General features: G+C 41.4%; 5 protein-coding genes and 2 long non-coding RNA genes across 16 annotated transcripts; 3 read left to right on the top strand and 4 right to left on the bottom strand.

Moving 5' to 3' along the window:
• Positions 1 to 21,670: 21,670 nt before the first annotated feature.
• Positions 21,671 to 56,957, bottom strand: LOC136099356 (uncharacterized). Of its 2 annotated transcripts, XR_011738177.1 has the most exons (5): positions 56,846 to 56,957; positions 56,189 to 56,271; positions 46,041 to 46,096; positions 23,395 to 23,541; positions 21,671 to 22,719 (listed from the first exon to the last, which is right to left on the bottom strand). It is a non-coding gene; the product is annotated as an uncharacterized lncRNA (long non-coding RNA). The 2 variants fall into 2 exon arrangements; XR_010651076.2 differs by lacking the exons at positions 21,671 to 22,719; positions 23,395 to 23,541 and adding an exon at positions 38,257 to 45,091.
• Positions 25,395 to 44,133, top strand: PSEN2 (presenilin 2). The gene is made up of 11 exons (XM_065833443.2): positions 25,395 to 25,498; positions 30,897 to 31,092; positions 31,828 to 32,057; positions 33,051 to 33,192; positions 34,067 to 34,134; positions 34,934 to 35,154; positions 35,959 to 36,057; positions 37,841 to 37,918; positions 39,550 to 39,666; positions 39,988 to 40,106; positions 41,735 to 44,133. The coding sequence occupies exons 2-11, from the start codon at positions 30,949 to 30,951 to the stop codon at positions 41,888 to 41,890; spliced, it is 1,374 nt and encodes a 457-aa protein (XP_065689515.1). The 5' UTR covers positions 25,395 to 25,498; positions 30,897 to 30,948; the 3' UTR covers positions 41,891 to 44,133.
• A 105-nt stretch (positions 56,958 to 57,062) lies between the features above and the next one.
• On the top strand, positions 57,063 to 104,688 carry COQ8A (coenzyme Q8A). 2 transcript variants are annotated; one of them, XM_065834851.2, is made up of 15 exons: positions 57,063 to 57,176; positions 69,013 to 69,207; positions 71,627 to 72,037; positions 73,652 to 73,718; positions 82,800 to 82,874; positions 90,059 to 90,181; positions 94,647 to 94,732; positions 95,810 to 95,950; positions 97,174 to 97,255; positions 98,605 to 98,698; positions 98,935 to 99,076; positions 100,987 to 101,094; positions 101,840 to 101,905; positions 102,714 to 102,800; positions 103,278 to 104,688. In XM_065834851.2, exons 2-15 carry the CDS (start codon positions 69,031 to 69,033, stop codon positions 103,569 to 103,571), a joined length of 1,953 nt encoding a protein of 650 aa, XP_065690923.1. In that variant the 5' UTR covers positions 57,063 to 57,176; positions 69,013 to 69,030; the 3' UTR covers positions 103,572 to 104,688. The 2 variants fall into 2 exon arrangements, with proteins under 2 accessions (XP_065690923.1, XP_071662041.1); XM_071805940.1 differs by having other exon boundaries at positions 57,065 to 57,176; positions 69,018 to 69,207.
• A 2,620-nt stretch (positions 104,689 to 107,308) lies between these two features.
• CDC42BPA (CDC42 binding protein kinase alpha) lies at positions 107,309 to 301,543 on the bottom strand. Of its 8 annotated transcripts, XM_065834821.2 has the most exons (40): positions 301,032 to 301,542; positions 300,057 to 300,282; positions 240,320 to 240,411; positions 233,982 to 234,065; positions 229,393 to 229,488; positions 224,310 to 224,458; positions 194,532 to 194,625; positions 193,574 to 193,774; positions 192,732 to 192,980; positions 188,396 to 188,475; positions 187,170 to 187,336; positions 186,534 to 186,656; positions 180,838 to 180,971; positions 179,150 to 179,392; positions 178,786 to 178,896; positions 172,045 to 172,292; positions 167,119 to 167,224; positions 165,255 to 165,379; positions 157,622 to 157,727; positions 156,853 to 157,001; positions 154,760 to 154,851; positions 151,789 to 151,865; positions 141,944 to 142,063; positions 141,193 to 141,273; positions 139,022 to 139,127; positions 138,163 to 138,299; positions 137,391 to 137,530; positions 136,461 to 136,542; positions 135,078 to 135,294; positions 134,298 to 134,360; positions 132,774 to 133,367; positions 130,850 to 130,947; positions 129,145 to 129,229; positions 127,501 to 127,624; positions 126,091 to 126,208; positions 119,820 to 119,888; positions 119,491 to 119,679; positions 114,457 to 114,574; positions 113,427 to 113,584; positions 107,309 to 112,223 (listed from the first exon to the last, which is right to left on the bottom strand). In XM_065834821.2, the coding sequence occupies exons 2-40, from the start codon at positions 300,250 to 300,252 to the stop codon at positions 112,092 to 112,094; spliced, it is 5,553 nt and encodes a 1,850-aa protein (XP_065690893.1). In that variant the 5' UTR covers positions 300,253 to 300,282; positions 301,032 to 301,542; the 3' UTR covers positions 107,309 to 112,091. The 8 variants fall into 8 exon arrangements, with proteins under 8 accessions (XP_065690893.1, XP_065690895.1, XP_065690894.1 ...); XM_065834823.2 differs by lacking the exon at positions 179,150 to 179,392 and having other exon boundaries at positions 301,032 to 301,543; XM_065834822.2 differs by lacking the exon at positions 119,491 to 119,679 and having other exon boundaries at positions 301,032 to 301,539.
• Positions 301,544 to 340,905: 39,362 nt separating this feature from the next.
• On the bottom strand, positions 340,906 to 347,815 carry LOC139827524 (uncharacterized). The gene is made up of 2 exons (XR_011738172.1): positions 346,876 to 347,815; positions 340,906 to 342,872 (listed from the first exon to the last, which is right to left on the bottom strand). It is a non-coding gene; the product is annotated as an uncharacterized lncRNA (long non-coding RNA).
• Positions 347,816 to 368,515: 20,700 nt separating this feature from the next.
• Positions 368,516 to 419,676, top strand: XDH (xanthine dehydrogenase). The gene is made up of 37 exons (XM_065833753.2): positions 368,516 to 368,784; positions 375,693 to 375,750; positions 377,954 to 378,050; positions 379,349 to 379,457; positions 380,542 to 380,668; positions 381,108 to 381,169; positions 383,093 to 383,161; positions 383,980 to 384,048; positions 384,414 to 384,500; positions 385,822 to 385,963; positions 386,727 to 386,819; positions 387,566 to 387,717; positions 388,671 to 388,764; positions 389,601 to 389,710; positions 393,536 to 393,720; positions 394,322 to 394,496; positions 394,950 to 395,039; positions 395,663 to 395,832; positions 397,363 to 397,486; positions 397,874 to 397,993; positions 399,519 to 399,615; positions 401,572 to 401,696; positions 402,418 to 402,551; positions 403,233 to 403,320; positions 403,948 to 404,034; positions 405,464 to 405,655; positions 406,166 to 406,311; positions 406,855 to 406,936; positions 407,223 to 407,318; positions 408,038 to 408,166; positions 409,128 to 409,202; positions 410,041 to 410,093; positions 411,238 to 411,352; positions 412,011 to 412,076; positions 413,835 to 414,023; positions 415,119 to 415,286; positions 416,259 to 419,676. Exons 1-37 carry the CDS (start codon positions 368,731 to 368,733, stop codon positions 416,307 to 416,309), a joined length of 4,080 nt encoding a protein of 1,359 aa, XP_065689825.1. The 5' UTR covers positions 368,516 to 368,730; the 3' UTR covers positions 416,310 to 419,676.
• LOC136099490 (carbohydrate sulfotransferase 8-like) lies at positions 416,651 to 423,263 on the bottom strand. Its single transcript, XM_065833754.2, has 2 exons — positions 423,063 to 423,263; positions 416,651 to 421,638 (listed from the first exon to the last, which is right to left on the bottom strand). The coding sequence occupies exons 1-2, from the start codon at positions 423,157 to 423,159 to the stop codon at positions 420,848 to 420,850; spliced, it is 888 nt and encodes a 295-aa protein (XP_065689826.1). The 5' UTR covers positions 423,160 to 423,263; the 3' UTR covers positions 416,651 to 420,847.
• Between the last annotated feature and the right edge of the window lie 21,135 nt (positions 423,264 to 444,398).

The raw sequence follows: 444,398 nt of genomic DNA, 5'->3' as shown, positions 1-444,398 counted from the left end.
ATTTCAAGCACCATCAGATATTCATCCTATCAGAACAGCAGAAATGAGCAGTGAATTCACTAAGGCACATTTACTGATAAAGAACTCCCTAAAGGAGACCTGGCATTAAAACACGGCAGCATTTTCGTCATGTAACAGAAATACGTGACGTCCAGAGCTAGAGCTGTTCCGTGGGCACTTTATACAACAACAAGCTTTTCTTTATGAAGGAAGCAGCTAATAAAAGTGGAAAGAGGAAAAAACAGTCTAGGGATAAATCCTTTTTGAGAATGGGTAGGTACAGGAGGGAAATAATTGTTTCCAGATTGGAGCCAGGCAGCAGTCCACATTGTATAGAGCAGAAAGAGCAGACAGCTTTCAGCACACTTGTTTCCAGTCAAGTGGAAACTAAGTGTCTGAGGTTAGCCTAAATGGAAAGCACAAACTGAAACAGGTTGCTAGTCCAGTCCAGGGACAAGGATGGAGGCAATAAAGGAGACAAGTTTCTCTCACAGACATAGACAGACACCTCCAGGTGCCAGCACTGCTGTAGCTGCTTGATGCTGGTGAGGAGCTCTCTCCGTGGCTTTGTGTTAGGTGCTACACAAAGAGAACAAAAAGATGGTCCCGCACCTACTCGCTTGCAAACTCAGTGTACGTTCTTCAAGTAGAAGTCCAATGTTTGGTCTTAAAAGATCTTGGTTCTGCTTAAGCCACATTCCTCATTTGAATTTATACCTCCTGCTTCCGAAGAAAATCATTGCAGTGCTTGAAAATACTGAAGTAGGCCAGGTTATGACAAGCAGTTGATCCAGCCAAATTTTGTGGGGGCAACTTGTCCTTATTCAAGAGAGTGGGGCCATTAAAATGAACAGGATCTTCTACTTAAGAAGGGCATAAATCCACTGCACGATGTATTTAGTCCTGAAACAAGCTAGGACAGGCACCTACAGAAGGGCATGAAACTGTCCTAGCTGTTTAACATCCTTCACTGACGCACTGGCTATAAGCATTTGGCGAAAGAAATATCACAGCTGTCAAAATGAATGCCCTCCCAGCACCTCTGTGCACTTGAAGGAAGATGTACACTAATTATCACATCATTTAAAAATGGTTGTTCCAAATGTGCTCCGTGAAGGAGTATGTATGGCTCAGTTGGGCCGTGGCTGCTGCCCACCGTGTGGTGACTGTTTGGAGGGGCAGCAGCACGGGCCCTGCCATGTGTGGATTTGTGGGGGAAAGAGGAGGTTTGGCTGCTGGTGGGAGCCCCGAGACTGAGATGCATTGCAAGTCTCAGCACTTCCCACTCTAAGTGTGTGATATATTCCTTACCCGACCTGCTTTCCTTAGGGAAAACCCAGAGTGATATGTACTGATTTGAAGAAGAACCCTGTCCCCAACTCAAACCACGATAACAAACAAAAAACCCCAAACACCTTACCAAAATAAGGTCCTCTATTGCAGAAATACCTCCTTCCATGGAGAGGGAAGAACAATTGCACAATAGATAATGGTCATCCTATTCACTTAAAGCCTTGGAGACATTCAGTTAATATGATGGAGGCAGCGTTATAAAGCTAGAAAAGGATAGAATGGACCACAGTCTACTTAGTATCAGTCCAATTGTAAAAACAAAATAGAAAAAAATCATAACAAGCTAATCATAAAATTACTACAATCCTAAAGTACCCTCATTCTTCCGTTCTTCCTTTATTGTAAGATTCATTTTTTAAATCACTACTCTCGGTCATGTTTTGGATCGGTTGGACAAGACAGCCTTCACTGTGTTTCCAAGATGAATTGTTCAAACTGTCACTGTTAATCCAGTTCAGCGTCAGAAGGACGCTCAGCATCTTTGCAGTGGAAGTCAGTATTTTATGGCATTTCTTCACTGACAGTAATGTAAAATACAGAAGTAAATGGATAAATGCAGAGTAATTTTATAGTCAGCAGACTAACTTTATGTTTATGCCGGCATGACAGAGTATAAATCTGGCTAATATTTTACAAGAAAAATAACCACAGAAGACTCGAGAGGCAACACAACACTGAATTACGTGCTGAGAATTGTCTAGGTTCATGCAGGTGACTGTCACAGGCATGGCACACTTGTGATGTGGATGGGCTGACAGGGGAAGAAGAGGCCTGAGAAAAGGGCTCAGGGTGTTTATCTTGCACCTGCCCTTTGACATTGCTTCAGTGGCAAAACAGGCCAGAAAGCCGCTGGTTTTCTCTGTTCTCAGTGACCTCTGAGATGGGTTATCTGGTGGTTTGCTCTCCTCCCATTATCCCACATATCAAGGCAGAATTAAGCAGCGAGTGATTAATACTTTCTTGTGCAAACTCCTGTTCAGGGAGGGAGAACACAGGGCTCTGCAGAGACACCACTAGCAAGTCTACGTACTGCACCCGAGCCCGCCTGAGCTCCTACATCCACCCAGAGCACAAAGGAACCAGTTCTGTTCTCTGGGAGCCTCCTCCACACATTCCTGCTTGCACCTCGCCCCGTGCTGCACCAAGTCATACAGCTCAGCGCAGCCAAGAAAGGCAGCCACAGATCTTGGCGGCTCGTTCCTGGCTCTGCCCTGCCGCGCTGCGGGCTGTTTGCCATGTGGCTAATTGCCTCTCCACCTCGGTTCACCCGCCTGTGTAACAGGCAGTACGTATTGAGATGTCCCGTGTGCCCCACGGTATTGGTGGCTGTCACCTGCCTGAAGGTTCATGTACGCGTGGGGTCCTTGGAGGAATGGATGCATATATGCTATATACATCCATGCACAGCACACATACGCAGAGCATTAGCGCTGGGCTAAGGATATCAGGTTGGCTCACAGGCTCCAGGTTTTGCAGCAGGACTTCAGAGAACTGTTACAGAGCTCAAGAGATTAAAATGCACGTATGGAAAATATTATGCATAGAAAAGTACTCTGAGGAAGAATTTTATACACACCCGACAAGCAAGAAAGCTTAGGAACCCTAGAACAAGCAGAAGATATTACATTCCCTCTTGACGCAATGCATTTATGCCAGTAGTACCGTTACTTTTTCCTCAGCTAGTAAACTGCCTGTGATGAAGACGTGAAGATCTGATGTGAATGCCCACTGGTTTTATGTCTGGATATGCCCTGCGGTTTCAGTGCTACCCCACCTGGTTTTTCCTGGTGCCGAAGAGCCCAGCTCTGCAGCTGGTGTGTGCCTCAGCTGTGGTGCCCTGACCTGCAGCAGGGCTTTGTATTGGCAAGTTGGCCCACGGTTGCTGTTTAATGATAATAAGAATATAAACAGTTGTGCCTGTTTGGAGAGAAACCCTTGATTCAGCATTAATGTTTCATTTTTTTTTTTTTGGACAGACTGAAGCACACGAAATATGTATTGTTGAGTTTTACTAAGGTTCAGTAAAAATAAAATGATAAAGGGAAATCCCTCCTTGTTGGACCTTGAGGCTACTAAAAGTTGTGCCCAGTCCTGTGGTTGAGGGGACAAAACAATGAGGATCCAAATACTGCTTCATTGTCTGAAGAGGTTTTTCCTATTCATGGGTCACAGTTATTCCACTAGACTGTGACCACATAACCATAATTGGGCAGCTTTGCATTTGTGTGAGACAGATATGATCACGGCGGGAACACAACAAGCTATTTTTTAAGTGTGCAGTGTGTCACATAGACTGTTTTGGGTTTGGTACTATACAATGGGGATATTCAGCCTCCAGAGCTGTGAGATTCCACTGCACCTTTTAGGGAAGAGATTAACGAGGAATCACAAGAAATGCTGTCCAAGTTTCCATTCTGCAATGAGTGATCTCTGTGTTTGGAAAAACTGGAAGAGAGAGTGCACTGAAGAGGACGTGATTAATAATTTTAAAGTTCATACTGGCCTGTGGGCATCTAATTTAAAATAAAGCACATTGGTTATCTCCAATAATCTGTTTTGGCCTGTGGTATAAGAATATATTTTAAGGATTTACCATAATATTTCTATGATGGTCAAATATTTACCTTTGTCTGTTCCTATCTATGAAAGGAAAAAAGCTGAGCTTGGAACGGGTGCAGGACAGTTTATTAAACTGGCAGATCTAGGCTGATTCTTCATAATTTTGAATAGCTAAAGCAATAGAGCTATGAAAATATTCCTAAGTGATGTTGCCAGACAACATTGTATTATCTGTGCTATTTTCTGTATGTAGCACTGTTCATTGCCATGCAACAAATTGCAAAGGTCAGCAGACCCTGACCCTCAAAAGCAGCTGTATTATAGCAGTCACTGGAAAAGACCAGTCCTTGCACATAAAATTTTTTTAAGCAAGAACATCTTTCCCAGACAGATTTAGATCCACACACTGGGTCGCGCTTTGCCTCTGAACAACTGGAGATAAGTAAAGCCCTTACAGAAAGAACAGCATGCATGTCCACCTAGGAACATTTTTCAGCCCTATCACAAGTTTACATACATACATATGTGCATTATAAGGGTGCATTTTAATACCTAGAGCAGCTTCCCCATCCCCAACCAGCACTAGCCAGAGCCTTATCTGCCTGCTGCCCCCTGCTCTGGAGACATCCACCCTTGGAGCTGTGAACTTCTCTCTGAGCTGCCTCCCCAGTGTGGGATTTGAGCAGCAAATTTGGCAATGCAGAACAGTTTTCCTTGCTGTGCTCCCCTCCTCTGGCTGCTGTGCCCTGGACAAGGCTCCCTCTTGTGCTGCCCTTCCTCCTCCCCATGTTTCGAGGTTGCTTCTGGACTGGCAGAGTTATTTATCTCTGAGAGGGCACGTGTAAGATTTTTAAGCCACCGCTGCAGACTGCAGTTTCACACCATTGACACTTCCCACTCTGCTACCATGTGCTGTCTAACCCTGAGCAAGTTCCTACAGCTGGAGCTTACACCTCTGTGTAACTAAATTGAAGCATTTAAACCCACATTTAGGTGCCCGAGAAATTAGACAGATTTCACAACTCTCCGTGCTCCAAGGAAGGGGCTCCCCATTCTTCCTTTCCTTTGGAAAAGGCGAATGCTATTTCATGGTCTGCCAGGTACTAACAGCTGCTTGAAATTAGAAATCTAAAAAGCCATTACAGCTGGGCAAGGTGAAGATCTGGCCCGGAGAGGGGACATTAACCATCCACTTCTAAGCTTGCTGAATGAGAGCTGATGAGCTAGACTGCAGCTCTAATGGGTTCCTAGATGTTATGTGTTTGCTCCCTGCTTCCTGCCGGATGGGGATGGATACCACAGAGCTCCAGCTGGCTGCTCTCTTCTTCCCAGGGGAATTCACCTAATTGTCTAAGTAACTTAATGAGATACAAAAGTGAGGGAAGAAGAGGTGTGGGGCCTGCAGGTCCTCAGCAGAATTCCTGTGTTTATTTCCCACTCATTCTTCAATCCTTTTCCACCCTTTGCACTCCCCCTCTCTGGCTAGTGGAGATGTTGCCTCTTCACCCCTTGGGAGCACAGCCTGCACCCCCAGCTGAAGGCACTGGACATGTTGTGGTCTCCTCTCCACGGAGAAAAGATTGAAACAGGTTTTCTTTAGGGCTGTTTTAGGATGAGCAGGAAGAGGGTACCCAGTCAGAGCACTAAGGATTAACATTACAAGCACATCTTCCTTTGACAGAATGTTTGAGGTTGGACAGTTCTCTTACGTTCTTTCCCACTGGCCGAGGACAGCCTTGTCCCGGATCAGAGAACAGGAACAGTGCAAAAGCTCAGCAGTCTGACATCTTCCTGTCTTCTGGCTCAGGGAGAGGTGGATTAATAAAAGCTGCCAGAGAAATGCTTTGCAATGACCCTGGTCTGATAGGAGAGACAGTATCCTGGAAAAACCCATCATTTGTTGGCAGAGATACTCACTTCATTCTTTAGCTACGCAATCAAATTTCTTTTAACTCTCCTCAGGGTCATTTATGAACTAGATTGCAAGTGTGTTTTACATAACATAAATAGGTAGATAGATAACAACAACAAAACACAAACAAAAGAAGCCCCACCAACCACTTTGTTTCCTTCTGGTTTACATTTCTGATGTTTCCTAAAAGGAACAAAATATTGGAACAATGAAATATTTTTCTTTATTACGGCCCTATCTATCATCAAGAGACAGTTTGCTTAACATCTCTTCTTCCCTGTGGAGGTGATGGATGGGGCTGCGTAAGGCTTACAGGGTCCAGTAAGTGAGGTGCCATTTGCGTCATCAGGGAACCATCTACCATTTTTATTGTTTCAAAAAGAGATGTGGAGGAAGAATGGAGCAGGCTGAGATTTATTACAGCTGGTGGAACAGACTTTAGACAAATGGAAATTTGGATTCTTTGCAGGAACAGACCCTAGGTGAGGCTGTTGAGACAGGCAGAGCCCTGTTTTTGTAGGGAACAGCACATGAGCATACTCAAGACTTGAAACCTCCAAGAAAGACTCTTGTAAGCCACCTTAGCAATCAAGAAAGTAGTGCGTCAGTGATGAACCAAAGAATGAAGCTCATCACAACTGTCCGGCTCAGCAAGTTGGGCCCAGTTCTCCCCTGGATGTCATCCCATTAGAGTTGCTGGAGAGACGCTGGAAGGGACTTCAGAATAACCGGTGAAACTCTGGTCTTCTACAAATCAGCATCCGTTTTGCTGCAGCAAGGTTTCCTTTGTGCACTTGGGACCACTGGAGACTAGGAGATGGATCCTAACAACTAACAAAACACCAGCCATCAGATTTACTGTCTAGCCAGTGATCCCACCTGCAGAGTATTTTAAGTAGCATTTTAGACTTTCCAATCCCTGACACAAAAGCCCTGGAGTTCCTGCGCTGCCAAGGAATCAGCCTGGATGGGAAGTGACAAGTATGCACAGGAAAGCTGAGATAAGGAGAATGAGAGAGCCACAATGCCCATGTTACCACGAGTGGTAAGTGCCCTAAGAAGCCTCCTCAAAGTTGCTGAGACCCATGGCAGGGACTCTTTCGCTGCTCAGCCTCACTGAAATTCCTAAATTGTCAGTGGTTTTATTTTGCCTCCACACCATTTTCTCACCTCTTCTCCATCAACCGGATGGCCAGCTCTTCTCATGGGGAAACCTGCAGTAATTCTGTGGGAGCCAAAAGACTGAATCATATAGGAGTGCAATCGGCCCGTGAGGATTTAGTAATGACTCTGACAGGGACAGAGAGAATTGTGGACTAGGGCTGTTCTAAAATAAATGATTTAATTTGACCAAACACTTGATAAATTCTTTCCCCCTACTTCCTTTCTGTATGCAGCTATTTGTCCCAGTAGTTAGATTCACACTCTTCCATGTCCAAATTCATTTCTTTCACATGATTAATCAGCAGCTGGATGCAGGTGATGTCATGCACTCTGACATTAAATTGTCATCGAATATTACATTTCTCATATTTTTTTTTAACTAAACAACTGCAGCAATGGCTTGGCTGGCAGGTGGCCAGCTGAGTCTCTGCACAGAAATGTAACACTCCTTGCCTGTGTTTTCCCATATTCCCCAGCTTGCTTGCTCTCTGATGGAACCATTAGCTTCCATGGCAAGACTCTGAGTAGCAACTACAGTTGCAGCATATCCAAGAAAAACATACTGCAAGGACCAGGGGAGTTCATAGAGCCCTGGCAAACCAAAGGCTTGTCCCTTTTCCTTCAGAGGAAAAGTAGTGCTGGGGCAGCTTCAGTGTCCCAAGGTGATCTGACAAACAGATTTTCATTCCAGACGAAAGATGGAGTCCCTCAAATGCAAGCTGTCAATATGAACGAGCCTTACAATTGCATGCAGATGGAAACAAAATGTGTCTCAGCTTTTGGCCACTTTGGAAAAAGAAGGATGATGATTTTTGCAGAAACGGTGCAGGACACTTTACTGCTGGTGAAATTTGCCTGGTGGTTGTTAACAGAGAATGTCTTGTAGGCTGACCAGAAATGGGTAATGAAGTCAATATTGCACTTCATTTTCTGTTAAAAACCCGATTAGTGGCTCTCATATTTTTCTCTGTCAAAACTATGCTCTCCCATTCTTAATTCTTAAATTATTATCAGAGGATTTTTTCCTCAAGTCTGGGATGAATTGGAGGCATTTGCCTGGTACAATAAGCTGTAAAAGGGGAAGGTGGGGCCTTGCATTCTCTCAAAACTGTGGGTTTTGTCAAGTTCTATTTCCAACAACATATCAGTTTAAAAAGCCCACATCTGATCTAACATGTTCTCGAAGATAAATGCTGTCTTTGAGAAGGCAGTCTAGATGGGCTGATTTTGGAATAACTCTGATGGTTTCTTTCCCATTTTAATTTTCAAACATTTCATAGTGTATATAACACACTGTGAGCATAAATGTTGATGAGTTTTGCTTGATTTTGTTTAGTTGAGACATTAGCTGTGTTGCCAGCAAACAGAATTAGAATAGCTGTTATAGCACTTGATTTTCCAAATCATTACAGAAGGATGAGATGACAGTAAAACATTTTCTGTTAATATGCTTAAGCATTTATAATTATTGAAGCTTTTTCATAAACAAATGTAAAATTTTTTGCAGCACTTCTGAGTATCAGCAGGGTTTGAAAGCCTTTAATTAGTTTTGGTGACATTTGAAATAACCATAATAATTCGAGAATAAAAAACCAGATTGGTCCCTGGGAAGACTCCCATAAAGAGGATTACATCACACCTGAAATAAGTTTTGGCTCTTTCTCTGGCATTTAGATAATCCACGAAAAATCCCCAAAAGGCTAACAACTATAGCAGGAAACAAAAATTATAGTCTGCGTATGTTACCCAGTTATGTCCAAAGAAAATTACCTACCAATTCAAATGGGCTATGGACCCAGGCTTTTACTGTACACCTAAATTAGAAATTCAGCTGTTTCTGGGATAGGAACTGATCAAGTTCTCTCTTTCAGAATTGAGTTCAAAATCCCTTCAAGCTCTGTTTCTCCAAGGAAATACGTTTTCTCACATTTCCTCTTTTCACCTGTACTATTCAAAAATTGAAAGCAAGGATTTACATACAGGACACTAAATAATCTACTGAATTCAAATCAGTTTCCACTGGTTGGATGTGTTTTTTCCATCCACATTTAAGCTAAGCATACCAGACAGCCTGGGTTTTTCATAAGCTGATGTGAGGTAAACAGGATGAATGAATAGGTAACTCTGCAGCTACAAGTGAAAGAGCTCTGAGAATTTGGCAGCGCAAGTCAGAAAATGCAGGGCAACAGTGGTGACAGTGTGGTGCCCAAGGCAGTGCAGAGACGCTGTAGCAGAGAGCGATAAGGACTCTCTTGCCCACCTGTCCACACCAGAACCATCCTCAGGTCTCAGGACTGCACTGACAGCCGAGGCTCTGTACTTACAGCGAGGGACGGAGCTAAATAGCTAATAATAGCTAAAGCCTTTTTCCTCATTCCTGTTTTCATATGGTCACGTTTGCATGATGAACTTTAGTGAAGCCAAAACACCAGGTGTGTTACTTGCAGTAGTTCCTGCAAGTAGCTGCTCTTTTGGCGCAGTTATTACAATAGCTTTTGTTGTAGCTGTTAAAACCTTGTCTGCAGCTGTCTCTGCTCGGCTTGGCCCAGCCACAGTTTCTCAGCCCACGTGGACAGCCCTTGTTTTCCATCATATCCTCTTGCTGTAGGTCAGTAGCAAAGTCCAGCTGATCTGCTCCATGTGCCTGTCTGGCCCAGGCCTCCAGTGGTGCTCAGGCAGCTTGATGAGACCCTTCTCACTCTGCACAAACTCCTAGAGTTTTTTAGCTCCATCTTTATGACTCCAGTGCTTCACAGAATCACAGAATGTCAGGGATTGGAAGGGACCTCAAAAGATCATCCAGTCCAATCCCCCCTCCAATCCAGAGAAGGAGACTCCACAACCCCCCTGGGCAGCCTGTTCAAGGGCTCTGTCACCCTCACCGTGAAGAAGTTTCTTGTCATATTTAAGTGGAACCTCTTGTGTTCCAGTTTGTATCCGTTGCCCCTTGTCCTATCATTGGTTGTCACTGAGAAGAGCCTGGCTCCATCCTCGTGACGTTCACCCTTTACATATTTATAAACATTAATGAGGTCACCCCTCAGTCTCCTCTTCTCCAAGCTAAAGAGACCCAGCTCCCAGTGCTTCTCAGGCTCACACCTATTCTCCTCGTGTTTATTGTCCTCACACTTTTGCTGGTGTTTCATAAAACTCCCAGGGCTGGATCCAAATGCTCAACGGAAGAGAATCACTGACTCCTACAGGCACTCAATCAAATCTTCCCTTTACTGGCAAACATGCAGTCCTACAAAGAGGGTTGAATTTAAACGCTCATTAGACCATCATTGGTTTGGTGGTTTGCTTTCTGAAGGGTAAATATCAAATAAAGGCATAGGAAGCCAATCCAAGAAAGGGCTGGGATGTGTAGCTCCTGTTCATTTAATTTGAAAATTGTGCTTAGGTAGCATTTTACAAAGCAGCCACTGAGACACTACTGAAAGCTGAGAACATCACCTCAGTACATAGACAGCCCAGCACAGAGTCAGTGCTACTGCCTCCACAGAGCATGGGCTATTCTACAGAAGAAATGGGGAGGCACTGGGAACAGATTTCTGTTTTCTTTCAGCAGCACCGCTCAGCCGGAGAACCCCCAGGTTACTACAGGAGGCCAGAAGTGAGCTAGTTGGGGTGCTGCATGGAGCAGGGGAAGCCAGGCCGAGAGGAGGAGCAGCCCCCTGGGCACAGCAGTTGGGCAACGGCTGCAGCCCCAGCCCTGCTGGTCAAAATGCTTTGCCCAGGCGCTGAAGTAGGAGCTTTACAATAAGAACAAGGAGAGTACAGACATTTCTGTATGGGTGAAAGGTGCCCAACTATAAAACTTCAGGTTTGGGCCATTGCTACTTGTAACACTGCAGCCTTCCCTCTTCCTCCTGGGGGACCAACTCCCAGAGCCAACTGGACACAGCACTGACCTTTTAGGACTTACAAAATGTAAATAATCTTATTTGCTGCCTGACCATGGCCTCAAAACATCTGCAGCTCTACAACTGAAAAGCAATCACTGCTATTTAGCAGCTTCTTCCCCTGTCTCATTCTGCCGGGAGATGAAGGCCATGCTGTGATGTGGCCGTGATGTACCAATGGTGTCGTGGAGATGTTTGAGAACTTCTGGTTATCCTCCCCAGGCAGCTGGTGCCATTGCCCTTCATCTTGCATCTGCTCTAGCAGGACAAAGCCTGGCTGGTCAGGTAACAGCTACAGCTTGGAAATTTTAGTCAAACCGAGAAAAAAAAAAATTGAAAATGTAGCTGCCTTCATCAGAAACATCTTAGGTTTCTGTTTCGGATGAGACAGTTGAGTTGGCATTCTCAACTGCTCCCATCTCTCCAGTATGTGATGGACAAGCCACTGGTGATGCTCCCTTTGCACCTCCACTAGACGAAAAAGCTAATCAAGTTTTGCCTGATGAGCCGTAGGCATGAGTGTAGGTGCTAATCTTTTTGATTGCTCTGGCAAAGCTTTTCATCTCCCTTCTTCCTGAATCAACTCTGGAAAACTGCTGGAAGCAATTAGTTTCAGTCAATTTGGTGGGGCAACGCGGGAAACTGCGCAGTGGTTGCTGAAAGATTCTTCAAAAAGGAAGTGCTGGGAAGGAGAGGACCTCTGCAAATCTTTGAAACTGAGTTCATGAAAATGTTGATTCATCAGCTTATTCTTCATAGATTCAGCAAAACAGAAGGGGATTCTCCAGTATCTGCTTCAACCTGACAAACTTCAGGGAAGCGGCAGCAGGTTCTGCTTTTGGCAAGATATGTCAGTCCCTCTGCACGTGAAGTAGCTCTCAGGATATTCTGGTGGGATAGATTTATGTTCATATACAGTAAGCCTTTACAAGGTATGAGACAAGGATAGTAAAAAGAATGTCCTGTTTTTTTCTCAACATTTCTTGACATGGTATTTTTGAGGAGCAGAAATGCTCAAAAAACAGGGTTTGGTCTTTCTGGTTACTTTGGGCCCAGGAAATGGAAAGATAGTCTCGTCATATTGTGCTTTTCTTTTGTACTTGCTGCATATCTTCCTGTACCAAAAAATTAAATTTTCTTGTGGCATTTGCTGAATGCTGACAAGATATGTGTCAGCATCATCTCATTACCTCATGTCATTACCTATACATTCATTCCACATTGAAGTGGCTGAAAACCAGTGATACTTGGGTTTCTGCATCCATTTTTATGACGTGGAAAATTCTGCGCTTCTCTGCTCCCAAGTGACAAAAACATACTTATGACTTAACAAGACAGTATTGTAACATTTTATTCACCCTCAACTTGAGGTTTAAAATGCCCCTAAAAGGCCTTTTTAATATCCTTCTTTGTCTTTTTTGAATTATATGATTAGCCATCATAACTTTGCCTTTCTTGGTCTGGAAATGATGGCAACTAACTCCTCTCCTTCAGATTTTTCAGTTTTTCTTCTACTATAACCCCTGTTTCAAGACAGATTATCCCCACCTGCTACAACCCTGTAAACAAAGTGCTGGTGTAAATAACACAGCACCAGCTGCATTGTCGCTGGACCCAGATTTGAAGGAAGGCTGCCTGAGGAGAAGCCCAGATGTTCAGCCAGCAGCAGGAGCTGCTTCTGCAGACAAGAATGATCCCTTTGAGCAGCTCCACAGATGACACCCAGACATCCGCCCCCTGCACCTCCACACCTACCGAGCCACATGCTGAAGCAACAGCAGTGATCAGAAGTGCCCGTACATCCCTGTCACCACAACTCAACAGCCACACCCTGGTTGGTGTCAAGGATGCAGCTTCTGCTGCATCTGATACTTCACCACACCCCATTCTACCTCATGTACCAATCAGTCCTTTTACACCAGCGCTGGGGTGTCCCACCTTTCCATTTGGGCATCCATACCCAGCAGCTGTGCAGGTTCCCTGGGCTGGCCTGTGTCCCCTGTGGGACCCCTGGGTTTCGATGTCCGTGCTGGCAGCAGCTGCTGTTGCTGTGCCAAGGCCACCTCCCAGCCCAGCTCCAGCGACCCCTCACTGCCCGGCTTGCACCCGCCACCCAAATCGTGCAGCTGCAGGCAACGGGGTTGGACCCCAGCACGAGAGACAGCACAGACACCAGCTACCAACTAAACAGAGCTTCGTGAAGCTAGAAGTAGACTACCATAGAAATAAATAACAGTGAATTATTTCTTGTTCTCAGTAATAAATCTTTTGCAATTGTCCTGTCTCTACAGTCCCACAGTTACTGTCTCTGTACCCTGGGGTTTGCCTGCAGGGAGCTGAACTGGTTTGCTGCAGCCCAGGGAAGCCAAAAGCCCCAGATATTGGGTGGTGCACTCAGCAAAACCCAGCTAAAGGGCAGGACATGGCTAAACCAGGAGCTGCACCAGCAGCAAGGACCACTCACACAAAACCAGTCACTCATAGGTCTTGGTGAGTCAATGCCCCTTTCTCCCCTCGGGTTTACTGAGGCAAGAGGGGCTGCAGGGAACAGATTTGGGTTCCCCTGCGCACCGTACATTAGATCTGGGCATAATAGCAGCATTGCAGCTGGCAAAGTTGCACAGGAGTCACACACTGTCCTTTCTGCCTCCATCATGAGTGGATATGCTTTTATGGCACAATGGAAATGATTCAGTAGAGCCAAGTGCTCAGTGAGCACTGGCTGCCCAGACTGGCATCAACTGGTGACCCTGGGATTCACAAGAAAGAGTACTGTTAGCAAGCAATTCCTTTTCCTTTCCTCCTTCCCTCCCTCCTCTTTTTCTCTCTCCCTTTGCAGAACAGCTCATGTTATTGTTTATGGCCATATAACATTGCTGACCATCAGGAAGCATTTGGAAAACAAGGAAAACAGAGACCTTGCACAAAACTCAAGTGAACAAGCTTGATGCATCAGGACTCCAAAGGCTTCAAAGGCACTCAGTAGCATGAGCACCAGTGTGAGCACAGCATCTGGCAGGACGGAGGCCGAGTTAGGATGACAAGGAGAAGCAGAAGCACAGAAGAACATTAGAAAAATATCAAGAAAGATACATTCCTTTCTGGGATGAGATGGGCAATGCAACTGTGTAGGTATTTGATTAGAGCTCCAACTTGCAATATGATCCCTATTCAGAAGTCTGATGTCTTTTACCAGGACTTCTGGCACAAACTGGACTACAGACCTCCAAAACAGTTCTGGTTTTGAAGGAGGCAGCGTTAAAAGTTTTTGGATTATCCATTCTTCGTCCCATCTGCTGTTCTTTCTTTCTCTTTTTAGCACTCCTTTCTACTTTGGTGGTGATTGGTCATCTCATGCGGTGTTTAGAGTCAATTTCACAATTTGCAGACACTATTGGAGGTGTTTGAGTTCATTGCTGTGTATGTTCAAGTAGCAATTCTTTATGATTCAGTTTTTCTTCCATGAGTCAACTTATGCTTGTTTCACACTTACAAGAAATATTTTACAGCAAAAAGCTTCCCAACACTATATGCTAAAACTTAGATCAAAGTATTTTGTACATCCCTTGAACATAAGTTTTATTTCATATTTCTTTATGTATGTTATGATGAAATACAATAAAGAAAGGAGAAGTCCTTCCAGAAAAGTCCCCAGGAGACTGTTATCATTTATATACTTTTTCCACTCTCTCACGTAACTCAATAAAAATTATATCTTATTTATAGGAGTCCATTGGATAGTTCAAATAAACCAACAAAGAACAATAAGAGATGCCTCTTTCAGCACATGCTTAGAATGATTAACCTAAGATGCTTAGAATTATTCTAACCATCCATCAACTTTGCAGTACAGTTTGTCTGAACCAAAAATGACATTAACGTTGTTAACATCGAAAGGCACTATTTCAGCATGTCAGAAATGCATTGGCTTTTCAACAAGATCAAAGCACAAGACAAAACACATCATGACATTAGGCAAGATTCCTCCCATTGGCTAAATCTGGAGGATGTAGAACAGCTTTGAGAAGACACTTCTGTGAGAAATGGGTGATGTGGGTCAGATCCTCTCAGATGGAGAAGGTACTCAGATCTGGGTTTTACACTGCCTGCGTGAGTGCCGGTGTTTGCAGAAGAGGTAGCCACTACCATCAGCAATTTTATAAGGTTACCCTGATATTGAACTTTTTTCACTGTAAGTATTTTAAGAAGCAAAGATTTCATTTTGGCTTGAATAAAGTAGGTTCCACAACTCAGAGCAACATTTTACAGTTTTTCTTGTGAATGCAAATAAAACCCAGATATCTCTACTATGGAGTAGTTCAAACCAACTCTGATTTATTTGGCTCAGTTGCCAAACGGAAAATTTATTCAAGTGACCTTAAGAGTCAGAATCTCATTGACATAAGTGAAAAACACAAGTATATAATAAGCGGGAGTCATTCTGTCCAGGAATTTACTCTCTAAAGAACAGAAATGTCAGAAATGTCAGAAATGTCCCTATGTCTGTGTTGTATGAACATTTAGGAAGCTTGTGCAGGAAGCCAGCCTGAAGCACCAGTATCTTAAATCAGTGTTCAAGGCACAAGCTCTCTCTCCTTGCTGCTCAAATCTCCCACTTCCTTTCCACAGCAAAACTACTCTGGTTCTAGTGGTGAAAGGCTCTCCTCACTATCAGGAGAGCCCTCAGTGTGCACAGGGTCATTATGCAGAGACCCTTAGACACACTGGCTCAGCACTGAGATGAGAATCAACAGAGGTTCTGTGTTCAGAACTGGGTGCTGTGTCCCTCTACAGTGGAAGCAAGTTTGTTTTTTTAAGGTCTAGGAAAGTTCACCTGCCATCACCTGTTGAGTGCATTTGCTGGAGCAGACTGTTTTAACCACATATCAGGATCTGAAGGCTAGACTTGTTTCAGCTCACAAGGAATCTGCCCTGAATGGGTGGAGTAGGCTTTGAGCTCATAAAAAGTGTCACGCTGCTTGTCTGAGACAAGAAATGACTTTGAGAGGTGAAATGATTTAACTGGCTCTAAAGATAGCTGCACTGTGTGGAAGAATGAAATGAATCTGATGTTGTTATGGAAGCTTCTATGTAAATGTTGAAATAAACAGGAGTGTGAAAAGCTCTGAGAAAGACACAGGAGACAGAAATGTGGTTTAGCGAGGAAAGCAGAGGTGGGTGAGAAATGATCTAAGCGTTGGCATTGTGTGCAGTACAGTGGGCATTGCTCATCCTCATTAACCACACAGCACTTTTCTACCCCCTACCTGGAGGGAATGCCTCAAGGCTCTTCTCACTTGGGGTAATTATCCTCTTTCCCATGCAGATAGGAAAACTAAGGCAGGGAGAGGTAAAGACCAACATGTTCAAAACCAGCCAGCGAATTTTGGTGGCTCTGTTTTCGCATGTCTAAAAGGAAACCTGCCTGCACTGAGCCACGACTTTCAGGAACCTGATGACTTTCATGAAGAGCGGAATACTGTCTGCTCAGCATGTATAAAATGAGGCCCAAAGTGTCTCATATTCAGCATTTGAAATGAGTACATGCAAAATGTTGGTCTCTTATATGCTACTCTTGGTCATACAGAAAGTCATCACCATTATTGTTTCCTTTTCTAAAATACAGTGAAGGCATCTTTCTTCTTATTAAATAATATACCTGATTTTGACATTACTTACCACAGCTTTTGTATTCGGATTTGAATACAAGCTGTAAGTCACCTACAAATAACAAGGAGGTATCTGTGGAGTTGCATTTGCTTTTTCCTGACATTTGCATGAGTAAACTCATCTGACTTGGTAGGGAAGATGAGGAAACTGCATCTTCCCTACGTGTCATGAAGAACTGTAAATTTTTCTTTTGGGTATGGGTATTGCAGCTCTTCTGACAGCACTACACCCACCCTCTGTCTTGCCGAGTTTCATGCTGCCTTCAGTGACAGCACAGATGCTGGAATTGAACCGCTTGGTGACTGTCAGGCAATGTGTCCACAGAGTGGTGGCATTCTTTTACCAAGGGTTTCAAGTGCGGAAAAGCTCCTGACCAAACCAAGCAGAAACCAAGCTGACTGCCTGCCACAGGTCTAGATTGTCACAGGGCTGCTTTGCATATGTGCAGTGCCAGGGAATTCAGACTGTCCCTGAGCACCAATCCAAATGCTGGTGCAATGCTTCTCTTTGCTCAGGTGCTCGCATTGGCTCTATTACAGTGCACTGTCTTTCCCCTTCCTCCTGTTTCTGTTTTTGCAAATATCCAGTTCCTCATGTGGATTTAGGAAAAAGCAAGTAGACCTCCAAAGATACCACAGGTATTCTGGAAAACCTGTACCTTGTATTACAATAAATGTTTATGATTTTTATTTACTTGCAACATCCTCTCCTCTGTAATTCTCTGTTGCTGCCAGGCTAACTTCACCTTGACCACATCAGCGCTCTTCCACTTCTCTCTCCTCGACTATTGTATATCTTTATGTGACCTGTTAAATAGCAGCTGTACTTCAACCCAGCATGACTGAAATGATGTCCAGGCTGTGGGAGATAAATACAGACAGACTCAAATGGATACAAGTTTACCTGCCTTTACAGTCAACTTGGGCCATCTGTGAGAGTTGCAGTATGACTGTGTTTTGTGAAGACAGTTTTTGACCAAGGATGAGTGTCACCCATAAAGCCTGCGAAGTTTTGCTGCTCTAGAAACACATATTACTGTTATGTGAAAACATCCGTGAGATGCATGGGAACACCAAGGTGATTTGGGTGAAATGTGGCAAAGGAATGGAAAAAGGCAAGCTTAACTGTACTTATGAAAAATTACAGATGAGGAGTATGATTCATTAGCAAAGTGCAAGACCTTACATAATTTAAAAACAATTAACTTCTCGAGTTCTTGAAGCAATTGATGTCTGTCAGATGTGGAAGGGAGGAGGGAAGTTACAAAGAACATGAGAAAGTACTAGTTACTGTTATTCCTTTAATTTGAGGTCTATGCTTGGACAACCATGATACATAAAAGAAATATTTCTTTTTCTTCAACTTACAGTTTCATTGTACAAGAGGAAAAATAAAGCCTGAAGGTTTTGAAAAGCCACAGTGGTTTGTCTGCAGAGTTGACTTAAACCTGCTTTGTTTGATCAGTAGAAAATCTCTGTATGAACTCTCTTACTTACCTTAACATGTAATAAACTCTTCGGTTACTACCTGATTGAAAATCAAACCAGCCTGAACCAGTTTAACTAAATTGTTTCAAAACCTAATTTAAGGCTTGATTAAATGGTGTTAACACAAAGTTAAATAAACTAAATGCCAGTAAAGGCTATTTTGGGAATGGCCACTCCTGCTGAAGGGGAAGGAGTTTAAGACGAACTTATTTAATTTACTTTAAAAGTTAGTAAGATAAACTATTCTAAGTGCTTCTGTACAGAGAAGCTTGCAGAAATATGACAATGGATTCTTTGGAAGACTGCTGCTTAATGTGAGTACGAGTGAAGTTCAGAAACAGAAAGTGCTAAAGCCTTACTTTAAAAACAAAACAAAACAAAAATCAAAATAGGATGCTTTCACCCTTACCACTCAGGAAAGTGAAAAATGTATTTTTGTCTACTTTGACTCCGTTTTCTTGCCATTGCTGTTACAGTTGCAGCTCCAGGAATAGGAACAGTGGTCGTGATACAACCGTGCCAGCAGAGACAAGCTGAGCTGAATCCGAGTGCCTGATCAGTGTCGTGGAATTCAGCAAACAACGTGGCTTTGAAACAATTGCTGTGGTGGTGTCAGGAGTTTTGCAACACGAGACATCGCCCAAATAAATTCTCCACAGAGGGCCACAGGAGCACCTAATGTATTTTGCAGGAATCTGATTACAACAGAATCCCCTCAAAAGATCATCACACAGTGTAACTGAGCTGAGACTGCAGGTGTATCTCTGTAAAACACCGAATCCAGGCATCACGCAGATGTCCACACATAGAAGGCCTCTGCCCTCTAGTGTATACAGCGAGACTTTACTTCATAGGTTGTGCAGGAGGAAACCTCCTTGAAATGTAAATAGCGAAGAATTTATTTAAATATTAAACAACGCGATATTTTTCGATTTCAGCACAGCCTTTGATACCGTCTCTCACAGCATCCTCCTGGACAAGATGTCCAGCGCACAGCTGGGTAAACACACAATGCAGTGGGTGAGCAATTGACTCACAGGCTGGGCTCAAAGGGTTCTAGTAAATAGGGTTATGTCGGCCTGGTGACCAGTCACTAGTGGGGTTCCGCAGGGATCCATCTTAGGGCTAGCACTCTTCAATGTCTTTATAAATTACTTAGATTCAGGAATTGAGGGGTTGCTTAGTAAGTTTACCAATGACACAAAACTGGGAGGAGCTGTTGACACTCTCGAGGGCAGAGAGGCCCTGCAGAGGGATCTGGACAAATTAGAGAATTGGGCAATCACCAACTGCATGAAGTTCAACAAGGGCAAGTGCTGGATTTTGCACCTGGGACACAGCAACCCTGGCTGTACATACAGACTGGGGGACGAGAGGCTGGAAAGCAGCTCTCTGGAGAGGGATCTGGGGATTCTGGTCATTGAACATGAGCCAACAGTGTCCCTGGCAGCCAAGAGGGCAACCGTGTCCTGGGTGCATCAAGTACAGCATGGCTAGCCGGGCAGAGAGGTGATTGTCCCGCTCTACTCTGCACTGGTGTGGCCTCACCTGTGCTGTGTGCAGTTCTGGGTGCCACAGGATAAAAAGGATATAAAGCTACTGGAGAGTGTCCAGAAGAGGGCCACAGAGTTGGTGAAGGGTTTGGAGGGGAAGCCGTATGAGGAGCGGCTAGAGACACTGGGTTTGTTCAGTTTGAAGGAGACAAAGACGAGACCTCATCACGGTTACAGCTTCCTCACAAGGGGCGGAGGAGGGGCAGGTGCCAAACTTTTCTCTACAGTGACCAATGACAGAACCCGAGGGAATGGCAGGAAGATGTGCCAGGGGAGGGTTAGGGTGGACATCAGGAAAAGGTGCTTCACCCAGAGGGTGCTGGAGCACTGGAACAGGCTCCCCAGGGAGGTGTCACGGCCCCAAGCCTGACAGTGTTCAAGAAGAGACTGGAGAACACCCTCAGACACATGGTGCGAACTGTGGGGTTGTCATATGTCGGGACAGGAGTTGGACTCGATGATCCTTGTGGGTCCTTTCCAACTCCGGACATTATATGATTCTAATGTATAATTGAAATTCTTTACCCACGTCCTACCCATGACGACTACCAGCAGAGGGCCCAAATAAATTACAGAGGTCGTAGTTACAGGGAACATCTTGTTTTGTCTCGTGTGCATTTATAAAAGATGTTAGGCACCTATTTCCCCTTTTCCCAGGATTGACCTCATTTCAGTTAAAGTAATTAATGATTTATCATTGACTTCAGGCAGAGCAGATCCGTGTCAACTCATAATTTTCCAAATCACATGAACAGGTCTGCTGACTTCTCAGAGTCTGGGATTGTCTGTAGGATTTGTCCAAAGATCTAGAAAGCCAAAGAGATACCAACAACCTCAAAGGCATAATACTGCTTTTCAGGCAGGTGCATTTGTCTCCTAAAGACACATTTGATTCCTCAGCAAAACTGTACAAAACATGTAATAAGGAGGCAGAAGAAACTGAACAGACAGTGGTCCAGAGGGCACCACGGCAGCAGTAGCTCTGCTCCTTCTCCCAGGCAGGCACAGGGCACTCCTCTTGGAGCAGTCCTGTTTGGTTTGATGGGCCTGCAAAGGACCTGTGCCTAAAAGCAAGACTTTGGGGTCATTGCATTGATTTGGTTGCATCACTGATTGCCTCATGTTTGCACGCTTCACCAGATTTAATTCCTACTCCCATCTCACCACCATGTCCTTACCTGTTTGATTTGGGTCTCGTGTTTAGCTAATTTCTACATACATTAGAAAGCAGTCACCTGCACAGCACCTGCGATGCTATAGACCCTGTGATGAATGGACCATGAGATGATATGAAATCTATGCAACACCGTGGGAGACATGTACTGAATGAACATTCACAGCAGAGCTGGTTGGTATCGCCTTACAATGGAGATGTGCTTCCAAGAGTCACATCAGTAGTCTGCAGTCTGGGGGACTCTTGATCCCTATTTTGACTCTGTTTTAGACAGAAGGATATGCCACGCTCCTCAGTGCTGGAGCAGAAGTCTGAACTGTCTGATTGGATCTGAGGCTTCATGGATACATCACTGCGGCATCACTCTTTAAAAAATGAACACATAAGTGTGACACCAATATATGCTACCCATCCACAGGTGGCACTCAATCATGAGCCCTGGCTGCATCCTAAATAATCTCACAAATGAGCAAATCTCCTTCAGTTATGAGAAAAATGTTTACTTTGGTATTGAGTAATTACCTTTCTTTGAGGGACTGTGAATTTACAGAATGCAATAAACTGAACAAGAATCTCGGGAACCCTACACCCTATTCTAGCATAAAACCTCAGCTATAGGCCTGACCCTATTCGTATCTTCTGTGTAAGCATAAGAAGTTTTCATATTATTTTGACAGATGGTAGTGTGTCTGTTTCCATTTGAAAGCCAAGGGAGCATCTCAGTGTTTGAATTTGTGTCAGTAGCCCTATTTCCGGGTATTATTTATACCTCCTGAAATAAAACAGCCACGGTTCCTTGGATATTTGGAAGATTCTAACAGTTTATGACCAAAATCTCCCCGAGATTTCCTACTGCAAATGTCCAAGTACTAAAATGAAGAACATTAGGGCAGTCCCACAGAATGTACTTATTTACTTCAGAACAACCACCAGCCTGGCAACAATTGTTTCTGGTGAGAAACACTCATCTCCCAAAAAGCGGCAATGTGGTTTGTCACATGATTTTCCTACGAACAGGCATACATTACATTATCTCTGAGAGATCTTTCAAGGAAATGACTTCACAGATCTGTTTAAAGAGAAAAAAAGAAGGCAGAAAATATTTTTGATGGCCACAGGAATACAGTGTGAGGCTTTGATCAAAATGTCTTTTAACGTGCTCTCAGGTCAGATGCTTCACATGTGATGCAGCTATGAAAAAAATATTTGTGAAAGGATTGAAAGTTCTGTGGTTGTAACTCTCAAGGAAGGAGGTACTGAAACGACTCTTTGTCTTCCTATTACCCACTTTAGGGTACAGAGTGGAACATCCAGAGTTAAGCTAGATTTTTGCCTCTGAAAACTACAAAGGATGCAAGCAGAATACCAATTCTCAGAAAGACAGCTGGGCTTCACATACCCATAACCCCAGTGCCGCCAGTTCTTGTGCTTTCATGAAGGTTGTAATGTAAGTACATGTAATTTTTCCTTACACACTTTGTTAGGTTGCACAAGACCTCTCTGCGCTTGTCCAACAGCATGAGAGCAAAAGGGAAGATCCAGTGAGAACATGGAAAGCAGCAAGGAATTAATTTGTCTCTAAATTTCAGATCAGAGACCTGAATGGACACCTGTGTAGTTCATGTTAATGTAATCTTCTCCCAGAGCCCTTCATACTGAAGAGCAGTATTTCTAAGAGAGAAAAAAAAGCTGCAAGTTTAGCTTCTAAAGCTGCTGAGAAGTCAACTGGGCTTGTAAAATCAGTTCCCATCCCTTCAGCCCCTATAAGGAGACAAAGCTCACCCAGCAGTTAAGGAAGAAGGCTTTTAATAAGGATGGGACAAGGCCTGACTCATCTCTTTTGCCTTGCAGCCTGATGATGAGCATGGTGTTCAGTCAACCTTTAGGTGGTATTTACAGCTTCTAAAATCCACATGGCCATGATGAATGGGTTATCTGTCACCTCCTGTTGAATCAGAGAGATCTTGTTTAGTAAGAGGCTGCCTAGCTCAGGTGAACATGCCTTGATTTCAGGGGGCTTGGGATTGCATAGAAGTTTCAGTTTTCATTTGAAAAGGAAATGGAGAACAAAACAAAACACTTATCTCTTTGATATTTGAGGGAAAAACATAGCAAAATAGGTGTTAACAATTCAAATGTCCTAAGAGATTAAAAAAGCAGAAAGCAAATGAAAACCCCTCGGTATTATTATTTCAAATGTAATGATTTGGAGGAAAAGGGGAACCTGCATCAGAATTCTGAGGTATGTGGCCTTGGTAATACAATCAAATTGTTTCCAAGTCCTATGTATCCACCAAGATAAAGGTAAAAACAGATATGATGCTGACTGGAACTAGCCAGAGGAAGGGCAGTGAAATGAACCTAGAATTTGGAAAAATAGTGTAAAAAAGGAAGAGTGGACAAGAAAAAGCATTAATTACCAAAGAATGCTGTGTCTATTATATGGTAGAAACAGAGGGAGGTGAGGGAGAAAAGAACAAGGGAGACACTGACAGGTGTTAGTGAAAAATGAAGAAAATTCACCTATAAGAAAACACTTTCGCTTCTAACTCAAATCACTCTATATGGATGAAATCTGCACGCAGCCCCAGAAACTTTAATGGGTCTAAGAACAACTTACCTGTTATTGCACAGATTTATGGCAGGCCAGGGTGTTCACTGGAACGTGCCTGTTGCCGGCTCCATGAGAACTCTAGGCAGGCTCAGAAGGACTGGCCGACTGCCAGTGAGGTGAAGAGCAGTGCAGTTCAGACTGTCAATGCTTTGGCTTTGAAGATGTAAAATATTTTAAAACAGATAAATATTTTTACCATTATCCCAAATCTGTGTCAGATACGTAAGCCCCACATAAACTAAAGGGGTATGAAACTGTTCTCAGTTGTGGAAAACCTAAATGCAACCAAAATCGCTCCTTCTCCTAATATTAAACAAATTTAACAAGCAGCTGAGTGTACAATGTGCAAAGCATTCAATTAATCAGAGAAATTTCGATTTAAAATAAACTCCAGCTGGATCAAGAGTCCAGTGAAAAGAAACTCAACAGCTTAGCGCACAGACCAAGGACAGACACAGCCTTTGAGAGAAACCTGTTACACAGAGCTCTGATGCTCTGCTAGTGATGAACACAGCCAAACACACAGTTTATCCATTTTCCTAGACTGATTTTACTTTGGCAAAGGACAGCTGGCCATGCTTTGATAGGCAGCTGTCTGGAGCTCTGAAGAATTTTACATGTAACTTACTTCTGTGTGCAAAGTGGCTCAAAATAAAGACTACAGGGATAAGGGAGGTGTATCACTTGTCACTAGTATTGCACAGAACATTCAAGGAAAATAATGTGATGGCCAACCTGAATTTGGTATCTGCAGAATATTCCATTTTTTTCCAATGATACACAGAGGAGAAATTAACTTATTTTGCCTTGCATCTCCCTCATCGCTGTTTTACTCTTCACTTTGTCTGTATGCAAGATCATCACAGATGACACAAAGCAACAAGGAAGGTAAATCTCTGCTGCCAATACTTCCTGTCTCTGTGCCTGAGATCCTTCTGAAGCAGCGGCAGAGTTAATTTATCATGACTCCAGTCTGTGCCTCTGCCCCCACAGATGATGAGCAAGTGCTACAGAGCTGCAACAAACTTCATTTCACTTGACCGTTGCTTGATAAAGCAATGGGAACAACAGAGGCACGGCAACAGTTTGTGTGCTGACAAGACAGCTTCACTTGTCTACAGAATTCTCTTGTTTACTGTCTTGCTAGATTCTTTTAATTTTAAACAAAAAGACACCTAGAAAATACAAATTTCCCACACCCATAGCAAATAATGTGAAAATGTTTGTAATTTTCCTTTATTCATCCTTCTTATCCATGAACTGGGCAGAGGTCAGGCACAACTCCAAAAGAACCATTCTTTGGCCATCTCCCCTAGTTTCCCTATTTACTCCTCCACTCTTCGCCCTTACCTTTTTATTTCAGTCAGGATTTGCACACTCTCATTGCCTTCCCATTACTGAAGGACGTTGATAAACATTTAAATGCCTTAAAAAACGCCGGTGGCTTGGCTAGCTACAGGGTCTGTAATAACCTAAGTTACGGGTGTAAAGCCAGACATCTTCAAGCAATTACTCTAAAACTGCCTTTCCCCGGCATCGTAAGTGTCCCGCGTCCAGCTGTGAGGCCGCAGCCATTAAGCTCTAGGAGAAGCTGAGAGTGTTTTACCAGGTCCCTCCTGTCACCGGGCCCCACACAGCCCGTCCCGCAGCGCCCGGGCGCTTAACGGCAGCCGGCAGGACGGGCCCGCGGCCGAGCGGAGCCGCCCTTCCTTCGTTGAGGGAGAAGCCCACACCTGACACCGCCGCCCAGCTCCGGGAGCCACAGCTCCTCCCAGGCGCTGCCGCTACCCGCGGCGAGGCCGCCTACCCCCGGAGACCTACTGACCCACCGCACCGCTCACGCCCGCCCCACTATGGCGGCCCAGCCACCGCCTGACAGGCCGCCTCACCGCGGGAGAGAGGCGGCGGCGAGAACCGCCTCCCTATTGGCCCGCCTTCTTCTCACCATTCTCTCCCATTGGAGAAGAGTGGCCACTAGGAGACGACACCCACCGAGTGACAGCCGCTGCGGCGAATCGGTGGGCGTGCTCGTTTCCCTCGGCCAGCATTGGGGCCACAGCGTGCCGGAGCCAATGGGCACGGAGGGGAGCCTGTGCCGAGCGGGGAGCAGGTAAACACCGGCGGCCGCGCAGGGTGTCCCGGCCTGGGCTCCGTCCGTGTCCCTGCCGGGCTGCGGGCTCTGGCTGCCCTCCGGCTGCCGACGGGACGGGGTCTGACCGGCGGGGTCTCGGGGCGCCGCGCTGTTGGAGCCGTGCGAAGCCCTTCCGCTGCACGCTGGGGCCCGGGGCAGAGGTGGGGGAGGAAGGAGGTCCGGCAGCCTTGCGGGCTCGTTCCGGTGAAAGTTTACATCGGTATATATATAGACATATAGCTATCTAGACATAGATATGCCAATATACAAATATATTTCTATATAGGTGCCTATTACGTGTATATATATTTTATATGTGTATGTATAGGTAAAATACACGTATATGTGTTTCTCCTGGGCAGTGGTTTCTGCCCATAGCCCAGGATTTCATTTGGAAACGCTGCCCGCAGTTCCGTGGAACCCTGACTTTTAAACCTTAGGCCAACTGGGGAGAATGTCCGCATGGGCGCAAGGTCTCCTTCGGCCTCCTGCAAAGTCTCTGGCAGGCAGGATTGTTGGGTTTTTTGTTCTTTTTTTTTTCTTTAGTGCCTGTTCTCTTTCTCTCCGCCAGCTGCTGTGCATGTGGCCGGGCTGGGTGTGCGCTTGGACAGACAGGGAAGGTGACCTAGCCCTGCTGTGTACACCTGTGTCCTGCTGGGAGTGGGGACAGCGGGGCCTCCATGGCTCCGCACCCCCCTGGCTGGCTGCCCTGGGTGCTTGGGTAGGAGATGGGAACCCAGCCCTGACACAGGTGTCCTTGGGTGTCCCTGGTGTGTCACCTCCAGCCCCTGCTGGTGCAGATGCTCCTGGCAGCGTTAGGACCACTGCAAGTAGCTGCTCCTGTGTGTGGGGTCTGACCCTAGCTTTGAGGTTTCCCTGGTGTAAGTAGGTCTGCAGGGCTGTGGCACCTTTATGCTGTGATAAGGAGTTGACCGCTAGAGTATTTGATAAGGAGTTGGCTGCTAGAGTATTTGGGCTTAATGCTGGCAAAATAATCCTTCTGATGCTTTTGAGGGGGGTTGGATTTCAGCTCTGCCAGGAAAATAACCCTTTGGGGCTCTGTATTGTGCCTTTCTTGTGGGACAGAAGAAAGCAGTGCTAGTTCAGCTGTGTTGGTGTGCCCTAAAACGGAGAAAGAGGACTACAAAACTCTACAAATTCCTGTAGTATCTTGTCTTTCGTTATTTTTGTGTTCTGGGGCTGAAAGTGAATGGCATTTGCAAATTTCTTTTTAACTGCTGAGATGGTGTGTTCCAAGTCCTCTGTCATTTTAGCAGCATGCACATTTTGGCTTTATTGGCAAGAGCCTGGAAATCTTTTTGGCTCCATCACTTAGAATTTCCTAAAGTTTTTTCGTTGTCTCTGTATTTACCAACAGCAGTGGTTGTTACAGCTGAAACTTAGGAGAACATCAGGCTGTCAGTGTCAGCCCAAAGCTTTTTCTTGGTCTAAATATAGAAAATGAAGACAGATTGTCTTCATCTAATTGCCATCTAAGAGAACAGTATGTATGAGCAGGAATTCTAACTCTTAAGTGGATTATTAAGTATTCTGCCAGCCTATAGCAGCTGTTCTATACTGTATATTTTACTGGTATTATTTGTGATGGATGAAATGCAAAGCAAAGGATTTAGCTGTGTTTGTAGCACAGTGATGTTGCAGCATGAAATTAAAAGGCAAACCAAGGCTAGATCCTAATGTTAGTGTGAAATGGCCCAGTTTTATAAAAATCCATTAATCTGTTGAGGAAAGAGGTCACTTGCACGACGGTCATCTGGACATCTGCTCTCCTGTGGCCTTTGTGAGACTGATATAAAGCAGGAGTTGTATTCCCACCTCTGCTGCCCCACTATAAGCATTTACTACTGACCTAGATTTGTCTCCTTTCATTTTTGCTGTACAGTTTTGAGGGTTTGGTCTTTTGGCTCTTACATTGTGTGATTTTTTTTTTTTTTTTTTTTTTTTGAATGAGACCTAATGGTTTGGATCCATCTATGGGCAAAGAGAACTTTTCCCGATACCCTGCAAGCCTACTGGGTCAGTTTGATAATGGTCTGACACATTTTTTCGATTTCTTTGTTTACTGTATTTGCTAGACCATGCTTTATAACTTTCTGTGAATATAGACAGAGCTTATGTTTCCTTCCAGCCCAAAAGCTCCTCCTGTTGCTATAGCCAGAAAGGAAGCATGCTCATCTGAGCTCTCTGTGCTTTTATCTTCTGAACTGTCCTTCCCCCTTTTCAGCCCAGCCTAGGAAAACACAATCAGTATGCATTGATATATTTGGTGTTGTGCACAAATAGGAAAGAAGGTTCCTGTGCTTTCTGTTACGGGGTATCCAGTGTCCTTGGGAGGCAGAAATCATCTCTGCAAGGCCCCTTCCTTTAGTTTAAGCAGTGAAATGATATCAGAAGACAGTGTGGCTTTATAAGACCTCTTTCTTGCTTGCCTGGTGCTGTGTGGCTTCCTCTCTGTTTGGCAAGCAAGTACCCAGGGCAGAGGCTTTCTCTTCTTTGCCCCTGCTCAGCCCAAAGGCTGATGTACTGGGTATGTGGGCATGAGTGACCAAGCTGGTCCTTCCTCCCCTCAAGGACAGGCTGGTGACAGTTCAAAGTGCAGCTCTGATCAATCAATAGTGGCATTAGACAAACTCTGTGGGGCAGAGAGAGGGGACCAGCGGTCCTCCCTCTGTAAACTGTATGTCAAAGACCTCTGCCTGGCTCAGACCCGCACTGCCATAGGTGTTGCAGACCTGAGGTGAGGGAGGTCTTGTCTGGGAGCGAGCAGGGGCCTTGCCACCCTAGGACTTGACCCTTCTGTAAGGGGGATGGCCCAGTGCTCCCTTTCCCTCCTGTGGACACTGGGGCTGCTCGCATAGCCAGCCTGGGAGCTGGTCCTGCTCAAACCTGGCTCTGTGACAGCAAAGGAAAACAAGTGCCTGTTGTCTTTTCGAAAGAGCTAGGCAGCTGATGAGCACCTGGTGTTGGCTTCAGAGAGGCTGGGGGTGGTGGGACAAGCCCTTTGGCAGGACCACACATTTAGGTCAGTTTAAGGCAGCTGCAAGTATAACGTCTGTGGATTTGTTGAAGGTTGGTTGCCACAGGAGCTCCTGTAGAATCCCAGATATGCTAGGGTCTGTTTGTGTCAGATTTCAGTGAAACTAAAGCCTTGTAAACAAGGGACAGTAAAGCTGTGTTCAGGTTTGAGTCTGCTTGCTGACCAGAAGTATTGTCACATCTTTGCATTTGTCCACATCCGTTTTGAAGGAGAATAGCAGAAAATGTCCAGCTTAAAAACAGATGTAATACAACACGGAATTCTTTTTCCATGTAATTGTGAAGGTTAGTAATTAGCACTGTGTTTTTGCTCTTGGTTTAACTCCTCCAGTGGGCACAACTAGGGTGTTGAAAGTAGGCTAACTGGCTGTCCCCTCTAAATCCTCTGCAGAACTGCTCTATTCTGCAGCAAAAAATGTGTGGCAGTTTCTTGAATACTGGGAGAAAAAGTTCTTTAATATTTTAATTGGTTTGTTAAAACCTAAAATATTAGTGCCAAACTATTAGAGAGTAAATATTTATTTCTCCCCTGGTCTCTCACATGGGCAGAAGGTTTTGAGAGCTGTTTAACCCATTGGGTCACAGATCCCGTGGCATGCATAACTTAGCCTGTTCACAGATCCAGAAGTATGTCATGATTGAATGACTTTATGTACCTGACTTCTTTAAATGCCTAAATCCTATAACTGAACCAGAATCTAGGCTCTCAGCTGTAAATTGTGAGCTCTCACATGTCCAGGCGGAAGAGTGTGTTAAGCACTTGGAGTGGAGATTTTAGGCTCTGTAAGAAATAAGCACACAGGTGCAGGTGTTAGGAAACTCACGTAGTAAGAACACAATATTACTGTGAAGCTGACAGGCCCAGCTTGAGGGCTGTCCATGCATTTTTCTCCTGTAACTGTACCACTTTTATCACAAAAAGAGGAACAAAATGATATGAAAAAGCTTGAAGAAAAGGCAGGGGAGGAGCAGTCATCTGAAAAATGTTTAGCTTGAGTTGACATTTTAAAATTTCTTGAAGGTGCTAGATGTGTTGAGGAGGTTGTGAAAGAAAGGGGAATCTTTCACTCCTCCCTCTTTCCTTCTTCCATTAAGAATTTCAATTTCTTTAGTGAGAAGCAAGAATATCTGTCAGATCTTTAAAGTACCCACTCTGACCTCTCAAGCTGGTTGGTGGACAGCACAGCGTACTAGTTGGGCTGCCAATGCATGACTCAGATTGAAGTGACTGTGTCCAAGTCACATGGCTTCTTCAGCTTCCTCTTCTGAGCTGGATTTATTTCCTGAGACACACTGGCTTTGGTAAAATACTGCAGAGGAGAGGTGTTCTTGTAGATACTACAGCTTTACTGTGCATTAGAGATCTGGTTTTGCTTATGGACAGGTGGCTGAAAATCAGAAGGTGACTGAATTATCCTTATTTACTGCAGTTGCTTTTTTAAGCAGAGTTAATAAATGCTAAAAGGAATTTTCCTATTACCTGCTTTTAGAGCTTTCTGAAATCCCAGCTTTAAGGCTATTCTATGGTATCCAGGGCAGTGTACCTTGCTTCTCTGGTGTCTAGAAAGAAGAGCTGTTCCTTTCCTTTCTGCACTGTGCTGCTTTGCTGCACAGCAGTAGGTGGAAAGAGGCCAAATGTTTCTAGCCCCCACTTTTATATTCTAAGTTTTTGCATAATTCAAGTAGTTTTGCTTTTAATCACAAGGCAACAAAAGGAAAAAAAATAAATGTAGCTCGCCTGAGAAGACAGGTCTTTCCCTTTCTACACAAACCTCTCCCTGTCCATGGGCAAACAGAAGAACTGCTAATAAAATTCATCTGGTTAATAAGCAGTTGTAACAGGCAACACAGCACGTTATGCCTGGTTAGCGGCCTATTTAAGCCAAGGCTCCGGGTTACTAAGAAACTTCCGCTAACTGCTGATGCTTGCAGGGGTTTTGTGTAAGAGCCGCGCTGTCTTAGCTTTCTAGCAGCCAACATTTGAGGTGAAGCTTAGTTTGGCCCGTGCAAAACAAAAACTATGCACTGAGAAACCTGCTTTGTGAAAGTCAAGGTGTACTAATGGGAGAGGGAAAATAGAAGCAGCAAAGAAAAAGGATTAAGTTGCTTCAGTGCTGCATTTTGCTGTTCTCCCTGATGGCAAAAGTCACAGTGAGTTTAGCTGAATGGATTGTCATTCCTAAATCGGCTGTTAGGAGGAGACAGTTATATAGTGTGCTGTAGCCTTTCTGCTGAAATTGTGCCTCCTCTTCAGACTTCCAGTTGTTTGCATTGTGATGTTCACTGTTTCTCTTTCCTCTCGCTCTGCTTGTCCCCACAGCCTTCAGTAGTGCTTGGCGGTGGCCTTCCCAGTGCTCCCTAGGACAGCCACGATGATCACATTCATGAACAACTCGGACAGCGAGGAGGAGCCCTGCAATGAGAGAACATCCCTGATGTCTGCGGAGAGCCCTCCAGTCCCCTCCTACCAGGATGGCCTGCAAGCCTCGCAGGCAGGGGAAGCGCAGGCACACAGGGTAGGTGTGTGTCCTTCCTGGAGAGTGACAAAATGGGATGTGGTGACTGATGTAATCCTGCTGCCCTTCCATTCCTTCCAGCAGACTGGCTTCTATGACTGGCTTTGGCTAGTGCTGTTTCTCTGGTGTCAGTCTCTCTGCCAGCAGCAGCAGTGCCTATTCCTATTTCTTCCACTGTTACTCTTCCCTCCTTTTTATCTCCATCTATATTTCTCCCTTTTCCTTCCTTTTGGTAAAGAGACAGGCTTTGAATCAGCACCTGATGCACATATGACTCTTGCAGGATATCCTTTTCAGCCTTCTTGTCTTGCCAGAAACCCTTTGTCTGCTCTGGTCAAATGCAGCAAATGCAAAGCAGCAGGATATCCTTTTCAGCCTTCTTGTCTTGCCAGAAACCCTTTGTCTGCTCTGGTCAAATGCAGCAAATGCAAAGCAGTGGGATAAAGCGCTGTGGGAGGAGAAACTGATCAGGCTTATGCCATCTCAGATGATATTTCTTCTGTCTCAGTTCTGTGCAGCTTGCCCTTCGTATGCATGTGTCCATCTATATATTTGCATTTGAAGAGGCCCTTAAATATTAACGGTTTTGGTTTAAAAGCTTGATTGTGACCTGTTTGTAATGGAATTTCAAATTGCCTTTTGGTATCTTCCAATTAGGAACAAGTTGAAGTATGATGGAATGAAGTTTTGAACACAAAGAAGTGTCTTCATATGCTTGCTAACATTTTTTTTCAGAAGAGGCGAACAGGTAGCAGCCGTAGCCCTAACAATATCGCTGATGGGGAAACATCTGACTCGAGTGTTCCAGTGAGAGAAGGTGCCTTGGAAAATGAAGAGGAGGAACTGACTCTGAAATATGGAGCAAAGCATGTAATCATGCTCTTTGTGCCTGTCACCCTTTGTATGATTGTTGTCGTCGCCACCATAAAGTCAGTGCGCTTCTATACGGAGAAAAACGGGCAGCTGTAAGTGAGGTCTTCAAACCAGCCTCTGAGTACGTGGGCTCCCTAGCTTTACACATACGTTCCACGCACACGTGTCTGTGTACACAGAGTGCTCCCTTGGCAGGTTGGGAGAACCTTTGCACTGCTGAAGGTGGCCGTGTAAACATACAGAGATCTTTCTAAATTATGCTGTGCCTATCTGTGTAAGTTTTTCCATACCTGCATTATACTGCTTTGTTAGCACCACTGTCATTAAGGTGCTCTAAGCAAAGCCTGTGAGCAGCATATAATGAATTTGCTTCATACTGCATCATAAAAGGCTCAGGCTGAACTGATCTGTTCTCTCACTCGCTTGCAGCAGTCAGGGAATAGCATGTTCATTTGGATGAGTGTTTCATTTCCTGATGGTGTTTCTGGTTCCTAAAGACTCATGGTAAAGATACATAGTTCCATCCAGCTCTTGCTGACTGTGCCAGGGAGCACTGCTGGGGCTCTAACTGTCCTTTGCGCATCGGGAGGAGAAACGGAGACTCTGGTCTCTTGAATGGAACCAAAAGCAGGACCTGGAGGAGGATGTGAATGCTGATGAGAAGGGATAAAAAAGTCCAAGACTCTCCTACCAAGTGTGGAAATAAAGGGTCCCCCCTTTGCAGGACAGCACCTGTGATGTATCCTCATAATTATCATGGAGATGATCCATAGCATGCAATAAAAATTCATGGCCTGGACAGAAGTTACTAAACTTAGATGAAGTCATTTATACTCTAGGTCTTTTTGTTTAGAGCTCTGCCAGCCACAGCTTCTCTGTAGGAATGTGCTTTTGATAGAGAGCCCTAATCTTTAGTTGATAATTAACTGAAGCCCAGCCCCTTCAGTGGCTACATCTCATGTTTGCTGTCCTTGGCAGTCATACCTTCCTTTCTTTCCCCCACACACAGAGGTCTGGTTTTATCTTGGAGCAGTTAGTTATAAGAGAATATATATACTTTATATGGCTTTTGCTTTATGCTGCAGGATCTACACACCTTTCACTGAGGATACCCCGTCTGTGGGCCAGCGTCTCTTGAACTCTGTGTTGAACACCATCATAATGATCAGTGTCATCGTTGTAATGACAGTGTTCCTAGTCCTGCTCTATAAATACCGCTGCTACAAGGTAAAGTGTTCATGCTAGAGCTTTTTCTACTATATGCGGTGAACTTGAGTTCAGGTGGGGCTGGTGTGTCAGTGAGAAATATAGGCACTGCACTGGCTAGTCCACATCTTAGTCACAGCAAGAATCACAATGTACAGAACCTTTGTCAGTGATGGCAGAGCTATGCCCCTGGATGTGCTTTGCTGTTATTTTGCCCGTAGTGGCAGGCTCTTAAAAACGAGGCCTGCTACTTTGTGTTAGTCAGGCCTGAGTCTTCTCCATCTGATCAAAAAGTCTTGCTGTTTGTACTTACAGACTAAGTTGTACCATTTACTCCAAGTGCCTTCTCTTAAGTTTCAGACAAGCTTTGTGGAAACTGGTGGTGTTCTGTCTGTGGAAGCTCTGGCTGAAGGGAACAAGACTTGGAGGGAAAGGCACATTCATGTTTTGTGGTGCCCAGGGAGTTGTTATATGTGGTACCAGCACAGCATTTGAGCACTGGCCAGTGCTGCTTTTTAAACTTAGCCCTGAGATGGATTTATTGTACAGCCTTGGGCAAAGCCCTCCTCCCCACCAAGCAGAGAAGCTAGGAGCCAGAACAGATACCCATGGAAATGGAAAGAGACTGAAAAAAACAAAACAAAACAAGCCAACACAAACAAACAAACACCAAGGGATCCAATATAAAACTAAGGGGTTTCAGAGAACTAGGGCCAACTAGTTGTTTCTTCCTCCCTCACTAGTAGTGGGGAGGGCAGCATCTTTGCAAACTGGAGGAGGAGTGCAGAAGGAGGTTGTTGGACAATAGGAAGCTCTGTCAGTAGTGCACGCAGCACTGTGACCTGTGTGAGGGGGAACAGCCCCTTCAATCACTGTCTTTTCTTGCTCTTGATAGTTCATCCATGGCTGGCTGATCCTGTCCTCTTTGATGCTGCTCTTCCTCTTTACCTACATATATCTTGGGTAAGTGGGAATGGTGCAGGTAACCTGGCAGTTCAGGGCTCCTTCACCTCTTCACAGAAAATTCTCAATTTGAACAAGGAAAGGAATGTCTCCTGTTCTACAAACGGAGGTTTAAGAATTCTTAGAATGAGAGAGCTTTTTAAAAAAAAAAAATGAAAATAAGGTCTTTAATAGGCAATGACCAATTTTACAGTGCCTAGTCTACAAAAATCACTGTGATGCAATGAAGTGAACAGGCAGAACCTTGTGGTACATAGGCCCTGAATTATATGTTGAGAAGCAAGTAGAAAGACAGTTTATGTGCTGGGCTGGTTGTCTGATTTGTCTTCCTTTTTCTCAGACTTCATTGCTTCAAGCTCATTCCCTTAGCTCCCAGCTCAGGTAGAACCAAGCTTTTAACTTGCAGGTGATCTTGTTAAAACTTTACATTATTAACTGTGAGCATCATGTACCCAGTGGGATGACTCAGATGACATCTTTGCTGCAGATGGTCATGTAGCCACAGGCCTGTGTTAAGACTTGAAATCCTGCCTGCTCAAACCCTGAGCATTGCTGTCAACCTCAGGACTCTGGCAGCGTGGTGATTGTCTGCACACACAGCAGGTCCAGCTCCTGCAGGAGGAACAGAGAGCTAAGAGCAGCAATTTGGCCACAAGGCAGGTTCCCTTTTCATGATGGGAGCTGCTCCTATCCTGCTTCCTCCTGGTGTAGTAGGAGGTTTGCTTGTTTAACTGCAGCTAGTGGGATGCTTTGCGTGTCAGTTGCTTTTATTGCTCAGCTAAGTTTTCTTGTATTCCAGTGAAGTATTGAAGACATACAATGTGGCCATGGATTACCCCACTCTGATCTTAGTCATCTGGAATTTTGGAGCTGTTGGAATGATTTGCATCCACTGGAAAGGTCCCTTGCAGCTCCAGCAAGCATATCTCATTATGATCAGTGCTCTGATGGCACTGGTTTTCATTAAATATCTACCTGAATGGTCAGCATGGGTGATTCTAGGTGCAATCTCCATCTATGGTAAGTCTGGGTTGTGACTCCAAAGGTGTGGCTCACGGAGAGGCAATCTCAGGACTGTGTATGCTATTCAAAAAACAACTTTATGGTGCTGACAGCTTTAGAAAGAGGCAGATTCCTGGCTTGTCTCTTGCTAACTTGTTCATGTAGGTACTGTACTCCTACCATATCTTTTGTAGTGGAACACCATGTCAGGGAAGTACTGAACCACATGTAACTACATGGCAGGGGTGGCTGGATTTTTATCAGTAGCAACCTGATAGTCTTGTAGGTTTCGTTTACGGTTATCGGGAGATCATGGATTTTGGAATGAGTTACAAGTTTCAAGAGAACCTGCAGAATGAGGTAGCTGGGAGGTTGGTGAGGAGCTCTGGTAGAGGAGGGAGGGTGAGCAAAGAGGAATTGGACCAAAAGCCGTCATTCATGGGAAACAGAGTCAGTGTATGTAGCGATGGATTGTGGAAGGTAAAAAAAGCACCCCCAGTTCTCCAGTTAAATTTAACACCTCGATGTAATACTGCCATCTGCTTTCAAAGAAATATGTAGTATTCTCAAGAGGCTTTTTATAGGATTAGCACAATGAAAACTCATTATTATGTTAAGGCTTGGGGATGGTATTTTAACTGAACATCTTCAGGGACCAGAACAGCCAGAATTATGCAAAGTGGCAGAAACTGCCATTCAGGAAATCATCCAGTTAATATTGATAGATGTAATTTTGAGGGGAGAATAGCTTTTTAAAGAGAAAGACTGAAAAATATGCATGATAGTTGGAGATGACATTGTCTGGCCTTTTTCTCTTTGCAGATCTGATGGCAGTTCTCTGTCCCAAGGGGCCACTGAGAATGCTGGTAGAAACTGCACAGGAGAGAAACGAGCCCATTTTTCCTGCATTAATATATTCCTGTGAGTAAGATTAGAATGTTAATGTTTTTAGCCAGATTAAACTCACAACCTATTTCTGTGTCAAACCAAAGAGCACTATTTCAGTTACTTCCTTGCCCTAAGATTGGCACACATTTATGTTCTACAACAGACCATTTGTAGAAGGCCTTGTTTATCGGTTACAATGGGGACAACTTTAATTAGGTAAAAGTAGCCTACATTTACCTTGTGAAGCTGATATATTCGAAAGTAGATTTATCTTTTTGTGAATACAGTGCAGAACATGCTCCTTTGTTCTGCAAACCAGAACTTGTCCTAGGTGGACAGTAGTGTGTGCAAAGTTCTGTGATTAGAAGATGCTCACTCAATACACTTATTTCACGTGCATATACTTTACAGGCACATTTTAAACATGTGATGAGGTTCCATTTTTCCTGTAGCTCCCTCTTGCGCTGTACGGATGGCAGTGCATAGAATATATTTTTTTTCTTGTTCATTGTGTGGTTGCTCACTTTGTAAAGGGCTCTACTCACGTATTACTCTCCAAACAAGATCCGTCATCTCTTCCCTGGCTTTCTTGGCTTAACTATGATGGTGCCCGGTGCCTTTATCCACAAAGGTATACATGTGCTTAAGATTCAGATAGTTGGAAGGCAGGCGACTCAACACTCAGGGGACCTGGACTCAAGTGCTTCACGGATCTCGGTGACTTTTTCATTATGTCACTTGTAAGATGAATGAGTATTTCCAAATGTTGGGTGTCAAGCTGAGGATGCCCACAACCTGACTGATATTTTTTTTTTTTTTTCTCCCCAAGCATTTAATGTTATATAAATGCTTTTATATGTTCTAAGCAGAGCTTCTGTTGGCTTAAGCTGACTTCCCTTTTACTGGAGATTGTTATACTGACCTGAGACAACCTAAATGAAGTCTCTCACATGTTTTAGTCAACAAACAAGAATTTCTCTAGAAGAGAATGCAATTCAACAAATAATAAATACCAAACAAAAAGTTCTTATGCAGAATGTCAGTGTCTCCACTGGAAGGCCACGTTCTGTGGCTCCCTCTAGATGCAAAATCATCACTTTGGATGAGCTTGTAGTGGAAAAGCAGGCACTGTGTTTGCCTCGGCTTATTTTTTTAGTTTAGCTTCTATAAAAATAGGAGGACTGATGCACACTTACATAAACAGCTGATTTGAGTTCCCTTCCACTGATTTCAGAATAGTTTGTATTCCTTTTTAATTTAGGGATCCACCTCAAGAATAACCCCCAAGCATCCTTCAGTTGTTCTTGGAAACAAAACAGAAATAGCCAATATTTTGACAGGAAAGAACCAAAACAAATAGGCAGAGAGAAAACTGGCATTCTGACAACTGCAGCATATCCCTTGCTTGTGTGCTTCACCTTTAGCAGAACAGGAGTAAGCTGTGTATGGTAACCTCTGGTTACCTTTTGTACTAGCATAATTTCCTGGGCAATTTTTTGGAGAGTCAAGTAGCCAGGAAGAAAACAAAGTAGATGAGGACCCTAGTTCTGCATTTTTGCTTTCTTTATCCTACAGAGAAGATTATACTGACTCTTAGCTATTTGTGCTCTGGGACCTTCTTAAAAGCTGAATGTATGCACTGCCCTAATTTCCTCTCACCTTGCCTTCTAAGTGCTTAGGGAAACCAACTAAGAGTGAGTGCTAGAAAAGCATTTACAGAGGCAAGGGTTTATATTTTTACGGGCAGGTGCTTACTTAGCTCCTCTGAGCTATAGTAACCTACGTTTTATGCAGCTACTTTCTCTCTTTCTTCTAGCTGCTATGATATGGACAGTTGGAATGGCAAAGCCAGACACAGCAGCAAGAAGATCAAGTCAACAGGCGTGGGATGCAGGTTTGCTTGCATGTCACTCTTCTATACAGAGCACTATCCCATGGAAATAATGTGTGTGTTTGTGACTGAAAGTAAATGTAAAATGTAAGCCCTTGAATCCTGACAGAGGCATTTTTTTTTTTCAGTGTTGTTACATTAGTTGCAGAACTTAGTGGTGTTCTGAAATGTGCTTTTAGGACTGGCAGCAAAGATGACCAGACAATGGAGGAAGCTCCAGCATTCAGGCTGCCTTTATTTAAAAAAACCCACAAAAACAACAAACCAAACCAACAAAAAAAAACCCCAAACAAGTGTTATCCATGACACGTTTTCAGATGTACTGAAGTCAAAGCTGAAAATGGGCTAGTTTATATTTTTAATAGTTGAAGATGGTAAATAACATTGGCTCATAAATATAATGCCGATGAGCTGGTGAACTTAAGTACATTGCAGTGTGTTGCATCCGGGTCAGTGTCACAGAACAGACCTGCTTTTACTGAGCTCTAAGTGCAATGTGGCTTACTCTGCCAAAGAAAATGAACATCTTTACATTTACCCTTGGATAAGGCTTATGTTTGGGCAGTTACTCAACAGTAGCCGATACGTTCCAAGTTTACATTCTAGCTGGTCCTGTGGTAATTTTTGTGCCTTTGCTTTTATCTTCTTGAAATGCAAGTTTTGAAGGTGATTTAATAACATCTGACTTGTGGTGTTGGGAGAATTTCCCATCTGGTCCTGTTGCACTTCAGAGATGACAGTACCTTTTCATGTTGAAGCAATAAATGTATGCTAGGGCTTGATAACTGAACATGCTGCTTATTTCAGGATAAAGCCTTTGACTTACTAACAAATGGCAGGGGCACAATGCTGCTTTGAAACTGGGCACAGAGCAGAAGCAAACTACATGCTGAGGCATACAGAATGCCACTGCGGAGCTCTGTCCCACATCACAGTCAGCTCACATGTGCAGCGGCAGCATCTTGTCAGACTGACGTGGACTGGAAAATTTGTATGAGCACTTTTGAAAAATAGGAACTGCCAGATAGAGTACTATATCACAGACTGGCTGCTTCCAAAAGCACTACCAAGGGTTCTGCTAGATGTGTTTAACAGGCCAAAAAAAATTAAATCTGTGAACAATTAAATGTGGCCACTAACTACACATGCACACCCAGCCCCAGTGTCAATGTGATTCAGGGCAGAATTTTTCTCATAAATGGCAGTCCTCTTAGTTATCCATTTTTTGTCATACAACCAGTTAGGGAATACCTGAGCACCTCCACCCCAAAGATATAACAATGTAGGGGTGCATATGAAGTTCACTTGGTTTTACTTGTCATTTTAGCCTGTGCTGGGCAATGCTTAGTTCTGCCTATGTACTCACTTCTTCAAGCTGTTGAACTTCTGGGTAGCTGCCAAAGAAGCTGTGAACATGTCCCCTTCTGACTTAAAGCCACTAAATGTCTCTGCTTGAACTGGTCATGATGATGACACTTTCAAGAAACAAAGGACTTACCCATTCTGGAGAAGCTTCACAGAAGTGTGGATTTCATGTGTTAAAACAAGTTATAAATGTAGCTACCTGTTTTGGTGTGTGTGGTTTTTTTTTTATTATTTGTCTGCTTTCCTTGGCCTGTTTTTGTGGAACCAAGCTGAGGATGGGAGAGAGACCCACAGGAGCCCTTCACACACAGACTCTCAGATGTCAGAGAGGAGTCCTGTTCCAACCCGCCCCATCACTTCTTTCGAGGAGCTCGAGGAGGAGGAAAGTAAGAGAGGCTTCATACCTTGTGTTCAGCATAGTCAGAGGCAGTGCCTGATGTTTTTTACTCATTGTGGTTAATGCTGTTACTCAGTTTGGCCTAATTGCAGTTAATTCAAAGAGTGGTGACTTGTTGAGCAACAATGGTCTTGAGTCTGACTCTGTATTACTTCTTGCTGCTGCAGTATCTGTTCTGGGATTGAGCTTCCAGTGACATCTCTTGACAATTTAAGCAGGAAACTTCACCTGCTCCCCAGGGGACAAGAATTTGTTTGTGAGAAAGCTGAACAGGAGCAGGAGTAACACTTGTTTTTTCCACTTCTCTCAGGGGGTGTGAAGCTGGGCCTTGGAGACTTCATCTTTTACAGTGTGCTTGTTGGGAAAGCAGCTGCTACAGCTAGTGGAGACTGGAATACTACACTGGCCTGCTTTGTAGCCATTCTTATAGTAAGTGAGCAAGCTCTTAAAAACTCCATTATAGCCTGTTTAGCACAGCAGTGTTGCCAGAACTGAGCACTGCTACATCTCTGCAGGTAACACACTGAGTGTTCAGGAGAAACCACCAGTGGATTTCCCAGGCCAGTCCTCTGTCTATAAAGACAGGCTCTAAGCAGCCCTGGGAGAAGCTGAATGATATGGGCTGGGAGGGAGGATTCCTTGGAGCAGAGCCAAGTGTGGGGATGGTGAAGGTGAAACAGCCCCAGAGGAAAAAAACAGTTACAGCTGAAGTGTTTGTGTATTTGCTTCAGTGCCAAAGACTGGGGCCTTTTGTTAGCCACAAAAGTCCTTATTATGAACTCCACATTGATTAGCAAGCATAGTTGAAAAGGTTAACTCCCTTTTGCTAAGGAGAAAGGCCTTCATCCTCTTATTTAGCCAATCTTGTTCTTGTGTTTGCAGTGGAAAAAAACAGGAAGGAAAGAGACATATATCCATGGAAATTATCAGTAAAAGCAGATGACAATCATACTGTAACTGCTAAAGCACTTGGTTCTGCCAGGCCTAATGACCACACACTGTTGAGCTTTCACCTAGGTAGAAAACAAGACTAGAAATTTGCTGTTTACACCAGCACCCTTAAGGAAACTACCCAGAAGGTAGAAGAAAATTAATTATCCCATCCTTCTTGGGCCTCTATTTTGCTACTTAGATCCCAAGGACAGTGAAAGACAGTGACTTTGACTTATGAAGATCATGGATCAAAAAGCATGAGAACTGGAAATGAGCTAACTGAAACTAGTTGTGTTGAGTGTAGCCTTCCTACCTCCTAGGTCAAAGCAGTCTATAGGATCACCTGGTTTCCACATCTTGGGGTCCAGCACAGGGCCTCTTTGCTGTGGGGATGCTCAGTCTTTTCTCTCCATGAGGCCCAATGTCCCATTCTGTTTCTTAACAGTGCTGTTAAAATTTTTGGAGCCTGGTGTCAGAAGTTTTGTCATCATGGAGGAAGTAAAAAGGGCTCAAATGAGAAGGAATCCATATCTAAGTGCAGTTAGCCATACTGTGTACCAAAAATGTACACAAGGTTTCACACATGCTCAAAAAAACAACCCCAAACAACAGATCTTGGCCTGCTATCCAGATAAAACCAGAATTCATCTATCATAGTAAGCAATCCAGTCAAAAGAACAGCAGTTGATTTTTTTGTTGTTCCTTTTTTAACCCCAAGAGACCTTGAAAACTGAGAAGGTGTTAAAAGTACTCCTTATCTGGGCACTTCACCAGGATTTAAGTGCTTTTATCTGCTGGATCAGTACTTCCATACAGAATGGCATAGAACAAAATGTAAAATAATCTGTAAATAAATTAACCTCTCTGGGTCAGCTGTATGTCAGCACTAGCTGTTTATATATCTTTCTTGGCAAAGAGCTGTGCTCAAGATTGCTGAAGAAAATACCTGGCCAACTTGTGCGAAAGGTGAAGGTGTGGACAAATGTACTTGGCGCCACTGGTAGCTCAGGCAGGCTTCAGTTGCTGTATAGTGTATATAGCTTATTATTTGTATATTTGTTGATGACAGATATATTTCCTGGCTTCTTACTATATCTTCTTGTGTTTTTTATGCTCTCTGGCAGGGCTTATGCTTAACTCTTTTGTTACTGGCTGTTTTTAAGAAAGCACTACCTGCTCTTCCCATCTCCATCACCTTTGGCTTGATCTTCTACTTCTCAACAGACAACCTTGTGCGACCATTCATGGACACTCTGGCCTCCCACCAGCTGTATATTTAGAAGACGTGGGAGTTAGAGGATTCTTTTTAAAGCTTTGCTGTGAAGTATGGTACAAATTGGAATAAGTCAAAGTTTTACACTTCGTGCCATATATTTTTAAGGAAAACACTAAATCTGTTACATGATGTGTACTGTAAATCTAATAGTTACATGTTGAACTGAGATTTTTCACAGGGCTCTTGGATTCCAGTGCAAAGCCTGGCTCATTGCTGATGTCAGAGCATTACTTCTGTGTTACGTCACGTGCACACTGGCTGCTGTGAGCACAGAAACCGTATGGAGCGTGGGACACTGGAGAGGTGAAGGGTCTGATCTGTGCTTCCAGAAGCTGAAGTGTTCTAGCCCTGGAACTGCACTCAAGTTTAACCGTACTTTAGAATTACTAACACTCCACAGTTTTGAAGTGTTGTGCAAACATGTGGCGCGAGTAAGTTGTAATTACAAGAAGAGAGCAGTGTGTACACCCGTAAAGAAGTGAGGCTGAGCTGCATAAACTGGCCTCTGTGCACGCAACTTCTGTTGAAATTGCCCCAAATGGCTATTTATTCTGACCCTAGACACAGCCATGACAGATCTAGACAGGGTGTCAGTGGTGGGACATTTAAATGTCAGGCTTCTGGTTCCGAGCGCATCCATCGCTGCCACTAACAGCTGATGAAGGTAGGGACGCCTGTTCAGGCGCATCAGATCCTCAGCGTGGGAAAACATACATTTTCCTGTGTCCTCCCAGCGTTGTATCTTTTTGGAAATCTTCTGGGTCCATACTACAATCCTCAAATTACCACAAGGTGGAAATTACTGCACTACTCCAGTAAATCAGTTGACCTGTACCTTCTTGTGTGTTTTTCTGGTCTCATTTCTGCACATTGTTGTAACTACTCCAAAGGAGGATTTACCTTTTCTTTATGAAGAGGTCCTCTTACACTGATTGAGACTTGGTTTATTAGTTTTTGGTACTTTTTAAAGATTATTTTTAAATTACAAATTTGAAAATAGCTATTTATTCTCAAAGGGACTTTTTAGAAATACCCTATAATAGTTTGTATCAAAATATGGGAGTGCAAACTTTAATCTTCTGTTATATTACTCTGCGTAAGGCATCATTAATGCTAGGAATATTTACACCCCCTCAAGTGAGTTCATTTAAAAAAAATATATAAAAATCACAGTGCTTGTTGCCAATAAAAAATACAGGTCTGACTGAACCTCACTGTTTTATCCACCTTTTAAAATAATCTTATTTCTACTCTGAGAGTTAGTTTTTTAGAAATAGCCAAGCTCCGTGATTTTTTCTTTATATTTCAGTGTCTATTACACAAAGGAGCTGTGTTTTCTTTGACAGCTGATCAATGTCAGTGTTTGAAAATGTAACATTATGCAAGGTTTTGTGAATAATTCAATGTCATTGAGAGATGCAGAATTTAATCTCTGAAAATACTTTTTAGGTAAAGCTTTGAACCATGCTTTTTTAAGATAGTCCTTTTTTCAATAGACTTGTACAAGCTAATCTACTTTGATATTTAACAAGGACATCACACTGGTGATCTAAAAAAAATTTTTATGAGTTGTGTATGTCTCAGTTTGGACAAGCAAGTCATTTTTGTGCTTTGTTTAGTTTCCTGTCCTCATTTCTTACATTTACAATGTTTGGACTTATTTCTAAAAGGTATTTCCTTTGGAAATGTGAATCACTAGATTTTAAAATCTGCTGATATTTAAGGTTTATTTGAGAGTTCTGTGTGTTTGTTTGTTTTTGTTGTTTAACTAAAACAGTTACGGGGCCAAATCAGAATACAATCACTTGCAAGCATGATGTAGAGAGGATGTGAAATATTTATATGTACTAGAAGAAAAATCCTGCTTGGCTTAACAGGGTTGTAGCATGGTGTTAGAAACAGTATATTTCTGTGAAAGCAGAGTTGATATTTGAAGGAAACTGGGGAGGTACCTTCAAATTCTGAAGGATCACTACTGGTTTGCTGCAGATTTGTGCTTGCCAGATTGGCCTTCCACTGAGCAATTATGTGTAACTTATAAAAATTGTAATTTAAAAGGTAACTGAGCAGCAGAATCTGTCAGTGTAACAAAATGTATTGTCCTGGTAAGTGATAGGAGTATATCATCTATATACTGGAGTGGTTTAAATTGTTTAAAAGTTCATATGTATTTACTACAAATATATATATATATTCACTGTGTCTGTTTATGTGTGTATATACACACATACACACATTTTAAAATGATTCTGAGTGATTTCTCATCTCATTAGACATTTTCACCTGTGCATAAAAGTGGAATTTTGTTCATGATGCTGCACAACATTAGCATGGCCTAAGATGTGCAAATGGAGAGCGCAGGATTTACTCTGCTCCCTGGTTGGCCGCTACGTGATACTGACCCAGTGTTCTGGCAGCTCGAGTGAGCAAAGCATTTGTCTGTCTGCCATGTTCATTCACTGATTTCAATCTACTGCGTGCTCTGCTGAACTGCCGTCTCTTTCACTCTGGAGAAATCCCAATACTCCCGGTAATGTGCATCCCTGAAAAAGCACAGCTGTCAGGTAGGCTGGGCTGACACCTGTCTTGATGCAGGTTGTCACTCAACAGTCTGAAGCTGTACAGGAGGTGCCATGAGTTGGCATGATCTCTGTCACACCCACTCCTCCCTTGCAGTTTAAAATGAGTGTCTCATTGCATCTAGTCTCACATGTGGCTTGGGCATATACCAACCTCTAACATGTAAGACTGATGCTAAGTCCACAAACAAAAATGCAAATCCAAGCTTTTCATTGGTGGGAGATATGTTGCCTCCTTGCAGCATTTATTGCCTTTGTTAGAAGCATGTGCAATTCAACCAGTTTGGCATCATCACCTTCTGACCCTGCAGCTGTTGCTTATGCTTTTTGCTGTGTTTCCTCCTGCCACTTCATTGTGGCTTTTGGTTTCGATTGGTTTTTTTTTGGTTGTTTTAAGTGTTTACTGTGCATCAAAGACTGGAGATGCATTCAGCCCACGGAGAGCACATAAGCAGCAGCACAGTCATAAAGAAAGTACAAGAAATAGGACACTCCTTGCAGAACTGTGCAGTGCTTCCACAGCAGCTCTCATCAGGTGCTCCAAGGTCTCATTCATAAAATGTGACTTCAGGCTCCTAAGGGAAGTCCCTCAGAAAGGACTCCATCCGTGCTAGGAATGTCATCTTCTGGATCATGGAGAGAAAAGGACACATTTGCAATATGAGGTGTCTCAGCAAGAGCTTTATACATGCTGCTGAAGCTGGGCCAGTGAGGGTTAGTAGATATAGCAGGGTCGCAGCACACGCCTACCACAGTTGGGAAACGGTGCAGTGGCTGCTCTCCCATACCTTCTTTGTACCAGTTACCAGTAAAGTCTCCACTGTGGGGCAATTGGATGAAGTTAGATGGACCATGTCTCTTTGAGTAAATGGCACTTGCTGATGGGACACTGGTGCAGAATAGCTCAAGGCCCACTGTCCTTGCAAAACAACATATGTAGAGGTCTCCCTGCTACTCCTAAACCAGTAAATTTCTCCACTTTGTTCTTGCTTTCCTAGGTACTTCCAGTTAATCACACAATCGGTTTGCCTTCCTCTTCCTTGTAACTCAAACTGCATTTTGGTTTAAGTTGAATATGTAGTTATTTTTCTTTACCATTTCCCTCAGTTCCTGGGCTCCCCGTTTCTGCATTAGGGATGCTCCCTGGCAGCCACGGGAGGGCAGTAAGTCTATATGGAGAAGTACCAGCCATTTTAAAGTACTCTCGTTTTTCAGTGAGGCTGAATGCCCTGGAGTCTTGCTCGTGGCAGGGAGAAAGCAGGCACCCCACACTCCAGCAGGGCTGCAGTTTTGGCACAGCATGGGAGAGGCTTTGAGTGAGCTCAGTGTACCAGAATCCATTTAAAACCAGCAGGTTTCAATGTCATGCCATGTTCAACACTGCAGCTCTGGCTGAGGTGCTGCTGTTACATTGCACACTGCATTTTGTTTGGGTCTCCCTAATTTTTTTTATTTTTATTTTTTTAATATTCAGCCCTAGTTTCAGTCCTACAAACCCCAAGCATAAGTCAGGGCACCATTAAATTAGATTTTCTTCAGAGCATCTTCAAGAAGCAAAGGAATAATTATACTTACTGCATTGTCATTTCTCCTCTCACTTGCAGTCTCCTGTCCGAGCAGGTCTTGCTAATCTGAGGGGAAAAAAAGGGCATGGTGCTGTCATTTCAGCTCTGTACTGGGGAATCTGTGGTCTAGCTAGAACATGTTATCTGTGTTCTCAGGAGCACCAGGGGCTATCTAGTTTTCTTGAACTCAGTTGTTTCACAAGAAATGAAACAACTTGGACAAATGTGGCATCTTTGCCAGAACTTCTCCTACCCCATTATTCATACACCCCGTAACACACTGTTGCGTCCCTCATTGAATTTATCCTTGCTTCCCCTGCCTCAGTAAGGTAGTGATGTGAGCTGTTCCCATTCTACAAATGGGAAACGGAGCAAGAGAGTAAATGCTGGGTTCAAGCTTGGTTACATAAGGAACATCTGCCAACATCAGATCACGGCATTATATGTGATCACACAAGTCACTACAGCTTCCTTTACATCCTGCCTTTGCTGCAAGCTTGCTATCACCCAATCTTTTCCCGCTCTAAATTCAGGACATTTGCCCTGAGCACTCAAGGACTTGAGTGAATATGAACTGTTATCTTCTTTGTGTGACACATTTGTTTGACAGGTGTCCAAGAGCACAATTTGGGAGGTGTCAGTGCTCAAGCACTATTTACAGCTCAGTATTTAAAAAGATATAAATAAATAGAGACTTTGAAGTGGAACTAGCTAAACTCCTTGATAGAGAAACCTGAGACAGGTACAGGGCCAAGTAGTTGGAATGTAAGTTTTCCAAAACTGGGAACTGTTTGAGTCCTATCAAATAGAACCTGAGCTAAGTGACAGCTCCCAAGGCCAACTCAGGACTAGGTCTGTGCAGAGATAAATGGTGTGAAGCCTGGAACTCCTGAGCTGCATTGCAGGGCCTGAAGAGTCAGAAGTGGGGCAGAGCAGGAAAAGCATTAGCCCTATTTTCTCCTACATCATTGGTTTATATGATTTCAGGGAGACCTTGCTCATCCCACTATTAAATGTGAGTAAGCCCACAGCTTACTTGCATGTAAGCAGAGTAAGAATAATGTAAAAAGAGCGTGGAAAACTGACCCAACCTCTTAACTTATGCCAAGCCATCCTCAATCTTTGCAAAACTAAATAGAAGCAATTATGATTCTTCCTGATTTGGTAGAGCTGCACCTATTTATGAAAGAACCCAAGTCTTTGTTCAAAACTGGTGTAAGGGAAGCAAGATCTCTGAAGCTGAAGGGAGGTATTCAGGATTATTTTTAAAGCTACCTGTCCACAGCTTTGATATACCAAACGTCAGTAGCAATAAAATGCCAGTAGCGTTAACAATTATTCCAACAGGAACTTATTGCCGATTCATCATGCCAAACAATATATGCCATCTCCAAATAAGGCCTTTGTAATATTCCAGGAAGTTCAAATTTGAGCTATTTTTGTCCTCCAAATATTGTGTTAATAGTCTTCCAGCAGTGTTATGTGCAGTTTCCAAGAGCCATGAAAACTGTTTGACTTTCTTCTTTAATAACAACAAAAAAAATATCTGATGTCTGTTCCTATGTGATTTGTGTGAGCAAGCAAGATAAGACCTGAAATGGCAAACACACTGAATGATTTCAGACAACTCATCGTGCTGCCAATTCAAACTCCGGGTTGTGCAGAAAACTAATGGGGAACAGAAATGCAGCAAATGCATTTGGCTATAGAGGCTGTGGCGGGTCAGCCTAGGGAAGAGTATGAGGTTAGAAAAATCGAAACATACCTGAGGCATGGCTTAGATTTACAAAAGAGGAGTGGGGTGCTGCCCATGCATCTCTAGCTTTAAAGACTTCAACAGGATGGGAAGATGAGGGCTAGCAGGGGACATAAAGCAATATGAAAGGCACTTAGCATGTAAAGGTTTAGGCCACCTTCCTTGCTACTGTTGTGTGCATGCAAGCTTTTCAGTGCCATCATGAAATGGGAGTGCTGCTGCAGAAAACAGGAAGAACACTCGCCTTCCAGGAAAGGGACCATGTTTCCCATGCCTTGAAAGCAGGCCACCAGGTAAACTGAAGTGACAGGTGTCAAAAGTCCATGGAGTGGATGGCTGTCACAGAGGCACCCCAAAAGTCAATTTAAGTGACAAGTTCCAAAACAGACTTTATTCTAGCCGGAAAAGTATAGCAAATAAACTGACTAGAAACAGGGTTTATAGAAATTATTTAGCACTCTGACAACAATAAAACACAGATTTGGGTACCAGTTCAGGAGATTATTGGGGTATGACCACATAAAAATAAAGAGGATCCACAGTGTACACACATTCACTCACAAGAAACGAAACCAGAGGCCTCTCACTCAAGGGTACCCAGAAGAGAAATTATCACTTGCTTGGGTTAGGCAAGGACTCACTCAAAGATATATCCAACAGAGAAAAACAACCACTCACCAAAGGAGGAGGTGAGGGCACTCAGTCCTGGGAAGTCTCCTTAGATGGCGTCCAAATCTAAGGGGAGGGCTCCAGTTGACAGTCCTGCTGCTCTAAGAAGACCACTCAAAGGGGATCTTCAGCAGGAACCCTGTTTTACAGCCTGGTGAGATCTGGCTGTGGTCATTACAACATGGTCCAGAACCTTCTCAGCTACTCTGGGCAGCTCCTTTGTTGAGGACCCTGTCAACTAACTGAGGGTCCCATCCCTCCTGCTCCCTCCCGCTGGTGGAGGTGAAGTCACCCTGCCCTGAGGTGAGGACGTGACTGTCAGCACCTTGGCACCACCCTAGGTGTGTACATGGGGACAGGCACAGTGGGGCACAAAAGGTGCTGAAGAGCCATCAGCTGCCCTATCAAAAGCTCCAGATCTCATCAGGGGATGTACAACTGCCACAAAGGCACAGGATGTAATCACTGGCCAGACTTTGTCCTAGATACTGTATCTAGTGGGATTTCTATAGGAAAGGGACATCTTTGTGCTCACACCTTGGGCTCCTCCAGGCTAGAAATCTTCTTGAAGCATCTGGGAGGTGATGGGAGAGTGAACCTGAACTGCTGGTTCTTGGCACCGCTGTGCCTGAAGGCAAGCTCTTTTCCTTGTGTGCAGCTACAGAGCATGTGGAAATTGCTGGGCTTCCACTGAGGCTTTCCAAGCACTTCTGTAGGAGTCGGGCTTCGAGAGCTCAACCAAGCAGAAGAATGCCATCAGCCCTATTTTACAGATAGGAGTTGAATAATTTGTTTAGGGCCAAATGAAGGGCTTAACATGGATGTCTAGACCACCTCTTGATCAGTCATTCCTTCCAGAGGCTTGTATTAACCGCTGGCGTCTCCCTCTTCACTGCACTCAGGTACGTGTTAATCGGGATGTCCTGCCACCCATTGACCTCTCTCTCCAGGTATGCAGACGCAGATGTAGATAGTAGAAGTCAGATTACACAGCCCTTCTCAACTGACCTCAGGAATTGGATCAATAGCCACAGCAAGGCAGAAAAAGGGTCAGTCAGCATCCAAAGGCAGCAAAGATTCTGCTTTCTTGCTGATGGCTACAAGTAAATCGTTGGGACTACCTGTGAATTACCTTCAGACAAAGTAGATGGCGTTTATGAGTTTGTCTGTTTGCCACGCAGGCATTCAGAAAAACCCCACAGCTTTCCCTGTCTCACTCCCACACCTTGCTGTGTGTTGGAATAATCAAGCAAGACATCAGGAAGCCAGAACAAGGACCGGCTCTCAGGGCAGTGAAAGAAAACACGTTGTTTTGGGGACGATTCCAGGCTGAAGCAAGGTGGCTCGCTGCTCTCCAGCTAACTGACACATGGCAATGCTGTGCCAAAAGCTGATGGCAGTGGCTGAGTCTGGCAGCACACTTTACCATTTGCCAGCAGAGCAACCTATGATGACTAGTGTCAATTCTTCGTTCCAGTAAAGTGTTCAGAAATAGCTGTTTCTCTCATTTTCTCTGGCTCTAGACTGCCTTCCCATTTAGAAGAACTCTGCGCAAACTGTTCCACATAGTCATTCTGTCCTTTGTAAAAAGCTATTTGGCTAAGTGCAGGCAAAGGACTGGCTTCTGTTTGCCTAGCTTCAAAATTAATTTGCCATGTTTACCCAGGGGGTGAATGGCTTCACTAGTTATCTGTAAAGTGAATCTTGGCTGGAAGCTACAAAGAACAGCCTTTCCACTATGCCTGTGCAGGACTGATTGAGGTACATGTAATCAATCAGGTGGCAAGACAAGAGGGCAAAGCACTCACCAAACTATGCAAGCAAATGCAATTTACAATAAGCAGAAACAACTGATCTGTCTAGCCTAGAGATACAGACTGAATAATGTTTAACTGAGTCTTACAGATTTGGAGAGAAATACCATATTCTCGAGGCACACAGCTGCTAATGAGGCTGCTGCAATCTTCCTCTCATTCAAAATGGTCTTCCTCAATACCTATAAAAAGTGCTGTTGTGCAAGGTTTTAACGTGCAAGTGATATTGTGAATTACTTACTGCATTAATTGCTAAGGTGGCAGGCGCAAGGTGCCTGTCCTTGCCCTACACTGTCCCACACACTATCCAAAGAAAAGAACTGATATCACTTTCTTCCATTTAGTGCTTCTATCTGCAGCCTCTCCACCTGGCACTGTCCTTCTCTCAACATACGCCACCCCCATCGGCATGTCTCCAACTTTCCAAAGCAGCCAGTACCCACTTGGCACCCACGTGGCCAAGTCTGGAGGGAGCTGAGTGTGGTGTGGTGGCGTATGCATGGTGAGCTGCACAACTTTTTCCATCTGTCAATGATGAACATGTTTTTTAGCTTGGGCTTGTTGTGGCTACAGAGAAGGAGAATAACACCTAGTTTTGTTTTGTTTCATAATCTAAAGAGAGAAAAAAAAATCCATGTACCTATGTGTAAATTTCCAGTTTGTGAGACTGCACTTGGGACACTTCTTTTTTCCCAGTGGGAGAGAAAATCACGTTATCCAGCCTGCTGAGCATGCATGTGTGGAGGGCACTGGCAAACCCTGGTGAAAGATAATGAAGCTGTGATCTGCCTCACAGCCCTGAGGAGAGGAATCCAGGCAGGTACCCTCTAAAATGCCTGAAGAGTAGACTTGGTACTTTTTCCCCAAGTAGAGATAACCTCAGCACTCATGGGCCTGTGCTTACCTCCCATTAAGAGTTCAGTCCTGTATAGTCAATGTCCTGGAGCTGTACAGCACAAGCCACAAATACCCTGTCAAGAGCCACTGCAGTCTCTTCCGGATAGATAATAGCAGGAGACAAGAAATACTCGAGTTTTGAGCTTTGCTGCTCAGGCCCTCTCTGGGTGACATGGAACAGGCACCTATGAAGGTAGCTTTCTCAGCAAGGCAAAACCTAGAGGGGAAAGGGAAGGTTTTTGTGTCTTCTTCCCCCTCCTCTTTTTCAACTAGGGGACAAGGCAGCCCTTCACCAGTCCTCTCCCCTGCACAGAACCTGACGGCTATCCCTGCTCACCTTCCCCCAGCCAGAGGGCTTGGGGCCCTCCTGCAGCGCCACTGGTGTCCCCTGCCCTCTCTAGCTGTGTGGAGTGAGGCTGCTCATTGAGTGCCCTGGAGAGAAAATGGGACGGGAAATCGTGAAATACCCATCCTGCTCCCTGCACTGTGTCTTCCTCTTGGAGAGAAAAAGTTTGTCTTGAGAACGGGCACACTGTCTCCTTCCGACAGCACTCAATCATCTTAAAAATAAAGTGCTCGCTAACTGAAATGAAGCCTTGTCTCTATCCCTTTGCAGTGAGGGGAGAGAAAAAGGAAGGACAAATTTGAAGAATGCCTGAGTGCTTTGGGATGAAAATACACAGTTCAGGAATCAGAGCAGTCCAAAGCATTACAAAAATAGCTCATCATTTGGATCCTATGATGATATTGGACGTGCATCTACCTCGGATTGAGTCAGAGAGATCTCATTTCTTTACAAGGCTGCTGCTCTCATTCTTGGCCATAAAGCCACGTAAATAACATATGGTACAACCAACGTCACTGAAACCTGCCAAAGTTTTGAAATACCTACAAGTTAACTACTAACACCAAGCCACCTGTCCAGTGACTTCTCCTTGAGCTGTTCCAGTTCATAATTCCCTACATTATTATAGTAAGTTGATGGAACACCATAAATTTACGTAGTCAGATAAGACATTCCTCCTGCCCCAAATAAATTAACCTCTGAAGAAGATGAGTGAACACAAGGCAAAACCCCTCAAGAGGTAGCTTATCTGAGCCCCAGTGGTTGCCTGGAGAAGAAGGACTGAGGGAAACCTTTCCCGAGCAGCTTTTGTTTTGTGGTTTACTGTGTGAACACAGGAGAAGGATGGTGACGTATATTTTATTGTGGTCAGAGAAACAGCTTGGGCCTGTCCTATGCAAGAGGATTTCTGAGTGTTCTCTGAATAGCCTGGATACTTGTCAACCTAATGACATGACCAGTAGCTGCTTAATTGAGATTCCATTAACTCTTTTTTTCTGCAGGTTAGTTGTCTGCCTACTAATTTCCTGTTGCAAAGGTGCCGTTCTTACTGCAGGGCCTGAAGATCCTTCCTTCCAGGCTCTGGTTCTCTAACTCCTTTGGTTTGTCAAAACCGAGCCACTCTGGCCTGTTCCTCTCTGGGAACTTGGCCCACTTTGTACAAGGCTTTACAGAAGCCAGCTTTCACTGGGTTCTTCAAAGCAGTCAGCATCAGAACTGGCAGAGCTTTTCTTGGGTGTTCCCTGGCACCCAGTACGTGGTGAGCTGCTTGGTGGTGAGCGAACAGACGCCTCTCAGAAAACAGCAAACAGGAGGAGGGAAGCAACCCCACCCAAAGGCTGACAGCGACCCTGCAAAAGTCACAGTCAGAGAGCCCTGGGCTCAGTCTTTGCAGTGCCCTTTGTGCTGCTTCTACACTAGACGCGCAGCAGAGCTGCTCATGCACCTCATGAAATTGCATCATTAAAGTCCTTTGTTATGTAAATATCAACAAGCAATGTGATGGCATGGCTAAAGCATCTGCGATGGAGTTGGGACTTCCAGCTGCTACATAAAGCTTTTCCACTGACCTTGGGTAAGGTACTAACTGCTCCCCAACTTGCAAAATCAAGATATTTGGAGAATTAAATAATCGTCAGTAGAGAGAAGGCTCTGGGGAAGTGTGACTCATTATTAGTTATAACTTAAATTGATTATAATTTCCATTATATTTATACAGTATGAGGACATACAGTAGTATTTCTGTCTATGTTGCAATTTATATTATAATAATTTTTATCATACTTTTATGATAATTTAATAAAAGATTGACTTACATAATCCTCATAGGTGTAAGACTCTTGCTAGAAATGCTCATATTTCCAGCTAAGTCAGCAAATATGTTGAAATTTGACTGAATACAACACTACTGGAATAGATGTGAGAAGCAAATGACAGCTGCAGTGCCAAAAATACGTTGTGGCTGATTTCTTAATAATGTTCACTTCTTGTTCTTACAGGTAATCAAGAGACTCCCCAAAATCTGGGAACTTGCTTTTTCGTAGGACTGCTCTGGCTCGCTCTGTAAATTCTGCCAAAAACTGCAGGCATATAGCACAAAAATTATATCAGATTTAGATGCTGAAGTAAAAAGTTTTAACATGCAACAACCTCATTCTGCTGCCACATTATACTGGAGGCCCTAAGGCATGAGGGGATGCCAGCGTTTAGGGTTTTATGTACAAGTTTCTTAAGTTCCTTCTCTCTACCCTGTTTGGAAGGGCTTTATCTGTCAAGTGTTTGCATATCACTTCTATCAGATCAGCTCCTACACAAACTCTGACAGTTGATCCAAAGCAAGGATGAAGCAGGTGCCTCTGCTGTTTTACCTACAACCCTTTGGTGGAGGGCACAAAACCAGAATGGAGTAGCCTGGTCTGATCTCCACAGGATTCACATCCACGTCTCCTGCCAGTGAACAAGTCAGAGAATGCACAAGGCCGGACTGGAAATTTGGCTGGCATTTGGTGAGCTTTCCTATTGTGCAGAGCATAATAACAAACAATAATACGAGTAAGGCTGAAGAGCGGAGAAGACAAGAGCATGCATGACGGTTAAGGGTCTTGATGTGAGGGTGGAGTGCTCTAAGTGTTCATAAGCCAAGAGGGAACCTGAATTGGGACCTTCCAAAGCCCACAGGAGCTGTGAACCATGAGGCTGTTCTAGAAACCATTGAGAGACTTTCCAAAGAAAAGGATGACTCCCTGGTCTATTTCTGAAGTTCAGCACTCTGCCCCTTCTTTTTTTCCAGGGTTCATGGGTGTAAATCTTGTAATTGGTAGCACTAAACCAATGCCCAACACTGACAGTATTTTTTTTCTTTTACCAGTGTTGTTCAGTTTACAGGGAGATCTTGCAGAACAATTCTTCCAGTGCTTTACACACACCATGTTTGACTTTTTGTTTAGGATTGTGGGTGCAGTTAGGCAACCATCCCCACAAAGTAAGCCTCTGGGTTCAGAGTGTCCCGCTCCTATTCCCCTCGAGAACTAAACAGTAACAAAAAAGGACAAAATATCTGCTCCCAGAAGCTTCATTTCAGCTTTCAATTCTACCTCTTTGCATTCCAAATTGGGTGGGAAAACAGACACTTCTCTCTTCTTTAGTCTAAGTTTAGAATAAGCTAGCCTTGCACTCAAGTTCAAGGGGTCTTTTAAGGCTGCAGAAAGCCTGGCAACAGAAGGTGTGATGCAAATTGAACAGCAGCGGCAGAAATACCCAATGGTTTACCACGGGGCGAATGAAGGGAACCAGCCAGGCCTGTCTTTGAAAGATGGGGAGAGCTTTATCCTGTGCTTGTTCTGCCTCAAACTACGACAGCGTGCTCATGCAGAAATCCATGCAGTTCTCCGTGCTCAGCACACTGAGTAAGACATATTTCACAATTAATGCTGAGCTGACGCAAGCAAAATGATGTCACACAGAAACTTAGAACTGACACCCCAATTCAGTACAGGAGTAGGTAAGAGTCTGCTTAGAAAAGACATCTGAGACATATCTCTTTCAAGATGAGAGTAGAGATTGTCTTTCCTTTAAAGAAAATAGTATGGAATTAACCAAAAAACAAAACAGTTACTTTGTATGAATTTCTGAAGGTGTCAATACTGAAATTAAGAAAACTAGGCATTTTTTTGGACAAAACTTTCAAAGGCTGGTATAATATCTTATCGCAGCCATGTTTTTACATCATCTAAGATATCCAGTCTCCATCCCATTCTCAAACATCAAAGTGTCATGTTTGGCCTCTCCATTTCAGGTGTATTGTCTACACATACCCTGTGTGTAGAGAAATAAGTCAACAGTGTGTCTTCCACAGGTAATTGCTTTTTTAACCTTTCGAGTTCAAAACTAGGCTTTCTAGTACGGACTGAGGCTTGCTTCCAATTCGGATAATGTCTGGGATGAGTTTTAATAAATTTATTTTTAGTTCTCTCTTCAGTGCTTAGCAGAGCCCTTCTCATCACTTACCTGAGACGCTGAGTGGGGCTTGCGTGGGAAGTCTGATTTTTATGTTAAAAAAACCCCAAACTCTAAAAATAACCCAACCAAACATGAAGGAATATATGCAATATTTGGACAATATTTTGTGTGTTCATAAATACCAGCCATATAATTTTTGGTATGTGCATCTGGAGATAAGGGATATAATTATTGCCCTCTACAGAGGAGGAGAAGTTTGGCACTAGCAGGTTGGCAGGAATATTCACCAACAAACTGCATAGAGTTAAACCCCTAAACACACTTATAGATAAACACATCTATCTTATGGATAAACACATTTATCCAGTTTCCTTGATCACAAATCCACAGCACCCACAACTCCTACTTACTTTGATATAGGTCCTTCAGTGTGGATGTAGGTGCTCAATTCAACCTATTGCTTAGGTGAAAAGGTTGGCCAAAGAAAGCAATTGAAAATCCTGAAATTAAAGCTCAGGGCTGTTGGTTGGTCATTCCTATAAGTTACACTATGACTAGAGGAGAAATATGAATGCTGTTTAAGAAAAAATGAATTATATTATCTCCAAACCTCATCCAAATATACTTCCGCACTAATGCAGCCATGTGGCAAATGCACCATAAAGAATGTATTGTTATTTTTTCAGACAAGAAAGTTGCTGACAGAGACAGGCGCTTACCAGAACACGTACAAAAGCACAGAGCTAGCTGTTCTTATCAGCCCCTTGCAGCACTTGCGAGACACCATACAGCTGGAATCAACCTGTAGGAAACACCGTATGATTTTTATTTCCAACAAGCATATGAACACACGATTTCCAACACACGCATGAACAACATCAACCGCGACTTTAAGCCAATTCTTTGAAAAAAATCACACTGGCATCCACGTACAAAGGTTTCATGGCCATGGAGTGCCACAGAATGGAGCTTCCCGTTTGGCTCAGCGTTTGCCTGGAGCCCACCGGGCGCGGGGCTCCTCCGCATCTCCTCCTGCACATTAACATACCCGGAGAGCCGGCGGGCCTGCCCGAGCCACGACACCCTCTCCCCCGACTCTCCCAAGACGTGGGGTACGAGCACTGCCTGCTCGCGTCCTCTCCCGCCGAGGGACCAACCTCCCCGCGCCGGGCCCTGACTGATCCGTCGCCTCCAGCCGGTTGCCCTTCGCTCCCGGCCCGGAGGGGGCCAGCCCACCACTGACAGGAGGCAGCGGCGGAGAGGCTGCCAGGCGCCCCCGCGGTGCCGGCGGGTCCCCAAGCGCCACCCGCCCGCAGCACACGCACCTCACGCCTCGCCACCCCCGCCCCCCGCCCAACAGCCGCCGCCGCACGGACCTCACGGGCCTCACGTCCCCCTGCAGCCGCCACGCGCGCCGTCCCGGCGCTCTCCCCGCCCCCCATTGGCCGGCGCCCCGCCCGAACCCGCCTGCCATTGGCGGGGACGCGGGGTGCACGGGCTCGGCACGTTCCTCGGCGGCGGTTCTGCCGCGATACGGGGCGGGGCCCGCGGGGCAGCCAATGGGAACGCGGCGGGGGCGGGGCGCGAGGCCGGGCCTCGGCCGGGGGCGGCAGGGCGGTAAACAGGCGCGCGGGCCCAGGCGGCGGGCGCGGAGCGGAGCAGGAGAGGGGACGGTTGGGCTGTGCTGGTCCGGGCGCGCAGGCCGGGGTATGGGCAGCGGCTGCAGCGGCGGAGGGGAAGGGAAGGGGCTGCACCCGGTAGTGCAGCGCGATGCGGCGGAGCGGGAAGGGAGGAGGGCGGTGGCGGCGCGGCCGTGGAGAGGACGCCCGTGCCCGGCGTGGAGAGGGGGCGCGGTCGCCGTCTGGCCCCTCGGTTCAGTGGGTCGATCTCGGGGGAAAACGTGTGTGGGGTCCGGTGGGCAATGGCGGCGGCGTGCCAGAGGCTGCCCGAGCCCCCGCGGCTGCAGCCGGCCGGTGCTGCGGCCTTCTCCATGCTCTGGCCGGTGACCGGGGGAGGCCGCGCCGCCGGGAGCCGTCGCCGCGGGCGCTGAACAGCGGGACAGCGCCGGCGCGGGGCTGGGAGCCGGTCAGCAGGGCCTCCGGGAGCCCGTCAGCTGGGCCGCGGGCTGCCCCGCGGGCGGCCCGAGCGGTGCGGGGCGCGCTCGGGCACTTGTCACCGTGCCCGGTTGCCCGACGTGGGTCCGTGTGACCCGGCGTTGTGCAGAGGCAGGGTCCGGCCGGTCAGCTGGGGATGTCCGTGTCCCCGCTGCCTGCGCCGTCTCCTCTCGGCTCGCCCAAGCGGGTGTGCAGAATATTCCAGAAAGTTAAATGTTTCTGCGGGGCTGTCTATTCAATCTAAAGTTGCTTAGGACGACGGGGGGAATCTACTTTTCCATTCTGGGAGCTGTATGTTTTGCCACGGATATCGCAGGGTCTTGTCCTGTTCTGTGCTCTGTGTGTGCTGGCTTTCCAGGCTGCTCTGGTTCAGAACCTTGCTTCTCTCAGACCCTCGGGCTCTTCCATGTGTCTGGTTGAAGATGGATGTAAAATAAATCAGTTGGCTGTTTTGAGCTTGCTTGCGGCTGAAATGAGGGGGGAAGAAACCATGAGACCCCTGGCTTTGGAATGGCACCCAAAGAAATAATCATACTTTCCACAAACTAACGGGCTTGTAGTCTTCTTAACAAAGTGATCAAGAATTCATAGAATCACAGAATGTCCTGAGTTGGAAGGGACCCACAAGGATCATCGCGTCCAACTCATTATTTAATTTATTTAATTAATGGGGAGATACTTCGTTTTAAACAGGTGCTGAACAAGCTACCTAAAAATACCTACAGATATAAAAATTTGGCTTGCATAAACTTGCTTTCATAGTTACTGACCATCCTAATTTCTGCAGAACTTATCTTGTATTGGGGTATCAGAAATAGTGTTATTACACAGTAATCCCACCCAGCAGGAACGTAGGTGGGGAAGGTCTCTGCATTCCCTTCATACAATTAAAATCCTAAGTTTGTGGTCAGTGTTTGTAAAATATAGAACTTATAAAGCTACTCTCAATAAAAGTGAAGCAGACTTTTTTTACTTAATGTTTAAGCAAAGAAAAATGTGAGACGAAATAAAAGGATTATTCTTTCAATAAGCTGAAGCGTTGTTTTTCTAAAAAGAATTAAGAACTTCTAAGCTTTAATTGCTGCATTGCTTATCTTTTAAATTAGATTGCTTCACTGAACTGGGGTGTATTCTTTGAGCATGTGCAAAATAATTCGTAGCACGGGGTGCAGAAGGAGACTGGCCAAAGTCAATAGTAGCTCAACAAAAGACTTCTCAAAGGATTCAGAAGTTGCTCTGAGTTAAAAAACTCAAAGCAGGTTGATGTGTAGACAATTAGTGGGTTTGCATTTCTCTGCCGTGCAGTGAGAACTTGCCTCTCTTTGGTGTATCATCAGAAGGAAACGTTTAGCTGCAGTTCATGTGCTTACCATTACCAGTCTGCTTGCTCTGAGAACAGGAGACTTATTTCTGTGTTCTGTAAATGCTTTTTCTTTGCTCTTCGTTAGCAATGACCTTGGTAACCTTGAATAAGATATGCTCAAAATAAGCAGTTGCATGTTGTCCAATCTTACTCAAAAGGGGCGGGGGAAATAGGTGACTTGATGCTTTGACAACGTCTCCTTTTTAAAAATAAAGTGGTGTGATAAGTAGAAGAAAAGGTCAGAAGATGTGGAGAATTCCCTTCCCTGTTTACCAACTGAGTGTTGATCACCTTGTTTCATTGCTGTCAAGGAGAATTCTGTGCTATGCAATGCAGCTCTGGTTATTTCATTTGTGATATTTAGAACAGGTTAATAATAGCTCCTATTGCATCCATGCAGCAAGAACAGAACTGTTTTTGGCTTCTAGTCCTGCAGTAGTCCTTTTACAGGCAAGTGGTGGTCTGTTCTTGCACACCCTGTTTGTCAGGCTGCATTTTTTTTTATTTTCTACAAACTGAGAGGGAAGAGGGACAGCAGCTGAATTCCTGCTTTCTAACTTCCCTCATGTTAGACTGGGTGGTTGGTGACAGAGCTTTTTGTTTCTTTGTAGGTAAAGACTGGTTTGGTTTTGCTGTTTAATTGTTCTAACAAGGATCATGTGAGGGATGGCACGTGTCTTGTGGTCTTTTATCTTGTATGTCAGTGTGCATGGTATAGCTCACTTGATCCAGATGGCCTCTGAAACCCATCTCAGGACTTGGCTTTTGATGCATGAATAAGCATCTATTTTATTCCTTAAATGTGTCTGTACTGACGGGTGAACAGTTCAGCTTAGGATGGAGGTAGTGAGTGCAGCAGGATTTAGGTGTCCTACGTCCTGTGTGTATGTAGGTCTCCTGGCTTTTTCCCTCTGAAACTGTTTAAGGGAGTCTTGGAAGAGGCTTTTTGACTTGCTGAGCTGTATATTCTGGAGCAGAGCATCTGTACAAGAGCAGCTTCTCTCTCCGCTTGTTTTACAGAAGTGCTGCCTGTTCTGCGAGTGAGTGCTTTCCTTCAGTACCTAAAGAAGAAAATAAGTTATTCACATATGGAGCCAAAATGCAAGCTTAACTGTAAACTCTGAGGGGAGGGGGTTTGATCGGTGTCTGCTTTCTCACCCAGCACTGAAAGCTTATTATGACACGTGCCTATCTTTAGATTCAAAAATGCTCTTCATTTTTTAGATGCCACCTCCCATTACAGTAGGTGGCAAAGTTAAACTAAGCTGGTGAGAAAGACGAGGAAATAACAAGGCACACAAGTTTTACCCTTTCTTTGCACCGTTGTGTTTCTGCACCTTATTTTAATGGCGTCTGTGTGTGTTGGGGTTTTTGTTTGTTTTGGCTTTTTTGCCCTTTTTTTTTTTTTCAGTCAGTAGAGGTACAAAGCGAAGTGAAGCATCTTACATTCGCAGTTGTTCAATATCTGAAGTGTTCTATACATGTCTGACAGCAAACAAAAGAAAACTAGTTGCTCTGAAAAACTCAGCTGTCAATCCATGGAGTTGGCTTGACAGATTTGTATGCCTGCTTAAACAAATCTACATACATATACAGAGTTAAAAAAAAAGTAAAGTTTTGTAAGTGGTATTCTTTTTTTTTAACCTACATAAGGCTATGTCTTTTACTTAAAGAATACGCAGATTCTGTACGTGGAAACACCACGAGAGATGGTCTGCTTGTGATCTAGGTGGTCCTAGAACTGTTTTGTGTTGTGCAGGTGATAGCTTCCACTTACTTTTACTGTGTTTTGTCCCTACCAATTGTCCTGGTTTTGTGTGTAGATGAAATCTTTGTGTCACCCTTTTTTTGCTATTTGTATCTTCCTTTTAACCACCTGCACACATTGGGTTTTCTGGATGTCCTGAACAAATGTACTATAAAATGGCTTGGTGTAGTACTCTGAAATGTCACAGCTCTTCTGCTGTCTGAGTTGTGCAATTTGGGAATGTTAAATGCTCATTTTAGGCTCATGTAGTTTGATATGGTCAACGTACTTATCAAGAGAATAATCAGGACTAGGAAAGAGAAGGAAGGCAGAAGAACTGGACAGTATGCTGCAAGTGAGTCCAGTGTTTCTTTCAGAGAATTCTTCTAAAATCAACATGCCCAGAATTTTACATTGCATAGCAAAGCTTTGTGGAGCATGGTCATTCAGAAGTTGCTCTGGGAGGTTTGGGATTTTCAAATGTGCCTATATGTGTTGCTTAAGACTTTGTCTTTTCTAGTTCAGAAAAGCAATATGTTTATGTTGTATAGAATATAATGTCAAAATCTATACAGAGAGAGAGCATACATGATTATAGATTATAGGTTCTACATCAGGTATGAGATCTTGCAGATTTGCTTTAATAGTAAGTTGTGAGAAATCTAGAGCTTGTTACTATTATTTATCCTAGTGTCAAAATTACCTACCTGTGCTAAGTAGGAACTGACGCAAATAACTTGGCTGAGGACTGTGGCAGAGCTGTAATCAGGGAGCTGTATGTTCTGATAGGCTATGTTCCCCTTCAGCACAGAGATCAACTTATGTCTTCTCGAGTTATTTTTTTGCCTATGATCCTCTTCTTGCATCCTGTTTTTCCTCTTCTTACAGGGGGTTTTGGCATGGCCAGAAAAAAGAAGGCTCCCATAGCTAGGATGCCAGTATGCAAGGGGGCTATGAATAGACTAGGATGTGTTGTAAGTTACTATATTTGAACTTAACCTGAGCTGCCAGGGCAAGGGATCTATATCAATGTGCATGCGTGCAGGATCGATAGCGAGAGGCTGTGGTGTTTGACCTGCTGTTCATGGCAGTAATGAGAGGGTAATGTTTGCCATTTGAGCGGTGGATGTTTGTGTGCCACCCAGAGGGACACCCATGGGGTACCTCCTACTGACCTTGCAGAGTAGTGACTCCATGTAGTGTGCATGGTTCTGTCCCGGTGAATAAAAAGGATAATAAGGAAAAGATCCTTTTACTCCTGAGGATGAGAGATGTATAGTACAGTTACAGTCTAGTTTTCCAGAGGTTATATTTAGAAAGGTTCTGACTAGAAACCTACAATTATTAAGATATGACTGTTAATAGTACATTGTTAAGAGGATCAGCAAACTGGCTATAAATCCTTGTTTCTTTTTGCTCTATAGGAGTGCATATTTAAAGGACTTGGGTATAGGCTGTGTGCTGTAAGGATCCATGTACTCCAGAGAGAGCTGTCATTCTTTTCCAACTCCATCACTGGCATGCTGTGTAACTTTGGGTGAATGACTTGTTCTCTCGCCTCTTAAGTGGAGAACTTTGTTATCAGCTCTGTTTCTTTAGCTCTTTGAGATCTAGAAGTTAAGGTTGATGTGTGTTTTAAGTGCAGGAGGAAGAGCTGCTATTTTTCTCAAGAATTTTATCTTAAGTAATGCTGTATTTGAGTCTAAAAGAATCTGCAGTTGTTTGTGAGGCATAACTTTTTATTGGTTTCCAATTCCCAAATTGGACTTGGTGCACTTTCAGAAACTTAAAACTTCCAATAAAAACAATTACAACATAACAGCGTATGCCACAAAAAAAAAAATAATCAAATGCAAACCGATCACCTCCCTCTTTTATACTTTGTATTTTAGTTCAGAGCATGAGATGGGCCGGGAGCTGTGTTGGTTCCCCACACAACTTAGTGCTGCAGAGCTGGCCATTGGGCAGGGACGGGCTCCTGGTGCATCGGAGGAGCTGGGCTTGGGTGTTTGCTTCTACTGTAACTGGTGAAGTGATTCTGAAAGTGTTGAGCTGCCCTGCAAAGCTGAGGGAGATGTTTGTAGCCTTTAGTTTTTGTTTGAAGCACAGCGTTTGAATTCGATTAGCAGAGCTTTAGTGTGACCGTTTTATAAATGCTACTGGTCAGACTTGCTCCACCTGAATGTGGTGATTTATCTTTTAAAGTGATATGGGATGTTAACAGTGACAGAGGGATGACTTGGAACTAGTGAACTGTGCTTTCCTGTCAGCTTGCCATAAAACCAAATAAAGGTGTAAATTCAACTTGTAGTAGTTCTGTTTCTTAAGTACATACTTCAAACGTGGCATCTGCCTGTATCTCATATTGATATATGTGCTTTGTGGTCACACTCCATTTGATTTTAATATACTGTTGTCCTTGTTGCTGGATGAAAGATCCACATGTATGAGAAGTAACTTTATCAGAATTACTTATGGCTTTTGAGTCACACACAGGAGGCAATGAAATTGCTTGTTCTAAGCTCTGCCCAGTGCATAAACAGAAGAAAACCCTTGGGTTTTCTTTGTCTTCTTTTGGTCTTCCTCCCTTTCTTCTTGGTAACATTGATAACACAAAGGTAGGATGTTAGATATAAATACAACTCTGGATTGTAATGTTGGCCCAATGGCCCAGATCTTTGTTGCCCAAGTACTAAATTTTAAAGGCCTGCAAATGAGGTAAATGGAACTCTTTTTTTTTTTTTTTTTTTTTTTTCACCTCAGACTGCAAATACTTATTTCCCACAAAAAGGCACAGAAATCATTTGAGGGGGGAGGGGGGTGCGCAAATGGTAGCCTGAAAAATCACAGTGACTGAGTTGGGTCTACCTCAGCGTAATGGGAAACAATGTACACCCACGACAGAATTTATTAGTGTATTGTGTCAAGATGTATCAGCAGAGGAAATGGCCTGTAATGAGGGAATGAGCTTTTGCACTAGGATCTTAATTGTGAGTTAATTATTTCTAGATCCATGGCCAGGGTAGAAAGAGGCTCTGTTAATTCCAGGCACGTGGACTGTGACTACGCTTTTGCAGGTCCCAAGATGTTTTCCAGAAAGAAGTAAATAGAGCAGTCAGTCCAGAGCATTCACTTTGCATTGAGGTATCTCTGCCTAAAATAAACCAGACTCTGCTTACTTTTGAAGTGTCCAAGCATTCTTTTCACTCTTATGTTGTGTGTCAAGCCATCTATGGGGAAAATTGCCTGTACTGAGTTTTGAGCTTGCTGTCATTTGCCAAAAATGACTGCTGAGCCTTCTGAGTTTTGGTGAAAAGATGCATTTGTCTGCCAAGCAGACCACTTTTATTAGTGCATGTACTGCTATTATAATGATAAGAGAGTAAACAAGTTCCGCCTGCCCTTCAAAGGTGTTTGTTTTAAATGGCATTGGCAAGCTGTTTTGTGCAAGGGTAGTTTTAAAGCAGCTTTCAGAGAATTGATGAATTCAGTTTAAGGAGGCCTGAGTCAAAGCCATGGGACAGGACTCAAACATAGGAGTCCTTAGTTCGGTTGTGTGTTAGATCTCTGAAGAAGTTTCTTTTGGAGCTGCAAGGTGTGGGTGATGTGGGGAGGGGGAAGAATGAAGGATAAGCAAGGTAGGTCTTTAGTTCAAAGGACGAGGGCAACTTTCTCCTTTTAAAATGCAGTTTGTTCTGTGCCCTGCATGGTTGAAATTTGGGTCAGCTGCAACCCAAGGAATCCAGCTAAATGAAAATAGGTCTAGGCAGGGGCCTGGAAATCTGGTATAAAAGGAACTGGTGGGGAGGTGTGTGATGGAACTGAAAAAGACTATGAATGAAAGGACCATGTGAAAGGGTTGGTATGGCAACACACATAAAAAGAAATGGAAAAATCTCAAAAAGATCAGTTACAGAGCAGTTAAATGAAAGATAGTTATTTTGAAGTTAGACAACTGCTGGCTTATAGCCTCAGAACAAATATGCTGAATACCTGGTCAACTATATCTTGTTTGTGGTGTTTATGACTTTTATTTCATACTGTTGCCACACTCGCTCTGGTGGTATGGGCAGCTGTAATGCTGATTCCAGGGTTGTAATCCCTGTTTACATACAACTAAGAGAACTGTGATTATGATAACGGCTAATAGGAAGGGAGGGAAGGCATACAGCCAGTTAACTAAATATCACATTTCTGAAGGAAAGGTAATCTGCCTTACTGCCTGTCCAACCTAATATTTTTCATTTTTCTCTCATTTATCTAAAAGAAAAGTTAGGGATAAAGATGGCAGCTAAAACTTTCACAGACCTGAGGGTGGGAATGTGGGTGACTGTGAAACTGCTGCAGTTTTGTGGTGGTTTTTTGTTGTTTGTTTGGTTTTGTTTTTTGTTTGTTTTGGGTTTTTGTTTGTGTTTCTGTTCCTGGTTTTTTTTGTGTGTTTTTTAAAATTATTATTATTACTTTTCAACAGTAGATGAGCTTTTGTCTTGTGTACGTTCTAGCTTCCTCCTGCTAGAAGGTCTGGGTGTTTTCCAGACATTCATTCGACTGTGAAAAGTTCCCTCAGCAAGAACTGTGACCCTGTCTATTTTTGAAAAACAGATCATCATTGACACTTGTCAGCCCCCTTCAATGCAGGTTAGCAGGCACTCTGGCAGCTCATGTAGACATGACTGACTTGTCCTTACTGTCTGCAGGGAGTGTTCTGCTTTGCTAGCGCTAGATAGCGAGCACTCAGGGGCACATCAAGTGTGATGTAGACTTTGTACAATCTGTTTGAAACCACTCCTTAAATCTGTTTTTGATAGAGCTTGCTTATGCCATTTATTTATTGCTTTAGTAGTGACATGAATAGAACTTGCTGTAGGTGCGGGTGAAAATCCCATGCCTGCTGTCTGTACTGGGCATTAATGCGAGTGTATCATTGGGGATATGTACCAGCCTTCTCCTTGGACGTACATGTTTCTTCTGTGTTTCCGTATTTGTCTCTTGTCCTTGCTTGTGCTTATTGCTTTTTCATTGGAGCAAAAAGGTAATTTTCCTAATTCTTGTGGTTTTTTTTGGGGGTGCAGTCTTTTCCCTTTCTGATTATCTAGCACTTATTTTCTTTCATGCTTTTCTCTTCTGGTTGTGCTAACCTCATTAGTTTCTGTGTCCTTCCCAGGATAACTAACCAATGTGTCCTGCTAAATGTGGGATCTACAAAACTAGATAACCTAGGAAGGTGCCTCCAGTATGAGTTCAGTTCTCATTGCACTTATTCTTTCCCACTTTCATATTGCTTGGTGATGGGTATGGACATTACCTGAATGTTTTCTTGCTCCTGATGCCTATTGCCAAAGGTTTAATCGTTGTAATATATTTTTATTTCCTCTGATTTTTCCTGACCATGCTTTGCTAAAGGTGAGGTCTTGGTGTAGAAAAGATGAGGAACTAGAAGGAGATGGCTTACAGACACAATTCTGTTGAAAAGCAAGAATATGAATATGAAAATATGTTCCTCCTTCTCAGCCTTTATTTGTTGGTGACTTTCCTCTGAAGTCCTTGCTGAGCCATGCCTTGGTGCTTGTACTGTGCTTTCTGTTTGAGTCTGTGAGCTACCTGCAGAGATTCTGAAAGATCATTGCAAACAGCAGGTCAGTTGTCTGTAGGCTTGTGTTTGCTGCAGGGAGGGCTGTGCTTCAGCAAGGTGCTGGGGTAAATGGCCTGTTAGAATAGCCTGTTCTTTGGCAGCGCTGCACAGGAGCATGTTGCTGATGCTTCTGAGCTGACAAACCACTTGCACGGTACCTCAGTGGTTATAGCTGCTGTGCAGAGGAAAGCGGGGATGATTGCATGGAAGTGGGGAGGTTATCGGCAGCCGTGTGCCCAGTGCTGTTGTTTATGGCCAAAGCTGTAAAGGGCAATTGGTCCTCTTTGCTTGTTGATATATTTAGCAACGGGGGGCTGAGCATGCATTATGCAATGTGTTTTTTCCATTTGTGGTTGCATTAGTGTCCCTGTGATTTTGTCGGAAGATTTATGGTGGTTTTTTTTTTTTTTTTGAGTGCACAGTTAGTGTATAATAACTGTCACTTCAAGATAAATCCTTCAGCTGCTTTTGGGTGAAAGAAGGATATGGTTTAATATCGCTGGTTAGAAAGAATCTATGTGAAAAGTGAATGTTTTTGTGTGTTGTCCAAGTGTATATGAATCTATACTGCATTACCTTTAGTTGCCTTTCTTGGAAGGGAGGGAGGGAGGGTATGAACTTTTGCATTCAAGCTTTCCTGTGCTTCTAATACTTGTGACTACAAAAACACGTGTTTATTAGTAGTGGCAACGTTTGAAGTGTCTCAGTTCAGCTAGGACAGTAGTGTGGTGTTGGTTTCAGGGACTGCAGGCAAATGCTTTGAGTGAGATCCATGCGGAAATTTCCAGAGTGAAGATGTGGGAGGGCAATAAATGCTACCTGTTGACAAAGTATATTTCCTTACCTGACAAGCAGCTTTCAAGTTTAACAGTGTGTTACACAATGCTAAAATCAACCCTAGTCATTAAACTCTGGAGAGATTCAGAAATAACACAGGTTACAAGTCTGGAGCATATGGACAGGTCTTACAAAGGTAACCACAGAACAATGACTGGGGTAGGCTTGGTTTTTATTTTTATAGCGAACCCATTAAGCCCAAATTTGTTGTCAACACTTGTCTGTCTTTATAACAACCATATTTAAAGCATGTGTTATATAGTACTCTCCTCCTGGCTACAGCAGTTGTTCCTGGTTTTAATAATTGATTAACAGCTGTTGAACAAATACTCCAGCAACCAGGCTTTACCTTGTATTATATAATAATGTGTTTCTGAAATTCAGCTGTAGTAATCCACGTGTCTCCTGTGTGATGGCAGCAAATTTGTGTACTTATCCAGGAACTTGGCTGCAGCAGTCCATACTTCTCCTGTGTGACTGATACAGCAGACATGTTTGAGACAGGCTTTGCATTTCCTGAGAAGGTAACTGGATCCAGTTGCTTGTGGTCTGCAGCAGGGTGTAATACCATGGATACTGTTGGCTCAGAACCACTTGTATCAATGTATTGTATTGGTGTATTAATGTTTATAGCTGTTGTGCATATGTGAGTGTTGAGAGGTTAACTTCTAAAAATGAATCGTGTCTATGTACCCACCTAGGAAATAACTAAAATATCAGGCCTTAGAGTAGTGGTTGGTACCTATCACAGCCAGAAGATTTATTTTCTACGGATCAAGACAGAGAATGTTCTGTGGTTAAGGTTGAACCTTAGGCAGCATCTTGTGTCAACTGTGCATCTCTATCTTCCGTGTCTGTAAAGGTGGGAGGATGTGCAACTGGGCCAGCCCAGGAACTATGACCCTGACTGTGCTTTAAAGATGTGGGACATGAGTGAAATAAGGTGAAGATCTCTGCAAAATGGTTTGGGCATCCCAGCCATTCCTGATTTCCTTTTACATGAACCACAGGGATTGTAGAAGAGCTGGTGTGGAGTTGGTTCTAGGCTGAGACAAAGGAGTTGGTGAAACTTGCTCTTCTCAGACACTGGCCTGCATCCTACAGTGCCCAGTTTGTATTTGAGGACACTGAAATTGCACAGACTGTTATGAATCTGACATGGAGTGCCTCTTGAACAGGAAGGGGGACTGAGTAAAAAATTTTGTGTAGTAGTGCAGAACTTTGCAAATGCTGTGGTAGGTGCGTGTTCTGAGAGTACTTAAATTTCCAGTTAAAAGTAGCAGAGTGAGCTAGAAGTGGAGGGCTGAGCAAACTGCCCTTGGAGGACAGACAAAGCTTCCTGACTGGTGTGGGGGTGAAGAAATTTGGCTGTGTAAAATGAGCAGGCATAGCTCCAGGGCAGGAATGGGATGTGACAGTTGTCAGTGTGCTTCATCCATGCTATCAGGCACTGAGAATATGTTCCAGGGCCTGATTAAATGTTACATGCTAATGCTTTTAATCCTTTTTAAACATTTGGAAGAAATCAAGACCATTTTTGCAGTGTTACTGACGTTTATGTGTCTTTGCTTCCCCTGGGCAATGGTAACTTGAATGTTTGTGTGGAGTCCTGGAACACTATCCTAACTCATGAACAGGTGTAAGGAGAGTTCTGGCTTTCCCTGGTAATGTCAGCTAATGAGCTGTCATTCAGGCTGGCCTGTGTGCTATCTGAGCTGCAAACAAGTTCCCATGGTGGCTGGTTGCCAAAGTGGAAAGGGATTGGGATATGCCACTGGCTCTTAGGTGACTTGAAACTGGTTGCAAACTTGTTCATTGACCTCTTGCCTTTTTTCTTTTTCATCTTTCAGCACAGAAGGAGATCAGTCATGGCGGGTGATGCCATCATGGTGGTGAAGGGCTTGACAAAGCTTAGTAAAGCAGTCGTAGAAACCCAAGCAGGACAGCTTCGGCAGGTGCTCATGGGGGGCGATGCAGTTACCATTGCAAAGACCCTCCAGGCCACTGCTGAAGAACAGTTCAGTTCTGCCTTGGGGAAAATGCAGGTAAGTAAGCAAAGCTCTTTGTGCACAGTCTAGTCTGATGTTTAGCTCTTCCGCCAGGTACTTCTTGGTTTTGTTGTGAGAGTGGCCAGGAACTTGAATCGCGAACTATAACCTAGCACTGAAGTGCTGGATTGATAACACAGATGTTGCAATACTTTGGGAATTCTCCAAGATTTCTGTGGTGTGCTGTAGGTGCTTGGACAGGAGTGGGAGGGGAATGTTACTGTGGAGTGTTTCTGTTTCCATTCCCGACTGTTTAGGACATGCTGAAAATGAAAAGCACTTGCCTTATCTTGTCAAAGATCAAGGTCTTGCTAAGATTGGCCAGCAGCTTTGTTATTTAAAGTCTCCTTCAAACTTAAGTAATTGATTACCTCTCCTTTGCCTAAGTGAATGAGCTCTTATAGAGTGAATTGGATTTATCTCAGTGCTCTTCCTTTCTTTAAAGAATTGGTGCATGAGATATTTTTCAGAATGGTTCAGGGTCGGGTGTTTGCATGTTCATTACTTGCAGCCCAGGCTGGGTTTTCAGAACTGATTTTCAGTTGAGCAACATAAGAAAAGCTGAACTCATTTTTTTAAAAACAAAACCAAACCAAAAAAAACCACCCCAGCAGCTTCTGATAAGCAGACATGGGCATGGATTTAGAAAAGCTTTGCATTTGCAATGTTGCTGTCTCTTGCAAACCTGGGGCTTGTATGAGGAAAATAACTTCTCTAAATCAAAACCAATCATCATTTATCATCCTTTAGGAGACAGTGCAGTTCAAGTCATGATTTTGAAGCAGAAACTAATGAGTGAGGTGTTGGCTTTTTTTTTTTTTAAATGCAATAAGCTTTGACTATCACAGCAGTCTCCTATAGCTTCAGTCCTAGACTCTGGGCCTGTGTTTCCTTGGTTCTATGCAAGCCTGCAATAGAAATACCCTAAGTGAGTTTATGGAGACAATGCTTTGTCTTGCCTTTTTCTTCCTTTTGCATCCAAGAAGAGACAGAGATACGATGTTCTTCTGTTTCTGTGCATGTTCCCCATGAACACACCTGCAGAACATTTGCCTGGTGTTGTACATGAGTTGCAGGAGAAGTTGCTGCTGAAGCAGAGCTCAGTAAGAAATCTGTGGTCTGAAGCTACGATGCTTTTCTGTTCAGAAGAAAGCAAAGCTTTTATGTTGAGTGACTGTATTTCACTTTTCTTGATCTGTGGCTGTCTGACATGCTTTTTAAAACTTAAGTATGGAAGCAGAGAGGCATTCTTGCTTCAAATCATCAGTCAGTGCGTGGCTGCAGTCCCCATCTGTAAACAGATTTCTCCTTCAACCCTCGGCCGTGATGTTGAGGTTCAGAATAGCACAAGACCTGCTGAATAACAGGAAAGACCATGTTCTGTTTTTTTTCTGTAAGGAGCGGAAATGTAATTAGTGTTTAGGAAAGAGCCTAAAATATGCTGCCCGCTTACCTGACCACGGAAGGATTTTAAATCCTGTTGGTTTGCTGTAAAAGTTATTAGTTCTTCCATGGTATTGCCGTTGCTGAGACAGGTGAATACCATATGATGAGTAGCAAGTAAATTGGAGATAGTGCTCTGGTGCTGGCTGATTTTTTTTATTATTTTTATTTATTTATTTATTTATTTATTTTAATTTTTGTTCTTCCTTTACATCAAAAAGTGGTGGGAAATATCTGAACTTAGTGAGGCAACTCTTGCAGGTCATGACAGAACAGAAAAGACTGTCAGGAGAGGCTTTCTTTGAGTGTTGCTGTGTCTGATGATGCTATCCTTGATTCAAGCACAGAATTTTATTTACTTTGGGATGACAGCATACCCTGCCATAGTTTAGTGGCTGAGTAGTGAAATGTGCTTTGCAGTGGGTAATGTCATGGTCATGGAAGGCTGAGCTTACTTTGTCTATAATCTGGTATTGCTTTGGGTAGCTTTGGGCTTGAAAGTGCTGACATTTCATGATTAAGGACAGCATGGGAGGAAGGAGCAGGGTAGGGGTAAGAACAGAATATTATGAGGTTTAGCCTTTTGTTGTCCCTCCTAAGTATATCTTATGTGATATTGTAGCTCCCATTACCTGTTGTTTCTGAGCAGTGTATTGTTTCTAGTAAACTCCATAAATGGTGACCCTTCCTGGCAGTGAATGCAGAGCAAGGCATCTCCAGTTACGGGTATTTGAGAAGCTGTTAATGAATTTGTCCCATCTGTGGGGTTAAAAGACTGGCAGTGATCCCAGGTGTCCTCAGTGTCTTCCTTTTCCACATCTCCTACTGTGAATGTCTGCAGTTCCAGAGTCTCAAAAAATGACATATTGTGCAGACAGGACAGCCTATCTGCATGGCTATCTCTGAGGACCACAGATGAGTAGGGAGCAGGTTTTAAGTTCTTTTCTTAAAGTATTTCTATTATTGTTTGCAGGAACTAGGCAAACAGCGGGAGAATTTAACTGATCTTAGTGAGGATTTTGGGAAAGACTATGACTTCTCAGCCCGAGAGCCCTCAGATGCTTCAATGGACTTCTCCACTGCCCCTGGGAAGCCTCATGAACACAGCAGTGAAGGCCCTGCTCACTCCTACGCTACGAATGGACCTTTTAGAAGTGTTGGTGAGACTGGAGATTCTGGCATGGGTCAGAAGCCTTTCCCTCCCAAAGTGGATGCAAGGTTATTTGGAGGCTTTAGGGACTTTGGAAATCCTTTTGCTTCTGCCTTTGGACAAAATAGGGCTTTTCACCAAGACCATTCCTCTGTTGGTGGATTAACAGCTGAAGATATTGATAAAGCCAGACAGGCCAAAACAGGTTCAGAGCAGAAACCCTACAAACAGATGGTATGTTGTGGGTTGGTTTGTTTGTTTGTTTATAATTAAGGATTCTCAGGACCATGGTTTCTGTACTGGTTTGTCCTTACCTTCTCCTGTGTTCCTTTCATTTCTTCCTCTTTCGCTGTTCCTTTTTGTGGAGGCAAAAGAGGGAAGTCCCTGCGTTCCTTAACTGTCAATAGTTTTTCAGGCTCTGCTTTCACGCCTGCCTCTTCTATATCAGATATTATGGAATGAGAGCATGTTTAACAAGCATACAGAGGGTTAGACTTCAGTTTTACATTAACAGCAGCTCTCCTTTCCTTCATTGTATTATCACAGTATGTTTGGGATTGGAAGGGACCTCAAAAGATCATTTAGTTCAACCCCCCTGCTGGAGCAGGAACGCCTAGGTGAGGTCGCACAGGAACATGTCCAGGCGGGTTTTGAATGTCTGCAGGGAAGGAGACTCCACAACCTCCCTGGGTAGCCTGTTCCAGTGCTCTGGCACCCTCACTGAGAAGAAGTTTTTTCTCAAATTTAAGTGGAACCTCTTGTGTTCCAGCTTGATCCCATTGCCCCTTATCCTATCTCCTACTGAGAAGAGCCTGGCTCCATCCTCGTGGCACTCACCCTTTATATATTTATAAACATTAATAAGGTCACCCCTCAGTCTCCTTCTCCAAACTAAAGAGACCCGGCTCCCTTAGCCTTTCTTCATAAGGGAGGACTAAATGTAATTATTGATGAATGTTACGGTAGTGATGGGTCTGTATTTCACCCCAGTTTTTGGGGTGAAATGTTGAATAGGTGGGGACAGCTGTAGGATACAAAGGTTTGAAGACTGACCTAGAGTCTGTCTTCTCCTTGAAGGGCCCTGTTCCGTTTTGGTAGTTGTTTTGCTATGGCTGTGAAGAATGAATCCAAGTTCCTCTCAGTGAAGGCTGTGGCTTGCTGTACTGCGCATTGCAGGTCTTCTAGGCGTGGAGGGTAATGTCCTGTAGGCTGGAAAGTAGAATAGCTCACAATTGTTACTTTAGGGCTTCATGCCCTTGTGTAAGACAGTAAAGAAAGCCCACAGCAGAATTCACAATGGAGACACTTATCATCTGCTCTGACCTTCTGCCTCCTTCCCCAAACCCAGTATCAGATGCTACTGTGGGTTCCCTCATTCAGGATATTGCTTTGATGAAACTGTATATGTTTCTGCTGCTCCAGCTGTTGTGTGTGGTGGGATTATCTACAGTACTCTGAACCTGATAACCTTCCATGAGTTTTAATTCCATGGTGGAATTAAGTTTGGGTTGGCTTTGTGCTGCTCCTCTATGTTCAAAATATAAGGGTTGCTAAGGTGAAGGTAAAAAATGAAATTTCTAAACATGGTTGTCAGCTCTTCTATCTTTCCAACCCTCTTATCCACTCCTCTGCCTAGTGTATGTTTCAGTTCATGGTGTATCTGTTCTGCAGTGTGTCCACTTGAAAATCTCTCCACATATGTAAGGCTCAGTGTTCAAGAAAAGCTTTCTGTAACAGAGTTGTTCTTCAAGTGCTTTTAAAGTTGCGGTCTGAATTTGCAGATATCTGACCATATGCCCATTTAATTTGTGGATTTCTTGTTTTCCTTTCCTCTTCTTTCTGGTACAGCTCAGTGAGCGGGCCCGGGAGAGGAAGGTTCCTGTCACAAGGATCGGACGGCTCGCCAACTTTGGAGGTCAGTTTGCACACCCACACTTGCAGAGTCACTACACTTGCACCTACTGATTAGTGGCTATGACGGTGTTCCTGCTGAAGCATTAGTTGGTTCTATTTTCTGGTTAAGCTTGCTAATAGGAAGGTGCTTTCCCACAAACAACTGGTTAGCTCAGAGCTTGATATAGGCTGTTTCATTACAATTATGGATCTTGGCCTTGTGTCAGAATGAAATTATACTTTGAATTCTGTCTTCTGTTATTCTTCTGTTGTGTCTGCTACTGTGATATTATGGCAAAGAAGAAAAGCTCCCCACCTAAACAGACCTTTCAGATGCATCCAGCAAGCTACCTGTAACTACAGAATTTGCGTATGTTTTCATTTGTCATAAGATGGCAGGCTGACGTATTCCCAGAGCTTAGTTTTCATATACCTGTTCTGAAGTGGAAAAAAAAGTCGGTCTTAAGAGCATAGGGCCGATGATTCAGGGGTGCATAGCAGAACTGCCCATCTTCATGGTAACACATAGTGGACTGCGCTGTTTTAATGAGGGGGAGAGAGTGAGGTGCAGGTTGTTCTCCAGTCTGTACAAATACCCTGGTCCTGCTTATGGTATTTCGCTCTCCTAATCCTTACAGTATACTGTTACTGTCAATCAGAGACAGCTGGAGGAGCTGTTATGTAAAATAATTTTTTTTCCCAAACTTATCCTTGCTACTTCTCTGAACAGTGGTTAAATATAAAATATATCCTTTCGGTATTGATTTTTGAGGACAGGGAAATGATAGCAGTCAAGATTTGATTTAATTAGCCATTGCTTATAAACCATTTTCTCTGGGGAGGGATGTAAAGTCTGAGCTTATAAGATCAAGCTAGCTGAAACCTATGTGAATTTTAATTGCAGAATGGGACTTACTACGTTAAAAAGCAGCTAAATATATTCAGTAATATTAACAGGTGGTGCTTACCTAATGTCTTGTATCAAAGCCATCAAAGGACTTAACATGTTCCTGAGGAAAAGGGAACTATCACAGTATTTCAGGTGGAAAAGATGATCACAGCTAGTTGTACTTAACAACAGAGACTACCCATCGAAGGATTAGCTTTTTTGTTACCATAGTGTTTTGAGATGATAGTAGCCTGTCTAGGTTGCTAACAGTCTCTCTCAGGTAGCTAGGCCCTTGTGGCTCTGATGTTTCTTTTCCACAAAATTTGATAGAGAAGCACATGTTCAGTGCAGACATCCTTGTGTTATGGATCCCAGAAGAAAGAAAAATAGCCTGTCAAATGTAATGCAGATCAACTGTTAAATAAAAAAACAATTATTCTTCCTCTGTGTGTCTCTTTGTCAGAGTAAAATGCACACTAGGAGGAGCTGGGTGCAGAGACTGATTCTCTGCAGTGCAGAAGTAAACAGCAAGTGACTTTTGTGATAACATAAGGTTCAAATGCTGGTCAGACCTCTCTAACACTGAAGTTCATTGCAGGCGCTCTGGTTTCTCAGCATGCTTGGTATTCCTTAAAGGGAAGCAGAAGTCATTATCTGCTTTTTGGAGTAAAAAACTCACTTGACTTTGTTTTTAAGCTCTAGTAGCATACAGGTCTCTGTTCTAATCCACCTTTGATTTTTATGGAAAGGATCACAACACTTTTAGCTGTCATCTTCCAGATTTATCTGTGGCTGCTTGCTGACAGCGATGTGAAGTGGCAGATGACCGAATTTTCTGTGCACTTTGAGTTCCAGTGCTGTTGCTGTATGTTCCAGTTCTTGGCACCCAAGGCGTGAGGAAGGCTGACTCATGCTTCAAGGGGAAATATAACTACCTACCTGTCTTCTCCTAACCTCAGGTTAAAAAACAAAACAAAGAAACCCTACCAAACCAAAACCACAAAGGGAGAGTAAGAAAGAAAGAGACTGTTTATAAGCAGTGTGTGTGTCACCTGTTCTTCAGTCTTGCCTTTCTGCTCCGGGTGTCTGTTTTATATGATTGAAATTGCTGGCAAGGCAGAGCTCTTGCTTTCAGCCTGCTTTTTGGGGAACGTTGTGTTGCAAAAATGATGTTCAGGTTCTCCGGTCTCTGCAATCTCGTGTTAGCATTCATTGCTTATCTTTCCTTCTGAATTTTTCTTTGCAACAGCAAGGAGAAATATGATTGTCAGTACACTGGCTAACAAACAACAGATGTGGCCTGTAGGTAGTGGGTTGGTTTTGTTTTTGTTTTCTGTTTTGTGGTTTTTTGTTTTGCTTTTGTTCTGTTTTCTAGTTTAGGAAATCGCATGATAATATATTGGTAGGCTGGATGATGCTTGAAGGTTTCTGGAGGCGTGATGTGTCTGAAGTAGTGTGGGCAGCCCCACATGGGAAGGACTACATGTGAGGAATGCTTTATAGTGGTCAGGTCTTGATCCAGACTGATAGGAAGGAGCCTCTAGAACTGCCTGGAAAGAGGGACTGTTTTATAGCAAGGAGCAGCTCCTGCTTTTTATTTGCTCCAAGTTTAGAGTGCTTTTTCCAGCCTGCACATGGCCTTGAGAGAACCAGTACAAATATGAAACTCCGTCAGCCAGTTCTAGTATGACTTTTCCTAACTGGCATGTGTCTGATGAGAAATGTCCTTTTCAAATTGCAGCGATATGAAGCATTTTAAAGGCTTAAACTAAGGAACATTATCTGATGGCAAGAGCTGTGGTGCACCATTCACTTTTACCCATCTTTGGATTGCTCCGAAGTTGTTGGTGAGCTTTGGCTTGCGGTTGACTGTTTCCCTCTCAGACTGTGAGCAGAGCAAGGCAGTACTTGTGTGCTTCTCCCAGCTGCTTACTGTCCTTGCTGTCAGTCCTTTCTGGGAATTAGTCTCAGGAGTGATGCAAGAGGTAGTGTGTATACATTTTGTAAAAAAATCTCCAAGCTGAGGAACGAGGCTGGTTAAGGGAGTCTCATGAGGGCATAGGAGGCAGTTTCCAACTGAGATGAGAATTCATTGTTGCTTTTCTAAGATCAGCCACATTTTAATGTATTTGTTTAGAGAAAGCAAGATAAGCTTGAAGTAAATGAAGTGTTTCAAAGTTCAGTGATAGGTGAGTTTGAGGTTCCCTGTGTTCTCTCTCATGCGTTTTCTCATGTCTTGCCTTTTCAATAGAAGTCAGCAACAAGGTGTAGGATGATTTAATGAGAGTCTCCAGGTACATTATTGGTTTTTGGGAGCACCTGCTGCTGCTGAGGGATGATGGTTAACAGCTGGAAGGAGCCCTTTTGCAGGGGATATCACTGTTAACCTGTGGACTAGGAGTGACTTGGCTCTCTTCTTGCTTCCCTTGACATCCAAGTGATCAGGATTAAATGGTGGGTAGCACGGCTGAGGGGTGATTATTTTCAGCTCTGCCACCTGCCTTTTTGCATTGCCTTGAAAATAACTAAGGGCAGGAAGCTGCTTCCTATCTGTGAGGGAGTGTGGCTTACAGCAAGTTAGCTTTTTGTGCACAGTTTTTCTTTTGTGCTCTGGGGTGCCATCTTCCTTTGAAGACCTTGGGAAATCATTGTGGGAAATGGTTGAGGTGACTTATTCCCCTGCCACTTCCACACCAGTCAATCCAGAATTTTACTCTGGCCTTTCTTTGTGGGATAAAACTCACTTTAAAAAAAAACCAAAAACACTCCAAACACTTATTTTTTAAATTTCCATTTTATAACATCATTTTAGACTTGGAGAAGATGGGAAGATGTTGAGTAGGTCAAAAGCAGATTTCTCCTAACCATTCCTGGGCTTCAGAGAGCTGAATTTCCATGCTATCTGCACAATCCCATTCACACTGGAATCATTCCTCCTCTTGTCTTTGTGTGTTTTTTGTTGTCTCCCAGAGTTATAGGGAATTCAAATCTCTCAGCTGTGGTGACAGGACACTCTGATGGGTGACAGACAAATGAGGAACAGGAGGCAGAAATACTTGGACTGCAGAGTTTACCTGGTTTCTTACCTCTTCTTTGAGCAAAGAACACCTCCAAAGCTTCCGTGTAATACTGAGCTAATATTTCTCTGTAATCAGCACAAGATCCTCTTACTGAACCTCTTTGTCCTTTATATGTATTTTTGTATGCTTCTTGCAGCAGCTGGGATGACTGCTCGTAGCTGTATTTATAGTACTAAACCTCATATTTGTTTTTTTTGTGTGTGTGTTGTATGTTTGTTTTTTTTATTTTTCTTTTTTTCCCCAGGATTGGAATTGGTAAAACAGATCTTTCTGCTTTTTTTTTTTCCATGCTTGTTTTGTAGCTGGATGGGTCATCTGTTCCACCCGCACAGTTCCTGATATTTTCTGTTTTCCGTTCTCCCTTCCTTGCATCGTTTGTCTTTTCTAAGCAGTTTCTGTCTCCCTTAATCATATTCCAGGTTTGTGAGTTTATTATTTTAATGATATAATAAGATCCATTTGCAATAAAGAAAATTCAGGAAGCTTGCAGTGAAGTCTAGATCTAATGTGATTATTGTGGTCATTTTGGAAGAAAAAAGAAGCTAGCCTCTTGAGGTATCTTATTAAGTATATACAGGACTGACAACAGGATTCAGATTGTCCTACGAGTGACAAGCAAGTATGGCCTTATTCTGGTGAGCATTTAATGCTCAGAAAGCAAGTGGAAATCTATGCACAACTACCTCCAGCTTGCAATGTGTCCTTTGTGGTGCTTGACCTGACCGAAAAACGGGGCAGAGGCAGCTCCAGGGGAGTGTCACCCACCCTGTGCCTGGCAGGCACAGCAGAGTGATAACAGCCCATTCAGTCTCCTCTTTGTTTTGTTGTGTCAGTTGCTGAGCAAGAGGATTCTTCCTGAACCAAACTGATTCCAGATCATCTCTTGATGGGCTTGGTTTGAAGTGTAATGAGTGCTGAAGATGCCTGGAAAATTTCTGAAGGGGCACTTAATGTAAAAACAAAGTGGCGTTTTCCAGGCCTGAAATAATCTGTCTGCATAAAGAGCAAAACTTAGGAGTGTGACTTTCTAGAGGTGCTTGGGGATGTTATTTTCCAAGGTGCTGAACCGTGGCTGTTCAGTGATGCTGAGAGTTGTCCCAAAGTGATTACTCTTGGAGGAAATACCTTGCAGACAAGGAAAATGCAAGACGTTAGGAGTGACTTGTACAAGGTCAGTAGACTAGCGGCCCATATGAGGAGCAGGCTCTTCTGCCCCCGTGCAGGCTCTTTGGAGGGATGACCTGGTCCCAGTAAGAGGTGAGCTGCTGGCAGTCTGTGGTGGGTTGACCTTGGCTGGCTGCTGAGCCCCATGCTCACTCGTTTCCATGGCAGAGCAGAATAGGAAGAGCAAAAGTGAGAAAACTTGGGAGTTGGGATAAAGACGGTTTAATGGGTGAAGCAAAGCTCCACGCACAAGCAAAGCAGCAAGAGAACTTCATTCACTACTCCCTGTCAGCAGGCAGATGTCCAGCCGCATCCTGGGAAGTGGGGCCTCGATATCTGTAGCAGTTTCTCGGGAAGACAAACACCATAACGCCAAACATCTCCCCCTTTCATCCTCCTTTCTCCAAGCTTTTACTACTGGGCATGACGTTGTGTGGTATGGATATCCCTTTGATTGGTTTTGGTCACCTGTTTTGGCTGTGTCCCTTCCCAGCTGACTTGTTGGGGGCAGAGTGGGAAAAAGATAAAGCCTTGATGCTGTGCAAACACACAGCTAAAACACCGGTGTGTTATCAACACTGTATTCACAAATCCAACACACAGCATGGTACAGGCTGCTATGAAGAAGATGAATTTCTATCTCAGCCAGAGCCAGTATGCGGCATTATTTGTGTTCAAGTATGTGCCTAGACCACAACTTTTCCAATGGGTGTGTGTGTAAAAGAGGCCTGGAAAACAAATCAGGTGCCATTTCAGGAAATGAGTGTTGTGGTTCTGAACCTTCCTGTCTAGTACTTGCTTTCTGAAGCCTCCAATATTAGTCTGGTTTGTAAGATGAGGAAGGGTGAAGTTTCCATGTGTTTTTTTGTTGTGCGAGCTGTGTGTGCTCCAAATGCCATGGGAAATGAAATTCAAGGTAATAAAGGACAAAGCAATGTGTTCTTGAAGACTTATCCCTAGTAGTGATATTAGTGGATGGAGTTATAGCCATTAGGAATTTAGGCCATTATTTAATTCCCTAATTTCATAGAACTTCTGATAGTAACTTCTGATAGTAAGGAATCAAGTGAGCCACTGAGGCTTCTGAAAAGTGGCAGCTTTTTGGTATTGCTTCAATGAGAAATACAACTTTGAATTGTTACCTATTTTTCAGTGATAAAAGGTCACATATACAGCTGACTTCATTTCTTGCAGGCTTAGCTGCTAAGAAGCAGCAAACACCCAAGATACACTTGACCCTGCACAGTCCCAAGAATATGATCTACCCTCCTGTCACCACAGGGCTGTGTGTGCCTCGAGGTGTTTCCAGGTAGTTACTGAAGAGCTGAAGTAGGAATGTTGCGTTGTATTTTTGTGTAATGCCCTGAGCTAAATGTCCTGCTGAGCACTGTGATAATAGTTTGAAGATGCTTGAAGCCTTTGTTTAAACTTAAGGTCTTTAAACCTTAGCAACTGTTTAACAGGAAGCGTATTTATGCCTGGCTTTAGTTTATTTGAAACAAGTCGTTGACTGGTGATTGGAGTTCATTTTCTAGAAAATTGGACAAGGTGGAGCAGTGAGCAGATTCCAAGAGTACCTATTGTAAGTCACAATGTCGTTTGGTTCAGATGCTCACGTGTGTGCCTCCAGGAGAGGGGAGGTGTGACACACTGTTGTTTGGAGTCTGATCTTGTCAGCACCGGTGTAAATCACAAGCTACTTTGGAGCATACTAGAACTTCTCCAGCTCTATTTCGGAAGACAGAGTAGAATCTGGTTCCTGGTCTTTTGTTTGCCTTTGAAGTGGTTTGTGTCTTAACGGTGAAGAGAGATTAGAAACTTCAGATATGTTTTATTTTAGATGCATGCACTAAGTCTCTGTACAGAATATAGAGTTTTTAGAAGGAGAAGCAATGTATTTCATTTGGAACCAAAGACTGCCAGCTCTGTTCAGTCCAACTCTGATAATGACCAAGCAGATTCCTGATGGGTAGCATTGCTTTGGAGGTGGTGACAGTGGGATCAAGGCCAACAGAAGTGCTTCCTGAGTGGTATTCATTCTACAAAACCACATTTTGTTGATGAGATATGTGTCTTCATTGGCTTCCCATATGACTCTTCTGCTCCAAGTTATTGCCTTGCATATGGGATCTGATGGGAGATGACTGTGTATGAGCATTTTAATTGATAGTGTTTATGGTGTGTTTGAGAAGTCTCTTTGCTTCTTGCCTGTGGAGTGCAGGAATATTTTTTTTTCATTTTCAGCTCATTAAACCTCTGGTTTTCTGGCGCAAAAGACTCACTCAGTGGTCATGCATGGCTTGGCACTATGGAAGGGTCTGCGCAAGTTAGCTAGTGACAGCAGACTTCCCTAGGCTTAAATTTGTCATTTCAGTGCTGCCACCTCCACAGGAAAACATGCACAAAATATGGAAAACTCTTTTTAAAACAGACGAACTCCACACAAAAAATACCCAAAGAAATAACCCGAAACCCAAAGCAAACAACAAAATTCAGGACTTTTCAATCTAGCTATAATGTTAAAATCATGGCATCCCGTGAAAGTTAGATTTTTCTCTTAATGCAGATTTCTGTATTATGCCATATGCTCCAAGACATTCATGTGCCATTTAGAATGAAAGGTCTGACAGTTAAATGGCACGGGAGCTGCCCTAGAAGCTGTCCTTGTGATGGACATGGCACTGATGCCTCCTGTGCTTCACCTGACACCGGACTCTTTGGCCCAGTGCATGTAGTCTGCAAGGCTGCAGAAGGAGCTATTTCCGAGCAGACATTCTGTGCAAGTTTGAAGTTTTATTGAGAGAGGTGGGGTTGTAATTACCTGGTGGGAGAGAGGGAAAACTTAGTGCAAGATGAAGTTCAACTTGAGACTACAGGATGTGTGCATGTGTTTCCTCCTGCACACATGTGCAAAGTACCATGTGCTGGTCAGCTGTGCTGCCTTCGTTGTACCTGGTGTCCCCCAGTTGTTTGGCCTGGGAAGCTGTCTTGTGGAGCCTCAAGGAGGACTTGGCGGTGCTTGGAAAACATGCACACCCAGTACTCCACCGTTGCTGAGGAGATGTTAAGGAACACCAGCTGTTCTGGTTGCCCAAGTCACTTATTATCCAGCAAAATAAATATTTTTAAATTGGGAAGGCAGCGGGACCTTTGGTAGTATGGATTACTGCATGATTAGATCTGTGTCTCACTTCTTTTGTAGCTTTATCTGTGGCTGTTGAACCAACACCCTGCAATTCCCTGCGTGCAGGTGTGAAACAGCACAGGGAGCGCTGGTGTTTGGTTTTATGGGTTTGCTGTTGCTGTGCAGGGCTACTCGCTGCTCCCCAGCCCAGCTCCTTGGAACTGCAGGTTACCACACTGCTTGCACAAGGTGGGCCTTAGGAAAAACATGTTTACCATAGTTAATGAGCACGTGAAAGTCAAAGACAGCTTATGAGCACAAATAAACCCGAATGCATAGACAGTAGGGTCACAGAGTCTTAACCTCTACTGGCAGTGGCTTCATCTAATTCTAATTACAGGTTTGCTTCCCTCTACTGTGGTGGCACAGTTTGGAGGGTGATGGGACTTCTGTTGTCTCCTGAGACTTGTACTTTGAGAACCATGTTTGTGAGATTTTTTTTCTTCCCTTCTTTGAAACTCCATGATCTGAGCCTACAGCAGCACCTCAGCCAGAGCACAGAGCTATGAGTAGCACTTGTTGATGTACTTTATATAAGTTGGACATCCCAGACTGGCTGAGCCTATGATACCTGGCTGGTGTGCTGGGCTCAAGAAGTACAGGAGAAAACCAGTCAGTGTCGAAGACTACCCAATTGCAAGAGCCAGGATATTCTAATCAAGCTGTTTTGCTGCTGTGCATGTGACTGTATGGCTGAAGGTTAATTACAAAAACACCTCTATTTGTGGCTCAGAGGTGTTTGTTTGTTTTATTCTAACCTGGGTCTTTTTTCTTATTATTTTAAAGGACTAGCTGTTGGTCTTGGCATTGGGGCATTGGCAGAAGTTGCAAAGAAGAGCCTTAGACCTGAGGAACGCGGTGGTAAGCCCTTTATGTATTTTGTTTTCCTTTAGTTTCCCAGACACAGTTTACCTGCACTTGCAAAATTTTCTTCTTTTGAATGTGGGATGGTGAGGCAGTCAAAATAATAGGGGGATGTGGTTAGTTCTTTTATTTTTAACATAATCCTTCTGTCTCCCAAGTCTTTTTTTTTCCATATAAGTACACCACAGCCTCCATATGTAGACAGAGATCAGAGGTACATGCAAATGAATTAGTATCTGCCAGCACGACTCCTACAGCTGACTTTTCCACAGCCACCCGTGAATTTGAATTCACGGGTACCTGCTGTTAGGTTGTCTTGGTGGTTTAAAATCTTTCCTCAGTGAAACCATGTAGTTCTGTCCATATAGAAAATGTAGATGACCCCTTTTGTTTGAAAACTTTGTAGTTTGTGGTTGCACTCTGAAAATTAAGGATGTTCTGCCTAGTAGGAACTCCAAGGATGGCTCTTCTCTTTGAAGAGAGACACAACCCTTTCTGTACATGTTAAATGGCAATTCTTTATTTCTAGTATCTTTCTTTTGCGACCATCTGAAGGATTCTCCTAACAGGTCAAAAGGCTGTGCTGTGCGAATTGACCTGGTCTTGTTTTCTTCCCACTTTGTTTGGAATTGGAGATAAAATGTTCCTGAGGTGTACCTGGCCATGCTATGGTGGCTTTCTTGTAAGCTCACATGTTGGTAAAATATGGTGGTACTGAATGATTCTGTTCACGTGAATGGTTTAGCACATAGAAAGGACATGGCATTCTTTCCTAGAAAATATGAGATTACAACTTATGGGCTTATAGCTCCATGCATTTGTTTCTTATCCACGAAAAGCCTTTTGGTGATTCCTACAAATATAGGCAAAACGTAAAGTTTTTTGTTACCATTATTGCAGTTGGGTCTTCAGCTGCCCTGTCTGGTTTGGCTGGCACATTTGTGTGTTTAGATTGTTTCCAGTGACTGGAGGGAACTGAGGAAAGGGCTAAGCTCTTGCAGCTAGAGGTAAAAATTGTTTCTGGTTCAGAAGCATTACTTTGAAGTAATGACAGCTGCTGGATCCTTGTCATTTTACTCTGTGGCCAATGGTATTCTGCTACGAGGCCAGTTTGTGTCTTTTCTCTGGTTGTCTTTGGGAGTAGGGAGGAGATGGATACTGAGAAAGTGTGAACATCTATTCCAGAAGGTACTGGAGTGGCTGAAAACTGAAGAAATTTGGAAGGGGAGGAGTAAGAAAAAAAACAAACAAAACAAACAAAAAACCAAACCAAAACAAACAAAAAAAACCCCAAAAAGCAAAACAAACCCCCTACTCCCCCAGACAAAACCCAGCACCCCAGCAGATGAAACACATTCCCTGTGGTGGGTGGACAGGGGTGAGGGGGGATTGTGTGCCAGCCAGGACACTCCTAGTTAATGCTTGTGTCTTTGTGGTTGGTCCCTGTACAACTACGCGATACAAAGCAACCCAGTGGAGAAAAAGGATCCTTGGCAAAGAGTTATTGTTCTGTCCATGACCTGAGGTGTTTGAGGCTGGATGGGTTTCTTTGCTTTAAAAGCATGCATTTAGGCAAACGTGGCCTATCCTGTAGAGAATCCTTGAAGGCTTTTGCTTTCAGTGCTTGTGATGTTTTACAGGTCGTTCATACCTGTTAGAAGTTGGCTTTGCTTTTAACAGATTGCACAACTGTTGGTATTTCTCTGCTTGCCAGATTATTTTCTAATTGGGCACACCCCAAAATACAAACATGAGCTTGCAGAGCTATGAAATCTGAGGGAATAACATGAGCTTTTTTTCTCTTCCTCACAGCATGGGAAAGGATTCTTTAGAAGGTAACAGACGCTTTTTCCTTGCAATAAAGCAATTGCACCTTCAGACTTTTTTTCTTCTTGCTAGGGAAATGATTATTTTCTCCTTTAACTATAACTTGCTGCCAGAAGCTGGCTCTGCAGCCTGAGTTGTGCTTGGGGAGGAGTAATTTTCTTGAACAAACCTTGTTTAAAGAATGAGGCCATGAGGGCTGCTGCTAGGCAAGGGAATTAGAAAATGATAGCAGCAAGTGCTGAGGTAGGACAGAAGTAAAAGACTATTTCAACCCCTGTGCTGTCTTGGAGTGTCTCACACTAAGAACACATCAGAGTCTCCAGGTGATGCAGCTACAGCCTCTAGCTTGTGCCCTTGGAGATGTTTTCCCCAGGATTTACAGTGGTAAGGCTCCATGGATGAGAACTCCCTCCATGGGCCCTGCTCCTGCAAAAATGCATGACAGAGGATATGTATGCAGTTTTGGGTCCAAGATCTTATTTCCTTACTGTTGTTCTGGTAGTACCAGCCTTAGCTGTTCTTGGGGGAAATCTCTTGACATAGGTACCTCTATATTTCTTAAAAAAAATACCTCTGCACCCCCTTCATGAATCCAACTTGACACATTTGTGTCCAGATTTTCTGGCTGCAGCACCATAAGCTCGGGCTGAGACCCATCTCTATTGAAGGTGACATATTGTCCTGTTCTTTGGAAACTGGTAGATGATGTCTTTTCTCTCCCCATTGCTGCAATATTAATAGCAACTTCTTGGCACTTCAAATTTAAACAAGCGGGGTGTGTACATGCCTGAAGTCATGCCTAAGAATTTCACGCTTTCAATAGCAGCCAGGATGGGAAGGAGCCTTCTCTTGGTTACCATCCTCTTGCCCAGGCACTACAATTTAAAGCCTCTTCACTCCTTTAAAATGGCACTAGATACACTGGTCCTTCAGTGACAAAACCACAAGCCAGAAACTCTTGAGCTAAAGTGATCTTAACAGCATGGCTCGTACTTCTTTCCATTGCTGTCATCAAATGGAGGGACCACAATGTCCTGCGTGTTCTCTACCAACTGCCTTAGTGCCGATCTGTCTTTTTCCGCTCAATTTCCCCATCCTGGTTTAGTAGCCCCAGGGTCCTTCCTCTCTGTTTTGAATTGCCACTGTTTCCATAAACAGTTCACTTTTTAAGGGATTTGTCCTAGAACAAAATCATCTGGTGCAAGAGTTTGTGAAGTTCTCCCTTCTTCCAAGCCTGATGTCCTGGACATAAGTTCTTTCCATTGCCAACCAAATTTTTGTGAGTAGGTGCAGTGTTTTGTGTGTGTATGTTTAATGGCTTGAGGACCTAATTCTGCCCTTTGTAAAGTTCTTTATTAAGTGGTTTGGTTTATCTTCCTTTTTTCTTTTTAAAGGAAAAAAAAAAAGAAAAAAAAAAGGCTGTGCTTGATTTCCAATGGGAATTTTATTGGTAGGCTGATGTAGCTAATTAAAAATAACCTCCTCGGTCACTGGTGACCTTGATGGCAGTCTCAGTATTTAGAGTGTGTATCTAAAGTGAAAGGCTGACATGGGATGGGAAGGGGAGGGTAGAGTAAGTTTCCAGGAATAAAAATGAAAGGTTGCCCAGTTAAATAGCTGCCATTACTAGTAAAGAGACTCTGGATTCAAGGTCAACTTTGTAACTCATTAACTGTTTGTACAGGGCTCTTCTACTGGGCACTGTGCAGATGCCAGGTTGGGCAGAGCTCCCAAGGGCTGGCAGCTGGCCTAGGTTTGAATGTGGAGTTGTGTTCCTATCAAAAGGAATAATGTCATCTCCTTGTGTCATCAGTCACAGTGCTTAGGCGGTACTCTTGACTCTTCCCTTGCCCCAAAGTTTTTGTGGTGGATGGTGCTAAAAAGAAATGCATTCAAAGTCCAGTGGCTAGTTCTCGATTTGGCAGTAGCAAAGGAGGCAGAAAAGCAGGAATACAGCTGTGAGATGTGCACAGGTTTGGAAGCATTCATGTCACTTTTGGATTTGGAGAGAGAAGTGTGAATCAAGCACTCCTGAGGGCACCTGCCTGCTGCCTCTGTGGGGGAAGAACTGAGCTCCAGGTACCGTGGCTGCAGGAGCCTTCAGTTCTGAGCTCTCCTTGTTGCTGCAGCTTGGTTAGATGTGACTTCTCTTTGCCTTTTTTCTTTCCTTGATGAACTAAGTAAAATAACCAAACCACAACAAATGCCCCCCAAAACCCCAGAACAACTTTGTGATCTTGGAGTGGGGAGGAAATAGTTTGTAGCATCAAAAGGTGCCAGACATCTTTGGGAAAAATGTTAACTTACTGTAAATTATAGAATCATAGAACGTCCTGAGTTGGAAGGGACCCACAAGAATCATCGAGTCCAACTCCTGTCTCTGCATATGACAACCCCACAGTTCACACCATGTGTCTGAGGGTGTTGTCCAGTCTCTTCTTGAACACTGTCAGGCTTGGGGCCGTGACACCTCCCTGGGGAGCCTGTTCCAGTGCTCCAGCACCCTCTGGGTGAAGAACTTTTTCCTAATGTCCAGCCTGAACCTCCCCTGGCACATCTTTCTGCCATTCCCTCAGGAAATATTGGTATATTTCTTCATGATCTTGTGCTGGGTTTTATCCCCACTTCCTTTCCCTACAGCCTTGGAAGCCTGTGTCTGTTTTCTCTGTATTTTCCTCTTCACTTGCCATTTCCATAATCTTGCTTTTGACTCTTGCTTTCAAGTCGCTTTCTTGCTTTCAAGTTCATGCCCGCTTTTGGCAAAGAACATAAGCCACAGCTGATGAGGTGCTGTGGGGCTGCTTGATGAGCATGTAGTGCCCCCGGGGCTTGGCTTCAATGAGCAGCATGCCAGGAGAAGAGGATGGGGAGTGCCTGTGTTTGGCTCTCTTTCTGATTAGACTTTTTCAAAATTGCCAGGATTTGTTGGCTTCTGGAGGTTATTTTAATCATTAACTAACTCCTTTATCTTGCTGCACACTCAAAGGAGGATGTTTTTGTGTGCAGGTGGCGTGAAGGAAAGTTAAGGCTTTGACCCAGTACTTTCCCTAGCTCTTGTGTGTCTGATGGAGCTCATACAAGGGATTATTTGCCTCATCATTGCTAAAGACAGAGTTTTCCTGATGGGATCATTGAGAGCCAGAGCTCTGTTAGATGGCTCCAAGCACTCCACTCTCCAGAGCCAGCTTTCCAAGTGGGTAAAGCCACATCCTTCTGCCCGGGGCAGCTCTGCCTGTTCAGTCTCTGACTGCTCACATTCAGGATCCAGAGTAAAATGTGCTGAGGGTTGCTTTGTGAGATGCAAATGGTGACTTCTGGGTCTCTCCTGCTTCTCTGCATCTTGCTCTCAAGAGCAGGATAGTTGTCCTGTGTACTCCCTCCTGGTGTTTTTATTTCTCCTTTTCATGTACATTCTTTATTTAGGAGACATATTGGTACAGATACATGTCGCACATGCAGTGCCATCTTGCTGCCCTCCCACAAACAGGTGGAGGAAAGGGGAGGCTGGAGGACAGGGGAGGGCAGTGCTTGGCACCTCTCTGAGAGTTCTGTGGCGTCACATCTCTAGGGAAAGCTTTGTAGGCAAGCCAGCTGCTCAGAGGGGCTGAAGGATGTCTGTCACATCAGTAACATGCTTAGCACTTCAGGAAAGTGGTACTAAATTGTGTGAGCCACCAGAGTTTAGACAGCAGCTATTTCAGTCTTGGTTCTTTCTCCTGTCCCCTGGCTTGTCTCTGTATACCTCCTGAGAGCTAGCTGGAGGTGGAGAGCATCTCGTGCTGCTGCAGTTACTACATGACACACCAGTAATTTCCATCTGCCTGAGATCTTCAGGGCCATTTCAGCTGCTGTGCTGTTTTGGGCCCTGCTTGTTATATATGTGGGCTTCAGCTGTTCTGTCCTTAGTACCCTTTCTTCTGATGTGTTGAAAAAAATGATGTGGCTCCAAGATCTGCATACCAGCTGTGGGCCCAGCAGCCTGGCTGTAGGACCTGAGCTTCTTCCTGCTTGGCTCTCCATAACCAGGAGCTGAGCTGCAGCCCCAAGAGAAGTGGCTGGTGGGTGCCTGCCTGCCCTTCTGACCTTGCTCTGCTGGGCAGCAATGGGAAGAGGAGTTCTGGGTTGTTTCTACCAAAGGGACCAAGAGTCTCCTTCCCTCTCCCTTAAAACAAACAAACAAACAAAAACAACCTTAAAAAAAAAAGCTTTAGCCTTTTTTGGGGACATGTGTTTGAGTATGTACATTTTGGGCCTTGTTCTGTGCAAGCTGATGCTTGTGTGACTGCTGATGAGAGTAAGGACAGAAGAGTTTGGCCTCCTCCGTGCATGGCTTGTATGTGCACTCAGAACAAGTGACTGACTACATTGAGATGTTCCCCAGTCTAAAGGGAGCATCTTTCTCAGTCACAAGCTGCCCAGAGGAACACCATGCATGTGTGAGCACAAAGGGAAAAAGGTTTGCAATTTTGACAACAGGAGTTAATTGCCCCTTCAGTGCAACTGTCCAAGAAGAGCATGGTATCACAGATGGGCGCTCCTGCTGAGCTTCTCCCGTCAGGACAATCTCCAGCCTCCCTGGATTTGACTAGCTTGATAAACCTCATCATAGATTTAACAATCAACTGCTTTTTCAAAATGCTGTATGCAGCTGTGGTGTTTTTGGGGTTATGGTATGAGGAGAGTTTGTTTTGTCTGTATATCAGGAGATGGTAAATTTCAGTTTGACCAGAGAAGAAAGTTTTTGTCAACTTGAAGATGTGGAGGCTGTGTCTGCTCCCTACAGAGCAGTGCACACTCTGGTTGTGCAATTGCCTATGAATGTATGTGTTTCAGGCAAGAATTACTTGGTATGAGAAAAGAGGTTTGGTGCTGTTGTGAACCCTTGCTTCCTCCTTAAGTAGTGCCAGCACGTTCTCAGTCTGTGCCAGTGAGCTGTCAAGGCTTTTGACAGTTCCCCCTTGCTGTGGCTCACCCCTGCTGCTCTTCTGAGGCCATGGCTGTGCTGCAGCCTACCGTGTGGGCCTTGGAGACCTCCACATAATGTTTTATGTTGAGCTAGCTGATACAGTGAGTTCAAGCACCAACATCTGTCCAGCTTGCACAGCAGCACAGACATCCATGGAGGCTGTGACTTGCTGCTCCTGCCCTTCAGGCCAGCGGCGTCAGAATTGTCACAAGACACATGTACAACTGCAATCTGTGCCCCTGGGCTGCAGTGAAGGCACTGAGTGGAGTCCTAGTTTGATTTCTCTGGGGAATGGCAGATCTCCTGTTGAATGTGAGCTAGTACAATGAAGTGAGCTTGCTGAGATAAGGGTGTTTCTCATACATACGCTTTTTTCTCTTGTGCTCAGGAAAGAAAGCAGTGATGGATTCTAGCCCATTCCTGTCGGAAGCCAATGCAGAACGAATTGTGAGAACCTTGTGCAAGGTCCGGGGAGCAGCACTGAAGCTGGGACAAATGTTGAGCATTCAAGGTAAGTGGTAGCAAAGGTCCTCAGCTGTCCTCTGTGGTGCTGCGAGGTGTGACAGCTGATGTCTTGTGATCTACTCTCAGCTGTTTAGAATCAGTGTTAAGTGAATGTGGAGAGACTAGACAAGTGGCTTTCTCATGTGGTGGAGATAAATTTGATTCAATGCAGTCTAATCCCAGTATAAAACAACTAGGTGTGTCCACTATACACTATCACTTTGCCAATGCCTCTATTGTGTCAGGCACACAACAGGAGTTGGTTGAAAATAAGGTGATGCTCTCTGTGAATTTTAATGCCTGTTTTAAAACAAGTAGTTGGTGAGAAGCAGGGTTATATCGCACATAGTACACAAGTGTCCTGCTAGAAGGGAGGAGAATGATGACAAAAAGTGATCCTGTTCTTTGTTCACATGAAGTGGTCAAGATTTTATCCACAGTATTTTTGACTACAGCATATTTATGGTTTATATGCTTTGTTGGCACTGAAGCTTTGCTGGAAAGGCTGATAAGATTATCAGCTGTAAAACACTTGTTTTCATCTTGCGGAGACTTCAAACTGATACTTAGTCCATTGGGCTCTGAAGTCAGTGATCACAGGTGAAGGCATGAGTGACATCAGTGTCTGCACTGAACTGTTGGGTTACTCCTGGAAGATAGCAGGTGTGCTAAGTTCAAACCTTATCTGGACCTGTCCACTTTGCCTTCCTGCACAACTTGATAGGGAAAGAAAGAACCAGCCAAAAATAGTTGTTACACTTGTCTGGAAATAGCTTTCAAGATGTCACTGAAACTGAGTCAGTGTCTAAGTGTTTGAAGCACTATGCTTGCTTGGCTTGTGCTTCTACTTGAATTTTTGTAGGTGTTGGCTGATGAGGCTGGATCTAGTATTGTATTAAATAACTTGGGCTAGCCAATAAAGCAAGACCAGCTCACTTTTCCAGAGTGTCCTGACTGTGGCATGTCATAGTTCTTCATTTGCTAATCACTTGGTTTAGGTGCGTGCCATACTGATGGCAACACTAACCAAGTGAGGTGGGATGCAGCAGCTGCTGTGTCAAAGGCTGCCACCCCATATGCTGTTTTCTCACCCTCCAGAAGCTGCCAGGTGCCAATAACTGGAGGTTCATGGTGAAGATCCAGGCGGAGCTCTTGTGCTCCTTGTTTTCTGTGGCCAGTGCCTCTGGTTAGCTTTAACTACCATAGGTGGGAATTAACTTATAATTCTTAAGTTATATTGAGTTGCACCTGATGGGTGCCCAGAGCCTGGTCACATCTGCCCTGGGCTTGGATGTGAGTGAAGAGGCAATAGTTGTGAAAGGCCAGCTCTGAGGAGCAGAAATGCTCTGGATTTTTGTCACTTGCCTGCTGTCTCCTAATGTTACCAAGCTCTGGCAGGAGTGTCAAACACTTGCCGATTGACTTCACTTGGGTGTCAAGATTATTTAGGCCTTTAGCAACTTAGAAGTGCTGCCCAGCCCTCATTTGACTCTTGTGACGAGCGTGTGGAGTGCTGCAATGCTTGGCAAGAACACAGGGCCCTGGTAACCTTGCTGAGGGACAGTGGTGGTCAAATAAGTTGGACATTTCCAACAGTGCAGAGTATCCGGTTCTTGGGCTGGCTGTTTGGACAGGAGGGTTTCACAGAGTTACTGCCACTTCATGGGCTTCCCTGTGACCTGGTGAGTTTGAACTGGCTTCTTATATTAATGAGGATGTGCGCTCATTGAGCACAGGGGCTCTGTGTTGTCTTGTCCAGGTGCAGTTGAGCACCTGTGAGCTAAACCACCACAAAGCAGTGTCCTTACAAACCTTGATGTCTACTTCTGGGAGTCAGTGGATTTGTTAGGGGGACACATCCCTGAAGGCTGTACACAGAAAGGTGTCAGGGACCCAAAATCATCCTGTGTTCCACTGTGTGTACTCTGGCAGATGTTGGAAAAGCAGCTGCATTTGCCAGTGGAGAGTGCCCTGCTTTGACTCTTGCTTTGTGTTTTGTTCCGGTAAGGCCTCATCAGTTTACCACAAACACGTATAACCTTGTTCATCAGCATGTTGTCAGCCTCGTTTTGTCACTGTTTCCTCTGTAGCATGACTCTTTTTTTTTTTTTAACGTGGCCGCTGAGTTTCTGTACAGTCATGCAGGTCTCTTGGCTATTTGGCATTGCGCTAATGAACAAAGCAGTGATGGTCAGGCAGCCCCAGTTAAGAACCAGTTAAGAATGCCTGCTTACTAAAGGCTGAAATACCTTGGGAGTTTTTTGGATGTCAGCAATAAGCAAAAGAACAGAAGATGATCCAAAATGGCTGTGGCAGACCCTGATACCTTGGCACAAAAGGCTTCTTGGGAGCAGGAATCACTTTTAGCAAGGTCCATTCTTTCTGCACAGTCATTCTAGGAAGTGCAGGTGATCATCTTACAGCATGGTGGCTAATATTTTCACATACCCCTGAGAACAGTTTTTATAATATTGAGAGGCCTGGCAGTGGTACACCATTGACCATAGAATAGTGTGGGTTGGAAGGGACCTTCAGAACTCATCTAGTCTGATCCCCTGCAATGAGCAGGGACATCTTCAACCAGATCAGGTTGCTCAGAGCCCTGTCCAGCCTGGCCAGGAATGTCTCCAGGGATGGGGCATCTACCACCTCTCTGGGCAACCTGGGCCAGTGTTTCACCACTGTCCTTGTAAAAATGTCTTCCTCATGTCTAGCTTGAATTTTCTTTCAGTTTAAGACCATCACCCCTTGTCCTGTTGTAACAGGCCTGCTAAAAAGTCTGTCCCCATCTTTCTTATAGGCACCTTTTGAGTAGTGAAAGGCCACGATAAGGTCTCTTCTCCAGGCTGAACAACCAACACTCTCAGTATTTCCTCACAAGAGAGGTAATAGATGCCTCTCCTGTCCTAACAGATGCCTCCCCTATCCCAACTGATGACAGAGTAGAAGTTTATTTCAGTGTCTGAAATGTGCATGCAAATGCAATATCTGGCAGTCTTGCAGGGTTATAACGTCACAACAGGAGTTTCACTTGCTGTTCCTGCAAGGCGTGTTCATCTCTGATGTGCAGTGATGGAATGGGAGCTCCTCTAAAAACCTCCTGTTGATTCCACAAGTGTGGTTTTGTTAGTACTTTTAAATGCTGCTCATGGCTTCAGTGGGAATTTCTAAACAATACTGAGTGTTAATGTCATGTCTGCACATTATCTATAGTTTTCTCTCCATTCCTTTCTGCCTCTCTGGCCAGGACAGTGCTCTTAAGGTAGCTGTTTGTTTCTTGTTTCCTGGGACAGACTTGGTTGTACGTGCTTCTGTAAATGTGGAGGAATGATGGATTTTTACTTGAATGTCACAAGCACATGTGCAGGTTTTCTCACTATGAAGGCTGCTAGCCTGGACTTTTTTTCCAGTGTTGGGAGAGCAGCAGATAAAGGCTTAGAGAGGAATTAGATCTATGAAATGAAAAGTTTTACAGAACTGGTGGCTTTTTTCTGGGCTGTTGTAGAAGCTCAAAGGAGAGGACTAATCTTTCAAGATGCCCCTACCCTTCCTTTTTATGTGTGTAAATATTTGCTTGCTATATCCTTCTGACTCTTAAAATAAATTACTTTTGGCTCAGCTTTGTTTCCCTCTACCCACTTGCAGTTGCTTTGCATTTGGGGAGTGAGTTACAGTAGCAGTTGCTGAATCCTGATTTCTCTGAGTTTTGTGTAAGCGGTGTTTTACCATTGCACAGCTTTCTAGAGAAGCTGCTACCCCTTAAAATGAACTGGATTAAACCACGCTGTGAACTTGAGAGTGCTGGGCTGACTGTCCAGAGGGTTCCTTCTGCGACCTCTGCATCCATGGCCCAGTGGCCTCTCCTAGACCTGAATGCTGTACCGCTATCAGCCAGGAGATGGGCTGCTGGGTGACAGAGGCTTCTGCAGAACACCCTCCACTCAGGTTTGTGCAACCCGCCATCTCACCAAAGGCCTCCATGCTGTGCAGAGCTGCCCGCTGCCCTCAGCAGTGCTGCTGGACAAAGCCAGGGAGTACTGTGGCAACTGATGCTTGATTCTGAAGTGTAAAAAGGACTGTCAGCATGCTTTCTAGTGTATTCATATGTTGTCATTCCCTTCGTAATTAGGAGGGGCTGCACAGACTTTCTCCTGCAGCAGGAGGGTAGCGTAGGAGATGTTTGGGTAATACGCAATTCTTTTGCAAGAGTGAAAAGGAAGGAGGAGCTTTTTCCCTTTATTTCAGTACTTGTGCGCAAGACTTCTGGCTCATTTTTAAAGGTGTGATGCCTCAGCAGGGCATCTCAGGTGCTATTTCTGGATACGGAGAGATTCTAAACTAGAATTATTTCCAAAACTTTCACTGGGGTGTGCCTGGGGGCAGGACAACCTGGCTCATCTGGATGCAGGTACATGTTTGTTCGTGTGCTGGAGAATGCCTGCACTGACTGTTGTGTGCTTTTCCCGTGGCAGATGATGCCTTCATCAACCCCCATCTCCAGAGGATTTTTGAGCGTGTACGCCAGAGTGCTGACTTCATGCCGATAAAGCAGATGATGGTGAGGAAATATTCTTCCTATGTATGAGGGAAGTAGGGACAATAATGTAATAAATGTCACCTGTGACAAACCTCAGTAAGGGAGGTGGATGGGGATTTTTAAGAGTATTCTTTCAATAATGTTGCACATTTTTAAATTTTGGATAACAACTAATTATTTCTCTTGATCATATGCTGCCTTTTCTGTCCAAAACATGAAAGCTTAGCTTTAGAGAGGGAAAAATGGGGGGGGAGGGGTGTGTGTTTATGTCCCAAGACTATGCTGATGGAACAGGATGTTGCATACAAATATGATCATAGGGTCTGGTTTAATGTAGCCTCTGCTTCTGTTTCTTCTCTCTTGGCTTTCTCATGGATGCTAAGCCAGTATCTAGAATATCAGCAACTTTGTCCTTACTTTTTTGGTTAAATCTAACCCACCACCAAGAGGAGCAACAATGAAGCAAACTAAGTTTGCTTTATCCAGTGCAGGTGTTCTCTCTTTCTCTCTCCTTCCCTCTGTAAATTAAGATGTGAAGGGTGATGCAAGAGGAACTGCCAGCACTACTTATCTTCTGCAAGACACTGAGCAGAGCCAGAACTTCAATATGGCACTCTGGCAATGTAGCAAAAAAGCTGTTAAAGCAAGCTGTGATGTTTAATTGTCAATATTGCCTTAAAGAGAGTCACTCTTGCATGCTTGGATTGCTTCTGTTCAGCTTGGCAGCGTGATGAAGGAGGATAAATATCTAACTCCTTGCTCATTTTCTGGAAGATAACAAGTGGCACCAAGAAGGGGACTTTTGTATTGCTAAGGCAGCAGTGTTTGTGTTCAAGATCTCTGCCCTTTAGGCAGGAGCAACAGAGCGTCACACAGATCTGATCAGCATCTGTTGGGTGCTGGGGAAACACTGCTGGCTGGACCACTCCTCATGATGGTCTGCAATGATGGGGAAGTGGGGACAGTCTAGAAAGCAGGGTCTAGCTACTCAGAAGTGCCATAGGCTGTGTGAGTCACCTCAGAGGAGTGCAGTTTCCACTAGCAAAAAATCTTTAAATCTCTGTTTCACATACTCTGATGCTTGCTTTTTATTTGTAGAAAACTCTGAACAATGATCTTGGCCCCAACTGGAGGGATAAACTGGAGTCCTTTGAAGAACGCCCCTTTGCTGCTGCTTCAATCGGTCAGGTCCACCTGGCACGCTTGAAAAACGGGAAAGAAGTTGCCATGAAAATCCAGGTGGGCTTTACAGACCAACCTCGTCTCTTGTCTGTGCCCCATAGAAGGGCAGGGAAGCTGCATAAATATGTTTACTGCTGGACATGTAAGAAACATTTTAATGCAAGTGACAACTTGGGTGCAGCACTATCTTACCTAGTGCAGGCAGAAGGAAGGGACAGAAAAGGTTTTGCAGCTTGAGCCAGTTTCTGACTCCAGATGAGCAGGAGACATCTCACAGGTGTATCAGTGACATGTGTGGATAATGGTGGTGAGGGGCTGCTTGTACTTCTGGAGCTGTGTGTGAGGGTCCTACCTGCTCCATAGGCCAGCCCCCTCTTTGGGACCTGCACATGTCACGTGTCCCTTTCTGATCACAACCCAAAGGTCAAAGAAGTTTTAAGTGACAAGCAGGCACTGACTGTTGAGCAGTGGCAGTCTGACGATGCAGGAGCATATTCACCAGCTCACACTAAAGCTGTCAGCAGCTTCAAGGAGGTATTTTTAACAGAGTTGAGGTCTGGAGCTGAAAGCCCCGTATATGTGGTTTATAATCCAAAGGAGTGAGATCCATCGGTGAGTGAGTGGGGTCCGAGGCAAAGCTGGTTGTCTGGTTGGTGTATTTGGTAACATGGGGAGATTTTAGAAACAATATGGATGGGCACTGGTGTTGTCTTCTCAAACCATTTGTCTCCAAACTACTCTCTGAAGTTAGGCCAAGGTAAAAGCAATGGAAAGTGAACTCTGGCACCAGGAAATGTTCTGCTCCACAGCAGGGTAGGCTGGTTCCCTTTTTGAGAAAGAACAGAAGGAGGTGCCTTTGCCAGGACTGGGCTGAGGGCCTCACCACTTGCCCTCTTGCTGTGGATGAAACGCTTGGTGGCTGTCAGTGGCATGTCCTTTCAGCTGTGGTTGGTGCATGACCGACTGCCATATGAGTAGTGAGACTTTTGTGTTTGAGAACCTTTCATCTGTTGGAAGAGTCACTGTCAGAGGACCTGGCAGGCCATTTTGCTCGCAAGGAGATGCATCTTAGCCTGTCTCTCTGTCCCCCATTTTAGATGCTGGGCTTTAAATCGGGTTTTAGAGGGGTGTGTGGCTCAGCTATGCCCTGGTTCATTGCCAGGCTGTAGGTGGCTGTGTTGTGAGGGTCAGTGGATGTTGAGCTGGAAGATGTTTTTATCTTACCCTGTACAACTTGGTCATCTGGTCTCACCACGGACCTCTCTCATTCTGTCCTGCAGTACCCTGGAGTTGCCCAGAGCATCAACAGTGACGTTAACAACCTGATGACCGTCCTGAACATGAGCAATATTCTCCCTGAAGGTAAAAAGGCACAGACCCTTGGCAGGCTCTGTGTTCCTGCTGGCACACGTTGGGTTCTGCCAACCTCTTCCAAGCAGCGCACTGCAAACTGTTCTCTATAGACTGGAGAGAGAGGAAACAGCTTCAAGGAAACAGTGAAAAGGACCTGAGAATTGCTGAGTCTGCCCAGGAGCAGATCTGCAGAAAGCAGTAGTAGTGGATGTGTAGGCAGCAGGTGCAAGGCCAATTTGGGGAGCCCTGCCCTGCTCCTCTCTCCTGCTGCGGAGCTGCCACTGCCTTTGCTGGGCACGTGCCTGTCCCACTGGGGTGGGAAGTGCAGCTCTGTTAGTTTTTCCGGGCCATGATAATGTGTACTCATCTCTGTGCAATCCACAGGGACTCTTGGCAAAGTATAGTGTCTGGGTATACTTAGTTTTGATGGCTTCCTAGGCATGAAGCATGGGTGCTGTTCATGTCAGGTAGTTTTGCTTTGTCGCTCTTATTTTCTGGTACGTTTGGCAGAACCCATTCTTCTCTGTTTCCTGCAACCCTCTGCCTGCCATTCTCTGCTCTTCCTAGTCATTCTCTGTTCTTCACAAAGTTGTGGAGAGGTGGAGAACTTCTAGGCATAGAGCTTGCTCAGTGTCCCAGCACACAGATAAGTCCCCTTTCCCCACAGGGAATGCAAGGCTTGCTACTCCTTTTTCCAAATATCTGCCTGCAGCAGCTGTACATCTTAATGGGACTGTACAAATACTGCTTTAAAATCAGGCTGGCTGCTGACAAAACCTGTGACTGCTCTCTGTGGTGGCTGGGTAGGGCCCTCCAGAGGCTGCTACAGTCCCAGCTTTGGCCCAAGAAGTAGTTTGGTTTTCCAGCTCCAAACTGAGAAGATGGGACTTGGCAACTCATGCTCTGGCTATGTGCTGCTGCAGTTCCCTGCCTTAGTCACACTGACTGTTTTCACCTAGTGGTGCCTGTTCGTAGTTGCAGGCAGACATGGCTTGGAGCCTTTTTAGCTGCTTTTGCCCAGGCTAGTGTTTGGGTGCTTCTGTTCCTTGGTGTGTGTTTCTGCTCAGAAACGGACAGCTTGGGCTGTGGAGTGGGAGCCGGGGGAGGATGGAGCTCTGCTGTGCAAGAACAGTGTGGATGTGCCTTGCTTTAGGAGCAGCTGTGTAGCCTTGACCCAGGATTGCCTGCAGAACCTGTATCTATTTGGAAATACGCCTTGGCTCTCTAGGGCCTCTTGTACTTACTCTTCAGCTCAGAGCTGGCTGGGCAGCAGGTTGCTGCTCAGCTGCAGCTCTGGAAAGCTTAGCCTGAGGGGCTCCTTTTTTGCTAAGCCTATTTGCTTCTCTGCTGTCTTTCAGGTTTGTTCCCTGAGCATTTGATTGAAGTCCTGAGCAGAGAGCTGGCCCTGGAGTGTGACTATGAGAGAGAAGCTGCCTGCGCAAAGAAATTCCAGTATGTTCATGCCATTGCCTTCAACCCTTCCTGTCTGGTCTGTGTGTGTGAAACACAGGAGAGGTTGTTTAACCTCAGGGACAGTGGGGAGATGAATGCCATGCCTTGGGATGTAGCACAGGGGAACAATCGGTGTTTGTGGCCTGAGCTGCCCCCTAGAATTACCACTTTGTTGGGGAGAGGCCTGGCTGCTCTCAGTGTTGCTAACCTTTTCCTCTCCTTTCTGTATCCCCCAGGGAGCTGCTGAAAGACCATCCTTTCTTTTACATCCCGAGAGTAGTGGATGAGCTGTGCAGCAAGCACGTCCTGACCACAGAGCTGGTGTCTGGCTTCCCCTTGGATCAAGGTGTAGGGCTGAGCCAGGAGATTCGAAATGAGGTACTGTGGGGTGTTCTGTCTTCTTCCCTCACCAGAGCATCCTGCTCGGCCTGCCTGGGCACTGCTGGGCCAGGGAGCGCTTTGTGGAATGCCATACCCAAACAGTGCAAAGCAGGGCTGGAGCTGGAGACTGTCTGGAGCTTGTCGGAAGATTTTTGTGTAGGGAATTTGGCAGTGACGTTGGAGTCTCCTCAGGCTGGTCTAGGACGTGCAGGTGCCAGCATTCAGCAGGGAGGGGTTGGAGGGGTGAATGGCAAGGGTGGCTGAAGGGCAGGTAGCCTTGCTGCGTATTTCCTATATGCCCTGTTTCTCTCTCAGATGACCTTGAGATTGGGAGGGATTGTCAGCTAGGGAAAAGGGGTCTTGTTCTGCAACTGCTCCTTTGGGCAGGAGTGCAGAATCATCTGCCGTTGTGCAAGGATGTGGGATTTGTCTCCTGTGGGACTGACCTGTGCTGCGCAGGGCTGCTGGAAAAGTACCTCTTGGTAAAAAGGAGGGGGGATGTGGCGATGGGTGGGCGTTGATGCTGAATATAGCAAGGGATTGGAGTGCTGTGGTGGGACAAGCAGCTGTTCTAGCAGCAGAAATAACTGTCCTGGTATTTGGATTTTTTTGTTGTTGTTGTTTTTGTCTTGGTGTGAGCTGTCAGCTGGTCACTGCAGAAGAGGGCAGAGTTACGTTCCTCTAGATAAACAGATCTTGGTGTCACACTGGACACAAAGCTATGGCAGAGCTGGCTGCCTGTGACCTCTGAGCTGTCAGTTTGTAGGACTTGTCCCTGCTGATGAGCTGCTGTATCACCAGGGCTGCTTTTAAAAGGCTGTGAGGTGGGGTGTTGCTGCAGGAGAGCAGCCTGTCTTTCCTATTAGTGACTGGCCTATCTGACGCACAGCCTTCTGCCCCAAATGGCAGTGTCCTCTAGTAGGGTCTGGGGCCTGGCTTGCATTTGGTGCTCTCTTCCCTCCCTCTTAGATGTTTCACTCAGCTTTGCAGAAACTGAAGAGAGGCAGAATGAGGCTGGTGTTTCTTCTGCTGAACAGGCTCCAGCTTGAATATCCTCACAAAAAAGCTCTGCTGTAGTATGTAATTCAGCAGGGGGTTCTTCTGGGACTGCTGCTCTTCCTTCCCCATGCCTGGCAGTCCCCTGGTGTTGCTCTGCTGCTCCTCCTTCAAGCTGGGTCAGTGCTGAGTCCAGCAGAAGACTTGGCTGAGGAGTACACAGTGGGTGTTTGTATCTAGTGAAGCCCCCTTTCAATAATGGTTTGGACCTAGTTCTGTAGGTTGTTGAGCAGCTTTACAGGAAGAGACTCTCCTCTTTAGCTGCTTTAATCTTTCAACTTAAAATGCCCTGGAACTGCATCTCATTTCTCCTGAGCTGCCTTGGCTTCATTCTGGCCAGGCTTCTGCAGGACTTCCCACCAGGATAGGCTGTAATTCTCTGCTGGCCTCCCCCACCTCTGCTTTTGGATCCCTCCTGGCACTGTGAGGATGTTCCTTTGCTCTCAAAGCAACAACCAAATGGGTAGTCAAAGCTGGGAAGGTGAAAGGCAGGACTGGGACACAGATAACACATGCGGTGGGTTGACCCCTGGAACCTGCTGTTCTCAGCTGCCACATACACGGCAGCCTCCTCTCTGGAGGCACATCCCGGGGCTGATATGAACTACAGCTCAGGCTGATGTCCAACTTGCATGGCATCTGTGCTGTCTGCTAAGGATGTCCCATGGCAGGTGTGGGCTGGGAGTTGCTGAGAAGCGCTCTCATCTCTGCAGGAGTTTTGCAGGATGGAGCAGGTAGTTCCTGCCAGCGTGGCGATGTGTTCCCTGTTTGCTAATGCCTGCTGTAAATGATGTATATGAGTAGGGCTTCCTGCCCTCCTGACTTGCTGCTTTCTCTCCTTGCTTTTCAAGATCTGTCACAACATCCTGGTCCTGTGTCTGCGGGAGCTGTTTGAGTTCAGGTACATGCAGACTGACCCAAACTGGTCAAACTTCTTCTATGACCCAGAGTTGCACAAGGTAAGCCTAAGAGCTGCTATTCTGCCTGTACAAGAGCCAGTTTTCACCAGCTTTTGATTATTCCCCAGCTCCCAGAATTTAATGAGCCCTTAATGAGATTCTCTCAGATTTGTCCTTGAGACTTGAGATAGGACAGTGAAGCCTGTCCCTTTGCCACTTGTCTTCACTTGGTCTTGGTAGAGAGCAGGGCTTCTGTAAGTCTGGCTGGCTGCCTGTGTTTGGCCTTAGATCCAGGTACAGCTACTGCTGTCGCCTCAGGGTCTGTTTTGCAGCTGGCAGTGCTCTACCAGGGCACACCTGAGCCAAGGACTCTTGCTGAATACTCTTGTCTTGTGCTGTGCTGTAGATAAGGGTGCCTGGGGAAGCAATTGCAAATGTGCTCTTTGTTGGTTTGGCTGCTTGCTTGTGCCCTGCAGGTCAGATGTAATTGCTTGTTCATCCCTGAGGTCTATGTTGGAAAGTGTTGGGAAAAGGTTTGGAACTGCTCTGTCCCCAGGTGAAAAGCCTGAGCAGCGTTACCAGCTGAGCAGGTGTGACAATGTGAGCACAGGCCACAGCTCCTCTGCCATGAACTCGTGCAAATGTTTGTGCTGCTGTCAGGAAATAAAGGAGTTGGGGGGAGTGGAGCTGCAGTGGAAAGGCTCTCCAGCCAACTGAGAGGAATGAAGACATCAGGAGCCGTCTTAGGGTCAGGCTCTACTCAAGTGGTTGATGCTGATGTACAGATGGGTTTGTTCATTTCCAGGTGGCCCTGCTGGACTTTGGAGCAACACGAGGGTTTGATGAGAAGTTCACAGATGTCTACATTGAGGTGAGGATTTGCATTGTGCCCTAGAGTGCTGCACTGGGGGAAGTCTTAAAATATTTGCAAAATTCTGCTTATCATCTCATAGCTGTATCACGTTGTGCTTGAACCCACTCTGTGTGCGTAGTGAAGCAGGGCAGGAGGGAAGAGAGATCTCTGTTCCTGTTTCATCCTTACCACAGCTTTCTGCATGTCTGCTGCAAGCTGCTGGCCATCTGAGTTCAGATGTTTAAATTGCATGACAAATGTGGAGAGCTGTCCTGTTGCTTACTGGGAGACTCAGGCAGCAGAGCATATCAGAGTGCTTGTAACTCAGTGTTGTTTGTTGTTTGGTTGTTTTTTCAGTGAGGGTACACAGGAATTGCTTGTCCTGTTCACTGTCTCTTCCTGTGATTTCTAGCTTGGTTTACAGGCTTATGAATTAATGTGAAGTCATATATGCTGCCTTTGTGATCACTGTGTTCTGCACTTGATAATCAAAGTGCAGGGGCCAGGAGACATCACCTCAAGCTTCTCACAGTTGGCTCCACTGTTTTGCTGGGGGAGGGAGCTGATTGATTAGTGTAACTTTTTTTATGTTCCTTAAATTGTCTGGGCTATATGTAGCCATACTGGGAAGAGCTTTGGAGAGCCAGCAGCTGTATGTTTTTGCCAGTGGCTCTTAAACTGGCCAATGTGCAGAGCCCTGAAGCTGTGGGCAGAAGGAATGAAGCAAGCAGGCAGCACGTGCACACGGTAGCCCACGTAGTAGTCTTGTGCTCAACACCTTTTTCAGTCATCCCCTCGCTCTCCTGAAAGTGTTCTTCCCGTTTAGGTAATCAAGGCAGCTGCTGACATGGACAGAGAGAGAGTACTGAAGAAGTCCATTGAAATGGGGTTCCTTACTGGCTATGAAGTCAAGGTATGGAGCAGAGGATCTGCTTTTGCAGTGGCTAGTGATAAGTATGTTGTGGGTCTGTGGACTTGCCCAGATTTCTTGATGTGGTAAAAGCCAATGTTGGTCTGAAAGCCCTGTTGACAAAGGATGAGGGCAAATAGTTTGACTTTTGTTCTGTTCTCTCCCTTTTGGGAGCAGGAGCAGTACTGATGATACAGCTACCCCCAAAACCACTGTCCCTCCTTCTCTTCCAGCAAGACCCAGCAGGTGGTCATGACTGCTGAAATGTTGTGACTGGGTGGATGGTCTTCTGGAAGGTTGAGTTTCTTGAAACTGTACTGACCAGATGTTCATCAGTCTGTTGGGGGCTGGAGGTTACCTTTGTGGGTATGGTTGGGTATTTCTCCTGAGCTGCTGCTGTTAGCATTAGTATTTCTCCTTTTCCTCCCTGGTGGTTAAAATGGCCAGTGATGTTATTTATGCCTCTTTCCTTTTGGGCAGGAAATGGAAGATGCCCACTTAAATGCTGTCCTCATCCTGGGAGAGGCTTTTGCGTCTGAGGAACCTTTTGATTTCGGCAGCCAAAGCACCACTGAAAAGATCCATGGTTTAATCCCAGTCATGCTGAAGCATCGGCTTGTCCCTCCACCCGAGGAGACCTATTCTCTTCATCGGAAGATGGGGGGTTCCTTCCTTATCTGCACCAAACTGAAGGCCAAAATTCCCTGCAAAAACATGTTCCAAGAGGCATATAGCAAATATTGGAGCAGTAGGGGCAAGAAGCCAGAGGATTAGTAAGAATGAACTAACACCTCTTGTTCTGAGGGCGCAGTTCATCTGAGCTTTGCAGAGAGCGTTGTAGCCTCCCATGCGTTCCACCCCAGCTCTCCATCCTCTTGAGATGCAGCAGCCTGTGCCCTGGAAGCCAAGTGTGCATTTCACAAGGACAAGGCTGTTCTTTCATGCTGCGTTTATCCCACACTGACTGCCGGTACAGTCTGCAGCTTGCAGGAAACTATCTTCTTGACTGCTTCTGTACTGTTCAAGGCTCCAGCCAACTACCTTGAATGCATTTTTCACATTGTGATGGTGGCTGCGTATCAACTGGGTTTTATATCAAGTAGGGGAAGGAGGAGAAGCTCAGAATTTAATATTAAAACCTGTTTGTTATTCTTCAGAAATTGTTTTTTAAAAACCTGTCCTCGTTGTGCTAAGGTGGAATTCAAGTAGTTTTCATACTGTGAATTTTAGAAGAAAATACTAAGGTGTTCCCTACACAGACACATTTAGCACCTTCCCCCCCATTTTTGTAAGTCAAGTGGTGGCAGTCGAAGAACCCTCCTGGATTTTACTGACACTGTTTAACGCAAGGGGAGCGTGTGTGTACATAGGGTGAAGTATTATGCTTTCTGCCTCTTTTTGGCTTGCAAGCTAAACATAGGATATATTTTAAAGCAATCTGCGACTTGAGTGCCAATCTGTTTTAAACACACATGTACACTCACCCAACCCATCTGGGTTCTGGGAGTCAAATATGTAATCAACAGAGCTATATGTGAGCACAAGTAGTGGGATTCTTCACTGTCTGGTAGGTATCAGCTTCCCTGAGGGCGAGTCAGAGAAGCTACAGCTCTGACACCAATTGCTAGCTGGACTCCAAACCAAGAACTTAGTCTGTCTGTCTTCTCTCTCTTTTCTTGTAATGCAGAACTTACGGCAAGGCAGACAAACGTTAGCGTCTCTCATGAGCATTTCCAGCTTTCGCTGAAATGTCACACATTTAAAACCAGATGCACAGTTTTAAACTATTGGAGTCAAGGTAGGAAATTTACTTTCTTAGATATTTTTTTTTGTACGAGCCTGTACCTGTACGACTTCCTGATTTCAATAAAAAAGTGCTTGTGCGGTGGGCCTTCTGCCTGCGTTTTTTTCATCTTCTGGTGCAGTAATGAATAGCCAAGTGAACTATGTCCTGGGATAAACAGGAGTTGAGCAGGAGCAGCAGTTTCCAAGTCTCTTCTTGTTGCAGTTGTTTGCTCAAAGAATTGCTACCACCCTTCAAAGCCAGCTCTTTGTGGCCTGTTTCTTCTTGCAGCGTTCCATTGCAGCTCTGTCACTAGTGCTAAAAGTGATGGTGACAGTTTCACCAGGAGCCAGAGGGACATCAGCCTGAACAGCTGTCTGGCCATGAACATCCCTGTTTTTTTTTCTTGTCTTCCTTGGTTTTAATGACTCTGGACACAGGTCTTTTTGCCTTTCCTCCACTTGTGAAGAAGGAGGGGCTGTTGGAGTTGATGCTTCCATGGTGCTCATAAGGCAGATGTCCATATTGGGCAGGTGCCCAGATATTCAGCAAGCAGGCTCAGTTGGTTCTACTCAGTTAACACAGCCCATACGGAGGTTTTATGATCTTAAACCACAGTACATAAGAAACACTTGATTGCTGACACTTCCAGAGGTGAACAGGTAAGTGAATAAATGGTCTCTCTCAGGAGGGACCTTTGTGAAATAGGACAAAGGATTATTTTATTACCTTTCTTCCAAGATCATAAACATATAAGCTGCTTCCTTTAAGACTTGGTTGAGAAGTATCCAGTACTGTTTAGTTAAACTGAAAGTAGCTATCTGGTTATTCATTTGAGAAGAGTGAACTCTGCTGTTCAGTGAAAAATTTTCTTTTGCATTAAGCTGTTTTGTACACTCAGAGTAAGGTTCCTTGTTTTGGGTTCTGATAGACACTGTTTTTTCTCCTTTGGATTTAGACCTTGCAAGTGTAAAAACAAGAATTGTTTGAGATGTTAAATGTGTATGATGTTTGTTAAAAAGTGAAGTATAAAAAGCTGACAAGGGAATTGGATTATGTGAGGTTCAGAGCAAAATTTCTGAAACTGAAGATTCAGACCCAGTATGTTCAGAGAACCTGCAAAGCAACTCAAAAGAGCACAACTAGGTGAGATGGGTATGTGCGTGTTCATGTGATCACAGATTCTTTGTATAATGCTGCTGGGGCAGCGGTGTTCAGCTTGGCAAACATTTCCCTTCCTTTGAAAGGGAGTGTATTATTAAAGAGTAACATCAAGCTGAACAGTGAGGAGTTGTTTTGCCTTTACCTAAAGGATGATAGCAACTTGCACAAGGTAAGATGTTCCTTTATTAGGAGAGCTGATTACAGCACTTGGTCCTTAATTTCTTCTGGCCTTTTGTGTATGTTCTAAAAGCTTTAATAATTTCTACAGTTTTGTCCAGAGAGATGAGTGACACAAAGAACTGCATGTCAGTAAAAGTAACAGCTGCGGAGAAAAAGTGGGCAAGAAACACGGCTCTGGCTTCAAGTCACAGAAGTCATGACATTTTTGATGAATGAGAACCCTTCAGCACTGTTCCTTGCTTTGTGCCAGGTGGTGCATGTGCTTGAGCTACACATGTAGGTTGAGGATATGAACACTGCTGCAGCAAGCTTCTAAGTCTCAGAAAAATCCTCTTGCAGAAAATGGCTCAGTGTTCCCTGAGGCAAGCTGGAGCCTGAATCTGCTGCTCTGAGGATGGGGATTTTCCATTCTAAAGAATCAAGATTCAGCCTTAAATCATCATGAACATCAGCAGTGATATTCATATCTTCTTTCTTTAGGTAACCTGCTTGCTGCATCAAGACAGAAAACTAATGCTGAGGAGCTGAACAGAAAGCTGCTTTTCTAATGTCCAAATCCCTTGACAATAGAAGGCCCATTTCCCAAGACCTTCACAGCTGTGGTGGTGCAGCAGGAACTTGGTGAAATAAAAAATATACAAGTCTGAGCACAGGAAACAGCTGGGATGAGCTCCACATAAGCTAAACAGGGGGCTGAGAAAGTAATAATTTTGACTGAAGGAGAGGGACAGGGTCAGACATTTCTGTGGCCATGTAAGAAGTGCTCCTAGGGGGGATTGCTGGTGGTCGTTGCTGTTATGGATCCTGTGTCTCCTGTTACCAGAGTCCTGCACTCCTGCTGCAGGTGGCCGTCTGAAGCAGGTACTCAAAGCCAGGCCTCCACTAACAAACCCTGGTGCACAGAAACTCCCAGACTGGCCTGTGAGGAGCTGCTGGAAGATGTGAAAGGGTTGGAGCACATGCAAAACCTCACAGGCATTTCAAAAGGCACTTACATCAATTTGATGGTGGCTCAGCAATAACCTCAGCCGAAACCTTTGATGCGTAACTACATGAAGGAGGAACATCAGAAACAATGACTACAAATACTGACACAGGACAGATGACCTAAAAAAAGGTTAAGAAAACTCTAGTTGATGAAGTCCAATATACTAAAGTGTAAGGTAGCTTGACTTCAAATTTTCAAAAAGGTTCTGGTATTTTTTTTCTCAGAGCTCTTAGAGCGATGTTGATTTTTCTCCTATATTCCTCTTCTTCCTGCTCTGCACTTGTGCAGATACGTTACAACATGCTGGTTTTATCTTCAAGAATGCCATTATTCCCCCTTCCAGTTCTTCCTCGAAGCTTAACATGGGGAGGTAGAAAAAAAGACAAAACATCTGCATTTCTAACAGTTCCCTGTTTTATTGCAGTACATCAAAGTAGGTTAATATTAAGTGTGTTACCAACATAAAATATTGGTGGTAAGTCATTTTTACATTGTTGACTTTTCCACCTTAAATATTTCTGTGCAAAAGAATCTACATCATTGTTCTGTAGCAGAGAATCTCTTACAATGTCCCCTACAACACTGAGGGCATTAAACATAAAAGTGAGAAGAGGCAAAAAGCAGAATCTTTCCCCCACACGCACACTTGTCAGCTTTTATACTCTAAAACAAAAAAAAAAAGTGATTACATCTATGCCATGCAAAACTGTACAATAATATTACAATGAAAAAACCTAAAAAACGTATTTTAAAAATAAATGATATGAAACTGTCATACATAAAAAGGCAGGTATAATTGCTCTGAAATACCAACACTGGTTGGTTTGTGGATTTCTTCCCTGTGGATGAGACTTTCTTAAATGTGGAATGAAAAGAGGTTGTACTGAGCTGCAGCTGGAATGAAAGACAAAGTGGAGTTGGAATTTAGGCTGGGAAGCCTGCAGCAGAGCGGTTTCTGGGGGGGGGTGCATCAAATACAGTGTGAACACACAGCCCACGCAAGGGTGCAGTTTGTGTTAGTGCAGAAGGTTGTCCCATTTACTCCATGGAACTGACTCCCAGTATCAAAAAAACCCAACACAGCAGAAGCTACTATGTGCCACTTCGATTCTCAGACTAAGGCTCAGGAGGTGTGGGTACTTCCACTGCAAGAAATTTTACCCTTAATGAAGTCATTTAAAACTAAACAGCTTGCATAAAATGGAAAATACACCCTTCTTCCACCCAAGAGCATGTTTGTCCTGTCATTCAGGGTCTGGCCATGCAAAACAATACGGTGCCAGAATCTCTTTCTGTGTTAATATTTCAACTGTGTTGCTTTGAAAGGCTGATACTGTGTGAACCACTTAGGCGCAGTTTAACTACATTTCTATAAATACTCTATGCTTTGTGGACCCTTTTTTTCTTATGACAAGACCCTTAACTTCCCTCTGCCATATACCTGAGAATAACACACCTGGCTTGTAATTTTAGGAGAATAAAAAAGGTAACATTCCTGACTCAGTTTTGAAACTCACTCATTAGAATGGGCAAAATGTACATTCATAGCAAGCCACAGCAACTAACTGAGGGGAAAAAAGCAACTACTTCACCACAGCCTCAGGAATGTTGTGTTTTTTTTGAAACCACCAGCTGTCTTCTACAGGTCAAAGGCATCAGAGAAGAGAGTGCTATAACCCTGCTTTGGGGTTATGAAATGTGGAAGGAAGCCACATACCCGTGTGCGCACACGTGCAGGGGAAAACTACTTACCAAACCTTATTCATTCTATAACCTGGAATCCTTAGTAGCTGCCTGAATCTGTTCAGATCCTTTGTTGCCATTGAAAGAGAAGAAAAAAAAAATGCAAAAACCCAACAAGCCATATGATTAAGCAGCGTCAAAAATGCAAACACCTTCAGTCTCAGCCAAAAGGAAAAAATCAGCTAGATACAGACTGTGTACAGAGAACAGATGCTACGGTCAGAAACACAGTGGGAGATTGGAAGCTCCCTGAAGAAAACGCAGCCCTCTCTCTCACTGTGGCGTTGAAGCGATGCTACAGTGCGCAGCAGCAAACATCAAACCCTAAGAGACAACTGTCTGAGAGATACCAGTCAAGAGTCTTACAGTTCAAATGACCAAGTTACTTTCCCTAGCCCAATGAGTATTTAAAAAGCTCAGCTATAGTATGCGTTTTTTTCAGTGTTCATACCAACAAAAAAAGATGAGTGTGGTTTAAAATTACGTGTATAATCAAATGGTCCCCAAATATCCCAAACTATTCAAGTCCTACGACAATTTTTCTTTTCAAATAAGTGATGTGGTCATTTGCTTTTCAACTGAGAGAACAGTTGCTGCTTCTCTTTTGAACATACGCGTATAAAAATGCACAGTACCAAACTAATGATTAAATACAATAATCCTAAAGGAGACTTGCCAAGGCTTAGAAATTGTGGTGTACAAACAGTGTAGGCCTGTGGTGCTCTCATCCTCTGGAGCTCAGTTGTGTAACACAGCTGACCTACACTGCCTGAAAATGCCAGGTTCTGATATCAATAGCTTGTAGGCACCGTAACAGAGTAAACATGGGGGTTTACTTGATTTAATTGTTTGCTGTGTCGTGACTCTCTGGGTTCTGTTTTCAGACAGAGCATTAGCCCCACTGCAAAAAAACTACCAATACGATCCTGTGACCCACTCTCAGGGGACTGTCACATAGGCTGCTCCAGCTTAAATGACCGCTCTTTAAATGCCCTCTCTCAACATCAAAACAAGATTAATGTTTAAATACAACACACAGTAAATACAAAACTAGTCTGCAAAGGCTTTGAAAAGTGTGTGGACGTGTTACACCAACAGGAGGGAATTGTGGGGAAAAAGCAGTGGCTATACTTGAAGCAATATGCAGCCTTTAAAAAGAAGCTGATGTGGAATTTTAATAATGCCAATAACACCCTGCCTATCTGTCCCTCAGAAACACTGACAACTATTCTGGTAGGAATTAATTTCAAGTGCTTAGCCTTTTGCAAAAGCTTTTATCATTAAATGCCAGGCTTGCAAAAGTAGTAGCTTTGAAGTGAAGACAACACAACCAGCTTGCTACCCTGAAAAACCCAAACAGGAGAGAGACAGGCTTTTGATATGATGGTTTCTTATATAAAATTCTTGAATTCTTGTCCCAAAAATAGCATTGAATGAGCTTAAACTTGGACAAGCCTCTTGATTCAGAGTGAAAATCTTACCTAGGAGACCCAGCATGATTAAATGATCTGTGTGCCTCACTCCCTATTTCACATTTAGATCACACCTGGAAATCACTGTACATGAGCTATAACTTCCAGTAGGGAAGACAGAAACTGGAAAACTCCTAACACCTCTGTGTGGGTGAAACACTATATACTGCTGAGTACTGCAAGAACATGGAATGGTTTAGTAAGAGCCATAACAAGCTTCCAAAACCCACAAAAACCAGTATTCTAAATACAAAAAGCCCTTATGTGTTTCAGTATGGTCATAGTATAAAGCCACCGACAACACTACTGAGAAGAGAGGCTCATTTGAACGCACTCCCAAAGGAAAAGCACATCTGCCTTGCTAACTAAAGAGAAGAGACATCTTCCTCTTACCATCCATTTGTACATCAGTCTCTCGCTTTATTCTGTTCACTGCATGACCAGCTTCAGCTTTTTAATTACTTTTGATACTTCAGCGGGCTCTGTCTTTCACCACAATACTTTCTGCCCTCCAACCCTACCTGCTACTGGAACCAAACAGCAGGTGAGCGCATAGAAACAACTGCAAATTGCACAAACCCACAAGCACGGGTCGGGGAGAGAGAGGAAAACCAACCTTGCCAGCATGGCAGTTGTGGGTGATGAGGCATCTTCGACTACCACAGTGTGAACAGTGTGAGGTCAGTCTTCAAGGTTCTTCATTGCTACAGTGACGGCAGAGCCAGCCACAGCGAGCTGCTGGCTAAGGGCACTCATTTGGCTGATGTGTATTAGCAACTCGTATTTGGTAACGACGGTAACAGTTCTCTGGTGAGGGATGGTCAAGGAGATGCGGAAGACTGCTCAGCCTGGTCAAAGACTGACGCAGGGAAACAGTTTTCCTGCTGAACGCTGCTGCACTGAGCTCCCTTGCTGCCTGAAGGACCTCCACTGTGGCACGCCGCGAGGCTCCTCAGCCGCACCGCCGGCGCACGAGAAACCAGCGCAGCCGCCGGGCCCACCGGTGCCCTCGGATTTTGGGGCAAGGGGTTGCTTTCCCATCGTTGTCATTTTTGCAAAGGATGGGGATGAACAGGAAAGTAGGAATTATAGCTTCAGTTATGCTGCTGCCAGAAGTAAAGAAATGTTGCAAAAGCACTGCAGGGACCTCTCCCGGCAGTGCAGCGAGCGCTACGCACAAGGAATATTTGTCCTACGAAAGGTTTTAGGCCAGGCCTCCAAGTCTGTATATTACCGAGCATGAAAACAGGGACAACACAAATCTTAAATTAAAGGCTCTCTTAAATAAGCATCCATCTTCTGCTGCATACACAATGCTTTTTTTTTTTCTTTGAATATATACATACGTATTTTACTCTAACATCTGCGTATTTATTTAAACTCTGTACTGTAGTAAAATATGCATCATTTTAATCAATAAGGATTTGCTGGCGACAATCAGATTGACATTCAAACGTGGTGGCTGAAAGCTTTTATGTGCCTCTGACATACTGATCATTCCCCATGCAGGGGAAGGGGTCTCTGTGCTACTTTTGTACAGTACAATGAGCTATTGTATGGAAACAAAATCCCTCTGAATTTTCTCTTGTTGATACTGGTCTGGTCTACTTAAGCTACTTTTTGTGAAGTGGAAGAGGGGTGGGATAAATATGTCTTTAAAAATAAAGCAGCTGTAACCACAAAAATGAAACCAATACTAATACAAATCCACAGCATCTGATATTTACCAACACCCTAAGCTTTGCTCGTTCGCTGCTGTCAGTTCTGGGGAAGGGAAAGTGAGGCAATGCCGAACGGTGCTGAAGACAACCAGCTTTTACCTTCCTCTGTACCCCACTCCCATATCGCTTTCAGACAGGGAATGGGGCGGGTTAGGATGATGAAGGTGAGAACTGGAGCAAGTGAAGGGGACAGCCATGGGGACAGCAAGCTGCTGTGATGTCAAATCTGAATGCTGAAGCAGTTCATGAGTCCCAACTCACGTGGTCAGAGCTCTCCAGGGAGAGGCTCTTGGTCTTGTGAGGAGAAACCGGACTGGGAGGGCTGCTGAGGTTGGAGCTGTTCGATGCAGTAGAGTGTCTTGGAGAGTCAGAGTCCTGCAGCCCAAAAGACACAGATGAACACCAGTAAGTAAAAGGCCAGGTAAATTTGAGAGCCACTGAGGGTGTCTGAGCAACAGGTGACTGGATTCAAGGGCCTCCATGTATTTTGCTTGTGTCTAAAAATACCGAGGAATTATTTTGCTCAGAATTTCCTGGTCTGAGGAGACCTAAGAGTAAGTGGTCAGATCACTCTGCTTTCAGCAGGCATAGCTGATGCTGACATAAGGACACAGCACCCGTGGGATTCTTGCAGTCTGCATGTTGCCGAGGGCCTCCTGGTCAGCAGGGTGTGCAATGTCAGGTTGTTCATGAAGCTACAACACCTCTGGCCTTTTCACAGCTTATGATCTGATACACTCTTGCACTAAACTGAGAGATTTTTTGGTATGAGCTTCACCACAGCTACCTCTTCTGTGTCACTCTCAGGATATTAATTCAAAGCATCCTATCAAGTTACTTTAGTTGGATTTTCCAGAGCACAGCAGAATGCAACTATGTCTGAGCTTGAGACTGGGTTGACAGTTGCCTTCCAGCTTCAACTGGAAGGATATATTCAGTACTTGTGTGATCTCTTAATTTTTTTCACTTCTTGGTAAGAAAACAGGCTGGGGAAGTTTTGCTGGCAAAGTTCAGATTGAACCCTCCCATGCAAAATATTCTTTGTTGGAGGGACTGAGTAGCACTGGGCAGGATTATAGTCCTATCATAATTATAGTTTTGTTCTGCACAGGATACAAATTAATAAATCCAGGTTCTGCTCTACATGAAATTATTATATTATAATTCTTGAATTACCTTGTTAACTAGAGGCACTCTGAGTACAAAATGTCTCTCCTGTGAAATGGTTGCTAAGATAGCCTGAGAATCTTTGCAAATAAAAAGCAGAAGGAAGATCACCACTTCATGCTGTGCACAGGTCACTATCAAGCTGTTACTCTATGGGGCCAGTATTTTTGGGAGCCTCACCACCCACGTAGCTCCAGGTAAGGAACACAGAGAACATTTTCTGCATGTTAAATACCAGAACCAGAGTTGAGATAGTTGAATAAAGTCTTTTGTCAGGATAGCTTGAAATACAGGAAATCCAAGTCTTAATTGTCAACATCTCCCAAACTTGTAGCCAAATGTGTGACAGAATTTAACTTCCTCATCTTTATCAACAGACTTACATTTTCCCCCCTTTCTCCTGCCACTCACCTCTCGCTCATAGTCCCTTGTTGGTGCATCGCTGCCTTGGTCCAGGCCACCAGAGGATAAGGAACCATCTGAAGGCGATGCCATAGGCTGACGCTTTGCTCCATAGCTACCTCCTGAGAATTCCCTCCGCAAAGCACTGCCGTTTTGTGCAGACGATCCTAAAACGTGCGCAGGAATTAAACTGCGTTACAGACGCCCGCTCAAGGCACTCAAAAGTTGTTAGCTGCTTCTCTGGGTACTTCTGCTTTCCTCCAGCACGGCCCAAGATACTCAGCTCATGGCTTGCAGGCTGCCTGGCCTTTTACCCTGTCTGCTGCCAGCTGCAGCTTTTCCTGGGGATCCCTTGGTCCCTCCCTTGGCATGTCAGCATCAGCACACTTGCAGGTACAGACCCAGCAAACAGACTCTGCAAACAGCGGCCAATGTGCAACAATCGCAATGTGCGCCACAGCAAGGGAAAACACCCAGAAAAGCTGGGACACCAGTCTTGCCTCTGTTTTCACATGGTCCACTATCGAGTCGCTTGCCTGGTCTCGGTACACGTGACTGTGCTGACTCTGGCACACAAAGGCAGCACTAGGAAAGGTGTTTGCAATGCAATGCAACTCTTCTCACCAGCAGCCAGTTTTCTACTGCTTTCTCTTCGCACTAGCAGCGAGAGAGGCATCAAGAGCTCTACACAGTTCAGCAACAAAATTGATGCATGGAACCGGTGAACAACTTGCTGCTGATTTAAAACATTTAAGCAGCAGCAAAGCAGTCCCAAGAATAAGAATGTAATGTTGATCCTGACATCAGTCTTAAAAATTTGAGAACTTACAAATGTAGGGCTCTCAAAAGTGCTAGCTGCTTATCCATGAGCTCCTTTGAAAGCAAGATTAAAATACTGTGCTTCCCCTCCATGGGAACACAGTCAGCCATCCCTTCTGGAAACCCTGTCTAGTGGCAATACGGATAGAAGCAATTCCAGACAACCATTTTGCTAAAATACTTGTGCATAGACCCCAAAGCAACACTGTAGTTTGCTTACGTGCTGCTAACCCGCTGCTTGCACTCATCGATCGTCCCGGTTCTGTGCGCGATTTCGTGATTGATGGGATACTGACAGAGCCACTGAACATGGTCCGACTTTCCTGAGGCCGAAGATTCTGCAATGCAGACACACACAATGACATATTTACTTATTGACTGCCGGCTCAGCCTTGGATGTTATGAAGGAAGGCCCCAAAATACATTAAAACCCCAACCTTACCAGAGCTGAATTATCTGGGCAGCAAGTCAGCAAAATTCGCAAAATAATATTCTGCAGTTTAGTGCAGAGACTGGAAGCACACGGCAACGCGACAGAGAAGTGTTGAATTACATGGACATATGCAGACAACTGAAAAAGTATATCTAATAATTCAAGAATTTCCTTGAAAGGATGGTTTGCAAGCCTCATTAAGCTGCTATAGATAAGTCATATTGCATAATGCATTCTTTCTGAACACAGGCTTCCAAGGATCTTATTAAAATTACTCTCTTTGATGCCATGGTTTGGGCCATACATGTGTAACTTTATACAATAACCATGTTAATCCCTAATGCCTGCAGAGTTATGAACACACAGTGGATCAATCTGTATTTCATTTACTTATCTAATTCCAAAGGTATTAACAGCATTACTCCACACCTACACCAGTTCAGCCAAAGTGAGAATCAGCCTCCTGTTTTCAGCCCGTTCAAAGATGACCAGAGCACCTGCCACTGTTTTTCTACATATTTTGATTATCGCTCCTGTTTTGCATCCTGAGATCCCGTGTGATTTTCTAAATTGGTAAGTTACCGGACTGACGTGGTCCTTTACTGAAGGAAGAAATAAACCACAATTTCTCTACATGGACATGGTAGTTCCTTAAACCTAAGTTGTCACTAAAAGAAGGGAAAAGAGCACTTTGAGGTGAGTTCTGGGAGATTTTATTTCAGCTTCTGTTAACTCACAGTTGATCTAAGGGGAAAAGGCTTCTCAGCTTATTTAGCCCATCTTTCTGTATACGAGTCGGTTTCTTAGGACAGAGGGACTTTCTATTGCCCATGTGTATCATTTCATCTCTGGCTAAATAATGGTTAGACTCGATCTCAAAGGTCTTTTCCAACCTAAGTAATTCTGTGATTCTATGAGACTTCATCCTGCTCCTAACATGATTTGCACTACTAAGTCACCATCATTAACTAAAATTAGGTTTAGGGAACCTTTACAGATGCAGAATGTGAAAAGAACTACAGGTAGCTCTGAGACTTAGTTTACTTCCACTTTACAAAACACCCCCTGCAATAACTGTTAATTTCTTCCTATTTATATATAATTATTTCCCCATCCTCACTCTGAGATAAAGCAGCCACATATAAAGCAAGTTGCAATTGCAATGCCTTTTTAAACTATGAAAATTCAGACCAGACAATGATTCCAACCCCCCACAAGGGTATTTTTTCAGAGACCCACAGCTACTACTCATTTCTCTACCTGTATTTTAAAATGGATAATTAAATAGAGGCTTTGTAGGAACAGATTTGATACAGTTCAGACTTTTTCAGATAATTGTTACCAACCTGCTGTTAAATGCAGCCTTACCATGATCCTTAGAGTCGCTGCTCTAACAAACCCCTTTGCTCTTACAGTTAACCCTTTGCTTCTCATTCTCCCAGTGGGCTAGAAATGCCTGATTTTTAACATGCAACAGACAAGGAAGAATCGAAATCTCTCCTCCTGTTCCCAGATCTCTCTCAAACACCAACAAAAGAGAATCAGAGACCTTACCAATAAAAAAAAAATAAATTAATTGTCTCCTTATCCATTGCTGCACGATTCTCAATGAAGATTTATACCTGAAGGCTTAAAAAAGTCTGTTAAATCATTTGTAGGATCATACTGCTGTCTCTTGTTTACCTTGCCCTGTTCTTTTTTTTTTTTAAATGTGAACAACCAACCTACTTTGCAGTACAAAATACTCAATTTCTGCCCCTGTGTCCTTCGCCACACAATAATGTGAGTTGCAGGTGAGAGTATGAGCATCCTGGCTGTACATAAACCATGGAGGCTCCCCTGACAATCCACAGAGGAACTAGAACTAATGGGCTCAGGAATAAGCTACTGCTGTGTTTTGAGAAACGAAGGAAAGCCAAGGGCAGCACCATGCAGACATGTGGTTAGTACACTGGAGCTGCAAGGAAGGTCTTCAGTACTTGTATAAACCTACAATGGCTCATTTTGCAAAGAGAACAATTATGTTTAATGATAAAGTGATTAAAGCTCCTTATCAGCGACTGCAAACACGCAGGCATCACGGGAAGGAGGGACCCAGTGGGTGCATGAAAGAGACTCATTTCTTTTAATAGTGTATTCTAATGATGATTATTTTTCATGACCTCAGTTTGCAAAGTCCATGTAATTCCTTGTAGAAAGTTTCTCCACAAAGCAAATCTTTCACTGTTCTTTGTTCTAAAAATAAAATAAGCACATGCCAGAGACCCTGGCATTTTGGACCAAAACCCCTGGAAAGTCATATGCACATGATGCAGAAAGGGAATTCAAAGGAAAATAAATGGCAGTTATTAGCAGTAATTATAAAGCAGCAAAATGCAGCAAGTTAAAAACAAAGGGGAAAAAAAAGAAACCTGAGCTTGCATTACTTAGAAGAGAGAGACAAAAACCCCTCATTTAGAGCAACAATTCAAATCCCAGCAGGGAAATTCACCCCACTGCTGAACCGAATGGAGAAAGGTGGGGGAAGAGTAAAAAAAACTGAAATATCAGCAGCAGAGAAGCTGCTTGCTGAGCAAAGTGAATCACTGTGAAATAGGGTGCAAGGCCCAATGAGTTCAGTGCGTCCATTGCCAGGAGGGCCGGGAGCTGCTGCGGCGCTGTGTCTGTGTTCGTGCAATCACTGCTGCGCCGGCGGCTCCGCAGGGACACCGAGCACCCACGGCCCCCACGCTGCCTGCTCAGGAGTGGGGCCAGAACAGCCACACGGGCCAACTGAGCAGTTACAACGCCCACAGGGACTTGTTCAGCTCTGCTTCTCTGGCCATCCTGCTGCTCCTTGTTGTTTTGGGTTTTCTGTTTTTAAGTAGCCTTCTGTTCACTACATTATAAACCTGAGCTTTTTAATTCTGCCATTAAATAATACGATAGACTCCAAAAGCCTACTTTAATCGGTCATTTTTCAATTCCCCTATGGATTCCATGCTTGTTTGGTTCCATTACCACAGTCCCCTCGGAGGGAGTACTAGCCCTTCTCACACTAAAATCTCCAGAAACAAAGCGGGGATTGGACACACACAACACCAAAATTCGCAGCCTTGCTTTCCATACAGCTTACAGCTGTTCTACCCTCAAGCCACCAAGGAGTCAAAGAGCTTTTCTTCACACAGGACTAAACCTCTAGTGCTCCAAGGAGCTAACAGGCTCAAGAACTCAACACTCCAGGTTGCCCACTTTGGTTTTTTTCCTGATTTTTGCTAGAAGGCTGCAATATTAAGATGAAGGATGCTCCTAAAGTAAAAATTAAGAGTTAATTGTCTGAAACACCAGGGGTCATTTCTTGCTGATCCCAGGAAGACTACTCACATGAGAAAGGAAAGGTAGAGGGTGGGTCACAGTCTGGTGATGCATCACTGCATATTAAACATAGAAAATTGTATAGTACAGTTGGATTAAAAAAAACTTTGTTAAAGCCATAACTGAAATACAACTTCAGTGACCCTATAATGATCTTCTAAGAGATAAACAAATTTCAATTTGGCTTAACATTTTTATTTTTTTTTTAATAGAACATTCCTCTTGTGCATTTGCATCTCTCTTCTTACCAGACAAGCCAGGGTAAATACAGACCTGTCATCACAGGGCACATTTTCCAAAATGCTGCAACTTCATTTTTTTAATTACTAATGGCTGTGACAACTGGCACTTCACAACACATAACCAAAGCTTAGCTGTACAAATTTGTTTTGAAGCCATATAGTAGAGATTAATTTTCTTCCTGCATTTTACGTTCGCTCTAGTATTGTATGCAGGTATAGATCCAAAAATCTTCCCAGTGACAGAGATCTAGAACAGCAATGCAAAGGCACTTGAAGCAGCCTGGCAGTGAAGGTTTGCCAGGCGTGTCTGAAGGCCACAGAAACCAACAGGAGCGTTTCCATTACAGCAACAGACACGGCTCAGACCCATACAAAACCTGAGCAACCAACCACCGACACACACCTCTACCTCATAGTTTATTCCTGATTTATCTGCGAATCTGTCCCCAGGAGAACTGCAGGCTACAGCGCAGCACACAATTACAATGCACAGCACGTATGTGTGTGCCTGTTTTTGGATGGCTTGTGTGACCACAGGACCCAGCGACCCCCACCTAGTCAGACTAGGATGCACAATACAACAAAAAAGACAAGATCACTTCTACCCTTCCAGTTTACATTCCAGTTGGAAGGATATCTACAGAACAGTATCTTACCTCAGCTCCTGCTTACCAGGATTAAGAGGATCTACATTGGCAAGTTACCATCTTTAAATTCTGGTCTTGCTTGTACATACTCTAACTTCACTTGTTTACTTTAACCTAGAAACTGAGGCACAACCTGTCTCTCTCTCAATCTATGTACAGTACTGTGTAAACATTCTTGTACACTCCATGATTTCATCATGAACGAGCAATTTGAAAGACTGGTCCAACACAGACAGAATCCAGAACCTTTTCCTAATGCGACCCCATACACAGCGTCCTGCCACTGACTGCCGAGGATGAACCCTGTGGAACAGAGAACTTGTCATTTGAAATTCCCACATCCTTCCTGGTGATCAAAAATGCTATGCTCATAGCTAAAGGTTCAGCCCAGTTGTCATATGCTTCTTCCCTTTTTTCTAAAGCGATGAAGTATCTGTTTCTTGGCATGTCAGAGCTGCAAAAAGACCACAGAAAATCAAAGAAACTGCTCACAAGGGTTTTTCTCCCATGTTAATAGCCAGGCAAAAGGAAAACCACACAGTGTTAGTAGAGTGAACACCTGACTCAGCCGTTCATACCCTCAGAGTCATTAAGTCTGGAGTACCGAGGACAGAGCGCGGAGGCGGGGAAAATGCAGGGTTTATGGAATCGTAAGAGAGGAATTTTTCGGCTGAATTAACAGTCATGTGGTAGATGTGCTCAAAGTTGCTCGGAGAGGAGATCAGACGGGAGTGATGATGATGAGGGAATTGGTAAGGGGAACGCTGCTATCAAAGACAACAGAGAGAGAAAGCAATGAAGGATGGTTGTACAGGTTACATCGGCAACAGCAGTCGGCAAGAGCAGTCAGACATTGACAGAGAGCCAAACAGCAACCCTGCTCGCCCACCAACACACAGGTTCTTACATTGTCACCCCCAGTCCTCCGAGCACCTTCCTTACGTGGTGTCATACGGGCCTGCTGCCCTTGCTGTTGCTAGAACATTAAAAACAAATAAAACTTTTAACTCATTGGGAATCGATTCTAATATTTATTATTATTTGATATTTCAAAGAGCACCACAGTTGTAAAAGGTGCTTTACAGACAGTCAAGAAGCATCAGTTCCCTGCCTTGAGGAGCTTACAATCTAAAATAGACATAACACAAACAAAGGAAGGTGAACACAGGTGAGATGGTGTGGGGAGAAGAAAAGATGAGAATACACAACAGTTAAAGATCATAAGAGATTTCCTTCTGTTATTCATGCATTTTAGCGATACCATTAAAATTAAGTATCACCCGTACAACAAACACAGAGTATTTCTAAGGGGAGGGAACAGTGTTTTGACAGGAGAGGGACAGAGGTTGGGTGGGAAGGAGTTGGTTAGTATCAGACAACTGGGAAAATTTACTGCGCTGCAGACAGACAGACGACCCAAGGCTTCTGTTGTCCTACTCACTCACTGAATCCTCACAGCGCTTTAGTCACCAAGAGACTTCGCTCTGCCCTCTCTCTGTGCTGCAGCAGACTAGTCCCTCAGCAGATAAGGTGCAAAAGTCTTGGGAAATTAAAATGTTTTTAATAGGTCAACGGAGCAATGTGCTCCCAGAGCGTGATGTAAAGAAAGAGAGGGGAGAAATAATCCCACAAATTAAACAGAAACAACTTCTAATTAATCTCTACAGCATGTGCTGACACAAGTGCTCTTGTAATTTAAAGTCATCTCAATTGAGGTTTAATGGGGGAGCATTTCAAGGCTCCATGTTCCTCCCTGTGCCACCTGTACATGTCCAGCAGGGCAGGCTGCGAGGGGGTGGTTTGCCCAGCGGCCACCAGCAAATCAGAACACCTTGTCTGATTTCTAACTTCTAATTTTCTCTTTCCCTTGCCCAACTGATTTCATCACCTTAAAACACATCTGAGTAACGTTAGAAATGTTAGGACTTAAAAAAATAAAATATGGTAAAAATATAGCTTACCCCTCCGCTAAACCTAAGGCACTACTTTTTGTATGTGGAACGTATTAAAGTTTGGAAGAACATTAAGTCACATCGCAATACATATTATCAAACATTATTATTACTGTTCTCTTCAGTTCAGCTGGTGAAATCCAACTTTTTTTTTTTTTTTTTCCCCTAAACACAATTATTATGAGGCTCTGCATGTTAACCAAAAGATCAATTACCACATCATGGCATATAAGACACAATATACATTGAACTGTCATTAGTAAGTTTAGTGGCATCTAAGTATCAGTACAAGAAGCCACCATTTCAAGAATGGTCCATGAAAGCAGACTTTGCCAAGTTATCTGCTCACAACAGAGAACTGGCAGCAAAGCCAGCTACATTCCTAAAAGCCAGTAAGGGAGAAAAGGCAACATCTAAAATGAGAAGCTCAAAAGCAGAGGGTAGGCCAACTGCAGACCATTAAAATATTTAGCCAGCATTCATGGATGTGAGAAAGCCACAATACGGCAACATTTTAAAAACGGTCCTCCATGGAACTTCCTCCATGGACTCCACCATTAGCTGCATGCATGAGGTTCCCACTTTCTTTAAAGAAGCCCAAATCTGAGTAAGTATCCATTTACTCCAAAAGTTTCTCATTTGAAACAAGCAAAGTTTCACACATCATCTAGAATGAAGGTATAATGGCTTATGTATAATGAGGTCAAACTGAAGCATAATGTTCAAATATAATGGCAGTCAAGACTAGCTTTTGTATATGAAATACTTAGGCATGCAGAATATGAAAGCAAAATCAATCCTGTACATCTGATGTACACAGAGAGGTGGTCTGTGCTGCAGTAAGTGCAGTTCCAGATTTCAGATCTTCACTACAAAGGAGCATCCACGATAAAGTGGCTTCAAGGGACAAGAGGGCAGAAGGGAGGCCAGACTGTAAGGCCAGTTAATTGGTGACAGGCTGCTAGGGAAGAAAAACATGTAAATAAATAAGTTTGGGGATATACTAACAGGAACGATTCTAAATTGTACAAAACAAGACAATGACCCAGTTCTAGTATCCACATCAATAAAATACAAATATGTACTGATTACAGCTCTTTTAATGGCAAACAAGCACTTCAGGTTTCTGTTGTGTTGTAGCCCAAAAACTTGTTTGTCAAAGCCAGACCCCTGAGTAACTGCTCGCCAGGAAGAAGAGTGCAAATTTATAATTGACTGATAACCTGTAATATTTTCTCTCTTAAAGCTGATCTCACTCTGAGCCTTGGGCATGTCCGTGCTTGCCCAAACACAGGGCTATATGGGAGTCAAGGGTGCCCATTCATGGAGAGAATGTGGGACCAGGCGAACAGACTGCAATTTGCCATGAACATATCTCACTGTTCACGCCATGTGCCTGTTGCATAGCAAGACATCAGAAACAATGCACAGAGAAAACATCTTTCCTCCTGGTGTGGCTGCCTCAGCAAGGGCAATCCCACGCAGAGAGATGTGTCACACATACATAGGCATGTTTTGTTTACAACACACCAAATAGCCCAGTAGAGTTTAAAATATTCAATTTTTCCAATTTTTGTTTTGTACATTTACAATACAAATTGCATGCTCTAAAGTGGGTCTTTTATAAGCTATCATTAAGAGCACTAGAGGGCAGAGAGGAAGCAATCTCCCCCTGGCTCTGCATCCAGCAGGCAGCTATGCCAGGGAACACATATGCAATGTCTGTCCCCTCCTGCCCACTCATGCAAGGGCCACCGCTACCATATCTAATTCTGCATTTTGTTCAGTTTTTGCCATTTCCCCTGAAAAAGGCAGCAGGGGCAGGTTAGTAGGACTGCAGAGATACATTTTGATTTGATACGCATTGCGCATATGAAGTGAATACGTACAGGGTATTTCAAAAAGATGGACCCAATTTCAAAGCAGTATATTTCAAGGCGGTAACATGTTACACAAACATGTACAAATGGATTAATGAGTTATCTAGCGGTAATCCCTTGAAACTCTATGCCTTGCCCTTTCTAGTGGTAAGAGTTTCATTCATGCGTGGTTCGTGGTTGCAGAGATATAGTGATTTCAAATTGGCTCCACCTTTTTGAAACACCCTGTATATATTCATAAATAAAGGTATTTATTAAAAAAATAGTCATTTGCTTTATGAAGTTCATCCATGGATGCTAGATAAAAGCTAGGCTGAGCTGGCTATTTAGTTTGTAACAATTTCATCCAACACAGAGATTAAATTACCTATTTTCTATTAAAGCCTATTTATTACTAAGGAGCCTTCTGCCTACATAGCACAATACTGACTTCAGTGAAAGCTCATGCTGAATGAACAAATTTGTATCAGTAGATACAGTCAAATTTGAAATTGCTCTACTAATTTGCAAGAAACTGCAAATGGAAAAGCCCAGTCCATTCTTTTATACACTTTCTGCATTCCAGTATCCACTAAAAAAGGAGCTATATCACCTAAAATAGTTGGATGAAGAGAATTTGAGAGAACTCTCAGCCTTGCACTACTTATTCCCCCTAGCGGTAGCCCTCTTTAAATGCAAAAATCTATTTTATCGTCTGTGTTCATAAACAGAAACAGGCACTCACAAAGTGAAATGCTGCAGTCTTTCCCATAGCTCTTTAAAAAGAAATACTTTTTCTCTTGAAACATACTAATCTATTTAAAAATATGAGGAAGATGTTCCAGCTGCAAAACTACCACACATGCCAAGGAGCACAAAAAAAATAGCTATTCACCTTTTTGGAACAAGGTATGAAATAATTCCAAGCCCTTGTAAAGAAACCACTATTAGAGATGAACTGTACACAGGTTTGAATGAGTATTCTTTACCTTGTGCACTGATTCTCCAGGAAACATCCTTTCTTTCCATCCTCTCTTTTAATTCTAAATTTATCTTTCAAATAAAACATCAGACTAAATGCATATCATCATATGCATGTGCAACTCCTTCTCTTGTATATTTGTGCCTGAGAAAGAAAGCAGGTAATTTGGAACAGACTAAATGAAAACTCAGTCCAGCCAAATACCTTACAGGAAGACATTGGAAAAGAAAAAGCTGCCTGGACTGAAGTAGCTCAACACAACAGTTATTTCCTAATCTCAACTTTCCTTTTCAAATTCACACACTTTCAAGTCCTGTGACTGAAGCAATTCTGTACCCGTTAAGTTAGGAATACAAATACAGTATGATATTGCGAGAAGCTGCTGGAAAAATACATGTCAAATTTGCTTTATCTGCAGTGACATCTCCCAGCATTAAGATTGAGTTAAGAATGAGTTTTTAATAGTAAACTTAGAAAGAAGCTGCAGCCGTGGAACAAGTGTGGCAATAAATCCTATATTGTACACATTTTCTAATGTCTTCTCATCACAGAAAGAGACTGATTAATCTCTTTCAAAACATCATACTGATTGGTTAGAAGCAAAGTACCAGCCCTAACTTCAAATATGACTTTTGAGCTAACACAAGACTTGCATAATTACGATGAATTTTAAGATCAAAGCCATTTAGAGATGACGTAGCTGAAGAAATATTAATCCATGTAAGTCTAGAAAAGTCCCTTCTGTGGATAAAATCATTCCTCCTTTCATACTTGCCAGATTTAGAGCTTGATGAAGAAACCTTGCAGCTTTTGATTCCCATGAACTTTCAGCTACTGACGGTGTGAAATGGAATATCTTTTGCCCTAACTTTAGCAGTAGCAGATTATTTTCTGTGCTTGAGTAGAGTCAGAAATATTTCAAAGAACCCACCAGAAATGGAAAAGTGGAAAAACATTCTGATCTATATCCTGCCCTGAAATAAATGATCGTTCTTTGTTTAACATTAGACATGTCTATATTCACATCTAGGTAAGATAAACACTACCTGCCAACTTCCTTGGATTTGTCACGTGTTTTCTAGAATCGGTTCCTTTATTTTTTTATTCATTGATAAACACACGCACACGATGTTGTTTTTTGCTCAATTACACTGCATGTATTTGCTACTGAGAGGTTTCTCAGAGTGTACAAGTAAATACTTGCCCTTCTTTGCATATTCTCATCTAAGGAAAACACAGTGCTGGAAGGGCTCAGTTGCAATGTGCAGATGTTACAGTAAAGTGTAACATAAGAGTATCATTTGCTGCACCAGTGAGATAAAATGAGAATCTAGAGACCAGAGGCTCTGCTCCTCAACAGGTGCAACTGCACGGCACGCTTTATTTTCTAGTCTTACTGTTGTTTCGTTTGGGCTTCTCAGCATCTGAAAAACACAATCTGAACAGCTACTTCTGCACAAACTCCAAGTAATAATGATGATCATTTCAGAAAGCACTGATTTTACACTTCAGACAGTACTAATGCCTGTGTCTTGTGGTGGTACTCATGTCATCTGTTTGATATATTATTTGATCTTTCTTACAGTGCTAATTAGCATCTTCTGAATTACATCTGTGTCATTGTGGACAAGTTTAGAAAACGATACAGAATACACAAACGAGATGCTCAATGTAGCTTGAAGCAAGCAGTATGAACAAAATATTAACTGGTCTTCAGCTCATTAAAAATCTCAGTAACTTCCAGGTGAACACTTCCTGCATAAGGTTTTGTGGAAAGGAACAGGTGTGTGCTATTACATGATTCCTTTTTCCATTTTTAAACTTAAAATGCCAGTTTTTATGTAAGAAGTTCTGTTTCATTGAGACTAGTTGAGTTAAAGTGAAACATAGCATCTTTGGCATGGAAAGAAACTGGGTCACCACACACTGAAACTCCTACAGTTCCACGGTCTGAGGGAAAGACACTGTGAAGAGAGATGCTAAGTTGGAGCTAAACATGGGAAGAGAAGAAAGGAATTGAATGACAGTTCACAGAGAAAGGAATTTCTCTTTCCACTCCCACAAAGAACACAGGTCCAAATCCTCTTAATTTTGTCCCTGCATATGGTTTCTAAAAAAATATCATTAACACTGAAAGGCCAACCTTCCTTAAAATTCAGGAGGAGCTGGCCACTCTTCCTCCTCCCATCGATGCTCAAGTGTCATCCTCTTTGTTTAAATTTTATCACATACAGAAGAGCATCTTCAGCTCATATCCTCTAGTTACACTGCTCCAGATATGAAATACATCAACACACTGAATACAAATTTAAAATTGTATTTGTCTTTCACCTATTTGCAGCCTCTGTTGCAGTCAGTCACTCTCACATGTAGTTTTGTACTTACCATTGGAAGGTCTTTGAGAATCTGTATACCATCTCCTGGACCCATATGTGCTATGTGGTTAAAATTAGTTGGGTTAGAAATTAATTTATTTCTCATTTCTGGATCACGTAGCATCTCCCTGGAAGAGAAAATACTTTATTTGGGTATTTCGTTCCAGGCGAGGATGGACATTTATAAAACACGTACAGCTTTGATTATCAGCTTATTTTAAATGGAAAATAACTATTTAACCATGTTAAAAGTGATAAACCCTTGCTATCAGCACCAGCATGGACAAGCTTCCAGCTTGAAAAGAGGGAATGGGGCCAGAAGAAAAGAATGCTGTTTGCCCATACCCAATAGTTACTGACATTCAAAGAATATACAACCACTATGAGCTGATAAAAAGCTCTGTAAGATGAGGAAAAGCAGAACTCATTTGTGATGCATTATAAAGTGGAGATGAAAATGAAGTACAAAATATGAAAATAGAATTAAAATAATACTGCAGTACCTTTCTCAGTCTGTGGTCAGAATTAAAAGCTCTTCAAAAGGGCAAAGATGCATTTCAGAACTCAGAATAAATGAAATTTTAAAAGACCAAACCGCAATCAGCTCCAAATAGGCAAGAACTGGAATTTTATCTCCACTGTACACAGCTGTTACACTTCTTAGAGGCAAAAAGATAGGAAAGCTGGGAGCCAACCATTGTTGGAAGATGTTGGTAGTTAGAAAACTGAACTGCTCAGTTCTTGGGGTGTAGCTTAGCACAGCAGCAGGGCATCTTTAGTGAGTGACAGTAAATGGTCAGTAACATCCTCTGTGAACACTGTGAGTAGTGCGGATCTATTTTTATTGCCATTTAAGGGAAGCATTTGTGACCTGTTAAAGACTTCTATTAGAAACACATCCTGAAGTCCTATGTTCTCTGAAGAGGCGAGTTTTCTGAGATTTTTAGAATGTTTATGTAGTTGAATTTATAAATCAAAAGAGCAGATGCCTTGGAATACTGCGAGGGTGGAATTGCCTTCAGAAAGAAAAGCAGAACCAGACTCTAAAAGTATTAATAATTAATTCATATGCATAGTTACCAATGTAATCTCCTTTTGCAAAGCATTTATTACAGATCTTCATATATACAGTATATGTGTACACCTATGTACCTATATACAGTATTGAGACATGCATTCCAAATTACAGCTGTTTGACATAATTAATTTGAAGTAATTAATACTTGTGTATCCAGTACATATCCATGTACAAACTGGTATTACCAGAAATTAAACATTGAGGATTAAGGCGGTTGTGAAGAGACACAAGCATCTGAGTGGCATTCCAGAAAGCAACAAATGAAGTACGGCATTGGCATCAGTCGCTGTCCTTCAGGGCCTACAGGCATGTACAGAGGACAAGTACATGTTGAATACCGACCTCCTCTGCTGCATCCTCTCCTCCTCTGGTACTCTGAATGAATAGCGGCGCTTGTTGTTGATGTTTCGAACCATTTGCTTCCGGCTGTTATCTGATGTCTCAGGAACTACCAGTTCATCGCCCTCTGCAATCAATATAAATATGATGATCCAGCGGGACAAGTCATTAGGTATTAATGGAATTTGAACTCAATGGCATTTTCTCTGCTCTTGCTAGTGTTGGACACCACCCATTTCCCATGAAACCTGAACAAATGCTCCTTGGTTTATGGATTTTCTTGGTCTACCTACTGTGTTTTACAGCAACAGACTTAACCTTTCTTCACACACAAGCTGCCATAACTATGTTCCCAAAACACCACTGATTAATTCTTTCAAACAAAACATTGAGGTGGGCAGGAAAGGATCTCCATCCTTTATCTCAAACTTCCTTCGGCAGTTTTCACTGAAAATCACTAGAACGTTCTTGTTTTGCCAGTTGTCTGGAAATTCAATGCAAGACTATTTTTCATTCAGTCCCTGCTAAAAAGAGACTGCTCCTTTTGAAATGTTTGAGCACTGGTGTATTTTGGTGCAACTGTGGGAAAATGGAAGATTTTTTCCACATGTGTGTGTCTGGCCAAGACATCTTTAATAAATACATGAAATGTATAGCAGTGATAATCATACAATAGGAGCGTTACTTTGAATGAATGCTGCAGCTGCTCTGTCTTGTTTTTTACATATGGAGACTAAAGTTACACTTAATAAGCTTGAACATACCCAACACCTACTGCTCACTGCCAAAACAGTTTTGTACGCAACTGAAATCTCTTCTTTCCTTAAGATCAACTGGATATTACATTAACTGTGGGATCTCTAGGCAAGTCTGCAAGTATTTTCCTCTAGCTAAAGCGGTACACCCAGAGGATGTTTGACTGTTTGGCAACCTTTTCTGAAACAGTGAGAAGCATACAGGAACAAACCATCAGCCTTACTTCCGATCCTTATGCTCTCCAGTTTTTTTTCCTCTTCTGCTCTACTTTTAATGTTGAATCTTTGTTAGACTTGAAAATTCTTTCTACATACTCCCACCATATTGCTCCTCTCTACCACTGTCATTCCTTTTCTACCAGTTTGCTTGAGATACTGCCAACAGGAATATATATCTTTCTAGAGTGTCTATTCTCACTATTTTCAGAATAGTTGTTAAAAAAAAGGTTTTGAGCGTTAAATCAAAGCACACCCCCTCTCCATCTAGGAGGTTAAACAAAAGGTTAAGGAAATTTACTCACAACCATGCTTATGAAATAGGCTTTGAAAAGAAAAAAAGGTCAAAAGGACCTTAATTGTGCAGGCATTTTTAGACAGTGTCCTGGCAGGTGACCCCACATTTGCAGGGAACGTCTAGTCATTCTATTTTCTATTTTCCAGTTTTCATTCAAGTCTTCATTAAATATTCAAAAGGGAAAAAAAAAGTTCAGAGCACCTGCCTACCAGACATCATTGCAATCACTGTGGAATCTATAAGCTTTTGCTTTCTCCCAAATTAACAAGCACACGTACATTCGAGAGATCACTGTCTACAATGCACCGATTGAGGCCAAAAAAAATGCTCTTTCTAAACAAAAATGTGCACAATGAAAATTGGCTTCTCTTTACTTACCTGCCATTTTGTTTTTGAAATATATTAATCTAACTGTCTCCAGGCCTAAAAGGTTTAGTGATCCTTCTGTATTCAAGGGTCGTACCTGAAACAAGGAAAATCAGTCCTTGTAGCAGTAATAACTCACATTAATAGAGTGCATCTTATTCTGAAAGCTCCAAGGTATATTATAAACTGTATAAAAGGAGCACTCTGATGAAGCCAACCCAGGAGCTGAACAATGTAACTGGGCAGAGCAGAGCCAGCTCCACAGAAGATCTGCAGGCTGGAGGGAGCAGCATCTCCTATCACCAGTAACACATTCCTGCTCTCAAGAGTAACAACAAGTCAGTCATTAAAGCTATAAAACAATTTTAGATTTGAAACTTCTGTTTGGAGAATGAGTATAGAGGGAGTTGCCTAAAGTTCCACTTAAAGACATAGGGTTAACACTATTCCTCCCAGTACCTAAATAAATAGTTATGTTAGAAGCCTAGTTCATACAACAATTCAATTTTGTCTACTAGATGCACAGAGCAATAAGCTATGCTTTTATTCTGTGCTAGTATCATGTCACAACTATGCTTTATAACTTGATCAGAGTATATACAGCTTGCTGAAACCTACTGGTATCTGTAATTTCCAACTTCAAAAATGAAAGAAGCATTCCACTCTGAATCTGCAACTGGTGTTAGAAACAAAACTCTCCATAATAAACTGCCATTCTTGAGTCTCCGAGATGCAGCAATTCTTGTTTATTGAAAGTAGCTTCATCCATTATATGGGCAGTCTTGAACAAAATATTAATCAAAGTGCTAAATCACATTCTGCTGTATAGAAAAAAAACACTCCAACTGTTTAATAATTTAAACAGTTTTCGATTGGATATCAAAAACAGTAAAGGAAATTTTGTCTAAAAGACCAGATTCTTCTTCTCTCCTTCAGATGGTCAACAGCTGAGCAAGTTTATTTTTGCATTATCTACCCTTACAGTATTGCTGTAGTGCCCTGGTCTGCATCTGACATGTGGGAAATTGATACACAGGGAGACTGAATAACTAACACAAGACCACAAGGATAATTTCTTGTTACTGAAATGACAGCTAAAGAAATTATGTTGACACTAACACAAAGTTGAAGTCAGTCTAAACTATGGGGAAAAAAACTCCACTTCTAGTTTTTCTTTCCAAATATAGTTGAGAAGAAAACTAAATACCAAGGAAGTTTTCAAAGACTTCTTCCTTTTGGTAAGTTATCCAAACCTGACATCATCCTCGTGTTTTAGTATTTGTACTGGTTGAACCAAAATGTTCTAACCCTATCTAACACTGTTCTCATGCAGCAGCAGATAGATCAATTTTTTGCAAACCTGTTTAATTATCCACCTGTTTAACATCCACCATCCTTTGGCAGTAACACAGATGCAATCAGTCCCAGTGAAGCCCAATACAACTGATACCAAGAAACTGCTCTCTAATATCAGCAAGTCCAACATATGAATCTGTTCCAGACCAACCATTCATCTAAAACACTGAAACCACATGCAAAACACATTTCACATCTTATACTTTGAACAAAAAGCACTGGTTTCTTGGCAGTAGCTCTTCTTTTAGTTTGATTGTTTTTAAATGAGCAGTTTTAATGTGCTTAAAAACCCGATATGACTGCAGCAAAGCAATACTGAGTCTAGATATATTTTTTAACTGATATTGAAACAGTAAGCTACCTTTTTGAGAGGAATAGTCTGAATCCACTCCATGGAGTTCACGTCAAAGATATCAATTGCATTTTCACTGTACACGGAGAGGTATGGCGCATTGTAACCTGAGAGGGAATTATTAGGTACAGTGTCACGTGCTTTTAGACATGGCTCAAAATATACCATTTCTCATGGTTTAATCGTATTTATAAAAAAACCCCACACATCCCACAATCCAACAACAATCTTTGCAAACCATGTTTTAACTCAAAAATGATCAAGAAATTTATTCTGAGGGCAAACCAGCACCACCAAAAAGCAAAACCTCCATGACGTTTCTTTTAACTTTGCAGAATCAAACTATATTTTTTGAACTACAAGGGATTACAGTTTACTTTGCCAAACACTGATGTGGTTCAACATCATCTTTCTTTTAAAAGCCCTGTTTTTAAGAGCTCATATTTTGTAAATGATGTGGTAGGAAAATATATTGTTTTTTAATAACTGTCATCTGAATGAACTGAGCTCTTAAGTCTTTGGAGTAGGTACTAAATGAACACCAGTTGGAACTAGGCACCATGACACGGTCATAAAAATCTTCATGTTTCCTTCTAGGTTTAATTCTCTTATTTTCTGGATTGTAAAAATTCTTGTGCTACTTATCTGGCACATTTCCCCAGGATGAAATTTGTTCCACTGGGACCACTTCTAAAGGAGAATTCAGTATTTCCATGTCAGCAACAAGACTGCCATGGTCTGCCAAGACTAACAAGAGCATCCAATTTGTGTTGAAATGTAACAGTTTCTGCTATAAAACATACCTCCGTTCTGAACTGGAATCACATCAAGTCACTTCGTTTAAAGCAATCAAAAAACATTCACAAATATCAATGACCATATAGATGAACTACATGTGAAAATACCTGGTTTTCAATCTATCTCAAAACCTTTTGTATTGATTCATTCATTATCTGAGTCCACTGTAATAATCACACTCTTGCCTGAAAACCCGAAATGACATTACAGCCTGTAAAAGTTGCTCCTTCCAGGTTCAGAAGGGGCTTCACTCAAATGTGGTGAAATGCTCCTCTCCTCTGCAGTGTGACTGCGCTGCTGTCACAGACTGTTTTAAAAATCAGCAGAAGACTGGGCTCATTCACAGACACCCTGAGGACAAATTTGGCTAATCTTTATCTGCATTCAGAAGGAGATTAAAAAGAAGACGACAGGCATTGCAGGTATTTTTTCCTCCAACTGTCACAATGATAAAGCCTCAGCTTTGAAAAAATGTACAATAAATGTTTAACACAATTCTTGCTGGCAACTGAAATCTTGAAAAATTACAGTATTTTTCATTTAAGGTTATGAAATACATTTTTTATACTGCCTGCCATACATTGTATTTGGAAGTGAGGAGGGAAAACTTAAAAATTGATTTAAAAAAAGTAGAGAGGAGATGAATTAGAACAGTGTCATCAAAAACTGCTGAGGAAGAGGGAATGAATGAGTAAGAAAAGGAAAAAAAAACATAAAGTAGGAATAGTCACCATTAGAGAAAAACAAGTCAAACTACCAGATCTTGATGACTCTGAACATCAAGGAAGCTTGAATCAAAATGCTGAGCCGAAGCACAATCTCAGTGCTAGTGAAGGTTCTGTAGGATCTGAGGCTCTTGGCCATTTTAGAGATCAGACCATGTGTTTAGAAACTGGACATCAGAGTTAGAAATCCTGACTCTTGACTCCTCTTTGTGCTACGGCAGTATAGCTCAGTGACAGAGCAGTCAAAACTAGCATAAATAAAGTCAGGAATAAACCCTCTGACTAGACTAAAAATGCTGAGAGCATCCATTTACCTGTCAGGTCATTATCCTTGAACTTAACTTCCTGTGGACATTAATACAAGCAGTGATCACCTCAATGTATAACAGCAAGTACACTGAGACACTTACAGCAGGAAGATGGAGTTGCGGGCCACATCAGTTCTTGCTGTCTAGATCTTCGGCCCTGGCAGTCAACGTAAACCCCTACGCTGCTAAAACACAGCAGGTATTCTTTATTTGAGATTTCGACTGCACAGATGGCGTCAGTTGGCTGCTGCGAGACAAATGATAGCGTGTGGTCATCTGGATGGAGCAGACTGTATGGGCTGCCTTCTCCGTGAAGGGGGTATTTTAAGAAACCTGACTGGTAGCCCACGCAAAGACGGTCACTGAAGATTGACATCCACTGGACATTGCCCTGGACCTGGATCTCCTTGATCTTTTTGTGACGCGTCTTACTCTGATTTAGTTCATAACAGAGGACCTGCCTTTTCATAGCTACACACAGGCAGGTAAGAGCTCCGTGGCGCACGTGTCCAGAAACTATTGACTGACAGCCTTTTGTCTCTGCCAGCTTATAAAACTCAGTCTCCCTTCCATCCAGGGCGGCCATAGGGAAAAGCCGCACGTGCCGGTTTCGTCCTGAGATTACTGCAATGAGCTGTTCGCTTGGGATTAGCTCAATCTGATGAACCTTCTTATTGTCTCCAACACGGATTATCTCTAAAAAAAACCAAACAAAACCCCCCAAAGTCCAAGTAAATAATGTTGAAGTGTGAATTGATTAAAACATACATATTTGTACAGATAAACTATGAAATAATCACAAGAAATCCCCTTTATTGCTTCCCTGCAATATTAAAAAGTACAGAATTAAAATTTGTACTTTAATGCTACCAGACGTAACAATGTTGGATAGACCTTTGGCTTTTCATCATCAGAAAAAAGGAGGAGCACATCCGATGCAATAACAACCGTTGTATTATTTCAGCGTTCATTTCAGAAAATGGTTTTGAGCCACAAAACTACTGAATAAAGGAAAACCATCAAAGAACTGCAACACACAACTAAATATGTTGCTTGTTGAATTAGCTTGGGCATCTGTCATTACATTTGTTTACAATGCTGAACGTAAGTTTTCATCTCATTTCCAAGAAGGTTACAGAAAAGATCAAGCCAGGCTCTTTACCGAGGTGCACAGTATGAGAACAGGCTACATTGGTCACAAATTGAAACAGGGGAGGTTCCAGCTGGACACACAAAGAAGATGCTTCATTTTAAGAATAAATAGACTTTGCAATAGGCAGCCCAGAGAGAGTGTGGAACCTCCATCCTTCAGGATTTTCAAGACCCAATTGGACAAAGCCCTGAGCGACTTGGTCTGAATTCCATATTGAGCCTGATTCAAACAGGAGAACAAAACCGTTGTCTGCATTTCAGATGCTGGATCTTTGTCACTGGAAAGGACACCCAAACCAGAAAGCCCACAGAACACCTTCTTGGTTACCAGCTCTCATATGGGGCTGCCCAGCTGATAATACAGTAAATTAAGAAAAATGAAACCAGAGGATATTGAAAGAGAAAAAAATGTTACAAATTCACATTCGAGTTATTTAATATTAAGGAAATTATTACCAGTTCCTAATCTCTTACCGTCTTTGGTGACATGCACAACAAATAACCCTTCTTCATTCCCCAGAGCTATTCTTTCATGGTCTGTGATATTAAGGGGAAAAAAAAAAAGATATTTTCCTTTGGAAATACTTCTTCAACAACAGTAATCTGATTAACAGAGACAGTTTTTTAATATCTTGAAATAAACAAATATGAAGCCAAACCCAACACATCCATGTAACAACACTGCTAACCTCCCAATCTTTAAAATTTCTGAAAAAAAAAAAAAGTTTTTTCCCATTTCTCCTGTTTGTAGAAGTAACACAAGAAACATCATTTTTAAAAAGCCATCAGAGAACTTAAGCAGACTACCAATTTTTAAATAAATATAATATCATATTTAAATAATCCGAATTGAACATACTTTATGCAGTAGCACTTAAAATTACTAAATTCATTCTCTGCTCTCATGTTTTTTCTTTGGTCCCACATGTAGATTTTGTTAAGTCAGTGATTTATGTCTGTTCTATAGTTTTGCCCAGTTATGGAATTATGTTTACAGAATAACAAAAGAATAATGTCCAATTCTCAGTCAAAATTCCTCATAATTATGAATACGTGTGAACATTCTTAAAGGTCTGACAAAAGTACTGGGTAGTACAATGCACTTCTCTCAAACCCAGGCACATTTCAGTATGGGAAAAGAACACTACATACTACTCTCTATTCAGTAGATAACGCTATTTAACGTTTTTGCAAAAAAAGCACGCTTTTAGCATATGCATTTTTCGCAGAGCTTTCTTCTTATTAATTTCATACCTATGATTGCTGCTGACTGTGTTGTTTTGATGAGGGGCAAGGTGCTGTCATAAGCTTCCTTGGGAAGATAGACTGAGCGGTCTTTGAGTTTGTTCTTCTTCAAGATCCTGTGCAACTCATTGAGCACCCCTACCCACTTGCTTTTCTCATTCTCACCATCTGCTAGAATCAGGATTGAGCACTTATTACTGGATGCAGAGAGCTGGGAAGCTGTGACCTGGAAAATCACAAAACATATATTTTAAGTGGTAAACAATAAAAGAATTCACTGTGACCATTTTTTACAAGGATATCAGATGCCTGTACGTACCCTTTTAATTAGCTGTCTGAACTAAGAATGCAAAAATTTACCCTTAGTTAATACAAAACACTCTATCACAATCAAGAACCCACAGCAGAAAAACCTGTAGATGTGAGTAACTGAGCAAAGAACTGAGAAAACTGTGGCTTTATTCTAAATGCATTTGTACTTATTCTATAATTTGGAAATGTCTGCCCTAAATGAGATAGTAATCTGTTTCTCACAGCAATTTTATAATGAAAAGTATTTCTTACGCAGTATTCTGTATTTTTTTAAAGATCAATAGTTTTCATTAATAGCTTAATAGAATAGGAATGGTCTTTATGGAAAGAATGATCCATGACTGTTTTCCTGTATTTGGTACAGCTTTTATAGACCGAAATGAAAGCCCCTTTTGTCGGTTTCTCTCATCTCAGCATGTAGAGCAATGAGCAGGCTGAAAGCCAGAAAAACAAGAAGTGCAATGGTACAGTAAAGAAATTATAGGGTAATTAATAAGACACCAAAGATATTTCATTGCAGTAAAAAATCCAATAGAATATCTAGTACAAATAAGAATACTAGAAAAAGCCAACAATAGCAAAATCGTGATACCAGATAACAGACATAAATTTTGATGAGTATTTTACACTCCATTTCTATACTGACTACCTGATGAATAGGAGTTTTCAGAGATTCAATGTATATAAACAATGAAAATCTACAAAATAAATACTTCAAGGAATAACAGAATAAATTACACTGAGAAGCAGAAGGCAATTTTAGCAAAGGAAAATGTCAAAAGTCATAACAGAAAAACTTCACATGACTAACAGGAGAAAAGTAAATCTTATTATAAAGGTTAAAAAAAATAAAACCCTTGTAAAGGGGCAATGAGAACTTGTCTAAATGTTCAAGTGCTATTTTTATCATGAAAATTATATATGTACAGATCCTTATGCACTGCTGCAGCTGTCATGGATACCATGCAACCAGAACGTGCAAAGGAAATTCAATACTAGCAAGCTGTCAGTGACTGGACACTGTACATCCCACCGTGAAACCCTCTACTTCTGGGTTACGAGGTTCAACGTAACACTTACCCTGAAAATACAGGGGATATCTTTTCGATTTGCATGGATGACATCGGAGGCCAAGACAGAACTCACTGAAAATTCTTCATCCCTTATGGAAACCACAAACATTATTGGAAAAGAGTTAGAGAGAGTAAAAGCTGTATGTTTGTTACTTATTTTTCCATAGTACCAATGGCTTTGTTTTGTGAAGGACACAATAAGACAGCACTAAGATCAAATTTTTAAAACTATCCTTTCTTTTTTCTGCAGGTGACACTCACAAACGCAATGCTAATTAATTCCTGGAAAATGTTGATGGAGATACATCTATTCAGAGTGTCTGTGTTTTGTCTTTTTAAATTAAAACCTTTAAAACACTTAAAAAATAAGACTGAACCAAGAACACCTCTCCAACTCTTTCATAAAAATCCAAACTCACTGGGAGAGGAACAAACCACTACAGCGGTTTGAGACTACCTGGATAAATTAACCTAGTTCAGAGGTTACTTGGTCGATATGTCAAATATTCTCAACCTTCAGTGAAGCTGGTAGTATTTCAGTAATACAGAAGACAGTGGGAGCAAACTATTTAGCCCTTATGGATCAAAAATGGTATTAATTTTATGCTACAACAGATTTTTGCCCATCTTTCAAAACTCTACTCAATCCCAAAGTAATGTATTTTTCTTCTTTATTCATTCCTGATCTTCTATCCAACTGAACAGATGCATTTTGGCACATGAAGTAGTAATGGCAGTTCAAATTGCCACATATGAACATGCAAGTGGAGTTCAGGCTAACTGAAAATACTGCTTTTCTCTGAGAAATTAGAGGCTCTCAAAGATTACAGTGTTTCATAAAAGCTCTGGAGCTTGCTTACTGATTTCACAAAAAGCAGAAAAAAACCCAACCTCCCAATGCCTCTGAAAAGCTCCCACTCAGCACCAAACAGCTTACCTCATGTCTATGACCTGGCTCACTATCACGCTGGGCTGGGATGCTTTTCCTTCTGCTACATCATACAGGAAGAGTTTAAAATCACAGATCACTGCCAGTGCTCTCTGCCAACCTTTCTTTACTCCAGCTGGTTTTGGTACCTTTAGCAAAATAAATTCTGATCAACTCTCTGTAAGTTTGCATGCAGTCAAAAAGCCAACCGATAATAAAAAAAACCCAAAATTCTCTCACCTAGGCTGACAAGTTTTCATGCAGAGATAACACTAAGCAACATAAGCAATAGCATGGGTGCAGTGAGAGCATCAAACACAGCCATAAAGACAACACAATAGATTATTTAAAACATTCATAGCACCAGATTCTCTGTTCTTATTTCACAAACTCCTTCAAAGCTATATTGACAAATATAGAGAAAAAAACCCATCTCCAGATGGTCAACAGGAATATGGCCAAAACTATGCCGAGTAATTTTTTTAGTATTTATGTCCAAGTAGCCACACCAATGACCCTAAACAGTACTGGCAATAACAGAAAGACTCAAAAACTCACAGGCCCTCAAGGATGATCTGATCTCTAGAGATGGACTATTCAAGACCAACACAAAGCACGATGGCTGACAGAGATGGAGAGAGAATTACTGTTGAAAATGCTAAGAGCTGCTTTGTAAAAATTTGAAGCGATCCCACCTGAAGCCCCAGTTAGAGCTTAATTACAGCTCTGGAAAACAACATATTTAATATATGTGTCCCAAATGCAGCTACCTGATACCTACTCGGACATGTCCTTCATAAGCTGTTCCTATGCCTTTCTGCGGATCTATTCCCAAAGGTCCCTTGGTCTGTTCGGGAGGGATCGGACACACTGCAGGAGCCTTGTCTGCACAGGTCACGTGGCAAGAGAATCCACATACTTGGATGGAGAAGAAAAAAAAGATTTGATGGTTACTTCCTGTGCAGTGCAAAAGCTATAATAATGACAATGACTTTTTTGACCAACAATTGAATAGTTTAACTGAACTGTGCTATACTGAGACAGAAGTTTAAGTCTGAGTACAGCAGCAGTTCATGCTTTTATCTACTCTAAATTCTGATTTTCTCATTTTCAGAGATATACGGATATACAGTCTGGTTTCATCCAGGTAAGAAAGAGCCTAACTAGAAGCTCACACTGAGACAATCTCTATGATTTCCTCTAGGCCCAACTCTACTAGTAACAAACAGCTGGAAGCTCCTCTAAAACATGAGTGACATTCTGTGAACATACAAACCTAGGATAAATTAGTCCTGGGAAGAAGCAAAAGTGGTAGTGAATGTCAAAGCCGTCTGACATTTTGCCCTAAATCAGAAAGCAAAGCTGCTGTCATCATACTTGATCACTGACTGTGGCCCCTTATTGCTATTTTAAGTAAACTGAACTAAGCTCTTTTACCACCAACTGGAATAAGTATGTCCCCAGATAATGAAGTAATCTGTTACGCAAGCTGTTCAAAGTGCTTGGCTCCTACTGTTGAAAGACTGAAGCCCAAGATTATGTTCTGTTATTTAAAATACAAACAGTAGAATCCCACATTATCACACAATTTGTGTCTGTAAGAACTTCAGTGCAGGTTTCCTGCTTTTCCAAGTGCTTACCTTCACAAGTACAGCCCTGTCGTATTAAACCGACCATCAGAGATGTGCATTGATTGCATTTTGTTGGTGTATTAAATGACTTCACTACAAACTGGTGGGCTTTAGGCTGTGAAACAAGCAGACAATGATGTTAGTACGTGTGACACTTCGGAAGAACAGTTCTTTATTTTTTTTTCACAGACATTAGACTGCATAGGTACATTTAATAAGTTAGTTCATTCGTCTTCACTGAAATGAAATCTGAACCCCAACAATTGGGCTGAAAAAATTCCTTATCAGTGCTTGTTATTTATCATTTAAACCATCCTCCGTAAATGAAACCATGGAAACTGGACCTTGTCTCAGAACACGAGTTCGCTTCCATTGCAGATAGGAAAGTCGCCGAAACTACTCCGTTACACACTAGAAGTTGATCTTGTGTTTGTATGTGCTTGGTAGGCACTTGGTGGTCAGTCAAGGTCAACCCACCACAGCATCTTCCAAGCTTCTGTAAGCAGCGTTGCCTTAGTTCAAAGCAAAATATCAGACTTTTTCCAAATCCTAATTTTATGCCACAAAGCATGACAGAGTTCATTTTTATAGTGTCAGGCACAAGCAATTCTCAGAACACCAAATTTAAAAGCACAAGTATAGATGAAGTTAATTTTGAAAGGGATTTTCATTAGTTCTTGGGAACACAGACTACATAAGTGTTTTAATTCTCTCTCTCCCCTCAAGGATGGCAGTGCTGATGCTATGATATCAAGGCTAAATGGCTATGTAATGTGGCAGTATGATTCATGAACAGCCTTATATAAAATCCAGGAAGCTGATTCGCTGGGAGGTTTTATAGAAAAGTAGGTAGTGGTGGCGAAAGGATAAAGCACAGGGTGAACACAAGGCTGTCCACACAACCTGGATAATGTATGTAATCTGAAATAAGAAAATTACACAGACTGCTTTAAGGAGTAGGTATATTAAAATTTTATTCGCTTTTTTGTTTTTCACAGCATAAGATATCACTGCTAAGGGCTCAAACTTCATCCATATTTAATGAAAGTTTTACTGTTACAATGGCAGCTTTCTGTCTACAGATGGATGTCTTGTTTTGAAATTTGCACAGAAACAATACTCTTTAAAAACTGATCCAATCATAAAGTAAGAAGGTTAGGGAACATAATAAATTAGAAAGCAAATCATTACTCACTGAGCATAATAGCTGCAAAAATGAAATGATGTGCACAGTAAAATGTGTTTCACATGGTTCCAAGTGCACTTAGGGTTTTTTTTTTACTAATTGATCTACTAGGACATTGCCAACAGAACACTGATCAAAATTTTTAGCCTTCCTTTACAAAAATAAAGTATTTTGCTACTTTGCAATTTATTGAAGCAGAGAACCAGATCTATTATAAAGACTAACTTCATTGATTAGTCGGAGAAAAACTGTCGTTTTTTTAAATATACAGAAGACTCCTAAGCCATTGAGGTACTTCTGAAACTTTTATGTGAAAATTTTTCCTTTAACAGCTTGTATCTTATTCCTTATTTTCTTGAATATCTGCAATTCACTGTGAACGAGCATACACTGATAGACTTATTTGGCCAACATCAAAATAATTTCAACGACTGATGTAAAGTCAGTGTTCATGCAAGTAAAAAGCCAGAAAAACTGGAATTCCAGTGCTGTAGTGCTGGCTGTGGCGCTCACTCTATGTTGCTTACAAAAAATGCAAATCTATGGTTAGATTTTTGGCTTACTCTTTGCCTTTTCTCAAAAACAAGCATGTAATTAGCACAAAGATGTCCTCATCCGAGACTGGCCCACAGTGACATCAGCCTTATTCTACGCAGAGGATAAAGGAAGGTTGGAAAACACCCCCTTTCTAGGAAGTCTCTTTTCCTTTCCACATGTTCTGGTTCATTTACCTCTTTCTAATGGCCAAACGACTGTTTTTCCTATAATCAAATGCCTGCGTGGTGCTACAGTGGAATGTTTAGGACAACTGGTCACACCACATAATATAAGAATGAGTGGTTTTAAATTTTAGAAAGCAACCAGCTTGCATATAAACAACGCTTCCAGTCAGTTCTGCTAAGATTACTGTGATAAACAATTCTCCTGAAGCTGTTGCCCACGAGTGTTATTTTTTCCCTTACTATATAAAAAGCGTGAACGCTTGACTGAATACCTTTGGTGCAGAGAGTCCCGATCCAATGTATGCCGTCCTCATGGTTGGTGTGTGAATTGAACGGGGAGGATGATCTGTAACCTGAACATAGTCCCCAAAGGATCAATAAGACATCAAATACGCACTATCAAAGATAGCCTGAAAAAAGTAAAAAGACTAGAACATCCCACCCACCGCATCCCCAAACATACAGACACTGAAACCAAACACAGGAAAGGACTCAGAAAACCAAATCTTATTTCTCAGCAAAATGATGTGCAAGCTTCATCTCTTAAACATCAAAAATAACTTTGTATTATCTTTGATTGAATTTTTTCTAATTTAAAATAATCAGAGAGTTACATTTTTTAACAAGGAAAGGGAATACGTAATAATAGTTGCAGAGCCTGAATAATACTAGGTTTTGACAAGAATTTCAGCAGGACTCCAAAACATGCTCTTACAAACTACAGTATAACATTAACTTTGTGCCAACATTTCTTAAATATTCACAACTGAGGATATGTTATGAAGAGAGACTGTATCTAATAATTAATTCAACATAGTTCCCATCCCTAATCAACTAACCATATGTGAAAGAAAATGCGACATTCCCCAAAACGCAGTTCACTGGCTATTTCACGGTTCTAAACAGTCTCTCTGCAGAGGAGTGAGCTTAATTCTAAATAAAATATTTGCAATAGCAATTTTTATGAGTGAAACAGTTACTCCTTAAAAAAAAAAAGACAAAGATTCATCAACACTGAAGTACCTCAATTGGTTCAATCTCACTAGCTGTAGAAGGAGACCGTGATCTTGAATGGAGATGAGACTTGCTATCTTCATCCCGTGATGGAGTATTAGACAATGTAAAATTCTCAACTGAATCAATCTAGGAGAACAATTCAAGACAAAAAAAACAAAACAAAACAAAAATGAAAAAATAAATCAAAAGCATCATTAAAAAAACATTCTTGGCTCTTACCAAAATAAGATATGGGAGCAGTAGAATTCCTAAGAGAGAACTGAGAGGATAGAAATTCAGTTTTAAGCAACTTCTTAAATAAAGTATAAAAATGCAATGAAAATTATTGAATATGAACACGCGAAGGCTTCTGCTGAGAGCTGAGCACATGCATAAGAGCTGCTAGTTCAGGGGCCTGATAAACACTTGAGGAGACTTGTAATTCAGCATTTTTAAAAGGTGGATGTTTTCTAAACACTACTGGGTTTTGTCCACTGGTAGTAGAGATTTGTTACCTTTTTGTTATCACTTTCTAAAGTGAATTCCCATATAGCGCATGGAAATCACTGCAAACATACTTAGGACAAAATAAGGAGAAAAGGCAGAGCAAACACCGTATTTCCTTAGGTTAGTGTTAATTATATTCACAGAGAATTGTGGAGGGGGTTTCTACCCCACTTAAACTGCAAAAACATCTTTACCAGGAATATAGTTTCTTCAAGAGACTATTTTCCTAGTCGACTCCTTGATATACAATGAAACTAAGCCCAACCCAGAACTATACTGAACAACAAAGTATATCGATACGACCAGGTATCTTGGCTAACAAATCCTCTTTTGTCAGCGCAACTGAAAAATCAGAGAGTGTGGGATTCTTCCTTGAAAATAAGACATCTCCAGATCAAAGTTTTCTATGTAAATTTAAATTAAAAAAAAAGTGAGATGAGGATGCTTTTCCCTAGTAATAACAAAACTAAAAGCTGAAGGCCTGCAGAAGGCTTCCATCGCATGCCTGGCTTTTCTGGAGCAATAGCATCATCAGTTTCCCACTGTGAAGGATTTGCCTGGCTTGCACACAAACTAAAATATGCAGCAGCGCTTAGAGAAAGCATGTGAACGTTCCAGTGTTTTTCATCTCATTTGTCACTGACATCACACTAAGGATTCCACAAACTCTACTGCCTTTTGGGAATAACATATATTGCCAAGCCATTCTTACACATGCATATACAGTCCTGTTCTCCAGAAACTCAGTCATGGTAGCGAACAGGTGCCACTGCAGATGGTTTTGTTTGGTTTTGGTTTTTTCTCCTTCCTCCCTCCCCCTTTTTTTTCCCTTTTTCTTTTTAATAGTAGTGAGTTAAGTCTGATGGCTTCTAGTTTCATCATGGCCTTCAAAAAAAATTATCTGGTGGAGAATGCTCATCAGCTTAATCAACTTCAGCATATTAAGATGCCTGCAAGGACTTCTGTAATGGAAATGGGAAATTCTCACACTGGGATACACCTGTTTTCTACACATAGATCATGTGTTTCAACCACTGAGGCAAAAATTAGTAGTAAAGCAAACATTTTGTGCTCAGGTTTATCAGAAGCAAATAATAATTGGAAGCATTATTCAGTATTAGAAACATGGATGCTTTTAGTAGTAAATCCCCAGATACAGAAATAGTTTCAATTATTTTAAACTTTTTTTAAAATCAAGTCTAAACATGGGAAAACCTGGAGTCCACTCAAAGTCCACTCAAAGTCCACCTCAAAAAATTCTACCTCCCTCTTAAAACTGCTATTAATAAACAAGGCAAATCAGTAACTACAGGCAAACATTTCATAGCAAGAAATAGCCATTCCTTTTCTTTTGCAAGTTAAACTCCGAGATCTAATCTATCATCTCATAAATATTTCAAGATACTCCAAAGGCTTTCCCCCTCCAAGTAGCATCCGAGTACCAAAGAATTTTCATGATGTCTCTTAAAAGTGTAATACAATTATAATATAAATGATGGAACCTTTCTGGAATGTGCTACAAAGCCTTTGTGGCTGAAGACAACTGCTGAACAAATATATTTTTTATTTACTTGTGAACATAAAAAGCCCGCAAAACACACAGAATCTGATCTACTATTACAGGATTTGAAGTTGCTACCCCACTTCAACACACACAAGTATATGGGGCCAGATGGGATCCATCCATGGGTGTTGAGGGAGCTGATGGAGGTGCTCACCAAGCCACTTTTCATTATCTGTCAGCAATCCTGGCTAACTGGGGAGGTTCCAGTTGACTGGAAGTTGGCAAATATGATGCCCATCTACAAGAAGGGCTGGAAAGAGGATCCAGGGAATTACAGACCTGTCAGTCTGACCTCAGTGCCAGGGAAGGTCATGGAGCAGATCACCCTGAGTGCCATCACACGGCACATACACGACAACCAGGAAATCAGGCCCAGTCAGCATGGGTTTATGAACGGCAGGTCCTGCCTGACCAACCTGACCTCCTTCTCTGACAAGGTGACCCAACTAGTAGATGATTAAGGGAGTGGAACAACTCCCTTATGAGGAAAGGCTGAGGGAGCTGGGTCTCTTTAGCTTGGAGAAGAGGAGACTGAGAGGTGACCTCATTAATGTTTATAAATATGTAAAGAGCGAGTGTCACAAGGATGGAGCCAGGCTCTTCTTGCTCACAACCAATGATAGGACAAGGGGCAATGGATACAAACTGGAACACAGGAGGTTCTACTCAAATATGAGAAGAAACTTCTTCACAGTGAGGGTGACAGAACACTGGAACAGGCTGCCCAGGGAGGTTGTGGAGTCTCCTACTCTGGAGACATTCAAAACCCGCCTGGACACCTTCCTGTGTAACCTCATCTGGGTGTTCCTGCTCCGGTGGGCGGATTGGACTGGATGATCTTTTGAGGTCCCTTCCAGTCCCTAACATTCTGTGATTCTGTGATGAGGGAAAGGCTGTGGATGTTTGACATCGCATCCCACAACATTCTCCTGGAGAAGCTGGCAGCTCATGGCCTGGATGGCTGCACTCTGTGATGGATCAAGAACTGGCTGGATAGCTGGGCCCAAAGAGTTGTTTAATGGAGGCAAATACAGTTGGTGGCTGGTCACAAGTGGTGTTCCCCAGGGCTCAGTATTGGGCCCTGTTTAATCTCTTTATCAATGATCCGGATGAGGGGATGGAGTGCACCATCAGTAAGTTTGCAGATGACACTAAGTTGGTGAGAGTGTTGGTCTGCTGGAGGGTAGCAAGGCCATACAGAGGGATCTAGACCGGCTGGATCGTTGGGCTGAGGCCAGTTGTATGAGGTTCAACAAGGCCAAGTGCTGGGTCCTGCCCTTGGGTCACAACAACCCCAGGCAGCGCTTCAGGCTCAGAGAAGAGTGGCTGGAAACCTGCCTGACAGAGAGGGATCTGGGGGTGTTGATTGACAGCAGCTGAACATGAGCCAGCAGTGTGCCCAGGTGGCCAAAAAGGCCAACAGCATCCTGGCTTGTATCAGGAATAGTGTGGCCAGCAGGACTAGAGAAGTGACTGTGCCACTGTACTCGGCACTGGTGTGGCCCCACCTCAAATCCTGTGTTCAGATTTGGGCCCCTCACTACAGGAAAGACATTGAGGTGCTGGAGAGAGTTCAGAGAAGGGCAACGAAGCTGGTGAGGGGCCTGGAGCACAAGTCTGATGAGGAGCGGCTGAGGGAACTGGGGCTGTTCAACCTGGAGGAAAGGAGGCTGAGGGGAGACCTTATCGCTGTCTGCAACTATCCGAAAGGAGGTTGTAGCATGGAGGGTGTTGGGCTCTTCTCCCAAGTAACAAGTGATAGGACAAGAGGAAATGGCCTCGAGTTGCACCAGGGCAAGTTCAGATTGGAAATTAAAAAAAATTTCTTCACAGGAGGGGTTGTGAAGCACTGGAACAGGCTGCCCAGGGAAATGGTGGAGTCACCGTTCCTGGAGGTATTTAAAGGACGCACAGATGAGGCTCTTAGGGACATTGTTTAGTGCTAGATTTAGGTTATGTTTGGACTCAATGATCTTAAGGGTCTCTCCCAACCAAAATGATTCTATGATTCCATGATTATTAGATGTGGGGGGCATTATTGCTTGTTTATTGAATATTCAGTACAAATGTTTCATACACTTTGCTATTCCTATCATCGTATGTGTATAAAAGAAAGAAAAGTGGCAGTACGACTTGAAAATGGACATAGCATATGTGGTACCAATTCAGTCTGACAAAGCTTTGATAACACCATGTTTAAAAATCCACCTTAATTTTTGAAACGTCATAGAGCTTTCCAGCTGAACAGACAAAAATACATCCAATTTTGTTTTCCTTGTATGAATTTTACCTGCCCTCCTTGAGGCCCCAATTTACTGAATTTCCCACTTCCCATTTATTTATCTCTGTACTGTAATATCTTCTACCATTTCCTACGAAATGCCTCCCAAATGCCAGACTTTTGCCTTCTATAGGCAATCCCATAACTCAACACATGCCCCCTGCTAAGGGCAAGGGAACAAACAGCCTTTCTCAAACAATTTTCATATTGAAATGAGGAAGTACCCAAAGCATCTTCTCAGTTACTGTGATGTTCTGGCCACAGGATTACCAAATGAAATACCCCAAAAGCTTATAGCTCACAGCTGTAAAACGAACAAAAAAATAAGCACAGCAGCAGCAGCAAACAGCAGCAGCAGCACAAGACATGCAGTGAGGTAAATACACAATCCATACATTAAACAAAGGCATGTACACAACAGGCAAAAAATAAAGGGCCACATAGAGTAGGACAGCCTCTTACACGTCTGCCTTTGTTAGCTGGAATACAGGAAGGAGAGCGCTTTAACAAAGAAAGGAGGATAATATGTTACAAAACCAAACAGTGACACATACATCAGCTCAGAATTCGTCGTTCTCTATCTCCAGAGGTAGTGTTGAGACACACACAAAACATGTTTGCTTTTACAAGTATTTTGAAAACGAGGCAACAAGAGGAAAGAAACGTCAAGAAACCCAAACAGTTATTTTAAAGCCTGTAATTTTACACTGGACAAGAGCAGTGAAACTGCAGACTATGTTACACTATCTCTGTATTTTGAACAAGATTAATAAAACAATCTCTTGCAGGTGCAATATGACAATTTAGAGTACCTTAACAAGCATACTTATTCTAAACTTAATTGTGAATGTGCAGGTAGAGTCACGGCTCTCACCACACACTACTATGGCTTATTCTGTTTAGTATTTAATAATGAGAATTCAGAACAGAATTTATTCTGTGGTTCAGATTTGTTCAGTCTGACCAAAGCCCATGGGGACTATGTGTGAGAACAGACTGCAGGATTATTTAAGAAATCTATTTTTACTTCATAATGTGTTGATAACAGGGGAAAAATCATATTTTCTAGCAAGTGGGGAAAATAATTTTGTCAAGGGAAAACGGGATTCCATTTTACTGTTATTATATAATCACAAATTCACCTTTAAATAAAACAAGTCAATTGCTTCTAATAGCTAGTGAGACACACACAGATCCATCCAGAAAAAAACCAAAACCCAACACTTCCATTTTCAGACATTTCTAGTGAACACAGGAGACTTAACACCTAGACGATGTTACTGAGAGACTGCAACACACAGGAGGAACAGCGGCAAAGATTTAGAAATGAGTATATTAGCCACTGGGGGTGACTTCCCTCCCCATTCAAATGAGAAACTGGGGACAGCAAAAACCCATTCTCGCTCTCCTCGGCACCCTCCACTTCCAACACCTGCGCTTTCACGGGTGTGAGGATTCAGGCACCAGCTCTGCCAACCTGACCAAGTATCTGTCTTTGGCTTAGAGGAGGGATGATAGCTGAAACCAACAGGGACCGCTACTCCTCTAAACAGCAAGATACTACTTTTCTTGCCCAGCATCCGCTACAGAGGCTACAGAGGTGGGGGGGACATCTGTTTTTATTTCTCTCCAGAAGATATTGCAAAGCTACCATTCTTGTCATCAAAACAATCAGAATTAACTCCAGTCATTCATGGAGTGCTATAAACAATTATGTTATTTGGATGGCAGACACACAAGACATACCCACCCCAGTAAACTCCAAATATAATCCATTGACGCAACTCGGTGCTGCTTACACATCTGTATGTTAAACAGACTTCAGAGATCTTGCAAAGATCTAACTGCAACTGCATATTGCTGTATACTTTGTCACTCCATAACAAAGCGCAGAGTTCAGAGAAACAACATGGGCATTAGTAATAATTTACTTTGGTTTCCTGATAACAGGAGAGACTTTCCCAGAACCCATCAATATTGCAGCACTGCATGAGTCTGACCTGAGCACTTCTAATTTTTCCTTGGTCTTAACATAAAGAACCTCCACACTTGTCAGGTTTGACTAAGCACAGATTAATTATCCTTGAAACGCTGGAAGAAACACTGCCCTGTAAGGTAAGTCCTATCAAAAAGAGACATTGGAAAGAGGATGAAGGTCACATCCAGTGGGGAGGGGCTTTTTAATATCCTTATTTTAATTTAAATCTGCCTAATCCATTGATATTGAACCAACCCAATGAGTTAAAACATAAATAATCACTTTGATAAATCAGAGGTTATATGTTATCAGTCTCGCTGTGAATGAATCCAGTAATTGTCCAATAAAAGAAAGATGTAGAACTGATTTCAAGCACAACTTAATTATACCACCTTTCACCTGCTAACACAGATATCAGCTTTACTTCTCCTTCTAAGACAAGTCACTCAACAAGTCTTGTATTTGTCTGCAAGGTACCCTTCCCGTCTTTGAACAGGCAACTCTCTTCTTTTGCAGTTCTGCCAGGTGAGAAAGAAATCTGTCACGGTGTCAGAGACATCAACCCCTTGCCAGTCCAGTCCAGAAATGTACTCTTGCCCAGTAAAACCAAGAAAAAAAATGCTACTGTTGGACTCAGACTGAAGATGCAACAGGGGAAGTGCAGTAAGCCATCCACATGCAACAATATGCGTATTAATAGCTGGAATTTTACATAAGACTCAAAGATGCGTATCTGAAAAGATTTGATCTGGGCAGACCAATCAAGAAGAATGTCCTAAAGGATGTCTTAGACCAGTTGAAAATTATTCACTTGCAAAGACAGAAAAAATAAATGATTTTGTCAAAATGCTTGTGAAAAAACATGCTGCCTTCTTTAAAACAAACAAAAACTAAAACCAAAACCAAACCAACTACAAACCCCCCCAACCCAAAGCCGAAAAAACCCACACAAAACCCACAACAATAAATAAAGCATAATAAAGCTCTGATGTCCTTCAAAATTAACTAGACAGCAACCAGGAAAACTTTCTTGTCCTAAGCTTCCCCTTGCAAAATAGAACAATATCAGCTACTCTGACACACACGTACTCTCTTGTAACAGGTTTTAGGAGAGAACGTTGGATATTTTTAAAGGTAACTTTCTATGACAGAACCTGCTGATACAAACTATGTCTTCCTAATACTCAGGCAACATAGAGAACACCCCTTTAATCCAGATAAAAGATACAAATATTATTAATTTATTCTAGATTTACCATGACAGGAAACTACTCTCTTTCTTTTTGGCATAAGAAAATTCTGACAGTATCAGCGAGACGACGTTTTTTACATGCTCTGCAAAAGTGCAGACAAATACCTTCTACTATCATACCACAAATGAACGTCCATGTTTTGTCTAAGGTCTGATTTACAGAAAATAAGCACCTAGAAGCAAAGCATTCTTTCAGAGTTTGTGAAAGGACAGGCAATCAGTAGAACAGAGCCATATACTATATGCTCTTTGTTACACCCTTCACAGCAGACATTTCTAGAATAAAATTAATTATATCATATTATAATGCAAATAGGGTTATACTATTTTAAATATGTGTCTATACACATATATACAAGCACACACAGACGTACACACACAACGCAGCTACAGAGTTGTAATGGGTGGTTCTCTACCATGGATGCACAGTATACACTTTGATTTTAGAAAGCTTATTATTATTTACTTTTATGTGCCTACTACTTCAGTTTGGACGCAATATAATGCAGTCAATTTTCAGGTTTTATCTCAATTCCCTTAGTATGCAATTAACCAGGGTAAATATTTAAACACTGTCCTGACAGAAAACTTGCATCTCAAATAGCAAGAAAAAGTAGTAAGTTCACTTCAGTTGTAATTAAAATCACTTCTTGCAATATAGACTAATAAAGAGACAATATTTTATTTGAGCAAACAGAAGTTAACCGTATGCAAGGAAAAACATTTCACTGAAGTGATCAGAAAACTTTTAGATACAACTCATGATAAAGTAATGTTAGGAAGCAACAGAACTAAATGAAATAAACATTCCAGTAATTTTGGAACCATGTTCCCCAGGCCATATCAGTAGATAAGGCCCAAAAGCAGCTCTTCCCCATTAGAAGAACTGTTTGCAATTAAGAATTTTTTACCATCTAAAGAAAAACATTTACTTTAAAACGGAACAGCTGCCTACATAAATAAGTGTAAGTATGCTACTACAGAGATATTCTGTTCCCCACTGCACTTGCAGATCTTTTAAGTTGACTGCATTAATGTCTGAATATTCCAAATCAATCAACTGGTATCTGTTATTGAGGGATTTACTGGTTTGAAAGTCAAAGACTTACGTCATCCATAAAATCAATCAATGAGGATGAAGAGGAGGAAAAGGAATCCTATTTTAATGAAAACAGCAGTAAAAAAAGAGAGAGAGAAAGAGATGGATGAAGAAAACTGTTCAGTATAAATAAAAGTGCAAAAATAAAGAACTGTAAACACCTAGTGCCAGTAGTGGTTACCTCAGTAAGTTTTCATTAATTGCCTTTCATAGACAATTAATCAATAAACTCCCTGTATAAAACCAGATGTTTTCCCAGCTTTCACTCAATATAATAATATTGCTATACCTCAAGAAACTTTTTATATTGAAAGTAACTTACAAGATAAATAATTAAAAAGCAAATTAAAAAATGGTATTAATTGTGAGGACTTCAAGCGAGAACAACGAATTAACGAATACACAATGAAAAGAAAGTACATTTTGGAACATCAACAACACCAGGGATGATGCTCTTTCATAGCTAAATGTGATGACCTTGTACACTCATCAGGCAAAAAAAAACAACAGGAAAATTTCAGACCAATGTATAACTGTAAAAGTGGTGCCCGTATTTCACCCCAGCTATTCTTTTAAAACAAAAATTACTGTTAATTAAAAAAGTGAGAAATGAAACATATAGCGTCGTTTCACTTGTTTTCTTCCAGGTTTTCTACCTAACTGTTTTTTTGCCTAAAAGTGACAAAGGAACTAAGCAGATTTATTTTTTAACTATATAGGTAGGATCCACAAAGAGGAGATGAATAGTAATTACCAGGATTTTACAGATCTCTGCAAAAACGAACAGAAGATGAAAACAACCTAATACAGTACCAATGACTTCATGGAATACATTCAAGCATTTTTTACATATTTTCTCTCATTTTTACCAAACCAGTATCTGCATTACTTAGCATTTTTCTGAATACAAAGAAAGGCAACTGGAACAACTATGCTTTTCATGTTCAGTACAAAAATCAGGAAAACTTCTGCATACAGGATTGGAGAGAGAATTCACTATGATTACTAGTGGTCAAGAGAAGACCGACAGCACTGTAAATCACAAACCTCACATCTTTTCACACACAAACATAAATGGGGCAATATGATAAAAATACATTAACAAACTCTCAGCAACTATGCACATAAAACCTGCACGTAACAGCAGGAGTTCTATTGACTAACAGAGAGTTAGAAGAGCTGTACACTTACTTCAAATTGATCCAGAGCAGAGGTAGGCGCATTCAAAAATGCCAAGAAAGAATTCTGTGAGTCTTGGTGCTTTACACCTAGAAAACAGCAGCAAGTCTTTAAGCTACAGAAAAAGTGACCTTTTCATGGAGGACCTTTTGCCTTCCTGAATCAGGGTTTGAGTATCCACCTGAGCCACTTACATATTTTTAAATGAGTTGTCACATTTGGTCTCTTTTCCAGAGTGAAAGATAAAGATTTTTTTTCTTTTTTTTTTTTTATAGACATACACCCACTAGGCAAGCACCATGTGTCTAATTAACCTTTTCCAAGCTAGGATGTGTGTGGTGTGAATTTAACATGAAAACATACTGTATGTACTGTCTATTATGCAGAAGGTTTCTGATGTGCTTATGTCCATTTGCCACACGCAGTGCATGACGTATGGGCACACACGCTACCGCAGCGGGTGTCATCCCTGCTCTGGTGACACGCTGGGCAGGCCACCGCGACAAGACCAATTCAGTGAACAGCGAGAGTTTCCACAAAAATGTGCAGAACAGGGTCTCTGGGAACACCCCATGTTTCCAAAAGATAGGGGTTCCTTGACCCACGCTCTACGCCTCTCTGCCCCCTCTCGCTTTTGAACGTCCAGGAGTAATACAATCCCATGTAAGCCTTCAAATGTCTCTGTTCCTAGACACCATTTACATGGTTTTCAGCCCATAAGCAGAGCGGGAGCGCTGCATCCTCAGGAGCCGCAGAGGCTGGCATGTCTTGATTGTTACTTTAAGTTGCTTCAACTGATAACATCTTTTTCTTTTTTTTTTTTCCTTCTGTTCTTTGGAGCATAATTCAAGTTGCTGTGCGGGTCTTTATAAATCAGAGATGTGTACAAACTCTAGCTTACTGAACACTACAAATACACTATATATATACACTTATTATGACCAGAGCCTGTAGGGCTGTGCACAACCTAAAAGACTGATGCTACCAAAAGTCACTTATTCTTTTTAAAAAATGTCAGTGTCTTGCTCTAACTGGCCATTCTCACCCTGTTTGCTCTAAATGTAACTCATAGTGAACAAAGATTTCACCAAGAATCTTTCCTCTTTAAAATACAAATACATTGAAACCTCAGTAAAAGACTAAAAACAATTCTCAAATAACCTGCTATTTCACAGAATCGATTTTAATGATCTTTTCCCCCACCCTAAGGTTCTGGAAAACATTTATAAAGAGCAAAGGATTCAAGTGCTAATCTAAGTAATGCCTTCCTAGAAATCAATCACCATACACTACACCACTGTACATTGACTCCATTTGAATCCTCTATACCAGAGGTGTCAAACTCATTTCCACCAGGGGCCACATCAGCCTCGTGGTTGCCTTCAAAAGCAACTCCTGCATTTATACAGTCCTAAAATTACATTCAGGTTTTGAAGGCAACCGCGAGGCTGATGTGTCACCCCACCCCTGAAAATGAGATTGACACCGCTGCTCTATACAGTTCATGATCCAAACTTCAATATATTTCTTCTTCTAAGAGAAAACCAAGTCTAAAGATAATAAGGATTTTGGATTATGGTGTCTTTCTATCAAAATATTTCAATAGTTGCAGTAGAATCTTAATTAATTACTTCTGGCAAAAAGCACAATAACTAACTTTTATTTGAACTGTACATTTTCCTTCTACTTCGTCGTTTTGTTTTAAGAAAAGAATAAATGTTTATCTCTATTTTCACAAAACCAAAAGTTTTAAACACTGGAAAAAATACAGGGTAAAATATTAATCATAAATTCTTAACAGCTTGTTTAACACAAAGGAAGGTTTCTGAAGCTGAGTAACCATGCATAAGATTAATACTTAAGACATTTTGAGAATCTATAGATGAAAGCTAAACATGACAAAGCATTTTCTCTAGGGAGATGCTATCAGGAGTTCCTCTGCAAGCACTTGGAAGAAGCATTATCCCAGCATCAGTGCTAAGAATCAAGATGAACAAATATCAGTTCCCTAAGTCTTCTTCTAATCAGCACCAGTCATTTTTTAACATTCTGGATAGGTGTGCATTATTTTTACAAGTCAACAAGCACTTGGAGACCTATATATAGGAGATTAATGTTAACTACAATACATTATTGATTGATGTGCCATTAGGTTGCAAAGGCTGAACAATATCTGACATCCCTATGCAGCCATTGTTGCCAGGGTTTTGAAACTTTGGAGTTCAAACAGTTCCCTACAGAAAATTAGACAATTCCATTTGGCCTGAAAATATACCTCTTCCCATGAGACTGATAAGATACAAATATTAGAGCTACTACAGGAACTGCAAAAACTCAGCCAAATCATTAATCACCTATCAATTAAATATTTTTTTTTCATTTCAGAATTACCAAAAAGTCTCTTTTCCCAGCAACAATATGAAATACTGTTACACAGATGCACTAGATATCCCAAAACATACTCTTAATACCACAAACATGACCACACTGCTCTACTACGTGGTTACAAATCCAATCAATAAAGCCATCCCAGAAGCAAATGAAAGCTGCGAATGCCTCCACATGTGGTTACCCTGTGTAGACAGGCCCAAAACATTCAGAGATGAAGAACATTACGATCAGTATTGAAGTCTAAATACCCTCATTCATCATCAAGGAGAAAAAAAAAATTATAAATACACCGACACTTTTAACAGTTTTCTGGCAGTAAATCACCATACGCATGCCAAATAAAAATAATGCAGTTCCAACTCAAATAATACCTTAATGGTTCAAGCGTATTAACAAAACTGAAGTATATTACAAGTCCGTATGAGAAGTGCAAATGTAACTGCTGTGGGTACATCTTAATAAGCAATTGTTGTGCCACATTTTTATGCTGAAGCCTGTTGGTATCATATTTTAGTTGCAAGGTGACACTTAATCAATAAGATGTACCCACCAATGTGAAACATGTTATTTACTTGGATATCAGCTGCCATACCCTTTTCTGATCTAAGCTCTTCCGTCTCCTTTTTCAGCCGTTCAATATCCGCCAATAGTTCCATGTTCTTCTTCTCAGACTCTTGCAATTTACTTCAAAAGAGTACAAACAAAAAAACTATGTAAGTATTTACAATCCATTATACAAGTCGCTTTTTTTTGTTCAACTTTGCATGCTATGTAACAGCTAGTGCCCAGCAAGCTTCATGATGTCATGAAATGTGAGAATTAATTCAGAAATCCATGAAGACCTGTTCAGCACGGTATCAAAAAAACAAAAACAAACCCCACAACACCACCACAAAAAACCCACAAGCAATTAGTTGCCTCTGTTTACCCATTAAATAGGCTTGTGTTTCTAATTAATGAGTAACTGTGTAAGCCTGTATCCTGTGAATGAGAAAAAAGAGACCACATGTACTTTTATGCTTAAAAATTGGGGTTTTAAATATTTGTTAATTCACAGTGCCTGTGATACTTAATTAACTATGCTGAACTATTTTTCTTCTCTGTTACTTTACAGTAAGCTGTTTCAGTGCTCTCTGGTTCAGAGCTGATACCTAACGCTGTGCATTTTGACAATTCTCATCCTCACCTGTGAAAGCAAACACCTGTTCTCCTGTTCTTAGTGTATCTGCAGTGCTGCCTACCATTGTGCTACCTGGCCTGAAAAACACCCAGGTAAGGTGGACAAGGTATTCCCTCTTGACAGATAACACGCTTGAATTTCAGCTCTGTCCAGCTGCTTCCCTAAGACTGCAGAACAAGCCAGGGCTCCTCAAATATGACTGAAGAGAAATTGTTCACTTTGCTTGTATTTGAAATTCCTACACCACGTCCTACCCCTTTCTCTGCTAGAAGCTATTTTCATGCCTTGTATTGTCTGTCTACGTGCTCAAACACTGCAACATTACAGAATTGCGACTGTAAAAATCGGTTTTGTAGGGAAAGCAGTAAGAGGAACCGAATGAGTGTGCACCTAAGACGTCCTACTTCAGCTCAAGGGCCTATTTCAACCTACACCAACTCAAAGACTAACATTGCACCCCCAGCCCAGTGGGATTCAGAATTTAGAAATGTAACTACAATCACTTCATGTTACAGGACCAATTTTCTTTGTGTGGCACATTTGCTACGCTTTAGTTTAAGACAAATTACAACACACCACAGGAACTATGCAAACAACATGTAATTTGTATTTGTTCATATTTTTGCATTTTATCTGTTAAAATCTCTTTACTTAATAGAGTTAACAGCTTACAGAAGCAATTAGAACCCACAGCTAAAGAAATTCAAGCCTTTCTTTTTCAGCTGGACTCCTTTGCAAGTGGTTAGCAGCAGTGCAAGCTTATTCTTACACAAACTTTAATTTGAGGGGTTTTCTTGAAGGCATAGCAAAGCTCATATTTTGTCTTCGATTTCTCTGTCCGAACTATCAAAGAAACAACAGGGACCATTTTCAAGGGTGGGTGCTATGAAGAAGTCTCATGCCACTAGAGCTGTGTTCACAGAGCTGCTAGAGCTTTCCACAGTTTTTCTGGGCAATGCTGAGCTGAGCTAGTTTAAAGATGGAGACCTTCCCCCTAATCCCCTGCTTCAGGCACTCACACAACTCAGAATAAACTTTGTAGTTTAAGGAGGAAGGGAGTGGGGAGAGAGGTCTGAGGAAGGAATAAAAGAATTCAAAATCTTCCATATGCACATCTTATTGCTGTGCAAATCAGTATGCAGTAATTTATTTTTGTCAGTTAACCCAATACAGCTGCCCACAGAATGGAAAAGAGTATGTTCTAAGATACGAAACCAAACTTTGCTTGCATTTGAACTTGTTACTACAACTAGGATAGATTATATTATTAAAGAGAATGTGTCCCTTCTGAAAGTATTCGAGATTTCAGATTTTCCCAGTAAGTGTTTGTTCAGCTGCTTACACAACCAAGAGAGATGCGGTCTTTTTTTTTTCACATTTGGATGTAAGAAACAGGCATATAATTCATTACCAAATTTTGACAGATAAGATAGTTGAAATCATTATTTGATGACACTCCCTGGGACGTATCAAAGTGAATTTCCATTAAAACAATTCATTCTTACCACTCTGTAGAGATACAGGAAGCTTTGACTTTATTCAGCTCATCCTGAATAGCCTGTTTGGCTCGGATTTCAGCATCAAGAGCAGACTGTAGTTCCAACCTTGCAGACATATCCAGTTTTGCGAAGCGGCGCATCTTCCACGGCATGTCCTAATAAACAATAAAAAAAGGGGAGAAGAAAGAGTAAGAGGAAAGAAAGCAGAAAATGAGGAATGTAATTAACTTCAATAACTACGTTTCTCAGTGTATTATGTTCTTAACAGAAGAGTTCACTAATTCCAAAGTAACCTAAAATTTAAAAATTAAAAGCGTATTGTTATTAGTATTATTATTTTTAAACTCAGGTACTAAATAGGCAAGATGCACATGTTATGCTGCCATGATCTCAAGAGCAAAGAGATTTCGCAAATTCTAGTTTCGATGTGCCTCAATTCAAATGACAGCTATGAAGGATATTCACATTTCGCAACAGAAAGATTTTAAGGCCTTCATGACCCAAAGTATAGATATTCCTCAACAAATTAATATATGATTATAAAGAAGCTACTTGAACAATAACATAGATAAAATCACATTATAAATATATTGGTGTTTAATTAATTGATAAACAATAAATTTGCTATTCGATTATTCTCAAAGGAAGCTCCAGGAAATTTTAACTTTTGACTAACACGGAGTCTACAGACAGGTTATTCCTGCAGTTGAAACTATCAAATTAGTGGCTTTTTTCAAACAACAAAAAAATCTGTCATATGGAATTAGAGTCTTACTGTAGCTCTTGCACCCAAACTGGAGTTCCTCAGGGCCTCTAGTTCTTCTGTCATTTTAGAGGCCAAGGCTTGAAGATAACCTCGAGCATCTTTTTCATCACTTACCCTAAACAATTACATTAGAAGAAAAAGGTGTTTTAGCTAAACAATCTAAGAAAAAAAGAAGTCCCTTCAACAAAATCGCAAACAGAAAAAGAATACAAAGCAAAAATCATAAAAGGATACAAAAACAAACAAACAAACAAACAAACAAAAACAGGAAACCACACAAAACTAAGCATTTGCTTCTTTGCAGAGTTCCATTAAATAATATGCATCACTAAGACAACGAATAAAGATCAAAGAACTACATATCTAAGTAAGTAATATATGTCCTAGTATAAATGTCAGCTACCTGAAATTGAGACTGTGGGAAAGAAACCTTTTGGGATTCAACCTATTTTTAGGGAGTAAATTAAGACAAAGTTTATATCCAATAATGAACAATTCAACCATCCACACAATACTGGAACTAGAGGTTGACTCCACTGGTATCAACTGACTATGAGAACCAGTAGTTAGAATCAAACAGTGAAATTATTTCAATAAATGATAATTAAATAGGGAGAGTCTAATTCAAATGTTATTAAACAGCATTAGCCAGAAGAGGCTCTCTCATCCCCTGAGCTTGCTTTCTTCCAAGACGTGTTTTCTGGGTGTAAAGACATCAAGGAGAAGACATGTCTGTTTTTCAGATTGTTTGATCATCAGTTACAAAGTAAAAAAAAAAAAGGTGAAAAAGCTTTCTGTGATTAATCACAGCAGAAGGTTCTTTCTTTATTTTGCCTCAGGTATTTACGTAGAAAAGAAAGTTGCGAAAAAATTGCCTTGCTGAAATTAAGTAGCTTATGAAAAACCTAAAACAAACGAACAGCAAAAAAACCCACATCCAAACAAACAAACCCCAGGCCACAAACCACCAAAATCCCCACATTTCCTTTCACCTGACATGCCTGGCTCAGAGCATCCTCGCCTGGCCCACAGCAGAACAAACTCAGTTTTGCAACACCAGGGCACACTCGCAGAGACCACCAGTCCAACACCACAGCTTGATCACAGATCTACCCACACAAACCACAGAAACGTTTGCCATGTGCTCCAAGTCATCAACCTCAAATAGTGGTAAATAACTTACAGGAAAGCAGGAAAACAGTTTTCCTGCTTCATGGAAACTAACTTATCCTGATCTTTCCTTAACAAATGTAATCCTGGGTATGCTGGACTGGAGTTGAGAGTTGTCCAGAAGGACAAATTTGTCTCTCAGGGACCTTTCTGCACAAAGCAATTCCCCCTCCAGGACTACAAAGCAATATAACTTTCTCTGGTTGATACTATGGGGTGCGTACACACAGTAAACAAAGAAATTGTGCTACTTGCAAATTTACCATTCATGAATAAAAAGAAAACAATGTTTCAAAGACTTATAGATTGTCACCAGAGGCAAATGAGAGAGATGCTCAGAGAGCACATATGCTGAACTTGCCACAGGCAAGGGAGGAACAGAAGAGCTTTCCCACAGTGGTTGTAGGGCAAGATCCCAATGCCAAAGCTACGGGCTAAAGATCTACAGGATGCAGTGACTTCTGGGTGTGCAGCTTAAGATTTATATAAGGAAGATTGCTCTACTACAAAAGAGGTTAATGCAAAAGTAGCAACCATTTGCCACAAAGCTCACACCCAACATGAAAAAGGGAGCACTTATTCATGCTTTGGGCGTTATCTTCTTTGTCTCCTGCTCACAATTTAGTTCAAGAGATGAGGAGGAGCTTAGGAAAAAAAATGTCCTGCCTCTACTGAAGTCAGTGGGAGTTTTGATATTAATGAGTCACTATTTTTCCCATGGTATACTAGAACTCAGTGGAAGCTGCATACCAACTTTTTCCCCATAACATTCTGGATAACAGACAGGTAGATACAGATAACCTTGGCCTATACAAACCACTTAGGGTATAACGGTGGGCAAAATATGGGAGAAGTAGCATAAGACGCTTTTGGGGGGTAGATGGATACATAAATATCCAGTAAAAGGAAAGTAATGTAAGCAGGAATAAGAAGAATGTGAAGCTCTCAAGGTGAGAAAGTAAGGGAATTTTGTCTCTAAATTGGAGAGGCATCGGTTTGATGAATAAGGTGGATAAGGAATTGGCTGGATGGTCACACTAAAAGAGTCAATGGCTCGATGTCCAAGCGGAGACCAGTGACGAGGGGTGCTCCTCAGGGGTTAGTACTGGGACTGGTGCTGTTTAACATCTTTGTTGGTGAAATCGACAGTGGGACTGAGTGCACCCTCAGCAAGCTTAAGGTTTGCCAATGACACCAAGCTGTGTGGTGCGGCTGACACGCTGGAGGGAGGGGATGCCATCCACAGGGAACCCTGGCAGACTTGAGAAGTGGATCCATGCAAACTTCATGAAGTTCAACAAGGCCAAGGGCAAGGTCCTGCACATGGGTCAGGGCAATCCCAAGCACAAATACAGGTTGGGCAGAGAATGGACTGAGAACAGCCCTGACGAGAAGCACTTGGGGGTGTTGGTTGATGAGAAGCTCAACATGAGCTAGCAATGTGAACCTCCAGCCCAGAAAGCCAACCATATCTTGGGCTGCATCAAAAGAAACGTGACCAGCAGGTTGAGAGAGGTGATTCTAACCCTCTACTCTGCTCCTGTTCATTCTTCTTTATGGAAGGTGAGAAAACACTTCAGTTATTTGGTTTATGACACACAGAACCTTCAGGCTCTAAAGGCTGAAACACCGCACATGCAATAACCTCACCGAGATGTTCCACAGAACACACAGAAATCTAGAAAACTAAAATATAAAGTTAAATTTTGCAAAAAATTATACTGACTTCAAGGAAACTCCTCAGTCTCTTCAAGACAGTAAATAAAAGCAGTACAATTTGGACCTGAAATACAGTTTTGTTGTCCACTAGATGGCAACATTCTCTAGATAATGAGATAATATTGATTAAACATTATGTGAACCCAGGAGCTGCTGGAGTTTTTTTATTTGTTACTGGTTTGCAGGGGTTTTCTTGTTGGCTGTCTTTTTTATTAAGGCAAAAAAAAAAAAAGAGCAAGAATGGTAAAGTTACTCCTACTATGTTTCTCTCCTTGCTCCCCTTCTTACAGAGAGCCCTAATAAGCACAGCAGGAGACATAAGGAAGAGAAGTTCTTCAAGTTCCACCCAGAGTCACTTATTTCTTGACTGAAAATTTGAATCAGATTAACTGTTTGCTCTTCATATATAAGGTAAGTGCCCTGAGGCACTTACAGGCTTAGTTCACTAACTACGAAGAACATAAAACAGTGATTTAGTACAAATTCCTGTAAAATTAAATGTGACTTTTTGGTTGGAGCCAACATCATGACAACCTTCAAATAACCATTGACTTACATCTACTACGTTATTTGCCAGGCTGCTAGGAAAGTCAGATTCCCTGTCTCTCTCCATCCGGGATACTTCACAGTACAAAACGGACCCAGAAGACCAGAGAGTTTTGTTGAACTGGAAGGGTCCTGAAGTCCTGGGGGTCTTATGCTGAGCTGCATCTCACATGATTTAAAATCCCCAAGGAAGTCTGAGAGCCATGATTCTCAGTGCTGTAGTTTCTCAAAGCTTTTATATTTCTGTCTTCATATCACTATACTCAAAGCCTCTACCTTAATTATTTCTTTCCTCTCTCCCTTCTCAAACTATTGTTTTAAGCTACTTATCTAAAAATTTTGATCATTTCACTCTTCTCCCAAACCCTCTAATTTTTCTCTGACCTCCACAACTTCTATTTTATAGATAATTAACCTCTTATTCTTACTTCAAACACAATGCATCTCAGAAATTTTCATGTTTTGAGTTTCTTACAATTCAACTTCCCTAGAATTTTACTGGTTATTCCAAGTACCACCATTCCCTAAATCTCTTCCACAATTTATGTGTGCTTTCTTCTGAGACCAACCAATTGTCAGAATAAAAAAAACAAACTACCTTGAGGCTTTTTTATGTTTAATCCAGAAGGTTGGATTTTTTTGTTTGTGTTTTGTTGGTTTTGTCTGTTTGTTTGTTTTAAGTTGAAATCAGTAATTTGGAAAAAAAAAAAAATCAATCACACTGCAGCTGATTGGAAAGGTATCTGGTCAACAAGGACAATACTAACTGAATCCTCTGGTAAACAACAGTCACAGCTTCTGGCTTCAGCTCAGTCTAAGCCTAACAGCCACGCTACGGGTAAAAATAGGTGGGATTTAGTTCATCCATATAAACACACTCAACAATACTGAATACTTCATTTGAACTTGTTGTCTAAGCTGCTTTTTTCAATCAGTGGGAAGAAAAATAGACTTCTACAGTACTAGCCATGGGATTTATTTTAGTTGTCTACCTCAGGACTTATAAAATTAGGTTATACGAATCCCTCCCAGCGAGACTAATAAGTTAAGAATCTTGCCAAGTACTCTGGGAATCACTACCGAGATTTCCATCGACCTTCTTTCTGCAACAGAACAGAAATATGGTACCATGGCTATTTAAAAGATTCCTTTTTTAAAGTGACTGAATTAACCTCCTATGCAATGAATCTCTTTCCCAGCTCCCACAGGAAAATTTATAGTTGACTATAAAAGCCTCAGTATTTCTTACTCTTGTCAAGGAATGATGAGTGATTTGGCTAATATAAACTTGTCAATATAATAGCTTCATTAAGGCTGCATGATCTGTGATGGTCTATTCTACCACATTAGAATTTGCAATAAAGGTTTGTTTCAAGTGTTTATATTAATATTGTGGCTATATTTATGGCATCCTAGGATAATAACAACAAAAACAAAAATACTTTCGTACATTTGCCCTGAACAAGATGCAAGAGAGCACAGGAAGAAAGCACGGAAGGCAAAAGGGAACAAGACAGGCCATTAAAATTACTCACAATATAAAAAATCTCAAAGAAATAATATTATTTATAATGGTTCAAGTGTTTTGAAGAAAGTGACTACCTTAACCACCTAAGTGTAGACTTAAATTGAGGGGGTAGGTTTCCCGACAGAGATGATCTATTAGATGGCAAAGCACTCAAAGGAAATAATGGACTTGTGTTACTTAAGCTAGGTCTAGAACAAAACCCTTGAACTATTAAAGGGAGCTGAGCAAACCATTTACAAAACCAGTAATTAATTTCATCTACTGCCTTCCATCCCTCATGAATCATGGTACAAAAAGAAGATGGTGGGCAAACCCCATTTTTAAGAGGCAGAAAGTATGCACCAAAAATACATATTTTAAAGCAATATTATGTGAAAAATCTGCTAGGTTTGAAAAGGAATCCTACAAACTCTACCACACTTTCTTAGCTTCATTCTGTTGTCATATTGAAGAGATAAGTAGGTATGGATTTAAACTGCATGTTCTTCAGAAGAAAACATAGGCTTGTGACTAAGTAAGATTACATTTCTTCAAAATTTGTGAGTTTTGTTTTGTTTGTTTTCCTGTTGCAATGTTTATCATTACTAGAGATGTTTAAATACTTCATATAGCTCCTCATGTCCCAAAGTAAAAAATCCCCAGAGTGGGACCCAGTTTAAGTATGCAGTACTTAATTCTAAGGGCAGTAGATGGACATTATTAGGTTATCTGGGTGACACATGGAAAATCTAAACATAATAAGAAAAAAATGTGAGCTAAGATATGGCCTCACATAGCTGAAAAAAATCACATAAGCAGAGATAAGTATGGGGGAAAAACTGAGATGTGGACAGTGATTAAAAACTGGAACCAAGCCAGATTTTCTTTTTAAATCTCCCTAACATTTGCCAACAGTAATTCTATTTTTTCCTTTCACATAATTCTTTAATTTTTAGTTCCATACTTTTTGAAAGACACTATATTATCATAAGAGATCAGTAAAATGGTATCTTTCATTCAGAAAGTTAGTCTTGCAAGTTCCTGACCTTTCTTCAAGTATCTTTAGAGATAACAAAACCATCAATCCCAAATCTCTTCTACCCCTCAGCAACACCTCTAATACATGCAAGATGCTTTGTCATATACCTGAACCACATCAGTAGTACATCTTAAAATATTAAATACCCTCATAAACTGGAGAAGGGACATTCTTAATGGCTGTAGGTACATTTTTACAAAGTGTTAAGTAAAACAATCCACAACTAATTCTGACTTGTCTTTTTCCAGAACTGCCAAGTTTTATGAGTGTTTCACATGTAAATCTGAAAAACAGAGTTTGGTTACCTTGCTGCATTAAGACAGATAATCATTACCTTAAAACAATATGTTATGTGAAATAACAGACTTGTCTCTCTTGTTACCTTCATTTTATTCTGCATAAACATTTCTAATTAGCTATAAATTAACTGTTCATTTAAACAACTTTTATGGGGTTTTTTTGTTTATTTTTTTATTTCTGTGACACAGGCCATCTACTGCACTCAATTATGAGAGACAGGATCTAAAAGGAGCACTCACAAAGCAGACCCTTTGAATTCTTTAACCTCTGCTATGAATACAATGCCTTGAGACACTGTGTACATCATAGGACAGATGGGTGTTACATGATTTCACATAACAAACACTGTTTAGAACACTTCGAGAAACTCCAAGGACAGTCCTTCTTTCTTGTCACATATTCACATCGCTATGTTCAAAAGCCAAATTTCTCATTATTTGGACAATGAAATGATACTGACATTACAACAATACCAAAGTAGGTTTCATTAAAACAAATGTTTCCCATTTTTCCTTTGACACAACAAATTAGATTTTTTCACTAACATGATACAGGAAAAATGGGGAAATAAAAAAATCAAATGAAGTAGTAAACCAAAAGAAGATTAGTATATAATGATGGAATCCTCCCAGAAGTGGATGACCTCTAAAAAATGTCTGGATGCAAACTGTTTTTATAGGTGCTAAACACTGCAACAGATCAAAAAAGGGGAGGGAAGAGAAGTAGGCATGGAGAAGAAAAATAAAGGCCTTCTAGATAAAACAATCTTCTCCTTCTAATAGGTTCAACTCTTCCCCCTCCCCCTCACTTCATTTATTAGAACTGGCCTGAAGACTTTAGAAACATAACGTCATTTTTAGCAAGATTATTATTAGAAACATCACTTGACTGGCTTTGTGGTAGTCTCGAATGCCCTTCTTGTGAAAAAAAAAAAAATCACATAAAAGTTGCACTGTATTTGTTTCTTTCTGCCACATGCCAAGCAGATGAAGGAAATTAATGCCGAGACACAAATACTCTGAGCCACTGCTTTTCCCAGGCTTGTTCCTTCTTGGAGGCGTGAGCTCAGCACATGCCTCCTTCCAGCATTCTTCCCAAGCCACAGGCCACACCCAATGGCCACGACTCTTCTGCATTTAAAATGGTTGTATTTGCTAAGACACTTTCACTCTTAAGGAGGAAAACAATTTTCCAGATTTGGATATTATTAAAATCTTAAGCAAAACCACAGCAGAGTCCTCCATGAGTGTGAGATTTCGCCTCAGCACTAGTAAGTGCCATGTGCAAGGGCAAAAGCTCAGTACCGGCCCTACCAAACGCTGAGGGGGTTCTGCAACGGCATCAGAGCAGAGAATATTCACCATTGGATGATCTCTGTAATCTGGGCCTCCCAGTGGGCCACGGACTCCTTTTTATCAGCCAGGTCTCTCATCTCTTCTTCCAGCTGCCGGTTATTCATACTCAGTCTCTCAAACATGATGGTGAGCTGAATGAGAATTTAAACAACTGGTTAAATGTATAAGCTGCTGTGAGACCCTCTCTGTGAAGACACAAAGCCAGGTGTTCCCCCCTCTCACATCTGCTTTAAAAATTGATACTACCAAATTAAACACCAAGTAGCAGTAAAAGCCAGAATCTTTTCTCATGTATGAACTTAGCTGTACTGAAAGGCCATTTTTAAGGACTAGAAACACACTTTAACAAATTAATCAGTTCCCTGAGAATTAGTCTCCAAATACCTCTACAACTCTTAGAAGCCTTTTGCTTTGCACCATGTAGGTGTGGAATGTTCTACACAGAAAAAACTACATTAAAAGAGCAAAACAAGGGCACAAAATCTGCGCTATAACTCAGATAAAAATGCTGAACCTTTTCCTTGTTTAGTAACCATGGAGAATGAGAGGCTTAACAGATACAGGCACAAGTCAGTCCTGAGATTCTCCAGGTGTCTCACATTCCTCTATTTTTCATTCTACTTACTTGCAGACAGGGAAATTGAAATTAAATGCACATCTGTAAGGACAATATGTTATACTTAGCAATTAACCTCACTCGCGTTCACATAGCTGTCATTCACACATGCATATTCTGCAAGACAAAAGCCACAGCTAACCTGAGTCGGTACTGGGAACTGAACCTTCATTATGCTAAATAATTATTCAGAAACTGGAATCAGAGATCAGATAGACTTTATAGAAAGGCCTGCTTAGGAGAATGAATCTCACGTGAAAAGCTTCCTTTAGCACTGAAATACAGTAACAAATCAAAATTAAGAAAGAAATAGCCATTTTTAATCTAGTCTGCTCTTTTTACTCCTCATATGAGTACTCCACTCCAAAATTATCATTTAAATGGGCTTATGACTTAAATATGTCTATTTATTAAATCTCATTTGACAAAAAAACCTCAAAGCTAATCAAACTTAAAAAAATAATAAAAAGACCATGTAGAAAAACTATCCAAGTGACTAGTCTCTTGGTGTTCTTGAGCTAAGCCTCCATAAAAGCATATATAGTATACTGCTTATACTGGTATGAAAATACACTTTAATTTGAACACTGACATGCAAACATGCTTACTTCGAAGAACACTCTACTTCCATTATATTTTTAGAAAATTCAATGCATTACAAAAAGAATAGACAAGTTTAGTGAGACTTGGCTAATCCACAATGAACTTGAACAACCTGTCAAAATGAACAATAAAAAGATAATCTAAATGAATGGATTATAATTATTCCGTGCTCAATACACACTTCAATTAATATGCCTTATCATTTGTATTTTTTTTAATATCTCAAACTAACACTTAACCTCAATAGGCGGGAGGGGCACTGCAATTTCACAGTAATTGACATGCAAATATACCCCATGTAATCACATCACTGACTATGTATTTTTATATTCTGGTCATACAATGAAATATATTTTTATTTCCTTAGGACATCATCCAAAATTACCCTTACTAAACTGTCAGACCATCAACTCAATCCCTACACATAAATACACATACACGTATAGCTATACATGTGCACACATGTATTCTCAAATTCAGATGAATGTAGATGTTTTCTATTCAAATTAAATGTTAAATGACCGTCTTTTGTGTGACATTAATTTCTGCTATCAATTAGGAGTTAATAACAACCAATACAGATCTAAATTGTCAAATTTGTACATAGCATACAATAGTTGTAAACTCAGGACTCAACTAATCAGCACTTACCTTATCAAGTTCACTTGAAAGTTTTTTGTTTTCCTCTGTTAGCAGAATCTTTTCTCGTTCATACTTCTGTTTGAACTCTGTTTCAAATTCCTCTCTTTCGCTTTGGCTAAGAAATAAAATGAAGGAGAATCAGAAAGTTTTCCATTCTAAAACCCATCACACTATTTACTTAAATACATAAAGATCAATGCACACACTAGCTGAAAGTGAAATATTACATCAGTAATACTACAGCCTGTTGAAACTAAGCAAGTAATACATTATTTTACCATCTTAGGCCTACAGAGAGCCTGCTGAGTTTTATCATTAAACAGTGATCTCTCAGTACGGAGTTAATAGAGCTACATTGAGCTAATGCTTATCAATATACTTATATACATTTTATTTCTTAGATGAATTCTTCAAACGTTGAGCAGCTGTAATTCTGCAGGTCGAAGTGTGTGTCAATATTCTGAAACATTCAGGCTAAATTCTCAACTCACAGAAATGTTATATTAACTTACACATTTCTATAGTTTCATGTTTCACACAGAATGACAGCCAGAAATTACCACATACAAAACCAGAACATATAGAGGCTAAATTAGAGCAGGTGAGGCTGGGTCTCTGATGGGCAAATGGGCTTTGGACATTTTAGAACAGCCGGAGAATACATTAAAACTGTTAATTCAGTTACTGTACATTTACTATCAGCAAAAAGTGGATGGATAACCTATACACTCCTTGTATCACCAGATTCTAGAGCAAGTTTGGAGAGTTTCGAAGTAGCTGTTTCCCTCAACGCTCGCCTTCTCCTGTGGATGCCATTAGGTAGAGAAGAACCGCTGGTTGACTCTGCTTAACATCAACTATGATCTTGCACAAAGAATATGAGAACCTGACAATAAATGAAACTGCAGGTCTTCTGTTTGCCAGTAACACTGTAATTTCCTTAAAGTGGTGGACTGCAACTTGTAGATATAACTCCAAACTCAAATCCAGTCTTTTGAAACAACTGACATAGTATCTTGTATTCACTGTTTCACCAATTATTTAGGCAATTGCTACAAATTTATCAGTAGGTTGGTGGAACCATACTATAAATGCCACAGATGTCTATTCAGCAAAGACCACTGTCCAGCCTTAAAAGTGTCCAGCATAAAAGTTTAGCTCTGTAAAAATAAAATTCAGGGGAAACCTTGTCTTGAGCATTGCAAATTTTTTTCTGGATACCGATCAAAATTCTACATTGTGTAACAGAAAAATTACATTCTCGCCTCTTTTTCTGAGATGCAGAACTACTACAACTGCCAAATTAAGAGAACACCCTTAAAAGATGAGAAGTGTCAGTGGTTACAGAGAACCCAGTTAAGAGTAATGCTGGTTTGAATTTCCTATTCCTAATTTGAAATTCACTTAGTGCTTCGACCACTCTTTGAAATGTAGTACAGCATGTTAGGCTCATGGTGAAATTCTATGTTGCTAGGCATCCTTTGAAACATAACACTCCATCCTAGCAAAGTAACATACTATCTTACTGTTCAAATGCCAAGTTTGAAATTCACCACCACTCCTTTTCTATATCAACAGATTCCATGCATATGATGAACAGCCTAGGGAAAAGGCAGGAAGAGATTAAAGCAGTGGCTGTCAGGGGAATTAATAACAGGTCCTGCTTCTGTTTGCAAGGCATAGATTCAAAGCTAATTTCTCTGACAGTAAATAGAACTAATTTTTTAAAAGATTTCTTTTATTAAGTTTTTATGGTTTTGTTTACATTTTTTTGTCCTGTATTTGTCTAAAACTTGTTCTTTAAAGGTTTTAGGGCTCAAAGCAGCCATAAATGGTGGTGGATTAAGGAACCTCTGGATGGGTGAAGGAGCCCAACAGTTTTGTAGTTTTCTATATTTCACATTCTTAATTCAACTGGTGATTGTCAGTAACCCAGTAAGCCAGATTGCTATAGTAAAACACAGAAACAAAGAAGATAAATATTAAGCAGAGAAGAATGTGGGTACAATCTATCATACCCAAATATCAACGCAGCAAACCACAGAGCTGTGACAGACTCCACTGTCGCACCTCAGACAGCCAGGAAGATGAAAATAACACACTTGCTTTGAAGCCTGGCATCCTCCTGTCCCATCGAGTTTTTTCTCTCATCTGAAATTTAGCTAGGTATCTGCTCTTCAAGTTTAAGAAATCATACATGACCCAGCTTTCTTTTTGTCAGTAAAATAACTGTAGCATATCACAGGCAAACAATGTGAAATACAGCTTTATGGTATCACTTTGTAACTCCAGCTCTTTATTGCGGCTGTACAAAGTGAAGAAATATTTTATCTTACTGCTTTGAAACTAAAACAAGTAGACCCGGTACAAACACCAGCCCCCAGTCTTCTTTATATCACACACTTTAAAAACAGCAAACACTGTTTTGTAAAGCTTTCTGCTTTATACATCTATCACTCAATGACAGGCTTAAAAGAAATTTCTACTAACATGATTTATTTTAAAGATTCTTGCACCTTCTTCTAAAATATTTAATAACGACAATTCTAAGAAATAGAATATGGTGCTACACAGATCACTGGCCTGATACTGCGTTCCTGTGTTTCTACTTTCAATAGACTGCACTTTATCAGACTTTGGCAAAAGGCAATCATATTGTACAGAGAGGTGGTTTCACTCCCTTGAAAACTTATGCTGTTGAAATAGCAAAGGTAAGCAAGCTTACATTTGAAGGAAACGAAGATAAAAAAATACCTAGTTCAAAAAATGTCAGGAAGCCCCACCATGTAAGTTACATAAAAAAGGACACACAGATTTTGACCAAGCTCTTATTCACTCTATGCTACAGCCCTTATGAACTAATGCAACTTCATCCTCTTACCAAAGCCTGGGTTTTTTTATGTGCACTAAAGATTATTTTTAGACTATTTTTTCCCCCCAAACTGCACACGCACACTTCAACACCACACCCATGCCAAGTCTATTGTTGGAATAATTCCACTTATTTCAGCATAAAGCCTCCAGGTGGTTCCTTTTCAACACTTAGATTGAACACCTCTGTACTGGCAGCCTCACAAAAAGCTCCGCATGCCTGATTACGAAAGCTAAAAACAATATGTGTAGGCAGAAAAAGAATTTAAAAATCACGTTCTCTTAAGAAAAACCACCAAATACTGAGAACTGAGCAGCAACAGCAATTCTTCCATTCCTAACATTTAAGCTTCCCTTTGAAAACCCTGAACTACTATAAAGGTCAACCTGTAGCACGCCTTGAACAGTGGACTTCTGCACTTCTGTGGAGTCCTAATACTTGCATGAGATTCTGCAGATCTGGTTAACAAAACCCAGCTAAGATCAGATCTTCATTAAGCACCCATCATGTGCTTGGATACCTGACTTTGTATGATACTGAAGCATTTCTCCTTAAGAGCCACGTGTTGGATTCTGGTTTTGTGATGCACTTCTGTTCATGCTCTAAAATGTTCTCATACACCAACATTCGACAGACATACGGAAACACATGGTTACATCAGCACTCACTTTAGATTTGTGTCCAGTTTTGGTTTTTTTATTATTTTTTTTATTTATAGAGAGAAACTAGACAGAAAGAAGGTTTATGAACCAGCTAGCATGAAGCAGACTAACATTTTTTAGGCCATTTTTCCCGATAAAACTCTAAGAAGTTTTTGCTCTGGTCAGTGGTTGGAGGCATGATCTTCAGCAGCAGTTTAATTGGCAGAAAGACATATTCATGATTCTTTATTGAATATTCCTCCTTCTGAGACACTACTGGGTTGACATGGCATTAAAGGAGTTCCATACTACTGCCTTTATATGCATAGCCTTTTGTGCATTTAACTCATAGGCCAGTAAGACCATCAAGTTGTGGTGCAATGAAAGCATGCCAGTGATGCAATTTTTCTCTCTCAACCTAGAGCAAAGCAGTGAACTACTGTGGTTAATATGTCCTATGAATAGCCAGATTCTTGGAAGAAACAGTTCATCCACTGCATTCTAGGCTGTATGATCTACTTCCCCTGCTGGAAACAATTTACCAGAGAAGCAGTGTTCTCACCTCTGTTTGCATAAGCTTTTTTTGAAAAATTCTTTATCTGTTTTACTACTCATATTTAAGGACTCACTACAGTTTGGTGAGGCTTTCAGCAGGAACTTCTTCATGGTTTTTCTAACACACCATCTTACTACAACAGCAGAAAGAAGCATCTATGTTAGGAGTCTATAAAGCATTCTGAATTTTTTATGAATGAACACATTCAGTTTATGAGTATTTCCATTACTACACCATCCAACAGAAAAAAACTTGTTTTTATTGATGAATGCCTCAAGGAACATTCTCAAGGCCAGTTATAAGCTCCATCACGTGGGGGAGAAAAAAGCAGGTCTCTAACAAATTACCATGTCAGAAGAGATAAAGCAGCTTATGCCTACAGTAGTCTGATGACTGATGTTAACACTGGATGGAACCCAGCATGGATTAGCCTTAGTCCGCATTACGTGACTGTTCCTGTGCTGGCAGAAATGAAGGCAATAGTTGATCTCTAACACATTTGTTTTGCATCAAAAGATGAAAATACTAAACAGAAAAAAAATGTAAAAAAAAAATTAATTTCAAACTGCAACATAAGCTTCAGGGGTTGACTTACCCCGAGCTGCAAGTCTGCAGCTCAAGTTACATACCTTGGAATGGTCAGCTAGTGCAAGAATTCTTGTGCAAAATTAACTCCTTCAGTACAAGTTTGTGGATTTTTGTGTTGTATTGTATTTTTAAAGGCACCTATTTTCCACCCTGGCATTAGCTCAGTCAAAATGCACCTGTCTGCACTACAGGTAAGGAAGTGACAGTGTGTTTGGAAATATACTAGGAGATTTCAAAAGATATTTTGAGCTTAAAGGTAAATTTCATACAATACTCACTTTTCTCTTCTGGTTTTCTCTAACTTGTCTTTCAACATCATGATCTCTTTCTTGAGGGCAAGCTGCTGGCTCTCTGCATCCCGGAGTTCTTTCTTCAGACTTTTTATTTCATTAGCGTGCATTATTTCACGTTTAGATAGTTCCTCTTCATAGAAAACACTTTTCTTTTCCAGGTCTGCCTTTAATTTAGTGATCTCCTGCTGGTGTTCTATACTGCTTACCCCAGGTGAGCGACCAACCTGTTTTTGCTAAAATAAACAGCCCCAAATTAGCACTCAAGAATGCCGAAAATTACACTTAATAACAACTCAATATTCATTAGTCTATGTTTAGAAAATATCCCATTACAGACTTGTGCTAAACACGTCTACCTGAACTTTTAAAAAAATTTTTTAGAGTATAAATCTGACTGTTATCACTTAGTGATTTAAATGTAGTAATAGTTTTCAAGCCATTGAAAATTTGATCATCACTTTAAACATCTCTGGTCACACTCTGAGTACCCTTACATGCAGTCAGAAAGTCATCAGAGAATTAGAAGATCCTTATGCTCCCACTCACATGGTTGACAGAAACAAGTTCAAGTTATTTTCAGGAATGGAGAATAAGGACTATGATACATACAGTCGCACAAATAATCTGTGGAAAAGCTAAACCAAGACAAGCAGAGGCTTAACTGAACGCTAAAATCTAGCTATGGAAACACTACATAGATTGCATCAATCAGGAGGCAGGAGGAAAATCTGACCTTTTTACTCAAACTGATCATTTATATCCTAGTAGACTAATAGGAAAAGCAAGCTTCAAACAATAAGAGTAGTTACTTCACTTTTCACAGCTGCACAGCTCTCTTAGTGAGGTCTTCTAGCATTTCAATAGTCTTTACACACTGCTTCAGGATACATACACTTTTGCATCAAATGCTGCACTCACTAAACTCAACGTCCTGACATAACATAGAGGAGAAACAAGATTAGGTTCAAAATGAGACAGTGGCAGGGCATGCACTGAAATCCAAGACTGGAAATAACAATTTAATGTAAACACGTATATAACTTGGTTTGGAATTTCTTCTATATTTAAAAATATGTAATTAAAGATAGTCTGAGGAAAGGAAATTACTTAATAAAAACACTATGTTTTGAGAAAATGCAGGTAACCGGAAAACCTATTTCTTCATGGTGACTGTCTTAAACCTTCAGGAGGATCAAAGGTATTTTATTAATTCATGCCATGAAATATTAAAATCCTCTCAGTTACCCCTAATTAAACATGGATTTGGGTTATTTTATTTTGCTGATGTATGAATAGACGTTAAGAGCTAAATGTAATCGTAGAATATTCAGATGAGCTGAATTTCTACTATGACAAATTCTATGAGAAAGCCAGGCCTTGCTGTTAGTGTCAGCAGAACATTGCAAAACTCCCTAAATGTATGAGCCAGACACGTGCTGCTACGCATTGTTTTCTCTAACTCATCAAAACGACCATCTGTTTCACCCTAGGAGTAACAATCCTGCCCTCAGGATGCAGAACGGTGAATCGGAGAAAGAAGATCCCATCTTAGTAGGAGGTGGTTTGGAGAAAGAAAGATTTAAAAAAAACATTTTTAAGGAAGTATAGGAATTTTCTTTCATGCACAAGCAATTAACTACTGAACTTATTTGTTATTGCCTGACGCGCTGAACTGCCTACATGTATATGGCAATGGAGCACATAAAAAGTTTAGGTTTTGCAACATCATCTATCAGGTATGTAAAATGTTTTAATGGTATCTCACATTTTTTCCACAATGAAAAGATACTAGTAAGACCGTAAGACAGATGGTGCAGTAGAAGAGAGAGCTGGAAGGTATTGTACAATGGTTTACGGAACTAGAGCAATATACTAAACAGAAACTGTATTTTGAATTTATGTAAGCACAAATTCCAAATAGATGTTTTCATATATGCCTGTTGCAAGTAGACAAATGGTGCAACTGAGACATAACGCATCTCCTGGCACAGAGATAGCCAGATGCCATAACCCTGTGCTGGAAGTCCTCCTGCTCTCTGTCTGTCAAACACACACACACAAAACCTCCACAGAGCAGCTCTTTCATTAGACAGTTATGAAGCTGAAAAGTCCAAACTGATAGCAGCACTCTCAATATTACTGTATGTATTGACACATGAATCACGTACTATGGATATCATAACTGTAACATTAACAGACATCAAGCTTTGCACTTGAAGAATAACGAATAATAATCATTAAATACTGCAATAACAGAGCAAGTGACATGGGGAAAACTGAATCCTAAATGAATGTACCATTAAAAATCTTGGAACACTTCTGGCTTATCATTAATGAGATTAGCCTTTTGTTACAAGTGCTATTTTGTATTCCTTCAGGGCTTGTATCTTGCCCTTTGCAGTTGGTAGTGATAATTTAACACGGTTAGGAATATGAAGAATCTTATTTGGGATTGTGATGCTACTAGCATAAAGTTTTATGGTATAAATATTTGCCAAATGCAACACATTAAGAAAGACACAATCTTCCTTATTACAGTCCTATTAATTATCACTTATGTGGATTACCATATTATTCCTCTCAATTTAATAACTTGCTGTTGCTCAGGTAGGAAGGGAAGAGTTCAGAGTTTCATTTTCAATATGCTACCTAAACATTTAACATGCAAAATTTAGTCTAAATTTGCCTGAAATGAGCTAACAAACGAATAAACAAAAATACAAATCAGCCATACAAATTAGCATGAAAAATGGCCTAGTTAGCCCAAAACAGATTCAGCCAACACACCGCTTCTCTATGTGTAGTTCAGCACATAAACAGAATTTTGGCTGAGTATACACCTGAGGCTTTATAACTAAGTTTACTGAAGTAAATAGCAAGTCTAAGATCTTCTAGTACACCTATGAAATGTCCTAAAAACTAACAATAAATATGTTTATCTAATGGTGAAGAACAGAAAGAGATTTGTAGGTATTATAATATTGCTCTAATGAACATTAAAGGCCTTCTTTTTTTTTGTTACATATAGCCCTATTTTTCAACGTTAATGGAAGCTTGATTAGAATCAGAAATTTATTACAAGTGATAACTGGTTTCTTTTGGTACCTTTCTCCAATATGTGGTCGAAGCCACTACCTTCTTCACTTACTCCTCCAGTACGCTTTCACTACTCTTACCATTCCAGTATTGCATTTAGCTTCACAGTGAAGAACAAGGATGAGAGATGCCCTACTGGGTGAGACCAGCATCTTCCCTAAAGCAGTGGCTATGTGGGGACAGCACCCCAGGCCTGCCTTTTTTATGTGGTCCATTCCCCTTGGAATACAACTGTTAGACCAAAGGTATCAGAGCGTACTTCTCTGCAACCTGGTCTTCATTAATTTGTCTAATCCTTTAATGAATCTGCTGATACTGTCACAACCATAAACTCCTGTGGAAACAAGTTCCAGGAGTTCACTCCCCACTGTACGAAGAATTACCATATTAAATGCATGTCCTGCTTGCTCCATCAGTGCCCCAGAGCCATGGTACTGTAAGGTCTGGTAAGCAGCCACTTCCATTCACCTTATCTACTATTTTTGTGATTTTGTAAAGCTTAAACATGATTTCCCCTCAACTTATTTCTGCCCAAATTTAAAAGTGGAATCCAAAGAGATGTTTACATATGTGCCCGTTTCAAGTGGACAAACGGTGCAACAGAGACATAATGCATCTCCTGGCACCGAGATAGATGGATGCTGTTCAGTGCATGCCAGGATGTGGGTTGGCTGCCAGGACACACTGCTGACTCCTACTAAGCCTGATTTTTCTGAAAACCCAAATACATGACATCCACTGGATCTCCTTTGTCCACACACTTACTGACAACTTCGCAGAAGCCCAGCAGGTCAGTGTTGCAGGACTTGGCTGGACGGAAGGCACACTGTTTTCCTCCCACTAGGTTCTGCTTCACCCAGGAGCTCACCAACTGTAGTCTTTACTAGAGCTTCTACCCCTTTTCTAAGGAAGTCCCACCCACTCCTCCGCAGTTCCCAGGGTCTTCTGGATGAAAGTCAGAGTGGCACAGTGGGCCATCTATGATAAGAGGATGCACATCTTGGCCAGCAGTTCCCTCACTTCTCCCCCGAGTTCCTTCAGAACCCCCTTGGCGAGGCGACTGCTCCAGCCAACTCCACATCTGACTCACCTGCCACCTCTAACACTGTCTGCACATCAGCCTGAGGCTGGTCCAGCTCACCCGACCAACCTGCTGCAAGGAACACGCTCTGTGCAGCAACTGCCCCTGCTTCAGCAGTAAAGTCTGATGCCCCAAAAACTTGTCAAGTGTTTCTGACACAGCCCTGTCCACTCACAGATCACTTTTTTCATCCCTGCCAACAAGAAGCCCCATGAGTTTCCTAAGGTGGCTTGTATTTCAGGAACTTCCCACAATCACCCTGAGCATCCTTTGCAAAGTGCTCTCTAAAGTCTCTGTATTTAGACCACAACAACCTGTACACAATCTGACTTCATTTATGGGCTTTTCTGTTCTCCTCATTTGGAGAAATTTTCCTTTTTTTTTCTTAAAACATTGAACTTTGTGATAGTCTCCTGAGCTTAAGTAAGGAACCATGCAGAGCTTTTAGCAAATGGATAATGCACTATCACAACAAATGAACATGATCCAAAGCGTGTTTACTGCACTGTGATATATTCCTAAGCAAGCTACAAATCCCCTTTCACCTTTTGATAAATTTGCCATGTTATTATACATCAGTGTATTGTTTATTCTCAGTAGATCTCAAATAGAATCATAGAGTGTCCTGAGTTGGAAGGGACCCACAAGGATCATCAAGTCCAACTCCGGTCCCTGTGTGTCCTGACACTGTGTGTCTGAGGGTGTTGTCCAGTCTCTTCTTGAACACTGTCAGGCTTGGGGCTGTGACACCTCCCTGGGTGCTGGAGCCTGTTCCAGTGCTCCAGCACCCTCTGGGTGAAGAACCTTTTCCTAATGTCCAACCTGAACCTCCCCTGGCACATCTTCCTGCTGGTTATGTCATTGGTCACCAGATAGAAGAGATAAGGACCTGCCCTTCCTCCTCCCCTTGTGAGGAAGCTGTAGCTGCCATGAGGTCTCCCGTCAGTCTCCTCTTCTCCAGGCTGAACAAACCCAGTGTCTCTAGCCGCTCTTCATACGGCTTCCCCTCCAAACCCTTCACCAACTTCGTAGCCCTCCTCTGGACACTCTCCAGTAGCTTTATATCCTTTTTATCCTGTGGTGCACAGAACTGCACACAGAGCTCCAGGTGAGGCCGCACCAGTGCAGAATAGAGCGGGACAATCACCTCCCTGCCCAGCTGGCAGTGCTGTCTGTGCTTGATGCACCTAAGACATGGTTGCCCTCCTGGCTGCCAGGGACACTGTTGGCTCATGTTCAACTTCCCATCGACCAGAACCCCAGATCCCTCTCCGCTGAGCTGCTTTCCAGCCTCTTGTCCCCCAGTCTGTATGTACAGGCAGGGTTGCCGTGTCACAGGTGCCAAGTCCAGCACTTGCCCTTGTTGAACTTCATGTGGTTGGTGATTGCCCAGTTCTCCAGTTTGTCCAGATCCCTCTGCAGGGCCTCTCTGCCCCCAAGAATGTCAACAGCTCCTCCCAATTTTGTGTCATTCCCCCAATTTTGTGTCATAAATTCCTCTTGCCTCGTAACTGTCATATGAATTCTTTGCCAATGGTAAAGATTCATGAAAGCAAAAGAAACACATCTTCATTTTCAGATAACTACCTGTATTCACAGCAGTAGAAGCTTTATAAATCCAAATTTCATATTGAAATGATTTATTTTCATTTAACAAAGGAAGGCAAGATAAAATGTCTGCAAAAATACCCCAAGTTTTCTATGCAGTAACTTAGTCTCAACAAATGTCCCACAGAATACTAATTTAAAAAACCCTGTTATTCACGTAAATTAAGACCAGAATAGGCCTAATCAGGCATTATGCACAAAAAGTTTAGTATTATCCTACTGGATGAAACACTGGGAACAGGATTTTGCTGTAAATGAACAGCAACTTTAGTGTGGAAACGAAAAAACTTTCTCACTTGATTTTTGAGAAAGTCTAATTTCTTCAGAGCACTGCATAAAATGCTAAATCATGGAATAAAATAACATTTGTGGCTTATTTAAATTCTGCTTGTGAAAAAACATGCATGTGTGAGAAATCTCATCAATATAAACAAAGTCTTCATGCTCAATGCTGCTCTTGTGCACAAATGTCTCAACTTCTGGCTGAAAAGCACAATAAATTACAACTTTTCCTTTACAATTACATCAGTTGACATCTATTGTGGAGGAAACCATTTTTCTTCTGACTTATGCACTGAGGAACAACACAGTACACAAAACGCCTATACAGAAACCTCCACAGGTTGCAGGTTTATCTTCACATACTTAACCATCCTACACTAAAAAAAAACCACTTTTAACAGGTAAAGTTAAACGAAGTAATACATGAAGCAATTTGATTAGAAATAATCGAGTATTAAGAAATACTTCAGTATGTAGTGAACACACTGGTCTGTTCATTTTTCTGGACAATAATGCAATGTGTGCTTGCATTAATATTCAGCAGCAACTGAAGTGACAAACTGACAATGCCCTTTTGTTCCACATCTGAAAGCAATCAAACAGATCCAAGCCCTAGTTGACTGGTAAGCTTGCAGGTGTTAATATCAAAACAGACTAACCTTTAGCCCTTCTACTTCGCTTTCCAACTGTTTAGAGTACTGTTCGCTCCTCTCTCGCAATTTCCTGTCTTTGGATGCCTCAGCAGCTGCGGCTTCAGCTTGGACTTCCAGCTACAAAAGTACATACGTTTTTAATGGGTAGGATTCTTAGACTTTTTTTCAAAATCTGTTGATGGTTTTTAATATAAGACATAAATCTTCAGCACTAAACTCAACACTTCAAATTATTAGAAAACAAAATTGCTACTGTTTGAAACAACAATCAAAGAGAAAGATTTACAGATAACATTAAAAATTACTTTGTCAGAAAACCTTACATAAAACCACTATTTCATAGATTCTGAACAGTCTTCTCACCACTTACTTCTTTTTTAAGTCTCTCTGTTCTGCGTAACTCTTGCCTTAAACTTTCTACTTTTTGCATCACCACTTCCATTTCTTCCTCCTTATCTCGGAGCTGGCGGGCAAGCTTTTGTTTTTGAGAGTGCAAGTCTGTCAGCCGCTCGTTCATCTCTGAGAACTCCTGCATTGCCAATTTCCGCTGGCTGTGTGCATCTTTCAGCTCTTTGGCTTGGGATTTTAATCTGTCACTAGACTCTGCCAGTTCCTACAGTTTAAAAAAAGAATTAAGTAATAAACCTAGAAAGCTGCAATGCCAATTCTGTCTTTGGATGCACATCTAACACCTTCTCCAGAGTGAACAGAAACTATATATTCATGTCTTTTCACGAATGCATCTACGACACAAATTGTATGCCTCTATAAATAAGGAAAGAGGCCAGGTCTTGCATTACTAAAGTTAGTAAGATTGTATACAGGTAAAGCAAGTCAGAATTTACTCCATTATTATAGGTTCAACACAAACGCTTTCAAGCACTTGCATTGAACTATAAAAATATCTTGCTTTCTTAAATTCAAATGTTGTCAGTGTAGTTTTTCAAGAGTTACTTAAATGAATAAAAGGAATAGTGCTTATCTCAACTGCTAAATGATTAAAAAAAGGTTTTACATTAATTGAATGGAAAAAACTGCTCCATGAAAACTGACCTGCAATGGCAAGTGTAATTTCCACACAGTGTATCATAATATCAAATATTACAGAAAGTTTCGGGCAATAAAACACTGTAGTGATTAACAGCAATATATGATAATTATTCTTTTAAAAGAACCCACGTGAAATAACACTTCTAGTGCTGTGATAAGTCTACAGCACGATACCTTCACAAAGCTTGCTGTGTCCTACATCTGCGCTACTACACTACGAATGAGGGACCACAACAGTTTAAATGGTTTAATGATGTTCGGCCAAACCGCAGCAGAACAAAGAAGCAAGGAAAAGCGAGTCTGAGGATGAAAAGAAGAGCAGCAGGAAGAATTAATATTTGGCACTGTTGACATCTATACACATTTAAAAGCTTTTTCTAAGGTTGTTAAAATGAGTTCCTAATCACTACAAGTTGTTTTAGAAGACACACGGTCTCTCTTGGTCAAACTGGCAGCTTTCAAGGTTTCAAGAGCCTTAAGGGTTAAAAGAAAGAGCATTAATTCCAGGTGGCACATCAACATTGAGTGTGGACTCTAGAATACTGGGCCAATGCAATCATGATGCGAAACAGGCTAATGTATTTCACACCTGATTACTTTTTCAAGTTGATTTAACCATGAACACAAAAAAGACCATGAAAGACAGTCTCTCCCATACTTTAGATTAAATTAGTTGTCTGGAATAGTTCTTCTCTATTCTGTCTTCCAACTGCTATCATTATCACCTTAATCTGAAGCTATGAAACGGGTTTTTTGCAGCCACCATGCAATTTGGATCATGGAGTTTTTCCCTACCTAGAAGCAGTCACCTAGGACCACCGGGATGCCATACATACAACATGTTAATTAATGTCCTTGTCTTCAAAAAAGAGGCAGAAGGCAAAGCAGGTCATGCTACACATCTATTGTCTGCTCATTAATTTTACGCTTGAAAGTTATGTCAAGCAAAATCAACAAAAATAAAACAGTCTTTAGAGTTTAGAAGAGTTAACGACTAAATGCTTTTACCTTATTAAGATCTTCCCGCTCTTGCTTGAGCGTTCTGACCTGTTTCTCAAAAGCCTTTATTTGTCTGGAAGCATCATCCAACTCCCGCCTTGCAGTGCTGGCCTCCTCAAGTTGCTGTTCTAGCTGACCAGAATCTAGAAAAAGCAGACAACTTCTAAATGTGTCAAGGGAAAAAAAAAATCACCAATATTCTACAATAGCATAGGTTTGAAGCCCCTTCAGCATTTGTTCTGGTTTCCATTTAATCACAAAATAATGTCATTCTTATCTGGCTTAGAATAGGGAGTAGGTTGTTTCAACTGCCATTATCCACTCTTAACATAACAGAATAAAAGGCCGTAGCTTGCTGCAAAACAATACAGGCAATGAAAACAACTTGTCTTTTCACATTATAATAATCGTGCACTATACACAATTCTGTAATGTATGCTTTAACATGATCTATACATTTGACTTTCATGCACTGTGATGTAATATATAACGCATCTTTTATTACACTGTAATTATAAGCAGCCTCCCTCATCACCCCAAATTCCCCCAGAAAGCAACAGTAAAAGGAACAGGTCACTCAAGAGCTGGCAAGTGTTCTCCTGTTGATACACTTAAAATTAACTTCAGACGATTTTACTTATTTCTAGTGTGAAAACCACTTGTGTTTATGTGATCTGCTTTATTACTACTATAAATACAGGAAAACTATTACTGCCAGTTTCTTACCAGCTGTGAGTTACACAATGAAAATACGTTTCTAAGCCACAGCTAAATAATGTCACATCAATAGGCACAAGTGCTACAACACAAAAAGCTGTAATCTATAAAACATGACAACTGAAGATTTCTAGCTAGTGGGAGGTTTTTTCCCTTCTAGTCCTTCAGCTAAAAACGTTAATTCAAAGCAAGATATATCTGAAGGTAGGTTAACTCCAAGTTAAGTGGGCATTTTGCTTTTGATTTAACTTGTGGCAGGTCTTCAGACCATATGCATTCACCTACAGAACAGGAACCCACCTATACTCTTAATAAGAGCTTTTTACTATTTATTCATAAATGCATCTCTTGGCGAAATCATACATTAACACACATACATTTCTAAGAGCTGCAATTTCTGAAACACAAGGATTTTATAAGAAAATGAATACCATTAGCTTACAATCAGGCAAATATTCACTGTTGTTTTAATTCATTGACTCTTGTTTAAAAATTTTGAAGAATTCATTTAAATAAAAGATGTAGCTCAAAGCCAGAAATTATTAACTGCTGCTCTTATGTAGCCTACTCTGAAGTCACCAGAAAAAAGTTTATATATGGCTCTCCTGAGCCAAGATAAATCCCTCTTCTGTGCATGAAGTACTTTGTTTCACAGCTCTGTTTTCGTCTTCCATCGCTGCCCTTTACATTTTTGGCAATGTGAAAGATTCCTCAAAGTCTTCTCCTATGTAACTTAGCGAACAAAAATTACATCTTTGACCTCAGAAATTGAAAGCACATGTTAGCTTGTCATTTCCTAGAAAACTAGGTAGACAAGAAAAATGTATTTTTTCTAAGACCCCCCAGTGATACTCCTGAATTTGACACAATTTCATGTTCATTTTTATTACCTTTTTGAGCAGGTGTTTACTCTTACAGCTCCAGAAGAGGCAGTAAAACAGCCTGAAGAGTATCACCCAAAATCTAGTTGTGACATAATATGCATTCAATGGTAATTTTCCATCTAATTACTCTAGTTGTTGCTAACATTTTAGCTAATATATGCAAACACTTACTGTAGGATGTCATTATGTTACATTTAATTGTCCAAGAGATGAGCCAAAAGCATGAAGTTCAGCTCTGCACCTGAACGGAACCTTCTTTAAAGTTCTAGACTTGGAAATGTAGATATTTTAAATGCCACTCAGAAAAACTGGAACTAGCTCCCCTAAATTTGGAAACATTCAGTTATGATCATCATTTGGTCTGTGCCTGTATACTGTCATTAATTTAGTTTTTAAATCTATCCCACAAAAAATAAAAGGCATACAAATCAAGCAAACTACAACATCTTCTTTTTTCCAATTTTAACAGATTGGCTGGTATTAGTTACAGCTGAAGGCACAAGTGAGTATCTTCTAACTAATGGCTGTATTGACTGGATCAGACAAGGCATTGAAGTACATACTGGGGAGGTTATATGGTGACTGGGGACGGATTAGACAACTCTACATCATTTGATCAAATTATTCACTTCCAACCCAAAAAACAAAAGCACATATTGTTTCTAGGAATAATTATACAAATATGTATGTGGAGTGAAGCAGAAAATTCTCCATGGATACTTAAGAGAAAGCCTTCTCAATATTAAATGACTTATTTTAAATGTACACAAGTATATCGATTGTGTTGGGGAATGTTCACACACCTTTTTTCATTATCAAAGGAAAAGAGTAATACTTTCAGCAATGAACTAAAATTTAAGTTGCAGCTCGATAGTCAAGAATAAAATATAATTCAAAGCTGATCCTGATGCTTTTCTGTGCAGGGCTGGTCTCATTTAAAAGCTGTTCTTGTAGACACTGCTTTTCAGTGGTCCCAAAGAGCCAAAAGCACAGCTGAGGATTGCTGCAGAACAGAGGTTTCCGATCATGTTGTCTTTTTCCTCGTTAACAGTAGCAGTGGATGGACATTCGGGTGGAGATAAACTTCACAAACCTTTGTTCTGACAGAGCACCAACATGGCATCGCTCAAACCAGAGCGATCCCCCTTGAGCTAGGTAAGCCATGTTCACATCTAAAAAAAATGCTTATGGTACAACACAAAACTGCTGCATCACACCAGGGCAGCTGCTCAACTGTATATTTATAACTTTTTTTTTTTTCCAGACTACCCAATTTTAACAGCACATAATCTACGTGTTGCAGTCTTCAGTTCATATATAGTGTGCTTCTGCTCCATAGCGTAGCAGCAGAGTCTAAACACACCAACTAAAATGTCTGAAGTTCAAGTTATTCTTTCTGTGGTTGTCTCTGCTGGCATTCCTGACACTTTCAGGAACTGAATGAAGTCTTTTCACAAATACAAACCAGAACGAATGGCCACATTTTTGCCCTTGCCACAGGTAAGATATGGACATATAACAAAGATCCATCTACTGCTACTTGTTTCTGATTTTATTCTCACTTAAAATACAGACATTTTCCTATCTGGATTGACAAGTAGAATCAGGTTGGTCCTCCCCATTTCTACAGTTCTAGTCCCAATGCCTAGCAGCCTCTAGCAATCTTGTTAATTTTCCTAAATAAAATCCACCTTGCTGTACTTGCTTTCTTTCACTTTGAAGATGTCTCTGTTCTTGAGGTTCTCTTTTGAAGAAACCGTTACGGAACAGGATAGCACAAGTCCTGTGCTCTGAATCACTTTGAGAGGAAATTCCCTTTAACTTAATTTGGAGCATCAAATCAAGAATACCAAATAGTAGTATTAGCAGCTGGCCTTTAAAGTACACTAAAAACATCCTAGTTAAACAGACAGCAAATTGGTTCAGTAACAGCTACATTCAACCTGGTGGTGCAACAGAAACTCTCACTCTGGAGGTTCTTAAAACATGAATTGCCAGAATCTGGGAGAGTAAGGCTGGAAAAAAGATGGATTTGGATACATCAAACTTCTTTGAATCTCTCCCTAAATGTCTCCAGTAGCCTCTGTAAAGACACAGGATACTGGGCTAAGCAGACCTTTGCTTTTTAAACTAGTCTGGGAGATCTAGAGAAGGGCAGTATGACATTAATTAAAGAAATTCAAATCTTTATCTGCACGGATTTCAAAAACACTTTTCAAACTTAAAGTACTGAGATACTTGATAGCCAAATTTTTATTTATCATTAAAGCTTTGTGAACTTTCAGAAGTGAAGGCATTAAATGGAACGGAAATAAGTAGTCAGTATCATAAGAAATGATAGCTCACTGACAGCACAGCTGAGAGGTGGTTCTTCCACCTTTGATCTTCCTTTCCTCATATGCTCTTATTGCTCACCTTGTGCTGATTTATCAGAACATGAGTTGATTAAATTCCCTATATCTAGATAGTTCTTTCCTTCTTCAATTCAGTGAATTAAACTCCAGGGCATGCAGAGAGGGAGGAGGGGCCACGCAGCCGTGAGCAGAACCCATTTTGATGGCAGAGTTTTGTGTGGTCAGTTCTGCTGTTCCCAGAACTGCAGCCTTATAGCCCACAGTGCCCTCTCTCATGGAAAGCACCCTTCCAGTATCACTGTAGTTTCATGCACACACATCAACTCCCAGATAACCAGCACTTTTCTAAAAGTACTCTCCCAAGAAAATACTCAGAAAACCACATCACCATCTTGAACTAGCTTTTATTCCACATCCAGTTACAATGTGCTAAGCAACAGCACACTATAAACCTCTGGTTTCAAAGAAAATATAATCAAAATTGTGATCACACCTCACAAATTTGGCCCTTCCAAGGGAAATTCAACAGAACATGGGATAATGGAAAATATAGAATCATTTTGGTTGGAAAAGACCTTGAAGATCATCGAGTCCACCAGTTAACCTAACACTGTCGAGTCCACCTCTAAACCACGTCCCTAAAAACCTCTTCTATACGTCTTTTAAACATCTCCAGGGATGGTGACTCCAACACCTCCCTGGGCAGCCTGTTCCAGTGTTTTACAACCCTTTCAGTGAAGCAATTTTTCCTAATATCCAATCTGAATCTCCCCTGGCGCAATTCAAGGCCATTTCCTCTTGTCCTATCACTTGCTTCTTGGGAGAAGAGCCCAACACCCTCCATGCTACAACCTCCTTTCAGGCAGTTGCAGACAGTGATAAGGTCTCCCCTCAGCCTCCTTTTCTCCAGGCTGAACAGCCCCAGTTCCCTCAGCCGCTCCTCATCACACTTGTGCTCCAGACCCCTCACCAGCTTCGTTGCCCTTTTCTGAACTCTCTCCAGCACCTCAATGTCTTTCCTGTAGTGAGGGGCCCAAAACTGAACACAGGATTCAACACAATTGATACCTAAATCAAAGCAAATCATTCTCCCATAAAATATTTTAAGACTATTAAATCTGCTAGGCTAAAGCCTTTACCACTCATGTTTACTCACATAAACAAGAAACAACACCTTCCTTCCTTCCAATTTACTACCTACATACATGCACACCAGAGTGCAGAGATGTACAAAGGAACGATGTATGTCACAGTGACTATGATTCTGAAAGGACTGCAGTGACTTTTGATACTGCCAAAAATAACCAAACAAGTGCTCCATCCACTTCTGCAGTGCACATTGCAGGATGAAGGGGGAAAAAGAAAAAAAAAAAACAAGAAGAAGATAAACGGTACTCCTAAGGAAATTGGTCATGGTGTCACAGATTCTCAGGTAGAGCTGGATTCACATCCGTGTACATTAGCAACACAGTTTAAAACTAGTGGAACTCTGGAACTCTACCACTACTAATAATAGCAGATGTCACCAAAATCTTCCTTCTCCATTGCAACTGTAATTACTGAAGTACTGAATATTAAGTTGAATTTGCAGAACATGTTGAAATATCAATGAAGAGCAAAGTGTAAAATGAGAAGTCAAAATAGACCAGAAGACTCTTTCAGAAAGAAAAACTAACATTACATTACAAGAAAAAAAACTTCTCAAAATATAGTTTCCTGTTACACTTTTACATTCATATTTATAACATACCTGTTACCTGTTTCTTCAACTTTTCAATTTCCTCTTTCAAACTTTTGATTTCTAAATCTTTGCTTGCTGCTATTGGGCCATCCACTGTTGAGTACTGCAGAGCCTGGACCGTCTGGGTGGACTCTACAAAAAGATATAAGAGAGAGGGACAAATTACACACCTGACATCTAAGGAGGTCAGGAAGAAATCACCAACAAATTAAGACATGCCAAACAGCCCCTTCAACAAGGATTCTACATTTTACAATTTCGAAGTACAAAGTGCCAATTTTTCAGTAATTCTCAGCTGGACAATTTAAGTTCTTAGAGTTTTTAAGAATAAAATCTTCATGCCATAGCAACCAAAGCACATTGTGACCCAAGGTAGCATGTTCTAAGAAGTTGCATACATGGGATATTTCAGGCATAAAGAGCAATAGAAGTTTAATTTGTCAACAGAAATAAAGAAGAGAATTCTTTTCTGCTAGAACCCATTCCAGGAGGTATATTTTTTTCCACAGTATAAAGCATACCTTACAGAGCTACAAGCTAGATCAAAAAAGTTGGGGGTTTTTTGTTTTGTTTGGTTGGGGTTTTTTTGTTTGTTTGTTTGTTTTTTTGTGGGGAGGTTGTTTTGTTTTGAATAAATGACTATACCTTGCAGCTTTCTACTAAGTTCAAGCTTTTCCTGTTCTAGACGTCTTATTCTCCTCTCATAAGCTTCTGTTGCTAAACTGTCCTCCAAAGTTCTTTGAATGCTGGCATCAAGATCCATGGAAGGTGGTCCAGCTGTCAATCTTAGACAGCTGCGGTCTGAAAGCACACTGGGGAAGGCAAAGAAAAATTAAACAGTATTGAATTTTACAACAGTCTGTGTTCAAAATAATTAAAAAAAAAGTATCAACCAATAAATAGTTGTTTAAATTGTTAATTAATATGTAATTTATTATATAGTCAAGTAACACCTTGTTCATGTGTGCTGAATAAAAACTGAATTAATTTTTAACTAGCATGATCTCCTCAATGCATTTTCTTTATTACATAACAGTGAAGGAACTCCTGATAAAAATTATTATAATGGAGATTATATGTTAGCCAGATGGCAAAAAACAAGAACCTAGATATTCAGGAACATTACAATAACAGTTTATTTTAAAATAATTAATCAAGTTTCCCAAATACAACCACAACAAATGCTGTGAAATCATCACATGACAGCCAGGGCATGTACAGTATCAGAAGTGCTGTGGCCCTGATTCTGTGGATACACATGTACACATACTACTGCTTCTGCAAATAATCCTTTTGAAATCTACAGGACATGTCACAGAACCAGCATTAAGCACATGCGTCTGCAGAAACATAGGCCTGGTTTTTCAATGGTTGTAAACATTCATTGTTTATGTACTTTCATAAATGATCAAGGACCATACATGGACTTGCTTGTTAATGTTTAATTCAAAAGTAAAGATATGGCAAATATCACATTAATACCAAATATTGAAAAAGTGATGTTTTTAAAGTTTCCATTCCGACTTACAAGAGTCTCAGAGGACTAGAAATAACATTTTTAAAGTCTAATAAGCTAAGTTCTCTCTGGGTCCATACATCTGGTTTTAACTTTATCATATACAGTTAACTTCATTGTCTGAAAATCACCTTTCTCAAAGAAACTCCTCTGAACACAGCTGTTGACCTTTAAATTAATGTAAATTTTACCTGCAGAGAGCGCATTCTTTTGGACAGACAGCATTTTAGATTATGGCCTAGTAATGTCTCCAGTAAACCATATTCCTTGGTATCTGTTGGCAGCTGGTTTCAGAGACAGAAACTTAAGATATTATGTAACTATCCTACAGACAACTTTGGAACTCTTAACTTACCAGCTACTTGTATATGTGAAACCCACAAACGGTAAATGATGGCCAGAAAAGGCAGTGTGGGATGGTGGAGGCATTGTTTCCTAGAAAAATAATACAACAGTTGAGTAAGTAATATCCTACTGGACTTAAAAGATTTTTGAGTTTAACCATATGTGAAGTGTTAGTGACAATATCATATTAACTATATTCAGTCATCCTTATCTACAGCCCAGCTATAAAACAGCATCACCTAAATCTGTTTATAATAGCATGCAATATGCAAAAATAAAGCATGCTGGCATAAAAGTGCTTTTCTAACTAAATAGACTACCATTGGAGGAAAGAAGAATATTATACTTATTTTAAAAGCCAGTTTATTCCTTCTTTTTTCCAAGAAGCTCTTAGCACAAAGAGTATCACCTTCTCTTGCCTCCTGTACTCCCCTCTGCTATTCAGTCAGCGGGGCTTCCTCCCTGCAGATTTACCAACCCCACTTCTGAGCGGGCTCTCTCTGTTTGAAGAGAACAATACTCAGACATTCACTAGAAAGAAGTAATATAATACAATAGGGTTTCCTAACCGCATTAGTGCTTTGACCATTTCTTCCTTCATTGCTCCTTTTTCCTGTCAAGAACTACAAACCAAGACAAGTTTTGAGCTTCTGCTCAGGCTGAAACAATGCTGTTGCTATGTTATTTGAACCATTATAAGTTCTAATATTCTTAAATACCCTGTTAAAAGTTTCCCGATTAACCTCAAGATGCAAGGTTTATGTTGCTGTATTAGAGATAGCTTTAACAGTCATCAAAATAAAATCCCTAAGACGATTATCACACTGAAAGTGTTAGAAGGTTCTAAGTTTTAAGAAAAGATAACATAATGATTGAAAAAAAAAAAAAGGAATAAAAGAAAGAAGGAAAAGAACCAGTTGTACATTTTTAAATGTAGAATTCAGCAGAAGGGAACAAGACTGTATTCAAAAGAAATCTAAAATTACCTTTCAAGTGGTGGTGTCAGCTATATTACATCACAACCTTGACCTTTCAGCACACAAAAATCTTCACATCTAAAATGAGTTCTCAGAGTAAAAAGCAACCCCAGTGACATGGCTAGATTATGTAAGCTCATCAAGTGTACATTGTTGGGTATTTTGGAAACTGAGGAGAAGACCAAATTATGAAGCCTTAACTTTCCACTAACTGATAATATAAACATCAATTATTATACACTACGGTTAGGAAAAGTAAAACTCTTTGCTTTTCCTTTAGACTTTATTGTCGTATTTCATAGATTCAAGTTTCAAAATAATCTCTATGAATAACTTTTAAAAAGACTACATGCATAATTGTGTGATTTTAACAGCCCAGTTACCAGACAGGTAACAATGTTGGTTCTAAAATACTGTATTTATTGATAACAATATAAGATTCTGTAAAACAACTTGCTTCTTTGCTGATTCATTGGCAGAGCTCAAAATACTTATTTCCTGATACTTGTGTGAACTTAACTGTATTATCGTTCCGACAAAATTATAACTAAATCTACGTCTATCATGACTGTCAGTAATGCTACTAAACCAAACAGGTAAAACCTAAAGACTTGCAGAAGTTAGGCTGCCTAACAACACTGTTTTACCCTTTGTGTTTATGTGTTTTATAACATATTGTTTGAATTTCATTATTACTTATATAATCTTTCCATGGGACAACAGTCTCATTCCAAATTCAGGTAGAACAATAACAATCATGGATTGTCAGTACCGCCTTTTATCTTAGCACTGGACCTTCCTCATTTGCAGTATGTCATTCAAACCTTGCAAAGAATTATTTAAAAGAAAAGAAAAGAAAAAGTTTTATTGGTTTATGTGAGGTGCTGACTTCTGTAACAGTAATGCAAGTATGTGAACTTCCCTCACAAATTGTGTATGGAAGATGGCAGGGAAAACACCTTCAAGTTACAGGTAAGAATATAGGGGAAGCAGTATTAAATACAATGTCCACTAGTTGAAGCAAAAATGTAAAACATCCTCAGTCATGCAGTACCTCGGGCTAGATTCTTTTTTTTTCAGAGATGCTTGGTGCAAAAAGAAATAGTAAAAATATAGCCTTAAATTAAACAAGACAAAAAACTACCTTGACATGTTTCAAAGGTGAAAGGGACCTGGGGGTCCTGGTGGACAGCAGGATGACCATGAGCCAGCACTGTGCCCTTGTGGCCAGGAAGGCCAATGGCATCCTGGGGTGTATTAGAAGGGGGGCGGTTAGTAGGTTGAGAGAGGTTCTCCTTCCCCTCTACTCTGCCCTGGTGAGACCACATCTGGAATATTGTGTCTGGCTCTGGGTCCCTCAGTTCAAGAAGGACAGGGAACTGCTGGAGAGAGTCCAGCGCAGGGCAACAAAGATGATGAAGGGAGTGGAGCATCTCCCTTATGAGGAAAGGCTGAGGGAGCTGGGGCTCTTTAGCTTGGAGAAGAGAAGACTGAGGGGTGACCTCATTAATGTTGACAGATATATAAAGAGTGTCACAAGGATGGAGCCAGGCTCTTTTCGGTGACAACCAATGATAGGACAAGGGGCAATGGGTGCAAACTGGAACACAGGAGGTTCCACTTAAATTTGAGAAGAAACTTCTTCACAGTGAGGGTCACAGAGCACTGGAACAGGCTGCCCAGGGGGGTTGTGGAGTCTCTTTCTCTGGAGACATTCAAAACCCGCCTGGATGCCTTCCTGTGTAACCTCAGCTGGTTGTTCCTGCTCCAGCAGAGGGATTGGACTGGATGATCTTTCGAGGTCCCTTCCAATCCCTAGCATTCTGTGATTCTGTGAAATGAGGAAGCTGAAAATGTAGCTCCAGAAACTAGTGTTCACCTCAAACAACTAAATGGCATTACTTTTCACCCCCAAAAGCCTAAGTTAAATTAATAATTGGACTCCGTTTTCACATGTGAGTCCAGTACCTCATCACAGGCCCATTCTTTCTTCACCCGCAGCTCCCTGCTGCTTTACAACTGGAAAACATTCACACCACACAGGCACCTTTTGAGTTGGGAGATCAGGCTCTAACAAGGGAGACTCTGGACTGGCCAACATTGGAATGGGTGAACAACCTCCAAAAAGTAGTTCAGTTTCCAAACATGGCTTCACAAAGACTTGCTACACACAGCAACCGTTCCTGCGACCCAACCCTGATAGCTGTTCCTGGACCAGATAATATGCCAACAGATACCTGAAGAGCATATAAAAAAAAGTTTAAAGATAAAAATACTTGTGAAAGGAGATGGTCAAAACCAGATGCAAGCGAGGAAAAACTAAGGAAAAAATGAAAGAAATGCAAGTTGTCCTGTGCAGCTAGACTAATTTGCTTAACTTGCCTATATGAAAGGACTCTGAGACCTAATGCTCTGCACCACATAAGTCTACCACTGGATTTAATCTACTCATAGTGTTTTCCATGTTTTACTGTGCAGCTGGAGGAAAGGGAATGCAAATAGTGATCATCCTGCCTGTATCAATTCATGTTGCCTTTTGCTTGTCTGCAGGTCCAGGCACCTCAGTTAAACTGAGATGCATAGGCAGTTTAGAAACCAAAAGCAAAAATGGTGAAAATGCTTCATCTCATATATAAACAGCAGGTTTTGCATCCTTCAATAAACACCAGGGGAAAATAAAAAATTACTTCCAAAAAGACAACACAAGGCATTTCTCTGATGCTGAGACCTCTTAGCAACTGTCAAAGTTCCTGTTCAAAAGCACAGAAATACTAAGGTTGTTAAAAATCGACAGTTGCGAAGTTTTTTAAGAAAATGCAAAAAAATTTCTTTCTCACTAAGATTGTTCCTAAAGAAATGGCTGTAACATTCACCCTAAATTTTGTAAAACTCACGTCAGGAAACAAGTTGGAAAAACAGTAGTGGGAAGGAACTGAATGGAATCTGCCAGAGATATGAGCAATTAGAGTATCGTGCTACAATTAAATGCATTATGCAAACGTAGTACAAGTCTCAACAATGCTCTGCTAAAAATACTGTCTTGCACACTACCTACATGCAAAAACATTACTCTTTATATGACCCAGCCACTAAGAACTTGTTACTGCAAATAACAGATGTATGTGTAAGCTAAACACATGTAAAGTTACAACGAATTTACTACATGGAACTGAAGCTATTCTTACACATACAGGTATGGAGAAACATCATCCAAACTACGAATGTATTCCCCACACAGTTCTTCAAACCAGCACTTTGTTGTTTATGCAGAACACGGTGAACCCACTGAAATAAACTGCCATTTACATACATTTTGTTGCAACGTATACTGCAAAAGCTGATTTGTCAAAATGCTAATTTTATACTTACAGAATTTTTCAAGCAATCATCATCCACGTCAAAGTTTGATGTATCAGTGGGGCTGCTGACTTCTGGGATGTAAGGTGCCTCACAGTTTCTAATGTTGTCCCAGTCAATCCCAGCAAAAAATGGATGGTTCTTGAAGTCTTCTATCCCATTTTGTCCAAGTCGATGTTCTCTGCTACAAATAAGCCTTCGGATGAGGTCCTTTGCACTTTCAGAGACATCTGTCACTTGAGCAGGAAACTGAAACCTCTCCTTAAAGATTAAGATAAAATAGTTTATTACCAAGAAAAAGTTGGAAAAATCACCCTTCTTAGAGAAATTATTATATAGAAAAAGAACTGTGCAAACACTGCAGTTCTTAAATATATGCAGTAATGTTTCTAGGAAAAAAGATTTCCCCAAAGGATATAAACTATTGGAACTTTTTTGTCTTCTAGTTTTTCTTCTTCATTTAAATTGCTCTTACACCATTAAATTCTACAGCTGCTTCCATGTGGAAGAACATTTAAGAATCTTCTGCATAAGCCAACCAACGGATCCCGCCAGAAGAAAGTAACGCAAAAGGAGTGATGTAATGTAGCCAAAATTTACTCCATAGAGCAAACTAACAGCCATGTTTCCGAATCCAGATTTAGAACTCCAGTTTTGAACTGCTTTATCCTAAAGCAAAGCCATCTGCAATCCATAACCATAAACCTACTATATGGAAACATATTTTTCATTCTACATTTATGAACATTAAAATAATTAGTACATAAAACCTCACTTTTAAATAAGCCTCCAATTACCCTATCACTGTATCAAAAATTAGCTTAGAGAGAGAGAGAAAGAGGAAGTGCACTAACTTTGTGGTTCATTATTTTCCCATAGGTCTCCACCAAGGACTCAGCATAAAAGGGCGTTTCTCCATAAAGCATTTCATACATGCAAACGCCCAGGGACCACCAGTCACACTCGGGCCCATACTTCCCTTTTCCATCTTCCATGGCCTGCAAGATTTCTGGAGAGATGTAGTCTGGTGTTCCAACTGCCACTGAAGATTGCACCTGTAGGAGTTACATTTCCAGGACTAAAATCAACTTTCATCACTACAGACACTGCTGTTCGTGGTACTGTGCATGTACATATAAATTTAGCCTAGTGTTCTGGTTATAACAACACAATAAAAAGGTTTCTAAATTAATAAAGAAATACGTAAGTACCCAAGACACTACATTAACAGCATCCCAACAACGTACTTCTGTTCAACTCTTACAAATGTTTAATAACAGAGAAAGAACAAAACTGTCAATTTTTAGGCTTAGAGTTGTTATTAAGTAATTATAGATTAGGTAATCACTTATATTAACTCAAATACTTCATAATGCTCTGGGACATGATTAACACACTGGAATTACATTCTAGTCACACCTACTATATACTATACAAGTTTAAATATACTACTAAAATATGATGATATGCTAATTGTATGCTTATACGGAGGCTTACGTTTTCAGTAAAGATTAGACCTCAAAACTGAGAGATCCATAGTTCATCACCAAATAGCTACTCAGTACTGATAGTGCAGTTTCTCTTTGTTTATTCATTCACAACTTGACTAAATGCACCTTATAAGCTTTTATGATACAGAAAATCCAGTCAAAGTGCAGTCACACTTTGAACTGAGGTTGCTTACATACCAATACCATTACAATTCCACTTCTTTCGACATAAGGCACCTTTTCCCTTTATCAGCACACACTTCAGCAGCTAGCAAAGGACTAAAGAGAAGTGTTAAGGCATATATCATTTTTTCTAATTTACCGTTCCATCTTCCATCAGTTTCAAACAAGATCCAAAATCTGCTAATCGAATATGTCCGTTCATATCCATCAAAATGTTGTCTGGTTTAATATCCCTGCAAATAAAACAAGTTTCAGAGTTAGTACAAGAATGTATTGCATAGCATATAGTCCAAGCATTAACTCTGCAACACCCTTATCATTGAATACTAGCAACAGATCAGTAGACGGAACACAATCACTCATCATATGATAAAATTTGCATGAGAAACCTTTCATGATGGGGGCTGTAGATCAAATAATTAATGCCTGTTAATTTTATTAAGAACTGTGCAGTCAGATTCCTCTCATCAACCATGGACAGAGAAAAGATTTTTACTCTCACTGAATTTCTGTATGTAAAACTTTTAGATCATCTAAAGAATTTTAGTGAAGAAGTCTCAAGTGAAAGACACGCTTATACTGGAGCTGTAAAACAATCTCTAAGTTTTAGTATAGAACAAAGGTCAGTGAAACCCTACAATAATGAATGCATTTTTAAATTTAATGTCTCTCATCAACATCTTTCTCTCACGTGCATGTCAACTCACACTTCTGCTGAAGTGACCAACCAAGCCATCGTGGACACTGCTGCAGCTCTGCTTGGCCACATTCTGCAGTCATCTCACTCATGACATGACACACATGGGAAAACCTTTCCAAGCAGGCAACAAAAGAAATACTCCTTATTTTGCAAACTGGATTTTTTTTTTTTTCCTCATATTTTACACACACCAAGGTATACTGAATTGCAGATAAAACGGACACTCCCAGTATGCAGCTGACCAGGATGGAGGTTGTGGAGTCTCCTTCTCTGGAGACATTCAAAACCCGCCTGGACGCCTTCCTGTGTAACCTCATCTGGGTGTTCCTGCTCTGGCAGGGGAATTGGACTGGACGAGCTTTTGAGGTCCCTTCCAATCCCTGACATCCTGTGAAAGCATCTGTGCTCTCTAAGTTACCAGAGAGGCATTTGTGGTTCAACTTGCAATCTAGGTTCAAATGCTGAAATTCCATTTCATTAAAATGCTGTTATTAGAACTACCCATTAAGCTATGTTTTTTTAAATATACAACATTACTACAATGTTCCTCTAACCTTATCTAGCATATTCAAAGGCAAATTAAAGCTGCAAGAATAAAGTACTATGCATACTTTCTCAGCGAACAGTCATTTATAAGAGAAAAGACCAAATCCCCTAAACCAAACAAAAAACAAGTGAAGCCCTGACTTTGCTTCATTCCCCTAACAATTTATAAATGCATGTCATCTATTGCTTTGCAGACACATTTCAAAATATTCGTAAGTTGAGATACTCACTTTGCACTTGAGAACAAGGTGGTTGTGTTTGTGGGGTTTTGTTTGTTTGTGGTTTGTTGTTGTTCAGCTAGTGTTTTGGGATTTATTTTTTGTGGGTTGGGTTTTTGTTGGGGCTTTTTTGTTGGTGGTGGTTGGGATTCTTGTTTGGGGTTTTTGCTTGTTGGTTTTTTTTTAAATATTTTTTAAAAGATAAAAATTGAGTTATAAACAATGTTTACTGAGAACTTACAATGGTAAAAAAATTAGAACCACACCTTGAACAACATCACTGAAGCACTGGCATGATGATGCTGCACTGTTACACACTCACTGTCAACTAATACAGTAACGGTACGGTGCTTTGAAGAAAAATACTTTCTGAATTTGGGTTACCCAAAACCCATCAGGCAGCGGCCCAGCCTGAAAACAAATTTTAGCCACCTTCCATACATACAGAAACATCTACAAAGCAAAAAGCAAACACTATTTAAAGAAATCATACTTTCCCATCTCGCAACTGAGCATAAAGACAATTCTTTACAAATTATACCATAAAAAATAACCAAGCCCATTCTCAAAATAACATTCTTCCACTTGATTTTTGCTGCCACTGAACATGCCACAGAATTGCAACCTCCAGATTGAGACAGTTCTATTTATTTTACATTCATCCACCAAAAACATTCCTTAAACATGTTCCTAAATAAAAACAAACACATGCTATTGAGATCTCTGGAATCGTAACTTAAGTTTAAATCACTTTGCAAAAACATGCACCTAAAAATCAAATTCCTCTTAGAAGCTGGACCTAGTTCAAGCTAAACAAAAACATGAGTCACCCTTGAGGCTCCATTTATCCATGTTCTATCTTTTAATATACTCCCAAGAGAAATAATAATAATAATCATCATCATCATCATCCCAACCTCCCCCATTTGATCTCACAAAACAGCAGAGAACAAGAAAAATCTCACTGTTGTCAACACTGTACAAAATCAAACCTGCAAACAGCATTGAAAGTCCAGAGAGGGACAAGTATTTCTTGCAAAGCAAAGTCTGTAAGGCTCAGCAATAACTTCATAGGAACAAATTTTATAGTCAAGGAAAAAATGAGACCAACTTAATGCATACAAATTCTTTTCGGCTCTTGTAACAGAAGGTATGTGTTATGAACAACTGTTCTGAATTCAACTGAACTACGTTAATAAAAGACAGGTTGAAAGACAAGAATTGCTGGCACCTGCAGAGCAGAATAGGCTGGAAGCAAAGGGAAAGTTAAGAAAATTATGAGCCCCAGAGGGGAGCAAGGAAGGGGAGTAATTATTGCCAGTGTAACTCAAGAGTTTGAAGGTGGTGATTATCGGGAAAAATAATATGTCATAAACCCCACATCTCTACCGAGCCTGCAGTTGTTAGATGCCATTAGAATTATGAGTTTTGTTCCACGTTTTTGTTTTGAATGACATTTGGTAACTCTCCTTTAGTGATCAGAACTGATTCTTCTCCTGTTCTAAACAGAGCACAGTCTTCCCTCTCCACACTCACTCCACATTCCCTGGCTTATCTCAGTTAGTGGACAGTATGAACTTGTTCCCTCTTCCCACACTTCCATCTCCACTGCAGTTTTATTTCTATTGTCCCCTGCCTCCTAGATCTCCCCTCAGAAGCTGAGATGCCCAGTACTCCACAGCCTATCAAACCCAAATCTCCTCCCCTTTTATTTCCTTCTTTCATTCAGTTTGTTCACTCCTCAGCCCTAGTCTCCCTGCACGTACACATTTAACTAATACTTTTTTCTCCCATCTCAGTTCTCAGAAGTATTTCACCGTAATCACATCCCAGATTCCCATTCCCACTGGCTTCCTATTCCTCTCATCCTTAGTATTCTCTTTTCTCATGTCTAATTTTTGTTCTGTTGCACAGGAATCTTGTTTGGCACCAAAAGGAAGAGTGCTATTACCAACAAGGAGCCTCCACACTGTCTCTAGTGTCTATTTACCAACGTCTCCCAAAATTGCAGGGCAAGTGCTTTCATTCTTACAGCTCTGAAACTGCAAACCTGCAGTAGAAGAAAACTGAAAAGCATTTCAGGACCAAACTCCGCAAATGGTTCTTAGAAACTCATTAACAACTGGCATATTATGAGGAAAAATTATAACTTGAAAATATCAAGATGGGAGCAGAAGAGTGAAAATACATCCATGACTCAAGGAAGATTCTCTTCTGGATTTCAACAGTGCCTTCATATCCCAGAGCAGCAGAATTTCTCACAGGGCTTGTCAGAATTATTTTATTCATTTAAAATATATATATAGGAAAAGCAATGCATGTTTCTTATCTTGTTCCTGGAAAGAGATGACGCTTACTGCTTCAGGCAGATACTAAGGAATGAAAATTCCAGACGAAGTAGCTAAAAACTGGCAAATATAATGAGCAAATAATGAAAAGTTATATGGTTTAGTGAATATACCACTGGGCTGAATCTCCATAGATAAGAGTTACTGGGTGACTGTGGGCAAACCATTTCAACATCACCCAACGATAACACGGGTGCTCAGCCATGGAATTAATATCATCTGGCTATAAGGCTATGGAGCACTAATACTCTAATAACCCTGTAATTAGTTAACTATAATAAAAGAAAAAGGTCTGCTCAGTTGAGATACTAACTAATAATTCAGTTTCGAGAAGTATAAGCATTTGGAAGCCATTTTATGAGTTAGATTTACAATGGGAACAAGCATTGAATTGGGGAAATTGCTCTGACACCACCATGGCCTCTGCAGACCCTGAGTTCTACCAAGTGACTCGATGATCCTGAGGGTCTTTTCCAACTGAAATGGTTCTATGATTCTATAAGTCCCAAAAGGTGCAGAGCAGCTTCTGCGGAAAGTCCAGTGTGCAAGGGGTACAGGTTGCCAGAGCTAGACCTGGTACAAATCAAGCTCATACAAGGTCTTCAGACATAGGCCACAGTGAGTTAAGGGGACACGGGTGCCCAGCATACCTTCCTTAAAACTTTATTGCAGCATTGTCACCTGAGGATGTGAACTGAGCAAAGACTGCTGTTCTGCTTTTTTTTTAATTAGTGAATGAATGATAAACCAACATCAAAGGAGCCAGAAGTGTGGACTAAATAAATTTCTTTAAAAACATGTATGTCCATTTAAATAATGACTCCACCACAGTACAAGGGTGCCTTCTGTTTTTCTGAGCTGCACTGGCCTTGACTGCAGGAGAAAATCAGCACTGCACAGCAGCTTGGATAAAGTGATGCTCTTTGTATTATATTTGTTTTGCAGACTTTGGTTATCTGCTTCTGTTCATCTGAAGAACGCTACAGGAATAAACAGTCTGTGTGATACTGGAAACTCCACTTGCAGAAAAAAAATGAGTGTGGAGGCTTATTGAAAAAATTTGAAAAATTAATGAATCCTTTTTCATAATGCTTCTTGGTTTAATCTGGGGAGCTGTGCTTCAGATTGGCATGTTTACCCGGATGACTTCACTCACCTCTCTTTAAAACAGTTTACTTTCTTAAGCCATAATTAAAACCCAAACATTTTACATACTAACCATGTTAATATAAATAACCTTATGAAATGGAACTACAGCAGACATCTGGATTATTGCCACTCATTTTGATTTCTCTGTTAATGAGCCAGAGTAGAATTTCATTTGTTCAGTAAGACTCGAGAAAAAGTATTCCCTCTGAGACATGCTAAATCCATAGCACATTCCAGCTGTAAAACAAACTAAAAAGAATTTTTAATACATGTGAATGTATTTTTTTTCCTGGATTCATTTCTGATAGCAAACGGAATTTCAGGACTTGTGAGGTCGTGCATACTAAAATTTGGACTAGACAACCTCCTTAAGTTCCTTCCAACTTGAATTATCTTATCATCTTATGCTTTCAAAGTGTATTTGTTCCTGAAGTTCATCTATGCCATTCTTCGAATCACTGAATCAATGTTATTCATTTATTTGCAAGACCACACGGAGTTCCTCAGGTCTACAGCACAGGAAGCAGCACATTCCAGAAGAATCTTAAGTTAATTTTCTTTCATGGAGGCAGGAGACCACAAAAATAGAAAGGAAGATACATCCGAAATAGTGACACTTAATGCAAGTACTGTAACACAATGATTAAACAGCAGTATTGTCAGACACTACCAAAGATTCTGCCCATGGACCAACTCACAGGCCCACATTTTTAAGTTTACATGATAAAAACGCTTCTGGTATTAAAGAGTTTGTGACCAGTAGGGATCCCTTTTCTTGGTAACTGGAGAGTTACGACACAGAACGTGCTCACTTCGGTTATTCATTTGTAACGTATTTATTCTTCTTTCCAAAACAAAATGATCAGGCAGAAATGGAGGAAAAGGTGAGGCCTTGTCTGTAACTAATACCAATAAAAGGTGGCCAGATGGTGCAGGGGGACACGTCTCAATATGTCCAATATGTCCTCATTGGACTAAACATTTCAGATGCTAATGGTTTGTCCTCACGCACACAGCTGAGCTCCTAAAAAAGCAGCAGAACTGAAATAACAATAAAGGGGTTTATGAGGTTCTAAATTCAACAACTGCGATGTGAACTGAGCCTGAAGAAAGAAATGGACCTGTCTGAAATCAAAGGAGCAATGTCACAGCTGAGCTACCAGTGTATTTTAGCCCACCGCATAAGAAAGGGATAATTTGGAGAACAGATTTTTATTCCTAATGTTAGCATTAGAAAAGCATGAAAGCTAATTAATTTTCCTAAACAGGTCACATGCTGCAAGACATGCTGTCCATGAATAGTAAAGAACAAAGAGAATAGCTTACATTAGATTATTTTTCTGTGAAATCTCCGCATGAATAGTATTTTTAATGCTACCAATGCAAATTAAAATACCAGCAGATGAGAAAAATAAATTAGTTTCAGGTGTAACTGCTGGCACAGAGAAACTGATCCAGACAACTTATTACTAATTGAGGATTTCACAAGCACATTAGTTTCTCATTACACATGCAAGAGCATTCCCCAAAAGTATAAATCAAAAGGTTAAAAGCAGACATCAATGGTTATAATTATCTGCTCTTACAACAAGAAATGTTATCCTTTGCCAAGTTACCTACTTTAAAAAAACATAACCAAGATATTACTTCCAGAATGCCTGGACTTTTTATCCAAAATTCCTTCAGAACACAGGATTATCCTTACTCAGGACAGAAGTTTGGCAAACTGTTTACTTCACTCCCTTCTGTCATTTCAGGCAGACTTCTCTTCCACACTCCTCCTCGCACAGAAATGCTACATCCATGATAAAAAATGAAGACATCTGGTTTTGGCAACATTCCAATGAAAGAAGAAAATTTGGTGCCTGTGAAGTTTTTATTAAGGTATTCAGCAATGTCATACTGGCAGCCCACTTCAGATATGCAGAGTCAAACAGCTGGTGAACTTCGATCAAGAATGGTAGTCAACTGATGCATTTTTTCACAGTCGAACCTATGGGCATTAACGTCCAGGAGCTTATTTATATTTTCCATTACACTGTACTGGGTTATATCAAAGTCAAAATTGCCATATTCTGCCAACTAAAGTTTATCGGAATTCTAGGGAGCAAAACTAGAAATATGCTCCATCTGGCAGAAAGACCAATGTGCACTGAGCCAAATTAGATTTCAACAGTCGGTGGTTATTCTTTAGTAATCCCAGTAAGATAGGCTGCACCCGATAGCAGCATGAAAAAACTGGAATATGTTGTACCTCATTAACCGTGTCTCTTATCAAGACTCTATGGGGCCTTCTCCCAAACAGACACTCCTCCGCTTTTGGGTGGAATCCTAAAGGTACATATTTCAATTGAATTCAAAACCATTTAAATAACTTTGATCACAACCTTATTATTTACATAGCACCCAAACAGTTGCATCATGTTTGTATATTAAACAAAACCTGTTTCATACAAAGCTGAAGAACTGAAGAAGATGTAGTAGCCTTGCATACAGCCTTGAAGTCAATAGGAATAGTCAAAGACTAAACACCTTAGGATTTAAGCCTTAATAGGCAAAGCTACTACACGGAAAAAATAAATGCTGTAAACGATCTTATTTTAAAATTACAATGAGGAGGTTAAACTTTTGGGTTTTTTCTCAAACAGTATCTTGATACTGTAAAACCCCCTTGTTTTCTCATGGACTTTTGAGAATAAATCATCGTGTGTGTTGTTCCAGGAACACCCAGTAATTTACCTCTACTAAAAGAATCTCACTACTCTCAGCAGCAGGAGATTCATCTAAATCTCATTAAAGTCAGCGGACAGACTCTCATCAATTACCAGGAAACATCAACCAAATCAAGACAATAAAGCTTCTAGGTCTGTGATACAGTCATTATTTATAGATCAGTGTGTGCAATTTTATATTTATGCTGTTACTCATCCTAACCAAGTTTTATTCTTGCATTACAAAAACTAAATGAAAGATAATAGAGAAATCGAGGTTTCATGTACTGGATGCAGAACATGTGCTACATCATATACAGAATTGGGTCTTGAATCCAAACTTACTTAGTTTAGGCTATATGTTCTGCCAAAGTGTATTTTTAATATCCCTAATCCAGATTGAGAGAAATAACTTGTGTCCACTAAAAATACGATAATCACATTCCTCTTTTACTACAAAGAGCTTGCACCATTGTCTTGAAGTACACAATGCAAAAAAGACTACAGCGAATTGTTACTCACACTGAGTGCAAGCAACACAGGAAGCAATGAATTTAAAATCCCAATGAAAGATACTTAGATGAGACATTAGAAAACACTTTCATAACAATGACAGTAGGACACTGGAGCAAATTGCTTAGGGAAATTTCACCATCTCCATCACTGTATATTTTTTTTTTTAAGAACCGGTTAGACAAACATGTGTCAAGAGTGGTTTAGTTATAGCTTGATCTTGCCTTGCAGCAGAAGAAAACTATTAGTTGACCTCCCCAAGGCCTCTCCTAGTCCTTTTCTCCACAGTTCCATACCACTCTTTAATTTCTGCCACTCAGACAAGTATTCTGGACACAACACAGTATTTACCTTATGGTATCCAATGTTCTTTATGAATTTCAAATGCTAACTAAAGAAATAATAACAAACAACGGGGAATAATACATCAGCCAACACACATACATCTTGAGTTTGTTCAGGCACTGGTAGTCATTCCTGAACACTTGAACTGAGTACAGTTGCTGGCTTATAAATATATGCTCCACCACATCATATTATAATGTCCTAGAATTAATTTACCTTAGAAAAATGTCTCCCTGGGACCTTTCTGCATATGTATTTGCTTTCAAATAATGGATCTCTCAAATACGATAACAGTTCTAAACCAAGGATAATTATTTTTAAAAGCCGCTCATATCCAACTTTTTTCCCCTCCTTTAAAAAAAAAAAAAACAAGTACAGGGAGTGATTTGAAAAAATCTTTTTGCTAAGTGCGTGGCAGCTGCATACTCCCTGTAGCTATTGTCTTTCATCTAAAATGGTAATCAGCTGACAGAACCAGATATCTACGGAGCAAACCCGCACATCCAGGCTAGGCTCCTCATGAAGTATTTTGATGCCAGGGAAGAGATGTCAGGGAAAAGTCATTTGTGATGTCTAAGGATTATTTCTATTGTCTTGTCAGTTTTACAGACTAAAACCACAAACACACTGTGTCATTTTATAACCATTTTAAATTTAATACCTCACAATGCTGATTTACAGATGCCATTTTAAACAACTATGAAATAAAAATAAAAGAGTTGTAGCCATTACCAGAGAAGCTATTCCTTATGGCAAACAATCATGGACATAATGGAAAGTCTGATATACTGAAAATGGTAAAAATTCAAAGGAAAAGGAAGTTAATTGAAATTAACTGACTACCAAGCATTGGAATCATCAAAAAAAACCAAAGAAATTAAAAACTCCCCAAATGAACTGGTCTCTTACAGAAGAGCAAGAATATAGAAGCTAGTAACTTTCCTCAGGGTTGTCTCATATCCAAGTTTTTCATATTAGACCAAAAAACTTGTAGGGACTCAAATATAAAATTGGGCACACATAAAGAATTGAACATTTGAATGTTTAATAACAGATTGATCTTGAACAGCATAGTATTGTTGAGTGAAAATTCATGCATAAAAACATGAGAGCCTTGTACTGTATTTCTTTTCAAGTGATTTTAGTAGCTTCAAATAGCTATTTATGATGGTCTCTCAGGATGCCAAATATTTGAGGCACAAGCATAAAACTTTTGAAAGATGTGCAAACAAAAGATGGAAGAAACAAAACAGGATAATTTTTTTTTTAAATCTCATTTGAAAAACAAGTATTTGGTTTGAGAAGTCCAAGCATCAGCATAGGAAATGAGTGAAAACTGCTAACTGAATGCAATTTGTAAAAATCAGGAACAAGACAAGTTGTGACCTAACTACAAAACAATACTCTACAGCTCTGGAGTTACTATGCCATTCATCGATGACAGTCGACCCAGAATTATGGCTAATTTGAAAGGACTGTTCCAAATCCAACTGGACATGACACTTGGCAATCTGTTCTCACTGTCCCCGCTTTGAGCAGGGGGGTGAACTGGTTGATCTCAAGGTCCCTTCCAACCTCAACACTTCTGTGATTCTGAAATTATGTTTAAAGCTGCCTTTCCAATAGTCTTTCAGTAACAACATTCTGGTTATATTGTATCAAAGCTCCCCAAATCTAATTCCGAAATTCAGTAGCACTATACAATATATTCAGTTGTAGCAACATAAATACTTCTGAGCTCTTGTGGCTCAGGACAGAATGCATCTTTAGCCTTAGCAGTGAAAACACGCCTGGTTTTGCACTGGAAATTGCAGTTCATAAAGCAAAACTTGGCAAAGTCTCTCTCAACTCTACAAGGATATGACAGGTAAAGTCACAAAACTGCCATGGCCATTTCTTAACATCAAGTAGCAGTCAGGTTTACAATAGTTTTAAAATTAAAAACTTTCTTTGTCTGCTCTAAAGTCTGACCAAGAGAAAGGCCCTATCTATCCCAAAATGTTTGGCCATCAAGGTTGGTCTTCGACTTTGCTGACACTGTTAAGATAATAAACACTGGCAAGACCAGCCTCAAGCCATTAGATAACACCACAGGGGGATCCATCCACCCCAGCGCTCCCTGGCACAGGTTTCCTCTGTGTCAGAAGCCCTGGCTACCAGAGGACACCCTCAGCTTCGACACTCGAGTCTGGGGCTACCGCAGGCCTGCACGCCTCCTTGTGTCTCCAAGTGCGGAAACCACCACAGCTCTGCTGCCCCAAAGCAGCGTCTTTTTTCACGTAGCAATTTCAAGAAGAGTTTAGACTTAGTGCCAGATAATGTTAAAGGATCAGTCAGTTGGTTTATTCTACTGAAACAGAAATTCATCATGAGGTTTGCCTCTCACATCAGGAGCCCCAGCTACAGTCACAGGTTCCACTGATATCTCTTTCTTTTCTCAGCTGAGGACTCCATCCTCAGCCCAACTCCCTAGTTAATCCTCTTGAAATTCACTGTACAGCAGTTTTTAATTTAACAAGCAAAGGAAGACAAATTTTGTATTCCTATTATTTTCTTTAAAACCAACAGCAGCAATGCAAGGTTTACAGTAAGCCTTTTAGGTGGCAAAACACATATGGAATTTGATAATGATGCAAACTAGGCACTATTCTGGCCTGGGCTACTTACCAGAACATCCAGTGCATGGATTAATTTTCTCACTATGTTTTCCTTAGCTCAATTTTTTTGTAAATTTGCAGTGATGTGTGCTGCTTTATTATTACAAAAGAATATTCTCAGGAACACAGTAGGCACTAGAACAGAGCACATAAATATATCCAAAAGCAAAAGATTTGATTCAGGACTGTTCTGCTCATTGATTGTTCTTCAGAACCCAACTACCTGCAGTCAGAAGGGTTCAAAATAGGTGTTGACATTCTACCTTTGTTTGACTAATTAACTGTGCCTATACTGAAAATACAGTAATAAACTGAAATGAAGGAGCCTCTCTGAGAAGAAAAAAATGATGGCAGGGAGTAGATTGCTCAACCAGCAAGCAGCCTGCACCAAAGGGGCTCTGGAGAAAAAAGAAGTTGAAAATGTGATGTGAACCAGTTTTGCCAGGGTGGGCTATGTACTATTTGTGAAGGAAGAGCTGGGAACCTTCAGTTTCCTAAGCATTTAGAAAACAAAACAAAAAAACCTGATTTCATTTCTCTACCTCCATCTGGTGTTCTTCCAGTTTTCTATAAGCTATGAATAGATGCAGCGGAGGACCTGGCTGAGGGCACTCACTATTTTCACCTCTCTAACCTGCCCAGCTGTCACAATGCTTTTTTTGGATCCGATCATTCTGCTTATAGTTTCACATTCCTCAACAGAAACTCCACACCAACAACATTCATAAGAGAAAACGGCCATTTGAGTCAACACTTGAGAGAATAACAGCCTTCAGGTTCAAGCCCAAAGATACATGAATATTGAGAAACAACACTAAGTAAGCAGCAGACAAATTTAACTACCACAGAAGCGTATTCAAATATCTTGAACACAGTTTGCTCTTTTTTGTGGCGGTTTATTAGATAATACTTAAAACTCTTAGTAAAGAGAACCCTAATTTAAGCTGATGGTGGTAGAAACAAGTTTCATTGACCACCCAACTTTATATACTATGCTTACTCACTTAAGATTTCAATGTAATTACAACAAAATACCAAGCAGTATGTTTGAACTCTGAATTTCAGCTGGCAGAGTTATTTCTGGGTTGCTGAACTGTGGTCTTTCATATCATCCTACACTTTTCCTCCAAAAGATAGGAATAAAAATATTATCATGACAATTAAAAAAAAATTAAAAGACTGTATACATTTCCCAGGTTTTGCCATGTCAACTTTATTGGAATTCCATTTTGGCTTCTAAGAACTTAAGTAAACAGATTAAGAACTCCACAACCACTACCCTGCAGCATATTCCGAAGATTAAAAAATTAAAGTCTGCTAAGTAAGGCTAATTCATGTCAAAGCTTTTAGATTTCTAATAGTATCATGAGTTGCTGGCGGGTAAAGGAGCAGAAAGAGTAAGCTCCTTAAGAATGTTATGTCCATCTGTGAGTGCCATCTGTCAAAGAAATCCTGAAAGAAGAGGCTAAGGAGGAATCCAGAATATGCTCAGCTGCTGTACTGTAAATTACTACCTATGCTAGAAAACTTTAACACATATTTCTAGACAGATAAATGCTTTCTTTCGATTCTCATTTTAGATACGCAATCTCCGCTCTCTGCATTTCAATACAACTGTACGTGGTCTCTGAAACACTTGATTGCATTGAATAATTCTGAGAGTAAATTAGACAACATAAACCGAGGACTTGTTCTGTTTTGACAATGACAGTCAAAAATAACATTTCTCATATCTATGTTTTAAATACGTTGATGATACTAAGCAATTCACAGAAGAATGTTCACTCAGACATTGTCTGGACAATTTAACAACTATTAATATATATATATTCTTATATTTGTGTTTGGATGTGTATCTGTATAAGACACATACATGTTTTTTGAGTTATAAGGAGTATTTAGAAGTTCCCTGAGCTGACACAAGCTGTTAGTTGCAAATGACTAGAAAATTTCCAGGACTGATGAAACAAACTAACCAGCTGGGTCCATACTGCATCCCACAGCAACTCTTCCCTAGTTCTTTTCTGTATTCCTCTGGGAATAAATACATAGATATAAATATACCAAGACTTATGTGAGATGAGGAAAAGGGAGTTATGAGATCACTGGATGCTTATCATTTTGCAAAAGGAAAGATATACAGTTCTAACATCAGGTTGATCTTATCCTGCTCCCATCCATGTACTCGATCAGCAATAAAAATCACCATGAAGCTATAAAAATATATTAAAGAGGGGAAAAAACACACAGAAGAATGTAAAACATACTTTAAAGACACATAAAAACATAAAAGAATGGAGAGCACATTACAAAAATTTAAATAAATTGTTTCTTGTTCCTCAGTTATGTGGGAAACAGAACAAAGATAAGATGCAAGGGCTGCAAAGTAAACCCTGGAGACTTAAAAAAAAATGGTTTACAATGAGAAGAAAAAACAGTGCCATCCCAAGAGAACAAATATATACATCAAATACTTGTCATAGCTGTTGCAAGCATGTGAAGAAGCAGTGTTATATCCTATATTTTACTGTTCTTCCCCCAGGCTAGTATGGCTTTAGATTTCACATATTTTTTTAAATACCTTCCTGCCCAGCAGGAAGAAGAATGTTTCAGAAAACAACTCTACTATACAGCCATTATAATGTACTGTACAGATCCTTCGCTTTCTTCCTTCATCCAATATAGATTTACTCAGCAGTCACACAGATTGCGACTCCTCTTCTTTTCTTTAATGGAAGTCAGTGTTAAGAATATCTACCCTGCCACAAAAAAAAGAAGGGGGGGGAGGGCTAGTGAAGAACAATGGACAAAAGAATGGTGCTTCCATGTCTTCTACTTAACTGTGCCCTAAATTAACAATATATAGGTTAAAAGATAATAGGAAAGAAGATTCCTTCCCAGTGATTAAGTAAAAAGTAGAACAGTGGAGACCAAAGAACCTACTACTCCTGAAATAATAAAACTCAATTTAGGATAATCTCTCTTGCTTCCACTCAGCTTGATTGTGTTCTTTACTGTATTGCCTATATGGCATTGCATTTATTACCTTTTGGTTATTTGCAAAAAAATTAAATGCACTACTGAATAACTGTGTTGAAGGTATTCTATTCACAATTGATAAAATACAGCAGAAGATACTGCCATCAAACACAAGAAATGAAAAGTGACTGATTTTTAGGTACAGAGAAAAAGAGCATATGCGAAAGCACACATATATATGTGTGCAAGAGAGGTAAGAAAAAACTGTATTTCACTGGAAATTTAGATTATTTCATGTTATTATTCATTTCATGTCAACCACATGAATAGCTGTTGGTTCAACCTGACCAATGTTGATACAGGCTGAATCAAAGCCTTGCTGGAAGCAGCAGGAATTTAGTGCCTTACAGGACTGTACACTTGCAAGGCTTTATAGTGAAAAGAAAGAAGCAGGAGAGAACTGTATTGTTTTCTGTGTGCTATTCCACAGCCAGAATTAGAATGATATTACAACCCTCCCATGAAGTCTCCCATGAAGAAACCACCAGCAGAAGGCGCTGAAGAGAGACATGAATGGTTCTAAATTCATGAGGAAAACACAAATGAAGAAACATACAAATCCTCCCATATCTGTCATAATGTAACTTTTTTTCTTACTTTACTATACCACTCAGGACTCTAAAATAATTTTAAAAGGGTAAAAAAATGAACATTGTGCCTTTAACGCACCACCCTGCACCCTGGAAGCAGCTCCAGCCTGCACGTCACCTCAGCTGCAGGACTGGCCTCCCCCAAGCCCCAGTACAAGATACATTTGACATTATTACTCGGCATTAGCTTTCCAGATGTGTTAAGCTAATTCAACGTGAAAAACGTACAGGGCTTTTTCTGACTATGTCCAGGGGGATCACAAGGTAGGAACAGACGACTCCCTAGAAGTCTCCTGTGATCATCTGAAAAATACCTCTACTACTTCTTAAAATATTTTTTTCCTCTTACTTTGCTATTTTGAGACAGTAGCTTTTTCCTTTTTGCTACTAAAATTAGTCAAGAGTAACAGATTTCTGTCCTATATAATGAGGTTTTGCATTTTCGTATTTAACTCAAGGTCCCTCTACCCTGTCCACTCTTTAGGTTGCGGAGGATTTGGGCGAGACTTCTTTAAAAGACTAAGGCTGTGATCCTTCCTCTGGCCATGGGATACAAAGCAATACGGGATACAGCTTGGGGAGTTTTTCTCCTCAGACAGAGCAGCTCCTTGACCCTTCTTTGCACAAACATATATGGAAGTAGAAAGTGAAGGGTAGAAAACAGCGACCAGAAGGATGTGGGCCATGTGAGGTTGTGCTTCAGATTTCCTAGCCTGATGGCTGATTATTTCAGTAACAGTCCATTTTAGTTTGTTTTTGTTTTTTCATTGTGATTTTTCACATTCAATGTTCATACAAAAGTCATTAACTGCAAAAGGAAGGAGTCTGTCAGAAAGGGAATTTTCAAGCCTTTAAAATGCTGAAAAGCAGCACCCTGTGCAGCTGAAGGGAAAGGTGATCAGAGTCAGGTTGCATCCAGTTTGAAGCACCCAGGACAACCAGAAGCTGCATCTCAGTGAATACTATGGAAAGCGATCCAAGCTTTCTCCTTTTTAGATACTGAGACAGAATACAACAGAATTCATATTGAGAAATTACAATGAGAAAAACACACAGTAGGAAATCGTGCACTTCATAGCGTTGCCATTTTTTTATTAGAAATTAAGACATGATTGATTTGATATGCCTAAACTACTGATGTTGTATTAAAAACAGAATCAAATAAAGAGTGGCAATTACAGAGGGAAAACTGGGGTCGAAATCACATTTTTAAAAGAAAGTCAGAGAATACTATCTTTGAACAACCAGTTATTCAGGAGTACTCAAAAGTACAAAAAATCTCCCTCTCCTCCCTCAGAAGTCACTCGTGTATTCCTCCCCTGCTTGCTTCCCATCCAGCATCCTCCTCCATGTAAATAGCTGGTCACTTGGAGGATCAAAGTTGCTATTTTCAGTCACTTGACCTACAGTTAATCTCATTGTTTCTTGCCTGTTTAAGTAGAATTAGTTGTCTCCTGTGCATCTAATGGCTCATAAGGAGACTGACAGTAAATCCTTGCTATACGTAATTTTACAGAAGGTACATTTCAGAATTCACATAATGAGTTTTAGCTAGTTTTGATGCTTGTTTTTATAGACTTGATTGATATTTGAACTTACGTGACTTGATTAATGCCTGTATTAATCATTATTGTCTGGCTGAGACTCAAGCATTGCTTTCCTCATGCTGGAAACCAAAGTGAAAAGCAAATTCCTTAGAGCAGGAAACAGTAGTTCAGAACTTAAATTAGTCAATAGACCAGTTACACCTATAAATGATTTATTAACACGATACATACGCAGACTTAATAAAAAACTTTCCCTGGACACGTGCTATATCTGACTGCTTCAGGAAAAGTCTGATTTAAAAAAAACCCACAAAGTAAAAATTTCACTAATTTCAAATTAAACATCCTGTAAGATTGTCCTGATTTTCAAAAGCGTGGAGTCAAAGATTATTCCTAATTGCTGCCTGTGCCTCAGCTCCAACCAGGAGAGACTTTTCTGAACTCAACAGCAGCCAAATGGCTTCCAGCAAGGTGTTTATTTTAAAAAACCGAAAAATTTTTCCACAGTTCCTGACATTACCAACACCATTACCAAAGCATTCTGTGAAAATGCTTCATAAGTAAGCGATGTTACCTACATGCCTAACACTATTTTTGTTTTCACAGATTCAAAGAAAAACACCTATTCTGTTTTGAAATACTGGAAAGAAATGGATGGTGTTTAAATACTGAATATTAAGTACTCGAGATGATCGGTTACAAATAGATAGACAACTCAATACTTGGTTGCTTTAACAAATAAAAACATTCTTCAAAATGTCTTCGTAAATTACCTTTCTTATGGATCTGGAGCTGAGGAGTATACAAACTATGTAATAGTGGGAAAGTACTGCCTGACTTACTTTTCTTTAATATAACAAATTAAAAAACAGCACTGAGATTTGAATGTCATAAACACATACTCACTGATATAAAATCGTGGTTCACAAGTATCAATTAGATTAGAAGTTTACAAAAAAAAGCCCCTGCCACTCTCCTGAAAATTGCATATACTGAGGTTAAATTCAACTCCAATAGTGTATTGACATGAAAACCTCCACTCTGGCAGCAGGTGAATCAGCTGGTCTGCAAGACCATACTGGGTAAACAACTCAGCTATCTGTTTCAAGATAGACTTCTTAGAAAACAAGTCACATGCGTCTTGCTAGATAAATTCTGATATTTTTGTGGCTTTTTTTCCCCCTACATTTTAGTTGCACTGAGATTTTAAACACTTTGCTGCAAGACTCTAAAAAATAATGATAAAAGACCACCATCAATTGTTGACAGCTTTATAAAGTACGCAACACTGAGAGAAGATCAGTTATTTAGGAACAATAACAAGGATTTACCAGTTGAATTCTGTCTGAGGTAATAATGTTTTTCCTCTCAGCTAGACCCAGTTTTCCAGTTTCCTGTTATCTGCCTATGGTCAGCTTTCAAGCTCCCTAATAAAACCTATTGAAGGGACCAGCCTGACCTCCTGTGAAGCAGCACACAGCACATAAGGCATTCAGAGTTCTTCTGCTTAATATATTAATGGAAATGTAACTACAGATCTCAGTAAGATTATTCCTGATACTATTTGAGTGTTGTACAAACTCGTATCACATCAGACACTTGCAGCCAAGAATTCTCATTACTATAAAACACAAACGAAGTAAAAGCCTGTAGTACGAATCCCACACAAGCATGTGTATCTCAACTATTTCACACACTAGCTGCATTTTTACCTTAAATGTACATTTGGTCTTCAGTAACTGCTACACTTTGTTCAAGCAGATCAGTCAGAGAATTTCAGACATAACAGAACCCAAGAACTACATCAGGATTGTGTCAAAATTTCTAACAGGACACCAGAAACATCTTCATCCCAGTTCCAGATATTCTCTGTTTTCATGCGGCAACAGGACAGAGGGATTAGAAGATTTTTGATGCTGCTAATAATATTATATACACATTAAATCGCACCAATATGGTACTACGGAATTGGGAAGTAATAACAGAGCCGAAACATGTTTACGAAATGTTTATTGCTCTGAGTCACGCAACCACAGCCAAAACATTATACAACACTTTCTAATCCACACAAATCAGTATCTGCAACAGGAAGACACACACTCCAAGCTAAGAGTGAAAATCTGAGTTTAGTTTCAGTGTGTTGGTTTCATGTTGGTTTCATCAAGGCATGGTAAGATACGCAGGTTCAGTTAGTGTAAACTGGGAGGAAGAATGCATTGAGACAGGCAGAGTTTTGGCAGGCAGCACCACAGAAACATTTGAAAGATAAACTGGGAAATTGGTACCCACATAGACAATGGCACAGTATAGAAGTTACTGTCTCATTTAAAAATTATGGGACAGAAACTTTGGGTGTTGGCATATTCATAGAAAAACTAGGGCAGCAACAGAACAACCAAAAGTGGAGAACCTATCTCCCCAGAGAAACTGCACTGACAAAGCTTCTATGCTTGTTCGTGTTTTCAATGGAGCTGGCATTATTGTTGACGACACGTACATTTTAAAACAAAAATTAAAAATTGATCTTAGGCATGTTAAGGTCAGACACCACAGCTTATCAGAAATCAGTTTTCCTTAATTGGAACTAAATCTGTGAGAAGGAATGCAAAGATCTAGTTTGAAGTCAGACACTACACTACACAAACCCTGCATTTCTTACCCGGGACATCCTCAGAACCCTTCTGACTTTTCAAATAAGAGACAAGTTAATCCCACATAAGATACTCAGATGGGAATCATAATGTTTTCTATTTCAGCATTCACAACTGTCCTAAGCATCTGACTGTCAAAAGCAATCATAACATTAGTAATACAGAATCTCAGACAAATTATTTCCCGGAACTATGGTTTAAAACAACAAGGTAAGCAAAGACTGAATATACATTTATGCAAGAGTTGCAATTTGACAATAATTTATTTTTTGGCAAAAGCCATCACTGTAAATCATGCTTTCCTTAATTTCCTACACCTTTGGGGGTTTCATGTTCTTAAAAAGCGAAAAACAATTTTGAGATGCAAGAGAACGGTATTTGGAGATATTGCAATTAATCAGGCAGAATGCACACATACTATTGTAACATCATACAAATTTCACTTCATCAAACATAACATGTAATATTTGGGATGATAATGTTGAATACCATGCTACACCGGGCAAACACTGGGAGAAAATCCCTTCGCACACTAAGGCATCAGAGTCAGGTAACTGACACAGAATGACATATGACAATGTTTTAATAATTTTATTTTTTTTTTCCACACGAGTAATAGTGCCACTGAAAGAACAAATGCCAGGACTTCTAACAGTATAGGTAAGGCTAAAAGATAGATGACAATGGGTAGATATTGAAAGAGGAAACAAAATTGGAGGAAGATTATTAGTTGAAATTCTCCAGGGTCTATTTTGAATCTGATTTAACATCTTAGTTAATCACCCTGGCACAAAAATAAATGCATGCTAATAAAATCTGTAGATATCACAAAGCTGGAAAACAGCAGGGAAGACTGCAACATCAGACATCCAGAAATGGCTGTTATGAAGACTGTATTAACAGAAATCAGATTAAATTTGACAGTGTAAAATGTAAATATCTGCCTATTGATAGTAACAGCAGAAACTTCACCTATACACTACGCCATTATCCTCTGTAAATGACAGAGAAGGAAAACGTACACCAGGTAATTATACTATACCTCTACCCTTTCAATCACGTCTCTTGCTTTCACTGGGAGAAACATGTTAGCGGAGGGAGAAAAATACTGCAGCTAGAACACAATTTCCTTCTAAAAAGTAATCCGGATTATTATTTACAATCCTTCTTATTAAACTTTCAGAAAGTTGAAACGTGTCTGACAACTTCAAGAGCGAGCAACAACTTTAGGAATGACCATACTCAAAATTGCCATGAAACACTACTTCAAAAATTGTGTCCTGTAAAGGAAATCCAGAATATTTTAATTTAACCTTCAATCAAACTGCCAACTGTTGCTCCAACAGCATGAAGTAGTCATTGCGATATGGAAATTTAGCTCTTTTTCATCGCTACTAAACTCTTTAGAGTTAGACCCACATTTAAATAAGGAAACATAAAATTTTCCAATCCTTCTTTCTATTTTGCAACACTTTCCCATGATCAAAACCAGTCTTTGAAATACAGCACATGCAGATTTCTTATCTTGCCCTATTTATTGCAGTCCCAAAACCTCCTAGTCTTTTTGGAAGTATCCATAATCTAAATGTTCCGCTAATTATTGGCTGCAGCTTGGCTGTTGTTACATCTACACAGTGAGAAATAAAATTAACCCGGATTGTAGCTCTATTGCTCTGCTATAAAAAAGAAAATATGTCCATCATATGAAATTACACACCGTGTTTATTTTTCAATACACCTGTACTCCACTTCCCTCATATATTACATCAGGATATGATTAGTTATCTTCATATTCCCAGACAGAGCATGTAAAACTCCCATACACCTCAATGGGATGATATCTGATGATCAGTTGATTTTATTCACCACTTAACTGTCAAGAATAATTTTTAGGCAACTTCAAGCTCTTGCTCTTGTAATAACAGACATAAGACACTAATAGTTTGATATATGTTGTTTTTGCTTTCATTGATGCTAGAAAACACATCGACAAGCATAATCCAGATATAGTAAACACTGTAACATCTGCCTAAAAGTCTTGACAGCAACAGATCAAGGAAGGAACTGTAGCCAGAGGCTATAAAGAAGAAATACATTTGGTCTAATTGCATCCCAGTATCTCCAGTACCTGCATTAGCTTGGCAGAAAAACATGTCAGACCTTTAAAAATAATAGGAAAAATAAAAAGTGCACCGTTAGCTCAAACACACTAAAATTACACTTATTAACAATAAAGTACAGTTTTACTGAAAAAGTCTTTGTATTTAATTTGTGTATGTAGTAGACTTTTTTCTTTTTTAATATAAAGTATAAGACAGAACGCTTGCCTAAAAATAAAACATATTTATATTTTTTTAATATCTCAGATAGGAACTTAAGGTCTGAATTTTCAGCCCTTAAACTTAAGCAGAACCCGAAAAGAGCTGTACCTGTGTAAAAAAAAAAATTCCTTTCTGCGCTAAAAGTTTAATCTCATATATGAGGAAGACACAACTTTGTTGTCAATGTAACAGAGATTTCAGACCCCATCCCCTTTTTTTTTTTCCTTCTCTTCAAGCCCACATTTTCTCTTTTGTACCTTTTAATGCCCTTTTCCTGAATTTTACACAGTATATTTGATTAAAAATTACTGAGTTAGACTTGCAGTAATATCACTGCTTCCTCCTGCACAAGGAAATGCTAAAGGCTGTCCCTCAATAGCTAATAAAGAAAAACTGAAAAGCATAAACATCACAGCACCTGAGTCAATAAAGATTTTAATACGACTTTTCAGATAGAGCTTCACAAGGTCTTGCTTCCCTGACCTCAACCACAAAGCCTTCCACAACTGAACCAAGCATGACCTTACACAAGCATCTGCTTTGTAAGCAGTATTCTAATTTGCAGGATGTTAAATGGCCTATTTCTTTTCTCATGTAAGAAATTAAAATCTAGTAACATTTTTGCTGTTATTAAACAGGAACACAGGGTATGCTCTTCTAGCAATACAACTCTTCTGGAAATGCAACAGGGAAATGTTACTGTAGAAGAGCTTCAATGCAGACAAGGTTATCTGGACTGATGCTTCCTTAACTGCCCTTGCAGGAATCAGATTCTGGCACTGCTATCTCTTTAGAATTAAGGTATCATGCAAGGATATTTTAATTTACTTAGAAGAAATGGAAGTATTACGTTTAGTGTTGGGGCAACTGCAATTTAATTCAGAAATTTAGCCCCCAAATTTCTTCTTGTCAGATCCAGCAGTTCAGATAGTGAAGACATTCTTGTCCCAAATCCATCAAATAGTCACTGTGGAGAATGTTCTAGCAAGAAACCAGGTAAAAGACAATGGTTTAAACCACTAATTTTAAGGTATTTAAGAATCTCAGTGTTAGAGTTTTATACTGACACTGCAGGAATATCTAACAGTAAAGGCAAGCTATTTTTGCTTATTTATGCAATGACGAATCTACATGAATCTTAAATTCAGAAGATGATAATGAATTTGTCCTGTGCTGTTTCAAATCTGATCCAATCTAACCTAACAACACAAACCCAATTGTATTTAAAACAAAAAGAAAGAAGCAAAGGTCTCATAATGGTGAATAAAATAAAGGTACTCTAAGGAGGAACTTGAGGAGCACACAGTGCATTAATAACTGAAAATTTGAGACACTATGAAAGGAGGGAGTTACGAAATAAATACTGTGTTCACAAAAAGACATAATGAAATGGTAAGTCCCTTGAAGACAAAACATGAGGATGGTAAGTCTCCTCCTAATGTAACAAAAAGCTTAAGAATAATGATGACTACCATCACACAACTGCCATCCTCATTTCTGCCACCTCGTTCTGAGCTTTATATACAAGAGCAAAATCACTGAAAGCATTAATTACCAGCTCTGTCCTCAGCCACCAAACAATGAGCTAATTATTATACGTCCTCAGAACCATGGTCACAAGCATCAAAAATTCAGAAATAAAGAAATGTTTTTGTCCTACTTTCCTGCTGTTGATTTTGGATATCAAAGAAAGTAGCAGGAAAAAATATTTCCAGGTCTAAAATAATCAGAAAAGAATGAGTGTAAAATTATACCTTAACTCACATAAAAACAGCTTTTGTCTTCAAAAGAAGTAATGAAATTTTGAAAACATTTCCAGCTTCACAAGACACTGAAACCGATCTCATATCAGAGCTACAACAGTTCTTTTCTGCAAACACCACAGAAGTGAAATGAATCTTTATGCTAGAGGCAGCAAGAATCTCCTGGAAAGTTCCATCACATTTAGCATCCACTGAGCCTTGCTATAAACATTATTACTTGGAAGGCAAGACCAGCGTTTTACTTTTTTATATGAGACTTTTGGCATTAAGAATTTTCCCATTAAGGTTAAAAAGGATCTTTTTCAGTGAAACTTTATTTCTTGCTTGACTCTCTCATTTTCAATTCTAGGAGGTTTTACATACTTCTGTCTTATGACAACCACATCCACTTCCTACCTAAGCAGGATTATATACCATCTGACAGAGTGTTCACACCTATCTGCCTTTCAAGGAACTGCACCAAGAAGATAACACCGATCCACATAAAACCAAAAAAAAAAATCTTCATCTACACATTCCTCCTTTTCCTATGAGTCTTCTTTCTAATAAAGGTATAATTGCCTAGCTACAGGACTGGTGGGGACTCACCAGAAAGAAGGGAGGGGTATGCTCCTTGTCTTGGTGACCTTCCCCAACTGACAATGATCAAGAATTTCCTTCCTTAGGAGGTAGGTCTCAGAAATGAAAGGGGAAGGGTTTATTTCTGAGGGGTTTATGGCTAACTACATTTAAGACACCCCAGCTCCAACAGCTTCTTGAGTCCCTTTTTCTTTAAAATCACGAAGTTAAAGAAATAGCCAAATACCTCAAGTACCACGCAGTGGATGTTGGGACAATGTAATGAACATAGATTTTACCAGAAAGACCAACTTAAAAGTTATTTCCTCCTATTCTCCTTCTTCATTAGATCGGAGAACGTTAGTCAAAATGTAAAGTTCCTTCTAAGCTGGACTGGTGTCCTCCTTCAGTTCAGTGCACAGCCCCACAAACATTTGTTTCAGCAGAGCTGTAGGGATGTTCGGAGCTCAGGTCTTGGGGAGAAAGGAACAATGGAAGTAAGAAAGCCGAAGGATACATTTGTAAAAGCACGTCTGCTGAAAGGACCACTCAAGGCTACTATGGCTTGAGGCACTGGAGTCAGGGTTTCTACATTCCTTCTGCTTGAATAACACCAAATATAGGTCTATGCTAGCTCAGGCACCCATTACACAGCTTTCACTTAAATGAACACTCCCACTAGACACAATAACATGAGAAACCATTTGTCTTCCACATGATAGCACAGCCAGTCTGATCCACTAGCTCTTGGCGCTCCAAGCATATAAGGGTCTTTTATTTCAAAATACTTCCAGCTCATCACAGGCTCCTTGAGAAATCCTACCAACAAATTCTAGTCAAGTAGCATTAACCTCCTACAGTCCTCACTGCAAATCAAATGCCACCCTCAGGGGGAACTATGGCAGCAGCTGCCAGCATCTATAGCACATAAGGTCACAGAGCAAAATGAAAGTCCAGAGTCTGCAAAGATGACCTTTGTTTCCAGCCCTTCCTCAGTGGAAAAAGGGACAGGAAACATAGAGCCCAGACCCAGGGAGCTCTCCCACCCCTGTAAAGGAATACCTCCTAAGGAAGCGCTACCTTTTCAAATACTCACTAAAATAACTTTCTGTCCTGCAGTTTTCCATGTAAAACTAAACCACGCAACATTTCAAAGCAATACATTTTCAGTAGACTATCAAAATAATCTTGTGTTATTTTTTCCTTATTTTTCTAGCCCTGTTTCCTTCACTCTCAGCACTTTGTAAGGACATCTTCATGTGTGTGTTTGACATTATGTCTGTTGCAAAGTTCGGTAAACACTTAAAATATGTTGTTGCTTTCTTTCAAACCCACAATTACAGTTCACTTTACCAAAGGCCAGAGCACTTGGCTCCTCCTTGTGCCAGCTCAACTCAGACATACCGCGCAATGCGGCTGACTCCCTAGGATGTGCCTTCCACCCCCAAATTTTCCACTTAAGCAAATTAATGATCAGGAAAGATGGGATCCACCCAGAAGACAGAATACCACTTATTCAGCAAGTCAAAAATGGATACGCTGGCACTGAAACTTATAGTTGAAAGTGAAATGCATCCTACAAAGAATCCCAGATTTCAGCCGCCTGCTAACTAAATATTTCAGGGATGTCCCTAAGATGATTTTTACATTGAACAAATAGTACCTTCTTGTTAAAAGTAAAGAAGAGGCTGGTTTGATAGGGACTAGACAGTTCTTTTATCCCTATAAAACGCATGTATTCCTTTACACTCAATATTTCTCAGAAAGGATGTCACTTCCACAGAGAATTCTGCTGCTCTACATTTTAAGAACTCAAATGTTCCAGTGAAGCTCGACTTAAATTTCGGAAGTTGATAAAGAAAATGGAAAGGGAAGAAAAAAAATGCACCTGGTGGTTTAGAATGCTAAAACCCTTCAGACTAAAACACAGTGGCAACTAGAAATCCAGAAACGCACTGATCAAAGTAACTGTAACCTCACATACATTATGGAAGTAGGTGTGTTTATGCTCTGCATGCCTATATATGCAAAAGATGACATCCAAATGTATGTAACTGGAGAGCTTGCTCTGTAGTCTTAACTGACCCTCCCATAAACTTAACCAACAAAAATAATAATTAACATAGGTGTTTCATAATCCTTTCAAAATATTTGCTTAGTAAGAAGGTGAGGATTGTTTTACCATTAAATAGAAAAAGAAGACTGTTTAATGTGGGTGTGTGCCAATATACGAAAACTGTTTTAAATGAATATTTTTGCTGTGGTCTGGAGGATCATGAGCCGAACACTCCCCAGCTGCAGATCTGCTCTGCACTGAACCACTGTGCAACTCTGCACAGACCAAATAGATGGAGGAAAGAAAGTCAAATGAAAATGACTTCAGCACATTATCACCTATAATTCTGTAATATTCAAGAAGCTGGAATGTCCCCAATGAAATTTAGGACAGCGACAGACTCAGATGCACCCTTACAAAAGAAAGGGCTATCTCAGAAGACACAAAAGGCAGCAGCACAGACCCGTTGAAGGGGCACACATGGCACAGTCCTGCGCCTGGGACTATGTGCTCAGAGGGGATCTTCTGCTGCCTTCAGGGGAAATTTCTTCCAGCAGCACCCAGACCTTCTATTTATTGATTTTACTCTTTAAAGGATTTAGACAAAGCCAAGTGTTTTATACCTCAATTTGCACCTGACATAAAATGGAGAGAAAAACCTGGCTCACTAATACAGTAATTGAGGAGTTGAAGTCTCAGTTGTAGGGAAAATAAATTTTACATGTTTGAGGTAGCACGACATGCGTAAATAAAGTGTAGATACCTAACTTAAGATGGTAAGGGTTTTACTCCAGCCCAAACCTAGAGTTTTGATAATGCAAATATAAGCTTTTAACATAGGCCACGAGGAAATAAATAACAACACAATCTTGAAAGTGAAATTCATATTAATGCATGTAGAAGCTCTTTCTAGGGAAGAAAAAGAAAAAAGGTGCTACAAATCTATAAAATACAAATGGATGTTTATTCCTAATAAACGTAAAATCTTACCCAGTATGATCCTACAGTTTGCAGAAAACTGGCACAAGACAATATTTAACCTTGGCCTACAAGCAAGTATTACTTCATTAGTGCAAATTAGTAATGTAAGGTATCAGGGGTAGCTATAAGCTTTACACAAACTCCCAAGGAAGTTGTGCATTTGTAAGAGATATACATACTTTCTTCCTTATTGCGAACACCTGCAAATACTTAACTTAGATGGAGTTTTCTCTCTAAAGCCAGTCTTGGAGCTGTCAATGCTATTTGGTAATGATAGTGCTGGTTCATTTGTAACAATAACAAAAGTTAAGATACACATTAAAGAAAGGGCCATTTTATTAACATTCTGAGCCATCATTTAGCTATCAGGTTAAATACCACATTATTTGTTCACAGAAATTAATTGATCAGAAATGAAAACCTCAAACTTTTATGTTCTGATTGATGTTACCTTGAAAACTTTTTATCCCATGTTCATTTAAACTAAAAAGTGGACAAAAGCGGAAAAAAAAATACCCTAAAAACAGTACTACTGTTGTTATTTTCAGCTAGCTACTCTTCTCTTCCTTCAATTCAGTAGCTATCAGGAGACAGCACTGAAAACATCATGCAATTTCTCTGCACAATTCTAATACCTAGACTTTCATCTCCTTCCCACTATAAATTGATCCCATAGTCCCACAGTGCTAGTGCAGAAATGGCATTCAAGTTTGGAACTCCAAATCATGAAATACAGTCAAAGAAATTTCATTTAATTAACACTGAGGTTGCTTGTATTTGATGTTTGGTAACTTTAGCCAATGTACTTCAGGAAAGAAAAGGGACTTGCAGGTGGCATTGCAGTGGTCTGCACACCAGCTACCACAGCGATCAGTATCACTCCCAAACACAAATAACTGACAACAGCAAAGTGATTAACAATAGAAAAGAGCAAAAGGAGCAGCACACTGAGAATAAAAACAGAAAGACAACTTTTAAAAGGCACAAAAACATCGAGAGGAAAAGAAAATTATCATCAAGTACAATACTATATGGTTAATGTGAAAATCAATCCTGAAAGAACTAGGGCACTAAAAGGAAACAAACCAAAATGATCTGCTACCTCATTGTATGAAAAAAAGCTTGAATGAAACATGCCCAAAGCACGATTTCTAGTTCACTAGCTGCAACTCAGATCAAATCCTGATTCATATTGGCTATTCATCTAAAAGATCACCACTACAGCTGTTACAGTATTCATCCTTTAGTAGGATGTGTCCTTCTCCTGTGTCCTTCCCCAAAAGGGATGTGGTCACCACAGTTAAACTTTCAGGAATAGAGCATGAGTGGCATTTAGATGATGTGTTTTCTTTTCCTTCACTAGTTGCAAACATCCTAACAAAACTAACAGTGGAATGGCTCTCATTTCAAAGGCTTATAATTTAACATACACTAAAGTGCTCTTTACACTTCTAATCTTCGAAAACCATCACCTTATAAAGAGGTGTTGTATTACAGCAGTATTAATGATAAAATGCCAGAGTGGCATTTGGAAATTCATAAACATAGGAACCTCACTGACAAGACCACAAATCAAACAATAAAGGCCTAAGAATGTATAAGGGCGCTTTTTTTGTTTGTTTTGCTAAACATTTGTAGTAATAAATACGCAAGCATAATAATCAGTATGTTGGTTTGAACTGCAATAGTACTGAATTTTCTACCAAAATTTTACATCAACACTTATTTCATCTTGGGGACACTATTTGAGGACAGAAACATCACATCTGCTGCATATTACATACTAATAGTGCTGAATTACAGTGGTTTTGATCTGTTTGGAGGAACAGGTAGAGATGGTGGGCCTCTGCTCTTCTGGAAAGAGTTACTACCACATACGCAGAAGTATTGGGTAAAACACAGCAGTTTACGTAGCACATGAAGTACTCTCCACCTGGTAACAGGTGACAGCATCTCAACAGTTTACCCAAAAACACATTTCAAAAGTTCATCCATGTTACACTGAATACAAAAACCTCTCACAGCAGGTCCTATGTGATCAAACAGTATCTCAGAAACAGCACAGTTGAAATCTTCAAATTCAAGAAAACCACTTAAGGAAAATACTATGCTCGGATTTTTCCACAAAGCACTATCACAAAGAGCTCTTTTAAGCAGGTAGACACAGTTATTCAACAAAATCAGAAGACTTCAAAATATTCCAAATATTTTCAAAATATTAGCCCTTCTCCACCCTAAAGTGCTCCGAGCTACAGCTCTTTCATGAAAAGCCACACTCTCAAGGGAAACAAAACACAACACAGCAACAAACCAAAACCAACCACAATACACCTTTCGCAAAAAAGAAACAAACCATCAACAACCACCACACTTTTTTGGAGCAAAGTGGCCAAGTGGGAACAGTAAAAGAAGGAATGGCTAGTATCGATTCTGATAAAGGGTGATAGATGGACGTATCAAACGAGCTCATTCTGCCAAGTGAATGATTCAGCTCCATCAACTGGGAGTGATCTACTGAGTGCATTTGAAAATTCTGCCTCTTATATAATGTAATCTTCTGCTCCGTATACAAGAACTACAATGGAATTCAGCGGACAATGACACATTAAAGAAAAGATGATGTTAGTTCTGTGGGGAAAAAAAAAAAAAAAAAAAAATCAATCATGGCCTCCAAAAAGGCTACACACAAACAACTTAATATTTTCCTTTGAACATATTACTTTTTATATACCGAGATAAAGCCAAGTGCCACAATTTAAGTACTACCACTTCTTTAGCAAAATGCTCTCACTTCATTTTAAAGCTAATTTCATTAAGTCCAAAAGAAAACGGTGAAAAATAAATCCAAAGCAGGTTAGACTTCCACATAGACTGAAGAAAATAAGAAACAGAATCTGATCCTTCAATAAACCTGTTCGAAGTTGATCATATTTCACAAACAGGTTTCCAGTTTTGCTGTTATAAATTATGGATCATTAACTTTGAAACATACCAGTGTGCAAGATTCACCACATGCATTCAGATATTCACTCACGTCTCTGACCACGTGGTACAAGTTCAGCAACAGTTCTCAATAGCTACAAGATGTAGGCAGGTCAGCTCTATCGCACTTACTATTACAGCAAATACTTATTACCAGCTTGAACTCTTTAACAGGAATTATTTTCACTCCATTAAGTAACTCCACGTAACTTCAACAGGAATTTGGAGCTCAAATTACTTACCTGTGAACATAATGTAACTGATGAACAGAATCAATAGCTATCACCATTTCAGCCAAATAAAAGCGAGCCATATCTTCAGGTAGTCTGTCCTCAAACTTGCTGAGCAATGTAAGCAGGTCTCCTCCAACATAGTAATCCATAACCAGGTACTATGGAGTGGGAATGACAAGTAAAGACGGGGGGGAGAAAATAATTTATTGAGAGAATCAGAGACTAAAAACTAATTCAAACACCAAAATTTATTTATTGCAAAAATTATTATAAGCATTAAAAAAGCAGACCAAGATGTTTAAGTGTTCTGAAAAAAGTAACTGGTTCAGTCTCATTTTAATATTTAACCTACTTGAATGTTTCATATTTATACCTCACGACAAAACAGTATCAGCTTCATCCACTGTCCCATCACCAAACATAAAATATTTAGATACTCTGGATTCCCTCATAAAAACAATACCTTCTGATAGAATACAAAAGTAAAGGATTAAAGCACAGACCTATTAAAACAAAACCATTTGTGTTAACTTGGGATTTGATCTAAGGGCTCTAATTTCCCAGGCTTCCCTTCCTGTTTTTTCCTACCATCTTCTTCTCCCATTAAACAAACAATATTGGAGATAAAGTTTTCAGACTACTCAGATTATGGTAAAGATTAAGAGACTTCCAGTGGCTCTCGGTACAATTCCAGATATTGTTAATATTGTGCACAACACAGGATCTGCCAACATATAGTGGAAGGTGTCACCTTCTCTAACTGAACTGATAGGGAAAAATACACTTGATTTCTGATTTATTAATGAAACATAAAACCTGCTTACTATTGAATCAGGTGCCAAGACTTTGAAGAGATCAGAACCTTTCTCCATTTTACCGTGACAGAACAAAATGCCACTTCCTTTAGAGACATGGTCAAAATGAGTGGACAAAGTAAACCGAAGTGTGAAATTCATGATTAATGTATTTTTATCTTAGTTTAGTTTGTTTTAATTGTGGGACAGCAACTGCAAGGGCAAATGGGGAAAAGAAAAAAAAAAATCAAACAAAAAACCCCAAACTAATTATAAGCAATCTAATTTAACACCTATTGCTATGACATTACTTTCAAACTTCATTGTGGACAGACTAATTGGAATAGTTTCCCACTACAGTATGTAGTGTCTGAGAGATTTTGCCTAGAGTTCCAACCTCTGCTTCCAGGAAGGCAGAACACATCCACATTTGAAGCAGAGGTTTTTAACAATAGTGTATAATGAATCCCAAGTAACAAAAAATATTAAAGATGCAGTAATCTATATCACAATTTGATTCTTTAAAATTTTGGTAAAGCAACTTAAAGAGACTTCTTATAATTAGTTCTCCTCATTCAAGTGTTTCCCACCTTCAGAAAGAAATTAAATTGTGTGTAAAGAATTCTGCAAAATTATACCAGCTATAAGGAAGATGTGAAGCACACAGAAATCCTACATGCCTGTTTCTTACCCTCATACTTTCCATAACAATAAAGGTGATGAACAAAGATTTTAACAACTTGATACAGAATAGCCTGGGCATCCTCAATGATTCCAAGCACATGAAGAAAGTATCAAATGCATTTCCACTAAATTCTAAATGTGCTGACATTCAAAATTTCATCTGTTGCTTTGTGACATGAATAGTAAACTTCTTAAGTTATGCTCACAAGCCTTACACAAGATAAATATCTTCAGTGGAACTCCTATGCTCCCTCTGAAACAAGATCTACAGTATTAGCTTCTCATGTTTTGTAGTTTTAGAAAATACATTAAGCCTTTGGAACTTAACATAATTTTCATTAACTGATACACTATACAGTGAGGTCTGCAAGAGCTTAACTTATTGCTTTGAAAGTATATTGAAAAAAAAATCTCTTAAGATACTCATAACTGATGTGGGATCTCTGCACTCATTCTTCAGCGTTTTTAAAAGCAGTACAATCCAGTAACTGGATATACCAAAATAAAGGAATTTTGGCTTTTACAACACCGGACTCTCCTGCACGTCCCATTTTACAAGAGTAACACACTAGCCTAATCACAAAGAAACCCTCAACTCCTCAAATATGCCAACATTTGAACTGTAACTCACAGTATTAAGTCGTGCACTTGAAGTTAAACACATGCATCAGAATCAAAGCTAAGTTAACAACTAAATGTTTAATAAAACACTTCAGTCAATGCAGAGCATCCCTTCCAAAGTCAAACAAAATCTCGAAAACAATTTTTAAAAAAATCTTTAAAAATCTTTTCTGTATGCACACCATTATCCAGATCTATTCAAGTCTCAAATACTTCTCAAAACACGACTGTACAAAAGCACCATCCTTCCAAGAGAAGGAAAAAGCACAGATTTAAGGACAGCAAATTCTAGTAACTAGTGGAAGTTTAACATGGGCATTTAATCCTAAATCACAGAATCATTTACACTGGAAGAGAACCCTTGAAATCATCTACTCCAATCACACCTGCTCAAGCAATGTCAGCTAGCGCAGGCTGGCAAGCACTGTGTCCAGCTGGGTTTTGAGTAACTCTCAGGATGGAGACTCCACCACCACTCCAGGCAACCTGTTCCAGCATCTGACCACCCTCACGGGAAAAAAATATCTTCTTGTGTTCAGACAAAATTTGATTTGTTTCATTTTGTGTCCCAGCTCTCTCAGCTTCTCCTCTTATGAAAGATGCTCCAGTACCTTTATTATCTTTCTGGTCTTTCACTGCCCTTGCTCCAGTAGCTCCATCTCTCCTTTGCATTGAGGAGGCCAGAACTGGGCACAGTATTTCAGATGCAGCTGTATCAGGGCTAAGCAGAGCAGAAGGGCCTGCACTTTCCTGCTGACAATGCTTTTCCTAATGCAGCCCAGGATACTCTTGGCCTTTTTTGCTGCGACGGTGCATTGCTGGCTTATGGTCAGCTTGTTATCTACCAGGACCTCAAGCCTGCAGCACCCAGCATGTACTGGTGCCTGGAGTTACACACAGAACTATAGAATCATTTTGGTTGGAAGAGACCCTCAAGTGTATCAACTCCACTAAACCACATCCTTAATAACCTTGCCTACATGTCTTTTAAACATCTCCAGGGATGGTGACTCCAACAGTTCCCTGAGCCTGTTACAACACCTGACAACCCTTTCCAGGAAGAAGTGTTTCCTAATATCCAATCTAAACCTCCACTGGCACAACCTGAGGCCATTTCCTCTTGTCCTGTCGCTTGTTACTTGGGAGAAAAGATCCAACACCTTTCGTGCTACAACCTCCTTTCAAGCAGTTGTTGAGAGCAAGAAGGTCTCCCCTCAGCCTCCTTTTCTCTAGGTTATTCCTCCTCACATGCAGGACACTGTATTTTCCTTTCTTTGCCTCCATGAGACTTCTCTCTGCACAGTTCTCCAGCATATCGAGGTCTATCTGAATGACGGCACAGCCAACTGGCATCTCAGCCATTTCTCCCAGCTTTTTATCACCAGCAAACTTGCCGAGGGTGCATTCCATCCCATTGTCCAGGACATTAATGAAGATTTCGGCCCCAGTACTGAGCTCCGGGTTACACCATCACTGACAGGTCTCCAGCTCGACTTCGTGTAACTGACCGCGATCACCCAGGCACAGTAGTTCAGCCAATTTTCAACCCACCCCACTGTTGTTCATTTAACACATGCTTTGTCAGCCTATGAAGATGTTACATACTAAGGTCAAGCTAAACAACACCCACTGCTCAACATCATCTACTTCTCAGTCTACACAGATGTTTTTTAAAGGCCACTTCTGTTATATTTTACTTCAATAAAAAGCACATAGAAACTAGCGATACATTCACACTAAACTGATGAAAAACAGTATTACTGGTATTTTCTCCAGTAGGCTGCAGAACTAGCTCTTGTTTAGTAGACTATCAAAGGTAAAGAACAGAGTCTGCTCTGTGCTTGGTGAAAATAAGGAAACTGGCAATATTAAAACAAATTCTAGTAGGCTGTTGCAGATATATATTTTCTTTTAAATACTGTTAATAGTAAGACCAGAACTACATATAACAGGACGTTATTTTTACTGTCTGCATTAACAAAACATGAAGCTGGCTGGGACATATTTAAGGCAACAGCTGGATTCAAAACTGCAGAGCTTTGTTACCACATAAACTCTACCAAAATCCATGGATCTTCAAGTATCTGAGCTGACAGGACAAAAAGTAATAGAAAGGCAAAAAGAACTGGAATTGTGCAAGAATTCCACGTATAGTACTTCTTTTATTGGACACATTGGGTGAAAAAAGATTATGTCTGCATATTGGATTTTTAAGAAAACATTAGAACTTACTAATGATATAGAATCAAAATCAGAGGGCAATAAAACCCAAATAAACAAAATCTATCAACGTGTAGTAGTTGTCTTCAGGCATAAAGATTACCAAAACTGTATCATGATCAAAACATGTTTTAAGTGCAAAAGATTTCATAGAAAATTGGCACTTTTTCCTCACATTAACTTCTTCTTGCAAGTCTTTCAAAATACTTGAAAACTAAGTCACCTTAAATATTAAAGAGACACTTTAATCTACAGTTACAGCTTCCAACTCTTACTTATGAACATTCAGTGGCATTCTTCCATGCTGCAAGAACATGTTATTGCTTTATGACATTTAGTGGGTTTAAGTTCTCTAAAAAGCAAACACCAATCAAAACAGAGCTACTCCCTATTTCTAACTGTACAACAGTAATCAGCAATATTAATCGCAAAAAATAATGTCAAACAGAACATTTATTTTAGTAAGTGCATTTTTATTTTTATGAATCCAATTTAAGTGGAGTAACAAATTATAAGAAAGAGATAGACCAAGATTCATCAACAAATGTGAGTGGTTTAGAAATCAAAGCTGCACTTCTAAGATATTTCTAGCAAAACTTTAATTTTCCGACCACTCTGCATCCTTCAGAATCTTATGCACAAAATTCACAGATCCTCACATGGTCTGTATGGTCCAGAACACTAAATCAACAAATAAGCGAAGTATATTTCTGTCTCAAACCACAACCAAGAATCTGCATTTCCATCCATATAAACATAAAAGCAATACTCACTAAATAGTTTTCATCCTGGAATGCATAATGTAATGTTGTGATCCACTGGTTATCTCCATTCACTAACACATCTCTCTCTTCTCGAAAACAGGCTGTCTGAAGGGGAGAAAAATAATAAGGCTTTAAGTAAAATACATGAAGAAACACATTTTGCAAGCTGATTCTGTTTTTTAACATTCTATTTTGGGGGAAAATATTTCAAATTGCCTCTCAGTTGAAATGTCATTTGCTACATCCTCCAAGCATGCCAAAATCTATGAAAAATTAAGTATCAGAAAAGACTACCTTCTTCAAATTTAAACAGTTGTACACCTCTATATTGTTAAGTAATGCAGAGAGAGAAATAAGCTGCTGCTTCACATTGTCTAAAAATTCTAACTTTTCTGTACATACAGATATTGAAATCAAGTATCAGTAATGACAGAACAGCAATATAAGACTGAAGAAAACAATCAATAATAATGGCATTATATAACTGCAGTAGGAGTTAAAGAGCTAGAATCTGGAGTCTTGTCTCATTGTTTTCTCTCATCATGTTTTTAGCCCAGCTTTACACTTGAATTTTGACATAAGTAAGGTTCTTATTTTCATTTGAAAGCAGCTGCCAATAGCTTCCATGTAGTCATAATTTTATAATAGTTAACCAGTTGGGATATTCGCCACACTTTTTGCTCAGGAGAAGTAGGACAGAACTGAATATCCCTCTTGCCAGATATAAGCTGCTCATAAGACATCCAGGAGGACCCTCCCCTCAATATACTGGAAAGAAACACAGGAGGTAAAAGGTCATAGCAAGAGGACCAGAGGAGGAACAAGAACTGTCTAGAAATGCTAAGGAATACCTAAGAGAAGAAGGGGAACACAGGCTTGTATGAAACTAAATAAGATAAAATGTGAAGAAAATAGCCAAGGGGAAAGCAGCAAGGCAGGTAATTCAACTGAGGTCTTGCAGCCTGTTCTGACAGCTTTGCAGAATGATGAAACCAAATGAGCAAACAGACAAGAAGCCAAAGAGAAACCATAGCAAAGAACTATGGTAAGTGTTTTGAAAGGACTGAGTTCTGAAGTGAATACCATGAGAAAACAAAAGGTACCAAATAGCAAAGCCAACATGCAATTTTGTTCAGAAAAGCTTCAAAAGGATAGTGTAACAGAAAGAGTAATAATTGTATGGGGTCTATTTAGAAGGCAGATGGGGAGTTAGAGAAAAACCATAGACCTTAATTTCTTTCAGCACACTCTGCTAATTCACAAAGATGTTGCATCGATTTGAACCATGCTCTATCTCTTCCATCTTAGGAGACAGCTAAATTTAAAGGAAATCCAAACCTTTTTATTTTTTTCAATTTCATTTCCAAAAACAATAGGCAAATACCAGAACTCTGACATGGTGGTTGTTAGCGGTGAGATTTGGAGAATGAAGAATGAAAAGCGAAATATTATTTTAGATTCAGCTATGCACACAAATACACACAGTAAAAACAGAGCAGAAATAAGTCCCTCCTCCAAGCAAATAAAGCACACCAAGTCTTGTTTTGGTGAGTAAGAAGAATTGCAGAGCAGGAAAAACAAATGTAATAATCATAGCACAATGGATGAGATACATCAGTGAAATCTGACGAAAAACAAAAACAACCACCAACAAAAACAAACAAACAAACAAACAAACAAAAAACCAGCAAAGCCTCCAAAACATACTTTAAACAAATACCTTCAAAGGTTAGTAAATGAAAAATGGACTTCACGGTGGGAGAAGGAGAAAGAGAAAGGATGATCTTCAGAAGGAAGAAAAGCTGTTCTGTGCTTTAGCTTGATTTGTTTTTTCTTCCTTGTTTGTAAACTCTCGACATATTGCAGAGACAGATACTATGAACTATTGTTTTCGCAAGCGTAAATGACACTTAGTTTCTCTACTTGTTATGACACAATTCACAGGATTAGTTACTAGACAGTTTATACAATTCCACTTGTTTTTGCCATGATTTAACCAAAGACCATGCAACCCTTGAGCACTCTAGACACTCACCTCCAGGTAGTATGCCTGGAGCTGACAGCAACAGCTACAACCACAGTAGATCACAAGTAAGACAGTAATAAACTCTAAGTGGTTCATGGGCTTTACATCAGCCATGAAAAAAAATAAAGCTGGTAGTGGTAGTTCCTGTAACTAATGTAACATATTTCAATTAAGATTTTTTAAAATGAAGATTTTTTTTTTTGTCCCTTTCATTGTTTTCAGCATTACACTTCATCTTCCTCTCCTTGAACTGTTGGCTGAGGCCTCCAGAGGTCATCTGATCCAACTCTCTGTCACAGCAAAGCCAACTTAGCACTTTGGTTGTATCCATGCTCTTATCATGGCCTTCAATCAGCAATGAATTCCGGCTGCTTGGCTATTTGGCGCTCATGTCCTCACAGCTCAGAGTCAGCACCTTCCATGTGCAGCGACGGCTTCCACGCTGCACAGTTTGTCCCGGTCTCTCCTGAGCCTCCCCAGGCAGCTCGGTAGCACACGCGGAGCTGTAAGTGACTGTCAACACCCAGGGTAACAGGTCTGGGCGTGTAACCTCAAGTTGTCCGACACTTCCAGGTACTCCTTGTATCAGTAATGTCCGCTCATGTCTCAGAGCTTTCAACAGTGGCAAGTATTTGGAAAACTCACACTCTTCACAACACAAAAAGTGAACGCTGACCTCGCGACCTGTATAATTATATTGTAACCAAGTTTTTGCATACGATTACTCTCAGAGCTTGCAGTCATCAACTTTAATCTGGCATTGGCAAGCCTCTTTTTGAGTACATACTCCCCCCGTGCTTTTTCAAATGACTCCCACTTCCCACAGAGTTGATACAGCGGTATATGAACAACGTATTCCTGAAATTTAGGTATACACCTACCTATATGCTTGTCTTGCATTTCTGGACTGTGATTTTCCTGCGTAATTCGGTGTTAGCGCAGCACATTGCTAACAGAGCCAAAATGGGTCATTTTTCCTAGTAGTACTAACAACTGAAAATCGTTCATCAACATTTAAAAATGAAAGGTTGCAGTTGTTGGAGGTCACGCTTTGTAATGCATTTTCACTCCAGACAGTTCTCTTTCCACTGTATATCCATGGGTTACAAATACATGGAAAAACAGAGCTGTAATTCTTTTTAGGTTAATGGTAAAGACTTCCAGAAATTCAGCTGGACCCATGGGAAGAGTATTTTTAATACCTAGCATAGAGACAAAAATCTTTCAAACCTATTTATAACTGTATTTTAATGGAAAGAAATAGCTTTTAAACTGACTTTAAAAGGGTACATCTAAAAATAAAGTGGAACTTTATTTCTGGTCTGAAATAATAAAGTTTACACTAATGACATCTGTCTTGGAGAGAAACACCTCTTTGTGTCGAGACTAATACCAGATTGCTCAGTATCTGAATAATTTCTGGACAAAGAGGAAACACATTGTGTAGATCTAACCACAATCTGCATGCCATTTCTATTTCTTAATGTGATAACATTTTCATTAAAAGAGCCAGGATGTGCGCAGATCAGAAATTGGCTTTAAATTGTCTGGATACCACTTTTTTTTTTTTTTTACGTGTGATGGTTTCCCATTGATCTCACTTCCTATGACAATATAATTAAAACATAAATGCAGAAATTGTCTGAGAGTAGTAGCGAAGTAGCAGTCTCAAACAAAAACTAAGGTCAGACATAATATGAGCAGATAAGTTGGAAGAGACACCCAGATGCTGCTCACACTCTCCAAACTAAAGCAAAGCCAACAGCCAAAGTAACTTTGTACGTGTAAGACGCTGAGTTATATTTTTATAAGTTTATTTTTAGGATGTTTATTTTTAGTATGTATAGATGAAGAATTTCAAAGCAATTTAAAGAGTTAGAGACATTTCTGTTTCAAATCAATAAACAAGTCTTCAGGTGTAGACTGCATTTTGTAAGGTTCTTTCCAAAGGAATCCAGAGAAATGTATTGAGTATTCTATGAAGAGCGGAGGCATGTGATGAAAGCAGGAACCCAAGGCAAAGCAGGGCTAGTGAGAGAGCTGGTCCACCTTTTCCAGAACACAGAACGGACTCAAGCTTTAACGAGGAACTTTCTATCACAAATTTTTGCAGACAGACATCTTTATGAAATATGCACTGGAATTAATTCTATCTTTCTGATTTTTTCAATCTACAAACTGACTAAGCTCTAACTACTGATCAACTAATAGGCTTGGTGAGTTATTGTTCAGTAATTACCTTCGAGCATGGAAAGTACTTGCCAAAGACTACAAACCTAGCTGGAATAAATGCATTAAAAGATTGCTTGTATAGTTGGTAATTCTTGGGCAACTACAAAAAAAAAGGTATAATGTTCAAAACATCCAGCCCCACCTAAGTCCAGATTCCATGTCATTTGAACACTTACGATGAACTACTTTAAGCTCATTTTAGTATTAATCACCATATTGTCAGTAAGCATTGAAGCACCTCTTCAATCCCTCTATACGTACAGAGTCTTGTGGAAAGGGAAGTAACAGTTCAGCACAGTAAGAGGGTGCATGATTACAGAAAACATTTCTGTGATCTTACTTCAGCTCTCTTCAGCATCTCCCACTTATTAAGTATCTTCATGGCAAAAACCTTATCTGCATTCTTCAGTTTTACTACTGCAACCTGGAAAAGGTAAATGAATAGATAAGTTAAAACGTTAAAAAGAATGTTTTAATTATTACAAAAACTTGTGGGTTTGGGGTTTTTTTCTTCAGTGTTCTGGACACTTAGCTTTACTATCCACACAACACCATCCCATCACCATCAAGAAAGATTAAGATCACAACAATACAGGATGTTTATTCTGCAAAAGTTCCAAGTCTGTTTTAAGCTTTCACTGTGTATCACACTTTCATTGTGTATCATTTTTTCTCGGTAACTGTTGATGAACAACGGTATTTCTCACCCTCACATTTCTTGCACAATCGTACTGTCACGAAGCTAGCTGTATGCTTTATGTTCTTGCACTTACCCTTACAGTCCTACACAATAATTTAAACTGCAGAACCATCAAGAAAAGACAACAATGTAGTAGTTTCTAAAACAAAATAAACAACATATTTTAGGTTTTAGACACAAACTAGATTGTAGGTTTGCCACAAAACTTCCACTCTCATTTCAAATAATGCACTATACTTTCTTCACAGATATAATAAAGTATTGATTCATGTTTTTCCACCTGAAGGTCAAAGAGTTCTTTATCATGCTTGTTGTTAGCGGCAGGGAAAGGGTGAAATCCGCATTTTCTAGAGAAGTGAAACCTAGGAAACACAGGCCCCCCCTCCTCTCATTGCTTCTGAAGCATTAGATACCATAGGTCTACGTAATAATGTATTAACAAAACTAACTGACGCAGCCCTTTTCTGAGAACATTATGGTATCGGTTAGCTATAACAAAAGCTAACATGGAGTCTTTTTAGGAAAGAGGGAGGGAAGACATTTACACAAATGTGTTTTCACAGTTCAGGCTTTTCTGGGTATGGAAAGCTAAGTGTCCTACCCAGAACAGCCATGAATCTGCCACAGACTCAGAGCTGCTGATCAGAACAAGACCAGACTACTACACTACTATCCCAGTTATAGGAAAGCTGAACAATCAATATATTTTAGCAACCATTCACCAACTCTCTCGTTCTGCCTTCTCCCTTTCAAACAAATCTTGAGGTTTAAGGTGCTAAAAGTTTATTCCTGTGTGCATCTGCTTACAAACCAACCTGCTGTCACACAGATAATCATCACCTTCACCCTGCAAGCCAGTGACAAAAAAATACTGAGGATGAATCCTACATTCCCTCCACCTCTTTCATAATCAGTAAACCAGCTATGTGTGAAGACAGCAATACTAGAGGTGGAAATACAGGATCAGACAGTTTGAACAAAGTGTCATGCAAACCGTTTTCAACCATCTTCAAATGTGTCATCAGCTGCAGCAGCTTCATGAACATGGCAAAAGCGCATGTTGAAGGACTGCAATACTGAGATGTCCAAACTAAACCATATCTAAAAGTGTGCCTCTTGCTTAGCTATACATTCATAGACGAAGCAGCTGTCGCTTCCCATATATGCAGCAATACATTATCAACCCTGCACCTGACACTGCTGCCTTTTGTGGCCGGGACAAGGATCAAAAAAAAGGAGAGAGACAGAAAGGTACTACATCTACTTGTTTAAACTAGTTTATGAACTGAAATTTTTAAAGGCTACCTCACGCATAAAAATTGAGGTTTAAGTCCAAACCTGTGATCCTTCAAGGTACTTTCAGATTTAAAAAAACACAAAAATTGTTACTTTAGACTATAATCTAACTTTAATTCATAAAGAATGTCTACTCTTCTGTGCAAGGTAACCCAAGACCAAGCATCACAAGTTTCCTTAGGAGAGAAAATGAATCCTCACAGTGATACATAACCCACAATGCAATTTGAATCTTGAGTCTCCTTTTACTTCACTAGCTCAAGCTAACTTGAAACTTGTATCTGTACCAATTTCCAATGAGAAATGGCAGGAAGAGAAATCCTTAACCCTGAAACTAGTCAGCGTTCAAACTGGATCATTATCTTAGATGACAGGGACCCCCTTCTGCATGATGCAATGGGGGTATGGAGCTACAATATAATTCTGCCCTAAACACCTTTGAGGGTTTTGCAACTGTTGTTGGGAAAAATTAATAGGTTGGCCCTAGAGCTGATGAGACTGCTGCTGCCCAGCATGAAAAATAAGTTTTTTCCCATCATTAACCATTGTAGTACAGGCAGCCAGAGGCATAAGATCATAGACATATTTTAAGTTCAACTTCAGAATTTCATTTCTTGCCTGTAGCATACTCAGTGAAATGCTGTGTTATTCTACAAAAGATTTGGTTATTGAAAGACACAGGCTAATTGCACAGCTCTCTAAATTTGTAGTGTCCTATCCAGCATTGGCTTGGACACCACCAAAAGAGCTACAGCACTGCCTCTGGTGAACAGCTGGAGCTCAGGCCTTCAACGACAACATCAAGGGCTTGTACCTTCTGTGAACGTGGCGTACTATTGAAGAGTGACTAAGGAACAAGTATAGATTCAGGTTTAGCAGCTGCATTTGCCATCAGTCAGAAGCAGTCTGTTAGTCTGTGAAAGCCATTCATGTTATTCCATATCAATAACCAACACACACATACAAAAAAAAAGATCACAAACATCATTTTTCTGCCATCACAGCATCTTTTTAGGGGTGTCTCAGTGCTTCATGAAAGTACATTCTAAAACATTTATTTCAGGACTGTGAAAAAGAAACCTGACACTTCAGCAATGAGCCCTTTGATGCAGTTTCTACTTGTAACAAAATATTCAGAAACATGATTACAGACCCGGGCAGTGTTTACATACACACACACAGGTATATACTAATACACAAAAGCCCAAATACACCCAGAGTGCTGTTTTGATCTCCCTTCCCCAGTGATGGTGTCAAGACAGAAGAAAGAGTAATTATTTCTGTCTAGTTACCCTGAAGTGTTTTGCTACTGGAATTTCTTAAAGTTGGACTTTTAAAGGTTGGGGTTTTTAAAAATTTATATGTTCCTGTGAGCAGCCCAACAAAAAATGATTGGTATGTGCTGATGTAAACATCTTGGTTTAGTCAGATGGGTTTTGTTTTCCCATTCTTCCAACAGTTTTCCATATTTCCCACAAACAGCAGTGCAGTCTGGCATGCTGTCAGACACCTTCCGCCCCAACTCCCTTACTTGCCTCTACTGTACATGTCTGCACGTTTCCTTTGCTTAAAAAGCAACAGCCTTATCGAGGAAAAAGCTAAACCAGAAGCTATTAAAATTGAAATAAAAACAAAAATAAAAGAAAATTCAGCATTGGTTTTCTTGTTCATCAAGAGCGGGCAGCCCTCCAGAAACAGGAAGAAGGAATGTTACTCTTCAAAGTTTAGAAGTAACTAACTAGCTCTCAGAGCTACAAAATTCACCATCTTCAAAACATCACCAGCATAATGGTATCATATTTCCTTGTATAAGCAAGCACTGAAGCCCTGAAGTTTTCTCATTTTTTTAAGCAAAAAACAGAATGAAGTGAAAATTTCAGTATTAGTTAGAACCTTGAATAAACCGCACTTTTATACTGTGCACAGGCACCGCTAAGAGCTGCTGCCCAGTTGCTTCACTTTTCCTACCCACATTCTTCAACTCCCAAGTTTAAAGTCGTCTTGTTTAGAGTTGTTTGTTAAGTTTTTCAAACCACGCTGCCTGAAGCCAGCACAATGAAACACTTGATGCCCACGTTATTAATTTTACCAGGATAATCCTCCTCCTCCAAGCAAAACATCTGTGTTTTCAAAAGACAGCACTCTCTCACATAAAATGTTAAATAAGTAAATGTATGCATGAAGAGGGACGGGGGCATGTCATTAATTTGACAAAAAGGAAACATTCGCAAACTGGCAGCAAGCAGGGTAAGGACAAAAAGAAAACTAGGAACAATGAACTCTTACAGTTATAAGCAATAACTAGTTTAAACTACTTTTTATCTACATCAAACTTGTAAAAACAAAAAGGGAAATATTTCTTGACTATGCAAATTGAAGAAATTGAGTAGTGTAGAATCAAAATAAGAACAAGTCTGAGACTGTGCCAAAGAAAACTTGCACTAACTTTGTAGTTCAGAGAATTTCAGAATTATGTTGATTCAGGAATCAAAAATTACTCCTCCCAGTAACCTAGAGCAACCTTGGTCTCATTTACAGTTTGCTGGAGAGAAAATACATTCTTCCAGATTTCTTAATCTGTCTCAGTGAACAACTGTAGTCCACTGAATCGTTACAAGTATTTTGCAATTTAATATTAATACAGTTCTTGGTGGCTTAAGTAGCAGTAAAATTTGGTGATCCTTTTTTCAGCCTTGCTTGGATATTTATTAATAATTTTCCTTTAAAATAACCAATTTCATAAATAACTTGTTTTCTTAGACAAACATCTGTGTAGGTCTTGAAACTTGTCTTCTGTAAGCTAGTAAGAAAATGTAACCTATATGCTTGCAAATATTTAGTAAGTCCTACTTTAAGAACATAAAAAACCAATCATCTTTACCGACAGTTTTCCCCTCACTGAATATTTTGACAATTAAGTATAGTCACGCTATCTTTCTCAGATAAGGAATAAGAAAGAAACATTGTTCCTAAACTAGGAGAACTAACCAATTACACAGACTGGCCCCAGAAGAAGATGGGGGAAAGTTGTGCTCTCACCATTCATGGGATGACTCACCACAAATAAGCTTCCTGAGAGAGAACTACAGGGTTTTTGTGGTTTAGCTGCTGGGGAGTTTGAGGCTGATCTACCAGACAAAAGTTACTTCTCTTAAAAACACAGTAAGGTAGGTTTCACATATGATTCTTCTGACAAGAAAGCACCCACATCAGTGATTTTTCTTATGTTTTACACAACTTGGACATGAACTCAGCTGCAACTACCACAGTAGCAGCGAGAAAAGCTGAGGTTTTAAGCAGAAGCGTTTACATCAAAATGGAGAATGCAACATCCTCTTTGTGGCAGAGGTTCAGACTAAAGATAAACAATACATGGGTAACTTCAGCCTTTGGTCTCTTTTATACAGAAGCATTACCCCAGACGGAGCAAAACCAACTGAAAGCGATGAAGTAGCTAAATAAATACTACTCTCTGATTGTTATTTTTACAGTTGCCTAATGATGATATTTGCACGTAGGCATCATCAAGAGAATGTAGTGACATACACTACAGGAAAAAATCCTGTTCCTTACACACTACCCATAGAAGTCTGCTCTTCCATAACCAGACTGATTTTCACATGATGCAAACATGCAAGCGAACTTGAAACCAGCTTTCCTCTGTCAGATGCCATAGCACCTCCAGAGATCCTCTCATACTGAAGGCGACTGGGGAAGGAACAAAAAAACCCAAAAAACCCACAAAACCGCACCACCAAAGAAACATCAGAACAACTTCCAGTTCCAAAAGCATGTAAGACATTGCTCAAAAAAAAAAAACACAACACTTTTTCTACTACTTTGGGTTTCAGTTCACACATTTTCAGACAGTATGGAGTATCTTGTGCAGAAACTTAACATACTATCCCCACTATTTAGCTATCAAAAATTCTAGGCACTGTTTTACATTAGGTTGCTCATTCTACATACACTGTCCTGCACATAGAACACAGCACATGCAACTAATGTAATTAAGAAGGGGAGGAAAGCTAGCATTTATTTCGTTCAAGCTTCCTCAACCTATATAATCTGACGTGCCTAGTGTAAAAACTAGTGACAACAGCATTGTTCGATGACTTCAAATAAGAACTGGCTTAATTGGAAGCAGCAAAATGTGTATAGTTCAATAGCAGTACTTGACAACTGAAAAAGAAACCAACATTCGCTAAAGTCTTTAAAAGAAACGCAGGAAAAATATTCAAACATTCATTAAAAATACGAAACAAAGTGACAGGAATAGAGGGTTTCTCTGTGTTCTTAGAATGTCAATATGTGGCTATTTAAGCTGCTGAAAACTACTTTCAGACTATTTAGTTATTAAAATGATGAGAAATGGGTAGATCTTTGTACTATCAGTAACTCACTGGCCTCCACCTGCTGATGGAAAGAATTACAGTCAAGCAAATGATTTATCATCAGACAGATGAAATATGGCCTTTTAATCCATGTGAACTTACTTGCCTTCTCTCAAAATTTAAGAGACTTAAAAAGAGCTGTCAAAGAACGTATAAATCAAAACATACTTGCATCAAACGTGAGGTGGGCCTACAATGTCCATTATGCCTAAATAATGCAAAAACTCCTACATCAGATTTAGAAGAACATTATTCAAACCGCTCCTTACACCTTCTTCACATACATACCTCCCCAAAGGCTCCTCGACCAATCACCTTCAGGATTTCAAAATCTTCTTTGTGTAGTCTCATCTGTTTCACTTTCGATGTAAAAGGTTTGGCTGAAAGAAAGGAAAATGTCATTAAAAAACAACAACAACAAAAAACACCACACACAAAAAACCCCAAACAACAAATAAAAATCCCCCAAAACACCCAACAAGGTAACAGTAACATAAAACAGATGTAATGAGAGCCTTGAAAAGTTCACTTTGGACAATATTAATCTCTCTGCCAAACAGCAAAACAATATCGTATTCAATGAGCAATTACAATGTTGATGAATGATAACTGGAAGGGTAATATTGGCCTGGATGATGTGTCATGCAATATTTTTGGAGACCACTTCTTCAAGATAGGGGATACTTAACAGTCAATTCTTGGCTTCTGGAAGCAAGAACAGTTGTACTCAAGACATTATTAACACATTCAGCAGAAAGCCCCCATGTGTATAAACTTAAACTTCATTTCCCTCTTCCTTTTCCCCGTTTTATAGTATCTTTGAAAGCAGTAAGTAAAATAAGGTATTGTATTCCAGCCAGGTAACCCCAGTGTTCTTTGCAGCGAAAAAGAATCAGGACTGTTCCCCTCTTCCAGCCCCATTTAGCATTAACAACTAATCAGTCTGGGTTCACTAATACTTGCTCTTCGCACACATGCAAAACATCCAAGTTACTGATAACTCTGCTTCAAAAACCACATAACACATAACTTCTGATAAAAAAGGAAAAAAACCCACACAAAACTTTAAATGATTAAGCAGGAAAATCAGTTCTTTAAAAAATAATTGGTTTTAAATCATGTTTAATGCTTTGCACAAATAAAATTAATTACTAAAAAGAGAAGCTTCAGAAATAAGGTTCATGAACGTTGCCCAGAAAAGAAGGCTGTGTAACGTGGTGTACAGAGGACTGGAATAAGTCTCAGAAAATGTTAAGATCAATTTCTGGCTCAAAGGCAGTCAGTCTTCCTCAATAATCCTAAACAAGCAACATCAGATACTCCATCCAGTTTCACACCTCTAAAATAAGGTCAGTATTTTTGTAACAGACAAGACACTGACCATCACATACATGAATCAAGAAAGAAAGAAAAACCGCACGTGGTAAGGCAGTCATTTGACATGGCCCACAAAAACCTTTTTAGTTTACAGTTTCATGGCACAGGGACCCATCTATAGCCATTTCTGTCTATACAGTGCTTGATGGAACCAGTACAGCTTCATTTGCAGTGAAGAGTTGTAACAGGCATCATATTGCAGAACACTTTGTTCAGAATAATGTTGCTAAACAAAAATGGGAATTGGTTTTCAAAAGTTCCAAAAGCAAGTGACCCTACGTAATGATAAAATTATATCTATAAACATGTAAGAAACCCAATTTGAGTTTTCCTAGAATTTGGTATTTCGTCTTGTTAATGTTATGAACTAAAAGTGATAACCTATCATTTTAGAATTTCTATATTAACACACACCATTCAAGGGACTACAAAATTCTTGTACAAAAGCCTACTGCCTCCTATTCAACAAAGCAACTTTATAAACTGAGTCAAGACACAAGATTCCTGTATTTTTGATACCTAACACCCTCTCCCCCAACTTCCTTATCCTGGTCCTTAAATTAGCTCTGTAAACCACATCTGAAAAACACCACAAAAATGCAGAGTCTTGCGCTTCTCCTGTTCAGCAATGCAGCACCTCCACTAATGGCACTGCTCCAACGGATGGAAATCCTTTAAAAATCTCAGAGGTTCCAAATTCTGAACTTAGTCCATTTTTCTAAAATTCCTCAGATGCCAGGAAACAATTCTCTACCAGGAGTTACATTTGTTAGAACTACAGGAACATCGGTTTATGAATAAAAAAACCGTAGGGCTTAGGTCCAAATAGTAAAGATGCAGTCATATAACACCGAGATTTTCACTTTAATGATATTTTTACTTTACATAATTATTTTATTATATACATTTAGTAATACAATCAAAATACAGGTTTAATACTATATTCAAAATACTTTAAAACCATAATTTAAACAGAAGTATATTACTCAAGTTTGCAGATTCTCCAAGCTTTCAAGTAATCTTTTATACCTTAAAATAAAAGTTTTGTCATAGAAAAATTAAGTGACAACAACACGTACTGCCTTACTGGGAGAGCCTCAGCTATAATGTACCAAATTATTCAATACGAATACTAATACTACTGAACAAATTAAAACAAGCCATTAGAGGCTTTTAACTTGAAAAACAACTGATTGAAAACAAACGTGTAGTTCTCAACTTCAACATTTTTTGACCATTATAGGCCTGGCTAGAGTACAAGGCAAAATATCTTGTTAACAAGCAACAGCATAGCTGTTTAAACCACAAAACTCTTCCTTACTTTATATTGTAAGGAAAGGCCTGTCATTCTTTAATTATTACATTTTGGAATCTTCCAGGGTTCCCATAGGGACACTGGAAAAATAAACACCATTATAACTACTTCAGTAAAATATGGTTGACAAAAATAGGTTTGGATTAAGTCTAATGATTTGTAATATCTGTGTTAGTGGAAAAGTTTGTAAACCCTTCTCTTTAATTTTTTTATCACCTCTAGCAACAGACATGTCAATGTATAGCCAAGCAGTTTTATGAAGAGAAGACAGAAAAAGAAGAAGAAAGAAAAAAAAGAAAAGCCCTAGGAATGTGCTCCAAATAGCTTGCTCCAAAAAAGGTCAATTTGCTTTATCATCAATGTTGTTTGTCTGCTGTGCAAACATCTGCTGTTCTTGTGGCAACAGCAATCCTAAGTAGAGAAAACTTGGCCTGGCCACGGGCCTTGGACGGCATCTCTTCAGACAGCCGCTGCATGCATCCAGCTTTCCAGACTATGAGGTTAACAGGCAGACTTTTTGCAACCAGATTGGCTATGTCACACGGGCTGTTATAAAGACAGCAAACTCTACGGTCAAGGAACAGTTTTCAAAGTGCTCAAAGGGGTCCTTGCAATGCAGCTCTGTTAAAAGACACAGGTACACAGGCCTCCCCTGTTCACATCCCATCCCCCTTAACAGAATTAAGTGAACAGAAAACAACACCCTCTTTTTCAGTAGGAGTCACAGTTTCCTTGATTGCTTACACCAGAGCGACACATCATCTTTGCAGCTTTTTGAGAGCAAAAGGCAGTATGGGCATTTCCTTTGGTATTTCATTGAACCTACAGAAATACACAGAGGCACGGTTGATTTTTCCCAAGCAGACACCCCTTCTCAAGGTTGCTAGCCATGTGTGATACAGCCTAGGGACCAGCAGTTTGCTGTGCCAAACCAAATTGTTCCTCCCCCAAACCAGAGGGTAAGTGTGGGCAGCACATCCCCTGGCTCCTCCTGGATTTTCAATTCAGCAGGAACTGAAGTTCATGGTATAAAACTTTCAGATTTGCTAGTATGTCCTCTATGGCCACAAGCCTGCAAGTCATACACAGAGTCAATGCAGGAGGCTACTCTGAAAAATATTGTATGTTGTTATTACATTAATCACCCTGGAGAAGATGGATAAATAAGACTTTATGTATAAAAACTGTTCTACAAAAACACTGGCCACGCCACCTGGTCAATACTTCCAATCTCAGTCTGCCTGGGAAAACTGCACCACCACCCTCTTGGCAAGATTCCTGGCACTTATTCATCAATTACACATGTCAAGAAAAAAACATCTCCCAGTTCACACTCAGGGGTAACCAATCTGCTGACCTAGTAACTTAAGTCGGTTTCTCAAACAAGGTGAACCTGTCATGGCCATTTCTTCAAGTTAAGTCTCTAGGGTTTTTGCTCCCATTTTATGTTCTAGCCATTCATTCATTTTTTTTTCCAGGTGAAATTTGACTAGACCTTCACCTGAAGTAACATGTTAAGCACACGGAAAAACCAGCAGGACTCAAGCTGCCAAGCCAGGCATACAAGGGAATGTATGTTCTATCCCCTGGCCCTGAAAAGGGAAGATTTTATTACAATTACAACTGGCCAGCACAAGTGAGGCAAAACAATGGGTTCTCCACTGAGCTTCAACAGGATGTTTATTATATTAATGGAGGAAGCAGTTAGTAGCATTACTTACAGCATGTTTAATCCCAAGCGGTTTAATTTTAAAACTCTTGGAGATAAAAGTCCATCTCCTGAAGAGCTGACACACGGAGGACAGTGACATGGTTGATAACCCAGTACAGGTTAGTACTGCGATTATACACGTGATACCGAACAACATCAAAATAATTAAACAGTAGCATTGAATGCTTTATTTGCAAAGTTAGTCTCATGTTCCTGTACTGGTCTCTCTCTGAAGAGCTTGGGGCAGGGTGAGTCCTAAAATAGAGGTATTTCAGGGCTAACCCACCGGCTGGCAGAGAGGAGCTGGTGGCTCCTTTGTCCTCCCTCACCTGTCAGTGCCCTTTTCCCTCCCCAGCAAAGCACTGGAGCAAGTATGGGTTGAAATTAAACCCAGGTGAGATGAAGATCACATTGACTGTTCAAAGTAAGTGCTGCAGACCTGGGAGCAGCAACTGAAGATGGGTCCCCACAATTCATTTAAACAGAAAACAGAACAGGACAGTGTTCAGGAATTCCTCTTGTTGCCTTACTAATGCCACAGTTGCTTTTTGGATAAACAGGCTGGTTAACTCTGCTCAGATGGAAGACTGCATCCTTGATTGGCAGGTCTCAGTAAGATACCTGTGTCTTAATTCCCAGAGGAATTACAAAATGCGCTTCCTTTGTGATCCACGGATCACAGAGCAAACCCAGCCTTCTGCCCGCTGCAGTGTTCCACATAAAACACCATGTCAAGCCAAAGATATAGAAATTGAAAGCTGTACCCACCAGAATTGTCAACAGCAATGGTATTAAGTTCATTATGAGGGAAACAGATTAGAAAAGGAAACAACCACAGCAGGAAAATAGCTGCTCATCATTTTAGGACAAAGTCCCCTTTCCTTCACTAGTTAAAAATAATTTTTAAAACATACACAGAGCTTTCTCATGCAAAGGAAAAAAACCACATAACCTAAGAGATTGTCACTTTACTGAATACCAGAAGGTTCTCCAATTATTCCTAATGCTGTCCTTGGAAGAAAGAAGGAAAAAAAAAGGAAAGAAAAAACCAAAACCCAACCACACAACCAAAATAATACAGATAGCTTTGTTTTTAAAAGCGTTCTGCAGCTTTGAAATTTCTGCTAAATTCCTGAAAGAAATTTAACAAATGTTTTTACTTTACAGGCTCAGTCCAAACCCAAAGTATTTATTTTCCACTGGCTTCTATCAGCTGTGATTATGAAATGTGTAAATAGCATTTTTGAGCTAAGACAGACCATAACTGGAGGTTTCAAAAAACTCTAGAAAGGAGGTGCGAGAGAATATTCCTCCAAAAATAAACAGCATTTCTCAAAACAAAGGAGAAGCAACTGACGATCAGCAAGGCAAAGCTGCTTAAAGCCTAATTATTTGAGAGGAGACGGAGAAGAAATCTCTCCCCTCCACCCACCTAAGACTGTTTAAAACAGCACCAGAAAGCTTTGCTGCAGTTTCTGCCAACTCTCTGGAGGAAACCAGGGGCAAAATACTGTAGCTGACAGTGACAGCAGCTGAACCACAGAACATTAGTTAAGGCAACATAAAAAATACAACCCACGAATATGCTCTTCTCAGTTTTAACACTTAAGCTTCAGTTTTCATTCCCTCGGAACATTTTTAGCATGTTTCTCCTGATGAACAGTTAAGTGTCAACATCTGTAAGTACAAGTTAAGAATCTGGCATTTTCCAAGAATGAGAAGCATGCCCACAAATTCCTGTGCTATGGTATAGACAGACACAATATTCTGGATCCTATTCATCTCAGAAAAAAAAAAAAAAGGTAATCTATTCTCATCTAGGTCAAGTGGAGACCATCCAGCCATCTTTGGCTACAGCTACCACAAAAGACTCTTCAACAGGAACTTTAAAATCAGAGAGAGAAATAAAATATCTTTCCCAAACATGCAAGAGCAGTTCTGTTTTTTCCCTCCCCAGACTCAGATGAAAAATAATCCCTGCATTCATGAAACACCCACTGCAAATCTGGGCAACACTTCCATACCACATCAGGATATGGCCATTATTTTTTTTATATTACCATTCCTTCTCATCACAAGAAATTCAGTAAACCGCCCTATGTTTAAATATTATTATACTAGCAGCAAAGTGAAATATTGAACTTTAATTCATCCTGCTGTGCACTGTTATTCTAATGCAATTCTTGTGGCACAGTCAGTAAAATCTTTACTATAGGACTCCTACTCCACCTAGTAAAGAGGGTAGAAATGCTCTGGGAGTAAATCAAAAGCAGACAGAATAAAAGTTTTGTGATATTTAAATATCCTGAAAGACTAACAAAGGAGAAAGGTGGTCTAACGCTTAGAAAGCAGAATGCTGCTTAGACTCCATCTCTCATGCTGCCACAGAGCTGGAGACAAGTCAATTAAAATCACACTTCTGACAGTCAAGCTCAAACGCCACATTCCTCAACACTTGACATGTAGCTCAATATGCCAGTATTTGACTGCCAAAAAATGCTGGAAGTTCAAGGTGTAAATAAAAATCAATAAGACCTATGTTTAGAATTATTAAATGTTCTGAAAAAAATAAAAAAAACCCCAAGCATCAAGAATGTATACTTTAAGTAAAATTCTTAGTCTCTCAATTAATTACTTTTTATTATGTAAACTAGAGATATCACCATCTAATCTGAATACGCTCTATTTATGAAAGATTGTGTTGATGAATATCAGAGTAAAAAAATCTAATATTATGCAATAAACAAAGAACGTGCAACCACACAGTAAATTTCAAGGAGAGAGGTGAAAAACACTCTACTCTAAAGAACAGGTACTTTGTGACCACAAGGGAAGCCTGCCATAGGTACTCTCTCAAGAAAGTTGTGGAGGCATCATTAGTTCTGTCATTTCCTTTGTTTTGCATTGATGGTTTTGAATTCTGAAGAATTGTTCAATACATATTATATTTATAAATCAAATAATCCTCTCATTTAAAAAATAAAAATTAATCCTCTCTAGAAATTCTGCTACATACTGTAATAATACAGACGTGTTTTACCAGAAGAAAGCTCACAACTTTCGTCCACCAAAAAGTTGGCATCTAGTACACGATTCTCATTGATTAAAGGACCAGTGCAACAAGGTTGCTGCTCGCTGCCTGGACCAGCACTACTGAAGCCCCTGCTCGGTTTCCCAGATATTTCACAGAACTTTAAGAGTCTCCTGTTCAACTTCTGAAGCTAGAGAAAGAAGGATTGTAAGGGACATTCAAATGCCTGTCTAGTATCACAGCCTGCCTTATGCCCCCTTCTCTTGCCTCTCACAAAGATGTAATGCTTTTCACCTCTTTCCTGCTGTGACTCTTCATGCCAATGCTCTTCTCAACTATTCGGTCCTAACCTCTCCCACATGACTCTCCATCCAGTACCACTCTGCCCTGTCAACACAGAGCTTTACCACCACACCAGATGGTTTCTGCCCACAGACCCTCTCAGTTTTCTCTACATCCACGCTTTGCCTGCTCACTGTATCAGTTTGCTCATGTCTACCTCTCTTTACCTCCAGGCCCACATCCCGTTGCCGTGCTGGTCAAAGAAGTCACCAATTGAGCAAAGTTCTGCTAGTTCTCTAATTTCTAACTTTTCGAACTCTGCTCTACCCACCTGGAGTCTGTCTTCCAAAGTCCCAGTTGCAGCAACGATGCCGTGCCACCATCCTTTCCCAAATTCCCTGATGCATTTCCTTTCTCATTTTACCATCATTACTCTTGAGTGCCCTTTGCTTTTAATTAAATTGTGAGTAACAAACAAGGCCTTGAGCTACACAAGTTCAGCCTGCCTTCCCTTTACTTGAGAATTCTAATTAGGGAAACAGTTTTTACAGTCATCAACATAAAGCAAATATACTGAGGTCAGACATCTTATTTTTTGCTGATACTGAGTTTCATTATGCATTTATAAACATTAATGAAGTCACCCCTCAGTCTCCTCCAAGCTAAAGAGACCCAGCTCCCTCAGCCTTTCCTCAAGAGGGAGATGCTCCACTCCCTTCATCATCTTCGTTGCCCTGCTCTGGACTCTCTTCAGCAGTTCCCTGTCCTTCTTGAACTGAGGGGCCCAAAACTAGACACAATATTCCAGAGGTGGTCTCACCAGGGCAGAGTAGAGGGGAAGGAGAACCTCTCTGGACCTACTAACCAACCCCGTTCTAATACACCCCAGGATGCCATTGGCCTTCCTGGCCACAAGGGCACAGTGCTGGCTCATGGTCATCCTGCTGTCCACCAGGACCCCCAGGTCCCTTTCCCTTACACTGCTCTCTAACAGGTCATTCCTCAACTTTTACTGGAACCTGGGGTTGCTCCTACCCAGATGCAAGACTCTACACTTGCCCTTGTTATATTTCATTAAATTTCTCCCTGCACAGCTCTCCAGCCTGTCCAGGTCTCTGGATGGCAGCACAGCCTTCTGGCGTGTCAGCCACTCCTCCCAGCTTGGTGTCATCAGCAAACTTGCTGACAGTGCACTCTAGTCCCTCATCCAAGTTGTTGATGAATATATTGAATATTACTGGTCTCAGTACTGACCCCTGAGGCACTCCACTAGATACAGGCCTCCAGCTGGACTCCGCCCCATTGACCACGACTCTCTGGCTTCTTTCCTTCAGCCAGTTCACAGTCCACCTCACTACTTGATCATCCAGACTACACTTCCTCAGTTTAGCTGTGAGGATGCTGTGAGAGACTGTGTCAAATGCTTTACTGAAATCACAACAGACCATTACACCTTACAAGAGCAACTAACATAATTCATTCTCACTTTTGAGTTGAGGAAAAGCTGTAAAAGCTCTGTAAAACTGAAAGCACTTTTAAACTCTCTTAATTAGTTGAAGGATATGATTTAAACCAGAAGTAGGAGTAGTAGTATGTAGGAGTAGTTACATTTATACAGTCCTAAAATTATATTTGACCCTTTGAAGGCAAATGCGAGGCTGATGCAGCCCCCGGTGAAAACGAGTTTGACACCCCTGCTCTAAACCTTGTGAGAAGGGGTGTGAGCAGGCTCTCTACAAACTCTCCTCCTCTAAAATGACTCTTGTGTGTGTAGCCATGTATTCTTAGCATATACTTATACTTACAACTTGTGAAAATGCACACCTGTCAAGTCTCACACAGCACATGTGAGTCCTGTCTCTCACTCCTCCATCACAGTGCCTTTACCCTCAAATTCACCACTCATCGTTGCAGACGCTTCCCAGCGAGCCAGAGAGCCTCAGAGCAGAAGGCTGGTAAGGCAGCCCAGCTCTAGCAGCAGGCCAATTCTTCACAGGCAAGCACCCACCATATGAACTGACATATCATGTAACAAAACACCTTGTTTCCTCCTTAAAAGCACAGCATAAACATGCTCATAAGCACTTCATCTACAGCAAGTTTCACTGGTGCTTGTTTAGATTTGCACTGCAACAGATCTCCAAAGGCCCAGTCAGGACTGGAGAAGTCTGGGCAGTGAATATCATACAAATGCACACAATTACACTCCTAATTCTGCCTTTATGACCTATAGCTGGCATTAAATTGAAGTTCAAACATTAAAATAAAGTTGAAAAATTCATAAAAGCAGGAATTACTTTGCTATAACCAATATCATATGGGAATATTAAAAAATACAACGAGAACTTAAAACTGTAAGAAGGAATTCTGCCTAGGTTAAAATATGTTTTCCAGACATATTTTTGATTTTCTTCAGAAGTAACTACTCATTGTCATTAGATACATTTTTTAAAGAGCATTTGTGATCCAAATAAATAAAAAGTGACTTTTGAGCACTGCTTGCATTAGTTTTACACTGTCTGATATATCCCACAGGTTACTCTGAAATTAGTAAAAATACGAAAATAGATCGTATCACACTTCATTAATACATCACAGCAAAATGATGCTGAGCATTAAGCCACTTAAAGTGCAATGAAAAACAAAGATGCACTACTGCAGTCTCTACAACTGCTTTTTACTCAAATTGCAAGTTCCCAGTCACAAAACACCCTTCCTATGGCCACAGAAATTTTTCCACCTCCACAGCTTAAGCTTCCACTCCGCACATACCTCACACCATTTTAATGACTATTATTTCTGCTGTAAGAACTGCAAACTACTTATTTCCTTGCTCCTTGTATTAAAGCTGGGCAACGTAATAGAACATGTTCATTATTGCCTGGCTCTTTTGCATTGACAAAATGACAGAAAGACAGTAATTCTAAAAAATGTAACGTTAAGTCATGTTTCAAGGACTCTTCGTAGTTTTGCTACCTTTTAGCGAATTATGACTTTAACAATAGACCTTTATTAAACTAACAGCACTCCTTAAAGATCTTCAAAGATCCTAGAACTTCAGCACTCTTTCTGAGTTACTATAAAAGTAACATAATTAAAATCAAAAAACAATTAGTCATTTGAAAGTTCAGCACCATTAGATTATAAATTGCCTATAATAAACTTAATTTGGCCCACTTGAGAATAAAGACCATATCATAACGCTTAAGCATCTAATGGTGCACCAGATCCGGCACTCTATTTCTCAACTACAATCATCTTTGCTTTCTTCCTGATTAAGTGATCACTGGAAAATAATGCTGATTAAGATATTTTTATTTTGACCGCATTTCACCTCATGGCAATTTTAATCATTCAATCTTCAGTGCAGTTGAATCACTAAAACCTATTACTACTTCAAAACAATCCCTATTAACATAAATCAAACTTTCGACAGAATCTTGATTTGGAAGATGACAAATATATTTCTCAACACCTATAGCTACCCCACGGCATACATCTTCTATGAGCAGTAAGTTCCTACATAAACCACACACGCCTGTGCACACGCACACACACGTAAGAGATTCTTGCACCACAGACCTCTTTGCTTTGATCCACACCTTCTTTGTATCATCAAGGATGCAGTAAAGAATAATTCTGGAACCCAGAGCAGTGATGGAAGAAATTCTTTAGGAAATGGAAGAGAAACTTTAACTTGTTCTTTATTCAGTTTCTCTGTTCACTTCTTAGGTCTCCTTATGCTTATATTACCGAAACATAAAAAGGTTTTCAAACCACCTTTTAAGGACATATTGTTTCAAATTAATCCTTCACAGTTCCTAACGAATCAGTACATCTGAACCAACTTTCGTGCTACTGAGCACATCATTTATTTCAGTATCCCAGTCGATGCTGAGTCAGAAGTAAGAGAGACCTCAAAACCATAACACTTCTACATGCACGTATTTGCAGGGCTGAGCCTCAATTAAGAGTCTTTTTCGATTTTTACTCCCTATAGTTGCATTGCTGTATGCCTGTTATGACAGGCTACATGGATTAAAGCGTCTGCTTATTGCTACATTGATAAAGGTAATTTTTCTATGACAACACAATTTTTTAACAAAACACAATTATTCGGTTTTATTTATCAGTTTAAGGTAAAAGCAAGAGGTAGTAAGTGAAATTAGCGTTTTGTCTGTAAGCAAAGGATTAAGTATTTTGGTTTCAAACTATAAACTAATCAAAGAGAATAATTAATATCAATACAAACTGTTCTTCATCTTCAAATTCTAGACTTTTTTTTTTTTTTTCAAAAATTTGTACATTTTTCCCAAATGTGGACAGGAGAGGTGGTCTTGTATGCATCCAATGCACTGTAGAAGTATTTTGCAAGTTGTGATACTAAACGCATAAAATATTCACTGAGTTCTGAAAATTCTTTGGATGCTTGTACACAAGTTTTATCTCAAAAGTTTTGTTTACTAGAAATTTGAAAGGAAAAGCCATGGCAAGACATAGCACACACAAACAAGTCTGAGATAAGTAATGGGATAATAAGGAAGTTTGGCACATTTTCAGAAGAGCACAGAACACAAATTCATTCGTTTATATACAAACACAGCAGTTTTCAAGAGAGAGTACTCATTTAAATACCTCAATAAAGCAAATGCACTTCAGTAGTAGATAACATACACAAATTTTAGTTAGTGCTTATATTTTTTTTAAATATTATCAACCTAAATACTGCATATAAATATTTAAAGACAAATGGCACTCTAATAAACATGGATTCCAGTTATAGGTAATAAAACATTTTTAAAATGTAAGTCATAATTAAGTCATAAGCAAAATGAATGCTAGGGATTCATTACCTTTCACTCTGGAATTAGTTTATAGAAGGTTTGTTCTATGAAAAAAGTACTTGTAAGGACGTCAATTCATAGCTCACTTTTCCAAATGTCACCTTGTTCCACAGATCACAAAAGAGAAAGTTAAGTAGTTTGCAGTAAAATGCAAGCAAACATAAACATTTCTTTCTAGTATACACAATTTATGTTCCATATTATATGACTAAACCCATTTTGCTAATTAATTTATCATCTTTCCCTGTTCAGCAAGAGTCCCCAGTTCCAACACCTGGTCATGACACAACTTCTTCCTGTAGACTAGTCCATGTTCTTAAGCAACATATTAAATTATTGCAAGCTTAAAAACCATGTGAAAGAAAATCTGAAGTCCCAATCCTACAAATTCTTAACACATATCTGTATGAAAACGTTACTAGAATGCTATCAATAAAATGAAGTTTAGTCGTAACGAAGCATCAAATGCATATTTGGAATTAGTTATATTTGAATGCATGGGTCCCAAGTGTGCCTATCTGTACAAGTGCCAAACAGAGCTTGTTACTTTTAAACTCTTTTTGACAAATGGGTCAAGTCCTGGATCCAACCTAGATCACTTCCATAGTAACACACTACATCCCGTAACCCTTCTGAAAACCATGAGAATTTTTAATGTTTTCCTTCCCACACCCTGGATATTGTTACTTTCTGATCTCAAATCCTCAGTAAAGCAAGGCAACTCCTGCATTTATTAACACCTACTTTTAGATTGTTACTCTGTATTTACTCAGAACTTACCACAAACCTTTCCTATCAGTTTTAACTCAGCTTCACAGCATTGCTCAAAAAACCCCAAACCTTAATTTGTTTCTCTTTTTCTAATTCTCTAGCTACATCTCAGCAAATAAAACTCATTACTGAAGCTAAATATAATATTCTTAGGCCTGTATTATGTCAAATGTAAGGGAAAAGCAAGCATTCATATGCAACACATGCAAGAAATCAAAATGCATTTCCCCCAACAATTCAGATTCGACATATTCACTATTCATATCTTTCCATACCCATCAATTCTTTACTCTATATTGATACTTCTTTCCACCCAAATCTTTCTCTATTTATCATAAAGACAACAGTCGACTGACTGATTAAATATTCTCAGTTTATCTCAAAGTGCATTCAAAAAACATCTTATAATAAGAAATGCACACCTGGAAAACCTGAATTCAGTCCGGATATAGTAACTACTGTAAGCAACTTGAGCAATACTCATTCAGAGGAAATGGGCTGCTTATCTAACTGCCTAAATGGAAAGGACTCTTTCATACAATAAGGTATTTTGGGATTACTTTCTTGTTATTTTTTTCAAATAATGGTGGCACAAAAATTAATATTTTTACATACAGCAGCAAACAGAAGGCTGGTATTTACAATAGCCATTGTGTACATTTTTTACAGCTAGTCCGTAAAAAAGCAAACAAACCAGAAGCACAGAACACAGTCCTTATAAGGAATTGTAAGAGAGGTGGTATTCAGAAGTGTTTGGTTTTCATCCTCTAGATTTATAATTGCTCCCAGATAGACCTGGTTTTATTTTGAAATTAACAGCTTTGACTAAGCACCATCACCCCCACCAAAACCCTTTGTACACATAAACGTACTTGAATTACTGTCAGGAGAGTGACACAGAGGTGAAAGAAGCAACGCTCCCACAGTCCCGGTGCATGTCTGCAACCTGGTCTCTTCATCACTTCTGACCATCGCTTGACTTGAACCAGACTGGGCTAAGCAGAAGATGTTTCAAAGAGAATTCACTTTTTGCATGTTCTGCAGAAGCAGGTGGGTGGCAGGAGAGACTCCTAAACCTACGCAGCCTTCAAGAGCACCCCCCCTTGCTTCCGAATCCCAGGGCAACACCCTGGGAACCCACCGGAGGGCTGGGACCAGACATCTGCCCGTACAGCTGCTGTAATTGCAACAAAACCTTTAACTCAGGGGCTCCAGTCAGCCACAAGGCACAATTAACAGGAAACCAAGCTTTGTTAGTCACTTCTGCTCATGAAATTACTGCTGGGAGTTCGTTGTTTTTCTGTTTACTGGGGTTTTCCTAATCAAGAGTCTGTGTCAAGACTCCTAGCGTAACCAGCAGAACACAACTGCTTGAGAGCTGATTAGTCCCTTCAGCTCTTCTAGCAAACGTGTATCTTTAAAAAATAAATTTGAAACAGACAAATGTTTTGCATAAAGTTTGGGCAACTCCACAGTTAACAACTTCTCTGATTTACTACTTCTTTTGACACAAATATGGAAAAGATGGTTAACAGGAAAGTGAGATCTCACTCTATGAAGCTGAGAAACCTTTCTCTAGAAACCTGACATGCACAGAATATTTCTCCTAGGAAAATAATTTAATACACATTAAGTTGGGAAATGGGTTTTCAAGATGTCTTGGGCCCAAATCCTCAGAAAGATGCAAACATTTAACTTCAATTTAAATCAACAGGACACCTGTGACTACATAACTGTCAACCCTTATGCAAACTGCCAACTTCAGACATCACAGATTTACAGAGTTGTGAAATTTCTTTCTGTTAACAAGGGCTCATTACATAAGAAAGGAAAAGAAAGGACACTTCAGAGAATGAGGATACTCACTTGCATATTACAAAGATGTCCATAAAAAAGGGAGTAATGAATATACACAACACCCTCAACCTCCTCAGCTCTCATTTTGTTTGCATTTCATTGCAGATTTTACTTATTTACAGGGATGGGTAAACCAAACTAATGACAGGGAGGACCTTGATATGATGCACCACCAGAAATGTTCAAAACATTTATTTTCTTGATTTAAATTGTGGTTGTTTCTTGATTCAATGAAACAGGTATTTATGTACATTTAACTACAAAGGCCTCACCTTCCAATGATAATGCAACTTTAACTTCATATATAAAACAGATCATACATTTGAGGGAGAGTTTAGTGGTTTATGTTAACAATTACTACTTCTTCATATCTTGCTTATATAAAGTTACTCTGAGGGAACTTTAAAATCAAATTACTTTCCTATAGTTTCTTCTGAGTATTCCAAGTAAATCTCTCATAATCTTTTCAACAAACTCCTACTTGCACACCTAACTTACAATGAAGTTGCTGGGAGATTGAATATCCAACTTCACCCAACAGCAAACTTTCTCAGATGACCTGCACAACTCTTGCAAAAGGTTCTTTCTACTGGAGCCAGTTACTGCATGTTCTAGTCATTATGAGTTTTCCTTAGTTGGGATTTCGCCCCAGCCTGTGTTTTTTGCATAAGCCACAGTGCAGTGCATCCCCTTTACGTACCAACCCACAACAGGCCGACATCAACTGCAGAGACCAATCTTACTGCTTGGCACTTTATAAATTTAAAATAATGAACCACTCATTACTATTTCAAGTGTCAACAGAATCGCTAGCTCAACACAACTGCTGATTTAAATCAACTACTACTGCATGTGAGAAAATGCATTTGGTTTAACCCAATGCTAGTATTTGATTTAGTACATGCTGAAAGACGGTAGCACCAATATTCATCACAGTATACAAGCTGCACAGACTAAATTTTAACCCATATTGTGTTAAAGTACTTCTTTACTATCCTCAGGATAGATGGTGCCTTCATCTTAAAGTCCTTCTGAAGCTCAAGAAGAATTCAACTTGAACTCAAGAAACAGTGTCTGTCAGTAGCCTGGGCTGCTAGTCATCAAGAGACAGCAATCGCTTTAGCTTTCCCTCACTCTAACCAGTTGGCAGTACAGCTTGCCTGGGCTCCATCTGTTAAGCTAAGAACCACTCACGCTGTACTATTTCCCCCATTTACACATATTTTTATCACATTTTAGAACAAATGTGAATTTAATATTTGTGAAAGTTACTGGACTGACAGGTACTAGCTGACTGAAATCAGGGTAGGGCAGGTTTTCCCACAATTCACTGACCAACGTGCCTCATCTGAGCAACACAAGATAAAGGCGTTTCAACTTTTTTTGGCTCAATCAAATCACAAATATCTCTGCTGATACTAATCAAAATATTCAATAAACAAGAAAATGCATTAGATACACTTCAGTCGGCAAGGTCTAATAAAATTTACTCCCAAGGGCTTGAGAAAGTAGACAAAGTAATTTCTGACATACTAGAGATTCTATTCAAGAACACGTAGAGAATGAACATAGCTCCGGAAGATCTAAGATGTGCAAAAAAAGGAATTTTCTTTTTTGTAAAATCTAAATTCCATGTCCACATGAACCTCCTGAAAAAAAATCTGTCCTGCAGCCTAGAAATACCATGGCAAAACTCAAGCTTGACATACAAGTGCCACTACAGGAGACCAACAAGTTACTGAAATCACCAGGTTGAATCACTAAGGGACTAAAACAAAAATACACTCTCCAGCTTTAATGTCAATCTATTAATTTCCAATCATGTACTGTAAGGAATAGCGGGTGGGCTGACATTTGCTTGTTGTTAGCTGAATCCCAGTAAGCGAGCAGGGTGCTGCACTCCAAAGGAAGTAGCTGTGATAATGAAATTATGATACAGATCAGTGAAGAAGTTAGAACAACCAAGCCTGCTCCTCATCTATCATTTTTCCGTGACTGTCAAGGGATAATAGGGGATAGTCTATGTTTACTGCACTGTCAAAAAATTTCATTTATATATTTGTATGTGTGTACCCACACATATATATACATACATATAGTCTACACACACATATATATAAGTTTATTATACTAACTTATTACCTCCAAACAAATCTCAATCAAAAAGGGAGAAAAAAAAGGTTCTCAAATTTAGGCTTCTTTTTGAGCAGCACCATCTGTTTTCTATGGGAGGTTGAGAGAATAGCTTGAAAATAACGCATAAAAGCATCATTTAAACAATCCTCCAGAAAAGAAGCTGAATTTGCAAAATTCAGGAGCCAAGTGACATACACTGCTGAAAAGGAGCTTACATGTGATGACACGATTTTGCACTAACCTAAGAGCTAGAAATTCTCCAGGGTATAAGTTGAATTCACTACACCAAGCCCAAGCAGGTAACAAAGAAAGCCAAATTTGATAACAAACCAACACCACACTTAACAAAATCAAATTGTGTTAGTAATTAGCTCTGCTACTTACGTCTGGTGGCTAAACACCCCCTTTAAACAGTACATGGATTTGGGTTCCTTTGGGTTTGGTGGGGTTCTTTGTTTTTTTGTTTTTGTTTTTTTGTTTTGTTTTGCTTTTTAATTTAGGTTCAAAGTGTAAGTTTGAAATAGTAAGCAAAAGGTAACAAAGTTAACAAACAGGATGCTAAAACAGGATCACAAGCTTACAACTGGGCTCCCAAGCTTTCACCTTAATTCTGAAGGAAGCAGCAAATGAAGGTTCAACAAAGCATCTTTTCGTGCAATGAAATAAGCCACATTTTTTCTGTACCACAAGTACATTTCAATGTCAACACTACTGACTTACACCTGTTATCAGGGGACTTCAAATTCTGCAAGGGAACATAGGAGTCAGGAAACAGTACCAGTTGAAAACCTTAGAAGATGTGGTGAAGAGTACTGTAATGCCATTATGCTTAAGAGAGTCAAACAAAACTCTGCAATACAGGGTGTTTTTAAAAGGTGGCCCCAATGACAGGTGTTGAGAGTTTCAAACCGGGTCCATCCTTCTGAAATACCTTGTGTATTAGAAGTGTAACAATGTTCAAGAGGAAAGGAAATCAAAAGAACAGCTGAGGTCCTTGTGCTACATCCACCTTTTAGAAGAAAACAGACAAATAATTCAGACTCCATCCTTTTGGCTGTAAAAGAACAACGGACATTCCCAAGTTTGAATGATCATATAACAAACAATCTTACTATTTCTGAAAGAAATAATTTCAGTATCTACTCTTATGATTACGTTTTCTAATTTAAAATAAATAGTCTAAGTTATTTTCCCAAAAAAATTCTGAACAATTTTTGAAAATATTATTGATTTAAATGCCAAAGATTGTTCAGATTAAAAAAAAAAAGTAAATATGATTTCCCAGATATCATAGACAACGGTTTGCTAATTACATACAGTTAAGTTTTAATTCCTTCCAAAAACTGACCAGTAAACTACAGAATTCTAACTACTAAATTAACCTAAACCAACTTACTGTACAAACAGAAAATCATCTTACTCTGTGTGATGGCCAGAATCTATGAAGCTCTATACATGAAGCTGTTAAAGGTACAACAACCACCTTCTTCGTGCATGAGGTGTCACCTAGACAGTACTCACTACCTGAACTCAAAGTATATGGTGGAAGAAACACTGTGAAAACAACCTTATGAACAGTTTCCTCTCAGAGACCATAAAACAGGTGTCAAACTCATTTTCACCGGGGCCCACATCAGCCTCATGGTTGCCTTCAAAGGACTGTATAAATGTAGTTCTAGGGCTGTATAAATGTAATTTTAGGACTGTATAAACGTAACTACTCCTGCTTTTATACAGTCCTAAAATTACACTTGGCCCTTCAAAGACAACCATGAGGCTGATGTGCCCCTGGTGAAAATGAGTTTGACACCCCTGCCATAAAAGGTTTTTCAGGTTTGTTTTGTTTTGTTTGTAAGAACTAAACTCTATCTTCCATCTTTGAAACACCAGGGTGATTTGAAGCTTTAATAAAGCATGAAAGGAGATTTAAGGAAGCATCCACAATGGATGTCACTACGATCCACCTAGAAGCATTACAGCACATAATCTGCACGACCTGCCATTTCTCCCACTACCTAAAGAGAGGAGGGAAAATTACCATGATTTACTGGGGTTATGCAGGTAATAGGGTGATTTGTTCAGCTCTTTCTCAATTATTTTCTTATCAAATAAAGGTAGTAGATAAAAATCTACTCTGAAACCTGCTTCTGTGCCTCCAGGAAAAGGAAATTTGCTTTGTTCCCTGTCCTGTAAACCTTGAAGTACACATGACAGAGTAAACAAATTTTTGCCCCATGAGTAGTGATTTCTCTCACTGATGCGAGAAAAAAATATTTTATACTTATGCAAAACAGTAAAGAACCCTTTATCATTTTGCACATAAGGAAAATAATTATTTCCTGACCACTTGTATTTGGGAAATACTTCAAATTCGATACATACATGTGTGTACATACACACAAATTTGCTGTCAAGATTACAGGCCCGAATTTTTCAAAAACAGAGAGCAAGGCAGCATCCAGCATTCAGTTCCAACCCCAGTATTCTGAAGAAAACACCACACACATAGTCGAGTGCAGCCTGTACACAAATTTTAAAACTGTCTTTTTGAGATGATGAAGGGAGTGGAGCACCTCCCTTATGAAGAACGGCTGAGGGAGCTGGGTCTCTTTAGTTTGGAGAAGAGGAGACTGAGGGGTGACCTTATTAATGTTTATAAATATGTAAAGGGTGAGTGCCACGAGGATGGAGTCAGGCTCTTCTCAGTAGCAAACAATGATAGGACAAGGGGTAATGGGATCAAGCTGGAACACAAGAAGTTCCACTTAAATTTGAGAAAGAACTTCTCAGTGAGGGTAACAGAGCACTGGAACAGGCTGCCCAGGGAGGTTGTGGAGTCTCCTTCCCTGGAGACATTCAAAGCCCGCCTGGACATGTTCCTGTGCGACCTCACCTGGGCGTTCCTGCTCCAGCAGGGGGATTGGACTGGATGATCTTTTGAGGTCCCTTCCAATCCCAAACATACTGCGATACTGTGAGATCTCACTTTAACTTATGAAAGTAACACACTGAAATATATGAATGGATGGAAACTTTTAAGCATATAGATAACTGAGCAATTTTACTAGAAAAATCTGGATGTTTTGTATTTTAAAAAGATCTTACCACAGCAAACAGCAAGGTGATGTTAGAAATCTTATCCATTTCTGCCTCTTTTGAGGGAGAGATTTTTTAAATATACATTAACTGTTGAGTAACAATATAAAGTGTTATTATTGTTCTGAAATAAAAAGCATATTCACCCAACAGACTTGTTCATTGGAACAAAATCACAAGACAAAAATGGAATAAAGAGGAAGAAAATTTTTTCCCATTGCAAAAATGACCCATCTCTGACAAGAAGCATAAGGTCTTGTTAAGTAGATTATGGAAAAAACAGGATTTCTTCTTGAAATCTTATGATACAATCCATAAGCCAGTATAACCATTTCCTTTCTTTCATGAGACAAGAACATTCCTCTCTATTTTTGAAAACTAAATAAAGACACCATAGAAACAAGACAGCTACTATTTAATCAATAATATTAGGGGACTGTTATTTACATGATTGGTCTTAATTCCTCCCAGAGGAAATAAGAAAGTCATCTAAAAGAATATTCAATGTCTTCATTTTCTTCTTTCCTTAGAGTCAGTGACTTCTGCTACTCTGTCCTTTTCAAAGTCACCTTATTTTCCATTTAAAAGTGAAAAAGTGTCTGACAGCAAACATAACTTAGGCTCCATAGCAACCAAGGTGGCAAAAAAACCCCCACACTATTCTCCTGTTCTCCAGTCCTACCCAGCATGGCCATTGATATTCATATGGTGCTGTGCACACAGAGCGCAAACGCTGCTTCATATTTTGCCATGTAAAAGGTGATAGTCACTTTCCATGCTTCTAGCCCAACTTCTTAAATAGCAGTATCTTCTTCTTAATAGAAATTATAATTAAAAAAAAAAGGTAACTGCTACTTGTCACATCAACATTTGTTCTAATGCCATGCATTTATAAAAACACTAGTCTAAAATTAGTCTCAAATGAAATACACGGTAATGATTTCTAGTGGCTCTTCAACCATATTATCAAATGTTCAGGACAAGGAATCAATTAAGATTTTTTTTTTTTAATGATGTTTTAACCTATAACTCATCGCATGGATCACACAAGATCAACTTAAGAGAAATAATCAAGTACCAATTTAACCTTTAAAGACATAAAAGAGAATTAGTTATCCATTGATTTTTATTACATGTTGTCACTCTAAGAGGTGTAATATGCAAAGTAATGTACAAATATAAAGCACTAGCAGTCCTGTTAGTACACTCCAGAAATTTTAGTACTGGTTGTAAACAAAAGTTACAAAAAGGTGAAGATGAAACACTGTCCTTTCAAAAACTTTTTAAAAACTAGCTTATTTCCTATAATCTCAAAGAAAATTATACCTAAAACACCCAAAATCATATGCTATAGATCTTTTACCTCAGGAGAAACAAAACTGTCCGAGAGCACTCTCCCCTGACTACGACCTCAACACTAAGTCATCCCTCTGGTACATGGCTGAAGTAAAGCAAGTGTCATCTTCAATGTAGCATATTTTGCAAAATATAGCGTTCACAACACTAGCTCTACGAATACTTTTTCCCTGTTCTCTCTCAAATTTTCAAACCAATCTTGACTTGACAACAGAGAGATTGCCCCGAAGAGAACACTTAGATATAGTGTAAACCAGCTTTTCCCAGTCCTGCTTGTAAGCAACATCGTACCTTGAGACCAGGAAAAAAATAAAGAAAAAGCCTCCAGTAAGGAGTTAACTATTCTTCTATAAGAATGTGAAAAACTGTGGAAAATGGCTTTGTCAGGTCTATTTAAATTCTGTTCTAGGGAACAATTTAAATATAATACAAACAATAGCTTTTCCCTGATCCAGAGGCAGCAAAAAGACCATAGGATTTTCTGTCCAGTGTCACTCGTAACTAAAGATGGCAGAACTTCCATACAGCTTCAGAAGAAGTTCATGACACATCTTTTTTTCTTCTTCTATAAAATTAGTTTTCATTAAGTGACATTTTATTTGGAAGAAACATTGCATACGGCACAGGTCTTTAGAGTAACCTTTCCTGCCCCAAAAGAAGTTGATAACAAACCCATACTTCATAAGAGTTGCAATATCCAGGCAAAATAATCATTTGTCATCACATTAAATATTACATGAGACAAAAATTAAAAACCACTCTTTAGCCAAGAACTTCTTACAACTCAAACCTGCAAGAACACAACTACTCATAGGAAAGTTTTTCAAAACTCTACTCATCCAAATAACCAAATGACATTCAGCTGTCTACATACACCAGGTATTCAAAAGTCAGCGTATAAATAAAGGAGAATTTCACTTTCTATGTCTATGTGTCTCAACCAAGAGTCTGTCTACACTGCAGGCAATGATGTAGTAACACCCAAGGAAAAGAGTACCACAAGTGACCTAGGCACCAGAGCACAGAGCTGTGCCCCCCATCATTAGTAGAGATCTACTACAAGGATGAATCTGCCAGCACCGGATTCTCTGTTTCATATCGTAGCATAGATAGGCTATTTTTTCCTGATTTTTAAAAATAGGCAGTTCCTCCACAAGTGTGCATACTTTTCACTCTTACTTTAAGTGATTGATAACTGCGCAAACATAGCCTCATTTTGCCCCACTTCAAACCTTGTATTATTTTCATTTGGCAACCATATTAGCTGGAAATTGGCCAAGAGAATTTAAACACCCATTTGTTAAACCAGCCTGATTCAGTTAGGAGAAATAGCTATTTACTTTTTTCAACAACGGGTCAGCCTGAGGCAAATACAAAGCTTAACCAAACAGTTAATGTTTGCAATGCAACCTGCAAAAATGTGATTTAGGGTTCCCTCTGAAAGCAGCAATTTGACCTTCCTAAAGTGATCTGAAGTACTTGTTCAGAACTGAGCAACATTTAAAAGGACTGGGGCAAAGCTCCTGTTATACCTCAAGACCACAGAAAACTCATTTTAAACACAGATGCATCAGGGACTTAAACTACTCAAAAAGTTACTCAAGATTGAGGCTCAAATGCTTCAACTACTTGGGGTTTCTTAATTATAATGTGAACGACCCCACAAAAGAACACTTCCAATAGGATGTTATTCCTTGGTTATTGTGAGGACTTCTCAGTTTCCTTCCTGTACTCTACAAGATCTCATGATTAAAGTTGGGTGGTTGACTTGGAAAATTCTGCCTCATGTGATAACACATTAAATTTCAAAAAAGACACAATAGCTAAGCACACAAGCCTTCTTTCAAAAAACACAAAGAACACAGTACTCTTTGAATAGGCTTTATTGCTGTATTAATAGTTGAAATGCAGAACAGCCGAGTGAGCAAAGCTTTCTTTTCCTCATTTGAACTCACTCAACTGGCACAGGATCCCTTTCCCACTCTCCCAATCCCTTGGGTCCCTACAAATCAAGACCAAAACAGGACCCAGCTGCCTCAGCTTGTTGTTCAAGCCCATTCAAGTACAGCTGGAAGGCAGATATTTCCTGGCAAAACTTTCCTCATGTGAACAAAACATACAGACTGATCAGGTATGCTCAGCCACTGTGGAGTATTAGGCACGTTAAATATACTTCCTACACTCTGAAGAAAATGCTTAAGTAGTTACAGCTTTAATTAAACACTAGCAAGTGAATTAACATAGAAAAACATTAACAGCAAAGAAATCATAAAAATGTGGTTGTCCTGACCACTCATGAGGATGAGAGGATCTTTTTGCCACTCAAGGGCCTGCAAGTCAGATTCTATAATCAGATATCGATTACATGTATTCCACTTGACAATGCTAAACTTGTGACTGCATGCAGAAGACGAACAGCTATTAGAGCACATACACACACAACGCAGTTGTGTTAAATTTGGGGATTTCACTAGGGAATGTTTATTGGAACTTCAAACGTTGTCACGTTTATGTTTGCTAGCCTTTTGTCACAGGATTTAAAAATATCTACAATGGTCCAGAGCCACACGTGCTCCAGAGTAAAGTCATCAGAATGTCATCTCTATCTGTCTGTGAACATACAAGAGAACACTATCCAAAACCACAAGCTAAGCAATAGCAATATTTGTAAAAATATTTCCAACTACAGAATAAATCCAGTTATTTGAATCAAAACCAAGGGGGGAATTCAGTCCTTACCACTTTACTCCTATCTACAGACCACTCTGAGGACTGACAAACAGAGTTGGAGATTGCTCTTAGAAACATTCTTCAATTTAGTTTTATTTTAGTCATGAACAAAAATTCTTGAAGGAGAGGACAGATACACAATTTTTCTTCCCTTTCTTCCTTCCATCAGCAGGTCAGATAAGTCTTCTAACTCACTAGTCTTTGACCTCTGGATTGCGAGCACTTTGAGGCCCACCTAAGTTCATGAGTAAATGGAAGAAACACATGGATATCACAACCTAAATGTTTTGTACACAAGTCCACATTTCCAATGGAAATTCTTTTTAAAGTCAAAAGGTAGAAATCTAGTATTAAGGGATTCCAAATACTGCTTATTACTCCTATAACTGAGTCTGTTCCAAAAACACTAATCAGACATTTAATTTACTGTCATCACTTTAATATTTATAAAATATAAAGCCCCTGTTAAAAGACATGGCTTTGCAAAATATTATAGCTTTCCCCCAAACTCATTCAGTACTTCAACCTCACAATGCTTTGTTACTGTGTAATAACAACTGTAGCATACCAGAAAAACAATGCCCCACTTCTGAGAACAGCATAGTACATGTTTAGAGGAAATTCTTCAGGGGTCAGAAGTGTTTCTCCTATGGAAGCTGATAACAGATAACAACTATCTTTCTGAAGTGCTCAGAATAATTTTAAAAAATAAAAACAAATAAACATCATCAGCAACAAAAACACACACAAAAAAACCAAACAAACCCCACAACAACCAAACACCACACCACACCACACCCAAACAGGTCAGGAAGTCCAAATAATGATAGCAGTAAAAATATTCCAGCCACAATTTTGTTTGAACTGTCTACAGCCTATACATAATAATTGATACCAGACAAACCCTATAATTATGCTGTAATACACAACTATATACAACATTTTGTCCTAAAATTTGAAACAAACCAAGAACATCTGAAATAATTATGTCCAGAAATATGTCCCTTCCAGATGCGCACTGACATTAGCACTCAACTGCAGTTTAAACATAATCACCTAGTAACGTGCACTCGCAGCCCAGAAAACCAACCACATCCTGGGCTGCACCAAAAGCAGCGCGACCAACAGGTCGAGGGAGGTGATTCACCTGCTCTATTCCACTCTCGTGAGACCCCACCTGGAGTCCTGCATCCAACTCTGGGGTCCCCAATATAAGGGGGGCACGGGCCTGTTGGAGCAAGTCCAGAGGAGGCCACCAAGATGATCAGAGGGATGGAGCACCTCTCCTATAAAGATGGGCTGAGACAGTTGGAGTTGTTCAGCCTGGAGATGAGAAGGCTCCAGGGAGACCTTCTAGCAGCCTTCCAGTACCTGGAAGTACTGGCAAGAAAGTTGGAGAGGAGCTTTTTCCAAGGACATGTAGTGATAGGACAAGGGGCAGTGGCTTTAAACCGAAAGAGGAGAGATTTAGATTAGATATAAGGAAGAAATTGTTCCCCATGAGGGTGGTGAGGCACTGGCACAGGCTGCCCAGAGAAGCTGTGGATGCCCCATCCCTGGAATGAGGCTTTGTGCAACCTGGTCTAGTGGAAGGTGTCTCTCCCGTGGAAGGGGGGTTGCAACTAGATGATTTTTAAGGTCCCTTCCAATCCAAACCATTCTATGATCTGTATTAACCAAGATATCACATACTTGCTTTGTTTGTAGTATCCATTTTCCTTTATAATATCCTCTTTGAATACTGATTAGGTTCATTAGCTCTTATGCTAATGAAGATATGTGGAAAAAACAAAAGCCACACAACATAGGGAATCAAGCTCAGAAGATTCAGCTTTGCTTCAATCTGCCAGTATTATTTTGCCAGTACTAGTAAAGAATAGGTATTTCTGCCAAAGAGTTGTTCCAGTCTTCTCAGAAGATCACTAACACAGAATCCCGTAACTCACAATTTGCACTGATTTCCATGCTGAAACCTCTCCTATTGCAATCTGCTCTGCAATACATCTCTCCTTAGCATCATGAAATCATAGAATCATTTCAGTTGGAAGAGACCCTCAGGATCATCAAGTCCAACCATAGCCTAACCTAACTCTAGCACTAAGCTACGTCCCTAAGAACCTCGTCTAAACACCTTTTAAATACCTCCAGGGATATGTTCAGATGCTTAAATGACCTTCAAGGAATATGACTTGTGCACAGTTGTTGTATTATTTGCTTGCTTTACAAATATGATTTTTAATAAACTGAGAAAAATATTAATAAAGAAAAATAAATCACAAACATATTACTTTTGGTACCTCATTTACATTATCCTTAGTGCCTCAACAACAGACCCCCTTAAAAGGCCGCAGAATAATGTAACATTTGAAATAATCATTTATGCATGTATAACACCCAGTAAGGAGCAAAAATTATTCATTAGCTCTGCAGCAGACAAAAAAAAAATCAAATTAGTTACACTGCTAGGAGTAAATAACAGCTGCAGTCTTTTAAGAAACGGTCAGCTGGTGTTAAAATTAGAGACGAATGCTGCTCCTGCAGATCCTAATGGGTATTACTCTTCAAATGCTCCAAACATAAGCCATTTGATCAACAGTGAAATAGATTTCAGAAAGCAAAGCAGCTTCCATTTCTGTGGCAGCTCCTGTAAGATTCAACACGTTCTTCTTGTTTACTGTCAAACAGCTCTTTTTAACCATCTCCCAGCTTTCATTTTTATCTGTGAGGTTAAAAAGGGCCACAACGACAACTTGTTTGCTACAACTCCAGAAGTGTTACTGCTCAGTTATATATTTAACAATGTAATTTCCTATAAAATGTGTTAAATTACTCCAACAATTTTGTTACATCTTTAAAATTTTTTAACAAACTTTTACTAATATTTTTGTGAATGGCATAAATTTATTCTAATGTCAATGAGGACTTTAATCTGTAGTCCACATATTACAGTTTCTTTTGTGTTAACATATTGAACATGCCCACAACTGGATCCTCAGTTCTTGAACAAGAGCAAACACTTATGAAAATAATTCACATTAGAAATTCAACTAACACCAGTACTGTGTATTCTAGAGAAAGAGATTAAGTTTAGCAGCTTGATGGTACTGCATGACCACTGTATCCATTTTTAAGTCAGACAAGAGCATGTAACCATGTTCCAATCAGGTATCTGATAATTAAATCCCATTATCACTGAATGGGCCACACAAGGTTCACCTGAAGCTCGGCCCTGAAGATTTCATAGCTACAGCAGAAGTACTGAGATTTCACTTTAAATATCTTTCATCTTTATAGTCATTTATAAGGAAAGGCCTCACAATTTGAAATAAAATTTGAGATAGCCCCAGAAAGTAATGTTTTAACCTAAAAGTCTGCTCTCCTGCAATTACTAGGTTTTACGTAACTAAATATCCCCAATATCTGTAAACAGCTGAATTTCTCAAGAGTTAGATCAAGCACGAGTTACCTAACACTAATATAGCACAGAACAAAACACTCTAAATGTCAAACAAAGGACCAAGAATTGCAAGTTAGCACTTCAACTCGTTTCTTTTCCAAAATAGAGCACCTTTCCCACAAAGCTGGGAAACAAGAAAAAAAGATCTAGTAAAAACAAAACAAAATAAACAAACACAAACCAAAAAAAAAAAAAAAAAAAAAAAGCAGAGGGCTATTAAACACAAAGGAACCATTCCTTGGCTCAGTAAGTGCCTGAGCAACAGGACTGCGCAAGAACAACCAGGAGAGGATATTTTGCCTTGCCTCCCTTTACCAAGGATGTTTTCCTGACCTTCAAAATCTGTCCCTTAGTAATGCCAATAGGACAAAGTACCTCTCACAAGAGCCAGCATTCAAGCTTAAACTATCCTGGCCTTTCTTGTAGCTATCATGGTACTTTAATAGGAATAGTCTTCATCTTATTTGGTGTGCAGAGCCTGGAACACTAAAATACAAGTTCAATTTTATACTGGTATTAAAATAAATAGATATAATTCCTGTCAAATATGTGCATCTCTAGAAAAGCATCTTTAATACTTACCTGTTTTTCTAGTAAGTACTATTGCAATTTTATTTCTTCATTTTTAGAATTCAGGCATTAAAATATGCATGTACTACCACATGAATGATGTATACCAAAAAGGAACTGACTTCACAATTAAAATGTCTGATCTACTATTTGTATACATATGCAGAAAGGTAGAAGACAAAAACCCTAAGTACCTGGAACATCACAGCTTGAACCTATAACGTCCTTTTTTCCATAAAATATTACTCTCAGTTTAGTAACAGCCTGATCTTGAAAGCCTTTGGAAGTCAGAATCTCTCCACATTTTACAGTGGCCCTTACATCATACATTAAAAACAAACAAATAAAAACCCCAACCTACCATGCACACCATACTCAACAGCTACGCCAGCAGTAAATCGCAGAGACAATCAGTTGTTTCTTCTACTTACTGCGCAGAGAACAATCTCAATTCTCCTTGGGTACCAAGAGTAAAACATTTTTTGGAGGGTATCAGAAATTTATGGAACTGTGCCCTAAAGTTCTAGCCAAGTCCAAATGCCAAAGAATGAAGATGGCGTTTTAAAAATAAAAATATAAATTAATACATGTATCTGTGTGTATGTTTATGTCTATATACACACCTACACATCCATATATATATGTATTATTATAATATAGCATATTTATATTTACATAGATTTATATGAATAAGTGAATCAAATGAATTAAAATCAAATATAGCCTACAAATTCTGCAGGTCCTTAGTCATGTGATTTCAACAAGAGCTGTCTGTTATATAATCAGGCAAAACTTTACTCCACAAGTTCTGGTACTACCTACAGATTTTCACTAGTTAGAAATAATGTTTGCAATATGAACATGTCTGTCTTCAGTGAATCAGATTTTTAGTATTTACTTTGGAAGGCACTTGATTTGAAAAAGGAAAAAAGTATTAAAACATTACCAACACTAAACAGTGTCTAATATTTGGAACATGACTGATTCAAAGTAATCTCACACACTCTACTCCTTAACATAATATAAAGAAAAAATATTTCCTTCTGGACATGAAGGTCCTGAAGGTTTAGTTGATGCTGGTAAATCAGCTGAAGCTGCATTTTCAACAGAGTCCATTTTCCTGAAGAAAGCGAGTGGCTTTCTCATTAACAAGTAGGAACATACTCATCTCCTTACTAACAGCACATCATTTACTACGTATACTATTAATACATAGTAGTGATTTACTAATCACTTGTGCCACTGCATCCTACACCATCAACAGGCTTACCCTCAATGCTAAGCCTGGAAGGAAAACTATCTGCTTTCCGAAAAATCACTTACTGGCATTGAATGCTTTAAAGTAAACTATCTCCAAAAAGTTACTTAACGTATTTGGTCTCCTACTTTTTTAAGCTAATCACAAAAGAAAAATAAGCTTCTCTGAACAGAATCCTAGGCTACACATAGTATTTACAGTAGCTAGGAATTAACTTTTACTGAAAATCTTACACTTTTACAAATTGCTACTGTGTAAATGTTGTGAGCAAAACTGCTCACACTGCTATATTTTCACACTTTCTGTGAGTACACATTATATAGAGGTACTTTTAAACTAGCATTATTTTCACACTGAGGTGTTTGTACTACTTTAACTTGATCAGGAGAGTTAAGGTTCTATACTGCAAAGCCAAAGGCAATTTCTCAAGCGTTGTTTGAAAAAGAAATTTTCTTTCATCTTTTACTACTGCACAAACGCAACACTCACTTTTTTGAATCTAGGATAAAATTTAGCTTAAAAACAATGATGAAATGCCTACTCTAAAGCTAGAGAGGGATATTGTGGGTCTTCAGCTCACTGCAGGCAATATAAAGATCACAGCATGAACTGAAAACATTAAGGTGCATTTCACATCTTTATTGACATATGAAGTCCACATGCCCTCAGTCTCTTGATTCAAAATATCTTGCTGTACTAAATACTCTCAAAACATTTTATCCTAAAAAGTGCTGCATAAAGTTTCTCTTGATTTTAGATATCTCCTGTTTATGCTTTTTTTCCTCTCAACTGTTACTTGTGTACAGACAGGAATAAACATTTATTTTGAGATTGTTTGGATGTAATCTTCAAAACACTCAGCATATTGGAACAGATTAGTAAAGCTGTTTTAGGAATTTATCACATCCCATCCCATGTATAGTCAAGAACTCTTGACTGCTTGCTTTGCCAGCTCTCCACACCACATCTATGGTTTATGAACAGCTTCCACAATGCTGCTACAGACAGTCACTCTGTCTTTCCAAGGAATTATTTATCTTCCCTCCAGAGTTTTCCTCACTTTTACTCCTTTCATCCACTTTCACCCCACCTGCAATTGCTATGAGGAAGAAGGTGTTTTCTCTTTGACTATATATGAAGCGTTTTGACATAATCCAATTTTACTAATATCTTTATTTCTGATAGTGTAAAAATTCACATTTTCTCATTCTGCTATAGGTTTTTAAAGCTGTAAAACTCTGGGGTGGGTCACAGCAATTAAAAGGCATGAGAAATACAGTGCAGCTAACAATTCTGTCTGCCCAAAAAGGCCATTTTAAGAGGATGGTATGGATTGGAATGGTTCTTATGCAACTTTTTTCTCACTAACTACTTCAATAACCTTGAAGGAGATGAGAAAGGAAGAGATTGCAAGGACAGAGAGTTACTGTTCTGGAGTTCAGGTATTTCCACCCCAGTACTTATACAGTATTATTGCTTCTATGTTTATGTACTGTGCATTAATAACTCCTTAGAAGAGATAAATAAATAAATAAATAAATGGCCTCAGTTGAAAAACTGGGCCAGATCTCCAGCTGACATAAACCAGTTTAATCCATTTCCAAGACTCTCAGAGCTCATGCTCAGTAACCTCCTGCAACGGTCACTGTGGTCAAGGTGGGTTTTAAGTCCTCATATGACCACTCAGTATATGTTATGATTAAATTAGGATAGTCTTAAAACTTTCCTAAAGTGCTCACACGACGAGGAGATAACCCTGCAAAGTTTTAAGCTACACTGGATGACGGGAATTCACTTAGCTATTCTGTCACCTAGAACCGCATATAATCAACATTACTGTCTGCATTTCTCCCTACCTTCAATCTTTATATTTTGCACAGAAGATACCATAAAAACATAGCTCAAGTGAGATGCTATGAAAACATCCCTACCCTTGCTGTGAGGCAAGGTCAATGGAGAAATTTTCCCAAAAAAACAAAACTAGACTGCTCTTCTAGATAAATCTCATGGATGCTCTTGATGACCAAGTAGGTTAGCAGAGTCACCCACGTTCCCACCTCTAGCTCAGGCTTCCGCTTGCTAACAGAACGCTTCTTCCCCAAGTTTATTACTGATGACAACAAAAAGTTATTACATCAGCAGCTGTTCTTGATGCTTCAAGTGAGGAAGGAAATGAAGTTAATTCAATTCAGATTCTGAAAAGTCCTTTTCAATCACGTTTCAACTACTTTTTGTTTTTTAAACCCTGATGCCACTAGTTCCAAAAGACCACTCTCCACAAGTTAGTCCAGACAATCTTCAGATATCAAACTCTTCAGTTAATTTCCATTATTTCTGAGCTATAAGTTTCATTTTAAGATCCAAAGAAAAATGTATTTAAGATACATATACTTAGTTCAACAGAGGAAATGCACATGAATATTGGCAGTATCAGTTTGAATACAATTTGTTACAACGCTTCCATCACATAAGTTTCTGAGGTCAACAGTTCTATAAATATTTCTGCTGAATCTGCCGAACACTTTACATACTGGTAGAATCACAGGATGCCCTGAGTTGGAAGGGACCCACAAGCATCACCAAGTCCAACTCCTGTCCCTGCATGTGACAACCCCACAGTTCACACCATGTGTCTGAGGGTGTTGCCCAGTCTCTTCTTGAACTCTATCAGGCTTGGGGCCGTGACACCTCCCTGGGGAGCCTGTTCCAGTGCTCCAGCACCCTCTGGGTGAAGGACCTTTTCCTAATGTCCAACCTAAACCTCCCCTGGCACATCTTCTGCTATTCCCTTGGGTTCTGTCACTGATCAGCTCTAATACAAAGAGAAAAAATAAGAGGAACAGAATTTTAATTTAAAAAGAAACTGAAATTCCTATTAAATTAACATTCCCCAAACTGCTACCCTTAATACTGGTATGCCCATTTGTCTCTACTGTTGCTGCCTCCTTCCCTCTTTTTTCCAGTCTCCATATAATTTTTTTTTCTCCTTCCTTTGCCCTTTTATCCTAGGAATACACTTATTTCCCAAATTTATAAATTAAAAAGGCCTAATTGTAACAGCATGTCCAACGAAGAAAGAAAATGTGTTTCTTTCCCTAGTTTTATTTAGCACAGTGATAAATTCCTTTATATCACTTTAAAATGGAAAGGGAAAAAAGATCTGCAGCTGTATCTAAAAACTTATCTTCCCATTCCTTCAATTTTTTTTATAAACAGCCTAACACCCAACAACCTTATTAACGTGCCTCAAAACTCACAGAAGAGCAAGCAGGTCCTAACCAAAAATTCAAATAATTAGAAAATTGCATATTGCTATATCCTGAAATTAAGGGCTTCAAGACACGATATAAACTGTCCTTGATCAAGAATGAGGGTGCAGATTGATTAAAGCCATTCAGATGTGCCGTGTTCTTAGAAATGATGGTGTCGTTCTCCTGCCATATCCTTTCTTCCTATAAGCACTAGGGCTTCTGTAGCTGGATCAGCTCTCTGCTCCAGCTCAAGGTACAAAGAGCAAGAAGTCCTACGCACCTCCACGCACCTCTGAACTTCTAAAACCTCCAAATGTAGCATGTACACACTGCATTTCTTTTTTTCCTTTGGGCATATTTGGATTTGACACTATCCGCTTTCATTTGTTTTGAAGTGACCCACATTGCCGAGTTTTCATCCACAAATTCTCATCAGCAACACTACTATTTACTTTTCAATGTTTTGTAAAAAAAGATTCCTCCTCTGAAAACCCGTTAGCCATTCTGTGTGCACGTAGTAAAACCAGCACCTTTTTAAAGTCAAAGTCAAGAGAACAAAACTGGTTTCAGCCACAGGATTTCCTGTGGTTGTATCATTACTCTTCAGTCACATAATCAATTAAACTTGACTTCCTATGACAAAGCGGGAGGAAACCAAGAAGAATTTACTCATCTGTCAACCAGCGTTACATGAAAAAAGTACAGCAAGCCCTAGTGATATCATCGACCACAAATAATCCAGGAGTTTCTACAAAGAATGCTTAGATTTAGCGAAAGCAAAAAACCAAAGAGATTAGAAGAACAATTACAGATGAGCAATGACTACACATTAACACAGCAGTTGTGCTTTATTTCTACCATCAATAACTTTTGCAAGCCATGAGGTATAACATCTGGCATCTTTCAGTTTAGGTGATTTGTGAATATACTTACAATAAATAGAAATTACATGATCTGTACACTTGTAACCTGAAGATCTGACTTGATCTATATGAATAGTAAAATAATACTAGCTGCTATCAAATTAGCAGCATATGTAAGTTAGTCATTAATATATGCACTTTGTGGGTTGAACAAATTATTATGAAATCCAAGATTTCAAACTAAAGAAAAATCAAGAAAGCTACACTGATGATATCTTTGCCCTGTCCTCAATTACTACATAAGGCATAATGCAAATACAGGAGGTAGGAGGGAGAAGAGAAGGAAACAAAGAGCATGGAAATGTTTTCCACTAAGCATGTATATTAGTATAAAACCTGTACAGGCCTGCAAATAGGTATATGAATAGACCAGAATTTGAAAACACTGCAAATACCTACAAATATCTTAAACACAGCCTAAGAGTGACATTTATACACTGAGATACCACAATTGTTGCATTACTTACACCGAATTTTGACAAAAATAATAAACAAGCTTCTAGTAGACTTCCTTGGACTGGCTCCTTCCATGTTTTCAATAAAACACACAAACAAACATGAGCACCATAATTGTTGTAATCATATTCCTACTATTTGACTCATAGTGTTTTGTGTCTTTCAGAAACAAGTACCTTGAAACAAACAGCAAACAAGCTATACAAACATCAGGCTATACAAATGTCAAGCTATTTTGCTTACAGGAAATGAAGAGTTAAAAAGAGTTACACATCTGCAAAGCAGGGAGTATAATCAGCCTATACAGTCCCGTTCAATTTCACAGCTCATTACCTGCAATAGATGGTTAAAACCCGTACCAGATGGATTTTGTACAAGACAACACTTCAAACTGTGTTTAAAAATCCCCACTCAATTTCAACATGATATATGTGGTGTCTATGTATTGTCTTTCTTTCTTAGTATGGAGACTATCTTTAGATTCCTTTACTTTTTTGCTGTATTAGTTATCACACAGAAAAACCTATTAGTACAGATACATGTGGTTTTCAAATGACACATACGGACTACAAACAAATGGCTAAGTGAAGATACCATGTAATCATGATTTCCAGACAAGGATTTATTTACGTAAGTACATAATGACAATACTTAATCATAACCTGTAGCATCACCCTTAACAAGCATTCTTTTAAAAGAACAGGAAACTTCTAATACAAGATAATTTTCCTAAACCAAGACTAGATGACATTGATCTGGTAGTACGTTACGGTGCTCTGATCCACTGAAGTTCATTAACAGGCTCCTAAAGAAGCCCTTATCTGGCTTTCCTTTGGCAAAAATCTTGAAGAATACAATAAGGAACTTCATAAAATAAAGAACAGAACGAAACTGCTGAAAATCCTGCACTTGCAAGGGAATGTGTTGGATGATCTAATCCTAATAGAGTTTTGCCATTTGCGATTTCTACAATTCAAGGAAAATGAAAAGGCTTTGTCAGGGATGAGCAAAATCACCATAGCAATCAGGGGGAAGCAAGAATTAAATATAAACTACCTATTGGTAAAGATGACTTTATATAGCTTAAATAAGGAATGCACACAAGACTTCATGTCCTCTACTGGAATATATTGTAACTAACCTGCAAACTCAAGTCCCTGAGAGGAACCCATATGCTTATCCAAACTATTAAATTCTCTTATCAACTCAGGATTCTGAGGGATGTCATCTGGTTACCACAAAAAAAAAAAAAAAAAAAAAAAACACCACACAATTTTTTAAATTGGATTCTGCCAACTGGAACACATATGGTCCTATCCAAAGCGAAATCTGTATGTAGAGAAAGACACCTCAGTGCCATGGAACAACTACCCTTTCTGCTTCCCTCCAAAATTTCTTCTTCCTGAATGTTCTACTAAAGACATTTTCCTATTTATCTCAAATTTATTGTTGTTTGCACTGTCTTTTTGGAGAAAGTGTCTGGTAACTAATTATTTTTAATATACTTTCTGGATAATATCTAAGAACTTGGTTATAATTACAATTGCACAGTTTATCTTAGCCCAAAATCAGAAAGCACTATGAGCTTTGACCCTGATTCAGGAAAGTACGTGGTTAAGTACATCCTTACACTTGGGAAAGCACTTCATGGTGTGAAAAATGGCAACCACTGATTAAGGCTCGTTTACATCTTTCTTGAACAAATTTCTTTCAGTTTGTTACTCAGGACCTTTTCTTACCCTTCTCGCTGACCACAAATCTAACCAATCCGGAAGCAAATGATTTCTTCATTTTCTATATGAACAGGAAACAGCAATATCTAAATATGGCTTTGTGCCAGAAACTACATTTGACAGCTGTTTCAGGTCACAGTATAGCTCGCACATTTTCAATGCCTCGTGTTGACAGGGATTACTTAAAAACAACTGTAGTAGAAGAAATTGTTCTGCAGTCTATTCCTCAGCAGGGTTTTCACGAACACAGTAGTTGTCAGAGCAAGTGCTAATTTGTATTTCAAAACAATGATTCCAGTAAATACAGCAAATTCTTTCTCACAATTCACAGTTTCAGAAAATTTATTTATCTATTAAGACCAATGGTGGCAAGGTAATTATAGCTTTCTGAGACATAAATTTCACATCCATGTTAAAGTGAAGACTGACCACTGAGTACTCAACAAGTCTACAAGCTTTTCACATCTATTTTCAGCATTTCCTCATTTAAAATAGATAAATTTTAAAAGTCAATTATTGAGAAACGGGGTTTGTGGTTGTTGTTGTTTTATATCCTATGTACTTTGCTCCCAATCAAAAAAAGATTGACTTCTACCACAGCCACCGCGAGCTAATTTTGCCTAATTTGTGGGCAAGAGTTCACATGCCAAGAACTGTCCCTGAAGAGATTTAAATATAACACACACACTTCACAGCAAAAACAGAAAATGGTGTAGAAGTTACTAAACACCTAGCGGAGATCTTTAATCTCAAATTGGTCAAGTGAAGAGCTCCCTGATAGATCTGAAAAATAGAAAGTTAACGAAAAGCCTACATACAGTTACTTCTATACCATTAATGCGCAGACATAAATAGTTTTTCTTATCTAGTGACAGAGTCAGGAGAAAAGTCTGAGAAATATGGAAAAGATCTTAAAATTAGTATAGTTGCTTAACGTTCCATCTGCTGTCGCTGCTTACCAGCAGGACATCGTGTAAAGGGATGCACCAGAGAATGAAAATCCTGAGTCACAACACTCAGGTGCTGTTCAGGCTACACAAATGGCAGTCTCTCAAGACTACCAGTTACATTGCTTGAGGCATGACCACCACACAGCAAAATAGCCCTACAAACACTGACTGCACTGGAATCAGCAAGAATCAGACAGGAATCAGACGGGTGTATTTGAGAGCGTAACTGGAGATAAGAAGCTGATCCAAGCGCCAGAGGCTGGGGAAGCCTCGTTTCTGGGACAGCTCTGTGGCTGCAGAAATGGAGACGACAGCGGTGGCAGCTCCTGGTCCCTCCGCGCTTGAATACACAGGGGGATGACAGGTAACATTTGGTGATTACCACTGATGGGTAAGCTGCACTCAAACAGCCTCTTACCCCTCCAAAAAAGGGGCAGCAAAACGGAGGGAAACACACAAGCCCTTCGTACTGTGCGGATCTCAGTTCAACGTGGGCAAGCAAAGCCCCTTCACAGTCCTAAAACTTCACTTTGAAACTCTCCACACCTTTGCAAGGTTAAAAGCAACACTGATAAATCTTAGTATACAATTGACCTAAAACCTGAAGGTTTGAAGCTGATTCCACAATAGGCAAGTAATTTTCAACTGGAATTAGAAAGCATCCCCCTTATGGAGGGGGGAAAAAATGAAAATCCTTAAATTGCCTGAATTCATAAGATGCAAATTTTGTTACAATTCTACATCAAATTATACTCCTACAGTTTTGTTGCACCCTGGGATAGAAAACACGGCGGTGCAGCAACACGGATAATTCAACACCATCGAATTTCAGTGCTAGTCGCCTTGACCTATACTCTTCTACTTGCCTAATTACAAATTTATGAAGGTATGATTAATCCAATGTAGTAAAAACCAATTTAACCCTGATTCCCGGCTGCTTCTTACCATTTTAACCCATAAAGGAGCCCTGGGTGCCCATGTGGAAGCGCAGGGAGACGAGGGCTGCAGGGGCATCTGTGAGGAGAGGCCGCAGCTGCCCCGCACCACCCAGGGCTGGTTCTGCCGGTACCACCACAGGGTCGAGCCTGGGCCCTCAGCCACGGTGGTAGCACCCCAGGAAAATAGAATTATACAGTCATTTTGGTTTGTAAAAGACCAGAAATATCATCATGTCCAACCATTAACCTAACACTGTCAAGTCTATCTCTAAGCCATGTCCCTAAGATCCTCATCTCTGCATCCTTTAAACACCTCCAGGGATGGTCACTCAACTGCCACCCTGGGCAGCCTGTTCCAATGCTTGACAATCCTTTCTATGAAGAAAGTTTCCCTAATATCAATCTAAACCTCCCATGGTGCAACTCAAGGCCATTTCCTGTCATCCTATCACTTGTTACTTGGGAGCAGAGCCCAACGCCCTCCATGCTACAACCTCCTTTCAGGCAGTTGCAGACAGCGATAAGGTCTCCCCTCAGCCTCCTTTTCTCCAGGCTGAACAGCCACAGTTCCCTCAGCCGCTCCTCATCACACTTGTGCTCCAGACCCCTCACCAGCTTCGTTGCCCTTCTCTGAACTCTCTCCAGCACCTCAATGTCTTTCCTGTAGTGAGGGGCCCAAAACTGAACACAGGATTCAAGGTGGGGCCTCACCAGTGCTGAGTACAGGGGGACAATCATGTTTAAGGAAGGATGAAATGCCATAAAGACAGAGATGTGTGAGGAAAATGTGAGAGAAACAGTCCTGCAAACACCAAAGTCAGAGAATCAGGAGAGGAAAAGGTGCTGCACACACCAGAGCGGGACTTGCGCTGCAGCCCCCACAGAGGAGATCACGGCAGCCCTTTCTAACCTCTACAATAAACGTAAGAAAGCTGCTAAAATGGCTTTCCCCTACTGCAATGTAAAATATGTATCTTTCATAACACACAAACAGTATTTCTTAAGTCTGAAAGAAAGCCCAGCTGCCTGACATCTTCATTGGCTGCACACTAGTGCTAGCTTTGACTTAGCAAGTGAGTTCAGTGGGAAAGCACTTCAGTTTCCTTTACATTGGGTTCTTCAAATACAATAATAACTCCAAAAGACTGTTTTCACTCTTTGTTAACAGCCATCTATTTGATATTATCTATTGATGCTGTGGGCCAGGCTTCCAAAACCAAAGACAACCATTACGGTACTTAAATTTAACCCAGGTAAACCAAACCTCAAACATTTCATTACTCCCTATCTGGACCCCCACAATTAAATTCCATTTAGCTGCGATCCATTTATGGAAATCTATATGCCTCTAGTATCCCATTCACAATGTAATAGCTTCAGAAACAAAACTAAGCGTGGTCATGCCTTCCTGAAAAGGAAACTGCTCTGAGAATCATGGAGCATTTGGAATTATGTTTCACCACTATGGAATGGCTTTTCTGGATTAAATAGATATTTTTAATCTTTGCAACATCCTTCTTCTGCTTTTATCCACAACATAAATCCCCAAACTAAAACATATTTGTAAATGATGCAGATTCTAATTCACAAAAATTCTTCATAATTTTTTATTTTAAGCCTTCAGAAATACTAAACCAAAAAAACCACACAAAAAACATAGCTGATAGTCTCTCTTGCAAAGAAAAAAGTCACATACCAAAGTACCTAGACATTCACATAGCTCTAATTACTGTTATTATTGCAGACTTTCAGTGTATAAATATATATTTTTGTTTTATTTCTATTATTTTAAGATATTCATATATATATATGATTCCTATTTTACCTGAATGGACAGCAGATCAGCAGCAGTTCTTAAGTAAACACACACTTACTTTTCACTTTTCAACTCTTAATTTTATGTTGTGCTGTGCTTTGTTCTCACACAACTATCCATCTAAAAATGCTCAAAGGATTTCTAAATAAAAAGTATTAGAAAAATCAATATGTACAACTGTTTCATTAGAAAGCGGCTACACATAACAGAGAAGCCATTTGTCTTCTGTTAGAGCAGCTAGAAAACAAAAGTTTATCTCAAAACCAACATAAAAACTTTACTTAATTAACAAACTTTGCATGATACCGCAGTCATATCTGAGCACACAGAGTGACTTTTTGTAAATATTATGAATCGGTCAATGACACAATGTTTGCCTAACTCAGAGTTCTTGTATAAGTCTATTGAAGTAACTGGATTTTGCATGTAGACATGGGAGCTAGAATAAATTGCATCAAAAAGGCACACACCGCCTTTTCTGTATCACACGCCAATTGACTTTACCATTATGTGACTGAAGCTTCATGTCTTTGGAGTTTGAAATAATTAAATTTCATAGGTGTTCCTTAAAGCAACATTTTGCTTATAAAATATCAACACAGACATGATTACTGTATCACTTTGTTACGTTTGCAGGACATCACTAGCAAAGAGCTGACAAGCTGCAGCATTTCTTATTTGGTGCTTACTTCAGGAGCACTCAAAATGTGGATGAATACCGCAGGTAGCTCTTTGGTAACAGCAAAACACAATCATGAGGATTTTGCTTTCACTCTTAAGAACAGGAATGTTCAACTTAAAGGATTATTTTCAGTACAAGCTTTACTGTTTCCTCACAAACAAAACCCTTAAGAGGTTAGTGCCGGAGTTAGGCTAATGGTTGGACTCGATCTTGAGGTTCTCTTCCAACCAAAATGATTCTATGATTCTATAAGTTGTCAATAACTAAAAATGCTGACTAGATCTGAGTAAATCAACAGATGATACAGATTATCTACTAAAAGAAATGCCTAGACAGACATTTGAACACTTTCAGGTTTCTTTTGGATTCTGTCACAGTGCCACTTCTCACATTTTCACCTGAAATGGGTGCATAGACAGAATAGGGGAAAAAAAAATATATATATATATATAAAAAATATAAATATATATGTAGATACATATATACACACACACACACACAGTGTAAATGCCTTGACTTGAGGTGGCAGGCATGGTTGTATTTGTAAATTAGATCCTTCTCACAGAACTAAGCAGGCAGCAACACTGCACAACACTTCATAGAAACCTCTGATTAAAAAGCAAGTATTGTGCAGGTAAAAATCAATGAACCAGATCTAGACAGCTCTGAAGTGCAATTTAGCTCTTTCAGAAGTGCACCTACCAAGGCAGAGAAGAGGGGCTCAAGACTCCTACACCTCTGTCAAAAGAAAGGTTTTTCCTATACCAGCTACACAGCACAACAGGAGTGCAGCTTCCAATACTCTTGTGGCTGAGCTGCAGCTTCCTTTGTTTTTGTTCTGTAGCAGTAAGATTTTAAGTGGAAAGTAAAAAAAAAAAAAAAAAAGCAGTACTTTGAATTTTAGAAAGACAATCAGTGTTATGCTGCTTCTTAATTTAAGGTTTGGAAAAGTATGTTCTTACTACAAAGCCTGCCACAAGAGAAGGAAAACATAGCGCTATTTTCCCAAAAATGGTGAAGCAGAGGGATACAGAACATCCTTTATCTTTGGGCCTGGATGCTGTCTTCCAGCCACAAGTGACTGGAGCTGGAACTGAAAGACTGGCTTCCTTCCCTACTGGCTAAGGCAAACGGCTTTAAACGGCGAGATATCTTGCAGCTGTGGCTTCCCTGGGATCACCCTTCCCTCAAAACAACAAGAAAAAAAATAATATTTTGGACTACAGTTTTAGGGTCACCTTTGGGTGCTCAAACATGCAACAGCATCAACTGCAAAGTGCTGATAAGCCAAATTGACGGGTGCACTATGCAAAAGCTGAACTACGCTCTCCTAAAGCTTGAGAAGTAGATGACAGAAAGCCTCTAATTTAGGCAGACGGGACATCTCTCTGGAAGCCTTTATATACATTTACACACTCATTGAATCTACAGGAATTTTAAACATGCATTCTAAAATGCGCTGATTTCTCTAACACACAGACTATCTTATTTTAAGCACAGTACAACCCCTCCTCAGCTATCTACAAAACATAGTGACATTGAGACTAAGCCAAATGAAACTTGTCATCGCTTCTTTTATATAATTTTTTCCTTTCCTCATCTATCAGTAGCTCCATCACACCTCATTTTAGTTCAGAAAAGTTCTATTCATCTCTTCCAGAACAGAAGTCTTTTTCAAAAACAATATGAGCTATGTTCTGAGAAACTGGCTGTCCTGATCAACTACAATAAAGTAGGCAAATATATATCATTTCCACACTTGACTCATAGTGTGCAATTTACAAATTGGATACTCTGTTAAAAAAAAACCAAAAGCCAATTCATTGGAACAAAACTGTGACTGGACAAAGATGGATCAAAGGGGAAAAAAAAAAAAAGAATGGGTTGGGATGACAACAAACTAGAAGGCACGGACATATGAATCACAACAGCCTGTGACCTTTCCAATGCTCAGATAAGATATAGTCATGTGGTTCCTGAAAACAGTACATGTTACTTATTCTGCAGCAAATTTGTGAATTGTTATGAATTTTTTTAAAAGAACTCTTCATGGCAGAATCATAAATACCTTTCAAAATACCCTTTGAAGAGCCAGTGATATTATCACTGTTATGACAAAGGGAATTGGGACACCATAAAATTAAGGGGAAAAGTAGTCATCCTATATTAACCAATAGTTTTAGAATTCTATATATGAACTTCTTAGAGCACGTAGAATTTCATAGAGCTTTAGAGCTTAAAGCAGAGCTCCAAGTGATCTCAGTGGCAGCTGAGAGTTCTCAGTATCTCTTCACATCAAACCACAGGAAGTCAACTAACTGATCCATATGGTGATGAATGCACAGTTACTCGCTACATACAAAGTATGTGGTTAATAACCAGCATCACATTAAAAAAAAAATCCTCTTGTAGCAGTCAGTAAAAGAATCAAATCTTCCATAGCATCATTCAATTTCCCCATAAAAACACACTTTCCTTTTCTGCAAACAACTTCACTCACTATGTAACTGCTGACTTTGATAGCTTACTCCCCAACAAAATCTGAATGAATTTCCAGAGCCCTACTGTCCTATGGAATACGCAAAACAGGTGCTGGGAGGGCAGGGAAAACACAATCATAAAGCTACAAAGACAGGACACAGACAAAAAGACTTGATTCTGTCAGTTTGCATTTATACAATTTTTTAATTATTTCTTTCAGTATTTCTGTCATAGATGCATACTAGCAACAAAGTGAATGTTCAGAAAATTTTACTGTATTCTTCAGTCATTTAATAATCACTTAAATAACATCAAAACTTTCACGCAAAATCCACTTACGTTAACATTCAGGATACATCTACATGAAAATCACCTTCAAGATCCTTCTAAATCCAATTTCTGTGAGTCCTCTGAAGTGGAAGCTCTCAGGTCTGACACCCAGCAGAGCCCCTGGAAGGTGCAGTGAACATCCCTCCCTCTCCTCTCTGCAGTGTGATTAAAACTCACCGTGTGTCGGGAAACCTGCAGAGACTGGCTGCCTGCAGCTCCTTCTTCTGCATTCTGATGCTTCATATTCTACGCTTAAGTGCCCTCAAGTAGAGAAAAGTACAGAAAGAAACACCATAAACCTGCAAAGCAATTCCCAGAAAGACTTTCCATTGCAATTGGGAATGTATCTTAACTTCCCATTTGAGAATAAAGTACAACATGGGCTATTTTGGCTCATGTTTCTTTTCTTTCAGACTAGGAAGGATTCCCCAACCTTTAATACAAGACCAGAATTAGCTCGAGCTTCTACACAACCAAATTACTTCACAGATGCATAAAGAGTATCACATAAATTTCTTTATAACACCAATATTGCCATTCCTTACTCCACTCTTACACCATTAGCATCTGGTGTTGTCTTTCTGGGGAAGAGATAAATAAAAATCTCCTGACCACTCAATAAGGTACAGTTACACAATACCTCTTTTTCAACTTCTTAAACTAGCTTTGCTTCCATCACAGATACATTGCACCCTACAATCAGTTCACTGCCCTCAGGTGTGCAGATTTTTAACTGTGGAGCTGAGCTGCAAATCTTTATCACTGAAACAGCAACCAAGATCCCGGGCAAAAAAATGCCCAACATCCAGTGAGTATGGAAGGATTCTACTCCCACAGGTGCTTTCAAAATGTCAGTGGATATAAAACAAAAAAGCAGTAACACAGTCACGAATTAGGCTTTGCATTTCCAAATGACAGGCAGCAGTGGCTCGTGGTCTTATTAGAGACTGCCTGAGATCAAGATGTTTGCCAGGCAGTGGGGATGGTTTCACGTATAACACAAACTCCTCAGATTCAGGAGAAACAGTATTCCAGGCCAAATGGCTCAAGGACAATCCTTGTATATTGCTCAAGTCATACTCAATGCACAGCACACTTGGAATAATTCTGAGGATTAGCTAAGCAAGGTGTGGTCCTACCTGTCCTGCCACCAATTTGAAACCACTCAAAAGCAAGGTACTGGGGCAACAGAGGCTTTGGGCTTCATGTTTAGTTCACATCAAAACACAAAGGTTTAAGAGAGAGTCATAACTCTCAGTAAACACGGAAGGGCGGTTCTGAACCACCACTTATTTGTACCGCACTTGTGCGGAAGCCAAGCAGAGGGCAGTGCCCTGAACACCACCAGAAGGCCGGTGCTCTGCAATATCATTGAGAGAGCGATGGATCAAATTCTCTTGTCATGGCAAGGTTTCCTTCCTGAACTACAGGCTTGAAAGAAAAGGGAAGAAAAATTATCATGTTTGCCTTTCTCTTAACACTGTTAACAACATAAAAAAGAAAAATAATAATGGATTACTTCAAGTATTTCCGTTTTGAATCCTAACTAACAAGCCCCAAAATGATCCATGGTATGCAATTAATGAAATCACAAGAGAGAAACATGCCTCTTCTTTTCCAGTGCAACCATCTGCAGTAACATTTTTGAGGAGCTAAATCAGCCCACAGGAAAAGTATTATCATGCTTGGTACAGAAAAGTACCTGAAAACACAGATTATTTTGACTGTGCTAACAAAGCCTAGGAGATTCTTGAGCATGGAAATCCAGTCTCAGCCACCAGTTAAAGGTGCAAGAAGGAAAAAGCATTCAGAAGCATGAGTACAGGAATTACTCTCCATTTAGTCTGCAGCTCACCTACTACAGTATTGAGCTCACAAAATGGAAGGGACTTACTATACTAATATTACATAAAAGAAAGCTTCCTCTGTTACATAGAATTGAAAAGAGAAGGGGGAAAAACCCAAGAACCTACAGGAGAATATTACATTCTTCTGAGCAAATTGGGATTTAGCTCAAGAAATCAGCAAGCAACCAGTTCTATACCCTTCTTTAATGTAGCTCCGAGAAACAGACAAACTCATCAGCAGAAAACACAAAGAATAAAAACATTCAGCAGGAGGTGGGATAACTGCATTATTCACAAGCAGGAAAACCACAAATAAGCTATAAGCTCTCCAAAACAAATACCGATGTAGGATTTGGTTTTGCACTAGCTTGCACTTCATTCAGATGTTACTGTTCCATATGAAAACAAACAAAAAAAAAAACCAAACAAAAACAAAAACCAAAAATACCCACAACAACAGCAACAAAACCAAACAAAAAAAGTAAAGCCCACTACTGTTCTGACTGCGTTTGATTTTACACCAGTGTGAATGACTATCCATTACTTCAGACGCCATGTTGTGAGGCTAAAGTCTAATATTTTGTTATTGCTTTTTTTCAAGAGAGCTCACCTTAACCAATCACAGAACTAATCAGAAGTTACTCTTCTCTGTCCGACTGCTCATGAAGTCAAGACTGGACTAAAACCCCAAATTCCACCCTCCACGACTAGCAAGAAGACAAATTCATTTTAGTAAGCCTGCCACCTCAGAGCACGAATTCATTCATGACCTTGTCCACCTGACTGTAAAAGAAATAACAGAAGGCAAGTTTCTAAAGTCCTACTGTACCAAATCAAGATTGAGAACCCTCCATCACTTTCATTGTACAAATATTAAATATGCAACAGTAGAGCAAAAGAACAGCTGTTCCTTCCCCACATTCAGAAAGTGTGCACAAGGGCTGGCTATGGCAATAGGCCACGGAAGGCAAGTTCCTTGCCATACTTTCACTGAAGAACTCAGAGAATCTCAACGCCTGCTCTCATTCCTCTGTTCCAGGTAGATCATAAATAACTACCTTGGGACACTTCAGGAACTTTTGCCATTTGAATCTGGCAGAGCAAAACAGCAAATAATGTCATTTGTACAAAATGTTTCTGCACAAACAACACATGAAGTAAATGCAAATTATAATGAGATGGTGAAATCACTCAGAAATATTCTCATTAAACAAACTTCCCCATAAAGAATTACAACTTCTGATGCAAAGCATTATGTATTACATAAACTACACTGTGCCTGGGAGCTAGCTGCTATCTGCAAAGAATATCTCATGAATACTTCCTGAATTTTTCTTTTGCAGTACTATTAAAAAAAAAAAAAAAAAAAAAAAAAAAGAAAAAAAATCAGCATTTCTCTTCTGGTGTGTCATGATGAAGGTGATGTAAGAACAGACTGACCAACGAACCAATCTCAGGAAACAAGTCTGAGAGTTCTTAAGCACAAAACACCAAAACAAAATTAACTAAAAACGTAGAGCATACTTTCTTAATGGAAAGCTGAGTTCTACTTAGTACAGTTGCTTTAAAATCAGTTCCTCCCAGTGTGGTTCAGAGTGCAGTGGGAACAGGCAGGAAGGAGACACTCGGGAGGACCAGGCATTAAAAAAAGGAGGGGTGGAGGGGGAATTTCCTGATCCACCGAAGTAACCATGCTGGGAATCTGCGTACCTATACTGTCTTTCTTACCTCAACTGATGACTAAATACGAGGTTATAAGAGGACTTGCCTCAGCCATCAGTTAAAACTTTTTTGAGTAATACCTATGCAGATACAGCTTTCCAGGAGACAACTTCCAGTGTTAGCTGGAGATTATAATCAAGAGCTTCTGGTTATCTCTCTTGTCATCAGATTTGACTTCCTGAAAGCACAAAGCACTTTATGGGAAAGGTTTCTAGTGTAGAAAGGTCATATACAAATTCCTTTTCCCTTCTTTGACCCGAAATTTGCAGCTTAACAGTTACTTGCTCCAACACGACCAAAACCAGTCTTCCTCAAAGTCTGCTCAAGCAAACCCTACATGCAGGTGGAGTCAGTACAGACGTATTTCATAAACAGTAAGTATGAGACAAGATTTAAATGTACGCATTACATTCTAAACGAGATATTTAGACACTCTGGGAAAACTTCTCTGAAATACCAGTGACAAGCATGTGCTTTGTAGGTCCACAGGAAAGATTCTGAAAAAGTGCGGTACAAACTACTATACGAGTTAAAAGCAGCTTAATTTTTATGGAGGTCCAAGTTCAACATACATAAATAGTTGCTCAAAACACGATTCTGACAAGGATCCACCTGACCACTGGAAAAAAGAGCACTTCCCTCATGAGAAATAAAACAATTGCCACTGTTCTGAATTGTATTACAGGAGAGGGAGGAAAGTGGACATCACAGCAACAGGATCACAGAAATAAGATTCCAAGTTTTCTCAAGTAATGACACCAAGAAAGGCGGTATCCAAACAGTACACTGAAAATTTAAGACAATAAATAAAGCACTTAAACACAGAGAAGTTACAAGTCACCCACACCTTCAGGTATTTCCACAGTAAACATTTCAAAAACTTTGAAAACTAAAAAAAATTTGGAAGGAAAATACACATAAACCTGGATCCTGGAAACTGCTTATCCATTGAATTTTTGAATGGCCTTCAACAAATCACAGCTCTTTCTCCGTTTCTTTACAGATATATTTAATATGCTAATAACCACCCACTTTTCTCGTATTTTCAAGACAATACACATAAGTGCCCAATATGATTGTAAACTATTTTCTCACCAGGAATCATATTTACAACCCTCCAAGTTTGCAAACAAATACACATTTTTGAAGTATACTTTAAAAAATTAAAGAAAAATACAGAAAATATTCTCTCTGGACATCAAGAAAAAGCTACAGTACTTGAACTCTGGTTTTAAATATTTAACCAGTTAATGCCCTCAAGTAAGTGGCTTGGCAACTTAAAAACCTCAGCAGCAAATATGACCTGCTTTAATACACACAGCTATCACTGAATTAACATCATGCTTATCTCCATTAAATAAGAGCAGAATTTGGCTTACAAATGCTTTATTCTTCCTACCAGACAGGCATCACAGTTTTGGCTCATAGCTGTTAATCAACACCTACTACCTGAAGTCTGTATAAGCTTATTGCAAAAAAACAAACACACACCCTACCTTCCTATACATATCTGTGTATACACAAAGAGTCTTCTAAATACAGCAACTGAATTTCTATTTAATTTTATACATACTCATTTTGAAAGCCAGACAGTCCTTCCTCATAAAGATCCACTGACGAAATCTGTCCCCATTCAGATGTCTAAACTTTCTGAAGTCTTGGCACACCACCTATGGCTGAGAAACGTGCCTTTCACTGGAGAGTCTGTTTTTCTTTCAAAGAGAAAAAAGCAGCAGGGAAAAGTAGCACCTAAGTCCTCAGGTGCCAGACATAGAAAAGTATGGTACGAGATGGACACAAAGTTAGAGAGAAAGAAGAAAACCTGGATTTATTTGTCAAGTCCCAAATTGAGAAGCTCAAGATGCTGGCAAGTAGCACAATTACAGGCTTCAAATATTTCTGTCTTACCTGAATACTCCAAGAAAGCACATCAGGTATTACAAAATGTAGAAGAGCTATCTTGCTTTTATGAACACGCACACACACAAAGGACCCCAAGCCCCTGCAATAGATGTTTATGCTTAACCCAAATGTGCAGTTTGACATGCTTGACCTGGCCTCTCCTGCAGCTAATGAACGTTCTGCCACAAGCTTTTAGGGGGATGGTGGTGGGGCAGCTATTGCAAACAATGATCGGCACACCAAGAAAAAAAAAATCCTTGTAGCTTTGCCAAAATTACTGCATTTACCGTCTTCCACCTCCTGCAAGTTTCCTCTGCTGCTTCCCATAGGAAATGGGTTTGTACCCTTGATGCCGGAACGGTGCTAAGAAGGACCTTTGCACCCTGTCACTGTGAGAACCTGTGATTTCACACGCCCAGGGCGGTGGGAGGTGTGCCTGAGAGAAACTGAAAACCTACAGGAAAAGCAAAAACAAATTCTAGTCGAACATTAATAAAAATGCCACGAAAATCTACCAGTCACAGCATTTTATTTACTGCTTTAGAATCACTGGGATAACATCAAAACTACTTTGTTTTACTAAAGAAAGTACTTGCCTCAAACAAGTGAATTAATCTGATCTAACCAGACCTGACAGCGACTTACTGGAGAAAACAGTTTGCTTAAACTGGAAAAGAAGAAAAAGAGGAGGGGGAAGGAAGGAAATTCTCAAAAGTTGGTACCCCCTCTGAAGCGAAAGACACAGGGCAAGAAACTGTGGTTCTTTTAGAGACAGAACGACATTTGCTTAAATCCTAGGTTTTAAAATGTAAAATTTAATTCTGCTGAATACGAGCAGTCATCACTAAGAATTGTCAATCGATATTCTACTTCTTAATTAAGGTCAGTGGGGTAAAAATAAAAATCACAAAATCACATGGAACAAAATTAGACAAGTTTTGAGTAATTGTATGGCAGTTTGATGTCATTGAAAGGTTTTAGTGAAACAAATTCAGTATGTTTTAGAACTGAATGTACTGACGCTTTAGAAACAGTCAATGTGCAGCAACGTATGTCGATTTTGGGGTGTTTAAGAAGCTTTTGTAATTATTACTATGATCATATACCATCGTTAAATACATTTAGTCACAACACAAACTACACGACCAAGATAAAGCAAAATACCTTGAGACTGGATTGTTTCCTTATGAAGAAAACAGTGAAATTAAAGCAAATTTTGAAATATTAATGACAAGAATTTTTTTCAAGAGATTCCCTTGTATTGGTAGTGCCAAGTATCACAAAGTGAATGTAATATTGTCAGCAAATAATACTGACTAATTCCATTAGATAACCTTAGTTTTGGAGAAAAAGAAAGTAAAAATTCAAGAAGATTGTAGCTAGAGAGCAAACGAGCAACTCCTCGCCCCCACTGGACCCTTCTTTTCCCCGAGACAGTTAAAGCACCAGGCTACTACTGATGACAGCTCTGCTAAATCACCCAGGAAGGGACTTATCAGGTGTTTACATGAGCTCAAGGCATCGTATACTCAACCACGTATTTGTACAGGTATCCAGCGAAGAAGCTAAGAAACTATGTCACTAGAAGCAACTGGTTCCCAGATCATCTTCTCTCAAGTCTAAGTGTTACTAGAGGATCAAGTTAACCAACAAATACCAAGGTAACGAAATAATACACACCAGCTGTGGTAATATGTATCATATACCTTTTTCTCTTAATAACTGTAAGTCTATTTAGAGTTTTCTTTTTGAGAGTCTGGATTATCATCACTGGAGACATTAAGTCATTCCTTAGTTTCAGAAAAATGAGTAAAGCACAAAAGTATAAAGAAAACAAAAAAGCCAGCGTACCAAATATTTAGATCTAGAAAAAACAATTTGCCTAACTTTATTTCAAGAGTTAAATTATGACTTTTGCAAAGATACAAAAGTATAGAAACACATCTGTCATTAGCCAAAGGTGATCACTAGCATGAACATAAAAATAGTCAATTTTGGGGGTGGAGGGACACAACAAAATAAAGCATCATAGGACAGAAACAACATAGTGAAACAATAATGATTTTCTCCGCAAATTTCTATTTACGTAGGAAGCGGCTTCTATAATTTCCCACTAACATAACAGATCATGGCAAAACAAGTCTCTTTTGTGTCAGTCCCTACCAAAATTATAAAAGGATCCTTTTAAATTATCACAAAACAGAGCGACCTCATTTTCTAAAAGTTGGGGGAAATAGAACAAAACTATTCGAAGTCTGCTAATATAAGAATCCTTGTCTTTCAGTTATAAACCACACATGGAAAACTGTTTAAAGACATTGAGTGATACTACACCAGATACACAAAATACACAAATATACCGGCACTTCTCTTTTTCCCAAAGAATTGCCAACATCAAAGTCAGATAACTACTTTGAAGACTCCTATTTCTGATTAGAAGAAGAAGAGTTTTGGAAACTTATGGAAACAAAAAGCCTCACTGAATTTCCACACCAAATATCTATCAGAATAAGCTGATAATGTCAAAATTTGGTTCAAAATTGTATGTTAGAGGGAATCTGAGAGGCAGGCTCTGCACTTGGAGCACAGGAGCTACCACAGGTGAAGCCACTGAAGTCTGGGCTGTCACAGCTCGAGCCCCCTCCTTTGCACAATCTCTTCACACAACCAGATCAACAGATTTCAATGTGTTTCTGCAGGGTTAGTTTTCGACTGGATTATGTCCCTCTGCCCACATAAGCACCAACAAAAACCAGAGATAGGTGGTTTTAGCCAGCCCTATGATACCATCAAGTCAGCCCCCATCCCAGATAAAAACAATGACTTACAATTAAAATACAAACTTCTATTTCCTTCTCTTGTTACTATGTGTCCTGCAAAACCGGACAACACAGTGCTTTATTTACAGAAGGCAGGGTGGTAAAGGCGAAAGAGGTTTAAAGAGCAAGAGCAGGAAATACCTTGGGACTATAGTGTCCCCACAGCACAAATGACATTTTCTTAAGTCACTTTGCACTCCTGTAACAGAAGTTGTTGCCACCCTTCCTATCACTTCTTCATTTTAGTTTTAGGTATTAAAATGATAAAGCTTTATTCTCGCTTCAGCCTCTTCGCACTTAGACCACAGGAATAAAACAGATCACAACTTTACTCACAGCCAGAACAAGCCGCCCAAGGCCCCAGCTTGGCAAGAGCCTACAAGCAGAAATGATTCATGTTAGTAAATCAATTGATACGTACTGGATCTCATAGGGAATATACAGGGTCTTTACAGAAAATGCTGCACAGATGCAGCTGTAGGTAAAGCCTGTGTGTACTCTCACACAGGTGACTTCTGTTTGTTACCATTCTCCATACACAATCTTTCTGTATAAATGTAGGAGTAATTACATCTATACAGTCCTAAAATTACATTCGGCCCTTTGAAGGCAACCACGAGGCTGATGTGGCCCCCCGCTGAAAAGGAATTTGACACCCCTCCTATATATTATGAACCTGACCAAACAAAATCATGAAACTTTGGGGATGACTGGGGAGAAACAAGAAAAAAAGCAACCAAAATCCAGAAACTAAAACTGTGGCCATGGGAAGATCAGACTGACACATGGATATCCACATCACATTTAGAAAGACAAACTGAGATCCTGCTCGGAAGAAAAGCAACGGAATGGAAGTGGGGAAGAAGAGCAGGAGGCCTCAGCTTAGAGAAGGTAAGAGCATTCAAGCTTTGCTTTGGAATAGTGGTACCCATGAAAAACACACAGAAAGGCAGAACTCAGTAATGGAAACCTGCAGGCCCTTCACCGCAGGTGAGGACACCTCACAAGCAGGGCAGCCACACAAGCCTAAAATAAGGTAGGATTTTAAGATTAAAAGGATGAAACAAGGGCTACAGTGAGAGGGAATACTTAACAAACAAACAAAACAGCAACATGTTGCTGGCCAAATCCCACAACATTTGAAGGAAATCCAATTACTATTATTAACATCTCCAAATGCTTTTCCCCTCCCCTTTGGAATGCCACTCTAAACTCACCTAGTCTTTCTACAAAAAGAATTACCGTATATTTCTACTAAATTACTAAACAAAATTTATTCTAAAGGCTAGACATTTTTTCTCAAAATGGCCTACAAAACACTGCAGTTCACAGCACCTACAAGCTCCAGATCAATAACTTTGCAGAAAGATAAAGAGAGAAGATGCACTGAGAAGCTGATCCCTAAGAATAAAAGAAACTACAATATTGTGTAACAAAACTAATTTAAAGTAAACTGGAAGTCTGGATATGGATATGGAAGAATTATGAAACACAAAGTCTTAGAAGTCTGGATACATCTCATGTGGATTTTATCCATGGTGACTGCTAGTAAACCTAATTAGGCTGTATTACTAGAAGTAAAACTAACTGACCCATCTGAATAGAAGATATTTGCAGTTATTACTAAGCCTAATGTCACATTTAAACTATTTGAAATAAAAATCTTGTCGTTAACAAAAGATTGCACATGATTGACCTAATTCACTGGCATTTTTTAAAGATTTTAGCCCACATTAGTGGCATTCCCAAGCTTAATGAGGATTTCAGAAAAATAATGTGTTGAGGTAAGCTAGACCAGAGCACAACAAAATATTCCAGTTGTTCAGCCAGAAAAAGAAAATCAAATTAAACAAGTATAAATGCTTATGGAAGGAATGTCTGCTTTGCCAAAAGATAAAACTTAAAGAGTCGAAGACTTGGCCTTTTCTATTAATTCTGTCCCAACTATCCACCGTACCTCTTTTAGTCAGGTTTTACAGCTTGGCAATAGGATACAATTGCTTCTGGAACTTTTCTGTGTGAAGGGACAATGGGAATGTCCCAAATGGCTCATTTTTTACAGTACAAAAGTAATCAGGGATGCTGTGAAGGGGTTAATATTTTGTAAATACAGATCCAGGATAATTTACAGTGCCAATTTTCATAAAAAAATATGAAAAAAAAAATTTCCAGGATAGTAGACTGCATTCAATTTGTATCTGGAAATTTGGTATTTCCAATTTATTCACAATAATCTTTCAAAACAACACGGGCACTTGAATATGCAGCCACAGGTATGACTTCAGAAGTGAAATTACTTTTATTTGCTGCTGCTCTTCAGAATTCAAGCACTGATTTACAGGCAGAAGATAGAGCTTCAAGAAGAAAGGTAGATTATCTTGAACTTTGTGTAAAATACATTAATATATATCTCTCAAATATTAAACTTTATTGGGCCAAATAAGCTCATTTTTCTTATAGCACGATATCCTTCTTCCTTTCAACTGTGAACTAATAATACGCTACAGGTTATAAAAAGAGTACAACAGTAAAGTTCAAGAGAGAAACGCCACGAGATGAGGAAGGAGATTAATCAGGTACACACACGCACACAGTGTCATATGCTACAGCATGACAATTTACAGTTCTGATGATCCCACAAATAAACAATCAGATTAACCCTTTAGCATGAATGTCTTAGTAACAGGGAATTTATTGTGTTGTCATGAGGTTTACAATGCCCACTGAGCAGACTAACTCATATAATTGTATTTCTCCATTTGTTCCCATTACACAAAGCATGCTAGGAATTTCTGTACAGAATAAAGGCATTCCTAAAATTCCTGAAAATGAAGTATGAGTTAGCTTTGTATCTAAGCAAGCCATACTCCTTTGCAATAAAAAGCACATCACTGGCAGAAAGTCAGTCAGCCCAAATGCAAAAGCCCCAAAGCCTGTCGGGCAGTCTCTGAACACCTCTGCACCAACCCAAAAGAACAAAAAACACCAAAAGGAACATCTTTACAAAACTTAAGTAAAAATAATTTTTAAACACTTGGTGTACTGTAAATGCATTAACAACCAAACACATTACAATAGGTTCACGCCTCACTTTACTGGAAACCGGCTTTAACCCTAATGCAAAACCAGCCAAATTAACTGGATAGTCTCACAGCTCATTTGATCACATCATAACTGTTGATTAACTTACAGTCATTAGTTTCCTCTATTCAATACAAGAATCAAAACTTAAATAAACGTGGGAGAGGTCACAATTCAAAAGGTACAGAAGTTAAAGAGCCACCTAACAGTAAGGTCTGCATAGGCAAGCGTTCTATCTGTTTTCCTGCGGTTTTTTTAAATTAGTTTGGTACAAAACTGCATCTCTATAAAAGCTGTTTAAATAATATTCTGGAACATGGAGATTTGAAAGTTGTTTCTATCTGACAGCATTGAAGAACGTCCTTCTCTAACCCCAATCAGTAAAGAGCTTTTAATTGGTAGCTTCAACTATGTGACAGAAACAATAGTTCCGGTAAATAAGCAGTAAAGTTTTATCATAAACAAAGACAGAAAACTGTTTCACAAGAATGCCACAATGCCTTCTATGTACACACAGATCCCCATACCTCCATATACCTCTGCTGCAGGCAACACAACAACTCACATTTAGAATTAGCTATTTGCTTAAACCCATTAAGTGGCTTTGACAAGCAGGATGCTCATTCTTTCCCAAAAAGAACTTAATAACTGTTTTCACGTATGTCAATCAGACAAAGAGGCGTTCCTCAGACTATAATAAGGAAAAACACAATTACAATTCCTAAAATGTGGTTTTTTTAATACATTTCTAATTGGTTAGAAAGTACCGAGCAACAAGGCCTACTTTAAAAAATTAAGGAACACTTGAAGTTGAGTGCTAAGTCTTTTGCTGCTGTCTCTGCTAAGAACAGGACCTAAATGAAAGACTTTTCTAACAGTCTGTTTTAATAACGAAACACGAGCAACTCAGAGCTGAAAATGCCTACCATTTCTTACAAACAGATGAATAACACAGAAGTAGTGCAGGAATCTAGAGGCAAGATTTTGCCTTCTTTTGTTACTAATATTTAAAAACAAGTCTAACCTAAAAAAAGGCATGCCACTTTTTCTTAGGAAAAAACATGACAGAGACCATCAGAAAGAAAACACAGACTTATTCTCCACAGCTTTCTCTTTAAAAATGGTTTTATGGTGATAGAACCATTCTAATGGCCAGAAGAGATGCTGCACGTCCGAATGACAGAAGTATGAGACCAATGATGACAGTCTAGACTATGACCATCACAGCACTGCAGAAACACCAAACACCACAACATTTCAGTTCTGCTAGAGGTGAAATGAGAACAACTTAATCCATCTTCCAAAGCCTCTTTTGGTAGCAGGGGAAAAACAAGCAAGCAAACAAACACAAACAAAACCCAACAACACACACAAAAAGCACTAAAAGCCAGTTTTTGTTTCTCCTACAAGAGAACAGATGCAATCAAGCCACTGCTCTTGCCATGCTATTGGTAATGTTCTTCATCTTCCCTCCTTAATATTTCCACACATTTTGAAGTTTGTTCTAGTTTTCTTTCAATGCACCCTAAATAACATTGTTCTGGTTTCTTTTTAAAACCAATTCAAATCGGTGCCATTGTAAAGAAAGTTTTCCCAGAACAAAAACATCTCTAAAAGCTTCTTTCTATCACAATATTTTTCTTTCAAGTTCAGCTTATCAGCCTTCATTACCTCCCTCACAGTCTTGAGTCATTGTGGCAACTCATACAAATGGAGAAAAGAAAAAGCAAAATGCTTGGAATTCTCAATAGCTTTTCTGGTAAGCTCCAGTTGCTATAATTAGAAAACCCCTTTTCTAAATCAAAAATACAACTACCAATAAAGATAAAAATGAAAACTAGCATCAAAAACATACAACAAGCCAAATCTAAATGTTCTGCTTCCCTCCCACCATCATAAAATGTGCCCTGATTTAACCCCCAGAACTCAGATATACCAGTTGTTTCCATGGTTGTCTTTGCATATAAAATACCTATACAAAATAAACAACAAAATCAAATAATGTTATTCACATGCCACAAAACCAATAACGTATAAAAATAGGTAAAGCAATTATGTTTCCGCTTTAGGTCAAAAAAAAATGATTTTAGAAGTAATGCAGGTTCTAAATGACAAAATAATTAACCTGACATTTCAAACCAGTCTGATGTCATTGCAAGCACCTCAAAAAGACCGAAAACCTACAAAATGTAACTCCATGTTGCAGAGACTCTACTTTCTCCCCTTGCAGAAGTTTAACACTTCAAACATCAAACCAAAACAAAAGATGAACAACCAGTTCAGATGCTCAACTGTTTCACTCTGCTTCACATTTTATTAAATTATAGATCTAGATAACAAGTTCATAAAATAGTCCTAAAAGATCCAAGGACTAGAACATGAGCTTCTTAGCTCCCCTAAATATAGCAGCAGTCACATGGCTGTCACTAAGACCACATTAGCTTTTCAATGCTAGAATACCTCCTAAACCTTTCCTCTCAAAACTTAGAATGTGCTGTGAATATTGCCTTATATGAAACATAGCATGTAACATCTCGGACCTAGAACAGTTTAAATAAAAATACACATCCATGGTCACCCCACACCAAAACCTCCACAAAAATCAAACAGTAGCACCTCAAAACTGAAAAGCAAGAAAAAATTACTTGCTGTTGTGCTCAACAGGAGGTTGTAACTGCCAACCAGCCATTTGTTAGCCTTTTCTTAAAAATAACTAACTATATAAATAAATCTTATTTGCTGCTAGAAAGAGTAATTTTATAAAGCAGTTTAAGCTTAAGATGATTAACTGTTCTCAGATATAAATTTGTACTTTGCAATTTGTAAACACACAAACATACCAGTTCATACCATTCCAAGACCAATTCAAATAATTTCAGATTACACTCCTCATAATAATAAAGCGAATTTGTGGATGCTTGGCATAAACCTGCAAAACATCTTTCCAAGACAGCAACTGACACCAACCAGTAGACATACCACACACCAAGTTTTATTATTTTTATTAATACATGCTATTCTATACGGTACATAAAACTAAGAGAGCTTCACACACAGCAGCTTTCAGAACTCCCTGGTGTAAAATTGGTGGTATTTTCCCTACTGTTCAAAAAGGGAAGCTGGGAAAAAAAAAAAAAAAAGAGCTGAAAGCACTTCAGCACTGAGTCAGTGACGGAGACAGAGCCTACGATTTCTGGCTGCCAGCCTTCCACTTCTGCCACTACTCGGCACGTCTCTGACTTTAAAACCATGTATCACGTCTCTCTAGTCCACCACTTGCGTTGTTTCCCCTTTTGGAGAGAGAGATACGCAAGGTCGTGGTTATATCAAAGAACAAGGTACCCTGAGTAACTGCACCCAAGTGCTGGAGCGTTCACTACCTCTGCAAGAAACTGATTTTGCCAACCCTCTGATATCAACAGAAATGCCTGAGACCACTGGGAGGACTGGCTTTGAGAAGGGACAACTCATGTGGGTGTTGGCAGGATAAAGTTATCATTCATATGGACACCACTTCCACCGGCACGTCTTGGAAACCCTGGCTCTTGCATTCCACCTCACAAACTTCCTTGACAAAACTCTCACGGTGGGAGTCTGGAGAGCAGAGCTAGGAGCAGACACAGAACTGGGGCAACTCGCCCTGAAAATGGGAGGAACTGGTCTCATCTGAAGCTCAAGAATCCTGCTAATGCACAGTTAGAGCATAAGAGCAGAAAAATTGCAGGAAAAATAGGCCAGCAAGAAACCTTATTCCAGCCTTTCCACAGCAGTGTATTATTTCCATCAGCAGCCTGGACAGCTTATTGCAGAAATGTTCAGGTCCTGTCAGAGCGCTGTAATGATGTGTTTATCCACCAAACAACCACCCACAAATGCACCAGCATCCAATACAACAGGTCCCAAACACACTGTTACTCTGATCACACTGATTTGGTTAACTTTTTTTATTACTATTTACAGGACATCAGCTGGTGAGACCCACTGCAGATTACACTAAGTTCCTCCATACAGAACATCCTCGGAGCCACCGTATTTTCCTAGTTTTTCCACAGCTTCTGTATGTCAGTGACAGTTATAGAGGGAAGATTCTTCGTAAGTATTTTTAATTACTATTTCCTCTTTAGCTAGAATGCATTAATTATAGCTCGTTGCTCCAGCTAATAAGCAAACAAAGACCAGTGCAATATGAAGAGTCCAAGAAACTTAATTACTGAGTCAGATGCCCTTTAGATGTCAGTATGACTACAGTGAGGAGCAGGAAAATAAAACACACACATAGCAGCCTCAAGTTGTTAAATCAGTTATCAAAACAATGTCTTTCCTCAGTGACTTCATTATGAAGAGCGCAACCAACTAATTAATCAAATGCCTGTTACATGTTTCAAAAATGTGAGTTTTTTTTAATAAAGGAGGCCTGCTGATGTATTTATTGCAAAGCAAATGTGGTAAATGGTTCTGCATGTAAATGCAAAAGTGCAGCATGACTTTGAAGTCTGAAGGTCAGATACAGTAACCGTTCTCATCAAGGTTCTTAAGAGAGACTGTATCTTCTGTTTTCCATCCACATTTAGGAGGCAGAAGAACACTAATTACACAGAAAAACATAGAGACAACCAGTTCTGTGACAACTTAACTGGAAGTCTACCATTCACCTGTTTCCATTTAAAAATCTGCAAACACCCTATCTCCCCAAAACAAAGAAATAAAATTGAGAGGGTGCTGGGGGGCAGACAATTTGCTTCTGCTTTTCAACTTTGTTTTCTTCATCAGGAACATCAGTCTAATTAAGCCAGCAATGATTTTATGTTAAAGAAGAGAATGTCATTTTCTCCATTTTCACAGCCATTTCAAACCCATGCTGCTTAAAAGCTCCGGAGAATTTTCTTGTTGATCAACATATTTTATTTTAAGCAGTATAGGTTTGATGGGAAATACAAATCAGAGGATTGTGTACTGATCTTTTTTCCAGACATTAGAGAATTTACCCCTTGCTCTTCTGTATTCCCAGCAACTTTAGGATACAAAACTCAACAGCTGGGCCTAAAGGCAAATAAATATGCCTCATGTGCCAGACTCTGATCTATGTCAAGAAATAAAAATAATGTACGTTTTACATGTATACCTCAGAGACAACCAACACGGATTTCTTTTTAGCACCACCACCACACTGTAAAACTGATAACATGTGCCTGTAAAACACTGAATTATAAACAATCCCCTCTTACACATAAATAACAGAGACATTACACAAAGCAGGCAGGAACATGGGCAGATGTACACAAAATAAACACATTCAAACTTACCCCACTCTAGATACTCAAGGATGTTCTTCTCTCTTCTCAGAGGGGAATTATTACATTCATCATAAAGGCAGATGAGTATATCCAGCAAGGTTTCCACGCTGAAGCACTGCCCATTAGTCTGAGTTGGCCCATCCAAAATAAACTGCTCCAACTGCTTCAAACGCACTTCTCCAGACATGGTTGTTTCAGTTTGCATTGGGGTTTCTTTTTTTAATGATTATTATTACTTCGTAATTAAAAAAAAAAAAAAAAATCTTTTGAGGGTTTTGTTGTTTAAAAATAAGTCAAGAGTATTTTTAACAAGTGTCAAACTGTGGTGATGCTTAATTTCCAGCCCAACTCGGTGCTCCCAGCCTGAAACTAAACCCTTGCAAGTTTCAGACATATAATGTGTATCTGTGTACGCATACTTCTTAACAGAAGAAAAAAATAATCCTAAAAAAATACTGAAATATGCCTAATAAGAAGCGGAAATATATATATCTATACGGCCACTCCTGGCGTTTTAATAATAATTGCACTTAAATTCAACCGAGACTGACACCGATTTCACCGTGCGCGCACAGGCATACGCACTTATATATTTTAAAAAAGGTCTTCTCCTTCATTCAAAATGCAGATCATGCAACGCGATCCTGAGAGGAGCCCCAACCGCATCATTAAAGTGTAACAGCCCCCTTCGGCTCGCACCGGCGCTCCACTCCCCAAAACGGACGGGAAGGGAAAAAAAATGCATGTATTTATGTATTTGAATACGCGAAGGGAAGAGGAAAGCAGGGCGCACAGCCCCGGGAAGGAGGGAGGGCGGAGGGGCCGCGCAGCCCCGCCGCCGCCTCCCCCGGCCCGGGCAGCGCCTCCGCGGCCACCGCGCCCGCCGTGGGGGTGGGGCGCAGGTCCCCCCGGCCGCCCCTCCTCAGGGCGCAGTCACGTCCTGCCCCGGGCAGCCTTTCCCTTCCTCCTCCTCCTTCTCCTTACCGGGTCTCCTTTTAAGGCTTTTCAGTGATTCAAAAAAACTAAAGTCTTCATCGTCGCCCCTTTCTCCTCCGCTGCGCCAAGGGGCGGCGGGCGGGACGCGCGCCCCGACACACCGGCACGGCCGCGGGGCGGCTGGGAAGCGCTCCGAGCCCTGTCAAATCTTTCCCATGGCTGCTGCTGCTGCGCCCTCCTCCTCCTTCTCCGGCTGCGCGTCCGGGAGAGCGCCGGCGTCCCCGCTCCGGCCGCACGCTGCGGGCCGGGAGGCCCCGGCAGCGGCTTCACTCCTGGCGGCGAGATGCTCTCCCGGCTTCGCCCCCCCGGGCAAAGGGCATCCTGCCGCGGTGCCTGTGTGGGGTGTGTGTGTGTGTGTGCGTGCGCGGGGCGGCGGGGAGGGGTAACGGCGGCGCCCTCCCTCCCCTCCGCTTCCGCGCCCTCCTCTACCCCGCCGCTCCCTCCTTCCCTCCCTCCCGCGGTCACACGCAGCAGCCGCCGCCGCCGAGCTCGCAGCAGCCCAACATGGCGGCCGCGGCGGGGGGAGCCGCCACCGAGCGCCGCCGCAGCGCGGGGAGCTGAGCCCGGGGCCGCCGCTACTGATGGGATTGAGGGGAGGAGGGGGTGCTGCAGCAGGGAATGCAGGGATACGGGCGGACCGACGCGGAGGGGAGGGCGGGGGAGAGGGCGGGCGGGGGGAGGCCGCGGCGCTACATCCCGTGGGCTTCGGCTGCTGACGGGCTGGGCTGCCCCGGCCCGACCCACCCGCCAGGCCGAGGGTCTCTGCGGGGCCTTCCCGCCTCGGCTCTCAACCGCCGCCGTTTCACCTCCCCGCGCCGCCCCCGGCCGGATTCCCCTCAGCCGCCTCCCCGGCAATTACGCCTTTCATTAAAAAGCACAGCCTCGTTAGGGCCGGCGGGCTCAAGGGCAGGGGAAGCTGTGCCCTGTCCGGTCTTTCTTTTCCACATTTGCCTCTGCCGAGCCTTTCAGCACTGAGCTCCAGGTGCGAGCACAGACCCCATCCACCTCACACCTGGACAACTGAAAACGTGACAGAAGATGTGGTGGCTCACGGCGGGTACATCCCCACTTGTGCCTTCCCTCACCGAGCAGCTCACCAGAGGTGGGGGGAACAGCCTTGTTGGGCGCTGAGGGGGGGGATGCCTCGGGGAGGAAAAGGGCGTCCAGCTGCAGCGCGCCGTGGCAGTTCTGTGGAAAGGTGTGAGGGAGGCAGTGTCACACTCAAGCTGATGTTTGTAAGTCAACCCATGACTTCAGCTCATCCCTCCTCAGAAGCTGGGTGAGGCGGGAGCAGGACAGCACAGCCCCAAGGGTCACTGGCCCTAGGTGAAGTTCAGTGTTTTCTGAAAGCCCGCAAAGTGCTGTGTTTGCTGGAACTCCAGGGAGAGTAACAGCTTGGGCATCTGCTCCCTTGTTTTGATAACCAACAGAAGCCCCTCAGCTGGGTTTTACTGTAATGAGCATCTATATAATAAGCTGGTTTTAAACTGGCCTTTTTACCAGTTGATAAAAACCATGAACAGTCTACCCCTGAAGATCATAGAGTCATAGAATGTCCCGAGTTGGAAGGGACCCAAATGGATCATCAAATCCAACTCCTGTCCCTGCATATGACAACCCCACAGTTCACACCATGTGTCTGAGGGTGTTGTCCAGTCTCTTCTTGAACACTGTCAGGCTTGGGGCTGTGACACCTCCCTGGGGAGCCTGTTCCAGTGCTCCAGCACCCTCTGGGTGAAGAACCTTTTCCTAATGTCCAACCTGAACCTCCCCTGGCGCATCGTCCTGCCATTCCCTTGGGTTCTGTCATCAGTCACCAGAGATAAGAGATCAGTGCCTGCCCCTCTTCCTTGCCTGGTGAAGAAACTGTAGAGCAAGATGAGGTCTCCTCCAGGCTGAACAAACCAAGTGACTTTAGCCGCTGCTCATACAGCTTCCTCTCCAAACATTTCAGCAACTTCGTAGACCTGATGAAATACACAAAATGATTAAGTGAAAGTCGCACATGTTTGCTCAGTGTTCCTCAACAATATATAAACTCACTGGTGCGAAGGTAGGGAAGACAGTGAGTCCCTCCACGTGGGAGTGAAAAGGCAGAACAAACGGGCTGGGAGGCAGGGAGGAGAGTACTTTCTGTCAGTGAGCAAGGGAAGGGATCCACCAGCTTGAGCAACGGTCTTTCAAAGGGAAAAGTTCTGCCAGCTCTTGGTGATTGAAGAAGTATGCAGAGAATCTAATTCTAAAAGCTTTTTACGCAGAAACCTTCCAAGAAACTTTGTTTAGGAAGCACTACAAGTTTAAGATGGGGACAAGGAAAGGGCTCCCTTCCCATTCTGGGGTACAGCCATGGTATGACAAGAGCCCTGTGCAAGAATCTGGGGTGCTGCTGGTCCTTGCCTAGTAAAGCCTTCGTTGAAGGAGTCTCCACAGAGCCTGGGCGGTGGGAGCTGGCTCTGAAGCTGTGGCACACAGGCGGTTTTACAGCACAAGTGAGGTATTTCCTGCCGGCTCTCCGCTGAACTTGTGGAAATCGGGACTGGAGCTGGGGGTGGGGGATGCCTGATGACGGCAGTAAAAATAAATCGGTATTGCTGGGGTAGGTGGACCAGATCAGATAGCACTTCCTATAGGGGTTGGAAACACGTCAGCCAAGTTCATCCTGAACATACATTAACCATTAATAGCCTTGCAGAGACCTAGGAGGGAAGACAAAGAGTTAAAGGGATGTTAGTTCCTTGGACTTTGGCACCACTTGGTAGGGAAGTGAACTAGAGAACCGCTGCCAGAGATACAATGGGTGTGGATATTTCACTTATTTACTTTTCTTACTGTGTTTTCCTCAGCTAATAATAAAGTCTTTCCTTGTTTTAGTCACAGACCAAGCGTTTGCAAACAAGGAAGGATACCTAGCAAAGACACTCACTTTCCCTATATTTCTGGTTTTAAAGCTGAACCCTTGTTTCTGTCAGCACCACTTGACAGAAGTTGCACATCAGGCCAGTTCTTTTCAGCATGCTTTCAGCTCAGTGAGGCTCTGAGAGGCACACGACACATTTTTCTATTAAAACCATGCTATGCAAGCTGCAGTTGAACACAAAAAAACCCCAGAAATTATTTGTTCTCTACTCATTTGATAGCCTGTCCAAGAATATATAAGTAAACCCCATGACAACTGGTGATACACCCACTGGGTTATAGTCAGCTGTCCTGTCACAAAAGCTGTGAGGAACAGGTAATGCCAACAATGATTAGCGGCATTTTTATTTGCTGGGAATTATCTATGTACCAGATGAGTAACTCTCAGTCCTGTGGGACGGAAAAATATTTTCTCTGTTTTATAAGAGGCTGCAAGAGAGACTTTGGTCCAGAATATTTAGAAAACCAACAAAAGAACTTAGTGTAACCCTCAGAAATTCCTTCCCTCTTGTATGTTCTGTCACTAAGATAGACTGTTCTAAAAATACACCCAAGTTGTGCAAACATACCCCAGTATCTTTCATAATTATCTTGTGTTGTTTCACCCCTTTCTTATTTTAATAATATCAATAATATTTGCTTCTTATTGCTAAGCTTTACAAATGTTTATGGTGCTGAAGAAGTAACTAATGATAATAAGGAATTTATATCTTAGAATAAATTAAGCAAGCTGATAGCAACACAGGGAATAATGGGGAATGAGGAGGATACGGTTGAAACAATATAGTTTATGTATTAACAACGTGTATGTTGAGTGTTGCAATACTTAATGTTCATATAATAGAGTAAACAACCTTTTTTTTCTCCAGGGACATGACATCTGTTGTTTGGGGTGAAATATTGCAGATATCTGCCTTTGGCACACAAACCATTTCTAAAGTCATAGAATCATTTAGGTTGGAAAGACCCTTAAGATGGTTGAGTCCAACCGTTAACTTTGCACTGCCAAGTCCACCAATAAACCATGTCCCTAAGTGTCACATCTACACATCTTTTAAACACCTACAGGGATGGTGACTCAACCACTTCCCTGGGCAGCCTGTTCCAGTGCCTGACAACCCTTTCTGTGAAGAAATTCTTCCTAATATCCAACCTAAACTTCCCCTGGCACAACTAGAGGCTATTTCCTGTCATCCTGTCACTTGCTGCTTAGGAGATTGACACCCAAGTCAAGAGGGATCCTACACTTCCCCTATAGCTGAATAAATGTTTGTGACTGATAGATCTTTTATATGCTTGGGGACAAGGACTCAAGAGTGGCCTTTATGTGCTGACAAAACTTTGCATTCAGGATTTTATGCTCTCCAGAACCTCACTTTGTAGGCACATGTAGTGTGTACTGACAGAGCAGTTCATATCCCGAGGAAAATTTGGGCAGTACTTGGCAAAAACAGTACTGGCACCCAGTTTAGAGAATGTATGTTTAGACACGTGATGGTACCAGTTGGGAAGTTGTCCTTCAGCTGTCGTCTGAACTATAGAGATAACTTACAAGAGACTGCAGATAACTACAGATGGAGTGCATGTTGGTTGACACCATGATGACATTGAAGACTTGCATGTGTGAAGTGAGTAAAACTTGTTCCAGTATCTGCAACACTGTAGCATCACGGAAATCTTACCACTGGGACAAACTTAATCCTAGTGGACAGAAAGGTCTCTTCACTGAACTGTTGCAGAATTAGTCTCAGTAGCTATAATAATGCGTTTAGTAACACACTTTAATGTTTTTAAAAACTTGTAAATCTAGTGTTCTTTTCCTCTCTAACTGCCTTGCCAAAACCTCCTGTGAGGTCTACAGACAAGTCCAAGTCCAAGCACTAAATTGTACCTGGCAAAATTGATGCTTATTATTTACCTAATCCCAAAACAATGATCATGAATGTGTATGCGTATATAGATACTGTAAATATGGATTATTCTTCTCTTCCCTCCCCTCATGCTTCTTTTATTGGTCTTTGGAGTCTTATTTGTAGTCTTAATGATTTTCTGTGAATGGCTGAACTGACTAATTTTACCTCAGGGACAAATTGCGTCATACTGATCTCACTTCACTGGTTCTGTATCAGCCTCGCTCTCCTGGTTTTAGTCTTCATGTAAAACTAATGAGAACGTGGCCACCATTATACAATTTTCTGTGAAGACATGAAGTGTCATGAGGTTCTGTGCTCTGTGATTAAAGGAGAGGAAGTGATGAAATTGTGTTTATAACTGCATGAAATTGCTATTTTTTTCAGATCTTGCTTTTATAATGCAAACTAGGAACTGACCAAAATCACATCTCATGCTGGCCTCCAAACAGGACCTTGTTTGCACTCTGACAATGCTGGTTATCTCTCAATATGTCGTTTCTTCCCATAAAAGTAGAACCAAGTCTGCCAAAGCTCCTAAGAATGCTGTGAAGCTTGATTAGCATATGTGTAGCAATCTGAGATTATTTTACTTCCCTTTCTTCAATAACATAAATATAAGACTGTTCTTTTATTTTCCTTTCTCTCTTGTTTTATAGTCTATACTGTCTGCAACTTTTCAAGCCTTTAGTCCCTCCATAGTCTGGTTCTCTCGTGTGGGTTCCTCTGTCTACGCTGAAGTTTTCTTCCGCTGTCTCCCAAATCTATTACCCATGTTGTGCCACCTTCAGAAGTTGAACTCGCCTCAGTATACTTCAGTCCTTTAAATTAAGCTATTTAATGAGGTAAAGCTCTTCCTCAGGTCAAGTGGCTTTTCAAACTGAAGAGTTCTCAGGAAGTCTGTGTATTTATTTGTGAAAATAGATGGATGCAAATTTCTGCCACTGCCACACAAGGCACGACAAGGAAAGCCATTGATTCAAAAGAAAAGTGGATACATTTACATTAATTGGCTGGTGCCTGCACAAAACTAGTGTTGCTCATCTTGCAATTGCCATAGCTCATCATGAGAGCTGCTTCTAAACCTACGCTCCTTGCAATGTTTCATAGTTTCTACTGATCATAATCAAGGCTTCTGATATCCCTTCCTCTAAAACTAGTACCTTTTCTTCTGGTGAACATCCAATACTGTATCATGGATTTTTTTTAAAAAAGGGTATACTCAGAGATGAATGCAGTGAGGACCTAACCATGAAAGTTATTTTAAAAACTGCATTGAGCTGCTACTGTCATATAAGTAACGATGATGGAAGAGACGAGGTATGAGGAAACTTGTGACTAAGAGATCTTTGACAGGGGAATGAAACGGGATGAAGTGAGCAAAATGGGATCGAGAGGAGAGAGGGAGGGAGAGTGATGATTGATTTGGAGATCATATGGGAAGGAAGAGTGATTTAGGACAGGGAAACCAGGGACAGCGAGTTTGGCAAGGGAGGGGGAGGGAAGCTTGTGAAGAAAGAGAGGGGGAAAAAAAATCTTTGTAAAAACCAGCAAGGCTGTGGAGTTTTCAGATTAGAAATCTCACCAGTCCAGTTTTTGTTTTAAAGTAGTATCTTGGTTTATTTGAAATTTAATTGAAAGAACACTAATATATTGAAAACAGTGGTGCCCTTATTTTATGTGTTATTTATTTTTAACTTAAAATCTGCAAAACAGCAACAGGGCTCTAAAATGTCTGTTTCACTGGGAAAATAGATACTGTCAATGATGACATTTGCAATTCAGGCAGCAGTGAGTAGTTTAATCAGAGACAGGACACAATGTAAAGAGACACCCCCATCATGCTTTGTGGATTGAAATCACAATACCGTGGCTTATCAACAATTGGCATTTCGAGTTTGTTTGCTTAATTTTATTTAGATGGGGAGGCATCAAGCTCCATTTCTCTCTTCATGGATTAAATTTGCAATCAGTCGTCACATTTTAAGCAGGTGATGGCATTGGTGCACTAACAATGGCGAGAAACCACCACCTTTATTATTTGCCAGTACTGCACTTTGTGGATTGATTCATTCTGCAGTGGAAACTAATTGAAGAATGAAGTGCTCTGTAAAATTTGAGTGGTCTGTGGAAAGCATTTGTTGTAAATAAAGACCTCTTGCCACTCAGCAGGTGACTTTAGGACACCTCCTGAAGGGAAGAAAATCTTGAAGAGAAATGGGCAATGGAAGACGATTTCAAAGTGTTATGTAGTGTTCAGTCATCATCCCACTCAAGCCAATGCCAAAAAAGCCTCCTTGATCTCAGCAAGAACATAAGTGAACTCGTAATTCCTTCTGAAACAAACAAAGCTGCTTGGACTCAGATTTATGAGTAATGAGAGTGGTTTATATCTTTGCACAATGTCAACCATTTTTCTTTGTAAACTGTCAGTGCCCAAATTAAGAGGATTTAATTATATGGAAAGGTTAGAAGTGTGATTCCAAGTATTTTTGAGGTAGAGAAAGACAAATATTTGTACTAGTTTAATCAAAAGTGTGAACATAACCCTGGCTCAGATCCTTGTGTGTGGATAGCAAGGCCCATGCACTGGAAATAATTGTACTTGTGGCAGGAGCTGCTGGCCTCTGGTACAGCATCATTTTGTTAATAGTATTCCCTTGGTGAAAGTAACATTTCTTAGAGATGTGAGAGTAGATCTGCTGGCACGAGTGCTCCCTACCTGCATCTGTGCAAAAGAGCAAGGTTGATGATGAATCACTACGTAGCTGTTTTAAGTAACCCGGTTCACCTTGGCTGAAATAAGTTGGGGCTCACTTAGTCCCCTCAAGACATCAAAAGGAAGGACAGTCTCCAGCAGATGGGCACAAACAAGGATGAGAGATGGGGCTGGGGACAATAACCTCTCACGATGGGTCAGGAATGGGACATTCCTCTGCAGTCACAGTCATTCCGCTGACAAGAAGTTTAAGTTACAGTGAAATGTTCTTAAGGCAGGAGTGTAGCTATGGATTGCATTAGTTCAACTCAATCGATCAAACTGGACACAAGAACTAAAAATATTAATTAAAAGTAAATATTTCCAATCAGAGTAAGCTTTAATAACCCATAACTTGAAAGTTATTGGGCTGATTTTCCTCAGTTTTTCCAGAAGCGACTTAAATACACCTGGCAAACTTCAGACTCAACCAGCTTTCCAAGCCAAAGTTATGCTGAAGGGATGGAAATAGGGTGCTGTAACAGAAGCCAGCTTCAGCCTTAACAGCAGAGCTGTTGCTGCCCCCGCTTAGCACCCCCAAACTATGCCAAAGCACACAATAAGTGAATTAAAATAATCACATAAAATGCAATGTTCGTAAAACTTCATTTGAGTAACGTGTTCATCTGATATAGAAACATTAATTATAATACATCTATATCTCAAACCTTTTCTTCCCCAGACAGGGAGACCAGCACAGTGTGCCCAGAAGACTGGCAATTTCCATGTGTGGTGCCACAGGAAAAAGCAAGGTCCACCAAGATTCATCACCTGGAGTCCAGCCTTCGCTGCGATCAATTTCTTGGCTCTCTCCTGAAGAGGATGGTTTCATTTCAGAGGCTGTGAAAACTGGGTTTCCATGAAGCTAATGAAAAAAGCTTTTTTGAAAATGTTATAAAGAAAAGATCTGTATTTTTACAATGGAGAGCAGTAGCCATAGTTGTGCATTCTCAAAAGAAGACGACAGCAGTTACTAGCTCTTCTTTTGGCATTTCCAACAAAGTGAAGGTTTTCTTACTTGACCGAACAATGAGGAAAGTGGTGAGTGGATGTATAATTAGCTGCCAGCTGTGACTAGCACAACTCCACATGGCAGCATTCCTGCAGTCGCTAATCTCACCGCTGTCTCCCACAGGAGGAGGAAATGAGCTGGGCCACCATCTCTGAACCTCATCCTCCTTCTGGTTGGTGACTCTGACAGACCCAGGGCACAGAGCCTCAGGATCTTGATTTTATTGTTCCCATTTACTTCAAGGCTTTTCCTAAGGATTCATTCCCTTACCTTGCAGTAAAAGTGATAATCATAAAAAAGTCTGTGATTCACAGCAAAGCACTGTATCTTGTTTAAGTTACACAAGTACCTAAGTGCTCTGCTGAACTGGGGCCAAGGGCGGATTACTGAGAGGGCTGGGCAGCCTTCCCATCTCCAGCCAGTTCACCAAGTAGTCTCAGGCTAATCATGGAGTTGTTCTGGGGCTTAGTTTCCCGCACATGTTTATCATAGGCTATCTATTCTCCCTGGTAAAGATCAAGAGATAATGACAGAACATGAAAAAAAACCACTTCAGAACATCACAGAAGGGAAAAAGTGCTGTAGAGAGCAGAGACTTACGCATTGGGTATGTACTGCATGTTATGTTCTCCTCATGATTGTTCTTCAGAGTCTGGACTCTGTTCAGTACTTGTGAAAAATGTCAGGTAGCTTATTACCAGAGAATCCACCTGCACTTTAAATGGCAAGAGTGTAGTCTGAATCCCACAGAAACCGGTGGCAGAAGATTCAGCACTGCACAAAACCAGCAGCCCAGGAACAGCTCAGGCTTCGTTGCCTTCAAGCAGCCTCGTCATCCTCCCAGCACTGGCCTGCTGTAGGAGGTGAATCCAGCAGATTTTGTCCAGGCTGTCGCCTTCATGCCATACAGCAGCCTGAACAATTAAGTCAGCTCCCTTCGCAATGGCTTATTAAAAGGGAACTGGAACAAAGCCTTTGGCAGTCTCTGCCTAGCCTGTGCTGGGAGAATTTCCTCTGATCAGATATGGAGGTTTTAAGGCTGTTTCGCATTTCTCTGACTCGCACCTGGCAGAAAGTGGCTAGAGAAAGGGCAAGAGTGTCATCGTGGAGACTTTTTTATTGATATGAGAGAGGCCTGGTTTCCACAGAACAGCTTGCAAGAACAGACTTTTCTTTTAACACTTTTTCTACTTGGAAATTTATATTACATTCAGCAAAGATAAAGCAAAACAGCTTAGTGTATTCAATTGCAGGAGAGCTATCCTGACTACATATATTTATTGTAGCTTTCGATACAGATGAAATTAGCATAAACAATCTTTCCTAAGAATAGATGGTGCCAGAATATTAGTTGTGTAGCATAACAGAGACAGGAAAATGTAAACATGCTAATCCATCCAATGCAAGATAAAAGGTCGGGTAAGGTACTCTCCTGCTAGCTCTTACAACTCAGCTGATTGCTGATGTTGTAAGCCCAGTTGCGTAGATCTTAATATTACATTACAGCATTGTTTGTGAAACCAGAAAATGCAAATGTCACTTTTTGTGGACTTTGAACTACTGTTCTGAAAGAGAATAAACTTTTTTTTCTTTATTAGAAGTGACTATATTTTGTTTATCCATAGATAAATCAGCACTGTAGCATAGTTCTGTTTCTGTGACCTCCTCAAAACCTTTCTGCAGGCATTTCCTGATTCCTGAATTCTGCAGATTTAGAACCAAAAAAGACTGAAGAGCAGTGAGTATCAGCAATATTTCCTTTTTCTATTGCAAACTCACGGGCCAGTGCAGCAGGAATTAGCACAGACCAAAATAACTATTTTTTGCTCAGGCTCCCCTTTCTGCAATGATAGAATTCCCAAATTCTAATCTCACCCCCCTCCATTCTGGTTCAATTTCTGTGAATATAAGGCATGAGGTAGCTGGAGCCAACATGCAAAGGATTAGCACCCGTGGGGAATGAGCTGTTTTCAACTCCTCCTGTAGAATGGTGGATTTGAAGGCTTATTTCCTTACTTCTTTTGCAGTAAGTGAAGGGGAAAATCCAGTTGATCAATAAAATAAATGGAAATACAGTCAATGGAAAGGGGTTGTGGAAAAGGGGTTTGTGGAAAGGGTGTTGTAACTAGAATGTATCCCATGTGAGTAGCTTTCAGGACCTTCCCACCCATCTTTGTTGGGGATGCACAGGAGCCCATTCTGGTGATTTCCAACCATGGGAAAAATCTTCTGAGCTGTTTGCCAGCTGGTATGACAGACCATCTTTACCTGACCCAAGGCTGCAGGCAAATAATTGGATAATTAAAAACTGGCCCTTGTCATCTCCTCCGGGGTATGATGTGTGGGAAGATCTTAATCCTGACAGACAGCAAGTCCAGGACAGGATTTGCCAGTCCTTAGCTGCAAACAAACTGTTTAGAGAAGACTTAATGCAGGGGCAAATCTTATGAGAGAAAGAACAAATTCAAAAGATAAGCATGATATTTAAGACATAACAATTCAGTTACAGAAAAAAAACTCTACAAATACAGGCAATTTCCACTAAGTGCGTTGTTCAGCTAGGATGGAGATTAGTCCTGAAGCTAATGAAAAAGGATGTGATTAATCCCTTACTGAAACTACACTAAAATTTCTCATGAAATTATAAGAAATATTAATACTTGCATTACATCGAAGTGTATAGTCCATGAATAATGTAAAGTCTGTTGCTTAGAGAGAGAGAATACATAGTATGTAATTACAATACCACCAAAGAATACAGCTTATGCATTTAGGTATGTCAGCTGTCCAGCTACACTTAAGTATCTTTCAGCATATCCATTACATTTGCATACGATATATGTAAATTAATACATGCTTAACTTACAGCTATTTCTGTATACATAGATGTAGTATACATGTATATACATGTATACGTATATAGGTATGATATAAGCACATATTCATTCAGAGCATTTTAATATAGTTAAAACACTGTGCCAAAAATGTACGCCATCTGTTTTCAATCAAAATAGCCTATTTCAGAGGAAGGGAGTGTTGTCTGGTGATCAGAGCAGGGGAACTAAAGAGTCAGGACTCATGGGTTCCATTCCTAAATCTGCCAGGACTTGGCTGCACAGTTTTGATGTTTGCAACTCACATGTACCGTGCTCTGCCCATTTGCAAAATGGGGCAGTATCTAGTAATAGGATGTTGTAATGGAAAACATAATTAGTATATGCTTGGAAAAGTATAGAAGCTCTTGTTATATCATCATGCTATGTTTGAAGAGTAGAATTTAACTGAGAAATACAGTACAGGATTTGTTTCAGGAGACACATGTAGCAGCTATGTGTATAATTACAGGTATTTGTACACACGTGGGTAGCCTAATTTTTGAATGATGGTACCGTTAATGAAGTTAATGTGAAGAAATGGTGCTCAACACTCTATGAACCCAGCCAATACTGTAAAAGTTTTCACACTCTATTGAACAGGGTTTCCACGGTGACAGCCATACATCGGTGGGTGAAATATGTGCTGTACCTAATTTTCATCCCGAAATAGGAAAATACAAGTGGGTATTGGGATTTTCTGGTAGGTTGCCTGTGGAGAAACCTGGCTCCGCTGAAGACAATGGCAATGCTCCTATTAACATAATTAGGACAATATTTCATGCCATCCACTTCTTTAGCTTCAGTGTGTCCTTGTCAGGAATACAACGGGGACTGACCAGCCCATCCCATGGTGCTACCTCTTGGGCATGTTGGCCACGTCTGCACCGTGGCACAGAACAGTGTCCACTCCTGTGCTCAGTGGGCTGCACCCTTTGGTTTGGTGGAAATGCTCGAGGTGTCGTAGTGGGCAGAATGGGAATGGTGCTCCGTGGTCCTGGTCTCCCACCATCCTCACCTGCCACTTCCCAAACTCCTTTGGTTCCCCCTTATTACACACATCTGTGGGGTGTTATGGCTGTACCTTGCCTCTGGAGAGGCACTTTCCACTGGTGTGTATAAAAACATAGAGAGAATTGCATAGATGCAGCAGCTGCGAAGTGCTGGAGAGGAGAAGAATCAGTGTTTGTATGTCAGGGATTACCCGGCTGCTAATACAACAGTGGCAATGAGAGAAATCATGTGTGCCGAATGCTGCTTATATATTCTGCGAACAGGCATTCTAATGTTTGATAAATATTTGATGTAAATATGAATGTATTTCAACATCTATGCCTTTGCCACCAAGAAAAATGGGCTGACCTTGTTTGGTTTTGGTGTTTTTGACAGCTCTGTTCCTCAGGTTGCAACTCATATCTCCTAAAGTGTGCTGTTGCTTAAGTACAGCTTCAAAAGTACACTTAGGGTCTTACAATGTGCATGCTTAAAATGAATCAGCTGCCCATCCAAGTGGGCTGGTATAGTGGTATATGTGATAAAGCAAGGAAAAGGCAAGGCAATATGGATGTCATGGCTATTAAGTGGATTTACAGATTTGTCACTCAAATAAATGCTTTTACCCAAGTGATGAGGACAACGTGCGATGCAGGGTTACACTGGAGAGACAAAACTACTGTTTCACACACCAGTTCGTGAGAATTATATCTCCACGTCTGAGATCTTAACAAAAGCTACAACCTTCTGTCTTTGTATGTGGAAATGTATCTAATCTTTGGATCCCACTCTCTATATTTGAAAGAAAGGGTGAATTCACATAGTGCCTAGGATACGCTTTGTAAATAGAACTTCCAAGCCTACAGAGAGTTTCCGTCATATATATGGGAGTTTCCGTCATATATATGTGCCGTATTAATTTTAGACTGCCTTGAGTCAGCATGTTGAAGATAACAAGCTTGCTAACCAGGATAAACTTTTTTTCAGTTCTTGAACTTTTGTAAAATGACATTCATCTTCAAAGGAGGTACAAGTACCAGCCAAACAAGACAAGAGCTTCTAATCTCAAACTACCGGTGACACAAAGAAGCAGGGAAGGAGGGCAGGGCTTGGCGCGAGGGGCCCAAGGATCAAAATCCTGTTTTCTGCTTGTCATAATCAGTATCCGGAGGGGAGAGGAGGGAGGTACCTGGGAGATGCAAATCTTGTGTGCGCTAAATGGGAGCTGTGCATTGACATCGAATTGACTCATGCAGTGAGCTTGTACAAATGTACCAGAGGCTCTTGTTATGCACAGGCTCACATTTTGGGAAGAGAGAGGTTTTGCTCTTATGGCCCATTTGTATTTCTGTCTCTCTACTGTGACTTCTAGCAGAGAGGCACGAAATCAGGCTGTATTGCCAAATGAGTATCAGCCAGTTCTGGGGCCAGGGCCAGGAGGCAGGAGCGACAGGGAGCCGGTGAAGATTCCTGCCTCTCCACATGCCCCACGTGGCGGGCAGTGGATTCCTGGGTCTGACCTTGAGCAGTCAGGAAGAGGATGAGGAGGCTGAGCCAGGTGACCCAGCTCCCTGCAGAGGCCGCAGCTGCAGGTTGATCTAAACAGCCACGTCCACTGAACCAGAGCAAACGGAGTGCAGCACAGCCCATCTTGGAAGGTTTGTTGGGTTGCCTTGTTGTTGAGGACACTTGCCTGACCCAAATAGCAAGGATTTTGCACTTTGCCAAATGCACTGAGCATGTCAACAAACGCATAGAGATGTTTGTTTTACCACCAGACTGACAAAAAAAAAAAAAACAAACAAAGGAATCTGGAAAGCGATAACTGCAGATTTTTTTCTCCTATAGTCCCCAAGAGCATGACTTTTAAATTATGTATCACTTCCTAAACCCAAAAATTGTTCTGCACTCTGTGGGCGATGGTGTTCTCAGGAATTTGTAACTGAAATATGTTTGTTCTGTTCTGTAATACCCTTCCGCTATATGCGGGGATTATTCCTGGCAGTGTCAAGGAAGGCCTTATGACTTCAGTTCATGCTAACTCCTCCACAGAACAGGAGGAAAACTGACAAGAGAAGCTTACGTAAATTCTTTATTCATGTAAGATAGATGCAGTTTGTCAATGACTTTTTAACTAAGGAAAACTGCAGGTGTTCCTAGTTCTAAGGCAGCATTACCGGCACCAGGGCTAAGATGGATTACAAAAGGGGAGATACTATTTAATGTTTTATACATAAATACACTGCACTGGCTTTGCTGTTCTGGGCTGGATGCTACATGGTGCGATGGTCTGACATAACTAACAGCTGTTGTGTCAGTGTTTGGAACATGAAGTCATCACAATACACCACAATATTTTCTGCTCAGGGTTGAATTGAGCTAGTATATACTGATTTTTTTTTCTCCAGTTTCTGCTGCTATCTGTATTGAGCTCCTTCTCATGCATGAAGTGGAAAAGCAGGGCTTGAAGCATGCAATGCCTGATGCTACAGCAAATCTTCAGAAGTAGTGTGTGTGCCGCTTGTGATTTGAGTCTCACATTGGGATCAATATCCAGCTTCTGCTTTTGCTTTGTTACACTTCCTCAGTGTCTGGACTGTGGCGAGAAACATCTCAGGTGAGACTGAGGAGAGGAGACTTGTTATGTCAGACATGAAACTTCTGCTATTATTACAAAGAAAATGGAACAAGATGCAATAAGAGCGCTGGCGCACTCCAAACCACAGCCCTCCTAGACTTCTCTGTCTTCCAAGTCTGATGCGGATCCAGATGCAAAGGAACTTTTCCAAAAAAACAGAACTTGGCTCTCGGTGTTTCATGCTGCAGAGAATTATGCAGTTTCTGAAATTTTTCTTTGAGAACATTTGTTTTCCCGATGGTGTTACTTCATGGACAGTATTTACTTTTTCCATTTTGTTCATAGTTACCAGTGTGTCTATTTTCATAGTCATACTCTAGAAACAGAAGTTACTTTCCCTCTCTCCACTCTAATCCTTGTAACCCTCACCCAAGGTGAGAGCAGAAGCCAAAGCTTAACACTTAATTTGGGTAATAATTCCTGCCCACCTTCTCCCTCCTCCCACTTCACTTGTCCCTATATTAGATTAGCTATACAGAATTAAGTGCTAATGGATATTCTGAAAAACGCAGTAATGAAGGGAGCCAAGTAAGAAAACAGAATGTTTGGCACCAGTAATGGAACACAAAACCTGTTCACCTTCGTTCATGAATTTGGATCTAACCCAGCTCAGTAACAGCCCAAGTTGTGAACATGTCACGGTTATGTGGTAGCCTGAAATAGTTCAAGTTCTTAGTCCATTCCGTCATGTATTGGACACAGAACCCATATATATATATGTATAGAATGGGTTATATAATCCATAATCCAGATCTGTTCTTACTGTCGGGGCAATGTGGTTGCCTGGGTAGAAACAGTCCACACTGTTCGCCAGCTTTCTAGCAGAAAAGCTTCCCTATCTAAGAGACAGTCAGGTCAAGTAATGCTGCCTCATGATGTTGGTCATCCTGGTGGTAGGGAAAGAGGGGGAGTCGGTGGATGTAAGGAGACAGTTCCATCTTTTGGAGGTGCAGGTGCTACGCTGTACGTAACACATGGGAGCACAGCAGTGCCCCTGGAGTTACCAGAGAAATTAGGATCTTTGTAGAAATGAACAGCACTTCCAGGAGGTCCTGGCATTTGAAAACAAGATACAAGAGGAATTTTTTAAAGACCCTTGTCTTTTTTGAAGAAGCTGGCTTTCAGAGACTGTGTTAGAGTTGTCACCCAACAGGCTGCTGTCTTTATATATGGCTAGTGCATGTCGCGCAGCAGAAGTGTACCCTTTGGACAAGGCTCCTCTAGTGTGTCTTTGCACCTGGCTTGCTGGGAACTCCCGCAGAAACGCAGAGATTCAGGCCTGTGCTGAGGCACAGAGGAGTCACAGAATCACAGAATGTTAGAGGTTGGAAGGGGCCTCGAAAGATCATCCAGTCCAATCCTCCTGCCGGAGCAGGAACACCCAGATGAGGTTACACAGGAAGGTGTCCAGGCAGGTTTTGAATGTCTCCAGAGAAGGAGACTCCACAACCCCCCTGGGCAACCTGTTCCTGTGCTCTGGCACCCTCACTGAGAAGAAGTTTCTTCTCAAATTTGAATGGAACCTCTTGTGTTCCAGTTTGTACCCATTGCCCCTTGTCCTATCACTGGTTGTCACTGAGAAGAGCCTGGCTCCATCCTCCTGACACTCCTCTTCTTCAAGCTAAGGAGACCCAGCTCTCTTGGCCTTTCCTCACAAGGGAGATGCTCCACTCACGGGGCAGGGCAGAGAGGCAGGCCCAGTTCTGCATGATGCTTTGGGCTTTTCAAAGTGGTCTGGGGGGCCTCCAGCCCAAACAGTACTGGTGCTGAGGATGCTTAAGGTCTCACAAAAAAAACAGGCTCCAAACCAATGTGAAACAAGTCTCAGGCTTGGCTTTCAGAGTGTTAAGTTCCCTTTATGTTGTATTTCCAGCAAGAACTATGTGTCAATAACAGACCTTCCTAGTCTAAAAATGTTCCAGTTATGTGTGTCAGCTTTACCCAGCTTTTCTTTTTCATATCCATCTGCATTGCCAACATAGTACAGGACTTCTCCAAAGAGTTTTATTGAAGAAAGAGTGCATAGCAGCATTTTTTTCCCAATTTGCAGCTCCTTTGTCTTTGGATAGAGCCAGGACAAAGGCAGTGCAAGAGAAGGAAAGGTTAAAATGACTTAACAGGTGCATTTTATCAGCTTTGTATGATGGGCTTCTCTTTCAAAGAAGCAACAGGATAAAGATGTTCCTGAGTGTCTTGCCTCCCGCACAAAGAGGCCTCGTCCCTTAACAGACTGAATCTCAGTCTTTTGAAGATCCTGTGCTATCTCTTTTCATGATGGGAGAACCCTAGTAAAATCTTTGATTTGGCCTGCTTAGCCAAAACTTAATCTCCATGAACAAGCTGTCCAGTTTGGTTGGGATTGTCTGCTGGATTAAAAGCTGACATCCAAGCAAGGCACGTACTCTGATCTGATTTCCCTTTCTCCCTTGACAATACAGGCTAACACCAGAATGGCACTGTAGTTTTTCTTCAAAAGGACAGAACTTGCTTTCAGCTTCTTGCAGCATGTAATGAATGTAGAGTGGCTCAGGAACAACTCCAATTAAACTAAATGTTTCCTTTACATAATGATCCATTCGCAACAGTAATTTATCAGTATTAACATTTAGAATTTATTTCCAGAACCGATGTTTTAAAGTATGATTAATTTTCAACAAGATTAAAATAATTGCTTGTAACATTTGAACAGACTTCGCCAGGTGACAAGAAATTTGTGAATGTCAAATTACCATCAGAATTTCAAAATGCACTCACTCACTGTTTCTACAAGTGCAAAACAATCTTAAATAATAAATGCAAAATGTCAGTGCTACCATCTATCAGCACAGAAATAATCTTTAAAAATGTAATTAGCTATGCCCTTAAACTTTTTCAGGAGATCTGGAAGCAGCTTTCACCATAATGGAAACCTAGAAAGCGAGTTTTGCTGTTTTGTTTGAGGTTGTGGCTCTCAGAGTTTGACCTTCCCTTATTCCATAAATTCTTTTGACTTTTACATCTCACTTTCCATCTCACCCTGTGCACTGAGTCCCTGAGAATGCAGCTGTTATTCATGTCTTCTAAAGCAGGGTGTTCACATTGGAATGATTCGTGAATCGTATTTAGAGCATATTTTTCCTAATGCTTTATCTGCCTTCGTGGACAAAAGGTTGAGACATTTTTCTGTATTAGTTCTTTGAAAGCACAAATCTTGCTAGTCCTGAACTCTTATTATCATTGGTGCAATTGTAGCTTTCAACCCTGACGCTATCAGTGAAGTGAGATTTTGCTTCCACCTTCTTGAGCTGCAGGGCAGATAAAAGCCATGTCCTTTTCTATGTCAAGCCCTTGTGCTGTCATATTCTGCAGGACCAGGGGCAGAGGGTCTAGGCTTGCAGATCCTCCATAGTCACTGACTTCTCTGAGTTGACATAATCCACAGCGTCTGCTGTGCTGTCTTGGACAGAACTTTGATCAGCATATTTGCAGAGATAGCTGAATTTCAGTTTGACATCTTGCTGGTCTCTGCTGGCCTTCCAACACAGGGTATGAGTCACAAACTGCTCCCTGTAAGGCAAGACTCACTGGTTTGCGAGCTGTAAAGGAAGCCTGTGTTGTTTTTAAAGGACAGAATTTTTCTTTCATTCCCTCCTCCCCTCCAGACACTCTCTCTGTTTATTTTTCATTCTGCCCCAAACCTTCTTTGTTTATATCACACATTTTGGAAATTTCTTTCCTCTCCTTCATCTTAACTGTTCTTTTTTTCCACACAGTTTCTCTGAAGAGGCGAGCAAGATCTGGAAAGAATCAAACATTTACATTGATAATGTTCCAGCCGGATTAGCAAATGTTTGGAAAAGACCTCATGCTTTGGGCACCAACTTCTCTCTGATTGGGGTAAAACACTTTAATGACTGGGGTGATTGCTCGGTAAAGGCTTTTTTCCTTTACAGTATCTGGTACTAGTTATTATCAAAGACAGATTGCTGGACCATGTGGACTGACAGTGGGCTAGTCCAGTCTGGCAATTCTCATCTCTCTGTGAATATGAATCCAGACACATTTCAGTCTAATCTGGGTGTTCTTTTTGATGCATACAGGATAAATAATGAGGTATACTCAGTAAATTTAATTCGCCACAAGAAGTAACTGGTGACCTTTATATCCACTTGCTGAACTGAATCCCCAGTTCCATTGGAAGAGAAGGAGCCACAGAGCTTTCCACATATTTTTAAATATATGTAATCGCAAGCAACAAAGGCTTAGCAGAATGCTTCAGTCATCTGGGTTTAGACATAAGGCAAGGTTAAATTTAAAGCCCAGACAATACACTCACAGCTAACTTTTTGACCTCATTCTATATGTGGGTTTTCTTCATTGCAGAATCCGTGTCATGAGGCTGAGAATGCCAATACACTTTTTAGATGGGGAGTTGATCCCTTAGGCACTTATCTAGCTGAACTCAAATAATTGCTTCCTTTCCTCTTGTATTTCTTCAAGGCATTTTTATGTGTTGTAGTCTTAAGAGTTTCTGTTGACCAGAGCAGGAAGCCATACAGCAAGTTGCAGCCAGATTTCAGGGACAAAGCTGATTAACTCTGGGGAAGCTCTAATGCAAATCCCATCCCATTTAATGCCTCGGCTCGCCTCCACACTGCATGGTGTTCCCTCCCAGACACAGTCCTACGTTACCGAGTGACACAACACCACCAGCAGCCTCACATAAATCTCGCAGAGCTTGGGGCTGCCAGTTCATGCCACACAGTTATGAGGTGAAATTTTCTTCTCAGCACGAGGGCTACACAAATGACACGCGACATCCAAGTCACTCAGATCTCTGCAGAGCAAAGAGGGCTCGTGCTTCGCAAAAAGGAACTTAGTGGGCTTTGTTTCCATGATCTGCTGAAGTGTACTGATTCTATTGCCCGGATAACTAGTTAATAAATGTTGTACTATCAATTGAGTGCGTGTGTATTTCTGTTTATAAGCACACACTTATACCCAGAGAAGTATGCTGTATTATATAAAAATCTGCTCCAATGACACCGGTTAGAATAAGTTGAAGTGCTACAAAAGAACAAATCATGTGGTTTCTACTGTTTTCAGGGTTGATAATCTTTTTGCTGCAAAGACCTTTTATGATGACAGTGAGCTGCTAATACAGTAAGTGAAACAACGTAAAACCAAAAAAACCCCTCTGCCGATACCTTTACATCCACATCAGTGTAAATTAAATAAGAATTTAACTTCAAGTTGTCAAAAGATTATTAGGCCCATATTTAATAGAAAGGCTGATGCTGTAGTCTGATTTTGACAAGGTTCAGGTTAATACCAGACAGCTGAATTCCACAGACACCACCACACCTCTGGGAGCTGCATATTCACAGAGAGAGGTGGTTTGACCTCATCCAATTTATACATTTGATCTAATGCACTGGAGGTCATCTAAAAATAGAGACCTGGAGAGGAAGGCGGCTAATGCTCCCGAGCCATGGACCAACAAAAGCAGCTCTCCTTACTCCAGTTTCTTTCTCTGCCTGTACGAGACTTCAGCTCAAACTTCCCTACAGTAAAAAAAAAAATTGCTTTTATCGCAGATTCCTTCAGAATAGATAACTTCATGCTTAATAAGTCTAAAAGAAGATTTGTCAGTCCTTCATGAATAACCAGACGTTGGGAAAAGGATGGTGTGTCATTTCGCTGAACAAACATTCTTGGCATTTATGCATTTCCTCCAGTATCTCCTTAAAAAATGATTGTGTGTAAATTTAGTGCTGACAAAACTGAGGGCCTGGGAGAAAATGGATTACTCATTCATTTGGTAATTATAGTTGGTCAAGGTATGCAATTTCTGTTTTCTGGGAAATGTGACACTGAAATCTTACTTCGCATTCTGATTCAAAATATTTAAAGCAAAAATATTACTATAAAGCAGAAAATCCAAGATAGCATTGTTTCAGACCCCTTTGTGTATTAAAATTTCAATGCTTAATGTTTCTTTCAGAATAGTTTTTCTAACATGATGAGACTACTGACGGAAATTTGCTTTTAAATCATCAAATGCCGCTCTTACGTACTGGGCTAGAAAAGATAGGATGTTTCATTCAGTACTAAAGAGCATCTGGCAGTTTGATTCAGAAAATGTGTTAAAATGGCATATTTCGTTTATCCTCAATCATATGCAATCCTTCAGTTATACCATAGTGTGCCAGTAATAATGGTTCATTTACTCTAGCATGGCTATTGAAATTAAATAATGCAGAGAAAAAAAATTATTTTTAAGATAAAATTTTAAACACTGCCAAAACAAACCACTTTCATTTCAACATTTCCCTGAAAACCCTAAGTGTAATCAATACAACTTCACATGTAACAAAATAGTGGATCAAAAATACTTCTACAATTAGAAAGTGTTACTTGAAATGTCTGTTTGGGTGAAAAGATCAGGCAGCCATTTATCTCTCTATTTCTAGAATTCTGTCCCTGTCTAAACAGATGTTTAGTGGTTTATGTAGGTTTATGTGTATTTGGTGTTCTCATCCACAGACTTCTCACACAGTCATATCCAGGATGACTTCTTTCACAATCTGTATTTTATTGATAATTTCCACAGAGATATCAAACAATTAATTTACATGGATGGTGAAATACTAATCATCGAACTTCCGAAAATGAAAACCCAGTTTTCTCATCCTATGCCTCGGGAACAGAACAGAGATATTAAAGCACTGTCTATGAAATGAAAAAGATTTCTATGATTCACCTATATTGCAAAATGATTGAACAAAATAGCTCCCTTGGAACCTATGTGTCATTACCCTCTTTTGAAATGGCAGTTGTCTTCCTCTCTGGATTGTGATTTGCAAAGGGTGCAGTGTAGCAAATCCTGTATGGCTCTACAGATTTAGTAATGTAGTAGCAGAACCGTCAGCTGTAAAGAGATTTGCTCTCTCTTCACTGAAGTAGGCATAACGTAGTGGCAGAAAGGCAGCAGAGCCAAGGTTGCAACTGACAGGTATGGTTATTTTGTGTGTGTGTGGGAATTTTGCTGCCATGCAATTTTGCACACTGCATAATTTAAAAAAGTCATGTCAGAGAGAACCCCAGCCCAGAGGTGTTCATTAAACCACAACCGACTCTAATAACTGCTGTCAGAGAAGAAAAATAAAAGTTAACAGGCCAAATTTTGTCCTTCATTAAAAGTCATTACATTGGAGTTTCCACTGATGTAACCAAGACTACTGTAACTTTGCCAGGGTTTAAGATGTTCTCATGTATTCATATAACCAAATAAATCGATTAGAAACAACATGCTAGCATGGAGAATTGATCCTTCAGCTGAAGCTGAACCAGCAGCTCCGGTCTACTGATGACATCTTGGAAATCCAGGTGTCGTTAAAACAAGTGCCCTGCACGCATGCAGTGGACATGCTTGATGTGGCTCACGGGTTAGCACCGATCAGCCACCCAGGTGCTCTCCTGGTGCCGTGTAGCACACTGGGTAGGGTACTTACCACCCTTTGTGTGTCATTTGTGCATATTTGAAATAAATTTTCTTCTCTTGTAAGAATACGATGGTCTTTGGATGAGATATAATGTAACTAAATGAACTGCTAGAAGTCTCTGTTGCTAGGTATCAGATTCTTTGCTCAGCAGTTAAACTGAGGCAACCCAAAAGCACTGCTGAAATACCACACTCACACTGTTTCTACATTGCGCTTTGAAAACCCTTTTTCTTCTTTCCTCTTCCCATGTAGACATGGGAAATGAGGTACCTGCCAGCAAAGTCCCTTCATCAATCTGTTGCCTGCTGACCCATGATGATATGTTTGTCCGTAATTTCCCAAACACTTCGACTCATTAGCGGCTCCCACCGTAAGTTTGAAGCGATGCTGCCCTCTCGTGTTCACTCTTGACCTGAGCGATCTGCTAAGCGAAGGCTGCAGGACCGGCCGTGCAACCGGGGCTGTGGTGGGACCACCTTGAGCTACACCGTAGCCAGAGGAAAGGGCCCGCCTTGTTCCTGGACTTCTGTCAGTCTTTTAAGACCTGCATAAATAATACACAAATACTGCAAATTACATAATATTTAATCACATAAATATAGTAAATGATAAATAAAATTATACAAAGAATGTGATATATAATTATATAAATAGCTCGACAATGTTCAAGAAGCAATTGGACAACACCCTCAGACACATGGTGTGAATTTTGGGGGTGTTCTATGGAGGGACAGGAGCTGGACTTCATGATCCTCGTGGGTCCCTTCCAACTCAGGATATTCTATGATTCACCCATGCAAATATTCTTGCAAATTCTTGTCCTTGAAATTTTTCCCTTCCCTTCTCACTCCTTCTCTGTCTTTTTTACCATCCTTCCTTATATTAATTTATTCATTGTGTTCAGTTTATTTTATTTTTTAATTTTCTTCCTTTTTTTTTTTTTTTTTTAAATCCATCTGTTTCTTAGCAGTCTCCTCTTTCCTGCAAGAGCTTTCTAAACACACTCCACCACCAGACCCAGCTAAAAGAACATGGGTGCTAATTGCAATGAACAGTTCATTAACAACCAGAGGAGACAGTCAGTCAAAGCCTAGTTCCATTATTCAGTGTCTGAGATAAGAGTTTGACACAATAATTGTGTTACCTCAGACAGCTCCCCCGAAGAGCCCATCAGGGAGACAAATCCGGATTCAGGGGAAAGGGCAAATGTATGACAGCATTGAGGTCTAGAAGAGACAAAATAACAATAATTTAGTTCTTCTATTGTTCTTGTTACCACCCCTCCTACTCCATAACTTAAAATATTCACACAGCTCTTTTTAGGAACAATGCCCCTCACCCCCATTCAAGCCGTTATTGAATGCACGTATAGTTCACTCAGTCTGAAAGCAAATTTTCCAAGCCATGGGTTGTGGGTAAAATTCAAAAGGAGCACTGGAGGGGCTAGAAAAAAATCTCATTGTTAATATAATTGTTTAAATTGTGACTGATATAATGTCAAAAGAAAACAGATAATTTTATTTCTATTGTTCTTTTTCTAAAGTTTTATGCTGACAGCACCTCATTTTTCCCGGGGTAAGGGCAATTGAGAAGCGGTTGTAAGCGCTGCCTGCAAGAAATTCTCCTAATCAGCCTTTAAACGCCGGCTGCAGCTCAGTCCCTCCACCACCAGGGAGAGAGTGTTCTGTGGGCTCCTCCTGTAATTATGGCCAATTCTCACTCCTCTGCCCTGGAGGAGCTGAACTCCTCCTTCCATGGAAAGGTAATTAGCAATTTCCTGCCTAGGAAGAGTCAAGCGGAGACAGATGAGCTCAGAAAGCCTTAAATATCCACAGCACTAAATACTTCTGTTCTATTCATTGAATATCCACAGCTCTGAATGCTGCTGGTTTCTTCCTTGCCCAGGGTCTGTGTGTCACCGCCTCTCTGGAATCGAATGCTTCTGGAGATGGGCTCTCTAGCCAGACTCCTAATATCCTCACATGGGGAACATAGTGCTGCCAAGTGTTGAATATCTCTGTGCAAAAGCCGAGGAATATCAGCTCACCAGGATGAATGTTACCCCTTTGGAAGCACAAGAGAGCTGGAGCCTCAGTTCATGTGTTCTGAGGTCTATGATTGTGTCTTTCCTTGTCAAACAAGGAGGACAGCTGTTGTCTCTTCTTGAGCTCTTTTGAGGAACGTAGTCATCAGTGTACCATTCCTCTCCAATAGCTACTGGATTCTGTTCCTTTAAATCTGGGCAGGCACTGGTGTGTGTTTTGATAAAATTTATTCAGAATATTCCTGTTTCCTGTTCCTCTGTATTCACAAGTACCTGCAAAATATTACACGCGCCTGCCTGTTTCACAAGGAACTCAAATTTGCTTCCTGAACTATGCACAGGCATATCTCGAAATGTCTTACCAGCTAATCTTTCATTCACTCGGAGGCCATATAACAAGGCAGGCTGCCTTGGGCATTCACTTTCATCCATCAGCATTGCTCTCAAGGTGTTCAGCAGTCTAGCAGCACCCACTTCATTTGGAATCTTGGTTCAAGGCAAGCCTGCAGGCCCTGTGATGCACTGCGATGGAAAACTCTTTGCTCACATCTGGAATCTTGACATCTCAGCTAGGGGTGAGGGGAAACCTTTATAAAGAGAAAAGGACAATGAAGCAAGATGTTAAGACAGCGAGTCAGTCAGTGAGTCACAGCTACCAAACATTTGGCACCAGCCACAAAGCAGCTGAATGTAACCAGCTCTAAAAGGCCCCAGGATGCCTCTTGCTCATTTGCTCATGCACACAGACAGACAGATAGACACACAGAGTTTAGACAAGCAACTCCTCCCTCCACATGCTCTTAAGACTAACTTTATCAGCAGCTTGGGCAGAGGGTTTAGTTTCCACAGGAAAATCTATTCTGTTTTCTTCAGCTGGTTTTCTAACACCCTGATGGAGATTTCTGCTGGTGTCTTAGGGTCTGATTTGCAGCCTGCTGGACCCAGCATGAGTCTTTCTTTGATGTTCAGTCAGGAGACTGCAGATCAGGGCCTTAGCAAGCAGTTTGGGCCACATGTCCAGATGGCTTACAAGGTAGATGCTGACAGTGTAAAACAGCAGCAGAGGAGGCATATAAAGGGACCAACTCTCTGTGATGTTGTGTGACAGCTTCTAATGTCAGTTGTGGCCTCTAGGTGTATCGTAGAGTCACTACCGATGTGGCAACAGCTTTGAAGGGAGAAGGTAAGAACTTGTCCTCCCTAGAGCAGGAAGGCAAGAGAGGCAACAGGGTGTTGAAAAAGAAGTGTCAGGAGGACTGAAGATCAACATTTGTGAAGGAAAGTGAAGAGGAATGTGAGGAAGATGCAAAGGGAAAAATTACTAGAAATGGAAACCAGATTTTCCCAGCCCTCCCAGGGGTAAAATGCCAATAACAACAATAACAACCTTTTTTTTTTTTTTTTTTTTAACAGTATGGTGCTTAATGGTGCATAAACAAAAACCAGGGTTCTAAAAATTCCTGCAGTGGTACTGTCTTAATTATACGGTGTCGGTAGACACCTCCAACCGAAGCAGAAATGTTTCCATAAACCCCAGGTCATATCCTCAAATGGAGCAGTGCCCACTTGTGCCAGCTGTGAATTTGGTCTCTGGCTTTTGTACAATTTCAGATCCTTTGAAGGGTCTTTTCAAGAGGAAGTTCCTCAGTCACCTTTCTGTGAAATAAGAAAGTATCATCAAGGAATTATTATTTCAAAATTAGATGAATCATACACTATCAAATTCACGTGTTCTTTATCGTGATCCTGAGAGCTTTTTGTTTGAAACGTGCTGCAGGTCAGAAAACAGGTTTTAAAAGTCTCAATCTATTCCAAAACCACCATGAACAGTTTTCTGGGAAGGAAAGATTATATATTACACTTGGTTCCTCTCCAAGAATTGTATGTCTTACATGAATACTCCTCTGTCTCCTTCTGTGGTGACATATCTGAGATCAATTATGCCAACAGTAAAGTCTGGAATTTTTATAGTCCAGCTCTTTATGAGCATTTTCATAGAAGAACTTAGGAAGGCTGAGGCATAGGAAAAGCCCAATAACCCTGGCCTGTTATCTCCATCATCTCCAGCCCTCTGTCTCTTCCTCTCTACCCTCTCCAAGCGAAAACGCTGGCTCATGTAATACACATACTCCATTGTGGTGATTTAAATGGCCATCTGTATGTTTATCTGAGGCCTGTGTGAATGGCCAGCCTCATTAGTGCTTGTGTCATGGGCGGATGGGCCAACACAAATTCTGTTTGTGTAAGATAAATTCTCCTTTCCCGCCTTTATCTCTTTGGTTCATTCCTTTTGCACTTTCTCATTTTTCTTTCCTCTCTGGGAATTTATTCTTGCTGGAACTCACTTTCCTCATTTCTGAGGTTGGATCCTGAAGACTTTACTTGCCCTTTGTTCTGCCCATGCTTAGGAGAAATCTGTCTGAAGAGACATGCATTTTTAACCTGGCTGTGGCTTTTCCTGCAAGAGTGGTAATACTGAAATTAGTGCAACTAATTGGAGAAAAAAGGGATTAAGCAGAATGAGAAAGGGTATCATCAGTAGTTCCTAAATAATAACCTTAAGCCGTGACTGAAAGTTTTGAAGGTTGCACTTAGGTTTATTTACTTTTTGCAATGACAAGAAACTGTGAATCTGTTTTATTTGTTAATAATCGATATCTGCTTCATGTCATCTCTGCAGACTGCAGTGTTTGGATTAAAAACAGTGAGGGAAGGCTTATGAATTATAAGCAAAATGTTTTCACTGGATCGATTTTCTTTCATTTGGCTTTAGATTTTGAAGCACTTGTTTACAGGCAGGATGCTGAATCTGTCATGCTTAGTCACACCGAGTAGCACTTGAGTGCACAAATGCTCTTTCTGGGTGAACTAAGTATTTAATAAATTCTGAGGAGCAGCATTGTGCTTCACTGGCTGGGAAACTGGGAAGTGGAGAGGTAATTGTATTAGTCAATATGAAGGGAGGTCACCGTCAGTGTTTTAAATCAAGGCTTAAAGAGAGCAAACATGAGCCTTAATTCAGACAAGTGGTGGTCCAACCACAGGTGGGGTTTTGTCTCTGCAAAGAAATTGCGAGGGTGATGTGTTGGGTTTCCAGCACAGTGTTGCAGAATTTTCTATGTCACCTCTGCTGCATTTAGTTCACTGCCTATTCTCAGTGCTGTCTGCAACCTGACTGCCTGACTGGATCCTTTGTGGCTTATTCCTCGACATTAATATCAGCTTCGATGGGAATTTTGAATGCGAGTGAGGACATTAAAGAGATATATGAATGATGGCTGAAAATCACTGAGAGTCAAACTATTACTTACTCTAAGTACTTTTGAAAGCCATCTGCAGAAATTGAGATAACAGAATCCAGTTTTCTCTTTTATCAAAGAGCATGTTCAGGAAGGGTAATGGAGCTAAGAAGGAATACATTTGCTTTCAACAGTAAGTAATTATCTGTGGCTGAATATACACATGCAGCACATATGTGGAAGGAGGCACAAGTGTAAGTCTTTTCCTTGATAAAAATGCATTCGTAAAACTTAAAAAGAATTCCCCATACTCACAGAAGGCATTGTACCCCATTGATAGCTTTTTACAACTGAACTTGGATTTCAGTGTTCAGATTGCTTCAGCATAGCTATGGGAAAATATAGCCCTGGTCCTAGGAATAGGAAGGAATGTCTATTTTTCATCCCCATGTAATTGAAAACTGACAGAAAACGACTGGCAGAAATCTAAATATTCAAATTTGGGCAGAGACCAAACATGGGAAATTTCAAGCCAAGGAATTTTTTTGGGGAAGATTATGAGGAAGTGCATAAGAATAGCTCTTTAAAATTTTATTTTGTTTTTTTTTTTTTATTAGGGGTGACTCAATGTATAAATTGTCCAACCATTTTTTCCTGGTGCGTGTTCTCCAAATCCTGCATTTATTACTTAGTATAAAAGGAACAGACAGTGTGCCTTTAAATAGAAATTACATTCCTGTCAGCTTACCCAAAGCCCAAATATGGGACAGAGTGTCAGAGAAAAATACTAACATGAGGGATTCGGGGACTTGACAACGGTACAGGCTCTGCTTTTGCCTGATAAACAGCTTACACTGACTTGTGCTCCCTGAACTCACATCTCAGGGCATAAAAGTAAGGGAGAAGTAACCACTAATTGAGCAACAGCAGAGAAAGAGAAGTAAATCTAGTGTAGGGTGAAGCGTGAGGTATCCGGAAATTGTAGGGCAACAAGTTATTAAAATCCCATTCATTTTGGTATATTGCCACCTTGTGCTGAGGTTGATAAAGAGGCACTTGGCTTCACTGACAGAAAGATTTGACCATATGATGTAAACTATTATAAATATTACAAATGTAATCTAGTGTGGTTCAAGTATTGAAGAACCACTCCATAAAAATGGCACTTCCCTGTTCTGCACATGTGTTTCTTGCATGTATCTTAACAGTCAGATCTGCTTAAATAACATTTAAATAAAGGTTTAACTATGATTTTTTTTTTTTTAAGAAAAAAAACATCTGTGAGCCCTGCAGAGCCAATTCAACTGTAGGAAAGGGATTTTGCTCGTCTTCGGCATGACTTTCAAGTGTAAGATCTTTTTTTCCCCTCCTTTATTTCTCTGTGTGTGCACAGTGAAGACGTGGAGCCAGGAGGATTTGCCTGGCATCGGTTCAGTGCTGGAGAGACGGGCAAGGGTTGCAGCTGCGATCCGGGATGCTGGTGTGAGCTGGTTTGGGCCCAGTTTGTTTCAGAGCAAAGGTCCTTCCTTCCCTACTAATATCCTGCTGCCTTCTGTTGCTCAGTGGTGCTGGAGACTGGCTATATTGACATAGATCTGTCCCTCTGAGCATGTGCTGCTGGCTGGGACAGCCTGCGTTACACCAGTGCCGCCCCAGCTAGTACAATGCTTGGGTGCTCCTGCAGCGATAAAGATTAAACTAAAAGCCTCCAAGGGAGCTCAGCAGGGCACAGTGCTCCACTGCTGTGCCACAGGGACTCTGCGCCAACCTTCTCTTTGTCAGCAATCCCAGCTGGGGCCACGTGTCTTCTCCCCCACCCCTGGGGCACCCTTTCCTCACCTTCCTTCCTCACCATCTGGGGTTGGGATGCTTCTTGGCTTGCTCCGTTCTGGTTGAGGGGATCCTTGGCTACTCATGCTGGTGGGAGATACTGCTCCTCTAGCCAGAAGCCAGCTGTTGGGCTGTTCGGCTGACTCCCAGTGACCTTCGTCCCCCTTCCCTCTCTGTGGCCTGGCTGTTTTTACCGAGAGGCTCACGCCACAACCGCCTTCCAATGTGCTGCTGTGACTTGAACTCTGGCAGAAGGAAAAAAACGGACCATCCTGTGTCTAGTGGCTTACTGTGCTGAGCCACCGCACCAGCTAGAGTCTAGCTCCTTATTGCATCCAGATGCACAAACAGTTTGCCTGCCAAAAGTATGCTTGGTGCTTCATGAAACCCTATCGCTGAAACGGATTAGTGTTGGGACTGCCAGGAGCAGCTTTTGGGAATCGTGTCAGGAGGGAGGAAGCTTCTGTATGTATGGTACATCCACCTCGTGAGATGGGCTTGATCCTGAAAATTGTCTTTCTACTCGCAGGTAATTAAAAGCATAGGAGGAGTAAAACAAAGGAAGAGAGGAAGGTTTGCTGAGTGACCCCAAATTATAAATCAAAGCTCCACAAATCTGTGCCCTCTCTGTAGTCTCACGTCCCAGACTCTTCATTTCTGTTCTTGGCAACTCCTTTCACTCGGGCTCCTCAGCTCTGGGCAGTTTCCTTCCCTGCCAGGCCAGTATGAGTCTTCTCTCACAGCTCCCACTTTACAGACCACAGTGCCTCCCACCTCTGCATCCTCCTGTGCCCCTCACTTCGCTGAGGAAAATCTCATTCTTTCCAAACCTCCATGCTTAGCGTATCTGTTGTTATAGTTGCCGCTCAACTCGAAATTTAGAAAACATTAATTGAATTTACAGTGTTAACTCCCTGAAGGAAAGCCTTAATTGCACTTGTTTGAGCAAAACTAATGGGCATTTCCACTTGAGGCTTCCAGACTTCAGGACAGAATCTACCCACATAAAGGGTAATTAACATCATTTGTGCAAAGCTTTGAACACTTGTAGCCCCAGACTTTGTGTGTGTTTGTCTGTGAAACAGAAACGTTGCTTCTGAATATGCTCATGCCTTTGTAGTGATTCAACCACCAAAGTTATTTGAAATTTGGGCCTGGATCCAGATTTTGCTTGCAAACGGATAATAGCAGAACCCAGAGTTCAAATTTGAATGTGACCAGTTTTTAGGGTATTCAGAAAGGGAGTCTGAATTTGGAGATGAAAATTACTTACATAATAGTTAAATCTAAGGCTTTCTAGGGACTAGTATGCTATGCAAGAGCTTCCTTCTTCAGCAAAATAAGCTGTCCCTTCTTACTTAAGGCAAATGATCCTTTTGAATCTGTAGGTTGAGTTCAGTCTGGTTTCTGGCCACAAGGGGCCAGACGGTAACAGGCAAATAAGACCAACACTGTGTCCTGGGTGGAATAAGTTCACAGAAGACAGTGCCACAGTATTAACTATTTCTGGAAAGCCTACAAAAAGAACCCATAACCTAGTCAGTAAAAATCTGATGTAAAAATGTATCTGCTGAAGTAGCACAGCAGAGATCAGGGAAATAACTTCCAGATGCAGCATAGGACAAAAATGCCACAAATGTTTAAGTGTTTATAATTTAAAAAATTATTTTAAGTTAGGAGATTGAAGCAACACACAAAGTGGCGTAAGGTGCCTGCCAGGGGCTTTAGCCCTATAAAAATATTTAGAAGGCACGAAAGGGATGACTTGCTGGATTAGGAATAGTGTGCTTTAGGGTCTCATGTCTCATATGCGTAGATTCAGGTCTATGAAGACTTAATGGCAGTCAGCTACTACCCTATGGGCATAAACACTTTATTTTTAACGCCATATCTAGTAGACTGTTGCTTGCAGCACTGTGGCATGAGAAACAGTGGGTCTTTCCCTCAGCACCGGAGGACCCATGTCCCCATCGCACCGCCTGGTCATGTGAGGTCTGGGCTCAATATCCTTTGTCAGTCAAACTGGTTTGTTTTGACCTCTGAATAGTTACTTAGTGCAGTCATAGGAAAACTCACTTACTGAGGTAGTTGAATTCGAGGTGAGTAGATGCACTTGGGCATTCCCTCTCTCTTCTTTCTGAAGGTGATCACACAAAGACTATATTCAGTGCTTCCTGCATCAGAAATATCCCTATCTATACATCATTCAGTTTTCAGTGACCTTTTCTTTACATTTGTTTCACTCAGTCACAGGACTTTTAATTCGTACTGAATTCAGTCATTTTGGCTCGTTTTGGATTATTATTATCTTAAGGATGTAATTTAATCTGGTGCAGGAACTTGCTTTTAATTCGGTCCTCGGAAAAAAAAAAGTGCTTAGCAGGGGGAGAAGTCATCTGTAAACTAACGGGAATAAAAATTGACCTTTCTTGACAAACTGTCTGAATTTTCCTGCCTTTCTCATGTCTTCATGCTGTGAGTAATGTGAGGAATGCTGCAGGCAGAGTGTCCGCAAGCACTGATATTAAAAATAAAATCTTTATACAAGCCAGTTGCAGTTGCCTCTGTCCACTTCTACTTTGCTCATTCTCTCTCTTTTTTTTTGTTTCTTCTATTTACAAGAAAGCAAATTCTGGAGATTGTTCCCACATGAAACATTCCTCCACATGGGTCTGTCAGTGCTGCCGAGTCACTGACATAACATCCCACTGCTCCTAAGAGATCCACAAACACTTGCTGATATGCCTTTGCCAGGCTTCTCCTGTCTTATTAAAAAATATGGTTTCATTTAACTCCTCACAGAGCAAGGGCTTGTCACAGAACCACAAAAGCCTGCAAAGCCCTTCCAGCTGACCAAGGCTGAATTTTTGAGCATCTCCTGCCATCTTGTGGGACTGAGGAGAATATTCACTGTGCTTATTAGCAGCTGAGATATCAAAGCTTTCCTTTGTGGCCCTACTGACGAGTAAACAAACGCTGAGCATGGCAGTGCACCCCCTTCCGCAGCAACAGTTTGGGGGGAACTTGCTGACCTGACAGACCTGAACCTTTCCCAGTATGGCTGTGGCTGTGCTGGCTGATTACAGACATTATCTAGTCATTATTAGAGGAAGGGTTCAAACTATGTGGCGGCTTCTTTTGCTGTCGGTCATCTTGGGAGATGCCAGCTGAGGAAAATCTGCAAAAGTATCGCCTCTGTGTCCGGCAGGGCTGCCAGAGAGGTGGAATAACTGGGCGTGGGGTTGGTGCAACCCCAACTAACCCCAACTGCTGCTGTGTGGGTGGCCTCGGACAAGGCTCTGAACACAGAGAAAGGAGCCAGTAATTTCTGAGTGATAATCCCACGCTTGTCCTATCTTAAAACTTCCCACTGCGATGAGCAACAGACTTGCTCTGTGTAAATAAAGCAAGAGCGACTGCCAGTGTGTGAACCACACTGTCCTACAGAGCTGGTGGGCTGCGCAGTAGTGAGAGCACCGCAAGGCTGAATACCAGCGGCTGACCCGGGTGAATGCTCCCATGTTATAACAGTGGGAGACTGAAAAAAGCCACTGTGGATTGGTGTGACTCCTGAGTGGCAACATTATCTTCAAGTTTGTTTTCACACCCATGCATACCATCAGCCAGCCTGTTGGCTTTTGAGGGTTTTTGGTAGGTAAAGCCAGCTGAAATCAGTGTGAGCCTCTGTCCTCTGTTTGATTCAGGCTGCTTTGGTTGAGCTTTTCTGCAGATTATGGAGTCGCTTTGGGGTGACTGATTCTGCAACATGAAAAATGTTCATTTCACATTTACAGCTTGGTTTTAAATTTACTCTGTTTAAAAAATTCAGCCAGGCTGAAGAGATTTCCTGAGGATATTGGCAAGTCCTCACTGGGATGAGGCTGTCGTGGCTTCAGCACATCAGTACTAGAGGGGGTCAGGACTCTTTTCAAGCAGGTTTCACTGGTGGTCTCCAACAGTGAGGAAGTTGTGAAGTCTTGCCTGCCCTTCCAGGCCTTGGAAGGGAATATTCTAGTGGGCATAGATTTATCCATTCATGCCCCCATGTATTACCTTCCCTCATTGTTGTTCCCAGGTGTAATATCCTTACTCTTAGTTCCTCTCTCTCCTCAGCAAGGGTGAAATTCCAGCCGGTAGGTGACGCTACTAAAAAACTCTACTGAAGAGTAGAGTGACTGTTGTCATTTGAAGGGTTTGTCTTTTGTGCAAACATGGGCAGATTTTCCAGGCAACACCGGTCCAGGTCAAATTTAAACTCTCTTCTTCATAGAAGATGCTTCTCTAGCTTTCCTCTGATATAAGTAAAAAACAACACTCCCTCCCAAAGAAAACAAATGTCAACACTCATTTTTTAACATCAAAATCAACCCTTAGCCTTGTTCTGAGGAATGGATGAATAGTTTTGATTGAACATTTTCCAGATAATGGGGGAATAAGGCTAACAGTTTGTCACCTAGTATGGAAAATTGCAGCCCAGCATGTTTGGCTGACAAATGCATAAGCAACTGAAATAGGCACTCTGCGATGGGAAGGTTTAAAAATAGGGAGCTCTACTGAATTTGTTTATTAAAAAAAAAAAAAAAAAGCTTAGTTGTCTCCGAGGACACATTCGTTGCCTTGATGAAATGACTCTGCAACTCCTTTTCACCGAGCCTAGATGAAATGTCTTCCTGTTAACTGGGACTGCCAGATACCTGCCCGTAAAATGGCTTATTTACAAGTAGTCTGTATTAGATAGTGATATTATTATGAAGTTAAGGGATAATACACTGAGGAACTAGTATCACTCTCCTGCAGTAGCCAAAGATGTTTGTAGCCAAAGATGTGTGAGTATCTCTCACTACTGCAAATTGTGGCATACGTTGCCATGTTTTCACTCATGGAAGCTGACAACAGCTAGAAATAGTTCTGAGGCTGAGCGGTGCACAGACAGTCACCTTCTCTGAGCCTGATGTAAATTTAATCCTCACTTTTCTTACATTGCATATTGCCTGACAATGCCATCACTTCACAGCTTTGGACAGCACAAGACAGGTGCTCCAGAATCAGTTTGGCATCATCTGTCATCCTAATGATGTACCTCTCCTCCACACATATATACTTGGAGAGAATTAGGTGACATAAACGACACTGAAAATAGTCCTAAAAGTTATGAAGTCTCTGAGTGTAGCATAGGAGAGAATTGAAGTAAAAGGGAATCTAATCCCAAAGAAGCATGAATTATCTGAATTCTACTAAGACTTTAATCACAGAATGTTAGGGACTGGAAGGGACCTCAAAAGATCATCCAGTCCAATCCCCCTGCCGGAGCAGGAACACCCAGATGAGGTTACACAGGAAGGTGTCCAGGCAGGTTTTGAATGTCTCCAGAGAAGGAGACTCCACAGCCTCCCTGGGCAGCCTGTTCCAGTGCTCTGTTACCCTCACTGAGAAGAAGTTTCTTCTCAAATTTAAGTAGAACCTCCTATGTTCTAGTTTGCACCCACTGTCCCTTGTCCTATCATTGGTTGTCACCAAGAAGAGCCTGGCTCCATCCTCCTGACACTCACCCTTTACATATTTATAAACATTAATGAGGTCACCACTCAGTCCCCTCTTCTCCAAGCTAAAGAGAAGCAGCTCCCTCAGCCTTTCCTCATAAGGGAGATGCTCCACTCCCTTCATCATCTTTGTGGCTCTGTGCTGGACTCTCTTCAGCAGTTCCCTGTCCTTGAACTGAGGGGCCCAGAACTGGACACAATATTCCAGATGTGGTCTCACCAGGGCAGAGTAGAGGGGAAGGAGAACCTCTCTCGATCTACTGACCACCCCCCTTCTAATACACCCCAGGATGCCGTTGACCTTCCTGGCCACAAGGGCACAGTGCTGGCTCATGGTCATCCTGCTGTCCACCAGGACCCCCAGGTCCCTTTCCCTTACACTGCTCTCTAACAGGTCATTCCCCAACTTATACTGGAACCTGGGGTTGTTCCTGCCCAGATGCAAGACTCTACACTTGCCCTTGTTATATTTCTTTCAATTTTTCCCTGCCCAGCTCTCCAGCCTGTCCAGGTCTCTGGATGAAGGCACAGCCTTCTGGCGTGTCAGCCACTCCTCCCAGCTTGGTGTCATCAGCAAACTTGCTGACAGTGCACTCCAGTCCCTCATCCAAGTCATTGATGAATACATTGAATATTACTGGTCCCAGTACTGACCCCTGAGGCACTCCACTAGATACAGGCCTCCAGCTGGACTCTGTCCCATTGACCATGACTCTCTGGCTTCTTTCCTTCAGCCAGTTCGCAGTCTACCTCACTACCTGATTGTCCAGACCACACTTCCTCAGTTTAGCAGCAAGGATGCTGTGAGAGACTGTGTCAAATGCTTTACTGAAATCAAGATGGAATCACATAATTAATCACATAATTTGTTCTATGCTGAGAAACTGAAAAGCCTCCCAGGAAAAAAAAAAATCACAGTATTTTAACAGAACTCTGTCCTATCATCTCATGGTAAGCAATTGCTCATCTTTTTGCATCTTTTAGGAGGAGCTGCCAATGTGACATATTAGGCGCTTATAGCTTTGCAGAAATCTGAGCAGAGGACATTTGAGCCTGAAATGTTTGCCTAATACAATGAAGACATATGAGTATGTTGATGGCATTGAATGTTTAGAATATAGATGATAAAGGGTCAGTTGCCTCCAAAGGTTAGTATTTTTATGTCTGATTTGAACAAGAATCAGTTATGAGCTTAATGAATTAGTTTTCCTTATATACTTGTAACATACATGTTTTTATGAACAATTTGATGTCAAATACACAGTTCAGCGATGAGAGGCTTTGAACTGAAATGCACACCCTAAGCGAGAACAGAGAGTCTTGGTTTTGACAGTTATTGATTAAAATAACTCTTCTCCCACTTTCTTGGTTAGTTAGAAAATATCGGGGCTATCTCCAAAATGAATATGAAATATACAAGGCTTTTTGAGAAGGGCAGGTAAGTGAAGGAGGGAATTTAATCTGTCCCCCCGACATGTTAAACAGTTTGGTTATAAGGAAAATATTCACAACAGTTCAGATGTGATGAGAGAAAGGCGTTTCGAGAATTTAAGCTCGGTGCTTGCGCTTTTTTCCCCTTTCATTTCTTCACCTGTATCTTTGTAAGTATTTGTCTCCACATTGTATGAGGAGCAGCTAGAGTCACTTGGTTTGTTCAGCCTGGAGGAGACAAAGAGGAGACCTCATGGCGCCTACAGCTTCCTCACCAGGGGAGGTGGCGGGGGGCAGAGCTGATCTCTTCTCTCTTTAGTGACCAATGACAGAACCCAAGGGAACGGCAGGAAGATGTGCCAGGGGAGGTTCAGGTTGGACATTAGGAAAAGGTTTTTCACCCAGAGGGTGCTGGAGCACTGGAACAGGCTCCCCAGGGAGGCGTCACAGCCCCAAGCCTGACAGTGTTCAAGAAGAGACTGGACAACACCCTCAGACACATGGTGTGGACTGTGGGGTTGTCATATGCAGAGACAGGAGTTGGACTCGACGATCCTTGTGGGTCCCTTCCAGCTCACAATATTCTATGATTCTAATCAGGAAAAAAAAGGAGAGATGATGATTTTTATAAATATGAATGTTTCTGACACATGAGCTTTGTAGCATCACTGAGTGCAGCCACACTGAAGAAGGTAACAAATATTCCATTTGATACTATCAAATCTGAACCATATCTGACAATCAAACATGTATATTGCTTAACTTCTTGGTAGCATTTTAGCAATGGAGAATAGTACATTAATAAAAACTGTCACCCTCTGCATCTCTGATTTATAGAGAGTGTTTAAAGATTACCCCAGGGCTGGACAGGACACAGTCATTTCCTGTTTTATACCTCATTCTGCTATTACGATCTAGAGAACAAACTCCTATGGTTTCAAAAGTAGTAGGTCTGGAAAACTCTGACATTACTTACGCTGGATTTTACAGGCTTTTTAAGGAGGCTTTTTTGTGTAGTGCCAGTTGAGGACACATTCATGATGAGGCACTACTGTACTTACTTCATCCATCTCCCAACACCTGTATATCAGGCCCTGGATTTGAACAGGATTGCAGCCTATGAACGCAATTCAGAAAGAATGGGTGGAGACCTGACAAGGCAAAGCAGGGAAGACAGACATGCACCATTATTGAAATGAGCCACTATAATAACATAACAGCTCCTAGGGCTGTGACACGTAGGCAGTGTCTGGCAAATGTGGCATGGGTCAGGAACTAAACCTCAGAAATGAACTAACACTAAGGAGGAGGAAGGCAGGAGATGAAAAGCATTTCAGATGTACTAACTAGGAGATGAGGCCTCTGTGGTTAACGACTAGATGCAGACTCTCGTTTTGCATCTCAGCTTGCCACTGACCTCTTGAGTGACCTTGCGAAAATAATTCCATTTTTTATACCAGATTTCCACACTCTTTGTCTGTCTTACCTACTTAAATTGCAGGCTTCGAGTGCTGGGGCTATGTACTTACAGAGCACAGAAGCTTATGACTTCATTGTGTAAGGAGCAATTAGAGGAGGCATGTTGTTTTTACAACTGGGGCCTGGTACCTGACCCCAGCGAGGGGGAGGGCTGAGAGACATCTGACTATGAATCTTTATTGCAACCAAAGTCTTTTCAAACTAATCCCAGAATGCAAATTGATTACTGTATTTAAAGAGTTAAGCTAGGCGTAAGGGTATCCAAAGAGCCAGGAATCCGTATTTTAAATAAATCAGTAAGGGGAGGGAGTTGTTGGACTTAGATGAGTGACATAGGTAAACTGAGGCAGGTGTCGAGTAGTCTGTAAACCCTGCAGTACCCAAGCAATGGGGAACAGTGGAGGGAATTTGCGGCTGGGATTCGAGGGGAGGGATATAAGCAGGGGCTTTTTGCCCTATTCCGCATGCCTACCTTTAGGTAGAACATGTGATTTTGCAAAATTGTTAATAAAATATGCTTTGCTGAGAGATCCTGCCTGATCCTATTATATTAGCAAGATGATAGGTTCCCACGATTGGAACTTATTGATGCCACCATGGTATGAATAATGCATTGCAATGATCCACTGCTTAATGACAGTTTACATAGGTTCCCACCTTTCTGCAGGGAAGGGTTCATAACCTCTGTGGCAGTGATGGCTCTTTTCAATTTCCGTACTTTGCCTAAAGCTGTTCACCCCGTTTATGACAGGAGTGTGGTGTCTACCTAGAAGCTTGTAGGATCAGATGAGCGCTTCCCGAATTAGCTGAGCTTAGGTGGAGAGGAGTAAATAACCCACTGCAAGCTTGTGTGTTTAAATGCAAGGCATAGCTATGTAATTCTTCATGGGGGAAAATGGAGAGCTGATAGATAAGTTTCTGCCATGGAAGTTTTTTATTTTACTACGTCTCATGTCAGAATTCAGTGCCTCCTGGGGGTTATGGGGTTGTTGGGGTTTAAGGTCTGCCCTTTCCTTGCCTCCTGATCCAGCACGTGAGATGACTCTTTGCACAAGTCTTGGCCTAAGTGTGTATTCCTTTAACCCATAAGAAAGGATCCGAGATCCTTTTCTTGATTCTTTGACACAAGACTGTTGAGCAATGATGAAGACAGCAGAGCGCAACAAAGCAAGGGCGTTAGTTTGCTGAGTTAGTCATGGCCAAGGCAAAATACTCATGCTGAAATAAATAAATAAATAAATAAATAAACCTAAGACAACGACAGCATTTTAGTGGGAAAAGCCACGGTCCCTCTGATGGGGCAATGGGGGCCTGTGTGAACGGCAAGTAACCCCAGTTGCTATGGCCCCAACTGGTGGTCCGGACATCCCAACAGCCCGGTGCTCCGGCATTTGCCTTCGGGCAACCTCTGAAGCTCTGGGGCTTGCTAAGGGCTGTGTTGGACAGTCAGCTCCTGCTGGCGGGTAAGCAAAATGGCTACCTGCAATCCCCTTCCTCTCCTGGGGAGCGGTTTTCTGTCTGATTGTGTCAGTGCACTACTGTGAACGTGCTCGTCCCTTCCCATTTAAAACCAAACAGAATATTGCAGTTTATTTTGAGTGGTGCGCCAGTAGATCAGTGCCAGCTCCTGCCTTGGGTTTGATGTCTAATTGCTAGAAATTATGGCAACATCATTTACTCTAACAAGGAATATACTTGAAATAAATAACTTAAGCTTTTTCTATGGATAAACAATGTTTAATCCAATCCCTTAATTGTATTCTTTAAACATGTGTTCATTAGAGCATAAGGAAAACAGTGCTGGGTGCGCGGGGGATTCAGTCCGCCCAACACGCACACTTTTAACAATAAGAAGTGTGCTTAAATACAGTAAGGTATTACATATTCATGATAACCCCAGGAACGCCTATACATATTCATGAAGTGAGTCTCAGATAGCCATTTCCATAGCCCCTCCTTGAGCCTCCCCTGTTGGGCCTGCGCAGTGTCACTTGGTGAATTTGAGGAGGGGTCCTTGGGGGTCTTTGGATGAAGGCTCCTTCAGCTTCGTCACAGTGGACTTTTTACCTTTGGCTCATTATGAGGAATTGGCTGGAACCGAAGCTACCAAACCGACTGAAACCAGACTGAGACCCCTTTTTGCTGTAAATCTTGGCTATCTTGTCTCCTCAAGGTTGCAGCGGGTGCTGTAAAACCTCTTATCTTGGCATTTGATGAAGTCCTGCTTTTTTTAGCACAATTAGTTACATACAGCTCTAAACTAGATATTAATTACGTGACTTAAAATGTTAGCTTGTTAGTAGGCCCTTATTATGTAGTTGCTTAACCCTTAAAATGTTAGTTCCCTCTATCAATATAACTTCCTAAACAAGTTTGATAACTTTTTACATAGAACTTAATCACCTTTTTCCAGGTTCAGAGTCCGTGCCTCATTTGGTTATATCTGTAAACATTAAACATCTTAGCACGAATCACAACTGCATTTTTCACAATTCCCCCTTTTTCTTTTTATCCTATTGATTCGTGCTTTGGCCTCAAAGTTAGCTAGTACTTGCCTAGCGGTGGCTAGATCCAGTTTGGTGTTATGTTTTAGAGATGATCAATTTATACCCCGTTCCTTTTGTTGCCATTTCAGGATCTGTAGGCATAGCTGAGATTTGCATGCCTTGGACTACTGAATGTATTAACTGAATAAAGCACGGGATCATACATGGTACAAACAGTAAACCCAGAAATGCGCATACTATCATGTACCCTATTTTCTTCCACCAGGCTACCATTTTGAGACCAATATCCATTAGGTGGACCTGGCCACCAAGTGGGAGGAATAGAGGTATTTGATGAATTTGCCCGCAACACTAACTTGCAGGGGGTTTGTCCAACGTATTCAGTAAAATTTCGTTTACCATCCTCCCTTGATATGCATATCTGCCCTGTTATTAAGTGACTTAATACCCATCCTTCTGGTCTTTTTTTTTTTTTTTCTCGAGTTCCATGAGTTCTGTTCCATACCAGAACTCATGTTCCAGGTACCACATCACTGATCCCATGTTAATTTCAGTTTCAATTCCGCCGGTCCTTGAGTTACTTTCCAAGTTCTTTCTTCCATCAGGGGTCCTTTAACTCGAGAGATGTGTGTCCATCCTTTCTCTGCAGTCCTAACAGCTGTTTCTGTAGTTAAAAAAAAAACAAGAAAAAGGCCCCTCCCATCATGGGGTTAGAGTTTCTTTTTTCCAGGTTTTAATTAGTGTTGCCCCCGTATGTACCAAAAATTCTACTTGTTTTGTTCTTTTGGGTTTCTTCTTACCAATGCGTTAAGCACCACCCAGGCTGGTCACCCATAAGGACTAAAAGGTGATTGTGAAAAATATAGTTTTCCAGGTTGCACCCGGGTTACCCTCCATGGTGTTTCACAGGCTTTCTTCACTCTAGAATGATGAATCCAGGCATTCTGTTCTCTAATATTGGTAGCAGTGAAGGATATCAGGAGGTCTTGAAACGGACCTTCCTATTATGGTTCCAAAGTTCTCTGCAAAATACTTCACATACACATAACTAAAATGTGGCCCTCAATCAGAGGATATAACAGCTGGAACTCCAAACCTTGGTGTTATTTCATGTATCAATGTTCTAGTCACCTCCTAAGCTTTTGCTGTCCTGGTAGGGAATGCTTCTGGCCAACCTGAAAAAGTGTCAGTTAATACCAATGAATATCGGTACCCCCCTTTTCCTGGGAGTTCTGAAAACTCAATTTGCCATTGTGGCCCAGGCCCATTCCCCTTCCCCATTTGACCCATTTCTAGCTTGAGTATATTTTTGGGATTAGTCTGGAGGCAAAGATCACACTGCCATCACCTGTTTTACAGTGATATATAAATTTCTAGCTACTGTTTCCCTAATCAAATGTTTGCATAGTGGTTCTACTCCCCAAAAGCCTTTCTTATGTTCTTCCCTTATTAAAGGTCAAACTAGATGAAAGGGCACAATAAGTTTTCCCTGGGGGGTGTGAACCCACCCTTCCTTATGATATGATTCCTCTAAATCTATGATGAGTTTCGATTCTCTTTAGTATACTCTGGCTTACCTGTTAAAGAGACCTGCCCACCAAGGACTAGAGCACTTTCTGTTTTTACCTTTTGCTTAACCTTTTGTTTTGCCTCTCTGTCCGCCAGCCCTTTCTGATTCTGAGCTCACTTTCTGGTGTGCCTTAATATGCATGATTGCCATTTTTTTAGGAAGTTGAACTGCTTCCAGTAGTTTCAATATCTCCTCCGCACATTTGATATATTTGCCTTGAGAGTTCAAAAGTCCCTTTTCTTTCCAAATTGGTCTGTGCACATGCACAACCCTCGCAGTTAGCTGCTGCCGTCCATAAGCCAGTTTTCAGAGTTTTCAATAGGAATGTCTTTTAGATCTGGTCGACTGGATGATGTTGCTTCGATGGTCTTCAGGCAGTCATGATGAACTGGTTCTCTAAAGTTACCACTGAGGAAAGAAGCTAGGTTGACAACGTTAGTGACGATAATTTCTACACCATCTTGTTAGACACTGTGTGGGATACTAGCACAGTCATTTTCTGACCCATGGTAAATCTCCAGGCCTTCTGTAAATTCAGTACCACTGCAGCAACTGCCTGCCCCTTTGCAGTTGCATCTAACTGTTCAGAGAAATAGGCCACTGCTCGTCGATATGGGCCAAGATCCTGTGCCAATATACCCAAGGCTATTCCCTGCTTCTCATGAAAGAATAGGAAAAATGGTTTACTCACATCTTGGAGTCCTAGAGCAGGGGCTGACATCAAAGCCTTTTAAAGTTCTTTAAAGGCTCGTGTGGCTTCTTTGTTCCACTGGAGGTTTTTCTGGTCCACAGGGTCCAGGTCATGCACGTCTCCTTGGTTCTAGTAGCGATTAAAATGTCATCCACATATTGTAGCGTCTGTCCCTCATCAGACAAGGCTCCCCAGGATTCAAAATCTTTAGCAAGTTGATTTCCAAATATTGCCGGGCTATTTGTGAATCTTTGTGGCAACGCCGTCCATGTGAGCTGGGTTTTACATTTATTTTTAGGGTTCCCTCATTCAAATGCAAGTATTGTCTGGCTAGCTTCATGGAGAGGGAGGCAAAAGAAAGCATCTTTTAAATCTAAAACGATAAACCAAGTCAAATTAGGTGTTAATACTCTGAGAAGGGTGTATGGGTCTACTACCACTGGGTAGAGGTCCTCAGCTATTTTGTTTATAGCTCATAAGTCCTGAACCACCCAATATGACCCATCTGGCTGGCAGACAGGCAACATAAGGATGTTACAACTGGACTCACATTCCTTTAATAACCCTATTTGCAGGAATTTCTCTATTACTGGCCGAATTCCTCCTTCTGAACCTGGGTCAGAAGGTGTATATCTAAGGGGAAACCCGGTTGCTGTGTGCGCGTTACACACAACCGAGCAGCCCAGCAGGAACGAGTCAGGCAGCGACTGCCCCCTCCGCTCCATCCCCCGCGGACGGCGAGCCCGGAGGTGAGGAGCTGCAGCTCCAGCAGCCGCCGCTCCCCGCCGCTCTCCCCCCCTTTTTTTCACCGCTTTAGCAGCCACTCAGCTTTTCACTTTTTTTTTTTTTTTTTTTTTCTTCTCGCCGCAGCTTATCAAGGGGAAGCTGCCGGGCATAGGCTTGGGCTCCTCTTGCCCCTTTCCTCTCTTCATTTAATTCCTGCGACTATAATCTTCATATTCAATTTCAATTAGCTGAGCAATAGTTACATCCCTCAGCTCCTACCTTTTGTAATTTCTTACAGATGTCAATAAACAGCGTATTAAGCATCAATCCCTTACATTAATTTTAGATCCAAATCACTCTATCCACAGAACAACACGAGCTGCAATACAGCTAACCCAGAATTTCACATTCAAATCACTTCTCCCACTAATTTACTCTCATGTGTACAGATGCATCTTAAGAGGGAGCAAGGTGGTACTTTAGTAATGGAACCGGTTCTCATTTTGTAATTATCTCCCCAAATATACCAAATATAAACATGCAAACTAAAATACTGAGCTCAGACACGCAAACCAGATACCAAGTTCAAATATGTGAACAGATCACAATTACGCTTCTTCAAGCCAATATCTCAATTTTAGCATTGCACCTTTGAACCACTCACTGCTCATCTGGGTGGAACCACCGCTGGGTCTCCTGACAAAACAGGTCAGTGTGCGCTGGAGCCCCATCGGCACCCGGCCCCCCGCTGCGGCAACAAGCTGGACTGGGCAAGGCTTTTATTAGTGTCTCGTCTGGGGTGCTACAACTGTTATCCCAAAACCAGGATTCTTTATCGGGTGCACATACAAAAGAAAAGCCAAATTTAGTACACCGAAATGAGACACAGCCTGTCACAGAGCTGCACAAGTCTGGATGCTGGAATAAAGCTAGCATGCTAGAAAGAAAAGTAATGGCTATCACACACAAAACCTCATCACCACATTTACACAGTCAAGAGCTAAATTGCTCATCATCACAAAATCTACATTTTGGGTCAATCTGTGATCTTACTATACCATACAACAGACAAAGACTTACGAAACTGCAACACATTCAAACAAATACCCACAAAGAAAAAAACAGTACTAAAAGGCATCTTGCAGACTGTTCTGCGAGTTTTTCTGTGATTCATTTGTTATCAGCTAATTCTCTCTCCACTTGCTGAAGTTCAAACCATTCTACTTGTAAATCTGTCTACAGTGATTTAATGATCTCTTGCTCAGTTTGCTTGTCGTTTGTGGCAGCTATCAATGCTGCTTCCAAAACAGCAGAAATCTCAAATCTGCTTTCTTTCGCCAAGTTCCTTATCTGCTCAGTTAAAATATCTGGAGACGACCAATGTCCAGAAGCCCACCTAAGACCCTCAGGAGTTAGCAAGCCTTATAATCTTTCAATAAACTCAACATCAGGGAGCAGTCCAGGCCTGGCTTGACCCGGAATGCCATGACCTACTGCCGGAGAACACAGCACAGACCGATCAGTCCTCCTTTAGAGCCTCTGGCTCCTATCCCCCCCAAACTGCTTCTCACAGAATATCCCACTTCTGACACCAAATAAACTGTCCTGTCCCAACAGATGGGATGAGGGATGAGTTAACTCTTTGTTTCTCCTTATCTCTTTGAGTTTTTCTAGTTTCTTTCTTATATCTCCCCAGGATTTTGTTACAAACTGGGGGGTCCACTCCTTGAGTCCATTTATCCTTTACTTTTTCCTTGGGTGAACTTCTCTTCATCCCAGAATTCTAGCATGATCCCCCCACAAGGGACTGTTGGGGGTCCAAAACTCTAACATTTCCCCCCACAAAGGGACTGTCAGGGGGGTACCTCCGGCAGGTCGCTCCCCTTCGACCTCTTGTGGGAACCTCAGACCCACGAAACCTGGCTCACAATGTGGGGATCAAACCCACTTCAACTAGCTTACAACGTGGGACTCAAACCCACAACACAGAGAGAGAGTGCTTCACTCGCTTTGTCCCTTCAGTGGCCAAGCCCCTCGCAGGGTGTTGGAACCGCACTTAGAAGGACTCTGCACTCGCTTCGCAACCAGGTTGCATCTCAGCCAACACCAGTCACACAATCACATTACCCAATCTGATGGTACTTACAGTCCATTTTTCCCATCAGGACCTACCTGACCCGGTGGTACTTACAGTCCACTTTTCCCGTCGGGACCTTCGTGCACTCTGGATTACGGTTAAACTGCAGTATTCAGGGGGAGTGAGCTCAATTCTTCTCAGTTCTTTTGCTTATGCTTTAATTTTGGATAACGTTGGTAGCTCTTCACACATCGGAGTCCAAGGGCCACTATTAAAGTGGGGCGCCTCCCTTGAACCTGAGGTATCACAGAGCTATCCAAGGTTATCACGTCAGGGTCACCAATTGAAATAAATAACTTATGCTTTTTCTATGGATAAACAATGTTTAATCCAATTCCTTAATTGTATTCTTTAAACATGTGTTCATTAGAGCATGAGCAAAACAGCGCTGGGTGCGCGGGGGATTCAGTCCGCCCAACACGCACACTTTTAACAATAAGAAGTGTGCTTAAATACAGTAAGGTATTACATATTCATAATAACCCCAGGAACGCCTATACATATTCATGAAGTGAGTCTCAGATAGCCATTTCCATAGCCCCTCCTTGAGCCTCCCCTGTTGGGCCTGCGCAGTGTCACTTGGTGAATTTGAGGAGGGGTCCTTGGGGGTCTTTGGATGAAGGCTCCTTCAGCTTCGTCACAGTGGACTTTTTACCTTTGGCTCATTATGAGGAATTGGCTGGAACCCAAGCTACCAAACCGACTGAAACCAGACTGAGACCCCCTTTTTGCTGTAAATCTTGGCTATCTTGTCTCCTCAAGGTTGCAGCGGGTGCTGTAAAACTTCTTATCTTGGCATTTGATGAAGTCCTGCTTTTTTTAGCACAATTAGTTACATACAGCTCTAAACTAGATATTAATTACGTGGCTTAAAATGTTAGCTTGTTAGTAGACCCTTATTATGTAGTTGCTTAACCCTTAAAATGTTAGTTCCCTCTATCAATATAACTTCCTAAACAAGTTTGATAACTTTTTACATAGAACTTAATCACCTTTTTCCTTTTTCCAGGTTCAGAGTCCATGCCTCATTTGGTTATATCTGTAAACATTAAACATCTTAGCATGAATCACAACTGCATTTTTCACATACTGAAGATAATGAGTAACAAAATATCTATAATGAGGAGTAGAAGGTGAAAAATATTTAAAACAACAGACATATATCCTCAAATATCAGCACCCTTATCTAAACTGACTTGGTAAGCCAGCAAAGCTTCACTAATTGGTGCCCTGAAAGTGAACTAGCCGGATTATAATATGAAAACTACATCTCTCTTCTGGAAGTCACCCGTTGCCCAAAGAAAAGACCCCTGCCCACTGAACATGTACAATTAATTTTTAATACACTTCAAATGATGAGAAGGCTCTTAGCCAATTAACACATAGGTAGGAATGCATATGTATTATAAAGGAGCAGTTCAATACAAACCAAAGGATAAAGAACCAGAGTCTTGGAAACTGAGGTGTTCTAGCTTTGTGGATTTACTACCTAGCACCCATCTCTGCACAGACATGAAATAAATATCCTGATTCTGTGTTATTCAGCTTTTTGCACAGCAGGTAAAAGAACCCTGATTTTTGGGACAATAAGCTGGGGTCTCTTCTTGGGAGTCCTCTCAGCTTGAGCTCCCGTTAGTGCTTAGGAGCTGGCCCTGTCAGTGGTGCCCGTGTGGCATGGAGCAGCCCCTGTAAGCAGGGGGGTGTCCCATGTCTTGGCCTCTCAGAAGTGTGGGGCAGAGCAGTCTGAGGTGGGATGTGCCCTCCCTGGATTCAGGGTGTGGGTCCTGGGTGCTTTCTGTCATCCTGGCAGCCTGTTCAGTGTGACCTCGCTGTAAGAGGGGTTCAGGTTCAAGTGCCTGAGCCTATGCAAAGGGCTGTGAGCCAGGTGAGTGGAGGCTGATGTGTTCTGTAGATCCAGGGCTGGCTGGTGCCCTGCTCTCCTTCGGCAAGCAGGCCTGGGCTGCTGGGCCTGTGGCTTGAGCCCTCCATAACCATGAGCAAAACAACTTCATCTGTGACTGGTCATGCCTTATCCTGGATGCCTGGAATAGGTGCCACAGTGCTGTCAGAAATCAGGCAGCCCTGTCTTGGTTCAGGACTGCTGCCCCCTCCTGCCTGGCAGGGCAAGCAGCTCTGTGGCAGGAACTTTGAAAGAACAGAGATGCTGGACCAAAAAGATACTGACCCAGACTGGCACATCAGGACAGATTTGCTAATGCAAGTTGAGTTTTGCTGCGTGCAAAGGGCACTTCTGGTTTCATTGAATGAATTTGCCTCCAGTGTAACTTTTCCTTTCTTATTCAGCATATGCTCTTCACTGCTATCAAAGGGCAGTTAGAAGGTAGATGATTTCTTTTGGAGCTGAGAGTAAAATAGGCTATTAATTTCTCTTTGAAAATGGGAACAACTGTACTTGTATTGTCTGAATTGCACAGTTTCCATGAAAGATAAAAAACCCAGCCTGAAATCTATAAAGATCATTAGTAAAGTTTTTCTTGATTTCTGTGGGAATAGAAGTGTCTGGAGGGATTAGCAGTATTGTAAAGCAGCAGATTGCTCAGTGAGTAAAGAGGAGCCTGATAGCTACGCTCCTTTGTAATGCTAGATGAAATACATTGTTAACCTTTGCTTGGTAAGTTCAGCCTACTTCTGCTGGGTTGGGGGTAACCTGCCTGATACATTGCACAGGCACAACTTCCATGGGTGCTCTGCAAAGCTCAGTGTTCCTCATTAAAATCTGAGCTAGTGACTTTAATATTAATGCTGTACTCAAGCTGCTAATAGAAATACAGTTATACAATATGTCTTCATGATGGTGTGAGTAACACAGTGCAGATACCCAAGGCTCAATACGTGTGCAGCTAGAGCAAAGTGGTTAGAAAATGAAACAGTGAAGTTAGAAAAATCTCCTATGCCTAATTGCTTCAAACTGCATCCTAAAGATGGACTGGTACTGAAGGAAGTTAATTGGCAGGTCTTCTGACAATTTGCTTGGGTCTTTTTGTACATCCTTTTAGGTCAAAGTATCCAGCTACTATTGCTACTAATTGTCGTCTAAAATTCCCGCCATCTCTAAGGAGCTGCAGGTACATGAATGAATGGCTTACACCTTCAATACAGGTATTTTTTATGTATTACCTGAGTGGATTTAACTGTTAGAGATTCAGCTGGGCATACTTGCTTGGAAAAGTAGTGAGTGGGCTGAATTAATGTTGGGAAATGTAAGCAATAATCTTTCTTGAGTAGCTTGCTTAAAAACAAACAAAACCCAAACCCAAACAAAACAACAACAAAAACCCCAAAACAAAACCAACAAAACTTGACAAAAAATCCCAGCAACAAGCCCTCAACGTGGTTAGCAATTCCGTTGTCTGACTTGACCAGGCTTCTTGAACTGAAGGACAGAGAGGTATTTACAACAACAGAGTATCCTGGAAGTTCAGGACATTCCGAAGTTCTTTGATCTTAGATTTATGAGGCAAAAGTACTACATTAATGAGTTGGAAGGGTGACCTTTTAGGGCAAGTGGAGAGTGTGGTCTGTATACTCTACATATGTGTTCTTTGGGACAGTAAGCAAGAGTACCTGAAAGAGTTGTGATCAGTGTGGTGTAAATCCAAGGTAGAATATTGTTTTCATGACAGTCTGAAACGTGGCACACTATTGCACTCTTGGCTCTGCTGATGCAGCAACAGATGGGTGAGAAACAGGGCCTCCTGTGTTAGCTGCACAGAACAGCTTTTGTCAGGAGAGTCTTTCATGGATGTGATCTGCTGATTTCCACTGTCTAAAAAGCATTAGCACTGCCACTGTTTACAGGCCAGGGTAGTTCACTGCATCACACAGATAAACACCAGAGATATGTCTTTGCCTTGGGGTTAGCTGAATGCTTAGTTCATGGGAAAAGTAACTTGAAATTCAGCAGAACTTGGGTTTGGAAGGGAACGGGCAGGGTATTGCAAGTAGTTGTCTTTGCTGAGAGCACAACCTATATAATCAACACGGGTGGGTGACAGACTGCAGGGAAGTGCTTTCCTGATGTGCTGTGGCCGAGAAGACTGAGGGGTTTGGGTACCTTAGAGAAGAAAATGTGTGAATGTGTGAATGATGCAGATATGCTTGCGCATGTTTCTGTGTTGCAAAAATAAGAAGAGAAGCAAAGAGCAGCACAACGAAATTATGTAAGTAGTTTTTGAACGGTAGTATGCTTGCCTTTGGAGACAGGAGATTAAATGGCTCAAGAGTTAGTTCATGCAGTGTTTAGCCAGGGTAAATAGTCATGCATACAGCTTCCCACGACTTCTACGCTGTGACAGGTGCTGTCTTTAGAAGGATATGGCAAACCATTTTTCAGGGAGTGCCAATCTCAACAATAGATTAGTGTGCCCAGGAAGCTCTAGATCTGATACTTGAACTCGCAAGGAGGTGTGACTTGAAGATTTGAAAAGCTCTGTGTGGTTGAATACACTTCCTTCATGACACAACCAAAGGCAACCTGAACTAGGAAAACATTCAATATAATTTTCATCCTCATTTGAAAGGCACTGTGTGGCTTTTCCCCTTCTTGCCCCATTCCCATCATCAGTGACATGAGAAACATAAAATGCTTTGCAAAAAAGGAGAGCATATGCATATTTCTATAGATGTGGTTAAACTAAGTGTTATAAGGCATACTAAACTAGGGAGGGGCTAGATGATAGCACTGTTCCTAATGAACGCTTCCCTGAAGGCATGAGATAGGGCAACTGTGACTGTGCTCTGACTGTAGATAAGGTCACTGTGTTTCATCAGAATATGCTTTGTAGGCTGTCACTGTGTTTGGGCAAGATCTTGACTTCTAGGAGCGCACTTAAAAAGCTTTAGTTCCGATATTTTCTATTTCTGCCATTTGCCAAGAGGTTTAACGGCATGGGTTTTCCTGTCATGAATAATCCTTAAGCCAGTCACGTGCTGTGGGAACAGTAAAACACTTGGTGAATGTTCCAAAGTGCATTGGCTCTACTTGGGATTGCTCTCCTCTCGCGAAGTGGGAAGAGGCTGGAAAAGGTGTTGCAAGCTGCAGCTGATAGGTCATCTAGACATTTGCTACACAAGGATAGATCAAGGTCATGATGATTCTTCACATACTCATCTCAGAACAACAGGTTACTTAAATCAGTCAATCTTAGAATCATAGAATGTCCTCTGTTGGAAGGTACCCACAGGGATCATCGAATCCAACTACTGTCCCTGCATGTGACAACCCCACAGTTCACACCATGTGTCTGAGGGTGTTGTCCAGTCTCTTCTTGAACACTGTCAGGCTTGGGGCCGTGACACCTCCCTGGGGAGCCTGTTCCAGTGCTCCCGCACCCTCTGGGTGAAGAACCTTTTCCTAATGTGCAACCTGAACCTCCCCTGGCACATGTTTCTGCCATTCCCTTGGGTTCTGTCATTGGTCACCAGAGAGAAGAGACTGGTACCTGCGCCTCCTCCTCCCCTTGTGAGGAAGCAGTAGCTGCCATGAGGTCTACTCCAGACTGAACAAACCCAGTGACTTTATCCGCTCCTTGTATGACTTCCCCTCCAAACCCTTCCCCGACTTCGTAGCCCTCTTCTGGACACTCTCCAGTAGCTTTATATCCTTTTTACCCTGTGACACCCAGCACTGCACACAGTGCTCCAGGTGAGGCCGGACCAGTGCAGAGCAGAGCAGGACAATCACCTCCCTGCCCGGCTGGCAGTGCTGTGCTTATGTTTGCTCTTTTGTGATTGTGATGGGAAAGCATACAGACGTCTGTAAAAATGACATCCTAACAGTGTCATTAGACTTTCTGAGGTGTGTCAGTCCATTGGAGGTCATGGCAGTAATTTGCTTCTACTGTGGTTAAACACAAGCAGAAGCTAATCAGGTAGTAATGAATGCTTTCATGTGACTTATTAAAGCATTAGCATCAAATATTTATCACAAATGATGGATTTGTAGTCTAAAAAGATCTCATAATAATGGACAACTCATGACATTCTTTCTTAATGGAAGTGGGGAAAAAACAGAACTAGTTTGAATTGCTTCAGTTTACTGTGGTCTCACAAGTGGTTTTAAATGCATATTTGTAGGATGCTGATTGTCTGAGCTGGAACTGAATGGACATCGTTACCTGTAAAATCATCATTACTGGGTTGATGCTACTTGTAATTGTCTTCATTATAACTAGGGAATCAAGTATCATCTGTAGACTGGACTTCAGGCCCAAAATCTTATGGTACTAGTTCTAGAATAAACATGAGTGTCTTGTTACAGTCATATGGAGAATGAATTTTGAACCTAATTGCTAAGACCAAAGTTGTATTAATTTTCCAGCCCAGCAGCATAAAGCTTTATGTAGAACTTCTGAATATTAAAATTTAATCAAAATTTTAGCTAGCATCTTGCTAATTCCATGATCTCATTAATTTTTATCAGCACTAAACTGAATACACAGGACAACTCTATTGCTGGTAACCATAGATATTAATCTAGAAGGAGCAGTAAGTGTAAGTACACGTGTCTTTCAGGCAGCAGCAATCCTTTTCAGATTCTTAATTGGCATAAATTAATGAAGATCACTTAGGACTGGATATTTTTCTAGGAACAGATTTCAAGAGGCAGAATTGCTAAAGACTGGAGAAATAAACGGTAAGAATTAACTGCAGTAGAACCAGTGCAACTGTTGGTAAGGGCTCTGGCTATCTTAGAGGAATTAGTAAAATACCAATTAGGGAATAGTTACCCAAATTTGAGAGAAATGTTAGCAACTTAATTAAGCACAAGATACTGATTTTACAAATGCTTTAGTTTTCACTTTATTTTATCATTTGGCTTTGATGGGCCAGTGCTAACTCGCTTCAACTGGCTCAAACTGGAGAAGAAATATCAGCACCACCTTCTAACTATTATGCAAACAAATCATCAAGACAAAATGACAAAGTTCTACAAAGCTTGTGCAATTGGCAGTCTGGGAGGCAATCTGCGTAACTGCTCCATTTCATGTTCCTTGGTGAAGGACACTAAACTTTTGCAATTTTTTGATTGAATGGACTTTTACTAGTCCAAAATTAAAACTTTAAAAGATGTGTAAGCAGATCTGGAAGGGATTCTTGCGCATGATGGGAATGTTTGCACTGATGATATGTGGACTCGATTTGTCTCTCAGGACAATTCTTTCTGGAAGACTATGTTTATTTCAGGAGAGTGTTCACTGTGTCTCAAAAGCATGTGGGGTAGGGTGGGACCGGGGACTCATTTTTCCCTGAGTTTGTACTTGTCAGGTGCTCCGAGGAGGAGCGCTCTGAAGTTGGCAGCTGATGTTCTGCCCTAACAATGCCAGAGGAAATGAACTTCCTGATATATGGGAAGGCAGATCTGTAACCAAAAGTACTCAGTGATCTCAAGTAACATCTGCACATGTCATTATTGGGAAAGAGGAGAAATTTGCAGGAGAGTGAAGAACTCTAGACATAATCCACGATTTCTCCTGTGGTCTATTGTCGGATCAGCTGGGAGAGTTTGGCGGAAATTTCTGTAGACTTGTGAACACTTAAAAACTGGAAAACTCTTCTTAGCTGCCCACTATGTTGCAGAAGCAGGTGGGAGTTGGAAGCAAAATCATGGGAACTTTCTTAATTTAGCTCTTCAGTTATTTCAGTTGCTGCTTTCCAATAATTTAAGAAAGAACCTTGATTTTTTTAATAATAATCAGACGTAAATGAAAATAAAACCCGTCAGTTTTGAGTGGAAAGCTGTAATAACAATTTCAACAAATTTGAAGCAATGTTTTGAAGCAATAGAATTAGTTGGATGATGTTGTCACTTAAAAAACGCCTAGCCCAGACATGGTAGAAACGAGACTGAGGATTTATTGTCTCTGTTTTCATGCTACTGCTGATTCATTACGTGATCTAAGAGTTCCTCTTAGTGTCTCAGCTTTTCTTGTCTGTAAAACGGCAAGTAACAACATTACAGGCTGTTGTGCAAATGTTAATTAATGCTTATTAGGTTATTTTAGCTCTTGGTAGCATAGCAACATGAATTTATTACATGGAAAATAATAGTGCATGGCCCAGTACTAGCAATGTACAAGAATTAATTAATGTATTTGTTAAAGCTTTTAAAACATAGATCAAATCAGATCAACCTTAAAAACCTGAAGTAGACTTGAAGGAATTCTAGTATTTCCTACATGCTCTTATCAAATCAAATCATTAATATGCACACTGAAGATGCAGAATTTCAGATTTCAATTGTAACTTTAATTCCAAGCCTTTAATAATTGACTTTGTGAGCTTAATAGGAAAGATATGGGATATATAAGGTCAAATTTGTGGTTCTGAGGATGTATGCCCTCTAAAAAAAACCCCAAATTAAAATAACACTTGATGGTTTGTAGAAAAGAGTTCTGTATTTGGAGTTTTAAGATTTTTTGCTTTAGTAAGCAGTTCACTTGACCAAAACTACCCTTAATAGTGCTCTGATGTTTCCTCTGTGATGATGCTATTCCACAACTTTGTACAGATATGTCTTTCAGGTCACTGCTGTAGTTGGCTTATGTGCATCAACAACACCTCAAGTTTAACACTGGATCAATACATAGAAACATTTTCATTGTCTTATTTTATAGCTCTTTTTGGCATGTATTGATTTCTTTGGCAAATTGTCAATATCTTTGTATATGCGCTACTTTATCTGTAAGGTGTGATTTCTGATCTGTATCTGATAGATACATCAGGTTCCAGTCAGATGGTTTTAAGTTTACTTTTCATATTCTATTCATTTTGGAGCCATATAGGGAGGATACAATAGGACTATGTTGTGAATGAGACATCTCCTTTAGTCTGCCAATTTATAAACAGTTCCTGTTCCTAATTATAAACAGTTGTATAAACTTCTCAGAATGACATCATTGACAGTGTACCATTGTGTCATTTGAGACATCCTATAACACGAATGAGACAGAGCAGAAATCTTTGCTTTGTTTCTGGTATGTTCTTTGAAGGATCAACCTGTGGCATGTGTTACATCCCATGTCTGACTTCACAGTTCCTCTGCCGTGTCCGTTTCCCAGGTAGGTGGTGTCACTGTAGGGCTGCAGAACTTACTTTGCAAGAGAAACGTGATATTTCCAAATGTTAATTTCTCCTCGCTTCTCCAGTCAGGCTCTGGAGTGTTTCTTGCTCCCTTCCAGTGTATGCTGATGTGACACTTCAGTCCTCTGTTTTCCAGCAGTGAAGTAGCTACCTTGGTTCACTGAGACTCTAGCTCTCCATCAATATTGGACTTGGGCCAGCCTGGCAATCCGTGTACCTCACACACATTCATTACAGCCAAATGTAGTTGGTTGTGGAGGGTTTGCCGTGAGTGAAGCAAAGCTTGTACTTCAGGATTCAGTCAATACTAGGATTTGCTTGCCTGACAAGCAGTCAGCTGGGCATTCTTCAATGTGCCTGAAGATTTCATGAGATTGATAGCTGACCCTTATGGAAGTACTATTAATCAAGCAATGGGGCAAGTCTTGCCCCGCTTCACTATCTTATTGTTCTGGTATCACTTGGAACAGGGGTGTCAAACTCATTTTCACCGGGGGGTGCATCAGCCTCACGGTTGCTTTCAAAGGGCTGAATGTACTTTTAGGATTGTATAAATCTAATGGAAATTTCTGTTGATGAAATGTGATCAATGAGATGCACCAGAAGGAGGAAAACAAGCAAACAAACAAAACCCACCCCCCACCCTCCCCAAAACCACACACACACACCAAACAAAACAAAAGCACCAAAAAACACCACACCTTATCGAGCACAAGTTTCGAAAAAGTCAAATAGAAGACATAGCTTTTTTTTATCATGGTCATTATGAAACATGGCCCAGGAGAAGGAAATGAAATGAAAGACATTCAAGCAATATGTCAGGAATCATAGAATCATTTCAGTTGGAAGAGATCCTCAAGATCATCAGGTCCAACCATAACCTAACTCTAGCATGTCCCTAACTCTACCACGTCCCTAAGAACCTCGTCTATGTGCCTTTTAAACCTCTCCAGGGATGGTGACTCCACCACTTCCTGGGCAGCACATTCCAGTGCTTAACAACCATTTCTGTGAAGAATTTTTTCCTAATATCCAATCTGAGGAAGGTTGTGTGAAGGTAGCAGTAAGCCAGCCTTGAGTCAACTGCAGAGCAGAGGTAGACAACTGAGTAGGGAACAGGAGGGAAATATGTAATCACCTTGCCAATCAAACAACCAGAGTCAAAAAGGTAATCAACGTTCTTCTGCCAGCATACTCAGAACTTGATGCAGCAGTGATCTGCTGGGAAGGGTGATTCTGCAGGCTGTAGCATGTAGCAGGCATGATCTGGAGAGACTGAACCACACAGCATGTGTCCTGAATTAACCTGGATTTTCAGAAATGCATGATGATCAGTGGAGATCCACAAGATTTAGGGTTAGATATTGTAGTGGGATCCATTCAAGAAACTTCTCTAGGTGAATCACTGTCAAAGCATATTTATGATTATTCTATTTGGAAAGGCTGAAGGGACTTTTGAAGCCATGGTTCTTGACAAATCCAAGTAGATTCTAAGTAAAAACTCTTCAGCAGAAAGGTGTAAGAGTCATGGTCTTAAGGCAGTGATTATGAGGAGTAAAACTAAAAGCTGAAGGAAATGAGGAATAACAAGAAGGAAACGTTAAGATCTATCTGCTCCAGCCTTTCCTTTCTTGCACCCAGAAGTTCTGTGGAGCTGGATGGCAAACCTTGTCACAGCTGTAGGTGGGGTGTCTGACTGTGTGAGTACTGTGACCCCTGCTGGGCCTGGTCTGTGCATGTATTTGTACAGACAGCCCTCTGCTGAACTTGGGTACATTCAGCTCCAGGGAGTGTGAGACTCCAAGAGTCCTGTAAGAGCAGTTTCCCTCCCATGGAACTGCTCACCCCGGGCTGAATGCCATGCTATCTGCGAGAAGACTCTTAAAATAGCAGAATGTGACAACAAATAAATGTCGTCTGATATCTCGGTGGAAAAAAGCTCCATATCTTTTTACGTAGAATCACAGAGTTACAGAATGGTTGGTGTTGGAAGGGACCTCTGGAGATCATCCAGTCCAACCCACCTGCTAAAGCAGGTTCACCCAAAGCAGATCACACAGGAATGTGTCCAGGTGGGTTTTGAATGTCTCCAGAGAAGGAGACTCCACAGCCTCTCTGGGCAGCCTGTTCCAGTGCTCTGGCATCTTCAAAGTAAATAAGTTTCTCCTCATATTCAGGTGGAACCTCCTGTGCTTCAGTCTGTGCCCGTTGCCCCTCATCCTATCATTGCGCACCACTGGAAAGAGTCTGTTCCCATCCTCTTGACACTCACCCTTGAGATATTTATAAACATCAGTAAGATCTCCTCTCAGCCTTCTCTTCTCCAGGCCAAACATCACAACTCACCTGGTACCTCTTCAGAGCATTGCCATATGTTCTGAGAATGTTGCCTGCCTGTGATTTTCCATGTATGGGTTTTGCCCTGTTAAAGAATGTGTCATCTGGAGTGATTTCTCCTTTCCCTTGAGGAAAGGGAGTTCCAATACATTGTCATAACAGCAACCAGCTCTTCATTCTGACTCTCACTCTTGTAACTCAAAGATGCTTATTTAAAATGACATGTGAGATGTGGGATGAACAGATGAGCAGTTTAAGAACTCTGGGGTGTGCAGCAATCTGAGACATCCTTTATGTGGAAAGGCTAGAACAGAAATACTGAATTTGGTTTTGTTTGTTTGTTTGTTTGTTTTGTTTTTGCATTAGGAATCAGTGAGGAGGATTCTAAAGTTTCACTGGGCAGTAGTGACAAGGGTTTGCCTTCTCCAGGCAAGAAATTGAGTACTATCAATTGTATGGTGATATTTAAATGATTGAATAGTGTACGTAATTGTAATTAGTAACAATTGTTTGGAAAGTTTTTGCATTGTGGACAACACCCTCAGACACATGGTGTGAACTGTGGGGTTGTCATATGCAGTGACAGGAGTTGGACTCGATGATCCTTGTGGGTCTCTTCCAAGTCAGGACATTCTATGATTCTATGAACACTTGCAGAATTTGCATTATCAGTACATTCAGAATGATTTGCTGGAATGATTTGTTAAGATTTTTTTTTTTTTTAAATAAAAAGTCAGTAGGAAAATTGTCATCTTGCTAGAACAGAAATTGAAAGGGAGAAGGAAAAAAGTTACACGATTCAATTATCATAATTTATCTTGATTGCCAGATACTTTTCAGCTATTGCAATGGAATAAATAGAATAAACAATTTTTTTGGTGTTGGTTTTTTTGTTGAAGTTCAGCATTATTAATGCTTTATGATAGAATCTCAATGAGTATTTTTAAAGTGTTTTTATTTTCTTCTCTTTCAGTCTAGGAGTTCCATATTTTCAATCAAATTTAGCTTGTGCTGTGTCTGTATTTCTCAGTGTGTTCCATCTTGTGTACAAAAACTAGAAGAGGACAATCATCTTGCTGAGGTGTATTCTGAGCGTCCCAATGTAACACATCTCAATTGCATAAATGGATTTTGTAATCTTTTGTCCCGTTGCTTGCACTGTGTGGTTTAAGTTAATTATTTATAGCTTGTCAGGGCAGCTGTTGAAGAGTCCTATACAATGCAGAAGTTGAATTTGATAAGAAGCCATCCTACTGTGCCTTGTGAGTCTGGGTAGGGCCGGAAGACTTTTTAACTGATAGATGAAACATAGAGATCTTTTTTCTAGAGAAGCAAATGCATTATACTTGTCCCCTCAAATTGTCTTGTGTTTGTAATTTTTTTTTTTTTTGATTGCTTTAAGTGTCTCTGTTCTTCCCTTTCTTTAGCTTTTGGTGGTTATGTTATCTACATGTCTGTCTCATGCAATATGAGTGCTCCCGGACTGCTCAATGGGGAGACCACGTCCGGCCGCAACCCATTGCCACTAGATGGCATGTCGCAGGCCGAGATAAGGCTTGATAGGGTGTCTACGCTTGCAAACCATTGTCATTTCTGTAAGTGGTGGGATGCCTGGTTTTCCCACATCCTCTTTCTTCTTTTAATATCTGCTTCTGAGAGGGTTTGCTGTGTTTAAGCCAGTGTCCACAAAGCCTGGATATGGAGGAGCTGCCGTCAGTGGATGGTGAGCCATACCTGCCAGTGGGAGTCCTGTGGAGGGCTGTGCAGTGACCAGAGCAGGACAGGCAAGAGCAGTGTCCTCCTGCTGCCTCACTGGGCATAGGGCACAGGCACTGTCTGTCAGGCCCTTCACCTTCCCTGTGGTCCCACGGCTGACCTCTCCAGCTGATCAGCTCTGGGATCTGCTCCCCCTCCTTGCCCAATTGGGGCCAGCTTTTTGCCAAGCCGCTGCTGAGTCAGGCTTTCACAGATCAGTAGAGCCTGACCATGAAAAAGTTATTTTTTTTTTTCTTTCTCCTTAGTTTATCCTGAACATTGTGTCATCTTTCTGCACCCAGATTTCCTCTGACGTCAGTGTAGGTAAGGGATCAGGGACAACGATGGTTTGTTCTTACTGAAGAAATGCTGATGTGAACACTGATCAGGTTAGGAGAGCTGAGAAACTTGAAGTGTGGACCAAATATTTCATAAAATCGAAGATGTCATCAGTGGTGCCCCAGAACTGATGGGTACTCAATTTTATCTATATGTATTTTTTATTACTGGTTTTAATGTAAAAAACATTTCTCGTGCTGAAGATTTTCCTGAGACAGAAGGCAAAGATGTGAATAACTATAAATTAAACCATTCAGTTTATATCCTAGGATATAACACTACTTAAATATCTTAAGATATGCAACATTATTTGAGCTGAGTGGCTGTACTCACTACAAATCTTTATCCAAATAAGATACAATGGACATCTAGGAGTACTGATAACAGAATATGCTTTGAACATTCTAAACTCTCTTGCTCTTGGAAATTCACTGGATCATGCATTGTAGAATAAGCTACTCTATGGTTGTTTCTTATTTCAGGAAACAAAACCCTTCCAGGAAAACTGGTAGTACTTGTGTTGTTCTTCAAGCCTATGTTGCCTTCATGCCTTTCAAGTCAGTGTGGGAAAACAGTCCTAGTGTGTTTACTTTTGTTTTAATTGATCTTACTTTGACTTTGCATCCTTTTGCTAGGGCATCAGTGCTAGGAACTGTAAACAAAGCATAGATATGTACATACTATGTTTCAGTCAACAGGGTGTAGGTTCTGGGTTCAGATTCTGGTCTTGGTGAAAATAGTGGGTGGTTTCTCACTAGGTGGAATTATTAAAAAAGCATTCAGTGTTCATTTAACTTCTTTCTCACTAAGTGTAATAAGAAAGAAGCTCAGCACTGAGTTCTTTTGAAAATATCACCCTTGATGTCATCACTGGTTGTCCTGCTGTTTGGTCAGGTCATCTAACTTTTCTGTAGTGCAAGAATTTCTTCTGTAAGATGAGAAACTCAAACTAGCTTTTTTATCTACATATAGATGAGAAGTGTGATGTGTAAAAAGGCTAGTTTTCTAAGAATGTTCTTTTTAAAAGCTATTACCTGCTACAGTAATTACCACCTTAAAAATAGTAAGAAAATAACTGGGTCTTTCCTCTGGGTTCTCTTAGCCTATTTTTTTTTTTCCTTCAGACACTTTTGTTTTAGATTGCAAGCTTTGTGTCACAGAAAATGAAATCTCTCCCTCTTACTGGAAGCATTCTATCATGGTAGTAAACCAAATAATGTTATAGGACCATTGCTGCAACTCTCCTGGGAAGGAAATATCAGAGCTCTTATATACGGAGTCCAGTTTAGGATTGGAACCATCATAGTCTGCAGGAGATGGATTCGAAATTTGGGATTCAATTCCACTGTGGTTTTAATTATATAGAATAGCTTATACTTTGTTCAAGGGAATAAAAGCTTTTGATCAGTTTTTAAGTATTGTTGTCTACTCTGACTGATTAAACTAGAGATGCTGTGTCTAGATCTGATTTATCTCTTGTAAGGATCACTGAAAAATCACTGCAAAGAGACAATGGTTTTACTCAGCAGAGACCAGACAAGAGTGATTGGATATTCCTGTATTGCTAGTAACAGAGATAACAGAGACCAATACCAGCTAGCAGTCTGTTATCAGTTTCTACCGTCCCAACCTTGTTAACCATTAGGGCACAATTACCCTGTCCTGGGAAAAGCAGCTTTGAGAATTCCTATATGCATACATCTATATACCTTATCTTACCCTTTCATCATTTTCTCAAGTATTTTTCTAAGCTGTTTGGTTAAAGCCCATCTCATAATCTGAATTTAACAAGATTGTTAATTGTGTTTACATCAAGGTACATCAGCAGCATTCTCCTGTGAGTATAGGTATATCTCTACTCTAGTTAGGTGTCTACATTATTCATGCTGGCTATTTTATTGTAACAGCCCTGTAATTAATTTGTTGGTAAATATCTCAACCTCATTTTGCCTCCTTGAATTCTTCAAAGCAACCTCCTGCCAACCCATGAAAACTATGGGCTCTACCTTTTGTATTCAGATATAAAATAGCACGATACAAAATAACAGTGGTGGGAAACCAGTTTTATTAAAAAAGGAAGCCACTCCAAAAGGGAGGTGAAAACTGGCATATTTGTCATCTGGTTGTACGAAGGGCAATAATGGTAAACATCCAGAAATATTTTAGATCTGTAAGTTCATCATGCAAATACAGGAATAAATGTAATGGAGGGAATATGCTAATCTCTTAACTGGTTTCCAAGTGAATTCTTGAAAAGTGGAGGTCACTTGTTCCTGGGAAGCTCCAGGAGTGATGAAGGTGTAAGATTTCTGTTCAGTGCCTTTAAGTGTATCTAGTTGGGCATAAGGTCTATCACTGAAAGCAGCAAGCTTGGCTAGGAAGTACTTGTGTTTGAAAATAATCCAGGTAATTAAGAATATTTGTTCTGAGAAGTCAGGCATTCCTAGACATGTTTAAGATGTACATCATTCCAGGCTTTCCATGTACAGTCAGCTTTCTTCCCTGTTCAATCTTAATAAACTAACTTTGGGAATTAAAGCTTTTTTATTTTGAGTTGAGACTAAGATATCAGAAACATGACTTAAGAAAATCTGTCTTCTGGACATGAGGGGAAGCACAAAACTTCAAGTAATTTCAGTTTCAGCTTCTGTAATATATGTACACTATCTGTTTGTAGGCTGTCCAAGGTTCATTTTGAAAGCAGTTAATCTTTCTTTCATGCACCATTTCTCTTGGAAGCCTGTTCTTTAATGTTACTGCTGTAATGTTTATAGCTTTTCTAATTTTCACCTTAAAGGATTCATGCTGAGTTTACAGCAATTGCTCTTGAGCCAGCACTGTCCATGGTTTTCCAGTGGGCCTTTTCTTTCCTGCCTGATGTTTATTGTCTGTTACTATCACATAGTAAAAGCGAATAGTTTAGAATGAGTTTGTTTTGGTGAGAAATCAAGACAGTCTGGGGGATACAAGCTGACCATGATGGCTGTGATTTCAGACGAGCGGCTTGTTTCAGTGATGATGATGGCATCTGCTCTCCTACGTTATACTGATAACAAAGCTCTTCTGAAATTCTCTGGGGGACTGACTTGCCATACTTGTCCAGTCTAGATAAGTCTACTTTTGACTATTGTCAGTCATCTTAATGGTAGAGGCTAGTTGGGAGCGAGAAAGACATCATAGTGCAAGGTAAGATGTCCAGAACTCCGTTTAGGCAGCATCTGTGAAGACAGGCAGTCTTTTTCTTAAACAAGTAGTTGTAGAATGCTCACAAGCTTTTGGCATACAAATGCTTCCTAGATAGAACAATCAAATGTTAGGTCAACTCAGGAAGCCTTTTGTGTTAGCAGAAGCAGCTGTGAAGGATTTTTTGTCTTTTGAACAAACTGCCCACCAAAATACTGCATTCTGAAATGAGAAAGTGATTAGCAGTGAGATACACAGGGCAGCCAGAGGACTTGTGCAGATGCCCAGGTAGGTTTAGGACAGCATATTAAATAGAAATTTACAGAGCTGGTATCACAGTTTTGGCAAGGAGCCATGTGCTAGACTGCATTTGGTGTATCAACAAGAGAAAACTAGATTTAATGATTTCCTGAGCAAAACTGATGCATGCCTTCACAGGGGCAGAAATAAACAAGAAAGGCAGACCTCTGTGTTAGAGACTCTCCTGTGAAGAAAAGTAGTGGAAAAATCAGCTTGTGCTTATGCAAGCTAGGTATGGGAATCAGCTTATACTTATTTAGACTAGCCCAGAAGCTCCTGCTTCCTTGCTTAGGGATCTTGGAATATCAGGGTATTATTTGATACCAGAGAGGAGGTGCTTTAGCAGCTGTTCAGAAGAATGAAGAGTTCTACCTGGTTGTTGCAGCTGTGTCTGCCCCCCACCTTTCCTCCTTTAAACACCCACTGGAGACAATGCTTCCACCTGTGACAATGACAGCAGCCAGTCTCTGCTTCTTTCTGCATCCTGGGACAGTTATGACTACATACAAATGGTACACCTAGAATATCAGCAGATGAAGAGGAAAAAAGGCCAAGATGAAAGATTAAAATATTTTACTGGTTTTGAGTGAGATTACCAGGATGGTTGTCTGATATTTTTCTCTCTCTGGAAGCAAGTAAAAGACAACTGATAGGTGTCAAGTCAGCTGCTGCTGAAGACAAGGAACACGCATTAAAAAACCTGCTTGAAAAGAGTTTGCTTTCCAGGTCAGATATCTGCAACATCCTCTGTTTGGTCTGCTGGAACCAGGTTAGGAAAGAAAAACTGCAAATGAATTAAAACAAAAGTCTTGCTTTAGTCACCTGAAAGTCTAGTGGCAACCAGAACTTCTCAACAGAGGGCAGAATTAACCAACTTTATTCACTCTTGCTGTCAGAGGAAGCCGCTGGTAGGACAAAAAAACTGTAATTAAACTCCACCCATCTTCAAATGCAGGTGAAGAGGTCATAATTTGTGAAATGAATTCATACAATTAGAGAGTATTAATATAATTATAAGCCGGACACTGATTAGTGATTCATGAATAATGAGCCAGTATCCACTCACAACCCTCAATAAAGAGATCCAATTTGTATTTGCTTTGTGACCATGATCTACTTCAAACTTACATCTGTAACCAGAAAGAAATTTTCTTGTAAGAAAGTGCACATAACTTGTGATTTTTTTAAACCTGAGAAATGCCTTTGAAAAGATAAGCAATATCTTACCTTCATACTTGTATGGTAATTTTATGGATTTTTTTTGTTATTGCAAAGTAATAAGTTTACTGCCTGTATTAGGATTCTGAAGAGATTGTATTTCTTTCAGATTCTTTTGTGAGACTTTGCCAATAGAGTATGAATGTCCGTATCCAGTCATATAAAATGTCCACTTATTTCAGGAGCCTGTCTTCAAGAGTGGTCGATAGGTGACGCCAAGGGAGAGCTGACATCCTCAGACAACACTCTCTGCCTTCATATTCTGTAATCAATATGGTGTGATTGATTGATTGATTGATTGATTGATTTTTATCAACTTATACAGAGAACACTTGCACCAAAGTAACACAACCACTAATAGTTTAATGCTCTGAAAAGGAATCTTCAAGAAGTAAAAGATATGGTGTGTAAAGCCCCAACTAACATCATGTACTCTCACAGCTGACCCTAATTTCAGCAGAATGAGACCTCTTGAGATCCCTGAAAAGAGTGCTAGTGCATGCTCCCAGAAAGGATATCTGTGTCCACTGAAGAAGGATCTTCAGATCTAGAGCAAAGAAATAGTTTCTGCTTCAGGTGAAAGATGCTGTCCACAGGTTTTAACAAGAGTGGATGCTTCATACATTTGTAGGAGTTCAGCTACCGGGGCAGTGGGCACATAGAGTTAATGTGAAAAGCCTGGAAGCGTGATACAGGGGGTACAGCATTAAAGCAGTGACTTGGGACTTTGTTTTCTTTACTACCTGCTTTACCAAACTTCTCCTCATAAATCCCTCTGCAGAACCCTCTTTCGAGCTGCCTGTACTTTCTTCCCCTCTGCCCCGTTTCCTGCAAGAGGAACATAAGAACAAAGTGACAAACCTTCTGACCTTTGTTTTAAGCCTTTTCCTTTATTACCTCTGGTATTGGTTTGTTGTTATACTTCCATGCATTTACCTAATTCTGGTGGTAAACTCCTTAGGCAGGAATGGAGCTTCCATAAATTTCACTGTATTTCTTGAGCTATGCATATGTATCATCTGCAGAACTAATTATCATTGTGATTGCAACAGCCAGATCTGCAGGATTAACTAGTCAGAATGAGAAAAGTCAGCTGCTTTTTTTTTTTTTTCTTTTTTAATAGTTCTTGACTAACATCAACTGCTTGCTGGGGCTCTTTAATAAGTGAGTCAGACTACAGGGAATTTCAAACTTCTAAAACATACCTATCTCTGAGTTATGAATGGGTAAAGGGATGATTTCTAAAATGGGAAATCTGCTAGACTGTAACTGACTGGTAAGTCAGAATATTTTGTCTCATAAACAAGTTGTGTTTGATTGACAAAGGCTTTTAATTTTAGCTCACTGAATGGAGATCCTATGTTACAGAAGTTTAATGAGGGTTGGTGTTCTTCTTCTGGTAATCCACTGTTCTGTTCAGGCTGGGATTTTCAAAAATGGCTAGGAGACTTCGATAGCATAAGTTTTCATGTTCCAGAGTTATTTAGTGGATTTGGAAAATTCCTGTTCTAGGTGTCTTGGTTCTCTGCCTGTGAAATGGGTATAGTAGTAGACTGTCCCATTGGGGTTGTGGGAGAATGAATGAATTTAATGTTGTATGATTGGTGACCCTGTAGAGATGAGGTCTGGAGTTTTATATTCCTGTGTAATCTACATATAGAGGTTACTATCATGGATGTATTTATTTTTACATTATGTATACAGTAGGTTGATGGGTCAGAAATAAACATTATGATGGAATATCATAAGATGCCGCTTACTGATTTAGCAAAAAGTGATAGTTTAGCTATAAGGTTATCCCCAAGCCTAGGCAAAAGGCTTGGGATTCCTTTAAAAAAGAGATGACAGGATTACAACCTAAGAAGACGTTGTGCATTGTGGAAAACACAGATTAGGAAACCTAGCATGTTTGATTTTGGTGTTAATGCTGTAATGGCTAGTTGCTTTGAGATTGCTGTAAAGTGTTACCGGTAGTTATGAGTAATAATTGTTACTTAAAATATTACAAAAGTCTTTATGAGTACTAAGCTTGTGTACACTAATTTTGAGATTGATGCTTGCTTGCATAAATTTGCACGTAGATATAACGTAACAGCGTTGAAGATTTCTTGGACAAATGTGTAATTTTTCTAATGTTTCTATACTACAAAGTGGGAGGTGCCAGACAATAGGTGCCAGCACTGGTTCAGCTGTGCATAACTTTATTGCAAATACAGATTAAGGCAGCTGGTGTTAAGCACAAGTTTACTGTGAACTATACTTTCAGCAAACTGCATGCATGTAAAGAAGCGCTGAGAAAATGTTTGACATTTGTTATGAAATAGCTTTTCTAGGGGCAATAGAATATGTAAGTCAAAAGAGAAAAGCTAGTAAAAATAATGTATGTATTATATTCGCTCTGACATATTTCCAAAATACTGAAGGAAAGACTGTTTCTGAAAATGGTAACTTAATTAGATTTTGTTGTTTTGTGAATTGTTCAGAGAGTTTCCTGGAAAGGAGACTTTGATGTAGTGCTTTCTCAGGGATTTTAAGGCAACAAAAAAGCTAATTGAAACTAATAAGCCTGCTATGCTGAAGAGAGAAAGCAAAGTTGCAAAAATCAGAATAAGGCAGACGAGAGTAAGTACAGCACCAAGAAACTTCCATGAGATTTTGGAATTGTGCTGTTTTGTGAATAATTTAGGTATTTTGTTCATTAAACCAACACGTCATATCTAGGGGTCTGAGGGCAATTCTGCAACAACTTTGGAAGAAAAAACAGAAATACTTCAACAATGCAAAATATATATGGTCGTGTAACAGAGAAACCAGAAGAAACCACTGGCAAGGAAATGGAAGACAAGAAATTCTTCAAAGAACTTGCTTTCCTCTGTGTTTCACTGGCAACATGCACCTCATATCCAGCACGTGAAGATTAAGCCAAAAAATGTAAGTCCGAAGGCTTTAAGAGCCCAGTGGAAACATTGTGGTCTTAGCTCAGCACCTCTTCTGAGTTCCAGTTCTCTAGAATTGCTTTTATCTGGATGAATACCTAACTGTGTAAATTGTGTCCTTGCAGGTGGAAGAGGACACTGTAGCTTTAAAACTAAAGAGAAATAGTGAAATAGTCTTGCAGTCAGCCTGCTGGCTGATGTGTGTGTATTGGAGTTTTTAAACAAGCAGGTGCTCTCATGAGAAACACCTCAGTGTGGCCAGTGCCAGGTGGATGGCTACGCACAGAGATGGAAGCAAAGCTTTTCCATGTCAGTATTCAGGGAGGGATATTTGGGAGAACCACCCCCCTTCCCTGAAGTTTGCATTGTATTGCAAAACACAGTGAGCTGCTGGCAGCCGTCGCAGTGGCACACTCTGAGTGCCCCAAGCCTGGCAGGGTAATCTAAAGGGAATGCAGTTGAATTGTGATCTATTGCTATATAAAAGGGGGCGGGTCACTCTGCTCGTTCCAGTTCCTTTTCTGTCATTACTGCTGCAGAAGCACCAACCAAAGGCAGCTGGCACGCCTCTTCGTTGCTTCTTATATAATATGGGGTTTCACAGGGCACCAATGTAGAAATAAAGTCAAACATTCTTGAGGCAGACTCATATTACTTGTCGTATTGCTGGTGCTCACTTTGCTGCTCTCAGAAGGGTGATCTGTGGCCCTATTTGAGTGAATTTTGGGAAGCGTGCAGTATGGCTCCAAACGAAGCAGGGGATGAACTTGTTTTCTTTGTGAATGGTAAAAAGGTAAGGATGATTCCAGCTTTCTGCCCAGCTTGCTCCTGGATTGTGGCTTGATCTCTTTCTTTTTTTCTAGTAATCTTTTTCCTCCTCTGAAGTTTTCTAATACCAGCACAGTTGCTGTGGCTTTTAAATATTAAATCATGAAAGCTATTTATTGCTTTGCTAAGTGCCTTTTTCTTGTCTTTGAGTTTATCTTGTGACTTTACCTTGTGAGTTATTTAAAGAGTAACACAACTACATAATGTGCCTTTTACATTTTAGATTTGTTGGCAAAAAATTATTGCAATTCTGAGGAAACTACTTTTAAATAAATGTGCACTGACTTAGTACAGGCATTTCTACTAGAAATAATTGCAGTATTTACAACAGATCTGGAAAATGCAGCTCAAATGTGAGTCTCCATATATAATTCATGTGTTCAGTAAGTAATTCTGACATTTGATTTTTAGCAGGGATTGAAGTAAAATGTTTGTTCAATTTCAGCTTAAGAAGCTAGAAAAATCTCTAAAATCAAAGCCCATTAACTGATACTGTTTCCTGGATCAACTGCTGACAATTACCTAAGAAGTGCCCGTGTCTCACAGGGGGTGGGGTTGTCCTTGCACGTGCTGGACACCTTTGAACAGTTTGTCCCAGAGCCCCCTTTCTCGGTTTGGACTTGCCCTGGCCAGCATTGCAGCCCAGGCTCTTCAAAAGCTTGTAACAAGTCAAGGCTGCCTGTTTTTTGAACAATGAGTACCAAGCTTGTACCAAGTACAAGCTCTGTTTCTGAGCTCAGCTCAATGCTAATCCTGCCCTGCCACGTTCCCCTTGCCCAGATACTTGGGCAGAGAAACGTGTGCCAAAGCAGCTTCCAGCTGGGAAACTTGGAGAGGGGAGAGGGTTGTGTATCCACTGTGTGCTGTGCACCTTCCCTGTACGCTGCGTAGGGATCAATCACATGTGATACTAAATTTGGGCTAGAGAATCAATTTCTTTAATCTCTTGATGGATCACACAATGTTCTTACTTGGTCAAAAAGCTCCGTGTCCTGCCCTACAGACTGGCACAGAATTACTATCAATTTTGCTTTTGTTGGTCTTCTGTGCTAATTTAATCAAGTGTAAACATGGATAAGATGGTTACTACAATTATGGTATTTCAGTTATGAATTTGGATCAAAACTGATTTGGAATTTGAACTTTCCAAGGTACTAAGGCACTTGATATAAAAGTTTTGTTTTATCTACTTATCAATAGTTAGGTGAAGAATGAAGTTTACATAGTATGGATTATAAGTTATTCAAAGAACTCAAACAGTGTAATACTGATGTAGAACCTAGCCCTGGTTTTGTGGTTTGTAAAGAAAGATGACAGCTGAACCTTTGTTCACACAGGTCAGTAATGGTTCATTTGTGAATGTTAATTGATACATCAGCCATTTGTTGTTTCTAGAGGCAGATAAAAACTTGAAGCTTCAAGTTAATCATGACTGGCCAGTTGAGTCTGGTAGCTGAGCTCATGAAGCAGTGGCAGAGGATGATCTGTGAATTTTCCGCTACAATAGGCACAGTTGGTGTACCATGAACTCATCTTGTTCTTACTCTCTGCAGGTTTCAGTAACTTCAGATCCCTCCCTATGAACTTCACTCTTAGGGGTGAACTTGGAGCTTTTTCAGTCTTGCAGTAGGAGGTTGCTACAAACAGGTTGGGTAATGCAGACCCTGATACAGGCCAAGTGTTCTGTCTTATTTTCTTTTTTTCTGGAATGCTCTAATGAAAGACAATTGCAGTTCTGGTGCCAGGCCAGCTCAGGTTCCAAACCAATATACCACTCATGATAGATATGAAGATTTTATAAACAAATTCCTACATACATTTACAGCTGGTGCGTCAGCATTAGTTGGTGCACGGGTATTACAAGAGCATTGATTGCTCTCTGTAAATTGGCAGAAAAGCCCTTCCTCCTGGATGAGACTCTTGGCTATTACATGAAAACATGTATTAGTCAAGGCAAAAGAGGAGAGACTGAGCTGCACAGGACTGGTTCTATGGGACTCTTTTATGCATGGAGAAGAGGCAGAGAGGGGGAGAAAGAACAGCCTAGAACCTGAAACCTAGCAGCAGTTATTTAGCTATCTGCTGTCTGTTCTTGCTGTGTCCTGGAGCTAACAGGCATACTGTGAATGGCATCCCCCTTGGTGCATTTCAGCAATTTTTATGGAACTGTGCTTCCTGTTTACAAAAGCTGCATTTCGGAGCTGACCTTGTGCATGTGTAAAGGGGTTTATCACAGTGTGATCTTGGCAGTTGTTGGCAAAAAAAAAAAAACACCAGGGAACGGTTAATACTACCAGTGGTCCCAACTCATTCCACATGTCAAGACTGTCTTGGCGTCCTTCCCTGCTTGTGAAACCAGCAGTGCTAGTGAAGAATAAGGTTCCACCTGATCAGAGAGGTGAAATTTTGAAGGGTTATGCTCTACTCAGAGCCTCCAGTGACACTTATTTTTTCTACTCTGTTTCTTTTTGGTGTGCTGCTGAAATGACTTGAGTTACGCCCCCACCAAATGCAGGTTCAAGAGAGAGAATTGGACTCATGAGGCAATCTGATCCGTGGCAACAAAAGCAGGGTTTGTTGGGACACTTCTGCACGTCAGAAGTTGTGTGGTGCAAGGGGTGGTGGGAAGTGCCTGGGCAGTGCTGCTGAAACAGCAGGTAGCAAGTGAGGATACAGCTCCATCCATCTGGAGTCCTGACTAAATATTCCAGTCAATTCTCTGCAAAGAATGTGACAGCATGGTCAGTGGGAAAGGTTACTGCTGTGCGAATTCGTGACAGCTTGACATTGCTAATGGGCTGCTGATATTCTGTCACGGTACAAAACCGCGTGATAGGAGGTGGTTGATAAGATAGAGACTTTGAGGGCAGCAAATGCTTCTCTTGCATTAGCCCAGTCTGCAATGCTGTCAAGAAAAACTCTCCTCAGAACAGCTGAGCATACTTCACATTCAGAATTGTTTATTTTAAGCACTTGTTTACTTCACTGGGTGTAAAGCTTGGCACACAACTAGCACAAAGTTATCTTGATGGTCTGCCTAGACTAGAATGAAAAATAACACATGCAATTTAAAGCTAATAGTGGCAATTTTGTTTTTCTCAGCTGACAAGTCGATCTTGTGCGTTATGTAGCATGTAACTTTAGTTCAAACACATGAGGTCAATATTTCTGTTTCTGTCCTGCGTGTTAAGAGGGGGTCTGTGCTGAAAGCCACATTAGACCTCTTCCAAAACTTGTGAATGTTTGATTGCAGATGGGACCAGCCAAAGTACAGGATTTTCTTGAGCATTGGGACCCTCTGGATCCTACATAAACAGTGAATCACAAGTTTTCAGTGTACTGGTTTAAAGCAGAACAAAATGTTCTCATGACCAGTAGCAGATTTACATTGTGTGGTTATGCACAGTTAGTTCATCTGTGTTCTAATTCTTTTTCCTAGTAAATAAACTTGAAATCTCTCCTTGACTTCAGGAATACACATTCACAGGTTTTAATGTCCTAGGGGACCTTTACATTGACTCATCTGACTTACTGTGTGACAGTCTGGTTAAAACCTTTCATCTTCTCTTCTTACAACTAATTGAGTGATTAGGGACTAGTGATTTAATGGAGCTTGTTCTTCAGAAAAGCATTAACTTCTCATTTAAAGACCCTAGCTGATGGAAGGGTTAGCATGTTGATTAGGGAACTAGGAAAATTTCTGTCTTATTTTCCTTCTTGTTCCTCTATTTACCTTGCTCAACTACTGTTGTTTTAAATTGAAAAAATCCTTTCTTTAACTTTCTGGGAATGCTAACTTAATTATGACGCTTTATGTTGTAAAGGCAAAGTTATCTGAGTTAGTGAAAGGCAGGTAGAGAAGAAGGCAAAACAAATATTTGCTGAGATCCAAATTGTGTACATGAAATAATGGGAAAGTGAGCTCAACAACTCTCTGGACCACCCCACAGGCTCTAAGAGTGCAGGGTACTTATTAGGAACTTGCTCCATGTAGTACTTAAAGCTTGAAGTGCTGTAGGGCCAGACTTGGCTCCCTGCTGTGGTTATCTGAGTATTTAAGATTCCTAGAATCAGTGGACAAATAGATGTACATTATGAACACAGTAGTACAGAGCACATTTATTGGGGAGTCATTTGACTGTCAATGCCATCCTAACACTTCCAACAAAGTTTCTTTCTTCATTTGATTAATATTTAAGCTACCGCATGCAGTAACATCCACAGTTTTGCATCTGTCAAAATCTAACCTTCTATCTGGTGTATTTGGCAATGTGCCATTTGGTTTAAAAACAAACAAACAAAAACCCAGCAAACAAAACGTACCCCCTGAAAAACCTACGAACCAGTAACTGAACAAAAGGGAAATATTTATTTAATTGTAACATCTAATTTGGCTGATTCTACTCCCACTGAAGGCAATGGGTGTAATTCAGTTTCCTCTGTACAAGGACACCAGGGGGATGTGAGCAAGAATTGTTTTGATGGGCAAGATACTAATCTGTGAATCATATTGTTCTGGGCATCAGACAAGAGATGCTATTGCCACCCGCAGGGTTTTAAAATATTTTAAGAACAAATCACAGCAGGTGAGTGCAACAAACCGCTGGAGGAATGACATGTTGGAGGACAAAACTGGCATCACTGACAATGAAAGTAAGGCAGGAACAGTGAAAAGTTCTTACTGTGTGGGCCAGCAAGAGAGACTCATAAACAAGCATCACCCTACCAGGAGTCAGAGTGCAAAGAAATGAGTCCCTGCTCTCTGATGTGTGAGATGGGGTTTAATCCAGACTCTTGCCCCTTACCTCCCGCTGTTCCCAAGTGTCTGCTGGCATTGCGGATATACAGCTACAGCAGAGTAGTTTGAAGTGAAGGAAGCAGGAATTGAGGAATTGGTTTGAACAGGGCAAGAGTGGGGATTGCTCAGGACATGTTCTACTGCACAGTGAGAGCCACTTTCTGATAAAGTTGAGCAAAAATTTGACTTTGGGACTTAACACTGGATTAAGTCCTTCACTAAAGGTGTGTGGAGCTGAATGGTGAAAAGTTTTGCTAAATGAAGGCTTAGGCCAGTGTTTTATTTCTTATTTAATGTAAAGGAGCCCTTTGGCCAAACTTTTAGTTGCTTTGTTTGAGTACACAATGGGATGCTTCTTGTATTCTTTCAAGAAAACTTGTGGAGATATTTTCTTTGATCTAAGCATAGAATAATCTCAATAATATTTAGCCATCTGGAAAACTATTCTGAAGCTTTTTCTCTGTGCCTGGCTGTCCTGGAAGCTGCTTTGGAAGGTTTGCAATGGCCATTGGCACTGAGGAAGAAACTCAGTTTGTCAGTGAGGGTAGGAGTTGCTGGGGAATGCTCTTTGCCAGTGGAATGACTGTGAAAGGCCTTTTGTTCATGGGACATTTGTAGTTATGCGCATTTTGTAATTAACTGCTCACGTCCGTCAGTTTACCAAACTACTGCAGAGGGATATATGTGCTTACTCGGAACCAAGTGGTCATAAGAGAGCCACTGCATGCTCTTACCTGTTTCTGTGCATCCAGCAGGTGAGGGAACAGGAGCACTGTGCTCTGAATAGCAGCAATATGAGTGCTGCATGATTTACCATAAAACATCCCCAAGCTAGAAGAATGGATTTTGTTTCCTTGTAGATTATCCCCAATGTAGGAATGAAATGTGCAAAAAATGACCAGTTGTGTTCTGTAGCAGCAGCTTTATGGGACTATTCTATAAACCGTCTCAAACAGGAAGTATGAACCTTGTCTCTTTAGAATAACCTGGTCACGTGTCAGAGGCATAAAACTGAAGCAGTACAGATGTTGTGAAGGTTTCTTATCAATAAGAACAAAGACTTACACAAATGACCTCCATTTCAATTTGCCCTTCAAACTGGGAGTGATTAATATAAGTAAACTGTAACTATTGTACTTAGGACTTGCACAATGTAAGAGCCAAGAACATGTGATTATATTCAGGCACACAGTGACTTTGGAAAAGTTTCTTGATGCTCTTATTAATAACAGAAAAAAGGGAAGACAAGCTCTGTGGCCATTTGGATGCAAGGGCAGAACTCTGGTTTCTGACCACTGGTCAGAGGTTGAAGTAAAACATAATTTTGTGTCTAATACATAACTGCTAATAGTGTTTGTTCACCAACAGGATGTAGCTGAATGAAAATGTGCAGAGACAATTTCTTCTTAGTTGGAATTTCATCTTCCCACATATAGGATGGCTACGAATGTAATGCTGATTATTTTAATGTTAGCAGGGAAGAAAGAGAAACTTCAAGACGATTGGTACTTGCTCTTTGTCCTGCAGCAGCTGTACTGGCCATGCTTGTATTTCCACTGTTGTTTTTTTGTTTGTTTGTTTTTCTTTTCTCTGCAAAGCCTATTACTGATGCTGTTTCTGTCATTCTCTATCTGTTTATTTTCTCTGTCTCTTCTAATAGTAAAAAGGAGAAGGGACAGAGGTCGGTTATGCATAGTCAATAAAGGCGAGATGCAATTTGGGAAGATGTCAAGAATTCAAAACACGAATACAAAATAGTTCTTTCTCTCTCTGCTCACTACTAATTCTGTTTACCATTATTGATGAAGGGATTTTTAAAGATTTGCTTCAGTGTGCCATGGTTGAAAAACTCTGATGTATTAATGCATACACTTTTTTCTGTCACAATAAATGCAAGGAAAGCTGGTGTCTGGATGTGTGACCAACATTGCTGAGCCAAGTAAGAGGAATTAATAAGTGGTTCTACTCCCTGCTTTGGAAAAGAAGTTGCAGAAAGATCAAACTTTCTCCTTCCAAATGACACATCTGTGTTTGTAAAGCATTTTGTGTGTAACAGTACCTTTCCCTTCTTCCAGGTGGTGGAAAAAGATGTGGACCCAGAAACAACTCTGCTAACCTATCTACGAAGAAAATGTATCCAGTGTCAGAAGAAACTGCAGAAGGCTGTGAATGCCTACAGCATTTCAGAATTGTTTACTGTTCTGCCTGTCACTTGAGTGCGGGGCAGAGCTTGTGCAGAGTATAGGAGGGAGTGCTCTGCATGGTCTGGTATTTCTTGCTGGCAAAGATTACAGCTGGTATTCCAAGCTCAAACAATAGCAAAAGTTAAATAAGGTACTTTAAATAATGTATTAATACTTTAAAGGGAAACCTCTCTGAATTGCCAAGGATTAGAACATGAAAACAATACTGAGACAAGAAAACTGAAGAAAATTTAGGTTTGTTCCACACAAACTGTAAAGAATTTTCTGACCAAAACATTATAGTCACTTGAGCTGCTTGCTGTATCAACCAATAATTTGCATATTACTGGACAGCTAACATCTGATAACTTGATTATCTGGTGGCCTGTTTAACAGATGATCCAGAGATGCAAACTCAGAGGCAGAGCTTCCCATCACGTACTTTGGGCATGTTTACATGAACAGATGCAAGGAGTCACGTTTCACTCCTGTTTGAAACTGGTCAACACGTGAGTCAGATTAGCTTCAGGAACATGGTAGCTATTACTGTGATAACCAGGCTGGCTATACTAGGTCTGCTTCAGTAGATAGTGTCATTCCATGTTTTCTGAGTTTTTATCTGACTGGCTGGATGTGTACATATGCCAAACTGTTCACATCTGTGTTAGTGTATTCCTTAAAAAGAATAATGCATATTTATTTCACTGTGCTGCCATGTTGTATTTGCCTGGGATATGAAAGAAGTACAGGGATATAAATCACACTCTTTGCAGTTTCCAGCACTATCAACAGCCTCATTTTGTTGATAGCTTCCAACTATGAATGGCCCCATTTTCTCTGACTGTACCTTGGGTGGATGAAGTTCAAGACAGGAAAAAAGTGGCATGACCCTTGTGCCTGTGTGGACTTCTTACTGCTAGACCTTTCATGTCTAACCTTTTTAATATCTAATATGTATAGCTTCATAAGGAGATAATCTGAGTTCTTCAAAACTGTTTGATCTGCTGCGTGAACATTCTGGTGAACTTATTTTGAAGATGTCTGGCTAGGGTCAGACAAATACTTTGAGAAACATGTTTTATTGAGGCAGACTATCACTGTTGTCAAGAGAAGCAAGCTATATTTCTGCTGAAGCAGGCCCATGAGTGTATGAGAACATTTGTTTCCAGAATCTTTGTGTTGAAGGCAAAGGTGATTTGAGTTTTCTATATCATAGGCCACTGGGGAAGCAACAGAAAACAAGCTGATTATTTCAATACAGGCATGTGTCCATCGCCACCAAAATCAGCTGTTCTTTTCCCACCAGAATTCTATCTGCATTGGCTAATCCCTTCATGACAAATGGCAGCAGTCTAGTTACCTTCTAATGAGTGAAGAAACCCAAAGCAGAACTGGCCTGAGGAATTCTCCCCTGAAATCCTTTTGCAGAACATTTGTGCAGGCATGCACTCTGGAGCCAGCGGAGGAATCTGCTTAGGCTGGTCCTTATGCCTTGTGGGTTCCCAGGTGCCTGTTCAGAGGTTCTGTGCACCTCCACTAGTTCTGGGTCTCAGTGTCTTCCCTCCTGGGGTTTTATGGGAACTCGGCTACTGGGGAGAAGAAGAGAGAAACCAGGATGGCCAGACTGTGACTCTTGAGATGCAGGTAGTTTATGAGCAGTTCGAGCGCAGCTCCCAGTGCTAAACTTTGGGACTTGTAACATTGCATGACTGCCTGGGCACCTTCTAGGTGGTAGGAATTACCAGGTGTAGGAAGAATTTAACCACCACTGGTGAGTGGTGCTGACATAGATGTCACCATGCGTCTCAGGGATGCGACTGCATGCCTGAACAGCTCCTGCTCAGCAATTACTGCCTGATTTGTCTCCTTTAAGCCGTTTCCTTTTCTGAGTCTAATGGAAAGTGGGAACTGCCGAAGTTCAGACATGATTTGTTTATTCTATTGGAATGTGGACTGCCTCCTTATTATAGCTTTGGGTGTTGATCTTGAAACTCGCATGCCAGCATTTGAAACTTTGCTTATGTTAAATTATTAAGCAGAAAAAATGGGCACTTTGTTTCCAGCAAGAACTTGTTGCTAAGCCTTGATCGACAAGCATTTGAGCAGGCTTCTGCCAACACTCCTTGTATTTTCCTTGATTCCTGTTCACTCAGTGGGCCTATGTGGAACCAAACTAGGCTGTGGAGAAGGTGGATGTGGTGCTTGCACTGTTATGATATCCAAGTATGATCCTTTTCGGAGGAAAATCCTGTATCCTTTGCAACCTGAACTCTTCAACAAAGAAACTAAATGGGGACAGATCCAGGTTCTTGATGTTCCAGATGTGGTACCACTTGAAAAAAAAGTTATATATAATGTATGTTTCTGCCAAAACACATTGTTTCACTTTCAGAACATAAATTCAGAAGGCTGAGATAAGAAGGTATTTTTTCCTGCAGCATTGCACAGTACTGATAGGGAACTATTTCATTGTGCCCTGAAATATCTGCACTGTCTATGATCATGTGGGTGATCTGCCTTTTCTCAGGTTAGAAAACCTTTGTGTTCCTTTCTTGCAATGTAATATAACTTTTTGCTGAAATGACCCAAGTGATGATGACTGTGATAGAATCTTTATTGCTGTTGTATTATGATAATAATCTGATTTCTGTATGTCAGCAGATACTTTTTCTCTACTTCTATTGTAACGTTCAGAATGGCTTTTATTTCCTGAGACATAAACTTTCCTCCTGCTCTCTAATTAATTGAAGACTGAAGCAGTGGAATCCAACCAAAAGGGGAATGGAGAGAGAGGATGAGGCAGAGGGATAGGCCCCAGTCTGTTTGTGGTGTGGTTTTTTGTTTGTTTGTTTTGTTTTGTTGTTTGTTTGGTTTAGTTTTGTTTTTGTTTGTCTGTTTGTTTTGTGCTGAATGGAAAACACTGAGTTCTTGGATCTATTCAGAATAATGCTTGGAGATGCTTTTAGTTGGGATAATCTAACTTAGTGGTTCTGCTTAGTAATGTGGCCTTGAACAGGATCTCTTTAGGGTCACTATTCTGTTTCAATAGAAATAAAATAAAGCAGCTAGTTCCTATAAGAATGTTGGTGACATTATTCTATTTTACCTTCAGCCTGGACTTTTTCCCCATGTCTACCATCTAGAAATGGTTTCCTAGGTAAAAGGCCAGGAGCTCTGTGCTCTTATGTAGCTTTGTGAGTGGGCCGGGCCAGTCCAGTTGTAGTGCACCTTGGTATTTGTAGTCTTCCCCTGTAAATTACTTACATGGGTTCTATAGCTTAATGTGCAATGAGGATGCTTAAAGCTGTTATTCTGAGGTCAAATCCAAGGGTGCATACTCAGTTTAAACTTCAAGTGAAGCTGATGAGAACTTTGGCTGAGTAGGTGCTATAGGATTTGGCTTGCAACTAATACCTGTATCCCATCTATTTAAGGTCTCCTGTTGTGTGTACTGCTACAGTTTCTGTGTTTCGTTCAGTCTTTCTGTTCCCTTTTTACTTTGTTGAGCAGCAACAGTTAAATGAAATGACCTTAATTTGTAATTTTAGTCACCATACTGCCAATGCTTGCCTCTTCCCTGTCTGTGCCCTGCATCATGTAGCTGTAACTACTGTTGAAGGCATAGGAAACACCAAATCCAGGCTGCACCCAGCCCAGGTGAGCTATTAATACTGGTAAATTTAAAACCTTCTGTCCATGTTTTCTTCTTATGTTAGTTAATCCTGTTCCAGGGTGCTGGGACCTCCGTCATAATTTTAAAGGTGGGAATTTGACCTTCCGCATGAGCACTCTTTACTTGTAGGAATGACTAAGTGACAGAATCAAACTCCTGGGTCAACGCTGCAGGTTTGTTATGCCATAACAAGTTCACTGCTGCTATCCTGGCTGAATTGCCAATGCTCTTGTTCTAGGATTGCGTGGCCGTATTTAGTCCATGTCCTGGACCAAATCCCAGGCAATGGAAGGACTGATGTTGTGGTGAAAGCCTATATAGTGACTTGGAGCCAGGAAATCTGAGCTAGGTCTTGACTCTCCTGTGGCCTTCCGTGAATGACCTTGGTTTCTCGTTCTGCATAGCAGGAACCTCCCCTGCAGTGGTGCAGTATGGTTTGGTTCAGCAATGCTTCTGGATTCCAAGAACATTCTTGGTGGAGAGGACTCACAGGAATGTGAAGCCTTGCTCTTCTAGCAAGGTGTTGTGATGCACATTTTATGGAGGCAGACTTACCTCAGCTTTGTCGGAGATTGCTCCTTTAAGGGAAGCTATGATTCATCTCAGTTTGTACAGTGGGTAGGGCTTGTGCCAATATCTATCTGAGACAGCAAACAACAAAGTGAAAAATAAGTTAGACACGCATGAATGGATGGCAGCAAGTCTGACCTTTGTTTACTTGTCTAGTTCCTCTGAAGATTCTAATGGCTAAGCTTTGAAATTCAAACTCAAGTCTCTACAGGTAGCCCCAACCTTCCTAGCATGGTAAAGCTAAACTCCTGATCTCATTGGAGGCTTCTAGTTGCCTTCAGTTACATTGGGAGGTCAAAGTCTACATGCAAACTTTTCAGAGTGTTCTCTTCTTCAAAGTCTGCTTTATAGGTTGACCATCTCACCAGAGAACACCTGATGATAGTCTTAGCTCCTCTGGTGAGATTTTTTTTTTTTTAACAGATGTTGCAGAAACAAGCACAACAATGAATCTGCGCTGATTATTATAGACTGATTGTTGTTGTTACTTTTTCTTAGGAGAGAATAGCAAAAAGTCATGGGTCCCAATGTGGCTTTTGCACTCCAGGCATTGTCATGTCCATGTATACATTGCTTCGGAATAAACCTGAGCCCAAAATGGAGGACATAGAAGATGCTTTCCAAGGTAATGCTCAGAGCCCTGCAGAGATGCAACCTGTTCTGCTTTCATTACATCTGCAAATAGGATGGATGTGCACCTTTGTTTAAATATATTTCATTAAAAATAGCCAATTGTCAGGAGGTTAAGAACTAGCTTAACACAGAACAGAAGGTAGCCTGACATTGGGGGCCTTTATAAGAGCCTCCACATCTCCTTGTTTATTCATTGCTGTCACAAGAACCTGAAGAGGTGACAGAGAGCTTTGAGGTAAATGAATACTGAGTTTTTTTCTAAATTATGGTAGGATTGTTGCAAGGTTACTAATGAAATTTTCCTCCCAGTTTTTTCATTAGCTTTATCTAGACTTGAAAAGGTCTTGTAAGAAACCTTTTTTTAGAACATTTTGTTGTAAGTTCTCAGCCAAACGACACTAAATATTTATCCTTTTGCTCTGGCAATGCAGGCAACTTGTGTCGGTGTACAGGGTACAGACCCATTCTGGAAGGATACAGAACATTTGCTAAAGTAAGTGGCTTCAAGTAATGTTTAAAATAATCTGGAAGGCTGTCTGTCTTCCTCTCTGTTACTAAAATACACCACGAACTGGAAGGAAATATATATGCTACAACAACCCAGCTCCAGCTCTTGAACCCTTTGTATCTGCTTCATGCATTAGTAATGCAAGATCAGCTCCTTTACTCCAGCTGCTGGTAGTGGAGCACTTTAAGATCCACCTGATGGTCCCTTTTTGGATCACAGGTAATCAAACTCTGTAATTATTTTCTGAAAAACACAGCATCTCTGCATAATACAGCTTGCAAATGATCCCTGATGTGAAAAAAAGTGTAAAGGTATGGTGCACAAGTAAGGGCATACTGCGGGTAAATCTCATGAGCAAGTTGCTTTGTTGAAAGATCAGCTGCAGAGCTGAAATAACTCTGGAAAGTAGTTGAAGTCCTTGCTTTTATAGCTGTTGCCCAGAACTCATCTGCTGGTTTGGGTGAAGTATGAAGCTCTACCATAAGTTTTCTCTAGTCCTTTTTTTTTTTCTGAGAGACTGCTGGAGGCTGCAAAGTAAAGTACATCATTAAGTCCTCCAGTGATTACTAGCCACTTATGGGGCTACCCTGGTATTAAATATCAAAAGTAAAGAATTTGGAATGTTGTCCATTAATTTTATTATCCAGGATTACAGTCAACAAAAGAGAATACAAGTGGGAGTAAGATCCATTACAAATGGTTGATAAACTCAGTTCATGTAGTCTACTTGGATTTCCAACAGGCTTTCAACAGTGTCTCACCAAAGGCTTTTAAAGACAATAAGAAGCCATGGGGTAAGAATAAAGATCTCTGTATGGATGAAAGATTGGTGAAAAGGCAGGTTGGAGAAGATGGTGTATTTTTGCAATGGAGGGAGGTCACTGATGGAGTTCTGCTGGGACCTGTGGTGGGAACAAGGCTGTTCAAATATCCATAAATTAGGTGGAAAAGAGAGCGAACAGTGATGTGAGAAATAAGTTAACTGATATCAAGTTAGTCTGGGCAGCGAAGACAGGAATAGACTTTGAGGAATTTCAGAAGGACTTTATGAACCTAAGACACTGGAGAATACAATGGGATACAACATGCAAAGAAAACAAATGCAAAGCAATTTACAGAGTGAAATGCAGTCCTCATTTCACATGTAAAATGATAGGCTGTGAGCAGACACAAGATCATCTTTCTCTTGCCATGCAGGAAGATGATGCTTCATCCTGGAAAAAAGATTTCAGGGAGGGGAAGGGGGTCTACACGGTGTTGATCTCTGATAGAGATCTACAAAATCGTGACTGGCAGGTGGGATGTGGGCAGCCATCTGCTGTTTACTGCCTCTTCCAATACAAGACCAACATGTCAAGAAATGAAACTAGTAGCGGCCAGGTTGAAAACAAAAGCAGATGGTCTGTCATGTACTGGGTAGCTGACCTGCAGAACTCACCAAAGGGTGTTGAGGGCACCAAAAACTTACACAGGCTCCAGGGAAGACAGAGCAGGTACTTGGACAGGGAGCTACTAAGAGCTATGAGAGAGAAACCACACTTGACTAAGGTAGTCCCTGAGCTGAATGCGGCTGGATGTTGGGAGAGTACTAGGTGCTGTATTGCATGTGCTCGTCCCTTTTACTCTTGTCTGGGTATCTCCTCACAACTCCACCTGGACCAGGGGTACTGGCTGAATGGTCAGAATAGTTTTAGACCAGCACAAGAGGTCTGTCAGTAGACTGGACACGACCCAGACATCACACTGCAGGACGCTGCCTTCCATTGGCAAGGGAAACACCTACTTGCTTGGCATCTTCCATCTCATGTTTCTGCTTTGGATATAATAAATGCAGGATGAAGGGGATCAAGTCTAATTAATTTCTTTGGAATCTGCACATTTTTCTCAAAACAGTTTTTGTCCCCACAGGACCTGAATTGCTGTGGCAGAGTAGCCAATGGCACTGGATGCTGTCGTAGCGAGAGGGAAAACAGCATGGTAAGCTGCATTTTAAAAGCCATAACCTCAATTTGAAATATAGTATTAGAGTTTCAAAGCATTGGTCACCTCTCTGGCTCTTCTGTGGTGCAGATATTCAGAGCTCTCATGGCTGGTTTGAGTGTCTGTCTCTTGGAAAACACTGTGACCGCACGTGTCCTGGTGAGCATGACCAGCCATCATGACACAGGTTTTGCAATAGTGAGCTAGATGTGTTCCTTCTGAATCTATGAAGTGCAACACTTCTGTGAAATAGCATGGTGACAATTGTAAGTGATGTATTACCAGTTTCTGGTACACTGAAAGGATCCATCTCTCTGTGAAAACAGATCTAAAAACCAGTTCATTACCCAGTGTGATCTTTCCCAAACTTTTCAGTCCAATGATAAATAAACTAATTTAATTGACTTTCCAATAAACTGTACCATCGAGACCTTTTGGAATATCTAGAGGAAAAAAGTTAATCACATTTTATGTACCAGTTGAGGTACAAAAAATACGGGGACGAAAACAGGAATTAGGGCATAAGGTAGTGTGAGTATAAAATGAATTTAAGAAAGAGACAACATAATGAAATTCTTTACTAGGAAATTTCAGTGAATTCCTGTGGATTCTTTGTTAGGAATTGTCCAGTGTTGCATGGAATACTCCAGCAGTTAAGACTGTATGGATTTTTGTCAAAGTAGTTTATTAATGAAAAATGTTACTGCAAATTTCTGCGATCCAGGCATTGCTAAAAGAGGAGGAGTATATCCTGTAAAAGTTGGAATGTTCTAACTTGGTGTAGACTAGCTGAAGTGTGCTTGTTTCTTCTTCAGAATGGGGGTTGCTGTAGAGGAAAAGCCAATGGTCCAGGCTGCTACATGAATGGAAAAGAAGACAATGTGGTAAAATTATTCTCAACTATTAGATATGTTGTCTATTTCTGATGTTTTGAAGTCTTAGCTCTGGCTTGTTATGCAAAGCAGTTAAGACTCATTTATATTTAATGCTGATCTTACCTCAGAAAAGGTACCTTTGATGTAATTTGACATGTCAATGTGAAAGTGGCATCACTTTTGATTGGCAAAAGCCTGCTAGTGTGCTCAGAGTTCAGGTTTCTGACCAGACATGCATTGCGATCAGAAAAATATAACTGAAGAACCTGAAACACTGGATGGTAGGAATTTGACTGGAAAGAGGAATGAATTAGGATTGTATGTGGATAGCTTTTTCCTCTGCTGCCCAGCCATTTGCATTTTCTTTGTCATAGACAATGATGTCCTCCAGCCTGTTCAATTCTTCGGAGTTCCAGCCATTGGACCCTACACAGGAGCCAATCTTCCCACCAGAGTTAATGGTAAATTCATTCAGAAACAAATAGTATGTGGTTCATTGATTTTGTTGTTCTGCACAGAGTCTGAGCACCTGCAGTGTCTCTGCCGTGAGGAAATGGCAGTGCATAGGTTGGCTGCTGAGAAAAGAAGATGTATGGGCATGAATGCTTCCCTTTTTTTATAAAAAGGAAGGCTTTTAAGCCAGAGTGGCTTTAAGAGTTATGCCGGCCAAGTGCCTGCCCCAGCTGGCTGGCTTTCCTCTCTGTTTCTCACCATACATGCCTGCTCTTGTGTTCCCTTCCTTTCCGGTCACTGCCTGTCCAGGGGTGGAACAGTTGCTGACACCTAAATTTCAGTTTACTAGGTCAGATGTGAACTTCTACATTACATACAGCCCTATCTGACCTAATTGCCCTGTGCTCCCTCTATAGTGGAGGAAGAGAAGCAGGAGCTGTGGGATGTAGCTGGATAAATATTTCAACTGGGTGACCTTCCCGAAAGCACCAACTTCTCTCCATTTAGTGTAGCAGGAGTGGTAGAAGTCGGGTGGCTCACACTGACATCAAGAGTTAGATGAGATTAGTTTCTCTCCGTGTTTCATTCCTGCCTTTTTTGGGGTAGTTTTCCCCTGAGCAAATGTGTCCCAGCCAGGAATCTAGTCCAGCATGTGGCATGTTTACAGCTTCCTTCACACTTAACAAACAACCAAAATTCACTTGTTAGTTCTGCTGCTGCACCCAGCCTAAATGCATCATGAGCTACAGCATCAACAGGTTCTCATAGACTATAACTTAATGTATATTTAGCTTGAGAGAGCTTCCCTCTGTTTCTTCTCCAAGATGTTCTCCTGCCTGAGGGTTGATCTGATGTTGCTGGGAGGCAGCCGTGGTTGTCTGTTTTCTTCAGTCACTGGATGAAGGAATTTAAAAGGGAACCAGAATCTGGCTTTACAGCTGGTAACTCACAATCAGCAGTGCTAAAGACTGACATTTTTGCAGTGAGATGAGAATGGAAAACCCATCCCTTCTAAGATGGTTAAAGCCACGGGCGTCTGCCAGAAGTTTGGTCAAATGGAGCTTTCTGGCAGAGGTCTTGCAAGGGAGATGTGGCAGCAGGATGCACCTGAAAATATCAGGAAGGGAAAACATTTGTCAGCATGAAAAAGACTGTCACTTCTAGTGGGAGGATGTGGAATGGCTAACTGCCAACAAGTGTGGACATCACAGCCACCTGTTGGTAACTTGACTGAGATGGAGCCTGGCCTGGCCTGGGCATGGGCAGCATCTGAGCAGGGATTCTTGGCTTGATGTAGGGTCTGAACTCTATCTGGCTTCACTTTTGCAGACTCAGGGTAACAAACAGCAGAAGCAGCTGTGTTTCAAAGGCGAGCGTGTGATGTGGATCCAGCCTACAACTCTCAAGGAATTGGTGGCTCTCAAATCCCAGTACCCCAATGCCAAGCTTGTTGTGGGAAACACAGAAGTGGGTAAGAGGAAGAGCTAATACTCATTTCCATGGACCATTTTGTGAGAACAATGCAAGTGTAAACCTCCTTCATGCTATTGCTGTTAAATAGCTAATTAATCTTCAGGTTGTATATAGGTACAGGTTTCCTTCTCAGAGATTAATCTCACAGTGAATGTTTTTCCCTGTTTTTTGTTGTGTCATGCAAAAAAACCAAAAAAAGCTTATCTAGACCTCTGAACTTTTGTGCTAGCATTGTGGAATTTTGAGAAGGGAGTGGCACAGTGTAAAATGCCCTTGTGATCAGATGAATTTAGTTGTGAAACTTGTGTTTTGAAAGATTTTTCAGTGAGTAAACTCTCAAGACTTGAAATTGGGATTTTTTTCCCCCAAAAAATGTATGTTTCTGCAAACATAAGTGCTGAGGAGGAGAGTTCAGACATATTTAGTAATTCTGTTGTACTGTGCAATTGGTTCAGGAGAGAATCACCAAACTTTGTATTAATTGCATTCGTTGTTCTTTCTTGAAGGATTACATACAATAGCCAGGTTACACAAGCACTGAACAGTGTACTTAAGGTTATTGTAAGCCTAGAAAAAAAGTCTCTAAAACTTCCTTTTGAGAATTTGGCATGAGTGGAAAGCAACTTTTCATTTGGTATCTCTGTGACCTTGAATAATCTGCATAACAGAAGGTCAATGAACCACCTCTTTAATAGGCCCGCTGCTGTTCCATTGGGATCTCTCACCTGTGTGTAACTGAAGGACTCTTACTTTTCCTTAAGGTATTGAGATGAGGTTAAAGAACATGTTGTATCCAGTCATAATAGCACCAGCATGGATCTCTGAAATGAACACTGTTCAGCACACTGAAACGGGTGAGCAAAAAGAGAGGCAGAATGCCTGTGAAGTGAGGGGGTACTCCATGGAATAATAAAGAGGATCTGAAGGAAAATCCCTAGATTAAAACCTGCTTTATATATGGATTAGCGCCTCTCCCATGCAGGGAATCGAGTGAGTGATATGTAAAAATAATTTGAGCATCAGAGGGCTTTCACTAGAAGGTATATTAGATATTTTATCTGTTTGAATATCATTTCACATATATTAACTGGGTTAATAATGGGTTTCAATGGGCAATCTTATTATTTAGAAATATTTTAAAATAAGTAACTGGGGGACAGATGCTGAATTTGACAGTCAAAGTTACTGAGCAAAGTACTGCATCTATCTTCATGGTGGGAACAGGTCAGACTTACAAATAGTTAGAAGTAGTTAGGACAGCATAGTGTGTGTGGCTTAATGTAGTCCTTGTTCTGCACCTCACATACAGTGTGGCAGAATGTTTAAGCTGTGGAAATTGGAGAGGAGTTCTCAAAGGACAAACTAATACCTATAGGAGGGCAATATTGTTCATACTACGCTGAATTTTGTTCTGGGGATGTGATATTTACAAGCAGTGCATACAAAATAGTCTGGTGTGATTGAACATCTTCTCTAAACCCTGCAGTCCAAATAAACTCATCTAGCTTTCGTAGGCACAGTTATAACTGTTCTACTGTACCTTGACTTTTGGCAGAAGAACAATTCATTTTTCAAAACATTTGAATTTGTTTGTTTGCAGGGGTCACCTTTGGCGCTGCCTGTACCCTGAGCTTGGTAGAGGAGGTGCTGAGAAAAACCGTGGCAGAGCTTCCTCCTTACAAAACAGAGATCTTCCAGGCCGTCCTCGAACAGCTGCGGTGGTTTGCAGGGCCACAGATCAGGAATGTTGCTGTAAGTGACTTGGGAACATCAGGGAATGGAGCTGAAAGCTCAGTCTGAGGAGCTTGCCTGTATCATCCAATGTTGTGCCTTGTGCTTCTCACACAGGAGCATCTGCAAACCTAGGCAAAGAAAATAGTACACATAAGCCAGTCCCAGGAACTGACAACAGTATGGGTCTCAGCTGGTGTCTGTGCTACACTGATATCAAAGATTCAGCAAGCCAGGGAAACATAACAGCTGTCCAGATCTTCTAGTACTGTTATCAGGATAAGTGGGGGAAACCGTAGTGAGATTTGACTTATTTAGCAAAAATATATTTAGAGTGCTGGAAAAACTTCAAAGTAGTGGGTGTGTATATATTTGCCAGCACAACCATGGTAGTCATAGCATTAATGCATCAGATCTGGCAAACTTTCCTCTAGTTTTAAATGGAAAGAGAAGGTGCGTTTGGTGTGTTCAAAGTCTATTTGCTAAAGGAGAAAAAAAAATAAAGCAAGCTGATAAGTCAACCTACCAAACACAATTTTGTTCCACAAGGTACTGTGCCATAAATCTGTGTTGCAACAAAAAAACCCCTGAGTTCCTGAATGTTACTGAAAAGATGCTCTATACTTCTATGGTTCTTCGCTTAATTGTAGCTACAGTGATTGAATTTTGGCATTATTTGGTATAGTGGTTTGAGCATAAGGTAACTTTGACACATTACTCAAAGACTTTTCATAAAAGTGTTTCAGGCAAATGTTAGTATTGACTGGGACAGCAACTGATTTCATGGATTTTAGGTTTTCCCACTTCATTAAAGGCCTAAAATTGCTCAGTAAGCAAAAATAATTTATCAGAGCAACCTCAAGCAGAGCTAACCTCAAGTGTGCTGTGTATGGAGTAATGCAGGATTACAAGATGCTACGGCTGTATCTTGAGATTTTTTTGTATTTACCTAACACATGTTATTATCACTTCAGGCTCTTGGTGGGAACATAATGACAGCAAGCCCAATTTCTGACTTAAATCCTGTGTTAATGGCAAGTGGAAGCAAACTGACTCTGGTATCAAACGGTAAGTTACATCTCCTTGTGGCACTGAGGGGAGTGGAAGAGTCAATAGTCCTTTGCCATGGGTCAGTGACCAATAGGTCAGGTCAAAACTTGGAAGTGGAAGTTAACATTATGTAAAATAGGTTTAGTCTGAGTCTTCAGTGGTTTTGCCCTTTTTGAGGCTGAAGACCTAAGGCCAGGCCTATGGTTGGCTTCCTAAAGAATTCTGAACTTCTGTGTCAGAATGAATCTCACTGTGTATGTACTTACAGACAGGTCCTTGTGAAGAGCTGGTTGAAGATGCCTAATCATTAAAATTAATAGGCATGAAATTGTTTCTGTCACTATCATACTTTGATCCTTGTGGATTTTTCAGATAAAGAGTGAAACTTGTTTTGTTTTTTGTGTGTGTGTGGTTTTTCTTTTTAATAAAAGCCAAATGTCTCAGTTTGTATTTGCTCTTAGGAAGGGTTTTTTTGAAATAGAATCCTTGAAGTAACTGGACTGTCTGATCAGTGACTTTGTGCAGGCTAAGGAAAGGAGAAAGAAGGAATTACGTTGGGATGCTGGAAACCGGTTCATCTTGAGGCACAGCTTTTATTAGATAAAAAAGGAGGGCAGGTCTCTTTGATCAGTTCCTGTGCAAATAAAACTTCATAGGTAGACAGAGGCTGTCGTGAATTCCATAAGGATCAAAGTAAATCTGAGAAAATAATTCTTGATTTGGTAAAAGAGAGTGGAAAAATGAAAACTGATATATTAAGAGTGATTTCTGTAGGTTGAAGGCTATTTCACACATGCTATTCCCATTCTTTATCCGAGTCATTAATCTGACATTGATCTCTCCTTGCTCTATAGAAGGCAAAAGGACGATCACAATGGATGAGAAGTTTTTCACTGGTTACAGGAAGACAATAGTTAAGCCTGAAGAAATACTTCTCTCTGTGGAAATACCCTACAGCAAGAAGGTAAGCTTGTAGGAAAAGACTTCAATGTTTGTGGAGCTAAAATGCTGTTGTTTGAATGTTATTTTCAATGTTAGGCACTTTTTTCCTTGGAAACTGACCTCCAAATGATTATGCAGTCCCAAGTGGACCAGGAAACAAGTAAATTATTTTGTGAAAATCTAGCAACATACTCTTCTTGACAAGCCATGGGAGCTGGGCTTTGTGATAAATAGCATAAGCCCAAGAAGTTTTCTAGTGTAAGAAACATAAATTTCACTTTATTTCCTGGCGCTTTTTGAGTGCATTCGGTAATGATGAAAGCTGAAAAAGTGGTGTTCCTGGAGGTCTAAGGCTCTGTTTGCAAAGGAGTGCAGCAAAGATGCCAGCAGTTCCTGAAGTTAAGGTTCCCAAGGTTCCTTCTTCAGTTCTGTGAACTGAAATGGGAAATGAGGGAAAGTGTGTACGAATAAGAGGGAAGTTCAGTTTCTGCATCCCTGCCTTGCAAGATTGAAACCACAACGACTGATTATCAGGGAATTTTGGCAATGTGGACTTGCAACTTCAAATGAGCCTTCAAAGAGAGCAATGAACACTTCCGTGTGGCAGCATGAACCATAACTGAATCAGAGTGCCTAAGAGGTAAACTCTTTTTTCCTCTTAGGGCTGAGAACACCAGACTGAAATTTAATGGCTGTGAAGGCATTTACCTTTTTAGGGCTTGAGGCTACAAGTTAAAAGATGCAAGGATTCACAATGTAGTGACACATTTTCTTTATAAATGCAAAATACTGATTTACTTGAAATGCCATCATACTATGGGATAGAATCAATAAACCCTTTGTCTGTCTTCTCTAATTTTTGTATCTAACTATTAAGGGAACATGACTATTTTATTTATGGTGGTTTTCCACCTATTTCTGCATGATTCCTCATTGATCTTGTGATAATTACAAGAAGCATTGGTTTTTGCCAAAATGAGAAACACTGGAGGTAGTCAATGGAAAATACCATATTCTTCCATCCAAATGACAGTCATATGGCAGTTTCACAAGACAAACAAATGCTTGCCAGCAGGTCAGTGGCTTCATCACTGGGTTGTATGCAGCTCATTGATCTGAAAAACTAAAGCAACTTTCACATTCTCTACTTCATGGTTTCTTGGTTGATCTTTGCTCACAAACATGAAGTCAGGGAGACCAAAGTTCTTCAGAGGATGTCTGAAGTTGCTGACATGTGGCAGGTGAAGTCTTCTGGAACTGTGGTTCCTCACAACTGGAAACAGGGCTGTGTCAGCACATGGCTAGATGAAATTTTTTGTAAAACTGATGTTACTTCTTGGCATTGATAGGACTTGTCACATCAAGGGTAAGACGAGCCAAACAACAGAAAGCATTAGACTAAAGAAGTTTAGCAGTTTATCCAATTCAGTGTTACTGTAGGGAAACTGAGTTCAGGGTAGGCTTTATTACAGACAGGCTGTTGCGGGAGAGAAGGTAACACCTTTTTCTCCTGCTATTTTGTGTCAGATATTGGAGATATTCAGGAAATAAATTTTTGAGTCTGTACTTGTAAAGGGAATGTAGCTGACCAAAGACAATATTTAGGAAGGGAAACAGCTCACTGGATTAAAGATAAAATATAAACATTTCAGAGAAGAAAACTGCTCAGCCTTTTGTATATAACAAGGTATTCCTAGAATAGGACATAACCTTTATTTAACAGTCCTCTTTGTCTTCTGGGCTATAAAAACATTCCTTGTGCTTCAGTTAATGCTCATAAATGTTTTGCACCACTTGTGTTATTACTTACTTGGTGACTGTCAATTTTTCATCTCCTTTCCCTGGCATACATCTTTATCACATTTGTCACTGTCATTTCATTTTTATGGTAATGGTACTCTGGATCACATAGACATTCACCGGTTTTCAAATAGAAAAAGCCTGACATCACAGTGCCTATGTTTTTCTGTTTAGGAAAACAATCTTAATGTACTGTTTGCCATCATAGGTTCATACTGTCATAATTTTTGTCCTGCTGAAGAGACAAAGCAGTTATGAAGTGTTCAAGGCCAGGTTGGATGGGACTTTGAGCAGCTTGATCTAGTGGAAGGTGTCCCTGCCCATGGTAGGGGAGTTGGAACTGAATGATCTTTAAGGTCCCTTCCAACCCAAACCATTCTATGACTCTATGAAGTCTTACTTCATCCTTTAAATTACCGTCCTCCAACCTTCATCCATTATTGATGTCTCTATTCCATGGTGGTGGACTGAGAAAAATGACACGGAAACAATGTTTTTGCAATTGTGAATATTACCTATGAATCCGCTGGAGCCTGTGGATTTCTTAATGAGCTCTTACCTGGTGTTGTGTCTTCTCCAGAAGGGAAGAGGGGAGACTAATCTAGGTCCCTAACATGCAGTCCTTGAGAGTAAGGGTTGCTTGGTTTCCTGTGAGAATAACTAACACCTAGAAACTTTCACTGTGGTGGTTTAGAGGGGACATGCTATGTTTTACCAAGAGGGAGGGCAGGCGCAGGCAGCTAATGTGATGGTTACCTTACCTGCACATCTAGTGAGGCAATAGTGAGTGTCTTTTCTCCCACAGGACTCCGTACCAAGAAAATTAAGGCAACTTGTGAGGAGTGAAGGCAAACATTGCCCTCTTGTTGCAAGCATGTTATTAGAAATCTTCTCTGAAGTGTGCAATAAGAGGCTGCTTTTTCTCCTTTTTAAAGCAATTAGCTTTCAACAAGCAGAGTGGCAGAATGCCCTGATTGGGAGGATGCTATTTATGCTCCTCTGCTATTATCTGCGGGCTGCCCACTAATTACTTGAATTCAGGAAATGAAACACACCCTTCAGTTACATCTCCAGTAACAAGTTGTCAGTGCACAAAAGGGGCCTCTTGTGAAACTGTTCTTGCAAACAATAGAGGAATTATTCTTTACAATAATGAAAGAATTGCTGTCCCCTTCTGATCAGAAATAATTAATGGAACACACTGCTGTGCTCCTCAGAGTCACTTGGCTAAGCTATTAGAGAAGAAACTTGGCAGAAAACTCTGCAGAAGGGCCGTGCCAAGACATTGGATCTGATTCCTCTCTTAGTCTGCAGGATGCCTGAACAGCAATTTGTCATAATGTCCACGACAGATAAGGGGAAAAACTGAACGTACTGTGACTCCAGGGTGGTACCATCACTCCTTGTACACTGATACAGTGCTAATCTCATTCGCTGCCACACTTCATAGGAGAGCTGCTGAGTTTTGTGGGTTCTAGTTGTGGTGCTTTTAAAAGAATTTTCTCACTCTGTGGATACCAGCAGAGGATTCAGGATAGTTACTGAGAATTATATCTGCATTAACAGATTGAAATAGTCTTTTATTAATTAATCTGGTCTGTTCTAGAACTGTGAGACATTTGTAATTATTGATTTCAGTTCTTGCAGAGTTCAAAGACTTCTGAAGGGAATGGGTTTAGGATATGAGTTTTACTAATTAGGCTTCCAACTTAGCAGCCTGGGAGAAAGAGTAAGTTGTGAGGAACTGCAAGCTTGTTTATGTACGAAAAAATCTGTCCTGCTTTTTCTTTTCAAGATATGGAAAAAATGTGGCAGGCTGGCTAATAACCACTGATCTAATAAATTAGAATTAACTGTTGAATCTTGTGAAAGTATACAGCGCTGTGTGAACAAATGTGTCCTGCTTGGCCCTGCAAGCTGAATCAACCAGATACAGTTTCCTGGAATAGCTCTGTCATGTAGAGAAAGGTTAATCGCTTGTCCATATTTATACTCCGACACATGCCAAGGTAAAGAGGGAGTAAAGAAATACTTTCGTGTCTTCTAGGGTGAATACTTCTCAGCTTTCAAGCAGGCTTCCCGTCGGGAGGATGACATTGCTATTGTGACCTGTGGGATGAGAGTCCTGTTCCAAGATGGCACCAGCCGAGTGGAGGAGATAAAACTAAGCTATGGAGGGATGGCGCCTACAACTGTCCTGGCTCTAAAAACTTGCCAGGAGCTCACTGGCAGGTAGGAATTTTTCTGTGATAGAAAGGCTGCCTAATGGAATGGGGGATTGGACTAGATGATCGTTCGAGGTCCCTTCCAATCTCTAACATTCTGTGATTCTGTGTGATTCTGTGAATGGTGCTGATTTTTAAAGAAGCAGTTCAAATACCCTAAATCCTCTCTGATATAGTACACAGAAGGAGAAAGTGGAAGAACTGTAGCTGCACTTCTCCAGCAGTCTGCTTTTTGTGTGCTTTTTTTGTCTTGCTTCCTCTAGTACTCCTTACCCTCACAGATCCATGTCAGTCTCAGAGAGCCATTTCCTTGCTAAATTCATTAATCCACTGAAGTGGGCAGAAGCTAGCTGGGGGCATGACGTATGAAACTGTTTTTTTTTTTTTCAAACTGGACTGAGAAATCTGCGCTCTTATAAATTAATAGCTTTGACACACCTTCAGAAAAGATGACAAGAGCCCAAGATGACAGCAAAGCTGACACATACATTGTAAACAGAGATAGAACAGGTGATATGACAGCTTGTGGGGCTGCCATGTCAGAAGAGTCTGCTCTGGTGATATTTGGGGCTGAGCAAGGTCTCTGTGTCACCTTTGTTCCTTTGCAGAGACTGGAATGAGAAGCTGCTGCAGGATGCCTGTCACTTGCTGGCTGGTGAAATGGATCTGTCTGCTTCTGCGCCTGGGGGGATGGTGGATTTCCGACGCACACTTACACTCAGCTTCTTCTTCAAGTTCTACCTGACAGTCCTTCAGAAACTGAGCAAGACCCACAATGGCAATGTGAGTGCTCCTAGAGAAGGCAGATTTGGGGAAAGAGATCCTGTATGTGCTTTCTTGGTGGGGAAGGCATGGGGGGGATTCAGATTCAAGCAGAGTCATACCTGATAACAAACTCCACGTTGCAACAGCTTCCAGAGCTACTCTACTCCCTACCTGCATGACAGTGATTAGTGTACCTTCCCACTGGCTTCCTCGTGGCATCCCCACCTCTCTGTTGAAGGATGCTGAACTGTGGGTTCACAGGAGGATTCCCGGACTTGTCCTGTTTGTTGCATTACAACTGCTCTCATGGGTCTGTGGCTATTCTTTGCACAGAGCCTAAGCCCTGTTTGCCTTTCACCCCGTAAAAGATGAATTATCTTCACTGGAGGATGGAGAATATCCTGGCTTACTGGGGAATGTGAGAAAGGGACTGGCAGAGGAGATGATTTTTCTTTAATATGTCTCTGGCAGAACAATCTGTGTGAACCTGTTCCCTCGAACTACATCAGTGCTACAGAGCTGTTTCACAAAGATCCCATTGCAAATGCTCAGCTCTTCCAAGTAAGTAGCAGTACCTGCATGACATAGACCTGGGCTTTTCTCAAACTCTGTGCTTCTTATCTTCTTTTCTCCATGAACTTATATAATGTCATTCCTGAGGCTTGTATTTGAATCTCAGTCCCTTCCTCGCTTTAGGGTACAATGTCCTTTGCTGTCATTGCCCAAGACACTTCCTGACAAGTACAGCTTCATAAAAATTGCCGTGGGTAGCACTTTCCTCCTGCAGCCAGCTCTGTATCCAAATTGAAATTGCCCTTCTGCTTTCCCGTGTTACAGCTGGTCCTTCTTTGAGTCTCTCAGGATATATCTTCCTTATTTCTCCATTAATGACCTGTTCTCTTGACCTTTGAGAGTAGAAGCTAGTTTCAGAACTTGAAACTTTTATACAAACTGTCACATCAAACCCTTCTCTTCCACAGCAGTTTCAAAAACAGAATCCCTTTCACGTCATTGTCCCCCTCTGTGGAGCCACTCCATCTTGTTGCCCCTCCTTTCCCACAGGACTGAGAACCCACCTCATTCCCCATCTCGCTTGAATGTCTTACTGTGCCTTTTGCTCTCCCATGAATGTTTCTGTCCCCTGCGATACGAGCAGCAGTAGTCAGTTGTGTGTTTTACTCCAGGAAGTGCCCAGGGGCCAGGCAGTTGAAGATATGGTGGGCCGGCCTTTGATGCACGTTTCAGCAGCCAAACAAGCATGTGGAGAAGCTGTTTACTGTGATGACATCCCTCACTATGAGAAAGAGCTGTATCTAACGCTGGTGACCAGCACCAAAGCCCACGCTAAGATCCTGTAAGTGTTGCTTCTGAGTTTCAGATATGGGAAGCATCCAGTGCCTGGTGGCTTAGAAAACATTGTCCTGTCAAGTTGTGGGTGAGGGAGAGGTTTCTGCATTAGTGGGAGCTCCAGCAGTTCACTGCACATTGTTACATGGAGGGGAGCTCTATGTGTTAGCCGCCTTGCAAGTCAGTGTCAGTGGGAATACGAGGGAATTAACACAAAATTCAGAGTTTTGCTGCAGCACCAAGACCTCAGCCCTAGGCAAACTTCTTGCCTGTCACATCTGTTATGCTTAAGCATGCAGCATTGAAAAGGAGCAGGGTAGGACAGCACCACAATGTCTGAGGAGATGTCATTTTAATCGCTAACTGGAGCACGCAACTTCTGCCTAAAAATTTAAGTTGTAACATGCAGTTCCACCACAGCACTCCTGCGGATGAGTCAGCTGTATGTGTACTGTCTTCTGGTTTTTGCCTTGCACAGTGCTTGCGTGCACTGGCTATGGTCAAGCCTTCTGCATAACAGTCCTATGTGAGTTAGCTTCAGCTGCTAGACGTAGAGCTGCTTGTGCTTGGCTGTAGCAAGGTGGATAGGTCAGTATATAGGAAGTGAAGCTGTCTTTGTAAACGTCTTGTCCACACAGGGCATGACTGGTGCAGAACTTATAACAATAGTGACTATCCACCTCTAGAATGCCTATCCTGGCAGGTAATGCCATCTGAATTCTCATATGAGTTTTAATGCTGTTATATTGGGGGACTGACAGACTTCCCCAGTCCCTAATTGTGTTTATGCTGTGATGGCTCTGTGGGCTCTCTTCTGCCCTTGGCTGCTCTGATCTCGGACACTGTGTTACGTCACCTCATGTCATCCTCAATAGCCTTGTCATGTGCTGTTCATTCCTTAGGCAACACTTCCCGCCTTTAGGCTTCCTGCCAGGAGGTTCCCCACAGTGGTTTAACATGGGATGGGCAGCATGGTGGTTATGGATGCACAGATGTAGTAGTTGACTCACAGGTTATGAAAGAAATGGTTCTGTCATTGTAGTTAAATCCTAGGTGTTGCAATGTGGTCATTGATGAGTGCTGCAAACGCATAAGCGTTGTTACTAGTACCAGTGCAGATGGGACAATAGAGAAAGCATCTATGCCTGTGCCTGTATCTATGCCTGTGACAGTGGCGGCATGCCATCGTTAACACTAATCTGTCTTTGGTAGGGTGCGTTGAGGGATCTTAAGTACATGTGGTATTTGTATCAAGTTCAGATATGTCTTAGGAAAAAAATGTGTGATACAGTATAGTCCAAGGAAGTAGACCGGTGATCAGACTCATAGTCAGGATTCAGTTTATCATTAAGATCTCAAATTATTTTAGTTTAATATGTTGCCTTTCTGTCTTGGTCTTGCATTATATTAATGTGACAAACTCCTCTTTTGCATATCCAGATTTCAGGGAATTAGGCCTGAAAATGTATTGGTATCTCATAAGCAAAAAAAGATGAATGAAAAATAATAATGCTGCCTCTCCTTCTCCTTTCTTTAGTTCTGTAGATGCATCTGAAGCCCAGAGTGTTCCTGGGTTTGTGTGTTTTGTGTCCGCCAAGGATGTTCCTGGCAGTAACATCACTGGCATCGCTAATGATGAGACCGTCTTTGCTGAGGATGTGGTATGTGGTTAAAAATAGCCTTTTTCAATCACGCTGCCTAGGAGATAAGATTTGTCATATTGTCTGGTGAAGTCCTCTGCCTTATACAGAGATAAATCCTGACTGCACTGGAGTCAGTTGAAATTTTGGTGCCAAATTCAGTTGGGCCTGAGTCCCCTTGCACTGTGCCCCTCTCCTCTGTTCCCTGCACTGTTCTCCTCTAAGCTGCAGGTCCCTGGGACAAGCTCACTCACTTGCTTACTGTCCAAAGTTGTTTGTGATTGTTTTCCCTTGACTGGTTTTAAATAGACCAGTCAGAACAAACAGATGAAAGGAATTGTCATAAGCCTTTCAGTTACTGCATATATACACACACCAAATGATGGTGGGTCCTAATCTCGCCCATAGGTCACTTGTGTTGGTCATATCATTGGCGCAGTTGTTGCAGATACACAAGAACATTCCAGAAGAGCAGCTAAAGCCGTAAAGATTAAGTATGAAGAGCTCAAACCTATCGTCACAATTCAGGTAAGATGGCTCAGATCTGCTTCTGCAGTTAGCTTGGAACACTTCTGTTCTCACGTATATGGTTATTTAGCCACATGTTTTTTTAGTCTTTGTGGGGGCAGCAGGATATGGATAGAAGGGAAAAATTGTATATTCAAATATAAAGAGCACACACCTTTGTGGTACTGATTTGGAGTACTTTAACTTGCTCTGTGTTATTTAAAGCTGAAACAAATAAACCAAACTTTGGTAGATATTTGTGCTCAGCACAAATTTGTTTAAATGAACAAGATTACTGTCAGTTACATTCTTACCTGCAGGTGCTTACTTTCAATATTCTCTGGTGTGATCCTGATAGCTTCATCGTTATTCATTCAATCTTCATTCTCTGATTTATAACACTCAATAATAACAAGGTGAAAACATCTAGCTCTGTAACTTCACTGCTTCTCTGGGATCTCTATGGACCACTTGTCTAGTTTCTAAAGCTGATTGAATTAATTTCAAGGAGTTCACTCTCCATTGCGAACATTTCCACTGACTGTATGGACACAGCCCTTAAGTGACTTTCTTTTTGAAGCTGAAGAAATGAATGTTAATGATTTATGATCATTTTATGTCTTTTTATTTAAAAGAAAAAAACAAAACCAAAAAAACCAAAAAACTAGGAGCCTTGTTAAATAGATTTGCTTATGTGACAGTGAACACAAATGGTGATACAGTTTTCACATTGAGAAATGAGAAAAAAAATGTGAAGCCACTTTTATTGAGGAGGTATTAGAACCATGGGATTCTAATTAATTTTTTTTTAAATGGTCGGTATTTCATACCATGTGTTTTGTAATGTGAATTGTATTCATGCAAATACAAAGTGTCTGTGCATTGCCTAGTCCAGACGTTGGTACTGGCATCTGTGGACAGAGGTTTTAGTTTATTTGTATGATCTGTGGATTCACAAACAAGATTTTTTTTTTTTCTTTATTTTTCCATTATGGAAAGCTTCAGCTCTGGCAAAAGCAAAATGCATTTCTAAAACTTCCCAAAGAAGGATTATTGTATATTAACTCAGAAGTGAATTATTTCTGCAGAAGTTCTTATGCTGTCTGAGAGATTTTTTTCTCCTTATGTCTATTTTCTTTTTATCTTCCTTTTTTTGTTTTTGTTTTTTTTTTTTGTTTGTTTGTTTGTTTGTGTTTGTGTTTGTTTTTGTTTGTTTGTTTCCTTTCCTTTTCCCCCTTTTCTGGGCCACAGCCTATAGTTTAACAAAAGTTTTAAGTCACAGCTCTGGTGGCTACAGACCTTGAGATTCTGGGTCCATAATGTGATATGAGTCACAAGGAACAATAGAAGATTGTCCAGTTACAGTCTTTATTGTGAAATTGCTGTGTTGCAAAAAAATATTTTGTGCTGCTTTAAGCCAAGTCACTTGGCTGTTACTATAGTTAGAGTCTGATAAGTTCTTGTGCTTTTTGTCTTGGATATTTCTCCTTCAGTCAGAGGAAGCTTTGCTTTCACTAAAGTTTCATTGTGTCATTGTGTTTCCTAGGAAGCTATTGAGAAGCAATCCTTTCTGAAATCTATAAAGAGGATTAATAAAGGAGATGTGAAAAAAGGATTTGAAGAATCTGATCACATTTTGGAAGGTGAGAATAGGCATTAATACTTCTTTTAAAATGGGATAGCTTGTGGCAAAAGGAGTCAAGCTATCAGCCTCCATTTTATGCATATGACACTGAACTCATGAAAGCAAGGCTTGTGGGGCCATGTTTATTTAATATTAAGTTTAAACTAACTGTTCGTACACAAATAGCTTGAGAAAGATTTAATTTCAGTTTCAAACAGACTTGGATGCTCCCAACTGTGCCCGTGTAAACACACTCTTCCAATGTAAGGACACATTTTTCTTAAGTAAATATTCTACAGAGTGATTTTTTTTTCTCTCCTTCTTCCCCAAAATGTATCCATTTGAGCTTTTTCCTGTCCAAACGTAGTCTGATCTAACTCTTATGGTCAGTCAGTTTTCTTTAACCCGCTGTATGGCTGCATCTTGTGCAAATGGGGCACACACGCATCTGAAAACCTGATCCACCAACATTGGTGCCTGTAGGTATCATGAAGAACACGGCACTGCCCTGTAACACTTTCTCAGCCTTGATTATTGGTCTGTCTTTGAGGATGGATTTTTTTTTGCTGTGAAGTTGGAGTCTCCTAAGCAGGTTGTAGAGACATAGGTAAACATAGCAATTATAATATCAACAACTGCTTAAAACCTCCGTGAGTTAGGAGGGGAGAGTGCCAGAGCTGTGAATTCTCTGTGTCTTTGCTTGGTGTATGTATCATCAATCAATAGCTCCTGAGAGGAAGAGTCTCCAACATCAGACCTTTGGAGAACTATGTATTTATAAATAAGAGGGTGTTGTGTCCCTCTTAAAGATCTGAGAGGGAAATGAAATCAGTTACAGACATAAATGCTGGTGTGAAGGGATTCTCCTGGAAGATCAGAGAAGCCTGCCCCCTTTACCTCCCATGAGGGAAAGGCAGAGTTATTTAACCAAAACACCCATTTCCAGGTCTGTAATTTGTTGTATTAATATTTTGATATGCATTGCCAAGACTTTCCTCTGCAGTGAGAAACCAGTGCTGGTGCTTCAACAGTGTCATCAACTGTTGTTAACTGTTCCTTACAGTGTACTATGCTACCCAAAATGAAAATACTGTGCCCGTCAAGGCAGAAATTGTTCTGAGATAGAAGAGTTGATTATTTAAAAGGTTGCAATACTATGTGAATGCCAGGCCAATCCCCTCGAGGTGACTAGCAGAGTAGATTACAGAGTAGGTGTTGTCTCATGCAAATGTGCATTTCTCACTGATGTACCTAGTGAAAGCAGCTGTTTTGTTGTTGCTGGACTTAACAAAAGGAAGAGAGGAACAGGAGTTAGAGAACTGCTCAGAATATTAATTTTCATGGTAGCTGAATAGACCAGGGCCATGACTGAGAAAGGAGGTTGATTCTGACATTTAGTAGCATGTACCATGAGTGGAAATTGTACCCTCAGCACTGCCAGGTAAGATGTCTTGGGAAAGCCACACATAGTGACAGAGTTGATTCCCAGTTAGATCTTAAGGCATTTTGGGTTTCTATTTTTGTTCCCCTGTTTCAAAGTCTGTAACCTTGTATTCGGTATTTGGTTTGCTCAGCTAGATTATGCTTGTTTTATTTTTATCCTTTGCCTCAGTGGTGTTATCAGGGCAGTCTGGAAGGCACCAAACACTTCATCTTAAATGGTGCTGGGTCAATGGCATGGTGTGTAGGCTTATTTTTTAAATGTCAGACACTTGAGTTTTATACTGAAGATTTCTAGAAAGTGTGTGTGTGGGGTATGTCTGGTGTGTTTGTTTGTGGTGGGTTTTGTTTGTTTGTTTTTAAGCTGAACCAGAAGTGTCAATTTTAGAGCTAGGGATATCCAGTGCTGGACATTGCAGAGGGTTGTCATCTAACACATGTCAAAAGAGCAGTAGCTTGTGGGCAGCACATGATGTGAGACACCTTGTAACACCAGGGACACCTTATCTTTGGGACATTTCTTTCCATTTTCTAGGAGAGATGTACCTTGCTGGGCAGGAGCATTTTTATCTGGAAACTCACTGTACGCTGGCTGTGCCAAAGGGGGAAGATGGTGAGATGGAACTCTTTGTGTCAACCCAAAACCTGATGAAGACACAGGTACTGTCTTGCTACCTAAAAGGCATTAGTTTCTCAGTTTCAGACTAGATAAACAGTTGTTTTACAATTGATCTGATCTTGTAATGAGTTAAAAAAAACACATAGTCTTAGAGTCGGATATGGGATCAAAAGTCCATATCCATTGTACTGGTGTCCTGAATCTGCTTCCAAGTGACAAAGATGTTTCTGTTGGCAGCAGATCTTTGTCACCAAGGATTATGTGCTTAACCCTTTCTGGAGAGGGTGCTGGCTGGTCAGTAGGGTATTGAATGACATGTCAGAAAGAGAGGTGGTGCAAACACAGGCTATGTATACACCAACTGTGTCATCTTGTGAGATAGGTTGCTGGCACTAAGGGATGTCTTTGACCACTTTATTGACTCACCAAAACTGTCCAAAGGTCTCATAATTGAGTGAGAAGAACGGATAGATTGGTATGTACATGAAACCCTGTGCTAAATTAGATCTATGTTTTGGTAACCTCATCTCATGTTCATCTCGTCCAGAATCTGGTGCTGTCTTCTGTGTTCCTTCCCACCTCAGAGATTAAATACTGAGTTTACTGGTTCCAGGTGCAACAAATTTAATTGCAAGACCAACAGGACCTGCAAAATAACAGAGTATTTGTACTGTTGCAATGGTTGCAGAAATGCAGTCTGTTGGTGTCTAGTTCTTAACACCAGCTCAGCTCTGTGCATGCTGCTGTTCTCTTTTTCTTCAGGAGTTTGCTGCTAATGCATTAGGAGTCCCTTCAAATCGAGTTGTGGTTCGAGTGAAAAGAATGGGAGGAGGATTTGGAGGAAAAGAGACTAGGAGTACTATTTTGACAACTGCAGTGGCTGTAGCAGCCTTCAAGTAAGTTTGGGTGTGAGGAGCAAGGCTTTTTCCTTTCAGACTAATTTCTCTAATTATGTGCATTTGTCTAATACATGTGCATTGTTTTCTTTCTTTTATCTTTGCCAGCCAAACCACTGTTTTTATATCCCAGAGGTTATGAAATAACATCTATGGAATTCCCTAGATATTTTTACAACCTGAAGAGAGGGACTGTGAAGGTAGAATTGTTAGAAAATGAAGAACTCTTTTCCTCCTTGTTTTCACCCTTAGATAATAAATAAGCAAATAAACAAGGTCAAATTGAAGGCTAGTCAGCATTTACTTAGCATTATTACATAATTCATATGACATTCTCTCTTCAAAAACCAAAAGAGGTCCTTGAGAAATAGTCTAGAAAACACTGATTGCTTGGTTTCTAGAACCTGTTTTTCTGAGAAACTATCCTTCTTTCTGATATGAGTCTCCACAAGAGTTTTCCTTAAGACGTCCCAGCCTCTAAGGTATTAATTTGTTTTGTTTTGTTTTGTTTTAATTCAATCTTGCCATTTTCTTAAGGGGAAATTAGATAAACCAAGCAGTTTACCCCAAACTCCCCATTGCCACTCTGGAAAGACTGTGCTCACCAGAAAGAGGAGTCTCTCCCTGTAGGAAATGTATTGTGTGTTTCAGGCTTTGCCTGATCAATGTGTCCTTTGACAGAACTGGCCGCCCAGTGAGGTGCATGCTGGATCGAGATGAGGACATGTTGATAAGTGGTGGGAGACATCCCTTCCTGGGCAGGTACAAGGTATGCACACGCATAAAATGAATGCATGTTGTCTCAGCGTTGTCACCTAAAACAGCAGAGTAGTAAGAGACTGCGAAAAAATGGCTGCTCTGGTTGTTTTACTGCTGATCTTCCCTCTGCAAATGGATCTGGTCCAGCTGGGTTATAGCATTTTTCCTGTTAAACTCCTGCAGAAGTTTTTTTGACTCAGATAGTTCCCTTCTTGTGACCTCAGCATAAATACTTCCGTCTTCCTTGCAACCAAGACTTTGCCCTTGTTGACAATCACATCAGTCTTATATGCCTCCGTATTTGTTTACAGTTTCATACTATTTGTTTTGTGAACTTCCTTTCCTCTTCGATCCCCTGGATGAGGATGCTTCTCCTTTTCAAAGCCAAAACCCATTAAGGGAGGTGTGGCTGTGACAAGTGGCCAGCATTTATTTTAGAAAAGTTCTCTGGAGCCAGATAAAGGTGCATAGATGGACCCATGACTGAGAAGCTTCCTCAGTTGCTACCTGTGCTGGTCCTGTGCTGCAGCAGAGGATGATCAGCCCTTTCGCCTGTATGAGGTCTATTCAGCTTTTGGAGGGAACCACAAAACAACATTTTGTAGAAAACTGATTACTGAGGAGACTTTCTTGACAGGTCGGTTTCATGAAGAACGGGAGAGTCAAGAGTCTGCAGGTGTCATACTACAGCAATGGGGGCAACTCTGTAGACCTCTCTTATGGTGTAAGTAAAATTTTCTGACGGCTAACTAGGTGGAAGATGTTTCTGTGTGCAACCTTTTGCTCTGACTTGGGAGAGTTGTCGTCTACAGCATTGCTTGCACGTCCTGCACTCTGACATGACTAAAACCAGACCTTGATGGGTTTTTGGAGCTGCTCTCTGAGCCAACTCACCTGCCTTGGCATGTGCTACATAATTCTTATGCTGTAATATCTTGCAAAAGTTATTACACGCATGAGAATCAAGAAAGCTTGCTTTACATTACGGAGGGCTGTGATGGAAAATTTGTTGCACAATGCATGATGACTGATAGTTCCCCAGCCTTAGGGAAAGCTGGTTCCTTGGAAAAAGAAACATCCAAGTCAATGGGCTGATGGGGCAGAGTGCCTAAATTAACATGCTTGTTAAGGACTGGCTAAAGCTAACACTGGCTTCACAAGCACTAAGTACAAGAATGTGCCTGAGTTCTGAGTTTTCTCGAATATTTTTTATGCTGATGAGTGAAAAACGTGTCCTTTTCGGTCGTGTGGGTGACAAACCCAATAGCCTACTGTCAGTCATGTTTATTCTAGCTCCCTTTCTCTAGTCCGCTCAGCCTTTAATAATTTTCTACAAAAATTAATCCAATATCTGTAGGGGAGAGCTGCAAGAGCTCTGTACCAGAGCCATATTCAATGCTAGCAATGTGGTTGGTGCTGTGCAGAGCAGAATGGCAGGCAAGTGTCTTTGCATAAACTAAGGGCCTGGTTGAGAGTGCATCAATGTGAATTGTCTCTCTGTATCTGAATCAGGGGATTGGAAAGCGCTCCATGTTGAAGTAAGTTTGGATGTACATCATCTCTCTGTGCTGCTGCTGGGAGGGAAATCTGGGAACACAAACCAGAAAGAAGCACTGGCTCTTTCCCAGTTTGGACAATAAGTGGACAAAGATCTCAAATCTTGCAGTTTAGATGTAGCTATTGGAAATATTTATTTCGTATAGTTGCCCGTACTGCCATAGCCCAGCTGCTGAGTCACTTGACATCAGGAAGACTATCCAGTAACAGATTATTCAGTATAATTAAGAGAAGATTCTGGTTCTTCCAGGTGGGTAAAGACGTTTAGTAGCAGTTGGGCTCAGTGTGAGCCCAGGGTCAACAAAGGACTTTGAAGCTCCATTTGTCTCAAGGTCATAAGTGTCAGCAGAGAAGTGTGCTTATTGTCCTGTCCTTCAGGAGGTTACCACTTGATGCTCCATTGCAGATGGGAGGGAGTACTGGCTGCACCTCAGTGGTGATCCAGCTGTGTTCACTGAGAACTACAGGGTGCAAGAGAAAGTGCTGGTTGTTGTAAATTACGTTCAGAGCTTTCAAACCTCACTTTGGCAGCTGGTGAGAAATCTGACATGCGATGCACACAAAATGTGTTCACTCCCATTCATTCTCTTCACCAGGTTATGGACAGAGCTCTGTTACATTTGGATAACTCCTACAACATCCCCAATGTCAGCGCCGTGGGCACTGTTTGCAAGACCAACTTGGCTTCCAACACAGCCTTCCGTGGCTTTGGAGGGCCCCAAGGAATGATGATTGCTGAGTGCTGGATGAGCGATCTTGCTCGGAAGTGTGGCCTGCCACCTGAGGAGGTACAGATCCACTGACACGTTTCAGGGTGGTGCTGCTTTTGAACAAGCTCTGAGAACTGGAAACAACCACAGAAATTTTGAAATATAAGAACTTCCGCTTGATTTTTGCTAAGCCCTTAGCAGGATCTCAAGATTCCTGTAAGATAGCTACATTATAGCATGGATTATTTTCCGATTCATTAGGTTCCCTCAGTAGCCTTAACTGTGTAACATCTGATTTAAGGATAGATATTCAGGTTTAAGGATAGATATTAAAAAAAAGTCCAAAGTCACTAGGTACCCTAATCTTAATAATAATGTGCTTAAGACCTAGTCTGTCTTAAAAATTCCCAGCCTTAAGGTTTTAGTCCCCGTTTTTCCATAAGTAGATATGTATCTGTTAATTCTGTTGTTCTGTAGGTTGAGCACAGGAATAAAACCAGGAACCAACATGCTTTTGATGTCATCCATTAAAAAGACGTAGTCTGAAGCATTAAACTTGGCATGTCCTTTGTATGTCTCTTTGGGAAGGTACGAAAGCTCAATCTTTATAATGAAGGAGACCTGACTCATTTTAACCAAAAGCTGGAGGGATTTACTCTACGAAGATGCTGGGATGAATGTTTGTCAAGCTGTAGCTATCACACCAGGAAGAAACTAATTGAAGAATTCAACAAGTAGGTGTTCTGGAGCTTTTTACTGGGTATACATGTTGCTTACAAGCTTCTGAAGTTCCCTTAGCAACTTGAGTGATGCAAAGTCAGACCATATATTTATAGGGTGACTTCTAAAAATTTCTCTTTTTGAGATTCCTTCAGGCTCACTGTGGAAAGAAACCTCTGTCAGTGACCTGGTAGTTTATATAAGGCAGGAATCTTACCTGGCACAACAAGATCTTGTTGGGGAGGTGGGTCTCTTGAGTCTAGCTAGACTTTTCAGATGTCTATCAAGACAATTTGGTTGGCTTGTATATCCAACTGAATAGTTATTAGTCCAGACAATTGCTTCTATAATGCCTGGGGGAGCATGTTCTGTTTGGCTTTCTTCTTGTTGAGAGCCAGAAACAAAGCTAATCTTTCATAGAAGTTACCAATCAACTCACTCTATATTGCATTCAGGTATTTATTTTCTGCTTTGATACCCAAGCTGTTGGAGGGAAGCACGGCACTGTGTTACAATGAAATCCTCATGAGTATATGAATAACGTTCTCTCCTTGCAGGCAGAATCGCTGGAAGAAGAGAGGGATGTGCATTATTCCTACCAAATTTGGCATCAGTTTCACTGTTCCATTTCTGAACCAGGTCTGTAAGTGTCATTCTTTTCTACAGTAGAGAAGGTAGATATATGTTGCCTTCACCAGTCCCCCCCTCCCTTTGTACCAAACAAGAGCTTTTCAGAGAAGTAGTAAATGAATTAAGAAAGAGTATACATTTTTCAAACTGAAATAAGCAAGACAACGATTACGAGTTTATACTGTCCAAAAGACACCACAATGCAGCTGTGTTTTCTGTAGCTTGTAACTACAACCTGCCAGGTACTTCACTAGTTCATTTATGGTGACTCTTGGATTAACGTTCCTTTTCATAGGCTGGAGCTCTGGTCCATGTGTATACAGATGGCTCTGTGTTACTCACACATGGTGGGACTGAGATGGGTCAAGGACTTCACACCAAAATGATCCAGGTAATAATGAGTTTGGACTTAACCGAATGAGACATCTTCACAGGAAAATTACATTCACTGTACAGTATTGCCTCAAACAGCTTGACCCTTCCTCTATGGGCATGCATAGGGTAACAAATCATGACTAATTCCTCTTAATTGTCTCAGCAGCAGTGCTGGATTTCCAGAGTATTATTACAATTGAGTATTAGAATTAGAATTTTCATCATCTTAACTCTTATTATGTAGATAAAGCAGGTTATGCTTACAATCTAGCTTCTCTGGTAATTTATTTTCATCCCATAAAACTACAGTTTACCTATATTTTATGCTAAAAGTTAGTCTTATTGCAAACATATTTATTTGCATATGCTAACTTCTTTATAGTTAAAAAGGCCTGAGGAAACAACATTGTTTTGACAGGGAAATGAAAGGGAAGCCTAATAGGATTCTTTATCCTCTGATTCTTATAATTGTTGAGAGAAGAATTTAGTTCCACAGTAGTGAAATGAATGCCTCTCATTGTGCCAAAAGTGTGCATGTATGTGCTTGCACACATTAGGTCTGTGAATGGCAAACTTAATAATGTTCTGGCTAACTCTAAGTCACCAAATCAACTGCGTCTCCAAGAAAAATGGAATTTAGGATGGGAGAGGGTAGAGGTTGCAGTGTGAGCTATGAATGCTTATGCCCATGTTGTAAGAGCAGCTGCTTACCAATTGTCTACCTTTGCTCTGCAGGTTGCTAGCAGGTCACTGGGAATCCCCACCTCCAAAATTCACATCAGTGAGACCAGCACAAACACTGTCCCAAATACCTCCCCGACAGCCGCATCTGTCAGTGCAGACATCAATGGAATGGCCGTCCATGTATGGAAACTGAGTTATTTCAATGAGTGGGTTATAAGCTGGTACTCCAGAGCATGAAAAGTTGATGTGTATTTATCTATTGCTTAAGGAAAATGCAACCATCAAAAGGCAATTCCAGGCTAAGGATACTTGATAACTTCTTTACCTGTGGTGACTTGTGTTTTTTTCCAAGTTGTTTAACACTCTCCTTCAGTCCTTTTGTAGTTTGAAAATGGACTGTTTTGATTACTCAAAATGAACGGAGGAACAAAGCATCCATTTAAATAGCTAGCTTCCTGGTAATAAATGTGGCCTTACCTATAACAAATGTGTTGTGCTGCCAATATGAATAGCAGGTGGTTTGTGGACTCTACTCCAGAACCAAAGACCTCAAAGTGTTGATACACTTAGAGCAAACATCCTTCTGTTGCAATGGCACAGTTGTGACTTGCTGACATGGTAGTTACCAATGCATATATTTGCAGGGTGTATGACTTCCATTGAAAAGATGAATTTAGTACTGGTCATTCTCAGACTTGAAGAAAAGAGGAAGCCTGTTTTTATTCCCTGCACAGCTTATCTGAGTAGGTTGAATTTCAGCAAGAGTATTTTTTTTTTATCAGTGTTACAGGGTCATCTTGCAAGGTATGCTAAGGTGTCCTGCTATGATTGGTACAGAAAAAGTTACTGTATAAATGGGTGGACTTCTGATATTTTGCATCATGGTCTGGAAAGTTCAGTGCTGTATTTGGAATTCCCTTCTGCTGTCAGCACAGCCAATCTGTTTTAAAAACTCTGTCAACATTTCCTCCTATATAGCAAACCATCTGTTAGTGAACTTTGTTCCTTTTTGTGATATGCCAGAGTCCTAAAGGCAATATTGATTTAAACAGAAGGTTCTTTGAAATTCTTATAGGACTCTTAATACCATAGGCTGACTTTTCAAACCTTAAAAGATTGCTTATCTCTCTTTGTTTTTTAGAATGCATGTCAGACTATCTTAAAAAGGCTTGAGCCGATCAAACAGTCTAATCCCAAAGGATCCTGGGAAGACTGGGTAAGCTGTTTGTCATGAGAAAAGTGCGCGTTGTCAGAGATGGTTTTAGTGGGCAAACCCTGTATGCAGGTATATTCTTCAGGCCTTCTGCATCTCAGTAACAAAATTTGAGCAAAGACAGTGAAATAGAAACCTGGCAAGAGAAGTAACCAAAACTTGCAAGAAGTCATTCCCAAAACAGCAGTTATTACTTTAATACTGAGATTTCTCCACATCCTGGGTCCTGTTTATGACAAACTTGACCAAATAAAAGTCTTGACTGGTTACATATATCTTTCTAGTCAGACTAAAGACCCGGACATGAAGAAACCTGATTCGTAGTGAAGGGATTCTGTGACAAAGATGATTCTAAGCTGCCATCTGCCTTCTGTAGTGCTCCTTGGCTGCAATATCTCTGTACCCTCAATAGTAAGAGATTGGTGAGCTCTAAAGCTCTCAGGCCATTTTCAGATCCAAGCTCTTCTCTTCATGGCAGGAGCTTTGACTTTGTGATTTGGAAGGGTAGGATTTCCCCTGGCCTCACTCAAGTCAAGATGACTGTCAGTTTAACTTTTGTCTCTGAGGTTGAAAGTATAACTTAGAGCTGAGAGCTGAACAAACGAGCAAGTCTTATCCCTCCTATTCATCAAGTTCTGCCCTTGGTAGCTGCTGATATGGCTATCTGGGGAAGCGGGTGCATCATGATGTTTCCCTTGGCACTGCTGGTGCTGGGTAGCATGACAGCTGTCTCTCACTGGGCACCTTCTATTCATGCTCTCCTGCAATTATGTTTGGGGTAGCTATTTTGCAGGGACAGGTTGGAAAATTACTGTTTTCAAACTCTCGTTCACTTTGCCAGATTAAAGCCGCCTATGAGAACTGTGTTAGCCTGTCAGCCACGGGGTTTTATAGGTGAGTGAATATCCACACTGCAGAGGCACAGCTCTTATTCAATTGCATCCAGAGAAATTCTGGGAGGATTTACAGCCCCTGTCCCTCTGTCACTGCTCTAACTTCGGGCTGCATGCTCTCCGCTACCTAGAAATGCTAAACTGAGGTTAACACTCTACTGGCTGGGGAGAACTGGTACCTGATGGAGCACAGCTCTTGGGGACAGGTTGAGATCTCATATAAATCTGAGGCGGATCTAACCTCACTCTAGCTGACCTGGGTCTGAGGAGGCATGAATTAAATAGGAGCTTTGCTGGGGGCCCTGCTCTTCGTCAGCTTCATGACTGAGTGTTGCACTAGAACTGTGATGCAGAGGAAAAGGGGCAAGGGTTGTCCTTGAGGACAAAGCTACTTACGAAAATTGGCTAGAGCAGTATCCTGTCTGTTGTGGCATGAGCAGGTACCGATGTTTTCAACTTAATCCTCCCACTTTAAATTCTTGCTGGTTCCTGTGCAGTTCTGAAATGTGGCACTTTTGTAAATCAGCTGTACTACTGGAGGAAAACAGAGATCCGTCGTATCTGAGGCAGAGGGGTTGACGTAAAATCTAAACACAGTGCTGAGCAGAGCCTGTTTAGGACTAAAATACAATACGAACTCATTTCTATTGCATCTCAGAAATGTGTTTTTCTCTTAACCAAGTGACTGTCAGTATTTTAATAAACCAGTTTTCAGTGTAAGTAGACAGATACAAGGTTTGCCATGAACTGTGCTTAAAATCAGTTATTAGCTTAATCCAGTTTCTGGTTCAACTTGATTATCCTCTGAAATTTAATGAACCTCCAAGAAATATTCAACTGCACTATAAAAGCAAAAGGTTTGCTGCTGGATTCGTCGTAATGAGTTCATAACAGCCATCACAAGCCCTGAGATTCATGGGAAAATAAAGATGGCTAACATGGTTTGATAGTTTCAGTCAGGTTTTGGAATACAGGGCAGCTTTAGTAGGTTTCTGTTTATAGTTGTTTGCACTTTTCATTTCTGCATGGGCTTGATGGAAGGGATGAATCAAAAGTGAATAAGGATTCTGATAAATTGTAATGCGTTTGTGTTGATTTTGACTGTTCATGGAATCAAATGTGGTTATGTTTTTCTTCGTAACAAGAATTCCTGACCTTGGCTACGACTTTGAAAAGAATGAAGGGAAACCATTCTGCTACTTCAGTTACGGTGTTGCATGCTCTGAGGTTGAGATAGACTGCCTGACAGGTGACCACAAGGTGAGCATGTCAGCAATGAAATAGCTCTCTGTGTTCAGGTGAAGGAAACATTCACAGGGAGTGAGAACAAATACTGGGTGTTAGCCTGTTTCTAGCTCTGTCATTGGTCTGATGTGACCTTCAGTAAATTTCTTAACTCCTCTGTTCCACATTGCAACAATCCGTAAAGTACAATAAAATGACAATTATCTACTCGGTGGGGATACTAGCAGGCTTAATGAATGATTGCAAAAGTTACTGGATTTGCTAAGGAAGAGGTAGCGGCATTGTGTTAGCACAAAAGAGCAGAAGCATACTGAAATTGAGTTAATAATTGAAAATAGCACTGAAGACTTTTAGAAAGAAAGAAAAAAAAGAAAAAAAAAGTGTCAGAATCTGACTTAGTTGGTTATGCTCAGGTACAGAGCACTGACTCCAGCATCTTGGAACTAATATAAATTGGATCCATTGGACCACTGGGGAAAATGCAATGAGTTCCTTTGATTTACTTTAGGCATAACTCAGATTAAAAGTCAGTACAGAGAGTTGAGCTGAGATAGATTGTTGAACACCGGCCAAGTGTGGGTAGTGCTTGGGTACATCACTCCTCCTGATACAAGACCATGGTGTACCACTTTCAATGTTCTGTGCTGATTTATTCTTTATTTCTGACTTTTAGAACATGCGCACAGACATTGTTATGGATGTTGGTACCAGTCTGAACCCAGCCATAGATATAGGACAGGTAAGTGAACTAGTGTTGCTATTCCCACTGTGGTACAGCAATCACACTACCCTTAGGCATTTCTACATGAGCCATTGTCCCTCTACAGGTTGTGCCTTTGAAAAAGAGCATTTTAAACATAGGTATCCAGTGAGGCATTTTAGATTAGCTATGAAATCCAGTTTGACCTACACTTAACTATGCAACAGGTACAGAATTATGTAGGAAAATATTGTGTATGTTGTGGTTTTTTGTTTGGTTCGTTGGGTTTTTTTTTGATGTGGATATTAAGACTACATGATATTCTCCAGTTACCACCCCACTGATGCTTTTCAGTATCTGCCTTGCCTAAGGAATGAATCCAGATAATACTAATACAATGGAACAACCTCATCACAGACATAATATCTGAAATGTGGCAGAAAGAGACTAAATCCCACACCTGCTTTTTATACTCCTATCTGTCAATATCAAGTCCCATTTAGTTCAGTGAATATTCTTCTGTGAATAGTTAGGGTGGCAGATTCTGTCTTCCAGCTACTGCTGTGTAGGGATCTCAGTAGGAAGCTGGACCAGTCACTTAGCTTGCAAATTCTGTGGGCAGGGACAAGCTTACTTCCATATGTTGTGCAGTAATAATAATAAAAAGAAACCTCTCAGGAAATAAAGGTAATAAACACAAAGTTGTTTGATATACTAAGAGATAAATCATTAGACATTTGCACATGCTTATTTAGTCATCTTAGCTCCCTTGCTAACTCTAGATGTTGATATGGCATAACTCCAGTGAAACTGCTGCAGGATTTGTGGTTTATATGAGACCACAATTCGCAGAGCTCTGCTATAGTTAAAATTAAACCTCTTTGAAAGTGACATTTATTCTGAAAGAGACTTTTTTTGGAAGTGACTAAGGGTAGAAGGAACCTTTCTGGTTTTGCAGCCTCTCAGTTTGGGTCTGGGAGTGAAGAGATGGGCTATATGGAGCCTGTCAGAGATCTCAGCTTCCTGTGTCCTTCCATGAATAGCTGCAGGGGATCTGGGGGCTGGAGAGAGAAAGAATGTTGTACGACTGCAGGAACATAAGCATGCAGAGCTGGCTTAATGCATGTTTGTGCCAAATCTTTAGGCTGGTCTGTCTGTCACTTCTTTCTGTGGGTACAGAGAGCAGAGCTTCTTTATATAGGGTTGTTTGAGCACACCACGCTCTCATAGCTACTCTCCCCTTCCACCCTCCCGCCCCCCCCCCGCTTTTTTTTCTCTTCCTAAAATTTAGAGTTTTTGCAGGTGTCTGTGCTGATGACCTGAGAATATGCAGCACTTAGGAAAGCATTCATACTGAAATAAAAACGTAACATAGTTTGTCTTCTTGTGTCATGTCCTTTTAATCTACTTGTCCTTTCAATTATCAGCAAGTACAACTCATTCAGTGTTCAACTGCCTGTGAAGTAATCAATATTTTGGCATTGATTTTTTTTTTTTTTTTCCCCCCTTGCTTCATCAGAAAATTCTTGTCCTGCGTTTACAGCATATCTGTTCATGTGTATTTGTAAATTGCTTCACCTGTCAGGGAAATGCAGTCACAACTATATGGGAACACAGGAATTGTGCAAAGGTGCCAGGCTGTACTCAGCAGAAGGGACAAGAGTTTTGAGATGAAAAGTGGGAAATGAGTCAGAAGGGGAGGGCTGAAAACTCTGGTGGAAATCATCACAGTTTGTTCTTGTGCAGGGAAGAACAACACACAAAAAATAATGTAACCTTGTTTCCCTGTGTTTGTAGATAGAAGGAGCATTTGTCCAAGGCCTTGGGCTCTTCACCATGGAGGAGCTGCGCTATTCTCCTGAAGGAAACTTGTATACTCGAGGGCCTGGGATGTACAAAATCCCAGCGTTTGGAGACATCCCAACAGAATTCTATGTGTCTCTCCTCCGTGACTGCCCAAACAGCAAGGCGGTTTATTCATCCAAGGTATACCTACCAGATCTGCAGGCCTCTCTCTCACTGCTCTGTAATTTTGTGGACCTGAGTATGATAATGATGTATGTGTCTAATTTATCCTGTTATACTGGCTTTATTCTGGGGTTAGGACGTGTACCCATTCCTTACCAGAAATATGTGTACTCTCCATTACAGCTAGGAAGAACTGAAATAACCTGCACATTGCTGCCCTGATGGTCCATTAGAGAGAACTGAAGTGGCTTTGCTGTGCCAGTTCTGCTGTAGCAGAGGCTGCCAGCCTCCCCCTGCATGTCAGCTCCCTGGCTGCCCCTCCCTGGCACTAGAGCCACCACTGCAGATAACATTTCCAGCAGTGTCCCTTCCCAGATCTGATATACCACAATCTTGTGTCTGAGTTTTCATGTTGTGCTTCCTTCGCTGTTTCACAGTGCCCACGTCACCCTTAAATGTCCATTACTAATCCACATGGCCTTCAGCTGTTCCCACTGCAGTTAGTGCTGTTCTCTGCAGTTAGTGAGGGCGGCACAGAGCAGGACTGGATGTACATCATCAATGAATTTGCTTCACTTATGGTTCAATGGAGCATTTAGAGAGGCCACGCAGGATCCTTATGTGTATATGCCTGGCTGGGCTCCCTAGAGTTTCTCTTGTCCCCTCCATCCATCCATAGGAACATCTTTATCAATGAGAACTATCTGGGTGATGAGCACTGATGGCAGAATGAAGAAAGAAGGGGCAGGCAGGGACTTCGATACTGGATAATAAGTGTGTAATCCCTGAGGGAGGCGTTCCTGCTGTTTCAGAAGGACCCTCAGTGATGGAGCATCCTGCTCTCTGCCCAAACAGTTCACCACTGCCTTATCTGAATTCCCCTTGCTGCAGCTTTAGCATCCCCAAAAGTTGTGGGAATGAGTTAGTACCTTTTTCCTTTATAACAGCCTTGCTGTGTTAGAAATCTTTTGTTTTCCTACAAAAGGAATGAGGAATGAGAACCATTCCTGATTGTCTCTTAGGTCTTGCTCATCTTTCTGTTAGACTCATGAACCTTTCCAGGGCCAGGACTATTTTGGGCTGCAGCCTCACTCTTGCTTTTGTTTTGTCTAGGCTGTGGGAGAGCCACCTCTGTTCCTGTCTGCCTCGGTGTTTTATGCCATTAAAGATGCCATCTACTCGGCAAGGAAGGACTCTGGCCTGACTGAACCATTCAGGCTGGACAGCCCTGCCACCCCAGAGAGGATCCGCAATGCTTGTGTGGACATCTTCACCAAAATGGTAACAGCTTCTGGTTTCATAGTCTGCTCCCTAGCCAGCCTGCTTCAAATGGAGCATATATGTTGGCCACAGTGGCCCAGGTCTGGGACTAGGGCAGGATGGGGAGGTTGTGGCCCCACTTAAGAAGCTGATTTTTATTTCAGGGGTATTATCCTTCATTTAATGGACCACCAAATACAGACAAGCGTACAGACCAGCATTGCTAGGGCTCCCGTTGCAGGAAGGGCTGCCATACGGTATCACTGAACCCGCAGTTCATTCCTCCATTCTTAGGTGCTGTCTTCAGAACAAAGCACTGATGACTTGTCCTACTGTTCCTGACCATGATTTCCTAGGGGATCACCACCACTAACATATCTTGCAGGTCAACTCTGTGATTTAGTGGTGTTTCTCAGGGTGGGAAGGAGAGGAAGATCTTGCTGAAAACGCTCACTGCTGAATGTTATGACCACAGGTGTCTCCTTAGAGGCTGTGAGGTTGATCTGAAGGAGTGCAGGATTTAATCCTGTACCTGTCTCTTCATGGTCCCTCCAGAGTCCTACTGATTTCAGTGACTCAGAAAACAGCTGTACGTGTGGGCATCCTCCAGGCTTTCATCAACTTGATCCCCACTGTGGTTAAGAGCAAAACCTGCATATCTTAGTCTTTCTCACCTAATGCTTGCATTGATCTCTGGGGAGAAAGACTCAGAAACAGTTTTGGGAACATGCACTAACTGTTGACCACCAGGTCTTCAGCCAGAGCCAGGTACAGCCTCTAATGGAAGTGCCATGAGACAGACATCTGTGTTTTGAAAGACTGAGATATGAGCTCAGATCTTCAACTGTACAAACTCACCTACCTCAAAGGGACCATGGTGGGGCATGCCAAACCCAGGCTAGGATCCTGCCTTATTGCCACTGTTGCTAACTGGTTTTTGTCTGTTTGTTTGTGGTTTTTTGTTTTGTTTTGTTTTGTTTTTCCTCTTTACAGTGCCCTTCTGCTGAGCCAGGGACCTTTAAGCCGTGGTCTGTGCGTGTGTAAGAGGGAAGTTTCAGGAACAAATTCTCCGCGTAAAACTGAGCTTACACCAGAGGGACCACAAGGCAGTAGGACTATAGTGGAAAAAAAAATCTGTGTTCCTGTGGCTTATCCACTGATTCATGGAGCTTTCACATTTAATTGTTCAATCATTACTTTCTCTAGGAGAGAGAATTGCTGCCAGATTATAGCTCTGATACAAATTCAAATGGAGAGCAAGTGGAAGGTGATGTTATCCAGGTGTAATTGAAAAATCTTTTAGGTTTCATTTAAAATTGCTGCAAGGATGGGAGACATGCTTATTACCAGCCAATGTGAATCACAGGGTGGTTGTTTGTTGTTGGTGTTTTGTTTTGTTTTGTTTTTCCTACTGTGAGGAAAAGATGGATCCTCTTGTGATGTGATGCCAAGAAGGGCTTAACTTGAACCCAGACAAACAGTCCTCTAGCTGACATGGGGGAAGGGATGAGAGGCGCTAAGGGCTGGACCCTATCGTGCCCCCTCTGCACACCCAGCCAGATGTACACTAGAGGAAGATGAGGAGGAGTTTTGATGTTAGCTGACGATGATCGTCTCACATACATAACAAAAGTGATTCAGAGGAAAACCCCAAAATGCGACCAATAGCTGATTTATCCTTAGATGAATGAGGATCACTTTGTCTACCCTAGGGTTTTAATGAATTTTTACTTCATGTGCTACCTTGTCTTCTCTGATTAAAGACGAAAACAAAAGATACCAAGAGGTCTTCCAGCAAGATACTGATTTGACTCGCTCAGCCTTTTTCCTGCCATACCTCCACATCTTTCCTCCATCTTTTAAACAGGAGAGGGCATCTGAGGAAGGGACCTTGGAGTAATGGAAGAAGTGACTCATAATTGTTCCCAAGGCAACTTATACCAGCCCAGGAAATGGACAGGACAGGGACAGACACAGCTGGGGATTAGTTGGCTCTGGGTGCCCTCTAGGGTCAATCTCTTGCCATCATGCTATGGCCTGGCCTTCTTTTCAAGACAACCCTTAGTTTTGCAGAATGTGAGAGAATGGGTATGCTTTCCTACAGGGACTGTTTGTCTGAGAAATGTGCTGACTATGCGATGACCTCATGCCTTTTGAGTTGAATGTATTTTTTGTGTTGGATTTAATGTTGGGCATCCCTCTTCACAGATTTTGGCACTCATTTTACACTGTTGCATTGTGTTATCTTTAGATTATATTGGCCATATACTGTACTTGATCATCACCTGCAAACTTTTATCTGTTCTTCTGGCCCACAGCTTTATGAAAAAGTCCTTTTTCTACTTTTGCACTTCTAGGGCCATCAAAATAATATAATGCAAGAGGATGTAACTCTATTGCCTTATACAAAATTTTGATCACATACATCCTGCTTGAAATTTGCCTTTGTCTTAGGACCTAACAATGTATGCACAGTTTCAAACTTTTTTTTAAGCACTCCAGGGCATTTAGTTTGGAAAAGTGTAAATTTATTTCTTGCTTAAAATATTCTAGTTCTACCATTTGGGAAAAGGGCGTTTGTATATGTGAGTTGCAGAAAGTGTTTTGTGCCTGCTGGGCTTGCTATGTAATTGTTTTATTAATTGAAATATGATATTGTTGTTTCTTAAGCTCTGAGGTACTGGGCAAGAACACATTTTTGTTTTCTCCTGAAAGCTGGCAATATGTAAAAAAACCTCTTAGAGAAGAAAATGTGATCATTTGTGTGCAAGACCAGCTATTGGAGCCTGTGTATTCCCATTCTTAAAATGTTCGGGGAGGGATACAAAATGCAAAGTCTGCAAGGCAGAGAGGCATCAGCACTGTTTTTGTGGCGTTTGACCTCATGGGATCACCGGACCTGCTCATTCAAACCAGACCAAGAGTGCTACAAAGGAGACATCATGTGTGCTAATGCAGACCATGGGGAGCTACAAGCAGAGAGTGTGATATCGAGGAGCTTCCAGCGCTGTCTCAGGAGAAAGCTGCCGGCATTCACGGGGACCTTCTCCCTGTGAGAGTCCTGGGACATGGCGGGATGTCACTGACAGGAGGAGCCAGTGCTCTGTGTCCCCCATGGTTCCGGGAGCACCTTTTTCATCATTTCAGAATGGGTTTGTGATGTCTCACGTAGCCACACTGACTGTCTGGTGAGGTGATTTTTTTAAAAAACCAAAATCTGTCAAGTCTCTCTTTTGTTATTCACTTTGTACATTAATTTGATGTGCATTTGCCAAGTTCTCTGTATATGCAATGGTCAGAGCATGCTAGTTCAGTGCAGACTTTAGCCTGTGGAGCCACTTTTGCTGCATCATCAGTGATCTGCTGTTTCCTGGGAACCAGTCTTTGTCCTCAAGCCCACCCCACTCCAGGGCCCTCTTATTACTCTTCCACAGCCACTGGCTGGTGGAAGGAGGAAACATCTTTCTTTAGGGGTGCACTGGAATTGAATGTTGGCAATATAAAATACCAGAGAAGAGGAGTGTGTGGGGGGGGGAACGGTATAAAATTATGGTTACAAAATAATTACAGAAACTGTTTTGGAGGGTGTAGGAAAAAGGGAACCTTGGAGTAACCGGAATTTACAGGGAGATCAATGCAATACCTGGCTGGGCTGCAGGTGAAACAGGAACCTGAAGGAACACGAAGCTGAGATTTTCATTTTACCTCTAGTGTCTTAACATTTCATACATCGCTTTCCCATGGAAATCAGTGCCAGATACCTTAGGGAAGGACTGGGACCCACTACAGAGGGCTGGGAGAAAGAGGAGATATTGCTGTAACATTGCCTGAATTAAAACGTGATCTAGGAACAGCTCTCCTGTCATGAGTGCACAGCACAGTCTTCTCTGAGGTGCCGTGTCAGATCTCTTCACGCGTATCCTGCTGCTCGGCATTTCAGCTTGCAGTTGCAGAAGACAGGAAAGCTACTTATGAAAAGAAAAATGTTCCTTTCCTCGTACATTTCAGGGAAATGCAGCGTGGATGCATGACTCTAATGTTAAGTGTATTTGGAGATTTGCCGCTTCTCTCCTTCCAGATGTGTGTCCTCAGAAGAGTAACTGCGCCATCTTGCTGGACTGTAAAATATTACGCACAATAACGGCACTAATGGAATTGTTACTGTAGCTGGATACTTTGTGGGAGGGTGAAAGGAGGCTGCCCCATTTTGTGTCTTAATGCTATTTATTGCATGTCCCTTGATGAGAGAGGGAGGCCAAGTTTTTGGTGATTGTTTTAGGTCACTTCTAATCAACAGTTTTCACACTATTGTTCTTTAATGAGCATTGTCAAATCGGTGTCTTTGTCACAGGCAGAATTCTCTGTGAAGGTCACAACATTGCAAAATAAAGCTAAAAACATATTCTGGAAACTAGTCTGCTATGGTGACAGTCTGTCACAATTTGAAAGCTGGACAACTTCAGCTCATCCTTGGCATTTGGGACCCTTCCCAGAGGCAGACCAGCTCAGTGGCCAAGGCTGGGTGGTTGCTCCGGACCACCCAGCCAGACAGGGCAGGGGACCCAGCTGGAAAGCCTGGGTCTCCACCCAGGACACCCTGGCAGCCAAGTCCAAAAGAAGGCAGAGACCTCAGCAGCTTTCTGCCAGGAGGAGCTTAGAGTAATCACATCACATTTCCCACAGCAGCAGACTGATGCATCCTTGATGTTTCTGGCCACCTCCACTGGGCCCACCAGCTGCTGAGACAAGGTGGCGTGGCTGGTGCCTGGTCTAGAATGCCTTATCCTCGTCTTGCTGCTGGTGAGTACAGGTGAAAGCCAGGCTTGGCCCATTTGAGTCAGCCCCTGAAGGGGGGAACCTCACTCAAAACTTGCAAATGGAGCAGGCATCATGTCACGTGCCTGGGGCTCTCTTGAGCCTAAATATGTAGGAGATGCAGGGTCACATAAACAGGAGCAGTTTACACAGAAGAGATATGACCAAAAGATGGGCCAGGCCTTCCCGGAGTGTGAAGGATTGGGATCATCCCCAGTGGTTCCCCAGGAGAGTGTGCCACTCTGTGTTGTATCTCACCTACTTGCGCAGAGTAGACAGACATCAGGTAATACGCTTCTTTACGAGGGCTTCTTGTACCTGTAAGGGGAGGTTTATCACAAAGAAGCCATTGCCAAACCTCTTGGCTCAAAAGGCAGCCCAGAAGATGGAAGGGCAGTGCAGGCAGAGCATGAGGGTGCTGGTGTGGTTTGCAGCAGGTCAGACCCAACCTACCCCAAAACACGAGTTTTGCTGAGAGGTGTTTACCCCACCACAATTCAGTTCATGCATTTTTCACAGCCTCAAAGCCACATGTTTCCCCAGTGCCTGCTCCTGCAGTATTTAAATGCAATTCAGCCATGTGAAGAGCCATGATACCCTGACCCTGACCACAATCTGTCTCAGCTCTTCGATGTGCCTTATGGAGCTGTGACATGGGCAAGCATGACATGCAGCTGTGGAACAAGGGTCTGTTCAGCCCATATCCGGAAGGGCTTGCATTTGGATTAACACCCTTCAAAGCAGTCCCTCCAGCCAGCATATTGCTACTAGGTCTCTGGGGTGCTGAGAAGCTCTGTCAGCAAACTGCTAGAAAACGGGAATGCAGAAAGGTCCCAGCGGTAGAAATGTGACAGTTGCTTTTTTTGTTGGAGGGACAGCTCGCTGAACATCTGCTCTGATAACCAGCTGTAGGTCCACTGCACTTGGGTGTCGGTGAACTCGGGGAGAAGGCTGTCTGCTGGCAGCCCGGCCCACCGCAGCAGATGACCCAGCTCCTGCCTGAGGGAGCCAAATGCCACCACGTAGTCATACTGGATGAGACAGGGCCGGCAGAGGCTGACAAGAGGTCTCCAGGTTGTGCTGGTGTTGTGCGGCCCGCTGTCTACAACGTCCTGAACGAAGCTGCTGAAGGAAGGGCTGCTGCCCATGCCTTGCATGAACGCGGAGATCAGCCTCTGGAAAGGGTCCCTGATGAACAGCACTTTGGTGTAAGACCCCAGCACAGCCTCTACCTCTGTCAGGTTGAACTTGCTCAGCTGCATCTCTGAAGCGTGCCACCGAGGGTAGGGAAGCAGCACCGGGACGGTCATGTTTTCCTTCTCCTCTAGCTTCTCTAAAAGCTCCTGCCATTCCTCCACCCCTGTTGATGGCACTTGGCAGTAGAGGAGGTCCAGCTTAGTGCTCACCCTCAAACTTGAGAGCAGGCGGGCTCTCTCCTCCCGGTTCTTCGGAAGTGCGGTGGCTTTGCCTGATCGGCTACAGAAAGCTCTCAGTCTCTTCTTCCTGAGCTGCTGAATGTGAAGGAAGGTGTCCAGTGTCAAAGTGGCGACAAGGTCACCTGCGAAACACCATTTCAAGATAAGGGTGAGGAAAACCCATAGTGGACCTCTGCCCCAAGCTGGCACCCCAGCATGGAATGCAGTGGCAGGCTTTTTTCCAGCTATTCCAGTGTGGAAATGACAGAACATGAATGAAGAGCGAAGGGTAGGAGTGGTCTCCCTACCCTGCCTGGCAAAGAGCCTGGTTTTGCTGGGGAAACAGGTTTCTGTCCCTGTGAATGTGTGAGCACATGTACACCCAAACCTGCTTTCCCCTAACCGCCGTGTCTGAGCACTGATCTTGACTGTAGATTTGTGACATGGACCCTGTTCTTCACTAAATCATAATTTTTGCTTTTAACTCTTCACTTTCAACCAGCTTGACTGAGGTGAGTTTGACAAAGAGACTGAGAAATGTTCTGAAAGATGGAGGAGCAGTAAATTGGTTTGCAGCTACAAATACAAAAGCCCCTGCAAACCTGTTTGAATCTGTTAATTGGTTAATATCAGCTATCAAATATATGCAAAAGCAAGAAATTATTCTTGATGGCTTGAGCCAATTTAGGAATCCAAAGGTTGTAACTTCTTGCATCACATCCATGTGTAAATTTTTTCTCCAGTAGATAAAAAGACAAAAGCAAATAAAAAGCAAAAAGCAAATAGAAGCAAGAAGACAACAAAGCAAATATAAAAGGCAAAAGCAAATAAAAAGACTCTATAATAGTCGGCTTAATTTCTCAAATTTCAGCTTTTCTTCTTACTTTTTATCATCTTATTTTTGATGTGAAGAGGCCATGCAGGGTTTGAATGCAGAGGATGAATGCCTGCCTTGCTGTTTTTTTTAGCGACAGCATGTCTGCTTCATCTGCTCAGTGCAGGCATTTGGCAGCCCTGAGGAGAACAGTGAGTTTGCTGATTTCTCCCAGGTCCTTGGGAAGTTAATTATTTTCCACTGATTTGGGGCAGCAGTCACACAGGGAAGAGAAGAACAGTTAAAACTAGCAAAAGGACACCGGCAGTGCAGGAAGAAATGCAGCGGTGCCTGAAGCTGTCCTGGGTGGCTCTTTGACCCACCAGCCCCAGTCCCGCAACATCTGCAAAGTCTAGTGATGACTTTACCCTGGACTGGCTGGGACTAGAGAGATGTCTCCCCAACAGCATTTTACCCTTCCCAGCAAAGCTTTTAGGAGTGACCTCCAGCAGCCTGACACCTGTTTTCCCCACCACACCCGAGACCAATGACCCCACTAAGGACATAAAGCTGCAGGGCCTCACACCAAGGGCTTTCTCCACAGGTTACCCTTCCCTGGGGCTCTGCAAATGGCATTTCCAATTTTGTTAGCATTTGCCCACTAAGAACCTCCAAAAAAAGCTCCAGGTAATTTTCTCCATGGTATAGAAATGTTACCAGTCACACAGAACCACCATGGTGCCCAGGTATTACCTTGGTTGATGGCCGTGCTCTGAAGAAGCAGCCTCCAGCTCAGGAAGGTGGCAATGCCCAGGGCAGCCAAAATGACCAGGCGAGGAAGGAAACGCATTTCTCAGTTTCTGGGAACTGAATGCTGTGTTGGAGAGCAGGTGGAGACCTGGAGAACAGGTGTTGGGGAACCTCCTGTGTTTATTTAAGAGGGAGCACACCCACAGCTGGGTTAAAGTACTGTTTGGGTAGCAGCTTGCAGAGGGGCAGGGAAATGGCCTGAAGCACAGGACGTGCCTCTTGCCTTGTGTTTACAGTGTGAGCTTTTGAGGCAGAATCTGCCTGTATCCATGCCATCCTCAACACTGGGCTGCGCCAGATGACTGTGGTTCCTGCAAGATATGAGGAATGCACGCACAGCCCCACACAGGGTCCTGCAGAGCCAGGTGCGGTGAGGTGTCCCCAGTCCCCTGATACACGTTGTTTTCCACTGACTTTGCCGCTCGGTGAAGCAGTGCTTATGGGAACGCTGCTGCAGGGAGCGGTGTGCCCCAGGGCCAGTGCTGAACAAGTCAGTGCTGGGCCATGGGTCCTGCCCCTATGGTGTTGGTGGGTCTTTTAAGGCAGAAGTTGAGGCAGAGGACATGGTGTGATGGGGCACATCCAGTGTCGTGTGGCAGGTCCCTGACTAACCAGGGACTGGAAGTGCTGAACTGCTGCCTGTGCCTGTTCTGCTGGGGCCTGCTTGCAATTTGTGACTGCTGCTTGTTTTGTGAGAGCAGCCTGAGACCCCAGGCAGAGCAGAGGCCCCATTATACTGACAGGGGTGCACACACATGCAGGCAGACACATGCTGCTCTTCACTTCCCCAAGGAGCCACAGCCTCACCAGGGAGCGTGACAACTATGAAGACCAAGGCAAAGAGGACTGTGGCAGCCTGGGGAGTGTGACCTGCTCCCATCCAGCCCCATGGTTATTACAGCTATGAAGACTTCAAAATCAATGAGTGATTATTTACAAATTTCCTTTTTATTGTGAGATCTGCTTCCAGCAGCATCCCTGTGCCAGCCAGGCCATGGGCTGGCATGTGGCAGTGATGTGATCCAGCTGAGAGGTTCTGCAGCTGCAAGGGGCTGTGGTGACCAAAGGAGAAGGGATGTCTGCCTGGAAGCTCACCGACAGGAAGCAGGGACACCAGGCACACAGACCCAGCAGGCATGGGGACAAGGGCCGTGTTTCGTTGGGGCCTGCCAGCAAAGCAACCCTATGTGGTGGAAATCCACCTCCCAGGAGGTCTTCACAGATCCCAGCCTTGTGCTATGCATGGATTTGGCCTCATTTGGAAAACCATGATTTTCCCACCAGAGGGTGCTCTGCATCCGAGGAACTGCTGTCCGCCTCCAGCAGTGGTGTCCTGCTGTCTGCAGCGCATCCCTACCGTGGTTCAAAGAACCAGCTTCATGGCCATCGTGGCCACATTTGTAGCTTTTAAAATCTGCTCAAGCCTTGGGAAAGCTGCTGGGACCCTGGGAAAAGCTGTGAAACGCCTCCCATCTCTCAGCAGGAGGGATGCATTCCCTCTAGGTGACGGGATCTGCATGTTGGGAATTTAAGTCTTGTGGCTGGACCCTGCTGCACGTGTCCCTGCAACCTGTCTCCCCAAATCCAGGAAAACCAGGGTACAACCTGAGGCTAGGGTGCACAGGGGCAGAAGCGAACAGCCACCCTTTGCTCCCCATGTCGGCAGAATACATGCATTTTACTTGGAGCTGCAGTGCCATGCTTACTTCTCCCAGCCTGATGGGTCTTAGGACAGGAAGGTGCCTGAGAGAAGGATAAATATTAACTGAAAATAAGTGTTTCTTGTGTCAGCATAGTGCTGACTACCCCACAAGAGCTGCACGGTCACTGGGAAATGACTGCAGGGCTCTGCACAAGGCAGCATTCTGTGCTTTTTCCTCAACACGTGTTAGCTGGTGCAGAGAGCAGCACTGTGCGTTTTCCCTGCTCTGGGTGACCAAACCACTGCTCAGCAGCTTTTTTCCTCTGCAGCTCCCAAAGCTGCTCGTAGGCAGCAGCATCCGTGGCCTGGCCGCACGTCTGAGCAGCAGAGCCCCACAGGGGCTGTCCCAGGAGCCCGCCAGCTGCCAGCAGACCTGGCTGAAGCACAAGGAGGTCTTTTTTTATTAAGAGTCAGCAGTAAGGTTGATAAATAACAGGGCAGAAGGAACTCTTGCAAGTTCTCTTAGTTAAGCAGGTGGCAGGAGCACGTGCATTAAAATATAACATTTCAGCAGGGACTGTCCCAACCGCAGCCCTGGTGAGACAAAGTGCAGCTGAAACTGCGAGGGAGAAATGTCTTTTATTTTGTAGTCATAAGATGAAAGCAGAGAAACGTTCTCTGTCTGAGGGGCAAAAAATAAAGAAGTGAAAACCTCCTTTTGCTTTGCTTTGCTTTGCTTTGCTTTGCTTTCATTGCAAGGAAATGGCCCTTATAAAGCTTTATCAGTATGAGCCTTTTCAGAACAGCGTGAGATACGGTGCTTGCTGTGCTTCCACGACCCGCAGACAGAAGGAAAGAGCTCCTGAGCTGCCCGGGGCTGGTTTTGGGGAGCAGCTGCTTTGCCGTGGCTGCTTCAGCTGAAAGGCTGCCTGGGGGCTTGTGCCACAAGTGCAATTTCCCTTTGTTAACAGAGCATAACTGGTTAAGTGCATTCACTGGAGGCTGAACTCGCTCTCGGTGGCAGGCGGTGCCGGGGCTGCGCTGAGCCCTGCTGGCCCATGGGGCCCTGTGGGGCCTTGTGGCCATCAGCATCAGAACACTGCGCAGATGTCCGTGTGAAACCCGTGTGGTGGGCTCCATCTTCCCCCTCAGCAGCAGCAGCACTGATGGGGGACCTTGCACAGCTGGCCCCAGAGCCACTTCCCAAATACACCTGAGACCACAGTGGAGGTGGGTATGGGGAAGAGAGAAGCAGGGAACCTCTCAGCTCTCTAGCTGTATATGACATTTAAAAGTCTAATACCGTGCTTTCCCACCCCTACCAGGTTTTCTTTTTTTTTTGGTGCTGAGAAGTTTTCTCAAGCATGTGGAAGCACTTAAAATTTAAACACACTGCTAGGCTTTCCCTGCTTGCTTTCCGTGGACCGCTTGGAAGGGGTCAACAAGCCTGAGATCTCACATTTTCAACTGAAAGGCTTCTTGCTCTACATTGTAGGGAGACAGCACTCTTTTCAGGCACAGGGGTTGAGCCAGCCGTGGAAACATGCTTACATCCTATTTAATGCAATTGTACAAGGGAATTAATTAGGGAAGCTTTGTCTTAATTAGGAAAATTCTTATGTCCATGTGAGGAAAAGCCATTCCCCTTAAACCAGCAACAGGATCACCCAAATAAGGATTTCCAGATTTAGCCCCACTGATGGCATGAGCTGGCTTGCCTTGGGCTCCCTTTCTTTTTCTCATAGGATGCAAACCCTTTGGAGATATTCTTATATGTTAATAAACATCCTCATCTTCAGCCTTCCCACATTCCTCCCACACTTCCAAATTTTGCAAAGTATTGTCTTGTGTGACCGTGACCTGCGGGCGCTGGTGTGCTGGTCCCCCCCCCTTGTTCCTCCTCGCACCCGCCTGCGCGTGTGGGAATGTGAACTTTGCAAAGTGGTGGCAAACACCGCCTCATTCGGCGAGGGATGTTTTTACATTGCAAGTAAAGGAAGAGCAGATAGGAAACCTTCTTCTACTCATGCTTTTTGTTTGGAAACTCAGATACAACGTCTATGTTTTGCGTGCAAAGTTGGGGCCATCGCTCAGCAGAAATGTGGGAGCAGCCAGAGGAGGAACGAGCTGCCGGGCTCCCAGAGCGTCATTTCACATGGAGAGAGTCTCTTGCCTTTGAGAAGAGTGGTCCTGAGAGCAGGGATACCGGGCTGCCAGCCTGCTGGCTGGGCACAAATTGCACCAAGTGGAGGGGGATTTCTCGAAACCAAACCAAAAAGTTAAGGGGGAGAGTGGGTTTTTGTGGATTAACCGAGCGTGTTGCAAGCTGAGCGGGTGGCCCTTTCTCCATCACTGCTCCCCATTCCCTGAGCTCCTCTCTGTGTACTGGTGGAGAAACTTGGCCAACCAGCTTGCTTCAACACCAGGGCACAGACTTAACCCATCGCCTGCCCTCAGGACCCCCTTAGTCTCAGAGGCCTGCCTAGGGCAAGGTTTAGCACTTTAATCCATGAATCGAAGCACATCTGCAAGCATCAGCTCCTTTAGTCTCATGGTCATTGAAGGGATTTGGCCAAAAGGGCTGCTTCCTGGTGGGAAGGATTTGGGATTTCCTTCTATCTAGCTCCTACCAGATGTGCGCAGATGTGGGGTCAGTCAATCTGCCCAGCACCCTGTGCCTGTCTCCATCTCTTCCAGTATTTGCGTTCAGCGCTGTTGCCGACCTGCAAGTGTTAGTGGTGGGTTAGAAAGGTGGACATTCGTCCTTTTGTGTTGGACAGAAAGCACCAGGCTGGCTGGAGGCCATGGGCAGCCTCCCATGCAGCAGCATCCTGGGACTGGGCAGCGCTGAACCAGAAATAGTTACGCATGGCGGAAAGGAAAGCAAGTTCACATTGCACCCAAGGAGTGGAGCAGGTAGGACAATGTTTGGAGTGGTTGTACAACTCTGGCGCTTCCTGTTTTCCCGTGGGCAGGAGCTGTGATTGTCACTTCTTATTCAGCTCCTCATCCTGGGAGGAAGACTGTATCGGGCTGTCTGGGGGCAGCAGGATGTTTATGTGGGAGGCTGAGTCAAGGTGCTGCTTTTAATACTCCCCAGAGCAGAGTCATTGGGGGAAATGTACATTTGAGATTTTTATTTTTATTAAAAACAAAACAAAAAAAAAGACTCATAAACTTCCAAAGTGCTTTGCAATTGCTATGCAGGCTGCATGGCAGACTGCCAGCGCTGTGTCATTTTTTTTCTAAGGCTATTACACAAGTATTCTACAAGGTGCCATGAAACTATTGGTAATTTAGTTAGGATTCGTGTAATTAGTGATGCTATATTGAGAGGCTTTACTTAATTACTATGAAAGTTGTTAAATTTTGCATTGACTCAGCTGGATCTGCATCAACATGAACACCTATCCATGGTGGGGACAGGCTGAGGCAGCCATGCAACCTCTGCCGTGTGCCCACTTAGAGGAACCCACTCTCCCAATTTTATTAGGGACAAGGGCATTTTCCTGAGAGAAGTGGGCCAGGGGACTCAATGCGCCTGAAAGTCTTAAAAATGAAGGGGATAACAGCCATCCTCTCTCTGCAGTAGCAGATGGGAATCTCATGGGGAAAAAGAAACAGCATGTGTTTGGATCCACGTGTACAGGGGAAGGATGCTCATGGGACTGGCAGCCATCCATCCCATCACCTGCCATGGGATTTGCAGCCATCACTTCTGTCCCAGCAGCTCCTCATGGAGCTTCATGGTGCTACCCAAACAGTGCAGGACCTTTTACTCCTGGGCATTCCTCTAAGCAGATACCAGTCTTGCTTTGCATCCCAAGCACCTCCCAGCTCTCCCTGGCCTTCCTCTCTCTTCCTCTGACTTGTAAGACATGGTAGCACCACAGGGGCCTGGAAGAAATCTAAAGCACTCACAGACAAACCAGGCAGCACCTCTGAGTGTGTGGTAATGTAGAAAATATAGTTCTGCACTTTTTCTTTCTCATTTCTTTTTAATGTGAAGCAAGTCTTGTCCTGGCTGTTATGTTCCTTAATAACATGTGCTTTAGGCTGCAAGTCTCAGCTGCCCCTTTACATGTTAGGGTCCTGATTGCAAGCAAGTAGTTTAGGCAGATGCTTATTTATTCCATTCAGATACTTCTCTTTGGACCACTGTTCCTTTTGGAACCTGAGTAAGAGGGGGATTGACAAAACGCCCTTGAAGCCACTTCTCCATGCTGTCAACATGGGGGATAAGCCTGTGCTTGACCCCCAGTTTCATGAAGGTTGCCCTTTTTTTGCCTTGGGTGGCCACAGCAGCACTGCTTGGGGTTGTGCAGAGGAGACTGGGGTCTGAAACATCTCAGAGCCTCCTGGAAGATGTGGTGGTGGTAAAAAATGTTGGATTGACTGGAAGGAAGTCTCAGATGTAAATCATCTCTTGCTGAAGCCAGACTTTGATCTCTCTTCTGTGGTCCCTGAAGGGAGAAGTTGTGGGCTGTGGGGAGATGGGCAAAGCGAGATGGGATCTCATGGGATTTCGGCTCACATCTCCTGTGAGTCCTCTTTTCCTGAGCCTCATCTCCCTCACTGCAAAATAGGCACCCTTGCCCCAGGTTTCACAGCCATGCTGCCAGGTTTGTCTGGGTTGCTGCCTCCCCTTGCCCAGGACACACAGCCCAGCGGGACAAAGTCAGTGCTGATGTGGGATCCTGCCCCACAGCCTCTCTGGGCATCCCTGAGCCCTGGTCCACCAGCCCTGGCCCATTGCAGCGCCTGCCCCATGCCCCTGCCCCATGCATGGTGGCATGGGGCACTGCTCGCCTGTGAAAAGCCTCTGGATGTTCATCCACCACAGCTATCCTGTGCTTGGCCTGTTTTTTGGGGAGAAGCACTGTTGCTTTACATTTACAGCAGCATTTCTCCCTTTTTGCCTCATTCTTTTGTGCCACTGCCTGGCTGAAAGAAGAAGTCTCTCACACATGTCTGTTGCTGGACACGGTGGGGTGGTTTCTCAGGCAGCTTTTGGCTTTTGTTGATGCTCCCCAAAAGGTGACCTTGTTTGAGGGCACACCCAGGCATCTGCCCATCGCTCCTGGCCTCTCCCAAGGGAGCACTGCCATGTTTTGCTGCTGGCTATCACATTTTCTTGGTTGCTGGTTGTTTCCGTTATCCATATAGCGACTCTTTAAATATCTAGACATCTCCGAGTTCTTTTTGCGTGACTTTTAGAGGAGGCAGCAGCATGGCTCACTTGGGCTCCCTCCACACCTGGCTTTGCGGGATGTTATTTCTGATGAGCGATATTTTTGGGAACTCTGGAGTCTCTGGTCCCGACTCCTTTACTGTACCAGAAGTGGCAGGGGGAAAAGGGTTTAAGGTCTGTTTGTTTTACTTTTTTGTCCAGACAATAAGCCAGCAAATACTCCCAGGTTGTTTATATTTGGATAAGGCTACTCTGCGTCCTGTGAAAGGAAAATGACACATCTACTACTCCTGGGGACAGGCGGTGTGGGACAAATGGACCTGGCTGCAGACAGGCACGGTTGCTAGGGTGGCCTGGGCACTTTGGTCCAGCCAGAGTGGGCACAGCAGGGGCATAAATAGCTGGTTTGTTCCCCACTGATGGCATTAAGGTTGGGGACAGGAGCTCAGGAAGGGCAGAGCTTGTTCCCCAGTGCCAGCCCCATGCTGCATCCTTCTCTCCCAGTGGCTCCTGCAGGATGCAGAGCTGTGGACAGTGAGAGGTGACCTCATCAGTCTTCCCATCCAACACCTTATTTTGGGCGTCTGTGGGATGTGAGCCACAAACTGAAATTCTGCTTTCCTGCATTTTTCCCAAAACTGTGATCCCTTCTGTTATGACGCTGTGTAGGGAAAGGGCAGGAGGCATCTTAGAATAATTTTGTTTGGAAGAGACCCTCAAGATCATCAAGTCCAACCGTAACCTAACTCTGGCACCAAACCATGTCCCTAAGAAGCTCATCTATGTGTCTTTTAAACACCTCCAGGGATGGCGACTCCATCACTTCCCTGGGCAGCCTGTTCCAGTGCCTGACAACCCTTTCTGTGAATAAATTTTTCCTAATATCCAATCTAAACCACCCCTGGCACAACTTGAGGCCATTTCCTCTTGTCCTACCACTTGCTACTTGGGAGAAGAGCCCAACCCCCTCCATGCTACAACCTCCTTTCAGGCAGTTGCAGACAGCGATAAGGTCTCCCCTCAGCCTCCTTTTCTCCAGGCTGAACAGCCCCAGTTCCCTCAGCTGCTCCTCATCAGACTTGTGCTCCAGACCCCTCACCAGCCTTGTTGTCCTTCATCATGGGGGTTTCACCTGCAGGGATGTGGGTTAGCTCTGCTTCACTCCCATCCCCCATCCCTGGGCAGTGGGTACCTGACCCCATCTAGGGACACCCAGCTTGTCATATCTGGGTGCCCCCATCCCTCATCATCCCTGAACATTGTGCTGTCCCACAGCTATAACGGGATTTAGCTGCCGCAAACAGGACCAGCAGCAAAGCCAGTGCTGAGCCGGTGAGGGTCCATGCCCAGCCCACCCAGCCACTCGCAGAGCCCTTTGTCTCTACACCAGCCTCATCCCAGTGTGAGGGACTGCAGGATTCACCTGGGGGTACATCACACACAGCATCCCTGCTCAGTGACACCCAACCAGGGGGTCTCGTGTGCGTGTGTGTGTGTGTGTGTGTGTGTGTGTGTGTGTGAGCCTCTCACCCTGCCTGGCCACACAGAGGGATGCTCTGCCCTCCTCTCCTCTATGATGCTCCTGCAAATGAGAGCCTGAGATGTCTTCATGGGAGCTGGGCAGCCCTTCATGGCCAGGCACTACCAGGAAGGTTAAAAAAAAATCCACAAACGCTATTTTTTTAAATTATTTTTTAAATTACTCACTTGCAGAGGACACTAGCTGTTTGCCTGACAAGGAAAGGTTGGGCAGGGGAAAAAACACACGACCCAGAGGCCCCGCAGCACCACCAGCACTGAGATATGTCAGGAAAGAGGAATTTTCTTGCTTGTTTTACCACCAAGGAGCCTTGCCAGCTCTGTTGCCTTCACCCTGGGGCAGGCGCTTTGAGAAAGGGCCAGGAGCTCACAGATCCACTGCGGTCTGTAGCTCCAGCTCAATCCAACGGCCTCCTTCCTGAAATCAGTCAGAAACATTCTTCTTCTTTTTTTTTTTTTTTTTTTTTTTGTTTAATTTCCTTGGGATTATTTTTATCTAAAAGTAAAGAGAAACTTCTCTTCCTATTTTTCTAAAATATTTTTTCCCGCAGTGTTTTAGGATTTGGGAAGGAGGAAGAGGGGAAAGTACTTTCCTCCCTCATTCAAAGCTGGCAAATGCAGCCAAAAATTGCCTCCTCCTCCCATTATTGTACTTTTATGAGTAAACCTCGCCTGCCTGTAAATCAGGTTTTTCTGCAGATATTTTCATTCTGGGAAAAAAACCCAACCCTTGCCGCCTCTTCCTCCTCTCCAAGAAGCCCATGTGCCAGGTATGAGTTGAGGGAGCTGTTCTCCATGAGCTCAGGGCTTTCATGGACACATCCGGGGGGTACTTGGGGAGATGGGAATGTAAGACTGTGCTTCTGTCACTCCTGGTTATCCACATCTTCATCTGTACATCTCAGTTGACAAGAAGAGTTCACTCACTGCAAAACCATCCATCACCCTGCTACCTTCCACCCTCCTTGCCACCTCCACCACTCCTTGCTTCTGGTGACCAGGCTTGCTGCTGACAACGGCACATGACCTCCTCCTTGGTGGTGCCCCCGCCGTTTTGGGGTGCAGCAATTGCGGCATGGCAATGTAATGTATTAAATTACATCGATCTAAATATATTTATTTTTTTTCCCCTCAAATGGTTGTTCTCAAACAGATGTGACAATGTTATTCAGTGGCATCACATTTGTCTCCCTGCGGGTGCTGAGGTGCATTTGGTTTCATTCTCTCCAAAACAGACACAAGGGAAGTGGCTACTCGTCACCTGCAGCACCATGTTCCTATAGAACAAAACCACCATGTTATGAATGAAAAGACCTGGAAATGCTGAAAAATTGCTTGGAAAGAAAAATTGTGCGAATGAGCAAATCACCCCACAATTAAAGCAGCAGCAGATCCTGGTGTCGAGGCAGTTTTGGTCTGAAAAAGCCCCAAAGGTTTCAGCTCTGCTTCCTAGTGAAGGGCGTAAAATGCAGCAGCTGTTCAAAGTCGCGCTCTGGTGCTCCACTTGCCTTGTGTGCTGAATTTCAAAGCAGGCATTGAAAATCTTAACTAACAGGTCAGGAAAGGTGTAAAATGGAAGACCAGAGACCTCCATGCCTGAAGACAAATTCCAGGAGGGGTGAACGGCTGTTTCACCCCAGCAGCCACCTGACTCTACAAACCTTTGTTTTCCCCTACACCTATTTTCACTGACTGTGGCACACAGGAATAAATTGCATTTTGGGAACTCTCTGGAAGCAGAGATTTCAGATGCACCATTGCTAACTCGTTACCTAAGACCTTGCGGCAGGTTTTGCCTCTGGGAACTTGTGACCCCAACTGGTCACTGCACCCTTCTTGAACATCCTCAGCTGATTGTCCTGGTGAAGATGAAGAAGGAGGATGAAGATGGGTGATGGAGAGGCGGCACCAAGTTCTCCCCTGTGCGAGCCCTGTACAGACCTTGGGAAAAGTATTCACAGGCAGGCACCAACCGCTCACTTCAGCCCTTGAGGGAGGGCAAGCCAGGAGGGAAGGGGTGGGGAGATGCTGTGGATGTTGTGCCAAAACAGTGCTTTCAGCAGCTCCTGAGTGGTGGGAACTGGCATTGCTGCTGGGATCCATGCTAAAGTGCTGCCCCGGCCCCCGCCCTTGGAATTTAACAGGACCAGGGCACCAAAATGCCCCTGAGGACCTGGCTCTTGGGTCCTACTGGGGCTTTTTTAGACCATTGGCTGGTAGTTTGGTCTTGCTCCAGTGCATTCCCACTCCCTTACTCCTGCCCTGGCAGTCCCTTTGCAGAAGACCATGCTGGTGTCCCAGGAGAGCTACCAGTGCCAACTGCCTCTAGAAATAATCCTGCTATAAATTCAGAGCGCTCGGTCCCTGGCAGGCACATCGCTGCCTCCCATCACCGCATTGAAGGGTGTCGGGCTGGAAACTTGCAGGCTGTGAGCACTGCCACGAGAGAAACGGCTATTAACTTCTTGTTAGAAGGCTTACAACTCCATTTTCAATTGATTAATAAAAGCAATGCAATGCTCTCTGATACTGCAGTGTTTCCATTCCCTTGGTGTTATTTAAGGCAAATATTTTAATTTTTTTGCCGGGATAAATTGTTTTTTGAAAGCAAAACTAACACATACATGCAAAAGCACTGCAGGCTCTGTGGCGATGAGCCTGGCACCTAGGTTCAGATGTCGGTGTGCTGGGGTCAGACCTGCAGGTCTTTGCTTTGACATTCCAAGGAAGATTGACTGGTCTCCACCAGCATGAAGTTTCCCAAGGTTGCATGATAAGTCCTTCCATTTTGAAGGCTTGAGCTTTCCCAGCAGCAGTGGGTTGAAGGCAGCTCTCATCCCCCTGGTCCCCCTCGCTCCCCCCACCCTGGGGAATAGCAGCTGTGATATTTCTCAGGTTGACCTAAAGGGACATTTTTTATACTCTTCTGGCCCAGACTGACTTTCTGAGCCTTTTCATGTGGTGAAGCTGAGTCCCTGGGAATGACCCTGTTGGATTCAAACGTGTGTGAGGAGGAGGAAAGACTCACCTGCCTGTGCATCTCTGACAGGACGTTTCAGGGATGGGCTGCGGCCAGAGCTGCTCTCAGTCCCGAGTGCTGCATCTCTATACCCACACCTCCACTGAGACAATCGAGATTTATTCTTAAATTGATTAAAAATATGCACTTTTCCTCTTCTCAGGGAAAATTCTCTCCTCCTTTTACTCGCTTGCCAGGAGGAACGGCTTGCTGGGGGTTGAGAGAAGCTTCTGCTCGAGAATGGGGAAAAGTGTGAATTCCTCTTCACGTTCTGTTGGCGCATCTCCTTTTAGCACTTGAGGATTTCTTCCCCAGTCACAGAGAAAAGCAGGCAAGGGAGAGTAGGCGCTGGTGGGCGGCAGAGCCCTTGCCAGTGTTTTATTTCATAAACGATGCTGGTGACCTTGGTGGCTTTGAAGTAAGGTTTTGATGTGTGAGTACCTGCTCAGTGCAGGCACAGCTAAGAAGAAGATGCTTTTGCATTACAGGAGACTGAAAAAATCATCGGCATTCAGGCCTAGAAGCAGCCTGTCCTGAAATTGTGGTACTCCTGTTTTGGCATGGGGAGAGGTGGGGAGCAACCCCCTGAGGCAGCCCCATGTGTCCTACTCCTCCCCATAGCGCTGAGAGCTGTGTTGAGGACCGTGGTACATGTACATGTGTGCTGATGACCATGGGTACATGTGTGTTGGGGAGCATGGGCACCGTGTCATGGGTGAGCGGGAAGGGTGGGAGGAATGCCTGTTCTCCTGTGCTTATATTTATCTCCCAGTTGATGACCAGGCTTAAAAGGCAGGATGTGCCTCCCTGGAGCTCAAGAAACTCACAAACATCTACCTGGGAAGGACACAAACCCGAAACCCGCTACTAAAAATATTCAGGCAAACAGAGATTTTCCAAAACAGAGTTCCGGAAATGCTAAATTTGGTGGCAATACGTTGAGGGTGGGGGGCTCAACTGCTTTATTTTTTTTCCCTTAAGTCAAGCAGGAACAATGTAAATCCCGAACGCCGTTCGTCCTACCCCCTTGGCTGGGCTGCTGTGCTTTGAAGCGCCCACCAATAACCCCGTAGGCTCTGTCTTCCCAAGAAGGCAGACCTGCCGCAAAAACAGGAATCCCTTATCGAGTGGCAGGAAATTCTATTTTTACATGAAGTTCAGATTAAAAATAAAAGGAAAAGATACACACCGGGGGTGCAGGCTAAAATTAAACCTTCAGCTTCTCTCCTGATGGCTGGTTCCTGCTGCTTGTTTGCTGGAGAACTGGATGGTGAATGCCAAGAAGGAGCCCGCTGTCACTGCTGCTCTCGGTGGGGTTCGCTCTGCTGTGGTGCTTTTCTTCTCATGGCAAACTTTGAGTGGGGCTTAAATAAACCATCTTGCATCACTGCTGTGGCCAAGCCTTGTGTTCTGGGCAAGTGAGAAGAGGCTCTTTGATAGCTTCTTCGTGCAGCTCCCTGACATGTTTTTGAGCCAAAGGGTTTCGTTTCCGACTGCCCCATGAGCTGCCCTGTCCTATGCCCAATCCATACCTTTCTCTGAGCAAACATTTCTGCATCTAGTTGTCTGACATCATGTACTTGTGCATCTTGAGGGTCTGTCTTGCCCAAATGACTCCCTTGCCACCTGCAAGGAATAGACCAGCATGTCTGGCCTGGATTTTGATCATCACCTTACAAAGTTTTGGATCCATAGTAATGAAAAAAGCTCTGACCTGCAATCCCCAAATCTCTTCCTTTCCTGCAGTCCAACACTGAAAAGAGACTGCCAAAACAGTGCTGTGGCTGTGTATTTTCATTACGGCTGTGATTTATACAACAAATGCAACCCATTTGAAGCCATGCTTTTGTTCTGAGGCATCTTAGGGCTCAGCCAGCTGAAGCCGTGCTCAGGGCTTTCCTCTGGGCTGCACCAGCTTTACCAGCTCTGAAGACTGGGTGGCACTGGGGCAAGACCTGCAGGGACCCTCGGTCATAAAGGTGACCCTGATGGCCCCTTGTCAGCAGTTCTGCCAGGCAGCTCATTTCAGGCTTCTCTGCATTGGACCTTGGACCAAAAAGCTTTCTGCTTGGCTTGAGAAAAGCAATTAAAATTTATCCTGAAAAGTCAGCTGGTAAAATGAATGCATGAGGTGCACATCTTCTGACTGACCACACTGACATTTTGTGTCCGTGTGTGTGTGTGTGTGTATATATATGTGTGTGTGTGTGTGTTTATAGGCACAACCTGCCTTGGGCCTGGGAAATGTCCCTTTCAAGTGTAAATGGAAAGCAGGAGGGCTGCCGAGCTCAGGTGGGGGCTCTTTGCACCATGACAGGGTTTTCTGCAGGGTGAGAGATGCTCAAACCCCACAGAAGGCTATAACCAGCTATTGGGGGGTTGCAGAGGGATGCCCACAGCTCACGTTATCGGTGCACAGACAGGGGTGGGTGTTGTATGGCTCAGAGCTTGAGCAGAGTAGGACAGCTTGTTAATGGTGACACAGCCCAGTGAGTCTCCAAAAGGCAGTAAGAGGAATGTAAATGGCAGTCAGATATGATAAACCACATGGACAAGTTGAGATCCCAGCTGGAGTCCTGCATCCAGCTCTGGAGCCCTCAGCACAGGAAAGACACGGACCTGTTGGACAGGGACCAGAGGAGGCCACAGAAATGATCAGAGGGCTGGAACAGCTCTGCTGTGAGGACAGGCTGAGAGAGTTGGGACTGTTCAACCTGGAGAAGAGAAGGCTCCAGGGAGATCTTATTGAGGCCTTTCAGTGCTTAAAAGGGGCCTGTAAGAAAGATGCGGACAGACTTTTTAGCAGAGCTTGTTGTGAAAGCACAAGGGGTGATGATTATAAACTAAAGGAGGGGAGATTCAGGCTAGACATGAGGAAGACATTTTTTACAACGAACATGGTGAAACACAGGCCCAGGTTGCCCAGAGGGGTGGTAGATGCCCCATCCCAGGACACATCCCGGGCCAGGCTGTACGGGGCTCTGAGCAACCTGATCTGCTTGAAAATGTCCCTGCTCATTGCAGCAGGGTTGGACCTTTGAAGGTCCCTTCCAACCCAGACTATTCTATGATTCTATGGATGTTTTGAAGCTCAACAAGAGCAACAGAGCCAACGTGCAGAGCCTGTGGGCGCTCAGGCCTCACCTGCCCTGGGGGTACCACCACCAGCTGCTCTGTCCAGGTTGACCTGCACAAACTTCACCCAATAACTCCTCTGAGTTACTTACGGTGAGAGAGGGAAAGCCCACAAAAATGCAAGTCTGTGATCTCCACTATGTTGTGTAAGTACTTCTCAATTCTGTTGCTTACTGTAAGATGAAGTGGTGAAATTCATCTTAAAGGAGAAGTGATGTGAAACGGTGCCTTGTCTGATCTGGAAAAAGCACTGATCAGAGGGCTACTCCTTCTCCATGGGCTGGAATCTATTTTGAACTTCAGCCTTCAAAATGGCCTGGCTTATGTGTAAAAGTTTTGCTTTGCAAAACACCTCTTTGCTGTTTTGCCCCCTTGAAATCACCCTCACGACTGTCCAGACTGCTCCTGTGCAGGAGATGCTGGGGCGCTCTGCCATTATCCTCACCCTTCCCAGAGGCAGGGCCTATGTACCAGAGGACAAAGGGAGCCTTTAAAATTATTTTTACTTCAGTTTCTGGAGTGGGCTGAATTTCTAGCTGGTTATTTCTCTTTTAATGGGAGGTGATTTTAAGGGGTTAAATGTTAAACTTCTGTGTAGGAATCTGGTGCTCCTGGGAAATATCATGTATCCATATTTGATGTTGAATCAAGTGCGTGCAATGATTTTTCTCTTATCTCTGAAGAAGAGAGGCTTATGAGGCCAGTGCAATCAGAGGTGCACATGAATGCCTTCAGGCTGGGACTGGGGCAAAACATCTGCCAAAAGTCCCTTTGGCAGAGTAGCATTTACAGGGAAGGTGCAACTGAGAGCTGCTCTGTTCTCTGATACAGCCTGTTTGGACCAGATATAGGACCTATATTCTGACCCCAGTAATCAGGAACAGTGGATCCAGGAGATGCACTGAGGTGATGGAAAAGGAGAGGACTTCCCAAGGAGGCTGTTGGGATCACCAGGCTGCTGTGAACACAGGGCAATCTGTGCTGGAGCACTCACTGGTGACTTTTTGGGGTTTCAGATGGAAACCTGTGTCTGAAATGCCCCTTGTGAATATCAGGCAAGTCAGCAGTGAGCAGAAATAGCCGCCCATCTGGCGGATCTCCGCAAGCGTGCGTATGTGCTCACATGCAATGAGGTTGTGCCACCCCCAATAAGATAGGTAAACGCAGAGCTCACATCCCTGGAGATTTCAGCTTTTTTTGCCTGCGCTAGGAAGTGTGGGTGTGTGCAAAACACAGAACTTAAGAGAGTGCAGGGTAGGACCAAAGGTGTGCGCTGAACCTGATCCATCATCCCTATGTGGTGGTGGACTCAACTCTCACCTGCTGCCTCAGCTGATGTGCTCGGGTTTCTCGGACCTGGTCCCCATGTCATGTTCAGCAAAGCAGAACAGATTTTGCAACATATCATGTTTGGGAGAGAAAAAAAGATATAGTATATCTGTTGGTCCTTCCTCTTCTGAGATGTTTGAGAGAGTCAATTTTTATCAAGGAAAAAAAAAGCCAAAACCGCAACACAACCCAAAACTCAAAACAGGAAACTCTTATCAGCTTGCCAGGAAGCTCTATTGCTTTGTGGAAGTGTTACTCTACGGTCATTGCTGCTTTCAGTAGCTGTTTGTGAGTAATTTATGGCTTTAAGATGGGCGTGAAATCTTCCATGCAAGGAGGGGAGAGGCCCTAAAGCTGGAAGGCGTAGTGGTAGGAGTGGAGGGTGGAGGGGAAATACCAAGGAACAGGATTTGTATTATCTTACTACATATATTTACGACGATAAGATTTTCATTGTCTTCTATGGTAAATTATGATCCTGTTTTTGTTCTGTATTCGGATCAGGAAACAACAAACCTGTGTCTTCAAAAAACGCACAGGCTTAGTCTTCAGTGACAGTTATTCGGCAGAAATAACCAAGGGATTCAGTATGATATGTAACTTCTTAGCAGGGCAATTTCTGAATTACAGCCTTACGAAATTCTGTGTGCTTGTATTCCAAATGTGTGTAAGTGTCTGTGTAAAACTATATATAGTTCTATATATAAAGATAATATTAATCACTTACATATTTAAAAAGCTATTAAAACTTGTCACAGGGGGCTGGCTGTTTCTTTTTCACGACCCAGTTTTGCTGTGCCCATGCCCAGCACAGAGGGCTTGTTCATGTCCAGAAGTAATTTCTTCAAAAATAGCATTCCTGCAAAGGGCCTTTGGATTAAAAAAAAGTGGTATGCTGCCGCGATTGAGAGACGGGACGCAGTTTGATGCAAACAAAATGTCCGCTTTATTAGTGTACTTCACATACATTTATACTTTTCCTCAGCAACGTGCCTCGAGCTGATTGGTGTTTCTGTTACAGTGTTAGAGGCTGACTGGCCTACACTGTACACTAGACATTCACAGACTGGCTGATGCTAAGACATTTTCTTTAACAGTTACTACCTTAACTCAAGCAATCTTCCCTGTGCAAGAACAAGAGTCCCTCTTTTACAGGACAACCTTACTAACTTGTGAACCGTGTCTAAACATAGAATCAACACTCTCTATTCCTTCTAAGTAAGGTTCTTGCCTTTATCCTTTCTGTGGGCTGTGACCAACAAGTTCCAGCACATCTCCTTTTACCAATTGGTAAGTGCTGGGAGTTTTGCTGAGGCCAGTCACATCCTGTCCCACAGTACGCAATGTAGTAAAACGTATCTGAAAACTCTGTGCGTGTGCTTTACATATGGAGGTCAGGAGCTTACCATTCAAATCTCCCGAGCAGTTGTGCTGAACGCAGTGCTGGCTCCTTGCCTGTTTGTTTTTTTCTTCCCCCCCCCGTGTAGCTGTTTGAGTGTTTTGTGGATTACTGTCACCCTGGAGTCACCTGACGCTATGCAATCTTTACACCAGAGCTCTTTGGTGTCCTGCGAGCTGTGCCGGGCAGCACGATGTGAAGAAGGAAGCGCAATGCTCCTGCCAGGTTATCGTGTTTGTTGTGTTGACTGCTGACTAAAGTGCTTCTTTATCTTCTAATTTGTGCTGGCAAAACTCTTTTGCTTAAAAAAAAAGAATTGAACTTTTGTCTGGAAAGCTGAACTTCTGGACCATGAAGGAAAAAAAATTCCTGAGTGGGTAACCCATGACCAGCTCTCTTAAAGGCAGTTTGGCAGCAGAGCCGTGCAGAGGAGCTGGGATGACGTCCAGGTTGAGCTCACTGAGTGCCACCAGTGACGCACAGCACATCTCCATGGGCTCTGGCCTGGTGCTTAAATACACACCATGGCATCACCAGGCTTTGGGAGTGCAGAGAATGGTGCTTTTTTGGGAGCAATTATTTTCTCAGAATGGCTTGGGGTCCCTCTTTGCTGGAGGAGTTCCTGTGAAACCAGCACCAGAGAAGTTAAAGATCTCCATCCTTCTATCCCATAACAGATAATGAGTGCACTTTGAAACCTGGCTGTGCTTATTGGCTACTAGTCTGATATCCTTCTCTGAAACACATCTTTAAATACAAAGATCAACCATTCTTTTTCATCTCCCAGTTTTTAAATGATGGTCTTAAACCCAGAGCACCCTGTGCAGGTTCCGTGTGCTGGTTTTCACCGCTTCTTGGAAATGGGGTTGTTTCATGATTGCGTGAAGACTTTGGCCCAGCATAGTTAATAGAATTATAGAATAGTTTGGGTTGAAAGGACCTTCAAAGCTCATCCAGTCCAACTCCCTGAAATAGGCAGGGACATCTTCAACCAGATCAGGTTGCTCAGAGCCCTGGCCTGGCCTGGAATGTCTCCAGGGATGGGGCATCTGCCACCTCTCTGGGCAACCTGGCCCAGTGTTTCACCACCCTCAGTGTAAAAATTTCTTCCTCATGTCTAGCCTGAATCTTCCCTCCTTTAGTTTAAAACCATCACCCCTTGATTTGTTGTAACAGAACCTGCTAAAAAGTCTGCCCCCATCTTTCCTACAGGCCCCTTTTAAGTACTGAAAGGCTGCAATAAGGTCTCCCTGAAGCCTTCTCTTCTCCAGGCTGAACAGCCCCAATTCTCCCAGCCTGTCCTCACAGCAGAGCTGTTCCAGCCCTCTGATCGTTTCTGTGGCTCCTCTGGTCCCTCTCCAACAGGTCCATGTCTTTCCTGTGCTGAGGGCTCCAGAGCTGGACACAGGACTCCAGCTGGGGTCTCACCAGGGTAGAGCAGAGGGGCAGAGTCACCTCCTTCAACCTGCTGGCCATGCTCCTGTTGATGCAGCCCAGGATACAATTGGCCACCTGGGCTGCCAGCACACATTGCCAGCTCATGTCCAGTCTTTCATCCACCAGTACCACCAAGTCCTTTTCTGCAGGGCTGCTCTCAGTCCCTTCATCCCCAACCTCTATTGATACCCAGGAGGTCAACACACAGAAGTACAGCATTATAACTGCATTTGTGTGCAAAACCATTTTTCTCTTTTAATACGCATTTATCTTTCTAACAGGGCATTTGAAGACACTTGTTTGAAACCCAGTAAACAGTGGCCTTTTTTTCTCCTTGGACTAAATTCAGTGTTTGCAGTTGCACTTCATTAGGAAGTAAATAGCTATTTGCTGGGGCTGTAAAAATCACTCTTCCTCTCCTTGTACCTTATCTCATCTTCCTGGGCAGAAGTCAAGAGGCTCTTTCTTTCCTCCCACCCCTTCCCTCTTGGCTATACAATTGAGTACAAATGATCCAAGAGGTATAATATGCCAGGTATTTTGCACATTCATCTCTGGGGAGCTGATAACAGCAGCCTGACTCTCTTGGAAAACGCCTCTTGATCCGCTCTTTCTTGCTGGAGACAGCAGTCACTCGTGGGGCTGGGAGGTGCTCATCTCCCTCCCATGAAGAACTTTGGGGCAGGAGATGAGGCTGCATCTGATGCTTTGAGATGCCCTATTGATTGGCAGGTCAGGTGGCTTAATTGCAAACCTCCAGTCAGGGTGGTGAGGTCCTTGAAAGACATTTTCTTGGCTAGAGGGGAGAAAATGGGCTGTGAATGGGTCTGGCCAGTCCTGCAGATGGTGGGAAGCCAGGTTGGAGCATCCTCCTTCCCCAGAGGTCTCCAAGTGGCTACGGTGGGACTGCCAACCTTGTGTCGTCCCGATTTTGTTAGCCTTTCCATGTAAATCGCAGCTCTGACATTCAAGTCTGCAGTGAGAAGCTGGAAAAGTAAATACCCTTCAGGGGAAGAAGGAAGGGCTGCAGCTGGGATGTGCCTCTTGGGGTGTGATGGTGGCCCATGGCTTTTGGCAGGACCATGCCAGCTCTTGTTCGTAACTGTCCTGAAAGGAAGCAGTGAAAGGCCTCCAGTCCGCCTTTATTTCTGTGAAACCAAGTGAAATGAGTGAGGCGACCCATCGGAAGCAGATCATTAGGAACACTTGTGGCCTTGCGTGATCCCTACAGAGCTGGGATACAGGCAGCCAGAAAGGGCAACGTGTCCTCATTTGTCACAACAGCAGTTTGTCATGTCCCTCCCTGCAGGGCTTGTGTCTCTCTCCTGTGAAGGAGCCATCCATGCATGTTTCCTGCTGGGTGGGGAGTAGCTGCTCTGGGATGGCTGGACAGACCCTCCATGGAGGCACAACCTGCTTTCAACACACTCTGCTTGCACCAGCCTGCCCCAGCTGCATGGACATGGCACCTTGGCCAACTTCCAGCAACTCCCCTCCTGTCCCCTGGCCCCAGCTCGGAGGTCCTGGGGCTCCCTTTGTGCCTTTGTGCTTGGTTTGAGCTCAAACCTCAAAGCTCTGTTGCTTTGGCACCTAAGGTGGACTGGCTATCTCTAGGGGGCTACAGGACAAAGACCATCACTCTTGCCTACCTCAGAAAGTCTTTGGGGTGTCAGGTTAAGCACTTTTCTTCCCCCCTCCCACTGTGCAGGTTGGGCAGAGATCTGTACTTCCCCGAAGACCTGGGTGGGAGGGGAAGAAGGACAGAAAGTGGCCTTGAGAAGAGGAATTGCTGTGAAAAACCACAAACAAAACCCAGAACTGCTCCTTCCAGGTTCTCACAACAGATGTGCAGCTCTGACCTCAGGTCTGAAATGCTGCCAAGGCTGAGACGATCTGGTGCTTCTCGAGTTTGACTGAACTGTGCAGAGGACAGAGCGTGAGAGAAAAGCTGTTCAGGCCCAGACTTTCCCGCTTCACAGGCAGCATGTGGTCTGTTCTCTACACTGTGTCTCAGCCTGGCAGAGCCTCCTCCCCAGCATTCCCTCTTGTTGTAGACATGGGGAACACAGCTCACAAGGCTGGGAAAGTACTGCAAGCAAAGGGCTGGAGTGACTGAATCAGCAGAGCTTAAAGGAAAGCACTGCTGCCAAACCTCGCTGCCTTGTCAGTCACCATTCTTGCAAAGTTTTACTGGGAAAAAACAAAACCACAAAAATAATCCACTGCTGTAAAGGGCTCATGGGTGCACAGACAGCTTTGAGGCAGTCAATGGTCCATGGACTACGGTTTGGTTACTGCAGGCCTGGATGTTTACAAGACGTTTAACCACTTGTTGCATAGCATTGCTGTATTTGATGCCAAGAGCTGGCCAGGCAAAGTCCACATGTAGCTCTGTCAAGAACCAATTGCTGGTTATAGCATGTACTGTCTGCCTTGGGCTGAAGCAGGTCTGAACCGGAGCTTAAAAACTAGGTCCCAGTATATCACCAGTACTTGACCCATAGTGTTTTTTGTTGTTGTTGTTTCATGTATGGTTGGGTTTTTTTTGTTGTTGTTTTTTTTTTTTTTTTTAAATTTTTAATTTTTTT

The sequence above is a fragment of the Patagioenas fasciata genome, chromosome 3, assembly GCF_037038585.1.
Source record: "Patagioenas fasciata isolate bPatFas1 chromosome 3, bPatFas1.hap1, whole genome shotgun sequence".
NCBI lineage: Eukaryota > Metazoa > Chordata > Aves > Columbiformes > Columbidae > Patagioenas > Patagioenas fasciata.
The sequence above is the reverse complement of the archived record's forward strand: the minus strand, read 5'-3'. Positions and strand labels throughout refer to the sequence as shown.

Coding starts and splice junctions, on each gene's coding strand:
- PSEN2 (XM_065833443.2), top strand. CDS start 30,949: ATGATCACATTCATGAACAACTCGGACAGCGAGGAGGAGCCCTGCAAT. Junction 32,058..33,050: donor ACGGAGAAAAACGGGCAGCT/GTAAGTGAGGTC, acceptor TTTATGCTGCAG/GATCTACACACCTTTCACTG. Junction 40,107..41,734: donor GCTTTGTAGCCATTCTTATA/GTAAGTGAGCAA, acceptor GCTCTCTGGCAG/GGCTTATGCTTAACTCTTTT.
- COQ8A (XM_065834851.2), top strand. CDS start 69,031: ATGGCGGGTGATGCCATCATGGTGGTGAAGGGCTTGACAAAGCTTAGT. Junction 69,208..71,626: donor CTGCCTTGGGGAAAATGCAG/GTAAGTAAGCAA, acceptor TATTGTTTGCAG/GAACTAGGCAAACAGCGGGA. Junction 102,801..103,277: donor TTACTGGCTATGAAGTCAAG/GTATGGAGCAGA, acceptor CCTTTTGGGCAG/GAAATGGAAGATGCCCACTT.
- CDC42BPA (XM_065834821.2), bottom strand. CDS start 300,252: ATGCAAACTGAAACAACCATGTCTGGAGAAGTGCGTTTGAAGCAGTTG. Junction 187,337..188,395: donor TTCACATATACAAGTAGCTG/GTAAGTTAAGAG, acceptor TGCCTTCCCCAG/TGTGCTTTCAGACCGCAGCT. Junction 129,230..130,849: donor AGACTATTCCTCTCAAAAAG/GTAGCTTACTGT, acceptor TCCTTGTTTCAG/GTACGACCCTTGAATACAGA.
- XDH (XM_065833753.2), top strand. CDS start 368,731: ATGGCTCCAAACGAAGCAGGGGATGAACTTGTTTTCTTTGTGAATGGT. Junction 394,497..394,949: donor GCAAGACCCACAATGGCAAT/GTGAGTGCTCCT, acceptor TGTCTCTGGCAG/AACAATCTGTGTGAACCTGT. Junction 401,697..402,417: donor AAAACCTGATGAAGACACAG/GTACTGTCTTGC, acceptor CTTTTTCTTCAG/GAGTTTGCTGCTAATGCATT.
- LOC136099490 (XM_065833754.2), bottom strand. CDS start 423,159: ATGCGTTTCCTTCCTCGCCTGGTCATTTTGGCTGCCCTGGGCATTGCC. Junction 421,639..423,062: donor GAGCACGGCCATCAACCAAG/GTAATACCTGGG, acceptor GGTGTTTCGCAG/GTGACCTTGTCGCCACTTTG.